Source organism: Stegodyphus dumicola, chromosome 2 (genome assembly GCF_044657685.1).
Source record: "Stegodyphus dumicola isolate Sdum_Otavi_A_Nest chromosome 2, ASM4465768v1".
NCBI classification, from domain to species: Eukaryota; Metazoa; Arthropoda; class Arachnida; order Araneae; family Eresidae; genus Stegodyphus; species Stegodyphus dumicola.
The window spans coordinates 34074737-34531993 of NC_140769.1; the positions used below are offsets into that span (position 1 = coordinate 34074737).

General features: G+C 33.1%; 3 protein-coding genes and 2 long non-coding RNA genes across 8 annotated transcripts; 3 read left to right on the forward strand and 2 right to left on the reverse strand.

Annotated features, from left to right (window-relative positions):
* Positions 1-782: 782 nt before the first annotated feature.
* On the reverse strand, positions 783-3233 carry LOC118203018 (uncharacterized). The gene is made up of 2 exons (XM_085810298.1): positions 3031-3233; positions 783-1673 (listed from the first exon to the last, which is right to left on the reverse strand). The coding sequence occupies exons 1-2, from the start codon at positions 3126-3128 to the stop codon at positions 959-961; spliced, it is 813 nt and encodes a 270-aa protein (XP_085666424.1). The 5' UTR covers positions 3129-3233; the 3' UTR covers positions 783-958.
* A 15431-nt stretch (positions 3234-18664) lies between these two features.
* Positions 18665-350599, reverse strand: LOC118203019 (patched domain-containing protein 3-like). 4 transcript variants are annotated; one of them, XM_085810563.1, is made up of 5 exons: positions 350328-350599; positions 257292-257351; positions 103210-104235; positions 34403-34735; positions 18665-21951 (listed from the first exon to the last, which is right to left on the reverse strand). In XM_085810563.1, the coding sequence occupies exons 3-5, from the start codon at positions 104201-104203 to the stop codon at positions 20078-20080; spliced, it is 3201 nt and encodes a 1066-aa protein (XP_085666689.1). In that variant the 5' UTR covers positions 104204-104235; positions 257292-257351; positions 350328-350599; the 3' UTR covers positions 18665-20077. The 4 variants fall into 4 exon arrangements, with proteins under 4 accessions (XP_085666689.1, XP_085666688.1, XP_085666687.1 ...); XM_085810562.1 differs by lacking the exon at positions 350328-350599 and adding an exon at positions 264952-265128; XM_085810561.1 differs by lacking the exons at positions 257292-257351; positions 350328-350599 and adding an exon at positions 164033-164462.
* On the forward strand, positions 189327-313285 carry LOC118200771 (uncharacterized). The gene is made up of 3 exons (XR_015039399.1): positions 189327-189515; positions 197081-197194; positions 312923-313285. It is a non-coding gene; the product is annotated as an uncharacterized LOC118200771 (long non-coding RNA).
* Positions 350600-377011: 26412 nt separating the features above from the next.
* On the forward strand, positions 377012-412471 carry LOC146998378 (uncharacterized). The gene is made up of 2 exons (XR_015039400.1): positions 377012-377500; positions 411154-412471. It is a non-coding gene; the product is annotated as an uncharacterized LOC146998378 (long non-coding RNA).
* Positions 412472-435052: 22581 nt separating this feature from the next.
* On the forward strand, positions 435053-449934 carry Pburs (bursicon subunit partner of burs). Its single transcript, XM_035371763.2, has 3 exons — positions 435053-435202; positions 439474-439761; positions 449598-449934. Exons 1-3 carry the CDS (start codon positions 435083-435085, stop codon positions 449754-449756), a joined length of 567 nt encoding a protein of 188 aa, XP_035227654.2. The 5' UTR covers positions 435053-435082; the 3' UTR covers positions 449757-449934.
* The last annotated feature ends 7323 nt before the right edge of the window (positions 449935-457257 follow it).

Here is a 457257-nt window from a genome sequence, read left to right on the forward strand (position 1 = left end):
ACCAATTTTGTTACCGAGTAAATGTATCTTTACTACATTGTTAATTGAGTCAGTTCATAAGAATCATTGTCATGCTGGAACTCAAATGCTTCAATCTATTTTAAGAGAAAGATTCTGGATACTAAAACAACGTAAATCTGTGCGTAATGTGTTAAAAGGGTGTGTAATATGTCAACGATATAAAGCGAAACCGATGTCTTGCGAAGTGACTCCTCTTCCTGAAGATCGCGTAGGAGATTATAGGGCTTTTGAAATTTTGGGAGTAGATTTAGCTGGCCCATTGTTTTTGAAAGACGGTAAGAAGGTATGGATGGCACTCTTCACATGCGCTGTGTACAGGGCAATCCATCTAGAACTAGTGACTTCGTTATCAACAGAATCTTTTCTTTTGGCTTTAAGACGTTTTATAGCCAGACGTGGCAGACCACGAACCATTTATTCTGACAATGGGACTAACTTCCGAGGAACGTATAACGAAATGTCTAAACTTAACTGGGACATAATAGAGAATGAGGCAAAAATAAAGAGAATAGTATGGAAATTCAATCCACCAACAGCCTCCTGGTGGGGAGGTTGGTGGGAACGGCTAGTTCGCATGGTTAAAGAACTTTTTTGAGTCGTTTGCCACTGACTCAAAAAGGGGGGAGGATGTTGCATAATCGAGAAAATATTGTTAAGAATTTTATTATTACTATTTTTATTATTATTGTCTATTTTTCAAAAGTGTGTTTTTGTTTTATTATTGTGTGAAGTTGTAACTATATGTCTTTTCTTGTGTGGCAACAACGCTTCTGTAATTCTTCAATTTGAACTTTTGGATGTGTGCCAAGTTTGATGGCGTAATGCTCTGGTGAAAGCGTCGATTGATTGTGTAGATGAAACATGTTGTTTCAGAACGTTATTTCTTTAAAATATGTAAAATAAATATTTTGTTTTCTGAACTCGGATTATGCAAACGTTATTTAGTTTCAACATCTGCACTAATCCCTGTGTATGAGAGCTTCGATGACACAAAACGCTGAAGAGTTCGTTCATCTGGTAGCTGAAGAAATTCTTTTAAAACACGATATGCTGCTCTACTTTTACTGTAGATGCGATAGGCATCAGTTTTGTCAGATTGCGTAAAACGCCTGCCTTTTGTTTTTTGAGTGTTCAATATTACCTGCCGCTGAATGAATGAACATTTTTTGCTAACCCTTTGACTAATTTTTTTTTCAAAAGAATAAGCTATAGATTTTCTCTCTGAAGATGCCACTTTTAATTTTAGTCGTCTTGCCATGTCCCGATACTTTTTAACAGTATTTGCCAATACTGATTTTCTGGGCGTATATTTTCTCGCTGAATAATGCGACTTTGGTGTGCTGCAGGCTACTGGTGTTTGTCGGTTACTTGGTCCTTGAACAGGAAATGGGGATATTAAATGATTATCCATAGCACTTGAGAAAGGAGTGTCACTTAAATTAGGCACATGCTGATTTGAAACTGCATTCTTTGTTACGTGCGATTTCGGACAACATGGCACAGCATTGTGAACTAGACGATGTTTCGTAGTAACATTTGTAAAACACCAGTCTTGAAAATGAAACATGCAGAGATATGCTTTTTTATACAACTCAGAAGCGGGAATGCCAATGAGCTTATCATTTTGGGAAGCCTTAACCCATGCTTGGCATCTGAAAAGAAAAGTATAATACATGGATTATATTCAAACATACAATAATTAAAAATTATTCATAAACATTACTAACTTTTCAAAATTATAGAGTTGTAGCTTATTTCAAACCTTTTGATTGCTAAGGCCTTTTGAAATATCTATAATTTAAGGTTCTTATGTTAATTAACCATTTATTTTTATTATTTGAATTTTTACTGTCAAGTCCACTTTTTTCGTTCCTCACCAGAATGCAAATAAGTTACAGTATTTAAGTAGATATGTTTGAGGCTAAAAGTGTGTGTGTGAGGGAGGATGTGCTTTTAGAGCAGACTCTGTTATGTGCTCGTTACTTTGATAGCATTGCATTCTAAAACCCGGGCTTGCCATTCTGGTTGTCGTTGGTCTAAGTTAGTGTAGAAATCATGAGCCAATATTTTCAAATTGAATATTTGAGTTTATTTTAATACTGTTTAGTTCTTCAAAACAAGTGTTGGCGTATTTTGAGCAAGAAGAAAGTGCTTTTATGTTCTGAATTTTTAAAATAAAAATGTTGTTTAAACTTTTGCAGCCATCTGACCTTATAGTCATATCAGACAAAATGAATAGTTGCTTCAAGTCTACTGTAAGCTAGTTTTGCATGAGACCTAAAAGTTTACCTTACAACGTTCCACACATACACATACGAAATCAATAAATTTGTTAGCGTTTTAAAATTACAGTACAAATGCATTTCTTTTCTCTCTAGCAAATACTTTAATTTTTAATACAGTGAAACCTCTTAAGTTGGACACCTTGATGAGTGGGACACTTGTACTGGGAACAGCGCCTGTACATAGATTTAACACTAAGTTTCATAATTTTATGTTGAACACCAATTATAAATTTTCGTCATCATTCAGTATGGCACTGATTCCTCTACGCTTTTAAGAGACTTTTTTACTGTTAAGATCTAAATTTCTTTCTATATATCCACAAACTTTACTTGCAACTATACCACAGGGTTTCAGGGTTGTTAAAAACAGTCTATGAATTAAGTGAGACCTTTTTTTAACCCAATACATACAATTTTTTATTAAAATTTTTTATTATTTTTTATAAAAAATTTCACTACATAAATTTTAAATAAAGTAAACATTACTAAAATGCCCTAAATGTTGCTGATAAAATGCTAACTGTAAATCACATAATTGTTTTTCCAGTGTAAACCGATAGATTTTTAAGGACACACAATATTTTATGAACCATACCATGCACGACAAAATTATTCTCACGTTTAAATATAAACACATTACAACATTAAATATAAACACACAACAATATATCACATTTCGAATCCCCTTACAAATAGTAAAAGTGAAAAATAATTGAGTACTAACCTTTGTTCGTCTCGAGGAAATGTGTAGAAATGTATTCCATCGGATTTTGACGAAATCTTACTCTTGCAATCCTTAAATCGGCAGTATCGATACGCCATTATAAGAAATTTTTAAAAATGGTTCTGAAAAGAGCCTTTTATAATTAAAAAGAACAAATTAATAAGTTATAACTAACACAAGAAATTCACGTTAGCAGCTAACAAGATTTGGGCAGAATCAAACAAATCTGTAGAATATCTGGAATAGAAAACAACCAATGACTGAAAAGAAAAAGAGCATGCGCAATTTTACTGATTGTGTTTCCACATCGCTACCGCTACGAGCGTTGCGGTCGCTTCGAAGCGCGAGTTCTCCCATTAAAGTGTCGACGCTTTACTTACATTCAGCTTTGGCCGACACCACCGAGAGAATCCCCATTTTAATACTATAATGTCAGAAGTCGCTCTATGACAATGAATGCATCCTTCTTTTCGAATGTATCCTTCCTTATCTTCTTTTCTATTAATTATATCATTCTTTTCGAATCATTATTATTTTTAATAAATAAGTAAATTTTTTCGGAAAATTAGAATTATTTTTTAACTGTTTATGTAACAAAATGTGCAACAATTCTTACCAAACCTTTTACTAAAATTTAGTTAAGATTTTACTTTAATGAATTTGTTTCACAATATTTAAGTTTCAGTTGCCTGTTTGTGACATTTTATTAATGCTAACTTTTACCGTCAGCGTAAATGCGATTAGCTTAACTATCGAGCCGAAAAATCATGAAAACTGAGTGACATTTCTATTAATGATTCTTTCTATTCTTTCGATTTTTAATCATTAAATCTACAAAAGTACACACATTCAAATGCCCTCAGTATCATTTAAATGTGTGTATTTTTATAGATGTAATATATTTATATAAATTTTATCATTAACTAATGAAACTTCTTTTTCGTAATGTTATCTGTATGCATTGCATGATAATAACATGATAAGAATATTGTTACGAAATGTACAGGCGTGGTAAGATGGCTTCCCCGCAAAGCAGTTTTAAAGTTGCCATTAAATGGCAAAGGTAGGCAGGGTTGCCACATTTGGAGAGAAATCACCCATTTAAGGACAAAAATGGCGATATGCCATTGACGGATGGAAAACCTGGAGCGAATTCTTACCGGTTTAGCCCAAAATAATCTCGAACACAAGCCGAAAGCTATATAAACCCTGATGGTCCGCAGTCAGTTAGTGTTTGTGTGCCTCGTCTAGCGTGCGAGTTAGTTAGTATCGAGTTGGTGTCTCGTCTAGCGAGTCAATCCCTGCGGGGTCGATCGAGTTGACAGCCCGGCAGCGAGTGCCGAGTGGGTCGTCGAGTGCACCGAAGGAGTCTCTTAGTGTATCGCGGTTAGTGCATCGTCGAGAGAGCGTGTTGAGCTCCGGGAACGACTGAACCGAAGAGTCGGGATATGTGCTCGTGTGTCGTTGAGTGCATCGCGAGTTATAGCGTGAGAGTCTCGAGAGTACGTGGAGTTCCGAGAACGACCAAGCAGAGTTGGGAGCTGTACTCTGGTGCTTTGCAGGAAGCTGTTTCCACCGTTATTGCCTGACAGTGTGAAGGCTGTGTCGCTGATTGTTCCAGCGTGTTTATAGTAGTTCATCGACGACTGTAAAACGTGTTTTGGAGCTGTTCTGACAATACTGGCAAATAAAGTGTGCTTCGATACTTCATCAAGTGTCGTCGTTATTCACTCCAAATCCACACGAACCCCGTACGAACCTGAAAGAAGAAAATAAAGTAACAACTGGTGTCAGAAGAAGAAAAACGCAACAATATATGCAAGTTCGAGTCACTTGAATGTGACCACCTTCTACGTTTAACGTCAGCGTTAAATTACCAGTGGTATAAGGTATGTATCAGTAGCAAATTAGGTTGATATATAAAGTGTATAACAGGCATTCAGGAAACATTTAAATTTTTGCTTTTATGAACGAAGGGAGCAATTTATCAGACTTCCAGATTATTCTCTTTCGGGCCAAGAGTGGTACCTCGGAAACTGAGCTTCACACACTGCTATGAATAAAGTGCAAAATCCGTAAAGGGCATAATAAGATTTGTCAATTACGGCGCACCACGAGATGAAAATACACAGCACCAAGAAGCAAACAGCGGTGAGTTCAGGCCGATCAATGCTGCAATGAACATAAATGGCTCCAATACCACATCAAATTCATATAACATCATAATTGGCTCTAACTTTATTGCCAGCAGTTTTAATAAACATCGTCTTTAAGATATACGACTCAACAAAATGATGTGAGCAGATGATTTAGCGAAAGCAGAAAAGTGCTAGTAAATATGCAGCATTCTAAAAAACATGTTTATGAAATGGGTAATAAAGAATAAATTAAATAAAGTAACGAATCAAACAGGTAAAGAAAAAAAAATTCTGAAATCTTTCAGACTTCCCATTACGCCCAAAGGGGCCTTTTTTTAATTTACACATTGCGAGAGCATTTAGGCTAAAATATTTAAAAATAGCATAGCTTTAAAATTTTTGATAGACAGTCTCGCGCACTTGAGATAAAAAATGTTTTTTTCAGCACAGTGCAGCCACTGCTCGCTTTGAAATCGTTGAGTTTGTTAATAAAAAATTCATTAAAGTTTTATAACATATAAAAATACGCAATGAAACAAATTCGAAATTCAGATTTCGGGCCTTCAGGTGTCCATTTTCGGGTAGAGGACTATGTTATTCAAAATTTGACGGCATTAGCTACCGTTATTTTTTCACAAAAACACGCCTACATTCGTGCAAATTTTTCATTATTCAATTTCTTTAAATGTAATACACAGCGATATTTGCTGGCAACAATTTGAAAAGTAACTGAGACTTTATCCTTACCGGAAAATCACTTGGTACCATGAAACATATTACTACATGTACCTTTTGGAAAAGAAAGAAAAAGCATAGATGAAATTTCTCAAATGTGTAATTACACGTATGGCCATCTTGAAAGTGCAAAACATCTTCATACCTGAGAGTATTGAATTGATGAGATTGTCAAGAGATTCTTCCAAGATCTCCTTGGTCTCTTTTAAAAAAGGTATTTCACAACTGAAGGTGCGTTAATAGGTATTGTGGTTTAGTATCAATGTGTCTCCTTAGAATTCTAACAGATTTAAATATAGAGAACATGATGAACACAGGCCCTGTTCTTTCTTTTTCAGGCATCTGATTTACAAGACGCATTCGATGAAATCGAGCACTGTCATGCATAAAAAGGGCTGAAATGCTGATGGCAGCAACATAACGCACGACAAAGACTTGAGAATTTATTTCTTGCTATTCGAGCCGCCAGAGTAACGTATCCGTTCAAAATAAGGTACAAATCAGGATCCTCACCTAATCTTATGTAACCCAAAAATAAGCACTCTATCTTCACCAAAAGGTGATCTTTCTTTGGCATGAGCTGAATCATATCAGGTGCTACATTGTCTCCAGATAATAAGTCGTCGTTATCCGGCTCTAGCCGAAATTAGGAGAGATTAAAGAACAGAGCTTAGTTCCATTCAGCAGATGTCCAGACGAAGCTTTCTGAATTTAGTTTCTTCGGGCTCTAGAATGCTGAGAAATAACAGTGACATAAACTGTTGGCCTATGTGCTTACAGTCCGCGTTGCCATTAAAAGTTGTCGTTGCAACTGGGTAGCATTTTGATAATTGGTCCGAAGGGCTACTAACGGCCGTCATTTGAGGTGATAACCTTGTGAACGACCATGACTAGAACATCCTCAAACACTTTCTGCCTCTTGGAATCTACTTCATAAGTGGACAGTTACATTTCGGTTTACTATAACGGCGGACGCTAGCATCTGCTGACTTTGACTGCCTTCCAACATTTCTATGACTTCGTAAATCGTATTGACTCGTCACTTTACTCGTAACAAGCGGCTAAAGAATGCAAAAGAACTACCCGTTTTCTGGAAGAAATTACCGCGAGATCAGGGATAACAGAAACATAATGTCAAATTTAATTGCGTTCACATAATCTGTAGGTGTTAAAATTAATGTAGGAGAACGAAAAATAAATTTTGAATATATTAAAGGCACAGAAATTTGTGCTGTATCGTTCATTTCGATACGGATATTACCCTATGTATTTTTTCTTGTACCACTAAGGCCCTACACTCAGTTAACCTCGATCGTGCTCGAACAGCTGCTTGGACATAATCCATTAAGCGCAAGACTACTTGTGTCGAATGGAAAGAGAGTGACAGCGCGCTTTTACTCTGCATCAGATGAAAGAATGTCTGGAAAAAACAATAGGATGAGAAGAAGAATCGAGATGGTAGAATGGGAAATTTCACTTAGCCGCCATCAGTCGGCGAAGAAAGATGTAATGAATGGAAATAGACAAACAATGTGAAAAAAAGTTTGATCAGTAAGATAGTAAGTACTTCAAATAATTTAAAAAATGTTAGTTAAGAATATCCGAAGGATATTTTTGTTTTTCTCTAGGAAAAGGTGAGCATCGCAAAGAACTGAAACAGCTGTTTGGATGTAATAGTACAGAAAGGGAAAAAAAAATGTTGGACGTTTTTTGATATAATTTTGTATAGTATCAGTTTGAAGATCTCTGTGAATATCTGAATTTGGGATGAACCAGGGTGCATTAATAATTTCACGAAGGGTTTTATTTTGAATAACTCGGATCTTTTTATGTGGGTTTTAGCGGCGTATCCCCATACCGAACTGGCGTAAAGTAAAGTAGGTCTGAGGATGGACTTGTATAAAACAAGTTTATTGTTGATGGTCAGATTGCTATGTCTGCCGAGGAGAGGACGCGAGTATTCCGATTCCCGGATTCTAAGCAAGGCCAATTAGATCCAAGACCCGTGACTAAGCAGAACATCGACATTCATATATGCTCCAATAGTGGTAAACATCTCTATTAACATCTAAATGAACAAGGCAGATGCCACCACAAGACAGTTCTAAAGGTTCTAAAGTAATCAGGGGCCATAACCAAAGAACGTCTTATATAACGAAGGAAAGTTTCCATAGACGTAATGCAAACCTGTTTGCTATACGCCGCTAGAAAGCGGAAGGAAAAACTCGCCATTTACTTGCGCGAAAAAGTATTCTCTTTTCCTTTAAAGAAATTTAAAACGACATTCGTTTTATGAACTCTTGATAAACGTGACCTTCCAACTTCAACGCGGATTTGAGCTTTGGCGAAAGATATTTCGCTGTTTCTCTCTACGATGGAATGGAGTCACTGCTGTTGCAGAAAACTTTTCCTTCGCTATAACGAAAGAACGCCGCCGCACTATATTTTTATTAAACAAGTAATCTTAATTTTAAATTTAATTGAATTTTCGATTCAGAGTACGAGAAATATTTAAATACACTATTCAGGTATACAACGTACATTTTTCAAAATCTGTTTTTAATAAATAAGCATTTTTTATGGAAAGATTGATACATTTTCTTATTATAAAGTACACAGTACAAACAGTGGCGTTGATAGATGCATGGAGCTCTGAGGGGAAAACAAAAAGCTGCTACGTTCTGGGTAACAAGTTGAATAATTAAATTAAAAAAGAGAAACAGAAAACTCTGTTTCACTAAATTACGTTTCTATGGAAAGCATTGATTTTTAAAAGGTTATTGAAAAAATAAATTGATGAAGCATATTTTAGTTTATTTCTAAAAATGCATATTTAAAGTCTGTATCCTAAATACGGTCCTGGCTGACTGTTCAGAAATAAAAATATATTTTCGATAATCGGGGTACGATAGCGTTTATCCCATAACTGTGAAGAAAATTGTGGAGGCGATTGCAGTTTATAAAGTTTCAATAGCTAAACATCTACTTAAATTTTGTACTAGTTAATACTGATTGGCTAATGTACAGGGAGATCATACCTTGATTTTTACATATTTTATATATACGATCATGAAGCGATATCAACCAAGTAAAGCCCACCAGCGGCCGAGCGGTAAAGTCGCTGAACACTGGTAGTTCGGTCCGAGGTTCGAATCCCGCGAACGGGCTGGCTTCATGGGTGTTTTCGTGGTTTTCCCCATGTGTAACGTGTATACGGGCCAGTTTCCCTTAGAAAGTTCTCCACGAAGGCATCCCTTCCCTTAGGCAGATAGCCCTCGAGGCTTTGCCGTAATTAAATAACCTAACCTATCAACCAAGTAGAAAACAGCAAAGAAAAAAGCAGAAGGCGAAAGTTTTGTAAGTTCAACCGCTGGCCGGCTTGATGCTGAAATTTATTAAACCTCCGACATCAAGTATTCTAAAAGCCTCAGGCAGAAACAACGTAGCAGATGCTGTAACATTATCTCAATCCAAGAGGGAATTTGGAGATAACAAAAAAGCTGATAGAATTCACGAAAGTGAAAAACAAATTAACGAGGATACTTAAGAAGAAAATTTAAAAAATGAAAAATCTCGGAGATAATTTGTAATTTCAAATATAATAAAAGAAAGAGTCTACGTACCTTTCGTTCGTGCTGCGTGTAAGCTAATAGACCCAGGGCTACGAAATTTGGTATATAGGTGCATCTAGACAAGAGCCAGTGCACCTCGAAGTGACTTTTTCAAAATTCGAATCAGATTTTTTTTTTTTTTTTTTATCTTTTCGATTTTATCGCATCATTTTGAATAGTTTTATTCTTTTAGAAATGTGTTTTTGGCACCAGTTTTTCATTCAGTTGTATACTGGACTGCTAACTGTTGAAAATCAGCACTGTTGCCACTTGGAAAAATGAGGGCGATAATTCTGTGCAGTTTTTAAATTTAATGTTTCTCTTGGATACTGGACGTTCATTGAGAGAAGGCAACGGGAACTTAGTTAATTTATTTATTAGGATAATTAATATTTGTATTAAGGTATATTGCTTATTTCATTGTAAATTTGTTATATGTAATCATTTTTAAAAATAAAAATTTGCGGTTTTTTTTTTAAATGAAGTTTTTTTGCAGAGCAAAATTCTGCGCAGTTTTTAAATTTAACGATTGTCCCTTTAGGCATTTTCCCGGTACATTTAAAAGCCAAACGAAGACTGGCCACGTAGCTGCTAGTAATAAATAAAAGAAACAAAATAATGTAGAAGAATACTGCATCAGGCAAAGAAGAAAGAGTAACTACTGAAAGTAGTCGTAGTAATATTAAGTTTACTGACATCTGAGCGGCCTTTCCCTGTTCCAGAAAGCGTAAGAGTCGACTTATTTAAAAGATGAAATGAAGCGTTTCTTTAGCACGGATGCAAGTTTGAATAATACGTCTACATTTATTACTGCATTTCAGGCTTGGTGGAACATTAGTCCAAAAGTTTACAACCATGAAACCTCATAAAAATATGAATTGTTTGAAAATGGAAAACGTTAAAAATTAGTTGCTAGTAGAACAATTGATGAAGTTAGCGACACAGAACCTAAAACAGAAAAAAGGAAATGGAAATATATTTAAAAAAGACTACTAGATATTTTGGGCTAAAAAAAATGGCCATAAAGAGTATACGGAAAAGCATATGGCGGAAAACAAATGAAATTTTATGCAGCTAATTAAACAGTTATCAAAATACTATGATGCAGTATTAAGAGAACTCTTGATCAAGCTAGAACAGTCAATTGAGTCACAGTCCAGCAAGAGATTTACTAGTACGCAGAATTTTCTCCGAACAAGATGGCTCTGCGACGCAGGCAGTTCTTTTTTGATTTCTCATTTGGCAATAGAAGTAAAGTTTGGAAGTTTCGATCTGAGTTGTGTATGCGATGCCGCGGAAAGAAATGTTCGATGTTTAATTTAAATAATTACGTTTGATATCTGATATTTTTCTTCGAATTCATATATTGAGTGATCTAGAGCGATGTGCATAGATTTATGTAAATATATGTGTGTCTACACCATTAAAAATAAGTATATATCTAGCACGTCGAGTTATTTTGCATTAGAATTCTGAAACTGAAATTTGAAAAATATAATTAACTACAAGATAATTTTTTCAAACATAAGCAAACTGAATTTTGCGACATGGTGCATTCTCGGCCGGGAAAAGGCCAAACACTTTCAATCTGAAATTTGGACATATTCATATTTTGAACTTTCCAAAACTTTTAAAAACGGAACTTCATTGACTGAATTTCGAAACGATGCCATCATCTGTTCGTAATGGATCTAAAATTTGCTTAGATTCTCTTTATTCTGGATACGTAAAAAAAGGGAGGAGGGGTAAGTTTATTTTTATAGTTCAAGATGAACATTAATAAATTAAAAAAGAAAAAATTCGCCCAAAAGGCCATAATAACAAAGCACATTAAAAATACTCTTGTTTCGAAAATTGAAAAAATTCTTTTGTCACAGTTAATTAAAAAAATAATAGCATAAAACTGATTGATGGTGATTGAACTTAACTGATGAAAATGGAGTTGAAAGAGCAGTAATTAATAGTGAAGAATACTGGAATAATTTAATAGAATAGAAATGTAGATTAACTGAAAATGTTGAAAATTTAAATTTCTGTGTTTCCATTGTGTGTCATGCTACAAAAAACACTGACTTAAACCCTACCCGATCTCTTTCTCGAAATACTGAAATACTTTCGATCGAATTGCTCAGATAAACTATTGTAAAGAAATTTTATGGCGGTTCTTCGCAGTGGTTGGTCATTGGTCAAATTGAAACTGCTATCGATAAAAATCCTTAAGGTAGTAAAGTTGAAAAATTATTTTATTTACGAAATAGGATATCATTAAAAGTTTAACATTGAAAGAAAAAAATTATGCCGCAGCATTAAAACTTTCGCCAACTAAATATGCACAAAAAAATCTCCTAATTAATTCTCATTTAGGATTGTTGTTAAGTACCCCGTCTCCCCGTTAATACTTCCAGCAACTCTGCTAGTTTAAGATACCTATTTGATTTGGATGAAGCCTATTTGATCATATCAAGAAGAGTTGCGATTAGAAATTTAGAAACGGTAGGAAGAGATTCAAATTCGTATGGAAATTTGCTACTACAGATTTTTCTGAAAATGTTACTAGTAGATCTTACGTGTGCTTCACTTTTGAAAAACTAATAACAATTTCAGGAGAAATAGAAATGGTTGATAATATGAGACCTTTGACGTATGTAAGCAATGATATAAATGAACTCGAACCATTGACACTATTCCATTTTCTTAAATCTGTAGAAAAAAAAGGGGGACATTAAATATCCTTAAATTCCTTCCAAATAGATAGAAAAGTTCTTAGAGAATCTTTGATACGTAGAAAACTGTACCAAGCACAGCTACTTAAACGGTTTTAGAAAAGTGGATAGAAAAGTATTTGCTGGACTTAAAGACTAACGCATCATTTGCAGATTCCTAGAACTTCTAAAAATTTCAAGACAGGAGAAGTCGTACTGACTGAGGTTCATTAAAGCCCAAATTTTTGTGGGATTTATGAATTATTTAAGAAATTAAACTTGAAAGGGACGGACATACTCATGCATGTGTTTTCAAAACATTTAAAGGGTTGTGTAGAAGGCCCATTCAAATTTTGTACCTGCTAGAAGTGACTGATGAACAATAGCAAAATGGCTTATCCTTATTGCATGATTTTTAGACAGCTTGGCAGCAGAGGGCGCGGCGACGCTCACAATTCTTTTTTGAATGTTGATTCTTAATTTGGACTTCTTATTCAGCTTCTACGTTAAACCCGTAACAGTTCTTTCTTTACTATTTAGCTAATTCTTACTCTTATTTAATTCGTATATCTTAATTATGATGTGGAAGTAACTGCAGTTAATTTACAAGGTACTCCGTAACCAAACGCTTTGGTCCTAATTTGGCAACAGCAGCGAAGCTTGGGACTTTCGATTGGAACTGTGTACGTGATGACGCGAAAAGAAATATTTGATTTAAGTAATTATGTCTGATATTTGAAAATTTTTTTTATATTCATATATTGAATGATCTAAAGTGATGTGCACGGTATTATGTAAATATATGTGTATTTGCATCATTAAAAATAAATATATGTCTAGCATGTCTTCAAAGTTCCTTTTGAATTAGGACTTTGAAATTAGAATTTAAAAAGAAACAACCAAAGGATTATGTCTTCGGGCAATAGCAAGATGAATTTTGCAACAACAAGCTATTTATTCCCCACTAGACAAAATGATTTTATCTCACTTTTGGGCGGAATTGTTAGAAAAAGATTTCTAATAATATTAAAAAATGCGAAGTATTTTACTATCACCTTTGACAGCGCGGCTGACATCTAGAACATAGGTCAAATCAGTAAAATGATTCGTTACGTTCACGCAAAAAACTAAAAAATTGAAATAAAGGAGTCATTTCTGGGTTATTTTAAGCAAACTGGGAAGAAAGCCATTGATATTACGCAAGAAATTTTAAACATTATTGTTCAGGATAGTCTAAATATAACGATATACCGAGGACAAGGATACGACAACGCTTCTACAGTTGCCGAAATGAATAAATGCATTCAGGAGTTCAAGGATTTGTGAAAGCATTGTTTTCACCATGTGCAAAAACCTTTTGAAACAGTTCCATTTAATGCGACTTTTTGGGGGGGGGCTTAGAAAGTTTGTACGTATTTTTCTCAGTTTCTACACATAGATGGAAAAAAACTTTCTGTCAAATGTTGGAATTACAGTTAAGTAACTTTCAGAAAGAAGATGTGTTTGTTCATTTCAAAGCTATTAAGCTTCGTAGAGAGCACTTTATCTTTTAAAGTTCTTTTTAGAAGATTGTCGGTGACATTGAGAAGCTGTGTGATGCTTCGGAAACTATCGAAATCAGCGAAGCAATTCAAATCAATGCAATGTGGGATTTTTCGTTTTTGTGTTTATGTAATAATGTCTTAGAAGTCTGCCACGCTCAAAATATTTACAGATTCTTGGAATGAACTTCGAGATGTCTGTTATCAAGATGAGAAGATTTATTTCGCATTCTGCTACATCGATTTTAAGGCACTACACGGACTGACACCCTGCCTCGTCTTAGGAGGAAGTTGTCAAAAGCTCTTCTAAGAGAAAAAAAATTACTCGGTCTCAACGCCCCTGGGTTCCCAATGCATATTCAGTGGACTTTTAAAATTGAACTCTTCTTATGCACCATTTCGCTAAATCTGCTTCCCACTCCCTTAGACATGGAGACCACGAAAGATGAGGTGCATATTGAAACAGTGTCTGGTCAACGGGCTTTCTTTCTTTTCGCCATCGACAGAACAGCTGTCCTGCTGGATTAGGTGTTCTTCAGCCTGTTAGATCCCGAAGGTCAACGGGCTATCAACTCAAATGGTATCCGCTACTACTCGCCGGGATATCATTGGCTGACCTTTCGGACGGTAGGAACCTCGTTATGTCACACAGCCGAGAATATTAGAATATAATATCAAGATGAGAAGCCTAAAGGTCCTTTTGCAAGAGAAAAGACACTACCTTATGAGGGAGCTCTGCGACTTTCAAATGGCACATGTGAAATGTTGGGCATTCCTGTGGTAAAAAGAACTATCAGAAAAAATTAAATGATGCCCGAAAAGAATGCTATAGACGAGTTGCTGACTTTGCATCAAGAACTGGAAACGTCAATGTTAAAGTCCAATGATAGGTTTCAACAAGAAATCGTACACACGCTACCAAGCCATGGAACTAATATACCATGGAAGCGATGGTATATTAGATCGATTTGCTGTCTTAGAGCTTATCAATCTAATCAAAACCTCGGGAACTCATCTTTCCAAAAGAAAAGTTTGGCTGAAAATTACGATGAGATTTATGCAGATGGTAGCCTTACAGAAATTCCACGTCAAAGAAGATCTCAACAATCTGCCACAGTTTCAAAAGAAGAGTCTTCATTGGACTACCTTATGATTCTTAGAGTTTGTGGTTGAATATGAACTTTAGGAATTTGTCCCCAATTTCACTTTAAGATTTTTTTAAAATTTGTGTGCTTCTATACCATCATGTCAGAGAATTTTTCAAAATTAGGACTAGTTAAAAATTATCTGAGGTCCACTATGAGCCAAGCGGCATTCTCTAATTTGACCATTTTGTTAAACAGAAAATACTGCTAAAGCGATCGATTTTGGTGACACAATTTCAAAATTTGCAGCAGAAAAAAATTAGAATAGACTCTAAGTTTCTTATTAAAGTTAACTGCCACTAACGAAAACTTTGCTTACGTTATTGCTTTACTGCTGCATTGATAACCAATTAAAACTATTTTATTTATACAAAGGTTTTTTTTAATTATTCGCTTCCATTCATAAAAAACTATTTACAAAATAATTAATATTATATTCTGTTTACTTAATCAACTTATAAAAAATTGCTTCCTCAAAAAATTTCATTTGATAATTTAGTGGAGATGAAGTTGATAAGTTAACCACCCGGTCGGATTATTTTGACTCCTCACCTGAACTTGGGCCTCATTGGAGTACAGATTTGCAAAGAAGAAAATTCATGACGTTAATAAATATTTTGGGACTATTAAAGAAACTTCAGTGTTTCAGTCCGTTTTTCTTTTTTTTTTCACTCATTTAGTACAAAATTATTATTTTAAGCCCTATTTTAAATCGATTCTACCCCTTCCGCCAAAAAAATTGGTTTAAAAAATTATTGATGGTTATATTTTGTTTCATGGAAAAAAAAAAAAAAGAAAGCTTTAATTTTTTTTTAACTGTATAATTTTGGTGAAATAAAATGTTAATAAGGACACAAATCTTTACTTGCATTGCAATAAAAAAGTGTTAGGCTTACCTTAAAAAAAGTATTCCTAATTATCCGATTTTTTTTTAAAAAATTCGGATGGCTTTGAACCCATTTGTTCCGGAATTCTGTAATGATGTTTTTGTTCCCGAATGTACAGTGGTGGCCATTAAAACTGCACAGCGATCAGTTGGTATAGTGGTTACCGTCGGTGACTGCCATGCCGAAGGGTCCGGCTTCGAAACCTGGAGAAGGCATGAATGTTTGTAGATGTATAGTGTGGTACGGCAGTACTGTATGCGGCAAGCCGCAAGTTTTATCGCGTGGTTTGGTGAAAGGGGTGGAAGACCTTTGGACCCGTCTCCCCCCCCCGAGGTCCACGGCCCTGGAATCCAAAGCCCCCATTACCATGTAATATAATGGACGTAATAAGTGTTTTGTAAATTAATCTAATAATATTACTGCTCAGTGCTAATGAAAAAAGTAGCATTATTAGATTATTAAGCGTGTAACATAGTAACAAGTATTCACACGCACGTTGCGACATTGGTAGCAGTATGACAGTCTTGTTCGTAAGGCGGCCAGAGCTTCGTTAACGATACAGCACAGAGTTACAGCAGTAAGTTGAGTAATGCATATGGTCATATGAATGGCGTGACATTGTTCATTCTGCCGAAACCTTCTTTTACTTGTAATACCAAGAAGGCTGTGTTTGTGTGTGGCGGCTGATTGTTGCAGTCTTGTATTATGCCCCGTCATGCCGATCAATCACGTGGATTTGTATTATTGGGTGCTATTGTATATGAACCCTTCTATCCGAGTTCGCATATCATTAACTAGCGTGACTTCTCAGAAGAGTTAGACGCTGTGGTTGTACCGTACCTTCACGAACATCGTGAAACCATTTACCTACACTACAACGAGCAAACGAATATCGCATGAGCATCGTCCGCCATTTCCTGAAAAGTACGTTCCGTTTTCATCATTGACTAAACACGTCTGATTCGTGATTGTACAAGAACTGGTATGAAAACGACCACCAATGGTTACAACGGATGAATGTTATCAAACAAATGGAGCCTCACAGACTGCAATATGCCAAGCTGCCACCTACAGTCTATTCCAACAAGAGCGGCCATGTAGCAGCAAAAATACTGCTACCCGTAACTGTTACATACTAGAATGTCCTTTGCTTGTTCTGTATGTCCAAATAACTAATCACTTCATGTGCGTATAATGAGGTATTTGCAAAATAAAATATATTTATTTTATCCTATTATTATCGTAATATCTTCATTATCTTTAACGGATTTCAGATTTTAAAGCCAGGCAGTTTCTTACTTATTTACATAAAATTAACAGATTTTAAACGTATAGATAATTTTAAAAGTAAAGTGCAGGTATTTTATAGGAAGTTTTATTCCAAAACAGTTTTGCACTAGCTACAAATGTTCATAAAAGTCCTGCTTTTACATTAGTTAATTAACGATTACATATGCAATGGTAATTAAGTGGACGAGTTTCTTTATCTATAATGGTAACTACGAAAGGTTCTTTTTCCTCCCGCTCATGCAAAAAATTCTTCAATTCCAAGAATTTTTTTTTTTTTTTAAACAACAGTTAAAACAATTAATCGAAGAATGTAACTTTTCTCTGCATTTTTCATTCAATTTTTTCTGCTATTTGTAAACGACTATTTGATTATTTTAAGATTATTTATTTTAAGATTTGATTAAGTTAAAAAATTTTGTCTTAGCCCATAATAAAATGTCTCTATTGGGGGGGGGGAGTCCCATAATAAAATGGGTCTCTATTTGGGATCTATTGAGATGTTAAGCAAAAGCAAAAAAAGAAAATTAAGTATGAAAATTAAAACATTTACCTTAAGTTTAGAAGATTAAAAATGAGTTGAGAAAACGGAAAAATCATTGAATTTTTTGTAATTTTATTTTTGAGCTAAGAAACAGTGCAAAAATGTATATTAACATTATCTGCAGGGATGAATTCAATGAGCGAAGACGCTATACAGTTACTTAGATATTAATTAATCAAAAATTTAATATTTTTCATTGATTTCAAGAAACAAATAATTTGTATTTCTTTTTCAGGAGATTATTCCATGCACATATCTCCAAAGGCTTTTTAATTATTCGCTTTTTAATTTATTTCTTTTTAATTATTTATTTATTTATTATTCTAAAGAAACAGATATATAGAGCCATTTATTGAGTGTAATGTGAATACGACATCAAATTATTTGTTGAAGGTAAGTTTGTAGGCAATTGTATTTAATTTTAATAACAAGTTAAATTTATATTTTTTCCTTAAGCCTTCATTCCTTGACTTGTCAATGCCAGAATATTTTAAATTTGGTAGCGCGTGTGAAGTAATGCAAATTCTACTTTGAGTAGAAAAGGTTTAAATACTGAGTTTTAGAAGGGAGTATTAGTTAATTGTATCTCTGTAGCGTGGGCTTCTGTTTCTGCAATTATTGCTGGTTAACGTGGAGTAACAGCTATTACTTCGCTGCCACTATATTTTCGACGCGGTTTTAGGTACCAAAATTATCTGAGCCATGTAGAATAATTTCTACACTACTTGTTAGTATCTTCGAATTTTTAGTTTAGTTCTTGTTATTTGAGTTACCGACCGAGTGAGGCGTAGTGTTTTAGCATCAAGTCAACGAATTGTAAATTTTAAAGTTTAAGGGGTACTTTTAACCTTTCTCCTCTGCAGTTCCTACACGTACTTCAGTTGTCGCATTAGAAGATAAACAAGTAGTAGATCTTACAAGGTAACTGAAGACAATTCCAAATGAGATTTGAATTTTACCATCTTTGAATGCTCAATGCTGTTTCTATTCGGCAACATTATTAGCACACAAGTCATCTAAAGTATTTCGAATAATGAAACACCATGAAAAAAATGACATTTTATTAACTAAATTTCACACAATTTATGGAAACATGATTGTCACAGTTATTTCAAACTGACATAAATACAAAAAGGCTACATAAAATTACAAAAAAAGTTCATAGATGGTTGTTTTTACCATCTGTGTATTGTTGAAATATATATTTGATATGGCTGATCCGTAGAGTTTTTTGTGATTTTATCCATAGAGTTCCGTAGAGTGATCCGTAGAGTTTTTCTCTTTCTTAATGTTAGGGCGGCTTGATGGAAACCGGACTTCTTCTTTCCTTGATTCAGCTTATGTCTGAATGTATTATTTAAGCACTTAACGTTCATCTCAAGTGACTAGCCGAAGTTAAAAATTAGTAAAAAATCAGAAATTCGCCCGTATTCATAAATGTACGTTCTACAATGACGTGTACATATACAATGAGAAATGGATTACACAGGATAAAAACTTTGTAAAAAATTCTGTAAAACAACCGAATGCAAGGCCCACGTTCGATATTCTATTCATTGTTAATAAGCAAGAGACTGTGTTGAAAACACAGGCAGAGAAACCAGAAGATTAATAACTTAAAAAACAACAATAATAACAACAACAAATTGTATTACACTATTTGGAATAATTTGTAGCTTTAGGTTTCTTCATTCGTACTTTTAACTGAAATAGAATGTTATCGTTTGTATAATTTTCACCTGCTTAGAAGATGAATAATTTTTTAACAATATTCTTTTGCTATTCCAAAAATACCTTTCTTATAAATTCAATTGTGTTTAAAAGTAGTTTAACTAATTTTATATTGGCTATAGCTTTTATTTCTCTACAATGCTTTTATTTCTCTACAATGCTTTTATTTTTTTACAATGCTTTTATTTCTCTACAATGCTTGAATTTCTATATTACGCTTACTAAGATAAGTGACTGCCATAGCCATCTATTGCTATTTAAAACATGAAATTTAAAGTTATACAAGGATACAAGAAAAGCGTTTTGTTTATTTGCTCAACACAAATGGTTTATGCAATATTAAAAAGTATTTATTTCTCTTTTGAAAAGATTATTTTATAGTACTAATAAGGAAAAGAGTAAGTAGAACAAATAAACATAATTCTCAAAGGCAAAACTTGTGGCAATGGAAAAAATATCAAATAATTGCTTTTTTAAGAAAGAACTTTTAAATGTGTTTCAAACATTTTAAAATCTTCAGCTTTCAAATTAATCACATTTGGAATGAGAAACTATTAACATAAGCTTAAGTCTAATTACTGGGCCTTACAATCGAGTTTCGCTGTAGTCCATTCACTTCACACAATTGTCTCTAATAGGATCAATGGCCGCTGAAAATGTCATGAGAAAATTCATGACGTGGCACACAAAGGTATTTGTTCCTAGAATGCTTATAATACAACTTAATCACAATGGCAACTGAAATTCTCTGACATAACCACTGTTTAATCGTGACATGTAACGACTAAGTGGGCTGTCAGGATCGCTGCTTCTCCGCGTAGGCAAGTCCCTACTTTCTCTAAAATGCTTTTTTGGAGATTCCTGCCGTGCATGCAAGTCGTCCCACCTTTCGAGGTAACCTCCATTAGAATCCCGATTAGAACGGTGATACCCCATCATACGGTTTCGGTCTGAAGCTCTCAGACCATTGTCGTCGACGAATCCCGGATTTACGTGATCTTCTCTCTCCCTCGAACGCGGTGAATCTCCAGGCTGTCCTACAGATGTTAGCTTAGTGGAGCTGCCATGCAACTGGTGAGCATGGTCAATGATGGCATCATTACCACCTCTCCAACTTCCGTCACTACTTTCACCGCTGGTACCGATGCCTTGATCAAGATCTCCGTTATCTGTCCAGGTAGCTGTAGTCTTGTACTTAGGTTCTTCTGCTATTACAGCAAAATGAGAATCTGCGAGAGTTCGGTACGTTGGAGCCGAAAGTTTTCCATCGTGATTTGCCAATATATCACTATGTTTGGGAGTTATGTAGAATGGAGGTGCACCATCTTTTTCTGGAGCGGATTCAGATGATTTTTTCGCTCCACTGCACCAACCATCAGTCAGGGACAGTAATACTGGCAGAAGCAATAAACCATGAATGGCAGCAAAAAGTATAACTAAAAATACAGTCTTGAAGAAAACTGTAAATATGTAAGATGGCGCTGCATTTAATACAACAATTCCTATAAGAGTTGAAATGCTACCCTGAGCAATTGGTAGCCCTAAAGAATGCAAAGCATTTCTCATTCGCATGTCTGGATCTTTTTGCTCAGAAGATATGTATGCATACGTTATATGAGCTGAATAATCCACAGAAAATCCTATGCATAGAATCAGATTGATCATGGATATAGCATCCAGATTCACATTCCACCAACTCATGTAACCAACCACTCCTATTTCTATGGAAAATATTGAAAATGCTACCCACAGCGCACAGCTAGGGATGGGAATAAATATAAAAGAAATTATCATCATAACTGCTGTTGCAACACCTACAGCCTGAATGGAAGTCTCTTTAATCAACAGGAATTGGTCAAAGAGAACAAAGAGTTGGTTGAACACAACAACGGGTAGCGTTGAATTGTCCGCAATTTGCCGCAATTCTAAAAGCATATTCTTTTCGTCATTAGCATCCATTATGTTTTCTGTTTGCAGAACAAATCTCGATGCAGTAATCTCTGTATAATCCTCATTAAATTTGATATCTTGCTGGAAATAATTTTGGGAAAGTCTGAAAAATACTTGCCTTATGCCTCTATAAAAATCTTCTTTTTTACTCATGTTGAAACCCTGGAGAAAAACTTGCGTTCGCGAATCTTTCATAAATCTATGGTATATTCTCAACCAAGATTCTGTAAACCGTGGTCCAGCCATTAGCCTATTATTTTCCAGCCTATGAAGCAGGTCTTCAACTTCCTCTTGAACTTTAGGATCGGAATAATCTAACGTTTTGTTTATCACCACCTGGATTCGATACGGATATTTCCTGAAGTATTTATCCTCTAGCTCATAATAATCTAGAGAGTATGAATCGTAACGTGCCATTTTGAAGCGTTCCAGACCTTCCTTGACTTTCGTACATCCCCATAATCCAAAGCCGAGATAAATTAAGAATACAACAATGATGACAAACTTCACAGGCTTTCTGCTGAGGAAAACTCCTAGTTTGTCCCGAAAAAACTTCATCATCATATTTTCCTTGTTGTCCATTGGATTGTCTGGATCTGTAGGATTGCGTCCACCCGTGCAAAAGAGATTGAAGCATTTTCCTCTGTCCTCTAGAATATGGAAAGAAGAAAATATATATATATATATATATATATATAAATCTTTCAAGAAATATGTAAAATAAATTCTGCAAGTTAATTAGACAAGATGTTATGCTGAATTTTGACCCAATGGATTGTTACGTTTAACTTTAAATTATGTATAACTATAAAAATAGTATTAAAATATTATTTTAATTTTTTGAAACTTGATCAAAAGAATGAAATATAATAACTATTGTACAGAAGACAGAACTATGCTTTTGTTATATAAGCACAAATTTAAGAATTCTACTCCACTGGTATTGATTAGCAATTTAAATTTAAATGTGGCTTCAATAAAATGAATAAGTAATTTTAAAAAACTGAAGATTCGCTCATTAAAAGGACTGATTGAAAAGTGTCGACACTGCCTCTGTTTCTAGATTCGTAGAATCTATACTATTAAAATATCTGTACTCGTCTGCCCGTTTGTTTGCGACATTATCTCCTCCGAAACGACGGGGAGTTGAGTTTCAAAAGAGGTAACCACAGATTCCAAAAATTCGTGGAAAACCTTTTCAACCATTCTCAACTTCGTACGACTTTAGTCAGCCGAGATATTAATTAAAAGTTGTGAAAACTTTAATTTTCGTACTCAGTTTTCCGAGTGGCAACAGTCTCGCGCTCTGGAAATAAAAATCTGCTTTATTTCAAAAAGTGCTGCCACTGCTCGCGTTCAAATCGTAGAGTTTGTTAATAAAAAATTTGTAAGTTTTACGAAATATGAAATAAAAATAGCATTGCCAAACATTAAATGCATTATCATTATACAAAGACATATTCTGACGTTGAAGAAAGCAGGCGATTGCATGTGACGTCATTGTATGTCGAAACTTTTTAGTTAATGTCAACGTTTTAAATAAATAGTTGCTGTTGGCAACTTTTGTGTTTCGGGTTAGGATAACTGACACGATATGTTACTGGCACGTTGATCTTTTATTGATATTGAGAAAAAGTTGATTTATTACATTAATTTAAATCATGACATCATAATGTTCGTGCCTGAAGTGTGAAAGGTTTTTGTTTCCTGGTTTGGAAACAAAAAATTATTTACAAAATGGTTGTTGCTTAGAAAGAATGAACTGATTTCCATTCGTATTGAAATTTTTTATGCATTTCCTTTTCAGGTGCACATAGAACGTGTAAGTTTTGCTTTGGCCTCAGCCCGCTTATCTGACGGACTTGCCTCCTGCTAAAATTTATAAAGATTAATAGATAGCAATGTGGTCAGACAGTGAGTTAAGTTCTTACAAAATTTCGAGACGGATCTTATGAATCAATCACGAAGAAAAGTAATCGAAAAATTATTGTTCATGTTTAATTAAGGATCAGTTAATTTAAATAACTGAATTCCTTTACGTTAAGGAGATAAATCGGGGAAACTTACAGAACAGTACAAAAGACTATAATGTTTTTTGTTGTCATCGAATATCGCCTTAGATGAGAGCCAGCCATCTTCCCTCCACTATTTTTAGAACACGTGAAACAACGCTTAATTTTTAAGAAATAAAACATCTTTTACCACGAAGCGGTTTGGGAGACCTTAAGATTTAGTTGAAAACCTCATAAGGGATTATTACTGAAATCCTTGCAAGCGAAAAGTTTCCAGTTAAAACAAGATGACTGCATTCATCCACAAGGAATGAATACGTCGGCAATAGCAAAGCAATTACTGAAACAAATTATTATCTAGGAATTGGACTCATAAAACAAATAAATAATATAGTTTAAATCTGGAAGTTGAATACAACATAAAAAGCCTTAGGCAAGTTCAGGATATCATATGAAACCATTTCAAACTAAAAATTCAGATTCTTGACTAGAGATATTCATTGCAGAATACTTTTCTTGTATAAATTCCAGGAATACATTAAATACTGTAAATTATGAACAATATTTTGCATTAACTACAGGAATTATTTAGGTACAAGTCCGCAGATAATTTAGCAGACCTTAGGTTTCTGCGCATTATAAGATATGGTCAGCTTTTAACTGACTAGGCAAAAACTTTGTGCGGCCCTAAAATACTCGGGTCCCATGGACACACAAAAGAAACTGTGTACTTCTTGCGTCTATTTTTAAGATATATTTATTTTCATACTATCCGATAGTAATAAATGTTATTAATATAGTCCCTCTAAGATAATATGAGTTCTTTATATTCACCGAAAATAAGCGATATCAGGAAAATAATTTATATTGAATATATATCACGGAATATTAAATTATACTCATTTTTTCCCTGTATTTCATTTAAACTTATTGAATTAAATCTATTTCGTCGATAGGGGATAAACCAAAGTAGAATAGATGCATTCTTCACGATTCACTATATTAATTTACATAGAGACACTGGTGGTATACGCAAAAACAACAATTCGGCCAGCAGACAAGAAGGCTGAATTTTCGGTGCACAAAACTAAAGGTTTCCTTTGGGTTCCGCTCGGAAAAAAGACACTAAAGGTGCAGAAAGAATTAATACAAGTTTTAAATGTATACAAATATGATTGCTATGGTAAAAAAAATTCGGCTTAAGAGCACTTAAACAACTTTTAAATTGTTGATAATTCTACAACTACTGCATGCAGATTAACTAAAGGGATAAAAACCTTATCCGGAAGATAAGAACAACATAATTCAATCATTTTTAAACCAAAAAAAAATGCACTATTTACTAACATATAAAAATAAAAACTAAGCTCATGAGCTTAGTAACAGAAAGTGGGTATATTTATATACTTTTGGTGTTGCCGACTGCAACCAAAAGGGACGTGCACAACTAACATGTTACAGCAGTTCTATACGCAAAGTTTCAACGTTCTGAGCATACTTGCTTTTAAGTTATGCGAGATACATACAGTGGGATGGACAAAAATATGGAAACACCTTGTGAAATGCATGTTTGAAAAGAAAGATTGATTTTAATGAAATATGTAGGTGACGCTGGCATTTTTGACTACTGACGCCACCTATACAACTTCGTAAATGTGCTAAACAGTTCAGTTGTTGTCGGAGTACTGTTATGTGAGGTTGTCATTGCATTATGTCAGAGTTAACAGACTTCGAACTTGGGCAAATTGTTGGAGCACGTATGGTAGGTGTTTCCGTAAGCAAAGTAGCCGAGGTGTTTAGTGTTTCAAGAGGTACTGTATCGAAGATTTATTCCGCATATTTGAAAAGCGGAAAAACATCATCTGCTAAATCACAGCGCGGACGAAAGTGTGTCCTGAGTGATCGTGACAGACGATCATTAAGGGCAATTGTGACGAAAAATAAGAAGACCACAGCTGCAAAAGTTACTACTGAAATGAATGTTGTGTTACCGAACCCTGTGAGTACCAAAACAATTAGAAGGGAGCTTCATAAACAGGGAATTGCTGGCCGTGCTGCAATTGAGAAGCCACTCATCAGTGATGCTAATGCCCGTAACAGGAAAAGGTGGTGTTTAAGTCATAAAGCCTGGACTATAGAGCAGTGGAAGCGAGTAATATGGTCTGACGAGTCTTCTTTCACATTGTTTCCCCCTTCTGGCCGAGTTTACGTCTGGAGAACGCCATCTCAAGCCTATAATACAGACTGCTTGTTGCCAAGAGTGAAACATGTCGGGGGTTCTGTTATGGTTTGGGCAGCCATATCGTGGTTCTCTGCTAGCCCCATGATAACTGTGTCAGGGCACATATAGACTTATGTGAACATTTTGGCCGATCAAGTTCATCCCATGGTACAAACTTTGTTCCCCGATGTTGATGGTGTCTTCCAAGACGACAAAGCCCCTGTTCACACAGCTCACATTGTCCAGGACCGGTTTTCTGAGCACGAGGATGAGTTGTCCCATCTCCCCTGGCCACCACAGTCACCAGACCTGAATATTATCGAACCTTTGTGGTCTACATTGGAACAGAAAGTGCGTTCTCGTTATCCACCACCAACATCGTTATCTGAATTTGCCACCGTTTTGCAGGAAGAATGGTATAATATTCCCTTGGCAAACATACAGGAACTGTATTTATCCATTCCGAGAAGACTGCAAGCTGTTTTGGATGTCAACGGGTTTCCTACACCATATTAAGCAAAGAAACATGTTTTTTTAAAGGTGTTTCCATATTTTTGTCCAACCCCTGTACATATGTAAGTACAGACGCTATGAGAAAATCTCTTTTAAATTCATTTGGGGAAAAAAGAGTCCTTTATTCTGTCCTTACGTACATATGTCACACTGAAACATCGTTAAATTGCATTTGGTAGCGGTCACTATGGATATTTTCGTTGAAGTTTGGTAGCGCGAATTTTTCGTGATTAGAATACTTCCTCTACTTCGTACAAGGAAGTAAAAATGCTGCACATATCCATCTCACTCGTTCTAAGCTCTCTGAAGATTAATATTCAAACGCTTGGAGCTATGAAATGTAAATAATTTTGCTTATTATTCCAGTTTATGATTCTTGTATGGTCGAGTCTCTGAATTCAGAAAGGGTTTTGAAGTTTTACAAATAGACAAAGAAGATCGCTTAGTAGCTTAAACTTTTTTAATTGTAATACATTATGCGGTTTTTCAAATTACTCTGACACAGAGATTTTTCTTCATATCGCTTTCCATCGCGTTCTTTGGTGTTTCTTCTTCTGGCATAAGTGGATAGTACATTAAGTTATAATTGCATGGTGCGTGGTTCGAATTTCGAAAAAGGGACAGTGATTTTTTGTGTTTCTTGGTCGGAAATGTTTCTACACTTTTGCAAGAAAAATTGGCCTTCTCCCTAGAAAAACGTTACTTAGACAAAGCGATGACTCATGCACCATACCAGTTCAATTACATCGAAGCTATAAAAAAAAATTAAAAAAAAAAATTCCAACAGTCAATAAGAAATACAATGTTAATAATTAAAATGCAGAGGATAACTGAAAACGTCCTTCACATTTATCTGTATTAAGACAATTATATAGACCCGTTTCTGCCAACACTATTATTTACCTCATATTGACCTCATATCGATGTAATTGAACTGGTATGGTGCATGAGTCATCGCTTTGTCTAAGTAACGTTTTTCTAGGGAGAAGGCCAATTTTTCTTGCAAAAGTGTAGAAACATTTCCGACCAAGAAACACAAAAAATCACTGTCCCTTTTTCGAAATTCGAACCACGCACCATGCAATTATAACTTAATGTACTATCCACTTATGCCAGAAGAAGAAACACCAAAGAACGCGATGGAAAGCGATATGAAGAAAAATCTCTGTGTCAGAGTAATTTGAAAAACCGCATAATGTATTACAATTAAAAAAGTTTAAGCTACTAAGCGATCTTCTTTGTCTATTTGTAAAACTTCAAAACCCTTTCTGAATTGGCAGCACAAACAACTCGAGAACACTGATCGTGATGTGTTGATACTGAAGATAGAAGGAAGGCCACACTATTGTTTTCCAATTTCTCGTTCTGTTTTTTAATTTGTAGGATTATTGCACTTGCCCTCAAGATATTTAATACGTTTGGAGCGTGTTAAGATTTAAGACCTGTTTTCTCAAAAGAAATGACTGGAAATGAACAGTACGTAAGTTCAAAATAAAAAAAGGTCTGCAGTTATTTTATTGGTGAGAGTAAACAGGTAAAATTACAGGGGACACTACAGGCTTCGCAATAGGATCAAACAGGTATTGCCGAAAATTGGAATTGTCTGTATGCTATTTATCCAAAAGAAAATTGAAGTTATACATTGTCACATTTATATTTATATGGATAATAACATGAAATTAGGCAAAGGAATTAAACAAAACATTTTATAGTTATACAGATCTGTATGCGTAACCGATACGTTCAGATTGTGAATTACTGTACGGTCACGTTAAATTCATTTGCTCTGCAACTCAGTTGCTCTTAGAGTTAAATTCAGCTGCTCTGTGTTTAGATTCAGAAGCTGAAATTAAATTATCTGATTTTCAAAGGTAATCTTTGAAAAATCTTAAGAGGAAAAAAAAAATAAATAAATAAGCAAACAAAAAAAAAAAAAAAAAAAAAAAATCTGAAAGGTTTCAGATTTTCAATGAAGTCTAAAGGCGCGTTTTTTTAATGCTTTGTTTGTTACATTTATTAAATATCACGTTATCACGTCGCAAAATAATTTTAAAATGAGCTTATCTTTAGAATTTCCGATGCGCAGTTCCGCGCGCTGGAGATAAGTTTTTTTCCCCCGTAGAGTGCTGCCATTGCTCGCTTTTAAATCGTTGAGTTTATTATTCAAAAATTCGTTAAAGTTTTACAAAAATATGAAATCAGTAATAAAACAAATTCCAAATTTGGGCTTCCAGATGTCCATATTCGATGGAGTACTATGTCATTCAAAATTCGATGTCTCTAGGTACCGTTGTTTTATCACAATACGAGAAATATACACACATTTATGCAAATTTTTCATTATTTAATTTCTTCAAATGCAGGACTCTAAGATTTGGTGGCAACAGTTTGAAAAGTGGAACGGACATTTATAGTGATTCAACGCAAAATACCAAAACGAAATTAATAGTCCTTCTGGGACAAAGCAAATAAAATAGAATAAAATAAAATAAAATAAAAAAATAAAATAAAATAAAATAAAAAATAAATAAATAAAATAAAATAAAATAAAAAATAAATAAATAAAATAAAATAAAAATAAAATAAAAAATTCCCTTCTCAGAGATGTAAGTAGTTATTCACAATAATTCATAGCACAGCCTTCATTAAAGTTTCACTCTCCAGAACATAACGCTAAGGCATTATTGTACTACACATTTTGAAATCAATTATGTTTGTTGCTTATACATTATTTATAATAATTATTTGACTGAATTTCTGTGATCTTTTATCGTCTCGTTCACGGTCGATTTTTTTTTCGTTGACTTTTTTCAGTATATTTCAACACTTTGTATTCCCAGCACTTTGTTTTAGATTAAAAAAGATTATACGTCGTTAAGATTTATCGCGTTTTTTCTTATTTAAATTTCTTTGGAAGTTCATCATTCAATTATTTAGTTTCCTCATGCTTTATGGAAAATTTTTCTTTTTCAGTATACATCCAATTGAGTGATCAGTCTTGTTACTCTGATCCATAAATAAAGAATCATCTTCCGTTCCATCTATATAGTTAGGTATGCTATAGTTTTTAACTAATTATACCACATTTAATTTTCTTCTATACTTTCATTATCCACTCACATACTATTTCTAGACTGGCATGACGCATTTGGCCTCCTTTTCCTTCCTTGCCTTCGATGTTCACTTCAAAATTACATGACTACAAAATTGATGCATGACACAATCAAATGACTACAGAAAGGGAAAACATTTAACTCCTGATTCCGCGAATTCATTTGGGTCGGAAGTGCATACTTAACTCAAATAATGTTCCCCTTTTCCATAAAACGAAGAATAACATTCTTGTGCACACCTGCATTGTACACAACGCGTCTTTGTGGAATTATTTACTCCTTCAAGCATTTCCCTCCATATACACATTGGTCTTTTTATCAATTCAGCATACCATTTTTTGAAAGCCTGGGAAAAATCTCCGAATGAATGACTTAAAAATATAAGAGGTACATGTATTTTTTACGTTTCTTTGTAAAGAAAAGGTTGCACGTTATACGGCGAAATATACGGTAAATAAACAAAAATGATATCGTAGAGAGCTCAAATAGCCAAAAGCTCAAAAAGTCTAAGAAAAAGCATTACGAAATAAACAAATAAATAAAAGTGTTGGAGAAAAAGTGCTGTTAAAGAAAATAACGTAATTCTTCTTATTCCAAAGGATTACGTGTACTTATTTCCTTATCAGAATTAATATGTAATACATATATTCATTTTATTAATATATAGTAAGCAAACCTATTCTTTTCATAGATATAACTTTCCTATCAGACGCAATTAAGGAAATCATTAAAATGTTTGATAATAGAACTAAAATATAAGTCCTTCGGATTTCAAGGAAATTATACTTTTTGACTCTTTATTACTGCTGCCCGTATTTTCTTCTTAATTACATATTCATTATATAAAGAATGACCTGCTGTGTCGATGAAGGTCGTATACGAAATGGAGTTATTATAACACAGCTGACAGCTTAAATGAATCGAAATTGACAAACGTCCAGAATAAACACTGCAATCCGAAGAGCCCTGAATAACATAACGAGGATCACATTATGAAGTTTCACAGCCATTGCATGCAATAGAAAAGATAACAAAGTTTGTATAATGGGACCTTGAAAAAAGAGAGACTGGAAAGAGAAAATGATAAAAATTTAGAGAAAATTTCAAAGCTACATAAGCAAGTAATCAGTGGCTATAATATATGTGACTTAAAAAGTAGCAACAGGTGTCAAAACAGATACTATTAAAAACATAAAGCAAAAATAAATCAACAAAATTTATGATTTTACTGCAACTATGAAATGTACAGCTAACTAGCTTTTCTAAAAACCTTTTATTTGGCTATTTCTTGATGTTATTTCGCATCGTAGCAATTTATATTATAAGATACTTCCCCCTCCTTCTTAGCATGCATTCGTAGTGTAGTGGTCAGCACGAGTAAGTCGAGTCCCAGTAAGGGCACTGCTAATTTCTCATCTTTCCTGCTTTCAAAATAATCTCAACATTAGCGCCCGAACAGGGACTCGAACCACGGACCTCTCGAATACATGCCGAATGTGCTGAAAACTACACTACGAAGACGGGAGAAATACCTTATATACTCCCCCTTTTAAAGAGCGACTTGGGATTAAGTGACCCAATCGCCAAATCCTGGTGATGGAGAATCATCATCCACCACCGTTTTAGTTCGAGCGCCACTGTAGATTTATTAAGTTATTTAGAAGCAGGAGATGAAAAAAATGAGCAATGCCCTCGCCGGGAATCGAACTACGGACCTCTCGACTACGCGTCAAGCGTGCTGACCACTACACTACGAAGGCATGCTAAGAAGGCGGAGGAATACCTTATAATAAAAAGTCGATTTTCTACATCGTACACGAGACACCAGAGCATTACAGAGACTGTTCGCACATTTTTAGACGATTTTCATTGCATTTACAGAAATATTTTACATAAATTTTTTGTATTTTAAATGTTTCATTTGATAACTTTTATTCTTCACTATTTTTTTACATCGTAATTTCTAAGATAATAAAGCCCTTTTCAGTATTAAAAAAGATATTTTATCCCATATCTCTTGAAAAACTTTCCAAAGTCCAAATAAGGTTGTAGATCGATGCTTGGACAATTCGCTTTTTAAAAGTTCAAAAGCGCAAAATCCCGTGGATGATACATTAGAAGATTTAGCGGGGATATGAGTGAAGGGTTATAATCTTGACACCTGTTTCTTGTTCCGTCCGTATAATAATATTGAGATTATTCCGGAAATTAACAGTGGATTTTGACGTATCACTGTTTGCTTTGTCTTGATGCAGTTCTACTGATTGATGGCACTGTGAGTAAAGACTTGAAAGTTGTATATAAAATATGTTCTTGATGATATGTGGAGTTGACCTTAACAGTTTTATGCACTGTCTTTAATTTTTATTTGTCGTTATGTCAAAAACACATAACCTTTGTAAAACTTACTTTAGATTCTTTGAGCCATGTTCTAAGATTTTTTATATTTCTCCTTGATGATAATAAATGTATCTTTTTTAATTGCAGTCATTTAAATATACCCGAGATTCATCTATTGTCACAACCTTTTTTCCATTTTTGCTCAAATAATTGTTTCTCATAGAGAATTCTGCAGCGCATTCTGCTTTCGGGGATATGTCGTGGCGAAAGACGATGCACACTACGTCTTTTCGAATTTTTAAGATTCAAATCAGCATTAATCGCTTTGTTTACAGTTAACACTGATTCAACTGTCCTTTGACTTCGCGGATTTTCTTTTAACATTAAAGTTCTTACCTTTGCAACTTTCGAAACATTCCGTTTTTTCCTTGCATATGTATTTTGAACAATTTTTCTCCTTGAAGCCAAACGCTGACATTTTTTTTCCTTTCTTATTGACAATATTATCTTTGCTTTAGATAGCAAAAACCATGGCTTTCACAGCGGTTTTTTGAGAACTAAACACGAATAATTTTCCTCGGAAAGAGTACAAACATAGCTTTGTTCATTGCTTCTTTAAAAGTGCCATTTTGCATTAAAACAAAATTGTTAAGTAGCAGACGATAATTTACACTTTGGAAAATATAGTTGCAGTTAAAAAAGTTTTTTCCAAGCAAGTGATATTTTCTAATAGCAAAGCAAAATCGTGTAAAAAATGTGCAAACAGTCTCTGCTACTTGCTACACATATACCACGTGACTCATGTTTCAGGTATTTGTCTATCATTGGAAGTCAAATTACTTTCAAAATTCTAAATATGATTTCACAGCATAAGCTGCGAAACCTTTCAAGACCGATGAATATGCCTAAATGTTTTGAAAAACCAAAAAACATTTATGAATCAAAATATTGTATAATTTCTGATGAAATTGCTGATACTAAAAAAATAATTTGAATCGTATTGTTATAAAAGATTTTAATTTTCATTCATAAAGCTGCGAATGTACGTTAGTGGCATCGGGACCAAATATTTGCAAATAAAGTGAAGTTGGATTATTTGCTTCGATACTTATTTCCTAAGCTCAGGTAGATTTATTTAATTTTTACTACTCAATTCCAAAGAGAAATATAATCAATAGCTCTGAATTTATATAATCTACATTTACAGTGATGTTTACAAGTACAAAACAAGTTTAAGAATAGTGAAATCGCGAAGGAAACGATTGTATTCCGTAATTATTGAAAATATATATATATATATATATATATATTTCGTAGAGATTTTAAATTAAACACTTTTTATTTGAATTTAGCTATTTGTTTTTATTGTTCTGTTTAATTAACACCTTTTAAAAACGCATTTGCAGATTTCGCATCCTGAGAAAATAGAAATTCTACATTTTTTCTCAATTTTAGGTTAAATTTTTATTACCGTTTAATTTAAAATTATTTCGAATCATTCTTGCACTTACTTTTGCGAGTGATGGAAAAGGCTTCTGATCTAATCGAATTTGATAGAGGGCAGATTATAATGGCCCGAAGACTCGGAACGAGTATCTCCAGAACTGTACGACTGGTAGGTTGTTTACGATATGCAGTTGTTGGTATTTACGCGAAGTGAAAAAATGACCGTGAAACCAGCAGTAGACGCCAAGATGTTGGACGTCCACGCGCCATCAAAGAAAAAAGATACTGGAGACTATCCTGCTTAGTACAGCATAACCGGCGCTAGACAGTGGCTCAGCTAACAGCCTAATACAGTGCAGGCCCAAGTGCAAATGTTTCGGAACACACAGTTCAACGGACGTTGTTGCATATGGGATTGCGCAGCAGATGACCCTCTTGCTTGCCTGTACCAATCAAGCGTCATCGTCAACTATGCCTACAGAGGGACAGGCAACATCCACACTGGGTCACGGCTAAGTGGAAGACATTTGTCTGGTCGGATAAATCACGATTTTTCATTAATCCCGTTGATGGTTACGTCGATCGTTGTGATAGGTACGCCGTCTTCTGGACGAACAATTGCTCTCCCTCTTCTGTACAGCAGGCTGGTGATGGGGGTATTATGCTTTGAAGGATGTTGTCATGGGCAGCTCTGGGACCCTTAGTTGTAGTAGAACAGGCCATGAAAGCTGCGGACTATCTGAACATAACTGCAGATCATTTGCCCCGTCACATGACCACTGTCTTCTCAACTGGAAATGGAATCTTTCAGCAGAATAGTGTCCCATATCCCAAGGCTCGAACTGCGTTTGAGTGGTTCGTGGAGTCTAAGGATGAATTCCAATTTCAATGTTCTGGCCACTCCTGATCTGCCGCCGGATCTTAAACCGAGCACATTTCTGAAGTCATGGAGCGGCAGCTCAAACGCCACAATGTCAGAATATCTCGCCTTTGTGTGACCGATGCTTAGATATCTGGTACATCCTGTCTCCAATCAAGAACGTGTGGCATCCAATCAAGAACGAGTTGCAGCTGTTTTGCAGGCCAAAGATCGCCCAACGCGTTACTGAGTAAGTGGTCATAATGATTTTGCTCTTCAGTGTGTATACATTTAGTCTCACAATAAAGAATAACTACATTAATTAGAATTAAATAAGATTATCTGCTGATTGAGTACAAGATATCTCCGAAATACATTATAACATTTTGTAAAAAAGTATATTTTGTTAAGCATGAATTTGAATATTTTGCACTGAAGTTAAAAATTCTATATGCTGCGTATACGACAATTCTGCATAATCGCTGAAAAGGCACACATGTTATTCTATACATGCATATATTAGACTTACGTACACAAAATTTTAATTGGAATCATAGCACACAAATAATTAGCATTATAACAGACTTTTCTACTTACGGGCCAATGATTTAGGCATAGTTGGGACGCAAATAAACGAGTGCAAGTTCCTCTTCTCGGCGTACCCACTGAGAGCCATGCATCCTCCGAAAAATGTCACGTGATAGATGTACGTGAACAATACAGCCATGGCAGTATATATACAGAAAATTCGAACACAGGGGAATGGTGTGATTACTCCGATCCAGAAGGATATAAAATTTGTGAGTGATGTGATGGTAATAGACACACCAGCGTCTGCATACGTGTGAGCCATTCTTTCAGGAACACTCAGTCTGTCGTCAGTTCTTCTCCAGGCAGCCAGTAAAACGAAAGTGTCATCCATTCCAATACCTGTAAGAAAACAAGTTACGTAAGCTAACTTTTTAATGAACAGTTTTAATGTGTAAGATTTCAGTAAAATAGAATATCGTCTTTTATTAATTTATTTTGAATTTTTATTACTTATAATAGAGCAGAATTTTCTTTCAGTTTTATAGAAAGTTTAATGCAAAATAGCACAAAACAGGAATTCCCAACCGGTGGGAAATTTTATCCTTTCATCAAGGTGTTAATTTTATTCTTAAAGTAGAACTCAATTTCAGATTGGTAGATGCAGGCTGTAACAAAAACTTCCCAGCAGGTTCTTGTATATTAACAAACATTTAAACTAATACCCATTTATTAAAGATAATAAAGCTTAAATTTATACGCACAGTAAATATACTAAAAATTCTTCTCAATAATATATATATATATATATATATATATATATATAATGAATTATTTCAAATTTAGAAAAATTCATAATATATACATATATATTATGAATTTTTAAAAATCTGAAAATTTCATATTACGGTTTAACACTTCGAATTGCGTATTAAAAAAGTTGAAATATTAAAAATCATACAATTGAAAAAAGACTGTTATTTTATTGAACCGCTTGCGAAGTAAATTTGCAGCAAATATTTCCCTCAAGTGGCAGTGCTTTCTATTCTTATAATAAGCGAAGCAAACAAAATCAGAAAACTTTAGGAAGTAGAGTATCACAGTAATGAGAAAATTAATTATTGAAAATTAATTATTAATTATTAAATTAATATATTGGCAATGAAGATTCCCGAACCCCTCGTGTGGGAGGAATACAATAAGCAGAATTTTGCTTTTATATATAACTGATTCATATTTTACACTTACAATTTAGAATAGTGATGGGAAATCATACTGTTATTAATATTTCCTTGGACTGTTATATTGTCCGTTACAAATATTGATCAGAAATTATGACCAATCAATTTATCTTTTATATGTGATGCTAAAAGTGCAACGAAGAAAATCGTGTAAAAATAATTTTATCTGTATAAAATTTTGTACTAGGTATTATTCATATTAATTGTGCGATAAATAAAATAAGCTCTAATATCTGTGAACATTGTCGTCCGCATCAAAATTGAAAGTAAAGATGAAAAACGCTACTGTACTTTTAAATTTTCTTATTTTCAAACAATAACGCTTTTATTATGTACTCGCAATTATCTATATATGCATTTTTATAGTCAAAACCGAAATTCAAAAACAAATGTAGGAGCTTTCAAAATTAAAAATTCTTTCTTGGGTTGATTTTCAACTTTAGACTTAAACTTGTTTAGCAATAAAGATTTAGTTTTATTAGTTTGTATGCATTATTTTTATTTGTTGAATGATAAAATCATTTCTTAGGTGTTAGATGTAATTTGAAGTTTTCAGACTGCAAGGTCTTTTAATCGTCTTTGTAATCAGATAATTCTTTATTATCTGTATTACAAAGATAATAAACAATTCGTATTAGGTACGGAAATTATAGTATCATATATGTATATGTTAAGAAATTCCGACGTTAATTAAAGATACGTCTCATAAAATTCATTAGCATTTGAATCGTAATAACCAATAACCTGTGATACTTGGTTAAATTTCCTTCTATTTTACCTCGCTGCAGTAAATAACAGAAGACAGTCGCATTAAATTACTTCATTTATTCCTTAATTCTTTCCTTCATTTCTTTAATTTTTTACATCATTTATTTCTTGAATTATGGCATACACTAGGCTTTCTTAAACGTTTTTCAGTCGCAACCCCTTTTTATCATTGAGATTTTTTCGAGATCCCCAGGATACCATAATATTTACAAAAATTTTGTGGGACCCCATAAGTATTGCGCAAATCCGATACATGCGTGAGTGAAACTGTCAATTTTTTCACTTGTACTGTAATATACTATTGCAGTTTTAGGTCATTAACTTTAATTTCTAATTTTAAGACAGAGCAATGTGAAAATTTAAAATGGTAACTGACGAAATGACAGCGTCACGTAGAAAGCATGGAAAATGAACTTTTATATTATAAAAACAATGCGTCGAAACGTTTTCGTTTTTTTCTTTTTCTGTATTGTGTTATTTTTATCTATTTTCAGATACATTGTGTAAAAATATTGGGTAATTGTAAAATTATTATAATAAGTTAAAGAAATACCGAAACTGCTAAAACTTTTAGCGAACCCCTTGGGGGTCGCGATCCACAGTTTAATAAACCCTGGATACACAATCGGTTTTTAGCTGATTTAATCCATTCAATCATTCCAAGTACAAAATAAATAAATAAAATAAATTCTTAAAATATTAATAACTTTTATGCAAAACTGATCTTCTTTTTTGAAAATACTTTTTATTTAATAATTACTCAAATTTTTAAACATAATTCAAAGAAATACCGTGGAAAAAGAAAGTAAGTGCATAATTATTTCACAAAAATACTCCTAGATGGCAGCACCAGACGCAGCAAAAGAATGGTAGAACATGATACGGGATTGAAATTGCAAAGCAAGTGCTGATCTTTGTTTAAAGCTGATGCGCAGCTCTTTATCAGTTCTTTTTCATACATAATTGTCTTTTTGACGACATAACAGTGAATAATAAAATCATCAAATCTCCGCAAAATTATCCAGCTACTGAGATTAGCAATTTTTGTTTGATTGCAAGCTCGATTTAACTGCTTTTATAATTACATATAAATACGACTTTACATGGTTTTCTTTTGTAAAATTTACTTTTCTGACCAAAGTAAAAAAAGGCAAACATTGCAACAGAAATTAGCCCAGAATTCCAATCACTTGCAAAACAAATACTTTAGTTATTGTATATCCGCATGCTCATAGTATATATATACAAATATCTCATACAAACACAGAAGCATCCGCATGCTCATATTGAAAATATGTATAATCATTTAGAAGAGAAAACTGAGATACTTAAAATTACGGCCGGATTGAGTAATTTAAAGTTTTGGTTCCCAAATTTGAAATCATTATTAGCTGAAGCGTTATTAAGTATCTGTGTCAGGAGAGTTATGCAATAATCGCTTGATATGGATTAATTTTGAAATGGCGCAGTTTAGGGAGATTTATTATAACCAGTTACTGTACAGACAAAGAAAGGCGAAATAACTAAATTAAAGAATAGACAGCCAAAGGACTATCATAAAAAGCTAATAATTTTAGTTTATCTTAATATCTTATATTACATATATATTACATTTATGTCTTATATTTTTATCCTGTATAAATATAAGACTGAAAAATTCTGCAGTTTAATAAAATTTCCAATATATTAGTGACTGATAATAATGCAAATTTTCCACCTAATTACACATTCATAGCATAATTTCATTATATATAGAGAGAGAGAGAGAGTATTCGTATATTCATATTGAATACACCGCTTTAATCTCATAAAAATTTTTAAATCTATAAAAGTTACGAATTTGAAAATTATATTAGTACAATAAAATGACTCAATAATATTTTACTGAATATTCCGATAATACTACTTAAATTTATATTTTGCTGTTTTAAAACAGAATGTATCAAAACAAAATTTTTGAGGTGCAGTACTATGCAGCAGTGGTTACCAAAATGTATGTCGCGAAAAATTTTTAAATTTTTTTGCTTGTTATTTCATACTACACATTTATTTACCACTATTAATTAATTAATATAGGATTATCCCAAACCCGGTTGAAACAGTTTAAAGCTCGTAATAAGTAAACTGGACAACCAATAATAACTTTTATTATACTGAAACAGAAGCAAACTCATTACTAATTCTTTTACATATTATTACATAAAAGTTCAAAATTTCTAGTACGATATTACGGCAGACATCTATGCGTCATTGGCCGGATTTACTTATATTGGAAGAAAGCTGACTGATAGACACCACAGTTGCTGAAACAAAGTTGATCAACACTTTCAAGGCTCCTTACTACATAGACCATTATCGGGAGCTTTTGCGAAACTATTTCTATCAAAATTTTTAGCAAAGACAGACACCATTTGTAAAAACATCTCAAATGTAGTTAACGTCTAAGATGCACAGGACTTATAAAATGACGAATTCGGGCAGTGTCACCGAACTCTTCGGATTTAATTCTATGTGACTTTTTCTTGAACATGGTAGTTACGATTACTGTTTTTTCGTACTCGCTTCTCGCTAATCTCCAGGATCTTCGCAACCGCAATCACCACTGTGGTGTTTCTGCATGCCAGACGAAACGAATTATCGCATAGATGTCTACCTTTCTGTAAACACTGAACCTTTCAGCTGGAAACACTGTCCATTTGTAAAACATGTAAAAAAGTTTTTGGAAAGTAAACATTTGCAAAACATGTAAACGGTTTTCGGAAATGAAGAAGTTTTTTCCAGTATAGTAAAATTTGGTACTGGTTGCATACTTTATTTGTTATCAATTTTAGAAATACTTAATAAAATTATGAGTAACACTATTTTGCTTTATGCATTACTTTTGCATACTTTCCCTTTATTGATTTTTGCAGAAGCATATTCAACCAAAAGGCGATAAAGTATGTGGAAATGTGAGTTTGGGAAACGCTCAAGTAGAACCATACATGAAATCGAAAAAACGAAATTTGAATGCTAATTTTCGTTTTCCTGCTTTTGCTCGCTGCGGGCTATATGTAGATGCACGTTTGAGGTCGTTTAGGAGTTAGCACCAATAGAAATGCGATTCGGAAGTCCACTTGCGCCAAAAAAGAGGCCAAGGTCGACATCGTATTTTGCCAAGGCCCCTTTCCGTATGGTCTGCTTCCTCTTTCCTTACCAGTCATTTATCTTACTCTCTCTTTTCTCTTTGTTTAATTTTTCGTAGACCAGTTCATAGAACTAACCAAGCGAAGAAAGTTGCTCGCAAGAGAAGTATGTTTCGCACTGTATTTATTTAGAAGGAAAAAAATGGATTCAATTTTACTCTGGCTAGTATTTTTTTTTTTTTTTTTTTAATCTTACAAGAAAACAATCAAGATGAAACTTAAATTGCGGAGTGTATGTCTGCGTGTACGTATAATATACTAAATGTTATTTATTGTAAATAAATAGGTCACTGAAGTTTTATGATATAAATAATTTATGCCGCTCTAGACGAATAATATGTCGCTCTCGATATTAGTTTGCTGTATATATTTTAAGATCCTTCATTTTAAATGAATTTTTTTTGGTATTATACGTGTAATTTATTTTTAAAATGTTGTTCTTCATTTTGTTGCAAACCCTTAAGTATGATTCTTGCAGACATGAAATCTTGCTACATTTTTCAGTTTCTCTGGAAAATACTTCACGAAGACATTCCTTCCCTTAGCATAGTTCTTGTGTGCTCAACCGTAATCAAATAATCTAATAGAACCTAACCTATATGCGTTGTAATTTTCTACAAATTACATCATTTTATGGAAGAATAATATTTCCATTTAGCAGCCTCAGGACAACAACAAAACAAAATAATTATGATAATCCCAACGTATATCATAGTTGTTATAATTTGTTACCACACATTTATGTTTCTGTGCCGTGCAGTTATGAGAAAAATTAAAGGAAAACTCTTGTAATCAACGAACATTTTCACGGGATCAAAAAGGGTAGAGTCAATAAAGTTTGTAATCCTTCAACTGGTACACAGTTCCTCCGATCTTTTCTACATGTCTACATGATACACCGCCTATCATTCATTTATACAGGATACACCGCCTTCTATCATTTTCTACATGATACACCGCCTAATGAGATAAAAGGTTTTTAGATCCCTTCACTTCCTTTATCCCACCGTTGAGTAGACTTAATTTTCGAAAATTTCTACTTATTTTAATAAGAATACAGTGGCTTATTAAAAATGAATTTTAAAAGTTATTGAAAAACGGTGAGTAGAGTTACGATATATGTAAACGCCATTAGAACTATATATTACTCATTTAATTACCTAATTATTCACAAAATATTTTAAATGCTTTTGCGATCATCAATGCTTATCAATTCGACCCCTGTTTTGAAAGCCCCTGCAAAGGCATATATTGCAGTATAATATTCCATAAGTTGCGTTTTCATTTTTTAGTTCTATCTCGCTTAGTCTTTTACGTAAAAAGTATCTGATAACAAATTCGTATTAAATTAATTTATGAGAAAGAACGATATTTTTTCGTACTTAAAGAAATATTTTAACATTATATTCGGAAGGCTCATTTTTTTCCCCACCACCAGTTTACGTAAATTGGAAATATTTTATTCAGTACGTAAGAATTACGCGAGGTTATATATGCAAAAAAATTATGTCCTCACATAACAAATTCAAAAAAGCATAAGGGCCTTATAGCCTTATTCATAGTACGTTATCACGCTTTGGGGATATTTGGGAGTTTTTAATCTTCGTATATTATATCTACCGTATATATATACTCCTCAGTACTATAATATATATATGCGCCTCTGTATCAATATATCATATTGTCGTATATATACGCCTCTGTATATCATATCTTCGTATATATACGCCTGTGTATATCATATCTTCGTATATATACGCCTCTGTATTATCAAACAGTCTCTCTGAGGCCAGCCTTCGTCTGGCTTTTAAATGTAGCGGAAGAAAAAGGCCTCTCGACAAACGTTCAGTATCCAAGAGGAACATTAAATTTAAAAACTGCACAGAATTATCGCCTTTTTTTTCCGAGCGGAAGCAGTGCTGATATCAGCAACAGTGATATATCAGTAACAATGGCTGCATGCCAAAATAAATAAATAAATAAATAAAATTTAAAAAAATTACATTAAATTAACAAAAAATCTCATTCGGATTTTGAAAAATTCGTTTCGAGGTGCACTGGCTCTTGTCTAGATGCACCTATGTACTAAATTTCGTAGCCCTGAGTCTATTAGCTTACGCGCAGCACAAAGGAAAGACACATACACAGACAGACAGACTCTTTCTTTTAGTTTATGTAGAGATATCATCCTGGCATTCATTTTGAATAATGCGTTTGTAGAATCATTATGTATTTTGCGCGAAAGGATCTTGTAAAACTGACCGTGCTTTAGCCAGAAACCGAGATCTGGCAGATGCTAGCCTAATATATTGATTATTACAGCATAATGGAAGTAAGCTTTTAATTTATTATGCATTTTAATAAACAAAAAAGAAATTGATTATCCAATGCTTGGTTAAAATTTGCACGCTTCTGTCCACAAAGTATACAGAACTGCATGTTTTTTTGAACAAAAATATGCCAGTTATTTCGTGCATGCTGTGTTTAAAGAGAAAAATTAAAAATAAAAGTGACACTGAAAGGGTAGCTTTAGTTCTTGAAAGAGAAACTTTAATCCATGCCATTTTCTTTCATTGGAACTAAAACTGTTTAGCAAGCACTTGCAACCTAAAACTGGAGCACGCTACGCACGTGTCATTAAACTAAGTGCCTTTTGTGTATCGCTTTGGTATCTCTACGGTATTAAAAATTCATTAATTTCATAGTTTCAGAGAGAACATACTTGAAAGCATGAGAACAAAGTTAATTTCTATGACTGAATACTCATTTCAGGAACTAATTATTTTACTTATATTTAATTAATTTTCTATTCTATACTTTCCAAAAATGTTAATTTTTTCTAATTTTAGAGATCCTGTTCTTTTTTACTTATATTTATATCTCTTGTTTTTTTCTCTTACATGAATCTATAATTTCTTCCAAGTGCATATATCTGCCATTTTTGTTTATATCAGGAAAATCTTTAATAATTTCGAAAACTTGTCATTGTTGTCGTCTTGTCCTTTCATGGAACAATGGTTGCCACAGCCTACTTAAAAGAGAGGTTGGACTTCTATTTTCCACCCCAATGTTCAGAGTACACCGGGGAGGGGGAGGATCCGGACACCCTTCTCCTCTTCCACCAATCCACACGAGAGGACTTTCGCCATGCCGCACCGACACTATACATTTACAAAAATCCGTATCTTCTCCGGGATTCGAACCGGGCCCTTCGGTACCGTAATAGGGTTCACCTAACCACTATACCGTCTGAGCGACTTTCGAAAACTTTCAAACCTAAATTAAAATCAGGTTGATTATTATTATTATTATTATTATTATTTGTCTAACCGACATCATTAAAAACGCTCAGTAAAAGTAATTAAATTATACACCTAATGTCTTTACTGCTATTCAAACATAATTTTCTACTAAATGTAATTTATTGTTATTTAAATATAATTTTCTACTTAATATATTATAATTTTCTACTTTCTGCTACTTAAATATAAATTTTTACCAAATGTAAACTGTAAATAAAAAATTAATGAAATAAATGTTCAGTTTCCAATTTTTAACAAAAGTAAACAATAACATACATTTTACGAAATTTAGAACGGTACTGCGTATTTTACAGTATCACTAACAGTACAAAACTCTTGAATTAATGTTTGAAAAGAAGGATTTCCTGTAGTTATTAAAAATAATGAAATGTATAATGCTTTAACTACGTTTCACAGTTAATATAAAGTTTATAGGGTTACACTTGAGCAATGCTATTTGAGTCCTGTAACCCTAACAGATGTAAGCGAGTTATCTCTATGTCTAAGAAATGACAAAGGTCATAAGAAGGTTATAATAACAGAACTAAGAACAACTCTTGTGTTACAACAGCTACAACTCGTGGCGATGCAAATAAATAGCAGAGGTAAGGTATAGGTAAAAGTATGGGAGGGGGCACCAGCGATACGCTATGTCTCAATAGGTAATGCCTTTCCATGCTAACTAGGGTTGAGTTCCACCGAGGAGATATGCATCTGAGTCTTTCTAAAGGATTAAGAGTTTTTCTGTTATGGTATATTATGCAATCCCACCGTAAACTACACTTACAGCATTTACTAAAAATAATGATTTTGGACATAATGAGACTACAATGCAGTACCACTACAATTTAAAATTCTCAAATTAAATTGAGAACATCAATTTTGACAAATAAATAGAATAGTCAAATTTTAATCGAACATTGAACAGTAGTCAAAGACTATACAATCAAATATTATCGTCTTTATAGCTTTTTTTCAAGTACAGGCAGCGAGAGATCGCAAAGCCAAATAATAACAACTGTTACAGTTGGCAGGATCTCACCACGTAGCGTGGTGCATGCGATGCCAGAAACACGCTCTGTCTCAAATCCAAAACCTCAGCTTCAATGCCCGCAAAACCTGCATTCTGGTGAGCAACGGGGAAAGGAGTAGCAAAGACTGAAATCATAAAAGTGGTTAAATAACATAAGGTATCCTACAAATCAAAATGTTGATTTTGTTGAGTCATTCATTTACTAATTTGTCTTGAGTAGACAGAATCATAATAAGCAGCTAACCAGATGATTTTCGCGTTTAAAAAATTAAATAAGTGCTCTTATTGCCATGTGTCTATAATAATAATAGCTTATGAGAAGATTATTAGGAACTGAAGGAAATATTTACTTGTAAATTTTTATTTAAATAAAAGTTTACACAACAAGTTCATAACAGATGTAACAATATTATGTTTTACTATTAACCTATCGCACAATCCTTACTGATAGCTTTTAAGTATTTAGTAAATATTTTTCTTTATTTCTTTATTTTATTTCATTTGTTTCTTAAAAAAAATAGGGTATAAAATAACGTAAAATGGGAAGACTTTGTACATTATCAAACATTTTACAGTTAAATATCACTCACATATAATATATTTACCTAATCAAGTTATTTTAATCATTAATAATTTGAATAACTCGTAGAGACATTAGGTTATTTTGAAGCAGGATATGTGATCTGCAATCTGCAATGCCCTCGCCGGGACTCGAACCTGGACTTCTCGAATACGCGCCGAGTGTGCTAACAGTTACACGACGAAGGCATGCCGGAAGGACGGAGAAAATACCTTATAAACTATGACTGGCACCGGTGGCGTGGTGCTGTAATCCAGCTGCTTTGGAGGTCTGGGCTGCTGGAAGGCAGAGATTGGGAGGTCTGTCCTCAGTGTCTTCCCAAGTCGATCAGGCCTCCGCACTAAGCACGTTTAAGCAAGAGCGAACCGGTGCAGAGCGAAAACCTTATAAACTATACGTAGACATTTTAATTAATATTTGTTATTGTCATCTGGTGTCTGCAGTTGATTGTTGACCTGCGATTGCCTTGAAATTAATTGACGGCTATTTACTTATGGATTTTGTATCTTCAATGGGCATGAAAAACTTCTAAATTTCTAGAAAAACGTGTTGGACCTGATACCGTAAATGAATGTCTGTTGTCGTATTCTTGCAACATACTCGTATTGCTCAGAACGGTTGTTGGTGGAAGCTGACTGCTAAATTTAAACCAAGAGCGTCGGGTTCTATTCCCATGTAATTTGATTTAGTTTGGTTAGTTGATTATGGCAAAGCAATCTAAGGCTATCTGCCTAAGGGGAGGGATGCCCTCGTGGAGGACTTTTTAAGAGAAACTGGCTCGTACACACGTTACACATGAGAAAAACCTCGAAAATGCCCATACAGCAAGCCCGTTCGCCTGAAATCGAACCCAAGTCAAAACTATCAGTGTGTTCAGTCATTTTAGCGCTCGTCCGCTGATAAGCCACTACTCGCATATTAAATATGCCTGTCCCCCCCGTGGATGCAATATCGAATTTTTTACCGTTTGGGGTACACCTTCTAACGAACCTTTTCCAGCATTTGCCCGGCCACTGAAAACAATGTTTTGTTTTGAGACATAAAACAGTTTCATCAGACAATACATTGAAAATGTTACAAGACTCCACTAAACATATTTCCAATATCAAACCAGTTGCTAAAATCACCAGTGATACTTTAAAAGAAGGGGAGAATTAAATTTTTTTTTTGGCTAAAATAATATATGTTCTTCTGAATAAAACTACCACTGATGGGTCATTTTTCATCCCATTTTATATTTCGCTAAAATAATACAGATTGTGAATAAAAACTACCATTATTGAACCAAGTTCATCGTATTTTATTTTATATATTATATAATAAATAATACTGGCCATATGATTTATTACAAATAAAATAATATGAGCTCTGCACAACTGATAATTTTTCATCACACTGATAAAAAAAGCTACTTATATAGCTATAATGTGGCATGTAGTATATTCCTTGTTATCTCTACATATAATAAAAGTCTGCCTGTGTGTATGTATGTGTGTGTCTTTTGTTCGGGCTGCGCGTAAGCTAATAGACCCATGACTACGAAATTTGATACATAGGGTACATCTAAACAAGAACCAGTGCACTTCGAAGCGATTTTTTTCAAAATTCGAATTATATTTTTTCTTTTATGTTTGTTGATGAAATCGCATCAAATCGATAGTTCCCTCTCATTATATCAGCAACAATGGCACGATATCACTGCTGCCATTGTTGCTGTTATCAGCACTGTTGCTACTCCGAAAAATGAGGGTGATAATTCTGTGCATTATTTAAATTTAATGTTTCTCTTCGATACTGGACGTTTATCGAGAGAAGGCAACGGAATGTTGGTTAATTTATTTATTAGGATAATTAATATTTGTATTAAGAGATATTGCTTATTTTATTGTAATTTTGTTATATGTAATACATTTTTATTGAAATTTGTGTGTTTATTTAAGGTTGATCTGCAGTGTAAAATTCTGTGCAGTTTTTAAATTTAATGTTTAGTGTTCCCTTTAGGCATTTTTCCGGTACATTTAAAAGTCAGCCACTGCTATTGCTACTATGGGCGATAAAGTTAATAATTCTTAACACTACAATTAAGAAAACTTTTATGATAGGAACTATTAATTCTCAGTATAAAAGCGATAGTGTTTGTTTCGGAGTATCTAATGCAAAAGGGAAGCTAAAACTATGTTACGTTCTCATTAACAATAAAACAAACAATTAAAAAAAGATTTAAGATTCCTTCAATTTAAGAAACATTAGAGCTTATTTCAAGGCAGTATTTCCTTTCTAAGCGAGGCATAAGTTTAAGTCGAGAATACAATGCCCAAACACAATTTATGTTTCAGTTATATTCTTTAGAATACGTATGTAGTTTTTTATGCGCTGTCATTGAAATGCTACAGATTTTGATCAACAAAAATCTCCTAATTACCGAATACTACGCAGCGTCATATGTTACAATTTAAACAATTGCAATTGTTTTATTGTATATTGTTTATGTCGCAATTACTTTTTCTTAATTGTTTCCCCCTTTAAATACTTGTTCTACTTTCCGTTAACGTCAGATGCGTAGACAGAAAATTACTACTAGATTAATTTTCTAATTCGCAAATGAATACTGTGAGTTTTATACATTAAAATTTCTTTTGTCGACATGCACAGCCATATCAGTTTTAAGAAGTACTACTGTGAAAAGCAAAATCGATCCATTCCCTAAAAGATAAGCGAAAGCCATAAATATTAGAACTTCTCTTACATAATAATTAGAAAAATGGTTGAATACCGCAGAAAAATCTAATGAAAGACTTAGAGACTTAAATTTTGAGAAAATAAATAAAATGCAACGTCATTTATTTGCATTGTTAAAAGGTTTCACTGCTGTTTGGATGGACAAAGTTAAACATAAATAAAATCCAGTGTCATGTGTTTGCATTGTTAAAAGGTTTCAGTGCTGTTTGGGTGGACAAAATTAAATAGAAATAAAATGCAGTGTCATGTGTTTGCATTGTTAAAAAGTTTCATTGCTATTGGATGAACAAAGTTTAAAAAAATTAAATGCAATGTTATTTGCATTGTTAAAATGTTTCAGTGCTATTTGGATGGACAAAGTTAAAAATTTTGGGAGATCAGTGCTTTAGTGTAGATAAGACAAATGTTGAATCTAACTCAGCAAACTGTAGATGCCACGGGCTTTCTACAGTTTAAAAATAAAGAATTTATGCATGATAAGGGGTAGTAGAAAAGAAACATTAGTTCCTTTCAGTTGGATTCTCTAATAAGGAGAATAATAGTTAAACTGATACGTCATGCTTCTTACACGCTAAGCATTAAGCACATGTTTCAATCGTAAAATTTAGTTATTCAGTGTTATGCAACTCTCGTAACCGAAAGAAAAGAAATAGATAGACATAGCAGAAATTTTCCGTTTTCTAAAAATGTCTTTATTAGTAAGCCGGACACTGTAATAGTTCATATTTTAAGAATAGTACACCAGTGGCAGAATTGGAAATAAAAATAAAGTGAAATGTAAAAAGAAAAAGTTGGGTTATATAGGTCGTCTGATAAATGGTAACATTATACTTTTCTGTATCCTAGAACTATAATATTATCTATCTGTCTATATACAAACGAATATTTGTTTGTTTACATTTTATACAAATCTAGAGTTTATTTCCGATCTTTATGAAACTTGCCACACTCGACCTTCGAGACAAACAGGAAGATCACACTGTCTACGCAAAATTTCTCAAAAAAAAAAAAAAAAAAAAAACAACATGAGAGGTCCGCATTCTTTACATACATATATTTCACGCTAATTTAACGAGCATTTGCTTAAAAACTCAGCGATTTAAAAGTTTTGCATTGCCACTCGCAAAGCGTAGATCTTTCAGATTTAATCAGAAAACTCGGCGATATAAAAATTTGAGTTGCCACTCGGGAAACCGTAATTATATTAATTTGTTTCGAATTTAATAAACAAACTCGGCTATGTAAGAAAAATGTGTTGTCACTTCCCAAATTAAAATATTTCAAAGTGTGTTATAGTTCAGCAAAGCGTAAAATATTTAATTTTTCCCGCTAACATGCATGTTATTGCATCACACGCATTTTCTTCGCTTTTTGGAAGGGAATTTGTAATAGTCGTCACAAAGCATTACTTTCGCAGTGAAATCAATTACGCCACCAAAACGAAAATCGATTGCTCGATCTACACCTCAAGCATGAAAGAAAAAGGCATCACGAGTTTTAGAACAAACGGGAAAACGGGAAGCAAAATTGGAAAACGTTCAAGCGCGCACTGCTCAAGTCCGTTCGTCTGCGTTCGGGTACACACTGCCTCGATCCAGACGAATTCCACGCTGATTTAAATTTCGGTACATTCCATTACGCTGCTAATTACGGTAAGAGTCTTCATTTAAGTGTGGTCATTAGAAAGATGGATATATTACGCATGTATTGCAGAGCCCTCAAATTTAAAATGAAGCACCAGGAATGGGTTGCACGGGGGGAAGAGTAAAAATTGCCAGACTTAAATTCACTACTTCGAACCTTCATCAGCCTTGGTATCAGGTGACACAAGCCAATCGAAACATGCAAAATACACATAAAGAAAAATTTCATAAAAGAATTAAAACACAAACACTTTCTTTCCCTTAAGTAGCATTGCAACGCATGCCGGGCAACAGCTAGCACTATTCATAAACGTGCCTTTATTTAGAAACACATTTGCGCTAGAAATGCTACAAAGTTAACAAACTGTGCCATATACATATCGTGAACGGCACGAATTGGAGCCATATCATGAAACACAAGTAAATAAGAAAACATCAACAAATGGTTTCAATGTTAGTATTATACAGTGAGGCTTTTACTACTACTTATTCAGCCTACTTCAATTCTTTGAGCAATTTTACTAGCTTTTGGTTCAATGCCTTCATCATATATAATAAGCTTAGATTTTAATTCTAAGTGAAAGTAGAAAGTATAAAATCACCAGATAAAATTTAGTGATTCTTTACTCCGATTTCCCTCAAATCCTCCGGTTCTCGACAGTTAAAACACCAACTAACATGCAGTTTTGCAGGCATTTATAAATAAACAAATCATTGTATGCAGCATCATAAATACACTTACTACGGAGAGTCATACTTGGTTAGAAACTCATTCTCAAAATTTTGCCGAACTCAAATTAAATGAATCTTATCTTCATTTATCGCTACGTTCAGGAAACTATAACCAGCCAACTTAACCCAGATTTAACACTCGAATAGCAGTAAGAAATATATAATCAATAAATACCAGTAACACAACAAACCAATTTCTCCAATACTACTGGAACATGCTTTTGCATCCATCTCTTCGCGATTTCACTGGAAACTAATTTGGATACTTCAGAAGTGAATTTTATCTTGAAAGCAGAGAATCTAACGAAAATGAATAACTAAATACGTTGTGAATTATTATTCATTAGGTTATTTTGAAGCAGGAGAAAAATGAGCAGTGCCCTCAGCGGAACTCGAACCTGGACCTCTAGAATACGCGCCGAGTGTGCTACCGTTACACCATGAAGGCATGTTGGAAAAGGAGGACGAAATTACCTCATATACTCCCCCTTTTAAAGTGCGACCGGGGATGAGGGAACCCAATCGCCATATCCGGGGAGTGACGAATTATCGTCCGCTACTGTAGAGGAATTATTCTTTTTAAATCCAGAACATGTGAAAAATGTGCAATGCCTTCGCTGGGACTCGAACCTGGAGCTCTCAAATATGCGCTGAGTGTGCTACCATTACACCACGAAGGCATGCTGGAAGGAGGCAGAAAATATCTCAAAACGTTAAAAAATAAAAGTTAAAAAATAAGTAAAACCTTTTAATAATATTGTGTTACCTCAGTTACCCTGAAAGTTTACCTGATACTTGAACAGCGAAACTGCCCATCTTTTATGCCCAAATAAATTCAGGCTTTCGAAACCATTTCAAACTCTTTTGTAAAAAACAGTTTGCTTCTAAAGGAGCAGTTTGAAAGGCATCAGATAGCAAATGAAATAAGCTGAGAATTTTTATCAATTGGAGAGATTTGATAATAGTTATACCTATTACCAAACTATTTAAATAGTTATACCTATTACCAAAGTTATACCTATTATCAAATTTCTTAAAAAAAGAAAACGATAGTATATTGCTAAACTTCATGGAGTTCAAACCACTGGCATTATCAATGTATGTTTTTGAAACTTAATTGGTATACCTTGTTGCAATATTTGTTGAGACAAAATATATTTTCTTAATTCTGCATTAAAAATGTGATGTTTGGAACATTTATATATCCTTCTCGTGAGACATTTTTAGCACATTGAAACGTTTCAAACACAGTTACATGTTAAGCATACACTAGCCTTTTGTTTTGCTGTAAAACACTTCGTTATACACAGGATTCCCACTGCAATTCAGCTTTTGAGTTTGCGTGACCAAGCACGTTGAGCTAGTTCGAAATTAAATTCGAGCAATTATTTTGTTAGCTACAAAATACAATGAAATAATAATGTTTTCACGTTGTAAAAATTTAATTTATCTTACTCATAACTGAAATAAAAACAAAAAAATCTGAAGGCTTTTAGATTTTATATTACGCCCATATGTTTATTTTTCCTTCATTTACACACACATACACGTTTCAAGAGCATTTGGGCTAAAAATATTTAACAACAGTATACATTTTAAAATTTCCGATAGACAGTCTAGCGCGCTGGAGACAAAAATATTTTATTCCGTACAGTGTGTTGTCACTGCTCGCTTTGAAATCGTTGAGTATCTTAATCAAAAAATCGCTAAGTTTAAAAAATGTGAAACTTATAATAAAACAAATTCGAAACTGAAGATTCAAGCTTCCAGGTGCCCATATTCGGCTGGAGGATTACGTTATTCAAAACTTGATGGCTCTAGGTATTGTCGTTTTATTACAATGCGAGAGACATACATACATTTATGCAGATTCTTTATTAGTTAATTTCTTTAAAAATAACACAAGGCGATAATATTTTGTGGCAACAATTTGAAAAGTGATGCAGTCGTTTATAGTTATACGACGCAAAATGCCTTTTCGAGACTAATAGCCCTTCTGGATTAATGCCCCTTTGGGCTAAAAAGGAATACTCAAATTAACTATTCAAAACAGCAGATGCGATTTTTAATAAACAACCAAATCTGAGAGTCGTTGTTCATTATCTCCCCTCCTCCAGTTATGGTAAATATTTTGCTATGGTGTTTGAAATAAAAGTCGCGATCTAAGAATTCCGCTGCATAGGGAAAAAAAAGATAGTAGAGGTCGTTATTATAATATACTAACACACAATGTGTAATTTGCGAGTCTATAATTAATTTATTTCTATTACAATGTGTAGACTCGCAAATCAGCTTTTGAATTAATCAAGTAATGTAATTTACGAGTCTACATGTGTAGACTCGCAAATTACATTATTTATTTTAACAACTACAGAGCAACTACAGAGGAATAAAAGAGAGGAGAGATAGAATAGTTACATTTTTACACAGAAACTCACAAATGAGGGTAAGAGTTAGGGGTTCATAAAATTCTTTCAAATATGAAGTTATGAAGTAGATTAAATGCATTCTGGAAGGAAAACGTCTTCAAATGCTTTTTAAAAAGAGATACTTCAGCTTGCTGGTTAATACTTTAAACACGAACGTTTTATTATTTGAAAAGATTGATCTGTTCTTCATCTTCGTCTTTCCCATTCCTTTTTTTTAACTTCTCTTTTTTGGAAAATTTCTGATTTCCTTCCCGATTGTTTTCCTGGTGTTGAGACGGGGGCGCAGTTGCATTTCCCGTAACTTTCCATGACTTTTCCAGATTCCTAAATGAATAGGAGCTCTAATATTTAAATCTGACTGCTATCAAACCACAAAAAAATCTGCAAAAAAACAGAAATAGAGCCCTAAAGAACTAGTGTGTCACATCGAATGCAAAGCTAAGTTAAAAGAAGAAAGAATATATACCTTTATAGTATAAAACAAACTTTTGCTCAGCAAGAATCATGCTTATCTGAGTCACCTCAGAACTGCTTCTCCTTTCATTTCGGTGGATCTCAAACAACTTTACAAATGCAATTTCTGTATTTCAGGCGCGTTTAAAAATTTTCCTCAGCTTTTCTAGATTTCATTTTCATCCAAAAAGACTTTAAAAAAATCTTCTTTTGTATCTTTAAATCGCACAGTATTGATGATTGGTCTTGTAGTATTCCCCCACTTCGTTAATAAATATTCTTTTTTTTATTAATTTGATATTATGAAGTTTTATAATATAACAAATTAAGAAGACTACAGAACTAAACAGAAGTTAAGACAAATTTTGAAGCTTGCGCAGTTTCAAAATAACCTAATTTCATAGATAACGAGAGTTATCGGGGAAAATCCTAACATGGAAGAGTAACGTAACCCATTATCCCTTCTTCGCACATTTTGAAATTATTATACAGAAAGCTATATAAAATAACTTTAAAATGCTAATGTAAAAAGGAACATTAAAAAACAAAGTTTTACTCAAAATTATAAATGAAGAAAAATTTCGTTTTCCGCAGTTACAAGAAACATTTTACTTCGAATGCTCAACTGTTATATATGAAAGGTAAGAAAATAAATTAAAAGAAAAAAAAAGTGGGAGTGAGAAAGAAGGCGAACCCATTAGCACTGTTTAAAATCCCTCGCTTGGCTGCTCCTTCTGTACGCCTCACTGCGCAATATTTCACTTAAGAAATAAATAAAATAAAACACCTAAAACACGTTTCTCTTAGCGAGCAGCGCCATCTTTTGGATAGTAAAATATATAACCATCATACAAAACGTTAGCAACGATCATTATATAATAAATTACTTACAAAAAGAGGCTAATTCAGAATAAAAAGGAAATTTTCTTTAGGAAATAAATGTGAAAAAAACATTTCAGCAATTAAGAATGAAATTCATTTTGCAAACAAGTTGTGTAAGTAAAAAAGAGCGAAAATCTTTTTTAGCAAGCAAATCCATTTAACATGTGCTATTAGAAAGAGGATCGGTTTGAACACTGAAATCTTTCTCTTTATCTGTACATCATAATCCAAAGCAAGAATTAAACTTTAGTAAAAAAGAAGGAAACATTATTTTACCACTCGATTTATGTAACAAAACAAGTATCATACATATTAATTTTCATCTTAACTGTAGCTTGAAAGATGCACCATCAGTTTACCCCTGAAGCAGAGATAAGGTAGAAGATTATTTCTTCTCCCTTCGAACCCCAAAATGATCCTAGAAACACTTTTTTGGACTAATAGGCACCTTGTTTGAAATATTTTCTATAATGCTCGCGCGTTCATGCTTCCAATAAAGTTTTCTTCCTTACACTGGATATGACGTCAATGTATTCTTTCGCATTGCATTTATCCCGAAAATTATGGGTCGTGTAAGTACAATTTTTTGGGCATTTTTTAGGAATTTCAAGTGAGGAATCTGGCCGGCGGACTTCATGGGACACCCTGTATGTACTGTTGTACTATATATACAAAAGTTGACAGAGTAACCGTTAGTATCACTAAACTTCGATGTAGATAAAAAATCTTACGTGTACACCACATGACTTTCTTGTACGGAATATTAAATCATGCGCAATTTTTTCTGCATTTCATTTAAATTTATTTCCGCGAATTTATTAGCGATACATTTCTAATTTAATTAAATCAGTTCTCACTTCGCAGCAAGGCAAAAATACATAAAACCTCAAAATATCTTCATTAAAAGTTGAAAGATATAGAAAAACACAAAACATCAAATGCAGTTAAAAATATTAAAAAAAAAAATTAACAATTAAAATTCGAGTTTCTACGCAAAAACAAGCAATTCGACCAGCGACCAAGAAGGCAGATTTTTTGGTGCAAAACACTGAAAGTGTACTTTGGGTCTCACTCGGGGAAAAAAAAAAAAAAAAAAAAAAAAAAAAAAAAAGAATGCTTAGAAACTGATTTAATTTGTTGTGGACGCTATGCTGAGTCAATAGTGGATAATTTAATAACTTAAATGATAATTCCAGAATGGATGAAGCATAATTTAATTCGCAATAATAAAATAAAAGAACACGTTACTTTGTTGTTGCGAAGCTTAGTTTCTCTATATTGGCAACAAATCGACTATTCTGCTAAGTTTCAAATGTAAACAAATATGTCTGCCATGGTGAAAAATTAGGCTTAGCCGCGCTTAAACACCTTTTGAATTGTTGATATTCTAATATGACATGCAGGTTAGCTAAAGGCATAAAAAAACTTTACTGGAAGATAAGAACAACATAATTCAATCATTTTTAAAGCAAAAAATGCACAATTTACAAACATATGAGAATAAAGAAACTGAGCTTACTGAGCCGAGTAACAGAGTGAATATTATATATACATATAATTTATATACTTTTGGTGCAGGCGATTGCAACCAAAATAGGAGGTGCACATCTGTATGTTAGAGCAGTCATACAAAATTTCAATGTTCTGAGGCTACTCGTCTTTGAGTTATGCGAGATACGTACAGACGTACGTGCGTACGTACAGACGCCACGAAAAAAATCTCCTTTGGATAAATTTTAAATCAGTTTTATAATTCGTTTGGAGGAAAAGAGTTCTTTATTCTGCCCCTACGTACAGATGTCACGCAAAAATATCGTTAAATGACATTCGATAGCGGTCAAAATGGATTTAGTTGAAATACGATACCCGAAATTTTTCCCGATTACAATACTTCTTTTTTACTTCGTACAAGGAATTAAAAAATGGATTTTACGCATTAAAAATAAACATTTTTTTTCTTTAATAACAAACTGTAATTATATGTATCTAATAAATATGTGAAAAGGCAATTTATAAGTTCGAAATGCACTTAGCATAAATACTCATATGTTAAAAAATATTTTTATTATTTGAAACACATTATAGAACATTAATAGTTTAATTCATTTTCATAAAATTGTTCATACAGTCGCTTATAGCGCTTTTTCAAGACTAAAGAAGCGTCATAAGTTTGCGTGTAGCAGTTGTCACATAAACCTATAGCTCTATTTTTTTTTTTTTTTTTTTTTTTTTTTTTTTTCCCTAGTAAATTATCATACATATTAGATAAAAAAATTTTTCGTGTTACTGAAAATTCCCTTACATTCAGTAGCGTTATGGGGAATTTTCAAGATGGCGAACATTAAGTGAAAATTCCATCGTTACTTTCCAGTTTTCCGGTTGGGCTCCACGCAGTATCAATTTTTGTAAAGTCGAAATGCTTCATCGAAGTTTTCTAATTGTAAATTGTAAAGCTGGAATCGCAATTTGTCTGTTTCAATACTAACATTTATATCTTAAGAAAATAAAACAAGCACTCTATTTAAAAAATATCAGTAAAAAATGCAGTTGCCACGGAGAAATATATGCGATTTTAGCATGTAAAAAGTATTTCAGTGTGAACTGGGAATTTACATAATATGTAATTATACACTGGGCTGAAGTAACTATATGAAAAAAATTTACCTTCCTCTACCTTCTGCAGGCTTTCTCACTACTTTGTTCGTTGCAGTCCCTATTAACAAATTTTCATCTTTGGGCTAACGCCACGTTGTGCTAAAAACATTTAAAAACAGCATATCTTTAGATTTTCCGGTAGGCAGTCTCGCGCGGTTGAGATAATTTTTTTTTTTTTTTTTTTTTCGTACAATGTTCACTTTGAAACTGTTGAGTTTTTCAATCAACAATTCGTTAAAGGTTTTCAAAATATGAAGCAGACAATAAAACAAATTCTAAATTTGGGCTTTCAGCTGCTCATATTCGGGTGGAGGACTTGTTATTCAATATTTGATGACTGTAGATTTTTTTTTAATAATTCGAGAAATATACATACATTCATGTAGATTCTTCATTACTTACTTTCTTTCAATATAATACAGGATGATAATATTTGGTGGCAACAATTGAAAAGTGGTTTGGGCATTTAAAGTGATTCTACTCAAAATGCCGTTTTGAGTAGCCCTACTGGGCTAACGCCCATTTGGGCTAAAAATATTAGTCTTAAAAACTTTCATAAAATTTCTTTACCAATTCACTAGTCGTTGACTACAAAATAAGAATTAACGGAATTATTTGGTGACTAGCAGTCTAAAGAATATCGACTGATGGCAAAATGGAGCACACGAAAAAAAAAAACAAAAAGCTTCGTTATCGTTCGAAGACAAAAGCAAAAATAATCGCTCTTCACGAGATAAACGTACAGTAATTAACGAACATTTTTGTTTTGAGAGATTTCTTTGTTGAACTCTAAGCTTAATTTTTATTTTATTCTGCTGAGAACTGCCAATTAAGTTGTTCACTGTTGAGAAATTTGTTTTATTTTTCTCACACTCGTATTTAATTGTGGAAATAGCTGCCACATCTTCATTTAAATTTAGGTATTTATTTTATATCTTCTGCCACAAACATTTACCTTGATTCCATTGGTCGAGGACGCTCGATAAACATTTCTCTTAAAATAGCCAGCCTGTACGTTACTTGCTTCAAAATTCTTCTGATTTCAGAACTATATAGCTGCTGGAATTTAATTATTTTTATTTTAGAACACTTTGCAAGATAGTAATGAGCATAGAAATATTTCATCTGTTTAAAATTAGGCAAAATAGTAACATTCTTTTGTCGCAGATTTTGAATAAAACTCTATGGATTTCGAGGAGAATCAGATACAGGTGCCTCTTCATCACCAGCAAAAAAATGATGAAATTTCGGGAAGCAAAATCAATATTATATGACACCAGTATAATATTATATTACACATTATATAATATATAAAAGTACTTAAGCGTGCTGTAATATGGAATATATAATTTTGCATTTTCTTCTACTTTTAATACCCAGAAATAAATCCCATTGGGTTATCAGAAATAGCTCCGCCCTTCTTAAATCGGATAATCGTGTTTCTAGTAAACGGTAGTTCTTGCTGCAATTTTCTCCGTTTAATTTCTATGTTAATCACACCGCGATTTAGAAACAAATCATTCTTCATACATGAGCGCGCAAATTTACTCACCCGTGAATTGCTTGAGAGTTTCGCATACAAACTGATAAAAATTTAAATAGATTTTTAGGAAAAAAAAAATTCTTAACCATGGATAGATATGTTTAGACCTATATAAAAAAAGAAAGTTTGACGTAATTGAACCATATTAGAAAACTTTGACGTAACTGAGCCGTTTATAAAATGGCGATTTGTATAACCTAATATTACAAAAATAATTATTTATCAATAGCTGTCTGATATGAGAGTAACCAAGCTGTAACATGTTACCGTTTTTGGTTTTCTTTTCCCTTTAAGTACAACTGGCATACATTCAGGTTTTGATCGCTATAATTTCGGAATATGACAACTAGTTTAAAATTACTCTGATGCGTTTTAATCTGCTTTCGTGGTTTTCTCCAAGCAGAAAGCAAACAGCAGTCAGTAGCTTTTAAAATGTTCTCCACGAACACCTTAAGGCTAAGAATTCCGAAAATATTATTGCCTGAAATAACTTACTTAACATATGCATGCATATAAATGATTCCATTACCAAATGATCAAAAGACATATACATGTTTTAAAGATAAAGTTAGCAATTTTGGATTAAAAGTTTATTAAATATAGGAATTTCAAAGAATTCACTCAATTCTAATTAACTTCACAAATAGCTATTTGTAGAAGATAATTACTTATACATATGCACGCACAAAAAAATTACACGAGTACGAATGCAAGGAAATTTAACAGCTCATTTCGGCTAATGCAAATGGACATCTGAACTTTTCCATTACTTTATCCCTCTAAGAATCCTAGGGCTTTACAAAATAGAATTTTTAAAGCAAGACTTTTTTCCTGAGCAGGCTGAACAAAAGAAATAAATCCATTTAATTTATTACTCAATAAGTTTCCCAGTAAATTTTTAAACAGAGTATTTTGGAAGTTATTGCATTTTATATCAAATAATATCTGACAGCAAAACACTTGCTGTTGAAGCTCTGCTGTTACTCGATAATGCCATGGTCACACCTGGAGGAGGAACAAAGGTTCACGCATGACTTTTTAAAAGCTGCGATCGGTGCCTCCAAACATTTGTTTCAGCCGATGGAGGAACAGCTGATTGTTACATTCAAGGATTTGTGGACAGAAGCATTCTTCGGAATTGCTTTGAAATGTACCAGCTTTCATCTAACATGACAAACAGAAAATTCTGGATGAGCAGATTTGAAATTCCGGAAGCCCTCGGACTGATTCACTGGCCATTCAACGCAACTTGGTCTTGTCTTGTCTAAGTCGCCTATGTCTTGTCTACATCTAAAATGAATCAGTGATGATGAAGTAGCATAGGAAATTGTTTCCACGGCATTATACCTGGATGAACAGTGGTGGATTTGATAAAAGAACCTCAAAATGAATTAATTACTGAAGAACTGCATGTCTTTTTCTCCAGCAAGAACATAAGGAAACCCAGAAGTAAAGTTCTTCGGGAAATGAGGAGGAGAATGTCAAAGGATCAAATCTTACTGCTATCATCAAAGACTTTCTGAAGAACTTAAAGGAGATTCAGGCCATAGCCAAAGAAAGGCACCCCAATCAATTTGAGCTCTCTAAAAGCCTTGAAAAGCATCCATATCGCCGCGAACTTTTCAGAAGGAACTGGGTAGTATGCATATGATACTGGTGGCAAATATCTGGGAAAACAAATGTTTTTACTTTTGAAATCTGGCATTACGAATTTTAAAACTAGAAACTTTTCGCGTTTAACTGGTTAAACTTAGCGTTTCCAAAATATTGTATCTGTAGTCTCAACCACATGCGACTGGTTTAATCTCACTGAATTATGAAGATTTGTATAGCAGTTGCGGTCTTATCCGATTGCAAGGAGAACTAATTGAAGGGATGACTTCTCACCTCGTGAAACCAGCTGCATTAACAAATATATTTTTCCCCCTTCAGAGACTGAATGGAGTTTTAGAAGAAGGCATCTAGCAAAAGTTTTTTCCTCTTTAAGCAATAATTAAAAGGTTACAACTAGCATTTCTTTTAGAGAAAAATTTAAATTTTTTATTTTTTTATTTCTCAAGAAATTTTTAGAAAAATACTTTGTAAAAGCTGTAAAAATTAATTTTATTAATTTCTTTTCCGAATAAAAAAGTAATATCGGAAACAAATTATCATAACATGATGTGACTCTATTTTGAAAGAATGGAAATTAAAGATGTCATTTTGTAGAGATATTGGGATTTTGTTGGAAGCATGAGATGTGAAAATATGAGCAATGCTCTCGCTAAGACTCGAACCTCGGACCTCTCGAATACGCGCCGAGCGTGCTGACCATTACGCTATGAGGGTATACTAAGAAGGCAGGCGAAATACCTTTTATACTCCCCCTTTTAAAGGGAGATTTTAGACCCAATCGCCAAATCCTGGTGGTGGAGAGTCATCATCCACCACCTTTTATAGTTTGGGGGCCACTGTAGAGACATTAGGCTATTTCGGAGAGAGAGACGTGAAAAATGAGCAATGCCCTCCCCGGGACTCAAACCTCTCGAATACTTGCCGAGCGTGCTAACCATTACACCACGAAGGCATGCTAAGAAGGCGGGAGAAATACCTTCTAATTTGACAAACAGCAGCTGAGAACTAATTAACGAAACAGTTGCAGCTATTCAGGAAATTAATGTAACGCATTGAAACACTTTGCCATTGGTATTTTCGCAGTGAATAGCTTCTTGAATTTTGCAGTTAGCAATAAGTACTTTTCTAGCTGTTATTAAACTGTAGTTCTTTTTCTTGATACGACAAGTATATTAAGTTTTACACTTTGTGTTTCTTCACTTTTACAAATGATTCAATAATGCATATGTAGAATAATATGCTTCTATCACAAATTTGAAAAAATAGTGGCTCCAATGTTTCTGGATGAAGACAATCAGTCAACTTGTGGAGTGTTTCTGAAACACTTTAATACACGTAGTTGAGGTAAAAGTCAATGCAATGAATAACAGTTTTTATGATTACTGATACTGAACAATGTCGAAGAGCTGAAGGCGATATATTTTAAAACTTGTGTAAAATAAGGTACACAGAAGCAAAGTTTGACTGTGACGTAAAAAATCAAGTTGGAACACGGCACGTATTAGTTACACTGCAGCTCTTCAGTTTCCACTGATGCCCATGTGTTCCATAATTAGTCATTTATGAAGAATAGCTATTGCAAATCGAGGAGCTCTATTAAAGTCGAAATCAGAGGAATTTGACAACTCAAAGCATAACGACCAGCTGGGATTTTATTTTCGGTTTGAAACACGCGAATACGAAACGTGTGTATTAAGTGTGTTGGTTTATTGAAGAATGTAATGCCTCCATTAGAACCCGGTTTAGCTAAAATCAGTTTTTTGGTATAGGAATAATAATGTTATTGAAAGAAAAATCAATATGAAATAAAAGAATATATTAAGTAACGGAGGCTTGTAGTATATGGCCTTAGTAAAACATTTCACTTACCTAAAGTAATCTCGCCACCCAGCCGGTATAATGGTTAGCGTCGCTGACTGCCGTGCCGAAAGGCCCGGGTGGCCCGGAGAAAGCATGGATGTTTGTAAATGTATAGTATCTGTGCGGCATAGGGTGTCACTCTAAATATGCGGCGAGCCGAAAGTCCTCTCGAAAGGTTGATGGTAGGGGAAGAGGGTGGGTCGCAGACCTCGGATCCGTCCTCCCTGGGGTTCTCTTCATCAAAATTGGGGGCGGAAGTGAGCTAAATAGTACTGTCACCTGTAAGGTACTCAAGGTGTTTACGCCTGCCAACCTGCAAGTTTACGCCTGCCAACGACAGGCGTAAACTTGCGCTCCTTGTCACGAGGAATTTCGTAATCTTGGGCTGACTATAAGTCAGAAAAGTGAGCATTAGCAACAACAAAAAATTAGAGGTACGATAACGTAAACCCAATTTAAATTTAAGTAAATTTTAAAATTAATAAAAATTAAATATCTTCAAAAAAAACTGTGTCTTTATATTTTGTGTGAGAAACCACGGTTCAACTGAAATTTTAAATGGAAAAGATGAAAAACACAACTTGATTTTTTTAAAATTTAATTTGAATAGAGAGAACTGAATGAGAGTCAATAACGAAAATAATAAATATATGATCGAATAATTATAGATTCGGTCGAAATAGTTACAGATTCAGAAATTCAAGATTTCCATTTCATAGAATTTGATTTCTTCCGATTGCTTCAGATATGGTTGAGTCTTAAGAGGAAAGAAAACTAGTGTCGAACAAATTCATTTATAATTACTTTCCGAAAAATTAAACTAAAGTAATAAAAAAATCTGGTTGGAAGTTAATTAATGTAAACAAAATACAGATACTTGATATAATAATAAATTATTTATTAGAAACTGGAATATAATAAAGCCTGGAATAATTAGAAAAATCCTTTTACTGAAAATTATAAGTTAATTCTGATAATAATTATAATATAATTTTTTAAAAGTTGAATACGTAAAAATAGTTCAACGGGGTTCGCAGCATGCACGTATAATCCATACCATAAATGAAATTCTAACGCTAACATTTAAGTGACGTTATAAATAAAACGTTTTAAATTTTTTATGAGATTAAATGGATTTCGTAAAGCTTCAGCTTAAGCACCGTGGAGTTTTAAACTTAATCGTGTAAAGCAGTTTTTTATTTTTTTTTTAAATTATTCCAATTCTGAATTTCTTACACCTAATTTGAAATGAACTGAATGATAAAAAATGCCATTATATTTAATTAACCAACGAAAAATGTTCAGTGTTTAAAATTTATTTCACTTTATGTATTAGCAAATAAAACAGTAGCAAGCAAATTGGCTCTAGAATTTGTCTTCAAATTGTAGTGGCCAACCTGTATCCTATGATTAAGGCATTTAATTTTTTTTTTTAATTCACAGGCGAGGGGTAAAGGCAAAATTCAGAGGGCGGTTGCAGAATAAGTTGCAAAATAAATAGTGAAAATTCGCATAGCTTTCGCAGCCTGAGATTTACATTATCAACTCTGATGAAAAGTTTCCAGTCAAACAATTGCATAAGCATTTCGAAGAAACGAAGCAATAATGCAAGTAAATGCTCTGTAAATAGATAAAAACTATGTATTCTAATTTTTTAATTGAAATTTATATTTATAAACCAATCAAATTATAAAATCGTATTGAACATTATTATTTTACAACATTACATTATATTTTATAAGGTAAATTTTACGTTATACGGAATGTGATGCACAGATTTTCTTCATTAAACAACAGATTTTTTTTAAAAAAAGAGGTCATTGACAAGCATTAGGAAACGAGTATCTGGAACTTCGAGAAATGGATTTTTCTCGTATTACAGAAGTCCAGCAAAAATGAACTTAATTCGAAATTCAGCCTTCTAGTTTGGATTTTGTAATAGCGTTGCTCTGCAATGTATTTTTGCAATAATTCTGAGGAAAGTCGCATTAAAATTATTTAAATATGAAAAGAGAAATCTAACCGCTATAATAAAAATTGGAAATAACAAGAAAAAATTCCAAAATTCACGGAAAATTTTGTTATGTGCGAAATTAAAAGAAAAAATAATTGTAGAAATTTAAGCCGTGATAAACCATTGCCCTCTGCATGATTGGTTTGATTTATCTGATTACGGCAAAGTACTCGACAGCTCTCTGCCTAAGGACAAGAGATGCCTTCGCGGAGAAACTTCTTGGGGAAACTGGTTCGTGTGCACGTTACACATGAGGAAAGCTAAGAAAACGTCCATGCAGCCAACGCGTTCGATGGATTCGAGCCTCGGACTGAACTACCAGTGTTCTGCGACTTTTACCGCTCGGCAGCTGGTGGGCGCCCTATGTGTGATTGTGGATTCTACTTCGGAAGAACTACATTTAATGGTCTCAACAGTTGACAATATTCTTCATGCAGCGTGTCATTTAAAAACAAGTTATTTACTACCGTAGTTTTTTATTTCAGACATTAAGATTTTTTATTTTAAGCTTAAAATTTTATCCGTTTGAAAAGCTTCCCTCTCCTACCTAATAATAAAACAGCAACTAATAACCGTAAACCAAATTTTAATGCAGTTCTAGATTGAGTTCTCATTAATGCAATAAAGTTTCACAGAACCTATAAGGAACGGCCATTTTTATCCTCATATTTCCCAGCATCAAAATTATTTCCTATGAATGAAAGACTATATTCACAATGAGAGTATTAATGGTTATATACAACATTAAATATTATAGGTTTCATTTAGTAATTTCACTCGATGAAAGCCTAAAATAATCAATCAATGATATTCAACTGTTGAAAATGATTACAGATTTTACTCTGGCGACCCATGTTGACTAAGGGTCCGCGACACTTAGCCGGCGAGACACTTAACCGACAGGACATTTAGCCGACAGGACAGTTAGCCGACACGGACACTTAGCCGACTGATATCCGACTAAATGTCCAGTCGGCTAACTGTCCTTGTCGGCTAAATGTCCTATCGGCTAAGTGTCCGTGTCGGCTAAATATCCTATCGGCTAAGTGTCCGTGTCGGCTAAATGTCTTTTCGGCTAAATGCCCTATCGGCTAACGTGTCTCGTCGGCTAAGTGTCCGCGACCGGTTGATTACATATGTTACGATATTATTTTATGCCTGCAACCATGTTTTAAAATTATGTCAACAAATCTCACTTAAGTTTTAGAAAATCTTTCATTTTAGATGAATTATTGAGCAATTTAAGAGATTTCTTTGCTTGCCAAAAATTAAAGATATTTTCGAAAACTTATTTGCCATTGATAATACGAAATAATTTTTCATTTCTATACCGATACTGTGGTAACTACACTTAACATTCTAAAAAGTTTTAATCGCTTATCAATATGCGATGTGCAGGAAAACAGTTTGGATTTAAAACCTCCGAAAGGGCCTATTTAAACTATTAATAAGTAAATTTAACACAGCTTGTAATGTTCCATTATGTTAATCTAACCAATTGTTAGGATTTAGATCTTCACTATCGCTTCTTCCTTCCGTTTCCTCGTCAAAATGCAAATTAGATTGACTACTTAAGCTGAGGTTGTTAGATAGTAAGACAGAGCGTGCTTCTGTGTGTGTGCGAGCACGTTTCGTTTCTCTCAGGTCTGACAGACTGAATTTTTCCGCTTTGCATTATTTGCGGCCAATATTTGAATACCTACGCCGGTTGGGTTTGTGAGCCAACTTCGCGTTAAATTGAAATGTGTAGTCTCTGACTACTAGCTTATTTAAATTACATTTGGCTGCTATTTTATCTCGCTATAAGCGTTGGATGAGTGTGTGAGCACCGTATGTATATTGAGTTTTATTTTAGTTTTAATAAAGGATTCTTAAGTCTCAACTGTTACTTAGCGACAAGTCGCTGAGTTTGTGGATCCAGTTTATGGATAATAAATGCAGTTTATGATAACTAAAAATATAAAATTTTATAAGCTTAACAAACAAACAAACTTAAAAGAATTTATTTGATAATGTAATAGCATGTAACTAAATAACGCTTTCGTTTCGAATCATAAGGTCTTCAGCTATCAACAAAGTTTTAACTTTGGAGAAAGTTAGCATTTAGATCTCGATCTCTGTTTATGATTTATCACACCAGAAAATCCGCCTCCTGTTACCATCCTACCAGAAAATTCTTTCAACCATGACCATGATGCATGACCTCAAAAACACTTTCCTTCTTGAACTGAATTAAAAAAAAAAAGAAAATTCTTAGCCACCGTCCGAAGAGAACGACAGCTGTTAGGCACATCCTACGTTCCAGAACAGCAGTTTCGAAGAAACACAAAAGGTGGTTTTACCATCGAAACCTGTTTGTTCTCTGTCGGTCGCTGATCTGAGTTGGGGAAACAGAAACCACATCATTTTCGAGAAACGTACGTAAATAGCTTATCACATTCTTCACGTGGGTTTTTCTCAAAGCAATGAGAAACATGACAAAGCTTTGAAAACAAGACTTACGGTGAACATTAAAGAAAGGTTTTATAGTTTTAATGACCATTAGCAGAGGTCGAAGGATAATGAACACCAAAAATCTACTTATTCTTCGCGAAAGTCAAGCTACTAAAAGAGTTTACTATGCAAAAATTATACTGACATGTAAGCGAATTTAAGAGGCTTAGGATTAGGACCACCCCCATCCCCCCAAGAAAAGAAAGAGATAAAAATGTTTTTATCTTCAAAAGCATGCAAAAAAATAAATTACACTGACAGAGGAAATTGTTTATGCATAAAAATATACCTCATTTCTAACCGAATATAAGCCTACCCCGGAATGTATTGGTAATACGTTACCAGAAACAAAAGCTAACACAATAATAATATAGCATGCATACATATTGTAAAACATAATTCATAAATTATTGACTGAAACATCATTCTCATCCCCTTATCTTATATCGATACACAGCAAACGATAAGTGATGTTTTCCATAGTTTCACTTCTTTAAAAAATGATAGAGTTTACACTTAAACACTTGGAATATATCAAACGACATGTATCTTAAATTAATTAATTACGTTATGGAGTGCAAGCACAAAAACCTTATCTCACACTTTTCATAATAATCAAAAAAGGCCAAAAAAAAGGTCAAAATGAGTTGTTTTCTGCATAATATAGCAACGAAGTTCTCTCAGATTCTGCGTAACGATTTTGGCAAGCCATTTTCAATCGAATGATTCCTGAACATCAACACTGCAAACATACAGTAAAAATATTCAAAAACTCTTCCCTGACCAACCATGACCCGTTCTTTGAACACACTTCCCTAGCCAACCATATTTCCACATTATTCTTTAGCAGAGCATGTCTGAAACATTACAAGACATGCAGACGCAATATCTACGTTAAACTTGTTTGTTTATTAAAAATAAATAAATAAGCTATAAAATACTGTTTTGCGTACATAATGAGATGCCACTGACATCTGTTATGGTGTATTATCTTTTTATACTTTCTCCGATGACGGCTTTATAGAGGATAAGGTATTTTTCAAAAATATGCCAAACTAACATATTTTTGAAACAACTAACTAATTTTTACTTGTGCCCCGTTTGAATTATATTGTCATTTCTTCTTTTTACATGTTAAGGAATTTCTGTATGCATGCAAATTGATATTATTTTTTATTTACTGGATAAGCATCATTTAGCACAATGTATATGTTTCTGAATTATTATGAAATAAATAACAAATTACACAACTCAGATCGTTTGAAATTATTATCGGTTTAGTTACTAACGCTAGCACGAATTTTCATTATAAAGCGATTAATGGGATATTAATTTAAGCAAATTTGTTCATGAAATTTATGTAATGCTTTTGAATAAAAAAGCAATAATTTCAAAAAACAATAATTACAAAAAATCCGAAAATTATAAAAAACAGTAATCGAGGAAAATGTACCGTTAACTGCGTGAAAAATGCTTAGTAAATTATATTAAACAGATTTAAAAAAAAATATTTATTTGTTACTGAATAATCTTCCAAACATCAAAATACTAAACAATATCTTGTATCGTCATCAATTATGTATATCGATTATGGCTGTTTCCTATGGAGCAGCTCACCAGTGGCCAGGCTCGAGTGAATGTGATCACTAAATGCTGGTAGTTTGGCACAGGCAAGAATTTCCGGAAATTGGCGGGTTGTATGGGCATTTTCATGTCTCCGTATATATTATTAATATAAGAGAATCCTTTCTGGTGCTAGTTTCTTATTTGTGACAAATAGCCCTCGTTTGCTTTGCCAAAACTGATAAAAACACACAAACAAATATTATCCTGCAGAAAAAATTTCAGAGTCTACAAACGTAGAAACTTCAAACTTTATATGAAAGCAATGCATGATGCACATGAATACAGAATAATACACTGGCGATCGAAAATTCTAGAATAGGGGTTACGAAATTAAAAATATTGAAGGTGCTAAGTCTAGTAATTTAAAACCACAGTTATTTGTAATTAACACCTCTCCCATTCTGATGATCAGTTCACAGATTGTTCGCATTCTCAGTCTCTGAAGTCCAAAAAAATACGTGCTAAACATTACATACGGTAAGAACTTATTGTTGTTAATTTTTAATGGGAATTAAACGATAATAACGTCAACATTTGTAATCATAGATACTATCAAAGCAACTGATTAATAAAACAACTTCTTCTAATGTGCCTACTAATATTATTAAACTGTTTAATGATTCAAAAGAGAAAAAAAGCACTGCAAAACTTTTCGCGGCCTACATATTTGTTAGCAAGTACATCCATGAACACATTTTGGTAAGCATTGATTTACAGTAAAGAACAGATGAGAGCTCTATAGCTCCAATCTAGGTTTTTATTCTTCATATATTGGTATTGAACGTGACCTAAAGACAACTTTCTTTTACAATTATATCTCCTCTTATCACTTCTAACATATTCGTTTACTTTTCCCTTCGTAATTAACATGATAGGAATAAATTTTCTACCTCCATGGTAATTAACCTCATTCTCTCCTTCTTGACCGCATATGCGACGACACCGACACACCATACTTCATGATCTTTCTTTACCTTCAGCAGCAATGAATACAACAGGGTAAGTCTATTATGCAAACAAACTGACTGCCATCTATCTATAATGACTACTTTCGCAGAAGGCCAAAATCGTCTGGAACCGAGAGTGGCACCTCTTATTTAATTCTTTCTTTAACGTAAAGGTGCTTTTTCTCGTTCTTTAGCTAATGATTTCTCTTTTTCTTATTCAATTAAATTTTATTCCGAAAAAGTAGAGGTTATTATTATTTTTCACAAAGGTACTCAGTAACCTATACGCATTAGTACTAGGTTCGGGAGTGGCCGTTTTAAAAGGAAGTTCACTTATAAGGTATTTCTTCCGCCTTTCCTAGCGTGCCTTCGTGGTGTAGTGGTCAGCACACTGAGCCGATATTTCAGAGGTCCGTGGTTCGATTTCCGGCGAAGGCGATTGCTAATATTTCATCTTGCCTGCTTCCAAAAAATGCCTTATGTCTCTACAGCGGCGCCCGAACTAAAAGGGTCGGGGATGATGAATTTCCATACCCGGGATTTGGCGATTGCGTTCCCCTAAAAATCCCAGTCGCCCTTTAAAAGGGGGTGTACATAAGGCATTTCTCCCGCCTTCCTAGCGTGCCTTCGTGGTGCAGTGGTCAGTACACTGAGCCGGTATTTCATAGGTCCGTGGTTCGATTCCCGGCGAAGACGATTGCTAATTTTTGATCTTGCCTGCTTCCAGAAAATGCCTAACTAAACACACTGACTATCCTCTCCTGGAATACGTGCATTTCTCGTTTAGTATAAATTAAAAGAATGTTTTTCAACAGCCGTCTTCAAGGTGCCCTGCTGTACGTAGACATTCGAAGTATATCGTCAATTTTCTGATTCATACATATATTTTAAGAATTTGTTTCTCTTTTCAAAGTCGCTGTTGTAAAATTATTCGAGTGACGAACTCTGTAAACTTGCTAAGCAAGCAAACATCTTTCTACTCAAATTTGAATAACTTTTACAATGAAAATAACGAAATGATCCACGTTTGAAACTTTGCGTATGCGTTTGCTGACTGAGAGATTATATATTTTGACAAACTATATGAACACACTAAACACAGACTTCACTTTAATGGATCAGTGGGAAAATTTTGTTGTTGTTACCAATCTAACTTGCCTGACAAAGGTCAGCACAAGCCTATGACATTCACCTTGGCAAGGAGTCAAATGCGCCTGTGGTTGGCAGGAGCCTTGAGCAGCATATAGGTGACAGCCCAAATTTAGCTCAGTTCCGCCCCCAGTTTCGAGAGAGAGCACACCGAAAAGACGGCTCCAAGGGTCATCCAGCCTTTTCCCCCCAAGCACCAACCTCTCGAGAGAACCGTCGGCTCGATGCATTTTTAGAGTGCCCCCATGCCACACAGACACTATACATTTACAAACATCCTTCTCCGAGATTCGAGCCCTGGCCCTTCGTACAGCAGTCAGCGTCGCTCATACGGACACGCATACTTGCAATAGACCGCTGAAAAATAACGCAGAGTACGCAGTGTAAATGTAAAGCGCAAAAAAGTGTAGGTTCGTTGTCTGGCATGATACCGACGATAAGTATTCTCAAATAAAATACAATTAAATAAAAAGACATGACATTATAGTCAATCATGTGCTGTGTTACATAACATTTAATTAAAACTTCATATCAGTGGACATGGAAACGAGATTTTCTTCATTTTCACTCTCTGCATCGCAAAGAATTTCAACAAAAAATCGCAATGAACTGCAGTTTGTTTGTGCTTTCCGCATGCTAATTTGTCACCGGAAGTGTCGTAGCTGTCACGCGATCGTTCGTATGAAAAGCATGACGTGTTTTTATTCGGAGAGTTTTATCAGTTACTTACAAGGCAGGTAGTCGAGTGCTTTGCCATAACCAAATAAGCCTAATTAACCATTTTCTTTTACATTTTCTGTTAGCCGTTTGCGCTTAAATAATACGTGAAAAAAATCAGAACTGTAAAAAGGCGCTCTTTCAGCCCCATAAATACAATATTTCATCAACGTTAATAATGGCTTTAGATGTGATTACTTTATAAACAATTTATAATAGTTTTACAGCGTTTTGTAAGACTACACATGCATAGTCTTTGTATGTCAAAGAAATATTTTCGCATGTATATGTTCGCATGGCATATTTTTGAATACAGGTTTGTATTTCTTTCTGAGTTAGGTTACACACGTGGAAGGCTTAAAATACCTTGCGTTGAAGATTACAAATATAACGAGCGAGGTTTAAGTGAATGAAAATGGAAAACGAAAACTACAATAAGATAACGTATAATAACGAGTAATTGAACTGAATTTATTTGAATGATGAGCTGAGGTAAACAATCGAATTTTTTAAATATTATTGTTTGCACATTTAATTTCTGTTAATAAAAAGTTATTTAATAACAGACTTTTCAAGCATTTACACTTACTTGAATAAAAATCAGGCAAAATTTAGTCCAAGTAAGACATGAATTTTAGAAAAATTCTCGGTATATTTTCGAAGACTCTGAGGCAGACTTCTCTACTTCAGGGAGACAAAGTGAAGTTTAATTCAAAAAAAAAAAAAAAAAAAAAAAAAAAAAAAAAAAAAAGGCCTTTCAGAGCATTCTACGAAATATAATATTAATCAAGGTACTGTTAGCCAGGGACGTTAGACCCAAAGAGCTATGAGTCTCATAACGTCATTTTGCGTCGTTTCACTTTCTGCGTTTATTCCCTTTTCAAACTGTTGCCACTAAATATTATCGCCGTTTATTACATTTAAGGAAACTAAATAATGGAGAATCTGCATGAATCAACGAATGTTTCTCGCACTATGAAAAGACAACGACACCTAGAGCCATCCAATTTTGAATAACGTCGTCCTCCAACCGAACACGGGCACTTGGAAGCTCGCATTTTGAATTTGTTTTATTATCTAGTTCAAATTTTGCAAAATTTTAACGAATTTTTGATTAACAAACTCAACGACTTCAAAGCGAGTAATGGCAACACTGCACGAAAAGAAAAATTATCTCTAGCGCGCGAGACTGTTTATCGGAACTTCTAAAGATGTGCTGTTTTTAAATATTTTGTGCTACTGCTGTTGAATTTAATTTTTTGTGGTTTAAGTGCGAAGAACATGATATTTAATGAATAAAGTAACACACAAAACGTTAAAAAAAAAAAAACGCTTTTCTGGGGGTAACATGAAACCTGAAAGCTTTCAGATTTTCTTTTATTATTTTTAATCAAATTTTTTCACAGATTTTGCAACACCTTTTCTAATTATTCGTATTCAATTATTCTCATTTGTTATTTGGATATATAAAAGGTCAAGTTCAATCCTAGCAAGGCGTCAGTTTTAAAGTAATTCTCGGCGTATTTTGAAAGAACTGATGCAAATCTCTCGACTTCAAGGGGAAAATGTGTAGATAAATGCAAAGAAAAAAGTTTTTTCAGAGCATTCCACTAAAGATAACGCCAGTAAAGGTATCATTAATTTTAAGTTAAGCTGTCCCTTGGAATTAAAATTTAATAATCTGTATACAATTAAGTTAATCAACGAATGAGTTCTGAATTTGTAGGGTTATTATTTGAAACTAACTAGTTAATTATGATTTAGATCTTTGCTATAACTTTTTCTTCCCGTTCCCTCACTCAAATGTAAATTTGAATTTAGCAGTATTTATGCTGAGGTTTTTGGATTGTAAGACAGAGCGTGTTACAGGCCTCTACAGGCCACGTTACTTTAATTCTGTCATCTTTGATAAGTTTATAATTATTCGGCTGTGCGTAATTTGCTGCTGGCATTTAAATCGATACGCCGGTTAGAGTTTTCTGAGTCAGCGTAGATTTAAATATAATTGTGTACACTTTGACGACTAGTCCACGTTTTAAATTTGACTCTCACTGTTACTTTAGTTTCGTTGCCAAACGTGGTGGTAGATTTCGTTAAGCATAAGACGTACACTTATTAATTTGTTCATAAATGGAAATGTACCAGCAACTCTCTACTTTATAAAACGAAAGTTAAAATACAAACAACTATCACATTCTGTTAAATTTACACGTGAGACTTTGATGGATATTTGAGTTGGGGGGAATGAGATACATTGTTACAATGCTTGGTAGAGTCATTAGGTTTTTTTGAGGCGGGAAGATGTGATAAATGAGCAATACCCTCCCCAGGACTCGAACCCGGACCTCTCGAATACGCGCCGAGTGTGCTACCGTTACACCACGAAGGCATGTTGGAAGGAGGGAGAAAATACCTAAAGCTTGATGAAACATTGTATGATATTGTGCATAATGTTGCTTAAGGATTGTGCATAATGTTGCTTAATGAAGGATGACAGAGGAGAATGCATAAAAGATGTAAGAGGAAAAAAACTGAAATAATTACATACGGCTCCACAAGTTAAAAAAAAAAAAAAAAAAAAAAAAAAAAAAAAAAAAAAAAAGCAACTTTGGGATACTATGCAAAGAGAGGAAGATTGCAGTAACGGATGGTTTGGTTTATGTGATCACGGTAAAGTCTCGAGGACTATCTGCCTAAGGGGACAGATGACTTTGTGGAGGATTTTAAGGGAAACTGGCTAGTATATACGTTACACATGTGGAAAACCACGAAAACACCCATGCAGCCAACCCGTTCGAGGGATTCGAACCTCAGACCGAACTCAGCGATTTTACCACTCGGTCGCTGCTAAGTTTATGGGAATGAATTGAAATAAATATTAGTGAACAGCAAGATCAAGGCAAAAAGTCAATATATTTCATTAAAATACTATACGCATTATTGAAGATGAAATTATTATTAATAAATATCTTCACTTCTGCAATCTCTAATAAATTTAATTTTTCTAAACTAATAAAAACTGAAAATGGCATAAATAGGGCTTAATGTACCACTTACGTTTTTGTTAGTTAAAAAATTTTATTTATTTGTTATTAATAAATTTTCATTTTCAAATTCTAATTGAAATGTTAATTTAAAATTTAATTAACTTTTGGATTTAGTGACTTTTAAAACGTGCGCATAAAAACTTATTATACTTTTTTCTATAACCGCTGCAATTTTAATTTTTACTTCGCGCTTTCTAATTTAAAAACATAACAGATACTAAAATATCATTTTCTCAAAGTTTCTAAAATTAATAAACTGTATATTAGTTTTAAATATTAGTAAATTATACAATTTCTAATATTTCACTCTATTAAACATGTTGTGAGTTTCAACAAATATAGCAAAGCAACCTAAAATGCTCTTTGTTTATAAAGCATTTAAAAATTAATGAGGATAAAAATTATATTTATCAAACTGATAATTTTTTTTTCAAATTTATAAAGTAATAAGGATTTCTTTAAATATCTTTAAATATAAAGTAAATATATTTTTCCCTTTGCAAGTTAACAATTGCTTTAGCGAATGATAACATTGTTTGTATACATCGGAAGCAATTACGTTAAGAAGCAAAACGATTTCCTTTGCATGCCATTCCATGCCTGAGTGAAGTCTCGACAACGTTCTACTTTAAAACGTTTTGTTCGAGCTAGTTAAGGTATGAGATTAAGCGAGTAAATTTTCACAGTTTCACTAATTTTAAACGGAAGTGAGGAATAAAAAATGCAGTAAGATGACAATCGGCATTGTCAAAGCAATTTCCTGCATTATTATATTATCATTATACTGTAGAGAAGTTCAAACTTTAAGAAATAAATAGTTATTTGACGAGCGAGATTAGTCACAACAACAACATCAGAAATAAAAAAACAGTAATTTGGTAATTGAGTCACAGCAGATGATACCAAATTAACATACCAAAGGGAAGAAATCTAATGCAGAAAAATATTGAAAAAATATTTTCGCTTTTTAAAGAATATTTGAGAGAGATCTCTTTCTTAGATGATATCGATTAATATTATAAATATTGTTTAAAATTATACATTGGGAGTACTGTAGAAAACTCTTAAATCCGAAGTGATTATATTTTTCGTAATGTATAAAACTGTTTGATAGAATTCAACTGTTAAAACTGAATTAAAACTGTTTGATTGCCCGAGTTTTTAATATCAAAAATACACAGCAAAGCGCGTATGAAAATTTATACACTTTAATGTAAGAAGCTTTTAGCTGAGTGGAATGAGGAATATATTTCATCTTGTAATACTGAGGTCACCAAAACGTTCCTTCTGTTTATCATAGACTGCATTCCGAGTCTTTCCTCTCTATAAATTTTAAAGTTTCTCACTTTTTATCTGGTCACGGTAAATTTGCAAGTTACCAGTTCCGTTTTAATCCAAGATCAAACAATTTACGTGAATGTTCAAAAAGAGTACCTCAAGATGTGGAACATTTGATTTTCTCATGCCCTACATATGATGGCCCTAGATTATGCTTGCAGAACAATATGAAAATGTTCGGAGTGACTTGCCCAGTGAACTTATCTGTTTTCGTGAAGTCCAGACTGCTGTTCTCTGCTTTTGTTCGCGCTATTTAAGCATGTAATTTTTAATGCTTTAGTTAACATACTTTTGTAAGCCTCGTGTTGTACATATGTGGTGCACGGGGAGTCTGTATGTTTTCAAATAAAAAAAAAGTGTATATTAGCTGAGTACAGCCTTCATTTGTCAAGGGAAATATCAAATAACAGAACATATTTCAGTTTGTCTAAATCTAATTCACTCATTTATAAACTTCAGTTCACGATACCATCTTTTTAATTTTGTCAAATACTAGGCATGTGACATGAGTTCACCTGTATACATATCATACTGACAGCGATAGTAAAGAGGTTGTTAATATGGCAGTGGTTGTCGAACATTCCCTATGTTAATTCAGAAGTCAAACAACAAAAATCAGCGTTAATTTGCAAAATTTTCACAGGACTAGTTTCGATGGTTTTACCGAACCATCATCTTCAGCTGCAAAACCTCAAATGAACAAGATAGGAAATAATGTTTAGATAAGATAAGAAAGCCTGGACAAGAATAAGCAAGTGGCGCCATCTGTTGGCGAAACCAGAACTAAAACAACGTAAAAAAGGTTAAAAACATTTCTCCTCGTAATTTACTCATGGTTTCTTTTGATGTAAAATCATTATTCACCAATGTCCCAGTGGAGGGTGCATTAAGATGTCTAGAAACCAGACTTCGCGAATTTCATTTCTCTTGCATCGAAATTGATGAGCTAATTTCTCTCACTCAACTCTGTTTGAAACAAACACATTTTGTTTTCCAAAATAAATATTACAAGCAAACTGAGGGATTAGCCATGGGAAGCCCCCTCAGTCCCATCCTGGCTGATATCTACATGCATTATTATGAATCAAAATTGTTTGAAACTTTAAACTTCCCGGCATGGTTCCGCTACGTAGACGATACTTTTACCCTGTTTGAAGGTAATAAAGATGATTTAAATAGAGTTCTTTCAACAATGAATTCTATTGATCCTGCTATTCAGTTCACTTTTGAACTTGAGACTTGCAATTCTCTTCCGTTTCTCGACATTCTGGTCACACGTAACACATCCAACTTCAGTACTACAGTTTACCGTAAACCTTCATCGGTTTGCCTTCCACCACACTTTAAATCATGTCATCCGACTAAACAAAAGTTAGCTTCATTTTATTCCTATGTTTTCCGTGCTCTTCAAGTTTGCTCCTCCAAACTAGCCCTTGATGAAGAACTAAATTATTTAAAAGCAATAGCTATTGACAGGGGCTTTTCACCCAACATTATTAATCAAGCAGTTAAAAAATTCTCATCTCAACACACTAAAAGCCACACTCTTATTTTAGGAGATTATAAAAATTCTGTTGTCATTCCCTTCTTTCCATCAATTAGCTATAAAGTTGCACATATTTTGCAGAAATTTAACTTTCGGGTTGTTTACTCTCCCATCAATAAAATTCCAACTTCTATACTCAAGGACCCCATTCCGGATATGAATTCCTGGGGTATTTATAGGATTCCTTGCCAGTGCGGTTTAATTTACATTGGCCAAACTAAGAGAGCCTTAAAATTTCGCGTCAAAGAACATGAGGCATATGTTAGAAAAAAGGAAACACAGAAGTCTTCTGTTGCTCAACATTGTTGGTCCGAAAATCACACTTTCAATTTTTCTGCTGCCAAAATTATTCAAAAAACATCTTCCATTGGAGAACTGGATTTTCTAGAGGCATTTCACATTCATAAAAATCTTTCTGTTCTAGTTAACGATCCTAATTCCAATCCAAATTTGCCTTCGGCTTTTAGAGAAATTATGTTTTAGTTCTGGTTTCGCCAACAGATGGCGCCACTTGCTTATTCTTGTCCAGGCTTTCTTATCTTATCTAAACATTATTTCCTATCTTGTTCATTTGCGGTTTTGCAGCTGAAGATGATGGTTCGGTAAAACCATCGAAACTAGTCCTGTGAAAATTTTGCAAATTAACGCTGATTTTTGTTGTTTGACTTCTGAATTAGTATTTATTCGGCGTGTTATTGTGTCTTAATTCCCTATGTTCAAAAAGTTTACTGATAATGCTTACACTACAGTTTTGTTTTAAAATTTAAGAAATTATTAAGTAGTCATTTTCAAAGCAAAATTCAATGGGAGCATGTACACTCATTCCAGAGCTCCTGCTATTTCTAGCAAAATGGTAGAATGCCATGCAAAACAGCCACGCAAACATGGTAGAATGCTATGCAAAACAGCACGAGCAGCATAACTTGAGTAGTCCTGCCGGAGAATTGCCTTGATTAAAGAGAACAGCCGAATCAGAGTATGAGAAATTTGTGGATGGTTGTGGTATGACAGAGATATATTTCTAACCAAAGGCATCCAAGATTATTTGCTCAGGCAGTTTCCCTCAAACTGCTACATCGCACCGAACGATTGAAAAATGCTTTCACTGTGTTTCCATTACACCACGAACTACGCTGATAAAGGGTTATCACATTTAGCGACGGTCCCTACTAGATGGGACTTTTCTGTGAAACAAGTTTCTGGTAGCACTGGTTTAAACGAAAGGATTCCTAGAAAAAACAACACCCTGGAAGCGGAGTCCCGCCCAGCTACGGAAACGATGTACCGGCTACGCGGTATTTTTTGAAACCTCGCCGAAAATGTTTCGGCTGCAGCTCTGTCCCGGGTAGAAATCAACCAATCAAACGAAAGTTCTGTTTCTGAAGAATGACGTGATTTCAATCAGCAGTAATCGATTTCTGTTTGACGTTCAAGTCTTTGTAATAAGTGAACATGGTAACCTAGCTATAGGTTTCGTGGAAATGTGCGGGTTCTGAGAATTTTCCCTTTCGGCGTCCAGTCCCTCGTAGCGGAAACATATGTGATTGGGACATTATGGATAGCAACTCATACATTTGTTCTAAGGATTCTTTTGAATAGAGGAACAATAAGTTCGCTCAGCTTACGGCAAAACTTTTCCAATGTGAGCAATTTTTACTATTCAGATCTTTAAAAAATGTACAGATGTGTTCTTTTAACATTTTTCTAATATAATGCACAGCCAAACTGGTCTCTACAGTACAATTATGCAATAAGTATAATAACAATAAAGTGATGTGTAAAAAAAAAGCGACCCGAAAGCTGTGACTTGATATGCTACATTCACACCTTTAACAACGGTAAGCGAAGTTCAAATATCCTTAGAATTCTTCATCTTCTTAGGGTTGCTCCTAAGCGATAACTTAATCTGAATATCCTTTTCGACTCCTAACAGTTGCCAGATTTCTTTCGAACTCTCGCTAGAACGGAAACAGCAGTATACTGTTTCTATAAGAACACGAGATCGTGTTCTTTTATATCGTGCTATACGTCTGCTTCGAGATGCGATATATAGAAAACAAGTGCTCCATTTACTCTCATTAAAAAATTTTAATTCACCAAGGTTTGATTGCAGTGCTATTTCTCTCTTTATCCAATCTTTTTCAAATTATTTTATTTCATTTTTGATATATCTTCTCAATTATTTCTTCGAGATTTCACTTTCATTTTCTGATCTGATGAGCCTTAATTCACTATATATTAATAATTTTTAATTGTCTTTATTCATTTATGTCATAATTCAATCTTCACTATGTCTTAATAAATTTCTAATTGCCTTAATTCACTTGTGTCATTATTCAATCCATTGCCTACTTATACCAAAATTTCATTTATTATGTAAACTGATGTTTGCGGAAATGAATGTTTCATTTGTGTGCATTTGTAGAGAGGATGTTTCAAGATAACTGATTTTGTATTATATTAAGAACAAGGGAGAACTGAATACAAGGCTGAATAGTTGAGTTTTCTTTCTCTTTTTCACTTAACAGAGGGAAATATGCTTTCAAATAAAACAGGAAAATTTTAGCTTAGTTACTTCCTGAACATGCTCCAAAATTTCTTGAGAAAACATAAATTGAATAGATAGGAAAGAACCTTGAACTGTAAAGGCTATCTCAAAATGGATTATTTCTCCTGCTTTTCCATTAAATTATTTCAGAATTTTATTCTAATGCATAAATGTTTCCTGAAGTGGTCAAATTATGTAAATGTTTGCCATGATAATACTAGATTTTTGCAACGAATCAAAACGAAATCAAACGAACAGGAGGAAGAACTTGCGCAGCAAATTTATTGACATATATCTACGACAAGACTTGTGACAGCATTACCTTGACCAGGGCTGGAAACTCTTGACCTAAAGCGACAAATTCCCTTCTACCTGAGAAACATTTTAAGACAACTGATTTTCAGTCAGATAATGTTGAATGACATCACTTAGGATGCACACCATCCTGGGATCAAATTTTACTTTATACCGTATCGAAAAGACAGAAATTCAAGTACTCACACTTGTCTTGAGCCCTAAGGAGCGTTAGCCAGAAGAGCTATTTGTCTCACTTCAGCGGCGAATCACTTTTTAAATTGTTGCCGCCAATTATTATCACCCTATATTATATTTAAAGAAATTAAATAATGAAGAATCTGCAGGAAGTATGTATTTTTCTCGCAGTGTGAAAAAACAACGGTACCAAGAGCCAACAAATTTTGAATAACGTAATACTTCACCTGAACATGAGCACCTGGAAGCCCAAAATTCGAATTTGTTTTATTATCTATTTCATAGTTTGTACACCTTTAACGAATTTTTGATTAACAAACTCGACGATTTCAAAGCGAGCGATGGGAACACAGTACGGAAAAACATTTTTATAAATCTAACTCGAAACTGACTGTCGGAAATTTTAAAGATATGCTGTTTTTAAATATTTTGTGGTAGTGCTGTTTAACTGAATTTTATGTGGCTCAGATGCGAAGAACTTTATATTTAATAAATAAAGGTAGTACAGAAAACGTTTCAAAAAGCGCATCTTTCGGCGTACTCTAAAATCTGAAATCTATTACTCTTCTTGCTTATTTGTTTCTAACGGTGTAGAAATTGGAATATATATTTTACACTGTAGGTAAAAGCATCTTAGTTAATGATGCAATGACAACGATGGCTGAACTTAATAATTTTAAAAGCTTCTATTTCTGTAACAGTCATGACAAAATTCAGCAGCGCCTATATGCATGATATTATTCTCTGATTATTCCCTTCTTTCTATATAAAAGATAAAATTTTCTTTGAAATATATCATCAAAACAATAAATTTCTTTTTGCTTTCATTAAAAAAAAAGTCTGAAAGCTTCAGATTTTGTATTACGCCCAAAGAGGCGATTTTTTTAACTTTTTATATTACCTTTACTTTATAAGTGTTATGCTTTTTGCACTTAAACCATAAAATTCAATTCAACGGCAATATCGCAAAATAATTTAAAAAGAGTATATCTTTAAAATTTCCGATTAACAGTCTCGCGCTCTAAAGACAAAAATATTTTTTTTCCCCCGCATAGTGTTGTCATTGCTCGCTTTGAAATCGTTGAGTTTCTTAATCAAAAACTCATAAAATGCTTTAAAATATATGAAGCGGATAATAAAACAAATTCCGTATTTGGTCTTTCAGATGCCCATATTCGGATGGAGACGTACGTTACTCAAAATTTGATGGCTTTAGGTAACGTAGCCTGATCACAATCCGAGAAACGTACATACATTTATGCAGATTCTTCGTTATTTAATTTCTTTAAATATAATACAAGGCGATAATATGTGGTGGCAACAATTTAAAAAGTGATTCAGATTTTTAAAGATTTCAACGTGAAATGGCAAAACGAATTAATAGCCCTTTTGAGCTAACACCGTTTGGTCCGAAAAAAGGAATTACGCGGAAAATTATCACATTTTTTTCTTTATTTTATATAAAAGCTGTTTAATCCAAAATCGTTTTATAAGCAAATATATAATATAATACTTAAATTTAATTTTAAATTCGTTAACCCCTTTTATTATACGCTATTATCTTTTTTACATTCAAATATTGTATTATTTATTTCTGCCCACCAGCGGCCGAGCGGAAAAGTCGTTGCACACTCGTAGTTCGGTCCGAGGTTCGAATCCCGTGAACGAGCTGGAATGTATGGGCGTTTTCGCGATTTTTCGCATGTGTAACGTGTATATACGGGGCAATTTCCCTTAGAAAGTCTTCCACGAAGGCATTCCTTCCCTTAGGCAGTCAGCCCTCGAGGCTTTGTCGCAATCACATAAACAAAAGACAGCCAAAAAATCTTATTTATTTCTTATATATATCTATCTAATGAGCTTTCACCTTTATTTAGCGGCACAGGTTGATTGTTATAGTTGGTTTGATTTGGTTTACGTGAATACACTAAAGCCTCGAGCATAAGGGGAGGGATGCCTTGTATACACGCTGCATATGAGTAAACCCCGAAAATATAGCCAGCTCGATTGTGGGAATCGAATCCCGAAGTGAATAACCCGTGTTCAGCGACTTTACAGCTCGGCCGCTGGTAGTTCTTGATTCTCATGTAAGAGCAACTGATATTAAACCTATAGTTATAGAGTTACGTAATAATATAAAAATAATGAAAATGTTTTGAATTTTTAATTCAGTAACATGGAGTCCTCCATCCCTTAATGAATTATAATATTGCTGTGCTAGAACTCTCTCTGAGAAAAAAATTAACCTTCAGAAAGTGAATGGAAATCAGCTTAAAACAATTTCCTTCCTCTGATTCTAAAGGCAAAGAAATGTAACTTTATTTTCACTTTAGGCATATGAATAAAACATGCGCTTCATCTTAAATACATAAGCATGTTGACACCACCGTCAGATTTAAATAATGAAAAGCTTATATTCGGGCCTCAATTTAATAATTACACATTTATGTAAAACGAAAAGAAACTCTGGATCACCCAGATACTGCGCAATATTTACTGGGAATTACAAATTAAATTGCATCATCTAATGAAACTACAAATAAAATTCAGGGTCAAACTCTTAATGATCTTGCATTAGATTTGAATTATAAGGAATTTACAATATTTCTAGCCAGTAAGGTTTAACATGCAATAAGATTCAATAAAGACAGTTTTAAAATCTTACATTTAAAAGTAAAAATCTTAAATCAGGCGAAAAAATGAATAAACTTTCGATCGCTAATGCTTGTAATTTAATTTTTCATTTCATTGAGTTTCTCTTAAAATCCTCCAGGAATTTCCTTCAGCCGTTGAATTAGATTATGTTGAGGTCTCCGTTTTTGATGGAATTTGTCAGCTCAAAGAAAATTCTTTCATCGCCTTCTTTCTGAAAATTTTGAAAGCCTGAATTTATTTTTTTCTTTTCAATTTATGAGGTATTTTCTCCTTTCTTTCAACATGCCTTCGTGGTGTAACGGTTGCAAACTCAGCGAGTGTTCGAAAGGTCCAGGTCCGACCCCAGACGACGGCATTGCAAATTTTTCACATCTCCTACTTCTACAAATACAAACCTGATTTGACTCTACAACTTCGTACTCCATCCTTTTCTGTTTTACTTAATAGACAGTGTCACAAAAGTTGCCTTTTTTTCAATATTTTTCATTTCATTTCAGAGGCGAAATCATTACGGAATGACGCAAAATTATTTTGTTTCTTGAAGAAGATAAATTGGCGGATCCTTTTTTTCAAAGTGGGTAAAGTTTTCTACAAATTAGAACTGATTATGGCTAATATTAAAATAGTTCAGATTACCTGAAAGGAATCTGAAGGAAAAGTAATCTCGCCAATGAGAAATCAAATCACAATTTCAAACTTGACATTTTTACATTTGCGTTTTGAAAAGAAAAGTATCATGTACCAGTTTTATATTGTTTTCACAATGAAAACACAGTATTCAGAATTAAAATAAAATATAAAAAAACTTTTAAGTTGAATAGTTTTTTTGAACGTATTAAAAAGTGAAAAATAATTTTTTAGCCTAATACTACTTCAACACGTAATGGAATAGGACTGCTGACAACGACGAATTTTAAATAAAAATTGAAAAATTCAATGAAAAATTTAAATTGAATGTGATCATTCTTAGATATGTCATTCTTATATTAATATTTACATCTCTCATCGAAAATCAATCATTGTCCTAATATCATTCTTATTCAGTGGCCCATTCTTTTAGTTTTAGTCACATATATGACCAAGAATATCGAGCTAGCTAATTTTTTTCTTTTACATCTTAATAGATTAACTAAAACCTCAAAACTTTAAAGTTTTCAGCCCAAAGCTACAATTTGCCCAGAAGGGTTACTAATTTCGTTTTGGCTTTTTGCATTTTCGTTTTGGCTTAAAACGGCATTTCCCTTTTCAAATTGTTGCCGCCAAATATTAGAGCCCTGCATTATATTTAAAGGAATTAAATAATGAAGAATCTGCATGAATGTATGCTTCTCGCATTGTGAAAAAACAATGGTATCTAGAGACATCAAATTTTGAGTAACGTAGACCTCCACTTGTATACGGCCATTTGGAATCTGGAATTTGTTTTATTATCTATTTCATATTTTGTAAAACATTAACGAATTTTTGATTAACACACTCAGAGATTTGAAAGCGAGAATGGCAGCACTGCACGGAATTTTTCGATCACATTTTTCGATCTACCGCGAGGTGTGAAGCTCGAAATTTGTAATTTATTTATCTGAAAGAAAATAAGAGGGAAAAAATTCAAGCCTTAATTTTTCAAAATCGTTTGTTAAAAAATTATTGATGTGAAATATTGTACTGTAATCGCAAATACGTATGTGTGAATACTTTAATAAAATGGAGTATTCAAAAATTTATTTTAGGATTTGACATAAAAGAAAGATAAAAAAAAAAGGTAGTTTAAATAAAACCATGGGTAAAAATTAAAATATAAAAGAGTTACCTACCCAGTGAACCGATCTGCTTTCCTCGCATTCCTTAAAGGGATAGGTTTATATTTAAAGTTGATTCAAGTTTATCTGCCCATTCATATCTATCTAGGGAGGTTCAACATTCACAAGATCCGGTTCTTGAAGCACAACATGCAAGAAAACGGTACTACAGGCTAAAGATTCTTTTTTTATATTTCATGAAATTTATTCATTTGTAATAAATTCTCTTTTAATATTCTTGTCGCATCAAACGGAAGTTTCTGCATGCAAGTCTTAGGGAAGTAATTCCAAAAGGAAGCATTTAATCGTGGAAAAATTTTAAACAAAATAAAAAGTTTGTAAATATAATGTAGGTAAAGTTGATTAAAATGTAGAACAGTAGTATAAGAAAATGAAAACAAAAGTTCTGATAACATGTACAAGTTTACCTTGGCTAACACCTTCTAAAACTGAAGTAACCAGATATAAGTAAAAGCCGTGTTGAAGTACCGATGATATTGAGCACCATTTAACAGTTGCATTAAGATATTTGGAGATTGACTTGAGATTAGAAAGTACAGGTAATATTGGAAATTACACTTCATAAAGTCACTACTTTTAGTTCAGTTCATTTATATATACAATTATCGATGATAGTCATAGGCACAGAAAAAAATTGCGTATCAATTATCGTTTTATTATTTGCATCAGTAAAATTACAGGAAATTTAAGCATACCGAAAAAAAAATTGACGTAAATATTTTGTCATATATATGTGTGTCTGTGTGTCTAATGAACGCAAATTTTAGAAGTACTGCTGTAAGAACACTCACGTAGAAGCATAGAAATATTGTTTGACGTAGCTACTTGATGTTTAAAGCGTCGACCCATATTGAAGAGGAAAAGGTCGAGCCGCATTAAATTCCATTTTTATTTAAATTCACATTTGTGGCCACAATTCATTTGGCACTTTAATCATGCCTATTTCAAGAACATCTACATTTTTGATACTGTTTCAATGGGAAGCGAGCACAGCGACATTGCGACCGAGCAGCACAGAGGGTGAAGCTAAAAGTACGCATTCATCCAATATGGCAGTCTGTTAAGAGAAAAGTTTTGGTTTACGTTAGAAAGGTTTCAGTTCTCAGCGTTTAGGTTCCCAATTAACTACGTCATCAGCGTTACGCAGGATTTGTGGCGTAATCTCGAAATGGCGCAGTCTAGAAATGTTATGTTTAGAATAGAGAAACGAAATACCCAAATTAAAAATGAGGAATCACGAAGCTTTAATTTAGAAGTTAAACAACAAAAATCAATGTTATGTTTCAAAATTTGAGAATATAACGCTGATTTTTTTTTTGTTTAACTTCTAAATTAATAATTGTTCGGCGTGTTATTTTTAATGTTAATTAAAAAGCTATTAATGAATTAAATTATAAAGCTGAATTATATATTTTCTTTTACCTTACATATTCCTCCTCCTTCTCTTGCTTGCGATTAAAAATGTAATACCTCATCATCAAAATTGTGGGGCGCAAATTGGCCCCATTGTGATGTGCCATGCCATAGGGAGATCAAAAAGTAATAAAGAGATATTTGGATTATCAAGTGATTTTAGTGAGGATCGCCCACCAGCAACCGGGCGGTAAAGTCGCTCAATAATTGTAGTTCGGTCCGAGATGCGAATCCCACTAAAAGGCTTGCTGCATGGGCATTTTCGTGGTTTTCCCAATGTGTAACGTGTTATACGGTCCAGTTTCCCTTAAAAAGTCCTTCACGAAGGCATCCCTCCAATAGGCTTTGCTGTAATCAAGTAAACCAAAACAAACCGTCTTAAAGAATCAAAGAATCCCAGTCATTCAATTCATGTACGTGTTCCTACTCGTCTTCTGCGTGGAGCCCTTACATTAGCAATTCAACAATTTTAAATGATTTTATTAAAGTTTCGACTCTGATTTTGAACCATGCATTTAAAACAAATTGACATAAGTTATCTAGCAATGAAACTTGCATTCGATGTTCGGAATTATAGAATCCCGCATTAGCACTTTTATGCGATTTGCAGTATGTTGCAATATCCGCTCTAAAATTGGCTAGAGATGGTTGATTTGTCTTCAGATTTTTTCTTAAATTATTGCTACTTTCAGAATATCAGAATCAAATTATAAATAAATGCTTTATTTTTTTTAATAAAAGGACTCTTAGCTTATAAATATTTTACTTATTTATAACTCACGAAGAGGTAAGAACAATCCTCTATTCATAAAAACATTTTAATTGGCATTTCACAGAAGACAGTTAGTTCACAGACTACCTTTCAATTAATCCAAAGCAAATTACACATCAATTTCCCTAGAACAATATAAAACTTAATAATAACTGTATTTTACAATATTTAATGAACATGCTTTGATTTTTTATGTATTTTTGCTCTGCCGCAAAGTGACAAACGAGTTAATTGAATGAGAAAAAAATCTCTAATGAAATTCGAGGAAATAAGTTTAAATAAAATGCATAAAAAAATGTCTACAATTTAATAGTCCATTCGAGGAAGTCATGCGCGGTCCACATAAAATTTTTTAGAGTTAGAAATTCTGTTAGTTATAATTCACCAAACAGAATCTATGTAGCACCTTAATCTGATTGTAAGGGAGCTAGCTTAGTTGAATCCAAGTTAGATGTTACAGTAATGTATTACTTAAAACGGAGGATTTTTTTTTTCCGTATACTTTTTTATCCTTTTACAATATGATTAAATAGCTACGATCTTTCATTTTATTCTTGTCTTCAATACTATTACTTTTAATAATCGGTACTTTGCTAAAATTTAAGTAAAGAAAGTAGAAGTTTTAATGCAGCTTCTTCATATTCCTGTGAATATTCCATTGTGTTTACATATATTCTTCATAATCCTTTGTGTTTATATATATTACTGTGAATAAAGTAGCAGTTCTGCTTTCTGAGAATTTACTTCTGTTACTTTTCCTGCGAAACTCAAATTAAAAATAAAGATGCTTTTAATTTTATATTTTTTTCACTCACGAACTTTAAATCTCAGTTGCTATGTCACAGAAATTCACTCGAATATTTTAGTAAACGTGCAACGTCACTTTTACAACACAGGAATGCTGATATAAACGAAAATAACATGGTTTAAAATTCTCATTTACATTCCAGCACTTGCATAATTTAAGCAAATCGTCTACGTTTAGAACAAAGAAACTAAAGGTTAAAGTTAACAGAGTGGAAACATTGTCAACAGTTTTATACGTCACGCATTTGTGATCATTTTGTAGTTTTAATCTTTTCATTTTGTAGTGGTAACAAAGAAGTTCGTTTTGATTGCACGTGGCAGAAATAGTATCATGTGCGTGCAGAATTTCAATTATTAAACTGTGAATTAAATATGGTAGTTAAAGCAGGCTTTAAATTAAATTGCACAGCAGAATTATAAAAACATTTATTTTGGATTTTAAATCTGAATGCAATTATAGTTAGTCACATTTGGAAGTCATGTAGATTTAGGAGCTTCTGTTGTCTAAAATGTGATATTTATAATTTATTCATAGCCATTCTCAAAGCAATTAGTTAAAGAATTACAAGGACTTTGCTCACCCATAAACAAATATAATACTGTTACTGTAAGAATTACAAGGCTTAACGCACTAGATTCTGCTACAGAATTTATAGCATAGTGTAGAATTTTCCAAACTTGAAATAAAAACAATTTTACACTTTTGCAGCTATTTGATAGGCATACCTATAAACAAAATAATTTGTAACGCTTAAGAAAACACTTATCCGCACGCAATATATACATAACAATATCTTAATACTTTTTAAGGGAAAAAAAAAGTTTGTAAAGCGAAAATTTTTTTACTATACGATATTATCCACATCAAATAGAAAATCAGGTAATAAAATTCCATAAATTATACATTTTCAAACGGTGTACTCATTATCTTTTATGGCCACCGGCGGCGGAGTCTGAACACTGCGTAGTTCCCTCCGAGGTTCGAATCCCGCGCACAGGCTGGTTGCATGGGCATTTTCGTGGTTTCCCTCATATATAATGTGTGTAATAGCTAGTTTCCCTCAGATACGAAGTTCTCCACGAAGTCATATGATAAAGTCTTCCACGATGGCATCCCACCCCTTAGGCAGATACCCTCAATGCTTTGCTGTAGTCATCAAAAACAAATTAAACTATTATCTTTCATGAATTTTGCATAGGAAACGAATCCTTTGTTTCCTTAGATGGGGACAACGGAGATTTTTTTTTACATGTAGCTCAGGAAAATTCAGTAGAATTAGAAATCTACATTTTCTATTTCATTCTCAGACCATATTTACACAGGAAAAAAGATTATTCCTATAAAGATTTAGATTGGATTTTTTGATTGATTCACATTGCAATCTTTTATGCAGTTTTCAATTATTAAGCAGAGACGGAAGAGTTTGCAGGTTTGCTTTCCTTTCTGTCTAATGTAAATTATCCTGTGTAAAGTATAAGGTAATAAAAGCTAACCAAATAAAATTTTGTAGTTTTTTATGACGGTACTTCTAAATGCTTTTAGTACTGAAGTTGAGTGAAGGTCTTCAGAAAAAAATGTAGCTATGTGATTACAAAAAACGAATATTCTAGTAACATTTTTACAATTAAGATTAAACACCTCGCTTTCGTCTAGATGGAAATGTTAAAGAATAATTTTTCTCTGCCACATATAATTTTCGAAAAAGACCAAGGAAGTAAATTATATAAGACTTAAAAAGTAAATTAAAAAAGACTGAAGAAATTATTCCTGAATTGTTGTTCCTAATGCAAATGCTAATATCATTTCTGAAAGTTAAGGATTATAATTATCATTAGAATCAGTATCTAAAGTTGAGATGCAAATTCATAGGTCTATATAAAATATGAAGATTTTGAGCTACATGTCCATTTGTTTGTTGTTCTTTCATTCATTATTTCAAACTAAAAGAAAGCAGATTTTTGTTTTTGTCTGGATGTTATAACATTAATAAATAAATAGCGCTTCACTAAATGAAAGCTTACAACAGATTAACAACTGCGTGGTTAATAATCGACAAAGGCCTTATCGGCTGATTGTGGAACTAATTAAAAGAAGCACGATAGAACCACAAAGTCTGCTAATTGTGAGAAATAATGATTTTGTTTTATATCATATTATTATAAATTAAACCTTTGGATCAGTCTCAAAGAAAATATCCAGTCCTATTCCATTCAAACAACGAAGATCGAATCGTTGCAAAGTAAATGCAAGGCATAAATTTGTTGTTGCAATTAAAAACTTAGATGAAATGGTCTGCAAAATCTCAGATCATTATCCAAGAAAATGTATTCAAACTAACTTTTAAAGGTACTCAATGAAAACGTAATACACGAGTAAATGTTTGGTATATGTAAAAAAAAGATGCTACAAAATTATGCAACATTATTACTACAAAAAAGTTAGAATATAATATGTCCTATCTAATTAAAACTGTTGCTTAGATGATAAAAATTTCCTTTTTTAATTACTGCAGAAAATTTATTATGCGAAATGGTTCTTATTGCTTTCATTTGTCTTCCTAAATACAAAATGATATTAGATATATATAGCTAATTAATAGGATGAAACAGGAACAAAAAGGAAATGAAAGTCCTAAACAGCAGTTCCTGATACGGACTCGATCTTGAAAAGAGGATGAAACGGTACCAAGCTCTAATCCCTCTCTAATATCTTGACTGCTATAAGCTTGATTACTAATAGAAAGCTCTACTAATAGTACAAGCAATCGATTAAGAGATAGTTTTAAGTTTCATAAATTAGATAAATACTGTATTCTTACAGCTGTAGGAAAAAAATCATTTAAAATTATCAAGAAGAGAAAATACATTTACGATACTGTAGAATATTTATCAACAGCTAAGTTTATGTTAGTCCAAAGGCCCTTGGCCCTGAAGGGCTATTAATTTCGTTTGGGCATTTGGGGTTGGTTCACTATAAAGCATGAATCACTTTTAAATTGTTCCCACCAAATATTAGTGCCCTGTATTATATTTAAAAAAAAAATAAATAATGAAGAATCTGCATGAATGTATGTATATTTCTTGCACTGTAAAAAAACAACGGTACCTGGAAACATAAAAAAAAAGGTAGTCCTCCACTCGAATAGGAGCATCTGGAAGCCCAAATTTGGAATATTATCTATTTCATAATTTGTAAAACTATAACGAATTTTTGATTAACAAACTCAACGATTTCAGAGCGTTCCATTAACATTAACATCGCATGCATCTTTCAAGCACGTATATTTTATGCGCGAGGTTTCTTTACATTTCTTGCTGGTATTAGGTTGGTCACGTAGCAACGCAAAGGCATTACAATGTTTAACGGTATTTTGCGTCGAATGACTTTGAATGTCTCTATCACTTTTCAAAACCTGTTTTGAATCCCCCATGAAAAAAACGCCCGAAAACTTTCAGATTTTATGTTTGTTTATTTATTTATTTAATGTAAGAGCAAAATCAAGTTGTCCCTTTGTACCTCATCAATAGTTTCTTCTATCATTTATTAAAAATACTATAAATGATATTCGAGATTATTAATACAAAGCATAAATAATAATAAATAAAATAATTTTTTTTTAAATAGATCTGTGTACTCTTTATGGTTGCACATAATAAAATATATTCTTGTGTATATATAAATTTTGCGCATAAAGTAAAAAACATTTTTTTTTTTTTTCCTTAATTTTTTTCAATATTCATGAGCTATGCGAGTCTGCACAAATCTCCCCAAATGTTTCTTTCACGTTTACAACGCAGTCGGTTGTTCAAGACTCAGTTGTGGGAAAATTATTACGCACTGCGAATTCATTATTACGCATCATTTGCGAAGAGAGAAATATTACGCATCATGTCCTTCATTAATGCAGAAAGCAATCATATAAGTCGCCAAAAAACATTATTTTTGCATGACTGGAAACGAATTCTTTCATAAACAAAAAATCAATCACTTTGCCTGCATTTTATAAAAGCCACGTTTTTTTCGAAGGCGGAAAAATTTCAAGCATTTCTAAGCATACTTGTTAGTCAAAATTTTCCACTGCCACACATAATAAATCAAAGTGTGTTTTTCCCTACAATGCACAGACAGAAAACATTTAATAGTATTTTCCCGTAATGAACAATCTGGTTTGAGATTTTCCTGCATACATAACGGCCATTGTAGGAATGACCTTGGGGGCCAATAGGTAAAGAAGGGTCGTTTTGCATACACACATGGCCTTAGCTCATGCTCATAAGGATGTTTGTTCTCTGTTTGCAAACTTCATTTGTCCACTGAAGGACTTTATAAGGAAGTATAGGCAATAAGGATGTTTTCTTTTACTTATGTCAGGGTAATATGCATTGGCTTGGAGACTTTTAATAAATGCCCAATTAAACTCATAATTTTGGTTGAAACGAAAAAAAAAAAAAAAAAAAAAATATTTACTTTTTGAATCCTTAGTGCAAGAACATTTTAATAGCAGTAAATTGTCATCAGTAATATACACTATTAGTTGTGAATTACAATTGATTGCATACTAAACGGTGCTAACAGTGCATTCAGAGACTACTTGTATAATAAGAAGAGTGTCTCCGCGAAAGTCATTTAAAAAAAAAAGTGGCTGGTATACATGTTGTACATTGGGAAAATCACAAAGACGGGCGTCCGTCGTATAAAAGTGATTTGATGAGAAATGTATTTTTTAAGCATTGCTATATTCAAAAAAATTCTGATGAGGATTTCATTATGCTTCTAGAGAAGATGCATCATAATAATAATAATGATGATGATGATGGTGGTGGTGGCGGTGATAACAATAATAATAACAAATTCGGATTGATTAAATAACTTTTTTAGTTTTCGGTCAGCAACTAGCAAAAATTCTTTGAAGCCACATTTGCATTATCCTCTAATGTTTCTTCCCCCCCCCCCAAAAAAAAGGTTTAAAAATCTGTTATACATACATAATTTTTTAAAAATATTAACTGCAACCGTATATTTTCATATAATATTACGAAGAGAAAATCCACTTATCCAGTTGTTTTGCTGACGTCAATGTTTAGGAATTTTCCAACTTTCTAGAATCAAGAGTTGTTAGAGAAATCAAATTTATTCTGTTTCAGAGCAGAGACAGAAATTACCTTCCCCGAAAAAAGATGCAACAGTTTTCTTCCCTGTATGCGAAGCAGCATTAATTTATAGGAAAAAATACAAAGAAGTATGCAAAGACGTTATAATGCTTGAAATCTTTCATTTTCGAAAGGCATAGGAAGAATACATTTTTTTAAAAATTAGAAGATGATAGTAATGTAGCAAATGCTATTAGATGGCGCTTTTTTCTTTATAATTAAATCAGTAACTTGCCTTATGCCAGCGTTAAAACTGGTACCATAAAGTATCTCATTTTCAGTTATTTACAGTTTGGTACTTTATGCTGTAGCTTAACATCTGAAAGATGTCATAAATCGGTATTCTTGATGTGTAAGACATACAAACAACAAATGTACGCGAAAGCAGTTTATACATTTCTAAGCTACTAGCCACATAACCCATTCGTAAATAGTGGTACTGATAAAGCAAGGCGTTTAAACGAAAACCTAAACAAATTGGAACAATTAGATCTCTCTTGAAGTAAATATTTTAAAACATTTTTCATATGAGGAATAAGTTTCAGTGATAAGTGAAATAAGCACGTGAATAAGAATTTCAGTGGAATAAGCACGTGATAGAAATGACACGTGCATTTATCAGTTTTATAAACAACTTAGACACACAAAAAGTAAACTTATTGCAATGACCCAGAGAGGATCCAGCGAATCAGCTTACAAAAGTGATAGAAGTCTTGTTAACAAGACTCTCTCTTTAATCCTAGTTAACAATAAGCACTTAAAGTTGAAATGCAAAATTTCCTCATGTTAAGAACAACGTCAGCACTTCGAAATGCAAGCAGGTTTTCAAGTGTATTTCCTTATAAAATTTAAAGAGTTTGCATATTTTTCTCGTTAACGCATCCTTCTGTCTTAATAAGAAAACCAAGAAGACAGTAAACAATCAAGATGGACGGAACAGCTCAATGCAGATTTTGAATTCCTTTTTTCCTTTTAAGAATCATTGTGATTGAAAAATGGCGTTCACTTTTCCTGCTTGCCATTGAAAACTACATCAGCCATGTAAGCGGAAAAAGTGGATGGCTGTTGCATCAACATGGCGTGACGCACGTCACGTGATTCATCTACATCCACGTGAAGAGGCACACTTTCGATTGTGACCCACATTTTCAATCTCAGGTGATTATGCGCTTTCAAATTGGGAGAAGTGAAAGTTTTACAGCTGATCGACAAAGCCGAGGAAGACGATGGTGACCTCAATGGAGATACAGCGTATTAGAGCGAAATGTAGTATTGGTGGCAGCAAGGCTGGTCAACAAGCTATCAGTTAACAATTGCTGTGATTTACCAGACCAATTTCGAGAAAAACCCAACATAAATTCACTTGCTACACAGTCTATAAAGGGAGTTAATTAATTTACAATGTGATGTAAATCTCGTTCAGTACAGATTTTTAGTCCAAAGGTCAACTTGCCCAGAAGGACTATTAATCTTGTTTTGGCATTTTGCGTTGATTCACTTTTCAAATTGTTGCCACCAAATATTATCGCCCTGTATTATATTTAAAGAAATTAAATAATGAAGAATCTGCATGAATGTATATACGTTGTTTCTCGCATTGTGATAAAACAACGGTACCTAGAGCCATCAAATTGTGAATAACGTAATCCTCCTGCGAATATGGTCATCTGGAAACCCAAATTTAAAATCTAGAATTTGTTTTATTATCGATTTCACATTTTGTAAAACTTTGATTAACAAACTCAAGGATTTCAAAGCGAGCAAAGTTGTACAGAAAAAAACTTTTTTTATCTCCAACGCGCGAGACTCTGTACCGGAAATTCTAAAGAATATGCTCAGTTTAAAACTATTTTGCGATATTGCTCTTGAACTGAATTTTATGGTTTAAGTGCGAAGAACGTGATATTTAATCAATAAAGGTAACACACAAAATGTAAAAAAAACGGCACTTTAGACGTAATTTAAAAATCTGAAACCTTTCAGATTTTTTTTATTAATTTTTAGTATCGTACTCGTCAAAAATTACACTGGGTTACTAATTTTTGCACTTTTTTTTTTTTTTTTTTTTTTTTTTCAGGGGGGGAATACATTTATATGGAGCAGTTTTTCTTCATAGTTCAAAATTAATAAAGGATGGTTTATTGATGAGCACTACAAACCGTAACGAATATCAGAATCGAAACGCCATCAGTTGTAAAGTTGTAGTAGGAAATAAAGACGTTTATAATTATTTATATGCAACCATTCATAATTTTTTTTAATATGTGAAAGAAAAATTTAACAGATAAGACTAGGTTGTCAATATTTATTCTCAAATTTTGTCTCATTTGGAAAGTTTTCTCTGAAAACTTAAGAAAGTTTTCATATATTTTTCATTTTAATTTAAATTAAAATAAGTTATTAAATAATTAATTAAAAATATTAGAATTATCTCAGATGTATGCCAGTCTGATAAATATGAATATTTAGCCGACAGTATGTTTGAGTTACAAACTGTGATCAACAAAATTGTCTTGTAGGTACCAAACTTAAAATTTCAGACATAAAATAAATATAAATTTGAACTGTTTACTTTATGTTTTATATGTATTTTATAAATATTTAGTAAAAGAAATTAAAAATTTAATTAAAATATTTTTTTACTTTGTTAATAAAAAATCTTCATTTTGATAAAAAAAAGTTCTAGCCCGTAAGTTGTTTTTAGATCATTCATTGGGCTCGCATAGAATTTGAGATTGAAACATATAAAGAATTAAGAATGGTGCTGTTAACTTTTGGCTTTCGGTAACTGCATGAAAAATTTAATAATGTGACTGTTTTCAAAATGAAGCTTACTAAAATAATAACTAGTTTATCTTCCTGGTTTATGTTTAAATGACATACACTGTAGTAGACCGCAAGCACGGAAACTAATAAAACATTATTTGATTCTTACAAATCTGTCATTCTTTTAGTCATTGTCGATGGTTGTTTTGTTTTGCATAACTACTATCAACTTGGAATATTTGGTCTCAGTGCACTGTACTAAAGTGTCAGAAACTTCTACTTACACCAAAAAATCGATATTTTCATACTATTGTATTAAAATGTTATTTGTTACAAGCATTTTAAAACAAATCTCACACAAAAATTGGCTCTAGAACTAAATTAATCTTATAAAACAGTTCTAAGCCTTTGCGATTTAAAAAGCCAGATAAGTTGTTTACATTTTGCATTTCAACAAATCCTTCATATTAAATCCTTTCAACCACACACAGCATACCTCTTTATATGTTCATTAATTTTTTAAGAAAATAATGAGCTCGCAAAATTTGAAGGTAATTTCGTTTTAATTAAAATTTTATCAACAGTATGATTTTCCTGTTTGTTTGCATGATTTCTCTGAATTGACTGACTAGAATTTCAAAAAAAATTTGATTAATTGCGTAAATTCTATGCTCTCATAAAATGGCCATTTGTTGCCCTTTTGACTTAAGAACGGGCCCACCAGCGGCCGAGCAGTAAAGTCGCTGAACACTGGTAGTTCGGTCCGAGGTTCGAATTCCACGAACGGGCTGGCTGCATGGGAGTTTTCGTGGTTTTCCTCATGTGTAACGTGTATACGAACCAGTTTCCCTTAGAAAGGTCCTCCACGAAGGCATCCCTCCCCTTAGAGGCAGATAGCCTTCGAGATAGCCAGAACTTTTTTTGCCATAATCACACACACACAAACGACTTAAGAACGTTTAGAATTAGATATAAAGCATATGAAAATTTCAGCTGTTCGCTTTACTTTATTTCTATTAAAATTACGATAATACGTATGTAACACTGTTTAACTATATAATTACGCATTCTTAAAAACTCATATATTTATATTTCTTTGTTAATACTAAAATAACGTGCAATTACAGAATTTGACGTTAGTTCTTTCTTTAGGCTATGATTTTTCAATAATATAGTTTTCGCGCATGATTTCTCCGAAACTGATAGTTTGAATTTCAGCAACTTTTCATCAGTTGTGTAAAACCTACATAAATATAAAATGTCCAACCATTTTACTTCTCGCATACAAAGTTTGAAAATTATGTTTAATTTTATGTAAAAATTTTAGAGCCCCATATTAAAAAAAAAGTTGTTATTTAAGAAAATATCATTCCATTATTTAAAGAATTGATCATTTTAATTATACATTATTTTTCTGCTCAGTTAATATTAGTGCTTTATCCACGATGCTGCCTGCACTACATTCTACAATTTTTTGCCGAAGACAGAGAAGGTGTTTTACTAGTCCAAAGGGCATTAGTCAAGAAGTGCCAACAAAGGTTCTCAAAACAGGATTTTGGTTTGTATATCACTATAAAAGTCAGATTCACTTTTCAGATTGTTGCCGTCAAATATTATCGCCCTGTATTATATTTAAAGAAATTAAATAAAAAAAGAAAACAAATACAAACAAACAAACAAAAAATCTGAAATGTTTCAGATTTTAAATTATGTCCAAAGGGGCATTTTTTAAAGTTTTGTGTGTTACCTTTTTTTATTAAATATCATGTTCTTTACATTTAAACCATAAAATTTAGTTCAATAGCAATGTCGCAAAATAATTTTAAAATGAGCCTATCTTTAGAATTTCTGATACACAGTTCCGCGAGCTGGAGATAAAAAAGTTCCCTCCTTCCTTAGATTATTGCCATTGCTCGCTTTCAAATCGTTGAGTTTGTACTCAAAAATTAGTTAAAGCTTTACAAAATATGAAAACGATCATAAAACAAATTCCAAATTTCAAATTTGGGATTTCAGATGCCCATATTCGCAGTAGGATGAAGCCATTCAAAACTGGATGGCTATAGATACCGTTGTTTTATCACAATGCAAGAAATATACATACATTTATGCAGATTTTTCATTATTTAATTTCTTCAAATATAATGCAGGACTCTAACATTAGGTGGCAACAGTTTGAAAAGTGAACCGACATTTATAGGAGTCCGAAGCAAAATGCCAAAACAAAAGTAATAGTCCTTCGGGGACTCAAATCCTTTTGGACTAATAAAGGATCTGCATGAACGTATGTATGTTTCTCGCATTGTGAAAAAACAACGGTACTTAGAGCTATCAAATTTTAAATAACGTTGCCTTCCACTTAATAACGGGCACCTAGAAGCCCGAATATGGAATTTGGAAATTTTTTATTTTATATTTTATAAAACTTTAACGAATTTTTGATTAAAAAACTCAAACGATTTCAAAGCGAGCAGTGGCAACGCTGTACGGAACAAAACAGTTTTATCTCCTGCGCGCGAGACTGTTTGTCGGAAATTCTAAAGATATACTGTTTTTAAATATTTTCAGCCCAAAGGGGCGTTAACCCAAATACTCTCGGAACGTGCATGTGTGTATAAATGAAAAAAAAAAGTTCGGAGTATATGAAACTGAAATCTTTCAGTTTTTTGTTTATGCAGTCTGTCTGGGATCCAAAGTAAAAACGGAAAATACAATATTAGGATTAATCGCAAACAGAATGCAAAATTTCGCAGTTAGAGAGCAGTTAATCATAAAGACACTGAGCTTTAAATTGTGTTACATTTTTGGCATATTGTGACATTTTAAAGGTATCTGACTCCTTCAAAGCATGTTAGTACACATTTTTGTTCGGAATCAAAACAGTAGACTTAATGTAAATTAAACATATCTTCAGTATCAGCTATATTTGAATATGCAGCAGTTTTAATTAAACATCAAACACATAATTTTAGCTAGCATTTCACTAACGTTGGTTAAGTCTCGGATATTTTTCTGCAAAATTTTAAACAAATAAAGAAATCTATTTCAAAACTGACAAAACCGACAGACATTGGAATGGCGCGTGTTTTCCCTTGCTTTTTCTTTTTTTGTTCTGTAAGGAACTCGCAAGAAAAATGTATTTCCGTATTGTTTTTACAGCACTGAAAGAAAGCAGATTTCGTGGATGATCACTGCTTTTGCTTGGTTAAAAGATATCAAGCAATTACAGCTAAAGAACTAATACACTATCAAGATGCTACAAGAAAGGAAAGGGACTTCGCTGCGTTTTAATTGTCTGAATTTGTTGGCTACTTTATGTGTAAGAACAGTCATCTTTCACAAAAAGAACAATTTTGAGTATTTTTATAGACTTTCTACAAATTAAAATTCCCGTTTTTTATGTTAAAGCTAATTTTTTTGTTGATTTAATTACCTAATGCTGAAAATAAACCAGCTGAGGGAATTTGCATATGTTTCCAGAGGTCGGGGAAGGATTTAGAAGCAACTTCAGACCATAAGTGATCTTCCAAAAAGCCTTTTTCCGCTTTTTCACTGTCGTTTTGAAATGTCTTACAATGCTTTCGAAATTTCCTTTCGGAAATGTACCATATAAACTTATTTTCTAAATTTCCCAAATTCCTTTTATTCCATTATATTATATTTTAGTTACACTTTTGAAATGTACTGCATTCTACAACACTGCACTATATTTTGACAAATTTTGACAAAATTCAGCATCTCAGCAAAGGGCATCTAATCGACTGCTGTATTTTCTGCGCAACTTAATTCTTGGAGTCCGGCCTTGCACCCTGCCAGTTTTCCTGTTTTCTAGAAATTTCAAATTAATTCACCATGACACTGGTGCTCATGCTTTTACCAGTACTTTATAACATCGCTAGGTAAAATTTTATAATTGTTGATTATATTTCAAACGAAATTTCAATATGCCTGTCAACAATCTGCGTGAAAATAATATAGCGAACTAGTGAAATTATTAGTACTTAAAGGGCAAAGTAGATAAAAAGGTCAGCAAGACAGTATTTAACTAAAAATTTAATTTTAATACAGTCATTCACATCAGTTCTCTTTGACAGCAATGTAACTCGGATCAGTACTTGGCAGGCAATAATAAGATCGATACCGGTTACTTCCAGCGAGTATTGGGAGTACGAAAAGTTATTTTGAATATGGTATTTAAGAATTATTAATATTATCGTGAAACTTCTGAAAAACCAAATTAAACACAAATTCTTTATAATATGGTAGACATACCTAATCTCACAGTCAAAATAGCAAAAGACTGCTTAAAATCCTGAAAAACAGTCAAAAAATAGCAATTCAAAAATTTATATTATATTAGCTAACTGTCTGAGAATGGATACCATTTCATCTAAATCTAAAATATAGCTGATAGATTAACAAAGGAGGGTACTTCAATGCTTCATTATGCTGAATCTTTAACCTACGTTGAACTACACTCAAGAAGAAAGCTTTAAGTAAATGATAGGCTAGCAAAGAAGGACACTTCCATGCTTCATTATGCCAAATCTTTGATCTAGCTTGGTATACTCGAGAAGAAAGCTTTAAGTAACTGATAAACTAGCAAAGAAGGATACTTCCATGCTTCATTATGCCGAATCTTTGATCTAGCTTGGTATACTCGAGAAGAAAGCTTTAAGTAGCTGATAAACTAGCAAAGAAGGATACTTCCATGCTTCATTATGCTGAATCTTTAACCTAGCTTGAACTACAGTCGAGAAAAAAAGATTTTAATTAACTGATAGATTAGTAAAGGAGGGTACTCCCATGCTTCCATTATGCTGAATCTTTGAACTCGAGAAGAAAGGCTTTAATTCTTGGCGACAGCTACCGACACACTCATATATCGTCGTACAGGTCCTGGTACTGCTATTGGTTTCAAGGGTGACAGGAAGAACCAAACGTCTCTGGCTCAGTTGACTTTAGAGACCCTCAGATATTTCCGTGGTACTGAAACGTTTTCTCACTTGCGCCAAAAATGAAACCATGAAGCTACTGCGCAACATCTACTTAGTTGTGTTGCCTTGATGTGTGAAGATTTACTGAAGAGACTTAATTTTGAGTTGGAAGTTATGAAGGCTAATACACTATGGATCTGATCTAATTCAGATGAGAGAGGTTAGTGAGAAGAAAAAGAAAAATAGTCTGAGATAGGGGAGGGATGATTTATAAACCGCAAACATGCATGGACCACGTGTAAATACAGCATTTTTTTCTAGAAATCTCTTAGAAATTAAATCTTCTCAACTTCGAAAATGCATAAAAGCTGATTAATTGCCAAGGATAGCGTTTTTTTTTTATGAAGCCCTTAAGGAGAATTTACATGCAGAATTTACATATGATATTCACATATGAATTTCCCCCATGATTCTCCTCCTAATAAAATATATCTGCTATATTTAAAAATATGTATGTTTAAAAATATGTTTTCAACATTTGATTTGGATGATTATAAATATCTGACAAGCACATAAGCTCAGTAAAGTAAATTAAATATTTTTATGAATCGAAAATACCAAATATCAGCTTCGGAGCCAGCTAGTATTTTATTTTTAGCTACATTATCAGAACAATTAGTGACTCAGAACACATGTACGGAATTATCACATTCTCCGTGTATGCTGTCGTTATGTAAGTGGTAAACACGTCCAGGTGGCAACCGAACCCATAATTCAAACATAGATAGCTTTTCTTGCTACCTGATTTGAAAAAACTAACAGTTTCTACATATTTGGAGGCATTTCATTCCTACATCTAGTCAATGTAACTGCAACAAGAGCTACAAAAATCTAAATCTAAGAAAACATAAGATTTAATAATAATAATATATTTAATTTTTAAACGTTGGCAGAACTGAAAACAAATATCATATTTTAGTCAAAGTAACCGCATCTATAATTGGAAATGTGAAATTAACTTAAAAGCGTACTTGAAGCAGAGCCAGTTGACGATATTTAATCTGCGTTTTTCATGTCTCGAAGGCGCGACTTATATGTCTCGCCCTCGAGACCTTATTTTAGATTTATATATAGCATTGTTCTAACATAGGTATTTGGACACAAAAAATCGAAATTTTTCTGAAACGATATAACTATTTTTTTCATATTTCGATTCTACTCCTCAAATTATTCCTAGATATTAAATTTTATAAAATTTGACGAGAAACTTACTGAGAAATTTAAAAAATTGTCTTGTCGCACTTTTTTTAGTTTGCGCCAAGAATAATTCATTTGGCGAAATTCTTAATTTATGCTAACCAACTTTATTTTCCCTTCACTGTGCACGAGCGGAATAAAAGGCACTTCGTTCATTCTTTGAAATAATTTTAACAAAGTGCGTAAACAATATTTGGCGATACTATGCCAAATTTCAAAATACGCCAATATATAAATTCACGTATATTTTCGGAAATATTTAATAAAATTTCTAATTTTTTTGCAGATATGCTTAGAAATGCATCTACTTTAAAAAATGCATCTACTTTAAATTTTACCGTTTGCAATTGAAAATTTTTTCGAAAAATTTATGAAATTATTAAAAAATACAAATTTTAAAAACAAATCAAAAAATAGTTTCGAATTTTACTTGGATTGAAATTAAATTTCGAAGTAAGCAAGAAAAAATCCAAGCTTAATAATAAAAAAAAAAAAAAAAAAAAAAAAAAAAAAAAAAAAAAAAAAGAGCTATTAATATATGCCATATTCAATTAACATTGAGAAGCTAAAATTTTGAGAGCTAATATTTTTAAAAACTACTCTTGCGATTTTTACAAAACTTGGCACATTGGTATAATTAGAGTCGTAGACTCGAAATATGGAAGAATATAGGTATGCCATTTCAGAAAAAGTCCGAATTTGTCTCCAAATACCTATGCTAGAAAATGCTATACATAAATTTAATACAAGTCTTAAGTCGCGTTTTCGAGACATTAAAAACGTAACCTGAATTTCGTCAATCGCGCCCAGTGGAACGGGAGATATAGAACTGTCCAGTTTCTTTCTTCTTTTTTTGGGGGGAAGGGGAAGCAAGATGTACCTCAGGGCCATTCCTAGGCCATTGGCGGCCCGCTTTATACTTATTATGCTAATAGGCCATTGTCCGTCCGCTTATTTACTTTGCTAAGATTGCCACCTCCAAATTAAAAAAAAAAAAAGTTCAATGATTAATAAAATTTTTATTTTACTAACTAGATACTAACATGTGACAAACTGTATTTACACATGACAAGTACTTATAGCGAATTTAAAATATTTAGGCTACGTGTCGCGAGAGTTCGGCCGTTCCTGATTTTTCGCAGCCTGCGTACTTTTACGTGCTGCACCCCAGCTACGAACGGTCCTGTGTACCTTTTTTGACGATGGAGGTCTTCAGCCAATCAGGTTCAAATAATCCAAAAAGGTTCAGAAAAAGTATTTAGAGGTCATGTAGAAACTCAGAGTCTCATGAGTGAAAGAAAACTATGCAGTTAGTTTCCTCCTTGCTATATAAATTCTTATATATCAGCTTAAATGAAATTTTCTTAGACGGCCTCTGTGTTAATATTATTTTTCTAGCTTGAACTAAACCTTCAATTAATATGTTTTTTTAAAGCAAGTGGGGCATTACATTAAGCTGCTTATTTGTTTATTTATCTGTATTAGTAACGCAAATGCTGATGCAGCAGTGCATTAAAAAGAAAACTATTGGTTGAAGAAATACACTACTGGTTTACATTCGCCATTTTTCCCAATGATCCCCAACTAATAAGCCTATCAGACCAGTCGCAAACCCAAAAACCTATGACTAAAAAGCGGTACAAAATATTGTATATTATTTAATGAATAAACCTCAGATATTTTGAGAGCTATCTCCTCTATAGAAATTGTAAGTTTTATCAGACTTCTATATTTAACAAAAATAAAATTTGTAAATAAAATTATGTATAAAATAAAAACTGTAAATATAGCATAAATGCATAAAAGGATAAAAAAAAGTGGTAAAATAACTTTCCAGTAAATTAATGTATAATATTACTAGAAGTGATGCAATATATTATTATTAAGACGCTTATTGATATTTGAAAAAATTAGCGAGTTTCTGATATAACGTTTTTCGAGATTCTGACTGTTTCTTTTTTTCTGAAAGGACTGTTTCTGAAGAATGAAGCTAATTAATTATAAGAAAGAAATTGCTGTATGAGCTTTGGATTATATAATATTTCTATTGCTTTAATTAATATTACAAAGCTTCAGCTGAGAAGGGTAACTTAAATTCAGAAATTACTTCCTTGACTTAAGACTTTTTACGTACAAATATAGTTTATTCAACAGATTTCCAATACTTAAAATTTCGTTTTAGAATAATGCGAATAATGTATAAAATTATTTCCTTTCACAAAATATTGACTAGTAGAAAAAATTGATTTTTGATATTTAGCTTACATTTCGTTTTACCAGTTTTTGATCCTAAGAGTTTACTAAAATCCCTATATTAACTCACTGATTTTCAAATGTTATATATGTTAGCGGCAAAGTTTGAAATCCGGCATTCTATAGAATGCCTATGCCGGCGTTTCAGATTTTGCCGGTAACATATATGCCAAAGCTTTTATTCTAATAAAATTTTAATTATCATTATCGACTGACGATATTCGAATATTTTGCTGGTTACATTACTGCCACGACAATAAATACATTAAAATGGAGAATAGTTCTCTCTCCTCCGTCATTTTTGTTAACTACCTATATGCGAAAAAGGATATCTTTCACTAACATGCATTTGCAAATGAGTGCTTCATAATGATATTTGCTTAAAACATAATGAGAAAACACTATTGTTCCTTATTAAAAACATGACTAATTTTAAGTAAGGATGAAAACGAATAAATTATGCAACACTTACCGAGCATCAAGAAGGGGGCAGCTAAATTAAGTCCGATGAACTCTAATCCACAATAGACGGTCAATCCAAAAGCTGCAGCAACGGCTACTGCTGAAGAAAAGCATCCAAGTACACCTAACCACGGTTTACTTTTCACCCAGTCCAACATCATGCACGTTGATACAGAAAATGCAAGCATAATGACTACCGTCACACTAAATAGAGGCAATACCGAAATTGTATTCTTTTCTAGTTCTTCAGACAAAGTGAGAGATGTATAATAAGCCACATTAAGGTGTTCAAAATCAGCATCCTCCATCATTTGCAAAAAAGCTGATTCCCAAATATTCGCTCGTTCTTTTTTACTTGGGCCCGTTTCCAAGAAGTACAATAAATTAACCGCTCTGGCAGATTCTATCATGTTGAACTCATCTGTTTTTACGCCACCTAAGAAAGCGGCGCTGAAGAACACTTTGAATGTAACCTCGTTGATCATGAGAGGGTAGTCGATGGAATATTTGCCATTGGCCATATCATCTAATCGGTCCTCAAATTCCAAAATGTTATTTTCGAAACATTTCCTGTTCTTCTTGGCACACATGTTTTTGTACTTCCATAATTTGTGGTTGTGCCACACCGTGATATTATTCACCATTCTATCTATGAGTTTCAAATCCGCGAAGACTTCCTTATCGAAGATACTCTTTCCATTTTTCGCCTCGATCATAATCCTCGCGAAAGGACTGATACGAGTCATCCTGCCCACATCGAAATCCTTGGACAGGTTCATTGGAAAGAGAGTTTCGATGACGTATCGTTCGTGCTTAGCTGGGCCGTCTGTTGGACTGAAGAGGTACTCTGGATCTGCTTCATATTTGATCCTCTGCATGCCGGTGGCAAGAAGGGCCGAGATAAGGATAGGAACTATAACAAAATAGCCGGGCTTCTTGCCGACCATCCATCCCAAACTTCGAAACATGTATGATACTAGACGGTCCACGCAGTCACACTTCATCGTGTGCTTGTGGGGCTTGTTAGGGTCGGGAGCTAAAAGAAAATAATAAAGAAAAATTAAGTGTATGCATTTTTAAATTATAATATATATTTTCTTCCTGAGCAGTATAAAACACTTACAAATAAACAATGTTATCTTTTCGTAACGAGAAACTATTTTCATTTTGATGCGCTTTAAAATAAGAAAAGTTTCAGTATTTTGTGATTTCATGATAGTATCGAATATTTCTATAATTCAGCATAGTTGTTCATACACGCACAGTCTTCTCCATCGGAATAAAATAGAATGAATTCGCTGCGTAATGTACTCATTGCCAATCTTAATGCGTTACTAGTCGTCTTTTACGATTAAAGCAATGAGCACGAACGACGGTGAATAATTACAAATATTTTCTGCACGCAACTGTGTTTTTAGTCGCGATCAATTTTTTCCCCATTTTGTGGCATTTTGACAGGATCTGAGGTCTGGCAATTAATTTGCATTCAGAACACACATTTAAACATTTTCTTCAAACAGAGAATTTCAATGATATCATTACCAGCGGCGGATTTATGGGGTCGAGTAAGTCGCAATCACGAGGAGGCAACAGCCAACAAAGGCTTCGTTCTAAACTGTCCTCAAATATTAAAAAAAAAAAAAAAAATAATAATCAACATACCTTATGTTTTAAGATGAGAAGCCTCCAAAAGATCAGATTAATCCTTACCCCATACACATACTTGCCAATTCGAATATAAATGCGGATATATAGGTATAATATATCAATATAAGGTAAACCAAAATTCTCCCATAGAACTGAAAGAGTATGAAAGAAAAGGTTTGCATTTTAAATTTCGAATTATTTTCATTAGTATAGATTATATTCCAGACTCGCAAAATCCAAAATTAACTTTAAAGTGTAATTAAAATTCTAAAACGATTACTTTAGAATAAAAATTAATTGGAATACATATCGAAAATTTAATTGCTTATAATGATATAAGAAACTTAATTTTAATACGGTATTTACCATTTCTTTCTGTATTAAAACTATATTTCTACCCATACACAGCAAAAGTCCAATAATCCGGCATCCAGTGGTTTAATAATTCCGCATGTGCTTGTTGACCGAACTTGCGTGCCGTCCGTTAGCAAGTGTCATTTAGGAATACTGTTTGGAAATATTCAGCATATTTTCGCTCTTAACCATTTCTGTCATTTTTGCATATGGCATAGCATTTATTAAAAACATTTTGAAAAATAGGACTTCCTAAGGATCCTTCGTCTTTCCATTATGGACCTTCCATTACTTTCCATTATGGCTAAGCGTATGGCAGTTTCTCTCGCTTCTGAATTCTTAAACAATTCTACAACAAAATACTTATGTACAACAAAAATTTAGCTCTTCTGGTGCAAAATATAAAATTAAAATCACTATCAGCATGTAAGTGGAGGTTTTTTTCGTGTTCTGCTTGTCGATAATTTTTACTGCAGCAGACGCAACTAAACGTGATAGCTAAATTTTTGTTGTACATAAGCATTTTACATTGCCGTATGTATGAGGATATTTAGATAGCCTTTTATATATAAGCAATAAAAATATGTATGATATAATATAAACATTCGACTATATCTACATGTAAACGTAAAATTATCATTCGGATATTATTATCGAATTGTCGAGGACCCCGCCCATTTATACACGAAAACTTGGAAAATACATCACTTATTGTAATCAACAAGTCGGTTAATATTATCAAAATATCATTGAATGAATTTTTTTAAACTGTAGTAATGTCGGCAAATGAAAGATAAAATCACCAGCTATAGCCAAAAATGAGCAAAGGGATCGCCAGATGTTAGAGCTTCGCCAAATGGATTAAGCTACCAAGTATCTTGATTTTTCATTTAAGGCAACATTAAAATTTTGAAACCACGAAAAAAAATAAAGAAATGCGTTAAAGCATGCCAACCTTTTTAATAAACGGCAAAATAAAAGAAGATGAAGAACTGAAGACTTCTCGTACTAACATGAACTGTGAAGAATTTAACGCTTAGATGAATATTGGTGAAAAATCTTAACCTGGAAATTCAATGACTGAAAAAGATGTCTGTCTGATGATTTCTGAAACAAATCCAAGCACATCATATGATAAACTTTCTAAAGAACATGACGACACAAAATTGGTGAATCTGCTACAAATGCTCGTATGAGGGACACCTTATGAGTATTAAGATTAGAGGTTGGTCAAATAATTTCCAGAAAAGTTATGAACACTTAAAAAATGAGTTCCTGCGTAAAAACTCCAGACGAACAACTGTTAAGGACTTTCTTCTAATTAAAATGCTGTGAAAGTAAGTATTTATACGTTTCTAGTTATATTTATGGTAAATTAGCTAATTTACTTTGACTTTCAAACAATACTTTTCTCATCCCTTAATGTTATCAAAACAGTCATGGTCAAACATGATCACAAATTATGCGTTTGCCGACTGTAGCTAGTTAATGCATGGAAGAGTTTTTATCAAAAACCAATATCATTTTAATGAAGGTAATCATATATTAGTGCATAATATGAAATTTTTGTAGTTATATTTATTCAGAGATTACCTATGGAATTTTCAGTAAGAATCAAAATTTAAAAAAAATCGAAATTAATTTAATTTTTTAATGAAAATTTTTAATTCTGAAACTGCGCAATATTAAAGATAAACGGATATAAATTCTATTTAAACTAATGTTGTATTATAAACCAAAATATTTTGTTTTTTATCTGTTTGATGAATTTGACTTCTTAAAATATCTCCCGCTGTGTTTTAAGATGAGTGCTTTATTACGTCCAAGGACGCGAAGATGCAAATAACAGGGAATTCCCCTTTATGCAATCTTTCAATGCAAACAGTAATTTATTCGAGGTCTTACAAAGATCTCTTTATGCGAATGCATCACACACATATGTAAAAATAAATATTCATGACTAAGAAAAAATTGGCCATGATATTTTTGGCGAATTTTTAGGTTTTTATTTTGAAAGACACATAGGACAAATGCTTTACGTGCGCTTCGCTCTGTTAAAACAGAAGATGAATTTGTGTTTGTAAACGATAAAATAAGACTCATTGTTTACTGATATTGTACCATGTAAATTAGCAAAATTTCTTACAAAATTCCTTCCGTCTTGCGTTTTATGTAAGGCAGCTTATCCGCATTAACTCGAATAAACGGGATTCTTTTGTACTTGCTAATTTTATATCTTTGATAGTTGATAGGCCTCAAATCTTGGATGAAGTTTGTGTTTCAAATAATTTTTTCATTTTTGAAAAACACAGTTTGAAAATTGATAGAATTTTATTCAAAAATTAGACTTTCGAAATTGAATCCTTATTAGTCTTCCTTGTTCCTTGTAAGGGTCTATAAGATAGTTAGAAGTTTAGAGTCATATATTTAAAATAAATTTCATTAAATTGATTATAAGTCCAAAGCAGAAGTTTTTAATCACAAAAATTTTGATTTCAAAAACTTTCCCCGTTTGAAAAATGAATGGAAGTTGCGACAGAATTAAACTTAAAACAACTTTTCGGCTTCTGCGCTAAGTACTCTTGTGATTAAATGGAGTCTAGCAATCCGAAAATCCAGAGTTCGAATTTCGGCGAAGCCATCGCTGATTCTTCATGTCTTCTGTTCCGAGAACCACTAATAGCTCTAAATAATTACTAAAATAGATAGATGATGCAATATGTAAGTTAGAGATGTCACCGTCATCCTAGAAAAGATACGCAAGACAAGAGTGGCTCATGTATACTGCGGGAAAAAAAAACAGTACTGTATCTCCGGTTCTACTAGGCCGATTGACGTAATTCATATTGCGTTTTTCATGTCTCGAAAGCACAACCTGGGATATGTATTCGATTTATATATAGCATTGCTCTACTATACGTATTTTGACACAACGTTAAGTGTATTCTTGGCGCAAACTGAAAAAAATGCGCCAAGATAAATTTTTAAATTTCTCACGAAATTTTACAAAATTTAATATTTAGGCATAATTTGAGTCGTAGAACCAAAATAGAAAAAAAATTGGCATGTCATTTCAGAAAAAGTCCGATTTTGTGTCAAAATACCTACATTAGAACAATGCTATATATAAATCTAATACATATACTAAGTCACGCTTTTGACACATGAAAATTGCAATTTGAATTTCGTCAATCTGCCGAGTAGAACGGGAGATATAGAATTGTCGGGAGATATAGAATTTTTTCTAGTCCAAAGGAGCTTTGTCACTGAAGGACTATTGTTTTCGTTTTGCGATTTTGCATTGAAAACTTTAAAAGGCTGTATCACTTTTCAAATCGTTGTTGTCAAATACTATCTACTATCGGCATGTATTATATTTGAAGAAATTAAACAATGAAGATATGCATAAATGTATGTATGTTTCTCGCATAGTGATAAAACAACGGTACCTAAAGCCATCCAGTTTTGAATGACCTAATCCTACTTCGAATATGGACATCTGAAAGCCCAAATTTGAAATTTGGAATTCGCTATATGATCGATTTCATATTTTTTAAAACTTTAACGAATTTTTGATTAACAAACTCAAGGATTTGAAAGCGAGCGATGGCAACGTTGTACAGAAATGAAACACATTTACCTCCAACGCGTGTGATTGCGCATCGGAAATTCTAAAGATATGCTCAATTTAAAATTATTTTGAGATATTGCTGTTGAACTGAATTTTATGGTTTAAATGCGAAGAACTTTATACTTAATAAATAAAGGTAACACACAAAATGTTAAAAAAAAAAAACGTCCCTTTGGACCTAATTTAAAATCTGAAATGTTTCAGATTTTTCGTTTACTTTTGTGTAGTGTACAAATTAGAACTCATTTCTAGCCTGCTTAGGGCTCACCAGCGGCCGAGCGGTAACGTCGCTGAACACTGGTAGTTCAGTCCGAGGTTCGAATCCGGCGAACGGGCTGGCTGCATGGGTGTTTTCGTGGTTTTCCCCATGTGTAACGTGTATACGAGCCAATTTCCTTTAGAAAGTCCTCCACGAAGGCATTCCTCCCCTTAGGCAGATAGCCCTAGTGTGCTTTGCCATAATTAAATACAACAACAACAACTAGCCTGCTTAGAGGAAAAAATTCATTGTAATTAGTGATAAGAGTTGCATCATCATTAATGACGGTAGCGTGAACAGCAGTTTTCCCAATGATAAACAACTGTAGACATAAGTTAATCGGAAGCTTCATCACCAAAGAGTAGATTTTTATAATCAGAGAATAAATATTTAACTGAACATTCTCACAAATGTTTACAGAAACTAGGCAACTGATTATGTTCAAAATCAAAGTGATAACCTCTGGCATATTGTACTCTTTTATGTTGCGCTGACCAATGCAATTTTATTGCTCTACATCTACAGTAATAAAATGCAACTTATTCTTTGAAATCTACTCGTAGATGACTAACCTAATACTTTCAAATAACTGGCATTCATGCAGTCATAGATAATAAAATATATTTAACTTGATATTCTATTAAAATGTTATAACTAAATTTCATTTTGAAAAATATTTCTCTGTGATAATGACAGCATTAAATTTGACCGACATTTTTTGATTGATAAAGAAAGGCTAAAATGAACTTGAGAGAAAACCGAGATCGCATTAGCAATTGTAACTTGAGATTCCAACTAAAAAATTGATACCTTGAACTTGAATAAGGAATTAACTCTGGCAAGGATAGTAGCTATTATCTGATGCATTGGCTTCTGACTTTCCTATCCGACTCTACGCGACAAACCCTGAAGGAAGTCGTTGAAGTGAAGATAAATTTACGCATTTCAAATTAGACAGATCTACGCATGCGAAGCGAAGGTTGTAAAACGAGATGTACAGATTTAAGCAGAAAGAATTATAAACGACCCCTAACCTAAATTTTGCTAGTAAGAAATGACATTTAAGGGGACGGATGGTTGAACTTACAAGTAAAAGCAACGCAGATTAATTTATGGGAATTATATGACAGAATAACAGAAGGTTATATGAACGAATTTCAAATTACTAAAATAAGTGCGATATTATCGAAAATGCATAACATTATTCATAGAGAAATAATATATATAATACAGAAAGCGATAATTAATATAATTCTAGAGTGGAAAGCTTACTACAGGAAAGCACAAAATTATATAATACATTCCAAAAAATTTAAACCCAAATTGAAGTTAAAGTAAAATAATAGAAAATAAAACAAAGTTTGAATAGTATTGAATAATAGTTGGAAATTATTTTGTTTTTGTGGAAGAGCGGCCGAAAAAAGTTTCAACAGATCCACGTTCAGAATTGTATCCAGACGAAAAATAAACTAATTAAAGAATATTAAATTTAATATAATTAAAATTAATTAAATCAGAATGTAAAAAATCCCTCAAAATTATTTATTAATTTGTTTATTATTTTTATTAATTTAATTGATTTATTAGTCCAAAGGAGCTTTGTCTCTGAAGGACTATTGTTTTCGTTCTGCAATTTTGCGTCGAATCACTATAAACGGCGTATCACTTTTCAAATTGTTGCCACCAAATGTCAGAGTCCTACATTATATTTGAAGAAATTAAATAATGAAGAATCTGCATAAATGTATGTACGTTTCTCGCATTGTAGTAAAACAACGGTACGTAGAGCCATTCAAATTTGAATGACGTAATCCTCAACTCGAATATGGGCATCTGAAAGCCGAAATTTTGAATTTGTTTTATGATCGATTTCCTATTTTGTTAAACTTAAATGAATTTTTGATTAACACACTCAACGATTTAAGAGCGAGCAATGGCAACACTCTACGGAGAAAAAATCTTTTTATCCCAACATACACTTTTATCTTCAGCGCGTGAAACTGTGTATTGGAAATTCTAAAGATGTGCTCAATTTAAAATTATTTTTCGATATTTCTCTTGAACTGAATTTTATGGTTTAAGTGCGAAGAACATAATATTTAATAAATAAAGGTAACACAGAAAATGTTAAAAAAAAACGCCCTTACGCCCTTTTAATTTAAAATCCAAAACCTTTCAGATTTTCTTTTTTAAAAAAAATTTTTTTTTTCACTTTTGCAGTTATAAAACGAACGTTTTCTGAATGCAGATAGTAGAAGAAAGTTTCGTAAATTACACATAATAGGAAAGACATGGAGGAAAATACAATTGCTAATGATACGAAATGCCTTTTTATTTTGCATATCCAGATCTAAATTTCTAGTTCAAAAACAAGATATTAGACAGACTGAAAAATAATTATTTATAAATTTAATTACAACGTAGAAAGTCTGTGCCAAAATTTTGAGTAAATTGTTTGAAAAAATAACATTAAGGCTATAACTGATTTTTTTATTTATATTATTTTGTTTTATTTTATTTTTTACGAGTGCTTTCCACAAACTTGGTATATATAAATATGGTGTTAAACAGCAATGAAATTTTGCGCAAAAATGTGTTATTTCTCTTCAGCAAATTGCAGATAACGTGTCTGTTAGTTTATTGACACCCCTTCAACTAGGGTTCAGATTCCGATTCAGTCCTGCAGTGATCGATTAATGAATTCCTATTCGGAAACTTGTTTTGGGCTCTTGCGCAAGCTCAGAAGACCTCGCTACTGGCTATAAAATTCTTTATTTCGTGCGTGACAGGAATTACTCACAAATATGCACTTTTTTTGGAACCATATCGGTGTTTTTTGGATAACTGCAAAGTAACGTAGGCTGTATCATGATCCTTTCGTTAGTAAACTTTTAGAGTAATTAGCACTTCAGCGCTTACTTTAATGTCAGCCTCTCTCATATTTCGATTCAGTGCTGAAGGTTTTACAGTACTGAAAGAAAGTGTGCTATGTGAAGATTTTACAGTGCTGAAAGAAAGAGGATACAGAGCTTTAAAAATAAATAAGAAGACAAAGAAACTTAAAAGTTTCAGATTTTAATTACATCTAAAGATAATTTTTTTAGCGTTTTGTGTGTTACCTTTATTTATCAAATATCATGTTCTACGTACTCAAACTATAAAAATTGAGGTCAACAGCAATATCACAAGTTAATTTTAAAATGAGCATATCTTTAAAATTTCCGATACAGAGTCTCGCGCGCTGGAGATAATTTTTTTTTTTTTTCCCGTACAATGTTACCATACCATAGCTCGCTTTGAAATAGTTTAGTTTTTTAATAAAAAATTCGTTGAAGTGTTACCAAAAAAAAAAAAAAAAAAGTCGATAATAAACAAATTTCAAATTCAAATTAGGCCATCTACATGTCTATATTCTATGGAAGATTACGTTAGTCAAATTTTGATGGCTATAGGTACCGTTGTTTTATCACAATCCGATAAATATACATTTATGCGTATTCTTCATTATTTTATTTCTTCAGATAAAATACAGAGCGATAATATTTGGTGGCAACGATTTGAAAAGTGATACAGCCTTTTAAAGGTTTCAATGCAAAATCACAAAACGAAAACAATAGTTCTTCAGAGCAAATTATCCCTTTAGACTTGGAAAAAAAAAATAAATAAAAAAATAAAATATAAACTCACATAAAGGCCCAAATGGGCTTTTTTTAACGTTTAGTGCATTACCTTTATTCATTAAATATCATGTTCTACGCACCTAAACCACACAAAATTTAGTTAAACAGCAGTATCCCATATATTTAAAAACGGCGTTTTTTTAGAATTTCCAATAGAGAGTCTCGGTTCGCTGGAGATAAAAGTGTTTCTTTCTGTACAGTGTTGCCATTGCTCGCTTTGAAATTGTTGAGTTTCTTAATCAAAAATTCCTTAAAATTTTACAAAATATGAAGTATATAATAAAACAAATTCGAAATTTTCTAATTTCATGCACATTCTCCTTTATTTAATTTCTTTTAAAGTAATACAGGGCAATAAAATTCGATGGCAACAATTTGAAAAGTGATTCAGCCTTTTACAGTGATTCAACGCAAAATCTCTTTTCGAAACTGATAGCCCTCCTGAGCTAATGCTGTTTTGGGCTACAAAAGAAAAAAAAAATTATATTTTCTGTAAATCTTTTCCTTTAAAAGATGGCTTCTACAGTTGTGCAATTCACTTTTCTTACCATTTTTTGGGTGTGTGCACTCAACTGGCCAAAGTTCCTCAGAAATGCCAATTTCACTGCATATCTTTCTTCACGAACTGTTAAGGAGATACTTAAATGTCTTCATAAATATTTGTTTCCATATGCATTAATCTTTACATATATATATATATTGTTCGAAAAAAAAAGGCTACTGGCTTCATTTCTTTAAATACAGATCTTAAGCATGCAGATCCAATTACAAAAATAATGCAAATATTTAAGAAAACCATTACAGCATTGCGGATGTTACGCAAACAGAAAATGTAACATTTTATATCGTCTTGTAAACCAAAAAGTCCAGTTAATAAATAAATATTTAATATTTAATAAATTAAACACAGAAAGGTCCATATTTTTACGTGCAAAATTCCCAAAGAACGTTTTAAGAGCTTTGTTTGTTTGTTTACGTGATATGGCAAAACTTCGAGGGCAATCAGCCTAAGGAGAGGGATGCCTTCGTAGAGAACATTCTAAGGAAAACTAGCTCGTATACACCTTTTCAAGAAGAACTTATCTTTACGTGTAAAATTTCCAGAGAATGTTTCAAGAGGAACTTTAACAACTTTTAAATAAATAATAAACTTTTATGAATAACAACCGGCATAAAAGTGTTAAATATTTTATTTCATACTTCCACTCCCGTTTGTTTAAACCGTTACGCTTGCGTAGTTTTCCCTCAGCTTAATAGTTACGGAAGAATAAAGATACGATGTTTACGTCATAGCTGCGGTCTTGCTTATATGGCAGGTGCTGAAAATAAAAATTGGTTACCACAGTACTTTTGTTTAGTAAGGATTCAAAAGATAACACAAGACCGGCTTACGAATGATAGTGACTCTTAAGTACTTGAAAATCATTGATGACACCAAATACACTTATCAACACAAAATTGGCGCTTGAGCCGTAGTCTTTTAACTTCACTTGCGAGCTTCTGGTAATAGCGGAGGCACATGAACATGTATACTTACCATTCCTAAGTAAGCAAAAGGACACGTTGTCCTCTGTGACACAAAGGCAGCTAGCTTACATGCAATCTTAGATGGAAGTTGCCTGATCAGCAATGGGATTCACTTTCGCCTAAACGAGCTTCAAAAGTTAGATAAGGTCTGCATTCTTCAATGGTTTCCAGCGAATGCTAAGATCACAGGTAATGAGAATACAGATAAATTGGCAAAAGAGGCTGGAAATTTTAACAATAATAATAACGTAAATGTCACCCTCTCGGACGCAAATGCCATGTCCAAATACAGATTGTAGGAACATTCAGTTCTAATTAAGCACCAGCTCCATAACATCAATTGATTTACCACTAAAACCGAGTCAGAGTTAAAACTGGCCATCATAGAGGTCTGAAAACTGATAAATAGGGTAGGAAAAACCTATGGAACTATGATACTGGTCTGTGAGAACTGGGTCTTGTTTAAGAGACCGAATTTCTATGATAATAACATTTTGGCGGATTTTCGCGGCTGTCGTCTTCGCTCATGGCACTATTTGAATAAGCTTTACCATAGACGCGACAACAACAGCATTTACGCAAATATATAATACAAAATATTGCTTTTTTTTACTTACATAATTAAAACCGACATTGCATTTAATAAATTGTAAGAGATTTCTGGAGAAAGAATATGTTAAGGATTATCAACGTCATTAAGTCATTAAACAATGAGTGCAATGCTGGAGAAAAAAATGGCATTTCCACTTAAGCACAATACTGTTTTCTATGCTGTCATAAAAAGTCTTCTTCGATAAAACTAATTTTTTAATTACCATGCTGCTCCGCTAATTTATTACTGTTTCATTTGACATTAATAAAAAAAGGCTTATTTACATTTTTATAACTGTAGAAATATTCTGGAAACATTTTCTGCCATATTTTGCGTTTTATAAAAATGGAACATTGAGTGCTATACTCTGGCTCAGGTTTTTTTATCCTTGTATCAATAGCAACTAATTTATTATTACAAAAATTAATTTTCGTAGTAGTTTAATAGCATAACGCTAACATGACTGTTTATAGAATTTATTTTTAAAAAATCTTTATGTAATCCTTATGCAAAAACATCTTGGTGCATGAACTCTATCAGTGGTACTATTTTATTTGTAAATGTAACTTACACTTTCAACAGCTAGATTAATTTTTAAACAAAATAAATATGTATTTAAGACATCAAAAGAATGTGGCCTTGCAAAAACTACATTTTATGATCGATTATTGTTTAAGTTTTGTGTTGCATATATTCGGTATTATCAATGATTTTCAAGTAGTTATTGCCTGGGTATAAGTAGTATTACCTGGGGTAGTCAGAAATTATCTGAAGCCTCCATTAATGATTGTCTCATCACATAAACCATCTGTATAAGCGTGTACAAAGTCCCCTCTTGGATACTGTTCAACGGTTCTGGTCCCTTTCACTTTAATGATGATAATCATCCTTTTTATTGCATGGCAGTAGTAGGTTGAGTACTATTTCAGAGCTGATAAGAAGCCTGGAAGGAAATGTTGACTCTTTCAAGAGTCAACATTTTCTTCCAGCGTAAATGAAAAAAGACAATAAACCTGAAAATAACAGAAAACTACGTCTGATATTCTTTTAAGGACTATTACGTTTTTCGGAGCATGAAATATAGAAAAACAAATGCGTCATTGCTAGGATTCGAAACTGCAGATCTTCCACTCCCAGCTGGATAACTTTGCTTACCTCTTACACCAGACAAATACCATACGATGTCTGTTTACAGCTTGAATCTTATGTGTATATCGAAGCAATTAAAACTGATAGTCAAAAGGATATCAAATTAATTTACATGTAGAGCTGCTTTTTGTCTGCAGAACTTAAATTCAGCCGAAGCCCACTGAAGCTGGAATCGGTATTTCTCAATTTTGAACAAAATCTTATTTCCAGAAATAGAGCATTAAAACCCAAACAAAGTGAGCTTCGGTACTCAGTTATAAGAGTGATAACTGTAATAAATATGAAGATAACAGATAATTATACTGTTAACAGATAGTTATATTAATTATAAATATATTATGCATATATTAATTATGCGTATAGTTTATTGATTGTGCGACATCTTATTTAACACTTTGTAAAAACTAATATTTTTACTTTCTTTTCACTTACTCTTACTCTTAATTACTCTCTTTTTATTTTTTTATTTTATTTAATTTTTATGTTATTTTAATTAATTTTTTGCCTATTTACCATTCACTTAATACTATTTTACCTGCTTACATTTTATTTCCTTTTAATTAATTTTAATCCTTATAATTTTACTAGTTACTGTATTATTTAGTAACTTTATTAATCGTTTCTGACAACCTAACGTAGGGCTACAAAGACTTTAGAAATTAAGCCATATTTATTTGTAAATTTTTCGTAGTAAATAAAGACATTGGGCATTTGTAATATTAAATTAAAAACATAATCTTTAAAACTGCTGATTTACTTTATTTATTTTAAAACGTTTTATTTTATTTCATTAAAAGAGCATAATGCGACTAAAATGCTGTCCACTTGAATTCGTTTTTTAGCAATAAAATTAGAAATCTAGAAATCTCACTCATTTTAATTAGAACTAGGTTTAATTTAGAAAGTTTATCTCTGAAGTACAAGATCATTGTCTTTTGAGTACGGATATATATTATCAACAACAGATTTTTGTTCCCGTTATTTTTCTGCATCAGACATTTTTAATTTATACTGAAAGGAAATTTATACTGAATACCCTTTCCTATATTAAGTATTAATAAGCTAAACACGTATTTGATAGAATTCAAACACAAAATCGTCCTGGATGCTTTAAAAACAAAAAGTTTTCCTTCAGTTTCTTCAAAAAATCGAACATTTCCTTGATAATTTTGAATTTGAAGAAAATTAGTGTTATTGTTTTTCACCTATTTGTTTCATTTTTAATTTCAGTAAAAAATTTCTAAACGTATATCCCTTTTAATCTTTTCTAAATTCGCAAACAATAATTTCAGCAGTTTTTTTTTTTTTTTTTTTTTTGCCCCCACAGTCGAATATTCTGTACTTAAACAAACATTTGGAAACAAAACAATCCACCCATATGCTTTATTGCCGCCAATAATATTTAAAAAATGTTCATAAAACCTTCTATCCATGTAATATTTGCAATCAAAACAATTAGCGATTTTTCTACCAATATTTTATTCTGAGAAATCTTGTTATTACCGTCTCCATTGTATATGACCTTGACTAAAGCCATTTACCCATTGTGTATTACAAATTCAAAATGCAGGATAATTTTGACAAAATTATATGATACATTTTGGATATCCAGAATTCTTAAGCATACAATTGCTTGAGAAATGGGGCGAAACCCTTTTTATCTAGAAATTCTCGAGACGAAACACTAGATAGTGCTAACAGAAGTAATCAAAAAGTTTAAGGCAATAAACTATTATTTTAATTTTGCCCATGTAATATCATTATCATAAATTCCAATCAGTTTAGTGTTTTACTGTATGCAGAAGCAGGTTTGGACATTTTAATCTCGACGTCTTAGCTCCTAAATATAAGTAAACTACAAATGTTGCAATACTTCTTTCTGCTAGTCCCTTTTGAGAACAGAACATAAAACAATATATCTGACAAGTAGTTTACAGTAAATTCAAAACTTTTAAGTACACAGTTTCTTAAGAAATTGGAAATCAAAACCTTTAGTTTCGATAAATTCTTTAAAAGAAACGCTGATGTCATAGTTCAAGGTCGTTAGTTTAAGGCGATAAATTCTTATTTTGATTCTACGCATTAAAATTTGACAGTTTGAAGGTAGAAACATCAAAATCAATGCCATCAAAATTAGTACATAGTGTAAATTTTGTCTTTTGTTTCATTTATAAAGGACAAATACAATGGTAAATTTGCAGTCGAGTAAAAGGAAACAAGTCACGATAATACTTTGGTGCTAAAATTAGACTTTTGATGAAGTAACAAGAAATGCCAGTAGGTCATAACTGTTTGCAAAAAAGTATGGCACAAGTTTTTAAAGATTCTTTAGTATGTTCTGGTCGACCAAAAAAGCAGCAGACCGCGAAACAGAACGTCAAAATTAGATTGAAAAAGCCATCGCTTAAATACTGAGTAGAGTTGCACGAGTACTTAAAAGTTCCAAAACTGTAAATTGTTTCATTTGCGAAAAATTTTTTATCAAGCTATCATCGGTTCTGTGTACATTCAGTCCATTACAAATCCGTACGCACGTAACAACCTATATATATAAAGAAGAATGTGTGTTTGTTTGTTCGCGATCATTTCAGTCACTACTATAGCTATCGTCACCAAACTTCCTACAGTTCTTTTCTGGATCCTGGGAAAGGTCGACGTCCACATGTTTCCAAAACAAAACAAAACAAACAAACAAACAAACAAAAAAAAAAAAAAAAAAAAAAAAATCAGAGATATTAATTAAAAACTCTGAAAACGTTAACTTTCGGCCTCATTTTTCCTAGTGGCAACAGTCTCGCACGCTGGAGATAAAAATCTGCTTTATTTCGAGAAATGTTGCCACTGATTGCTATCAAATCGTAGAGTTTGTTAATAAAAAATTTCAAAGTTTTACAACGAAATAAAAAAAGCATTGCCAAAAATTAAATATATTATTCCCGACTCCAAAAATTCGTGGGAAGCCAATTCGACTATTCCCATCTTCTTACGATTTTAATCAGCCGAGATATTAATTCAAAACTCTGAAACCACTAATTTTCGCACCCATTTCTCCGAGTGGCAATAGTCTCGCTCGTTGGAGATAAAAGTGTTTTATTTCGAAAAGTGTTGCTACTGCTCGGTTTAAATCGTAGAGTTTGTTAATCAAAAATTTGTAAGTTTTACAAAATCTAATATGTATATAAAGAATGTGTGTTTGTTTGTTCGTGTTATTAATTTCTGATCAATTATGATCAAATTTTGCCACATTTAATCTACTAAAATTGAATATAGATGAAATATTGGATGGAACGTGAGCTTTTACTTCCACATGATTAGAAAGACGAAAATCATTAAAATCTGCCTGCCATTATTGCTGATATAATGAGAGAGGGATTAGTTTATTTTTCTATGGAATTTTTTTACGTGGGTTCCATATCGCATCAGACTAGAAAGTGTATGACTATGAATCGTATTTTTTTGCATCGTTATTAGAGAAGGATTACAGCGGTATCGTTCTCTCTGTTGTTAGATACATTTCTCTAAATCTAACTTAACTGGCGTCGGGTACTTCCGCTAGTATAATATAAATAACACTTTTATTTTCCAGAATGTTAGTGACTGAAACATAGCAGTCTGGTGTCGGAAAATTCTTTTTGAAGAAACAAATATTATATTTATATTATGCTGTCGCAATCAGCTGCATGAAGCCTGAGAACTTATTGAACATAGTACAAAACAAATCTCAAACAACCTTACTCTACAATAGTTACGCATGGAGTTTTATAGAAGGTCAACATAAGATATTAATGCACGCACCTTAAAAGAAGTGCCGAAGTTACCAAAAACAATAAGTTCTCTGAATGAAATACATATATTTTTCCTTTTAGTTAAAACTTTCACTTAACGTATAGACTTCAGAATTTGTCAATAAAAATATAATACAGATTTATTTTCATTTTGTATATTTTAAAATTAGCATATTCAGAAGCAACTAATAATTTTAAATGCTCAAATAAATGATAAAGTCTATTAACTGCAAAAGCGGAATAATATATATAGTGCTTTTCATGCCCAAAATAATTGAAATGCATTTTTTATTTCTTATTTGCTGCCGTATATGAAACCAATATAAACATTATATATATGAAACCAATATAAACAATATAGACTTATAATATTTATATGAAACAAGTGAATTTTTTAAAAATTTTACATTAATCATTATAAATTTCTTACTGAAACTGCTGCTTAACAGCGGAATTATAGAAACGCGTTGTATTATAAAGACGCTTAAACATGATACAGTAGAAAATGTTTCCCATTGGAGAAAATGGAGAAAAGCAGAACAGTCTAATTTATTTTACGAATATTAATTTAATGAAACTGATGTAAAAAAATAAATTAACGAAAATTGGTGAATTGTATCCCCGTGTTCTTTAGGCTAGCTTCATCCCAAGACTGAAGACATCCAATTTCCGTCTTCGCTGTCGCAATTTTTTTTCGGGGGGGGGGGGTATTCCTTTTTTGTGCACATGCATGAAAACGCCCATGCAGCCCGTCTGTCCGTTGGATTCACACTAATATCGAATTGCCATAGTTTAGTGATCATGTTCAGTGGTAGATAGCGCCTATTTTCTCTCAGGGGCTGTTAGAGTAACCGCAGTATTTGACAGATGACAAAAAAGCTTTTTTTTTAAGCAGAGCAAATAAGGAAAAATTGCACAATTATTTAATATTATTCATTAAATGGCTAAAAATGTCACTTTAATTTTTATCACCATCATTATTATTATTTAGAGAATGATTTTTATTCTAAACATCAATTTTCATAGCGAATTTGCTTTGTTTTCCTACAATTTAAATGTCATTTATAGCCAACAATAACATAATTAATTTTAAAGGACTAAGGGCACATCTTGCTTTGACTGAAACACATTTCATTGCCATTTCCTAAAAACTGCTGACTTTTAACGACCCCAAAAAACAATCCAGCAGGAAAAAAAAAAAAAAAAAAAAAAAAACCTTTGCTCTCTCCAACCTTGGTGAAGTGACGCAAGAATAAGGACACGTGATTGCAGCAGCAGCTGTTAAACTTTCGCCAAGCCGTCGGCTGCCGTGCGGCTGCGAGCGATAAAGTAAATAGAGGAGAGGCGGAGCTATGCTTCCCGCTCCAGGGATTCGACACACGAAACGCGCGCGTTTGACACCATTCGAAAACAGGACGCACGCCTATCCGCCTGAAAACGCAAAAACGAGACATTTGATTAAGAAGAGATTGGATCTATAGCCTAAGCCATTATGCAAATTTATGCTTCAAATTTAAAAATATACTCCGATGGTAAAAGAATAATCCCAAGAGTGAAAAATAGAAAATTTCGTAAGATAAAATATTAAAGATTAAAATTAATTACAATTACCCTAGGAATAAACAACAAAGAGATACTTATTACTTCTGCACAGTATAATAAATTTTTATAATTATATTTCATAATTTCTATAACGCCTATTTCTATATTTCTATATAGTCCACAGTAGATGGAACATTCGCAGAAGATAAAATCGTTGAAAAGTTAAGTAGAAGAAACATTCATAATATATAAACAGTTGATCTTATATTAATGCCCTCGTTATTTGCTTGTAAAAAGTAACTAACTACAGACAAATAGCATGGCGACAAGACTACACGCTACTGATATGCTTGGAGTGCAGTTAAGATGGAGTCGTGACAGTAATGGAGCTGAAACATTGAAGACAGAAAAAAGAGGAGATAAATTTGACATCTACTGTCACATGCCAGTCTTTCTCTTATTTGGATCACCAGTAATTGAATGATAAAATCTCTGAACATTGGTAATGCGATCTGGGCTCCCATCCTGGCGAATGGTCTGGCTCCATGACAGTTTTGATGGTTTTATCCGTGTGTAATGCAGATGTATCCGTGTGTAATGCAGATGTATGCCAAAGATGCCCACGAAGGCATTTCTATTCTTAGGCAGATAGCCCTCGTGTGCTTTACTATAATTCAAACAATCCCATCCAATCCTCCTCTTGTTTCCACCATCTCTAAAGTTAAGTCTCTAAGTTCCAGCGTCTCTTAAGTTAATTTTCTCTCAGGGGCTGTTAGAGTAACCGCAGTATTTTTGACAGATGATAAAAGAGCTTTTTTTTAAAGCAGAACAGATAAGGAAAAATTGCATAATTATTTAATATTATTCATTAAATGGCTAAAAATGTCACTTTAATTTTTATCTGAACGGAGTTAAGCTCCGTTCAGACGAAGGTATAAATATCATAACGGGTTTAAGCCGAGCTTCGTTGCTGGGTAACCAGACCTTGCTACATCACAAAAACTGGTTTAGGACTTTGGCATAAAGTTCGAGGTTTCCAACTTTATGTCGACTTAGTTATAAGAGTCGACCAATGAGAGTGAACGCGCGAAACCTGAAAGCTGAAACGGAGCGGGAAAGCTGTAGACATAATCCACTCATGCGCAAACTTAACTTCTCTAATTGGCTACGGTCCTGTTTTGCAGGTGTGAACGGAACTCGCGCCTTTCATGCCTATGACTAAGACTCTATGACATTTATACCACCGTCTGAACGGAGCTTTATTAACGAATGTCACACCTTCATTCTCGCGCAATCAGACCGTTGTCACCAACGGATGGTTGTGACTTGATTGTTGGCAGTTAGTCTGTTCGCAGTTAGTTCGGCCTTGATTATTCACAATTAGTTCTGAGATATGAAAATAACATGCATGGTTACGCAATAAGAATTAGGCATAGTATACAGAACACAGTATAGCAGCAAACTTATAATCAACTAAAACTGTAGCCGACTAAAAAAACTAATGCCAGTTTTTAAATCAGCCCGACAAACATTCGAAAATTTGCGTAAATTTTGAGACACCACTCGATGTAAATCATGCAGTTGCTAGTACGGCATTTAAACAACATACGAAGCATTCCGACAACGAACGTTAAAAGAAAATCAAAAGCTGGATTCGCTTAATTAATTCCATGATTGTGCGATTGATTTCGTTACTGTCTTGGACGAACAAGCTAACTTGTAATGTTACACTCCTTAACTGTTTTAACTTAGTTCCTACTGAAATTATCAGGCGACTTTTCGCCCTGTCTAAAATAACAACAGTCTGAAGAAGGTTTAAAACTTTTAACACAAACGCAAGGCTTGCGCTTAAAATTCAAATATCTGCAGCTTGCGAGATTTAAGATAGCACAGAACGTGAGTTAAATTTCAAAGTAAATTTAACATTAGAGATTCACAGCGCGAAATTCTAACAAGCGTTGTCTGTCTATTCTGCTGTATTCGCGATTGTTTGGAGTAGCAGAAAGTCAGCTTGAGTCTACGTTTCAGAGTTGAGCGAGGAAATATCACAAGGTCAGCGTTGCTGCCAAAGCTGCCTTGTAACTTTCAAAAAAACTGTTCTTATATATATAAATACGTCATCTGTTATACTATGGAGGTGCTGGCCTAGCTTCTATTTGTACCTGTTTTAATATAGTACATATACATTCTGGTGAGAGATAACGAAAAGTAGAAGTGACGACGAGAGTACAATTTGAATATATAGATAATGAGGTAATTAACATAAATACTCCACATACTCAATGAGCGTTTTTAAGGTTTATCTTGTGTTGTGTAAATCCGAGACATTTTCCTTTCGAAGTCTTTCACAAATGTATCTTACTCCAAAGCAGTTAGCTCTTGTGATTTCGCTCAAATTAAACCTTATATACAAGAAATGTCTTTTATACGAACTTTTCGTAATAAGAATTTTTGAATTTTCCTATCGCAATGAACTGCAAATATTAAACCAAGAAAAGCATCTGTTCGAACTGGTTTCTTCTTATTTCACGTTTAAAAAAGTTGACGAGCTGTAAAAATATCATCTGTACTTATGTTAATTTAATAAGGTAAGTATATATTAGTAACTAAGTGACATTTTAGCTAAAATATACACCTGGTTATTTAAAATTTGCAATAAATATATGTCGAGGAGGAAATACAATTAATTACAAAATAATAATAATAATAATAATAATTTCGGTATAATTCTAATCATAAATGTAGTAAAATACTTTTGTTAAAAAATTGTAATAGAAGATAATTTTGTTAAAATTTATGATCTTCTTTTAAACAATTCATATTTTTACTGTAATCCTAAATTTATTTCATAGTTCGATTACACATTTAGTATTCATAGATTATTTAACTCCTATCAATGGCAAAAATAAGATCTTATCCCTGAAATTTTTCATACCGTTTTATGACGTATGCATTGAAAGAAAACAATAAACACTTATTATGATAACACTGCTTTCTCTCAGTTTATATAATCCAAAAACGTAAATTAAAATCAAAACATTTTAACCTTACTTTTAAGTTCACTACAAATTTAATACCAGAAAAACAAATCAAATGAAGAGTTTTTATATTTATATTTAAAGCTATTATTTGGCTCTAAAAGAAAGTACAAACTATGAATTATTTAGCAGTTCTCCCGCCTTCTAAGCATACCTTTGTGGTGTAGTGGCGCCTGAACTGAAAGGGTGGTAGATGACGATTCTCCACCACCAGGATTTGGTGATTGGGACCCCTAAAACCCCAGTCGCCCTTTAAAAGGGAGAGTATATAAGGTATTTCTCGCGCCTTCTTAGCATGCCTTCGTGGTATGGTGGTTGGTACGCTCGACGCGTACTCGAGAGGTTCGTGGTTCGAGTCCCGGGGAGGGCATTACTCGTTTCTCTTGCTTCGAAATAACCTAATGTCTCTGCAATATAGTACATGCTGGATTAAAAATAAAGGAAATCAATATTTTTTCAGAAAAATTGAATTGAGCGAAGAAGTGGTAAAATAAAATACCGATAATTCAGATTTCGTTTCGAAATGCCTCCTCTAAGGATGACAGCAATCGTGAACTTTGTCGTATTCAGTTAACCTAGCACAACCTAAAGCTTCGAAAACTTCGTAACCACGAAGCAATGTAAATGAACTATAAAATTATAGCTATTTCTTAAAGTATTTTAACATTCCTAAGTGAGATTTTCTTAAATCCTAATATAGCTACGGCTAACTTTACACACTCCAACGTTAAGAAATCTCAAAATGGCTAATTCATCCCTTAAGAAAACTGAGTGATATTAAACAAAGAAAAAAAATAGGTTAATTCCTAAATTGTTGCATATCGCCACCGCTGGCATACTACACTGGTGTGCAAAAATTAAGGACGAAGTCGAAAAATTAGCATATCAGCTGAACGAAGAGGCAGAGAGGAAAGAAAGACCAATCAGGAGATTAAGTAAGGTGATGTACGGTAGCACATGCGCAAATATGCAGGTAGACGTAATGGGGGAGTGTCTGAGTAGTATAAAGCATGTTGTCGATGTAAAGCAAAGAGATTGCACGCCGTATAGCAGTTAAAATCACACCGAGTTGCTGCCTCAGCGAGAAATGGTGAATAATCAATCTGTTAGACGACATCTGGATGCTTTTACCCGAGGTCGAATCATTGGGAAGTTGGAGGAAGGCCGCAGTGTGACAAGTGTGGCTGCAGAGTTCGGAGTTGCTCACAGCATCGTTTCACGACTTTGGAGACAATTTCAAACAACAGGAACAGCTATCCGGGGGTTTAGTAGTGGTCGTCCACGAGGAACCACACCCGCAGATGACCGGTATATTGCCTTACAGGCCAGAAAAACAGGCGGCAGACAGCGGGAGAAATCGCTAGACACGCGACTGGACGACCGAGATCGCGTTTTACCGTGGCCAGAAGACTGCACGGTGGTTGTCTGTTTGCACGACGCCCTGTACGGTGTGTACCTCTAACGCCTGCCCATTGCAGAAGGCGTTCTCTGTGGTGCCGGGAACACAGGAATTGGAGAGACAATGAATGGGGACGAGTACTCTTTACAGATGAGAGCAGATTCAGTCTGAGTAGCGATTCTCATCGCATACTCATACATCATTGAAAGGGATAGGTATGGAGGTGGCGGTGTTCTCGTTTGGGGAGGCATCATGCTTGGTAGTCGTACAGACCTTCACATCTTCGACGCAGGTTCAGTCAACGGGACCCGTTATTGTAACGAGATTCTTCTTCCATATGTGCGTCTTTTTAGAGGCGCTATGGGTCCGCAGTTCTTTTTCATGGACGACAATGCACCATGTCATGGCACAGTAGCTGCCGAACAGCTCTTAGAGAGTGAGGATATTGAACGTACGGATTGGCCGGCACGATCTCCGGATCTCAATCCCATCGAGCATGTATGAGATTTTCTAGGCAGACGTTTGGCAGCTCGTACCTTACCACCAGTAACGATTCCGGAGCTTCGATTGGCGCTGCAAGACGAATGGGCAGCAATGCCTCAACAACTCATTGACACCCTCATTCTCAGCATGGGCAGACGCTGTGAAACCTGCCTAGCAGTCAGGGGAGATCATATTCCCTATTAAAGACCGGATGTTTCTTGCTGGACACCCATCACAGGGATGTTTTGGCCTTCAGTCGCATTGCGCTCCATGCTACTTTTTCAATAAAGCTTCTTTTTATCCCTCTGATTTCTCTTTTAGTAAGTGTTGCTTACATTACTCATGTCCTTACGTATTGGGGATCTTATGGTATTAAATGTGTTGATTTGGAAAGCTTTTGTACAAAGTTATATTGAAAAAACCGTCTCGTCCTTAATTTTTGCACACCAGTGTATTTCATTATTCCGTCAAAGATATAGGCAAATTTAAATGTAAGCAAAATATTTTTGCCATTGAAGAGGAAGAATGATTTTTTTTTTTCAACTAGTTATTCAAATATAAGAATGCATTTTAAAACAAATATCGGAGTATTTTTTTTTTTTTTTTAAATTTCCTAACAACAAAACAATATTTAACTCTGTTTCAGAATTGTAAGAATCGTTTTAAAATGATTTTCTGTTAGAATTCCATAAAGGCGTAATAGACTTAATTGCGTTGTAGCTATTTATTATATTAGCATTCTTGATAAATTACCTTAATTTTCTGTCAGTTACAAAATAATAAATGAATGATTTATTGACATTTAAAAGTGAATCATGACAAAATTCGAAATTTTCATGTGACAACTCTCTGTATTTTACATCCAACATTTTATATTACATAGCCATAATTCGAGAATAAAAATGACCGAGCGCTACAATAATTACAGAGATTTCAATAAATTAACAATGTTTTTTAATTGTTTAAATGATAATTAACAATAAAAATAAAATCTATGGAAATCTTTAACTTAATTTTGTAGTATTTAAAAAATAAATAAATAAAATAATAATAATAATAAACACTGACAAAGCAAATTAAAAAATAGCCTTGTTAAAAGACCAGAAAAACTATTTTAGTAAGATTTAAGAAAAATTCGTCCACTTCCTAAATCTTTATTTAAATTTGGATTATTCCTTTAAGTACTTGCATTAGAGGAAGTAATAGTCTATTTAATCACTTATTTCCTTTTCAAAACACAATACATAGTTTTTTTATACACCAGTTATCTGTGTACTACACATCAGAAATCACAACTTTCTCATCATCTTTCCACAAATTTTATTTAAATCGAAGATTCAATTATCCTCCATTGCATTATTTTCCAGGTAATAAAGAAAATATTAATTTATGTAACGAAATCAACAATTTTAGTACAAAATTTTAATTTTTCAAGAAATAAAAAAATAATATCAAGTACATTAAAAAAGACAGGCACAAGCTAAATATGATTCTAAAATCCTTTTTAAAAAATTCCGTCTAGTTGAGTTAGCATTCAGAAAAATTTTACAATAAATTTAAGTACTCGCAATCTACTTTTAGCCCAAACGGTGTTAGCCCAGAAGATCTATAAATTTCGTTTTGGCATTTTGCGTCGAAAACTTTAAATGTTCGTTTCACTTTTCAAATTGTTGCCACCAAATATTATAAATATATGTGTTAAAGGAATGAAATAATGAAGAATCTGCATAAATGTATGTATTGTTCTCGCATTGTGATAAAACAACGTAGAGCCATCAAATTTTGAATAACGTAATCCTCCACCGAATATGGGCATCTGGAAGCCCTAATTTGGAATTTGGAATTTGTTTTATTATCGATTTGTATATTTTGTAACACTTAACGAATTTTTGAATAACAAACTCAACGAATTCAAAGCGAACAACGGCAACACTGTATGAAAAAAAAAAAAAAAAAAAAAATCTCCAGCGGGCGAGACTGTGTATCGGAAATTCTAAAGATATGTCCATTTTAAAATTATTTTGTGATACTGACGTTGGATAAAATTCGGCTATCCTTTAGCATAGCCTACCCAGATTTTTTACCAAAAAATATCGCCAAGCATAGCAATAAATGATAGGATGTGGTAACCCAATAGCATTCGGCAATATAAAGAACCGGAAATTTCTGGAATTACGAAAACAGCTAATAGTAATCAATTACATTTATTCAATTTGAATGCAAATTTCCGAGATATTCATTTACTCAAAGTTAAATGCCCTGTATTCTTATTGTTCCGGCATAGCTTTCTCTTAAAATTTGTCTCACTCTGGAATGCACGAGGAAATACAACAATTATAATTATAATTCTACTAAATGCAAAATTCTACTATCTAAATGCAAAATTCGTGACACCGTTAACGCTCAGACATCATAGAGAATAATTCTTTTGGAGATAAGATTTTTGGCTACTTTGGATATCTGACTTTTGCATTTAGTTACGGCTTGCTATAAACCTGCTGTTAGTGATGTAATTTAGTATCAGGGGGTCCTAAAGAAAAATTAAAGGTGGGAAATTTCAAACAAGTGTAAAAGTTTGGGAAAGCCGGGTATTTTATGTATGAATTAACAGGAGAGTATTAAATTTTTTGAGGATTATAAATGGATTGTGGATTATTGAAGTTTAGAGTTAGTTGTGAAAAATGTGAGATACCATGCGGGTCAGTTAGTCAGAAAAAGTCATTCAACAGTAGTATTTGGGGATTCAAAAAGTGTGGGGCTGAGAAATCAATTAGGCTAAGATCTTGGTTCTCCTGTAGTAAACTTAATTTACAATTAATTAATTCTTATTTACATAATTATTTGTTAAGGGCGAAATATTTAAAAAATTTTCGACATTGTTTTTAAAAATTACATTCTTTTAACCTTAACCATTCCTTAACATATTTTTCTTCTAAAATTGTGTATAATAATCGTAAATTTATTTCTATTATCCATGATTTTTGGTGAAAACAAAATGGTCGCCATTTTTTAAACACGCAGTTTCGTCGGAAATCTTGATAGTAACCATTTTTCAAAACACGCTAATTGACGCGCTTTAGCACGAAAAAAATTCACCAAATTTTCAATCTCGGATATGCTGAAGCTGCTCCTTGAATTCTATGGTTTAAGTACGAAGAACATGATATTTAATAAATAAAGGTAACACACAAAACGTTAAAAAATCGCCCCTTTGAGCGTAATGTAAAAAAGCTTTCAGATTGTTGAGTCTAAAGGGGCAATTTGCACAGAAGGACTATTAATTTCGTTTTGACATTTTGCGTTGATTCACTACAAGCGTCTTTTCACTTTTCATATTGTTGCCACCAAATATTATCGCCGAGTGTTACATTTAAAGAAATTGAATAATGAAGAATCTGCATAAATGTATGTATGTTTCTGAAATTGTGATAAAACGCCTACAGCCATCAAATTTTGAATAACGTAATCCTCCTGCGAATATGAGCATCTGGAAGCACAAATTTGTTTCATCATCGATTTCCTATTTCGTAAAACTTTAAGGAATTTTTGTTTCACAAAGTCAAGGATTTCAAAGCGAGGAAAGGCAACGTTGTACAGAATTTTTTTTTTTTTTTTTTTTTTTTTTTAATCTCCAATGCGCCAGACCGTGTATCGGAAATTCTAATTCATTTTAAAATTATTCTGCGCTATTGCTCTTGAACTGGATTTTATGGTTTACATGCGAAGGCCATGATATTTAATAAATAAAGGTAACACATAAAATGCTAGCAAAACGCCTCTTTGGACGTAATTTAAAATCTGAAACCTTTCAGATTTATTTATTTATTTATTTATTGCAAATGATAATTAACAGCAGACAGTAAGGTTACAAAAAACAATGACAACAAAAGCAAAATACCCGTGATACTTTAAGCTAATAATGCAATATTATATATAAAAAAAAATTTTTAAAGCTTTCAGATTTTATATTACCCACGAAATAGCGGTTTTTTTTTTTTTTTTTTTTTTTTTTTAACGTTTTGTGTGTTACCTTTCTTTATTACATGTCATATGCTTCGCACTTAAAACATAAAATTCAGTTCAAAAGTAATATCATAAAATATTAAAAACAGCATATCTTTAGAATTTCCGATACAGAGTCTCAGGCGCTGGAGATAAAAATGTCTGTTTTTTTTTTTTTTTTTTTTTTTTTCGTATAGTGTTGCCATTGCTCGCTTTGAAATAGTTGAGTTTGTTAATTAAAACCTCGTTAAAGTTATACAAAATATGAAATAGATAATAAAACAAATTCCAAATTTTTAGCTTCCAGATGCCCATATTCGATTGAAGGTCTACGTTATTCACAATTTGATGTCTCTAGGTATCGTTGTTTTTTCACAATGCGAGAAACATATATACGTTTATGCAGATTCTTCATTATTTAATATCTTTAAGTATAATGCAGGGCTCTAATATTTGGTGACAACAATTTGAATACCGAAACTCCATTTTATAGTGGAAGATGCAAAATGCGAAAACGAAATTTATAGCCCTTCCGGTAAACTGCCCCTTTTGGCTAAAACTAAATATTCAATAAATTATTAACTTAATTAGCAATAGCACTTTAAATTTATACTTTAGATATCTGTAAGTCCCCCTCCTAGCATCTGAAATGCATCAAAATCATTTCAAGATGAATCCATACATATGACTTAATAACACTGACTATGTAATAATAATTCGACGTTCACAATAATAATTCGGAAATGAAACTGAAACTTTCTCTGGATAAGCTGCCATACTGGAATTAACTGCGCACTTTTGCTTCTACCTGTGTTCTGGCTAAGACTGTACCTCTCTGCTCTCTTCCTATCGCAAAAATATAAATGTTCTTCAATAGGCACGATTAGAATGCCAAGTAAATTGTGACTGCAAATATCAATTGAAATAAATATGAATATTTAATATGCCTCGACTGCTGCTATTCATTACGAATTCAGCATTCTAAGTTCTACGAATTCAATATTGCACAGTACTTTTTCATTACACATGTATAATTTAATTATCATATGCTTAATAGCATGCTTTTCTGTTTACTGAATTTAATTATAATAATTATCATAAGCTAACTTTGACTTGTTTAATCAGTTAATTTTCAGCCAAATTTAACATGCATAATATCACGTTTTGTTTCAAAACTAATCGCTAAAACCATTTTCGTTGGCGAATGTGAGCGACAAAACAAGGCACTGTCACCAGCTGGTTCTTTGCGGAAGGAAACCCTCAATATTTTTCTCGGTATTTAAATTCTATAATTCATTATTCAGAAATTTTAACAATTTTCAACTACAAGCATCTTTGAATCTGCATTTAGCACATGAATCAGAGGACCGTTAAGAAAAGATGCTGCCTTTTGATACATGAAAACGTCCCCAAAAAACAGCAGCTAAGCGTTTGTGGGGATTTCGGATATGTGAAGAAAACATTAAAACCAAATAGCCACACTAACATTCAAAATGTAAACTTCTAAATTTTTAATTAGGTAATAAATTCATAAAAATTTAAAATGAACGTTTAAAAAATCGTCAAAATCGTTTTGCTACTTGTTAAAACTTTTTTTCAATCGTAGACATTCTCTTGAGTCTCTGAGCAAATCTATGTGTGTTTTTTTCATTATACTATTTTTTGATTTACAATCTCTGACTACATTTTTTTCATGCCTATGATAGATAGAAAGTGCAACTAAATGAATTTATTTTGCAATTTAAATTTTAACAGTTAAAACAAACTGTTAAAACAAATATACAAGTCTTAAATGTTAAATAAAAGTATAAATCGAATTTAACTGTATATGAAGTAATACGACTATGTATATTTACAATGTCCGCTAGAGGCTTACCTGAACTGCTGGCAAATATTTACAGCCACCTTCTGAACTAACGAAGCTATAGCCAGTTCTCCCTAGTTTACAAGATATTATTTCGATGTATCCATGATGGAATAACTTCAAAGTGACTAAAGCAAATTTTAATTAATAACAACAACTATTTTTCTGTGTTGGTAAAATTCCCTGTGTGTTTTTGCAGAACAGTACAGTCAATCTAAGCAGGTTCTTCCCACGCTGAATCTCGACTCCTCAACTCCAGCAGGGCTAAGCTCTTTACCATAGTTTCAAAATACTCTCACGTGACCAGAATTCCAGGGGTTTCTAGAATATCCCCTCTACGAAAAAAACCCGGATCGGAAGTAAACAAGACGCCCACCGTTTGCCCTGAGCTATGCTCCAGAACTCACTTCCAAACACCCCTCCGAAATCAAAAAAAGGGTAAAATGGTCATGGCCCTGAAAGCTCTCTGGAGGTCGCAATTTCGTAATAAATAATAATAATAATAAAATAAAAAAAGGAAAAAAATCTGAAATGTTTCAGATTTTAAATTACGTCCAAAGGGGCGTTTTTTAACATTTTGTGTGTTACCTTTCTTCATTAAATATCATGTTCTTCGCTCTTAAACCATAAGATCCAGTTCAACAGCAATATCGTAGCTTTAAAATGAGCATATCTTTAGAATTCCCCATACAGAGACTCACGTGCTGGAGATAAAAATGTTTTTTTCTGCACAGCGTTGACATTACTCGCTTTGAAATCCTTGAATTGTTAATCAAAACTTCGTTATGTTTCACAAAATGTGAAATCAATAATAAACAAATTGCAAATTTTAAATTTGGTCTTCCACATGCTCCTATTCGTTGCAGGATTACGTCATTCAAAATTCGATGGCTCTATGTACCGTTATTTTATCACAGTGCGAGAAATATACATACATTTATGCAGATTTTTCATTATTTAATTTCCTGAAATATAATGCAGGCCTCTAATATTTGGTGGCTACAGTTTGAAAAGTGATTCGACGTTTATAGTGAATCAACGCAAAATGCCAAAACGGAACTAATAGCTCTTCTTTGCAAATTGCCCGTTTGGGCTAATAATAAATAAGTAAAACGAAATAAATTTCTAAAATATAACAGGTTTAATACACCCTCTTGTATTTGAAACATAAGTCACAAAATAACATAAAGAACATAAATAAGACACAAATGAAACAGAGTATTACGCAGGGCATCTCAGGAAACACTGATAGCTAAGTTTTTTTAAGCGTTTATAACAGACCCTCGTTTACATTTCAGAAATTTTTTAAACTTTCGGCAAGAATAAAATTTATCACGTTCAGAACAGTGGGAAGAATGAAACTAAAAATTCAGAAAGTAAATTTATATGCAACCCATAAAACTAAAAATTTTTAGTGGTCTAAAAAATCCGAAGGTTATCTAACTACAAAATTGATGAAGATATGAACAGCCGGAATACTCATTGAAAAATTATAGTCATAAGGAAAATTCGCAACGACAGTAACAGTAATAGTAATGACAGTAAATATATATATTATTACTATAATAGTAAATATACATTTTCTGACATCTGTACTGCTTGATAAAAATTTCAGGACAATCCTGATCTACAATTTTGAATTCTACAATTGTTAAATCTTAGTAAAACTGTAGAATTCAAAATGATTTTTTTAATGGACTCTCTTGATCTAACCAAATTCCACAATGAGAAACTTACAGAAATGCTGTTTTTTGTAATGATTCCTGAATTAAGGCGAAATTTTTTTTTTTTTTTTTTTGCAGAGAAGTCGTGCAGTACAAAGTTCTCTTCGTCAATACATCATTATTTTCTTAGGTACAAATTCAAAGCTTAAATCGCTTTTTTAGCATAAAGAGAGTTAGCCCAGAAGGGTCATTAATTTCGTTTTGACATTTAGCATAAATGGTGTTTCACTTCTCGAATTGTCGCCGCCAAATATTACAGCCCTGTATTATATTTAAAGAAATTCAATAATGAATAATCTGCATAAATGTATGTATGTTTCTCGTAATGTGAAAAACAATGCTACCTAGGAATAACAAATTTTGAATAACGTAGACCTTCAATCAAATATGGGCATATGGAAGCCCGAATTTGGAGTTTGTTTTATTATCTATTTCACATTTGGTAAAACTTTAACGAATTTTTGCTTAACAAACTCACCGGTTTCAAAGCGAGCACTGGCAATACTCTATAGAGTGGGGGATTATCTCCTATATCTCCAGCGCGCGAGCTAATTCTAAAGATATGCTCTTTTTAAATTATTTTTTGATATTGCTGTTAAATTGAATTTTATGGTTTAAGTGCGAAGAACATGGTATTTTATAAATAAAGGTAACATATAAAATGTTAAAAAAAAAACGCCCCTTTGGGCGTAATATAAAATCTGAAAGCTTTTAGATTTCTTGCCCCCTTTTTTCACATAAAGTATTTTTTTTTTTTTTTTAATTTCCGAAAAACAACTTTTACAATAAACTTTCATAAATTTTCTAAAAACCGAGCTTGCTATAATTTAATTCTGTACTTGCATAATATTTCTAACTGAAAGTATAAATTTAAAGAGGCAAGATTGCGCCGTTCGTTGGCAAGATTTTGGGACATTATGACTTCGCTCAGTTACATAACGACATTACGACTTTGCTCACATACAGGTGACATTACGACTTTGTTCAGTTCCACCCCCAATTTTGAAGAAGAGCACCTCGGGGAGAACGGGTCCGAGGGTCCCACTTCCCCTACCATAACCTCTCGAAAACACTTTCAGCTCGCCGCAAATTTAGAGTGCCGCTATGCCGCCCAGACATTATACAGTTACAAACATCCGTGACAGCTCCGCGATTCGAACCCGGGCCCTTCGGTACGGCAGTCAAAGTCAGTAACCACTATTTTGGTTAGGAGGCCTAAGTTGCATCAATGCTTTAAAAGATACAACTTCTACCAATATTTCTGAAGTACATTGTGCAACAAATAAAATTTTTTAGCTAGATGCTTTATAATTCACATTTTAAGAAGAAAAAACTCAAAGAAAATATTTGAGAATTTGAATATGATATTTATTTAATATACTCAATTAATATATTCTTTATTTAATATATTCATTTTATTACACATTTGTATTATTCATTAAGGTTATTACTACACATATGCAAATTATGAATTACAGGGTTTGTTAGTAACAATATCAGAGTGATATTGTGATTTATATTATCGGTTTGGTTTGGTTTGGTTTATTAGATTACGGCAAAGCAATCGTGGGCTATCTGCCTTAAGGAGGGATGCCTTCGTGGAGGACTTAAGGGAAACAGGCTCGTATACACGTTACAGATGGGGAAAACCACGAAAACACCCATGCAGCCAGCTCGTTCGCAGGATTCGAACCTCGGACCGAACTACCAGTGTTCAGCGACGTTACCGCTCGGCCGCTGGTGGGCACTATATTATCGGAGTGTGACTTTTTGTCACATGTGACGGGTGATTGTAATAATTAAGCAATATGTAATATATTTGATTTTTAGTGCCTAATTTTAAACATTTGCTATACCGCACAGACAAATATATATTTATGCATATTTTATATTACGTATATACACATATATAGTATTTTTATATTTTTGTTACCATAAATTTGAAACTGAAGTGTTATTTTCGTTTTTGCGTCTTGCACTTATACGTAAGTTCGATATGTTAAGATGGTGATGGAGGATTCAATTTTATCTCAACTCAACTCGAATCAAAAATGTCGCTTGACCATCATTCCTGACTTCTCCCATTCTTCGTAAACAGAGACGTAAAGAAAAGTGAATTTGTAACTCTTTGCCTTCCACTTTTTATCAAAAACATTCACGTGATTTGTAGTAGCCTATCAGCCTAGCTTCGTATCGAGCTTTTATAAAGACCAAATTCTAGTAGGAGCTACTCGCCTTTTTTTTTGGGGGGGGGTGTAATTTGCTGAACTATATTATATGAGTTACGATAGGAGGCCTTTAAAATTTGGTTCAGAACAAAAGATGGAGTGTACTGAAACAAAAAATAGTTCCAAAAATTTCAGCTGATGATGACAGATCTAGACTGAAGCTTATCAATGAAAATGAAAGCAAGCAATGAACCCGGCGCACGAACTAAAACGGTGGCGGATGATGATTCTCCACACCCAAAATTTGGTGATTGGGTCCCCTAAAAAACCCAGTCGCCCTTTAAAAAAGGGGGAGTATATAAGGTAGTTCTCTTGCCTTCTTAGCGTGCCTTCGTGGTGTGGTGGTCTGCATGCGGGGCGCGTATTCCAGATGTTTGTGGTTCGATTCCTGGCGGGGACGTTGCTCATTTTTCATTTCTCCTGCTTCCAAAATACCTAATGTCTCTACGTGTGTACGATAAGAATAATAATTTAATTACCTCAGTATCGTATATGAGGTATAATACTTAGATTAATTGTAGTAAATGCGTTTTCTTTAATCATAAAAATTAAGGTCTACGTAATAAGTGACATAAATACAATTTTTAAAGTATTGCCTGCGCATATAAAACAAGTTCAAAATTTTTTAGAACATTATTTTAAATGGAAGAGACGTTCTTTTATATTCTAGTCATTCTTTTATATTCAGTCTTTTATATTCGTTATTACAATGTACGAAATTTCATCTGATAACCGAAAATCGAATTTTTGACTTGAAAAATCAAATGAGTATGATAATACGGGTTTAAATTATAACATCATATAATCACACAGCCGCTTTTATCTCGCGAATGTTTAAATTGTTAAACATTTATCAATTACCTCTTGGAGATAAATGCTTTGAATTTATCGATTCCCATGTTGTGAACTCTTCATTTAAAAAAAATCTGATAAGTTACATGAACCGGAAATGAGTTGAAAGATTTTCCGTATTGATGGAAGTCAACTCAATAAAATTGTCATCGCAATTCGTGCTTCGCTTTGCTTCAGTGAAAATGCAACTCGACTTTCAGAAGATAATGGATGTGCAGCACGCGAATCTCCTGCATATATGCATCAGCAACCGCTTTATAAGAGCACGCTAATGGAGAACAGCGTTTTGAACTGGAGACAACGGTTTAACTGTCCTAATCAAACATCGTTAATATTTTGCGAAATATTTTTGTCATAACTTAGAGAAGAAAAAGATATACCAAAAGAGTAAATCCATATAAAGTTTTCCAAAATGGTTGCAAAAATATTAGCTATCTCTAAAGTTAAAAGGACTGGATATCTGAAGTTACATGCTCCTAATTTTAACTCTAAAAAAATCCTTACGACTTTTTTTAACTTCAGTTTGACTAGTTTTTCTTATTAGACATAAAATAAGAAGAGATATTAAAAATATTAATCACGTCAGGGAGATATGACGTCAGAAGTATGCTGTGGCCCATCTATATGTTAAAGAATATCGATATTCTGGGTTGAATGAGTTGAAACTTTCGGTACAAAATAAACTGATCTTATACGAAATAATTAAAAAAACAGTTGCAAATTCTTGCCGAAATCATTTATCTTATTGAAATTTTATAGCAAGATTGATACTGAGCTGTATAACTAAGTAAAAGAATTAGTTTCTGAAAAATAACGAAACATTAATAATCTTCAAAACTTTTATATATATATATAATATATTAGCGTATAAATATATTGCACGCTAGGTGTATGGTGCAATTTTAATTCAAAAATTAAGATCGACATGAACTGGAGAGGGCATTATACGCCGGATATAAAAATAATGCATTTAAAAATAAGGAAAAGAAGAACATACAGAAATTAGATTTCTATATATACCTAAGTGCTGTTCATATAAAAGAAATGACACACCTTATGAACTTAAAAATATTCATTATCGGATAATTTTCCAATATCAGAAAATTTCCTTTACGTAAAGTATAGTATATTGTGCTTTTATTCACGCAGAGATAACATCTGACTCCTAATTCCTGGAATTCATTCGGATCGGAAATACATTCTTATCCCAAATCATGTTCCTCCTTCTCTCGAAACCCTAGAATAACATTCTTCTGCACACCTGCATTGGATTCAGCTGATCCTCTTTGCAGAAACAGTTACTCCCTCAAGCATTTCTTCCCCACGTATACTGTTCTCCTTATCGCTTGTCAATTCAGTATACCATTGTTCGAAAGTGTGAGCAAAATCTTCGAATGAATGATTTCAAAAGATAAGAAAGGTAGTTTGAAATTATACGTGCGCATTATACAGCGGAATATACGGCAACTAAATTTTCACCCTAACCCGTAATTAAAAACATTTGAAGATACTAGAAGTATAAGCGTTTAAATTTCTTTTTTTTTCCCCTTCTTTTTAATCTTTGGCATACCAGCAATACATGCATATACATATACTCTCATAGCGCTTACTATAGCCAAAAGTGATAAATGTTTCGGATGTGTTTCAGTATATAAAAAATTATGTTATTATAATGTAAATTATGAATAAAATATTACTTGCAAAAATTATCAGTCGTGATACTATACGTGAATAGAATAGTAAGAAGCTGTAGAATATGCAGAAGTTCAAATTAACAAAGACGGAATCAAAGAAAGGCTAAAATGATTGATTTCTTAGATGCTAGCAGAAATGGCTTAGTTTGAGCTATCAGTCTCAGGAACAATAGCGAAAAGCAAAGTTAACTATAACTACTATAATTAACACGATAGTAATAATAAAACAGAATGAACAGAAAATAAATTAATAACTACTAATACTTGGAATTAGAAATTCCCAGTATCCCGTACTATATATTCTATATATTCTAAGGGATTTTAATAATGATAATGAATGCATTCAAATGTTAAGCAATTTTGCACATTTTTTTAATCTACGTATCCTTGACTACTAATATGTGTTATTTTAAAGTAAGGATGTGTGTATTTGTGTATTTAATTATGGCAAAGCACACTAGGGCTATCTGCCTAAGGGGAGGGATGCCTTCGTGGAGGACTTTCTAAGGGAAACTGGCTCGTATACACGTTACACATGGGAAAACCACGAAAACGCCCATGCAGCCAGCCCGTTCGCGGGATTCGAACCTCGGACCGAACTACCAGTGTTCAGCGACTATACCGCTCGGCCGCTGGTGGGCTTAAAGTAAGGAGGAAACAAACAACTATATGAACGTGTCTAGCGTTGTATAAACTTACAAGGACTCCGTATTGAAGGTTGTAAGAATGTAGTTTTCATCAGTTTTCGGTTTTGCAAGAAGTAAATTTTAAACATTTGTGCGTGTGCCATGAATTAAATGTAACTTTTTTATTCTAAATTATTTACTGTTATTTTTTATAAATTATTTATTAATGGCTCGAATAAAATCCAGCGTTTCTCCTCCTTAATACCTTTCTTTAAACTACAATCTTACATGTGCATAACGTATTTACATTTATCTTTAAACATAGCATTAAGAAAATTTAATACATCCTATATTTTACATTAATATTACGACATAAAAGTTCAGTTCAGTTTCTATATATTGCAAGTTTCTTATAACAACATCAGCATTCAGTGCATCAGCGTTCCATTTTTTTAAAATACTGTACATTATAATTTGAAAAATAATCACACATATAATAATTTTTCTTACTAATATTCGTAATAATTATAAGCAGATGTATTGCACCCTAGTTCTAAAATAGTTGACAAAAGTTTACAAAAAGACTGAAAAATTCTTTAATTATCTCCACAGCTAAATCACAAAATTAAAATTAAAGGAACGACGATAACATGATAATGCTGTATTTTGTAACGAAGTTCACTTACAGATTAGAGTATTACTAGGAATATTGAAGTCTGAAACCCATTGGAAAATTCGCACATTAACTTAACTATTTACCACATATCCGATATATTGTTAGAGTTTTCAAAATATAAAAATCTAAAACATACACATATATATCAAAAAACGCCAAGCGCAGCTTAAGGTAAATACTTCCAATGCATATGTACAAACTAATAAACGGAAAGGAAAAAAAAAATGAAAGCTTTCAGATTTTTTATTACGCCCTAAGCGGCATTATTTTAACCTTTTGCGTGTTACCTTAATTTATTAAATATTGTGTTCTTCTCACTTAGACCACATAAAACTCAATTCAACATCAGTACCACAAAATATTTAGAAACAGCATATCTTTAGAATTTCTGATAGACAGCCTCGTGCGTTGGAGATAAAAAATGTTTTTTTCGTACAGTGTTGCCACTGCTCGCTATAAAATCGTTGAGTTTGTTAATGAAAAATTCGTGAAAGGTTTACAAAATATGAAATAGATAATAAAACTAATTCGGACTTCCACGTGCCCATGTTCGAGTGAAGGATTACCTTATTCAGGCGAGAAACATATCTACATTCATGCATATTCTTCTTTATGTAATTTGTTTTAAATCAGTTTCATTTCTTTTAAAATAATAATTTAGCAGCAATTCTTTGAAAAATGATTCATCTTTTTATAGTGATTCAATGCAAAATCCCGTTTTGAGAGTAATAGCTCTTTTGAGTAACGCTCCTTTGGTCTAAAAAAAGGGAATTTATGTTATATTAATGAATCACAAGAGAAATTATACATAAATAATTCATTTCATAATTTTATATTACATTAAAATCAATCTAACATTCCCTTTCTTGTTTAGAAAACATTTCTTTGTGTCAGATAAAATGAAAGTCTGCTTTAATCGCTCTTCTCACGTAGTTGAAGAGACTTTGCTGAGTATTAACTCTTTAAGAATAACATTCTAGCCTTTTACTCCCTAACACATAAACTTCAGAATTTTATACGTGTGACTTCTCAAGCTAAAACTGCATGCCAATTCTATTTCTTTAGATGAGAAATATTCGACTCCTTTCTCTTCGTTCTTTTTGTTTCTCCGCTCAGTCTTCAGTAGTTTTGATTCCTTAGTTTAAGAGGTAATTTTGCGAAGGAAACCTAACTTGCCCTGAAACGGCTTAATATGGTTGAAAGAATGAAGAAAAAAAAAGAAAAAAAAAAGTGGTGAAACAAACAAGTTATCGTAACCTAAGGCATATACTGCTTAAATGCAATGTCTTTTCACTGCATTTAGTTGTGATTCGTTGATTTAAGACAAATGAAGTGAAGCAGTTGATTTCTCTGATCTGTAACCTTCAACCTGTTTTACTCAAGTTTCTGAAGGGAAAGAAAGCAGTTTGGAATTTCACCAGCAAGTATGAGTCAACGAAACTGATTAAAAAAAAAAAAAAAAATCCACCAACGACGTAAAGTTAGAAAAGAAATAAAGGTTATACTGTACTCTTTTTCGTGTCAGTTCAGTTGTAGTACGTCCCTTTCACATGCCTTCGTGGTGTAACTGCAAGCATACTCGACACGCATTCGAAAGGTCAGGGTTCGAGTCCCGTCGACGGAATGGCACATTTTTTACGTCTCCTGCTTCAAAATAATCTAATGACTGTACAACACGACAATATACAAACTATCTACATAATATCTACATCTTTATACATAATATCTGCCTGAATTTTGTATTAAATTATAAATGTGGCTCGCTGTTACATTCGCATTAACGTGCAGGGAAATATTACGTATATTGTACATCAGTTGGTATCATTTATGTATATATTACAACATGCCATACTTCACGAAGACGTTCTTACACTAATGCCATGATTCTTACTCATAGATGCATTTCGAAGACATTGTAGTTACCCCGTGATGTTCCGAATGTTACAATGAGGGATAAGTCTAGTGAATGGTCTAATTGTTGTTTCATATTAACAGTGAACAATTGTAGGCTATCCTTAGGCGAGAAGGTATATTTTCCAGTTGGAAAACAGAGCTGTATTATTTAGCAAATCAATCCTGTCAAACGGTTTCCTAGGCGGTCAGAGGTTTTCCCGGGTATCTTAGTGTTAATTGAGATACAGAGTTTACAAGCACTTCAGTCCACAGATTCGGTCATCAGCTAACGTAGCGAAACAAAGATTAAAATGCATTTTGTTTTCTTTAATATAGAATCTTACATTATATGGAACACATTATATGGATTATATTATATGGAATCTTACACCATTTAGACAACGCAGAAGCAATACTATTTTTCACTCTTCACGGAAAGGCAGAGATTTTGCAAATTGCTTAAGCTTGTAGAGTTCAGTAGGTTCACTTCTGTATGAAAGATTGGAGTAGTAGCAACAAGAGAAAGGTTAAAGTACCCTTTATTAATCAAAAATCTTTTATTAGCTTTTTAAAATCTACAATGCATCAACTCCACGCTAAAAACTTCGTCTCTGCTTGGGCGGTAACTGAAAATCAAATAACGAAACTAAAACTTGAAAATATTAACAAGCGATAGAACTAACCTACAGGGCTCAGCGTATCTACGGCAGAGGTGGCGGTTGTAGCTTAAGTCTCCTGTCTTTCTCACTGAAACTCGGCTTTTAAATACTTTCTTCAAAGTAGAAATTTACATTTCTCCACGCACTCTACAAAATTTAAATATTCTAGCACTGACAATTAGCGGAATGAAAGCTTATAGGAAAGTTTCAAATTAAACTTTAACTTGTAAGTTAAAATAAATATAAATCCCTACAAGCTAAACACCCCAGAAGGTGATTTTCCTTGCGAGTGATGATCTGGGGATGAAATGCTGTGCTTGGCAATATATTCTTAATGAAAAATACTGGAACCTCTTTCCTTGTCTCGTACTGCAAATTCATCGAAAATTCAATAACTAGTGGCGTCACAACGGCAAACTACCATTTAATATCTTTCACAAAAAATGACGACGTCTTCAGTTTATTCAGGCTAGTGACTTTTGGCGGCATCAGCTGTGCCAGCGTAAGCTTGCTACAGCTATGTTATTTGAATAGTGCTTGGAATTCCACGAACGCAACAAATGTTATACTTTTATGTGAGGTAAACCACGCTGGTAAGGTACTTACATATTATCGCATCCTATTAGAAGAAGTCGCCAAATTTTCAGAAATAAATTCGCATTTTTTTCAATTTGCGCCAAGAATAATGCACTTGGCGAACTTCATAATATATGGCAACCTAGTTTCCTTTCCCCTTTTTACATTGTGAATGAGCGGAAAAAATTCTCATCGTTCCTACCTTCAAATAATTTGAACAAAGTGCCTTACCCCCATTTGACGTTATTATCGCTTTCGAAAAATATGCCAAATTTCAAAACGCTCCAATATGTAAATTTCACGTATATCTTCGGAAATTTTGAATAAAAAACTCTAGTTTTTTGACGGTGTGCCTTGTAATACATCTACTTTATAATACAGAATGTTTTCCGAAAATTTTTTAAATATTTTAAAATGCAAATTTTAGAAATAAATCACAAAAAATGTGCGAATTATGTTTGGGTTAAGGCTAAATTTTGAATTCTGGATGAAGGAATCAAGTGAGATATTTATAAATATATATCAAATTCAATTAACATTAAGAAGCTAAAATTTTGAGAGCTAATTTTTTTAAAAACTACTCACACGATTTTTGCGAAACTAGACAGTTTGGCACAATTTGAGTCGTAGAATCGAAATATGGAAAAACATTGGCATGTCATTTCAGGAAAAGTCTGATTTTGGGTCACAATACCGATATTAGAACAATGCTATATATAAATCTAATACATAAAACAGTCGCGCTTTTCGAGACGTCAAAAACGCAATTTGAATTTCGTCAATCGGCCCAGTAGAACGGGAGATATAGAACTGTCCCATTTTTTTTTTTCTCGTAGTGTACATGTAATTTTTTTTATTAATTCTTTGGTGGAAACGTATGAAGGATTTCTGAATAGATGTTTTATAAATGTACTTTCAATTTAAAATTACGTTTTCAATAAAATTTTTCTGTTTTATCGAACAGAGTGACATAACTTAGGATAGCTGATGGGGGAAAATAAGATATTTGGTAACTACCATTTCGTTTAGAAATTTCCAGACTGATACGTTATGTACATGCAACTATAAATTTCAAAGAAGCCAAAGTGCTTTTTGTTAATTTACGTAACTCATTTGAAACAGTAAATGTTATATGTAATGAATTCGTTTAACTCAAGCTTCATTTGTCCTTTTTACCTGTAGTTTTTATTAAAACTTTTAGTTCAGATTACTTATTTATTTAATGTCTAGTTTAGGCATTTGTAGATTTTCTTTTTGGATGTTTTAATCTTAAGATTGTCGTAAAACTTTAATTAGATAAAAAGAACTGTATTTCTACCGAAATTAACGTTTTTGAAAATCTAAAATTTTTTTTAATTAATTCGATCGCATCAACAAAAGATATTTATCTATTCTTTGCACATCATCTCGAATATCTTAAACAGGGTTCTTTCTTTTATATATTAATCGATACAGGAATTTACCTTTCTAGCGTATATTAATAAATGCCATCAGAAATAAATGGTTGAAAATGTCTTATTCTATTACGACATCTTAAAACATCATTAGTTTATTATTATTTACATATATCCTTTAAACCATATATTAATACTCTAGGTAACTCCATTAAACACGTGAAAAATTACGCAATATCCTTACTACCGTGCCTTAGGAACCAATGTAGCGACTCATCCGTGAACACTGCTCGTCAAGGATGGGGATGATCAAGGACATCTTTTATGACAGAAAATCTGAATCTTTTAATTCATAGTTCAACTTGCAAAATTGGTAATAAAATTGATAATTATATTTAAATTGGTAAATTAAAATCGATAAATTGGTAATTAAATTTTAACTGATAATTCAGTTTAATTTGTCAGTGTTTAGGTAGCTTTCTATTCCAGCTTAACATTTCCGCAAGCCAGTGTTAGATAATTCGAGTGTATTAAAACTTTTATATTTGTTTTTAAAATGCATACTGTAATCGTAAATCTTATTATTGCAAAAATACAATTGAAATTATCTGTAAATTCTACTCACACCATATTAAGTTTAATAACGTAAAATTTTTTTTTTAATATGCGTAACTGATCTTGCCTGTAAGTATCGTAAAAACATTAAATCAGTTTTCTAACCCAAATCTGAGACAGCTCTTAACCAATCAGTTCCTCCATAGGTTGAATTAATATTAATTGGAAATTTAACAGTTGTTCGAGACTTTAATATTACTCCAAAACTTTAAATATTACTCCAAAACATTATTAGATCTTAAAACCATCAATATATATATATTTTGGTACTATTCGGTTTTGAGGGCCGTAAAAAATCGCCAAACTATTGTTGATGACAGTGCTGCCAAAAAAAATTGCGGCAACCCTAACGCAAGAAAGGAAGTATAATAGTAAATAACTATTTAGATGTTTTAATTTAGATGAAAGGTTAATTTCATATAATATTTTTTATTATTATAATTTATATAAAAAAAGGCTAAATATGATTGAATGGAAGCATAACAGTAAATAACTATTTCAAATCATTATTATAATTTATATGAAAATTGCTAAACACAAACGAATGGATACCTGCATCGCTATTTCGCTACCGAGTTATCGCTAAAGCATAATTTCATCTCGTTGGTTGTTGAAACATAATTTTCTATAATGAATGATGCCTTTTCTTTGAAAAAATTCTCGGTAAAGTGCAGAATCTCTCACTTATTTGTTTGTTTGTTTACAAGGGTAAAAACAATTGGATTTTTGTCAATTTTCTTTTGCTTTTTAAGTGAAAATAGGTCGATGTGTACATAGATAAAGTCAAGGGTGCGCGCAGTGCCATTTTTGTGCAATTCTGGGATTTTTTTTTAAGTGAAAATAGGTCGATGTGTACATGGATACCGAGTATGTGCGATTCTTAAAAACGCGTCAAGTAGAGGGTGATTCTGCACTTTACCCAAAATTCTATTGCAGAATTTTCGTCATGGGCAATTCCCAAATTGTTAAATCCATAGGATATCAAAAAAGGATTTAAAATAAAAAAAGGATTTAAAAATTAAACTAGTATTTCAATGGCATCTTAAGAAATATAGAACTATATAAACTTACGCAATCTGAAATCAACGCGTATGCGCGTTTGCTAGATTTGGTGCTTTTGCGCATACATTTTCACTGCAATTTTTTTACGGTCCTCAAAACGGAATAGTACCTATACACTGACTACCAATAAGTATTTGGACACCTGTGATAGAAAAGAAAAACTAACTTTATTCAAAATCAATAGTTGGTAGAGCCTCAACGAGAGGTAATTACAGCGTGGACCCTCCAGGGCATACTTTCCACAAGTTTTTGTAAGACAGCTAGTGGTATTTTCTTCCACTCGGCTTGGAGAAGACATAGAAGTTCCTTCACCGATTTTGCACGGGTAGTGCACCCCTGAATTCGGCGATGCAACTCGTCCCAGAGGTTCTCGATAGGGTTCAGGTCTGGACTCTGGGAAGGCCAGTCCATTCGATGAACTCCATTGGCACCATACCAAGCCTTGGTTAACGTCGAAACATGACAACTGGCATAGTCGTCCTGAAAGTAACAGAAGTCCAACCCGTAAAACTGCCACAACGTAGGAAGCACATTGTCATCCAAAATAGTGCAGTAGGCATCGGAGTTGAGCTTACCATGAATGGGGACCAAGGGTCCCAGCCCATACCAGGAGAAACACCCCCAGATCATAATTCCACTTTCGCCGAACTTGACTGTTGGCACAATGCATTCTGGCAGGAGACGTTCTCCAGGTAGACGCCAGATCCAGACCCTTCCATCCGAACGGTAAAGGGTGAACCTTGATTCGTCACTCCAAAGAACCCGTTTCATCTGATCTACGGTCCAATTTCGATGTGCTTTTGCACCACATTAACCGAGCAGCGCGGTTGGACTTGGTGATCAAAGGCTTATGGGCAGCAGAACGACCATGAAAACCAAGCAGAAGTGCTTCCTTACGGATGGTATTCATTGAAACAATACTCCCGGATGCCTGTTGAAACTCCTCGCGGATGAGGGCTATCGGTTGGGTGCAGTTCTTCCGAATTTCTCTGAACAGCACTTGTCGGTCTCTGTCCCTCAGTTTCGTTGGTCTGCCGACTCGGGGCACATTCCGACAATCACCGCTCACCTTCCACTTCTTAATCACATAGGCCACTGTCGATATTGGGTACTTCAGATCGTTAGATATCTCCCTTAAAGATCGGCCACATTTGTGATACCCGACAATTATACCTTTCTCGAAATCAGAGAACTCCGAACTGCGAGGCATCTTGCATGCGACTAAAGCCGATGCTGTTTCCTACACGATATATACCGGCGGAATCCGTGGCGTACCTTGGGACCGCAGATATCGTCATTTGCATAGGTGTCCAAATACTTATTGGTAGTCAGTGTTTTTTGCTTTTTTGACAAATGAGACATAATTCTGTCTTCTGTTTAAAAATTTATGCAAATGTGTTTTCTTTACCTAAATTACTTAAAATACTAGTATGAGACCGACAGCCACCTAAAAGCAAATGTCTGAAGGTCTGCGATAGGCATTTCAAGAATAAATAAACTATTTAAACTATACTTAAAATTAGTAAAGAAACAACTTTGCACTTGGCGTAGATTTAGATAAAAAGCTCAACCGATTTCGAGAGCAAACAGGTCTTTTCTTCAGCAGAAGCAAAAAAATTTTCAAGACTTAAAAGCAGCGAACGTAACGGTCCAATTTATACCTTACTGCAGTAAGTGAACAGGAAGACAGCGCCATGTGTCGGCAAAATTAGTAAGGCAAATTGAAAAATTAAGTTAATAGAAATTTAAAAGTGTTACGAAGAACGGATTGGACTTAAAAGTCATTAACTAAACAAACTAAATCTTGGTGGATGGGAAAAGCTTTAAGAAAATCTAATTCGCCAATGAAAGAAGCTCTTTGGATAATTTTTGCAGACCCAAAGGCAAACTATGATTAGCTATCGAAGACTAATTTCGCCTTTTCGGACATAAGATTCATGTTCTTTGATACGAAACTTCAATGCTATTTTAGTTTGGCCGACGTATCTGGTTTGAGATAAATTTTACTAATTTAATTTTTCAAATTTCGTTACTAATTTTTCCAACAGATGGGTCTACCTTCCTGGTCGCTTTACTGCAGTAGGGTATAAACAGTACCGTTACGTCCGCCGCTTTCCAGTCTTGCAAATTTCTTTGCTCTTGATGAAGAAGGACCGGTTTGCCCTCGAAATCGATTGAGCTCTTTTGTCCAAATCTCGCTAAATACAAGATTGTTTTTTTACTAATTTTAAGTTTTACTTTGGCGAATATAACTTCACTCGACACATATAGTTTCTTTACAGCAATATTAACGAAGTATAATAGGAATATGTAATTACAGTACGACAATCGACCAGAAAAATACGAATATAATATATTTAAAGTTCTAACAATACTTAGAGACAAATGCATTAAAATTTCTAAAATCATTAAGTTGATTATGATGCGACTTACATCGCGTTATTACTGTTTTCACATGGCGATGCTGACATATATCCCTAGACGTACGCATTTCCATGATAGCAGCATTGGCTAGAGTATTCTCCATATTAGTTGCCACCTTGTGACAAGGCACAGACCTGCGTAATTTGAAAGAACACATGTTTCCCATATGATGACACTGATACTACAAGACACCGATATACGTATCTACTTATGATGCAGCATGGCGAAATAGATAGAAGACTAAGTATAAATAATTCTTATATAGCGGCATTGAAACGAATATTGTTAATTCGAATCTTCTGCCAACTCAATTTTTACTCAATCCCAAAATTCAGTTTGGATTTTATAATTTCATTTTTCACGGAGACAAGTGAGAGCCACAGACCAGAGGTTCTATAGTATCGAAATTAAAATGGGGATGAAGTATTTAGTTTGCTAGTACAAATTATTATTTTACAGTTTACTGATATTAGTCCTGTGATAAGTTTTTATAATTCCTCTAAAAGTATTGTGTCACGTTACACGTTTGAGATGCGTAACATAACTTAGTGGTTTTAAAATTATTAATTTTAATTAATACAGGTAATACATTTAAAAAATGAAAAGTAATAACAATATATTATGATAAATAGTCTAATGTAACTGAAATCATGTCTTATTCACTTGTAATAATTTAACAGTTAAAAGCAATTTGAAAACAATATATCTGTAAACTTTTAGTTTGAAAACATGCGAGAGATGAAAGACGAAATTTATGCTTTCAAACTTTTGATGTGGAAAAAAAAAATAATTTCATCTTGCGTCGTTTATTAGAGCCATAATTTTTAATTTTTAAAGTAAAAGCTTAAAAATTTCTTTATTCATGGATTTTGAAAAAATAATTCTCCAAACAAAAATTTAAATTAAAAATGTAATTCATAATTATGAACAAAGATTTAGCTACTAATAATTGATTAATTACAGCGATAGCAGTAATAATAAACCGTATTTTAAAGAGCAATGACAAAAATCCCAATAAATGATGGGCTATATTTAAAAATATTATGAAGAATGAAATTCATAAAAGAACACAAACCTAAGTAACTATTAATGACGCAATTTTTACTCATGTAAGTTAGTAAAGTTAGTAAAATGTTGGACATGATACAGCTGATATGTTTATCTTAATGACTTCAAATATGTATAATAATGTTAGGAATTTTTGTATTTAGATAGGTAATTTTAGTAGAATTATAATAAGCATTTTTCTATGTAACATAGTGCGAGACAAATTTTAAGAGAAAGATATGCCGGAAAAGTAAGAATACAGGGGCGCGTGCATTTAACATTGAGTAAATGGGTATCTCCGTAATTTGTATTGAAATTGAATAAATGTAATTGACAACTATGGTATCTGTAACTGTCATCCCACCCTCGTATTGGTTTCCAGTAATTTCGAGAAGCAGAAAGTACTAGAAATATTTCGCGACCGTTTGAACACTATTTAAGGCCAAAGAGAGAGTGTCTGCTTCCAGGTGTTCAGTTAGCTGCTGTTATTATTACTGTGAGTTCAGCGCGAGATGGAATTAGTTTCCTCGTTAGATGCGCTTTGCATTGCGTTGTGTTTAACGTTCTTAGTAGTTTGAACTGTAACTACTGATTATACTGTGTGATATTGTGAACACTTGTACGAATATTTCTGTGAAAAATTTCAGAGTTCTGAAATATATCTTTTGATAAAAAATAAATTTTTATTAATCTATTATCGGAGTTGTGCATTCAATCTATTACGAACCCGTGCGCACGCAACAATATCAATAATTCAATGCTTATTATTGTAAAATAATTGAATGGCACTTTCAAAATTTAAATTTAGGCGGTCTAAAATCTTATTCGAAGTTGGTTTTACAGAAAAGCATAATTTTGTATAATTCCCCACTTCACCAATAATAAAAGAATAAATAAACAAATAAATAAATAAAAAATAAAAAATTTAAACAAAATTTAAAAAAATCGTCAAAACAAAACAAAACAAAAAAAAAAAAAAAAAAAAAAGTTAGTCAAATTTCGCATAAGTTCAACATTGGCATGGTTTTCTTCTACGATTTCAAAACTGCAGAGAAAATAGGAATCGTGATTTTCGTAATTATTTCTTGCATATATGCTTTTACATGCTTCGAATAAAATGTTCCTAGTGTTGAAATAGTAATAACAAATTAGATAAAGTATGTAAGCATGTCGTGGCTAGTAATACGCAAAAATCACTTAAGCGTGTATTTAAGTTTCCCAATGAGTAACTAGAATGTCTTAATTCTTGTTTTCCAGATGGGAAATTCATATTTTAAAACCCTTCATTTTACGTAAAAAGTCAACAAAATCTTTATCTTGTTGTTCCACAAGAAATAAATGTCATTCAGAAATAAACCCCGACGCATTAAATATAGAAACGTAAAATTTCCCTTCAGAAACGTAACGGTATTATTAAATGTTTGATCAGGTTAGGGAATATTGCGAAACACACGAGGGGTATCAACCTAAGGGAATGGATGTTTTCCACTCGGAAAGCCATGGAAATCAACTATACAGCCAGCCTATTCGCCTGGGATCTAACCTAGGTTCGAACTCCCACTATTCAGAGGTCTTAACCGCTCGGCTACAGGTGGTGAAAGTTAATAAAGAAAACAATAAATACATGGGTATTTGCTTCAAAATTAAAAAATAATATTTAAAACTTATTTCTTAAATAATTTTAGTCCTTCCAAATGACGTATTGATTCTTAGTATCAATAATCCAATACTTGAAAGGTCCCAATTTGTGTGCGTGTGTTTGTGTGGAAGGGGCTTGTTTATTTAACGAATAAAATACGTGCATTTAGGCGATGTTAATTTATAATTACAAGGAATTCTGTCGAAGCTATCGCCTTCATAAAACGGCTACCGCTAATAGTGACTATTTTTCTGAGAACATAAATAAATATCAGTACTGAGTATTACCTCTCTAAGATAACCACCTTCATAAAAGACCAAGAAATTTCTGAAATCTTAGATGGTCCCCTTACACACAGATATCTGAAACTTCTACAAATAAAGCAGAATTACGAATCCTTCGAAACATTCTCTTTCTTTTAAAATGGTAAGCATTCCAAAACATTCCGAGAAAAATTCCATTAAAAAGTAAGCATTCCAAAACAAAAATATAAAATAAAAATTAAAAAAAAAAAAAAAACTGTATTTATTTCTTGAATATCGAACGTTTATGATTATTGAAATCAATGCACATGTGTAAAAAGTATTTCTTTAACTTAAAAAAAAAAAAAAATTACTTCCTTTTTATAAAAACAAAGTGTGATTTCAGTTACAACTTCTAGAAACAAATAATTAGCTATAAAATATATAACTAATTGACTTGTTTCCGATACCTCCCATTACAGCGGGTTTGCTTGCGTAAATGAACTGCGTCAAAAGAAAAAAAAAAATTCCATTGTTCTGTAAGCGATTCATTTCGTGTTCGTCAAACTGTAGCAATGTGTGATTTAAAGGTCAAATTACACTGTTTCTTTGTTCTGCTTTCTTATTTTCTAATATTTTGAGTTTTCCTTTTCTCGAAAAACTATCATAAATTTGTTCGGTTACACCCTTTCCTCTTCCATTCTAGTATCAGAACTAATAGCTATATTAGTTTCAGTTACAGTAAACGTCTGGATATTGGTATTTATTGAAAGTTGGGTTGGATTAGACTATTTGATTAAAAGCATGCTATGGTTATCTGCTGATGTGGGCGCATACTTTTGTGAAGGACTTGTTATATTTGTTGGACGTATTGTAGAATATGACTTAATTTCCTAACTGGTTATTTTAAGTAATCAAACCTCATTTCACTTCCCTGCCAGAAAGCTAATTTCCAGCACGCGCGATATTCGAATTAAGTAGAAGAAGAAAGTATTTAAAGGAAGGTTTTGGCGAGTGAAATAAGAGCGTGTTCTGCCTGCTTGAAAGCCACGTTGCTAAATCTGATTTTCTAGTGATTAGAATTTTGCGGCGTTGAGTTGCTCGAAAGTTTTGGCTTTTGTAAGCACGAGTTGCCGACTTTTAAGTTTTTATACATCCTTTTCCTGACTTCGTAGTACTTTAAAAGTCTTGGGGATAATTCACCAAAGAATCGTCAACGTCGCGTACATTTTATGATAGCTACGAATACACGAGGCCACTGTATAAGCATTATATTCTGGCCCCTGGAATGTGTTTCCTAAATTTGTATTTTGAAATGTATGAGAAATCGTAAAATAATATTTATATTTTTATCATTAAAAATTCACTGAAAATGCTTCAATAATGGCTTTTACATTTTCGACAAGAAGTAATTTAGCTTAATGTAAAATACATGTTTTATATTTACTTTACTCATTTCTTTACTAGCATTTCTCCTAATAATACATATGTCGGCACCACCCTGATATAAGACTTCCTAAACTTTAAAAGGCGGTATATGTTGGATGACTATCAGTTAAAAGATTTGTAAATAGTGAAATTACTGAAGTTATTGTATATAATGTAAAAATCATTATTTCTGGCACTTTCTTTATTGCTGTTACTAAAAAAAAAAAAAAAAAAAAAGGCGGGGGCCTATACTAGTACTTTTTTTCTCTTTCCGCTATGACAATTTAGCCAGAAGTTAATTAATGTTTTTTGTTTTGTTCTTTTTTCATCTTCTGGCTATGAATGTATATTATGTAAATTTCTTTTTCATACATTTTTAATTTTACCTTTTAGTCTTATGTGAATATAATTTTATTCACTTTTCTTACTTGTTTTTACAAAGATTGCATTGTCTTCATTACTTTTTCAAAGTTTACACTGAGTTAATATGATTAAAGGCGAAGGTGTCGGAGGGGGACAGTTTTCTGAAGTAAGAAAGTAAAACTCGCCTTTACAACAATATATCACGATTTTAAGATTGATTTTAAAACTTGACTGAACAGCCAATTTTTTACTGAATTCTAAACAGCGCTTTTACTTCACCTCATCTCGCTTAAACTCACCTTACTCAGCTTAAACTCAATCTTACTAAAATCTTTTTTGTCATAATAATTTTTACTTGAGAAAAAGACGAAACACCTTATTAATTATTGTTAATTGATAGGTAGTTGGTTTGCTCCTCTTGCATGAGAAGTCAACTAATTTCCGGTCAAAGACGATAATTACTTGGTTTACTGATTACATTTTCACTTTTAATTATATATTTTTCCATTTTAAGTTTATTCAAGATTCAATTTTTAAATATTCTAATGAGTTAATGCATTTCAATAGAATTCTAACTTCCTTTTTCAAAGGAGATAATATACTAAATAATCTATAATCTTATTTTATTACTTTACAGCTCTTGCGCAAGTATTAGGCAATTTGTTGCGATTAATTAAATTGATATATTTGTAATAAAAACAAAGTCAGGAGTAACTGAAAAGCAGGAGCAGGAATTTGGATGGCGAAGGCAGATTAAATCTTCAGTTTTATTTTCAGCAATATGTTACGGCTACACACAAGTCGGAACATTAAATGTGCCTGTTCCAAAAGGCTTACATTTTTGATAGATTTTGCAGCAAGAAAGCAGCAGCAGACAGAAGCTGAAGTCTAGCTACGCCAAAGCGTGAATGGAATGGAAATATTCCTCGAACAAAGAAGGTAGCCGCAAAGCTTCTGGCCAGGAGGTAAGCTTAAGCGAAAGTTCATAGAAAGAAGGGAGGAGTCAGTTTTTAGTTATGGTTTACAATTCGGTGATTGGTCAAGAGGCATCTGCATTAACGGTTACTTAAGATCGCATGATTAATTTGAATGACGCAGTTTAGACTTAAGTGCTATTTTTAGGACAGAGAGATGAAGTTTCCAAATGAAATAAAAAATAAAAGAGGTTATAGTGAATAAAATTTAGAAGTTTGCTTTCATATTTTTGATCTTACATTTATATCCCTTCACGTAGGCATATAACCTTCGCATGTTTTGCTATAATCTGTTTCCCATGCTTCCCATATTATGATGTTTTCGGGCTGGTTAGATATCATTATTTTGTAATAAATGTCCCCTTAGATTAAAAATGGATAATATTTTATTTACGTATATTGCACAAACGAGAATAATATTTCTTTAAATAATCTTCCCTTTACTAATTAAAGGTTAGTTACACATCACTTTATTCCATATAATATTAATGAATTTACTTAATTTTTTTCATTGTCAACAAAATGAAGAAAATGCCACGTAATTTAGTTGTGGGCGGTCTAATTACTTAAGCTGTCTAATTTATCTTAAAAGATACAATTCTGCATATAAATCAACTAGAAACATTTATTTATTGTTTTCAGAAGGATCTTGAAGTTTTGTTTTTTAGTATTTAATAACTATGGCACATAGTTGCTGGGCAACTACTCGAAAATTCTGATATGTGTTTTTAAAACTGGACCATTGAAAAGGTCTTAGAATCCTAAAACATAAGCCTTTTTGAGAACCAGGTATCGAGTTTTTTTAGGCTGGTATCACACATTCATTTATTTTAGATGAACAACTGTTTCGAACAACTTTACCATTACCTGCTTTACAATTGAAAGGAAGACGCTCAATTTTTTCCGTTTCTATCAAAAAAATTATAAGTTGTTCGTTTCCAAAAACCAGCTATCAGCATCGAATTCCCCATTATCAAACATCATTTGTAATGGAGAACTAGTTTCTCCATTACAAATCTGTTCCATATCGGGTCATAAAGCAGAAAAATTGTTTAAAGGGCTGTTCTTCCAAAATGTTTTCAATCTGTGATACGACCCTTAAATTTCTAAATACGTAAGTTGTCCATAAAAATTTTGCATTGCTTCAGTAGAAAACCAAGAATTACATCGTTACATTTAAGTGTAGCAATCTTAAAATTTTAATTAAACAGGTTGATTTCCATTTACACCTGTGATATGACTCAAATAAATATTTATGTTTTTTTACTACTTCACACGAATCTGACAAGATCTGAGTGGCAATATTTTGTGTTAATGTCGTGCCTTTCTTTTTAAAAGTATCTCTCCCAAGGCAAAATAGACCTCGAATACTTATACCAATAATAACTGAGTTAAAAGAACTTTGCTGATCAACAACTGACCAAGTTAAAGACAAATTTGTCCTGGTAATTCATTTCATTAATTTAACATGGAGTAACTTCATGCACGCAGACCTTGTGTATAACCATTCAGATGCTTCCGCATGGAACACTGACAGTGTAAAGCTTCGGATGAAACCCCCGTATTGGGAGTCTAATGCGAGGGAGAAAAATACAAAATGAGATTCATTTCGAGTGTGGTTTCCGATGATATAGGGTTTTAGCAACTTTTACATATATGCCTTCGTATGCAAGTATATTTCTCTAAGAAAGCCCCCGATGAAGGCATTTCTCCTGAGGCAAATAACCTTCGAATATTGGCAGTAATAAATAACCTAACTTTAAATGCTTCTTTGTTTATCGGAGAATTAAACGAAAAAAAAAATTCTGAAAGCTTTCAGATTTTATATTACATCCCAAAGGGGCTTTTTTTTTTTTCCATTTATACATACGTACACGTTTCGAGAATATTTGGGATAACGACTCTTTTGGACCAAAAATATTTAAAAACTACATACCTTTAGAATTTCCGATAGACAGTCTAGCGCAATGGAGATAAAAATATTTTTAAAAATATTTATTCCGTATAGTGTGTTGCCACTGCTCGCTTTGAAATTTTTGAGTTTCCTTATCGAAAACTCTTTAAAGTTTAAAAAATATGAAACAGATAATAAAACAAATTTGAAAATCAAGATTCGGGCTTCTATGTGCCCATATTCGGTGTAGGATTACGTTATTCAAAATTGGATGGTTCTAGGTACCATTGTTTTATCACAGTGCGAGAAACATCCATACAATTATGGAGATTCCTCATTATTTAATTTCTTTAAATATAACACAGGGCGATAATATTTGGTGGCAACAATTTGAAAAGTGAAACGGACGTTCTAAGTTTTCGACGGAAATTGCCAAAACGAAATTAACAGCCCTTCTAGGCTAAGGCCCTTTGGGCTAAAATTGTGTTGAATTTGAAAATTTACTTCCAGATTTCATACTTTCCTTTTTTAATCCTTGAGATTGTACTGAATTACAAATTCAAATGAAAAGCTTATAATCCAAAGCTAAATTTAAGCTATATTCGCATCATTCTGTGACTCATTTTGTGAGTTATTTCACGCTTGATTAAACACAACTCCATTCCTGTGAAGTGAATGTATGATTTTTAAAAATACATTTGTTTTATTTTCTGGTTCTTTAGCGATGTCAGTTATTTATATCGAGCATGAAAGTTCTGATAATAGAATTCCGATTTCATTTGTTTTGTATGTGTTTTTTACATTTATCCCTTATAAACTTTCCAATACTTCTTTTTAATTTCACATTAAGGTTTTTGCATGTTTATTGTGTTAACATGCAAATATAACAGGTATGAATTAACTAAAATTCACAGGTTTTTTAGTTTGACTAAAACTGATGCATTGGAAAAAATACATAAGCAAAGTAATGTACCGCAAGCAGTATAAGAAAAAAGTTTATAATATACGATTTTAGAATACTCCATGACTGATAAGGAAGTAACTGTGCTCATTTACAGTCTGTGAACATATTTTAACACAGACAGGAAACTAATTACACAAGGAAAATCGACATTGGGAAAACAATCATTAATGAAAAGGGGGGACATAAAAAAGAATTCTGATCTATAAACTCGATCATGTAGCATTAATGAATTAATGCAAAACAGTGGTAGTCATCGCCGATGATATATTCAACTAAGTATTAAAGAGGTTGCTACTTTTGGTAGCAATCGTAATTGACGATTTTTTCACAGGATTTTAAAACATTTAAAGTGGCTTATAAATTATAATGGTAAATTAGAAATGCGGCGTAGTATTAGCTGTATGTTTTTTATATTTTTGAAACAAACCTTTCTTTTTTTTTTTTTTTGTTGTTCATTTTAATTTTTAAATCGTTGTATACTGAATATGCTTTTTATTGTTTACAAATATAAAAGCGTATTTGTGAAAAAAAATTAAAAATTTATTGATATCTCCCTCAGTACATACTAATCATTTAACACACTAAATTATAAGGGCAGCGAGGTATCTCACAGTCCAACAAAGTTGCTAAAATTAACAGGAGTTGTGTAATTTCAATAGAATAAATGGTTGAAAATATTTTGATAGAGGAATCGCAGAAAAACAGACAAGAAAGCTTTTTCATGGGGCAGAGGGGAGCAGAATTGCCTGAAATAATTGGTAGTGCCTGACTACGACGCAATGTTAAGCATTTAAATTTTCCACAATAACTCTTTAACGACAAAAAAAAAAAAAAAAAAAAAAAAAAAAAAAGATCTGAAAGCTTTTTAGATTTTATATTACGATCAAAGGAGCCTTTTTCTCATTTTTTTTTATTTCTTTTTATTTACGCACATCCGTTTGAGAGCATCATTTGGACTAAGAGTATTCAAAAACAACATATCTTAAACAATTTCCGATAGGCAGTCTCGCGTGCTGGAGATAAAAATGTTTTTTCTTACAGTGTTGCCATTCCTCGCTTTGAATTCGCTGAGTTTGTTAATGAAAATTCGTTAATGTTTTACAAAATATGAAAAAAATCTAAATTCGGGGTTCTAGGTGCCTATATTCGGGTGGAGGAGTAGGTTATTCAAAATTGGATGGCTCTAGGTACCGTTCTTTTTTCACAGTGCCAGGAACATGCCTACATTCATGTAAATTCTTCATTATTTAATTTCTTTAAATATAATAGAGGGTAATAATATTTGGTGGCAACAGTTTGAAAAGTGATACAGCGCATTTAAGTAATTCAACACAAAACCCTGTTTCCAAACTAATAGCCCTTCTCTGCTAACTCCCCTTAGAGCTTAAAAAAGTGTTTGTTATAATTAATAACTAGACAAGTTTTAATTATTTCAAGTTTGGTGTGGGAAATATAAATGACAAATACTCATTTCTAAAATTCTTTTCTTTATAAGTTTGTAATTAATAATATTACTTTCGATATATCATTCAACGTAAAGAACACGAGGGAATAAATCCAAAGTAATAATTAGTGGTGGTGTGGTGTATTTAATTATGGCAAAGCACACGAGGGCTATCTGCCTCCAAAGTAATAATTAAAAACCGTAAATGTTAGGCGTTAACATAAATAATTCATTTCAGGAAAATTTCCGCATAATGATCATAGAAATGCTTAAATTTCTTAATTTTAAATATGAATGGTTCAGAAAATGGCGAAGAATCTTCTTTCCTTAAAAAAGAGGTAGAATTCTGCAACTGAAAATTTAATGAACGGAAAAGGGAATACATCAGATTCTAAAGATCTGTTATCAAATTTTATTTAACTTCAACCCAAACATTCATTTTTACAAATAATTACATTACATATTTACAAACTACCTTAAGTTTCCAGAAAAGAACTACAATCATTCAACACTTGATGTTTCCAGCTTCGTAGCTTTAGATTTTCTACTCATGAACATCCAAAGCAAATTTTTCTTTTTGGTTTTCAGAGCAAGATTTAAGAACTGAATCGTACGACTAACATTATGGAAACTTGTAAATCTGTGCAAATTATAGCATTCCTATTTTCTTGTAATCGTAAAACTTTTACAATTGCAAGGAATAACAGATTTTTTTTGATTAATTTATAGCGACTGATGAATTCGTGTTCAGTTGACACTTTATCTTATGGTACTCCACAGTACTATAAGAAACGTATCGAAGAACTTATTAACGAAAATGTACAAATTCATGCGAAATTAATTTATTGCCTATGAAAATTAAAAAAGAAGTGTCTAAGTTCAAATAACATAGCCCAACAACGGGAGCGGCAAAATCGCTGAATACTGGTAATTCGGTCCGAGGTTCGAATCCTGCGAACGGGCAGGCTGCTTGGGCGTTTTCGCGGTTTTCTCCACGAGTAACATTATACGAGCCAGTTTCTCTTAGAAAGTCCCCCCCCTGAGGCATTTTCGATTTCTAGGTTTGTAAAGCTATCCAGCTATCCACATAATTCGATTTGCGAACAAATACGCATTTACAAATGTACATTAGTGAAGAGTGCTTCGGATGTATATTAACGAAAAATTTCTACTTCAAAAGCAGTCCAAGCTCATAGCAATGCGGAAACGAATTAATATCTATTCATGTAGCAAAAGATGAGCTAAAGATCCGAAGTTTTTGAAAGACATGTGCAACCTTAATCTTCAATGCTTGTTGCGAGGCGCAAGTTTCAGCGGACCTCTTTCTTGATCTGCATTTGTTCAACTTCGAGGAGAACAAAAGAATAATTGCTTACAGGAAGATGTACAGCTCTATTTTGTCAAATTGTCTTTTAACCCCAGGATCGTTTCTGACGTAGACTGCATATCGTAGCAGAGACATACTGGTATGAAACAATAAAGCACATTGTCGGAGATAAAATGGTGATTCGTGTAAAACCCTAAAGAAGTGAATTTGAATAGACATGAATTTGTCAATAAATTGGAAATTTTGTGGAGAATTATTATGTTCAGAGAATTCGTCGTTATTCTTGGAGAACTGGTCAATGCTTTTCTTAATTAACCTTCAACTGAATACATAAATAAATACGTCCTTGAATATCATATTTTGACGACTTAAAAAATTTCGAACTTTCGCTAAGGTAAAATAAGCAAAATAAACTTACAAAATAAAAAAGAAAAAAAAAAAAAAAAAAGGAAAACATCTGCAATCTTTTAGATTTTATATTACGCCCAAAGGACGTTTTGTGTGTTACCTTTATTTATTAAATATCATGTTCTTTTCATTTAAACCTAAAATTTAATTCAATAGCAGTATCACAAAATGTTTAAAAAGAGCATATCGTTAGAATTTCCGATGCACAGTCTTGCGCGCTGGAGATAGTTATCCCACCCCCGTACAGTGCCGCCATTGCTCGCTTTGTAATCGTTGAGTTTGCTAATAAAACATTTGTTATAAAGTTTTACAAAATATGAAACGGATAAATTCCAAATTTGGGCTTTTAGATACCCATATTCAAGTGGAGAACTATGTTATCCAGAATTGGATGTCCCTTGGTACCGTTGTTTTATCACAATGCGAGAAACATGGATAAATTAATGCAGATCATTCATTATTTAATTTCTTCAAATACATTGAAAGGCGATAATATTTGGTGGAAACAATTTGAAAAGTGAAACGCCGTTTTATAGTGGACGACGCAAAATGCCGAAACGAATTTAATAGCCCTTCTAGGCTAAGGCCCTTTGGGCTCGAAAGATATAATATAGTTATTTTTAGATTTAAAGGGAACATCTAATTTCTATATAGTGATTTATGAGGTTCATTTTCATCTTAAAAACTTATATATATATATATTATAATATATTTAAGTAAACAAAGTAATAATAAGTAATAAATTGCCTAACACTTGCACTAAAACTATTCTCTACATATTTTTTAAAAGAGACATCTAATTTCTATATGGTGATTCAATGGAAACATTAAAAACGTATTGTACAAAATACATAAGAGCTGCATAATTGAAAATCTAAGGGTAAACATAAATGCCTGAATACTGGACCACTATTGAGCACATGAAACCTTCGTTGTGTACCATGCCTAGTATATATGAGTACTTAAATGAGACTTTGATTCAAATGCATTTCTTAAACAAGTACGTGATACTGAAATAGAGTTCAAGAAATTAAATTCAAATTGTTTTGGTCACTTGTAGCTGAATGGTTAAAGCCCCAAAACTTTGGTAGATACCTCCAGGATGGGTTAATGTGGGCAAAACATGCTTATAGCATGCGGTTTTTCATAGCCGGCAGACCCTCCCACTTCTTTATCTAGAATTCTTCTCTAAGGCAGACAACCATCATGTACTTTATAGAATATCAATATAATCAAGAAAATTTCACCTTTCCGGACTGAAACCTAACAGCTTATTGGCTGATCATGACAAAGCTCTACTCATTAACATGATCAGCCTACCAGTCTTGTATCGTTTTTATTTAATAAAATTCAATATCAGTATCGCTTCCCAATAGCGCTAAGTACTCATTCTCCTTAAAGCATCTATTATTTAAAATATTGCTTATACACACAATCTGCGACAAGCCAATAATGCAAATCATGGAGCCAAACATGGCGAAACTTTATTCAAGTTTATTTGAGAAAAATGAATGCTTTTAAACAGACTAAAATTGGTTAAATTGATAGAAGTTAAGAAATTTAATTAATCGTTTCAAAACCTAACTGAAAATCTAAAGGGAGTAAATCGAAACGACAACAGGATAAGGTTAACTTTCGAATTTATATAGTAGCAATATATGCACCACGTACAGATATTTTTTTAATAGGGTAATTTACTTGAATGATGATCAGTTGATTTGACATATTTCTATTTAAGTCTATTTTCAGTATTTATAATACAAAATTAGAAAATTAAATTACAGAGTTCTAGAATGCATGCAAATTATGGATTCGCGACTTCATTAAATTTTGCGTGCACTTGAACCACTGAAATCATACTCTGATCTTATTTCCATACTTATACATACTGCAAAATTGATATTTTAAGCCTTTTAGCGTTAATCAGCCTTTTAGCGTTAACTACAAACGGTGAATCACTTTTTAAATTGTTGCCACCAAACATTATCGCCCTGTATTATATTTACAGAAATTAAATAATGAAGAATCTGCATCAATGTATGTATGTTTCTCGCATTGTGAGAAAACAACGGCACCTAGAGCAATCAAATCCTTAATAACCTAAACCTCCACCCGAACATGGGAGCCCGAATTTTGAATTTCGAATTTGTTTATTATTCATAGTTTGTAAAACATTTATGGGTTTTTGATTAGCAAACTCAAGGATTTTAAAGCGAGCAATGGCAACACTGTACGGAAAAAATATTTTTATCTACAGCACGCGAGACTGTGTATCAAAAAGTCTAAAGTAATGCTGTTTTTAAATATTTTGTGATATTGCTGTTAAATTGAATTTTATGTGGTTTAAGTGCGAAGAATATGATATTTAATAAGTGAAGGTAAGACACAAAACATTAAAAGAAGTCTCTTTGGGCGTAATATGAAATATGAAAGCTTTCGGATTTTTTTAAAAATTTATTTTAAACGTTTTTCTGTTTTTTAAATGTAAAGAAGCAAATTTCTGAGATAGCATTTTTGCATTTGAACTTGGTTAAGACTTGTTTTTTTCGAAACAATTCAGGGTACGTTTCCTAGAATGAGAACGATAGATAATATGCAGAACATATGATTCTAACAAGAAGTTAGGAAATTTTAATTTTCTTATTTGGGTCAATTTAGCAAGACATTATGCAAATTTTGCAGGCTACTTATGGAAATTTTACACCACAGTTTTACCATACTGGAGAAATTCATAAAAATTTTTAAATTTACTTCTTTTACATAAATTTCATAACTGGAGAAGTTTAACGATTGAGCGACATCAGTTTAAAAGGATAATTTACAGTTTATTACTTAAAAAAACTTGACAAATGAAGGATAGCGGTTTTCAAGGAAAATTTACATTCAGCATCTTAATAATCAAATTTTATATTATGATTAATTTCGACGTTATTGAAGTTCTTCCTCATGTAAATTATAGGTGAAATTTTTGCTTTATTTTAATGTTTTTACATAACATGCTAAGTTTAGGCTCAGGTCATTTAATATAATTTTAATTATTTTTTGCACTTATTCTACGTTTTAAATACACTTCCTGACGTCCATTTTTACGTTTACTGCTGAATGAATATGAAAATCTTACCTGGGATGGGGTAATATCAGACATGAGGCAATTTTCACCATACAACTTTAAGTTATACAGAATTGCACCCAGTGAAAGTGTTAATCCACATTTACATCCAGCTTGGACGTTGTTCTTCATCAGCACTAACACTAACATCATCGGCTGATGACCACTTTGAAGTTAAATATCCGACTTGAAGTTGAACGCAGCACTTTTTTGAATAACAGAAACGACCTTACGAAGTCCGAGAATTTTCGAGTTGACGTCACGATTTTGAGAGACCATTAGAAAATATCACGCGATACTTTTCGCCCCGTGGTCAATACACACTGCAACAGAGGAGATAGACACAAACAAACAATAACGGGAATCGATAAATTTTAAGCGGCAGGACTATAACTGTTTAGAACTTTCGCTTGAACAGTCCCGCCGAAAGCACTGTAGTAAATGACGGCGAGAGAATTCACTGCAGCGCAAAAAAAGCGGGGCACATCGTCGGAAGTACAAGTCAACCCGTCGTAACTAGTTCAATATGTGGGAAATAAGCAATAAAGTAGAAAAAAATAAACGAGAGAGAGAGAGAGAAAAGAGAACAAATTCTCTCTGAAGGAAGTAAACAGCTTACCTGTTCCGGTCGGCATCTTGGGTTAGAAGGAGGAAGAGAGCAGACGAGAAAAATTTCAAACGATCTTCTGGTTTTCTGCGGAAGTAAAGACACAAAGTTTCTTTTTCTGATTTAATGCCCGAGAACAAAAACAGTCACGTTTTTTCCCTGAAGATGGCAGTTTTGGAATATTTTTAATGTCCACATCGATGGCAAGGGGGATTCAACACCCCGATCGCAAGCCTACAGGCTCGCGCTAGGGTTAGTAACCATTGCGCTCTGTTTCACTAATCTAGAAGTCACTTTCACTAGTTGCTGGTGGATGGAGTTTGTCCTAATTCGCGATCTCGCCTTGCCTGAGAGGGAACGACTGAGAACCAGCGGCATGCAATGAACAGTGGTGCCTCCCTTGTAGTGTAACTCTTTCGTCGTCAGCCGCCATGGATAACAACTTTCTCCCCCTCTTAACAACCCCCCGGTTTTCCTCTCAACACCGCGAACCGTCGGAACCGGTTTCGAGGAGTATTACGTCAAAAGTTTCTTAGGTTTGTTGAAGCAGAGATAAAAGAAAGGGAATAAACCAGTAAGGAGAAAAAACAGCTCCTTTTACTTAACTGGGGTCCGAATCAAGGTTATTTTTCCTCTTCGGACAATGAAAGAGCGTTTTGAAAAGTTATTCTCTCTTTGTCATCTCTTCGGCACTGAAATCGCCAAATTAAATATTAGGAGGAAGGGATTTTATCTTTGTGATTATACGTTGGAAGTAAGGTCATTCCGTTAAAAGGAGAAGTACATTGCATATAATTATGCTTATAACAAGGTTGAGTAATTTTTTCTCAATTTTTAATATTTAAACTGTGAAGAAAAAGAAGAGATTGAGGTAGACAATTAGTTAACAATATTCGTCAATTCGTCTTGCCCATACTATATGCAACAGTGGTTGTCAGAGTCTACTCCAAAGAGAAGTTGGACTTCTATTTTCCACCCAAATTTTGAGAAAGAACACCCCGCGGAGAAATCCGGGGTCTCCCACCCCTCTCCCTTTTCACCAATCCACACGAGAGGACTTTCGGCTCGCCGCGTAATTAGAGCGACACTATACATTTACAAACATAAGTCTCTTCTCCTGGATTCGAACCCGAGCCTTTCGGTACCGCAGTAGGCTCCCCTAATCACTATACCATCTGAGCGACATTCGTTAATTCGTAACTAATATTAAGAAGAGAGTTACTTTTATTTTCCCGTCAGTGTATGAAATTAGGGAAAAAAATAATGATTTTAAATGTCTGAACATTCTTCAGAGATCAAATGTTAAAGTTAACTCATTCGCATGCACTTCAACATAATTATCTTTTGGTTATTTCTAAATTTCTATAAATGTTGAACATAAAACAATTCTAAGAAATTCATTAGGGATTTATAAAACCCTTTGAATAATTAACCAGATCCTGACTAGCAAAGCTAACTAGACCCTAGCGTTTAGGAAGACATAAAAATCATTGGATAATTTTGCTATGCCATAATGATGGCATAGCAAAGCTTACGAGGGCTATCTATCTAAGGGGAGGATGCTTTTGTGAACGATTTCGAAGAGAGACTGAGGCGTATTCATGGAGAAAACTACGAAAACTAACCATGGAACCAGCCTATTCGCTTGGTTTCGAACGCTGATAAAACTACCAGCATGCAGCGATTTGACCACTCGGCTATTGGTGGAGTTGGAAAATAGCCACAAAGAACACTATGCCTAAAGCCTCATTCTGCCTTCATATGATGCTTGAATGGTTTTGTCCATTTAATTATGTTAAAGCACTTGAGGCTATCTGCCTAAGAAGAGAGATACCTTCATGAAGGACTTTCTAACGGAAACTGGATGGTATACACGCTACACAGGGGAAAAACATGAAAACGTCCTTGCAGTCAGGCCATTCGCGAAATAGGGAATAAATTTAAGCGGCACAACATGACCCACGTTTTCTAATTTCATATCAGTTCATCCTCTGTAAGGACATTAACCGAGCGATGATTTTCCAAAGCTTAGTTTTATATAAGTTTTAGGATTATTCAAAGTTTTTTTTTACATAAGTTTTAGGATTTAATTTCCTCAACGTTTTCCCATTTAAGAATATTGTCGTTAAATCTAAAATAGACTGTACAGTCAAAAAGTTCTTCTTGTCACAGAAATCATCGACTTGTGCTTTTCTTTGAATAAATAAAATAGCAATTAAAAACAACAAGGGTCTTGGAAATTAGAGGCAAATTTAACAAAGGGATCGCATTTTCGTGGTTTAAGTGTGATGTAAATATGAGTCTAGAAAATTTCCCAAAAATACTCCTCGAAATTCCCTAGAAAATTCACCACGAATATGTCTTTGTCAAGTATTCCTCACATGCTTTGAAATATTCAGTTAAATAAACACACAAACCCTTCTTATTCTTAACATGATTAAGGAATTAATTACGAAGTCTTTTAAAAACTAGTATACTTTTCACAAGCAATGACAGTACTAATTAATGTTGTTCAGCAGGAATTGGTTTGGATTATTTGGTTACAGCACTTCAGCCTCGTGAATAATAGGTATGTATTTCTTCGGTGTGGGGGGGGGAGAAAGGAAATTCCTATAATTAAATAATGCAATAATGAAATGTTAATTAACAAATCGATATAATCAATAAAATCATTTTAAAATTATAATTTAATATAATTTAATTCGAAACTGTATGCAGAATCCAAAAAAGTGCATACTTATAGTATTAAACTCTTTAATACATAAAAGAAATTGATCACTTCAAAACTTTTCGCGTCCTTAATTTGTCTCCATTCTGGTACCGTGTATATTCACGTAGATATTTTAGTAGCTACTGACTTTAATAATAAAGAGCCAATGAGAGTTCTCTTTGTAGCTCCATCTTAGTTTTTACTGAAAGAACCTCTGGTGCTAAATCCTCCGCGAAATTAAGAAGAAAAATACCAGAAAAGAGATTTTTTCATTCCTTTCCAGATATACTGATATCAAAGGAGACCTAAAAACAACTTTCTTTTTAAAAATATCTCCTCTTATGAACTCTAGAACACCTTTATACTTTCCTTGTATACTTTCCTCTTGGTAGTTAACATCATTCTCCTCTTCTTGACCGCATCTGAGAAAACAGCAAAGTAATAATTCAGTTTCACATTGCTAATATTACCAACTGAGCTCATCAGTGGCAGTAGTATAAAAATACGGGTTCACCTGCACGCGGTGTGCGGTGTGGGCGTGGTCATCGACGTCACACAGAGGGCGGAACCAAAGGCAACGTCATCACACTAGGAGGCGTGGTTTCGAGTGGAGTTGAGTTGTTTTTAGATTGCTGATTGAGTTGTAGACCTCCTGCTTTTCATTTAAAGTTAGTTTTTTTTTTTAAATTGGCAACGGGAAATATTTTCTGCATCTTAATTTTGATGATATAGCGATGCTGCCCTCTATTAATGAAAAAGTGAATTATATGTTTTAGAAATATATTTTTTAAGTCTGGTGTTAAAATTATTCAATGTGCGACTCTGAAAACAATATAAAAGAAACAAATATAAAGAAAAGACTTTCCTTTAATGAAACTACAAGATAATTTTTTTTTATTACTCAATTTTATTCTGATACTTTTATTCTTTCTAGTTTTCCATGAAACTTTAACTTATTTCTCAGGTTTTCTGTTCATAATAACATATTTATTTACTGTCATATTTTTTTAATACTTAACGTTTCTAATTTGTAATATTTTATTTAATTTCCACATACTATTTTTTTTCATACCTTTCATACCATTTCAGCATAACCTGATTTTTAACTTATATATTATATTTCACAAACGTTCCCGCACATGCTGTTTATTTGTTACACTACTTAATTTTAGATGCAATTTCACACTTTTTTTAACGTTATAATGTTCAATATATTCTGAATTTTAACTTCATTTACTTTTTTAAACCATTCTAGTATTCTATACACACTTTAACTTAGTGGTTTGAAATTCTATTTAAAAAGAAACGTTTATTTTTCGTGATCTTAGTTCTTTTACTAAATTTTCTACAGAATTTCTAATTTCTTTTACATGTTTAACAATATCTTCCTTACATTACCGAATATTTTTTTAAAAAACTTAAGTCTATAACTGTTAATTGCGTTTCTTACGTTCATGATTTCCCTTCTGTGTTTATATTTCTTAATTCTAGTTTAACTTATTTATTATAATGTTTTTATTTCTGTCTCATCATTCGTAATTCCAACATTTTATCCCTTTTTATTCATTTTAACGATATGGATTGTTTTCATTTACTCCATATTCAAATATTTCCTTACAATTTTTAAAATACTTGTTTTATTCTCCGATCATAATAGATCATCTACAGGTTTTACTCAGAAATTTCCATTCACAACTTTACAGTTTAATACCATTTATATCTAAATGCATTTCTTTCTCATATAGTTTTACGATCTTCAAAGTTTCTAACATCATGTTTAGTTTTAAATCCCTATTACCTTTATGTGTGTTGATAATTTTCATTTCTAATTTTACAACCACGTTCAGTGTTTCATCCACACATACCAAAATATTTCTTACATCTTCTGGTATTTAGTCTATGTCATATTTCAGTACTTCAAATGAATTTAGACTGCTCACACTATTATTTTTTCATGTTTTAGAGACACTGACTATATTAATTTTACTATTTTTCATACACTAATTGCATCTATGTCAGCACTCATGATAAAGTAGCAATTGTTTTGCATCACATGCATAAAGAAATTCTTAAAACCAACTTTTTCAATATCGTATTCAAATTACTGTTTTCCAGATGGGAATTACCAGTATTCTTTGGTTTTACTCTGTTACATCTTTTTAAATTTTAACATCTTACTTTTAATTCTAACATACATCTTTCGAACAGTTTTTTCTTTTAATAATAGCCTTACCTTATTTGTTCAAATTAATTCTTTAATTCACCTTCTTTACTACCTTTCAATACCTTCATAATTCACTATGCAAACGCAATGTCTTTCACTGACATTCTGTTTAATAATACTACAAGTTTCCTTAATTGACAAAAGGGCCCACCAGCGGCCGAGCGGTAAAATCGCTAAACACTGGTAGTTCGGTCCGAGGTTCGAATCCCGCGAACGGGCTGGCTGCATGGGCGTTTTCGTGGTTTTCCCCATGTGTAACGTGTATATGAGCCAGTTTCCCTTAGAAAGTCCTCCACGAAAGGCATCCCTCCCCTTAGGCAGATAGCCCTAGTGTGCTTTGCCGTATTCTCAATACACACACACACACACAGTTAATTGACAAAAAGCGAATCATTTCTCAGTTCAAAATAGAACTACTATATTTCGCACAAACATTACCTTCATCCATTCAAGACACCCCTTAACCTGTAACTGACGTAGCGATAGGAAAGGAGACTCTTATCATATGCTCTTTCGACATTTGAAGTTTCTAGAACTTCTTTGACAAGTATATCAATACCATCAGAAAATATACTTAACATTTTTACCCAGTTTAAAGGCAACATACTGTTATAAGAAGGGTTTTAATTAAATTTATAACACAAATAAACGCATTTTGTGTTAAATAGGCATAAACATTTAGATTAAGAATATTTCTTTTTAATCGGTTGTAAGACTTGAATTTCATTCATGATACGGATTGTCTCTTGATTTTTTTTGTTTACCTTACACTAATAGAAAATTTTTACTTTACAAGTTCAGCTTTTAACGAAATAAAAACTACGATACACCTGGTGTTTTTAAGAAAAGGAACTTTGATATATTTCTGGAAATGTAAATGCTTTTAGAGTTTTCTTTCAATAACGTTGATTTTCATTACTTTACTAACTTCAATAATTCTCTTATTAGCTAATATGAATGAAAGAAGATTGTCAAAAATGTGACACAGTATAATTCTTACGAACATACGTACCTTTACCAGCATACAGATATTACCGATTGAAATGAAGAAAGATACAGATATTTTACTCCAATCTACATTAAATTAAAAAAAATATTTAAACTTTCATACATTCCAAAGAATAAATGAAAACTCAATAGATATTGTCATGTTTGTATATATGAGATAAAAGTTTTATGAATGGTATTTAAAGTAATGCTTAGAACTTCATAAAAGCGAACATTCACTATGTTAATACACATATCATCAGTTATTTACATTAATCAATGTAATATTAATCATTACATGTACTATATGCATATATATTTAAAGTTTAATTGTCTTACAATTGAATAATTAACTATTGAGAGAAAGAGGTTCATATCTTACACTATTTAATTCACATGGAACAAATTTTTCCATCAACCACATTGAACCGCGTTTATTAAATTCGCCAAAGCTCTTTTATTTCTGCATTTTCACACTCACGACACATTTTAAATGTAACTATTGATTACCATTTCAAACACCGATATCATAACTCAGTGTAAAACTACATCATAACTCATTTTTCCCCTACTAACTACAATTTTATATATTCAAGAAGTACATCTAAGACATGATCATTTTCTATGTTCTAGCAAATCGATTCAATTGCGAACATACTATTAAGACTTGCGATTTTAGAAGACTTGCATGTATTAACGATGTCAACGTTTCTTCGTTTTTATAAGATTCATATCAAATCATGTCGCATTCGAATGTGGTGTAAGAAATCACTTTTTCTTTTAAACACTTGTAAACAATGGATGCAATTTATAACAAGAGAAGTATCATGCTGTTTCAAAACATCATCATGAGCATATTTCTGTTTCTTTTGACACCGGCAACATTTAAAAAAAAAAAAAAAATATTTCGTGAGATATTCTTTAAATTCTGTTTTACTTGAAAAAATGTCCGAACATTCAATACGATGTAAAGATTCATATTGTTTTAAATTCTTATGCTCACTAAATATTTTTTGTCATGATTTACTCTTAAAAGTAACTTTATAAGTTTTCATATCCTTTTTACATGAAAAGAACTTGTGATTATTCACTACAAAATTCTAAGACGAGAAGCTTCGCGACTTTTCAAACTATAAACTTAAATTTCTTAGGACATACACTACATCTGATGTTTCTTTCATGAGATTTCAAATATCTCTTCAGATTACTCGTATTCAAGAAACCTCGCAAATATATCACATAAGTTCAGCGAATAGTCGCTTCATAAACTCTTAATGCTATTATGCTTTTCAACACGAGTGAATCACTTGAAGCATATACTGCACTGTAAACATACAATACTTAAAAAAATTGTTATAAAAAATAAAAATACATTCATTTCACCAAGAAGCTTTTCTATTTAAATACATTTATTTATTTCCAAAGAACAAGTTTCTGTATTATACATAAAATATACTTAGAATTTTCTTTCATTAGTTAATATCAAATTAACAACAATATCCATTTACTGATATTTGATATACATGTTTGCTTTAAAATTAAAACTAAAATTTCAATATATTTCTATTAAAAAAAACATAAGCAAAAAAAAAAAAAAAAAAAAAAATACTCATAACATCAACCAAAGACAGAAATTTAAATAGAATAGCTGTACTTATATTAGTGCATTTTTATAATCTTCATAACATTTCGATTCAAAAAACCTATTACAAAATAAATGAAACATTTTTTTCTGCCTTAAAGAATCTCTTATATTTTTAAAATTAATACATAAAAATATATCTTCCCCAATATATTTAATTCTATCCTCAACACTTATTATAATGCAATCATGTCTTGTTTGTGAAGGATGATTTACAATACAACCTTCGCATTTAAATAGTTTTGTAATCACTGAATTTAATTCAGTTTTGATAGAGTTTATGAGTTCTTTAAAAAGTTCATCATCATCACTTACCATATCCGAACAATTGTTTTTACATTTGATTTGCAACGGTAAAATAATTTCAAAAATACTTTTATATAAAGTATTAGATACATCAGGAATAATTTCTTTCAATTTTTTTAAAATATCACAGTTTACTTTTAGGTATGTAGGTTTTAGTTTAAAAGAATTTTCATCTTGTTTAAAAACTTGTTGAAAAATACACTCACCTTCTTTGTTGAAAACTACCAACTCATTATTGCAAATGATGCTGGCAGTCGTATAGACAAGGTTAAATTCATATATTTTTGAGGAAAATTCTTGCCATGTTGCAGGAGTTATAACAACACCGCGTGTAGTAGGGTATAATATTTTATTTTGTTCCACACATTCACGTAGATGAATGTTCATTCTGTTTTCAAACTGATTTATGGACACAAAATATCCCCAACCAAGAGTCCACTGTGCAATCAACTTCGAACTTTCTTTTTTCTGTTCTCGATTATTCGGCATGAAGATATTTTCAGGAACAGACTTCATATAGTGGGCAAACCAGTCATCCTCTGGAAGTTCATCCTCATTATCTTCCAAGCGTCGTTTTTTAATTTTCGAAATTTTTATGTTTCGGAATGTGATACTAATTCTAGGATCTTTAACGTCAGGTTGAGAGGGTATTCCGTGCATCCAAAATTGATTCGTTGGGGGTTTCATTACAAGGAGAGTTCCATGAGTTAAGTCCACGCTTCGAGATGTGAAATTTCGCCTGGTAAATACCATTTGACGTTTTGCACCTAAACTGATGATAGGTATATCACTTTCAGGTTCGAGACAAGTTTCATTGTCTTTATGCGTTGAAATTTTCGCCACTCCGTCAGGATAATAGTTCAATAAAGCAAAATTATATTTTTTGCCAGTTATCGTTTCAACATAATCTTTTACATTTAGAAGAGTTTGAGTCCATGGTTCTGCACAAATGCTCGTTTCAGAGAATTCGTAACTAAGTCCTTCATCACCAAAACCGAGTACTTTTCTTCGTGGAACATACTGAGTCCCATTAATTTCAAAACTAATATTTTTAAAATCATAATTTGATAGTTCATCTAGCAAAATATCAGCTTCATTTCGTGAATAAAATTCTTCGTATAATTCCACATTTAACTCTGTATCACATATATTCCTCATATTCGCTTCTGAATCTAACGACAATTCTGAATGATATAGAAATACGTAGCATTCTTAAATAGCAAAAATTATCTAAAACATACATTAACGAAATGATTTCATCAACACTTATCGTAATACATTCTTGTCATGTCTTGTTTGTGAAGCCAGTCTTTCCGGCGTCATATGTGTAAAAATAATCATGATAGGATAGTGGGAAAGAGTTATACTGTCCTAATGTTGTTATTCTGAACCTCGATATTACATATATGCATAAGGAGAATCTTAAAAGCATCATCCACTTATCATGATAGAGTAATGGAAAATTTCTAAAACTCTGATAATCATACGCGAAAGAATGTATTATCTTAAGGTTGTTGTTGCTATTCCAAGTTTGACAATACATACAGAAGTGAAGGAAGACCCTTGATAAGTGCTGCACGTTATCATGATAACGTGAAGTCTACAGCGCTTATCAAGGATCTTCCTTCACTTCTGTATGTACTGTCAAACTTGGAATAGCAACAACAACCTTAAGATAATACATTCTTTCGCGTATGATTATCAGAGTTTTAGAAATTTTCCATTACTCTATCATGATAAGTGGATGATGCTTTTAAGATTCTCCTTATGCATATATGTAATATCGAGGTTCAGAATAACAACATTAGGACAGTATAACTCTTTCCCACTATCCTATCATGATTATTTTTACACATATGACGCCGGAAAGACTGGCTTCACAAACAAGACATGACAAGAATGTATTACGATAAGTGTTGATGAAATCATTTCGTTAATGTATGTTTTAGATAATTTTTGCTATTTAAGAATGCTACGTATTTCTATATCATTCAGAATTGTCGTTAGATTCAGAAGCGAATATGAGGAATATATGTGATACAGAGTTAAATGTGGAATTATACGAAGAATTTTATTCACGAAATGAAGCTGATATTTTGCTAGATGAACTATCAAATTATGATTTTAAAAATATTAGTTTTGAAATTAATGGGACTCAGTATGTTCCACGAAGAAAAGTACTCGGTTTTGGTGATGAAGGACTTAGTTACGAATTCTCTGAAACGAGCATTTGTGCAGAACCATGGACTCAAACTCTTCTAAATGTAAAAGATTATGTTGAAACGATAACTGGCAAAAAATATAATTTTGCTTTATTGAACTATTATCCTGACGGAGTGGCGAAAATTTCAACGCATAAAGACAATGAAACTTGTCTCGAACCTGAAAGTGATATACCTATCATCAGTTTAGGTGCAAAACGTCAAATGGTATTTACCAGGCGAAATTTCACATCTCGAAGCGTGGACTTAACTCATGGAACTCTCCTTGTAATGAAACCCCCAACGAATCAATTTTGGATGCACGGAATACCCTCTCAACCTGACGTTAAAGATCCTAGAATTAGTATCACATTCCGAAACATAAAAATTTCGAAAATTAAAAAACGACGCTTGGAAGATAATGAGGATGAACTTCCAGAGGATGACTGGTTTGCCCACTATATGAAGTCTGTTCCTGAAAATATCTTCATGCCGAATAATCGAGAACAGAAAAAAGAAAGTTCGAAGTTGATTGCACAGTGGACTCTTGGTTGGGGATATTTTGTGTCCATAAATCAGTTTGAAAACAGAATGAACATTCATCTACGTGAATGTGTGGAACAAAATAAAATATTATACCCTACTACACGCGGTGTTGTTATAACTCCTGCAACATGGCAAGAATTTTCCTCAAAAATATATGAATTTAACCTTGTCTATACGACTGCCAGCATCATTTGCAATAATGAGTTGGTAGTTTTCAACAAAGAAGGTGAGTGTATTTTTCAACAAGTTTTTAAACAAGATGAAAATTCTTTTAAACTAAAACCTACATACCTAAAAGTAAACTGTGATATTTTAAAAAAATTGAAAGAAATTATTCCTGATGTATCTAATACTTTATATAAAAGTATTTTTGAAATTATTTTACCGTTGCAAATCAAATGTAAAAACAATTGTTCGGATATGGTAAGTGATGATGATGAACTTTTTAAAGAACTCATAAACTCTATCAAAACTGAATTAAATTCAGTGATTACAAAACTATTTAAATGCGAAGGTTGTATTGTAAATCATCCTTCACAAACAAGACATGATTGCATTATAATAAGTGTTGAGGATAGAATTAAATATATTGGGGAAGATATATTTTTATGTATTAATTTTAAAAATATAAGAGATTCTTTAAGGCAGAAAAAAATGTTTCATTTATTTTGTAATAGGTTTTTTGAATCGAAATGTTATGAAGATTATAAAAATGCACTAATATAAGTACAGCTATTCTATTTAAATTTCTGTCTTTGGTTGATGTTATGAGTATTTTTTTTTTTTTTTTTTTTTTGCTTATGTTTTTTTTAATAGAAATATATTGAAATTTTAGTTTTAATTTTAAAGCAAACATGTATATCAAATATCAGTAAATGGATATTGTTGTTAATTTGATATTAACTAATGAAAGAAAATTCTAAGTATATTTTATGTATAATACAGAAACTTGTTCTTTGGAAATAAATAAATGTATTTAAATAGAAAAGCTTCTTGGTGAAATGAATGTATTTTTATTTTTTATAACAATTTTTTTAAGTATTGTATGTTTACAGTGCAGTATATGCTTCAAGTGATTCACTCGTGTTGAAAAGCATAATAGCATTAAGAGTTTATGAAGCGACTATTCGCTGAACTTATGTGATATATTTGCGAGGTTTCTTGAATACGAGTAATCTGAAGAGATATTTGAAATCTCATGAAAGAAACATCAGATGTAGTGTATGTCCTAAGAAATTTAAGTTTATAGTTTGAAAAGTCGCGAAGCTTCTCGTCTTAGAATTTTGTAGTGAATAATCACAAGTTCTTTTCATGTAAAAAGGATATGAAAACTTATAAAGTTACTTTTAAGAGTAAATCATGACAAAAAATATTTAGTGAGCATAAGAATTTAAAACAATATGAATCTTTACATCGTATTGAATGTTCGGACATTTTTTCAAGTAAAACAGAATTTAAAGAATATCTCACGAAATATTTTTTTTTTTTTTTTTAAATGTTGCCGGTGTCAAAAGAAACAGAAATATGCTCATGATGATGTTTTGAAACAGCATGATACTTCTCTTGTTATAAATTGCATCCATTGTTTACAAGTGTTTAAAAGAAAAAGTGATTTCTTACACCACATTCGAATGCGACATGATTTGATATGAATCTTATAAAAACGAAGAAACGTTGACATCGTTAATACATGCAAGTCTTCTAAAATCGCAAGTCTTAATAGTATGTTCGCAATTGAATCGATTTGCTAGAACATAGAAAATGATCATGTCTTAGATGTACTTCTTGAATATATAAAATTGTAGTTAGTAGGGGAAAAATGAGTTATGATGTAGTTTTACACTGAGTTATGATATCGGTGTTTGAAATGGTAATCAATAGTTACATTTAAAATGTGTCGTGAGTGTGAAAATGCAGAAATAAAAGAGCTTTGGCGAATTTAATAAACGCGGTTCAATGTGGTTGATGGAAAAATTTGTTCCATGTGAATTAAATAGTGTAAGATATGAACCTCTTTCTCTCAATAGTTAATTATTCAATTGTAAGACAATTAAACTTTAAATATATATGCATATAGTACATGTAATGATTAATATTACATTGATTAATGTAAATAACTGATGATATGTGTATTAACATAGTGAATGTTCGCTTTTATGAAGTTCTAAGCATTACTTTAAATACCATTCATAAAACTTTTATCTCATATATACAAACATGACAATATCTATTGAGTTTTCATTTATTCTTTGGAATGTATGAAAGTTTAAATATTTTTTTTAATTTAATGTAGATTGGAGTAAAATATCTGTATCTTTCTTCATTTCAATCGGTAATATCTGTATGCTGGTAAAGGTACGTATGTTCGTAAGAATTATACTGTGTCACATTTTTGACAATCTTCTTTCATTCATATTAGCTAATAAGAGAATTATTGAAGTTAGTAAAGTAATGAAAATCAACGTTATTGAAAGAAAACTCTAAAAGCATTTACATTTCCAGAAATATATCAAAGTTCCTTTTCTTAAAAACACCAGGTGTATCGTAGTTTTTATTTCGTTAAAAGCTGAACTTGTAAAGTAAAAATTTTCTATTAGTGTAAGGTAAACAAAAAAAATCAAGAGACAATCCGTATCATGAATGAAATTCAAGTCTTACAACCGATTAAAAAGAAATATTCTTAATCTAAATGTTTATGCCTATTTAACACAAAATGCGTTTATTTGTGTTATAAATTTAATTAAAACCCTTCTTATAACAGTATGTTGCCTTTAAACTGGGTAAAAATGTTAAGTATATTTTCTGATGGTATTGATATACTTGTCAAAGAAGTTCTAGAAACTTCAAATGTCGAAAGAGCATATGATAAGAGTCTCCTTTCCTATCGCTACGTCAGTTACAGGTTAAGGGGTGTCTTGAATGGATGAAGGTAATGTTTGTGCGAAATATAGTAGTTCTATTTTGAACTGAGAAATGATTCGCTTTTTGTCAATTAAGGAAACTTGTAGTATTATTAAACAGAATGTCAGTGAAAGACATTGCGTTTGCATAGTGAATTATGAAGGTATTGAAAGGTAGTAAAGAAGGTGAAGTAAAGAATTAATTTGAACAAATAAGGTAAGGCTATTATTAAAAGAAAAAACCGTTCGAAAGATGTATGTTAGAATTAAAAGTAAGATGTTAAAATTTAAAAAGATGTAACAGAGTAAAACCAAAGAATACTGGTAATTCCCATCTGGAAAACAGTAATTTGAATACGATATTGAAAAAGTTGGTTTTAAGAATTTCTTTATGCATGTGATGCAAAACAATTGCTACTTTATCATGAGTGTTGACATAGATGCAATTAGTGTATGAAAAATAGTAAAATTAATATAGTCAGTGTCTCTAAAACATGAAAAAATAATAGTGTGAGCAGTGTAAATTCATTTGAAGTACAGAAATATGACATAGACTAAATACCAGAAGATGTAAGAAATATTTTGGTATGTGTGGATGAAACACTGAACGTGGTTGTAAAATTAGAAATGAAAATTATCAACACACATAAAGGTAATAGGGATTTAAAACTAAACATGATGTTAGAAACTTTGAAGATCGTAAAACTATATGAGAAAGAAATGCATTTAGATATAAATGGTATTAAACTGTAAAGTTGTGAATGGAAATTTCTGAGTAAAACCTGTAGATGATCTATTATGATCGGAGAATAAAACAAGTATTTTAAAAATTGTAAGGAAATATTTGAATATGGAGTAAATGAAAACAATCCATATCGTTAAAATGAATAAAAAGGGATAAAATGTTGGAATTACAAATGATGAGACAGAAATAAAAACATTATAATAAATAAGTTAAACTAGAATTAAGAAATATAAACACAGAAGGGAAATCATGAACGTAAGAAACGCAATTAACAGTTATAGACTTAAGTTTTTTAAAAAAATATTCGGTAATGTAAGGAAGATATTGTTAAACATGTAAAAGAAATTAGAAATTCTGTAGAAAATTTAGTAAAAGAACTAAGATCACGAAAAATAAACGTTTCTTTTTAAATAGAATTTCAAACCACTAAGTTAAAGTGTGTATAGAATACTAGAATGGTTTAAAAAAAGTAAATGAAGTTAAAATTCAGAATATATTGAACATTATAACGTTAAAAAAAGTGTGAAATTGCATCTAAAATTAAGTAGTGTAACAAATAAACAGCATGTGCGGGAACGTTTGTGAAATATAATATATAAGTTAAAAATCAGGTTATGCTGAAATGGTATGAAAGGTATGAAAAAAAAATAGTATGTGGAAATTAAATAAAATATTACAAATTAGAAACGTTAAGTATTAAAAAAATATGACAGTAAATAAATATGTTATTATGAACAGAAAACCTGAGAAATAAGTTAAAGTTTCATGGAAAACTAGAAAGAATAAAAGTATCAGAATAAAATTGAGTAATAAAAAAAAATTATCTTGTAGTTTCATTAAAGGAAAGTCTTTTCTTTATATTTGTTTCTTTTATATTGTTTTCAGAGTCGCACATTGAATAATTTTAACACCAGACTTAAAAAATATATTTCTAAAACATATAATTCACTTTTTCATTAATAGAGGGCAGCATCGCTATATCATCAAAATTAAGATGCAGAAAATATTTCCCATTGCCAATTTAAAAAAAACTAACTTTAAATGAAAAGCAGGAGGTCTACAACTCAATCAGCAATCTAAAAACAACTCAACTCCACTCGAAACCACGCCTCCTAGTGTGATGACGTTGCCTTTGGTCCCGCCCTCTGTGTGACGTCGTTGACCACGCCCACACCGCACACCGCGTGCAGGTGAACCCGTATTTTTATACTACTAGTGGCCGAGCAGTAAAAGCCGCTGAACATTGGTAGTTCGATCCGAGGTTCGAGGTTGACTGCATAAGCATTTTCGAAGTTTTCTCCATCTGTAATGTGGATTAGAGCCAGTTTACCTTACCCGCTTAATGACCGAATTTATATTAAAATTTATGCCGAAAATCTCTGATTTTGTTATACCATTTTATTATCTGCAGATATCACCAGATGTGCCTTTGTAAAGGGAAAAAAAAAAAAAAAAAAAAAAAAAAGAAAGATTATTATGATTTAGGGCTTTACCCGAGTTAACTTGGGGTTCAATGAAGTAGCCCCCCACAAAAAAAGAAAACTAGCCAAAAGTAATACAGAACTGTAGTCTACGTAGTAATAGCTAATAAGAGCTAAGGTAAAAATCAAGTAAATATATTTTATAATCTATAAATGTTATTGACAGTATGGTACAGTCTGAAACATGGTGTAACATATAGCGGCACATCACACTCTGGACAATAATACGGCTCGAGGGTAATCAAAAAAGCCACTTGCATCCCTCTCACAGCTAAGAAAATATGTGCATGGCTGAGTGTCGATTGCCACGCAATATTACGGGCGATTTTAATTAATCGTAATTTCAGCGTAAAATTTTAGAATTCTATCGCGTAAAACAGCGTAACATTTAAAATTAATTTTTTCACTGTAAAATTTTCAGCGCTCGAGTTAACTCGTTCATAAGAAAATCGAAACGGCATCTATTCCCGAGATATCTCGAGTGTGGTCGTTAAGCGGTTAAAAAGTCCTCCCCGGGGTATCAATCCCTTTCCGTGTTGTGAGAAAAGGCGAAGCAAGTAATACGTGTTTTTAAATGTTAACAGTTTTTCTAACCTTCAAACATATTTTTAATTAACAATTTCATAGATCTGTTGTTTGGTACAGAGTCGTTATAAATTATCATGAATGTGTTCCATTTAAGAAGAGAAGATTTTCCTTGGAAAATGTATTTATCTCGGACATAATACATAATTTCTGGATCCAAGACATACATTTTTAACTGAAAAAAATCTTTTACAGGATTTAATCCTTAAAAAACAATCCTTTTACAGAAAAAAAAAAAAAAAGGAACAGCGATCATTCCAGGTTTTGGTTGCAGCTATACTTATCATTCTATCCTTAAATCAGATCCCGAAAATTTTTGTTGAAAAAAACGTCCGATTTTCTTATATGAAGAATTTCATGCAGCAACATTATTCAAGAAAATTCCATCCGAAGACAAAACTGGAGGCTTTCCGTCATCATGTTATGCCATTTTTTTGTAAATATAAAAACTGAAGCAACGAATTTAAAAAGAAATTGTAAAACTGATGTTGGAAATTAAAAGAGCCTCGTAAAAATTTCCTTACTTAAGACACTTTAGTACTAACAGACGGAAAAAAAAAATTAAGAAATATATATTGTTTTAAGGAATAAGGAGAAGGGTTCTGCAGAAACATAGTCTTCCAACGGGAGGGCGGAGATAACATAATAAGCGTAAGAGAAAATGCATAGAAAAATCGCGGTAACAGAAAGCTACAGTAAATACGAAATTAAAAATTTTATTTGGGGCTTTTATAATTTTAAAAAATGTAAAATGAAACTCAGCTGTATTGAAATTTTAAATTTGAGCGGAAAAAAAATGTGAACGAGCTAATTCAACTTCGAAATTTCGTTTTTTTAAATAGCGAAGAGTTTTAAAAAGCACAAACACGGCAAACATTTTCTTTACTAAGAAAATTGCGTCTTCTTACTCTGCCTGGTTGTGCTTTAATGCTCACTTATTCCACGTTCGTAGATGTAATTCTTCAGAAATCTCGTCATTAAAGCTGGTAAAGGAAATAAGGCTACCTACGAACACGCAACATAAGAAATTTAAATCAGCCTATTCATGAATGATGTAGAGGGCTCAAACAAACCAAGATTAGTAAGAAGACAGACCACCGGTTTCTAACTCAAACTGCATGCAGTCCAAATGCACGATCTGAAAGCAGCTGAAGAGCCTATTTAACAAAAAAAAAAAAAAAAAAAAAAAAAAAAAAAAAACCCTAAATCTTAAATTTTACTTCCTATTAAAAAATTAGGAAAAAAAATTCAAATATGTATTTAATTTCTGTTTGAAATTTAAATGTGAGAAATTTTTGTTGGTTGTACGTTGTAATTCAAACGTATTGACAACTAAGCATTAAATTTTCAGACACTTTAATTTCAAATAATTCTAATATAGTGAAATAAATAACCACTAAATAACTTACTTTAACTAAAAATAAACAAATCAGGTAAATTTGAGAATCGATAATGACTATGTATTCTGTTTCTTTCATTTATTCAATTTTTCTTCAACACACGCAGAAAACGTACGTATGTTTGTACGCATGTAATTATAAACTTTGTATCTCACTACAGCTTGGCACTTGATGGCGTTTAGATTTTGATAAAGTTTGTAACACTGGAAAAAAGTTGCGTATGGGATCGTAGATACTCATGCTTATCGATCAATGGGATTCTTTTCCTAAAACTCAGTAATAATCCTCTACGAAAGAAACTGTTCACATATAAATTTACACCCAAATAAAAAGATTATTCTTACTGCAAAAATTCGTAACTGCGTTTCATCCATACTTTTCAAAAGTATGGATGAAAGTTAATCAAACTTGTATCTTCTGGTGCGTTATTCACATTCATTTTTCTTATTAATGAATTTTAAGTGGTTCTGTTTCTATGTTGGCTCATAAACTGATGTTTTTTTAATAATTGTTGTTTGTTTGGATAAAGAAGTTCCAAAAACTTAATCAAACTATCCTTAAGGAATGAATTCACCATCAGTAAATGCTTTTGATCGTTTTGCAACGATGTGCACGAAAGGAAAACTTGCGAACTGTAGCTTTACTAGATTTATTTGCAATAAAAAAAATTTGTTGTCATTATCTTAAATTAGAAACGGTGAGTTACCAAACCTCGGGATAGTGAGTAGCGATGCTGACTGGTGTACCGAAAGATCCGGCTTCGAATCCTAGAGAAGGAACTGATGTTTGTAAATGCATAGTTTGCAGCATGGGGGCACATTAAATATGCGGCAGGCCGAAAGTCCTCTCGAGAGGTTGATGGTAGGGTGATTGGTGGGAGACCTTCGGACCCGCTCCCTCGAGTCTCTCCATGAAAAGTGGGGGTGGAATTCAGCAAAGTCTTTTGCCAACGAGAGGCGCGCAATCTTGCACTCCTTGCCACGTAAAATTTTGTGGGCTTGTTCTGATGTTACTCTCCAGACAAGTGAGGTAAGTCACAACAGAAACAACTTAAACGGTGAAAAGAAAAGGCGAACTGATCAATGTTTAGGTTCACAGAGTATTAAGTGTTTCCATGCTAATTTTTTTTTACATTCATTTTAATATTTATATTTGGGATGTAAATTGATGAAGATATCCAGAGCACTTGTAAAATCGTTGGTGCTTACAACTGTAAAAAAAAGGCTCAAAATTTTTAATTAACTTTTTTGTTTGCCTGTTACGTTTCTTTACAAAATTTATAAGAATTGCTAATACGAAAAATACCAACTCGATAGCCCAAAACACTAGAAAATATCAAAATGTTTAATTTAATTATTCTTTGATCTGAAGCTGGGGATGGCAACAGCAAAGCAATTTAAATCGAATCCTAAGTTTTATTTCCAAAGAGAGTTAAGATGTTATTTAATTAAAACTGACAATTTTAAGATTCCAATAATACAATCAATAGACATGTATAAGCATTATTATTATGATCTAGTTTTACGAGCTGCGAAAACTGTTTTGATATTAATTTTAGGATATGATGAGGTGAATGACATATATTAATATTAATTTTAAGACATGAGTTACCTACTTCAGTTATTGCTTACTTTAGTAATTATTTAGTTATTATTAGCCAAAAGAGGCAATTTGCCCAGAAGGGCTATTTATTTCTCTTTGACATTTTGCATTGCGTCACTAAAAACGGCGTTTCACTTTGCAAATTGTTGCCACCAAATGTTAGAGACTTGCATAATACAGGGTGATTATAATTAAAGTTTAAGTTTCAAAACGCTATAAAAAAAGAACCACTCATGGAAATGACGTCAAATTTGAAAGGAATGTTATTGAAGAAGGCGGAAAGCGTATGGCAGAAGAAAAAATTTAGTTTCAAAAGTTAGCAACAGATGGCACTGCAAGCGGAAGAAGACGTAAATTAAAATTTTAGTTAAATTTCAGTGTTATAAAGCCGCCAGGTACCAGGCTGTTCCTCATTTCGCGTCTCAGACGTTCGCCATGGGTGTTTCACTGCAGGATCGCGTCTGCTGGTAAAGCTGTATTACAAGAATGATGATTGTGCAAGAGTAGCTCTGCAAAAATTCAGGACACTGAAGGGTATAAAAGAAGGCGTTGGTCCAATGAGTGTCGTAGGTCTAAAGAAAATGATGCAAAAATTCGAAACGACAGGTTCGTTTGATGTGCAATCTGGTAGAGGGAGAAAACGAGTGCATTCGACGGTAGTTGAAGAAGTGGCCACAGCATTACAAGAGGGGTCGGCCGGTGGTGTGCAACCGTGCAGTGCACGAGAAATTGCCTGAACATTGGACAGGCCTACGAGCGCGGTGCTGAAAATTGTACGAAACATCCTGCAATGCTATCCGTACAAAATTGGCCATGTGCAGGAGTTGCTTCCGTCTGACTTGACAGCTAGGGAGACTTTTGCGTTAGAATTCCTGGCTCGCATGGAAGTGGATAATGAATGGCCGTGGAAAATTGTGTGGACAGATGAAGCCCATTTCCATCTGATAGGATACGTGAATACCCAGAATTGTCGAATATGGGCAACAGAAAATCCACTGGCAACGCACCCCGTACCACTTCATCCTGAAAAGGTCACGGTATGGTGTGGCTTTACGGCATCATTCATCCTACAACCATATTTTTTCGAGAAGACGGGTGCTTCCGGTCCTGTTATCGCAAACCGTCACTGGTCAGAGGTATGCATCGATTTTGCGCAACCACGTGATTCCAGCTCTGCAACAGCGTAGACGTGTGGATGAAATCATTTTATGCAAGATGGCGCTCCTCCGCACATTGCATATCCCGTGAAGCAGCTGCTGAGGCGCCATTTCGGAAATGCTCGAATTATCAGCCGTCATTTCCCTACAGCCTGACCGTCCCGATCGCCTGATCTTACTCCGTGTGATTTCTGGCTGAGGGGATATCTGAAGGATGTTGTGTTCCGTGCTCCAACTGCAAATTTAGCGGAATTAAAGGCACGCATTTCGCAACACATTCTGAACATCACCCCGGAGACACTGCGATCCGTTGTGGAACATGCTGTTTGTCGCTTTCAACTTGTTGCACACAACGGTGGACACCATATTGAACATGTTTTGCGCCAGTCTCGCGACAGTTCCGAACTGCTTTGATGAATGGTTCTTATGCGGTATGTCGCCGCAAAACTCTTGAAACCGATTTGTCCCTTTCGATGTGATATGTACAGTCATGCAAATAAAATTATTCAACAATTCTAATTTGTCAATGCGTTTTAATGTGTAACTTCCACCTTAACCCGTTGTTTTACGAATCATTTCTCGTTTCTCGTCGTGATTTTCCCGCTTACAGCGCCATCTGTTGCTAACTTTTGAAACTAAATTTTTTCTTCTGCCATACGCTTTCCGCCTTCTTCAATAACATTCCTTTCAAATTTCACATCATTTCCATCAGTGGTTCTTTTTTTATAGCGTTTTGAAACTTAAACTTTAATTATAATCACCCTGTATTTAAAAAAAATAAATAATAAAGAATCTGCATGAATGTAGGTATGTTTCCTTCACTGTGAAAAAACGACGGTACCTTGAGACATCGAATTTTGAATAACGCAGTTCTCCACTCGAATATGGGCCTCTGGAAGCCCAAATTTGGAATTTGGAATTTGTTTTATAACCTATTTCATATTTTGTAACATTTAAAGGAATTTTTTATTAACAAACTCAACGATTTCAAAGCGAGCAATGGCTACACTGTACGGAAGAAAAAAAAAAAATCTCCAGCGTGCGAGACTGTGTATTGGAAATTCTAAAAATATGCTCTTTTTAAATTATTTTGTGATATTTCTGTTGAATTGAATTTTATGGTTTAAGTGCGAAGAGCAGGATATTTAATAAATATAGGTAACACACAAAACGTTTAAAAAAAACACCCTTTTGGGCGTAATATAACATTCGAAAGCTTTCACATCTTATTTTTTTTTATTATTATTATTTATTATTGTTCTAGTTATTCGTTAGGGAATCAGAGGCTTAATAACAAACCAAATTTAAGGAATTTTAATGCCCTCATTTCACCTTTCAACATTTCAAATTTTTCTTCATTATTGTTTTATAACGGCGGTGTAAATTGCTTTCTTCTGGTGTTGGTGTTCATTTTAAGGTATGCAATTTTATGTAATATAACATGCAAAAAAGTACAAAATGCGACATTAATTTTGAAAAATACGTTCTTCTTCGTCCACTTTTCTTTTACACTTGGCAGAGCTTGCAATTAAATCTCTTAATATTCCCTAATAATCTCTCACTATTATAATTTTATTTACTACTTCAAGGTCAAAGAAATGAAATTTTAAAAGCAGCACTCAAACTGTAATAACTAAAGTATAATGTAACTGTAATAACTAAAGTGTAACTCGATGTAACTAAAGTATAATATCTAGCAATAAGCACAAATAAATCAGTTTCATAAATCGTACATTTGTTTGTCTCTATTTACACAACAATATGATCTGGATATCAACAATATGACTGCCCAATATGGCTAATATCAACAATATGCAACTAACCAATCAATGGCAGGCATTACGAAAATACATATCAGCAGTGATAACGTGATAGGGAGAGAAATTGGAAACGCCACAATTTATTGACTGCTCAGATGCAGAAAGTTCTCTCGCCATACACCAGTCACGTGAGCTCTTATATAAGACCTCAGCAACAAAACTCCAGCCAATTCATTCTGTTTTTTTCGTCTCAAACACGTTAACCCTTTGCTGAACAGTGTGTCCGGTCTGGACACAGCTAAAAATTTCCTTCTGCACGCACAGAAAAATTGAATGAAAAAGGATTTATAGGTTACTCTGAATCTTCTCTATTTATAGTATATGGCAGCTCAACACAAACCAGTCCATATATTTTAGCCATGTTTAGTTTTTCATGTTAGTTTAGTAGCCTAAATTTCGAATTCGGGAAGAAAGAATCAAGTAAGAGTCAAGTAATAAAAAAATCAAGTAATCAAGTAATAAAAAAGAGATATATAAATATATATATATAATTCAATTAACTAAAATTCAACTAGCTAATTAGCTTAATTCAGTTAGCTAAAATTTTGAGTTTGAGCTAGCTTTTAAAAAATTACCTCGAGCTAATTTTTTAAAAACTGCACGTGTCATTCTTACAAAATTCTTGGCACTATGGCATAATTTCAATCGTAGAATCGAAATATGGAAAAAATTGGCATGTCATTTCAGAAAACGTCCGATTTTGTGTCAAAATACTTATATTAGAACAATGCCATATACAAATCTAATACATATATTAAGTCATGCTTTTGAGACATGAAAAATGCAATTTGAATTTCGTCAATCTGCTCAGTAGAACGGGAGATATAGAACTGTCCCCTTTTGTTTCGCTGTATTTATCGCAATGTGAAAAAACGACGTACCATCAAATTCTGAATAACGTACTCCTCCACTCCAACATTTACTCCTGGTCGCTCGAATTTGTTTTATCATCTTTTTCAGATTTTGTAAAACTTTAACGAAATTTTGATTAACAAACTCAAAGGTTTCAAAACGAGCAGTGGGAATACTGCACGGAAGAAACAGTTTTTTTCCAGCGCGCGAGACTGTCTATTGGAAATGCTAAAGGTATACTGTTTTTAAATATTTCGGGGTATTACTGTTGATTTGATTTATGTGGTTTAAGTGCGAAGAACATGATATTTAATAATTAAAGGTAATATGCCAAACGTTAAAAAACGGCCCTTTGGTCATTTTAACCACGTGCTGGTTCAGATTTCTTTTAACTTTTTGGATGAAGAAGCATGTTGGAGTACAATTCACAAGTAAATTTAATTAAAACAAAAAGTCTTTCAGATTTTATATTACGCCCAAATGGGCATTTTTTTTTTTTTTTTAATGTACAGACGCATACACATTTCGACAGCATTTGGACTAACGCCACATTGTGCTAAAAATATTTAAACATAGCATATCTTTATAAATTTCGAATAGAGAGTCACGCGCTAGAGACAAATATGTTTTTTTTCCCTATAGTGTTGCCACTGCTCGCTTTTAAATCGTTGAGTTTTTTAATCCAAAATCCGTTAAAGTTTTACACAATATGAAATACGCCCCAATAAAACAAATTCCAAATTCGGGCTTCCAGGTGCCCATGTTCGATGGAAAATTATGTTATCGAAAATTTGATGTCTCTAGGTACCCTTGTTTTTCGCAGTGCAAGAAACATACATACATTCAATGTAGATTATTCATTATTTACGTTCTTTAAATATAACACAGGACGATAATATTTTGGGCAACAATTTGAAAAGTGATTCGGACATTTAAATAATTCGATCAAAATGCCGTCTTGAGACTAATAGCCCTTCTAACGTCCATTTGAGCTAATTAAAAAGTGTTACCGGTTATTATTTAGTGATATATCGGAGAGTATGTGTTTGCATTATAAATCAATTCAATAGTGAAAGACTATGAGCGCACTCCGTGGGCTTATAGTCTTTCACTATTGAATTCAAAGAGGGTAAACTCTTCTGAACAAGATGACAGAATAGAAGATGATAATAATAATAATAATAATAACAATCGCTTCTGAATACATGAAATATAGATGATGATGATGATGATGGAAAACAATAATGAGTAAATATTAACTACAATAAATTCAATTTAGCGGGTAAGCAAAGAAAAAAATTTAGATTCTTGACTTTGTGGAATTAATTTCGTTAAAAATATTTTAGGCTTACATTTGACACTATTTAAATGCGCTCATTGCCGGTAGATAAGAAAATTTAAAGGTTCATTTCAACAGTCCTTCAAAAACACTTCTTACGCATATTTATTTCAAACTCCATAAGGATTTATGTCATCTTATAATTATATTAGTATTATAATACATTGGTATCTCATAATTTCTGAAGCATATCAGGAAATAAAGCAAATGACAGAAATGAATGAAATGAAGAATAAAGGGAATTGGTAAGGGGAAAAAAGAAGAGCTTTTTAACAAGAACCTCCACACTTAAAAAAAATTGCGTATTTTTGCGTGTGTATTAAAGACAGCAGGAAATGTTAATTTGTTAAAACATCTTCTATCTCGTCATGCCACACTTCCTTTTCTCATTGATAGAATCCTACCTCTATTTCGAATGTGACTGATAACAAAGACTACTACTACACACAAAGAATACCGCAATAATATAGGACAAGAGAACGCTTAATGGATTTTGCTTTAGGAAATACATCTCATCATTCTGTAATAAAATAAAGGACAAAAATTCTTAAAATTTTAATGTCATTGATGTTTCATAAACCCTACTGTATGCAATGACATGTTTTTTTAAGACAAAGACATGAAGAAAAACTATTTACCTTTAAACTATACGAGGAAACGAGACTATCCACAAATATAAGGATAAAGCATTTTTTTTTCCCCGGAATTCTCAATTTCTTTTTCTCTTTTTCCTTCTGATAACAGGCTACTTGAAGAAGAAAAGATGGCTGATGGCCAGCAGCAACCAAGGTCAGAGCAAGGAGGTTAGAATAGAAGGAGGGAAGGTTCAACTTAAACGATGAAGCGTGGCGGCCATCTTCCTGTTATCACCGTGACTTGTGCAAGGAAGTCTGTCATTGCAAAATTTTTTTCTTTTCTTTTTGAAGCATGTCAGCTTGTGTTGCGTATGGATGCACAAATAGATTCTCAAAAAAAATTCCGGGCATAACTTTTCACACGTAAGTATTGATTTTCTTTTTTTATGTAATATGACAACTATGTTAAAAAATATCACAATGTCATGTTTTCTTTCCAGATGTGAAAAAAAAGGACTTAAATAATCAAAACATGTTATGTAATATAACTATAATAAAAAAATGTTAAATACATTTTAATGTTTCTGTTTATAGCTGGTATCTTCCTTCCTTAAGATACAATGATATATGGTAGGATTTAAATTGTATAATTTGAACGTTTTAGGTAATTCTTTTATAACTTTCATGAAAAGTAAGAAATCATTTATTACTATTTTTATTAATTGTAAAGATGTTAAATAAAGCAATGCTTTTCTTTATATATTAATTATTATTCATTTTTTTAAGTTAAAAAATTTTATGCGTAAACTTACAAATTTCTGGCCAGTATAGTGATAAAATTATGTAAAATATTTACACAAATGAACATGTGAAAAGATATATCCAAAAACTTATATAGGTGTATTTCTGTAATTCAGCTTAATTAAAGGCAGTTTCTTTGAGATTAATAAATATGAAATGCGCATAAACTGAAATAATTGAAATCACATAAATCTGTTTTATTTTATTATGATTTATTTTCTTGTTGTTATAAGGTTGTTGGTTGTGAAAAGGATCTTCTATTTAAAGCTTTCATTTAAAAAAATGCAAACTGTGACTATTTTTTTAGATAATTATTTGCTATTAATTTCAGGTTTCCTAAAAATGCAGAACGAAGAGCAGCTCCTATACCTTAAACTTTGTATATGAAATGATTCTTTAATAAATTATGATAATATTGTGAATAAATCAGATTTATCACTTTTTAAAGGAAAAATTGGGAAGTACACCCAACAGGTTGCTAATGAAACCTAAGCAAATCCGTGAAATATGCAGAAACATCATTTTCTAAGGCTTTAATGTTATGCGCATGCATTTAGATTTCGAACTATTTCTTAATAATTTGCTGTACATAGTAAATTATGGATATCATCTTTATTACTTTAAAACAAAAATTCAACAATAGCGAAGCATTTCATTATAAATTTAACATATTTTTACTGGAAAATACATGCACGGAACAGCTTAGAAACACGTACATGTCACTAACGTAATGCAATGTTTTGAAGTCACAAACATGGATGCCGCTTGTCCGGCGGAGGTTTCAATCCCCGATAGTGGAGGAAACGGCGAATCCTCCCTCCTTCTATTCTAACCTCCTTGGGTCAGAGTGCTCGAAACCATGTGACATCCTCGTCCGGTCTCTAAAACACCAAGGCAATCTACATGCCCTCGGTGTTTCTTCAAACTAAACATGACATATAGCGGATTCACGATAGGGTCAAATGCACAGGGTTATTTTAAGCTTCTTGGAGTGAGTAAATCGTATTCCCGTGACTGTAGTAGTTAATTTGATCTCATTGACAAAAAGGTCCTGATTTGCATAAGGGCAAACAAGACATGTGCTCTCGGCTGCCACTTTCAGGGGGTCTCTAAATCCTTCTGTATTATTTAAAACAGGTAAAATTTCAAATATTATTTTGAAAGCCTTCGTTTTTAAAAATATAAAATTAGAAGAAGAAATAAAATTTTTATTTCTCATTTATTTATTGATTGATTTATTTAATCAGACACTAGATATTCGTCTTGCACTCTAAGAAGCGACGCCATATCAACACTAACTTGCATATTGGCTGTACAAATTACTTTATCTAAACGATATCAGTCACGAGTGTAAAACAAGGGTCCAGTGTCCCACGGCAGCGTGAGCAACACAAATATGGTGGGCCCCACTTAGCGGGGCCATCACATTTGACATTTATGGTGCCATTTGAAAATTAGGGTTCACGCAGGTTAATTGATTAAAGAAAGGAACTCCATGGCTATCCGCTTGTGGGAAAGGAAGCCTTCGTGGAGGACCGTCTAAGAGAAACTGTCTCGTATCCATATTACCTACAGAATAAACCACGAAAACTCTCATTCACCTAGCCCATTCTTCAGGATTCGAACCCGGTACCTATGCCATATGAAAGTCTTTTAACTCTCGTACACTTGGTCATATATTTGAATTATCAAACTGATAAGCAATTTAACTGTAAAATTTAATCTCAGTATAGTAATTCATTTAATTAAAGTTTGAAAGCAACTGAAGAATTCTTTGAAACTATGCGATGCCCTCGCCGGGTGTTGAACCTGGACGTCTCGAATACGCTCCGAGTGTGCTACCGTTACACTACGAAGGCATGCTGGAAGGAGGAGGAAAATACCTTATACAGTCATTACGTTTACTTCGGAGCACGAAAAAAGGAAAAATCAGTAGTGTTCTCGCCTGGATTCAAACTCCGGATCGTTCGATTGCCAGACAGACGGACTTCCAATTATATCACGAAAACACGCGGCAAAGAAAGAAGAATCTTTACATCTTTATCCAGTGTTCTTCCTCTTCGCCAAGAAAAGAGCTCGCTTTAAAATTTGTTTACATGTCAAGCATTATATTACATAATTATGTTAAGCAACTTATATTCATTCTACTTGACAGCGAATAAAATAACCTAAGACATATAGAAAAGCGAAATGTTTTTGTTTAAATAACAAAATGAAAATATAGTAAATTTTTAATCAGGATATATGTTATAATTTGCATGGGTGCTATCAACTACACTGAAAATAGTTAGGTGACGAGGAGGGGATCCAGTTTCATGAAGCATGTCTCACTGAAAAGTCAGTTAAGAACTTATATTCCTGCATGAAAAGTAGTTTGTATTATCTGACATTGCTGTTAATTCAACATTTATTATTTCTTCCTACTTTCTAAAGATTTGGTCTTCAAATGTTGTTTCTCAAGGGACTCATTAAACTATAATTTTTCGGGGGACCACACAGAGATGAGAAAAATCGTGTGCGTGGTCCCCGCAAGTCACCCTGTTTAAGCTTTTACGACGTGTCTCGCGACATGGTTCTGACATAGCAGACGCAACAATTCATTCCAGTTGACAGTACAAGAGACATAACAGCACAACCAGTGTCAAGAGATTTTAGCGTTCTGCACTGTGTCTGTCCTCAAAGCCTTTCGATTTCAGAAGGGCTGACAAATGATCTTGTTTTTCCTCTGATATCGTTCCAGATATAACGAATCAGAGGATATAAAATACTACTGAACAATTAAGGAGGCGTGGCTTATTTAATCTGAAAATTTTTTTCCATCGGAACGACACGTCAGAATGCTCCTGAATTCTCGACTACAGAGATCCAGAATGCTCTTGAACTCTGAACTAGAGAGACTCTCATTATCAGGATCCTCAAGTCAGGAGGACTATACTTCACTTCAATGATTGCTCTATGCTATCCATGAATTATTAAAAAATGTTTCGCGTACAGTTTCAATGGTTTGTTTCGGCGAAACGCGATATAGAGTTAGCTTGATTCGAAATTCATTAAAAAATAATTTCCCCTGATTAGCCATAATGAGATTCGAATTAGGCTAATCTGCCATTTACTGCTTCTTAGTTTTTAATTTTTGCTCAAATAATTTGTTTGTACTACTAATGTTTAAATATACCTTAATTAGATTAGCATATTGCTTACTATTAGTATTGATTTTTACTTGTAAATATTCAAATGTTGTATTTTTTCTCTTGTAACACATTTAATTGCAACTAATTTTGCTTATGTTAATGTTTTCACGGAACCACAGTATTTCAGCAGCTTTTTAGCGTACGAACTAGGATTTTTCTTTTAACCTTTTTCTAAATTTTGCAGCACAATGCGCAAAGTTTTTGACCACATAGGTCTTTTATCGTTTGTTCTTATTACTTTACTTTAAATTGTATAATGTACCGATCATCATACCGAGTCAGATGCGCCATCCACAATTTCTTTCCTTAAAGGACACCATCCTCGGAACAGCAAGCATTGAAAAAGGCATCGAATATACAGTGTTATACCCACTTTACATTGAGATAAAAAGAAAATTATTATTTAATTATTAAGTTCTCGTAAAAACAGATCTTTTTCGTATCATTTTAAACAGCAATAACCATGGAAATAAAAAAATATTATTTAATTCATATTTTTAAATGTTTGAAATTGTGGTCTGGATGGTATTAAAAAGTTCCATGGAATTTTGCTTTTGACTTGCGGAACCCCTAAGGAGCTGCATGGGATTCAGTCTCAGGAACGATTTGTAGAACAAACAATCAGTTGAAGAAACAATCAGAAGAAACAATTTGTGCAGCTAGGACTGAGGAAAGCGGTCCACTCCGCATAATATCCCCCCCCCCGAAACAGGAAAAGGAATTAGATAGCACGTTTGAACACAAACAGAACCATAATCTTAAAAGCTGTTAAATTCTAAAAGTAACTCTATTATTACTATTTAACTCACTGTCATTTTATTAGAGGAAAATTTTATTAATCAAATGTAAATAAAAGTAGCAACATTTCGTTATATTACCAAATTTGCATTTAATATGTGCATTTAACATTGAGTAAATGGGTATCTCGGTAATTTGTATTGAAATTGAATAAATGCAATTGACCACTATCTTAGCTGTAACTGTAATTCCACCCTCGAATTGTTTTCCAGTAATTTCTAGAAGCAGAAAGTACTAGAAATCTCGCGTCCGGTTGAAAACCGTTAAAGGGTGAAGAGAGAGAATCTGCTCTCAATTGCTTAGTTAGCTGCTGTTGTTATTGTTGCGAGTTCAGTGTGAGATCGGATTAGCTTTCTTTTTAGATATGCTCTGCATTGCGTTGTGTTTTAGCAGTTTGTAGTGTAACTACTCATTATACAGTGTGATACTGTGAATAAACAATTGTACGAATATTTCTGTGGAAAAATTCCAGAGTTCTGAAATATTTCTTTTGATAAAAATAAATTTTTATTAACCAATTATCGGACTTGTACATTCAGTCTATTACGAACCCATACGCACGCAACAGAATTAAAAGTTCAATTTTTTGCGAAATCAATTTATAAGGTATTTCTCCCGCCTTCTTAGCGTACCTACGTAGCGTAGTGGTCAGCACGCTGGGCGTGTATTCCAGAGGTCCGTGGTTCGATTCCCGGCGAAGACGTTGCTCATTTTTCACTTCTTCCAGTTTTAAAAATAACCTAATGACTCTACAGTGGCGCCCGAACTAAAAAAGGGTGGTGGATAATGCTTCTCCACACCCAGGATCTGGCGATTCGGTACCCTAAACCCAGTCGCCCTTTAAAATGTGGAGTATATAAGTTGTTTCTCCCGCCTTCTTAGCGTGCCTTCGTGGTGTAATAGTCTGCACGCTGGGAGCGTATTCCAGAGGTCCCTGGTTCGATTCCCGGCGAAGGAGTTGCTCATTTTTCACTTCTCCTGCTTCCATAAAATACCTAATGTCTCTACAAATTGAAAATGTTTATCTCTGAATACCTCAATAGCTTCAACATGATTTAAGAACTTCATACGTATGAAGTGCGTTATCAGACTGGAAAACAAATTTTATGCACCCCCCCCCCCGTCGAGCAAAACATTTTCAGGAATTCGTATGGCTATATCATTTTGAGGTAGAATTTTACACTTGATTGGTTGACCTACGCGCAACATGGAGTTAAAGGCAACCTTTTCAGTCTCAGTGTTAAAGTTTCGGGTGGAAAACTAGTCTATCAAATAGGTCTTGAAAAACACGTTTTTAGATAATATTGGCCTGTTGTGTTAGCCACTTAAAAGGAAAGGGGTGTTTCAATAGCAAAGCAGGCTAAAATTAACACAATTTGAAATTCTTCTAACTTCTCTTTAAATATATAGCTGAAAGGGTTGGTAATCAGATTTCATTGAAAGCGATAGATCACCAGTTTTTAACTGTCACAGACAATGTTTCTGAGATAGAAATACTTTTTAATGACAGTAAAAGAAGAATTATAATGGTAATACATAAAAATGGTAATCGACGGATATTGAAGTTAATGACGACAGCAACAGCAATGAGGAAAATGTAAATGTTATGCTGCTGATTTAGAATAATATGTGGTTCTTTAATATAATAATTTCTGATTGACTTCATGTCCACATTATTACAAAAGGAAGAAATCATTTCCAAAATAAAGGTATAAAAATAAATATTTTGTGTTCAAGAAAAATAAAAACCAAAACTAAAGGAAACCTACGTTGCTTTCCGAAAGAGAATTTTTTACAAAGAAATGTCTTATAGCGAAAACCTTCTGCAATCAATAGATGGTATATTAATCGGTCATCAATCAATTATATTTATGTTTCTGTCCTTTGTTCGCTGTTACTGAATAAGACAAAGCATCAAAGTTTGTTAGCAGATTTCAGAAACAGTGCAAACTTGAAGAGAAAGTTACTTATCATAAAACCTCAGATGAGCATTTATAAAAACCTTGGCAAATTGAGTTGTTGTTATTATTTTCGAGTCCATATTTCATTGAAATATTTACAGCCCCCATGCCGGAAAGACACTATACATTTACAAGTATCCATGCCTTCTCCGGAATTCGAATTTGATCCTTCTGTACGATAGTCAGAGTCACTAACCACTATCCCGTCTGGACGACTGATAATTTAAGCAATATTATATTATACAAGATAAACACAGAATTAATCGGCAGCAAAAAATATAGATGAAAGAATAGTAATTATTATGATGATCTGGTTGTTGTATATAATGCTACCATTAGCCAAACAAAATCTAGCGTTTCCTAACGAGAATTCCATGAAAAGGTATAATATATTTCTCCCTCCTTCTTCGCATGTCTTCGTGGTGTAATGGTCAACACAGGTCGAATTTATTTCAAAATATAACATCCCATGAGATGAAATGCTAGCTATTACCAGAGGTGCGAAATGAATTTATCAGTATTTTGTAAAACTGGACGAAGGGCAAACTCATCGAAGATACTACTGTGGCCACAACATCACACCTGATGTTTTACATAGAATTCTAAATGGGCGAATTTGTTATAGAAAAACTGATAACAGAAGAACTCAAATCAAAGCAATATTTTGGGGATTTTTAAAAGAAAATGCAGGTGCTAATTTTCATGATGACATTTTTTCAGAAACTTCAAAATGGCAGGCTAGATATGGCGTATCTCTCTAAAAGATAGGATTACACAGCAAATATGGATGGCTAATATTTCTGGCGCTATGAGCTTAGGTGGTAATTAAAGCTTTTTCTAGAATAAGGCATCTCAAACTTTCCTGAGGACGATTTACAAAAAATTTCTTATATGTCTTAGATAAATTCAAGTATTATTTTCTTACATTTTAAAAGATTTTGAACACAAATGTTTAAATTTAAAAAACATATAATTCGAAAAAAAAAAGCTTTTTTCCATTGTTTCTGAGAATAATCTACAAACCGGCAATAAATGAACAAATAAATTAAAAAATTAAAAAATACTCCATTCCTTTCTGACTCTTCATAAGATTTATTTTACATTATTTAACATTTTTAGAAATTATTTATTTATTTGATTTGATAATAATATTTATTGTTTCGCTTTTACGTAAAATTATCTCATTTTAAGTACCACAAATCAAATAACATTTCTTCCTTTTTAATCTTTTCAGCAGAAGTAGAATGAGATGGGATGAATTTATAACTCGAAACTAAGGTAAAATTATATACGTAACCGAGTTAGATAGAGCTTAATAAAACAGATTCTCCTACTTTGCTGCTGCTAAGAAGTAAGTGAGAAATATTGTTAATTCTAAATACTAATTATAGTTCTAAGTACACATTTAACTTATGTATCTATATTTATAATTTATTAATGAGATACCTAGCTCTGATGTCTTCATGACTGATGTTTAGATGTTAAAATGATGTTATATGACATAAAATTGTTACATATTTTCATATTTTTCTATAATTTAGGATGTTCCTTTAGAGTTTGCTAGTCAATCAAACTTAAACACAGTCCTCTTATAGCAAAAGAATTTAATCCTAATTCTGACCTCCATTTTTTTCCTTTTTTGTGTCATTTCATTGAGAAATGTAGTTGTTATTAAGAATGGTAAACGTCAATCAGTTAAAATTTCACCATTATATCTGAAAGCAAATGACAAACATGCACGAGAAGCGAATTACAATATTCAAGTCACATACTTGTCTTTCGACGAAAATATCAGAAATATATATTATTCAGCAAGTTTACCTTTTCGTCACAAAGGAAAAATCGGTCACTAAGGAAATTTTAATGCATGGATACTAAAATAATTTGGTAATAATATTCCTTATTTATTATTTTTTTTTCCATACATACGCTAAAAAGATGAAGTCGACTTTTCTTGCAGAATAACAATTACCGTAAGTGATATATGTGACTTTCTTACTCCTTTCGATTGACATATTTTGGCGTAAAAGTAGGAAATAATCATGAGTATTAGTTTCAATTAGTTCGATAACGCAACTACTGGATTGCTTTATGTGATTCAGGCAACGTCTTGTCCATCATTCTCTCTTTCTTTCCGGAAAAGAGTGATTACTTGAACTCCGAAATTGCGTCGCGCATGATGTCCGAAATTGCGTATGAGAAAATTCGCTTAATTCACGATCCTAATTGAATTTCACGCCCCACTGATGCCTTGGCGATCACACATGATTACTTGTTAAAGATCTCATTAAACTTAAGCCTCCGCACCAGCTTATCTAATGAAATAATTCATTTAAAACGGTTCAGGCTCCGTAAGTGCGTGCTTAAAAAAGTATGAAATTTTGAATGAAACGTTAATTCAGAAAATGCAGTTTTACAAATTTTAAAGCATGTTTTTTGTTCTTATTACGGTTTTATTAGCCCAAATGGCTATTAATTTCGTTTTGAAATTTTGCGTGGAAAACTTTAAAAGTCTGAATCACTTTTCCAATTCTTGCCACCAAATTTTTTCGCCCTGTGTTATATTTAAATAAATTATAAAATGAAGAACTGCATAAATGTATGTATGTTTCTCGCATTATGATAAAATAACGGTACTTAAAGCCATCCAATTTTGAATAACGCGCATCTCCACCCGAATATGGGCATCTGGAGGCTCAAATTCGGAATTTTTTTATTAGCTATTTCATATTTTGTAAAGCATTTATGAATTTTTGATTAAAAAACTCAACGATTTCAAAGCGAGCAATGGCAACAGTGTACAGATTAATCTCCAGCGATTCTTTATCTCCAACGCGTGAGGCTGTGTATCGGAAATTTTATGCTGTCTTTAAATTATTTTGTGATATTGCTGTTGTGCGGAGAACATAATATTTAATAAATAAAGGTAACACACAAAACGTTAAAAAACGCCCCTTTGGGCGTAATATAAAATCTGAAAGCTTTCAGATTTTTTTGTAAAAACATTTAATTATCACTTTAATATGCTTTTTATGTGAGTTTTCAATTAGTTATATATATTGTCTTTTTTGTTTGGTTGTTCCGTTCAGACCTTGAAATTAATTTTAACCATAACTCTATTCTCCTATGCATTTATGATAAAAATATGTTATTATATGGGAATTTGTTCACAGTTCAATATAAAAATCTTTTTATTTAGTTTGCGCTACTTAACGTTAGTACTTAAACGTTGATCATAAAATACATGTTCTGTTGAATTCTTAGTCTGCAAGAGACAATTCCTCGTCTGTTGCTATTTTAGTTTTCAAACGCTAACTGTATTAATAAATGTTTGCCCATTTAGCTTCAAAAATGTGTTCTGAATGTAAATTTTTGCATATAGTTCTGCTAAATCTAGTGCTTAAGAGTTTATAAAAAATTTGCAGGTCTTGGACAGCAAACTGTTTGATCAAATTACAGTTCTTCTTCCCTCATCTATTCGTCATGACGCCAAGTATACTTTTCACTTGTTTATTTTACCTCTCCGCATCACTGTAACAGCTTTTCTATCTCTATAATGCTATTTTTAATGTGAGGAATACCTTGATTTTGAAAGACATATTCATTTGCTTTAAAGAGCTCTTGTAATGATAAATTCAAGAATGTTTCTTTCATACAAGAAAAAAAACCCAAGAAGATTCAAGTCATTCAACTTGACGTCAGGTCCAATGTTCTCAGAAAACTACTCCGCCCCCTTCCATTTTGCTGATTTCTTATTGAGAGGGCATTCCCTCTGACGTCAAAGAAGCCACGTCTGACGCATTAGGATTCCGGCTGGAAGTAGCTGAGCTGACCAGTTCGTATGCCTACCACGATCACTGGAATTGCTTACCACGAACACTGGAATCTGCCTTGCGATGTCAAAGAAAAAAGATGAGGAAAAAACGCTTTATTATAGGAAATCACGTGGACTAAATGTACCAGATATCGTGTAATTTTGCCTTTTAATTTAATCTTTCGGTTTTCTTACTTGTTGATTTCTGTAAGTGAGTTCTTGTTTTTGGCAGGGAAGTGGTTGAGTTCATTCTCCATGATCATAAATTTAATGTAACGTAACGTCTAACCTTCCTATTAGAACGAGTTTCTTGATATAAAATAAAAATTTTCGAGTTTGTTTTTAGTTTACATGCTTTAAGTTACTTGCATTTACCAAGATTGTGCTTAAATGAGTTATCAAAAGATATATATAAAGAAATAAGAATATAGGAAACTTAATTCTTTCAGTTTATAAAACAAATAATAAAATTTTATATTTCTCTTCATAATTACTCTGCGTTTGAGAAAATTCATTTTGTATGACAAGATGATCTTGCATCACAAAACTGATTTATAAATGTAAAATTAAAAATCATATAAGTATCTGATATGTTTAGATAGAACAGGAAAAGAACAATATCAAGAAACGCTTTAAAATAAACTGCGTTCACTCTTAGAGTCGAATATCGTCGATGTGCAACGATCTATGCGCTAACTTTTATACTTCGACAGCATGTAAAAAGAATCCATTGATTCCTCACAAATTAATTATTTATCATTTACTAAAAAAATATTCAAGTAAAAAGAGATAAAACTGAAATCATATACTTTTCAAATGTATCTGAAATACTTTTCTGCTCAAATTTACTTAACATCAACGAGTTAAAATAATTCCAAAGCGTCAATTTTAGAATCAAACAAGTTAGGATGTTACGTAAGAGGCAATCGAAATGTTGTCTTTCGAGAACAGTATCATCTAACGGATTAGGTCAATTTCATAAAATCACCACTGATATTCAGACAATTGTCCCATCGTCGAACGAGGATGAATCTTCCTCTCTGCCTTGTAGAACTGTTGTATTTGCTGCACAATAAATACTAATACAGTCATTTTCCTATTAGCTTTCGAGAACAGTATCATCTAACGGATAAGGCCAATTTCATGAAATCACCACTGATATTCAGACAATTGTCCCATCGTCGAACGAGGATGAATCTTCCTCTCTGCCTTGTAGAACTGTTGTATTTGCTGCACAATAAATACTAATACAGTCATCTTCCCATTAGCGTCTGAAGCTTTGTCCTTTTTAGGAAGTTTTGTGAACTAATCATTTTGTCGTCTGTTCATAGACTGATCTAGTCATCAACTGCCTGCATGGTGTCATGAGGTCAAACATTCTGGACTTAGCAGTTATATTCTTCTCGATCGAGTTGATCATCATTCTCGATCAACTAACAGCAATTATCTTCTTCTCGATCAACTCATATGCTGTGTTGTATGACAGCTGTTGAAATTAAAGGTTGGTCCTAATGTCAAATAATGAAACAGTCAAACATTACAGCAGACGTTAAGCGACTTGTTGCTATGTTTGGAGAACAACAGAGACTTGAGAAGGATGTAACAGATCCTTTATTTAAAACCTAAATAAGATGAACAGAAGGCGCACTTGGTGTTTGCAAGTCTGCCAGCATTTATAGCAAGAAGTGTGTATATATAGAGGGTGATTCTAAATTGTTTTTACAAACTAAGAGGGGTGATAGTACCCATCCAGACGAGCAATAACTAACATAGAACATAGGGTCGCATTCCATTCTGAGAGGCAGAAAAGAGGGATATTAGAATCCAAACCTGAACTTACGACAGTGCTGCGAAAGTGAATGAATAAGACCAAAAGTTACGCAATAATTATTGTAATGTTTAGTGATTAATAATAATTGTATTCTTTAGCGAAAAACTCAGAGAAAATGCTCAAAATGCCGACCACGCGTTTCGTTTCACAGTTGACATCAGCGAAGGAACACCCTCTCGAAAATTTCTGGTGGTATCGTGCTAATTTTGTCAAGATATGGTATGTTGCACCGGTCAAACGGTATGGCATGATGTAAGGGCCTACCAGGTAATCACATAGGATACCTGCCCATACTTTCACGGAAAATTTTTACTGATGTTTATGAGGGGTAGGGCAGTGGGAATTGCTGTCAGACCAAGCGTGCTGACTGTTCACGTTGAAACTGCCTTCTCTGCTGAATGTTGCCTCATAACTAAATAATATTAATGTAGGAAATCGTGAGGATCGTTATTCCTCATTCTAAGCATCCACTGCACAAAGTCTGCCCGGCAGGGATAATCATCTGTGTCCAAAGATTGCACTTTTCGTATGTGGTAGGGCTGCATGCGTTCCTAGTGTAAAATATGCCACACTAAACTGGCTGAGAAATACCCATTTCGTATGCCACCACTCGCATACTTGTGGAAGGGGCTGCTTCAAATCTAGTCAAAACTCGCACTTCCCTTTCGGGCGTTCGTGCATTCCGCAAACGTCTTGCATTGCTTTTTAAAATGGCAAAAGAACCTGTTTCTCGCAGACTACGATCAACACTTCAAAATGGTTGGACGACTTGGAATCCGACGAGTTGGAAACCACTGCTGGTACAATCTTCGTGCTTCGCGTCCATTCTCTTTCCTTCACCCTATGTGAGGTGAATATCTGCCAGTTCCTTGTATGTGTACTCCTCCATAGCATTCACGAAAGTTTTCGGACGATGTTATCGAAAGCAAAGTTTTCAAGGGCACCATTTGCTCTTATTGGCTTTCTCATGTACAAAATAAGAGCAAAAGGCTGCTTCTTCTCAGTGTAAATTTGCCTACGATTAATTCTTGATAGTTTTAGGAGATAGTCTCCTTGTTTTTCATGGATGCATTTCTACGTTACTCTTTTCTGCCTCTCAGAGTGGAATGTGACCCTATTTTCTATGGTAATTATTGTTCATATGGATGGGTACTATCACCCCTCCTAATTTGTAAAAACAATTTAGAATCACTCTGTATATATAAAATTAGAGCATATTGGGTAAAACAAAGTATTATTATCCTATCTGAGAAAAAGGTGTAGGGTTAAAAAATATAGGTGTAAAAATTTAAAGTTGACAAAATGTCAAGTTATGCTTTTTGTACGTACGGGAATTTGAAACTACTCGGAACAATGGTGTAATGGAACAATAGTATAATCTTTAAAATTAAAATTAACCGTAATAGCAACAGTGAAAAATACAAAAAGCAATGTATATAAAAATGAAAAAGGTAAAAATCAAAATATTAATCTCCACTGTTACTGTTTCAAACAGAACTTGTCAAGGGGAAATATCTGAAACACTAAACCTGGACGATTGATGATGCATATCGCCCTTTTTGTTTAAAGTTTAAAGCTATTCTTTAACCATTTTCCAATTGGATATATTTTCGTTTGTAATATGAAAGTTGGCGCTCGTTATTTAAACTATTGTTGCGGTATAAGGACCAATGTAAAAAAAATTCCCAACTCTTCAGAGTATTTTGAAATAATTTTCATTATAGCAATCACTCGTCATTAAATAATTATTCTTTAAAATACTAGAGGTCATTATTAAACGGGAATCAAGTGCACTACGTTAGAAATCACACATATAATGGACAGAAAGATAGATAATCGAAAATATAATGGCAATTATATTTAAATCCACTTGGGAAATTTGCTGATAATCCAGTTAGTCTCCATATTTTCGAGTGCTGCGTTCTAACTTTAATGATGAACATCATTTTAATACTACACTCTAATGACAAAATGCTGTGCTCATATTAGCCACGCAGTTGAGAATATCAACCAGCTCCTCAAGCTATCTCTATCAAATGAACAACTTCTTAGAGAATGTCTAAAGGTTTCTTCAAACTTGGTTTATTTCGTGTAGATTGAAATCTTTCAATAATTCAACTGTCTTCTTAGTTTAAGCACTTACTAGTAGTACTGCCTTTGTTCACTAAAATTGGGTACTAAGATCTGCGATAGTCTTCCGTTCAGACACTAAACATCCTATGAATGACTGAAATCTGTATTCTGAGCGATAGCCGGAGCTCTATAGAGCACTTGGCTGAGTTGTGGAAACATGGAGACAGAACTACTTTGAATACTATCCAGCATGTGGGTTGTGTGCCCATAATAAGATATTTTTCAATAGGTGCCTTCCCATGTAGAGGTTTGTGGGAATGAGATAGCAGATGGAATGGCTAGGGAAGGCGGCTTTAATGATTCTCCTGATGGTGGCTGTCTTCCTTTCTCGGAATTTGCTTCGCGGGTCAAGTTAGAAATCAACTCCTCTTGGAGAAAAAATCCCCTCACATGAGTGGTACGTTGGCAACCTCCCTGGCGCTGTCTTAACAGAAGTAAACATTAGATTTGAACAAACGGTTCTAGCTAGGCTGCGAACTGGTCATCTGCGTGGTCTACGTTTTGTGTCGGGCATTAAAGTCTATCCGTTTTGCTCGAAATGCAACTTGGCTCAAGCCACTTCTGCCCATATATTCTGTTGCACCGATTGTCTGTGGAACCAACTGCTTTCCTGTGCTGGAGTTGTTTTTCGCGGTTTGAAGTCCAACGGTTCATGGACCTGATCTGATGTTGCTGTCGAATGAGTGGGATAAGGCACAAACAAACAACAAGCTGAAATTTGTGGAGGTGTCTCCCTACGTTGGGCAGTCAACCAACCGATGAATGGCTAGTGTACCCTTTGGCTTTTCTTTTGGACTATGTTAAATATTCATATGCGCATCTTCCAGATTTATTAAGGTGTTATAAAGACTTACTGTTGAAAAAATAATACAATAGAATAAACGAGTAAACACAGTACCTCTCCAAAGTTCTTTTAGAGTTCTGAATAATTAAAATACATACAATAATTAAAATACATGTACGGAAAAGCAGAAAGAGAATTCTGTGTAGAATGTGTTCACTATTTTGTTTCACAACCTCTTGCAAGCGAACCTTCGTATTTGTCATCTAAGCGGCTCAAACGGTATAGTGATTAGGGGAGCCACTGCGATACGATGGGCCAGGGTTCGAATTCCGGAGAAGGCATGGATGTTTGTAAATGTATAGTACCTGGCTAGCATGGGACACTCTAACTATGCGGCGAGCCAAAAGTCTTTCGAGAGAGGTTAATAATAAGGGAAGAGGGTGCATCATCGGGCCCATCATCTCAGAGTGCTTTTCTTCAAAATTGGGGACGAAATTCAGCGAAGTCCTACTATCACCTGTATGGTACTCAAGGCTCTTGCAAACGACAAGCGCAATCTTGCTTTCGTTGTCCTGATTAATTTCGTGGGCTTGTCCTGATGTTACTATCACACAAGTGAAGTAAGTCACAGAACCACAACATTTGGTTATCTCCTCGAGACACGTTCAGTACGACTGCATGGTAACAGCCTTCACTTGCAGTTCATACGGAGGCTTTCTTGAGAATAGTTATTTTTCAAGATATCCCATAAAGCATAACATGAGTTAATATCCGAGTTTGCGGGACCACTGTCTCTCACATTTATAACGTTCAGGAGACCCAGTATGACATTACAATCACATTAAACGTCTCATGCGGGAATCAAGAACAACATTTACAATGTGTGGGCGAATACCAGCTCGTATGAATTACTGAGTGTGTAAAGGGAGGTCTTTTACCATTTTCAAATGTGAGGACAATTGATGAGCACCGCCAATTCTTCTCCTCCACAGAAATATTGGCTAACATTTGTTGACGCTGTCTGTGAATGTTCCTTTTGCAAGGAGCCCATCTTCTACAAAAGTGTGATCGAAACATCTTTGTGTGCCTACCAAACCGTTTGTTTAAAAGCATTATAATTTTCGCCTTTTGTTCAACTGGTCAGTACCCGATATTTTGCACACTGCCGTTCTGCGGCAAATTGGAGCACGATACTTTCTTTCAGATTTTTCATAAAACAATTGCACGGGAATACGGTTTTTTAACATGCAATTTACAATACAAGAAATTTCATGGGGTGATTGAATTGAATGATATTTCGTTCTCTACCCTGTTCATCTTATAGTACAAGACGACTTGCCGGTACCGAACTCTGTTTTAATGGACTACAATTAACCTCCGATTTACGACCGGCAGATTAACCAGATTCCGTCAAATTTAAGTACTTTATTTAAGATTATTGATCTTTAACTAACTAAATATATATAGATGAAAAGAGGAGAAAGAAAACTTTGCTAAAAATAAAAAGTTTCAAGCAGTATTTTTTATATCAATTTGAATTCAATGACAATGCTCATGTTCTCTTGTAGGAATATTCTTTAATGAAATTTATAACTTAGTTTCTTCATTTCTAAAGATATTTATTCTAATATAATTCACAATGTGTTCTTTTGAATACTGATTTCATTTATCCAATCAATAAATATATTCGACAGACTAAACTGCTTGAAAAAGCGGCTAAATTGTTAATAATATTTCTCTGTGATTATAATATGGGTTATTCTTCTTTTCTGTGTTTTTTAATTGCCCTCAGATTAACTACGGTTTTGAATTAACCGTAGACGTCGTCAATGATATTCTCTCGGTAGGCGAATTTCCTAGGTGCACATTGGTATCGCAACAATCAGAGGCTCTTCTGAAATAGATAAATGGGCTTCGACTGCAAAATTCGCTCATGTGATGCTTCATGGGAAGAGGCAACAGGAATTCATTTTTTGAAATTCTGAGTATCTAATATGCATTCATATTCTTTCTAAAATAAATTAACAGATACTGAAATCGTCTAGCATATTACTGTGATTTTAATTCTTTCGCAAATAAAATTAAGCCAAAAAAATTCTCGTAGACAAAAAATCGTGGACAAAGTTTTCGCAAATTAGGAGAGCTTGACAATTCTCCTTCACGGACAATTATTTTACAAACCTATTGGTCCAACGTGAGGAGCTTTTCTTATGGTTCTAATAACAATGTGCAGCTAAAAAATTCGTTGCCGGTAAATCGGGAGTCGATTATAAAATCCGGTAAATCAGGAGTCAAGAAAGATCACTCATACACATAAATTGAGCAATTCAGTTTTTAGACTAAAATTTGAATGAATTTATGAAGAATATTTTAGGGAAACTAGCTACGAGCTTCAAACAGTCAGTCGAAATCGGTGGAAATCACGATTGAGATCTACTCTATGTTATACTAATATTAGACTCATGCTTTTCTGTTTGAATATAATCCTTATTTCCGGAATTAGTATCAATGAGCAGTCCTCCAATTTGAGATAATTGCTGACTGAACAATGTTTCGTGCAGAGTTTATAAGGTATTTTATATTAATTAATCAATTTTTATGATTTCAGTCTAGTTTGTAACTTCTCCTTTCCTTAGCCCTCAGCAGGATACAAATGAGATTTTAAAGAATATTGCGAAGACTTTGAATGTTTAGGCACAGAGCTTTTGTAAACGGCTCTTTCAGCTTTATTTTCTAAGCTCTGCTATTTAATATTCTGGTATTATCCATAATGCTAGCTGACATTAAATCGCGCCGTTAAAATTTCAGCGGGCTTACTTACAACAAATTTGGGCAATCACGGGCTATAAATTCTTTTTAAATTGTAAATTCAATTTTACATTATTTTAAACCTGCAAATGACGGTGATTTGAGTGTTCGTTCAAGTACAAGTTGTGTCCTTTGTTGAATTCAAACTTAAATAACCCTTTGTTGCATACAAATAATCTGGAGAAGTTAAAAGAAAATGTTTGCATTTTTTCTACTTAAAATAACCTTAGTAATAATAATAATAAAAAATATTGAAATTTCGTTTTAAATAATTGCTACAGTTTGTTCACTACAGTGGACAGCATGCATATACGTACATGCATACAAATCTCTTCCCAACGATTTACGGTCATTGCATTTGAAATCATTTCCTGCCTTGTTTGCAGCGATCATTACCATCTTCTAAATGGTAAATCTACAACTGACATGTACATACAGATCTCCCCAAAATACCTTCATTTCGTCGATTGTGATTGAATTCATTTTGCTACGATTTTGTAACCTTTACCTATTGGATTCATATGTCAAATGTTCTAGAAATTCCTTGCCAAACATAAACATTTCCTTTGGTGCTTTGGCTTGATAAGCAGTACATTTAGGTTTCAATTCCCTCTTTTCGGTTGATCTTTATCTACCCATTCCACAATTTTCTCAAACTGACATTTAAAATAAAATATCTAAAATTACTAATTATGAATAAAAAATGGCATTATAAAAATGTAAGCAATATTATATAATGTTTACTATGAGAAATTGTACTAACTTAGAAACAGAAGTAGCAGCCATTTTCCAAATAGCAATGCTTTACTTAGTGATGCTATACAGGCATCTATGATCGAAAGTTGAAAGTTCTAATAATATAGAATGAATAAACACAGGAATGGAATCTGTTAAAGCATTTACAGAAGAATAAACAAATTTAAACTTTTGTCTACTAGAGTGGACATGATGCGACAAAGGGATAAGAAAGTTTATTTCATACCATCATAAGACTTTATTGTAATGGAAAGATAACTCTCCTGTCACTCAAAATAGGATCTAACGGACTTGCTAATATTGCACAGTAGGACCCTTACGGCTACTTTCTGCAGTTAACCATTCCAGTAGTGTCTGTTTTATTTTTCTGTTTTGGAAAAAATAATAAGACCTGCTGAGCAAATTTTGAACAGGGGTCTTCATACTTTGCTCAAACTTTTGTCATTTTTTTTCCGTCAGTGCTTCATGTTTCTGTATATTTGTTTTAGTTTTTGTTGTCTGTTTACTAGTTTATTGGTTGAAAATTGAGCAGAAGTCAGAACAACTTGTCTTCAGAGCAACGCTTGAAGCGATTTGTGACCTCAAACAACGCAGACAAAGATTTTGCCCGCAAAAGACCTTCGACGTGTTTGTGTAGGTTCGAATACCAAGGATAAAGGCCTTAAAGTTTCCAAGGCTTGTAAGAAATCTTTCCTTAAACGAGAAGGCCGTTTATATTGAGATCTATCCCTTCCACCGAATATTAGGATTTTTTCCTTCTCTCTCTTCATTCTTTATTTATATTTTCCGGCGCTTGTTTTCTTCAATATAAATGTGCTCTTTCACGAAGGGAAAGTTGAGAAAGCTTTTTGAGGAAAATTTCACTTCTTTTCCCTTCAGTATGGAGACGAACAAATAATTCAACTTATGAAATTCGTTTTAATCCTGCTGAAATCTGCTACAAAAGCGCATTGATAGATGAGGATGTTTATTTTCGAGTTTTATATCACGGAAACGAAGTGAACTATTATGACAGCGCATGACTTGTGACTTAGTAACGAAAATTATATTATAAACATTAATGCACTTTGTATTACATATGGAAATTAACCCTTTCATTGATAATTGAAATTATAACTAGTACTCAACGAAATGTTCTCAAGAGTCGAATAGCAAATAGCTGTACATTTGAGATACGTAACTGCTTCTGTAGAAACTTAGAAACTACTTCATATAATTACAAAAACAAACATATTTGATTAATTTCTAAAAATTCATGTAACTGAATAAAAAAACATAAAATAATGATACTAATAAAAAATCTGAAAGCTTTTAGATTTTATATTACGCAGAAAGGGGCATTCTTTTGTGTTACCTTTGTTTGTAGAGACATTTTTCATTTCGAAACAGGAAACATTAAAAATGAGCAATGCCCTCGCCTGGACTCGAACCTCGGACCTCTTGAATACGCGCGAGTATGCTGACCATTACACGACGACGGCAAGCTAAGATCGCGGGAGAAATACCTTATATACTCCCCCTTTTAAAGGGCGACTGGGGATTAGGGGTCCCAATCGCCAAATCCTGGTGGTGCATAATCATCATCCATCACCTTTTTTAGTTCGGGCCCCAATGTAGAGACATTAAGTATTTTTTGGAAGCAGGAGAGAGATGAAAAATGAGCAAATCCGTCGCCGGGACTCAAACCACGGAACGCTCGAATACGCGCTGAGTGTACTGACCATTACACCAAGAAGGCAGGCTAAGAAGGCGGGAGAAATACCTTATATATTTATTAAATATCATGTTCTTCGCTCTTAAGCCACATAAAATATAACAAAATATTTAAAAACAGCATATATTTATAATTTTCGATACACAGTCTCGTGCGCTGGAGATAAACTTTTTTTTTCTAAACATTGTTGCCGTTGCTCGCTTTGAAATCGTTGAGTTTCTTAATCAATAAGTCATAAATGCTTTATAAATATGAAATAGGTAATAAAACAAATTCCAAATTCTCGATTCCAGATGCCCGTATTCGGATGAAGACGCACGTCATTCAAAATTTGATGGCTTTAGGCACCGTTGTTTTTTATGACAATGCGAGAGACATACATACCTTTATGCAGATTCTTCATTATTTAATTTCTTTAAACATGATACAGGGCAATATTATTTGGTGGCAACAATTTGAAAAGTGATTCAGACTTAAAAAATTTTCGATGCAAGATGTCAAGACGAAATTAATAGCCCTTCTGGGCTAACGCCCTTTTGGCTAAAAATTCACGTGTCACCCTACTCAGGTAGCCTTCTTGTGGTTCGCTAAATTTAAATAACCTGTCTTTCTGCCCCGGAGAAGCACTCTATCTAGTTATTTCGCTGGACTCGGACACCATTTAAGATATTCTATGGAATTTAACACATTATTATCTAATTCCATGGAATATTAATTAGTAAAATAATCCATATAATATTAATTAATAAGATATTCATATGCTCACGCTAATAATTATTTCATGGAATTCAATTAATTATTTAAATTAACCGAAGACTGGGAGTTTCAAGACGTAAAAACATTAGTAATTACTAAGAGCATTTTTTAATTGAAAGATTGTTTAAATTTCATTCCGATATGCTAAATAAAATGACTATGCGGCAAATTAAAAATTATACATCACCGAAAGAATTCTTTTTCATCTTCAGCTTTCTTTCTCAAAATTTATGAGAAATAAAAGCTCCCAATACTGCAATGACGTAATATTTAAAGAAAGAAGTTACCTTAATACCTCTGATCAAATATGCAAATATGATTTTCAAAAGTTGAAGTTAGTTGTTGCAGTTGGAAATATCGGAGGAAAATTTATGATAGAGGAACATACATGCTATCTGAAAATGCTAGATTAAGTTTATTGAAATTATGATGGATCAATACAAACATAGGGATATTTTAAAATTAAAGTTGAAAATCGTAACAACCTGTAAAACAATTCCAAATTTTACCAAGTAAATGATTCTGAGCATAAGTCTATAAAGTTGCAGCTCTGACTACTGTTTAATAGGCTTGAAAGATTAAAAATGCCATATCAGTATCTAGCTTTAAAACTTATTAAACATATTATCATCATTTTTTACATGTGTGCAAAGAACAAATTAAGAAATTTCTACTTTTCCCAGTTTATAATTTCAAATTAGAAGTTTGTACAGTTTGCAGTTTAAAATCTGGCTAATTAGTATTTGGTAAACGATACGGTTAATTCCACAATGCCTAACTGAAGAAATGAAACCTAACTTAAAGGACTTAGTTTTAATCAGAGAAAGAATCTGATGTGGACACCAAATGACTTCCTTGTACAGCCTACTAAATCATACGCATTTTTTGCTGCATTTCATTTAAACTTATTTCCTCGAATTTCATTAGAGACATGTTTCTCATTCAATTAATTCAGTTCTTACTTTGCGGCAAGGCAAAACTACACAAAACCTCAAAATATCTTCATTAAAAATTGAAAAATACCGAAAAACATAAAACACCAAATAAAGTTAAAAACAGTTAAAAAAACAAAAGAAACTACTATACTAGAAACTAACTTAATTCACTATTCTTCTAAGTTTCAAACGCAAACAAATATGGCTGCTCCGTTAGGCTTAGCCATACTTAAACAACTTTTAAATTTTTGATAATTCTACAACTATTGAATGCAGATTAACTAAGGGCATATAAAAAACTTAAAAGAAAGATAAGAACAACATAATTCAGTCATTTGTAAAGCAAAAAATGCACAATTTACCAGCACATAAAAATAAAAACAAGAGAACTTGTCGAGCCGAGTAACAGAGCGGGTTACTCATTACTTGTTATATTTATATACTTTGGGTGCAGCCGATTATAACTAAAAAGGGAGATGTGCAACTGCGTTTTATAACAGTCTTATATTCGAAATTTCAATGTTCTGCGGCTATTCGTTTTTGAGTTAGGTGAGATACATGCATACTTACCTACGTACGTACGTACAGACGTCACGAAAAAAAAAATCTCTTCTGATTTCATTTTAAATCCAATTTACAATCCGTTTTGGGAAAAAAGCATCCATTGTTCTATCTTGCGTACAGATGTCACTCAAAATCCCTGTTAAATTGCATTCGATAGCGATCAAAATTGATATTTCCGTTGAAATTTGAAGCCGGAAATTAATTGCGGGTACAATACTTCCTTTACTTCATAGAAGGAAGTAATAGCTACCATATTGGTTGACTATTTAATTCACTTTAATCTGAAGCTCACAAACAAATTTAAACAAATTTCCACTAGCAAGGTACTTAAAAACTTCCACAACTAACCAGCAACAAGGCATTCGATGGGGTTTTTTTTTTAATTGAAACTAATGCAAATCTTAATTAGAAATCGATCTAATTATAATGACAACTCTGATCACTCAGAGTTTCTTTTACAGTAAAATAATTTTCGAACTTGTACAGTGACTAATTCTCGAAAGTGAATGAATAGTGATGAAGCACATACAACAAAATAAACTCAAACGATATAGTTTGAAAATAAATTATACAAACTAAAATTCGCTCGTGTGCTCTAAAAAGATCTTTAAAAGAAATATATAAATAATAGTTACAGTACTTATAAATAATATTAATAGTTATTGCAGTACATATTAATTCATAGTTAACACGTACTAGTTAATTAATGTTAACATGTTAATTAATAGTTAACATGTATGTTATTAATAGTTACAGTACATATAAATAATATTAATAGTTAATATTAATAATTACAGTTATAAATTATGAAAGTGTAGCTCATGCATACTCCTCACTGATAAAAATCTTAATGATAAGAAGAGTAGTTTTAAAAGCCGAAACAGTAGTCTTCTATATGAAAGATTTCCTTATAAACAATAGTAAAAATTCTGACATATTATATGCCGTCATTACGTGGTGAACTCCGGACAAGAAGGGTAGTATATAATTTTGAAAGTTATCAGAAATTACTATCTATTATTTTGAGTTAAAAATTATGTACGTATTATTTCGATGGTACTTATCCATGATGGTGAAGATGTTGTATTCTTATATAATTTTAGCTTCGAAAAAGGAAGAACCCAATTTTATTGTTTCTGAAGTTCAAATTATAGGATTGTAGTAGTCATGAAATGAATAAAAACGTTATCATGAATCCATTAAAACAGTTAATTATGTACATTGTATGACTAGACCAGAGAAACGTTATTTCCGATTTTCGTTACAAAACTTTCGCTTCAATAGTCAGAATACATTTTCAGATAGGGAGGAAAGAAAACTAGAAATCATTTGACTGCTCCTGAATTCTTCAAGTCAACTTCAGCATAGAATCTTCCTTATTTTCAAGTAAGGACTGTATGCCTAAGAATTTAACGAGAGCCAATAATAAACCTTTCATTTGAAGGAGTATTTTTAATTTTAAAAATATAAAAAAAGAGAAGGGCTTTGAAGAACTTAATGCTTGTTCCCTTCTTGTAAAGATGCAATAATTATTCTGCATCTCTCGCATTTATTACATTTTCTTACAATAAACAATGCGTATTTTCTTTTTAGTTAAGCTTATTAAGCAACAATATTAAGCATTCTATTTATTTAAAAACTTCCTATACGCGTATATTTGTGTAATAAGTAAAGTATAAGTTTAATGCTAAATTCTGTCGGATAAAATGTAAAAGGCATTTATTAACATACAAGCCGCTATGCGACCAGCCTTCGTCTGGCTTTTAAATGTACCGGGAAAATGCCTTAAGGAAACACTTTAATTTAAAAACTGCACAGAATTTTATTCTGCAGAACAACTTTATCAAAAAAAAAAAAAAAAAATATCATTCAAATTTTGAAAAAATCGCTTCGATGTGCACTGGCTCTTGTCTAAATGCACCTTATGTACCAAATTTCGTAGCTCTGGGTCTATTAGCTTACACGCAGTGCGAACAAAAGACACACACACACACAGACAGACTCTTTCTTTTTATATATATAGATAACAAAAATACTGCTATTTGCATTTGACTTCAGAAAATCTCGCAGTAGATTAAAATAGTTAAATATGGATCACGCTGTTAATCCTTGTGACATTCCTTCTTCGCATTTTACTTTTCTCATCATTTCGATAGCTTACGCATTTAATATGACAGGAAAATATTCCTTAACACTACAATAGTGAAAACTTCAAAAATAGAAATTAAAAAAGGCAATGTTTATCTTTTTATGTTACATAAAAATTAATTTTAAAAATTCCGAAAGCTTTCAGATTTTATATTACGCCTAAAGGAGCGTTTTTTTTTTTTTTTTTTTTTTTTTTTTTTACGTTTTGTATGTTACCTTTATTTACTAAATATCAAGTTTTTCGAACTTAAACGACAGAAAATTCAATTCAATAGCAATATCACAAAACTATTTAAAAATGGCATATCTTCAGAATTTCCGACAGACAGTCTCGCACGCTGGAGATAAATATGTTTATTTTTCGTATAATGTTGCCATTGCTCGCTTTGGAATCTTTGAATTTGTTAATAAAAAACTCGTTAAAGTGTTACAAAATATGAAATCGATAATAAAACAAATTCGAAATTCAAAATTCGGGCTTCCGGGTGCCCATGTTCGGGTGGAGGATTGCGTTATTCAAAATTTGGTGACTCTAGGTACCGTTGTTTTTTCACAATGCGAGAAACATACGTGCATTCATGAAAACTCCTCATTATTTGATTTCTTTAAATATTATACAGGGCCATAATATTTAAAAAGTAATACGCGAATTTAAAAACAACAACAATTTAAAAAGGAATAGACCATCCATAGTGAACCCACGCAAAAGGCCGTTGCGTGACTGATAGCTCATGTTGGATAACGCTGTTTTCCGAATGATAATATATTTTTTATATATTTATTTTCAATATCTAGGCGAAGATTTACAAAGAATCAAAATCTTATAAAGAGAGGTTACAAAGAATAGAACTAAGAACAAAATGACCGAAGGCATTGCCTAAAAAGCGTTTTTATCTCCCAGCATCACGACTCTTCTCGAAGACCACGAAGAGCTCCCACCAAAAACAACAATAACAATAGTTGCAGAATGTATAATACGATCTAAAACTATAGAAATTTAATACAGTCCAATTTTAAACTGAAAAGCAGTGTAAAAGTATTGGAATTAAAAGAACTCAGTTTTTAAAAAACGTATTTTTTTCGAAGTAAAATATTTTTTGTTGTTGATTTTTACGTTTTAACAAACAGTATATACGCAATGAACATCGTATGTATAACATTTAAATCCGTTACATATTCCACCTTCAACAAATGTATAAAAAACTGCAAAAAAGTGTAAATCAAAAATGAAAAATATTAAATAAAGAGAATTTACTTCTGTCGACATATTGTCGTCAGGGGGCTGGTGTAATACCTGTTTCTGAACTGACTATGACAAAAATAAATTAAAACAATTAAAAATTAAAATCTCAACTATAAAACAACTAGTGTCATTATAAGTCCAAACCCTACAGACTAAATTAGGAAAAGAAATGCTGTCCACTTTTCCAAGTATCTCAAAATATCAAATAATTACGATAAACATTATCAAAACTATTCATTGACAAAAAGTAAAAACATGTCGAGTAAGTCATGAGTTTGGATTCAAAAATCTAATATGGACACCACCCTTGAACGGCCTATTAAATTATACTCATTTTTTCCTGCATTTTATTTAAAATTATTTCCTCGAATTTCATTAGAGGTACATTTTTCATTCAAGCAATTCAGTTCTCACTTGGCGGTAGGGCAAAACTACATTAAAAATCAAAACAACTTCATTAAAAATTTTTAAATGCAGAAAAAAACATAAATCGCCAAATACAGTTAAAAGGATTTTAAGAAAAAAAAAAAAAAAAAAAAAAAATTACAATTAAAATTAGAGTTTCTACGCAAACAAGCAATTCTTCCAGCGGGCAGGAAGACACATTTTTCTGTGCACAAAACTGAAAGTTTACTTTTGGTACTACTCTGCAAAAAGACACTGAAGTTAGTGCACCAACTGACTTAATTCGCTATTCTACTGAGAGTTTCAAATGTCAACAACGTTAAGCTCGGTAGCACTTAAACAACTTTAAAATTGTTATTATTCTATAACTATTGCACGTAGATTAACTAAAAGCATAAAAACTTTAACCCGAACAAACAAACAAACAACAACAAAGAAAAAAAAAAAAAAAAAAAGAAAACATGATTCGATGCTTTTAAAGCAAAAAATGCAAAATTTACCAACATGCAAAAATAAAAATACTGAGCTTACCGAGCCTGGTGACAGAGTAGGTATATATATGTTGTATGATCATAAATTCAATTAGTTATATATATATACATATATATATATATATATATATAGTATATACGTTTTGTGCGGCCGATTGTAACGGAAAAGGGAGTTGCACAGTTATATGTTACAGCAGTTCCATATACAAAATTTCAACATTCTGAGTCTGCTCGTTTTTGAGATATGCGATATACATACATACGTAAGTATGGATGGTACAGATGTCACGAAAAGAAATCTCTTTTACATCCATTTGGAATCCATTTTACAATCCGTTTGGGTGAAAAGAGTCCTTTATTCTGTCCGTACGTACAGATTTCACGCAAAAGTATCGTTTATATGGATTCGAGACTGTCAAAATGGATATTTTCATTGAAATATGATATCCGAATTTGTTTTCTTTTTTTTTTCTTTTTTTTTGTGATTACAATACTTCCTTCACTTTATGCAAGGAAGTAAAGACATTATATTAAATATATAAGGTATTTCACCCGCCTTCCTAGCGTGCCTTCGTGGTGAAGTGGTTCTGCACGCTGGGCCGATATTCCAGAGGTCCGTGGTTCGATTCCCGGCGAAGGCGTTACTAATTTTTTATCTCTCCGACTTTTCCAATTAACCTAATGTCTCTACAAATAAACAACATATCCATAAACAACACAAAAAACATAAAACACAGAAGAGAACAAGACTTATTTGTAAGACTGTAACGTCTAATCAAATTTAGGGGTTGGGACTGACAAGGACACTACTAGTTTTATTGTTATTCTGGTAAAATGATGCCTGGTATACAGTCTGGTAATATGGTATCTGATATACTTTCTGGTAATTTTGGCGCTCATCTGAACTGTTTTAAAAGTCAAAGATAAAATATTATTAGATTATGAACTTACAAATAATGGGGTGTGTTTTGTCAAATGATGGTACATACACTGTTACTAGTTGAGACATGTCCTTTATGAAATACTTATAATCTATAAATAGGAATATGGTTTTATTTAGTGCAAAACGCGCGAGAATTATCTTCCTAGTAAGAGGAATACTATCGAGGAGGGCTCTCTAAGAAAAAGAATATTTGAAGAAATTTATAAACGTTTTGGTTGTCAGAATCTTAGTTTTCGAAAAAGAAAGTAAAGACACAATCTTTAAGTTGCCTAGCTTTACACTGATACCTTTTTGAACACTTATGGTCTGTGAAATGAAGACTCTCAGAAGTGCATCGAAGGAAAAGTAATTATGAAATTGCTAAGGTTAAAAAAAGACTCTTAATCTTCTTACAAAAAATAGGAAAATTTATTTTATATAAATTGCCCACGTGTTACGGATACGTGTATATGTTTTTTTTTTAAAGCCGTTGTGCGCGTTATAGTCCATAAACACTTATAAAAACATATGAATTTAGGAAGAATGAAGACTGGGAATAATGTTTGAAGTGCCACTTTTTTCAGCTTGTCAACACCTCCATTTACTGATTTTGATTTACTGATTTTACTGCTCTACGCAATCTTGATCTAAAATATGCATTTTTCACATAAATAGCTGTCCTTAACCCCTTTGTTAATGAGTTTGAGGAAAAGACGAAGGTTACAAGAATGGACTCTTTACGTAGAAGCATTTCTCATAGCGATAAAAAGAAGATAACTTCAAATTATACAATTCAGTACTTTGCATCTTTTCCTTTCTGTTATCGTACCTCCCTTCGCCAGAATTAAGGCAAATGAGTTTTTCTAGAAAATTACACCATTAAATATAAGCACATTAAAATATGAGCTATTGTCCTTCCCTAAAAGAACAACATTTTCCTTTATAAAATAAAAAAATAATTACGTACTCGAAATTGCAACATATTTTTTTTTCATATAATGTTCTGCCTGAAGTAAACAATACAGATAAGTGATAAAAGCATTTTACGATATGGTAATAAAATAGTCATGTTTTTCTCGGAAAACTTTTCAAATGTCGCATTGTGTTAAGTTCCATATATTAAATGACAGGCTGAGTTATCAAGCTTTGAAATAATGATGCTTTTTTCTTACCTTCTGTAAATTAAGATTCCAAGAATTTTCAGTAATGATTCTAGTTTTTGAAACACATGAAAACTCAGTTATTATGAAACAGAAAATTTTATAATGAAAAAAATTATCAAACGCACATTCTTCCCTTGAAACACGGTGCACAAACTCACTTAATTTACTTAATACGAAGAGTTTCAAATGTAAATAAATAGCCAGTACGTTAGGCCTAGAAAAACTTACACTTTTAAATTGTTGATAATTTTACAACTATTGCATGCACTTTAACTAAAAGCATAAAAACCTGAGTCGAAACATAAGAACACTATAATATAATTCAGTCATTTGTAAAGCAAAAAATGCACAATTTACTATATAAGAATAAAAAAACACAGCTCACCGAGCCGGGTAAGAGGATGGGTGTATATAGATATGTACGTTTGGTGTGGCCTAATGCAACAAAAAAGTGGAGATGCACAAATAGATGTTGCAGCATATACAAAATTTCACCATTCTACGGCTAATCGTTTTTGAGTTATGCGAAATACATACGTACAGACGTCACAAAAAAAAATCACTTCTGAATCCATTTTACAATCGGTTTTTGAAAAAGAGTCCTTTATTGTGTGCGTACATGCAGATGTCATGCAAAAAATCGTTAAATGGATTCGACAGCGGTCAAAATTGATATTTTCGTTCAAATATGATACTCGCAATTTTTTTGCGATTGCAGTACTTCCCTTACTTCGTACTAGGAATTAAAAATAGGAAACCAATGCAGATTTGGATGAAGTAGTCATCTACCAGGCTTCAAACCAAATCTATAGTTTATTAATCTGGGGTTAACGTTTGTAAGGTGATAGATTAAATACAAACAGTAGATCTGTGCATAAACTCGGTAAAATGTTAGCAAACGAACATAAAAGACAGTTTTTAATTAGAGTTTATACGCATGTTCATGTTCGTAAAATGAATTGCATGTGATCTATTTGAGGGCAACTTGTTTGGATTATAGTAAGATCAGTGCTGTTTGTTTTCTTTAAAATCGTTCATCTTTAAGCAAGTGGAAACCCTTACTGAAAAATGCACTCTTTGGCAAGTGTTACGTTTTATTACTTTCATATCAAAATCAGCATGTGCTAATCGCTAGATAAGAGGTATAATAACTATTATCTTCACAATATATTTAATGCTATAGGTTTTATACCTTTTGTAAACGCTAGCTTATGCCGGGGCGGTACAGTGGTTACATAAGCCTACTGCGCTACCGAAGAGCCCGTGCCCGAATCCCGGAGAAGGCCTGGATGTTTGTAAATGTAGTGTCTTTGCGGCATGGGGGCACTCTAACTATATAGCAAGCCGAAAATCCTCTCGTATTGTTTTGTGGTAGGAGAGAGGAGTGGGAGACCCTCGAACCTCTCCCCCCCCGGGGGTGCTGTCAGTCAAAATTGGGGTGAAAGTAGAAGTCCAATCTCTTTGAGGCTCTGGCAACCATACATCCATAAGATACATGGACAAGAAGACAACAACAAATGCTGTCTTTTAAAGCTAAAGGGATGGAACGTTTGAATCCTCTAATTGCACGAATACTGAACAATATCTGATATTTCGAAAACTCGAATCTTCGCGTTTTTTCCCGTCATTTGGAGTAAAAAGTGCAGTGTTAGTGATATATTCAGTGCCAGTTATATATTCCTCTACCTTCTAAACTTTCTTTGAATTAGGAGCCCACCAACAGTCGATTTTGAACGTTGAAAATTTTTGAACGCTGTTAGTTCCGACCTGGGTTTGACTTGAGGCGAACGGGCTGGTTGCATGGGCGTTTTTGTAGTTTTCCCCATGTGTAACGTGTATACGAGCCAGTTCTTTTAGAAAGTCCTCCACGAAGGCTTACCTTACCTTACGCCTAGTGTGCTTTGCCGTATTTAACTAAACCTCAAACCTCTTTGATTTCGGAAAGTTCTGGAAAAATGTAAAAATATGCATTATTTTTCAAATATCTTTTGTCGAGTTATATTGACAAAATACACCTCAAAAGCTATTCAATACCTCAAAGTATTCAAAAATTGCCCAGGAGTGACCACATGGTAAAATCGTTGAATTCTGGTACTTCTAACCCGAGTTTAAATCCCAGCAAGTGTTAATGATTTTCTTCATGTGTAACGTTGAAACGAGCCAACTTCTCTTAAAAAATTATCCATGAACGCTTTCCTCTCCTTGGTGGACCCATTGTACGCGTTGCTGTAATTAAAAACGTATTAAAAAGCTAAGTATTAAGTACTTATGTAGCCTTATGTATTTCCTTTGCTAAATATCATTTGTACCTTTTTAATAAAGGATATTTTAAAGAATTTCACTCTTAAATTTGTTTTCCATTAAAAGTTAATTTCAAATTTTGCTTTTAATTAAAACTTTTGATATTACACAAAAATCATTTTTTACTTTTCTTATTATTCTTACAGGGAGAATTTACCAAATTCGAGATTCGAAAACTTTTTAAGATTTGAATTCGAGGAAGTTTAGGATTCATCCAATCTAAAACTGTAGGAAAGATTAAGCATGAATTTTCTTCGAATTAAAGACAATGAGCATTCCTTTGCACTCTTCATTAAAAATAACAGGAATACATGTCCTCAGGATAAAAATAGACAGAAACTGAACATAATTAACTCAAGGTCATCACTTTCTTTGGTTGGGAAATTCTTATAAGTCATAGCTCATAGCTCTAATGACCTCTTTTATCCGACCACAGATCGGTATTTGCCTGCATCCCTCTGGATTTTGAAATTCGACCTTATTTGGGGGAAGAAAGTAAGTCTACGGTTACAAAATGCGTACATGTGAGGCTGCACGCTTTTAATTCCAGAACAGACGGTTTTTCGAAGAACCGCCTCATCAGTTGTGAAATCTTAAGAATCTTTCCCCCGTTTTATGGATGTTGCGGAAAAGGGAAACACCCGAAGACCTTAAACCTGTGGTTTCTGACATTCTTCTTTTGAAGTTCAGTTTACCTGTACTTTTTGAGGAAATTTTTTCCTGAAAATGCGGTGTAATTAAACGCGGAGTTTTTTAAGGAAAAAAGGTGCCACATTTTAGTTTTTTCAATTTCTCTTTAAAATATACAGGTGGAACTGTGCACGGGCGGCTATTGTGTGCTTCCAAGTACTTCATTTGCTCAATTTAAGCTGATTTAAACGGCGTTTTGTTTCTAGAAGCAGGTATGCAAGTCACTTACCGAAATATCATTGAAAGCATGCTTCACATCCTGTTAAATATTAATTATATTTGAAAAATCTTTGTTCTTTCGGCGCATCTTTTAATTCTGAGAACAGCCGTAAATCACAGGGCGCGAGTCAAATCTTTACCGTTTGGCGGACTGTATTGCATTTCGTTATCATTTAATATTCAAATCGTCATAGTTACCTTTGACTGACCACTTCTGGGATCATCCATTGCAAGGATATCTTCAAGTCCATCACTGAATGTACTATGCCGTCCAAACAAACTCAACTTTTGGTCGCATATTACATCACACTTTCAGCAATCCCAATACTTCAACAGCAGTTTTTCGATTTTCATATAAAATTTTATTACATTGGTCTAAATTTCGCTCTCCCATTTATACCTCAAAATTAACTTGAAGATATATACGTATTATCTTCACCAAAGTTAATTCATACCTCTTTCTATCAGCCTGAAATTTAGTTCACACATGTTCAACAACGGATACTCATATATGCTTCATATGTAGTTATGTCACGGTGATCATGGTGACACCCCGCAGCTATTTCCGGAATTAAATCATTGCACTTTTTATATATTGATTGGGCAGAATATACACCGGATCCACAAAATCACAGGCTTTTGTCTTTGCAAATAGTTGGTCGTACACAAATACTTCTAATTACAAAAATGCTTTAAATTACCCAAAAGATTTATGTTTTTGTATTTTTAAAATGTAAAAAGAATTAATTTTGTACAAAATGCGAAACTTAATTTTTTACCCCGACCCCTAAACTTCTGTCACAAAGTGTATAAGAACCAATTTCCCTTAGAAAGTCTTCTACGAAGTCATACCTTCCCTTAGGCAGATAGCCCTCGTGTGCTTTGCCATAATCAACTAACCCAAACCAAACCAAACCAAGAGCAGAACTCAAATCAAAGAGCGAAATGGTTGATACGTAACTAAAAATAAAATATCAGTTTATGAAAAGGTTTCTGATGTTAAAGTATTAAGTTCTGCGCATTCCTATTCATGTTTTTGTGAAAGAATTGATCAATATAAATCTTTTGAAAATGTAAATTTTATTCTTAGAATTTTGCAGAATTTGTGTTCTAGAAAGCATTGGCATAATTTAATATTTTCTCGTAGCCAATCCATAATATTACTTGCATTCATTTTAATTAAAACGATTATTAAATATGATTTACAGATTATAATTTTAACGTCATAAAACTTCATGAAAATATCAGTAACGTATTTTTAGACTTGTAAATCACTTGTGCGAAAAATTCTTTCGGCATACCAAAGGTAACGTACAAGTTAAAGAAATAAATTGCAAAAGAAAATCATTGAATGCATCAAAGAGGGACAACATCACTATTTTAATTTTTTTTACCGATTCCCCTAATCCAAATTGAAAATGACATCAAATGCCACAAATTTTGAAATTAAATATCTCATACAATTTTCGATGTATCACAAAACACACATGAATGAATTTTGACCTCGTTATGAAAAACTAAAACTCAAGAGTCAAACTCTCGTGTTTTAGTTTTTCATAACGAGGTCAAAATTTTCCTAAATATAACTATAGTGACCAGAGGAAAGTAAAAAGTTGGGTTCCGTAATTTTTGCAAACTTGATGATTTTAAATTTAAAAATGGTAAAACATGAATATTTGCTTCATTTAATACATTTTTGTAAATGGAAGTATAAGACTATAACCACCGGTTACGAAAATAAAAGCCGAGTAAAAACTTTTCTGTAATGTTTTCTATATAGTATGAACACTTACAGGTGATTTTCGCTTTTTGACAAAACGATCTTTTAATACATTTCATATAGCAATAATCTGCTATGTATAAGACTCTACGTATAGATTTAATAGTATTACTAAACTATTATTCAAACAGACTGTTTTTTTAAATAACTACCTTTCCAGAAAAGCTAATGATATGATAATAAGCAACTGCGTATGTTAATGTTACAAATTATTATGCTTACTTTAGAAATACCTTCAAAAGTTAAGTTACGAAAAATTAGTGATGCAACAACTATTAACTGAGAGTATTAACCTCTGAATAATTATTTAGGTGATAAATAATAATAGAATAAATTAACATTACAAGTATATTCAGCCATACACTTACTCTTTGTTATTAACTGCAAGAGATAATTATTTTCTTTTGTGTTAAGTTTTAAATTTAACTTTACTCTTATGCATTATTCGCTTTCTCGTTCTTCTTTGCCATGGTTTGTATACTTAGATATGTAGATTCTTGTCCATTTTAACATGTGCTCATGTGTGTAAAGAAAGTTCGCGTTTAATTATTGCGAACTTTTAGAAGTGACTGAAGTGAGCTGTTTACATTTCTCTTCGAACATATTTCGAAAATCAAAAGAAATCTGGAAACCCATTTTGATATTTTTTGGTCTGGCAGAGTTTTAAGAATAAGTTTCAACTGTTAAAATTATATTTGAGACATGTCAAGAAAAAAACTTTGTATAAGAGCAAAGTCGCTTTTAATTATCGCAAACACTCAAAAGTGATTTGTGACACACTGTTTAGCCAGTTTATAGTGAGTCTCGTCGATCAAAACATGTTTCAAAGTTAAAAAAATCTGCTGTCGATATCACATGACTTCCTTGTATGGAATATTAAATTATACTCATTTTATTATTTCCTCGAATTTCATTAGCTATATTTCTCATTTAATTAATTTAGTTCTCATTTTTTACAATTAAAATTACGCAAAAACAAGCAATTCGACCAGTTAGGAAGCAGGCAGATTTTTTGCTATACAGAACTGAAAGTTTACTTTTGATTCCACTCGGCAAAAAGACACTGAAGGTGCACAAACTGACTTAATTCACTATTCTGCTAAGTTTCAAATGTAAACAAATATGGCCGCTGTGGTAAAAAATTAGGCTTAGCCGCACTTAAACAACTTTTAAATTGTTGATAATACTACAACTATCTCATGCAGATTCACTAAAGGCATAAAAATGTTAACGGCAAGATAAGAACAGAGTGAGTTGCAACCAAAAAGAGAGGTGTACAATTACATGTTATAGCAGTCATACATCCGAAATTTCAACGTTCTCAGGCTACTCGTTTTTGAGTTTTGCGAGATACGTACATACATACGTACGTACGTTCAGACGTGAAGAACAAATCTTTTCTGAATCTATTTTAAATCTTTTTTGCAATCCGTTTTGTGAAAAAGAGTGTTTTATTCTGTCCTTACATACAGATGTCACACAAAAATACCGTTAAATTCCATTTGATAGTAGTCAAAATGGATATTTTCATTGAAATATGATGCCCAAAATTTTCGCGATTACAATACTTCTTTTACTTCGTACAAGGAAGTAAAAACTCTCAAAACTTCATTGGAGTTTGATATAGTTTTGTGTTTCGATTATAAAAATTGTAATTTGAGACAATTAAAGGAAATAAATTTTGTTTCCGTAATATGTGCACGTAAATTTAGCCTTTAATTATCGGAAACTTTCAGAAGTGATTTATACCAAACTGTTTATATTTCGTTTCGACGAAAACATATTTCGGAGTTAAAAAGAAGTCTCAAAACTCCTATTGACGGTTTTAAGTTTGGTAGAATTTAAAGAATATTATGTTTCGACTATAAAAATTATAATTTGAGACAGTTAAAGAAACAATCTTGTTTCCGTTGCTTTTGATGATGAAAATCATCGATTATTTTAAAAAAGAAAAAAGATGTAATGATTAATAAACAAAGAGTATTAAGAAGGGAATCCAAGGAAGAGAATTTAGAGATTCATGTAGTACAATATCTAAACTAGTAATTTTATCATAGAAGAAAGACAAATTGAATAAATTAAGAAATTTTGTGATTGCTAAAGATTCACACCATGCTTTTTTTTCGGATGGGAGCAGATAACTGAATAACTACGTCAAGGTAACTGAAATAATTAGATCGTTACCATATTAAGTATTAAATTATACATTTTTTAATCAATTAAGTTCTGATATATGAAGTTACCATCGTTATCTGAGATCAAGATTACAATTAAGGGGAATGGCAACGGGCTGCGTTATATTACTCACATAGATATTCTTCGCTAAATAATATGGCAGTAAAATTTTTAAAAAAATTCTACATTGGATTTGTTGTCGGCATTAAAAAGTAAGGAGGGCTACTTTATGTAATTTTAGAAAACTATTTTTTCTAGTACTGTAGGAGTACAATAGCTAAGTCGTGGGGCAATGATTTTTTGGGCTTCAAAGTTCTAGATCGGATTTGGAACAGGACTGCTTTTTACGGTATTTTTCGCATAAATTACAGTGGAAGACAATGCTAAAATTATTTAAATACGAAAACGAATCTACTAATTAAAATGTAAATTAGAAAAATATTAGAAACAAATCTAAACTTTGCAAGAATATTCTGCGTTCGAAAAAAAAAATAATATTAAAAATATTTACTAAAATCGCCTGAAATTCGCAGAAATGAGCACCATGCTGAAGTTACGATCCTCTGTAAATAATATATATTTGTTAAAACAAAAATTATATTTTTTCAATCAGATATAATAATGCACAAATTATCACACTAATAAAAAGTATTTGTATAACATATGTCAATTATTATGATAACACAAGATGTTTCTTCAATATAAGATAAAAATATGTAAAATAAATTTTTAATTTTGATTGGCAATAGCTCCTTTAATCCTTCATTTTAATCTGTGCATTCCCCCTTTCTAATTTTAATTTGAATATTCCCCCGCCCCTTTCGAATTTTAATTAGGCTATTCCTCCTTTCTTTTCTATTTTTAATGTAGCAACCTAAACCACGTCATTTTAAATTAACCCGCATCAGACGGTCTTACATAATGCAACAATACACTGGTATGTAATAGCCAATCATTTTTTTTAAGAGCGAAAAATTTTTCCTCATTCCCACGCTTTTTCTGAATGTATCGGCACGTTTCTACTTGCTTGCTTCAAAGTAACACGTCTCTGCTCCGCTTTCTATATCATCTTTTGTCTTAAGATGGGGTCCAAAAATGGGGGATGCTTATTGCGTTCGTAATGATGTGAATATGCATCGCAAGAATTTGCGCAGAAATAAAATTATGTTGTATCTATGGCTACGTTTGCCTGCAAGTTTCATCATTCTATCAAAGTAATAAACCTTTCCAGTCATCTATTACTTACTTAATTGTTATACGTAATGTTATACGCATTGTTATACGTAATGATAGATTGCACACTTAACCGATTATAGCCTGATAAAATTTATTTTCCCAAAAGAAACACTTAACAGTTCTAGAAATTTTCACAAAAGTGCTCGTACAGCGCTACTCAGCATGGCTGAGCTCAAGCAGTAGTTGCCACTTCAAACTACTAGAAAACGTTAAACACAAGGTAATGTACAAAGCTTCAATGCGTAAACTAGCAGAGTGATCTCTCAATACTTTGAGCTAAACTCTGAAATCAAATTTGAACTAAACTAAATTGATGTTGTCTGCTGTCTCTTGTTTGCTGTTGTCTTATAGAGTTTTTCCCCTAGCCACCGAGAAATTTCCAGTTACAGTAATGTAGGGCCGAATACACCGTTACACAGGAATGGGACCAGTTAATAGCCGTTCCCACTGGGGTTTATCTGAGCTAACGGAGACAACTGACGTAGCCGACCAATCTCCAAAATCAGTTTTACCCCATAGGACAGCAAGTTCGAAAATTTGAACTGCAGGCATAGCGTAGCTAGTCGACACATGGAACTGACTCCGTTAGCTCAGTCAAACCCCGTGTGAATGGCCCTTTACAGTTACATAGGAATTGGACCAACATATGGCCAAATAGTCACCACATTTGACGACTTCTTGCCTACTTGAGAGACAAAAATTAGTTGTCAAAATCCCTCCAGCTTGGCGCTATCTTGCCACGGCGAAATAGTCATTTACATCAATGTTAAATGGACTTGCCCCTGTAATCGTATTTTTGCGGGTGAGTTTCGCTTTATTGAGGCCTTTCGGGTTACGTTATACAAAAGTTACTACAATTTACGTATAATTTCGCTAAAATTACTTAGATATGTACAAAATGCGCAACAATGTATATTAACAAGCACTATTAATTAAATCATGAAAGGTGATCTACTCCGTAATAAATGGGGAAAATTCTTTGGTCTTTTTCAAGGAGCAGCTGAAGAGTTTCAACAGAGCTTAATAATGTATATCATTTTAATCTGAATTTTCTCAACTTTTGTTATATATATGAAAGTAGAAAGTAGTAAATCATAAAAACGTGAGACCCAGTTGGTCAAAAACTGCGCGTTGAGCTGCAAATTTTAAAATAGATTTATAAGAAAAGAAGAGGTAAAAACTAGTTAGAGCCGTAAAGAACATTTGAACTTCCTAATTCCTGATATTACATGTAAAAAAAGTCAAAACAGCTAAATCTAAGTAAAATTAAAAAAAAAAAAAATTACGCGAAAAAAAACCTCTCCATTACACAAAAAATAGAAAACCTGTATAACAAAATCAAAATTTGTACTCGGAAAAAAACCTTTGCAAGTAATATAAAACAGAAAAATTGTACGTATAAAAAAAGTGGTCAATCTTCCCTGTTCAAGGTTTCAAACAGAACTTATCAAGGGAAAAGTGCTTGAAGCCTCCAACCTAGTGGATGACACCCAGAAAAACAAACAAGCACATTTCGTCGAACAAATATATTGAGACTGAAAACGGCTTTCCTTGTTATTAATTTTTTATTCATGTATTACTAACGATGTCTCAATAGATTTGCCTCTTTTCCCGACGCGCGTGTTTTAGAATATTAAAGTGAAACTAAAAAAAAGATCAAAGCTATAAATTTTAAACAAGAAAGAAAACTGATGATCATGTTGATGTTCTTTACGCCTCTAGCTAGTTTTTACCTCTCCTTTTCTTATAAATCTATATATATATATATATATATATATATATATATATATATATATATGTGTGTGTGTATGTGTGTATATGTGTTACGGTGAAACACCGAAATCTGGAGAATGTCGACTTTCACCGGAATATTTTCCGAAATATTTTCCAAATACTCTTATTTCTGACTTACACCGGTCAATGTCGACATTCACCATGTACTAATGGTGAATGTTGAATATATAACAATATTATATTTTCTTCTCCGTAATTCAGTCGCTAATAAACGCATTTGAAACGTGAAATAAGAACTTAAGAACATGAGAACCTAAAACACACAATACATTCAAAATGAGAAAGGAAAATAATAGAAGTTAAAAGCTTACTTAATTATACAGTACGTTCTAAATGAGAACATAAAATAACAGTAATAAAAAACTTACTAAATTATGTGATTCAAATCTTATTTATTGCAACAACTTAAACTATTATGGCACTTTATGACCTCTCTTTTCCACTTACACCAGAGCATATCTGTGATTGTCGACATACACCGGTGAGGGTCCGAATATACAAGGATGTAGTGCAATATTCGATCTTTCACCAACATATTTGGTGAATGTTAACATTCTCCGGTGAAAGTCGAAATTCTCCAATTTCGGTCTTTCACGGTAACATATGCATATTATAGTCAAGCGTAAATAAGTTTATCATTAACGTTTTGCTTATCTTTTTTTAAATGCTCAACTCTGGATTGTATCAGATTATTTAGATTAAGGCAAAGCACATCAGAGTTACCTCCCAAAAGAGAGCGATGCTTTCGTAGAGGGAACTTTAAGGGAAACTGAATCGAATTCATGTTGTGCATTGGTAAAACACAAAAATTCCCACGCATCTATCCGGTTCACGACAATCTGAACCTGTGTTGACGTTCAGTGACATCTCGATCACTTAATGGGTCAGACCTCGGCAGGCCCGTCGGTTGATATTATTCTAAAACAGAATCTCTCATAGCAGTTAAGGTCACTAATTGAAAGACAAACACGCCAGTGTAAAATTTAAAAATATACAAAAAAGGAACCTTAGATTGCCATGTATTAAATAAAAGTCTATCGATTTCAAAGGCGACCAAACATCCGTCTTCTTGACAGTGGGGTTATTATTCAAGATTAAAAGCAAAAATGTTTCTGCTACTGAATAAGAAGATCTATGATTGACCTTGAAATTCACAGAGTTTTATTCAAAATCTATGCCAATCTAAGTTCGTTTGGCCTAATTTTAAATTAAATACGCATTGACGTTTAAAACATAACAAATTCATTCATAACAAGTTTATTAAATTTTTTAATAGTTTGGTAACCCAATATTCAGTTTCACTGATGTAAATTGTTTTAAAGAAACACGTAATCTGACTTTAACGCATTGCTAAAATTTCATTTTCTTGTAGAATAGATTAACGGTTCTCAACCTTTTGGCTGAGGCGTACCATCCAAACAAAAATTGAAAAACTTCAGTATCACCGCTACATTTTACAATGATTATTTTTCAGTTTCTCGATAGGAATATTAAGAAAAAAAAAAAAAAAAAAAAAAACCTTTTTCCCCATTTTCACAACCTATTGGCTATTTGTATTAAATAAGAACACATAAAAAGTATTAGATTAAAAATTGGTTAAATTTTAATTATCAAAAATTAAGTTGCAATACTTTAATTTTAAAATTTAGTGTGAAATTTGGTCCTGTTTAAGAAAGATCAATTTTTTTATGTCCGTTCTTATTTCATTTTGCTTTAACCATAAATTAGGATCCATTTTTATATTTTTTTTTCTGTATTTATTTTTCAAGTAAAATATGGAAGAAAATCCTTGTTCACACAAATGGGTTGTGTAAAAAGGTAATAAAGATTTAATATCTTTATTTGAAGTGCCTTTAAATTTTTTTTTTTTTTTTTTTTTTTTTTTTTTTTTAGTTCAACCAAAATTTTATCTTTGAAATCCTCAGTTACAGTTCGATCACAGGAAATTTCTATCAATTGTTCTTGTTCTTCACGAGATTTTTTTAATTTTAGTTAAAAATACTTTGTTTCTTTGCGTACCACCTATTTTACTCTTGCGCACCATCGGTTAAGAATCGCTGGACTAGATAGTTTTAAATTTCCCTTATTTTTGTTCTTTCAAACCCTTTAAAATAATGCTTTATTATTTTATCATAATTTCTGAGTTCACGTTTCAAAATAACTATGCATATTCATTAATAAAATGTATCTTATTTATTTCTTACTGTCCATTCAATACCGCGTGTGATTGGAAATTATTAGACTTTTATATCGTTATTTAAATTGCAAGTGCCTGTTTTTGTCTAATATTTACATCCTGACTTGAAGGAAAATTTTCCCTTTCGCCTCGTCATCTCGCCAAGCACCAGAATACTTGAAAGGAAAACAGGACAGCGCCATCTGATCGAATGATGATGACAGAAGCATGTGATAATTCCTCACTTTCATAAAAACAGAACAAAACGGATATGACGTCTGATGACTAAGTAGTAGAATGACGCTATAGAAAGTTGCGGGGATTTTCGAAACAGGATTCACGTGATCTGCCTAGGAGAGAAAAATCAACAAATTGAGAGCAAGAATTCTGTAGTAGAAAGCTAAGTAATACACGTTCCGTTTGAAATACCTCGGCAATGGTTTGCGGGAACTCGTGATTTTTGAAATTCCAATTAGCTTCTGTGAAATAGGTTTACATAAGGCATTCGTGTAATAAGCTTAGCTACCCGTTGCGAAGCGATCAATAACTACTGGAGAATTACGAGAAATGTATATGCATGTAATAAAACTTTTAGCAGATTTTGCTGTAGAAGACCTTTGCTTCATTATTCTAAAGTCAGAAATTTTATGAAATAAAAATTTTTAAAGCGTATGTCGTATAGAAATATACACAATGACGAGGGCATTCTTTGCTCAGTAACTGCAAACGAATGTTTCATATACTCCAATATTATATATCAATAATATATTGAAATATAGACTCCAAATTTGTAGCCCGTTAGCCCAGAAGTTAGTTTAGTTAGTTTCGAAACGGCATTTTGTGTCGATTCACTATAAACGGCGTATCACTTTTTAATTTTTTGCCACCAAATATTATCTCCCTGTATTATGTTTAAACAAATTCCATAATGAAGAATCTGCATGAATATACGTATGTTTCCTGCATTGTGGTAAAACGACGGTACCTTAGAACCATCAAATTTTGAATCACGTAATCCTCCATTCATACTCGAGCACCTGAAAGACCGAATTTAAAATTTCGAATTTATTTTATTATCTGTTTCATATTTTGCAAAACATTAACGAACTTTCGATTAACAAACTCAATGAGTTCAACGCGAACAATGACAACACTGTCCGAAAAAAAAAAAATATCTTTAGCGCGCGAGACTGTCTATCGGAAATTCTAAACATATGCTGTTTAATGGAATTTTGCATTGTTTAAGTGCGAAGAACGGGATATCTAAACAAAGGTAACACACACAACGTTAAAAAAAAGCCCCCTTGTGCGTAATATAAAATCTGAAAGCTTTTAGATTTTTTTCCCTAATACGTTATTTTTTCTCTATTTTAAGCGTTGCTTATTACAAATAAAGATCATTAATATATTCCTTGCTATAAAATAATTTATTCAAACGTATTAGTTGTAACTCACATAATACTTTGGACACTCGAAACTTCTGTTGAAATGTTTTGGAAGATAGTGTTTCTTGTCACAATTTTTTTGTTTTAAATAAAATTCGCCACAAGAATTATCGTCTGCACTTGGAAACTGTTAGCTGTTTAGCAAAATATATTAAGAGTTCCATATCTGAAATGAACATGGCAGGATGCCACAAACTAAAAAGGAAACGTTCTGTTAGAAATTTAACTACAAATCAATTTAATGAATAGTTCAAAAACTCTTGATGCAAAGCATTCAACTGTCTTTATATATTAAAATGACATAAATTGCTTGGAACTGTTGGAAGTCTGGAACACATTCGAAGCTAGTACCAAAGAATCGAAGATTTATCCCACAAAAAATCTAATATAATCAAAATATTAATATTGTGAAATTTACAGCAAATTTAGAACAGTTTTCAATAAACGTTCATCCTGAAACTGTTTGAAAAATCATTAGAATACATGGACACCAGCAAGAAGGAATATCCGTTGTCAACAAGGAAAGTACGTCTGGTGTTGGCAAAAGCTATGCTAAATAAAGACTTACCATATTAAAAGAATGCTATATTTGCAGACTAATCAAAGTTTGATACATCCACATCCGACGGATGTTGCTGCATGGCGAAAGCCGAACGAAGAATTGAATCCGAAAAGCTTATTGTCTTATTATACGGGTGCACGCATAATGGTTTGATGATGTTTAGCTGACTCTGGGATGAGAAATATGCTTTGTAAAGAAAATAATATGAATGAAAATAAATATATAAATATTCTCAGTGCAAACCTAAAAGCATGTTCAGGAAAACTTGTAATACAATACAGGATAATCATCAGGATCTATCAGGATAATGATCCTTAGCATACAGCCCTGAATGTTCGCTTGTGGTAATTACTCAACTTTCCTGAAGTTATCAAAACTCCTCCTTATTCTTCGGATTTAAAAATTATCGAACATGTATGGAGTGAGTTGTTGGAAGAATAGGGAAACATGATAATTCTTCGAAAGCTCTTACGGAGGAATAGTACAAAACAGAACATTCTCACAAGAAAAAAAATATTAGTTGAATCCATGTCAAAGTGTAATTTTAGCTAAAGGATATCCAACAAAATTGATATGTTTTGCATTTAACACAATTAAGGCATTTGAGTACACTATCCTCTATTTAGCACTGTTTTATAAAAGAATCATAAGTTAGAATAACTATGAAACTTTTATTTAACAATTTAAGAGAGTTAGTTTAAATCAAAGAGAACACAAGTAGAATACAAATCAACAAAGTTAACAGTCTTCACAAGCAGTTAAGTCGAAGTGTTGAAAGAACTTAGAAGATACTTATTTATAAGTTTTAAATAGCTTCAGGATTAACGTTGCTAAGTTTTATTACGAAAAACTGGCACTAATTTATTCTAACAAAAATATTTAATGTGTCCGTTCTTTTCATGCTTTTATTAAATATGAAATGTTTCTTCAAAGTGTCGGAAAACTTACGTGAGCTCGTTTTCAGAACATTTTTTTTTAAAACCAAATACGTGTTTATTAACTTTTCCCAAAACAAGCAATTTTTGAAAAGGTGATCAATAGTGTGTGCGAAAGTTATTTTGTTAGTGCTTAGTAATTTATACGTATTTGCAAATAAAACGTGAAAACACAAGTGTCCGAAAACAAATGTCATACAAGAAAACAAAATTGTATCTATACAGTTACATTTAGGGAATGTATAAAAAGAAGCTGTAGGCTACATGTTTACGAAACGAAAAGCGAGTATGAGAAAAGTAAGATTTTATGTTCGAATCATAACTTTTCAGACATTTCAAGTGAACCTTTCACTGGTCGAAACATTTCCAATATTTGCTGGAAAAGTATCAAACGCATAATGCTTTCATGTCATTATAATCTGCTACTTAGAAAAAGGAATTTCAAAATTATTTTCCGACGCCCGATTTGGCTCGCAAACGTGGGAACAATAAGCTGAGGAAACAAGGTCGACTTGCTTAATTTTTTCCCAACTTCATTTTCGTTTAGAGTGCTTTGCTTGAAAAAACAAAATACGTGAATGATGGTCTTAAATAACAGCTTCAAATGACGCGGAGAAAATAAATGCTGTGTGGTGATGGCGACACGAGATACGACTGGGATGTGCGGAGGATGGCTTTGAAGTGCCCATTTTAAAGTAACAAATTGTAGCAGCATTTATAGCTTTCTCTTATACCAGGCATGGTCAAGTATAATTTTAGTCAACTTCATAAATATTCATTAAGTTCATATTTATCATTGCTAAAGCCTTCATTTAGTCGCTGCTCACAGTAAACTATTACTAGAATAGTTGCAAACTAAAATAAGCAACGCCGCAGGTGTAAGTGAAGACAGACAAAACGAGGGAAACAGATATTTTGTTTTGCCTATTTTAAATATTTCTCCTTACAGTGCGAAATATCAGTTCTAGGTGAAAAGAAAATAAGAAGCAAAGAGATGACAATTTTCATTTAAGAGTAAAATTTCTTCTACACAAATTTGAAGTCCAAATAATAATAATAATAAAACGTAATTTCTTCAGTTTCAAAAAGCTAAGTTTTGAAATTATTTCATGGGTTTTGAAATTATTCGTTTAAGTGGCTTCCAAATTTCCGAACGTTTAAAAAAATATATGCTTAATTTTTTTAAGCTCTTGTACTGAACAGAAGATTTCTCATCCATAATAAGAGAAAGCTTCTAGAGTCTTTGTTAATTAAAATTGCTACTACTTTATCAATTGTAAGATAAAATACTAATTATTATCAGTAATAGCTTCTGAAATTTCCCCTTTAATGTATCTATTTCCTATCTCTATCCGCGGAACAGGAAAACGCTGAATGTATAATAATTATATACACTGCCGTGCAAAACTTAAGACGCAGCGTGTTTTTCAAAGCTCACCATTACGGAAATGTCAGTAATCTTTAAATTCACAGTTTATGTGCATGGCAGTAACAAAGTTTAAGGAAATATATGCAAAAAACAATAGCTACCTCACAAACATAGAGTTTTATAGTAATGAATACTTATATGAGTTGGAGAAAAAATGCAAAAACTATAATTTTTGTTCACGAGTGTTGATCTTCAGTTGTTATTACAGTTTCGTGGATAATATGGAGGAGAGTCTATCAGTGTTCAGGAGAAGTTGTTGGAGAGTCTATCAGTGTTCAGGAGAAGTTGTTGGAGAGTCTATCAGTGTTCAGAAGAAGTTGTTTGCCTGATTCGTTGAGGTGGCAGGCGATCGAATGGATGAAAATGGGGATGTCACAAGTTGATGCTGCTAGACGTCTAAATGTCTCTCGTAGTGTAATCTACTGATTATGGAATCAGTTTGAACTCGACGATTCTTTGTCTAGAAGACATGTTCCTGGCAGACATAGAATTACAACACAACGGGAGACCGTTATTTAGCTCTTTCGGCCTGAAGGAAAAGTAACATTACTGTGCCTCAGCTCATGGCAGATCATTTACTGGCAATAGAAACAAGAATCCCAGCTACTACAGTGCGCAGATTCCTCCACAATGCAGGTCTGTATGCAAGACCAACAATTATACGTGAGCCCTTGACCCAAGGAGGTGCCCGTTTATGTTGGGCAAGAGAACACGTCTCCTAGACCAGTCAACAATGGACGTCGGTTGTTCTGTTCACAGACGAGTCCAGATTCCCAGCGTTCCATGTAGGAACTTTGACCGTTTTGGGATATTAAGACGAGATTCTTGATCAAGATGTCCGCCCATATGCCGCTGCTGTTGGTCCTGGAATTTTTTCTGATGGACGACAATGCGCGACCGCACCGAGCTCGGGTTGCTGAAGAATATTTTGACGGTCGCGGTATGGAGCGGATGGATTGGCCAGCTCAATCCCCAGACCTGAACCCAATAGAGCATCTTTGGGGTTACCTTGGGAGACAGGTTTCTGCTTTAAGTCCTCCTCCAAGGTCATTAGATGAGCTTGAACAAGGATTATTCCTCGTCTGGTCGTTGCTTCCCATTTTACTGACCGAAAACTTAATTGACAGCAGGTAACGTCGCAGCCGGCACTGTATTGCAGCTAGCGGTGGACACATCCTTATTAGGACCCATTATTATAATGTTACCACCCCATTTTTTTCTCAAAAAACAGTGACATGCTCTTTCTCCAAGGCTGGATTTCTCTGCCACGAGTGTAATTTTTTGTTGTAATTCATGTTTATGTTGAACTTTAGAAACATTCTATGTCGCATTCATTAAGAACAGATTAATGAACATGTCCTGTAAATTTCTTTCTTCTGTGTTGCTTCATTCTCAAATTAGACACACACACAAAAAAAAAAAAAACGTGCTGTTCCTTAACTTTTGGAGAGCAGTGTATCTCACTTAAGTGCGCCATTCCGAAATTAATAGCTATCACACTATTTTTAGGTAAAGCTAATTATGCAATTAATAAGATGCGGATACCAATAATAGGAACTTAAAAAACTTTTATCCAATATTAGTATTTAATCTTAAATTCTGAAGCCACCAACGCCTGGCTCCGGTACTTCTCTGTCTTAAAGTGAAATTATAAATCCACTTAGAATTAAGCATAAAACGAATTTCGGTATACTTTGCTCTATAGCTAAATTGCAGTATTAATAAAAGTTATGTTACTGATGCAACATTTTACTAAACAATCAGTAAACTGGGAAATGCCTCACTTGTCTTGAGAGGAGCAAAATGAGCGGGAAAATTTCAATATTCCGCGGCAGGAAACAATTCGAAAAACTATCCCTAAAAGAAAAAGAAATTTATGGAATATATTCCATGTCATCAAGAAGGCTTTACTCCAGAAAGCTGAAGCAAAACAAAGAACGTAATTTTATCTAAGCGCGATAAAAATATACCGTTCAAAATACTTAAACTTCTTTTATCCTCCATGTAAAGGTTTTTCTCGCTATTAATTTAATCAACTTTTAGTTATTTTATAATTTCACTTGATTTTTAATGATATTATGTTTTAATTTATTATTAATTTACTTACTTTCCACTTGTTTTATTATTTCATTTAATTTATGTGATATTTTAATTTTTTATTTACCTGTCATTAATTCATTTAATTTAATTTAATAATATGTTTATTTACATTCGTGTATTTTGTTAATTTTTAATATTCACTAAATTTTATTGTTTTATTTTTATTATTTTACTTAATTATCTATTTATTGTTTACCGCTTCTGGCATAAGCTCCGCCAACCAGCAGCCGAGCGGTTAAGTCGCTGAACGTTGGTTGTCGGGGGTTCGAATGTCAACGAGTGGGCTGGCTGCATGGGTTCCCCATATGGAAAGTGCGTGAAAGCTAGTTTCTCTTAGAAAGTTATCCACAAAGGCATCCCTCCAATTAGGCAGAGATACCTTGTGTGCTTTGATGCAATCAACAAAACGAAACCAAACCTGCGTTAAGCTCCGGCACTTAATTAAGGAAATTAAGTCTTTGTAGAAAATAAGCTCCAGTTTTAGAAATGATGCCTTGGTTATGAATTTCCCTCTGTCAATTTCATTAGAACGACAATTTCGAAAATTGCGCAACAGTATGCAAGCGCTTGAAAGTGCGTAAGAGAAACAGCCCAGAAAGCTACTAAAGTATGTGCTACAAAAGTATGTGACTGAGTTTTGGGATAGATGGAACGTACTTTTCAGTTGTTTTACACGATAGATTAATTAGGCGATATCATTGTCATTTTGTCAGTTTTGCACTAATAGTTTTTACTACAGTTTTTAAAGAAATATCCCATTCTTCATTTAAAATGCACTGCTATTAAATACAACGGCGTTTCAATTCTTATTCATGCTATTTTCTTTGCAAGACAGTATACTTACCTTATTCCTTTGGTGCTGTACAGTGAAAACTGCATAACAGATATTTTAGTTAACGAAATAGCATACAGTGGAACCTTGAGGTACGAGATCGTTCCAGCATTGAGCTCGTATAGCGATTTTCTCGTACCTAGAAACAAACCTCCCGTCTCCCCCAAAAATATCAACTTAATAATACGGTTGAAAATAAAGGAAATCCACTTAATCCGTCTCCCCCAAAAAATATCAACTTAAAATCAATTTTTCTAATAAATAACACTGGTAAATAATATAACCGTAGTTTACCTTTATGACAGCTTCCCGCAAATGATAACTTCTGACATCGATCTTTTAACTGCTTCTCGTTCATCCACACCAACAACAGCTTCTCAACATCTTCTATGAGTTTTGGACGGTGCTTGGAAGTAACGGTAACTCCTTTGGCTACTTCAAGTTTCTGAATTTCTCACTGATTCTTCAGAATAGTACACATCGTCGATATCGAAAGGCCGTAAGTCTTCATCAATTACGTCACGTTACACCACGCTTATTTTTATCTATGATTTCTTTCTTAATTTCAACGGCCATGGCTTCCTTATTTTTTTTTACAGCACTATCTGAGGCAACAATCTTCTTGAGAGGCATCATGACATAATTATTTTCACATTTAATGTAATAAACAATTGACTCACAAACGCACAAACACGTAGATCAAAAGACACCGAGTGATCTGACGAGGAGATTCCCCAAGTCCAGCCGGATCGGAAAATGGCGCCATGCATACCAGCGGCCTGACTCATTGCTCGTTACTCGTGTCAATGTTCGTATAGAGACAAATTTTTCGCTCATACTTTTCTCGTATCTCGAATTTTTCGTATATAGAGGTGCTCGTATCTCGAGGTTCCGCTGTACTTATTAAAATTCCAGTTTGCAAGCTTAAAGAGTTGCTTGATATACGGGGAGTTCTTTGCTAGATGGGATAAAAATTCAGGCGTGCAATGAATGAAGATAGAAAGTTGAAGCTGTAAACAATGACTGATTATGTCGTTATTCATTATCAATGTTTACATTTTTGTATAATATTTTCTTAATTAATTTGTATGACACAAATTAGTAAGTATGAATGTACTTGAAGGATTTAAACTTAAAACGGTAACATGTAAAAATGAGTAGTCCATAATCAGCAGAATAATGTATAAAACTGCTGCTACTCATTATCAATAATTGCAATTTGTATTTTGTAAACTTTTACCTATTTTTAAAAATAGGTAATACGCCAAACACGCGTAGCCCATAATCTGTGCAAATTGTTAATACTCTTAACAGGAGTTTACATGTGTATGTGTTTGTGTATATGTAATGGTAAGTTAAGAATTTGTAATGTATCCTTGCAGCATCATGTATGATTTGAATACATAATGCATAAGCGTACTTGTAGGATTTAAATTTCAAACAGTAATATGTACAAAGTGAATAGCCCTTAATTTGCAGAATAATGTACTAATTGTTATAACTCATATTCTGCATATTTGTATTTTGCAATCTATATCTAAACAACATGACATATATAAGTGCAATTGTAAGATTTGTATTTAAAAGGTAATTTGTCAAGTACGAGTAGCCGCACAAATTGTTACTACTCTTAACCAAATTTTGCATATGTATGTTATTGTAATAGACCTACTGTTTGGCGGATAACCAGGTATCTTTAATGTCATAATTCTATAATCTTATTGTGATCAACTATGTAATTGTATGTTAACCTATGTAAAGATTCTGCCCTTGTTTGGCACTGTACTCTTTATTCCTGGAAACAAATTAACACTGGACCCGGCATTTTGGCTTAGAGTATTCTTCGGGAGCACTTTGGTCGGCTGGACTGCTACCCGGATGAATAGGGTGCTGGATCTGGGCGTCTGGTGCGAGTCTCACGTGTGGCCTTATTCTGGCCTTGCTCTGGATATTGGAGGACGTGACTCTAAACCAATTAACCATAACGGTAAAGGGATGGTGCCCACGTCCCCCGTTCCTAATCCTAATCCCTCCTTACCGCGTGACTTCGTGGTGTAATTGAAACGAACTTCCGGCTAGCAGTCGGATGGTCCGGAGTTCGAGTGTTGGCCAGAAGATTGCACATTTCTTTGGTTTCCTCACCTCTAAAAGGCTCTGCAAGTGGTACCCGAACTAAAAGGTGGCGGACGATAATTCTTTACCACCGCATTTCCTGGCTTCAAAAAAATATTTTGCATTAAGCTGTGCAGCTTAGACGGTTGTGGTAAATATGAGACAGTGTTCGGCTAAAAGGGGTAACTTTTGGTGAAGCATTTTCATACAAGAACATTTTATTTTACATATCAGAAAAACTCCGCATACACACTCAGTTTCGTTAAGAGCTGATCCGGGAATGATCGGTATTACCAATCTTCAGACGTGGTTGAAAGGTTCAGCTTTGCTAACAAGCACATGTATTTCGATTTAAGACGGGGGAAAACATGTGCAGCGAACTAGACCACTTCATGCAGGTGCTTCATCATAAAGGTGCTAACACCTTTATGCTATTCGACCCCACACAGAAAAGAGAGAAACCTTCATAACAGTACCCTGACATAAAGGTGCCCGCATAATGCAGGCTGGATTTTAATTTCTGCTCTAATTAACAAAACAAATTATAATCCCTTGCACAGCGGTACCCTGGCATAAAGGGACACACAACTTCGTGACAGCTACTTTTTAAAAATTAGAAACCGATTTTCAAAAGGGTTCAGCGGCTTTTATGCTGAAACAATCTCATGAATATTTTTAACTTTTCAAGAAGTGACCAACTCGAATAAAAGTGCCTGTATTTTCACGAAGATGTACCTCTAGGAAGGTCACTCAGCGAATGCTATTTGTTTTACTTTTATTACTGTTTAGTTTTTAAGGTCTTGGATCTTTTGTTTCATCACAGTTTTAGTCGAAAATAACTTTGTTGATCAAGGTAATATTTCTTACATATTAGAAAGTCTTTTACAAAATTTTTCTTTGTTATTTTTGTTGCATCATTAATTGCTAAAATTATGATAGGATATTGTTTTCTTATCTATTCGCGGAGAATTATCTCTGCCGGAACATTCTACGTTTTATGCTTACTGTAATACCAAGTTTTCAGCGTCAGTAAATAAGAAATGGGGAACCAACTGAGCTTGTAAACAACAAACTGACCTAACAACTAAATGCTAAAGCAACAGGAATGGCATAACATAAGTAAATTTTCGTGACTATGATTTCGAAAGTTAAATAGAACATTAATTTTCGGAAAGAAAATGGCGAAACATGTGTCCGCGAGAAGAACAAAGAAATATTACAGAATCTGGCAAACACCGCATGAAGAAACGGTTGATGCAAAATTGCAAACCAAACGCCGACGTATGAAGCAAAAATCAAACAACTCGTTTCAGAATGATGCAAATGTAAGAAAACCAGCTGCCGCATGCTGAAGTAAATCTAGAAAATGTTTCTTAATGAAGCTAGGATTATAATTGTTAAACACCGTCATATCAGTGCTTCAAAAAAATCCCATTGTTTAAAGACAGATTAAAATTATGCCCATATCCTGCCACAAAAATAAAGGCTGCGAGTCAAACTTATGGTGGTAGCTGATAGGAAGTCTTAATTAAAAAGTATTTATAGAAAATGTTAATAAAGGCTTAATATTATCACGTGATTGAAACACTTATTCAGTATTTGATCAAGTGTATGGCAAACTCATGTTCGGGATTTATAAAGGAAGGAAATGTTAACCAAAATACTATGAGTTACATTTTCATTTTTCCGGCAAAACTATCTTAAGAGATTATCGAATTTAATATTCGGGTTATTCCTGTGTTATTCAGAATAACGGAGCCATTATTCTTACAAAGGCGTTTTGTATTCAAGTCGATAAGATCAATGAATGGAATGATAAATCTGGTAATTCACTCCCAGTTTCAAACCGGATAAATGGGATGGCTATGTAGCTGAAGTGAGCTATTAAAATTTTAACAAAGGGCTCCTACTTATGAAAAAAAGTATCAAAGCATTATTGTGTGTGTGTGTGTATTTAAATACGGCAAAGCACACTAGGGCTATCTGCCTAAGGGGAGGGATGCCTTCGTGGAGGACTTTCTAAGGGAAACTGGCTCGTATACACGTTACACATGGGGAAAACCACGAAAACACCCATGCAGCCAGCCCGTTCGCGAGATTCGAACCTCGGACCGAACTACCAGTGTTCAGCGACTTTACCGCTCGGCCGCTGGTGGGCCTCAAAGCATTATTAAATATGAGGTTAAAGTCGCTGAATATTGGTAGTTCGACCTGAGATCGAATTCCGGCGAACGGTCTGACTACGTGGTTGATTGTTGCGTTTTTCCTCATGTGTAACGTAATATGAGCCAGAGTCTCTAAAAAAGTCCTTTAAGAAGGTATTTCTCCATACAGGCAGATACAGGCAGATAATCCTCGGATTTCTTTGCCTTAATGAAACCTAAACTTAACTTAATGAAATGTTTCACTGCTTAGAAAAACAGAAAATGCAAATATTCGCAAATAAACAAGAAATCTTTAAAAAGATTAAAAATTAATTTAAATTTGCAGAAATATAAGTATCGCAAAATATTGCAGAAATTACATAAAATTCCGTATAAATTATGTGATGCAAGCTGCCGCACATGATTTTTTTTCACATTAGTTGATCTTCTAGGAGGATTTTAAGCCGAGCGACGATTTAGGATTAAATATGTTTAATGTTTTTCCTTTTAAGGATAATGTCACTAAATCTAAAATAGGTTGTATAGTCAAAAAAGATCTTCTTGTCACCAAAAATATTGTTCATCGAGTTTAAAAGTCGTTCAGACCAACGTACGAGGTTCAGTGAGTAACATGTGTTTTTCTTTGAATAAATAAAATAGCAAACAAAAAGAACAAAGTGGCTTGGAAATTAAAGGCAAATTTAACAAAGGGTTCGCAGGAGCCTTTCCTTCAGCTGACTGTAACAGTTAGATGGTAAGAAGCCTTTTCAAATTTATCTTAAACGGCAGAATTCGCCATTTAAGCTACTACTTTCTTAAACAATTACAGTCCTATTTAGTGCCGCTCAATTGAAATTGGATCAGATTATTTATTTCTAACACTGTTTCCTAAGATTTTCTGCTTCGTGACTTACTATATATGTATACTGATAAGGGTAAAAAAAAAAAAAAAAAAAAAAAAAAAAAAAAAAGAAATTTCTAGACGAAAATAATGTAACGAAATCTTAATAAATAGATGGATATAATCAATAGAAATCATCTGATAATTATAATTTAATTCTCAATTAATCTTCAGCCATGCATTATAACTGTCGATAGTTGAATATCCCCGCCGGTTAAGTTTTGAGCCAACTTATCGTTAATTGATCTGTGTAGCCTTTGGCTACTAGCTTATTTAAATTAAAGTTTACATTTCAGTTACTGTTACTTTAAGTTATGCAGCTGTGTTATTAGTGTGCCTTATGTTCTTACTAGTTTTAAATAAAAGGTTTTCTACACCCTTCTCAAGTTTTAGTTATTACTTAGCGATAGTTCGTTGCCAGTCTTTCTAAAATTTGGCTACAGTTCATGATACCAAAGAGAATTATTAATTTTTATATGCTCGATAAGGTTGCGCAGACGGGAAAGTGGTTAGTGACTCTGATTGCCGTATTGAAGGACCCGGGTTCGAATCCCAGAGAAGGCATGGGTGTAAATTGTCTGCCCCTTCATAGGAGCAATGGTGGCCCACCTATTAGGTACCTCCAAAATAAAGTGACCACCGTTTCTGTCTTTAATACTGGCAAATGTCTATGATGAATTAGGGCAAAAAAATTAGTAATACTATTATTACGAATTTTGTATTTAGATAGCTAATTATAGAAGTATAATTAAAATTGTTTTATTTCCTCGTTCAATGCAGTGCGAGACAAATTTTAAGACAAAGTTATGCCGGAAAAATAAAAATACAGGAGCACGTGCATTTGATAAATGCATATCTCTTTAATTTGCATTGAAATTGAATAAATGTAATTGACCATTATATTAGCTGTAACCGTAATTCCATCCTCTTTTTGATTTTCAGAAATTGGTTTTCAGAAATCTTGAGAAGCAGAAAATGCTAGAACTATTTCGCACAGCGGTTGAAAACTATTTAAAGCCGAAGAGAGACATCTCAGCCCAATTGCTTAGTCAGCTACTGTTGCGAGTTCAGCGTACGATCGGATTAGCTTTCTTTTTGCATTGCGTTGTATTTTAATCCTTTTAGCAGTCTGAAGTATAACTACTGATTATATTGCGTGATATTGTGAACACTTGTATGAATATCTCGAAGGAAAATTCCAGCGTTCTGTTATAATTCTTTTGATAAGAATAAATTTTATTAACATTTCATCGTACTTTTGCATTCAATCTATTACGAGCACGTACGCGCGCAACAATATCTAAAAGAAAGAGACCGCTTCAAAACATTTTTGCGTCCTGTATACTTTGTCTCCATTGTGGTACCATATACACCCATACACACATTTTGGTAACTATTGAGTTACTGCTAAGAGCGAATGAGATTTCTTTTTAAAGCTCAATTCTAGTTTTTATAGAAAGAATCCCTTGGTACAAAGTTCTCTGCGAAATTAAGAAGAATTTTATTAGGCAAGAAATTTTTTTTTATTTTTCCCCTGATATATTGATATTTAACGAGACCTAAAAACTATTTTCTTTTCTAAAAAAAAAAAAAAAAAAAAAAAAAAAAAAACTCATCTTAAGACCTCTAGGACACCTATTTACTTTCTCCTTCGTAATTAACGTCATTCTTCCCTCCCATGGTAACGACTGCTGAGGAAAATAGTCGAGTCCTCTAATTTGCTAATATCCCTTAATCTCTTGTATGCGGTAATGATGACATATGTTAAGGTCGTAAATGCGAGGAGGCTCGTTATGACCTTGAAGTGCCTATTTTAAACTAACAGACTACTACATTAGCTTCAGAAGTTGCAACTTATTCTTTTTTAGGAAACTTAAACTGTAATGTAATTTCAATTTAATAACTTTGGCTAATGAAGCTTCATATAATCACGGAAAAAAATCCGTGCATTTATAATAATTAGCGTAATTCATAATGTGGGTGAAGATAAAGAAAAGTGCGCAAAAATAAACCCACTGAAAAGTTCAATTCTTTACATAAATCATATTCTTATACAGCTTGAAAACTGCTTTTAGCTACTTAAAATCTAGAAATCTTTGTATAATTAAGAGGAAAAAGGTAAAGTCAATGCTGTTGAGAAAAGTCACCTATGAGTTGGGAACATTTTAGTTGCTACTTAGCTTCATTATAATTGTAGAAGCAATAAAACTTGCTCTTGTGCCAGTGATGAAATTTAGTGTTATTGTTGAGAAATATTAAACAGAAATGAAAGAGAATACGAAGAAGAAAAAACAAGTTTGGGGGAGGAAATTTTCTAGATGAAAACTTTCATTTCTGTGGCGTAACATCTCAAACAGCAGCTAATTAATCGTAACCTCTAGATGAGTTTAATTTTGCTATTAACTCAGCTGTTTATTATTTTGAGTTTATAACTTTGTTTTTAGTCAAAAGATTTGCATAATATGTTATTTCATTTATTTGCCAAAAAAAAAAAAAAAAAAAAAAAAAAAAAAATCCTGGTTAGATAGAAATTTATTCCAGTTAAAGCGATAGAATATCCGCAGTTGATTTTCCATATTATAATATTTCATGGATTATTTATTGTGAGAAGAGACTAAAATGTATATATTTGTGTTTATTATGATACTTTGCAACAAGATAAATTTTATTAAACATACTAGAGAGCTGCGGCCAAATCAAAAGTCCTATGCCTGAATAGTAAATGCATAAGAACATTTCAATATGAATGAAATAAGTTTATTCTTTCCAAGCAACAACCAATTCGTAAATATTTTTTTTTGTTGCCAAATCAGGGAAACAAAGCTTTTGACACTTCGCATATGCGTACGATATCATGATTTAAATTCAAGGTAATGTAATAGCTTTCTCTTAATATCAATAAAGGAATTAACGTGGCTATAACATATGGTATCAATTGTCCTAAACAAAAATATTTCCGGCAGCAGCTATGTATTTAAAATGCTGACATTAACGAAACATTTACGACATACTATGACGTCACATAAAATCGCTTGCGAATATGATCTTACATAATAATAATATGTTTAATGTTTGGCAATGCTATTTTTATTTCATATTTTGTGAAACATAAAATTTTTTTATTAATAAACTCTACAATTTGAAAGCGAGCAGTGGCAACATTTTTCGAAATAAAGCATTTTTATCTCCAGCGAGCGGGACTGTTGTCACTCGGAAATATGAGCGCGAAAATTAACGTTTTCAGAATTTTTAATTAATATATGGTCTTATTAAAGTCTTACGAATATGAGAATTGTCAAAATGGTTTCTAACGAAATTTTTGGAATCCGGAGGTACCTCTCTCGAACTGAAGAGAACTCGCCTTTCCAGAGAAGATGATGTTACAAACAACCGAACACAAAGAAACAGACGCGCACAGATTTTAATAGTATAGAATTTTTAATGCCCTGTAATAAAAACCTGACTTGGAAAATGTTTCTTTATTTTTCTGTACGATATCTTTAGCAAAGCAAGAATTACAATTGTCTGCATGTTTCGCTTTCAATTTTAGTCGTAGATTAATCTGCGATCAATGACAATAGCTACTTTTTCAATGCTCAAAATATTTACTTTTGGTTTTGGTATTTTTGCGATTAAAAAATTTTCTTAGCAGATTTTTATGTTTTTAAGCAAGGAGGTCTGGAAAATACTAATTTTAATACTTATTAAAATTCTGACTAAAATTTTTTTCATTCATGGTTTTAAATTGTATTTCTGTTCCTTGGAGATGATATATGGAAAGTTTTCTTATTAGAAATTATTATGAATTATTGGTTTATTACTTTGTAGCTTTAGCGCAAGTCATAGGCTTTTTAAGTTAGTTTTAATTACTTTTAGTTTGGATATATATATATATATACTTTTTGTGATACTCTGAGAATTGTTTAATTGTTCAGGCATTTCATATTTTTCTAAATAAAATGTTACACTAATAATTTGTAATTATCCTTAATCCGAATGTTTTATTTCGAAAGTTTATCCACAAGTTTACATTCTACAGAATGCTTTCAAAAGTAATCCATTTAAAATTCGTCAGATGACCTAATTTCACTTGTTCAAGTAAAAAATACAGATGGAAGAGAAATCACGAAATTCTTTTGCAAACCAGTCTTTTTAAGGACTTCGCAAGTTCCCTGAAACGTGTAACTACAAAGGACATTCAGATATAAAGATGAATTTACTCCTTCTATTCTTATAAAAAATCAACTTAGTCATTACTCACTGGGCAAAAAGACACACGTTTGAACTTCTTAGTATATTGTTTGTTTTCTTAGTTGTAATGAATATGTCGAAGCAGGAGGTTCACATGAATATTATTGAGTCATTCTGTCGGTACTTACTCGAGACTTAAAAAAACCTTTGAAGGTAGTGTCTCTCAATCTAGCGTGTACGAATGGTGCAGTCTTTTAAAGAAGACGGAATGAGAAATGAAAGTGAACTCCATGATGTTCGGCCGTAAATCCGTACTGATGAAAACGAACTGACTGCTGTTGACGTACAGATTCGAGTCAATGGAAAGTTATCATCAAACAAATCGCTAAGCCACTGCTAGATAAGTTAATAGTGGGAAAACATTAAAGGTCGATTTAAGTTTAGTAATTCTGTTTTAGTGAGTTAAAGTGAGCTCCAGATGAACTCTCCGTTTTCTGATGCCTAAACACAATGGCACAAGACTGGTTGGTTACAATTTCCGCAGTGTTGAGAAAAGACACATTTTTAGATACTATATTAATCTGTAATGAAATACGCGTGAACTACTTCGTTCCAGAATCAAAATAAACAAGTATACCAGAATAAAGAAATTTAAGTTTAATTTACAGGTTATTAACACTGCGTAAGAATGGGTCTACATGCAATTTATTTTTCTGGAGTTAAGAAACTTTTTGCACGCTAGAACAAGTGTACTACAATGGTAAATGATTATACAGGTCATTTCAATGTATTCAGTAAGTCTAACCGATAAATTCTTGTTTATATATGATTGTTGGATATTTTGCGGGGTATATCTTAAAAATGAAAAAAATATACTGAAATACGAGATTCTTCCGCATAGTTTGGAATAATTTACGTTTAGTAATTGTTTATTTGATTCGAAATAAACGAATTATTCGTTTGATGTGAAATAAGGAAGGAATAATACGAAGATCCTTTGTATAAAAATGAAAATATATAAACAAACCACGGAAAAAATTATAGGCACGTATTAATATTGATAATTCACTATTCAATCATTATACTACAAACAAATTACTGATAAGGGTTCTGTTACTTTAACATGGTATTTTCAGTGAAGGATTTATGGGATATGAAGAATATTAGTATGGTTAAAAAAATGAAATGAATTGAAAAATTTTACTCCGAAAGAGCTATTTGATTTTCCTTTTGCTTTGATTCACTGTAAAAGAAATGTTTCACTTTTCATTCCAGTCTGTTGCCATTCGGCAAAATATAACATATTTTTTTTTTCAAACTGAATCTGCCTGTTTTTGATTAACAAAATGAAATATTTAAAAGCAATAGATGCAGTTCTTAATATTATTTTTTCACTTTTTAATCATATTTATCTAAATAAAAGTTTTTAAAAAAATCTGACAGCATTCAGATTTTACGTCACGCACAAAGTGGCGTTTTCTTCATTTACATACATATATATTATTCGACAGCATTTGGGCTTAAAAAAAATTAAAATAATCTGAAAGCCTTCAGATTATTCATTACGCCCAAAGGGACTTTTTTAACGTTTCGTGTGTTACCTTTATTTATTAAATATCATGTTCTTCGCACTTAAACCATAATACTCAATTCAACAGCGATATCGCAAAATAATTTAAAATGAGCACGTCTTTAGAATTTCCGATACACAATCTCGAACGCTGGATATATATATATTTTTTTCCGTACAATGTTGTCATTGTTCGCTTTAAAATCGTTGAGTTTCTTGATCAAAAATTCGTTAAAGTGTTACAAAATATGAAATCGATAATAAAACAAATTCTAAATTCTAAATCAGAGCTTCCAGATGTCGATATTCGGTGGAGGAATACGTTATTCAAAATTTGACGGCTCTAGGTACCGTTGTTTTATCGCAATGCGAGAAACATCTATACATTTATGAAGAATCTTCGTTACTTAATTTCTTTAAATATAACACAGAGCGATAGTATTTGGTGGCAACAATTTGAAAAGTGAAAGGGACATTTAAAGTTTTCAACGCAAAATGGCAAAAGGAAATTAATAGCCCTTCTGGGCTAACGCCCTTCGGGTTAAAAAAAGACAGATGTTCTTTAGAATTTCCGATAGTCCGAAGAGTCTCGCGCGCTGGAGACAAAAATGCTTTTTCTCCGTACAGTGTTGAAATTGCTCGCTTTGACATTGATCGAGTTTGTCAATCAAAATTTCGTTAAAGTTTTGCAAAATATGAAATACAAAATAAAATGAATTTGAAATTGAAAATTCGGTCTACCAAGTGCCCAGATCCTGGTGGAGGGCTACCTTATTCGAAATTTGATGGCTCTAGGTACCGTTGTTTTTAAACAGTACGAAAAGCATGCATACATTCATGTAAATTCTTGGTCATTTAATTTCTGTAAATATAATACAGGGCGACAGTATTTCGTGGCAACAATTTGAAAAGTGATTCAGATTTTTATAGTGATTCAACTAAAATTCAAGTTTTCAGACTAATAGCCCTCTTGGCCTAACGCTCCTTTGGGTTAAAAATCTGAAATGTTTCAGATTTTAACGGTTGCCTAAAAAAGCTCTTTTAAAATTTAATATAGTTTATCATTTTAAATTTACGATACAGAGATTACGATTGAGATGGCGCAGGTGAAAATAGAGAAAAATATTATAGGATAGTACAGGAATATGCATTTAGATTAATATGGGTACATTATAGAACTTCTACGTATTTAGGAAGTGAAAATTATGTGATGTAATTTTATAAAAGAATTTAATGCTTTGGATTAGATATATCGTGAATTAAATCAATCTGATTAAAAAGTAAAAAAATAACAGTATTCTTAAGAATTGCATCTATTGCTTTTAAATAGTAAAGTTTGCTAACTGATAACTTTTAAGCAGTTTTATTAATTAACTGATAACAGACAGATTAAATATGAAAGAATAATGTCTTATTGTTTACCAAATTGCAATAGACTTAAATAAAAAGTGAAAAATGCAAAATCGTGTTTCTAGACTAATAGCATTTTGGGGTTAAAAATGCATTTAATTGAGGATATATCTATCTGATTAAAAACATTAAATAGTTTTATAGAATTCCATCGCACAATTTTTAAAAATTGTTAAATAAGAAGATTTATTACGGTCCCGTGTTAGTCTAAATACATATTTATCTAATATCTCTAAAATGTTTTTTTATTCCATTTGAGCCATCTTTATAGATAATCTCTAATGATACACCATATTAAACTTTAAAAGAGCCCTTTTGGACGATCGTTAAAATCTGAACCCTTTCAGATTTTTAGTCTAAAGGGGCAATTTGCCCAGAAGGACTATTAATTTCGCTTTGACATTTTGCGTTGGTTTACTATAAATGTCGGTTCACTTCTCAAATTGTTGCAACCAAATATTAGAGCCCTGTATTAAATTTAAAGAAATTAAATAATGCAAAAGCTACATAAATGTATATATTTTTCTCGCACTGTGATAAAACAACGGTAGCTAGAGTCATCCAATTTTGAATGACGTACATTTCCACCCGAGCAATGGCAATACTGTACAAAAAAAAAAAAAAAAAAAAAAATTCCAGCGCACGAGACTGTGCATCGAAAATTCTAAAGATATGCTCATTCTAAAGGCCCATATCACACGACTTTTGTTTCCATCGAACAACTGTTTCGGACAATTTTTTTCACTAGTTTACTATTGATAGAAAGACGTGCGACTTTTTCCTTCCTTTCCAAAAATTTGCAAGTTGTTCGTTTTCAACCAATCAATTATCAGCTTCGAATGCTATCAGCTTGTTTGTAATGGGGAACCAGTTTCCCCTGTGTTAACTCCAAAGCGATCTATGGTGATTGGCTGTTGTGACAAAGCAGAAAAATTGTTCCAAACAGTTGTTCTTCCGAAACAAACCGCCGTGTGATAGCAGCCTAAGAACAATTTGTGATATTGCTTTTTAACTGAATTTTATGGTTTAAGTGCGAAGAAGATGATATTTAATAAATAAAGGGTACCCACAAAACGTTAAAAAAAAATGCTCCTTTGGGCGTAATTTAAAATCTGAAAGCTTCCAGATTTTTACTTTTTTTAGTCCAAAGGGGCTTTGTTTCTGAAAGACTATTGTTTTCCTTTTGCGATTTTGCGTTGAATCACTATAAATGTCCGTTTCACTTTTCAAATTGTTCCCACCAACTGTTAGAGTCTTGCATTATATTTGAAGAAATTAAATAACTAAAAATCTGCATAAATGCATGTCTATTTCTCGCATTGTGATAAACCAACGGTACATAGAGCCATCGAATTTTGAATGACGAAATCCTCCTACGAATATGGGCATGTGGAAGATCAAATTTGGAATTTGTTTTACTATCTATGTCCTAGTTTTTAAAATTTTAACGGATTTTTTATTAACAAACTCAACGATTTCAAAGAGAACAATGGCAACACTCTGCGGGGGGGAAACCCTTTTAGCTCCAGCTCGCGGAACTGTGTATCGGAAAGTCTGAAGATATGCTCATTTTTAAACTATTTTGCGACATTGCTACTGAACTGAATTTTATAGTTTAAGTGCACAGAACATGATATTTAATAAATAAAGGTAACACACAAAACGTTAATAAAACGCCCCTTTGGACGTAATTTAAAATCTGAAACATTTCAGATTTGTTTATATTTTCTTCTCTTGATCAGTTATTCGTCCAAAAATAAATTTTTATATAAGTCAACCTATTTTATTATATCAGGTTTAGAGTTTAAAGTTAATAAATGTTTATACATCATAACTAGGTTTCAACAGCATGTTAGGCATAGAAACAGTACTAGTTAGAATATAAATCTGTGCAATTTCCATGCAATCTCCCATGCAATTTATTTTAATGAGCTTGGTTACAGATGAACGGCGTTTTTTTGAAACGATTCTAAACACAACCGCAACTATCTTGTAGTGGTTGTGACACCTAAACGACCTCACAAATAATCTCGGAAAAGAAGTTTATATCTTCGTACCAGTTCAAAGATTTGTCACACTAAATTAGACACTGAGAAATACCTGACACGAAAACTGAGGAAAGCGAACTGTTTTTTTTATCAGTAATTTGCCTATTTTGCTTTTTTAATACCAATAATTTTGAAATTTTAGTAAATAATGTGAAGTTTAACGGACATAAATTTTACCAGCTGTAAATTACATACTGTTATTTTAAATAACAATGTAATAAAACATTTGCAAATTATAATGTTTTACATGCTACTGTTATAAACACATAACATGCAATAAAATATTAAATTATAAACTTTATATCTTTATTAAAAAGCTTATAGTAGTGGAAAAAATTAACTGTTTTAAATAAAATTGTGTTATCATATTTCGTTTACCATATAAACTACAATGTTTTCCGAAAATAAGACTTTTCAGGGTACTTTTAATATAAATAGTACCCCTAAAATAAGCCCTAGTTAAGACCGTCAGCCAGACTGGCCCCTTATTGCCTCATGACTAAGTGCAAACTTAAGACACATGCAAATTTGAGACAAGTGGACTTGGTTGCAGAAAATTAGAATCTTCAGTATTCAATACATCGCTTTAGCAAGGAACGGCTAGTATTTGATTAAATAATAAATTTAAAGGCTAATAAATTTTTATGCTCAGATATAATGTGTACAAAAAGGAAGAGCTATTCCGTCGAGTACAAGAAAGGAATTGTGGAAGACTCCAGGGATAAAAATCTTACAGCTTTTTCAAAGGAAAGGAACTGGATCTACGAATGATGAGCAAATGGCGATCAGAGTTCAATAACCTCAGTGAAAGGTTGACAAGGGAAATGCTAAGAAGTATAAGTGTGGATTGGGTCAGCAACCATTAATTCCTGAATTGGAACCCATTATCTCTGATTGGATTGCTAACAGAAAAGGAAAGTGTTTGGTTTTCGGCAGGGCTGATATTCAAGCACTTGCCCTTGCAATGGCACCACAGCTAGTCATATCGACAGACGAATTCGAAGCATAACAACTTCGAAGGAAGAAGTTGGATGGCTTCCTTCAAGATATGAACTGTCTCTGTGAAGATCGGCAACATTCCTGTTGAAAGATACTGATGTGATTAAACGTGAATTTGCATCCAAATGTTTTGCTAATGGCACCACTTGTCTAAGTACCAGTTCTAGAACATGATTGCTATGGATGATTTATGGATCAATGGTCTCAAACTACCACTGATCACATAGGTGCCTCTGCGATATACATTCTCCCCTCTGGTTACGAAAGCGCACGCATTACAATAATTTTGGCAATTTGCCTCGATGGAAAGAACCAACCTTCTAATCATCTCTAAGAGCAAGGAAGGGGAAATCAAATGTGTTTCCGGTATTTAGTATGTTCTTGAGTAGGAAAAAAATTTGGTGCACAGAAGCAGCAATAAGAAAGTGGGTCGATTTATTTCTACCACTTGTTTTGCGAAGTGGCCAAAGAGGTATGCTAACGTGGGATTCTGTCAGCACTTCATAAGTTAAAAAGATGAAGAACTTCCTTGCAGAATAAGAATTCGTCAAATAATTATTCCCACAGGAATGACTATGTAGCCCCAAACTCTTGATCAAGTCATTTCAATCTGCGCACGAAAATCAATGACCTAACTGAAAATACAATGTAGAGAAATCAATGAGAAAACCTTGTGAAGCCTAAGCTATAAGAAATCGTTACTTGGATTACGAATGCATGGGATAAAACAACGGCCAGTTGTGTTGCCAGTGGCCTACGAGCAGGTTACATGGACAAGACGTCTTTTAGGGATAGCTCTGTTGCTCAGCTTAAGAGGCTAGGGCTTAGAGGTCTTAAAAGTCGAAAAAAATTCAGGCCAAAATTAGTGAGAAGCTTCATGACGTTGTTTTAGATGACAACTACATGGCTGTAGTAGAAAAAATAATTTTGTTCATTTTTGAATCTTCCTTGAGCGTAAAGAATGTCTTCCTCGATCTTGAATAAATGCATTCCTTGATTTGTGTTTCTTGAAAATGAACAAATCTTAATTACTGTGCATGAAAAACAAGACATCCCTTAAAAATAAGCTCTTAAGTGTATTTTGCAGTAAAAAGTAAATTATTTTTAGTGTAAAATAATGAAAAGGTTTTATTTTAATTTTTAAATGCGGTTTTTAAATTAATAATAAAAATGACTACAAAAATTAAAAGTTAAATGCTGGTATGGAAATAACTTACCAGAAAATTTTTAATCTGGATACAATTTTTTTTTAATTAAAAATTTTTTTTAAGTTATTTCAATTTATTTATATTTAAATGATTTGCTTTGCAAATTTACACTTCAAAATATTATGAATTTCAGTGTTCTAAAAATATAGTGGGTTTTTAATTGATATTTCTGAAATTTTACACTAAATTGCCTCAGGTAGGAACATGGAAACGAAAACTATATATAATTTAACAAAGAAATTTAAATAAAGTAATTTGCACATTTGACAAATATTTCCTTTCATTATTGATAAGTTGTGCAGAAACACATTTTATTACTTCTTCTGTGCATTTTTTTAATCAAGCGCGAAATCATTGTGCATTTTTATTTACGGTTTTGTTAAACTTAAACTGTTTTCAATGACATTAGAAATTTCGACGAAAAACATACTATCGTATTTCTAGATGCTAAGTGTTCGTTTTTGGAAAAAATATGTTAATACTGAATATTACAATGTCATATAAAAGTTTAGCTAAATCAAAACTATCATGTTCATTTTTAAGCAATCACATAATGAAATCCGTTGTTTTCCTACTTTGTCCGTAAAATAAACTAATAAATATGCAGGCTCATTTCCTTTTTCTATATATACATTTTAAATTTACGGGATGAGTAAAAACACTGCGAGATGTTATTTTATATTATACTATCGGAAGTACCCGATGCCAGTTAAGTTACATTGAGAGTAATGTATCTAACAACAATATCGCTGTAATTCTTCTCTGATAACGATGCAAAATATAAGATTCATAGTCATACATTTTTCAGTCTGTTGCGATATGAAATCCACATAAAAAATTTTAATAGAAGATTAAACTAATTCTCTTTCATTATACCAACAACAATGGCTTGCAGTTTTTAAGGACTTTCGTCTTTCTAATCAAATGGTCGTAAAAGCTCAAGTACCATCCAATATTTCAAAAATATTCAATTTTAGTCGATTCAATGTGGCGAAAAATTGATTATAACTGATCGAAATCAATAACGGGAACAAACAAACAAACACACAAACAGACATTCTTCTTTATATATAGAAAGAGATTTTGTAAAACTTATAAATTTTTTATTAACAAATTCTACGATTTGAAAGCAAGCAGTAGCAACACTTTTCGAAATAAAGCATTTTTATCTCCAACGCACGAGACTGTTGCCACTCTGTTTTCAAAGTTTATAATTAATAACTTGGCTGATTAAAGTCGCACGTCGATAAGAATAGTCGAAATATCTCCCCACGAATTTTTTAATTGAGAATAATGTATTTAATGCTAAGCAATGTTATTTTTATTTCATCATAAAGGAGTTTTTTAATAACAAACTCTACAGTTTGAAAGCAAGCTTCTGCTATATTTCGAGAAGTGGCAACACTTCTCGAAATACAGCAGATTTTTATCTCTCGCGTGCGAGACTGATGCCATTCGAGAAAATGAAGGCGAAAATTAGCGTTTTCAAAATTTTTAATTAATATATCTTTTTTTTTTTTTTTTTTTTTTTAAAGTGGACGTCGACCTTTTCCCTGAGCCAGAAAAAAAAAAAAATTGTAGAAAGTTTGGTGACGTTAGTATAGTATTGACTGAATTAATCGTGAACAAACACACAGACATTCTTCTTTTTATATATAGATATCAAGCTTGAAGCTTCATCATTTTCATTTCAAATAAGATTACATTATTAGTTAAGGCGGCATTGATCATACTGTAGCAAATTACAGATGGAAAATAGCGTTTGATATGACTAAAGCTCCTCATTGCTCAATAATGATGAGGTGCTTAGGCTGTATATAGGCATGATTTTAATATAGTATTGCTACCATTTACTACGGGAAAGCTCAGTAAATTATTGCTTAAGATGTTAAAATGGAAAACATCCGGGGAAGAAAATCTCCTAAAACAAATTTGAAGTAAATGTCAAATGTTATTGTAGATGCTGGCTGCCGATGTTGCTGTATCAGTAACACTGATGCAGCAATATCGGTATGGATTGGAAATTGTTTCGAAATGGCGAGCTATTTGAGTCAATAAAATAAATAAAGTTTGGTTGGTGTTGTGAATTATTCTTGGCTCTTCAATGATATTATCTCATTTCTTACTGTTTAAGAAAACTATGCAGCAAACTACACATTTGAATGTGTAGTCATATTTTTGACTCATCTTGTACCCTAATCCTTAAACTATTTATCCGAGGATTTGTATTTACATTGTTAGTCTAAAAGATCAATTTCTTTTATGTATATGCGCTTTGCTTTTGGAAAAAAGAGCATATATCTGTTTTACCTGATGCGATGAAAACTGAATATCTTACCAAAGAACAAAGGAATAGGTAAAATTTAATTCTCTGATATGATATTATATACAAATGAAGTATTTTGTTGACAGCAATAAAATTAAAAATGAAATGTGTAACTTTGCGGGATTTGATTTTAAAATGCACAGACCTGTTATAGCGTAGCGTTATTCATCTACGATATTAGTTATGTAAAATGCTGTTCTTCCGTGACCCCTGAAAATATGCAGTTAAGAAAAAGATAAAGTGTTTATAGACAGCTAAGTTATTGTAGAGGGTTTTCAGAAACAAACCATTCACAGGCAAGGTTTCTTGTTCATTGTTTTATTTTTTTCTTATCATAACAGGGATAGTTCTGCAACAAATCATTTACAAAACTACAGATATGAAAATATTCAACTTACTTTGAAAACGAAAACGCTACAGCTTATATATATAACCAAATATTGCACAGCTTCTCATTCCTAATAAAAAAACAGAAAAAGGCATAAGTGAAACTTTAAAATTTTTGTCACATACTAAAGAACTTAATTAAGAAAAAATTCTTTTAAATATTATGCATTCATTTCACTATTACAAAAAGCGAGGCCTTATATGATTCACAAAATTAATTTACATTTGCGCAAAGATCATTATAAAGATAATATTTTACTCAAAACAAATCAGTTGCGTTGCCGCAATATAGATGAGAATTTTCATGTATATTATGTATATTGTATTACATTTTCATACGCATATTGCTTACATTTTATGCATATTGTTTAAATTTTCATGTATATATGTTAAAATATTATGTAAACTGTATAAATTTTTATATCAGTTAGTATAATGCGTAAATTTTCATGTATGCTTTTACATATCGGGTTTTAACGAAAGTTTCTCACCACCGCAAATATCGTCTGCTCAAACAGTTCGCGTTGGCGTCTTGTGAAATTTGTAAAAAAATATCGCTATCATTAAGTACAAGGTGTCTGAAATGGAACTATCATGCTACCACTTTAGAACCACCATTTAATTTCAGTTCTATTGCAAAACGTCAGCTACATAATATTACCAAATCATGTATACATTACAAAATATTAGGTACTAATGTTGTATCATATGACACTGTGGTTTCGGTACTAAAAGTTCAAAAATAAGGACTATGATATTCAAGAAGCATAGCTCTCTGACCGGCCGATATTGGTGAGGCCTGCTTGCGAGAACTTGTGAAAAATCAGTATGCAACCACTCGAGGAGTGAGATTTTATTGCCATGTCCATTAGTCGCCATTAGACGTGTTCGGGACTGCACTAATCTGCTCGAATGTCAACGCAAGGACAAAATTCTGGACCAGATCGTCACTTGTGATGAAAAGTGGATTTACTTTAACAACACAGGGCGAAAAGGCGGTTGGTCTGCGTCCGGTGAGCCCATCAGCAGCGTCGGGAAGCTCAAGTTGAGTAACAAAATGATCATAAGATCATGCTTTGTATCTGGTGGGATTGCCGTGATATTATTCATAAAGAGTATCTGGAAAAAGGTAGAACCCTCGATCGTAAGGTGTAAAGCGAGATGCTAGTCCGTGTTAAAGCTACTGTCAACGAAAAACGTTTGAACTGAGTTCCAGAGCAAAAAGGTGGTGTTCCATGAAGATAATGCAAGACGACATGTGTCTGCATTTACTGCCTGGACTTTGTAAGGATTCGAATGGGATCTTTTACTACACCCGCCATATAGTACAAACAACGTTCCTTCGGACTTCTACCGTTTTTCCCACCTGCAGTTACATCTTGCTGGTGCTATCTTCAATTCTGCACAGGACGTTCGAAATGAGGTTGATCTGTTTTTTGGACTCGTGGCCACCAATTTTCCGGCCCATGGCTTTGAAAAACTACAAAAACTATGGCAGAATATCACAGATTTAAGTAGTACTACCTGCACTAAAGATACTGCTTTGATGTTTTTTTTCTAACTTTATTAAGAACGTTTTTCAGCAGAAAACTTACGTTACAACCAAATACATATGTCAAAATATACACAAATTTTCATTCAAAAGAAACCCGTTGTCCTCTTATAACACACAATAGACTGTTTATGAAATAAATTTTAATACATTTAAGTAACACTGCATTGTTACAAATGAGGATGCGAACTAACTCATGCATTTCTGAACTGAACAAACTAGGCCCTTTTATTAAAAGCCCAAAAGAGGCTTTTAGTGTCGAAATGCGATTTGGCGTTGGTTCACTATAAAATGAGTATTACTTTTCAAATTGTTGCCACAAAATATGTGTAGAGACATTAGGTATATTTGGAAGCAGAAGAGATAAAAAATTAACAACCGCCTTCGCCGGGAATCGAACCGCGGACCTCGGGAATACCGGCCCAGCGTGCAGAACCACTACACCACGAAGGCACGCTAGGAAAGTGGGAGAAATACCTTATATATGTTACCGCCCTGCATTAGTCTTAAAGAAATTAAATAATGAAGAATTCACATGTATGTATTTTCCTCTCATTGTAGGAAAAGAAAACGGTACCAGAGCCATCAAATTTTGAATAACGTAGACCTCCACCTGAATGTGTGCATCTGGAGGCCCGAATTTTGAATTTCGAATTTTTATTATTTGTTTCATATTTTGTAAAACTTTCATGAATTTTTGATTAGCAATCTTAGCTATTTGAAAGCGAGCAGTGGCAACATTGTTCGAAATAAACCATTTTTTTTAATGCAGGGCGCGAGACTGTTGTCGTTCGGAAAAATGTCAGATATTTATCTTTTAATTTTAGTTAACAAACTCGGCTCTATGAAAGCTATGTGTTGCCGCCCCCGAAAGTAAAATACTTTTATCTTCCAAACTCCAACATGGTGCCATTTAGTAAAACCTAAGAAACTCTCAAATTTAATCTGGAAGGTTATTGTGTAATTAAACTAAACGATTTAAAAGCAATAAACACAGTTCTTAAAATATTTCGTTGAACTGTACGTGGCGTTAGTGCAAAGAAAACGAAAAGAGGGGTAGCAGGAGTGAGTGAAGTAGGTAGCCTGCTAGCTTAGCGAGAGCGTAACCTATGTTAACAAACCCTTTTCGATCACCGTTAAAATCTGAAACCTTCAATATTTATTTATTTATTTTTTACACGCAAATACAAAAGCAAGTATGTCATGTAAAAAATAATTTTTTCTGGGGAAAATCTTCCAAGAAATTTACAAGATTTTATTCTTTTGTTAAAAGTTAGCATTTTCTGTTTCTGCTTATTTTGTTTTCTCACCCACAAAAAATACGAAAATGGAAGGGTAAATATAAAAGAATGTAATAACACTAGCTGAAAGTATTTATTTGAGAAGAAAAAGTTATCTTTAATATCTACGGGAACCAATTGGATGCTTTTTGTTTTCTGAATTTCTTTTATCCCTGAATTGTAGACACTGTTCATTTGCTCAATACACTCTTATAATCGCTATTCTGTAAAAAATTAATTTACATTAAAATAGAGGTAAAAATGAGTGTTAGGTAGGCATTCCATCTGAAGTTTTGTTAAATTTCGTGAACTGTTATTTTTGCATGTAAATTGTGCTGTAAGTCTGCAAATGGCAATGCTTTCAATTAGAAGAGACCACGCCTATGTAAAATTTAAAATTAGACAAAAAATCAGTGTTCGTCTGGAGTAGAGTTTGAATAATATGTTAATGAATTTGAGGGTTATCAGACTTTTATTTATATACGGGAAAAGAGGGACCTATGTCTGATCGCTCTCAGAATCGATAGAATTTCATTCCACGCCAAAGTAAAATTGCCTTTTAAGCCTAATTTTAAATATTCGATTGTTTGTTAGCCCAAAAGGGCTGTTAGTCTCGAATTTTTTTTTTTTTTTTTTTTTTTTTTTTAAGATTTTGTATTTTTCACTTTTCATTCGAGTCTGTTGCCTTTCCGAAAAATGTAAGATAATGTAAAATGTAAGGTTCAATCTGTCTCATATGGATTAACACTGTAAGCAATTTAAAAGCAATAGATATAAGTATACTGTTAAGAATACTTAAGAAAAATATAACAATACTGTTAATAATACTGTTAAGACTTAAGAATACTCGTTTTTTTTAATCGGATTGATTTAAAAAAAGTACGGTAAGTTCATGATATATCTAATTAAAAACATTCAACATTTTTACAAACATTCAACGACATATATTTAAATTTTCCAAGACGGAGAAGATACAGAACGTTCTCATGTTAGCAGCAACGTACTATATTCATCTAATATCCTATAAAATGTTTCGCAGTTCCACCTATGCTATTTTCATTGCTATTTCACTGGTAAATCCTACTAAATTTTAAAATAGCTCTTTAGCGCAAATATTAAAATCAGAACCTGAACTTATTTATTTTGTTTTTATTACTAGCCCACAGGGGCAATTTGCACAGAAGGCCTATTAATTTAGTTTTGGCATTTTTTGTTGGTTCACTATAAAGGGCGTTTCACTTTTCAAATGTTGCCACCAAATATTAGAGCTCTGTATTATATTTAAAGAAATTAAATAATGAAGAATCTGCATAAATGTGTATATGTTTCTCGCATTGTGAGAATACCTAGAAATATCAAATTCTGAATAACCTAGTCCTCCACTCGAATATGAGCATCTGGAAGCCCAAATTTGGAATTTGGAGTTTGTTTTATTATCGATTTTCTACTCTGTAAAACTTTAACGAATTTTTGATTAAGAAACTCAACGATTTCAAAACGAGCACTAGCAACATTGTACGAAAAAAAAATTATCTCCAGCGCAAGAGACGGTGTATCGGAAATTCTAAAAGGTCTGAAAAATTTGAAAGGTTTCAGATTTTTTTTATTTGTTATTATTTTTAGTCAAAAACAAAAAGTCATGGTAATGAAATATATCTTTTTTGTTTTAAAAAGTTACGCATTAACTATCTCACAGTCTGAAACGATAGTTAGCATTGCATAGTGGTCAGAAATAAATAAATAACATAGTCACCGAGATGTCTCATATTAATTTATCATATTTAACAGCTTATCCAAATTCAATAGATTACACTAGAAAATAGTCGCATAAAATTAATTAATTTATTTTGAAAGATTTTATGGAAAAAAGATATGAATATCAAATGAAGCTTTTGAAATTACGTTTAAAAGTCTAGAAATAGTAAACAATTCTTAAAAAAGTGATTACAGAAATACATTAACTACTAAATACCAATAATAGGTTTAATAAATACCAATAATAGGTTTGAGTAACGTATGTGTATTCCTAAGTAGAAATATTTTTGTTTTTGTCTAACAGGTTTCGATATTTAACTTTAGAAACAACTTTTATGGAAATAAATATCAAAACTGAGTTTAGTAAATGATTAAATTTTTTTCCGTACATTTTGCATCACATAGAAAACATTTCAAAGATTTAAATCTCACACAGACAAAATAAATAAATAAATAAAAATAAAATAAAATCTGAAAGCTTTCAGATTTTATATTACGCCTAAAAGGGCGTTTTTTTAAATTTTTTTTTTTTTTTTTTTTTTTTTTTTTTTGTGTGTGTGTGTGTGTGTGTGTGTGTGTGTGTGTGTGTGAATTGTTATTTATGAAATATCATGTTCTTTGCAGTTAAATCACAGAAAATAAAATTCACCAGAAATATCAAAAAAAATTTAAAAACATCATATCTTCAAAATTTCCGACAGACAATCTCGCGCTGGAAATAAAAATATTATTTTCCGTACAGCGGTGCCATTAGTCGCTTTGAAATTGTGGAGTTTGATAATCAAATATTCTTTAAAGTTTTAAAAAATATGAAATAGATAATGAAGCAAATTCGAAATTCGAGCGTCCAGGTGCACATGTTCGGGTGGAGGATTACGCTATTCAGAATTTGATGGCTCTAGATGTCGTCGTTTTTTCACAGTGCGAGAAACATACATGCATTCATACAGATTCTTCATTATTTTATTCCTTTAAATATAATGCAGGGAGATAATATTTGGTGGCAACAGTTTGAATTTATAGTGAATGGATATTAATACTAAAATAACACAAAATGCCGTTTCGAAACTAATAACCCTTCTGGGCTACCTCCCCGTTCTGCTAATAATAACTTAAAAAAAAGTACTTATGTGACCAACAATTTATTTAGATTAAACAGTTTACGTGAAATAATTTTCTTCCGATGGAAAAAGAATTTTTTTTTTTTTTTTTTTTTTTTTTTTTTGTGTGTGTGTTCCGTTGTATTTCGCTATTTGGAACTTCAAAGATGGGAATTTTACCTATTATTATATACTTATTCTAACTAATGTGCGTCTTATTCGTTTGAATTTTAAATATGCGAAGCAAATGCAATGCTTTTTTGTAAACTTTAACAGATTTGTTTTAATAAGAATATCACTCGACAGTGGGCTATTTCAAGGATTTTACAACTCAGGCCGGTTCGAAACACAGGTGAAATAGACAACCGTTTAAGTTATTCTAGCAAGCCACAACTAAATAAATGTATAATTCTCTTTGAATTATTCATATCTTTAATTATATTATACCTCAACTGACTAACAGTTATAAAGCGCCAAAAATTTTGGACCCGGACTTGTTTACAACAAAAATAAATTCTTCATCTATAATGCACAAATATTTAATTAAGATAAGAAAAGTGTGGTATCAAAATCAGTTACAAGTTAAAATGCAAGATCTAAACTATTCTCAGTTATTCGGAGTACCTAATTTCATCTATAAAGGGAAGAAATCACAGAATTGTGCTATTATTTACAATTTCGCTGTTCTTTATATTGAAAAAATCTGATGTGCACGCCACCTGACTTGCCTGTAATGCCTATTAAATTATGCACATTTTTTGCTGCATTTCATTTATTATTTCCCCGAATTTCATTACAGATACATTTCTGATTCAATAAATTCAGTTTCCACTTCGCGGCAAGGAAAAAATGTATAAAAACTTAAAACATCTTCCTTAAAAATTGTAAAATACCAGGAAAACCTAAAACCCCAAATAGAATTAAAAACTGTTAAAAACAATTTTTACAATTAAAATTAGAGTTTAAAATAATTAAAATTAGGCAGAAAGACAGATTCTTTGGTGCACAAAACGCTTGGCCCCTCTCGGCAAAAAGATACTGAAGTTAGTGCAGAAACTGACTTAATTCACTATACTGCTAAGTTACAAATGTAAACAAACGGCGTCGTCGTTAGGCTTAGTAGAACTTAAACAACTTTTAAATTGTTGATAATTCTACAACTATTGCATGCAGATTAGATAAAGGCTTAAAAACCTTAAACGGAACATAACAATATAAATCAATCACTTTTCAAGCAAAAAAATGCACAATTTAGAAACACATAAGAATAAAAAACTCAGCGAGCCGAGTAACACAGTGGGTATATAAATATGTATATTTGGTGCGGCCGATTACAAACAAAAAGGGAGGTGTACATCTACATGTTATAGCAGTCGCATATACAAAATTTCAACGTTCTAAGGCCACTCGTTTTTGAGTTGTACGAGATACATACATGCGTCCGTCCGTACATATAGACGTTACGAAAAAAATCTCTTCTGAATCCATTTTAAACTCATTTCACAATTCGTTTTGGAAAAAGGAGTCTTTTATTCTGTCCTTACGTACAGATGTGACTGAAAAACATCGTTTAAATTGAATTTGATAGTAGTCAAAATGGATATTTGTGTTGAAATACGATACCCGAAATGTTTCGCGATTACAATACTTTACTTCGTACAAGAAAATAAAAAAGATCTTATAAACAATAATACGTACTGCAATAAAAACAACTATAATAAAAAAGTCAAACTTATTGATTTTCTGCATTTTGGGCAATGTTTATGAGCTACTAGAAAGAATTTATGAAGAAAAGCTGCCCAGGTGGAGAAAGATCACTTTTCTAAATAATTGTTGTTGAAGGAAAATTTTCTAATAATTGGAACTTCAGCTAGGTTACTTATATTACTAACTTCATCAGAAGGTAAATGATTAGCGCGGATTGGTTTTAAGGTAGTAAGCGATATTAATTCATATTCATCAATTAATTTCTGATACTTCTTACCTTGGAACAAATAGAGTTTTCAAAAGCATGTTCTTTAAATATTGCTTCATATCACAATTTGGAAGTTTCGAGTCCGTTGCACAACCATAATGAAAAACAACTCGTAAGCAACAAAATCTCCTTCCGTTTCGGAACAGTTATTAATCTCGCGTCTTCCATAATGCTCATCCGGTAGAACTTTGGTTACTCTCGTTCCGCATCACGAGGATCATGTGGTGTCAATTACCAGACTAAAAACTGCTAGCTAAATAGCTTTTGGCGATTGGCCAATCAGACATCCTTTCAAGCAAACTTACAGCATCAGAGATATCACATTAAATTCTTTATTTAAAGCCAAACAGTGGTAATAAAAAGCCAGGAAAGAGGCCAAACGTAATTAAATGCGTTTTTGCTTGTAAATTAAAAGCTGTAGATCACGTATCCAACTGAAGGTGAGGTATGATTTTTCTCAGACTTTAAATCCTAAAATATCTCTACACCGTTTATTTGAATTACCTAGTTTTGATTATAGTAAACACATAAAATAGTTTCTGGTACGTTTTGTTTCTCGTTTTTATCACACCTGCACCTCAAGACACAATATCCTTTATTATGAGCCATTTGAGATTATTAGAAAAGTAAAAGTCATTAACTTCGATTAGACAATCGAATGTTCAGTGAATGCTACCCAAACTTGCAATACAGCTTTTACTTTTTATTACGCAGATCAGTGTCCTATGGTATTTTGTGTATCTCATCAACACATTATTAAAATATCTGATAACGACTCCATAACTTTCTCGTAAAGCCTATTAATATTTTTTGCTGCGTTTCGTTTAAAATTATTTCCCCGAATTTTATCAGAGATATATTTCTCATTCAATTAATTCAGTTCTCATATCTCGGCAAGGTAAAAATACATAAAACTCAAAACATCTTCATTAAAAATTGCAAAATACAGAAAAACATAAAACGTCAGGTACAACTGATTGTTTTTTTTTTTTTTTTCTTTTCTTTTTTTTTTTTTTTTTTACAATTAAAATTAGAGTTTGCACACAAAAACAAGAAATTCGGCCAGCGGGAACGAAGACAGATTTTTCGGTGCACAAAACTGAAAGTTAACTTTAGGTCCCACTCGACAAAGAGACACTGAAGTTGGCGCACCAACTGACTTAATTCACTATTCTACTAAGAGTTTCAAATTAACAAATGGCGGCCACATTAGGCTTAGCGCCACTTTTAAATTTTTGATAATTGTACAACTACTGCATGCAGAGTAATTAAAGTATAAAAACTTTAGCCTGAATATAAGAACAACATAATTTAATCACGTTCAAAGCAAAACATGCACAAATTACCAACATACGAAGATAAAAAAACTAAAGGCTTACCGAGCCGAGTAACAGGTTTGGTCCTGCCGATTGCAACCAAAAAGGCACAACTACATGTTATAGCAGTCCCATATACAAAATTTCTACGTTCTGGGGCTACTCGTTTTTGTATTATGCTAGATACATGCATATATACGCACGTACAGACGCCACGAAAAAATTTCTTTTGAATCCATTTTAAATCATTTTTATGATATTTGTGGCTACTCGTTTTTTAAGTTATGTAAGATACATACATATGTACGTATGGTACACACAGACATCAAGAAATAAATTCTTCGGAATCCATTTTAAATCCATTTTATAATGGGTTTTGAAAAAAAAAAATATGCCTTTGTTTTGTTCGTACGTACAGATGTCAGGCAGGAATATTGTTGAAATGGATTTAAGAGGAATGGATATTTTCACTGAAATATGATACCCGAAATTTGTCGCGATTACAAAACTTCTTTAACAATGAAGAAAAAAAAGTGGGCGGGGCAGTTTGATAGCTCTATGCTTTTTATTAAATAGCATTATCTTCTAAAATCTAAGGTAAGTTTCACGTGTCGAAATTTCCCTATAGGTGAACTTATCCTAAAATCTGAATTTAATCTCACGTAAATAAATTCTTTAAATTTAACTCATCATCACAAACTATGGTCAATAAGACTTGTATTATAAGTCAACGAACCGACGTTATTTACGTAATGACCTTTGTGTTAACGTCACCGAACTATGAACGAGTTAATGAACTTTACTTTCTCTGAGAAGACAGGCCTTGTCTCTCTTCATTGTTCAAGAGCCACATCCCAGAGACAATGTCCAGATATTTTCAAGGTCATTGCGAAGAGTTAGAAAGTGGTTTGTTTGAATTCCATTGTAATTTCCCATTGGCCCATGAAAATATTTGTCATTGTAGAAGTATTGTATCCGCTGATTAACGAATTATGATATCCTGAAGGGAAAAGCAATGGAGTTAGTTGTAAACTATGTGATTATGCAGAGCAAAACGCATGGCTTGCAAAAGTTTATACAAGAGAGTATTAAAGTTCGATGCAAAACTGACGATGAAACATACATTAAATGATTATAATATTTTACATATTTATTAAATTAATGCATTTCCTGTAAACATTAATTAAGATTTAAATGTTAACCCAGTCAAAATTATTCCAACAGGGAAATTATAGGTTTAATGCATATTTATACGCACATCAGTGCATGTCACATGGTTAGGGATGGGACAACTGAAGGATTATGTATGATTTTTCTCAGACTTTAAATCTTAAAATATCTCTACACCGTTTATTTGAATTACTTAGTTCTGATTATAGTAAACACATAAAATAGTTTCTGGTACGTTTTGTTTCTCGTTTTTTTATCACACCTGCACCTCAAGAGACAATATCCTTTACAGTTCTACATTTCTTGAATTCGAATTCTAAAATGTTCTCGAATATCTCTAATATTTGACATAAAGTTATGTTTGGTTATTCGAATATGGTAAAACACGCGAGGCTGTGTAAACTGTGTAAGGGTGTGACAACTGTGTAAGGGTAGTGATACCACTGTGGTGGACTTTCCAAAACTGGCTCGTATTCACATTATTAAGTCTTCACATAATAGTAATAATAATGATAATAGTAATAAAAAAAACCTTTATACCACAATGAAAGTTTTTAATGAAAAATTTCCTGCTTTAACGGAAAACAAATTCAAAAATATAATTAAAAAAATTTTATAGTTGTTAAAAAAGATACAAATGAAAATGAGTAAATGAAGTATATAATTAAAACTCTTAAATTTAGAAAAATGATATGAGTCATTCTTTGAGTCATTTTTTTTGACAATTTGACAAAAATATTCAATTCACAATAAGATTCAGAATCTTTTTTCATTTCCCCAGAGTTTTTCAAAATTAAAACAAGTGCAGAGAAGTACAGGATTACTGCAAAAGTTAACATTCATACACGCTGATCTTGAAGGTTTTACGAACAAACAAACAACTTGTTGCAATCAGGACTTTATGGTCTGATATTATTGATCACAGCCCGTTGAAACTGCAATAACGTTTTTTTCCTTTTCTTTTCTTTTCTTTCTTTCTTTTTTTTTTTTTTTTTTTTCTTCCTTGTTAATCAACGTTTCTTCTGAATATATGAAATTAACTTTCAACAGTTGAGACATATAGCAATTGAGTGTAAACATAAACAATTTTCTCAAGGCAAGATTCGGGCCCACCAGCGGCCGAGCGGTAAAGTCGCTGAACACTGGTAGTTCGGTCCGAGGTTCGAATCCCGCGAACGGGCTGGCTGCATGAGTGTTTTCGTGGTTTTCCTCATGTGTAACGTGTATACGAGCCAGTTTCCCTTAGAAAGTCCTCCACGAAGGCATCCCTCCCCTTAGGCAGATAGCCCTAGTGTGCTTTGCCATAATTAAATACACACACAAGGCAAGATTCGATTGACGAAAATGACTCGAATTTTCGAATTAGGAACTTTTAGTAAGATTCATGAGATTCGAGATTCAAATATATTATAAGGTATTTCTCCCACTTCCCTAGCGTGCTTTCGTGGTGTAACGGTAGCACGCTGGGCCGGTATTCCAGAGGTCCGTGGTTCGATTCCCGGCGAAGGCGTTTGCTAATTTTTCATCTCTCAGGCCTCCAAAAAATACCTAATGACTCTGCAATATTATCCTCACTTCTAGTACTATCTTGGAAGAAATCTTAATTCTTAAATAAAATTTGATGGGTTCAATGTATTTCTGTTTCTATTTATTGGTTTTACTTTATTACAATTATCCACTCATTATGAACACTTAAAATATTCGATTATCCACTCGGTCAACATCTCTCCAGGTCTTTAGTTTGATGAATTCATACCTTGTGACGTCTCGTTGTCACCCCCCTTTCCATTTCCGACTCCTCCCAAATTTACGCTGTCATGCGCCCATGAGGCCTAAGTATCATCGAGCCGGACACTGCTAACAGCGACATCCCGGCGATAGGGATATTTCTTGATTACAATTAATGATTTCAAAATGGCACCTTAGAAGGTCTATAGTTTGTTATTTCAAGGTTAAAATAGTAACTTCAAGTTTATTTACCTTCTTCCGACTTGCCTCGTAACCACGGAAATGAAAACTGCGGCGGATGGTTCGAGTCGCCTATTATTTCCCTCATTCCATTTTCGTTTAACATGCTTCGCTTAGTGAAAAGCGCACAAATGAAGGCAGATTTGAACAACTTTCTCAAATGAGACGACGAAAACACATGCAATGAGGTGACGACATGCTACGATTGCAAATGGAAAAGAGCGGTAATCACCTTCAAGTGTCTGGTTTAGAGAAACGCAATATAGTAGTTAGCGGAAGTGACTGCTAGTCAGATCTCTAGGGGGCGGATTCGATGCTTCCGCAAGGATCTTGAACAAGACACTCTTTTTGTGTGGGCATTTCCTTTCTCGCAAATTCAATACCGTTTACCGCCTGTGAACCTTTGGTATTGCTCACAGCGATGAGATGGCAAACCCATCGATAGTTTCGGCTATACTCTACCAACTTCTTCCGATCGAATGTCTGGCCATAGGATTAAAATGAAATATTTCTCAAATAAATGTTGTAAAAGAAAGTAATTATATATATCAATATGCAACAAGCAAATAAAACAAAACTAAAATACACGACAAATTAGAATAGAGTCTGAAAAACATATATACAGCAATACGTCTTCTTATTACGACATAGTCCACCAGCGGCCGAGCGGTAAAGTCGCTGCACACTGGTAGTTCGGTCCGAGGTTCGACTCCCGCGAACAGGCTGGCTGCATGGGTGTTTTTGTGGTTTTCCCCATGTGTAACGTGTATACGAGCTAGTTTCCCTTAGAAAGTCCTCCACGAAGGCATCCCTTCCCTTAGGCAGATAGCCCTTCAGGCTTTGCCGTAATTAAGTAACCTAACTTCTTATTACGACAGAGACGAAATATGTTAATATTTGTCGCACATTTTCTAAGGGAAAAAATATGAAAACCTAGAAGCGGAAGAAATATATATATGACGCAAAATAAATTTAAAAAAATTAAATTAATATCTTTAATATCCATCCGATATTCAATTATGAACAAATCATATGTAATAATAAAAAGCCAGAAGCATAGTGGTAAATTGAATGTAAGGTACAAAAATGTTAAAACTAAAAATAAAAATCTGATGTGTACACCACATGACTTCCTCGTACGGAATATTAAAGTGTACGCATTTTTTTCTTGCATTTCATTTAAACGTATTCGACTGAATTAAATTTATTTCGTCATTAGCGCATAAACCACACTAGAATAAATACACTCGTTAAAATTCACTATATTTGTTTACCATAGCAATACTCTGGCCCTAGGTTCGCTTAACGGCGTTCAATTTTTCAATTTTTAACTCAGAATGCACAAAATTTATACCATCTTAAGAATTATCTAATCGTTGCCTAATATTCTATTCAAATACTATAATAAATCTAAAACGATGCATAAAAAAATTAAGAAAAAAAAAATCTGCAGTTTTCAGATTTTAAATTACGTCCAAAGGGGCGATCTTTTAACATTTTGTGTGTTACCTTTATTTATTAAATATCATGTTCTTTGCAAAACCATAAAACTCAGTTCAATAGCAATGTCGCAAAATAATTTTAAAATGAGCCTATCTTTAGAATTTCCGATACACAGTTCCGCGCGCTGGAAATAAAAAGGTTTTTTCCCCCCCTTAGAGTGTTGCCATTGCTCGCTTTGAAATCCTTGAGTTTGTTAATCAAAAATTCGTTAAAGTTTTACAAAATATGAAATCGATAATAAAACAAATTCCAAATTTCAAATTTGGTCTTCCACATGCCCATACTCGTAGAAAGATTACGTCATTCAAAATTCGATGGCTCTATGTACCGTTGTTTTATCGTAATACGAGAAATAGACATATATTTATGCAGAATTTTCATTATTTAATTTCTTCAAATATAATGCAAGACTCTTTCATTTGGTGGCAACAGTTTGAGAAGTGAAACGGATATTTATAGTGATTCAACGCAAAATCGCAAAACGAAAGCAATAGTCCTTCAGGAATAAAGCATCTTTGGACTAAAAAAGTTTTTCACAGACTGTTCAGTATTTCTCATTCAATTAATTCAGTTTTCACTTCGCGACAAGTCAAATATATATTAACAACTCAAAATATCTGTATTTAAAATTATGAAGTAAATCTTGAACGCTTATTTCCTGGAATAAATTCCGGAATGAATTAAGCATGATTTAATTCACAATAATAAAAGAAGACGTTATCTTTGTTTTTGCCAAACTTACTTTCTCTAGATTGGCAAAAAATCTACTATTCTGCTGTTTCAAATGTAAACAAACATTGCCGCCATTGCAAAAGGCTTGGCGGCAGTTAAACAACTTTTAATTTGTTAATTATTCTAAAAATATTGCATGCAGATTTAATAAAGGCATAGAAACCTTAACCGGAAGGTAAGAACAGCATAATTCAATCATTTGTTAAGCAAAAAGTGCCCAATTTACAAATATATAAGAATAAAGAAACTCTGATTCCTGAGCTGAGTAACAGAGTGGATATGTACATGTATTTATATATTTTTGCTGCGGCCGATTGCAACCAAAATACAAGGTGAACATCTGCATGCTATAGCAAACCTATATACAAAATTTCAATGCTCTAAGTCTACGCGTTTTTGAGTTATGCGAGATACGTACATACGTACGTACATACATACATACGTACGCACAGATGCCGCGAAATTTTAAATCATAACTTTTTTAATTTATAATTTTTTGGGGGAAAAGAGTCCTTCATTCTCTCCTTACGTACGGATGTCACGCAAAAATATCCTTAAATTGCATTTGATAGCGGTCAAAATGAATATTTTCGTTGAAATATAATGCCTGAAGGTCTTCGCGATTACAATACTTCCTTTTTACTTCGTACAAGGAAGTAAAAATGGAAATAAATAATTTACATCCTTCGTTGCGTCGTCACTAGGGAGTTGTGGCAACAAAATAAGTAAATCCTTTTTATTTTTGTTTCAACAATTTTTATACCTTTCATGAAATTTACCACTATGATTCTGATTTTTAATTATTGCATATGGTCTGTTAAGAATATAAAGCGCATTATTTAAATTTATTTTGCTTTGTTACCAACACTGATAGTAGCAACAAGTTGTAATAACGCTACTTGTTGCCGATAGTAGCAACAAGTTGTCATAATGTTACTTTTTGCCGATAGCAGCAACAAGTGATGCTAATAATGCAGTGCTATTAACGCGCAACTGGTTGGGTTTAGAGCTGTTATTTACTTCCTATTTATTCATATATAACAGAGTTGGCCAAACTTCATGTCAGTAAGCGCCGCACGTTTGAATTCAGGAATGTTCGAGGGTCGCAACTAGATTTTCTAAAAGCCACAAGTTCATTTTACATCATTATAGAAGTAGCGGAGGAGGTTTTAAATAGAAAGAAATCCCTGATCACTTTGTAAAAAGAGTCTTAACTAATTAATTTCTTCCTTTTGAACACTGAATAGTTTTCGTTTACCATGTTTCATACATAAATTTTATATGCATGAGCCGCACAAATTGCCTGCAAGAGCCGTATCAGGCTCGCGAGCCGCACTTTGGCCTCCCCCGATATATAAGATAAAAAATATGAAAACAAGCTACAAACTTAATTTTGCAATAGCTTCTTTATTATTCATTTTAAATTGGATACTTCCCTTTCGGTATTCAAAAATAGTAACTTTCGAGTTTTAACGAAACTTTCTCGCCACCACGAATATCATCTGGGCAAACTGTTCGTGTTAGAGTATTCAATCATATTTTGTCAAATGATTTTTGGCATTTCATAGAAAGAGACTTTATTTAGAACACTGTATTATGAAATTTGTAAAAAAATTACTGTTATCACTAAGGTGTCTGAAATGAAACCATCACGCTACCAGATCAGAACCACCATTTACTTCCAGTCCTGTTGCAAAAAGTCAGCTACAGAATGTAACAAAATGATGTGTACAGCTTTAGGTACCAATGTTGCGTCATATGAAACTTTGAAGGTTTGGTACCAAAAGACCAAAAACAAGGACTATGACATTCAAGAAGCAGACCAGTCTGGATGGCCTATTGATGTTGATGAGGCCCGCTTGCGAGAACTTGTGGAAGAAGATCACTATGTAAACCACTCGAGAGCGTCTAAGGAGCCACTAACGTTTAAAGAGTTAGACGTTGGTGCTATGCCATTAGTCGCGCTCTACATCACATAAACTTGACGTTCAAGTTCAGTCGCTGGGTGCCGCATGACCTGACTCTAGCAGATAAGGCAGACGTGTTCGGACCTGCACTAATCTGCTCGAATATCAACGCAAGGACAAAATTCTGGACCAGATCATCACTTGTGATGAAAAGTGGGTTTACTTCAATAACACAGGGCGAAAAGGGGTTGGTCTGCGCCCAGTGAGCTCGTCAGCAGCGTCGCGAAGTGCAACGAGTAACTTTGAGTAACAAAATCGAGTAATGCAACTTTGAGTAACAAAAAGATCATGCTTTGTATCTAGTGGGATTGCAGTGGTATTATCCATAAAAACTATCTGCAAAAAGGTAGAACTCTCGATGGCAAGGTATACAGCGAGATGCTAATCCGTGTTGAAGCTGCTATCATCAAAAAACGTTCGAACTGTGTTCCGGAGCAAAAAAAATAATGTTCCATCAAGATAACGCAAGGTCGGCCCACCAGTGGCTGAGCGGTAAAGTCGCTGAACACTGGTAGTTCGGTCCGAGGTTCGAATCCCGCGAACGGGCTGGCTGCATGGGTATTTTCGTGGTTTTTCGCATGTGTAACGTGTATACGAGCCAGTTTCCCTTAGAAAGTCCTCCACGAAGGCATCCCTCCTCTTAGGCAGATAGCCCTCGAGGCTTTGCCATAATCACACACACACACAAAGATAACGCAAGACTACATGTGTCTACATCACCGGCTGGATTTTGTACGGATTCGAAGGATCTTTTGCCACACCCAACATATAGCCCCGACATCGGTCCTTCGTACTTTTACCTTTTCTCACACCTGTAGCTACATCTTGCTAGTGCTATGTTTCATTACCGGCTCTAACCCTTTGTGGCACGGTGTGCCCGGTATGGGCACACCTAAAAATTTCCTTCTGTACGCACAGAAAAATTGAATGAAAAAGGATTTATAGGTTACTATAGGTTACTCTGAACCTTCTTTATTTATAGTAAATGGCAGCTCAGTATAAACCAGTCCTTATCTTTTAGCCGTGTTTAGTTTTTTAAGACCCTCATATTTCAAAGAAATCTTCCAGATTTTTTTTAGGGTATAAAAGGAATTGTCTGAAAAGAAATTTCTATGATGCTAATCTTCTTATTTTATGTTAGTTTTAAATTTTTACCTTGAAATCTTGCCTAAAATCGAACGGCGAAAACCAGGTGGGCCCAGATTGGGCTCACTGATAATCTATGACAACTGAGAGTTTGTATTCTTTGTTTTTCAGTTAATTGGAAAAGAAAGGTGGGTCGGTCCACATCTGTGTTTCATTTCCTGTTTTTCTCTTTCTTCTTTTCTCTCTCTCTCTCTCTCTGTTTTTTTTTTTTTTTTTTTTTTTTTTTTTTTTCTTTTGGACGTTTGGTTATTAACTAGCGAATTGTTGGGGTGACTTTCTGAAGGTCAACGGTAATTTTATCAGTTAGCTGTCACTAGAGCAGTTTTTTTTTTTTTTTCTCTTTTGCTTTTGCTCAAAGTTTCACTAGCGCAAAAAAAGTTTCACTACGTTTAATAGTTTTGAGTTGTAGACGTTTATTTAATTTTATTTTATATAGTTTATAATTTCTAATTGTAGATATAATATTAATTTATTTTTTTCGGATTTTAAATTATTTTCCGAACGGATCGGAGAGGGCTGACCATTTCTGAAGCTGTAAAAAATGCTACACGAATTGCTTTCAGGTAGTGAATCTGAGACGGATCTCGGTACATGTGCAAAACATCAATATTGGGTTGTGCTTTTTTAAAGCTGGTGTCACAGAGTGTGTTCTTTGAAAAGTACCACCATGGAAAAAAATAGACTAAAGTGTAAATATGAAATGTAAATAATGTAAATATCATATACCCAAGTTACTTTTTTTCCCCATGCATACGCATGTAATCATCATATAACCAAAAAAGAGTTTTTTAGGGGGGTGTAGAGTAGCAGGTCTCCTCGTAGCACACCCTGGGTAATGCTAAATGTGCTACTGTATTCAGAATCTAGCGTTTTTTAATCGTAGGCAAAATCTCTTACTCTTTTACACGCTTCCCAGCAGTGCTCGTTTCAGCACTCTTTTCGAAGCTCTATTGAATCAGTGTGCCCGCTTCGGGCACACAGAATTAAAGCGATAAGTGACGATTAAAACGATAATTTGTGATAAACTTCACAAAATTTTATTTGTGTACTCCTCTAGGCCTAATTAGACTGCCTAACTTTTTTTTTAATCGAAATTCCAACTTTAAAAGGTAGCCGTGCCGGAAAGGGTTAAATGTACTTGCCTTGATGTTTTTTCAACTTTATCAAGAATTTTTTTTAGCTGAAAACTTTTGTTACAATCAGGTATTTATAAAATATCAATTTAAACTGTGTCATTTCAAAAATAATGCACATCATGCTATTTTACGTAAGACTGCAGTGCAGATGTCGTTTAACCAGTCAAGTTAAATATTTCAATTGAGAACCGAAATTTTTTTACTCTTTCTACTACACCATCTCTCGAGCTTCTTTTAAATGGGTAGTCAAGTTTCCTCTTGATTCACCCTTGTTAACAGGAACGCGGTTCTCTTCTCTGCATTGTAAATTGTCTGAAGATGTACTAAGTTGGTGCTTATTGCGTCCATAATGATGTGAATTAGATTATATGTCTCAAATGGTAGCTTTATCTAATAATACTCTTAAAATTATACTGAATATATGGCTACATCTGTCTGAAAGTCTCATTCTATAACTACGCATTGAAAACTCTTCAAGTTATTACAACGCGGGGAACCATTGTAGCCCATTGCAACTATAATCAAGTTATTACACACATATAACATTTGAAAGATTTTGTTATTTAAAAAATTATTTAGATCAAAATTTTATAATTCTTCCCCCCTCCCCCCAATTACATTTTCCTTGTTTTACCAATGCTTTCTTCTGAAAAGTCTTTTCTGTCGCCAAGCCTTTATCTTTTTGAAGGGGGGATAGAATATCTAAAATAAAAAAAAATATGTAAATCAGCTTTATAATTTAATTTAGTGGAAGCTTCTTAATTCCTCCTTTTTAATTTGGTTATTTCCTCTTCGTTCTAAAAAAATTATAACATTTCCGGACTAAGTCATTTCTAGATCAATCTATGTCGCATGGCTTTCGTAACGCTGCTGATGTAGCTGATTTGGAACCTGAACTCAAAATTTCGAAAACTGAAATCCCTTTAACCTAAGCCAAAACCTTCTCTTAATGAGCTTCCGTATTGGATAATTGCACACTTTAGCTTCAACTTCTGTGCTGCTTGGACGCTATTTCGCTAGACTTTCTTTCTATCGGAATAGCGTCAACAATGTTAATATTCTGAAAATAGGCACGATTACACCGCGAATTAAATCATGGCCACAAATGTCGATTGAAATAGAAATGAATATTTAATATTTCTCGGCTGCCAGTTTCCTATTCGTTATGGATCAACTTTTCTACACAATCAAAATTCTCGCTCTTCACTACGGATTCGGCCTTTCACGTTTTACACCATAAATATTGCAAAGTTCTTTTTCAACATATCTATATCTATGTACATATATACAAAACGTATTATTCTGCAGAATTAGTTTTTAAATTGGATAGATGTACTAAATAATGCAAAATCAGTGATCTAGCGACCCGAGGTCTGTATGCCGCCCACGAAGTCACTTCAGTTATGTATTTGTGGTTAATACTCTGCTATACATTTAGATATAGCATACATTCATTGCACAGGGGATTACAATATAGTGTTTATTTGGAGACCAAAAAAGCACTTGCTGTCATTGCATTCCAACTGAGATCAACGCTTGCATTGGCATACTGAGAAAATTACATATATGCAAATAGTATATACGTATAACAGATCTCTGACAGGCGTTTTAAAAAAGCTAAGGAAAAAAAAAAACAGTACAACATCTAAGTAAAAAATTAAAGACATAGAGATATACACCGAGAATGGGTTGCCGCTATTGATTCTCAAATTTAGCCTCATGCGAAACTTGTGCGTGAAAATTTGGAAAGTTTTCAGAATTTGTTTATTCTTAGTTTATGATGTTAAAAATAAGTTACTTAATGGTTAATAACAAATATTAAAATCATTTGAAATGAATGTCAGTCCAAAATTTAATATTTAGCTGTTATTAAATTTGAATTATGAACTAACCAACAGGAATTTCTTTCCGATGGAAAATAAATATTGTTACACATTTTGTATTTAGTTAGGTATTTTTAGTAGATCTGTAATTAAAATTGTAATGCAGCACGAGACATATTTTTAAGAGAAAGCTACGCCGGAAAAGTAAAAATACAGGGGCACGCGCAATTAACATTTAATAAATAGCTATCTCGTAATTTATATTTAAATTGAATAAATGTAATTGACTACTGTATTAGCTTCAACCGTAATTCTAATCTTTTGCTTTCCTGAAATCTCGAGAAGAGGAAGTTACCAGAACTTTCTCGTGACGGATTAAAAAGCTTTAAAAAGTCGGAGATGTCTTAGTTCAGTTGTTTACTTACGTGTTGTTATTATTACTGATCGGATTAGCTTTCTCTGCACTTTGAATTGCGTTCTTTTTAACATTTTAGTAGTTTAAAATATAGTTACTGATTATATTGCGTGATATTGTACGAATATCTTTGAGGAAAAATCCAGCGTTTTGCTATATTTCTTGTGATAAGACTAAATTTTATTAACTTTTTATCTGACCTGTGCAATCAATCTATTAAGAACCCGTACGCAGCAACACTGTTTGATGTCAGAAGTGGGACTGAATGCCAATATAACAAGAGCGACGGCAGGGAGCAATTCTGATGGTTTTAAATTTTTACCCATGCCTGCTCGTCTGTCACTGAAGCTATCCATGTATGATGGAAAGATCCCCTGGCAAGTATATAAGATGCAATTTTCTACGGTGGCAGATGCGAATGGAGGGGATTCCTAAGCTAAGGCCTGTCATCTCGCCGCTTCTCTGCCAGCAGACGCTGCGGATATTCTTCAAACTCTTCCAGAAAACTAGAGACTAATCTTTGAAGCTCTGTTGTTGCTTGTTGGAGCTGCGCTTTGGCGAGAAGTGTTTAAAAGATTACATTAGGCTTCAATAAAAATTCCGTCGACAGAAGCCCACGGAAACATTCCAGGAACTTACCACGGATGTAGAAAGGCTATCTCATCTTGCCTTTTCGGAATGCCCGATAGGAACAAGAGGAATCCTGTCGCTGCAATATTTTATCGACGGCATCCGGGATCCTGAAATACAGAAAGCTCTGCGAATGTAAAGGACTTTAAAAACGCTCTAGTGTACGCCATGAAGTTCGAGGCAGCCCAGTAAGCAACTCAGAGACCGCCACCCAAAAGCTAAAAGATCAAATGGCTGCTCGTCTAGACGATTTAACCAGACAATTGAATGCCTAGAGATAGAATACTGGTGACAAGAAACCGACCCTAAAGTGTTGGAACGGCGGTGCTGAAGGCCATATACGAAGAAAATGCAGAATACATCAGGGCACGTATGTTAAGACCGCTCCTAGCAAGAAGCAGGGAAAGTGTGAGTTAGTGGCAATCTCTGTAATGAGTGGCGTCAGTTATGGAACCTTTTGTTTTGTCTGTGTCGTTTTGTTTTTTGTCTAAGAGTATATATAACAGAATTACTAGTGTGAAATCTATTCAGGTTCGAATGCATCGTAGCACGCCATTAGAAGCGTAAGCTTTAAGACAATCGAATACAAAATGCTTTTCTGTTGTAGTGTCATTTACTGTGTACCATGCAATGGTGCTACTTTGCTAGACGGTTGCACGGATTTTTGGCGATTTACGTTGGCGATATTGTTGGCGCGATTTTTACAATCGTCAGCCATCTGTTTTTATGCATAGTAAAGTATTCGAAACTTAAAAATAAATAAATAAATAAATAAATATCGTTAAAAGTAATGGATTAATTTTTTGTTGAAAATGTCTTTTTTTAAGATGGCAGGCAAGTGTAAATAAATACATTTACTATGAGTATAAAGTACTAAAGTAAGGCTATTATTACTTTCATATAGCAAAAAAGAGAATAAAAACATTGTGCCAACGTTTAATTAGATTAAAATATTACTGAAATTGAATATCGAATTAAAAATCATCCTACCAACATTTAAAAGAATTAGAATATTATTAAATTCAAATACTTTAAAATACGTTATATAAAATATAATTAACATTAAAACATATGTGACAATAATTATCTCAGCAATTTTTGAAAATAGTGTATTATTTTTTTAACAAAAATTGAAGTATACAATTATAAAATAAAAGAAAAATATGTACTTACACTTTTTTTGAGTAATTTAACCTCTTGTTTATTGATAAGTACCACAAAAAAATCGAAATCATAATCGAATCGGATCTTTTAACCATCTTCATCTGTTATCCAAATATCTCGCACTTCATTGAAGAAGCAATTAGCGAGGTTTCCTCCAAAATTTCCTCTGACGCTATTAACAATTTATAAATAAATCTTTGATTAGGAAAGACAGGTTGGCCAAAATAAAGTCTCAAAGGGCAATTTTTTTATTCCAATACCAATAATTCTTGGTAATTACCATTAACAACATTCGTCTTCGAAACGGAGATATCCATTCCATTTGAAATCCGAGGAATTCGAAGAGATGAATAATAAAATTTTAAAATGGCGCGGTAATGAACAAATATTTAGTAACCAATTAGGGAGCTGATTACATCACGCATAGAATTAAAATTATTTAAGTAATCATTCATAATAAAATCATTTTTAAAACAAATGCAAAATTAAATTTTATTTTAATATTTAACAGCCATAAATAATGTTTAAAACATTAAATTTATAGATATTAATAAAACCAATTACTTTTTAAGTAAGGTGACGTCATTGATTACATCATCCACAACATAAAATTATATAAAATATTATAAACAACAAAAATTTTTATTTCAAATAAAAATGTAAAATTAAATTGACTTTTAATATTTAGAAGCCATCAATTATATTTAAAACACGGAAGTTATGCATAATAAAACGCATTATTTTTTTAATAAAATGACAACAAAGTATCGGTTACCATAAATAACTTATCCAGCAATGGGTTTACCATAAGTTGTATTACTCGCCAAAAGGCAAATCGCCAAAAAGTCGCCAAAATCCGTGCAACCGTCTACCAAAGTAGCACCCATGCAATTCAATATCTTTCTTTGTATTTGTTAATATTCAAAAATTGTACTAAAACACACGTGTACAAGAACAGTATGCAAGAACAGCAACAATACACGATCGGATATTTTGTATGTAATATAACCGTGTACAATCGAAATGAGTTTAAAAATTTATCTGTAACAAATTTTGAATGGAACCTGCATATTTATACTCTATGACTATAATCTTTTTCAAGTACATGCAAATATATTTCTTTTTCAATTTAATAAATGCCGTCTATTCTGCAGATGCGGGCTAGTAGCTAGTGATTAACCTCCGCTGGGTTGGTGACCAGGTCTGCGTGCATATATCAATTATATCTAGATCGGGAGATTACTTAGTGGTTTACTGTAATCAACCACTATGCTAAGCGGCAGAATTTAGAGCATCACTGAATTTCAAAACACAATTCGTTTTTTTCTGGTTATTTTTAATATAAAATTCTTTCGGGACATATTTATTGAGCTATGTAACAGTAAATTACTCATGAGTGAAATATGATCGTTCATCACACATTTCTTAGTTTTTATTCCTTTTATATTAACTTAATCTTTTATTCCTTCTTAAAGTCATACCTGTTAAAATTCAAAATAATTTAGTTTTTATTTAAAGGAGAAATGAAAGTTAAATTTTTATTTTACTTCAAAATCACTGAGGTCTGTTGTTATTGTCATTTTACAATGTTCGACATGGAGTATAAAATGTATGTGTATGAAGGCCATAAAACTTATAAGAAAGGAAAAAACATTTCTTTGTAACTCTTAAGGATCAGTTCAAACCGTTGATAGCCTATTTGTTCTAGAGACATCAAATTCATCGCCTGCTGAATGCCAAATCCAAGGGAACAAATACTTTGTAAAAAACAAGGAACGTTAAATATAAAAACCTGTTGAGATTCCTGAAGAAGCTGAAACTGGATTCCGAATAATATTACACTTGTTTTCTAAGTTATTGCCTTTAACATGGCCATGACCGAATAGTCGGCAAAACGCTGTAACCGCTTTGATAGAGTCCATTTCAACCTCATCTTACGTTACATGTACGTCGAAGCGCTGCAAAGAATAGCATGAAAAAAAAAAAAAAAAAAAATCTGGAAGCCTTCAGATTTTATATTTCGTCCAAATGGTTTTTTTGTAATGTTTGGTGTGTTATCTTTATTTATCAAATGTTCTTTTCACTTAATCATAAAATTCAATTCAACAGCAGTAACATAAAATAATTTAAAAAGAGAATATCTTTAGAATTTCCTATACAGTCTCGCGCGCTGGAGATAATTTTTTTTTTTTTCCGTACCGTGTTGTCATTGTTCGTTTTCAGTGGCGTAGCTAGGGTGGGGCAAGGGGGGACATCTGCCCCGGCCGCAGTATCCAAAGGGCACCAAATTGATGCTACGAAATTTTTTAATGAAATGTTTTCCATCCTTGGCACACAGAAAGGGCCGCAAATTCTTCAGTTGTCCCCGGGCGCTGGAAACTCTAGCTACGCCTCTGTTCGTTTTGAAATCTTTGAGTTTATTAATATAAAATTTGTTGAAGGTTTACAAAATATGAAATAGACAATATTCGAGTGGAGGACTACATTATTCAAAATTTGATGTCTCTAGATACCGTCGTTTTTTCACAGTGGGAAAAACATGTATGCATTCATTTTTTACTTTCTTTAAATTATTTTTCTTTTTTAAATTTCTTTTACTTTTTTCCGCTATTTACTTTCTTTAAATATAATGCAAGCCTCTAATATTTGATAGCAACAAATTGAAAAGTGAAGCGCCGTTTATAGTGAACAAACGCAAAATGTCAAAACGAAATGAATAGCCCTTCTGGGCAAATTGCCTCTTTGGGCTAAAAACGCATTAGTTATTTTGATAAAATGAGCACTGTTGAAAGAGACAAATCTATTTTTTTATCAGCCAGCGCTCATTTCTGTATACTGCAATGCAATTTCAGTGACTGGTTTTTATTTCTCACGTTTATTTAGGAAACTTCTTAGTTGCTAAAGTAGCCAAATGAAAGGAAATCTATTTGCTTTGTTTTAAACTGAAATAATTCATTTATTTCCTACAAAATACCGCCTCCTCGATTAGTTGTCAAAATGATAGCAAGACATTATGAATACTCAAAGCGAACTGAATTCAGCACGTACAAATACGACTACGTCACGTGTTAAATGAGAAATACGAAAGTACCTGCGTGTCAAAACTTAATCTATCTGTTTGAATTGCGTGCCATTGCGTCCCTGTCGTATTATTGAGCTTGAGACAAAAAACAATGGCAAGGCTTCGATGGTTTTGGCTGTTTGCCTGATAAGAAAGTTAGACATTATTTCGCTCGTACTTGTCATTGGAAATTAATAATGAAGGCGAGATATTTCTGACTTCCAAGAAAACATTTAAATATATTAAGAGCTCAAAATTTCCTTCTTTGGCGTATGTATAAAAATATTAAAGGAGATTCAAAATTTCCTTTAGGGTAAAACTTAAAAATTTAGAGATAATTAACTAAATTTTCAATATAGACTAATGGTAATTATGTTAGCTGTTGTTGTTGTCACCAGTATCACTAGTCTGAAAATGATCAACACAAGCCCACGACATTCATTGTGGCAAGAAATAAGATGTGTCTTTGGTTGGCAAGAGCTTTGAGCGCCACCCGGCCTTTCGATGTGGCAATCAGCGTCGACCACAACGTCGATAAGCACTATCCGGTTAGTCGGCTAAGTTAGTTCAGCTGTGAAGAGGACTATGGGAAATTCGGAGAAGTTCCTACTCCCCTTTATCATGTGTTTAGAAAATACAAAAGATTAATCATAACCGGGGAATTCATGCTGCAAAAAAACGATAAACTCACAAAAAGGAATACATTTAATGACATCTTAAAAATCGAGAGATATATCGTCTTCTTAACTTCAGGCACAATGCTACCTCAGTAATCATCATTAATCGGTTAAATGTCCTTGGACGTCTATCAAACGAATTTTGCTAATAAGAAATAAAGGTAAAACAATTAATCAATTCGTATAAAAAATCCTAGCGCTGTTGTTATAACACTGTTTGTTCATCTCAAATTCATAATCGGTGGATCAAATTCTCTATTTTGTTGGATCAAAGCGAAGAATTTTCATGTTCCATCAACCGGACGATTTCATCAAATGTCTTTAAAGTTCACGCAAGTCGGCTCTCGTTCTCCTATAAGGTATTTCCCCCTCCTTCCAGCACACCTTCGCGGTGTAATGTAGCACACTCGACTCGTATTCGAGAGATCCAGGTTCGAGTCCCGGCGAAAGCATTGCACATCTCCATCTTCAAAATACCTAATGACTCTACAGTGGCGCTCGAACTGAAAAAAGGTGATGAACAATAATTTATCACTACCAGGATTTGGCGACTGGCTTTCCTAATCCCTAGTCGCCCTTTCAAGGAGGGCTATATAAGGTATTTTCTCTCTCTTTCAAGCATGCCTTCGTGCAGAGCATTATAGTCAGACCTTGTATGTATACATTGCTTCATACACATGCCATGTATGTCCATGTAATATTTATATTTATGTATGGAAGAAATAATCTCTTCTACCAGCATGACTATTAACACTGTAAAGTCAGGTCAATGGATATCCCAGGGAGCGCTCAGTAGCTCAGTATGCCTTTGCGGTGTAACAGTAGCACACTAGGCGCGTATTCGAGAGATCCAGGTTCGAGTCCCTGCGAGGGCATTGCACATTTTTCACATACTCTGTTTCAAAATAACCTACTGACTCTATACTCCAAACTAAAGATCTTCAGGCATTCATATAGATTGAACAAAGTTTCTTTCTTTGTGATATAAACCGAATTTCATTAAGGGGATTTTTGCGATAATTCTCCGGAAAAACACTCGTATATTGGCAAATAATGTCCAATTTGGAAAAAAAAAAAAAAAGTAGTTACCTTTATGCAAGTTTAACGCACTAGTTAGAACAACCATATCCGCTCCTAGTAATGTTCAGTGTAATTAAATTGCAATAGATTTAATCAACATTCATTCCAAAATAATGACGGAGTTATAATAGCTTCGTATTCTAACATTCGAAGTGCATTTTGATGCTGAAAATTCTCTTTAAAAGCTTAGTTTCCTAGCTGACCCGCCCAGATGGTATAGCGGTTATGAGAGCCGAGTGCGATCTCGAAGTTCCCGGGTTCGAATCCCTGAGAAGGCATGGTTGTAATTGTCCATCCCTTCATAGGAGATAACGATGGCCGCCTGTTAGGTTCCTTCACAATAAAATGGCCACCACTTCCGGTCTTAGAAGTGCCAATGCCAGAAGAAGACAAAAACGTACCGCCGTTCAAAAAAAAGTTTCCTTTTTTCCTATAGTTCCTAATACTTGCTTCTTAACTGTCCATATGCTACATATTTCCATGAAGTCCGTCATATTTATTGGTCTAAAACTCGAAATATTTGTGATGGAAATATTTCAACAGCTGAGTTCACAAATTGTGTATGTCTGACACTTTTTGCTGTAAATCAACTACTGCTAGAAATGAAAGCCTACTTTTTGCCATGAGGAATCTGCTTCTTGATCCAAAAAGTATTAATAGTTTCCTCTAATAGTTTATGAACGTGTTCGTTCAGGGGCGGGAAGGGTTCGTTCATTGAATTCCCGAACAGCTAAGAGCAAACGCAGTAACTGAGATGTTGATAATCGGTGGTCAATAGTCGAATAATTAAGCTTATGTGGCCAAGAAATATTGACTTTCATAAGTTAACTCAACTAATGCATCCTAGGCTCATCATATGGAAAGCTGTCAGGGGAAATTTCCTAGGAGAAAAACAAGAGGAAAGTAGGAAGGAAGACACAATTGTCTCATGAACGAGGAAAACCACTATCACTTTATAAATTTATATTTATTTTGATGAGCTAGAAATTATTTCTGTAGTTCATAAGCTTGAAAATTGTCTATGCACTGGAAAGATTCAGATTTGTTTATTGCAATTTGTAAAGGATTCTATGTAGAAGAATTGGCTACTTAGCATACTGTTCAGAATTTCACAACAATCTAAGATATGTAAGAGCTCTTTTATAAAATACCAGTTTTTTATCCTTTATAAATTTTTAATTAAAAAAGGTACTATAATCTATACTCTAATTCTTGTATTTCAAAAAATTATGTACCGGGTGGTTATAAAATAAGTATCTCTATTTGGAGTTGTCTGTAGCTTGAAGGAATAATCTGAATGAAACTAAAATCGGTATACTTACTAATCGAGAAGGGGAGAGAAGAATGGAATAATGAAAAACAATAGTTGCACGAAATCGCCGACCGATGGCGCTTTTGAATGTATAATGTGTAATACAAGAACAAAGAATGAAAACGTAAAACCGGACGGCATACCTAATTTAATGAAAAATGTTACAGATAATGTGATTATGCCTGCGCATGGTGGTGCTAATCAAGTTCAGATTCCACATGGCCACTGAGGTGGAGGACACAACCCAGGCAGTGCGCGACGTTCTCAACTGCGGAATGCAATGAATCGGGAGTGATGTTTCGCACATGTTGTGTTATACGATCTTTTAGGTCATTTGATTCACCTCCACCGTACACATTAGGTTTTAAGTATCCCCAAAGCGAAAAACCACATGCCAATCAGATCAGGGGATCGAGGAGGCCACGCCATACGAAAGTACCTGCCTATTATTCAATCATCTGGGAAATGCTGTAGTAAGAACTGTTGTACTGCTCGTCCAATATGGGGTAGGGCTCCATCTTGCTTTAAAACCGTTTCAGTAAGACACTGTCTTTGCTGCATTTCAGGAACTACGAATGTTTGCAACATTTGAAGGTATCGCTATGCAGTAACCGAACATGCTACAGGTACTGATGACCGTAACTCCTAAAAAAGAATAAGGAACAGAATGAAACTTGCCGTAAATCCACAACACACCGTGGGGTCCGGAGAGTGGAGGGAGCTTTCTTAACATTTGGTGGCTCCAGAGCCCGTTATTCTATAGTTCTGGGTATTGACTGTGCCATTCAAATAAAAGTGGACTTCATCTCTCCATAAGATCTTCCATGGGAAGGCATCATCTACATTAATTGATGCTACAAACGTTAGAGCAAAATCCAATCTCTGCTGCGAGTCACCTGGTGACAGTTGCTGATTACGACTAATTTTATGTGGGTAAAATTGAATTACCTTCCTCAGAACTTTTGAAGAGCAGCATATGGAATATCCAACTCTCGAGCAACTCCACATGCACTAGGACCGGCTTTTGGAGGTCTTGATGACACCACAATTGCAGAGGCAATTTATTCTTGTTCGGGGAGAGGTTCGAACTTGTTCGGGGGTTTCCTCACCCCTTCCACATTTTATAGCAAAGGATCCGGTCTCCTCAAACCTTTTTTACCATTCTTCTCAATGATCACAGTGTCAAAAGACCATTCCTTTCACACGCCTAAACTCATGTAAAGCAGCTGTAGCTTTTGAGCTCTTAACATAGGATAGTTTTAAAATCAAAGCAAAGATCTGGCAAACTAATCGTCCTCTCATACCACATTCCTGAAAGAAATGACCGCTTCTTGATTTTGCTGATAATTACAATGGTATTTGCACTGGCAGCGCCCGATTTTGGTTTCATTCGGATTATTCCTTCAAGCTACAGGCAGCTCCAAATATATATACTTATTTTATATCCACCTGGTATATCTTGACGATGAAAACGTTAGGCCTCATTTCATGTTTGATACCATTAAAATTCTATAGTATTTTGAATTTAATAACATCTAAAATAAATTATGTGCTGCCAAATAACATTTCAGTTGGCCAGTCATCAATGCAAAAACATTTAACTAAATATGTAATGAAATAATATATTGACATATTCATTAAAGTGTAACATTTTAGTTAATAAGAAGGAGCTCATAAATTTTTCTCTTATAAATTTATATCCTGGAATTCAGCTATGCAGCATTTTTCAGTTCCGTAAATTTATTGTATGAAAGTTAGTTTTTCATTTTGCACAATCTATTTGCGAGATTTCCTGCTGATTCTATAGACGTAGTTCGAAATTGAATTTGTTTTCTTTCTTAATTTGCGAAGCATATTGCCTTGAACCAGACATTCAAAGAGTAAAGGAACATTCTGATGAAAAGGAACTTGTATAAAAATAAATTTGGATCGCCCAAGGATTCTAAAAGGATACTTTGCCTTCACCACTGGCTGGCCGCCCAAAATATTTATCAAGTAAACCTTCAGCTTCTAAATAAAGTGCTGATGAGGACAGAGACAGAACTGATAAAAATAATTTCCACTTTTCTACTTGCTGCAAGTTTAATGAGTAAAATAATTTATGATAAGAAAAAATGTTACTACACATTTTCAATTTCTGTTGCATATAAATGCTAAGAAACTTCCTAATACTTGGACAATTATTTTCAAAGAAGAGAAAGGTCCTTATTTATACTCACTTGCACTGATTAATGAAGCTTCTGTAGCATTTGTATAATGATTCTGTAGTAGTTGTATCTCTTGTATAATGTAATATGAAATATCTTAAGGCACGAAAGTCTGCTGAGAAAATACAATTGCAAGTCTGTTTAACATTGAAGTAAATGTCTCTCTTGCTAAATTGAAGAGATATCGTCAAGTTGGAGATGATTTTGGCAAAACATTTTTGTCGCCAAATTTGGTGAGAATTCGTCAGAAGTCGCCAAATTTGTCGACTATTGGACGACATTTTGGTCCGATATAACTGTAATTGGTGTTGTAATTGAATAACTATAATAGTTCTTATATATAACTGTTACCGTATCCGGCACTTATATGTAACTTTAACCGTATTTGCCACCGAGCAATTACGAGAAAGGGAAGGTACTAGGAATTTTTCGGTGGGCTGCGGGGGGGGGAACTATATAACACCGGGGAGAACATCAGTTCCGAGTTTTTAGTTCAGAGATGACTTCGAAATATTAAGAGATTTCCTGCGAGCTTCGCTCTTTGGATGCGCTTTGCAGTGCCTTGTGTTTAACATTATTTGGAGTCTTAAATGCTCACTACTGATTGTGCTTTGTCCTACCGAGAAGAGCTGCGCGAATACTTTTGTGGAAAGTTCCAGAACTGTAAAGCGTTTCTTTTGATAAAATAAAGTTTATCAAGATATTATCAGTTCTGTGGGCATTGAATCTCTTACGAATCCGTACGCATGTATTGTTTTTATGAAATTTTAGATTCCTTATTTGTTTTTCAATGTTATAAACAAAGTTTTTTTAGTTATTTAAAAAACAGCTATTTTAGTATTCAAAATTGATAATAATGATGATAATGATAAGCAGAAACTGTAACATTTATTGTAGAAAATTTGCAAAAAGGAAGGTATTAGTTATTCATCACATATTTAAATGTTCTTCTCTATTTCATATTCCATTTGTTCATATGCTTATAAAGTCTTTAGAAGTGTAAGCAATGCAGATTGTGGATGGCTTTAAAACAGCTGAAAACTTTTACGTAATTTTGCAATACTTGTTTTAGTGTATGACTAGGTATTATGCTTGAACAACCTAATTATGTCATGATTTTAAAGCTAATGCTTAGTCTTCAAAACTGCATAAATTATATTACATTTACTAAGTCTAGTTACTATTTATTATGCCCAAAAATGGCAATATTTCGAATAAATAATGTTTGAATGGAAACAAATGCTTAAGTATCAATTTGTTTCAATAAACATTTTTGCCAATTAAGTAATATTTTCTATGATTTGCTTGTCAAGGACATTACAACAAAATGGGAATTGTATATAAGCAAATTAAAATTTTAAAACGAATTTGTAGTAGTTCATTAAAAACATCCTAAGTAAATATCTTAAATTCGATTATATAAAAGGAAACACGCTCAGTTAATAGACTAATCATGTCGATATTGGAGGAGGGGAATTTTTAACAAGCGAAAACAGTCTCATTTCTAACTTACCGCAGCATTAACTAGGTATGAGCGCGTTCTTTCCTTTACCCGTTTCTAGTGACGTCAAGATCTCAGTGTCAAGGCCTCGTTCTTTCTGTGGTAATAACTCAGCCCACGGCATGCAATAGTCAAGTTACGGATACTCATGAACATTATCATACTTTTTACTCAGACAATCCTAACAATTTTTTTCTTTGCCTCACCTTTCTCGTTAACTTTCCTAAAATTGTTGTTAATTAAATTATAAAACTTGCGCTCGGAAACACACAAAATCACATGAAAATTCAGAGCTGTAGCGAGGGTTATTTACTGAATAGGCGTACTGATGCTCATAGGGAGTCGTAATATTATTCTGAGAGAATTTGTATTCGAAATAAATATCATAAAGCAAACAAAAATTTTCTCGTCCAAACAGGATGCATACAATACCAAGTTGAACGTATTTCGAAACAGCCGTATAGCGAGGTACCACTGTACTGTAATGTCAATTGATCCCAGGCTCATAGCGAAATTACTAATTCCTGCATTATTTAATAAATGTATCCAAGACTGGTCGCATTGGTTACGGCCTAAATATGTCCACTGGTTGCAAAGACAATTTTTTAAGACTCATAATAGATAATATGTAGTTATAAATATGTGTTTGAGTTATATTGCATTCTAAAAAGAATTCTTTGAATGCGCTGTTGTTGTTACCGATCTCACTTGCCTGACGAAGGTCAGTACAAGTTCACGACATTCACCGTAGCAGCAAATCATATGTTCCTGTTGTTGGCAAGGGCCATGAGCTCCATATAGGAGACAGCCCGACTTTATTCACTTCTGTCCCCGATTTTGGGAGCGATAACCTCAGGACGGGTTCGAAAATGTCCCGCCCCTAGTCCCGTACCATCAACCTCTCAAGAGAACTTTCGGCTCGCAGCATATTTAGATTGCCCACATGCCGCACAGACACTCTACATTTTAAAGCATCATGCCTTCTCCGGGATTCGAACTTTGGCCGTGCGGCACGAAAGTCAGAGATTTATGGCTTACTAAATAAAGTTAAATCATAATTAAGATACAGTAACACGCCGAATAAATACTAATTCCGAAGTCAAACAAGAAAAATCAGCGTTATATTTTCAAAATTTATATTATAAACGTATTTCGAAACAGACGTATATAATATAAATTTTGAAAATATAACGCTGATTTTTGTTGTTTGATTTCGGAATTAGTAAAAGTTAAATCATCTCAAAGTATGTGTACTGCTTTCACTTCGCAAATAAAATACTCTTTTGGTGAATAAAATCCTTAGATTCAATGGAGGTTTGGATCGAATCTGCGGATTTTATTTAATTTTTTTTTTATTATCGGATGAAACGATCGAAAAGATTCTAGAAGCAGCTCTTGGCAAGTGTTCCCATAACAAGAAACATCGTATGTTTAATTTACCTTCCACCAGCAATGTACCATACAAGATTCTTAGAGTGTTGCCATTAGGCAAAGCATAAGCTCTTTAATTTATCATTAAATCTTAATGTCTTTATTGTGCTACTTAGCGAAACAAATGATCTTCAATTTCTCTTAAATCCACCAAACCACAGATCCAATTCTCAGAGCCCTGCAATTCGGCAAAGCATAAGATCCTTAATTTTTCTTTCAGATCTAATCAGTCTGTTACTGGCTAAACATCAGAGTAATTAAAAGCAATAAATGAGCTTTTTAATAATTTAAATATTTATTTCTTTTCCTGGTAGTGCATGTGATGGGTATAATTAAAAATGTATTCAATTTACAGAATATTCAGTTGGTAATTTTTATGAACTTTCTCACATCTGTTATAATTAATAAAAGATGTTTTTGATCCCATATACGTAAATGATATAGAAATAACTTTCTTTAAAATTTTTATGATAATTTACATTTTCAAAAAATTGTTTAAAGTAATCTTTTTAAAAGTCTGAATGGTAAATCTTTTTCTGATATTTCAGAATAATCTGAAATCTTCAGATTGTAATTTTCGTATAATTTATTAACTTAAATGAATATTTTGTTCTGTTGCGGATTTATTTACTTAGCTGAACTTTTTTTTTGCAAAACAAACTAAAAGCTTTCTCGATACTCCAGTAAGTTTAACAAGAATTTCTTTTTTATTTACAACACTTGTCGTAATGCAACATTGATATCACGATGGTTTAGAATGTTCATTTAACAAAGATTCAAATGGCTTTCTTTAATATGTCAAAGATAAAGCACAAAAAGCATTATGTCACTGTATTCAATTCTCGGAAGAAAATCTTAACTTAGCCACCAAAAGACTCGTCTATCTACAGACAATTCGCCCAATTGTTCTTTATGCGGCACCAGCCTGGGCAGCTACAGCCAAATCAAACAGACTTTAATTCTTCAACAGGGCAACAATAGACTACTGCCAATTCAGGACTCACGTGACCCATGTGACACGCGAAAAACTTTCCGATTGGCCGTCGTTCTCTTGCGAATTAAAAAAATTAGAGATTTGTATATATTTATTACTGCGATCATTTTGTATTATTTTTTTTCATTTACTAAGCGCTATTTCATCAACTTCAATCACCATCATCAAATTATGCCTCAAATAATTGCCATGCTTATCGCAATAATTGCTTATCATCGATCACCAACAGATGGCGACTCTGTAGCCAACAGCTTCTATAACAACTTCCGCCATGACCAACAGAGGGAGCCAGAGCCACTCTATCTTCGCCATGGAAGAATACCAAGTAACTAGAACTCAAGAATTTTCCACCTTATTTCTTAAAGTGGACTTCATTATTCACTAAGATGTACCCCGTAGGGTCAATAATTTTAGTAGTAAAAGTCGCTAGACTGAAGACTCGTCCTTACTTTAACTCATGCCAATGACTTTCTTTAAAGTATTGCTACGAAATGCCCAGCTGGGGTTTCGCAAAGCGGGTTTAGGGTTACCAGAAGGTGACAAGATAAGGCAAGGTTGCCAGAGTTGTCGCGATACTGTCCATTTGGTGACATTTGGCAACAAAATTGGTGATATGCCATAGATGGAGCGAGAACATTCGAGAACGAATTCTTATCGGTTTTCCCGAGAATGTTCTCGAAGGCAGGTCAAAAGCTATATATACCCTACCTGTACGCAGAGTAAGAGAGTATCTTGAGTATCTTTGAGTTCAGTAGTAGCGAGCTGAGATTACCTTGAGAGCGATTGACCGAGTCGGGAGCTGTGCTTTAGTGCTTTGCCGTTAAACTGTCTTTACCGTTATAGCCTGATAGCTTGAAGGCTGTGTTGCTGATTGTTTCAAAGCGTTTATCGTAGTTTTTCGACGACTATAAACATGTGTTTGGAACTTTAATAATTTGTAAGACTGACGAATAAATTATATTTTGATTCTTTATTAAGTGCATCAATCACTACAAATCCATGAACCCGTAGAACGCAACAGTATATTTAGATTATATGCCACACAGCCTTTGATTTGGAATTTCTGTCTTGCTATTTATTTATTATAATTTTTTAAATCTTTTTCTTTAAGCTTTCAATGGCTTTTCTCTTAATCACGCCCTTGTTCACAGACACCCTTCAGTATATTTCCATGTGACCTATTTTAAGTAATCTGCCTTTTAAAATGAGAAATATGGCTTCAGATAAAATCTCTGAAATAATGCTATTCCGATTTGAATTATAGGTAAAAAGCATTACTATATCTATGATTTGAATAGACACTTTTCTCTGCCGTTGAATGGCAGCGTGAAAATCTGTAGAAGCGAATTGATTTAGAGAACGCTAGGTGGCAACAGTGTGAACTTTAGAACTTGTTTTCATTGTTTGATACATCTTGAATGCAGCGATGAATGTTCAATAGATTCTAGATTAAATTAATTTGTTCTGGTATTCTAATAAATACCCTTTTAAACTAGATTGATGTTGATTTAGCTAGACAGCGCTGAACGACACAAGTGGAAATTTAGATTCGGCATTTAGATTCATCGCAAAACTCGATTAGATACGCCGCACTATTATTTTCTAACACAGTGCTTTAAGGTGATTTTAATAAGTATTTTGTGAGTAAATTTGTTACAAGTGAAATTTAGGTCCTGCTGAGAATTTCCATTTTAATCAGATTCGATTTTGTTGTAATATTTTAATTGAAATTTATTAAATTACTGAAGTTTTTCCAGCTCCCATATATTAGATAGTTTTTATTTGGCATAAATTCCTTTCGAAGTATACTTGGAGAATTTTTTTCTAAATTTACAGATTTGTTCTTGACATGCTTCTCATAAGATACGTTACGTGTTTTTTTCTTGAATTGCTTATCTACTCATCACTAATCACACAATTTACTCATCTTGAGTACACGTCATGAGTTCTCATTTCTTTCAAATTACTGTGAATGGTAGGGAAAGAGGTTGGCGGAGATGCTCGGACCCTTCCTCCCCCGGGGTTCGGTTCTTCAAAACTGAAGGTCGAACTGAGCAAAGTCCCTTTGCCTCTTCGAAGAATTTCATGGGTTCGCTGTGATATCAGACAAGCGAGATTAGTCACAAACAATAACATATAAGTATACATCTAAACTCTTGTTATTTAAAATTACTTCAGTTTCTTAAATATGAGTGACAAAGAAGGTGGTTTAAGTGCGAAGAACATGATATTTAATAAATAAAGGTAACACATAAAACGTTAAAAAATTATCCGCGCAATTTTTTTTTTGGCTGCTTTTGTTGTATTTCTAGTTCTTTCCTTTGTCTTTACGCAGGCTCATACTCGTTAAATGAATTTCTCGTGTGGACCCAAAGCCACGTGCGTCCGTTCTTTGGCATCTGAAGGGAAGGGCAATGAAGAAGCCTCGGTTAACTGGCTATGAGCCGCTATTTGCCTCGAGGATCAAGCGGATGTAGTGGTACAGAAGGACGGTTAAAGATATAATTACTTACCACGTGAGCAGAATAAAATGACATGAATCCGAGGCACATTCAAATGCTAGTTTGATCCGAGTCTTTCAGTAATGAAACCAGAAGAATTCCCTGAGTGAAATTTTGCTCGGAGATAAGAGCGTTCAAGTTAACTTCCACTAATGGTCGGAACAATGGTTAGTGAGTGTGTTTTTAATGTAAATGGGAACCGGTTATTAGCATTTTATGAGGACAGTTTTATGTGCTTCGGCTGTAGGAGAAAATATGGAAACTGCGTTCCATTTACCAACTTTTTTGCTCATTGGAAACATTCTAATTTTCTTTTTCGTACGATATAAGCATGTGCGATTCTTAGTTTAAATTTTTTATTAAATACTTGCGCTAGAAAATAAGAAAAACAGATTAAATATTCATCGTATTACTAAATTATTTATTTCGTCCTCCTTAGTACGTATGACATAGAAAGGTTTAAAAGATTTGCCTTTAAGATTAATCCCAGAGAGGGGAAACATGCATGAAATGAAACATAAAATTATCAAAGCAACAACCTTGTGGTTGGCGTAAATTTAGTCAAAACTCAATTGATTTCGAGCACATTAAGGTACAAGTCTCTCTTCATCAGGAGCAAAGAAATCTGCAAGACTAGAAAGCAACGGGAGCAACTGTCATATTTATACCTTGAATATAATATAATACGTGTGTAAATACAGCCGCTGTATTATAATCCGGATATAAATATGACCGTTGTGCCCGTTGCTTTTCAGTCTTGCAGATTTCTTTGCTCCTGATGAAGAGGGGCGTGTACTTGATACCCTCGAAATCGATGGAGCTCTTGACTAAATCCAAATTAAATATAAGGTTGTTGTTTTGCTAATTTTAAGATTAATCTAATTTTCAAAATTCCTCAACTTTTGGTTTGTTTTAAGTTCATGTGAAAGAATACTGTATTTTCACCCCTAGCTTTTCTAACATATGATTTAGAAACTTGTGATTTATACTTAAAATGGGAAGTTCGCGCATAGATAAGAATGTCAAGTAAATAAAGCACTATCAAAATTAATAACATTGTCTTATTGCTTTGAAACACACTATAAGGTATTTTCTCTCTTCTTTTCCGAATGCCTTCGTGGTATAATTCGAAGCATACTCGATGCGTATGCCAGAGCTCCAGGATTACTCCAAGAGTACTGGTGAGGTCGTCTTTCATTTTTCATGTCTCCTGCTTCAAAATAACCTAATAACTCTAGAACACAATTTAGTAATATTAGAATTTGGAGCATTCTAATTCTAATTTGCAGTACTCCTCAAAACTCTCTTTTTTAATTTGATTATTTCTTCTTTCTTTATTAAAAATAGCAAAATGTTTGTAACAGTCTTCTGACTGCATCATTTCAAAGTTAACTCTGTCATGTGATTCTTATTAAACGCATGTACTAGTTTCATAAAGGTAAAAGTAAAACCTTTTATTCAGAAATATAAATTAAACCAAAGCTTTTATTAACGAGTAGCAGTAAAGCTATATGTCCTTCTACTGTAAACAAAATAATTTCCCTATTCTTAATCTAAGATCAGTAACGTAATCTTAATACTTTCCTTTGCTGCTTCTGCCATGCTAATATGCAATCAAATCGTCTTTTTCTTCCGTTCCAAGGACCATCAGGTAATCGGTAAATTCGCTGAACACCGATAGTTCGACCTGCTACCATATTTAAAATTTATCCGCTCTCTTCACAAGATTATTTCATTTGAAGAGACATTAGGTAAAGCAGGCAGGATGAAAAATTAGCAACGCCTTCGCCGGGAATCGAACCACGGACCTCTGGAATACCGTCCCAGCGTGCAGAACCACTGCACCACGAAGGCACGTTAGGAAAGCAGGAAAAATACCTTATACATTTAATGCCAAGATTGCTCTTTCATGACTTCTGAAAATACACTCAACCGCGTCTCCGAACATAGCAGGAATAAGTTACAAATTTTGCTCACTAAACAATTCATAGCAGTAATTAGACATGGTCTTTTCTTAATTTAGGAGCCTTGATCAATTACTCGGTTGAACGGCGCGACTTTCAGTAGATATGCCATCTTTGTTTCGTCGTTAAAGGACGGCCTGAAGGAGCAAATATGAAGTTTATAAATATTTATGATAATGGGGGATTAATGGCTGAGATGCTAATTCTATTCAGTGAATGGCTTTTTCATTGTCAGTGTAAAAAAAAATAAAAAAAGAACTGGAATCTTTCAGATTTTTATATTACGCCCAAATGGACATTTTTTTTAACGTTTTGTGTGTTACCTTTATTTATTAAATATCATTATCTTCGCACTTAAAACACATAAAATTGAATTCAACAGCAATATCACAAAACATTTAAAAACAGTAAAATAGAATTAGAATACAGTAACAGCTGTAACTGTATAAAAACTGCAAAACAGCTTTAGAATTTCCGATAGACAGTCTCGCGCGCTGGAGATAGAAATGTTTTTTCCGTACAGTGTTGCCATTGTTCGCTTTGAAATCGTTGAATTTTTTAATAAAAAATTCCTTAATGTTTTACAAATTATGAAATACATAATAAAACAAATTCGAAACTCAAAATTCGGGCTGCCAGTTGGCCATGTTCAAGTGAGGATTACGTTATTCAAATTTGATGGCTCTACGCGTACCGTCGTTTTTTTACGATGCGAGAAACATGCATACATTAAAACAGATTCCTCATTATTTAATTTCTTTAATTATAATACAGAGCAAGAATATTTGGTGGCAAAAACTTGAAAAGTGGTACAGTGCTTTTAGTGACTCAACGCAAAATGCCGTATCTTGACTAATAGACCATGAGTTAACGTCCCTTTGGGCTAAAAAAAAAAGCATACTTGAATTTGATTCCAGGTGAAAGGTCTGGCTGTATGGGCGTTTCCATTGTTCTCCTCATCTGCAAAGTAGATTCGAACCTGTCTCCCTTAAAATCCTCCACGAAGAGTATGCCTCCCCTTAAGCAGATACCACTCTCGTGCTTTCCCGTAATCAAATAAACTAAACCAATCTCGTTACGTCGAAAATAAAAAAGTATATCAACCACCCTTGACTGCATCTCTATCTTCATATTCCAGCTCTAGTAACTCCACGTTATCTTCAACATCAAAGCTAAAACTTAATTAAATATATGTAGATAAGTTGTGAGCATATTAGCAACTATTTAACTTTCTTCTAAAGAAAGCAAATACAGTAAAATAAATTGCCAGAAACGCTAATAAAGCAAAAGAAAAGTATGCGTAAACAAGGGGAAATCTCGTTAAAAAGGCTATGAAAAATGTGGTATTGCAATTAGGAAATAAGGAAATCTAGTCTGAAAACGTCCACTGCAGTTATATTCAAGGAAAAACTGCAAAATAAATAAATTCGTAAAAGGAAGTTGACCAACCTTCTCTTGTTCTTCAAAGAAGTAAAGACGAAAAACAGTCAATATATTCCAACGACATCACGTTTCTGACATTAGAATAAACAGAGAAAGATAGAACATTTTAATTAATGAGGATAAAAAGAAGTGAGAGTTGCTGTTTCCGAAACTACTCCAACGTGGCAGACGATTTCGAAAAACAGATGTCGTAGCAAAAGAAAGTTGAAAGAAATAAGTATGATTCATTAATTCACCTTTTAAAGACATTTGAAGAATAACTAAATAATGAAATATATAGTTACTTTAATTATTTAATACTTCAACACATCTTAAAGTAAGATTATTCTTAAAATAAATTATAGGGAATGATATTTTAGTTTTAAACTGACCGTTTTTCTTCAGTTACTTAGCTTTCCTATCTTCCTTCATTTCCATTTCCTGCCAGAACGTTACTTCGGTTTTGTTTGAATGTTTTTACTGCAAAGTAGAGTAGAAAAATACTATTTAAGTTGCTGTCTGAGTTACTTCACACAAAACATGCTCTGCTGTTCCGAATGTTATTTCTCTGATTAAAGCTTGCTAGTTTACTGCCGTGCATATTACTTGCCGGTTTGTGTACGTCGGTGGTAGGGCTAAGAGCCAAATTGAAATGATTATCTATGTGAAGCTTTGGCTAATTATTTAACTTAGATTTATATTTACATTTTGATTTTTGTTTTGAGTTGTAGCCAAAAGTATTGGCTAAGTTTATAAGCATCAGGAGTGCCGGATGTAAATCCTTTCTTGAGTTGAATAAAAGGGTCTTTTCAGCCTTCGAACGTTTGATCATTGATATAGTTTGAACTTACCGAATAGTCGTTTCGTAGTAAAGTAAATATTTAGCCAGCAAATTAAAATTAATTTAACCAGAATCTTACAAAGTAACTCCAATTTTGCGCCTGAAACGATGTTGCCTTGGGAAGGATACGCTATCAGGGGTCTGTGACACTTAGCCGACGGGACACTTAACCGACACCAGTTAGCCGACAGGACATTTAGCCGACACAGACACTTGGCCGACAAGGACACTTAGCCGACAGGACATTTAGCCGACAAGGACATTTAGCCGACAAGGACATTTAGCCAACACGGACAGTTAGCCGGCTGTACATTTAGCCGACACGGATAGTTAGCCAACAGGACATTTAGCCGACACGGACAGTTAGCCGACAGGACATTTAGCCGACCACAGAATTCGCCGTCAGGGCATTTAGCTACGGGACAGTTAACTGTCAAGACATTTAGTCAACAGGGCACTAAGCCGACAGTGACGTTTAGCTGACGTGTACAAAATAATTATTTAAATTTACAATCAATTACAAAATTTCTCGACTTCTCCATAATGTCAATATTTAAGTTATTTTTTTCACTTATCAGTAAAATTCAGTTTTCGATTCTTGAAGATCTCATACGTGCTTTTAATTATTGTGTTAATTTAGCATTGTTTGATATGTATCGTGCTGTTTGGTATATATTGGCCAAATTGAAAAAACGCTGAAATTTCTCGTCAGGGAATATGAATTAAATTTCGAAAGGAAAAAGAATTTTTTTAGCTAAGTACGGCGGTCACTTAATTACATTTTAATATGGGATCTTCAAAAATTATACGTAAAGCTTCTTCATTTAATCAACTTTCTCATCATTAATAATTTTTCTTGTTTACTTAATGATATTAATTTTCCAATCTCGCTCTTCCAAATGCTGTCAAATTTCTAACATCTTTACGTTACATTACTATTTTGCTCATCACATCGTGTTACATTTCTTCCCTTAAAAAATCGTTTGGCTCCTCCCACTAATGAAATTTCCTTTCCCTGTCATGAAAAATCTGAATAATGCAATAAAAATTATTGTTATTCTTGAATTATACTTTTCTATAAAAATATATGGCAGTGAGGGTTAGTTTAGCAAATATATTTTATTTTGTTAATAAAAACAATTTAAAAAGTTGAATTTTTAAGACCAGCAAAGGTATAAATTATTTGTGATCTCTATAACTTGCAGTTTATGCAACCATAACCATTGAGATAAAATTTCTGAAACATTTTATTGACCACGCTTCTCGCTTAAAATACTTACTTAGGTTAATGTTTATAGCCCTAAACTAGTGCATAAAGTTTAATTTAGAAGTAAAATATTCTTTAAGGTTTTGTTTTATTCATAACTGAAGCTGCAGAAGGAGGCGGCCACAAACCAAGTAGGGCGGAGCAAATCGTTAGATCGTGAAGAGTCTAGATGTAACTAGATGAGTCATGTAAATAGATAATATTATGTACTATGTTTTGAAAGTTGCGACGTGTAATTTTCGGCGCAAATCTCGCCAAGCAAACTTTATTGGCGACAACATACACATAAAAAAATTTAACAAATGTTCCAAGAATTTTTTATTTTGAAGGCATAGACATTTTATTATCGTTAAAAATTTTCTAAAAAGTCAATAAATAAAGACAATAAATTTTTAAAAAGACATTAAGTTAAGAATTTACTATGCTTTCATGGTTCAACATCCTGATTCGCCGGTTCATATCACGTGACCCCAAGTGATCTCATCTCACGTAAACTACGCTACAAAAATATAATTCTCCCTAAATATTTTTAGATTAATTTTTAGATTTCTACATTAATTTCAAGTAAACTCTTAATTTGGAATTTTTGAAGATCCCATATTAAAATCTAATTAAGTGACCGTTGTGCTTAGCTAAAAAAATTCTTTCTTCCTTTCGGAATTTAATTCATATTTCCTGATGAGAAATTTCAGCGCTTTTTCAATTTGGCCAATATACATCAAACAGCACGATACATATCAAACGATGCTAAATTAACACAATAATTAAAAGCACGTATGAGATCTTCAAGAATCGAAAACTGAATAAAAATAACTTAAATATTGAAGTTATGGAGAAGGCGAGAAATTTTGTAATTGATTGTAAATTTAAATAATTATTTTGTACACGTCAGCTAAACGTCACTGTCGGCTTAGTGCCCTGTTGACTAAATGTCTTGACAGTTAACTGTCCCGTAGCTAAATGCCCTGACGGCGAATTCTGTGGTCGGCTAAATGTCCTGTCGGCTAACTGTCCGTGTCGCCTAAATGTTCTACCGGCTAACTGTCCATGTCGGCTAAATGACCTGTCAGTTAAGTGTCCTTGTCGGCTAAGTGTCCGTGTCGGTTAAACGTCCTGTCGGCTAAATGTCCTATCGGCTAAGTGTCCGTGTTGGCTAAATGTCCTGTCAGCTAAGTGTCTGTGTCGGCTAAGTGTCCTTGTCGGCTAACTGGTGTTGGTTAAGTGTCCCGTCGGCTAAGTGGTCGCGACCGCGCTAACAGATGATCGTTTTATCTTAGACTGAAAAATTTCGATGATTATTTTAAAAATTTAGCATTTTGTTTAAGAAAATTACTGCTAATTTATAATTTTTAAAAGATTTATTTTGTTAGCCAGGTTGAAATAATTGGAAAAGTTCTGAGTTATTTCCAGGAGTATATATATTCGGTTGAGATTTGCTTCACTGTTATAATTACTAGCACATGTTTTGTAACCCATGGATTACGTTTTTCTTTAGGGAATATTGCGAGTTTTTTAAAAAATATTGCTAATTTATAATTTTTAAAAGATTTATTTTGTTAGCAAGTTCGAACTAATTGGAAAAGTTCTGAATTATTCCAGGAGTATATATTCGGTTGAGATTTGCTTCCCTGTTACAATTACTAGCACATGTTTTGTAACCCATGGATTACGCTTTTCCTTAGGGAATATTGCTAATTTATAAGATTTATTTTGTTAGCAATGTTGAAGCAATTACTGAAGATCTGAGTTATTCTAGGAGTATATATTTGATTGGGGTTGCCTCATTGTTATAATTACTAGCACATATTTTGTAACTCATGGATTACGTTGTTCTTTAGGGAATATTGCGAGTTACCTAACAATGAATTTTCTTTTATTTAAAAAAATTCTCTAAACTTTTTTGCTCCTCTGTACCTTGAAATAGTTAAAATGATTAATATTTCCCTTGCGCCATGAGAATAAAGGTGCTGTGCTTCGTGCATAGAACTTCAAGGTGACAAGACGTAATTAATATTTCCCACGAATTCTTTTTCCTTCCTCTATTAGGCATGTAATGTGGGCAGATCGGATATATAAATGCTCCATCTGTGAAGGAAATCCGAGTGCCTTGGAAAGAATAATAATGAACTCGAAAGAACCTGGAAGAACTGACTAGAATGTCGAGTAATCTCAATCTTTTGTAGGGGAAAAAATTAGACAATAAAAGTTATAGGTGTTTCAACTGTTGGTCATTTGGTGTAGGAAAGAAAGGACAATTTTACACTTGCTTTCCTTTTCGAAGCTCAGCTTTCTTTTGGTACATCTATATGGCCTTGGGAGTCCAGTTATTAGATGAGATTAAAAGACATCTGATTAAGAGTTTCACCATCGTCTGTGATTACAATACTGGTTTTGTGATTATCTCGTTAAAATAATTTTCGAGAAGCATTCTGGCGCGATATTAATTTTTTGGAAAATATTACAGTCATTCATCCTCGCTGAACAGACGCTGTTTCTTTCTCTTTTCTTTTTTCATAAAAAAATTGAGACTTTTTTTTCAAATTGAAGCTTTTGATTAGAATAAAATTAAATAATTTCAGTGCACAGTACCTATAATATTAAAACGTCTATTAATATTATAAATTTGATGGCTCTAGTACCGTCGTTTTCCCGCAATGCGAGGAACGTAGATAAACACATTATTACTAAATTATTCCTTAAAAATTTGAACACTTAATCTAAGTTATAGCTGCTTATAGTTAGAAAGCCCAATAATGTGGGCTCCAAAATTCAACTTTCTCATATCGTATTTGAAGTAGAACAGAGAAATTAACTTTGTATATTTAATTTTCTGATACTGTTACTGGAGTCTGTATTATAAGTGAATAAACATAACAAATGACTAGGTATAATATCTATTTATCTTTCTGTATATATATATATATATATATATATATATATATATATCTAGAATTTATATATATATATATCTAGAATTTATATATATATATATATATATCTAGAATTTATCTAGAATTTATATATATATATATATGTTGTTCATTTAGTGCGAAAACAAGTTACTACTTGCCCAATTGCTGCAAAGTAAGTTAATAATAATTTATTTACTAAATAATATTTATTAATGGATTATATTATCTCCTAAGTTTAATTAAAGTAGAATGATCGTAAAAGAGTAAATCCATACTAGTAAGTTATATTTTGAAAGATGTTTTGAAGTAACTTGAAAGTAAAATGTTAATAATGTTTTTACGGGGACTGGAATTAAATCATCATGAAGAACAAAATTTCAATTGTAAAAGGAATAAATTAAGGGCAAGAATTAAATTAAATGCATGTAATCATTGTCACTGATCGAAAATTAGTTGACTTTTCAAGGGGAACAAACCACCTCCCGTTCAATGAACAATAATTAATAAATAAATACGAAGGTGTTTCGTCTTTACTCGAGCAATAAGGCTAAGCCAAACCGGCAATTCAAGTCGGGCCAAATATTTCCGTGAATAGAAGGGATTATAAACCAATGTTGATATTCAAAGAACTTATTCCTATGAAGCATTTTAGCTAATTGAATTTTGAGTGAAAAGCAATTTCTGTTTCAATGACAATGTTTCAATGTCACTATGACAATTCCCGCTAAGTTACACTAATTAGGTTAAAATTTATTTGAATTTAATTCTTGATTTATACCGCTGTATTCACTTAATATTTCTTTATTTTTCTCCCAAAATAAGAACTTTTGAAGTCAGTTAAGATGTTATCTTATGAAATACACACATGAGATTATCAGAGAATTCTTATGCAGAGCGTGTTCCTTCATACGTACATTTCCAGTCACGCAAAAAGAGAGCAGTTGGTATTTTTTTATGCTTGAAAGTAAATTAAAAGATTAGAACTTCTACAGAAAATTTTTGCTCTTTTAAATATACGTATAATGTATAAAACATAAATTGTAACTGCTTTTTAAAAAAACCCTATAAATTTATCTTAATTAGAAAGTCTTTCCCCGAACATTTTCCAAATGCTATAGTTTATATTACATTATTAATGTTATTTATTTAATAAAATTCAGTTTTCTTTTAATTCATTAAAAAAACGTAGGTCGGATGTATTTGCCCGTGGAATTCAATAAAAGTGAAAAACTGATAGAAGAAATTTAAACTAAAGAATACGTGTGAGAAGTAACGCACTAAAAATACTTTCGACCTCTAGAAAGCTTAGTTACCAAAAGTTTTGAATGTATAGACAAAAGCTATCAATTTTTAATAACTAACATTAATAATGAATTAATCATGGTGAAAAATCTATCAGATATTTCTCCCGCCTTCTTAGCATGCCTTCGTGGTGTGGTAGCCTGCACGCTAGGCGCGTATTCCAGAGGTCCGTGGTTCGATTCCTGGCAAAGGCGTTGCTCATTTTTCATCACTCCTGCTTCCAAAAAAATACCTAATTTCTCTACAAATCTCTGAAAAGAAGTCTGCAAGTGTTCCGATTTTAAAGATCGCCTGAAAGGGTTCTTTTAAAACTTAATATGGCGTGCGCAGATGGTCTAAGTAAGAAGTATAGGTTCAGGTGAATACAGAGATGGTCCAGGTGGAATAGCAAATCATTCTATAGGATAACAGACAAATATACTTAATAGATAAACATGGGAATGTTATGCATATTCGGTATGTTTAAAAAGTGAAAAAAATATGTAATGTAATTTTATAAAAATGTGTAATGATTTCAGTTAGATATCTCACGAATTAAATGCATTTTAATTTAAATTAATCAGATTCTCCTTTTTGGTTGCAATCGGTCGTACCAAAAGTATACAAATGTGTGTTTGTATGTGTAGTATTTTAGATACGTAGTTAGAGAGATAGATGTAAAAACCAGTATTTTCTAGACGGGGCCATTTCTAAACACAACTTTATTGGGTTTTATATTCGAATTCATTTCCGGGCTACAACGCTTTTTCTACAAACTCTTAAAGTATACGAACACTTTTTGGAGTCACTGTTGTATAACAAGAAAATATAAATTCAGTAGACGATAACCTGTCGTACTTTCGATCAAATTTTATAAGAAGCTGAAATATAAATAAAATTTTTACATCGCTTGCTATTTATGTCCCGCGTTATTCACTTATCGTACGTGGAGAAAATAACAATCTGCTTTAAGGCCACATTTAATTACAGCGATTTAATTCAATGTTGAGTTTATTAAAATATAATTAAGCGTCTTCCCTAACCTCGAACTGTTAACCAGAACAGAAACCCATTTTACGAATATTTCTAGCTTCACAATCGTAATCAGCTTTTAACTAGTTCATTAAGCACGAATTCAAGTGGATTTCGACTTGACACGTGCTTTCCTGCCTGCGAGCACTCGAAACCCATTCTCAAGGCACCACGAAGAAAGTTAGAAATGCGTGGTGTCTGGGTTTTTGCTTCATTGCTCTATTGACGAAAACATCCGAAAATTAGGTCAAGAACAGCAGGCAAAGAAAAGCGAAATTATCCCTTACGACTGTTATTCCTTTATGAGATGCAATGGTTAAGCATGGGACCTGCAAGAAATTAGCTCATTTTGAATTGCAGGAAGAAAAGAAATGGTGGAAAGCTCGTTTTCATTCTGACGTCAGGTCTCACTCAGGTCATTCTCAGGTCTTGGAATTTTTTCTTGTGAATCTGAAAACCACCGGAAAAATTCTCAATCGGGGGGGGGGAAGGCATTATTAAATCAAATTAAAAGAAATATGCTAGCTGAGACAGAATTTGAAGGTGAAAGATACTGGTAAAAAAGAGAAAGAAAGTGTTGCAGCTGTCATGTTTATATGCGAATTACACGGAAGGGGAAAAAGGCGGAATTTACATTATTTAATTATCTTACAAGGTATTTTCTCATTCCTTCAAACATGCCTTTGTGGTAGTGTAGCACACTCGGCGAGTATTCGAGAGGTCCAGGTTTGAGTCCCGAAGAGGGCATTGCTCATTTTTCACGCCTCTTGCATCAATAAAACCCAATGACTGTACAGTCTTATCGCAATATTTAGAGAAATTAAAACCTAATTGGGGTATGAAATAATAGGTATGAAACATAAATCTGAAAGTATTGACTACCATGAGTACCACAGGTGACGTCTTTTAATTTATCACTATGCCATGGGTGATCCCATGATGTTGCTTAATAATAGTAGACATTTTAAGATTTTTTTATATATAATTTTAATTAACCTAAGTGTGAAAGCTGATTATAGGTACGAAAAGGTGTGACTACCATGAGTACTACGGGTGACCATCTTTTAAAATTTATTACTATGGCATGAGTGATCCCCTGATGTAGCTTAATGATTGCAGATATTTTAAGATTTTCTATACGCAACTGGCTTTTGAATAAAAGCTTAAATTTTGTAGTATGTTGCATAAAAAATTCTCAAGGCATCTAAATTGAGCCTACAGTGGCCGATTAAATAAAGTCGCTGAGCACAGATATTCCAAAATGGTCTTAAACCCAATATTTCGCCGTCCAACCAGGATAGCGATGTATGTATGTCTGTGCGTCATTGGGGCACTGTAAATCTGCGGTGACGCGAAAGTCCTTTCGAGAGGTTATTATTTTAATGTAAAAATGCATAGTCTGTTTCATTACTCGCTTTCCAGATTTTGCTGTTATAGGACAACACATGTCAAACTATTTTCTACAGAAAGATAATGCGTTAATGTTGCCTGTTGGCCGTCATTAAATTGAATTCGTTATTCTTATCTCTTATATCAGTCTTCTTGTTTCCAAAGTCATTACTGGTAACAAAAAGTTTTAAAATACATCGTTCTATTTCGTTTCTTATTAATTGAAATAACTATCCTAAAAGTGATAGCAGAGGAGCGGTCAAGTCGCTGAACACTGGTAGTTCGGTCCAGATTTGGAGTATATATCTTTCTGGATATTCTTGACATTTCTTTATTAGAAATTCATTTTTGCTAATTAATTAAGATAATAATAGCAATACCCCAATTAGGTTTTTATTAAGATAAGTAATTAATTAAGATAAGTACATCGAGATAGATAAGTACATTCGAGCACATTTCTGCTGCAAGTAAAGAAAAATTTTGATCTTGAAATTAGGAACATTTTGTAGTACAGCTCTTGAAAATAATTTGGCAATACATATTCATTTTGATATCATTCCAAAGAAACTGTACACAATATAAGAGGGGGGGAGGTGTCTCAATTACGGATTTAATAAGAAACTCATTCATATAGCTTAATTTTAGATATACTAAGCTGAGGAACAAAAAATGGTAATTATATAAATAGATATATATATATAATTATATAAATAGCTACCAAGACGGTATAGTGGTCAGGGGGAGCCGACTGAGATACCGAAGGCTCCGGGTTCGAATCCCGGAGAAGGCAGGAATTTAAATTGTCTGTCCTCTCATAGGAGGTAACGGTGGCGGCCTATTAGGTGCCTCCAGAATAAAATGACCACCACTTCCGGCTTTAGGAGTGTTCAATGTAAGGAAAGCAAGTATCCGCCGTAAAAAAAAAATAAATAAATAAAAGAAGAAAGTTGCGGAAGAGAAGAAAAAAAAATCTCTGACCGAGTCAGATGAGAATTATGTGGAAAGTTCTCCAGTTTTCTTGAAGATAGTAAAACCGACCAAGAAAATAAACGATGAAAATGAAAGGTTGTTAGGTTGTTGAAAGGAAGGAGGAAAATAAGAGTATAAGTCTTTTTTTTTTTTTTTTTCACTTGCGAAAAAGTGTTGCTTCCTGGGAAAGTAGTGAAAGTGGATCATATTAATGATTAGACCTATGAAAAAATATGGAAAATCGTGGGATAATGGACAGAAAAGATCCGTTTCTGGATTGTATTCCGAGTGTTAAAGCATATTCAGTCAAAAACAATGAATCATATCTTATAGTAATTATAGGAAAAGGTTTCAAGTCCCGACTGTAGTTAAATTGCACCGGAGCCATTCAGAGCCGTGTTCCGGTATTTCTTAGCTCTTGAGATAAATCATAATTCTACCCGGAGCACACCAGAGCTCTAATTAAGAACAGCTGTTCTTTATATAAAACTGGAGCACAATTTTAACCGAAGATTCTTTTGATCTCATAACATTTTATTTTGATAATAAATAAAATTTTGAAATCAATACTAACTTCTAAATTCGTACCTTTTCCCTTGAGAAGCAAACACATTGATGGAAGTTGAGGTGTTTAGGCAAAGCGAAAACCCCACCCACTTATCGAAATCTTACCTTTCAGGGAAATGCTATAAATTGTTCGAGAATGGGCATATTTTTTGTTGTCGCCCTGTTTGTGCCTTTAATTCTGCTGATTCTGTGTCGGCTGTTTCACTTATGAGCGATTTACAATAGGACTTTGAAGGGGACGTCATTTATGTACTAAAAGTGTGTTAAGTGGCAGAGGCCTTAATATAATGAAATGCTAAATGAATGACTTAAACGTATTCAACACATGTATTTCTCATGAAAAAATTAAAAAAAAAAAAAAAAAAAAAAAAAAAAAAAAAAAGCATCTGCGGACCTTTCGTATCGTTGTAAGCAAATAAGGAGATGAAAATTGAGACTTTACGTTTGTTTTCAATTTAAAAATCAACTTTTTGTTTATACTTTATATAATATTTTTTTGGAGGCATCGCCCCGTCTCATGTTCTGTTTGATGTTGCAGTTATATCGACAGGTCAGAGAGTGGCAGACAATTTTGTTTTCATAGCCACCTCTGTTTTCTCTAATATTTTCTTCCACGTTCGAACGCTGTTTCTAACATTTTTTTTATCCTCATTAATGAAGCTTTAATTGTTTTACTCTTTTTCATTGTTATGCTGAGAAAAAAAATGGGCGGCCACAATTGCTTCCTATGAAGGCACGGACAGTTACAACAATGCCTTCTTCACCCAGGCCTATCGCTTTAGCAGTCAGAGTTATACCAACTGGGCGGCTGTTATTCTATTATTCTTTGATATATTATACGGTATATTCAAGGATTAAATTCAGCGAAAACTCATCAGAGGTTGGCTCCGATACTTTTCAGATTTTGAACGGAAATTTTAATTCTAGTCGAAGCTACTAAGATGAGGTTCGGAACTTTATTTTATTATTTTTATATATTATTCAAGTCTTTGCCAATAATTTAACTTACGTGGTTATACTTTTATTTAATTTTCACATTTATTTTAAATTTATCAATGATTATTATTTTTATTATTTACTTTTGTTTCTCCTTCCTGACGGCTTTAACTTAATTAATTATATTTATTTAGCTTTAACATTTATTTAAAATTTATTCATGGTTTTTATTTTATTTATTTACTTTTGTTTCTCTTTTCTGAAGGCTTACTAATTTTAGAAATTAAACTCTGAGTTCCGGAACTGTTCAAATAAAACTTTAATGCCTTTAATAATTTTGATAATGATTAAAAAAGATAATCTGAACATTTTAACTTGCAATTTAATCTTTTGGAGAATTTACCATTGAATTTCCAAAAATGTTAAAAAAGTATTTAAAAATTAAAAGAATATAAAACTTATAGAGTAAAAGAAAACTGCAGTCTTAATCTTGATACTCATTTAAATTCAGCACTTTAAATAATTTTAAACTAAGCAGTTATAATAACATATTAATTTAAAAAAACAGTCCCCTAGAAATTAAAGATGTGAAATACAAAAATCTTTTATTTAAAACAAGTTGTTCAAAATGGTGAAGACAAACAGTAGAGCAAAAACATGCTATGATATCATTTTATCGATAATAAGGATATCACTTTATCAATTATTCATTAATAATGATCAATCATTATTAATTAATCGATTAATCATTATATTTTATAGATTAATCTTTATATTATGTAGATTAATAATAATTATTATAATGATATCATTTTATTGAATTATGATAAGCCGAAGACATATGGAGGTGTTTAATGAAGAAAAGATTTATTTCTTTAAACTGTAAAGGAGCATTTATATAGCAGATCGCTGGTGCACGAGGGCTTGCAACAAATGTGACTCCTAAACGGCAATACTTTCTATTCTTTTTTTATTTTGCTTGGAAGAGAATCCGAGTAGAGAAAAGAATAAACACCTCGAAGAGATTTCCTTCAATGTATTTAAAACATGGAATAATAATAAACATGGAAATATTACGTCTTACTATTTTTAAAATAATAATTAATTACTTAATAATACCACTAAGAATTATTAATAAAAACTCTGTGCGCTTTTTTATCTTTAATATTTTTCTGCTATATTTTACTATAAGTGCATGTGAATATTCAGAAGCAGGCAATAGTAATATTCACTTATAAAGAAGTTATTTTAAATGATGATTTAATCTTTTTTTGATAATTTAATTAAAAAAATTGAATTTTTTATAACTGGATACAACAGTAACTTATTTTGATGTGGGTTTTGAATACAACTCTATCGATTTCGCGAGTAATAAGGCACAGATCTTTCTTCTTCAGGAGGGAAGGGGGGAGGAGCTTTGCTGTTTTCCTTAGTTTGATATTTTACATTGGCGTATTTCTCTTACAATTTGAAACTATATTTAGTTAAAAAGTTCTTGATCTTTTATTAATTGTCTTAAATAGTAAATTACAAAGGTTCGATTTTGATTAGCTAAAAAATAAACTTTTGATGTTTTTCATATTTTTGAAAGCTTTAGTGACCCTTTTAAAGTTAGGTTTAAACTTTGTGATACTTCTGCTTTAAATTTACGTTAAAAAATCTGAAAGGGTTCAGATTTTAACGGTCATCCAAAAGAGTTTGTTAAGGTTTATTTTACACTCTCTCTAAGCTTGCAGTCTACCAGTCTGCCTTTGCACTCATTTCCTTCTAACTCATTTCTTTTTGCCTTTTTAGCTTTATTATTAAGCATTAATTGTCGCCCAAACGCCAGAGTCGTTAGAGGAGCCGCCTGCGATACTGAAGGCCTCGAGCTCGAATCCCCCTCGAAAGGCATGGATTTGTATTATCTGTTCCCTCATAGGAGGTAACGGTGGCCGCCTAGGTGCCTCCATAATAAAATGATCACCACCGAAATGGTTAGTGCCTGAAAAAAATTAATCATAAGTTTCTTCACACTTATACCGTATGGAATTCAACGGCATAATTACAACAATTTTAAGAGCAGCACAGCAGCATATGTTTAGAATTCCCAATACAGTGCTCTTTCTCAGTTCAATGATATCAATGTTCAGTTTTTCTCACTAAGAAGTCTTGCAAAACATTTTTTTTTTGTTTTTTTATTATCAACGTTTCGTTAAATTTATTAATTAAATATCATGTTCTTCGCACTTACGCCACATAAAATTCAATTCCATCATAAAATCTTTAAAAACAGCATAACTTTAAAAAATCCGAGAGACAGTCTCGCGCTCTGGAGAGAAAAATGTTTTATTCCGTACAGTGTTTCTGCTGCTCGCTTTCAAACCGGTGAGTTTGTTAATAAAAAAATGTATCCGAATTTTCCAAAATATGAAATATAAAATTCGAAATTGAAATTTCAGTTTTCGAGGTTCATATATTCGTTACCCGAATATGATGGCCGAATAAAATTTGATGGCCTAAGGTACCGTCGTTTTTTCACATTGCCAGGAGAATCGATACATATATGAAGATATTTCATTCTTTATTTTCTTGAAAAGTAATACTGGACGACTAGATTCGGTGGCAATAATTTGAAAAATAATACAGCCTTTTATAGTGGACGACGCAAAATCCTGTTCTGAGACTTATAGCTCATTCGGGATAACGCCATTTGGCCTTAAAAAATGCCTTTTTTCGTTTTTAGTGCAAAGAGGCAATTTGCTCTGAAGGACTGTTAATTTTGTTTTGGCATTTTGCGTTTAAAACTTTAAAAGGTTGTATCACTTTTCAAATCGTTGCCACCATATAATATCGCCTTGTCTTATATTTAAAGAAATTAAATAATGAAGAATCTACATAAATGTATGTTTCTCGCATTGTGTTAAAACAACGGTACGTAGAGCCATAAAAATTTGAATAACGTAATCTTCCATAGAATATGGGCATATGGGAGCCCTAGTTTTAATTTAAATTTGTTTTATTACAGATTTTAGATTTTGTAACGCTTCAATGAATTTTTGATTAAAAAACTAAACGATTTCAAAGCGAGCAATGGCAACACTCACTGTACGGGGAGAGAGAGAGAGAAAAAAAAAAAAAAAAAAAAAATTATCACCAAAAGCGCGAGACTCTGTAGCGGAAATTCTAAAGATATGCTCATTTTAAAATTTGTTTTCTATATTGCTGTTGAACTGAATTTTATAGTTTGAGTACGTAGAACATGATATTCAATAAATAAAGGTAACAAACAAAACGTTAAAAAAATGCCTCTTTAGACGTAATTTCTGAAACCTTTCAGACATTTTGTCTTTTTTCGTTTGTTTTCTCTTTATCTTTTTTATCCTTTCAAAAATGCGAATTATTCTTCTACTAAGCTGTTTCGCACAAAGATAATATAATGAGCATGAACAAGAAATTTTTTTAAAAAAAACAATGTTAATGAAAAAAAGAGAATAGGAGAAACCTGAAATACTTCTTTAGAAATTTGAAGACTCTTTTATGTGAATTAAAAAAAATAATTTAAAAAAAGAAGAAAATTACAGGCATTTTATTATAAAAGAATTAATTTTTGTATAATGTAACTCTGATTTACAGTCTAATAATTTTATTTGGTTTACGTTTAAATACATTTTAAGTTTTTTTCAGTTTAGCCCAATTAAAGGATGGTGAACGCAATGCAGGCAAATTACTACTACAATTTGTTTTCACGGATGGCGGTCAAGATCGACCAATACCCTTTAAAGAGTGTACGGCAACCCATTTTCCACTAACGAATGTTTCACAATATGAATGAATGTCCAAACCGCAAGTTGTGCGTACTAAAAGCATACGCAATTTTGTTACAGTTACCTTCATGTTTCAGAACGTATGACCGCATTTGCTAGGAAAATTCTTCGTGCGAATGCTGCAGTGTCTGTCGCATGTACCTTTTTGATGTCATGATTTATTAGTGTATTACTCTCAACGCTGTAATGAATCTTTCCAAATAAAATTCTGGAAATTTTGAGAGTCTGTGAATTTTCTCCAAATAAATTTAATAAATCTTGACAAATTAAGAGATTTTCAGAATTCTCAAGGAGCGAGGAAGTCAATTTAAACCCTGAAAAATTTCGCAATTGAACAACTTCTCTTTCAGCTAGCTTTGAACGAGTCCCCTTTCAGTTTCGTTCGGCTTCACTTAAAATAGGCTGCTCTAAATTATTATTGTTTTTTAATCTGAGAAAGGTATGATTGTTTGCCATTAGCAAAGAAAAATGCGTCTAGTTAACACAGACAATTATTGCCAGTCCATAATATATACAAATATAAAGTTTCGATTTAAATTTTTACAATGCATAAATTACTACACCTTATTATGTGATATTTTATTTCCTAAACAGTATTGATTAATTGATTATATTATCTCCTAAGTTTAATTAAAGTAGAATTATTTTAAAAGAGTGAATCCTTACTGGTAAGTTATATTTTCAAAATATAACTTTATGCTCCTAAATTATTCCTAAATCCATATTGTACGCATGATAGATATCGTTAGAAACTTCTTTAATTTTTTACAATAATAGGGCAGAGGCAATGTTTTCACACGCGCAATATAATCCGCCCATATGCTCACCTAAAAATTTTGGAAAAACGTTTTCTAAATCGTACTATTGTAAATAAAATTATTTCTAAATGTATATTGTACGTGTGACAGATGGCATTAAAATCCTCTTTGACTTTTTGCAATGATAGTGCAGAGGCCATCTTATCACCCGTGCAATATAATCCCCCCCCCCCATATGCTCATTTTACATTTTTGCGAAAAATGTTTCTAAATCTAATCTAAATAAAATTATTCCTAAATGTATATTGTACGTGTGATAGATGACATTAGAAACGTCTTTGATTTTTTACAATAACAATGTAGAATCCATTTTACCACACGTAGAGTACCCCCTCATATGCTCACTTTAAATTTTTACGAAAAGTTTTCTAAATCTAATCTAAATAAAATTCTTTCCAAATCTATACTATACGTGTGATAGATGCCATTAAAAACTCCTTTGATTTTTTACAATAATAGTGCAGAGACCATCTTATCACACGTAAAACATAATCCCCCCCATTTGCTCATTTTAAATTTTTGCAAAAAAATTTTCTAAATCTTGTTTGTATGAAAAGCTAGGTAACTCAGGAATATTATTTATATAAAATATTACTTATATTAAAATATTTTTATAGAATAATATGCAACTGACGTTTATTCATTTTTTAATCATATATGCTATATTCATTCTAACGATATTTTTATTTCCTAGAAATCATATTAATGAAATATCACACATTTATTACTGAAAATTTTGCTTTAAAGGTAAAAAAAAAAAAAAAAAATTCCGAATTCAAGATGCATATGATAACTAAAAAGTGAAATATTTATTCAAATCTTGGATCTTTAAGGACGTTCGGACTACAAATAAGATGACAAAATTCGGACAAAATTCAGCAATATCAAAAGCAGTTTTTTTAAGAAAAGAAAACTACAGTAAAACCGCAAGTGAACTGTTATTATTTCAATAGGAAATTTATCAATGACTACGATTGATGTTGATAGCAATCTAGAAAAAACATTTCTGAAATGGAATTATTAATATCATATGATTTAATTTCAGATAAAACATTTGTCAAGGAAAATCTTGAAGTTAATGTCATGCAAAGTATTCAGAAATAATATTATTGACAATATAATGAATATAACAATGCACCATTTCACTTTATTATGAGAAGCTTGATGATCGATTATCCAAGAAAAATCGTCTGTTAAAATCAACACGAGAGAGTCTACTCAAATCCTCTAGCGCGATACATGTACTGCCATCTATCGACGAAATGTGAAACAATTTCTCATTCGCGGAAAATGAAGAGCAGATTTGGAGATTTAAAGGGGAGATATGGTTGAAAGATTTAGGTGAGCAATGAGCTTGATAGCCTAGAAAAGTACTTTACAACTTAAGCTACGCTCTTCTTGATATTTTTAAATTTTAAATCGCAATTTATATACTAAAAATAAATGAAGGAATAGAACAGTTGAGTATACATAAATTAGCTAATGTTATTTAAAATTTCATACTTTTCGATCAGTCTTTTAAGAAACTTTTGTCGCGATGATTAAAGCTTAATCTTTAAAAAAATTGGTAAAATGATTTTTCTCTCTCATATTATTCAATGAATACAGCTTTTGAAATTCCCAATGGAATTTGATTTCAAAGTAATTTGCATTTTACTTACTAGCCACCGTTATAAGGATACTGTAATTTTTATTACATTTTTAAGACATGGGAATTTCGCGCTTTTAAATTTTGTAAATGAGGATTTATTTCAATTTTCTTTATTAATGAAAGTGTTAACACTATTGTAGTTTTATTCACTAAATATAAACAAAAATCAGATGTATACACGACATGACTTCCTTGCACGGAATATTAAATAATACATATTTTTTTCCCTGCATTTCATTTAAACGTATTCCGCGAACTTCATTAGACATATTTCCCATTCAGTTACATTACAGACATATTTTTCATTCAATTAATTTAGTTCTCACTTCGCGGCAAAACAAAATGCATAAAAACTCAAATATTTTCATAAAAATGAAAGATATAGAAAAACATAAAACACCAGATAGAATTAAAACAATTAAAAGAACAATCTTTACAATTAAAATTACAGTTTCTACTCAAAAACAAGCAATTCGGCCATCAGGCAAGAAGGCAGTTTTTTTGGTCCCAAACGGCAAAAAGACGCTGAAGGTGCAGAAAGACTTCCATTCACTATTCTTCTAAGTTTCAAATATAAACAAATATCGCTGCTATGGTAAAAAAAATTAAGCTTAGTTTGCACTTAAACCACTTTTTAAATTGTTATTCTACAACTATTGGATGCATATTAACTAAATGCATAAAAACGTTAACCTGAAGATAAGACCAATATAATTCAATCATTTTTAAAGCAAAAAGCACAATTAACTAACATAAAAAATAAAAAAAAAAAAAAAAAAAAACTGAGCCTACTAGGCCGAGTAAGAAATAGGATGGGTCTGTATATTTGCTTGCGATCGGACAATATTGCAACCAAAAAGGGAGGTGTACAACTATTTTAGCAGTCCCATATAAAAAATTTCAAATTTCTGAGATTTCTCGTTTTTGAGTTTCTGCGAGATACATACGTAGTACGTACATAGAGACGCCACATACACACACAAAAACAAAAACAAGACAAAAAAAAAAAAAAAAAAAAAAAAAAAGAAACTTCTTCTGAAACCATTTATATGAAATTCGTCTGGGGGAAAAAGAGTCCTTTATTCTGTCCTTACGTACAGATGTCACGCAAAAACATCATTAAATTACATTCGATAACGGTCAAAATGTATATTTTCGTTGAAATATGGTACTCGGAATTTCTCGTGATTACAATACTTCCTTTACTTTGTGAGTTAAAAAGTTATTTTATTTTTATCAAGATGTTATGTAAAAGATTCCTAATGTTTCAAAAGAAGGAATTCATTGGAATATTTCCTCAAGCAAGAAAATATATAAATATATTTAATGCAATAATTGTTTTATTTGATATAACGGATATTATAATTAATTCGATGTAACGGCTAGTTATGATTTATATAATTTTTTACATTGCTTAATATTACAGACGAATTCCTGTTGATTCAGTACTTGCAATTTCAGTTATGCGCGGTTGACAGCATAGGGGAAAAATTAAGTTTAAAATGTACGCCATGGGACAAACAATCAATGGCCAAATGGGAGATATACCACTGAAACAAGTTACAGTACACGCCGCTTAATGCAATAAGCGGTTAATGCTATCATTCGGATACTGATATCGAATCGCCGAAGTCCCGCCCGTCTGTATGCGAAAGCATTGAAAATGTGTCGCTTACTGTGATAAAAAATTCGGTTAATATTATCTCTGTCTCATAAATTTTTAAACTGAAATAATTGATAAGTCGCCAAATGAGACGCAAATTTATCAAATGAGAGGAAAAGTCATGAAATAAGATCCAAATAGATTTTAAAAATTGCCAAGGATTAGAAAATGTCGCCAAATGAGGGATTATTCGACTTATTCCATTGCTTTTTTGAAGGATATTTTTGCTCACCGCTTAATGCTGTCATTCAGTGCATTGGATGCATTGGATGAACTGGAAGATTGTGAAGGAGAAATGGAATAAAAATCAACCTTGATGGTTTTAAGAGGACTTTTATTTTGGAAATCAAGATGTAATATGATAGTTCAATAAAACGGCTATCAGAATAAACATATTAGAAAATAAAATTCTCAGTTTTGTTTATATATAAATCTTTGCAAAATCGTTACAAAAATGTGGGAACACTCTTTGTACTTGGTGTTGTCAGTAAATACTGCATGAAGAAATCATCAAGTTATATGCTGTTTTTCAGTTTTATTTTAAGTTAAGTCTAAAGCAGTCTATATACAGGTACAATACTGTTTAATAAATGTTTAATAGACGTAAAAGACAAATTTAAAGTTATAGCCTTATCCCAAACCGATCTTGAATCGCTTAAAAAATGTTAATATGAACGAACAGTTTCATATTGATATTAATCGGTGTGATGGGTGTGAAAGCCTACATTAATTTAAATGAAATTAATTAAAGGACTTACCTGCCAAGTTGTAACTGATCAAAAACAAACTTATAATCTAATAATTTTCTAAAGCCGAAACGAAGAAGAAATAAAAAATGACAAGCTAGTCGAGATTCTCCTGAGAGCGCAAGATTCTCTTACGTATGCTTGCGCAAGGTTTTCTTGAGAAGAAGTAAGAGCGAGTGTTTCATCTCATCCCCCCAATTAATTCCTAACAATTGTTGTTCTCGAAGTGACGTTAATGTTTCCAGGAGAAATTAACGCTAATGTGCTGCGTTGTAATTCTAAATGCCTTCTAACGCGAAACCTCAGAGAATAGTTTTTGTAATTAATTTTCTTATTCAAAAACAGACGATTCAATGGACTACATATTTATTTCTTTTCAAACTTGAATTCTTCACAGTAAATTACACATATCTCAGTTTAAAACGTAAACTGATTATTTTATAACATCCTTTATAAGACAGTGTAAATGGCATTTTTTACGTCCATGCCACAGAAGTTAGGCGTATGCCAATATTTTGATAAAAAAATATTAAATAATTCTTTGATGGCTTTATCCTGAGGAGTATTTATACAGTTGTACGAAATGCGCGAGCAAAGATATAATCTGTTCATTCTTAATCATAGTAAGTTTTCTTAACTTTGGGGAAAAAAAAAAATACTTCTCTCAGTTTAGTAAAATGCGCACAAAAAGTTTTGGCCAGGAAATGCGAGAAATAACTTCCGTTTTAGCAATGGTTAAAACAGAGAAAACAGAAAAATATTTTTGATATTACTGTTGAATTGAATTTTATGGTTAAGTGCAAAGAACATGATAGTTAATAAATAAAGGTAACACACAAAATGTTAAAAAACTGCCCCTTTGGGCGTAATATAACATCTGAAAGCTTTCAGACTTTTATAAATATTACTTTTTTTAAATTAATTTCTTTGTTAAATAAAACTTCAGGAGTTTTTTAACATAACATTTAAACATATCAGGAAAGCTAGGAAAGCTTTTCGGGTATTTATTGTTTTAACTTGAACGAATTTCGTTTACTGGGAAAGCAGAAAATATTGTAAGGAAATATCCATTGCAAGTCTTACGCGCAAGACCGATGAAATAAATATGAAGTATATAATTGAAATTATTAACCTTTTTTTTATTAAAAAGATTCAGAAACTTCACCTGATAATGTCTTCTCTCTTTGATAGATGGGGGGGGGGGGGTTATTCGTAAAGTAATAAGCTTACTGTAACTGAGACACAATAACACGCCGAATAAATACTAATTCAGAAGTCAAACAACAAAAATCAGCGTTATATTTACAAAATTTTCACAGGACTAGTTTCCATGGTTTTACCGAACCACCATCTTCAGCTGCAAAACCGCAAATGAACAAGATAGGAAATAATGATTAGATATGATAAGAAAGCCTGGACAAGAATAAGCAAGTGGCGCCATCTGATGGTGAAACCTGAACTAAAACATAATTTCTTTAAAGGCCGAAGGCAAATTTGGATTGGAATTAGGATCGTTAACTAGAACAGAAAGATTTTTATGAATGTGAAATGTCTCTAGAAAATCCAGTTCTCCAATGCAAGATGTTTTTTGAATAATTTTGGCAGCAGAAAAATTGAAAGTGTGGTTTTCGGACCAACAATGTTGAGCAACAGAAGACTTCTGTGTTTCCTTTTTTCTAACATATGCATCATGTTCCTTGACGCGAAATTTTAAGGCTCTCTTAGTTTGGCCAATGTAAATTAAACCACACTGACAAGGAATCCTATAAATACCCCAGGAATTCATATCCGGAATGGGGTCCTTGAGTATGGAACTCGGAATTTTATTGATGGGAGAATAAACAATCCGAAAGTTAAATTTCTGCAAAATATGTGCAACTTTATAGCTAATTGATGGAAAGAAGGGAATGACAACAGAATTTTTATAATCTCCTAAAACAAGAGTGTGCCTTTTAGTGTGTTGAGATGAGAATTTTTTAACTGCTTGATTAATAATGTTGGGTGGAAAGCCCCTGTCAATAGCTATTGCTTTTAAATAACTTAGTTCTTCATCAAGGGCTAGTTTGGAGGAGCAAACTTGAAGAGCACGGAAAACATAGGAATAAAATGAAGCTAACTTTTGTTTAGTCGGATGACATGATTTAAAGTGTGGTGGAAGGCAAACCGATGAAGGTTTACGGTAAACCGTAGTACTGAAGTTGGATGTGTTACGTGTGACCAGAATGTCGAGAAACGAAAGAGAATTGCAAGTCTCAACTTCAAAAGTGAACTGAATAGCAGGATCAATAGAATTCATTGTTGAAAGAACTTTATTTAAATCATCTTTATTACCTTCAAACAGAGTAAAAGTATCGTCTACGTAGCGGAACCATGCTGGGAAGTTTAAAGTTTCAAACAATTTTGATTCATAATAATGCATGTAGACATCAGCCAGGATGGGACTGAGGGGGCTTCCCATGGCTAATCCCTTTATAAAGTTTGCTTGTAATATTTATTTTGGAAAGTTTGCTTGTAATATTTATTTTGGAAAACAAAATGTGTTTGTTTCAAACAGAGTTGAGTGAGAGAAATTAGCTCATCAATTTCGATGCAAGAGAAATGAAATTCGCGAAGTCTGGTTTCTAGACATCTTAATGCACCCTCCACTGGGACATTGGTGAATAATGATTTTATATCAAAAGAAACCATGAGTAAATTACTAGGAGAAATGTTTTAAACTTTTTTTACAAACTCTATTGAATTTTTTATGGTGTAAATGTTATTGTCTAATAGAGTTGAAAATCTAGAAACTAAATAAATCTAATCTAGAAAATAAATAAATCTAGAAACTAATTGTCATTCCCTTCTTTCCATCAATTAGCTATAAAGTTGCACATATTTTGCAGAAATTTAACTTTCGGGGTGTTTATTCTCCCATCAATAAAATACTCAAGGACCCCATTCCGGATATGAATTCCTGGGGTATTTATAGGATTCCTTGCCAGTGTGGTTTAATTTACATTGGCCAAACTAAGAGAGCCTTAAAATTTCGCGTCAAGGAACATGATGCATATGTTAGAAAAAAGGAAACACAGAAGTCTTCTGTTGCTCAACATTGTTGGTCCGAAAACCACACTTTCAATTTTTCTGCTGCCAAAATTATTCAAAAAACATCTTGCATTGGAGAACTGGATTTTCAAGAGGCATTTCACATTCATAAAAATCTTTCTGTTCCAGTTAACGATCCTAATTCCAATCCAAATTTGCCTTCGGCCCTTAAAGAAATTATGTTTTAGTTCTGATTTCACCATCAGATGGCGCCACTTGCTTATTCTTGTCCACGCTTTCTTATCTTATCTAATCATTATTTCCTATCTTGTTCATTTGCGGTTTTGCAGCTGAAGATGGTGGTTCGGTAAAACCATGGAAACTAGTCCTGTGAAAATTTTGTAAATATAACGCTGATTTTTGTTGTTTGACTTCTGAATTACTGTAACTGCTTAATATAAGCCGTTTCAGGTATTAAATTAAAATTTGCATGCTGATGTCTTGCTCCAAATTATTTTTAATTTTATTTTTTATATTTTTAATGTTTGAAAATTTAAAAAAAAGGTTGAATGTTTAATCATAAACTCTTCAAAATGTGAGAATGTAGCCTTTTAAATTCTAAAAACGTGTGCATTGTGGCACACGTCATTTTTTGGCCATGTCACGCTTATTTTCTGCAACTTTCTGTATTATGTTTCATTCTTATTTTACACTTAACACATTCGTTGCCAGTGTAGTTATACGAAAATTCCTCAGTCAACAAAGTCAACAAAAATGCATGAAGTCTTCTCTTCTTGGTAAACGTATATTAAATCAACACTCTTGATGGTTCCAAGCGATTTATCACTATATCCAATAATAAAAACCAAGAAATGTAAGAAGGGAGTAAAAGACCGTTTTACTCAGAACTCAGATACTGAAGAGAAGGCATTCCTTGTGCTTACAAAATCAGCCATCATTTGTGGCGTAACTCAAAATTAGGGAATATCAAATTAAATTAAATTTAAATCTAATTTAGCAGGATCAGAGCGCAAGTTGGATCAAACCTACTCCGACGTGACAAGAAATATTGGTAAGAATAAGACAACGCCGAAGACAAACTACTTTCATAGTATTTCAGTTAGTAACGTTGTCTTCAGCAGGCGGAGCACGCTCTGATTAAAGAGTCTAAGACCTTCCCTTAAATACTTTTTTTCTACCTCATTTGAATATGAGCGAAATAAAAATTAGCTTTCTGGCAGGAAAACGGAAAGGGGGAATTAGAGTTAAGGGACTGAACTGTGTAAAAATACATAAATCCTTACACATGAAAACAAACAGTTAACATATATCTCATCACGTGCTGGTACGTGATAGGCTGTTAGCTAGCTGATATACCATATAACGCGTCTGTGCAAAATTTTGATACTGTATAGAATAATAATGGAAACTAAAGTAAGATTAGACTGGCAGTGGAAAAGAGATGAAAAGTGTTTTTGATCAGGAAATAGACTCTATGCAGTATAGTCGGAAAAATAACAGTGAAAACACAAGGTTAAACACAATTTTATCTTGATGATAGGTAAATAACTACAACAAAGTTTCGATCAAATGAAAAACAGAAAAATACGCTAGAAACAGAGGGAAAAAAAAATACTTAGAAATTCCTCATGATGTTTCTGAAAATCAAGATAATTTTCTAGGGACGTTTTTCTTGCACTTTGCAAGCCTAATAAGGATTATAATATTTAATATCGTAGATCTACAGAAAGATATCAATGATGAGCAAACAGCATGAACGATGAGCAAACAGCATGAACAGCTTTTTTCTTCTTAACATTAATTTGCGTTATGAGGCTCTTGGCAACTAGACAAAGAAATAGCTGTTTTCCGAAAAAAGAAACTATCAATTATTCGTCGATGGGGGAAAAATAATGCCGAAATAAAAAATGAAAACAATGAAGAAAAAAGAAGCAACTGAAATTATTGTTTTTAACAATTATATGGCAGATCAGATTTGATTAGAAGTTTTTTTTTTTTTTTTTTTTTGCTTTGCCTTGTGCATTCAGATTACGCATGTTTAAATGAAAGTGGAGAAGCTGAAAATTGTCTTTTTTTAAAATAATGTTTGTACCAAATACATCCCCCCCCCAAAAAAAAAGAAAAATTAAGCTGTTATTTGATTGAATGCTAAAAGTCTTCCTTTTCCTAACAAAATATGTATTATAGTTAATATTAAATGCTTTCTTGTAATTTTATTTAGAAATCGCCTAGTAGTTATAAATAAAATTATCCGAAATTAAAGAAATTCCTTTCTTTAAATTTTAGATGACTAAACGAAATAAAAGGTAACGTATAACGTTATTTTATAAAATGCTAAACAAATTTTAAATGTAATAAAATACATATCTCTTTTCTCATAGAGAAAGATGCATTTCCAGTCAAATTGTACTTCTTAAAATCATCTTTTTCTCTTTAATTTTAATTCTTTTTTCCGATTCAAAACTGTTATTAACACATATTAATTGCTCATGGTTGACTACTAGAAGAAAAGTAAAACGAAGAAATTCCTTGGGGATGTGAAAAAGAAAAGCATAATATCGTTACGAATTTAGATTTAGATAGCTAATGTTAGTATAATTATAATTAAAATTGTTTTATTTCCCATCAGCCCCAGACGAGTTTTAAGAGAGAGCTATGCCTAAAAAATAAAAATACAGGAGCACATGCATTTAACATTGAATAAAAATTTATCTCGGTAATTTATATTTAATTTGAATAAATGTAATTGACTACTATGTAACTACTGTGACCGTAATTTCTGTAACCGTAATTTCCGTGTTAGCTGTAACCTATTGTTTTTCAGAAATCTTGAGAAGCAAAGAAATTACCAGAAATTTCTCGCGACCGATAAAAAAGCCAAAGAGAGAACATCTCAGCTCAGTTGCTTAGTTACTGCTAATGGGATTTGTTTAGTTCCGCGCGAATTGAGATATCTGAATTAGCTTTCTCTTTCTCTTTGAACTGTGCTGTATTTTAACGTTTTTAGTAGTTTAAAGTATAACTACTGGTTATATAGTGTGATATTTTGAATACTTGTACGAATATTCCAACATTCTGTTAAATTTCGTTTGATAAGAATAAATTTTAGTAACCTTTTATCGGAGTAGTGGATTCAAGCTATTACGAGCTCGTACTCACGCAACAGTATTATATCAAGATTAAACAAAGTGTAGCAAGATGTTTGCAAATTGGTTATAAAGAATTCAGAAAGTTTAGAAATTTTTTTTGGTATAATAAACTGTAACTAAACTTTAGACATACTGGCAGCGAATTATTGCAAAGTAACAAATGAAACTTGAGAAGAATGTAAAAGATCATTCATCTATATAAAGAAGAAAGTATGTGTGTTTGTCCTCTAATAACTCAGTCACTGCTATAGCTATCGTCACCAAACTTTCTACAATTCTTTTCTGGGCCCTAGAAAAGGTCGACGTCCGCTTAAAAAAAAAAAAAAAAAAAAAAAAGTAGCTAAAATAATCAGAAATATTAATTGAAAATTCGGGAAAACGATAATTTTCGCCCTCATTTTCCCGAGTTGCAACAGTCTCGCAAGCTGGAGATGAAAATCTGCTCTATTTAGAAAGTTGTTGCCACTGCTCGCTCTCAAATCTTAGAGTTTGTTAATAAAAAATTTCTAAGCAATAAAAGGGAAAGGAAAATATTAAAGGATATAAAAATAATAGTAAAGGAAATAAAAGCAGCATTGCCAAACATTAAATACATTATTATCGATTCCAAAAGTTCGTGGGAAGCCATTTCGACTATTTCCATCTTCGTACGACTTTTAATCAAGCGAAATACTAATTAAAAATTTTGAAAGCGCTAATTTTCGCACTCATTTATCTGAGTGGCAACAGTCTCCGGCTTTGGAAATAAAAAATGCTTTATTTCGAAAGGTGTTGCTACTGCTAGCTTACAAATTGTAGAGGTTGTTAATCAAATATTTGTAAGTTTTACAAAATCTATATACATAAAGAACAAAGTCTGTTTGTCCGCGTTATTGATTTCTGATTAATTATGATCAATTTGATCAACTGATTCTGATCAAATTTTTGCCACATTTAATCGACTAAAATTGAATATAGGTAAAATATTGGATGGAACTTGATCCTTTACGACCATTTGATTAGAAAGACTAAAATCATTAAAAACTGCGTATCATTGTTGCTGATTATAATCAGAGGGAATTAGCTTATTTTCTGTCGAAATTCTTTATGTGGGTTTCATATTGCTTTACAGTAAAAAATGTATGACTATGAATCGTATTCTTTGTGCGTCTGTATTAGAGAAGGATTACAGCGATCTCGTTCTCTCTGTTGTTAGATGCATTACTCTCAATCTAACTTAACTTGCATCGGGTACAATCGCTAGTTTAAAACTAAACGAGAATAGGAGTCACAGTTGGTGCTTACAACACAGCTAACCACTCGTAGCGACATAAATTGAAGTAACACTAAGTCAAATATAAAATTTAAATTAAATAAGCTAGCAGCCAAAGGCTACACAAATCAGTTTCACACGAAGTCAGCCCAAAACGTAATCGGCCTGGGTATTCAGCTATCGAAAATCATAATGCAAGGCCGAAAAATCAGTTATTTGAAGAAAGAACAAGATTCTTTAATTATAAAGAATTGGATGTATGCAAAAGGTTTATCCAGTTCTTAAAGGAATGGAAGGATGTAACAGATCCTTAAGTAAAGGATCTTTTACATCCTTCTCCAGTATCATTTGTGACTTAGCGATACTTCGCTGTCAATCTATCTAAAGTTAAGCTAGTAAAGTGGCCTCAAGAAGCAGAACACGCTCTGTCTTACAATCTAAAAGTTTGACCTTAAATACGCGCCAACTACTTCGTATTGTGGTACGAAAACGAAAGGGAAAAGTGACAGTAAAAATCCAAAACATAAAATCACTGGTTAATTACTATAAAGAAACCTTGCAAATTGTAATAGTTATTTTATCAAATGGTCTGAGCAATAATATTGCACCATGAAGTTTTAAGAAATCATGTTACGCGTAAAATAACTTTAATTGCAGGCATCCATTGGTCAACTGAAGGATTTTTGTTTTCTATTGAAGGTATTTTTTTACTTTAAAATTAACAAATTCATCTTTCAATGACAGAATCAGAAATACGATTTGCTTAGATTTGAGAGTTATTTTATAACATCTCACATTAATAAAACTTTGTAATTTGTTTTAGCCTCAAAGAAGCGTTATCCCAAAAGGGCTCTTTAGTCTCGGAAGGGCATTTTACGTCATTTCACTATAAACGGCGAATCAATTTTCAAATAGTTGCCACCAAATATTATCGCCCTGTATTATATTTAAAGAAATTAAATAATGAAGAATCTGCATGAATGTGTCTTTGTTTTTCGCACGTTTAAAAAATGAAAAAAATCAAATTTTGAATCACGTAATACTTCACGCGAACATGGGCAACTGGAAGCCCGAATTTTGAATTTTGAATTTGTTTTATTATCCATTTCATATTTTGTAATATTTTGTAAAACTCTAACGAATTTTTGACTCACGAACTCAACGATTTCAAGCGAGCAATGGCAACATTGTATGGGGGGAGAAAAGACATTTTTATCTCCAGCGCACGAGACTGTATCGGAAATTCTAAAGATATGTTGTTTTGAAATATTTTGTGATATTGCTGTTGAATTGAGTTTTATGTGGTTTAAGTGCAAGGGGCATTATATTTAATAAATAAAGGTAACACACAAAACGTTAAAAAAAACGCCCTTTTGGGCGTAATATAAGATGTAAAAGCTTTCAATTTTTTTTTTTTTTTTTTTTTTTTTTTTACACTAAACAATGAAACAGCGGCTGACGATTTGGTTGCATCCTTAATGCAGTAAATTTCTGGAAACCTGAACTATCGGAGACTGTATTTCGAATTTTCAAGTCAGTGTTCATGAAATTCTTTGTAAATTTTCAAAAATTCATTCCCGAGCAGTTAAATCGTAGTTCGTTTAACAAAATCACGAATATTTTAAAGAAAAACAGTCTTTTTAAATGTCAGTAGCTGACAACGTAAAATTTAAAGTTAAAAAAACAAAAAGTGAGAGATAATAGCAGAACATATACTGCTTGAAATTTTATTTAAATATAAAAAGAGCAATCTAAAACTGAAAATAAAGTTGCATATTTTGGAGAATGGGAAGAAAGGTTTTTGATCTCCAAATTTTTAAAAATATGAAACATTTATTCTTTTTCCTATTCTATCTACTGCATGTTTTCATGGATGGGAGTGTTGCTACATCAGCATCATTTTGCTGGAATGTCTAGTGTTTTTGCTGCTGTTTTTAAATTCTTTCAAATATCATATTTCATTGCTGTTATGTTTTACCTTTCTGATAAAACAATTATCTTCTGATTATCTGACTTCTATATTTCTGATTATCAGCCTGCACACGCCTAGTCTGAGGAATAAAATTCTATTTCATAAGTTTAATAACTGATATGATTTGAAGATTTTCAGATTAGAGCTGCATCATGAAAAATGTTTCATTAAATAATTTTAAATTATCTTATTTGCATTACGTTACCTTGGAGCGAAAGTCTATCAAATGCTTAGGATCAGGATTAGATTTTACTTAAAAAAATATTTTATTCAATATTTTAACTTTTATTATTCTTCAAAATAATAATATTTATCTACAAATTAATAATATTTATCCTCAAATTAATAATATTTTTCTTCAGATTAAGAGATTTTTTTCATTCTCTTGAATATTCAATGTAGTTACTAATCAACCTTCAGCTTCGTTGAAATAAACAAGTATCTTCGTGGCTGAAATACCAACATGATACCAATACGTGATATTAGATCAGTATATTAAAGTATATCATAGGAGACATTCATAGATATCTCAATATCACGAAAATCAACAGAAGTTTCCAATCTATGAAACCAACCGTGACTTGATAGAAAAAGACTGAATATTTACTCTTGAACGAGACATAACTGGAATATGACTTTGTTGTTCTGCCTCAAGTTACATTCATCCACTCCTAAGAGGAATTAAAAAATTTTTCTGTGAATATTCATTTATATCTTAGGCACAGTTTCTTTCATAAATTCTGTAACTCTTTGGTGTCTTTCATAACAGTTGCAACTGTTGATGCATTCATCCATGATGCATGTATCTAGCTTTCGGATCATTTTTGATTATTCAGAACAGAGATTAAATAAGTTATTAAAAATAATCTTGTTTTTTGAGAAACGTTCATATATTCAGAAGTGTGTATACAGAAAAATTCCTAGATTCTTCCTTTCTGACAGTTTAAATATATATTTTAATACTTACTTCACTAGTATCAGTTATCCGAAAGCAGTAACTCAGCTTCCAAAATCAGTAGCACTAGGTGATATAATATTTCTCTGCCTTGAAATACTCACTGATTTGGCAGGAAACGGTTTTAAACTTCCTATTTCTTCCCGTGACTTTTACGAATAAATATTTAATTCTTTATATTGAATATTCATCAGTCATTATCCTCCATTAAAATCATTGCATTCTGGAATGTAATTCCTTGTCTGGTTATATCTGCGATCAGCAACTGAGAAATAAAAAAAGTGCGATTAAATGAATGACTCTCGGATGTAGTTACTATCTCACTATTAATTATAAAATAGCAAGATCGTCTACATTGAAGATTTTGTATATTTGTAGAGACATGAGGTTATTTCGAAGCAGGACATGTGAAAAATGAGCAATGCCTTCGCCGGGAGCCACGGATCTCTCGAATACGCGTCGAGAGTGCTGACCGCTACACCACGAAGGCATGCTAATAAGGTGGGAGAAATACCTTATATACTCCCCCTTTTGAAGAGCGACTGGGGTTTTAGTGGACCCAATCGCTAAATCGTGGTGGCGAAGAATCATCATCCACCACCCTTTTAATTCTGGCGCTAGTATAGAGATATTAGGTTATTTCGAAGCAGGAGCGATGAAAAATGAGCAATGCCCTCGCCGGGACTCGAACCACAGACCTCTCGATCACGCGTCCAGCGTGTTGACCACTACACTACGAAGGCATGCTAAGAAGGCGGGAGAAATACCTTATATATTGACCATTCTACAACTGCTGTAACTGAGTTCATTTACGAAAACAAGAATGTGATTATTGCTTATTCTGCAACATGAAATGGCAGTGCATTCCTGGTTACGAAGGACAACATGTGTTTTCAGGAATGCAGTTAGTTTTGTTTACGTACTCAGCTAATTTTTGTTTGCCCATAGGCAAAATCTGGCTGATGACTGAAAAGGAGGATGTTAACCAAGTGAATTGGCCTGTTAGATATTCAGACCTAAAGACGCAGAATATGTTTCAGACGCAGAATACGTCTTGGACTTTCTTTAGAAGAAAATTTCAACTCACCTTTCCCCTCCCAGAATCCCCCAGGGCCTCAAAATAGCGTTGTGGCAGAAGTGGGACTGACTGCTACAGAGTTATAAACTGCCTCATTTCCAGCATGAAGTTTCACTGTGAGACCTATATGACTATTAGGACAGGCCAAACCCCCATTTACCTCTTTTTTTGGTCAATGTTGTAACCACTGTTTTAGATCTTCTTGCGGCGGGCCGATAAAAGTTAACGCTCGACAATATGGTGTACCATGATTATTCTAAGGTATATATTTTGTATGATAACAACCAAGTATCCATATCAAATTTCATTAAGTATGTCCATCAGGTCTGAAAATAATCGACCAAATGTGAAAATTCTCTTAATTTAGAACGTCTATGTGTATGTATATAATAATGATAATAATAATAAAAATACTAATAATAATAATAAGAATGCAATATATATATAATTTGCAATTGTCCCTTGAATGTTCTATTTAATTCCCGTATTTCCTTTTCTTCCCAAAAAATAGTAACTGCTTATAATATGTCTCTCTAATCTGTGTCATTTGAAAACTAATTCTTCTCACATGGTTTTTATGTAACGCTAATGACACAGGTACTTATATAAAGCTTCAGCCAATAATAATGTTGAAGTCTGAAGGAGAAGAAGTTTTTTTTTCCATTGAACTGCACTCTGGAGATAGGAGAGAATAACGGCCTTTCGAAATTTATCACAGCGAATAACCAGCTGTTTCAGAGCTACGCATATAGCCGAAATCTCTCAAACAAAGGCTGTTTAATCAAGGACATTAAAGGCTGTTAGGCAATAATTTTAATTTAATCGTAAAATTTTTAAGTGCTAATTCACCGTTATGAGGACGTACACTGCGAATAAACAAAAGGATAGTTCTTTATCTCCCGTTCTACTAAGCCGATTGACGAAATCCAAATCGCGTTTTTCATGATCGAAACCGCGACTTAGGATATATATAGCACTTTTATAATATAGGTATTTTGACACAAAATCGTACTTTTCTGAAATAACATACCGATTTTTTTAAATATTTCGATTCTACGAAACAATTATGCCTAAATATTAAGCTTTGTAAAATTTCGTGCAAAATTATGGAGAAATTAAAAAATTTATTTTTGCCGATTTTTTTCAGTTTGCGCCAAGAATAATTCACTTGGCGAACTTCTTAATTTATAGCAACCTATTTTCCTTTTTTTTCATTGTAAACGAGAGGGGAAAAGTCATCCTTCATTATTTAAAATAATTTTAATAAAGTACGTAAGCCACATTTTTATCGCTTATAACAAATATTCCAAATTTCAAAACACTCCAATATGTAAATTCATGTATATCCTAGGAAATTTTGAATAATAAACTCTAATTTTTTCAGGCATAGTTAGAAATACATCCATACCACAGACGGTAAAAGTTTTATAGGTTATAATTCAAAATGTTTTTCGAAAAAATTATAACAATTACTTAAAAATAAATCATAAACAAAGGACGAATTTGATCTGGGATGAACATAAATTTCGAATTCTAGAACAAGGAATCAAGCAAGCGTAATAAAAAAGATATATTAATAAATATATTTATATATAAAATTCAATTAACATTGAGGAGCCAAAATTTTGAGTTGTAATTTTTTAAAACCTACTTTTGCGATTTTTACAAAACTTGGCTGTTTGGCAGAATTTGATTCATAGAATCAAAATACGAAAAAAAAAATTGGCATGCCGTTCCAGAAAAAGTCAGATTTTGTGTCAGAATACCTATATTAGAACAATGCTGCATATAAATGTAATATAAATCCTAAGTCGCGCTTTCGAGACATGAAAAACGCAAGTTGAATTTCGTCAATTGGCCCAGTAGAACGAGAGATATAGAACTGTCCCCCCCCCTTTTTTTTTTTGCGCAGAGGACATGTAGAAATCTAATATCCGTATGTTCCTCTCTTCCTTATTTTTAAATGTATTATTTTTTTATCCAATGTGTAACGCACATCAGTTAATTTCTATTTTATTTCTGGTATTAAAAGTAATCGTTATACCCCAGAATATACGGTATATTTGATCAAGCACTTTTTGTTCTTCTTTAGTACGATGTGTAATGGCAAAAGAATTATAAAAATATTGTATTTTATTGGTAAAAGTACATCAATAACATACAATTTAGACAGAATGAAAATAAGAAATACAGACATTTAAGTATTTGAAGAAAGAACTCTTACCTTTTCACTATTTCCAATTAATAATCTTGCAAAAGCGGAACAGAAAAAGCATGATAAACGTTTCCTGCATACATTTTTAAATGGGAGCGAAAACGTTCACGAAAACAGCAAATATTAGGCAATTATTGTCATCATAAATATTATTTTTGTTCTAATTTTGCTTAAAAAGAAAGGCGCTGAGAAAAAGAGGGCAGGAGCATTAACTGCAGTTTAAGATTAGCGCCATGCAATATCTTAATTATATTTCGAAGCATCTTATTTTGTATGCACTTGCAATAATTACAGTACCAGCCCTCGTCATATTGCCCTAGCGATTGAAAGAAAATGAATGAATTTATAAAATACTCAAGGGAAATATAGCGTGACAAGTCGAAGAAATAATTTTTGCAACTACTGTTCTTTTGACCCCATTGGCTTTTCTTAAAGCTTACGTCGAATATCAGGGCAAAGAAAATCAATAAAATAAATGGATTACATGGTGCCTCAGTTTTTGATATTGACTTCCGGTGGTTTCTCTTCAATATTCTGTTTCAATATTTTTTTCATTCACATTTTAGTAGGCTGAAAATAAAAGTAATTTTCCCAGAATAAAATCGGACGCTATTTTCAGAATATCATGCATGTCGTGAATGAAATATTTGCTCTTTAGGCATTGGACATACACTTTACATACTTCTATATAAATTTAAAATTCTTGGTTTCAAAATATTTGCTGCTTGACTTTGCCCTAGTTAGTTCATTATCATTTATCATAGTTTAGCAATAAATGAAAAGGTAGCTAAAAGAAATTGCATTTATTGAAATCGTATGTAACACCTATACTGTTAAAATCTGCCAGCGTCTGTTAGCTTGTTTGTTTGTGACATTATCTTCTGCGGAACGGCGAGGAATTGCATTTCGAGAGTAGTACTTCCGAATTCTAAAAATTCGCGGGAAGCCTTTTCAACCATTCTCACCTTCGTACGACTTTAATCAGTCGAGATATTAATTAAAAACTCTGAAAGCGCTAACTTTAGCACTCATTATTTCCAGTGGCAACAGTCTTGTGCGCTGGATAATAAAAATGTTTTATTTCGAAAAGTGTTGCCACTGCTCGCTTTTAAGTCGTAGAGTTTGTTAATAAAAAATTTGTAAGTTTTACAATATCTAATATATATACAAAAGAATGTGTGTTTATTTGTTCGCCTTACTGATTTCTGATCAATTATGATAAATTTTTTCCACATTCGACCAACTAAAATTGAATATAGATGAAATATTGGATGGAATTTGAGCTTTTACGATCACTTGATTAGAAAGACGAAAATCATTAAAATCTGCGTGCTATTATTGCAGATATAATGAGAAAAGGATTAATTATTTTTCTATCGAATTTTTTTATGCGGTTTCCATATCACATCAAACCGGAAAATGTATGACTATGAATGGTATTTTTTGCATTGTTTTTAGAGACGGATTACAGCAGTATCATTCTATTTGTTAGACACATTTCTATAAATCTAAACTGGCATCGGGTACTTCCGGTAGTATAATATAAACAACACTTTTATTTTTCAGAATATTAGTTATTGACACAGCATTCTGGTCTCGGAAAATTATTTTCGAAGAAACAAATATTATTTTCGTATTATGCAGTCTCTTTGAAGAATAACTGAGAACTTATTGAACATAGTACAAAGTAAATCTCAAACAACTTTGCTTAATAAAATATTAAACCAAATTAGTCAAACATTAAACGTATTATTAGTCCAAAGAGGAGATCTGCCTTGAAGGACTTTTAATTTCGTTTTGAGATTTTGCGTTGAAAACTATAAACGGTGAAACATTTTTCAAATTGTTGCCATCAAATATTAGAACCCTGTCTTATATTTAAATTAAATACTGAAGAATCTGCATGAATGTATGTATGTTTCCCGCACTGTGATAAAACGAAGGAATCAACAAAACATGGAAGAACATATTACAAAATATGGAAGATTACGTTAATCAAAATTTGAATAACGTAATCTTCCATATTTTGTAACACTTCAACGAATTTTTGATTAACAAATTAAACGATTTCAAAGCGAGCAATGGCAACACTGTACGAAAAGAAATTATCTTATTTTATCTCTGTATCGGAAATTCTAAAGGTATGCTCATTTAAAAAATATTTTGTAATATTGCTGTTGAACTGAATTTTTAGATTTGAGTACGTAGACCATGATATTTAATAAATAAAGGTAACGCACAAAACGTTAAAAAAAGCCCCTTTGGACGTAATTTAAAATCTGAAACCTTTCAGAATTCCTTTCTTTTTTTGTTTTTGTTTTTATTGTATAAGGTTATAAGCCAGACATTGAAAAAGCACGCGATTGCATGTAACGTAATCGTGTATCGAAAGTGTTTCATTAATGTCAACATTTCAAATAAATAGCTGCTACTGGTAACGTTTTTGTTTCAGGTTAGGATAACTGACGGATAATTTCATAATATGTTATTGCCACGTTAATTCTTTTATTGATTTTGATAAAATATTGTTATATTGCATTAAATTTTAAATCGGGATGTGATACGTATACGTATTAACCTGAAGTGTCAAAAGTTTTATTTCCTGGTTTGGCAACAAAAAAGTGCTTGACGAATTGGTTCGTTTTTTGGAAAGAAGGAGGTGGTTTCATTCATATTGAAATGTTTTGTGCATTTTCTTTTCAGTGTTCGTAGAACTAATAAATTTTGCTTTGGCCCCAGTTCGCTCATCTGGTGTTCTTGGCCGCTAGTTTATCACATAAACGCTGAATGAAAAGAATTAAAAAGAAATATAGTTCAAAATCTGAAAGTTAGGGAATCATATACGTAGTTAGCAAAAAGTTTTATTATTTAAGAAGAAAATAAAGTCAGGAAGTTATGCAGATACTATAAAATCAGTGGATTCATAATTTTAATAATAAAGTATTATCATGAATAAATGTAAGACTTCAATCACAAATTTAGTTTACGTTGCAAAGTATAATTGTTATTTGAAAGAACATTCATATTTAACAGAACTGAAAAAAGATGTTTTTTTTTATAAATAAACTAATTATTTTGTTCTTATTTTATAATTTTATAACTTTCGATGCGCTTTGGAAATTTTCACGTAATTTAAATGATAATCTTGTGTAACATAAAACCATTATTCCCGATTTCGTAAGAGACATCATATGATTCACATTTAAAAGTAGGTAAAAGAAGTTGGACCATTTTCTTGCACGATACAAAATGTTTTGGAAATACACTCAACCAGTTAGATCCTGTATTAAATTGTACAACGGTCTGAAATATTATGTATAGAATTAATTGAAAAAACAATTAATTTTTAATTATTAGATATTTTACAATTGGAGAAAAGAATATTTAAAACTATCACAATATGTTATAAAAGAGAATCCATTTTCTTTTAAATACAGTAATAATTTTATCGCTACGAGAATTTCTGCAGTTATTTTCATGAATTCTGAGAAAGTTTATGAGATTTACAAATGTCAAAGATTTCTGCGAAAATCAAATAAGTCTTCGAATTTCGCATACTTTTTCTTTATTTTCAAATTTCACTTGGAATTGTGAAATTATATTTCACATTTAATATTGCCTTCATCAGAAACTACTCGAAAATAATTTAAATAATTATACCAGGGATCTCAAGAAAATGAATTTTGAATTATTCCTTAAGATTTTAAGCACTTTGCCACAATGCTAAGTTTTATTTTTTAAGCTATGTATATTGCACTGGTGGACAATTGTTGGGGACGGATGGCGCTTGGCCGTGTTATTGGACACATTGAAGAAGGGCGAAAAATAAAAGATGTTGCTAGGGTGTTTGACGTCAGTCATAGTGTTGTTTTAAAGTTTTGGAAATCATTTCAAATACATGAAACGTGAAGCAAACGTCACGGGGGAGGTCGTGTTCGCAGTGCGACGTCTGCAGAAGGTATTTACATAGTGCTATCGACAAAAAGACCCAGCGCAGTACAACTAAAGTTGCACATCAATTACTTGCTGCAACTGGCAAGCGAATCTACTGAAAACCTGTAGCCAGATGTTCGCATTAAGGAGGCCTATACGCCCGCCGTCCTGTTGTGTGCATTCCATTATCCAGAAAGCAATGTACTGCCCGTTTGCAAGGTATCGCGAGCATCGTAATTGGACTCAATAGAACTGGGCTTGTGTACTATTCTTAGATGAGAATAGGTTCAGTATGTTACCGGATTATAGATCTCTATATAGGCAGATGTACCGGAACTGATCTGGCGTGAGAGTGATACTGCTTATCTTCCAGTAAGAGACCGGTATCCGAGATGCAGTACGATGGTACAGGCCGGCATTATGATCAGTGGCCGCAGCCCCCTACATGTGGCTGTGGTTGGGGCTATGACTGGTCAACAATACATTAATGATATTCTGCAGCCTCATGTTCTGTGGTGTTGTCTGTGCTAAATTTGTTTTCATGGACGACAACGCAAAATGTCATCGAACAGTCATTGTTCAGGAATATCTAGAAAGCGAGGATGTTCATCGCTTCGTATGGCCACACATTCTCCAGATCTGAATCCCTCATCCGTGCACTGATAGAGAATTAGGATAAATCACCCCAGCAGCTGATGGATAATGTTGTGCAAAGTATGACACGACGTGTGGAATCCTTTGTGATCTGGCCTAGCAGCTGTCCACAAGTGTAATATAAGGCTAAAATTAAATGCGAGATAAATCATCAAAAACTTCAATAAATGGGTGAATTGAGGTTATGAACTTCGTTTCGGAGTGTTTCATATTTTTAGGAGTATTTTAACATAAAAAATTAACATTTGGAATATATAAAACTATGAATGCTTTATAAAAAACTATGAGATGACACTGACGTACAGAAAATATAATTAAAATGTCTACTGTTGAAATGAATAATTGTCTACTTTGAACTTGACTCAAATTCTTAGGTCCATGATTGACAACCTCTACTCATGATTCAAAACCTGAATACGTCACGATTCACGTCATGATTCAAAATATGAAAAAGAAATTTCACATATCTTGGCCTTGGCACTGTCTTGTGATTGCTTTGATACATTGTCAAATGCTGTCACTGACATATTACTGCTATTCAAAAGGAACTTTCTCTTTTTAACCTCTTCCCTTCACCCTCTTTTTTCTCCGTTTGCTTTTTTAGATTTTTATAATAGCTTTCGAAAGAGGAATGTCACATTTTATTTTAATGGATTTCTTCTTTTATTCTGTTATGAAAGAGTTAATTCTCATGTGCAATTAAAAAAATTTCATCAGCGTAAATCTTGCTAAGAAGATAATGAGCAAAATTGGATTTGAACTTAAGAAAGGAAATTCAGTTCTCTTTCATTGCCTATGTTAGTCTCGCTGAAAGAAAATCACACAGAAAATGCTGTTCATGTGTAAGGCGAAATAAGTTTCAAATGGTTTCTTTCAATAATTCGTCCAGGCTCATTGAATCAAATCGCATCAAAGAATAAAAATCTAAATAAATTAACTTAAATTTACGAAAGTAATGGCAAACAGGATGCTGCAAATTAAGTCTTTTTCAATACAAAAAAATTTAATGAAGGGGGAGGAATGAAAGAACAGTGTAGATTTTTCCTTTCCTGTATATCCCTGAATAACCTCGAGAAAAAAAAAAAAAAAAAAAAAAAAAAAAAAAAAAAAAAGCACTGTGAAGGGAAACAAAATAGTTGCATTTCTTCCACTATACGAGAATGTCATATGTGTGCTGTTAGCAGATTTCAACATTGTACGAATCAATGATACATAAATGAAGAATATAAGAATCAATAATATAACATTTTCTTTAGATGAATAATTTTGACAAATTTAATAATTTTTTCTTTAGATAAATAATTTTGGCATTTTTACCAGCACTTTTATTTACGAAATAAAGCTGGGAGCTTTCGAGTTTGAATAAGCTGTCAGAAATCTTCATAGGTTTGCAATATACATATAATGGTATAATACCAAATTTAATTTGCAATAATCCCTCGGCTGTCCATTTTTAATTTGCTTATTTCGCCTTTCCATCCTAAAAATAGTAAATGTTTACAATAAATCTCTTCAACCCTTTCAAGACCAAAACGCCCGAGACGCCTTCGTATTCAAACGACCACAAACATCCGAAACGGACGAGATTGCAATGTTGCTTTCTTCCCTCCCCCAAAGGTATGCAGTAGCAGGTGCCAGTTGCCCCAAATGCATTGCATCAGTTTATTGCCAACATCTTGTCCTAAAAGATTAATGGAAGCTTCTTTGTTAGGAACTAGTAATGATGTCATTTGAAATCTTCAAACCTCTTTGTTTGTAATTTTCTATGGGCGTTAAATCATTTTCCTTATAAGTAATACTATCATCACACGATATGATCAAATTTGTAACCATATTTCTAGTTGGTTTGTTTTGCAAAAATATTTGTGTATTCGTGTTATGATAGTATTACTTCTAAGGAAAATGATGTAACGCCCATAGAAATTAAGTCTTCAAATTGAAGAATAACACAAGCTATAACTAAAGAATCTCACTCAAATGGCTAGCTATTAACTCTTCATCTATGTTCTTGCATCAGTGCTATTGCGAGTTCTTTTAGCAGACTTTTCTTTTCTTATTGTTTTCCTTTGTAATGTCTTCCTTTTCGTATTGTCGATCGAAATACAGTTGCATTAAAATTATGTCTTTTTACTTTCACGGACTCATGATCATCCCGTACAAGGATGATAAAAGGGCCAAATTATTGCCCATTGTGATATGGACAACAATTAGTTGCAGTTCGCTCACGTTGCAGCTTAAATTTGCTGTTTCATATTCAGCAACAATTTAGTTAATGGATATATCTCGGACATGTGATTGTAATTTGACATAAAATTTAATTACTGTTCAGCATTTTCCTTTACAATATGCCATTGCACACTATAGTTATTTCAACTCATAGAGATCAGCTTGTATAAAGATACGATCTCAGCCAGTACGAATATGTGAAAAATGTGATTTAGCAATGTATAAAGAAATACTTGCGTAAATATCGAGTCAAGATTACCATCAGTTGGCAAACTGGAAAAGGAAAAGTGTAAAAATGAGGAACTAGTGAATAATTTTCAAATTTTTGTTACTAGCTATTTTTAAGTATTTTATAATAAAATTGATATGTTGCAATTTAAATAAAATAGAGTGTGTCAATTAATCGAGGAAATGACGAAGTTGTAAACTCATGTTCGTCATGCGGATAAGTGCCTTAATAATTCTTATGCGCATGGTTACCGGAGTTTTGTGTATTGTGAAGCTCTGGCGATTTCTACTAAGATGGTTGCGATAATATATAAGTACTGTGTTTTCATCATTTATATTGGTATTGTATTTTCGTTAAAATCAAGACATAAATTCCGTGTGCTGTGTATTAAGAGGCGTGACCCAACGAAGTGTCTGCTGTCTCCAACAATATTACACGTTTCACATAGATTAGAACCTTGGAGATGAAATCCAAGGTACACCAAGATTAAAAAAATCTGCTGTTCGTTATATCAAATTTGATTGATTTAAAAACGCGAAAAGACGTTTCACTCAAAGCGAAGAAAGGTTAAACGTTATATACTTTTTATGCTTTTATATGTTTTAAACGTTTTATGCTTTAAACGTTATACTTTTATATGTTTTTTGGTCCAAAGGGGCTTTATCCGTGAAGGACTATTGTTTCCGTTTTGCGATTTTACGTTGAAAACTGTAAAAAATGAAAGGCTGTGTCACTTTTCAAATCGTTGGCACCAAATACTATCTCCCTGTAATATATTTGAAGAAATTAAATAATGAAGAATCTGCATAAATGTATGTATGTTTCTCGCATTGTAATAAAACAACGGTACCTAGAGCCATACAATTTTGAATGACGTAATCCTACTGCGAATATGGGTATCTGGAAAGTCCAAATTTGAAATTTGGAATTTGTTTTATGATCTATTTCTCATTTTGTAAAACTTTAACGTATTTTTGATTAACAAGCTCAATGATTTAAAAGCGAGCAACGGCAATACTCTACGAGGGGGGGGGGAGAACCTTTTTTTTTATCTCCAGCGCGCGGAACTATGTATCGGAAACTCTAAAGATAGGCTCATTTTAAAATTATTTTGCGACATTGCTGTGAACTGAATTTTATGGTTTAAGTGCGAAGACCATGATTTTTTATAAATAAAGGTAACACACAAAACGTTAAGAAACTTATCCTTTTGACTTAATTTAAAATCAGTAAATAAAATAGAATTTAGAAGGTTAACGCATATTTAGCGAGTATGCTTATGCAGAATCTATTGGAAGCATATTAATATTCATAGCCGAATAGTGGCTGAAAACAATTTCTCTGTGAAACGAAAATTGAAGGCATAGTTACAGTTCATTAGGTATAAAATTAATTAGGTACATAATTCATTAAGTATAAAATTATTTGGTATAAAATTCATTAAGTATTACTTCTCAAGACTTTTGGAATGTCTTACGTTTATTCGAATTAGGCTATGTATGTAAATTCCATATTTTCGAGTGATCAAAAAGAAAAAATGTGATCCAAATCCTGTACTGAATATCAAATGAATAATGTTACACCTTCAGTAAAACATAGTAGAACAACTAGATAATTTTGTTGTGTATGAATGTTTGCAGCATTGGAAATCTTGAAGGCAAATTGAATAATTTATGTATTTAAATATTTTGAAAATGAAGCAATACAATAAAAAATTGTCATATTGTAGCATTGCAAATTTATGAGGGCAATCATCCTAAGCATAACGGTTCCTTGTAATCTTCGTATTTTATACTACCCACGTGTAATGAAAATATCTGCGTAGAGACCTCAGTGCTATGGAGCATATTTGGAACATTTGACAAGCCAGAGATAATAAATTTAAAGAAATGAACTTAGAGAGAAAAATCCATCCCAAAATAGGAAAAAATAGAAGCAAATCTTTATTAAAATATTGTGAAATGTACGCTTAAAGGAAGTCATAAAAATCACTTCAGTGAAGTCATAAAAGAAAAGCTGTAACACATTATTGAAGTATTTTTTACCATTTCAAAATATATGTTTGAAATTCTCAAGTACTTTTTTAACATTATTTTGTCTTTTGTATACTGAAGTACATGATTTAAGATTTCTTTAATATTATTTTTAATTAATTAAAAAATTTCGGTCTTGTGTAGCTCTAATATACGGTATGTAAGAAAAGTACATTGATTACGTTAAAAAGTTAAATCATTTAAAAAAAATATTTCAGTTTGTTATGCTGCAATATATTTTTGACTCAGTTAATTGTAACATGTTTACATGTGAAGTTTCTGAAATGACAAATTTCAGTCACCAGTTAATTAAAATTTTTTTCACACTTTTTTTCTGTTATAATATCATGGTTTTTCATAGCACTCGTAAAAGTTTATGCCAATGAAATATGAATTAAAATTCTGGAAACAATGCTCTTCCAATGATACTAAAAAGCTTGATATTTTGTTATATTTTAGACACTATTATGTTTTTACCTAGGCCGAATTGGTTCTACATTACCCACAGAATCGTCGAATCATTGCTAAATGATAGTATTTTTAAATGTGAACATCGTTTTACGCATTGAATGTATGATATACAGGGAGTTTCAAATTCTTGCCAAAAATGTAAAGGCATGTCTAAGGATAGCAGCAGCTTTTTCATTCAACGAAAGCAGATTTTTCAACGAAATGAGCGTTGAGATGGTAAAAGCATTATGCTGGCCGTAAATCGTCACTGCTTGTCAGAATATCAAGCGGTATAATTCGTTAAATGAATATGGAGCTCAATGATATACATTTTACCTATGGAGCTGCGCCGAGTTTAAACAATGCACTCTCTTCTCTCATGAGTAATGACTATTTAAGTAAGCAGAACGCTTATGTCTACTCTGGACAGAGCCTTTTTTTATCGTGTCCATTTCAATACGCCTTTACGCTCACACATTTTATTAAAATAACTACTTATTTTTCTCCCTTTTACCTGGATTTACAATTTTGCCAAACATTTTTAAATCGCCCTATAACTTAATGGTAAACTTAAAGCGTAAACTCAAGTGCATAAATAACCGTAAGCTTTTAATATTGTTTTTCTTCAGTAGGTTAACATTTTTTATTTTCTTATGCTAATTTGTTTCATGCAATATAATTATGTTTTGAACTTTTAATTACTTGCCTGTTACGTAATAAAAATGTAATAAAGCTATTGTTTTGCCTATAAAACATGCATTTCATAGAAAATAAACGAAATCATCTACCAAAGTTAAAAAATAATTTAAGTTCATAAATATTAATTTTGGTTGAAAAATTCATTTCATAAATTTGCCATAATTAACTATATTTCTAGTCTAAATTGATGAAATTCTTGCACTAATCCTATTTATTCATATGAAAATAAATCCTGATGTAAATTATTTCACTTTACATGCAATTCTTTTTTTATTTATAAACTTAAGCTTCATTTTCCCTTGCTTATTTTTATATATATATTATAGTGATGGTAATCTGCTTTTCCTCCTGTTGGTATCGTTGAGTACTCTTTGCTGGGGAAACCCACAAAGTGCACAATTGTCTGTTCATTGAAAAAGTCAATGAAGAGGTCAGTGAAGAAAGAAAAAGAAATGATAGATTGTCATTTTTTCCCTTTTTCAAGGTCTTCTTATTTTCCTGAAGGTAAAGTATAAACATCTTTCGTAGGCTCATCTTCTTGGTCCTGATCAGTAATTTTTGCAGTCTCCTCTTTTGAATGCACGGCTTATCAACCCTTAAGAATCTGCTAATAAATAAACCAGGAAACGTAAAAAATAATTCGAGACTCTTATGCAATGGAGGAATAGGCATTGCATTTACTGATCAGTAAACCGGGAAACGTGAAATGATATGAAATTGTTTAACAATAGAGGAATATACATTACATTTGTATGTTACTGTAAGAATTCGAAGATCGGCAAGACCGTATATATACTGCCAGTAATATTTTGTGAAATCTGTAAGAACGTATACATCTTAAAATACGTTCAAGAAACTAAGTCAATATACTAAAAGTACATAAATCTACTAGTAGAAAGTACTAGGGTATTTTGACATTAAAATCAAGAAAACAGTTTTTTCTCATGGTAGTTTTGGGAAATTTGTGCTTTCTTAGTGAAACCCCGCGTCGGTCAGAGTATACACAGTTATATCCTCGATAGCTATCAGTATTAGGTGATTATTAATAGACAGGCATATTAAATTGTATGCAATTGAACTGAATTCAGAAAAAAGAGAAACAAATATATAGGATTTACTAATTAGCCGCAATAAAAATAATCCTGTGCATAATTTTTGTAAAACAATTCTACACAAGGTAAAATAGAGGAGAATGAAACTCGATTAACCCTTAAAATAATTTGTTAATTTACTAAGCTGAATTTATTAAAAACGTTTTACAGCCCAATTCAGATACAAATAAACAGTAATTTAACTTTAGACACAAAATAACGCACTGCTTAAGAAAAAAAAAATATTTATATATATTAATATTTCTATTATCCATCATATTAATACTCCTAAAACATTGTACATAAAACAGCACTCATCGACACTAACTGAGATTGGGATAAAAATTCCTGCGAATGCACAGCGCACACGAGCGGCCGAGCTGTAAAATCGCTGAGGGCTGGTAGTTCGACTGGGTTCGATTTCAGGCGAACGGGCTGGCTGCATGGACGTTTCCGTGGTTTTCTGCATGTGACACGTATGCAAACATATTCTCCTTAGAAAAATCCTCCACGAAGGCATTCCTGTTCTTAGACGGATAGCCCAGGAGTGCTTTGCCATAATCGAATAAACCAAGCAAGCAGCAATACACTGTCCAACAGTTTTTATGTATGAAACCAGAATAAATGTAATTTTAACTAGTTTAACTATAACTCTGAACCTCAAAAATTAACATTATCAGCTGGAGAAAGTTCAGAGTTTAAGAGCTTAGTTATAGTTTCGGATATTTACTAGCCATATTGGCAAATGCTAGTATATATCGACAAATCCTAAGTTTTATCCTCCTTTGAAATTCTATAATTAAGGCCGCCTCAACGGTTTTTAACACCCTCCTGCGAATTCAGAGATGACGGTTTTGAAAAATTTTTAATTTTCACTTTCTTTGTGTACTGCGAAAGATCTTGGAGGATCAAGTCATAAAATTAATTTTATACATGAATAATAAACTGCTATTTAATTTTTTATATAGTTTAAATATCTAATTCGATTATACATGTAATTTTCATTTGATAGCAAAGCAAGATTTTACATGCTTTTTTCGGTACGTACGTATTATCCCATTGACCGTTTGGGGAAATTTCGCTAACGGTTGTCAATCGCCACACGTTACTGTGAAATTCTAAAGGCAGTGAGTCATACATAACTGGTGATAAATCGTGGTTGGCGGGATGATGCGTAAGTGTCATTTTTTTTGCTACATTACCATATGCGGGATTTAAGTGTTAACATTAAATTGGTTTTGAAAACTATTATTCTCTGGTTGCAATATCAACAAGTAAAATATTAAAAAAAATTAAACCTTATACTAAGTTGGAAAGTGTTTATTATTAAATCAGAATTCTGAGCTTTTTTATCTATCTTTGTTACAGATACTTCTTTAATCACAGGTCGAAAGGCAAATGGTAATTACTTTGTATGACAGTTGAGCTAGCATACTTAGATAGATTCTCATGTCTAATTTCTGGCAAAAAATAAAAACATTATCATTGTCAGTTTTTGTTGCTCAAAGAATTCCATTTAAGCTACTCAAAAGCATATAAAATATGCTAATTCTGAAATTACCTAGAAAGTTTGCGGTGATTTGTCATCATGCTTGTATTGAAACTGTGCATGTCCCAGGTCGAATTTCAGTTGCAGGGTCAAAGTCTGATTCTTCATATATTATCGTCATTATTATATTTTTTCTTCTCAGTTTCAAGCATATTCAGGGGAGGAGTATATTATTAAAATTTGATGGCTATGGGTACCGTTGTTTTTAAACAGTATGAGAAACATGCACAGGATTCATGCAGATTTTTTGTTATTTAATATATTCAAGTAACAGGGCGATAATATTTGGTAGCAACAACTTGAAAAGGGATGCAACGCAACATGTCGTTTCGAAACTAATAGCTGTTCTGCGTTAACGCCCCTTTGGTTTCTGGGTTAACGCCTAATAATTTTTTCCGTTATTTCACATAATACTGTTTATGAACGACGAGTTACACATTTAAAAGCTGAAAACACAAAACTCTGAATTTTACGACTTACTAACTGCTTTGCAAAGTATAATTATAAATACATATTTCTATAAGTACAAAAGTTTATTCGAAGTGTATTACATGAGTAGTTGTCATGTGTAATGTTTAAAAACAGTAATAACATGATGCAAATTTATCATCATATACTATGATTAATAAAGGTGTGTAATGTTTTTTAGTTTTTATGATCTACCTTCGAATTTTAGCATGACCTTGTTGGGTTTCAATAAACTCAGGTTTCAACAAATTCAAGATCACTTTTCAACAGACGTCTATGAAAATATGAATTGGCAGATGCAAAATAATCATATGCGTGTGAAAATAGAATTGCATCTCATGCCTGCGTATTGTTCTAAAATTACTTCATAGTAAATGGCGTATTGCTCAGATAATGAAGTGCGACAAGTCAATGAGCACTTATCATGTCCTTGACTCAACAAATGACTCTTTCAATAACAACTTCTTTAAAAGGGAATGAATCGGGAAAAATTTAGTCTTCCGTCAGTAGGAGTTACTGATGAGAGTGGCAGCGGCTGAATTGGCACGAATTTGACAGCAGGGTGAAAAAGGAAAGGATGAAACGGGAAATCCCCATTTACAGGGTAAGAATAAGGGAGAGAAGACCACCCGCCTGGCATTGCTGCCTTATGTTTTACGGAGCTTCTTCCGTCGAACCACAAACGACGGCGACCAACGCCGTCCAGCCGTGTCCACCAGCCGTGTCCACCGGACCAAATAAAGGAATTAATTCGCCACGAGAAACCAAAGGATGAGTCCGGGTAACAAAAAACGTTAGAAAAAAGAAACTAAGCAAACACAAAATTACAACCCTATATGGCCACAAAGCAACATCTGATACCCATTTACAGGGTATAAGATGCCTAAAGTTGATCGCAAAGTATTACTAACCCGTGAATTCAATTCCCTTTAAAGTCATTTTGAGCAAAATATATTTTCACGGTAATAAATAAATTGCAGTTACTGTGTACAGTCTTTATTTATTTATTTATTTATTTTTTTAAAGCAGGAGATAAGAAAAATGTAGTGTCGTCCCCGCGACTCAAACCTGGCCGAGTGTGCTGGAAGGCATGCTGAAAAGAGGGAGAAAATACCTTATATACTCCTCCTTTTAGAAGGCGACTGGGAAAAGGGACCCAATCGCCAAATCCTGGTGGTGAAGAATCATCATCCGCCACCTTTTAGTTCGGCCGCAACTGTAGTAGTGACATTAGGTTATTTTGAAGCAGGAACCATGAAGAATATGCAGTGCCCTCGCCAGGACTTGATCCTGGACCTCTCGAATACGCGCCGAGTATGCTACCGTTACACACAAAGGCATGCAGAAAGCACGGAGAAAATGCCTTATAGAGAACATACGACGTTGCTCAGTTCCACCCCCAATTTTGATGGAAAGCACCCCGCAGAGGGGACAGCTCCGAGTGTCTCCCACCCCTCTTCCCATACCACCGATCTCTCGAGAGAACTTTCGAGTAGCCACATATTTAGAGTTCCCCTACGCCACACACCACTATACATTTACAAAAATCCATACCTTCTCCGCGATTCGAACCATTAAGCACATCTATATTAAATTTTAAGACAAAAAATTTCTTAAAAAATCTTACCTTTGTTTTTAATCAAAAAATGAATCGTGCGTTTTTATTTAAAAAGACTTAAAGTGCGTTTTCATTTTTTTTAAAAATGAAGGAAATTTCTTGCCTCGATGTTCTGTACCATGAGTAAATACACTGATCACAGAAATGTAAGTTAGTTGATAAGGAGTTTGTAACTATATGCGATTTTCACCTTTTTGGAATGAGATTTGCTTATTATGAGGTAATTTTATCGACATATTTTGCAAAATCTTAGAATATTATAGCAGCTCAGTTAAAATATATATTAAGCGATCTTAATATTTAGCAAAACAAGCGCATCGCAGCAATGTACGTAATTGAGCAGATTTTTGCTTTAATACTACAGTATTTAGTTGATTTTTTAAATCGTTATTGCAGTGTGTATCAGTTTTCATCAAAGCTAGAACTAAATCTTGACCTTTACTTAATTTCGACCTCGTTTCTTGACCAGTTTCAAAATTAATTAAAATAACAAATAAATGAAGTTTAAGAAAAAACCGAAATATTTGACATGCTACAAAAGAAGTCATAGAAGATAATACTGACCAAAAGTGAAAAAGTGATGAAATAACGTCTTGACAAATATTTTCATAGTAATGACTTAAAAAAATATTCATGACTTAAATAATATTCATGATAATGTTCATAACTATGCACTTTGATAATATTTATGACTATGCACTTGGATAATATTCATGACTAGGCACTTGGATAATATTCATGACTATGCATTTGGATAATATTTATGAGTTGGTATAATATTCATGATATTATCATGACTTGGAACAATAATCACATTTCCTCGAAGCTACACAAGAAAATCTCATATTCGTATTATTATTTTCACTAAATTGCAGGTTTTTAAATAATTAAATTATTTTTGCTTGTTACCATGATATATTTAATCATTCAAGACATGAAAACAATTACATGGTTTATCGATTATTAGCCCAAATGACGTTAGCCAAGAAGTCTGAATGACTTTTCAAATTGTTGCCACCGAATATTATCGGCCTTTATTATATTTAAAAAAATTAAATAATAAAGAATCTGCATGAGCGTATACATATTTCTCGCAATGTGAAAAAACAACGGCACTTAGAGCCATCAAATTTTAAATAATGTAGTCCTACACTCGAAAGTGAGCGCCTGGAAGCCCGAATATAGAATTTCGAGTTTGTTTCATTGTCTATTTCATATTTAGTAAAACTTTAATGAAATTTGATTAAAAAACTCAACGATTTCAAAGCAAGCAGTGGCAACACAGTAGGGAATAAAACGCCTTTATCTTCAGCTCGCGAGACTGTTTATCGAAAATTCTAAAGATATGCTGTTTTGCTGTTTTTAAATATTTTCAGTCCAAAGTAGTGTTAGCCCAAATGATTTCGAAAAGTGTATGTGTCTGTAAATAAAAAAATAAATAAATAATAAAAAAAAGAACATCACAAAAGAAAAAAATCTGAAATGTTTCAGATTTTAAATTACGTCCAAAGGTGCGTTTGTTTTAACGTTTTGTGTGTTACCCTTATTTATTAAATATCATCTTTTTGCACTTAAACCGTAAAATTTAGTTCAATAGCAATGTCGCAAAATAATTTTAAAAGAATCTTTAGTAGAATTTAATATAATGTTTAGAATTTAGTTAATCTTTAGATTTTTCGATTAACAGTTCGACGCGCTGGATATAAAAAGGTCTTTTTCCCGCGTAAAGTGTTGTCATTGCTCGCTTTTAAATCGTTGAGTTTGTTACTCAAAAATTCGTTAAAGTTTTACAAAATATGAACTCGATAATAAAACAAATTACAAATTTCAAATTTGGCATTTCAGATGCCCATATTCGCAGTAGGATTACGTCATTCAAAATTGAATGGCTCTAGATACCGTTGTTTTATCACAATACGAGAAATGTACATACATTTATGCAGATTTTTCAGTATTTAATTTCTTCAAATATAATGCAGGACTCTTAACATTTTGTGGCAACAGTTTGAAAAGTGAACCTGCATTTATAGGAGTCCGACGCAAAATGCCAAAACGAAAGTCATAGTACTTCGGGACTCAAATCCCTTTGGACTAAAAAACACCCATTTAGAGTTAATATAAAAAGTTAAAACTCTCCATATTTTTTTAATATATATATGTTTTTTAAATTTTAGATTTTTGATTTGTATGCATGTAATTTTTATAATAATTTAAACGTTCATAAAAGTATTCAGAATGTTATTCTATGTTTAAAAATTAAAGAGTTGCGCGCAAAATCTGCAAATGTTTAACAGATTTCGCAAAAAGTATATTTAACATTGTAATGGAATATAACAAAGTAATTTTTAAGCATTAGTGACGTCATCGGAAGATGTAGCGAATTTGAACGTATTCTAAATATTATTATTAATTATTCAAATAACAGTACAGAATATTTTTAAAAAATATTAATGGTTATATTTTACGGAGAATATTTTTGCACATTTCATAAAAAATGATATATTTTATTACCATTTTAGCCACTCGAGCATTACGGATTTAGCCCTGAAATTTTAAAGTTCCTCACAATGGTCATAAATAAATAGTATTTTCTTGATTATAATTAAAAACCATTCGCTCAATTTGTACCTTGAATTCCTTTTCTTCGAATATACATCCAACTCGATATCAGATACATTAAAAGCTGGCAGAAATTTTCACGTGTAAATGAATTAGTAAGCCATCCTTCTGTGCAAAATTTAACATCCATAACTCTGAGAGGGTTAAAATTTTATGCATTATTTAAAGATTTCTTTAGACAGAATTTGCATTGAGAATAAAGCTACCTTTAGAACAAACTTTCGTGCTATAAGAGGATACTTGTGCAAAATTAGCTCGGGGAAATTAATTAATTAATTAACAAATGTGTTATATTGTAGTGCTGAAGTATTTCAATGTAATCATCTCATAAAATGCAATAAACAGTTCTTGTCTTAATTTCAGGCAATTGATTTCAGATTATAATCATAGATATTCAAAAAGTATAAATTCTTCTAATTTAAGAGTATTATTTAAGTGAAGCATAGTTTCTTCTAATTTGTTTGAAATTTAATTAATTTCTTCTAAATTTTATAATTTTCTTGTAATTTAATACTTCTGATTTAACGCTCAAAAAAAGAGAGAAGCAATTGGAAACAAAATTAACTCCAGAAGTTCTGAAATATTTAGTGGTATTTCGCATCACATTTATTTGCATAAAAATGTAATTAATGTTAAGACATTTTAACTAATACAGCTAGGGAGACATCTAGCTAAATATATATATATGAAACCTATTGATGTATATATATATATATATATATATATATATATATATATATATATATATATATATATAAGGAAATATAAAAAGAGGCTAAAAAGTAGAAGAATATATATATATAAGAAAGTAGAAAGATAACACGAACAAGAGAAACCTGATATATATATACATATATATATATATATATATGTACAATTTAAAATCATTTCTATACTTGAAGCATCGTTTAAATTTTTCATAAAGCAGTTTTTGCAATAATCCTGAAATAATTTTTCTTGAAAATGATGTTTGACTCTCAGAATACTGAGAAGAATTTAACAGCATGAACTAAAATTTAAATTAATCTACCTTAATTCTTTAGCAAGGATTTGTGAAATTTACCAAGCAACTCTCAAACACAAGCAGCTGGTGAAAAATATAAAACACATGCAGTAATCTCTATTAATATACATAAAACAAATACTCACACGAATTTGTTGAGCAAACTTCTTACATACGAGTCAGAGTTTATTCAGGTGAGGTATATAGTGTCTAAACCAACGCAAACAAAAGCTTAAACTTCCAAAAGCACACCTTACCGTTCGCACAACCACCTTTTGCAAAAGTAAAAAAATCGTTTAGGTAGGGCCTCTCCGGATGGTTGCAAGTTACGCAAAACACGTCATACCACATTATTACACAATAACAAATAGGGGAATTTACAAAAGGAAAAATGGCTTTCTCTCATTATTTTTTGTAAAACATGCTCCATTCTCATATAAACATCTATTTCCTTGAAAACCATCTTGATCGAGTGTATCTGACGGGGTGCTTCATCGCCTGAAGGAGGCAGTTTGAGGGTGCTTCATCGTTTCGATGCCGTTATATAAATTAGCCATCAAGGACGAACTCACATTTTCGGTCATCGTGACTTCGAAACTGTCACGCTAACTGGCTGAATAACGAAATCGCTGTCCCCAAGCTAATCGTTCTTTTTAGTCCCAGATTAATCTACGCATGTGTGGCAGAAGATCCGTGGAGAAAACTTCGAAAAATGTGTATAAGAAAATTTACCAGTCGGACAAAACTTGATAATAAATAATAAAAATATATTTTTTTATCTTATTTACTAATTTTCGACGCATAAATAAAAATACATCTGCTTGTATGTAAATAATTATAAACTTCTTACTATAGCTTGACACAATGGCATTTAGATTCAACTGACGTTCATATCCTTGCAGAGAAATTATTCAAAATTATAGTTATCACGGATTGCAGATGCTCATCGGTCAATCGAGTTCTTTTCTTACTAATTTTCAACATATACAATCAAACTATTCAAACTAAGTGATTATTCTAATTGCTAAAATATATAACCAAGCTTATTTATTTTTTGACAAACACGAATAAAAGGTTTAAAAATAAATAATCTGAAAGGTTTTAGATTTTGACGGTCATACAAAAAGGGTTTGTTAAGGTTTTTCACGCTCTCGCTGAGCTCGCAGTCTGAAAGTCTGCTCTTACGCTCAATCTTACGAATCCGCTTTTTTTTCTTTATTATTAAGCATAATTTTCTATGCACTTACGCCATATACAGTTCAACAGCAAAACTATAAAAATTTTAAAGGCAGCATGGCAACATACGTTTAAAATTCTGAATGCATTCTGGTGTCGGCATAATTTTTTTTTTTCTGTTTTTTTTTTTTTTTTTTTTTTTTTTTTTTTTTTTTTTTTTTAATCTTTTCCCAGTTTATCATATCAATGTTCAGTTTTCTTACTGAGTTGGCTTTACAAAACTTTTCTTTGTCTTCTTATTCTTAACGTTTTGTTTAATTTATTTATTAAATATCACATTGTTGGCGCTTATGCCGCATAAAGTTCGGTTCAGCAACAAAATAACAGAATGTGCATATTTAAAAACAGCATATCTTCAGAATTTTCGAGAGGCAGTCTCCCGCAAACAAAAAATGTTTTTTTTTTCGTACAGTGTTGCCACTAAAATCACTTTGTGTTAATCAAAAATTCGTTAAAGTTTTATAAAATATGAAATAAATAATAAAATAAATTAGAAATTAAAAACTCGCGCTTTCGGTGCCCGTGTCTGAGTGGAGGACTATGTCATTCAAAATTTGATGGCTCTAGGTACCGTTGTTTTTTCGCAGGTCAAGAAAACTTAAACCCATTAATGCAGATTCTTCATTATTTAATTTTATTCAGTATAACATAGGGTGATAATATTTGGTGGCAACAATCTGAAAAGTGATTCAACTCAAAATGCCGTTTCGAGATTAACATCCCCTTTTGGGGTAAAAATCTGTAACTTCAAATATCTAAATAAGATTTAAATAATAATTTAAATTAATTAGCAACATTTATATCTTTCATGGTTTGTTATCCATGTTCGTTTTCAATGGAAATTAAAATTATACAATACTAGAGGTTATATAAACTCGGACATCAAATAAGTAAAATTTTGAAATTTTTGAAACACCGTATTTGCAAAATGCATAATAGAAATGTCTTCTCGCGCCGCATAAAACTGTTTTGATGGCCATATGCCACCCGTGTTCCTCCAGTTCGAAACTACTGGCATACGCCATTACTGGGGATACCAAAACAACAAGAATAAAAGCTAATTTTCATAAATTTGCGGGACCAGTTTCGAAAATTTAAATAGAACCTCCTTCTTTATCTGCTGAAGTGAAGAAATCTCAAAAAAAAAAAAAAAAATTCTACATGTTTTCACTATTGCAACTAAAGAAGTAGGTTTTCATCAACTTCGAAATTAATCAAGTAGATTTTTGAAAATTATGCTGATTCTTGCTGCCTAATTATATCCAATAACCGCTATCCGACGTGCTAACTCACAATGCTTATACCATATTTAAGTACTCAGTTTTTTTAGTTTTTGAGCAATTGAGAACTTTATAACATTTTCCTAACATGTTCCTTAAATATTCATTTTTTTTTTTCTTTCCAGACACGCGCTGAAATACTTTGTCTTTTTGTCTTCAAAAGGAAATTTGATTTTCAAATCTTCGAACTCTGCAAATTATCATCGTAAATTGATTGTTTCAAAAGGAAATGGTCTGTACTCTCTAAGGTGCATGATTGTGATTCACAATCCTGGGGGCAAATCGGTTATGAGATACACCTTTTGTAACTTTTGCCATTACCTGTTTAATAATTCCAATCAGCATTGCTGTAGATCGGATGGCATTATCGTTTTCATTCTAAATCAAAGAGATGAAACATTTTACTAGTGGTAAGATTTATGCTGCAGATTCTCCTTCTTTCGCTCGGAATCGAACTTATATTCAAATGATTATAAGTTTGGAAATTCAATTTTGTTTATCTTGTCTGTGACTATTCGCTATTATCATTCGGCTTTAAATCCACATTTCAACGTAAAAAATTCTTTCCATTTTGGATTTCCCATTTGCAATATTACTTTTTTTAGTATGAATATTCATCGCATTTTTCTTTTTATGGTTGAAGAAGAATAGCTTGATGGATCCCAATATTCAGAACTTTTCATGCTCGGTTCAAAGGTTTACTTATATTTCACTATTTTTTCCTGAACTACCGTCAGGGGGTGCAAATGCTAAATTTATTAAATGGTTACTGAATGGTTCATTTTACGTTGCATTTTAATTCTTGACGATTGAAATTTCGAATCTTAATAATAATAACGACATCATACCATTAGTTCATTTTCTAATCTGTCTATGCCAGTTATTACAACTAGGACACAATTTTGCAGTTCACTAAATTTTTAGGCTTACACATTACCTCTTTATTATGAGCAAACTTAATTTAATAAATAACAGGAATATTGTAAAAAGTTCATTAAAAACCGAGCACCATGATTTATGCGAATAAGCTTCCATTAAATGAAACAAAAACATTAAATATTTCACAAAGCGGTAGTACCCGATGGCAGTTAAGTTAGATTGAGAATAATGCATCTAACAACAGAGAGAACGATACCGCTGTAATCCTTCTCTAATAACTATGCAAAAAATACGATTCATAGTCATACTATTTTCACTCTAATGCGATATGGAACCCACATAAAAAATTCCGATAAAAAAATAAACTAATTCTCTCTGATTATATCAGTGCGTAGTTTTAATGATTTTCATCTTTCTAATCAAATGGTTAAAAGCTCAAGTTCCATCCAGTATTTCACCTATATTGAATTTTATTCGATTAAATGTGGCAAAAAATTTATAATAATTAATCAGAAATCAATAAAGCGAACAAACAAACAAACATTTTTCCTTATACAGGTTGTACCGTAAATGTTGCAACAAACTTCTAGGGGAGGTAAGGCACATTATAAGGATTAAGAATTGCATAGGAACCCAAACCCAGAAACGTCAATGTACGCTGTCAGGGGGTGCTCTACGGGAGAGTGCTAGTGGAAAGTGAGGATTGCCTCATTCGAGCGGTAGGCACCATACGAAGAGCATGGAACACCATACGAAGGGAGAGCTTGCAAACATGCACTTAGTGTATGGAATAGCGGAGGGTAATGGATGAGCTGCTGCACTCATTTATTGAGGACGGTTCCCCGACAGACATCAACCACACCACAGTTTGTTCGCACTTTTGCATCAAAATTTATGTAACTACGGGTCATTAAGAAGTGGCAAGACAAGTGAGGGCAGGCCACGATCGACTCGCTCGTTCGTTAGGGGAAGGAAATGTGTTGGATACGGAGAGTAATCCGAGGACCAGCATACGTGCTATTGCCTCTAAATTAAGTCTCACACCAGTGTCCAGCATGTCTTGAGCGCCGAGTCCTTTCGTCTCCAAACGGTTCAGTTACTGCTCCCCGATGACTACTCTGAACGTGTGCGTTTCTGTGAGAAAGTGCATGTGATGTTAATTTCCCAGTTCATGTGCTGTTCATGGATGAGACCACATTCACTAGGGATGGCTTGCTCAATCACTACAATCAGAATTTGTGAACTCAAGAAAACCCCAACGGTGTTCGGCACCATGCAGCACAACAACTATTCAAAGTCAATGCGTGAGCGGATTCGGTCGACGACTGCTTAATCGGGCCGTAAATTTTACCATCGAGGTTGAAAGCGGCAAATTATCTGATCTTTCTGGAGCAAGTTCTTCCGGTTTTCTTCACGATGTTCCACGAAATGAGAGGCGCAACATGTGGTTCCAACATGATCTGGCGCCTGATCATTTTGAACTGGACGTTCGTAGCCATCTGAACAGATCCTTCTCGCATCGATGGATTGGGGGTGCTGGACCGGTTCCCTGGCTCTCACGCTCACAAGATTTATCGAGCCTTGATTTCTTTTCGTGAAGAGCCATCAAAAGTGTTGTATATCACGATCCTGTTGTGTCTGAAATGGATATCCTGGCAAGACTCGCTTGAACAGCTGCTATTATCAAAGAAACTCCCAAACATTCAAGCTGTCGAAACGTCATTCGTATGCATGACCAATAAATGTTTAAAATTAATTACTCTCTTGTTTCCTTTCCCATCTTCTACCTCTGCTACCACTTACTCCTGACATTTCCGCGTAGTTCCTGAGCAGTTCTTAATCCTTATCATGTGCCCTATCTCCCCTAGAACTTAGTCGCAACATTTACGGTACACCCTGTATATACATATATATATTGTAAAACTTACAAATTTTTTATTAACAAACTCTACTATTTAAAAGCGAGCAGTAGCAACACTTTTCGAAATAAAGCATTTTATCTTCAACGCGCGAGACTGTTGCCATGCGGAAAATGAGTGCGAAAAATTAGTGTTTTCGGAGATTTTAATTAATATCTATGATGATTAAAGTCGTACGCAGTCGAAATGGCTTCCCGCGAATTTTTGGAATCGGTAATAACGTATCTGATGTTTGGCAATGCTACTTTTATTTCATTGTAAAACTTGGAAATATTTTATTAAGAAACTCTACGACTTGAAAGCGGGCAGTGGCATCGGTTCTCGAAATAAAGCAGATTTTATCTCTAGCGTACGCGACTGTTGCCACTCGGAAAAATAAGGGCGAACATTTTCGTTTTTAATTAATATCTCTAATTTCAGCTACTTTTCTTTGGAAAAAAATGGATGTCGACCTTTTTCAGAACCCAGAAATGATTTGTAGAAAGTTTGGTGACGATAGCTATAAGTAGTGACTGAGTTAATCGCGAACAAGCACACAAACATTCTTCTTTATATATATATATAGATTTAACAATATAAATATTCCTAGAAAATAAATATTTCTGAATTTACTGTAAATTTTTAAGAAACGTTTTGCACGGCAGGCAATTGCTGAAACTACTGACTTGCTGAAACTACTGACTGTCCAATGAATCAAGCATCGTACTTTTCACTTATACAGCCATCTTGTCAGAACATGATCAAAATAAACCTACTTACGCATAACACAGATCTAGGAGATGTTAATCATGTTACAAACTCACCAAGCAGCCTTGAAGCGTAAGAGCTATTACTTTATTTGTTTAGAATAGCTAATTTAACATAAACGTAGCTTTGGTTGATGCTGCCATACCAATACGACACATTCAGTGACCATCGATCCAGTTTTATTTTTTCATAAAATTCATTAGTGAGATGCGTAAAAGTGTCATAAAATTGATTCGTGATACTATGATAAAGGCGTAATGGGCGTAATCTCAGGTACGTTCTCTCGGAGATCTATCAGCTTAAACCGGTAATCATCATTATCATACTAGATTTAAGAGACACGCTTTTCATGTAGGGGTATCATGTTGGTTATTCAAACTCTTTAAAACTTATTAAACAAAGTCAAAATAGATTTTGGAAATTAAAATGGGGCCTGTCACTTTAGAAATGTGATCTCAGATTATGTTATTTCAGAAAAGTTCAATTTTGTGTCAAAATACCTATGTGAGACAATTTAATATATATCCTAAGTCGCGCTTTCGAGATATGAAAAACGCAGGTTAAATTTCATCAATTCGCTCAGTAAAAAGGGAGATATAGAAATCTGCCATCTTCTTTTTTTTGTGTGTGCAGAGTGTTCTTATAAAAACAAAACAATCTTCGAAATTTGCAGATCCAGAACGAAGTTTGCAATCTCTTGTTCTTTCAATTAGAAGTGGGCAAAGTTGTTTTATATGGTATCAGAATCGTTTTCTCACCGAACTGAAGCGCTTCTTTCTTATGACTTATCTCTCACTAACGGTAAACTTAATGAAAAGGATCGGGAATGGGGAGTGAATCAAAATCGGCCAGCAAGTATGAAGCAAACGGCGTAAAGATTTGAACGGACAGTAGGATCGGAAGAAGTGACTCAATCAAACTGCTAATTTGGTAGACTGATTTCTTTCAATTGTAGTTATGAGATTTCTAAAACGTCCTTTCTACATAGAACTAAAAAAATTCTAGAATAAAACATTTTTCAAAAATTCGGGAAATGATAAAAATTAAATTAATTTTTAATATAAGAGGATAAACATTCTTTTCTCCCCTAACATGGAAATCGAACATTCTTGGCACACTTGCAACAAGAGATCTCGGGGGGGGGGGGCTGAACGCTACCCTTTTTTTTTAAAAAGAATCGGCAGAGTGGATCCTTTTTTTCGGGGGGGGGAGATCAGTTCACTAACGAATAGCACATCTCTTTTCCTAATACTAGTAAATTGTTTTATATGCTGTTTAATTTAATGTCTTCAAGAATGTAATATAGCAAATTATTGTTTGTAGCTGTAATTCAGACGGTATACATCGATATCTTTTTTTTTTATTGTAATTTTATTAGGTTTCCATTACTAAATTTAATCTCTTTTTGAAATTTTAGTTTTCCGTTGTTTTGTCTTTAATATAATATAAAAACTTTAATTTGGATATCATAGTGCATATTCCATCATTCAAAACTTGTGCTGCTTTGATATGATTGGCATGCATTTTTGACAAATCATATAACTAGGTAATATGTATTGCGAATAGTAAATTTTTGGAAAATTATTTATAAAGTTATCATTTTTATAAACAGAATTGTATAAAATACTATATTGTACCAGTTTGTCCTTAGTTTATTAACTTCTCAAAGTAAACAAAATAAGCATTAATCCCACTTTCGATTTTTCCTCCATGCAGGAATTAATTAAGAAAAATAAAATCAAAGAGGATAAATCTAAACTAAATTTGCAGGTATAAAAAACTAAATCACAGTTTAATAGTTTTTTTAACAGACTAAACACAAATTCAAAATATACTTTGTAGAGTTTTTAGGATTTTTTTAAGCAGGACAGATGAAAAATTAGCACCCTTTTAGTTCAGGCGCCACTGTAGAGTGATTAGGTTTTTTTTTTTTTTTTTTTTTGAAGTAGGCAAGATGAAAAATTAGCAACGCCTTCGCCGGGAATTGAACCGCGGACCTCTGGAATACGCGCCCAGCGTGCAGACCACCACACCACGAAGGCATGCCAAGAAGGCGGGAGAAATACGTTATATACTCCCCCTTTTAAAGGGCGACTGGGGTTTTTAGGGGACCTATTCGCTAAATCTTGGGTGTGTAGAATCATCATCCAACACCCTTTTAGTTTGAGCGCCACTGTAGAGACATTAGGTTAATTGGAAGCTGGAAAGATGAAAAATTAGCAAACCCTTCGCCAGGAATCGAACCACGGACCTCTGCAATACGCGGCCAGCGTGCAGACAACCACACAACGAAGACATGCTAGGAAAGCAGGAGAAATACCTTATAACTTAACATGCGTTCAAAAGACTAACAGTCTTTGTTTTAGCTAGGTCAGCTAAGACTTTGCTGCATAAAATTAAACACAAGAATACCTGAGAACCTGGCCGCTTGATCTTAGGACCAAGTTGCCACCAACTTGGTGGCCAACTAAAGGGACCAGATTTTTTTCAGGCCAGCATTTCGCAAGACAATATCGAGGTTCTGCTTTTTTTTGAAGTTTCCCCAGAATATTCGTATGCTATATTGTTTAACCCTTTGAGGGGCGGTATATAAAATAATTTAAACTGTGGTAAAATTTTGCATGAACTATAACTTATGGACCCTAAGGACACAAAATTGAAACTTAAAAAAATGCTAGAGCGAAATCCTAGAGCGAATTTTGAGAGCCGGTATATATTTTATACCGGCGCCCCTCTAGGACATTTTTTTCCAGGTAGTTGCCAACTGTTAATCTTTGTTTTTTAAATTAATTTTGGGTACTTTTGATGTGCGTCTGTAGTGATGAGTGCTTGAATATAGTTATGTAAGTCTAAAGACAAAATTTTCTTAAATTTCGGCAGAAATTTAAAATTTTAAAAATAAAATTTATGTTTTTATGCACTTTGATGATGCAACCCAGCTGAACATACTTATGGGTAAAAAGCTCTTCAACTTGATTTAAATTCAATATTATTTTATAAAAAAAAGTTAGCAAATATAACACTGCATGTGTAAATCGTATCATGCTGTAACTGAACTAGTAGTATAATATTACAAGCAGATGTAACTCAGCCGAAAATTTAAAAAAATTGAAAAATGAAGCACTACGATCGACTCAGCTGAGAAAGTATGTTGCATTTTTGAAGTTGTATTTTATGCTTCAGATAATATGTGAAAAAAACCATGCTTCATACTATGGTACGAAGAATTGCCCCCCCCCCTCTCCACGCACACACACTTTAGATCACGGAGGACCGTAAGGGTCCCTTTTTTAATTTTGTAAATATAGGTTATAATATATTTTGTTCAGGAAGAAACACCGTTAAGCAATTTTATTATTTGATACACCTCAAAGCTCTTATTCTGATTTTCAACCCCTTTGGCTTCATAGGGGATCCTTTTCAACTTTTGGATAAATTTTAGTTTGCATCTAAAACGGGGCTTAGAAATATTTTTCCTCCTTTCACCAACTGTGAAAATTTATTTCCCAAACAACCTATTTGTATCAACCAGAGCGCAAATTTCTCTTGTGTTCTCTAGTCTTTCATCTGAAATTAACAAAGAATTAAAAAGAATTTCCCTAAAGAATAAAAGCATGCTTTCAAATCAGCAGTTTTTGTGATTACACTACTATACATTTCGATTTTAAGTGAGCTTTCGCTTTGTGTGATCTTATCACACTTCACAAAGGGAAGAAGGCCTGGCTCCCGAAAGACAAATTGGTTGTCAGTCACCTCTTTTCATTTTCTTACATTCTAGGATTTTGGAAAACAGGAAGCAACAGGTGTCTTTTGGGGGCTAGCATGCCACGTTTAACCCCCACAATTGTGTAACGTTTTGACCCCAGACGGCAATTTTGAAATAGATGAGTCTTTCTCTTGGGAAAGAGATAAGTGCTGAAATAAAAATTTTAGCTAAACACAGACGAATGAAACTTGAGCTGAGTACACAAAGAATAGATGAAACTAATATACTTGTATTCAGTCCTAGCGCAGGGTCAGAAAACTTCCCATTCCTCCATGAACACAATATTTAATCCTAAACGACTTATAAGTTAATCATGAAATATTATTACATCATAAACTGTTATAATAATAAAGAAATTCTGTCACATCACAGAGTAGAAAAGGAGAAAACTGGTGCTGCCATCTATTGGCGTGGTACCCTCAGTGTGGGCGCCGGTATATATTATATACCGGTTTTAAAATCGTATAAATAATCTGCTGTTAATTATCACTTCTGACTGAAATAAGTAAATATATAAGATTCAGCATGTGTACGTCATATATTTGCAGATTTTGAATTTTTTCTTTCCCTCCAATAGAATTTATCAATCTTCCAACATGATACCTTGGAACGACATATATTAATTTCATAACTGTAAAATATTGAGCATTCATAGGGTGATGTTGCCATTTAGAATCGAAAGAAAATACTAGACATTTACGATTATAGCTTTTAGTGTAGAAAAATTAGCATTTTTTCGGAGGTTAAAAAATTGACAAACAACCGGTATATATTATATACCGGTGCCCTTCAAAGGTTTAAAAGGTAACAAATTTTAAATTCCTTAGGAAATTTGATTTTATTGTCTATTATGCAAGTATGAAAGGCAGTTCGAATAGCAATTACCGAAATTCTCTATTAAACCAAATTCTACCAACCAAACATGACACCTAAAGCATATACCTGGAATACAGCATTATTTTAGTATTGAAATATATTTCGGATCTCACAGAAACGGTTTCATAAACATCTTCATGAATTCATGAAACGTCAGTAACAAAATTCATGTCAACTACAGAATCCGAGATCATTTATAAAATGCTGGATATTTTCCGAGATGTATTCTGAAACAGAACACCCTATCGGAATGTTAAATTCTTCTGCACAACACAGAACATCTGGTTATTTTATTCCTCAAATACTGGTTTAAATTACTTATCGCTACAAAAGATCCGTCGGCTTTGCTTGACTGCGGATTAAATATGCTAACAAAAAGTTCAGGGTCAGATCTTTATGGCAGGAAAAAGGAACAATTTTTCTACTAGCTATTATGATTATATATATGATCATATTAGTTCGCTGTGTCTTTTGATATATTCATTATATCCTCAGACAAGGCTGAATTTATAAGGAAGAACAAAGATAGGCAATTTGCATAAACCCGATTGATTTACAAAAATATATTAAATTCTTTTTTGTGTATTTATTAAAGGAAACACCGAGGCTTCTTTCGAAATATTTAAAATACAGTGTCGTACTATGATTAAATCTATGATTAAAGAAGATCTTAATCCCAAAGAAATAAAACAACAATTGGATCATGTGTATTGTGACTCACCTCCTTCCTATTCCGCATTGTAAGAACGGGTAAAACATTTTGGCAATGGATCGAGAACTAGTAGAAGGTCATTCTTGTGAAGGTCGATCACTAGAAGATAAAAAATATTGCTCGTGTTCAGAAGGAAATGTTGATAGGAGATCAAAAGTCAAGGAGATACAGCAAGAGTAATATAATAGCAGTAGCCCTGTTAGTTTGCTTTTTATATATAAAATTACTGCTTCCCTCATTCTACAGGAACATTTCTACATGAACCGTGACTCTGCAAGATGGCTATCCCAATTTCGTTCAGCAACACAGAAACAGGAATATGTTTAAAATTCAAAAGCAGCAATCTGGGTTTAAGTAAGCTGACCTGCTTCCTCTCCTTACAGCCCAGATTTAGTTCTAAATGGCTATCATCTTCTCCAAACTGAAATCGGACCTTTCGAAAGAAGAGATTTAATTGTGGCGATAGAAAGATTTTCATGGAATATTTTGAGAATAAATCCTCAGATTACATTATCGGGGCATATAGTTAGTAACTTTTCAAACAATTTGAAAAGCGCGTAAAGTTGCGCGCTTCCAACCTGCACGCAACAAAGTGGTGACTGCTGAGAACTGCAAATAGACCAAAGTCTTGAGAAGGGTTTAAATCCCTTTTAATTCAACTTTAGAAATTACAAATACGTGCTCTTGACGCTCACAAACTACGCCGACCCGGCAGAAAAATAAAAATAAGAAACTGAAAAGAGATAATAACAAGTGACTAACTACGAGGCTCTCTAAACGTAACTAACCTCACCGCGTTCTAAAATACCGCTGATAATTCAGCAAACTCTGAATATTACGTTGAAAGATTAACAATTTGCCGAGGTAAGCACACAGGCCGAACCGCGTGGTTCTTCAATTTCTAACTAGCCACCTCCACACTCGTGAAGCAAGAAAGCACCCTTTCGAACTCGTTTCCTTTCTATTTAACTCAGAATACTTCCGCTGATAATCTGAATCCTTGCGCGTTCTACTAAAATTTACATACTCTGGCATTGGCAATTCCAGGGGAAAGTAAGGCTTGACAGGAAAGATAATTTAAACTTAAAATAAATGTTAGTTAAAATAAATATAAACCCTACATTTGCCGCTGCCAGAATTTGGAAAACTTGGAAGCAGGTCCTACAAACGACCTGTTGAAAAGTTTCTACAATTCTGAATTAAATTTTAAGAGCCTCGTTTACATAAAAAAAATCTGTTATCTCACAAAAGGTATAATAAATTTCTGTATACTTATTTAATTCTCTCTTCTTACAGCAACTATTCCTGGACTTCAGCAATCAATCTGTTTTCTTCCTTCCAGCATCTGGAAGGAATAAGTATCAGTATCTTGCTAAATACATTATAATTTACACTTTCTTGACACTGAATAACTTTTTGTTTTTTAATGATTTATTTTCCTTAGTTACTGCTTAATTCACATTCCTTCAAGTATTCAAACATGAATTTAACTTTACCCTGGCTCTCCACCATGTGTGGTGTCAAACGGGAATATTCGTGTTTTAGTATTGCAACACTTCCCCTAACCACAATGATTTGTTAGAATTCAACGACCAAATAGACACACCTTACTCGACATTCTACAACTCGATGAGCTACTTTAACATTCTTAAAATTCAAGTGCAGGTGGAGAACCCTACAAAACACATTCATTCTAAATTCCCCCTCATTCATCTTTAGACATGCCGGCTTTCACTCTAAAGCATGATTTTATCTACAGTTTACTACTTAAATTTGAATTCTTTGCTTTTGAGCATTTACTTTTAACATCTAAAATTTTATGCTTCTAGGCTAAATTCTACTTTTACATAACTTTCAAGTATTTACGTATATTTACAAAATTCTAATACATATGATTTTTACAATTTACCATAAAATGAATAAGAGAAAAATAAATTTTTACTTTACTCATTCTTCGCCAAGCTGGCGGTAGTGAAACTGAAGTTCGTATTAATACAAGAATACGAAGTTATTTTTATCTTCGGCCAAATTTTGGCTTTAACATAACAGAATTAGTCTTTCGACCAACAGAAACTGCTTGTTCTTAGATTTTATACTTAAAGAAAATAATACTTTTGCCTTAGCTCGTAGAGTGGCGCGCCTCCAACCTGCACGCAACCAAGAGATGACTGTTGAAACTGGAAAATAGACAGAGTCTTGCTAAGGTTTTAAGTCCCTTTTTATTCAACTTAAGAAATTACAATTGCGTGCTCTTGACGCTCACAAACTACGCCGACCGGGCGGTAAAATAAAAATAAGAACCTGAAAAGAAATAATAACAAGACTCTAACTACGAGGCTCTCTAAAAGTAACTAACCTCACCGCGTTTTACAATACCGCTGCTAATTCAGCAAACTTTGAATATCACGTTGAACGATTAACCATTCTCCGAGGCAAGCACACAGGCCGAAACGCGGGGTTCTTCAATTTCTGGCTAACTACCTCCGCGCTCGTGAAGTAAGAACAGCACACCTCGAACTCGTTTCCTTTCTATTTAACTCAGAATACTTCCGTTGATAATTTGAATCCTTGCGCGTTCTACTAAAATTTACATACTCTGGCATTGGCAGTTCCAGGGGAAAGTAAGGCTTGACAGGAAAGATAGTTTAAACTTAAAATAAATGTTAGTTAAAATAAATATAAACCCTACATTTGCCGCTGCCAGAATTTGGAAAACTTGGAAGCAGGTCCTACAAACGACCTGTTGTAAAGTTCCTGTAATTCTGAACTAACTCTCAAGAGCCTCGTTTACACAAAAAAAATCTTATGTAACAAAATGTATACTAAATTTCTGTCGATACTTATATAAATCTCTCTTCTTACAGCAACTTTTCCTGGACTTCATCAATCAATCTTGTTCTTTTCCTTCCAGCATCTGGAAGGAATAAGTATCAGTATCTTTCTAAATACATCATAATTTACACTTTCTTGACACTGAATAAATTTTTGTTTTTAAACAATTCGTTTTCGTTAGTTACTGCTTAATTCACATTCATTCAATTATTCAAACATTAATTTAACTTTACCCTGGCTCTCCACCATGTGTGGTGTCAAACGGGAATATTCGTGTTTTAGTCTTACAACACTTCCCCTAACCACCATGATTTGTTAGAATTCAACGACCAAATAGACACACCTTACTCGACATTCTACAACTCGATGAGCTACTTTAACATTCTTAATAATTCAAGTGTAGGTGGAGGACCCTACAAAACACTTTCATTCTAACTTCCCCCTCATTCATCTTTAGACATGCAGGCTTTCGCTCTAAAGCATGATTTTATCTACAGTTTAATACTTAAATTCGAATTCATTGCTTTTAAGCATTTACTTTTAGCATCTAAAATTTTATGCTTCTAGTCTAAATTCTACTTTTACATAACATTCAAGTATTTACGTACATTTACAAAATTTTAATACATATGATTTTTACAATTTACCATAAAATGAATAAGAGAAAATAAATTTTTACTTTACTCATTCTTCGCCAAGCTGGCGGCACGGAAACTAAAATTCTTATTAATACAAGAATACGAAGTTATTTTTATCTTCGGCCAAATTTTGGCTTTAACATAACAGAATTAGTCTTCCGACCAACAGAAAATGCTTGTTCTTAGCTTTTATACTTAAAGAAAATAATACTTTTGCCTTAGCTAAATAAAGTAAAACAAAACTAAGTCTCAACCACATATTGACTTTCGTCAAAACATAGAACTTCGTACTTATGCATAACATTTCGGAACAAAAGAAAAAAATTTTATAGAAGATTTTAACTTATCTCTGAGTTTTCGATGATTGAAACTCCGTCATTCTTTTCTGGCAAAATTGTTCCCACGTTATAGGTTTCATGGACGTCAATCTTCTCCTTACTGACCTCCGAGTGTCGTCCACATTAGTTTTTCTCTTGCGTCCTCTGCATGCTGGCCTCTTGGCGGAGTAATCGTCGGGTTGTTGTCGTTTTCGATTTTCCATTGGACGGCTGGTATTGACGTCCTCCGGTCTGGAGTCCTTCTTGAATTTCTTCTGTTGTTCCTGGTATTTTCGTTCCTCCTGCTGTCTTTTCAGTTTCCGGAACGGCGGCCTTGTTTGCACCTGACTCTCTGGCCCTGGGAGCGTTCTCCTTGATGTATAATTTCTACTGCGATACGTTGTAGGTGGTGTTTTCCTCTTTACCAAGGTTTTTTTACGCGGTGGCCTTGCATTCTTGTTTTTCTTAAATGCTGGAGTTTGAAAGTTTTCATTTTTTCTTTTTGGTACCGTCGTCTGGGTTGTAGAAGGGCTCTCTTCAGTTCTCTGCTTCTTGGGTGGTGGAACAGTTGTCGTTATTTCCGGACCTTCTACTTCTTTTAGACTTGAGTGCTGCAAGAAACTTTTAAGGATTTCAAAATCATTTGGATTATAGTATTTTTTCAAATGGTCGGGACTTGCTTTACAGATTTCCCCTCTCTCGTTCTTAAGGTACAATACGACTCCTTTGATTTCCTGAATTACATAGGGGCCATCAAATTTTGCAGCTAGCTTTGCAGTAAAATTGTCTGGGGCACTTGATAAAGAAAATTTCCGCTTCAATACTTTATCCCCAACTTTAAAATCTGCTTCACGGCGTTTTCTATCGTAATATATTTTTTGCCTATTTCTTGCCGTATCCGAGCTTTTAAGCGCCTGGTCAATAAGTTTTTGCACATCTTTCTGTTTAAATTCTTGCTCTCTTTGTTGCACAAAGAATAATTTATCTAAAGGCGTAATTAACTTTCGGCCTAAAAATAATTGTGCTGGGGTTTTTCCCGTAGTATCGTGATTTGCCGTTCTTAAAGCATAAGCTAATTCATTTATGTAGCCATCCCAGCGCTTGTGATGTGTGCTAACGTAACTGCGAATTATTTTTATAATGTTTTTGTTCACTCTTTCTGCTATGTTTGCCTGTGGTCTATACGGAATCATTTTGATATGGCGTATGCCAAGTCCAGTGCATATGTTTTCAAATATTTGACTAATGAATTGTTTTCCGTTATCGCTAATGACTTTTATCGGTGCACCGTATTTTAAAATGTATCTGTGTAAGAATGCATCTGCGACTGTTTTGGCTGACGCGCGTTTAAGTGGAACAATTTCTGTCCATTTTGAAAAATGATCTACTATTACTAACAGAAAACGATTTTTATTTAACTCACTCTGGGGGAAGGGACCAAGAAGATCTATGCCTAAAATTTCATTCGGAAATGTAGCGCGAATGCTATTTAAGTACCCGGCCGGGCTGTAATTAATATCATTTATTAACTTACATTGATTGCAGAACCTGACATACGCAGTTACTATTTTGTATAATTGCGGGAAATATACCGCCTCGCGTACCTTTTTTAAAGTCTTTCTGACCCCTAAATGACCCGCTGTTTTCGCGTCGTGTAATTCCTTCAAAATGCTTAATCGAAGCGAGGCTGGGATGACTGGTTTGTACTCGAGATTTTCGTTTGTTGTTTTCGTATAAAATAAGAAATTATCTATTATTTCATAGTTTTCTGCTCTATTTCTTATCGCATCGATATCTGTGTGCTCAAATCTTTCGGGGTCTTTCAAATAAGCATAGATCTTTCCAAATTCAGGATCAGCTTTCAGTTCAGTGATAATCGTATCTCTAGAATCTAAAATTTTTGAAGTCAACACAGGCATTTAAGTTCATTTCCTTCATCGTCCAGCTTTATACGAGATAGTGCGTCAGCTACATTATTTTCCTTACCCGGTTTATATTGTATTATTAGATTATATTCTTGGAGTTTTAAAGCCCATCTTATTAACCTGGGCGTTAGGTTTTTCCCCGAGTAAAGTCTACAACAGCCGCATGATCCGAAAAGACTGTTACTGGCGCTTTGCCGAAATAAACTCGAAATTTGTGTACAGCCATTAATACGGGTAATGTTTCTCTCTCTGTAGCTCTATAATTTCTTTGTGTTTGATTCAACGTTTTACTAAAAAATGCCAGAGGATGGCTATTTTGCATAAGAACCGCACCCACAGCATAGTCCGACGCATCTGCTGCAATTTCCAGGTTTTCGTCCTCCTCCGGGAATTTCAAAACAGGGGCATTGATGAGTGCTTCTTTTAATCTTTCGAAAGCGGTATTTGCTTCCGCTGTCCACGTAAATTTACTTCTCTTTCTTTTAATTACTAAGAGTGGTTCAACAATATTAGCGAAATCTTTTATGAAAGACCGATAGTAAGAACATAACCCAAGGAAAGAAGAAAGTTTCTTGGCGGTGTTGGGCGGTGGGAAATTCTTGATTGCTTTTATTTTTGAATCTTGCGCGTTTCAATACCCTTTTGCGAAATTTTATAACCGAGATATTTAAGTTCTTTAGTTGCGAACTTGCATTTTGAGGCGTTAATTGTAAGACCGGCCTCTTTTAATAATTTAAAATCTTTTTCTAGATCATTAATGTGTTGTTCCAACGTACTACTCCTTATAATTATATCATCTAGATAGATTAAAGTCGATTTTCCTAGGACAGGCTTTAGAACAATGTCCATAGCTCTCTGGAATGTTGATGGGGCCCCACACAACCCAAAGGGCATGCGTAAAAATGCATAAGCGCCCGATTTTGTTATAAACGCGGTTTTATGTATGTCTTCGGGTCTCATAGCTATTTGATAGTAGCCAGACGTTAAGTCCAAAGTAGACATGTATCTTGTAGATTTGATCTTTCTAATAATTTCCTCTATAACCGGCAAAGGGCAAACTGGGAATTTAGTAATACTATTTAGTTTTCTGTAATCGATAGCAAACCTCCAAGCCCTTTTATCCGAAGGAGGAAACTCGTTCTTTTTCCTACATAGTAGGACTGGACTCGCGTACTCACTATTTATGGGCGTTATTATTTTATTCTTTAACATCTACTGAATATGTTCTTCGATGATTATGTCTTTTTGTTTGTCATAACGATATGGTTTAGTCCTACAAGGTTTTTCGGCAGTTAATTGTATCTGATTCGTAACTATTTGACAACTACCAGGCTTTTCTGAAAACAAGTTAGAAAAATTACTCACCACTTGCTGGATGGCTTGACTTTCATGGTCATTCAAATGGCTAAGGTCCACTTGCGGTTGTTCCACAGGTTCCAACACCCTCTGTTCCATCTCCAGCACAACTGAACTGTCTGAAAATTCAATTTGGCCTTCGCGGCCCTTAAAAACTCCACACCTAAAATAAGAGGATTTTGCAGATTCTTCACTACAAAAATTAATACTTTGAGGCTTTCCTCTTTTACCTGTATGTTTAATGATAATTTCCCGATGCAGTGACAGGTTTTTCCTTGCGCCGCTATAATTTCGGTATTTTTGGTTTTAAATAATCGTACCCTATAAAAATTCTTTTTGAAGAATGTTTCGCTCATAAAATTTCCTTCTGCTACTGTATCGATGAGGGCTTCTACTGGTACATCGCCAACCAGGTCTTGTATAATTGGTAGATGTGAGTTTTTTACGATGACCGTATTTAAATGTCTTTTTGAGGGTTTTTTTTAAAACTTCCGGGGTCTGGACCCTCGCTTTCACAGGCTCTTTCCTTTCAACTTCTGCCTTCTGGGTACGCGGATGTTTATTTTCGAATTTCCTTTTTGGGCCTTGACCTTCGAGCTTCGATGAGTTAGCTTGATAGCTCTTTCCCCCATAACAGCGGTTTGCATTTCTGGTTTCCTCATTTGAAGATTTCCTTCGGGTACTTTGAGAATACGTTGCCCCTCTAGTTTTTTCCGCTATTCTGCGATTTTGAAACTTCACTGCCAATTCGAAGAGCTCCTGCAATGTGCTTGGGTTTCTAATTTCGAAGTAGTCTTGAACAGCAGGTAACAATCTTGGTAAGATTATTTCAATAATCTCCGCGTCGGGTTTCTTTCCATACAGCATATCCGTCAGCTTAATTTTTCGCAAAATAAAGTCCGTCAACTCTTCTATATCCCGTTGATAGAAACTATATAGTTCGGCTTCCAGCCTTGCTCGATCTTTCACTATGGAGAAGGCCTTTACTAACGATTTTTTGAAATTTTCAAATGTATATGTCTGGCTTCCAAATTCCCCTAATAAAAATTTGCCAATATTCTTCCACCATAGCGCGGCCTGTCCTCTTAGTGCAGATGTGGCGATGGCAATTTTTTGTCTTTCATGCACAGGTTAGAGCTGAAAGTGATCTTCTAGGCCTTCTAGAAATATCGCCACCGAATTTTTTCCGTCGAAATTGACGTTTGGCTTGATTGACGCTCTCAAAGTCTGGACCAGTTATCCAAATCTTTCCAATTGTCTTGCCATTTCTTGGTGTTGTCCCGCGGCTTCCATTCGATTTTCGGCCATTTCAGTTCGATAAGAGTTCGGGCGACAATGTAGAGTTGCGCGCCTCCAACCTGCACGCAACCAAGAGTTGACTGTTGAAACTGGAAAATAGACAGAGTCTTGCTAAGGGTTTAGGTCCCTTTTTATTCAATTTAAGAAATTACAATTGCGTGCTCTTGACGTTCACAAACTACGCCGACCTGGCGGTAAAATAAAAATAAGAACCTGAAAAGAAATAATAACAAGACTCTAACTACGAGGCTCTCTAAAAGTAACTAACCTCACAGCGTTTTTCAATACCGCTGCTAATTCAGCAAACTTTGAATATCACGTTGAACGATTAACCATTCTCCGAGGCAAGCACACAGGCCGAAACGCGGGGTTCTTCAATTTCTGGCTAACTACCTCCGCGCTCGTGAAGTAAGAACAGCACACCTCGAACTCGTTTCTTTTCTATTTAACTCAGAATACTTCCGCTGATAATTTGAATCCTTGCGCGTTCTACTAAAATTTATATACTCTGGCATTGGCAGTTCCAGGGAAAAGTAAGGCTTGACAGGAAAGATAGTTTAAACTTAAAATAAATGTTAGTTAAAATAAATATAAACCCTACAAGCTAAATAAAGTAAAACAAAACTAAGTCTTAACCGAGACACATTGAATTCCTTCAAAACATAGAACTTCGTATTTACGCATAACATTTCGGAAAAAAAGAAAAAAAAAATATAGATTTTAACTTATCTTTGAGTTTTCGATGATTGGAACTCCGACATTCTTTTCTGGCAGAACTGCTCCCACGTTATAGGTTTCATGGACGTCAGTCTTCTTCTTAATGTCCTCCGAGTGTCGTCCACGTTACTTTTTCTTTTTCGCCCTCTGCATGCTGGCCTCTTGGAGTGGTAGTCGTCGGGTTGCTGTCTTTTCCGTTTTTCCCCTGGACGGCTGGTCTTGGCGTCCTCCGGTCAGGAGTCATGTTTGAATTTCTTCTATTGGTGGTGGTCTTTTCCTTCCTCCTGCTGTCTTTTCATTTTCGGGAACGGCGGCCTTGTTTGCACCTGACTCTCTGGCCCTGGGAGCGTTCTCGTCGATGTATAATTTCTACTGCGATACGTTGTAAGTGGTGCTTTGCTCTTTAACAAGGTTTCTTTACGCGGCGGCTTTGCTTTCTTGTTTTTCTTAAATGCTGGAGTCTGAAAGTTTTCGTTTCTTCTTTTCGGTACCGTCGCATGGGTTGTAGAAGGGCTAGGTTTCTCTTCAGTTCTCTGCTTCTTGGGTGTTGGAACGGGTGACGTTACTTCTGGACCTTCTACTTCTTTTACGCTTGAGTCCTGCAAGAAACTTTTGAGGATTTCAAAATCATTTTGATTATAATATTTTTTCACCTGGTCGGGACTTGCTTTACAGATTTCCCTTCTCTTGTTCTTAAGGTACAATACGACTCCTTTGATTTCCTGAATTACATAAGGGCCTTCAAATTTTGGAGTTAACTTTGCAGTAAAATTGTCTGGGGCACTTGATAAAGAAAATTTCCGCTTCAACACTTTATCCCCAACTTTAAAATCTGCTTCACGGCGTTTTCTATCATAATATAATTTTTTTGCCTATTTCTTGCCGTATCCGAGCTTTTAACCGCCTGGTCAATAAGTTTTGCACATCTTTCTGTTTAAATTCTTGCTCTCTTTGTTGCACAAAGAATAATTTATCTAAAGCCGTAATTAACTTTCGGCCTAAAATTAATTCTGCTGGGGTTTTTCCCGTAGTATCGTGACTTGCCGTTCTTAAAGCATAAGCTAACTCATTTATGTAGCCATCCCAGCGCTTGTGATGTGTGCTAACGTAACTTCGAATTATTTTTACGATGTTTTTATTAACTCTTTCTGCTATGTTTGCCTGTGGTCTATACGGAACCATTTTGATATGGCGTATGCCAAGTGCAGTGCATATGTTTTCAAATATTTGACTAATGAATTGTTTACCGTTATCGCTAATGACGTTTATCGGTGCACCGTATTTTAAAATGCATCTGTGTAAGAATGCATCTGCGACTGTTTTGGCTGACGCGCGTTTAAGTGGAACAATTTCTGTCCATTTTGAAAAATGATCTACAATTACTAAAAGAAAACGATTTTTATTTGACTCACTCTGGGGGAAAGGACCAAGAAGATCTATGCCTAAAATTTCGTTCGGAAATGTAGCGCGAATGCTATTTAAGTACCCGGCCGGGCTGTAATTAATATCATCTATTAACTGACATTGATTGCAGGACCTGACATACGTTGTTACTATTTTGTATAGTTGCGGGAAATATACCGCCTCGTGTACCCTTTTTAAAGTCTTTCTGACCCCTAAATGACCCGCTGTTTTCGCGTCGTGTAATTCCTTCAAAATGCTTAATCGAAGCGAGGCTGGGATGACTGGTTTGTACCCGAGATTTTCGTTTGTTGTTTTCGTATAAAATAATAAATTATCTATTATTTCACAGTTTTCTGCTCTATTTCTTATCGCATCGATATCTGTGTGCTCAAAGCTTTAGGGGTCTTTCAAATATGCATAGATACTTCCAAATTCAGGATCAGCTTTCAGTTCAGCGATAATTGTATCTCTAGATTCTAAAATTTTTGAAGTCAACACAGCGCATTTAAGTTCGTTGCCTTCATCGTCCAACTTTATACGAGAAAGTGCGTCAGCTACATTGTTTTCCTTACCCGGTTTATATTTGATTATTAGATTTAAAGATTATAGAGTTTTAAAGCCCATCTTATTGTGGAGCAATTCATAACGACAGCGATGAAGCTGTACAACTCCGACATTAGTTTCCCCCCTCACCCCCGCTAACTGTGATTGGACTTGAACCAATAAACAAGGAGAAACATTCTCTCCTTGTATGACTCACTTCTCACGTTATGCAATGGATAGTAAACAACGCTTGTAATCATCGCTATATTTTTTTCCTTCATATACCTAATAAATATGTTCTTTTGTGTTTGCTAATATAATGATCGTGTTCCTTACATCGGCAGCTTGAATTACGCTTTATTAAGGTAAGAACTTTAATTCTGTTTTATTCATCTGCTCGTCTCGATTCAGCGAAGTTGTAACAGTAAACAAAAATGAACCACGAATACCTTCAACAAAATATTATGAGACCGAAAATATGTTTACTTCAACTAAACGCATAAAATATATCGAAGTAAGCCATTAAGAATAAAAAACAGAAAAGATATTTTACCATAAATTATCGCTGGATAATCCGAAAAAGGAAAAGCCAAGCCTGTCTTCAAAAGCGAAACAAAACTGCATAGTTGCGTACTGCGCATTCGAAATACAGAAGCAGAAATGGCTACTAGCTGCGAAAATAAATATTCGATCATGAAACTAAACAATAACAACTATCAAGTATGGAAATACAAACTTGAAATGATCCTGAAAAAGGAAAATTTATGGGATGTAATAGCAGATGATACACCAAAAGAAATAAACGTCGAATGGAGAAAACGAGATGAACAAGCACAAGCTACCATTAGTTTACTTGTAGAAGACAACCAAATCGTACACATAAAAAATAAAACGACAGCCAAAGAAATATGGAATGAATTAAAGAAAATACATGAAAGAAAGAATTTTTCCAGTAAACTTTACCTTCTGAGAAAGCTGTATACGTTAAAAGCAGAAAACGAATACAAACTCGAAGAACATGTTAACAAAATGCTCGAAATCGTTGACGAACTGCGAGGAATCGGTGAAGAAATAAAGGACAGTCACATTGCAGCGCTCTTACTAAGCGGCTTACCAAAAAGCTACGAAAATCTCATTACAGCTTTAGAAGCACGCCCAGAAGAAGAACTAACGCTGGAATACGTAAAAACGAAACTCATCGACGAATATCTGAGAAGAAAAGAAGTAACGCGAGCAGAAGAAACGATTGCCTTTAAAACGAATTTTAACACAAAATTCAAGCATTTAAATCAACGAAGATGCAATTATTGCAAAAAAAAATAGGACACTTAGAAAAAGAGTGCAGATTCTTAAATAACTACAAAGAAAAAGATAAAAACGAAAGTAACTCATTTTTCAAGAATGAAAAGCAAACGAATAAAGGAAACTATGGAAATAAACAGAAAACGAAAGTTGCTGTAAACGAGGATACACATGAAGATGAAAACGAAAATAAGAATCATGAGAAGACTGAGAAATACGTTTGAAGTCACCAGAAAAAATCCCAAAACTCAAACTGGTCAGTTGACTCAGGTGCTACTTGTCATGTGACCGATAACATAAACTTTTTCCCCAAATTGGATAGAAGCAAAACTGAGCAAATAACAATTGCTAACGGCACGCAGATGAAGTCCGAAGGTATAGGAGAAGGATACTTATACTGTAAGACGACGAAGATAACGAAATAGAAGTGAGACTCGTGGATGTTCTGTACGTTTCTGACTTAGAAGGAGGATTGATATCCGTAAGAAAAATTACAAAGAAAGGATTCACAGTTGAATCTGAAGAAGATATTTGCAGAATAAAGAAGAAAAATAAAACCATAGGAATTGCTAAAGCAGAAGGAAATTTATATACCGTAGTTGAATCGCAAAGAAGAAAAGCCAAAATTGCAACTGCAGAAAAAAGAGAAAATAGTATAGATCTTTGGCATAGAAGGCTAGGACACAGAAATTATGAAGTAATCAAGAGGCTAAAGAATGATGACCTGGCAACCGGAATAAGAATTGACGGAGAAGCCAAAAAAGGAAAAAGAATACGAATGCTGTATCAGAGGCAAAATGACTGAATTGCCGTATCCCAAGCTAAACAACTATAGAGCAAAATCAGTTCTAGACTTGATACATTCAGATATCTGTGGACCAATCGGTACGACATCACTAGGAGGAAAGAAATACTTCATAACATTCATCGACGATCATTAGAGATACACAACGATCTATCTGCTAGCTACAAAAGATGAAGCTATCTCCAAATTAAAACAATTTATAACCATGACGAAGAACAAATTTGGAAAGAAGCCAAAAACAGACAATGGAGGAGAATATACAAGCAAAGAGATTGAAGACTATCTAAAGGAAGAGGGAATCGAACATCAAACCTCCGTAGCATATTCACCGCAACAGAACGGTAGAGCAGAAAGAAAAAATCGATACTTAATGGAAATGACCAGATGCCTGCTACTCAATTCAGGACTCAAAAGAGAATTTTGGGGTGAAGCCGTAATGACAGCCACCTATCTACAAAACAGGCTACCATCAAGATCAGTTGAAAAAAACACCGTATGAACTATGGAATAATAAGAAGCCGAACCTAAGCCATATCAGAGTTTTCGGCAGCACAGCTTATTGTCGAGTTCCAAAGCAGAAAAGAAGCAAACTAGACGAAAGAGCAGAAAAAGGAATTCTTGTCGGATATAGTAACCGTACTAAAGGATATAGAATTTACATGCCACATGCAAACAACGTCGTGATCAGAAGAAGCGTAATATTCGATGAAAACAAAAAAGAAGAAATGCCTTGTCAATTAAATGATCAGCATGAGGAAATAGAATGGCCTTTTAAAGAAAATAAATTGACAGAACCACGTCCAAATGATATTACAGAGGAAGTAATTGAAACAGAAAAAATTCCCCTATTACCGAGAAGATCCCAAAGAACGATTAAAGGAATCCCACTAAACAGATTCTCATACATGGTTAAGAATGAAGAAATCAAAGTTCCTAAAGACTGGGAAGAACTTCAAACTTTTCCTACCAAAGAGAAGGAACTGTGGTTAAAAGCTACGAAAGAAGAAATGGAAACACTGAAGAGGAACAAAACATGGGAAGAAAGCAATTGGAAACAAATGGACATTTAAAACAAAATCCGACGCTTCAGGAAATATTATCAGATATAAAGCTCGTTTAGTAGCTAAAGGATATTGCCAAAAATTTGGGCACGACTACAACGAAACATTCGCACCAGTCATAAAGTATACAACAATAAGGACTATTTTGACAATAGCAGCTCAAAAGAAAATGCACGTAAATCACTTCGATGTAAAAACGGCGTTTCTATATGGAGACCTGAAAGAAGATATATATATATGAAGCAACCAGAAGGCTACATCTCTGCTTCAGAAGCAAATAAAGTCTGTAAACTGAATAAAAGTATCTACGGACTAAAACAGGCAGCCAGAAATTGGAATCACAAGATAGCTGAAATCCTGCGCAAACAAGGATACGTTCAAGGAAAGGCTGATCCATGTTCCTTCACACTAATCGAGAAAAACGCAAGAACTTACATAATCGTTTACGTTGATGACATATTAGTCGCGAGCGACAAGTGTGAAACAATTCAAGAAGTTGAAATCAACTTCAAAGAATATTTCGACATTCGAAATCTTGGAGAAGTGTCTACATATCTAGGAATTGAAATCGAAAGAAAAAAAGACGGAAGCTTTAAACTTCATCAAGCTAACAAGATTAATAGTATGATCGAAAAATTCGACGGAGAGTCACCAAAGAAACTAAGCTATACACCCATGACTACGAATTTTACAAAGAACCAAAACAACCATGATGACGTTTTTCCCAATAATCGGAAGTATAGGGAAGCAGTGGGAGCACTTTTATATTTAGCAACAGTATCAAGATCTGACATAGCAAATTCTGTTGGAATACTTAGCAGAAAAGTAGAAAATCTATCAAATCAACATCGGACTGGAACGGTATCATTAAAATCATCGATATCTGAGAGCGACAATTAATTACAAATTACATCTGAAATCCAATGGTGCACCAGTCATCAAAGCTTACAGTGACGCTGATTGGGCAGGAGATACCTCTGACAGAAAATCCACATCCGGATATATATTTCAAATAGGAAACGGTACGGTATCATGGGGAAGCAAGAAACAAAACTGTGTCGCCCTATCTTTGACAGAAGCCGAAAGTATCGCTCTAGCCTTAACATTGCAGGAGCTACAATGGATTAGACAACTAATGGGAGATTTAGGTTTCGCTCAACAGGAAGCTAACATCGTATTCGAGGACAATATATCATGCATAAATCTTTCCCGAAAAGAGAAAGGAAGCAGTTACACCAAACTCATCAATATGAAATATCACTCCGTATGTGATCTACAAAATCAAGGGATTGTTAAATTAATACACTGCAACAGTAAAATGATGTATGCAGACATGTTCACAAACCCTTTGCCGAGACAACAGCTGGAATTTTTATTAAAAGGAATTGGTCTTACTTCGGGCAAAACAGCTCATCGAGTGGGAGATTGTGGAGCAATTCATAACGACAGCGATGAGGCTGTACAACTCCGACATTAGTTTCCCCCCTCACCCCCGCTAACTGTGATTGGACTTGATCCAAAAAACAAGGAGAAACATTCTCTCCTTGTATGACTCACTTCTCGCATTTTGCAATGGATAGTAAACAACGCTTGTAATCATCGCTATATTTTTTTCCTTCATATACCTAATAAATATGTTATTTTGTGTTTGCTAATATAATGATCGTGTTCCTTACATCGGCAGCTTGGATTACACTTTATTAAGGTAAGAACTTTAATTCTGTTTTATTCATCTGCTCGTCTCGATTCAGCGAAGTTGTAACAGTAAACAAAAATGAACCACGAATAACTTCAACACTTATTAACCTGGGCGTTAGGTTTTTCCCCGAGTAAAGTCTACCAACAGCCGCATGATCCGAAATGACTGTTACTGGCGCTTTGCCGAAATAAACTCGAAATTTGTGTACAGCCATTAATACGGCTAATGTTTCTCTCTCTGTAGCTCTATAATTCCTTTGTGTATGATTCAACGTTTTACTAAAAAATGCCAAAGGATGGCTATTTTGCATAAGAATCGCACTCACAGCATAGTCCGACGCACCTGCTGCAATTTCCAGGTTTTCGTCCCCCTCCGGGAATTTCAAAACAGGGGCATTGATAAGCGCTTCTTTTAACCTTTCAAAAGCGGTATTTGCTTCCGCTGTCCACGTGAATTTACTTTTCTTTCTTTTAATTACTAACAAGGGTTCAGCAATATTAGCAAAATCTTTTATGAATGACCGATAGTAAGAACATAACCCAAGGAAAGAAGAAAATTTCTTGGCGGTGTTGGGAGGTGTCGTTATAATTATATCATCTAGATAGATTAAAGTCGATTTTCCTAGGACAGGCTTTAGAACAATGTCCATAGCTCTTTGGAATGTTGATGGGGCCCCACACAACCCAAAGGGCATGCGTAAAAATGCATAAGCGCCCGATTTTGTTATAAACGCGGTTTTATGTATATCTTCGGGTCTCATAGCTATTTGATAGTAGCCAGACGTTAAGTCCAAAGTAGACATGTATCTTGTAGATTTGATCTTTCTAATAATTTCCTCTATAACCGGCAAAGGGTAAACTGGGAATTTAGTAATACTATTATCAGTTTTCTGTAATCGATAGCAAACCTCCAAGCCCTTTTATCCGAAGGAGGAAACTCGTTCTTTTTCCTACATAGTACGACTGGACTCGCGTACTCACTATTTATTAGCTTATTATTTTATTCTTTAACATTTCCTGAATATGTTCTTCTATGATTAGGTCTTTCTGTTTATCATAGTGATAAGGTTTAGTCCTACAGGGTTTTTCGGCAGTTAACTGTATCTCATGCGTAACTATCTGACAGCTACCAGGCCGTTCTGAAAACAAGTTTGAAAAAGTACTCACCACTTGCTGGACGGCTTGACTTTCATGGTCATTCAAATGGCTAAGGTCAACTTGCGGTTGTTCCACTGGTTCCACCACTCTCCGGTCCATCTCCAGAACAATAGAACTGTCCTGAAAATTCAGTTTGGCACTCGCGGCCCTTAAACTCCATACTTAAAATAAGTGGATTTTGCAAATTTTTTACTACAAAAATTAATACTTTGAAGCTTTCATCTTTTACCTGTATGTTTAATGATAATTTCCCGATGCATTGACAGGTTTTTCCTTGCGCCGCTATAATTTCTGTGTTTTATTTTTAAATAATCGTAACCTATTAAAATTCTTCTTGAAAAATGTATCACTCATAAAACTACTTCTGCGCCTGTATCAATGAGGGCTTCTACTGGTACATCGCCAACCAGGACTTGTATAATTGGTAGATGGGAGTTTTTTACGATGACCGTGTTTAAGTGTCTTTTTGAGGGTTTTTTCAAAACTTCCGGGGTCTGGACCCTCGCTTTCACAGGCCCCTCTACTTGTTTAAAGCTTTCCTTTCAACTTCTGCCTTCTGGGTACGCGGATGGTTGTTTTCGACTTTCCTTTTTGGGCCTTGACCTTCGAGCTTCGATGAGTTAGCTTGATAGCTGTTTCCCCCATAAGAGCAGTTTGCATTTCTGGTCTGCTCATTTGAAGATTGCCTTCGGATACTTTGAGAATACAGTGCCCCTCTAACTTTTTCCGCTATTCTCCGATTTTGAAACTTAAACGCCAATTCGAAGAGCTCCTGCAATGTGCTTGGGTTTCTAATTTCAAAGTAATCTTGAACAGCAGGTAGTAATCTTGGTAAGATTATTTCAATAATCTCCGCGTCGGGTTTCTTCAAATACAGCATATCCGTCAGCTTAATGTTTCGCAGAATAAAGTCCGTCAACTCTTCTATATCCCGTTGATAGGAACTATATAGTTCGGCTTCTAGCCTAGCTCGATCTTTCACTATGAGGAATGCCTTTAATAACGATTTTTTGAAATTTTCAAATGTATATGTCTGGCCTCCGAATTCCCCTAATAAAAATTTGCCTATATTCTTCCACCAGAGCGCGGCCTGTCCTCTTAGTGCAGATGTGGCGAAGCAACTTTTTGTCTTTCAGGCACAGGGTAGAGCTGGAAGTGATTGTCTAGGCCTTCTAGAAATATTGCCACCGAATTTTTTCCGTCGAAATTGACATTTGGCTTGATTGACGCTCTCATCGTCTGGACCAGGTATCCAAATCCTTCCAATTGGCTTGCCATTTCTTGTTGTTGTCCCGCAGCTTCCATCCAATTTTCGGCTATTTCAGTTCGACAAGTGTTCGGGCGCCAATGTAAAGTTGCGCGCTTCCAACCTGCACGCAACAATGTGGTGACTGTTGAGAACTGGAAATAGACCAAAGTCTTGAGAAGTGTTTAAATCCCTTTTTATTCAACTTTAGAAATTACAAATGCGTGCTCTTGACGCTCACAAACTACGCCGACCCGGCAGAAAAAAAAAATAAGAAACTGAAAAGAGATAATAACAAGTGACTAACTACGAGGCTCTCTAAACGTAACTAACCTCACCGCGTACTAAACTACCGCTGATAATTCAGCAAACTCTGAATATTACGTTGAAAGATTAACAATTTGCCGAGGTAAGCACACAAGCCGAAACGCGTGGTTCTTCAATTTCTAACTAGCCACCTCCACACTCGTGAAGCAAGAAAGCACCCTTTCGAACTCGTTTCCTTTCTATTTAACTCAGAATACTTCCGCTGATAATTTGAATCCTTGCGCGTTCTACTAAAATTTACATACTCTGGCATTGGCAATTCCAAGGGAAAGTAAGGCTTGACAGGAAAGATAATTTAAACTTAAAATAAATGTTAGTTAAAATAAATATAAACCCTACAAGCGTATCAAGGAATAATGATATAGTGCTAAAAACACACCATTAAAAGTTTATCTATTTCTTTTAGAAGTTATACCAGAAAGGAAATATTTGGATCTGGCATTTTTGCAGAGCCGGAATAAGGGTATAAGGTAAGTGAGAGACTTCAGATGAACAATCAGCAAGGGAATCAAATTACATACAAAAAATTAGAAATTAATTAAAAAAATAAATTATAAATTTAGATTGGTAACTGAAATGCATTAGGAATCATAATTTTAACACATATTTTGAAATTGCAATGAAATTTTTAATCTAGACAGTCCTAAAAAATATTGTCTAGAGCAGTGGTTCTCAACCATTTTTGTCTAATACACTTCTTTTACTATTCCTAGACAAACGTTCCCTTCCCTTTCCAAAACTCGAAATATACACATGCATTTATTTAAATTTAGTTTATTTTTAACAAAATGCAGCATTTATATATTAAACAAGTACAGATAATGTTTTATAAATACCAAAAAACTTGGATAAAGCTAGTTTTTTATATTCATAAACTCAACAGTTAAACACAGGTAAATAAAACAGTAACTGCTTACAGGTACAAGTACTATTTAAAATTCAGGTAAATGCATATACACACAGGTAATATAGGTAAAGAAGAGGATAATCGCATTCTGCATCTGAAACTATGAAATCCTTTCCCCGGAGAAATTACACCCTGGTGGAGAATACCGAGTCTAGAGTTAGTTTTAATTGAACTGATGCATAAAGGTCAGCTGGAATTACATTAAGAGATTAAATAAGGGTGTCTGTCAATAAAGTATACAGTATTATTAGTTATTTTAAATTTCTTTATCATGTAACACTTGCCTCGTTGCATCTGTAATGCGTTCTGTCCTCTGTCTCTGTCTTGCATAGCTGTAAATAACGCAAGGAGAACTTCGCTAGTAGGCAAATCCTCCTTAACGAAAGAGAAAGGGGGCAAATTCCTAATACCAGTCGTAAATCTAAAACCGTATTTTGAGTATTCAGAATTGAATCATAAGTGATGAACAACTGACTCATCCTGGTTCTTGGAGACGTATTTATATACTATTTAACGGATTTCTAGAAGCCTCGAAAAGGTCATTCCTGAAGCTTTTAAAAAAGGGATTCTCCAAACTTCTAGGAAGTCACCAAGATTACAAAAAATTGTCAAATAAATGTCACCAATATGGTAATAGAAATGTTCGCCATGGTTTTTACCTTACCATCAAAAGTATTTTTACCTTAATCTCGAGGTCTACTTGCATCTTTTTACAATTTAAATGGAGTTGAATTCAGAATCACAAAATCTACGGCTGTATATAAGAAATACAAATATTTGTAAAAAAAAAGGGCTACCACGTATTTATTTACACAAAAATAAACCCTAAAATTATCATTTTAAAAGAAACAAGTAAATAAATAAATAAAATAACACGAAATATTACCGCAATACTCCAAAAGAACATAGATATCAACCGAATTTAAATACTTCTAGAAATTCATAACAATATCAACCGAATATCAAACGAAACTAAAGAAAAAAAGATAATAAATCAGATTGGCACGTGTCAATTGGTAAAAAGAATTAGTTTTTCATAAATATTTTTCCACAGTAGAAATGAAAGGACTGATAGTTGTTTTAATCTGAAAATTGAAATGGAAATATAAAAACTTAACAATTGGTGAAGGATATCGTTAAAATCTGTGATACATTTTTTGCTAGAAATCGCTTGATGAGAACGGAATTAAGAGACGGCAGATTATCGTGTAGCAGAACCGTTATTCGATTGAGAATTTTCAGGCCTATATTTCGGAATTCTTTTCGGAAATATGTTCCTTACGTCTTTATAGAATATGAAGTTTCCTTCTGTCCTGCAGGAATAGATTCCTTGAGAATTATCCCCTTTCCATTAAAAATTTACAGACATGCTATTTAGTTGAGATTTCTGAAACTGAAATATCTGAGAACTTGGTAAACCGTCTTCAACCCAAGCGGATGATCTCCTATTTGAGTCAAGATCATAAGCAAACTATTAAATTTTATCTCTAGCTCCAATCTGTTCGAAAAAATCAAGATTCTGTCTTGCAACCAATGCTTGAGGAGAAAAAGAGTAAAACTGTATTTTTCAAGCTATTCTACAACGATTTTGTAAATAGTGTTATAAGCTATTTTTCCTTCTTTTCTGCATGCCTTCGTGGTGTAACAGTAGCACACTCGGCGCGTATTCGAGAGGTCCAGGTTTTAGTCCCGGTGAGGGCATTGTATATTTTCACGTCACCTGCTTCCAAAAAATACCTAATGACTCTACAGTGGCGCCAGAATTAAAAAAGGATGATTCTTCACCACCAGGATTTGGCGACTGGGTCCCTAATTCCCAGTCGCTTTTTAAAAGGAGGAATATATAAGGTATTACCTCCCTTTTTCCTGCACGCCGTCGTTGTGTACGTAGCACATTAAGCGCGTATTCGAGAAGTCCAAGTGCGAGTCCCGGGGAGGGCGTCGCATATTTTTCATGTCCCCTACTTTAAAAAACCTAATGAGTCTAGAGTGTCATTACTAATTTAAGTTCATGAGCTAATTTTTCAGTGAGACAGATGATACATTTCCTGTTGCAAGTTCTAGAATGTTTGTGATGCTATTGTTCTTTGCTGAGCTTTCGAAGCCAGTGCTGCGTATGTATTCTGAATCTAACGATTAACTACATAGAAAATTCCTTTGATGTACAGAAATGTATTGAACGCATGTCCGGCTGGCAAGATATGGTCCGGAGTTGGAATACTGGAGAGGGTATCTCCGATTTTTAATGTTTTTTGCTTGAACAAACCTAACAGTCCTTTCATTTGGCATCCAGACTAAAAATATGGCGGATGATAATTCATTATCACCTGGATTTGATGATTAGGTCATTTCCTTCCCAGTCGTCTTTTAAAAGTAGGTCTTACTTATTTTTGCGGTGTAACTGAAAGCATATACGGCTGGTAATCATAAGGTCCGGGTTTCTTTGTTGGGCATTTTTTTTTTCATGTTTGTTTGTTCCGAAATAAGCTTAATGACTTTATATTGTCTTAGTAATAAATTCTGTCAATTAACACAGGTTACTTGGAACTTGTTGAAAAAAAATCAGTCCAAAGACCATGTAGACGCACTGCGTATTTACAGATTTGTACTGTAGTATTTTGTACAAGGAAAGGGTATAAATATTTCAAGAAAAACCTTTACTTCTAATAAGTATTTTTAAAAATGAAGTAATCGTTAGATTTCGATTCTTTCTGATAGGGAAATGTGATTAGAATTCAAAATGATTTATACTAGAAATATCTTTCGTCTGTTGCTATCTTTATATCTAACAAGACATGTTAAATAGATTGTATGTATTAAAGGGTATATAATTATTTCTTATTAATAACTAAAATTGATTTATGATATAAATATTTATTGTTTACTTTTGCTTTATAATAAATTTTACTTTTGGACACTAAATTGCTTAAATCAACACGAAAATTACCTTGGCAATTTTCTCAGCAATCTCAGAAATGACTAAAATTAAAGATAAAAGCAGTGCGCCAAGATGTCGTTATCATCGGAATACCTAACTTATTATTATCTAAATATATTATTATATAAATGTAAAACTTCCAACTATAATAACTATAATATTATATCTCATAATAATTTGAGAACACAGAATAACGAATTTATTCAAATAAAATTATCCTTTTTAGGTGTGGTTGAAGCTAATTGTAATTGTAACTTTGTGAAAAAATTATTAATAAATTTACTGTCACATGTAAAATACATTTTATTTGAAAAAAAATTTTCCAAAATTTTGATTACCTTTTAATGGGAAATCATTAAGCGACTTATAAGTGTCCTTGGCTACTAGAACCTTAAGCAAGTGTTTAGAGACTATTCACTGGTCTTCTTAGAACTATAAAATATAAGTCCAAAGAAGAGTTAAAATATCCTTTTATTCACTCAAAGGAATGCTAACAGATGGCCCTTCTTGGGTTTGCAAGAAAGCCTTTAGTTGGGCTTTTACTTAAGATAGAAAATAAGAAACCAAAGTAATTCTAACTAGCTAAGCTTTAGCCGAAGCTGTGCATAAATAAGTAATCGAGTTGGCCCTCACCAGAGAATACTAACAGGTACGTAAGACTACAGCTGTACGTAGTAAGATAGGCTTAAAGCAACGATGTGGCCCGAAGGCAGAACACGGTCTACGGAGAACTTATGAGTTCTTCTATGTTAGTGATTGAACTTCCCATTAAATACTGGTTCTACCTCATTTACATAAAAAGCTATACTGAAATATCATTCTGGCAGGAAGTTGTAGGTGGAAAACAAGAACTTAAAGGAAAAGGTTTAAAAATCAAAAATAACTATTAGACAATTAAAATAATCTCTACAGACAGTCAAATCAATATCTTAATAAATGTCAAGTTTAATGAATGTCAAAACAAAATGCATAAATAATTTTAAGGCTTATTGAAAAATGTTCTTTATTTCTAAGGTATTTATTATTCTAAGATATGTGCGTAAAATATTCGTGTCGTACTTAAAGCTTTCAGAAGAGTCAAAGAAAAGAAGATGAAAGATAAATCTACTCAGACTTGTTGGCTTAAGCACTTTACTGTGTGTTACTATCAGTATCTAATTTCTGATCATGTGCTGAAATATTTGATGTCACATGATTAGCCCAATTCCTTTGTTCTGGCATTCATATCAGAGATTTAGATTTGAAAATATTCTCATTTACTTCCTTCCTAATATAGCCATTGTTTTCATTCTATCTATAACTTATCCAACAGTATTTTAATCACAAAAAATAAACCTGCTTATTTAACGAACGGATAGTATGAAATAAAGAAATTAGCTCCCTTTCCCAGTTACTCATTTTCCTTGAAATGGTCGGTAATGGATCACTTGAAATTTTCAAAATACCCTGTAGTATAAAACTTCTCAAGGCTCTGTTTACTCCACTAGGTCATCTTCCATACGCTTTCCACTAAAGTTACAACCTGTCTGAGAAATAACTACTACTATATCTTTTGTAAATACACAGTTTTACAATTCATAGACGTTATTAACCAATTTGAGTTAAATTAATAATTATACACTACAAAGTCCGAGATCCGGTCTCTTCGAGGCTTCGCCGATTCCGGATTTGGGAATTTTCTGGATATTAAATCATCAGTTTAAATCTAGTAAGATTGCATGCAGAAATTATAAAATTAAAAATATGAAATCGTGATTTATGAAATAATGAGCATTTATGATGTAAAGGGTATCAAAATTTACAAAAAAAAAAAAAAAAAAAAAAAAAAATAGGCCTAATATTTATTTGTTTACTTTATTAAACATTTCTTTCAATTTAAGCTGCTTCTTTTTTTTTTTGTGCTATTTCTTTCTCTTTAAAGACATAAAATTTTGTTCAGTTACAAAGTTTCACTGGTCAAGCCCTGTAATTGCTGTGTCAGGAATTCCGACTAGCTTGTCAATCGAGATGTTTTCGTTTTAAGTAACCTCTCTGTCACTTTTTTAACTATGGTTAGCGCTATTTTCTGGATCTAGAAAGTGGAAACATACTACAGATTTCGCTGTCCGTTAATTGATTGATGATTGGGGCATCATCATCGCAATGAAAACTTCTGTTATATCATCTTTATTTATAACCGATTCTTCACATTTCTTTTCAAAATCCATTAAATGGAAAATTTCACTTTGATTGCGATATCCGAAAACCTTCAAATTCTCGGCTGTCATCTTTATCATCCTCACCATGTAATATAGTAGCTAGCCATAATTATGCAAAGCATTTTTTAAAGTATCTGGAGACATATCCTCCCATGATCTTGCAATCCTCCACAAAGCCTCAAAAATTCTTGAATACTCTAGCCATTGTTCAAGAAATTTAAGATCCCTAACTTCATGTTTTCTCAGTTCAAAATTTGGTGGAAAATCTGTTTGATACTTGTTATGTAAAGCTAAAAATTGTCTCTTCATATTAGGTATATTAAACAACAACATTTATCATTCAACACCGTAAAAACGTAATCAGGTTCCGATTTTTCATTGAAGTGATAAGTTTTCTATTTCTTCGGTTTACTACTCATGTTCATGGGTATACTAGAATACAAAGAAATATGACAATTTAAAGAATAAATATTGTATTAAATATTTTTCTAGAAAATTCAAAACTCATGAACTGCGGCTATTACATTGAGAAAAATAATAACAATACTGCATACTACGATCGGACACAGCAATAAAAGTGTATTAAAATCTAATAACGATATATTTAAATTTAAAAGAAGCATGTTAAAGTTACAATATATTTATTAAGATTTAAATACTGAAATCTTAATTTAAATAGAATTGTTGTTATTCCTAATATATTTGTACTGTAATATATTATTTGAATAATACTGTTCCTTATTTTTCTCTCAGTGTAATAACCGCAGTTTAGAAGTCTGTTGCCTAGAATGCTCACTTGTCAAGTAAATAGAAATGTAAAAAAAGTAATTTGATTTAAAACAAAGAAGAGGAACTTACATTTTAAACAGAAGAAAAATTGAAACCGAAAGTGGTCATTGCGGCTAAATAATATTTATTAACAAGTATACTGTTAATACAAAAGAAAGGAGATACCGTATAACACTACGAAATATTCAGGCTAACTGATCGTGTTCTTCGATGAGTCGAGCCCTAACAGTTGCGTTCACGCATTGCGTCCGGTGACAAGTGTAAAACATAAGTCAAAATGTATTGTGTTGGATGGATGGAGATCACAGTGCCAGGCTGTCAAAATTCTAGGAATTTATGACCTCGGCAAATTCCCAGAATGTATTAAATTATTGCTAAAAGGTTTTTCTCTTCTACAATCGCTTCAAAATCCATTGGAAGCCCACCAGCCGCCGAGGGGTAAAGTCGCTGTGAACACTAGTAGTTCGGTCCTAGGTTCGAATCCCGCGAACCGGCTGGCTGCATGGGCGTTTTCGTGGTTTTTCCCATGTGTAACGGAAGCCCACCAGCGGCCGAGTGGTATTATCGCTGAACACTGGTAGTTCGGTCCGAGGTTTGAATCCCGCGAACGGGCTGGCTACATGGGCGTTTTCGTGGTTTCTCCATGTGTAACGTGTATACGAGCCAGTTTCCCTTAGAAAGTCCTCCAGGAAGGCATCCCTTCCCTTAGGCAGATAGCCCTCGAGGCTTTGCCATAATCACATACACATATACACTCCCCCCCATGTGTAACGTGTATACGAGCCAGTTTCCATTAGAAAGTCCTCTACGGAGGCATCCCTTCCCTTAGGCAGATAGCCCTAGTGTGCTTTGCCATAATCTCAATAAACCAAACCAAACCAAAATCCACTGTATACGGAATTCCACTCCAGTCATTACCAGCGATCGACGATCGACCAAAATTGGCCTCGCGATCGACTTGTTGGTCACCCCTGGTCTACATGACATTCTCACTCACAATTTCCCAACGAAGGCGCTAATGAGATTTAGATACTGTCGATATTGTTGATCTGAGAGAAAATGAAGGGTCATTGAGAAGCCAACAGACAATAAAGTCTTGGAAAATTTAAATCCTTAAGCATTTTTTAAACAAAGCAATCGTTTAATTATACATTATATTACAGATTTTAAATATCACAATGCAAAAATTAAATCATTTACGTTTTTAAGACTCATACCGAGCGACGGGATTCGACCAGTTCATATCAATTCGCCAGATATTCATACACGCTAGGATCGTTACTGAAGTATTTTTAGTTTATTGAATCGTTTATTAATATTGAATTGGTAATATTAATTTAGGCAGCTTATTGCTACACAGTAGCTAATTGCATAAATTAATTAGGAAAGAAATGGTTCTTAACATTTTCCAATCTACCACTTACGATACCAAATCGTCTCAGCTTTCATTCATGCTGGTCCAAGTTAAATTATTCTGTTTCATATCGTTATTTTTATTATAATTACCATACCAAACATATAGCTGATTTTAAAGTAATACAAAAAACTTTTCATTTCACTAAAGAACAACATAATGACAGGAAAAACCGAACTGTTCGAATTATTCGATTTTTTTTACTGTAATTCGCAAACACGCGAAACTCTCTGGGCAGCTGTAATTCGATATACTAATAAGCTGACAGTTTTGCATCCATAAAAAAAGGGTTAAAATTTTTTATACAGCCAACCAATCTACTAAGGTAAAAGTTAACTCTAAACCCTTTAATGTATTAAAATAAAACGAATAGTAACATATGTTTTTCTCATTCCAATGCATATTTCAACTAAAAATTTTCGTAGTTCTATCCAGTTAAATTTGATATACATCATTAGGACAATGTTTTCTGTTTGTCTTCTGCTGGCCTAACAGCCTAGATTTGTTTTAAACGTCCTTACCGCAGTAGCAATAAGTCACAGAAATGGAGTTCGAAATTGTTTAGAATTACCATACACATAACATAATTTAAAACTGAAGTTATCATTTGTTAAGAAATCGGGTTTCAGTGTTGAAATGATATTTCAAATAGAAAACTGTAGTCTGCTTCAACAAGATCCAGGTTTAAGAAGCCAAAGAACAGCAAGCTTCTCGCAGTATGGCATATGCCTTTTAAGAAATCCTTATTCATTAACCCTCCTACTTCTGTATCGTGTAGTCCTCCTACTTCTGTATCGTGTAATGAGTTTTAATTAATATTTTGATTAGTGAAAAATCAATAAACACTCATAACCTTCTATGCATTTTCAATTAATACCTAGTTATTACATAAAAAAGACACGTGATATATTTCATTTTTGTAAGATATGTTTGCTATGAACAAATGTGAAGACTGCGCGGTGCAAAATAAAGCATGAAAGGAAGGCATAAGACATAATGGATCGGGAATTGAATTGTCGCTCACGTGTTTTGTGAATGAGTCGGAAAAAAATGTCATTTTCTATGAAGAATTAATTGAAGATCTTTCCTAGTAGTGTAAATTTCTTTGAATAGCAACCTTTGTTAGTTTATTAGAAACAGGTAAGTAATTTGTAAAATCACCTAATTTGTTTTGCGATTTAAGTCTCATATTGCGCATCTAAAAAATCTCATTAAACCCTTTTCACAAATATAGCTTTTAGTGTAAATAATTCAATATTTAAAATGTTTCTGTGACTCATAATTAGAAAATGCCTTGATTTAAGATCTATATTTCTAAATAGCAAAACACAGGCATTTTAGAAATAAACTAAATATCACAGTAAACCTTTTGTAAAAAAAAGAAGAAAAAAAAAACTCGCATTCATTTCAAAAATACAAACAAAGTAAAAAAGTTTGTTCCCTCTAACAGCGAGAAAGACAGACATATAAAAACAAAAAGTGCTCAAGAGCCAATGCAAGTGAAGTGTGAAGATAGATGGAAATTCTGGAGACTCCTAGAACAATAAGGAAAAGAGGAAAATTCTGGTACAAAAGGGGCTGTAAACTCCATAAGAGAGGAATTTTAAGGTTTCCCTAAATGTTAGAAAGTCTGGTAAGATAAGCCTTCTTCCTTATACTTGCAGAAGAGTTTTTATCTTTCCTCTGTTCATCTCTTACACACATTTTAGAATTCTCCAGCCAATTTGTTTATCAGTCTATGCTATTTGTGTAGTTCCCTTATCGTCGACGAGTAAAACAGGAGAATTCGAAATTTTTTTATCACTTATGCTGTAAAATGTTTGCTGTTCTAACTTCTGACCAGCGATAAAGCAAATGTAAGAGCTCTGGCAATTTGGGAAACTGTTCAAGATACGACGAAGATTTGTCTAATAATTTTCTGATCTCAGAAAATCAGCTTCGATAACTTTAATAAAAGGCTTTGTCTAGAAAGGCAATAAATTGATACAGTCATTATGTTTGTGGAAGAAGAAAACATGATGAAAATTGGTCAGTGCCTGTTCCTGGATTCGAAGCTCGAAACACCTGGCTGCTAGCCGGACTTGCTTCCGATTGAACCACGATGGCATGCCGTAAAGAGACATACAACACCTTAAACAGTTTATTCCTATTTAAATAAGTGAGATATTGAAGACGACATCGACGATTAACTAGAAGTCAAGATTAAAAAGCCATATTAGTAAAGAAAACAGAGGGAAATGAAATAACCCATCTTAACAATTTAGATGTATTTCCAAGCAGTTCAATTTGCAATCAGAAAACACATGTTCATTGGCTGACGCAAATTAAAGCAGTACTCAGAACTAAAAGAACGGCGTTTTTATTTACATTACTTTTATATTTCGATAAAGTGTATGTGAAATAACAGATTGATGTTTGTGCACTTGATTTACTTGTGAACAATTTGCTTTTAATAAAGGATTTAATAATAGGCTTAATTCCCATGGACGTATTCACATCCATTGTATATCGGATTACACAATTAAATTAAGTACTGTTATGGATAAAATGAGCTTCCACATACTGTAACACAATCTGCTATTATTGTTATTATCTACGAACATTTTCCTTTCTTTTCAATATTTTCCAAAGACAATACTGTTTTGCTTTGATGTTTTGTAACAGTATTTTTTCCATCATTCAACAATAAATAAACTTAACTTTTTTTAGATAAGGCTCCTATAATCTGCCCTTCAAATCGGCATTTGACTTCAGCAGACTATAATTATATAAGGCGTTTGTGAATGGTAGCGGCAAGCTTTATTTGAGTAAGGATTGATCCTAAACATGATCGATAGAGTCCGCTTACGTCAGCTACCCAGTATACGGAGAAAAGTTAATTATAATGATGATTATTTCTATTGTTGTAATTACTTCAGCTATTATTATCTTTATTACCTATAGCTTTTTTTATTATTATTATCATTTTGAATAAGAATAATGCATGAGTATCACTGTACGATTTATTGCATTCAAGATTTCTATTAGTTCCTTGTGAATTCCGAGCATAGATGCATGACGTATTTCTACTGCCGTAGTTCTGAGGACAGCATCCTTAATTTTGAGCCGACTTTTACACGCATCATAACTCTAACTACTAACTACTAACTACATTTTTCGTGAAAGAATTTCGTGTTACTAGATTTGCATTTTGTTACTTACTTCAGTATCCAGTACAGTATATTTATGTTTGTCTTTTACAAGTTTTACTCTGTAATGTGCACTGTAAAGGTGTTATGTTTATTTCCTAATGAAATAATTTTCTACAATAAGTAGATTAATATGAATCATTATAAGTGTGAAACTATGCAGCCATTGCTAAAAATACGAATTACATATGCAATTTTTAAATGAATAAAATGAATAATGTATTTAAATTGTTTCTTTTGGAAAAATGTGGCTCAATTGGTTGTACCTTGGCAAGTATAGTAAAAGATATTCAAAATTATTCTCATGTTTGACGCTGAAGTTAGAAATTTGAATTTCATTTCCATTTTAATTGCAAGACGTCTGCTTCTTTAATGATATCGACAGCCCAACAATAGCCACTGACTTGATGACCAAGGTTCATCTTTGGTTAGGAAAAATATAATATCAGTATTCTGACAAGTTATTTTTGCAGAATGGAAGGAGAAGGAAGTTGGATTGGAATGGATTAGATTTTTTACTTAGTCTAATCTATTCACATTTCATTCATTGGATAAAAAATACTGTGGCTAGAATGTCAAATTAAAAAGATGTCAGAATAAATTTTAATTACAGCTTTTATTAAAATTATCTACAAAGACAGTCAACTGTAATCACAGGTTACTGAGTGATGGTTTAATTTTGTTATAAATTTCTTCATTTTTTATGCCTGCCTTTTTATTATCACTATTTACTATCTGGTAGACTTCATGCGGCGTTGTGCTACTAATCATTAAAACATTAAATTAGTATTATTGAACAGTAAAGTATCATGGAGAATTTGCTTCCAAACAGGGGTAATATTATAGTAAAAAAGTACAGAGTGACACCTATTGATAAAAGATTTGCCAGTGATTCATATTGTAGCTAAGTAAACTAAGCCAACTTGATATCGTCTAGTGCTTATTACCGTACAGGTTTTTCTTCAGCTAGGATTACACCCTTGTTAATAAATTTTACGGAAGAATATATCTAAATTATAACTATATCCACTTCGTCCAACCTAGATAGTGACTAGTGATTGTACTGAAAGGCCCAGATTCAAATCCTGGAGAAGGCACGGATGTTTGTAAATATATAGTTTTTGTGCTGCATGGAGGCACTCTAAATATGCGGTGAACCGAAAGTCTTATCGAAAGGTTGGTGGTAGGATAAGAGAGATTGGACCAATGGACTCGTTCTCCAGTAGATCTCTACGTCAAAATTGTTTTCGGAACTGTTCAAAGTCGTACTGTATAGGTACGTCAAAATTGTTTTCGGAACTGTTCAAAGTCGTAAATGTTTCTAAAGGGATGTATTACATATAAACCGAGATCAGCGTTAGTTTGGTACCCAAGGCTCTTGACAACGACAGACGTAATTTTGCCTCCTTGCCATAATGAATTCTGGGGGTTTGCTCTGATATGAGACGAGCGAGATTAGTCGCAATAACAACATAACTATCCCCCATCTTTTTGGCTGTGTGAAAAGTACTTTCCTTTCTCAAAATTAAGACTCTTCAGTTTTTTTGTGACTCATCTCATCTTTTCAACAGTTATTTCACTTCATATACTGATATTCGTCTTTCTGAACGACGGCAGATGTAATCCTTCGGTATCTGAGAATTTAAATTCGTCGTCAATGTGAGTCACTAATCTTAATTTTATTCTCAAAATTCTATAAAAATACCTAATATTTTTAAAAAAATAGCGCAGTAATCAATATTAATGAACATCGTCTGGTGGATTAGACAAGTGAGACTCGTACTTTAGGTAGGAAATGCTTTAGGTAGCGAGTAAAGTTATAAAAATGTTTCGGAAGCGCATTCTTGATATTTGTCTCAGATGTTAAAATTTCATGGATTGCTTTTGTCAGTTTCTGTAACTTTAATTTCAAGTGCCAGAAAACTTAGAAATCTTAAAGAATAAATCAGACAAGTCTTGAGCGTTATTGTTCGAAATATATATTTTTTTTTACTATAATTTTCAATACCTTACATTACGGCTTTTTATTATGTTAGCTTTATTATCTTATTCATCATCTTAGTATCACTATCTTATTCATCATTTTAGTATTATTACCTTATTCATTATCTTAGTATTATTATCTTATTCATGCTCTTAGTATTATTACGGTTTTTCATGACCTCGTAGATGACAAATGTGTTTTTATGGTATGGTAAACTTTATCATCGTGCGAAACGTAAGATATTTTATTTTCCACATGGTCTAATAAACAGCCAATTTCTCAGAACACTGCCATGCTGTGAAATATGAAATCTTTAACTTAACTTTCGTATTTAATCAATTTCTAATTCCTCAGCAATTTAATCAATAAAAAATATTATACACTTTTCTGAAATATGTAAACCTTTATTTTGTTCTTTAATAATTCCAAATGAATGTTAATAATCCAACTGAAAATTTTTGTGAACATTTGTAAATGTTTTGCAATTAATGAAAATGTTTAGCCGAGTATTAATGAAATGTCTAGCCGAGTTAACAAACAACTACAGTTAGTTACGTATAACGATAATTAAACCGAGATCAGTGTTAGTTGGTTTTGATAGAACACGCTAAGGCTATCTGCGTAGGAGTAGAGGGGTCTTAAGAAGGATTTTATTAAAGGGAATAGAATAATATTCTCATTACACACTGGAAAAACTGGGAAAGCGTCCTTATAGCTAATCTGTTCGCTATCCACGAAAGTGGGCTGCCCAGCCGCTATAATGGTTATCGTCGCTGACTGCCGTGCCGAAGAGCAGGGTTCGAATCCCGGAGAAGACATGGATGTTTGTAAATGTATAATGTCGGTGCGGCATGGTGGCACTCTAAATATGCGGTGATCTGAAAGTCCTCTCGTGTGTTTTGGTGGAAGGCGTGGAAGACCCTCGGACTCGTTCCCCGGGTGCTCTACATCAAAACTGGGAGCGGAACTGAGCTAAATCGTACTGTCACCTGTAAAGAGGTTATCGCATCTAGCGACGATCCCTGATAGACGGGACTTTTCTGGGAAACGAGATTCTGGTAGTACTGGTTTAAATGGGAGGATTCCTAGAAAAAAATAGCTCCGCTGGAAGCTACGGAAACGATGCACAGGCTACGCGGGACTTTTTTGAAACTTCGCCGAAAATGTTTCGGCTACAGCTCTGTCCCTGGTAGAGATCACCCAATCAGGACGAAAGTTCTGCTTCTGAAGAATAACGTGATCTCAGTCTGAGCAATAACCGATTACTGTTTGACGTTGAAGTCTTTGTAGTAAGTGAAAATGGTAACCTAGCTACGTAGGTTTCGTGGAAACGTGCGGGTTCTGATAATTGTCCCTTTCGACGCCCAGTCCCTCGTAGCGGGAACATATGTGATTGGGACTTAAGGTGCTCAAGGCTGATGCCAACGGCAAGCGTATCTTGCTCTCCTTGCCACGAGCTATATCGGGGGCTTGTGTTGATGTTACTGGCAAGCAACTGAGCATACGTAACAACAACAACGCATTTAGTGGACTTATCCTCTCGACTATAAAACTGATAACGTGCTGTTATAAAGCAGCTCATAATATAAGGTAATTCTCCCGCCTTCTTAGCATGCTTTCACGGTGTAGTGGTCAGCACGCTCGGCGCGTATTCGAGAGGTCCGTGGTTCGAGTCCTGGTGAGGGCATTGCTCATTTTTCATCTCTTCTGCTTCCAAAAAATCCTAATGTTTAGGTGCATCCTAATGTCTAGGCGCATACAATGGCGCCCGAACTAAAAAAGCTGGTAGTGGATGATGATTATCCACCACCAGGATTTGGCGAGTAAGTCCCCTAAGCCCCAGTCGTCCTTTAAAAGGGTGAGTATATAAGGTATTTCTCCCGCTTAGAATGCCTTCATGGTGTAGTGATCAGCACGCTCGACGCGTATTCGAGAGGTCCGTTGTTCGAGTCCCGGCAACGTCATTGCTCATTTTTCACGTCTCCTTCTTCCAAATAACCTAATGTCTCTACAATAAGTTCATACAGCATTGTTACAATGCATATACATTTTATATAGTGATGTTCTTAACGCGGGTGTTTGTGTAATAATTTATTTCGCGTTACAAGATTGTCTATATTATAATGGCAAAGTGCTATAAGGCTGCGAGCAAAAGGCCGTGCAATTAAAAAAAATGATATTTAAATAAGATGAAGCAATTTTGTATTCGGTAATTAATTATTAAATTCCAAAAATCCTTGTGTACATTTCGGTTAATAAGTGAGAATATAAAAAGCAACCCTCCCAAAAAAGAATAAAATAAAAATAGGATAAAGAATAAATAATAATGATAGGGTAAAAATGGATAAATTAAAAAGGATATAAAACCTTGAGAACATTTTAAAAATTTATATGCATTCAAAATCTAATCTTAGTAAACTATACATGACTTAAAAATGGTATGACAAGAACTGGGTAGTAGTATATGCGAAACAGTTTCTTAGAGAATAATAGTGTAATTTATCGATTCGTCCTTTCCAGTATTATCCTGTGCTTGTCTTTTCATTCTCTGGCATTCTCAATATAATCTAATGGTAGACAATTTATTATTTAACGGAGACTGATGACAAAGTCAAAGAAGTAAGATATGTGAAAATAGTTTTTTAGGGATCGAAAAAGAGATACATCCCAATTCATCCTTTTGAGTTTCATCTTGTGCTCTTGTTGTTTCCTTCTCGAACTCCTGTGGTACTCGCCATTCCTGTTCGCAGTATTTTTTCGATTTGACAAGTGACGTTCACAGTTGTGCTGTTCTTTAAAATAGTGCTATTTCATTCTATGGGACATCGTTCCTTCCCCTTGTCAGTTATCCTCTTGATAGTGTACCTGATTGTTTAAGATAGGGAATATTGATTTCTATAAATAATTTCATAACTTAAAGCTTTTTATTAATTTTGTAACTGTCCATACTCTTTTTAAAGCATTTTGATCATAATTTTTTAAAGCATTAAAGGATTATAATGTTTTTAAAGCATTTTGCATAACAAAAGTCTCACAAAATACTTTTCATTTTTGGTTTCCTCTCTATGTCTTTAATCAAGTCTGTTGTCAACGTGAATGTCAGGACCTATGATATGCAGTTTCTTTCTTATACATAGCAGTTTATGAAGGTCTATAATGCTATTCCCAAGATTAGGGATTAGGACTTATATGCATATTTAGATGCATACTTATCTCTAATATATTTTTGATATTACGACCACACTTGATGATTGCAATTTAATGCATTGTCGGAAGGAGCTGAACTCGCTGTTCATTCAGCTCTCTTATCATAGGGGGTGTCGATCATGGTGCACTGCAAGGAGCGATCAATAGTACCAGTGAGAGTGAAAGGACAGTCAAACACCCAAGCCCAAATACCTGATTTTAGGAGCAGCAGTCATTCTCCGCTAACCACTAGACCGTCTATGAAGACTACGCCATTATTTTGAAAACTTTTTTCTATTTACCACGCCATTTTCGGGGAAGATCGGATACAGGAACGAGAAGTTTGAATAATAATAATAATATTTTGCTTTAAAAATCATTAGTGAAAGCACGTTCGCTGTCTCAAGGGATGTCTTTTTTACGCACAGAACGGAACAGGTTTGTCTACAGTATTCACTGAAATTCAGAAGTGGATGAAATGAGATTATTTTGAGCAGAGGCTGAAGTTTGAAGGACACGAAATGGAAGTAAGCCCCGTGAAAGATAGATGTGTTTTCGAAATTTACAGTGCCCTTTGGAAATGAGGAAATTTTCTTCACAAAGTTATTCTGGCACCAAATTATGCGGAAGGAAATAATATGTAATTAAAAAATAATTAGCTCTTAAAACTTGATTGCTTATTTTAACTGCCAGACACTTTTGTTTTTTCTAACACATCATTTATCACTTGACTGACATGTTCTAAAAAATAATTAAATTTTGACCTTGAGAGTACTTTTATCCTCATCAATATAGTAAATATCCGTCTTTCCTTTCAACAGCTATTGATTGGTACTATTCCTTTTTCAACATTTTAAAAATAATCTAACCAAGTATCTGACCAGGGAACAAAAAATATACTTTATTTTAAAACACGTTATTAAAATAAGGCAAAACTACTATTGTGTTAATGTAAAATTTCTGTATTATGCAACCCTACTCTGTACAGCTTAGGAAACTACAGATGTATTTATAATAAAAGTTCTGAAGATCAGATTCTAATTAGTTGTCAACTTGAGAAGCCATTAATTATTAGAGACAGCAAAACTAGAACAAACATCGCTTCCAACACAAATAAACATAACTGAAGGACGCAATATATGATAATTGCAGAAAAATGCAAAATTTCTGTGTTATATTTCTAGCATATTTGTTCCGCTTCAGAGTTGTTTAGTTGCATTTGCCAGTTGACCGAAGTTCTCAGGTAAGTAACAAATGCCCAACCTTGACAAAACGGACTTAATGTCTATTCTTTATGGCAGCTGTCCATTATGCATCAACTGTCACTGACTGGTAATGACCGATGGCCTAACCTCCTTAAACCGCAGGGCATCAAGGTTTCAAAAATGGGTGATAAGAATTCATAGTAAGATCCTTAGGCTCTTTCTGTGACGTGAGCCTGGAAAGGCCCCCGACAAATCCTCCCAAAGGCTGAAAGTGAAGTCTAGATACATCTAAAAAAATAAAAACAAGTTTTTCTGTTGAAGGTCATCGACCCTTTTAAGCTTCCGAGGGTACTTTCTATGTGCATGCCTTGTAGGTTTTCACTTTCCAGTAAGGTCAGCTGAGACAAAGGAGGAAAGTAAAGATATACTGGTTCTTTAAGTGTTTTGTGTGTTGCAATCACCTTATTTGTGCTAGCACATTTGATTTTATGACTAAGATATTTCTTTTTGACAGGGTAGGTAAATCAAAAACTTTTCTGCAATTCACGACCAGTCAGTGGCTTCAAGCTTTTTCATCTTCAGTTCATAAAAAGTGTCAGAAAATTAGAATGTCATGATCTTCTTTTAAATCCTTACAAAGCTGAATGACGTTTCGATTCTTTCATATTTGAAAGAAAGAATACATTCTTCACATCTTTTCTGAAAAATGATTTCCTACTAAAAGAAATGTAGTTTGACTATGAAAAGTCTGTTCAATCATTATAAAGATCAGTCAACTTCTGGTTTCGCTCATAGTTTGATTATAACCGAATTTTCCTCAAATGCCATTCTTTGTACTTGAATTGTTTTAGCTCGATTTGCCGCCTCTTTGAACACGAGTATGAAAGAAACGCTAGCCTAGAGCGTTCAGAAAAGGAGTGAGACAAACTTAAAATTTTTTGAAGACTGATGAAATTCCTTTTGGACCTGTCTTATGAAGAATTCAGTGGCTGTTTTCATGCGTGGTTAGAAGTTGATGATAACAGTCGGAAGTGTATTTCCTTAAATGAATCGCATTTTATAAGACTGAATTTTTCCATTGCAGTACTTGTATTTATCAATGCCTCCAAACCTTTCGACAACTCTAGCTTAGGGTATGCTAGCTACATTATGTCATTTACGCACGAAATCACACAGATTTTTATTCAGACAGTCGGCAATAATTTTCGTATAAAAGCTGGTAGCTTATTTCGTCTGAAACAAAATATCTTCGTTTTAATGACCTTGCTTATGAGAGAAATAAAACATTTTACATGCATGATTTAAACAAAAGAGAACATTTATCGTTTTTCGAAAAAGGACTAACGTAGAAACGTTGTCCTCGTTTCGTATCGCGTCACATATCGTTGTCTTTCTTGTGAATTTTTCTATAGGCTATTTATCTTGAAGTGCCACAGGTAAAGTTAAAGAATGCTGACTGATAATGGAGCCACCAATAAGATTAAGATTAAATGCAAAAGGGCGATTCATCATCATTGAGAGCTTTCCACCACTTTCCTGTTCATATCAGATGTGTATAAATTTTTGAGGCAATTTTTCTTCCATCCATGTATACACTTTCTTTTTCTTTAGCCCAAAAAGGCAATTTTCCCAGAAGGGCTATTAATTTCGCTTTGGCATTTTGCGTCGTCCACTATAAAATGGCTTTTAACTTTTCAAATTATTGCCACCAAATATTAGAGCTCTGCATTATATTTAAAGAAATTAAAGAATGAAAAATCTGCGTAAAAGTGTGTATGTTTCTCACTCTGTGAAAAAACAACGGTACCTAGAGATATCAAATTCTGAATAACGTAGTCCTCCACTCAATTATGGGCATCTGGAAGCACAAATGTGGAATTTCTTTGGAAATTTGGAGCTCTTTTATATTTTGTAAATCTTTAACGATTTTTTTATTAACAAACTCAACGATTTTAAAGCGAACAACAGCAACACTCTCCGGGAAAAAAAAAAAAAAAAAAAAAAATTACTCTCCAGAGCGCGGGACTGCGTATATAAAAGTATGTGTGATAGCCTCTAATACTCTATCGGAAATTTTAAAGATATGTTTTCTTTTTAAATATTTTGTGAATTTTATAGTTGAAATGCGAAGAGCATGATATTTAATAAATAAAAATAACATGTAAAAGGTTTAAAAAAAAGGACCGTTTAGGTCCAATATAAAATCTGAAAGGTTTCAGTTTTTTTTTTTTTTTCGTTATTTTGTTTCGTGGTGCGACTTTGTTTATGTTTTGAACCGTTCTCTTTGTCATAAGATTTTAATATGAGAGCTTCCATAATTCGATGACTATTTTATTTTGATTATCTTTCCCCTCGAGCCATGTAGAGTTCCCCTCGCCATGTAGAGCTCCCCCTTTCCCCTCGAGCCTCGAGTCTCAACGTAAATTTCTCTCTAAGTGATTTTTCTCCCAATCTAACATCATTATCAAATGAAACTGTATGAATTCTTAGGAAGCTGTAGCTCCGTATGTATCATTTTAAATTTCCTGAAATAAACACTTAAATATAAATGTATTTACTTACTACCCATCTTCTTTATTGCGCAACATGAAGGGAATGCAAACTTTACGAGGATCTCCAGTCTTTGTCAATAAACTTTAAAAAGAGGAAATATAAAAATAAAAGAAGATTTTCCTACGAGTAAGCCGTAATAATTTTCTTGCTATTTTTATAATTGAAAGATACAATAGAGTAATAGATCAATGCCATAAAGCCACGTATCCACTTTATGGATATAGCCAACGCTTGGCCATGAACTTTTCATGCATGTATAACTGACTATTTAGTTAATCAATCATGTTCATAAAATTTTTCTTAGATTCTTCGTTGCTTGTTTTTCTATAAGGAAGTATGTATATTTGCAGTCGTTTGATAATTATGATAGAATATTCTAAGGTTGCACATTTTATTTATTCTAAGGCTGTACATTTTATTTTATTACAAATTATGAACATTCTGTTAACCTTCTAAAACCGGGCCGAAATTCTCATAATATAGCCTTCAGACCGGCGCGATCCGAAACAGTTTTGCCCCCTCTTTGACATTTTCCTAATGAGAAAAGTCGTTAGTTCCCCTCCATGGAGGAAGTAAAATTTACATGTTTGTCGGACGCTTACGTCCCATAGTAAAGGGGTTGCTAGATTTGCAATTTTTTGGATGATTATTTTGTTTTCATTTAAATGAAGTTCTAAATAAATAGTGCATAAATAAATATGCAGTACTGGATGCATATCCAGTGCACACTTTATTTAGAACAAAATGTATGCAATTTTTATATTTCACTCACTATTTCTAATCAATCTCGTAAATAATTTGTGAATTTTTTAACTTTGTTTTCACTCTTCATTTATATTCGCGTATTTTCGTATTAGAAATTAGAAAGCGAGAACAAAATTTAACAAAATATAGTAAATACGGACTAGATTTGTAAGTCTGCAGGCTGGAATGCGATTTTTAATAACATATTTTCATTCATAAAATACTGGTAATGACTAATTTAATGAAATAATAATAATAATATTTATTACCATTAGATGATTAGAATGAGATTCAATACAATTAGATTTTGAGATGAACTTACAGCAATAATAAAGCTTTACATAACAATGACAGACATTTAAATCTGCTTCTTTCGATAATTTTGTTATTATAATATAAAAATCAAAATCCGAGATACATTGGTTGCGTTTAATCATTTAACTTTAACAAATATTACATTGGACTATCAGGCAAAGGTATATCTTTAACGAGAATTTTTCTTTGTGAAATTGGCTTTTGTTTATGTTAGCAGAGAAAAAAATCCGTGACCTATACATGCAATCATCAAAAGAATTTTGAGAACAGTTTTAAATGTTCATGAAGAATTAATTATACGTCAATTTCTTTTCATAGGTAGAAATTTCGTCTAAAACCATCGTTATATCCAAAAATTGAAGTCTATTTCATTTTCAACGAATATTCTATTTGCACATAATATATTTTCTAATTTATTTTAGAAAGAGTAAACTTTCACGTTTTCAAAAGAATAATACTGGAAATACTGGTTGTTGACACAATGTAGTAAATCTGTTTTTCATATTTCTTCCAGTAATGAAAACGATTACCCTGGAATATTTTCAAAGCAAAATTAAGAAAACCGTTTACGCCAAATTTTGCATAAAGTATCTTCTCGTGTATTTTTTTATTTAAAGTGTGGAATTTTCGCTTTGAAAATATCAAAAATCATGAAGAGCAAAATTAATTCACGAGAAATAACTTTGAAATGCAATAATTCCATCGTAATATGAAATAGTGGAGAAAAGTGCAATACAGTTTATTTATTCACAAATAATCCCCCTCATATGCGTAATTTATGTACTGTCGATTGAGAAATATACAGTGTCTCACAAAAGTGATGGGACACTTGTGCTTTGCAAAAGGAAACTATGGTAAAATAAGTTAAAAAAACATGTAAAAATTTTTTGTGGGTGTGTTTCATACTTAAATTTAGTAACAATTATTTCATCACATGCATTTTCTCAAAATATTAAAATATTAATTTAATAAAAATACAGTTGTTTAGAACGGAGCAAAAAATGGCTCAAATAAGTGATGGGACACTTAATTTTCCATCAAATATTTATCCAAAAATTTTACTTTTTAAAAGGTTTTAATATTTTGTTGGATTTCCTTTCACTTTAAAAACATGATTTAATCTTCTTGGGATGGATTTGACTATATTTTTGTGATTTCTGGAGTGCTTTTACCCCATTCTTCTTGCAGCACCGATTTTAATTGTTGTTTTGAAAAAATGGTATGTTTGCGAATTCGTGATTCCAATTCTTGCCAAATATTCTGTATGGGATTTAAGTCTGGAGATTGTGGTAGTGTTTTTATTATTTCAGGACAGTTATACAGCAGCCAGGGTCTAACGTTCAAAGCAGTGTGCTTGGGGTCATTGTCCTGGTAGAATTTAAAATCGTTATGAAGATTCAATTTTCGTGCTGAAGATTTCAAATTTTGATTTAAAATGCCAATATACTTGTAATTATCCATTATACTGTCAATAAAAACAAGATTACCAACTCCAGCGGACGACATACACCTCCAAACCATAATTCCTCCTCCAGCATGGTTTACTGTTGGCACGAAGTTCTGTTTGCGAAATTCTTCCCAGGGTTTTCTCCACACCAAGATTCTACCGTCAGAATCAAATATAGTCAATTTACTCTCATCAGTAGATATAACTTTATTCCAGTAATCAGAATTCTTATTTATGTTGGATTTTGCGAAAGCCAGTCTGAGTTTTCTTTCGTTTCACTTACGAAGAATTTTTTCCTGGCTGCTCTACCGTGATATCCAGTAGATGGAATTACTCTTCTATTAGTCTCAGGATTAACAATTACTCCATATAATTCTCGTAAATCAGCAGCAACTTTAGGAGCACTCATTCTTGAATTTTTTTAAATATTTCGAACAATAATTCGCTTTATTCCATTCGATAGCTTTGATGGTCGGCCAGGTCTTTTTTTATCCTGAATCATATGATTCTTTTTATATCGTTTAATGATATTGTAAACTGTTGAATGACTCGAGTTAACTGTTTCAGGAGTTTCTCTAATAGATTTTCCACGTTCAATACGCAAATTAATAACTAATTTTCGAATTTCAGGCAAAGTTTCTTTTCGTTTAACATTCATGGCTGCACAGCGCTAAAAAAACACAAAAATTCCAAAACAAACTGGAGAGAAATACTGCAGACGATTTTATAAATTATTGCCAATTGCTTTTGAGTGAAAATAAAAAAACCCAAAAATATTTTTATTGTAGTACGTAGTAGTATCTAATGGTGTCCCATCACTTATGTGAGCCATTTTTGCTCCGTTCTAAACAATTGCATTTTTATTAAATTAATATTTTGAGAAAATGTATGTTATGTAATAATTGTTACTAAATTTAAGTATGAAACACACCCACAAAAAATTTTTACATGTTTTTTTTAATTTATTTTATTACAGTTTCCTTTTGTAAAGCACAAGTGTCCCATCACTTTTGTGAGACACTGTAGGTTAGTAAATTAAACCGGTTATATCAATACTTTTCCTTTATCAATATTTTTACCGGCTCTTCAGTAGAGCGGTAAAGGTGGCTGAACACTTGTAGCTCGCTTGGGTTTGAATCCCGGCTAAATAGTTGGATTCACGGTTTTTGTGTAACGTAAATGCAAGCCAGCTTCTCTTAGAAAGTCTCCGTGAAGGCATAACTCCCCTTATACAGGTAATTGTCGTGTGCTTTGATGTAATTCAGTATTAACAAACAAAATTAATCCAATCAATACCGAAGAGCGGGTTGATTACACGTGGAGTTTTCCACCAGGAACGTAAATGAGAGCCATTTTCTCTTAAAAAGGTTTACACGAAAGCATCCATCCCCTTAAGCAGATAGCGTTCACGTGCTTTTTCGTAATCCAATCCTAATTTTCATACATTTAATAGTAAGTTGACATACACCTCATTACAGACAAAATAACAACCTTTTTTAAAAATATTTTTTATCAACTTGTTTGAATTCCCTTTATCTCTTGAGGAGTATAAGAATTTCAGCAAATAAAACTGGCCGAAATTTTATAAAATGTAACTGATGTTTTGATTCAATTTAGAAGTAACATGAGCTTTACTGATATTTAAATACTTTTTGGCAGATCTCATCCTAAAAGAGGGCCTAAAGATAAATTGATTTTATTTAATTTACAATCAATGAAAATCACTGAAAGCAATCACTGAATGAATGAAAATCACAAAACCTATTATGCATAAAATTGTCTCTTATTCATCTCCTGATAAATCAGACAAAATTGCCTACATAATAGAAGCACTTTGAAAGAGTTAACAGTTCTTAAGGGTTTATGCAATCCACAAAAAATGTTAAAATAAAATCTTATTATTCATAAGTATGAAAAAGAAGTAAACGATAAAAGCGGTTTTACCTATTTTCTAGAAGAGCATTAAATCTAAAATATTAATCTATTCTTATTTGTTATGAATAAAAAACATTAAATATGTTAAATATGCTTAAAATATATTAAATATGCTTAAAGAGCGTGCAAAATCGCTGACGTTTTAATCATAGCAAAAGTCAGTACTAAAAAAATTAGCATTAAAATTATGAGACAGATTGAGAAAGAGATGGCCTCTATTTAATTTTCAACTTTATTGGCTTGAGACGAAAACTGCGGTTTTTGCCAAAATGTAGCCAAACTGATAAGAAGAGGGAAATAATGCGTAGCCATTTCGTAGCCGAAATACCCTCATTTGCGGTCAGGTCATAAATTTACAATCCCTTTTTTCAGGGGGAGAGCTGACAAGGAGCGGACAATCTCGCTAGGGATCTTGAGAAAATGCGGGGGTTGTTTAAACCATGGAGGTAGGAAGTAAGATGGAGACGCCCTAAACAAGTTTCTCCGTACCCTGCTCTGAAGCACCGGCGATCCTTCGTGGTGACCAAAACATTGGGTCATTTACCATTGAGTTCTATGGGATTTGACGCGTTCGGGTGTAAATATTTTGTAATTACGTCGCAAATATACATATAAATGTATATATTTTCTTTTTCTACAACACTTCAGAGTCCTAAGTATGTGAAAGCAACATATTTTTAAACAACATTTCATTCTGAAAGGAATTAAATGCTATACTTTTCACAGGACAGTTTTCTCAGAATGGTTTAATTTGAATGAAATATTTTCACAAGTTTTCTTAATTACATTAGAAAAAAAAATTAAGGTGATTCGATTTTATTCGGTTAAGGTACAAAAATTAAGATCAAAGTTTATTGTATTATTAATATTAAAATTATGCATTATTTCTTTTCTATTTATAGAGCTTCTTCCTAAAATACTTTCTTAAATATGACATGATTTTTTGGCTTCTTTTAAATCGAAAAATGTAAGTCAATTTGTAATTAATGCTCTATTCGGTTCATTTTAAATTAGAGAATTATTAGGAATTAGCGAAATACTTTAAATAAGTATTTCGCTAATTCCTAATAATTAAATAGGTATTAAATAGTATTTGACTTTCTCTGAACATTTCTGAAAGGGAATAAAATAAGTTTTTTTTTTTAGGTATTATTTAAAACTTGTAACTGAGTTATTATAAAATGTAAGGGGAATAATTCTGTTAATTATACTTATCAGATTTTTTTTTACCCTTCATTTCAACAATACATATTCCAAAACTCTTTATTACGTTCTTAAGTGCGCATCTCATAGCATTTGCTTTACAATACCTTTTAAGAGATTGCTTTCCAATACGAACACTTCTTGCTTAAATAGTTTTATAACGTATTTGTCAACAGGATTTCAATTTATGTTTCCAATTCAATATTAAGGCTATTATATATTTAGATAACATTTATAATCATTACAAATTAGATACATTTAATCATTAGATTTCTTCACAGTACTTTCACAGTTGTTTATAAGTGAATAAATTCTTCATTTCAAATGCATTTATAAGTAACTTAATGAATATTTAAGTATTTTTTCAAAGGCAGATACATGCTTTTTGCAAGCACATGCATAAATACCCATACATATTTCCTATTTATCATTTCCGGCATGTGCAAATCTTTAATTTCTGTGCATTCACTATTTTTTTCGTGTAAAGTAATTTACACTAATTTAGCATACACCCGAAAGTTTTACATAAAAAGTATATATGAATATAATTTGAATGAAAATTATAAGTATTATTTTTAATACCCACTCAAAGGTCAGTTTTTCTTCAAAATTCCTCCACGATGGCATCTCTCTCTTTAGGCAGATAGCCCTTGCATGCGTTACTCTATTTAATAAAAACTTAATCTGACCTATGTGCCTAATTACAAATATTTTAACATACATAATTTTATATTTACCTTTAGCCATCAAGTTTCAAACTTTTCAAATCTTCTAGAAAATAAATTTTGGCAGATCTCTTTTAGCAATTTTCTTAAAATCTATATTTTTGCAGTGCAACAGCTTAGAATTTTATAAAACAAATTCATAATCAAAATCGCTCTTGTTAGTTATCGAAAAATAACCAAGATGTGATTTTTGCGTAAATGTCACTAAACTATACAAATTGCTATTATCGATCACACTATGAATGTTTCTTTCATGCGAGAGTGTCCCTTTTTCGATTTCTATGGAACTGTCGTGTGTCGAAATACTATCAGAATCTTGTCAAGCGAGCTTCTGAATGTAAACAAATAACACCCCGTCTGGTGACCCTAGCTTCAAAGCAGTGCTTCACTTCTAGCGCGGAATGGCCCCTCCTCCCTTTCCTACCTCCATGGTTTAAACATCTAACTTCTCTACTTTCAGTTTTATACACAGGAAAATACAAATTGAATTCTTCGAATGAATGCAATTTTGTACAATGAAAATGTATTACTTAACGATAAACTGTAAGATAAATAACATCTTTTTTTAAAGCCATAGGTGTAGAAAGACAGATATTTGTTACACGAATGAATTTGTAGTAAATATTGAGTTTTTCATTTCGAATGCTATGTTCCATGTATGCGAAGTAGCTGAGTATGTGAGATAATAGTCATAAACGAATGGCTTTCAACCTTTTCACGGCTAAGGACTGTTTCTCAATTACATTGTGGTCGCTGCTTTTTGGTTAATTTTCTAATGGCATATAAACAATAATTGTTTTTATTTGAGATTTATGAATAAAATAACGCAAACTAGACTGCAGAAAATTCCTAAGAATGAAGTTAAATAATACTGAAAAATACATTATTGATGCACTTTTGTGTTTTATATGTAGTAGTATTAACTACTACTGTAATCCTTAAACGGAATCCTTAAATTATATATATCTATGTATAGGTATATATAAATGGAACCAAATATAGAATAAGGTATAAAATATCTTTATTATACAATGTTCATTACCATACGTATATTTACGTAATATCAATATAAATAGTTAGTTAGGTTTCGTACATATATAATTTATTTTTATATTTTGTATTTTTTGTATTAGATTCAGTATTGTATACGTATCTGAAGTTTAATTTGTTCACTTTTTGGGTTACGACTTTAAGCGAGAAAGAATTGTTAGGGCCTTCATAGGGATTACATTATATACAATCAGATAGGATCCGACTTTTCCTTTCTTTTAATCATTATATATATTGAAATACTACTTAATGAGTATACATAAAATATAGCAGTTTTTAAGCTACTTATTTATATATCTATTGTTTGGTCTGGTTTGTTTGATTATAGCAAAGCATTCGACGGTTATTTGCCTAAGGGTAAGGGTGCCTCGTGGAGAACTTTCTAAGCAAAACTGACTCTTATGCACGTTACACGTGGGGAAAACCTCGAAAACGCCAATACAGCCATCCCCGTCGATCCGGATTCGAACCCCGGATCGACCTGCCAGAGTTCAACGACTTTACAGCTCAGCCGCTAGTGAGCCACACACACACACACACACACACATCCACACATATACATTAAATGGTATTTGCATGTCGTTTATAAAGTATAATTGAGTGTAATTTAATCATAAAGAGTTAGAAAATATTCTACGGAATTACTTCACTTCGTAGACTTTTTGTTAAGCTTCACCATATTTCTTAAAGAGAATCTTAGTGCTAGTTCCATGTCCAAGCTGTTTATGTACCTTATTTTTCATGCTTTGAATTATATTTAGAAAATTATTTCACTTGGTTATAGCTGAAAATGCAGTTTTTTTATTGAAGAATTTAAGGGTAAAAAGACAATTATGCCTTTTTCTAATTAATTATTCTTGAAGCATTTAAATTTTTTTTTTTAAAAAAAGCGCACATTAATACGAATCACTGAACTAAAGTGGTCGATACAGGACAGATTAATTAGCTACTAAATTTTGATTTTCGTTGAGTAAAAAGGAATTCATCTGCATTCTATAAGAAAGCAGATATTCAAAAAATGTTTTTTTCCTATTCTCGCAGTCATAATATTTTTCTTAAATATTCAGCTAATTCATATTCAAATATTCCAATCCATTACAATAAGTAATAAATCGATACAGTAAATAAATAATTAAAATCAATTAAATGGAATTTTATTTGATTTTAATTGCCATTTTTTCTCTGATAAACCCCTCTTTAGAGTTCAATAGCAGTCGATCAGCTTTTGTTGGGGGTTCATTTTTTTTATGGTATGCTTACGTTATATATGTATGTATTATGCATTGCTCATACTTGTCAATTGCAGCTTTTAAACGGAGGATTAACTGTTTAATCAGTTGGAGTATGACAGGGACAGGTTCAGGGAAAAATGGACGGAGCACAAGAACTTCGTCAGTGACTTTTACAGGTATTGCTCCGCTGCGCTACTGTACCCGCTGGGCGTTCGATTGGCGCGCATCACAGGCCAGGCTAACAAGACATTTTACAGAGATACTTTTACATTAATTCTAGACTTCGCAATGAATATACGATTACAATAACATGGTATACAATTATTACAATGAAATTCTGAACAAAAATTGAAATATAACAGATATATATAATATATAACATAATTACTTCGAACATACATCATACAAACATTCATTGTACATCGTACATCATACAAACAATACATTTACATTAGTATATCTAATTACATCGAATTACCTAAATCATCTTTTTAACGAAATAATTAGTGAAGAATATTTTGTGCATCTCCTAGTACATTGTCGTATTCCTAAGGCAAATATCTTGTTAATACATCTCCTTTCATTTTTATCATGTTACAGACAATTGCATCATTACTGGAGTCTTACATTATTTTTGTAAATTAATCTATCATAATTACATCTAATATATATATATTAGTAAATTACACAATACTTACATTTACATTAATATATCTAATTACGTCAAATTATATTAAAATATTATAATTAATGATTTAATTATTGCAAGTTTTTTTCCATCTCCTAGTACAGTACATATTCTTAATTAGTTTGTAAAAACAGTTCATACCATATTTAGCCTGTTTCAGTCATTTGCAATATTTCTGAAATCTTGCATTATTTTTGTAAGTTATGAAATAAGTGGTATTTATACAGACGTGATAGTATCTTGATACATGTCTTCTCTTTTATATGAGAAAAGTTTCTTCATAATCAAAGAAATCTTTTGTTGTAATGGAGGGATCATTAGTAAGCGTTTCATGTACTCAGGCGTAATTTGTGACCTTTCTTTGTAGTGTAGCTCTTTTGTGAGCTGGCACTTGAAAATATAGTGCTCTGGGTCTCCCTTTTCCCCACATTTGCAATTGTCTGAGTGTTGCAGCATGACACTTTCGTTCAAGCTTAGGTCAATATCTCCAAGACAGAGCTAATATTCTTTTTTTGTTTAAACCAATGGCGGGCCCTTAGCCGACTTCGGCTTGGCCTCTACTAAGCACAAAAGTGGTGGTCATTTTATTATGGAGGCACCTAATAGGTGGGCCACCTTCACCTCCTATGGAGGGACGGACAGTTACAACAGTGCCTTCTCTGGGATTTCTGGGCCAGATATTTGTCGCTCTGAAGTCTTTCAGCTCAATGCTTCTTAATTTTGCCGTTCTTTAATTCAGTCAAGACGGGCAACCGAACAAACTATGCCTGATCTGGCACTGGACCTGCTATGGATATAGCTTATATTCAGTTGATGAGTACATACACTGGTTATTGGAGAAGTCAAACAACAAAAATCAGTGTAATATTTGTAAATTTTGTCTGACTCCATTTGCACTTAGGCAGCTGAGGAAGGTGGTTCTATAGTTAAAGTATCGAAACTAGTCCTGCAAAATTTAAAAATGTTACGCTAATTCTTGTTGTTTGGACTTTCCAATAATCATTATTCTAAGGGTTATTTTAACCTAAATTATATACACTGTGTTTAAAACTGAGGTTACAAACATGAAAAATGGGATATCCAGAAATACATTTGTTTTTATTGTGAAGAAAGTTTGCTTATATATGCGACAGTATTTTGAGACAAGAGATAGTAGCATGACAAAATAATTAATAGGTATATATTTTGCGATATGCAAATGAATTCAAATAAATTCTCTTATTTCTAGAATGTCGAGCTAATGAAGTGACGGAGGACATGTCTCACAATGGAGCATAATGATGTTATTGATCATATTTCATGACATCTTCCGAGAAAGAAGATTTTAATGCTTGGAGGATCCTAAGAGGTTGCTGTCTTCACCCAGTGGCTTTTCCTGGAAGATTCAAAATATGAAAAGAAACATTTCAAACATTAATTTAAGTTCATCGACTTCGCTAGCTATACTATATTCCCTTCTTCCAGAAAACGTTCCTCAAACATCGGAGTTTTGCACTATTCTGAATAAATACATAGATTAAATTTCGGAAATAAATTACAATTATTTTATATACTACACATTTTAAATGGCCATAAGAAGGAAAGAAAAGTTGCTTATAGGATTACCTAAATGGCTCAGCAAACACGGGAATGCTGATTACTTTGCATTTCAATGTTCTATAAATCAGCTTTTGAGCCATGACATCCATCATTTAGGAACAATTTTGGACCTCTGCTTATCGAAGTAGAAAAGAGAATAATTTCAGGATCATTCAAAAAAGTTCGATGAAACGAATATTTTTACTAATTAAGTGCAAAAAATTCTACTTATCTGGAAAACAATTAGCATACATTTTTACTTTGATTAATTATTATTATTAGTTTGATAGAAAGGAATATTCAATTCGATGCATCGAAAATACCGAATTTTCGAAATTCGAGCGATCGAAATTATGCACCTTTCTTTGTAATCGAAGACGAAAAAAAGGAAGATTTAGTTTTAAAGTATCTGAAACTGCAATCAGTTCGAAGTGATTTTGTTATATTTTATTTATGTCATTTATTTATTATTATATATTATATCATATTATTATATGCCCCAATTTATTCAAGGCAGTAGTCAAAGACATAATCATTACACAGAATTAGAAAATGTTTCAACTTCTTCGCATAATAATGTTATTAAAAAGAATTCTGGACGCATGAGATGAGGCGAAATGACACTATTAATGATAAAATGGTTGTAAATTCAAATATTCAGAAAGTTCCTAATTATAGCTAATGCAAAAAGACTTTGCTGAAATATAGGTAATTAAACGGAATATATTCAAATAAATGTGAAAATAAAATTCTTGTTAAAAAAGATTAGAAATAACGAATAAAATTTTGAATCTTTAAGTGTGCAAAAATCATTATTGTGCATTCTTCGGGAATATAAAGAATTTTTCCTTCATTAATTTAAATTCTTTTTTATTTTCAATGACAAAGAACTTGATAAAATGAGATCACAAATAAACACACACACACACACACACACACCCAAAAAAAAAAAAAAAAAAAAAAAAGAATGAAATACAAAAAAAGAAAGATATTGTCTCATTCGACTTCTTGCCTCCCAGTATCACTTGACCAAGGTAGATCCACGAAGAACTTGGCAGTAAGAAATATGATGGCCATCCGTAATGACGTTGTCATCGCAAAGGTATTCAGAAAGTATTCAGAAAAACGCCACTTTTAAAGAGGTGTCCAGCCAAACAGTCCTGCTGAATGAAGAGTCTAAAAATTTCAGCCGCCTCATAGCATGGCCAGTCAGGTATATTTATTACCTCCGAAAAGCTCCAACTTTTGGAAACAGTTTGGGCCTTCAATTTCTCATAATGTCAAGAAGAAAAAATAATTGTTGATAAGAAGTTTTATCGTTCAAATGGAACATTGGCAAGTGTGAGTTCTAATACGCCAGCACCTTTCTTCGTCAGCGCGTCAGCCTGTCCATTGTCACTTACTGTCTGTCTACGAGAAAAACAGCCCCGCTACAGTGTCTGGCGGGTGGCAGTCGCTATAGCATCGGGGCTACTATATTTCAAATAGGGAAGAACCAGGAGTTGTAAGAATGTTGTTGTAAGAATTCGTCTAAGTTGTAAGAATTCATCTTTAAATACGCCACGATGGCAAACTGAAAAGTAAATCTTCAAGATAACCCTACGGAAATTGGGTCAAGGCTCGTTTCTACGGCAACAGACAGCTGCAGATTAACTGGCTAGAGCTTTTCTTATGATATCCAGAGTAGTTCACAGTGACCCGAGATCCACTGAAGAAAAAAGTTCTTTTCATTGAATAGCAGCTCTGCAGTTGGGAGAGACAGAGAATGACGGCCTTTCGAAATTTATTATAGTGAATTACCAATTGTTTCAGAGCTACGCATATAGCCAAAATCTCTCCATCAAAGGCTGTTTAATCAAAGACATCAAAGGCTGTCAGGCAATAATTTTAATTTAATCGTAAAATTATTAAGGGCTAATTCACCGTGATGATGACTTACATCTAGTTATCATCGTATCTTCATTAATGTCATTGTTAAATACATAACAATCGCAAAAGAAGTCTGTAATTGATCTACTAATATTACTAGAAACATCAATAATGTGCTAAAATATAATTTCAGGACTTCAAACTTTAACGTCGTACTAAAAATATTTTAATACTTGAAATATTAATATTATATTAAAAATATTCGCAGCGCTGTTAAAAGATCCAGTACAGTGCTTATACAGTAAAATAATAATTCCAAATTAACATTTTCGAAATAACATAAGCGATAACAGAAGAAGTAACGCGAACTCAGATGTTGAATGTTCATTTGAAGGCCAAGTAAAATTACTTACAACAATATTAGTAAATGGTTTAGTGAAAAATGCATTTTCCCCTTTTCTTCTTTTCTTTCTTTTTTCCCCTGCTCTTCACCTTTGTTTCAGAAATAAATGCAATGAAAGATTTTAACTTGATGAAATGACTGTAACTGATAGATGTTTAAGTTGATGAAATAACTGTAACTGAAATTTTAGATGAACTTAAATCATTTTTAATTTCTCTTACCTTCTTAATTTCTTTTTTCTTTTAATAAAATTGCTAGAAATCGTCTATTTGATGTCTGCATATTGCACAATATTTGCTACTGTGTATATTTGTCTTATATCTTTTATGTTCAAGAGTTTTATACATAAAAGAACCTGTATGTTATTTTATTTTTAATTAAAGGCAATAATAACACAATAAAAGGTTTTACATTTTTCTATTAAATTTATTTATTTATAATCGGTTGTAAGAATACTTAAAAAAGTAAGTAATTGAATGTAATATTATTATATAGGTAAAACTACCATTGTGAAAAAATAAAAGCATATGTAAAAAAGCTTTAAGTGTTCGCCAACACAATAGCTATTCATTTTAAGAATAGATCAGCGAGAACGCTTGACTTTATTTTTTAATAATGAATATTTAATAATGAATTTTCCCTGCCCGATTTTGTACTCTTTGTGCGGAATTTTAACATTGCATCAAAATTTTTATCTGGCAGATTTTTGCAGACAGGTGTGTTTAGGTCTATCAATGAAAAAAAAAAAAAAAAGTGTTTGCAACGTTAAGTGCTTTTAAATAAGTTGATACCACCTAGTTTTCTCAAGTTTAGAAATTCTTTCCCAAATATGTAACAAATTTATTTTCCCTGAATTGTGTTTTTAAAATTTAATTGGGCTGCAAGTCAATTAACTGAAAATAAGTTTCTTCACACTGAGATATCATAAGAGTTTGCCATAGTTAAAACAGAACTACTTTATAAAGACCACACTATTCAAGTTATTCTTTAAATAATAAGTTTTTACAAATTGTCCATCCAAGACGTACTTCCTTTATACCAGGAGTTCCCAACGAGCTCGGTTTTGATCTATAAGGTCGGTGAAATTTTTTAAAATGTCCATGTTGATACAAAAACTTTTTTATCTCTAGCACGCGAGAATCTGTATCGGAAATTCTCAATGTGCTCAAGGAGTTGAGTGGGGGTCGATAACCGAATAAATATAGGCACCTGATTGGCATAATCAAGGTTTCATTGATTAGAACAAATTTATTAATAAAACTGATATTTAATTGTCTATTGATATAAACCTATATTATATATAGATATAAACCAAAGTTAAAACTTGTATAAAGCACATAGGTAGGCTAAGTTTTGGAATATAAACGTCATCCGAAAGAAATATCTGGAAACAGAAGTTGCTATGGAACCAGTATCGTTGAATTTTGCCTCTTCTCACCTAGTGAAAGCCAGCTTTTATGAATTCAATAATTAACTACGAAAAACCAGAATCAGGCTGAATGTTTTTCGACGAGAAAATTTAAGGATTAAGTAGAACAATGTTATTCCAGGTATTAAAAAAAATACATCAACACATCAAGCACAGACATCACATTGATGAAAATCAAACTTTTGAGCAATTAAAGTCTGTGTGTGTTGTTTTATCTAAAAAATTGTTTATATTTTTAAAACTAATAATAATACAAAAGTAAGAAAACATAAATCTAATAAATCATTTGTTTCAAATATTTTGCTTATATTCACATATTCTAACTGTTACTATTAAGTTATATATGTGCAAGTATTTGTATTATGATTATGTTGCATGCTGTATATTATAGAAAAAAAATGTAAGAGTGCCGAAAAACAAAACCATTCTTTTAAAAGGAATTCTATGCAAGAAAGGGTTGGGAATTCCGGCTTTATTACAGACATCCGTCATCTTGAAATTTTCGAAACCATCCTTCGAATGTTCGAGAACGCAGAGAGCATTTCGTCATTTCGAATGTAAGCAAATAACTGAGTAGGGAAGGGCGGACAGCAAATTCATCTAGTAAAACGCGACAGAGCTCTACCATCTGAGAATTATAAGTGACTCAGAATATTATACTCTTTCAAATGGCAGTGACAATATTTGAGAAATAGGAAATAAGTGCTTCGAAACTCTTTTAGTAGTCAAGTATTTAAAATATTGTTCTAGATTTATCAACATATTTAACTCTAGATAGCTAGTGCGACTGTTAGGTAAGAAAATATATTTAAAAAATAAATGTTACAATGCTTATTTTCTACATACGTATGTATTGCTTATCAGATATGCTGAGTTTGGATGAATTGTTTAAACTAAATTTTGAGCAATATTGAAAATCCTGACTCTGGAAATTTAAAGAAAGATCTCATCCCATAGAAGTTGAATGGCAAGTACTAAGCTTTAATTTACAGCGAGTATTCAAGTTACGAGAAAAATTTCGTAGAGATGTATATTATATACATTTCTGTCTATCTAAAGCAGTGTTTTTCAACCTGTTTTGTTCCATGCACCCATTTCGCTCTAGCTAGAAAATCATCTCTTCGTCCTTTGTTCTCAAACTCGAAAATTTATTTAGCTTTAGAATACTTTTAACGTGTTTTTTAAATTAAACAATAAACATATGGAAAATGTTAACAAAATAATCAAAAATAAATAAAAACAGGCTTTTTAGTCCAAAGGGGCTTTGTCCCTGAGGGACTATCCTTTAGGTTTTGCGATTTTGCGGCGAATCACTGTGAATATCCTATCACTTTTCAGAATGTTGCCACCAAATATTATCGCTCTGTATTATATTTGAAGAAATTAAATAATAAAGAATCTGCATAAATGTATGTATATTTCTCACATTGTGATAAAACAATGGTTCATACAGCCATTCAATTTTGAATGACGCATTCCTACTGCGAATATGGGCATCTGGAAGCACAAATTAAAAATTTGGTATATGTTTTATTATCCATTTCATATTTTGTAAAACTTTAACGAATTTTTGATTAACAAACTTAAGGATTTCAAAGCAAACAGTGGCAACGTTGTACAGAAAAAACATTTTTATCTCCAGCGCGTGAGATTGTGTATCGGAAATTCTAAAGGTATGCTCAATTTAAAATTACTTTGCTATATTACTGTTGAACTGAATTTTATGGTTTAAATACGAAGAACATGATATTTAATAAAAAAGGTAACACAAAATGTTTAAAAAAAAGCGCTCCTTTAGACGTAATTTAAAATCTAAAACCTTTCAGATTTTCTTTTTTCATCCCCTTTTTTTTTTAAACATTTTAAAGCTAAAACTAGATATTTAACAGCTAAATAAAAAAGCTGACTGTATTCCCCCTCTCAGACTATAAGACGGAAATTCCCTCTCGCCTGTTGAGAAGGTCTGATCTAAAGTTTTTTATTTATTTGACGTAAGACTAGAAATGTTTGGATTATTTATGCGGTAATTATGGCAAAGTACACTACAGCTATCTTACTGTAGTTTAGAGAAGTCTTCGTGAACGACTTTCTAAAGTAAATAACCCATATCCAACTTATAGGAGGAAAAAAAAAAAAAAAAAAAAAAAAAAAAACATTCAAATATCTCAAAATAACCCCGTTCGGTTCAACTGCTGAGTCGAAAATTGAAACCGGTACGAAGCGGAGCCAATAATTATTTGTATTTATTGCAAAGTATCCATGCATCTAACTCAATAAAACTCTGAGAATGGTATTATTTAAAGAAGGTGAGAATATTACAATCCTTTTGAGAGAAACTCATAATTTTTGATACTATGAATCTCATTAATCAGTGTTGGGATGAAGTTATAGAAAAGCTGTTAAATTGCACAGCTGAATAAACCGAGTTTGTATTCAGAAATAATGATAAAATTCTTTAAACACTATTTGGTAGTTATCATCATAAGTTAAAAAGAATGTCAACATAATTATCCCGCTTCACAGTTATTATGCGGGATATCGTTTTCTAAAGAACTGAATCAATACGTAACTTTTGTTATTGTTTAAAAATGTCCGTTTTTTATTGTTATCCATGAATTAATTAACAAGGAATAAATAAGAGCTTAACAATGTACTATTTTTGTCCGACTTTATAAACTCAGTTACTTAGCGGCTATTTTGAAAAGTTAATGAAGTGTCTGGTGTACAAATATAGAAAAATAACACTTCTCTGACTCCAATGGAACCAATATTTTATTCCTTACGAAGTTATAGATTCTTATTCATAAGATTTATTTACATTTTACATGCACGTAGCATCGCGTGACAAAAACTCGGAGTTTTGTTTACTTCGTTCTTTGCGGAGACTAGAAGGTGTTGCCATTCCGCTTTAACTAAACTTCATTAGAAACTTAACGGAACTGAAGCGACACTACACACCCCCTTTCTAGTGACAGCGATTATGGAAGATAGTCTTTAAAGTGACTGGGGAACTTCACATGTCTGCCGGTTCTAGTAGTCTTGGTTTCATGATGAGGTTCTGAATTTTCTTCAGTGTTCTTGAGTGCAGGTGTTTCCCCAAGTTCCGCTTTCTTGGAATGGGAGTTTTGAAAAGGAATATCAGAATCTTGCACTAGGAAACATGGCTTTAGTCTGTCTATTGAAACTCTTTTAACTTTTCCTTGGATTTCAATATCGAAGTACTTATCCTTTCTTGCTCTTACAGGAAACGGTCCAAGATAGACAGGCTGTAGCGACGAACTATTAATGTTGTTGTATAGGAATACGTGAGAACAGTTGGAAAGATGTTTAGAAATAAAGACTGTTCTATTTCCATGGGTGGTGGTAGAACTTGGCTTCATAGCTCTTATTATTTTCTGAAGGGTTTGAGAAAATTCAGACTGTTTCATATGAGGTACTGTTGAAAAGAATTCACCAGGTAATGCTAAAGGAGTTCCGTTGGTTGTTAAGAATGTAGTACCATCAATCAACTTGCGATTTTTAGAATCTACCAAAAGGTTAAAATTTGCAAGAAAATCCATGCCTATTATCGGTTTGTTTACGTCCGCAATTACAAAAGGCCATGTGAATGATCGTCTGAGTCCAAGATCAAGCTTGTGTAATTTTTGGCCATATGTTTTAATTTTCGTACCATTTGCAGCAAAGAGTTCTAATTTTGAGATGTTTTTTTTATCTGCAGGCAAGGGAGGAATGACAGAAATTTCTGCCCCAATATCTATTAAAAATTGGGTAGCCGATTCTTTGTCGCTGATGAAAAGACGACTCAGCTGCACCCCTTGTCCCTCCGTCGTCAATGAGAGACGGGGAGCTGGTTTTCCGGACTATTTGTCTGTGATGTTGATGAGTAGTTGCAGGGTTGTTTACACTTAAATGACTTATCACCGAATTTTTTATGATAGTAACAAATATCACTAGATCTGTTACCACTGTAACTCCTATCTCGAGATTTGGATCGGTTACGACAATAGGGACGACTGTGGCGTTGCTTGTTTAAAGCAGAAACTTGTAAGCTAAGTTCACTAACCTGTTTTTGTAAACTTTCAATCACTTCCGCTTTTACCGTTATGGATGATGCAGCAGCTATTTGGGGAGTAACAGGGTTTAATTCCCAAATCTTATCGGCCATTGTAGCCACTTTTGACAAATCTTCACTACTAACAGATATAATGCTACGCATATTAACGGGTAAACGTTGTAGCCACAATGTTTTTAGGAAAGTATCTGTTACTTTATCGCCAGCCAAATTACGCATCTCACACAGTAATTGAGATGGCTTTTTGTCACCCAGTTCTAACTCACTCAGTAATTTTTGGGTTTTTTGAGTCTCTGAATCAGCATATAATGAAATTAGTCTATTTTTAATTGCCTCATATTTATTATCTTGTGGTGGACTTAGCAGAATATCAGATACCTGTGACAAAATATCAGGTTCAATGGAACTTATAACATAATCATATTTTGTTTGATCTGCACTAATTTTTGCATTTCTAAATTGTGCTTCTAGTTGAATAAACCATATTTTAGGATCTGGCTTCCAAAAAGGAGGAACTTTAACGCTTACCTTGGCGACAGATGCAGTTGTTGCTTTAATTTCGGTTTCGTCTTCGTCAGCCATTGTAGAATTCGATCACGCCGGGATACACCAGTGAAGTGTCTGGTGTACAAATATAGAAAAGTAACACTTCTCTGACTCCAATGGAACCAATATTTTATTCCTTACGAAGTTATAGATTCTTATTCATAAGATTTATTTACATTTTACATGCACGTAGCATCGCGTGACAAAAACTCGGAGTTTTGTTTACTTCGTTCTTTGCGGAGACTAGAAGGTGTTGCCATTCCGCTTTAACTAAACTTCATTAGAAACTTAACGGAACTGAAGCGACACTACAGTTAACATGCATGCATGCAAAATCGAACTATAAATTCAACCTATAAATGAAATGTGAATCTCCTGATAAAAATATTTCTTTTATTACGTCATTTAAATGCACTAGTAAATTTTAGACAATTTATGTGCATAGAAAAACAAATCGAAATTTTGCAAAATTAGTTTTGCTTGGAAATTTGTTTCGAACTTTACTTTGGCACTAGATGGCAGCACATATAAGCATTATCAGCACATTATTGCATTTTAATAACTACATATTTTTACGTTAGCATGTAAAATTTATTTTACTATATACTCAAAAATGCTGATTTCATGAAATTATTCAATTAAGCTGAAAATTTGCGAACTAGACACAGATCGCCACTGCTTTAGAATATTTTTTAAGCTATTTAAAAATTTAATCATTTTTTTTTTTAATTGAGCCGGAGCCCTAGAATAAGAAAGGTGTGATACTTCTTTTATGTAACTGAAATTTCAGTAGAAAATTGATCTCGAAAATGTTATTTTTAGTAAAAAGATTATATTAAAAAATCGTTATTAAATTTTAATTTATCTGTTCATATTTTATTAAATTTTAACTTAAACTATTGAATTACTTTCAGCATGAATTATTGAATTATTTTAATAATTAATTATTTAATTTTTTTAATTCTTAATGATTTTATTGATCATTTTATTTTATTGATTTATTTGTGTTTCTCTTTCCTGACGGTCGTCCACAGGGCTCCGGCACATCTAATTTTAGAAATTAAATTATAGTCAAGATACAAAAACGCCAGCAGGGCCGGCCCTATGCATTTTGCTGCCCTGTGCAGACTTTGCGCGTTTTAAATTCTTCTATACAGGATCTCCGTAAATTCTAAAAATTTTACCACCAATAAATTCTGCTGCTCAGTGCCTCTTCTAAATTCAAGAAATTCTGAGGTTTTTTTTTTTTTTTTTTTTTTTTTTTTTTTTTTTTTTTTTGTCTCTCTGCTTCTCTTAACTTCAGCATAAGTTCAGCTTATATCATGAAGAATGAAACCTTCATCAAAATACAGAGACGCCTATTTGAAGATCTTTATCCTTGCGAATACTCACCGTTTTGCACAAAAGTGCCTGTACATTTATCAAAGGGCATTGTTAAGAAAACGGTAGGGCACTGGGGTAGGAAAATTCCCTGTTTTTCTGGTATGGTGTAAAGAATTAGAACAGTTAATGAATTTCCGATGAACTAGTGAAGATAGTGCTAAGAGGGTAGGATAAGCACGTTTACAATTAGTTTAGGTTTCTTTTTCTTTCTTTCTTTTTTTTTTTTTTTTTTTTTTCCTCCCGAAACGGAGAAGGGAGGTGAATTTAAATATTATTTATCCAATGAGATTACTGTTTTTTCCCGAATGAATCCTATAATTATGATTAATATTTCATCCTGTTTTTCTCCATCTAAATCAGCTGACGAGGTGGCGCTTCTGACGTCGGCGTCTCAGGTAATTTCCCGAATTCCCAGTAGCTCCATCCGCCCCTATATGCATATCGCAGGATGATTTCATATAATCATTGAGATAGCTGGCTAGTGTTTGGGAAAGTACTTAAGTTGCAAATCTTCGGTTTTCAAGACAGTGGTTTTTAAGACAGTGAGATCTCTAGAACATGAATTTCAGTGTGAAGTAGCTTCTTCAAGAAGTTCCAGAAATTCTGTATGAGATTCAGATGAGGAGATTTGCTGCTGGTTTATTTAATCTGGGCTTTTAACTTTAAGTGGTTCAATAACTAGGCTTGTTCGCAGGTTTATCATCCATAAAAATGCCTTATACAGAGGTTATTTGCGAACATTTTAGACGATTTTGCTTTGCTATAAAAATCGTCTGCTTGGAGAATTTTTTTTTTTTTTTTTTTTTTTTTTTTTAACTGGAACTATATTTTTAAAATGTAAATTATTGTCCGCTTGAGAGTTTTGTTTGCATCAAAATGGTATTTTTAAAGAAGCAGTGGATGGAAGGCTATGCTTGCGCTCTTTGCGAAGAAAATTATTCGTATCTACTTATTAAAAACGTTGTGGAAGCCATGGGTTTTCGATATCTAAGCTACGATAGGTAATACTGTCAACAATGAAAAGGAAGAGAACGTTAAACTTTGGATTCAAGCAGAAAACATTTTCCAAATACATATCGAAAGACAAAACGCAATGTTTCGAATATTGCAAAGGTAAGATTTTTAATGTTAAAAGAAAATCCGCCAAGTCAAACGACAGTTACAAAATCCTTAAACTACTCAGTGTCAACAAAATGATAAATGCTGATCTTGTCTTAAAAAAGGTGAAAAAAAAAATGTGGATCGTCTTTCTCCACGACACATCGCCGAATGCAGAACACGCGGCAGAATGCTTTATGAGAAACATTTATCCGGGAAAACTTTTGTCGCAATAGATGAATCTTGGGCGTATTTAAATGATTGCAATAAAAAGAGATCCATTTATTATCATCAAAGATAAAAAAGTCTTAAAACAATACTTCAAGAATTTGAAGAAAGTTTTTCAAATGGATTTTGGACTTTTGAAAAGCAGATTGTCGAAACGTCGACCTACAACCCTCTTTGAAACTTTGGAAAGCTGTTCAAGAGGAATAGGATAAAATACCTCTTTCGATACCATAAAAGTCTTTATTGTCTTAAAACTTACCGCGTAGAAAGGTAGTGAAGATTAAGAGTTATGAAACAGAACATTTAAAACACAAAAAGTTTGGTAAACTACTTCTGCGAATACAATGAAAATCTTCTAAAAGATGTGCGAACAGCCTTTATATGTGCATGTAAAATAACTCTCGTTATATTAGGTGTATAACGAGTCCTCTGTAGAACACATAAACTAGAAGACTTCCTTTGATCATTATTTCTTTCCATATTATTACATTTACACCTCTTGCTCATATTCTAAATTTAGCAGAGATATTTAAGATTATTGGCTATCTTCTCACATAAATGCTTTTAGAATAAGATGTTAAATTGAACCTCGACTCTGGAATCTGCAGCAAACACGCCCTTTGCTGCAGATTCCAGATCAAGCCTTCCCAGCACTTATACAGTAGGGGCATATTTCGTTGTGATATCAAAGAAACAAAAATTAAATGCCTTTTTCATTAAATTTTCTGCATAAAACTTTTAGCGGGATAAAAATTTCAGTATCCGCTGCGAGTTCTAAATTTACCTGTCTAGAATCTTTTTTTTTTTTTTTTTTTTTTTTTTTTGCGAAGAAAATTTACAGACAAAAAGCAATTGTTTTTCTTCTGTGGTTTAGTTCCAACTTACGAACAACAGCATATGAATTTTTTCCGGACCTTTTGCCTTTAAACAATCTGTCATATTTCTGTTTTTTTACTTGCTGACTACGCTTCTAAATGACCAACAGCCGACTACCTCTAAACAACGAATCACCTCAAAAATTTGAAAGAATCTTTCTCTGAAACCATAAAAATTGCTTCGTAAATAATCAGTAAAACTAAGTAAATTCTAAAACCAATCCCAAAACTTCAGTTCGAGGAAACACACTTTGTGCAAAGCGTTTGGTATACATTTGGATCATATGCCATTGTTTTGCATTTCAGAAACAGTTTGACCGAATTGAACTGAAAAATATTAATTAAGTTTTCTTTTAACTTCAGGAAGTTCTTTGGATAGATAATAACATTGCAAAAATATTATAATGTAATAAGAAAAAATATATTCAATAATATCCGGAAATTAAAGTCAATACTATCTGGAATGCAGTTCAATAATATCAGAATATCAGGAGTTTTATTAAAGATGTGAACCTTTATTAAAGTTTACATCTTTAATACAACCCTAGATTTTATAAATACACGTTTCAAAAATTTCTGTTTCGGTTAATTTCAATGGAAGAACAGTTAGTTATATTTAATAATTTAAAGATGATGAATAGGCTTTTGCTTTTATTAAACTATTGAGCCATTTTATAAAAGTTAAATTATTTTTCAATACCTTTTGCTTCATTTTTATTTGTTGATATGCAGGGGAATTTATCTATAAGCATGTACAATTTAAATAGTAATTTTAGACTCATGAAAAAATCTCAGCAGTCACCCCGTTAAAGCTTAATCTTTACATTGAACAGAACACATCTAACAGAAGCTGATTGTAAATTCTCCATTAAATTTTAAAGCCATTGATTAAACACATTTCATTGAAAGCCATGAAATCCTTATCCATGAAATTTTCACTCAAGGTTTAACTCTTATTTCAAATTAGCTTACTGTATCATTATCATTAAATTAAAACTTTTCGATATTCACTTAAGACGTTTTCTTTGCGTGTAATTCTAGGCTTCTACTTATTTTACCATAAATAATTCTAAAATTATTATATACAATTAGAATTCGATACAGTCATTTGAAGATTCTATGGATTAGTAGTTTCTCAGTCACTAAAAAATAGAAAATTCACCATTTTGATGACATGAAGTATTTTTGTTCATTACTCGGACATATGTTTATTAATAGTGAACAACATAACATAGTGATTATAAACATAGTGGTTATAAACATCCTTATTATCTTATTAAATTAGTTTATGCAGTGAGAGATACCAAACATTGATTTCCGTTAAGCTATTCCTTGCCCTAATCCTTATTCTCTGCTACTTGTTTAATACTACATTTATAAACTGATTTTATAAGTTAACGGTAATGGCGCCATCTATTGATAATTTCCCCAACAATATAATTTTTTTAATAACGAATGCTACGTTTACGTGATAATTTTTCAACAATTTCGCAAAACGACATAAAAAAAAAAAAAATTCAGCTTTTACTTTACACTAAAGGGAACTTTTTAAACGTTTTGTGTATTACTTTTTATTAAATATCATGTTCTTTGCACTCAAACCATAAAATTCAATTCAACAACAATATCGCAAAATAATTTAAAAATGAGCGCATCTTTAGAATTTCCAATACATTGTCATAAAAATGGTTTTCTTTCCAAAAGTGTTGCCATTGCTTGCCTTGAAATCGTTGAGTTTGTTAATAAAAAATTCGTTAAAGTGTTACAAAATATGAAATAAATAATAAAACAAATTCCAAATTAGGGCCTCCAGATGCCCATATTCGGAAGATTACGTTATTCAAAATTTGATGGCTCTAGGTACCGTTGCTTTATCACAATGCGAGAAACATTTATAGATCTATGCAGATTCTTCATTATTTAATTTCTTTAAATAAATATAGCACAGGGTGTTAATATTTCGTGGCAACAATTAGAAAAGTGATTCGCCGTTTATAGTGAATCGAAGAAAAATGCCAAAACGAAACTAATAGCTCTTCTGGGCTAAAGCCCTTTGGGCTAAAAAATTACAAATAAATTCTTACATAGAATCTTTTCTTCTTTTTCTTTAAGTAAAATATATATCATATTTTATCGTTCGTTCTTGCGTTACATAAGGCGTTCGCCCTTTATGGAAACGATTTTCTATTAAAATTCTCTTCGTAGCATTTTAAGATAAAGATTCGACATTTGGCATTCTGAATATAGTCTTCTGCTACTGTTTTGTTTTGACTTCGAAAGTGATAGATTGCTCGAAAGTTATGTAAATGCACTGGGGAAAAATACTCATATCAACAAATTGTAAAGCGGTTAATAAATCAAAGTTAGTGCACTTGAAGGATTGGTATTTTTAATATATTAAATCTGAAAGGGAAAAAATAGTCTAGTTGAAAGTCAAAAGGACAAAATGGGTGCAAAACCAAGACTTTTCGAACCCGGATAGATAATCAAGAAAGTGACGTCTCTGATCCTGAAAGAAAATACACCTGTTCAGAAATCTATTGCATCGAAATTGGGAAATTCTAGAATAGTAATTAAAATCATTCATAAAGATTTGAAGTTGAAATGACGTTAAATTTTAAGTTAATCTGCTTTTGCCAAAGCATATAGCGGAAAAAAATCCGTAGAAAATTATATGAGAAATACCTAGCTGCCGATAAGTGGAAATTTGTGGTAACAGTCGATGAGGTATCGGTATGTTTAAAAGGCCATAAGGGGGAGGGCATAAATATTCTGTTGTTCACTGATAAAAATAACGGTACGAAATGGTCTCATGAATGTTTGGAAAAGCTCCGAACTTGATTCATGATATTTGCAGAATTTTATTACAACAGAAAGTTAAAACTTGAATAATTCTCCAGTAAGAGTAAGATTAGTCCTTGTATTATCAGCAGAATATATTACAGCCAATTTTTGAAGAAGTATTTCCAGCCTTACACGTAGAGGACTTCAACAATCATAGGAACAAAGCCTCTAGTCACTCGTCTTACTCAACTGCTGCTTATTTAGAAAAGAAAGAATTAAAAGCAGAAATAAAACGCATTCCATTTAGTGAAATAACCATCTGAAGCTCCTCCTATGGACTTTTGAGCTTTCGGTTTGGTAAAACGAGCCTTAAGAAACCGGCATCCAAGACCACTCAACAGACTTTGGAAAACTACCCAAGAGGAGTGGGATAAAACTAATATTATTGTGCTGAAAAGATTTTATCTTTACGAAAAGTTCGAGCTACAACTAATCAAAGCTATCAAACAGAAGCAAACTTTCGCAACAAATTCCTGCTTTATGAATATAAATTAATTATCAAAATTATTTCCATAAAGTATGAAATGTATTAGTATTTTGGATAGTTTTTGGAGTTATGTTACACATTCCATAATTATTCTTATCTCAAGTACATTTATGAGCGATTATCAAAGATTCAGTCTATGGTATATATAAAATTCACGTATGAGTAAGAACAGCAAAATCAAGTACTAAAATGTTTATTAAATAAAATCTAAATAATCAGTTAGCTCTGTTTGACAGAGAGGAAGATCAACAATAATATCAAAATTTTGTTACATGCTCTAAGGAGATATGCATTTAAAATTATTCTGTATGTCAGAATATGAAATTTGAACACTAGTACTTCAAGGTTGAAAATGCACTTTCATTCTGTAAATTTAGCTTATATACACATTAATGAAGGTTGAAAAAGGGTTGAATATAAAGTAGTGGTACCATGGCGCTAGTTCAATAGTTCTGAAAAGACTTTACTATCATAGATACAAACACTTACCAATCTCTCAATAAAATCACCTGCCATATCTACCACTATTAGTACTAGTTATTGGAAAATGTTGCGCACTATCAGCCTGTCCACATTATTTCATATTCTACAAAAATCGCCTTCAGTTGCGAATAACCTCCTCTTTACTACTGTGATAAATACCTCTCAATCGGTTTTTTACTATATCGAAGAGATTACAGTCACACGGATTCACATTGAATGAGTATGAAACATATTCCAATACCTCCCATCGCCACCACTGCAGGAGATCCTGACCTCTATCATATTCCAACTCCTCACTTTGTAATGGAGAATGATAGAATTCTTCAGATATTCCATCTGCGTCCAGCAATCAGGAGGAAATGACATTTGTTGTTGACGGATCCCATCCTCCTCTATTACAGTGCTATAGCAAACTGACAAGTGGCCACCCATATCAAGATTTAGTGTACCAGATAGCCGGCCGGTGTCTAAATAAAAATTTATAACGATCACAAAGCCCGATTGAAACTTCACGGACTCAGTAGGATTCCATGCCGAGCTCGAAAGGACTTCGGTGCGAAATGTAAGATTTTAGCCACAGTGAAGGCTGCTAATTGCCTCCGTGACCAGTCACCCGCGACGTGAAGTTCCCCATGCGTTGCCATCCTTCAACCGACTCCGAAGTGGATCTTCAGAGGCTCATTCCCTATGACAATACATGGTGCCACAGTACGAGCGTTGTCACAGAATATCGGGTCACAGTTCCTGATGGTGATGGGAAGTTTTAGAACAAATGTTGTCGTTTTGTTCTTAACCAAAAAACGCTGCAATATTGCTCCGAATGCCAGACGCAGATAATGCCTTAGATGTTGAATCATATCATCGTCCATGGTAATGTGCAACATCATAATGAAACAACTGTCAGGGATTCCCTGTGATGATGGCGACGGAAAAAGGAAGGACCGCCATAATCTCTTCACCAAAAATGAACGATCTGTTGCGAAAGATCCACTACGACAGTATGCATAGCAGCGGCCGAACGATCAAATCCTCTTAATTTTTCCTGGCAACATTTGTTATTATTGGTAAGTCTCCTGGATTCAATCCACGGCAAAGGGCTATATGCATGGAATTTCCTCATTCTCAGCGTAGAGCCAGTTTCCCTTAAAAGGTTCTCCGCGGAAACATCATTTTCCATAGGCAGGTAACTCTAGCGTGCTTTGTCGTTACCCAGATAATTACTTGCAAAAATAAATAAAATTCATCTGTTCCCTAGTGTAGAACGTCGACGGTAGTGGATGTGCTGATTACGTCTTCCATAAATTGGAAGATGGGGCTAGGCATGGCAGGAATTTATACTGAGGAACTGCAAGTGTGTATACATTGCTGGACAATTGTTAAAGTACCAGACGTTTGTCTAGTTGTCTAAAATACTAGTTTGATATCTTTTTTAACATTGCTGGGCAATATGTTAAGAAGTTAAAGACAGATCTAAACTGTAGTGTAGCATACCATTAAGCGGGAACGGAGAATAAGATGGATAATATATTGTAGTCGTACTGTTCAGACATTAAAATAAAGAACATTTATTGTTCAGAAAATACAGTAGGTTTTGAAATATCCAAAAGTAAAAAAGTGTTCTTTTGATGCTGTGCACGGAGAATGGAAAAATGCTACATAGCAGACACCTTTGAAAAAGCTGTCAGTATGAGATACGTCTACCTTGGAGTGCGATGCAACTGTTAACACACCCTGTGATGTTTTGCTCAAAATTAGCCAGCAGTTGTTGCGGTAATTGATCCCACTTCTTTGTCAGTGTACGAATGAGGGGGTGTTCTTGTTATTTGTAGGATATTTTCGAATGGAAAGTCGCTTTACTGGAGCAGCCCATACATTTTTAATGGAATTTAGACCTGAAGAATGTGCCATATGAGATTGCATATCTAGATATAGATTGCATACGTGACATACATGATGGTATCTCTGACCGTACAAGAGTTCTGGCTGTCTAAACAATCCTGAATAGCGAGTGTTCGATGACATGGCATGTTGTCGTCCATGTAAAAAAATTTATTACTGAAAGCACCACGGAAAAGGCGAACATGAGGCTGCATAACTTCATCAATGTATCGTTGGCCAGTTATACTTTACATTTAAGGAGGTGCAACCACATGTAAGGACCACACGGAAGGCAAACACATGTAAAGACGTGCGGGCATTGATCATGATGTTGCCTCATACTGTGATATTGCAGCTCGAATATTAGTCCTTTTCCTGCATATTTTCTGGATGATAAGTAGTACTACTGTCACGTTAGATTAGTTGGTGTCTACAATCCGATGACAGACAGAACTTACTGTCATATGAGAATAGTACGAAAGCCCAATCCTATTCAGTACAATTGCGATGGCCACATCATAGCAAACAGATGATGTTGTGCTGTCTGAACAATAGGACATACACAATAAGTCTGTGCACAGTCCTCCTCCCAAACATCTCGTTACAGGTTTTCGAGAAATCCGCTGTTCTATCCCAGCAAAAACTCATTTGGCTCTTGCTGAGCTGATATGTGGTGGTTTCCTTTTACCAGTAGAATAATGTACCCATGTCTTGCGTGTAAATCTAATATGACTTCTTCTGTGACGCTGGTTACACGTTTTAGGTGTTTTAAATGCTTTCCACAAACGTGAAACAACGCTGTGGACGATGTTCAACTCCCTGGCACAAAAAAACATCTGTTATTTTTCGCTTTTCTTCGATTTTGTCCAGTGATACAACCACCAGTAAAATGATCTCAATAGATGCTGGAAGATATACGAAAACTTTCAGTTTCGTCAATTAAATCTTTCCCGTAAGACATTTACTTGGTCCAGCAACTGTTTATAAGTATAAAATCCTATGAATCTTTTATCAGTGCTATCACATGATGATAGTTGAGGAAATGAAACTTTGCATGCGCAGACATCTTCTTACTGTATCTATCCTGAACTTATTTTTAGTTTGATTCCCTTCATTTTATAGTTACTATGGGTGATAGAGTTATCCGTCCTTAACAAATTTCGCACAGTGTATATATGATAATAAAGGCTTTTCAGAAATATCAAATCATTATCCACATTCTTTTATCCAACTGTTTTGTTTCTAACAACGAATTTCATTATGTATTGGAAAATAAATATCGAGTGCATTGTTTTACGGTGTATCAGAGTTTGATAGCAGCCTATGTTGCCAATTTATTTATCAAAAATACTTCTAAGATATGTAAAATTAATATTTATTACAATTTAAATCTAGTCTTTTTTTTCTGTTTTCTCTGTAGGTTTCAAAAGAAGTATTCTTATGGAAAGTTTATTTTTCAAGATCAAAGTTTCAGTTCTACTTGTTTAACCGTAATATAAAAGTTCTGTGCCTAATTTGCCCACTTATTACTATTTGCATTTAAGGAATATAATGATTCAGTATGATCTAAATCTGAATACGATACGCTTTCAAAAAATTTAATTTTTCTTCAAGTTACGATTATTCGAGTGTGGCCAAGCACTGGAGAGCTATCTGAGTAAGGGGAGAGATACATTTGTAAAAGACTTTCTAAGGAAGATCGGCTCGTGTTCATAGAACACGGGAAAGAACCACGAAAAACAACTATGCAGTCAGCCTGTTCACTTGGCTTCGAACTCGGTGTGACTATCCAACTACTTATACTAAAAGACACCGGGCAATTGGTTGGCCGAAATTCTTCATCAGAAACAAGTGCTAAAATTAACTATTTTCTCGCTTTTGGCCATGTAATTAAACAAACATTCCTTGTTTTCGGTTAAAAAAACTGTTTAGACACAGAGAGTATGTTTCAGAGTTCTCCTATTTTAAAAATGCTAAAATTTTTTATTGACCTTTTATCATTCATTTGACGAATGGAATCACTTCTGTAGGCGTTTAATAAATAGTGGTTCTTTAAGCAAATGTTTAACAAATATCATGAATTCTAAGAATAATGTGGCCATTAGAACTAAATTTGCTGAATTATTATAAAAGCTTTGAAATATGTTCGCAATGATAAGGTGTTAAGTTAGGATATATCATTTCGGTTCAAACACTTAGGAGTTCGAATGATGAAAAAATAGGACGATTTGAGTTTTCGAATCTCGAATCTTTTGCGAGATTCGTCGAAGATTCGAATGGCACATCCTCAATTTTAAATACTCGAATTATTTCCACATTCAGAAAAAATTCGAATGTTTCATATCCTCAATTTTATGAATGACACATCCTCAATTTTAAATACTCGAATTATTTCCACATTCAGAAAAAATTCGAATGTTTCATATCCAGGCTGCGGTTATCTTATGAATAGCAAAACAACCTTCATATATAATATGACGGATAACATAATTTTCCTATATATGTTAGTTGAAACCGATAGTTTGAAATAATATATGAATAGGGCTTATATACAGTTTAGCAATGACTACTAAGCTCGTTCGCTTTCATGAAGCATTGCTTACCAAATTCAGAACTAGATAAATTAGATACTTTTAGCAGTTTATTAGATCAGGATAATAAAATTAAACTGAGATCTTTTTCTTAACTTTTGCTGAGAAAACGGTTTCAAAATATTCTTAAATGCAAACTCTTTAAATCTGAATCAACTGCAGTGTATAAATACGTTTGAACTCAAAATGCATACACAGTTAAGCTTAGTTATTAAACTTAAAACATTATCACTAAAATTGTAATAGAAAAATACAAGTATATTCAAAATCTTTTCATTGAATTTAGGAGTCGTATTCGATATCTCAAAAAATTTATTGATAATGCTCTTTGAAAATTTAAAAAATTTTAGTTCCCAGTAGAACAGGAACCTGGAAAAGAATTTAGTAAGAAGAAGGATGTGAAAATTATTAGACGAGTGAAAAATGAAAAGAAGAGGTGATACAAGTAACATATATTTCTGTAATTATGCTGCACGGTTGTAAAAGAAAGAGATTTTAATTTTCTTCATAAAATGGACAACAAATAAAAACGGAATTCTGAACTACTCATCAAGCATGATAGAACGTTTTTTAATAAATAAATAAGGTTTTGACAAGATAAGGTTTATTTAATTTGCATTATAGTTATTATTGAATTTTCATTATAGTTATTTATTTAATTTGCATGCATAGTAGTTATTTCATTTACCTCTATAGTAATGAGATTTTGAGTTTTTAATTTGAGAATATAATTTTGTATTCAATATTCTCCTTTTTAAAATTATGTTATATAATTTTTATGTTATTTTATTATATACTTTTATCTAGAAAAACTTTTTATATTCCACTAAGTCTACCTATCCGTTACATGCTTTTAACTATTTCATGTATTGAATTATTCCATATATCAAGCACGGGGCTGGGAATTAGAAATTCAGTGTATGCAGGTTTGAATGTAAATTAACTAATGATTTTTATAAACCATAGGTACTTTGTAGTTATTATAAAAAGTCATTTTTACCTATAATACTAAAATCTGTGTCTGTTTGTTTGTTTGTGACATCATCTCCTCCGGAATGGCGGGGAGTTGTGCTTCGAGAAAGAGTTTCAAAAATCCGTGGAAAGGCATTTCGACCATTCTTACCTTTATAGGACTTTAATTAGCCGAGATATTAATTAAAAACTCTGAAAACACTGATTTTCTCACTCATTTTTCCGAGTGACAAGATTCTTGAGTCGCTGGAGATAAAAATGCTTTATTCCGAACAATGCTGCCACTACTTGTTTTAAAGTCGTAGCGTTATAAGGTATTTCTCTCGCTTTCTTAGCATGCCTTCGTGGTGTAGTAGTCAGTACACTCGGCGCGTATTCAAGAGATTTTTAGTTCGAGTCTCGGCGAGGGCACTGCTCATTTTTTCCGTCTTCTGCTTCCAAAATAACCTAATGTCTCAACAGAGTTTGCTAGCAAAAAAATTTGTAAGTTTTACAAAATATGAAATAGAAAAGAGAAAAAGATAAAGAAAAAACCTGAAAGCTTTTGGATTTTATATTAGACCCCAAAGGGACTTTTTTTAATGCTTTTCTGTATTACTTATTAAATATCGTGTTCTTAGCTTTCCAACGACATAAAATTAATTTCAGCAGCAATATCACGAAATATTTAGAAACAGTATATATTTAGATGTTCCGATACACAGTCTCGCGTGCTAGAGATAAAAATGTTTTTCTTTTTTCGTATAGTGCTCGCTTTGAAATCGCTGAGTTTGGTAACAAAAAATTCATTAAAGTTTTACAGAACATAAAACAGACTATAAAACAAATTCGAAATACAAAATTCGGGTATCCAGGTGCCCATGCTCGGGTGGAGGTTTACGTTATTTAAAATTTGATGGCTTTAGGTACCGTCATTTTTCACAATGCGAGAAAAGTACATATATTCATGCAAATTCTCCATTGTTTAATTTCTTTAAATGCAATGCAGAGCGATAATATTAGGTGGCAACATTTTAAAAAGCGATTAGCCGTTTATAGTGAAACGCCACAAAATGCCGTTTTCAAACTAATAGCCTTTCTCGGGTACCGCCCCTTTGGGCTAAAATAATGTTATGATGTTTGATGTTATGATTATATAATGTCATATTCTGACGTTGAAGAAAGTACGCGATTGCATGTGACGCCATTTTATGTCGAAAAACTTTCGTAAATGTCAGCATATTAAATAAATAGCTGCTTTTGGCGACTTTTTGTTTCAGGTTAGGATAATTGGCATGGCACGTTATTTCCCCGTTAATTCTTTTTCTGATATTGAGAAAAAGTTGTTATAGTGCATTAAATTTAAATAAGGACGTCATACGCATATGTGTTAACTTGAAGTGTCGAAAGTTTTTGTTTCCTGATTTGGCAACACAAAATTATTTACGAATGTTTTGTTGCTTCGAAAGAATGAACTGATTGCATTCATGTTGAAATGTTTTTATGCATTTTCTTTCAGGTGTACATAGAACTTATAAATTTTGCTTTGGCCTCAGACCGCTAGTATATTACACCCTCAGTTATTGCAAAAACATCTGTCCGATAATGAATTACAGTATACGATTATAAATTTACAGTATTTTTAAACATGAGAGTAAAACTCCAGCATATAGTATTGTTTAATTAGAGCTTATATGCTACATAAAGATTATTGGTAGATATAGAAAAATATAAATTGAAGTGATGGAATACTTTACGACTCATCGCTAAAATTCCCTTCAAAAGATTTTAAGAGACAGCTTTTGAGATAAGTTTAATATTTACAGAAATATATAAACGAGATCCAATTAAGGTTGAAGAAATAAATTCTTTTACATATCTGTAAAATTTTTATTTGAGTTAATCCTTCAAAACCGTATACCTATGTTGTTTTCATAATATGAGTGTGTACGAGGAGGTTTCCCTTAGAAAGTCCTTCCCCTTTGGCAGATAGCCCTCGAGGGTTTGCCATAATTGCATAAACCAAACCAAATCATAATATGCATTTTTTATTCTTTGTTATACAATTTTTTAGAGAATATTAATATATTGATATGTTTTTTAAAATTAGCAGTTTGTTCAAAATCTGTTCTTCCGCCATATTTCAATAACATAAAAAATTTTTATGAGAAAGATTTTTCAAAGTGTTAGATTTCTAAACTGTATTGACTCCCCGCCGGCAAGTGAAGTTCGAAACATTTACTCATGCAAAGTATCCATGAACCCTGCTGGTTTTCATTCACCAGTACTCTGAAAGTAAGAAAAGATTCTATTAATCTGAAGTAGTGGAAGGTTTGCTACAGAGTCATCGCTGCAGGAGTTAAAAATTCCCGCGGTGTTATAACTCTTTTCCCTCTGAGTGGCCACTTTATTTTAGGACACGCCCACTAGAATTATTTGGCTATGAAAAATGTACTGTATCATTCGAGGCAGAACTTTTTAAGTTGTGTCTTTGATGAAAGAAGTTGTAATATTTGGAGAAATTTTTCTTTGTCCAGAGTAATTTCTCACGCTTTGCTTAGGGTGAGTAATTAAATATACAAACAAATATGAAATGCATTTCGTATTCATTAGTATTCTGCATTTGTTCTTTTTGTATCATTCTTTTCAGAAGTACACGTTTGATCTGAAAATTTCTTTATATTTATGTTTGCTTTATTACTTCTTTCGAATAATATTGAATGTAAGAGCCTTTGAATTGTAAGAACCTTTGAATTACTATTAGTTATATTCCATTTTTCTAAAAGAATTTTTTTTAAGTGCTGGATTGAACTTTGTACAACTAAGTTTAACTAAAAAATTAACAATCATGAAACTGATTTCTGTCCTGTCCCTCTCCTCAAATATCATAAGCATTCTTAATTTTTACATAATTTAATTTTTGATAATAATTGCTATCATTTGAAAAGATTTTATATCAACATTAAGAAATTATTATTATTATATATATCAACATTAAGAAATTATTTTCCAACTTGTGTTCTTAGCAAAGCGTCTCTTTTTATGTTGTATTATGCGTTTTTCTTAAAATCTTCTAAGTTTTTAGCGAAGCAAAAAGGGATTTTAAAAGTGTGTGCGTATATGTAAATGTTTATAATCAAGGAAAAAACATTCCCCTTCCTCTTATACCGACTGACCAGAGGTTTCAGATTCTAAAGTTATATTGTAGATTTTTGCATAAGATTTTTGCCTTTATATCTTGCTTTGGACATAATTTCCATGTTTTCATTGAGTTACACAGACGTCCTAAATGTAGACTACGAAAATTTATTTCCACGAAAACAAGTTATTTTACCACAATAGACTGTACATTCAATTACATAATGAACATTTAATTTTTCACGTTGCCGCTACGACGACAGACGCATTATGTAAAGACTGACATCACATACTCATTTGTTTCGGACGAACATCGCTTTTAAACAATTTTAGTACCTGTTTTACCATTGAAAGAGGCACGTACGATTTTTTTCCTTTTTTTTTTTTTGGCGGAAAAACATGTGGGTTTTCCCATGTGTAGCTTGGATACGAGCCAGTTTCCTTTAAAAATCCTCCATGAAGGTATTCCTCCTTCTAGGCAGATAGCACTGGAGTTTCTATGCCTAAATCAATTAACGTAACGTAATGTAACTCAAAAAATGTAAGTCTTAGCGTTCAAAAACTAATCAACTGATCTCTCATCCTCAGCTATCACTTGTAATGGATAATTATTTCCCATTTACAGGTTAACCCCAAAGTGATCCTTGGTGAATGGCTACTTTATATAACGTGGCAAAGCAGAAAACTTGAACAAAATAGTTACTTTCCCGAGAGGTTTGAATGCATGTTACAATCTTAAGTCAAGTGTGATGCTCTGAGCCCTAAGCCTGTATCATTGCTGATCTAAGCCTGTATGATGATTGCTTATCTGTATAAGCCTGCGCCTTATCCCATTAAGCCTGTATCATCGCATAGCATCATTGTTACTCCACAATTTGTAACCAAGTCGTTTCTTCAGAGCTGATGACAGGTAAAAATCACTTATCCCCATATCGTGTTTCTAAGGTGTCCAGGCTAATCTCCCATTAAAAATCTGCAAAAGTTTTAAACTCAAAGCAGCCTTGTGTGGATGAGTTTCTGTAGCAGTCCAAAGTAATAACATTTGATGGCAGTGCATATACACCACGCATAACAGTATTAATTATTATCAACTTTACCCGGCTACATAGATAGTTGTACTACAGCCATTTGTACCCAGCTGAATATTTATTATATAATCTAAGAATAATTGATCTTTCTGATCCAAAACATCCATCAATTGCTCTGCTAGAATGGGCCTTGAAACATAGATTTTTCCATTCGTTCTTGCATGTTTCATTTCTAAAGCGAACCCATGCTTTCATTATCGGTGACAATGGATTTCTTTAAAATCAAGTCCGTAAACTAACGTAAATAACTGCAGAAACGGTTGAGCATATGCTAAGCATATGCTATTGCTTTTTACCATGTGGTCCGTGGAAAGCTCTCACAAATTTTATCCTGTATACGTCTAATGAATTTGAGGTACTGTTCAAAATGACATACTTGTTACTTTCAATATTCGAATCACTGTTATCATTTTGAACATTCGAGCCATTCGAGGGGCTGTTTAAAATATATTTGTCACATCAATCTTGCGCCAAAACATTTAGAATCGATGGTATTTTTACAGTATTGCATTATTAAAAAAGAAATTCTTGGTGCTTATAGAATAATTCAGATTAATAAAGATGATAAAAATTCGTGCAATAATGGCTGAATATCACCAAATTTTACGAACAGGAGACTAAAATAATATGTCATATGTACACACATACATACCTCATTTGCAATATATGACTTACTATATACGTTATCCATCACGGATGTAATGGACGTAATATATAATACATATTTTAATAAATTTTGTTTTTAGAACTTTTCTAAATTTATTTTGGGAATAGCTCTTTTATGGACGTAAAACTTTTACATTTTCTTTAAAGCTCCGTATTTTATACTATCATTCTTCTTTGAAAACCATTAAAGTCACATCAGAAAGAATATTATTATTTCATCAGAGTCTCCTAAAAAAAAAAAAAAAACAGTTCCTCCTACGAATCAATGTATTTGAATTCTCTAGTTTTCAATGATTTTATTTGAAAACTTAGTAAAATGTTTTCTGAAATTTTATTAGATTTATAGTTCAATTTGCTGTTATTCTGGATCAGTTTTTAAAAGAAAAAAAAATGATTTTAAGCTGATTGAAATTAATTTCAAATTTGTAGGACAAATATTTTTTATCATTTAGAATTAAAATAAATTTTATGTTATCAATGTCTATTCTGATCATTTAATTTTCTTTCATCAAAATGCGTTACGTTATCAATGCCTTAATCGACGACGATTGCTTCCGAGTTGCCAATTATTAAAACTGTTGGTATTCTTTTTGTACTAAGAAAACAGGGAGTTACGAAATTACTATAAGGAAAAAACCGGAAAAAAGTCATATTGTTAATTATGCAGAGGATGCTACTGTCATGTGCGGGAATTCAACGAATTGAGGAAATAAGAATGCCATGGAGCTGTCGAAAAGCATATGCTGGAATATGGTTTTAGGTTCGTCGTTAACTTTAACAATAATTTAACGTAAGATGAGACATTCGGTTCAGGCAGTACCTCCTACATACATTCCCGTCTATATTTTTATTTGACTTTGTTTTCTGAGTTAGCCACTTGTAGACATTGTTCAGTCATCAAATTAAGAAGATAAGTGATCGTGTGACGTATTTTAATACCACAGCTTTAGAAGTACATTCTTTTGCTAAATAAACATTTAAATCATCCATACACTTGTTTACTTACGAAAAGAAATCCTTAGAGGTATCAATCTCTTTGAAGTGTTTTTAATTTTCATATTGGTATCAAATAGAAAATTCTTGATTTTTTAGTTTGTAGTTAATTAAAACGTTATAAATACAGTTAACTATTAGAAATGATTAATTTAATATAATGAAAGGAAAAATGTATTAAAGTACGCTTTAATACATATGAAAAATGTATAAAGTATTTTTTTTTTGGCTGTTTTAGCGTGACTTCGCGGTGTAATGGTCAGCACGCGTGTAGTTCAGACAGACAGCAATGCCTAAATTTTAACATTTCAATCTTTAAGCCAAAATTTCTCTTCTAGCATTTTGCTTCCTTACGTAAATGAAAAAAAAAAAAAAAAAAAAAAAAAAAAAAAAAGGAAAATGGAAATTTTGCTATTTGAAATGATAAAAACTCAGTTTAGAGATAACGTCCAACTTTTTATAATTTTTATGGAGCTCAAGCAACTGGCAAGCCATAAACTTCAAATTATTGGTTACCAAGTTGAGTGGGATATAAGCTGGACAAGATAAGTACCTTTAAAAAATGCTCCTTGGTTGCAATATTTTAAGCTTTAACGAAGTGCTACAAACAAGAGCAAAACAAAGTGTCATCAGCTATTTAGAGTACTGAATCATTATATTAATAAAATCGGACAGGTTTTCTTTACATGAACTTATTTTTAGAAGAATAAATTAAGGAATAAATTAAGAATTTAAATCCATTCTTGCTAATATTTAAATATTTTTTATCTTATTTATATGTATAAGACATATATGTTGTTGGACATATAAGTCTTCCACACCAAACTCTATAAATTTGCTTAATTTTCAGTTTTATTTTTCAAGTTATGGATTCAATTGTTTTTAAGCTAAGTATTTTGCAATCAATCTGCCTTCACTTAAGTAATTAATATTTTACATTTTTTCCAGATGATTGCATCTCTGTCAACGTACTTGATCTTTATATGGTGTTTTCCTTACTTACTACATCTTACAAGTGGCCGAGAACAAAAAGTTGCAGAAGTTTCTGAAGTGTCAGGCACGTTCAAAGACGCATGTGAAACCATGCCTTCCACAATCCAGGTGACAAAGGAAGAATATGATGAATTAGGCAATGTTGTTAGAGCATGTGAAGGTACAATTGCAGTGACGAAATGCGAAGGCACTTGCACGTCACAGATTCAACCTAGCGTGGTCACTCCCACAGGATTTTTAAAGGTATTAAATTAAGAGGTCATATCTTTGATATAATACAGGAAAAGAAAAATATTTGATAATATAAATGCACTCTTTTCATAAGTAAGTGAATTTGGACGGTTAGATAGAAGTCCCACTCACACAAATATAGGAATCTTTAAATACTTTGTTGAATTTTTTTCTTGAACATTTTGCTATTCATGGTTTAGTTTATAAAACACTGTATTCTCTCCGAAACTTGCTACTTTAACAATGCCTTAATCTTTGAAAGAAGATGATGATCAAGGTGAAAATTTCGACGAATTAAATAGTTTGTGATACATTGTTTAGGACTTAAGTCTCATTATTGAGGACTACGAGTCTCAAACGTGAGCGAGAAGAAACGGTTTATTAAAGTGTTGTTACAGATGAAAGCAATAATTGTCTATCATTTTAAATTCTCTTTGTTTGAATTGTTTTTCCGCCGCAGTATCTGCAGACGACACTTGTGGTTTTTAACTGCTTTTTCTTCCTTTAAATGCTAATGCAGACTTTCATATCAGCAGCCTTTGTTTAGATTCAGAGCTGTAAAGGAAACAAGATTTTTGTTTGTCATAATTTTACGAAGCAACATATATTTCTTTTGATTTGAATCGTTTCTGTCACATATTTCGGGAGCGGCGGGTTAGGCGTTAGTTCGCTTTGCTGCTGTAGTTTAATAATTTTAAATGAGAATGGTAATTGTGTAACTGCTGCCTCAGTTTTTTAAAGTTGATAAAGTTCTTAAAGACCGAGCTGAGCTCTGCAGCGTAGAAACCAGATATCTGAGAGATAAGTGAAAAGGTTACTTCGATCTTTAGAGAATGTATTTGTTTTCCAATGTAATTGTTGATTAGTCGTCGAGGTGATACATTTGTTCTTGTCAAAATAGGGAGGCACTAAATTAAAAGATAGCTTTCTGGGAGAAATATACATTGAAAACGTAATCGAAAGACGCTGTGAAGCAGATATTAAAAAGCCATCCTCGGTACATTGGTAAAACTATAAGGTATTTCTCCCAACTTCTTGGCATGCCTTCGGGGTGTAGAGGTTTTGCACGCTGGGCCGGTGTTCCAGAGGTCCATGGTTCGATTTTGAGCGAAGGCGTTTGCTCATTTTTCATCTTGCTAACTTTTAAAAATACCTAATGTCTCTACAGTGGCGCCGGATTTAAAAAGGGTGGTGGTGATGATTCTTCCCACCCAAGATTTGGCTATTGGGTCCCCTAAAAATCCCAGTCGTCCTTTAAAAGAGGGCATATATAAGGTATTTCTCCCACCTTCTTGACGTGCCTTCGTGGTGTAGTGGTTCTGTACGCTAGACCGGTATTCCAGAGGTCCGTGGTTCGATTCCCGGCAAATGTGTTTGCTCATTTTTCATCTTGCTGCTTCGAAAAGTACCTAATGTCTCTACAAAATTTGCACGTTTGTTGAGAGAAGTATGTAACTGTATCAGTATTTGTATTCCTCTTTACTTGCTTTGGAAACATTAACTGTCCTGACTCGGAACAGGGAGCTTACTAAAGCTATGTTCAATAAATTGTGAAGTAGACAATACACACAGGAAGGGTATACGAAACCCTTTATTTTTCTCTCTTTACAATGATTTCCGGAACTTCGGAATACAGAGACCAATCACTTGTGGTCTGAACGTAAGAATATAAAAATATTAACTAAAACTCTAACTAAACTAACTTTGGATTAATAAACAAGTGCCTGACTCCAAGATTGGCCGTTAATTAACAAAAAGCCGTATGTAGTACAGAGAGCTGCTAAAACTACGATACGTTTAAAATTATCACGAGGATTAAACCTCTGGCCTTGAAGGCAACCAGCAACCGAGTAAAATTACTTTGACAAGCGGCCTGCTTCTAATAACTCCTTCCTCTCTCTAGCTTGGCAAAAAGCCACAACTTAAGTACCTGGCGTTAGCAAGACAAATTTGCATAAATAAGTTAAAAGCTTTTAATTCTGGCCGGAAGTAGAAAATAAGAAGTGATAGTAAAGATTTAAAATAAAATAAACGTTAGTAAAACTTAGGATCCTTATAACTGAAATAGAAAAGTAAGTATATCGAAGTTGGTTGCGTTTAAATGCTTTTTATAATCACATTTGATCACACCAGAATAACCTTGGAACACTTTTCAATTAGTACCCTACGAAAGTACGATTAAATGGCATAATGAGTACATAGAGTCTTAATGCTGGTTTTTAATTGTTGAGAAAAATAATTTTCTTTTAATGATCTAAGTGTTGAGAGGCTAAAGAACTTTTTTATTCTACTTATTTTCGAGAGCAAAGTATATTGGGCAATCAAGTGGAAAAAGAGCCATTTTGAAGTATTTGCAGATATTCTTGACAGGCAGCATTTTCTGTAAGATTATTTAATATCACATATACAGTTAATAGTATTTAAATTTCTAAAATAAGAGTTTTTAATTGTAGTCTAAAAGAATAAATTTCGCATATAGTATTTAATTTCTTATGTCCTCAAATTCATTTCTTTTCTTTTTTCTACCTTCGTGTCTGAGCACATAAAAAGTCCTAATCAGTTTTATAAATTATTATAAATATCTATACTTTTTATATATTTACGTTTTCTTCTTTGTATTACTACGAATTAATGTACATTTGTCTTATGCTTCTATTGTCGTCTGCAAGAAAATTCTAGAAATTGTCCTTCTATCTGCAGAAAAGGCATTAAAAATAATGGCGAGAATTTGCGAGGAGTCATAAAGTATTTCCGATATTTAGGTTAGCGAGAGAGCTCTCCATTTTGAGATCCATATTTCCCTCAAGCATTTTTAAGTGCTCGTATACGTTATTCTTTAAGTTTCGGAAATGTTATTTGCGAAAGTTGTTTGTTGATTTTGTTTTTAAATGTATCTAGTGCTATTGGTATTATCTTTTACTCTCATCGTGAAATTTCTCTAGAATTATAATAAATTTTCATTACCTTTCTGGCCATATAATGAAATGGGAACCGATAACGTTCTTTAATATATATATTAGTTATACTTTTCATCTCTATTGTTCTCTTTTCTTCTTAAAATTTTAAGAATAAAAAGTATATTTTCAAGATATAATTTCACTGAAATTGTCGCTGATTAATTCATTATATATAATATGTACAATGTTAGATTTTCGCCATATCATGCTGCCATGTTAATAAATATAATTGTTAAATACTTTATAAGTAGGTGAAATAATATGTTTAAAATTTCATGATTATTTGGATTAAAATCTTTTAAAGTCTGATGCTTTATTTTTCTTTACTGTTTATTAAACATATCGAAGAAAACTTCTTCCAAGTATTTGTTGCTTTCATTCTGCCGATTTGGCGTCGCAGCAAAATACGTGGTAAGTACTGTTGATTAAGCGAAATGTTTGTTGCGACCTATGTGAATTATATATCCAGTGAAATTAACGAATTCATTTGTGATGATAATAATCGTAGATATATTACAGATAATAATTAGTAGAGTTTAAATAATTGACAGAATTTTATAAGTATGAAAATCTTCAAGAAAACTTAGTTCATCATATCACGAAGCTTTCTGGGTGGTTTCGGCAGAAACAAAACAAAGCATAAGATTTGAAGACCAACAATGCTGTGAAACTCCTGTTTATTTTCTGTAGGAGATTTCTTTTTTTCGAATTTTTTGAACAAAAGTTATATGCTTTGCGAATCGAAATTTTAAAACGTATCTGGTTTAGTCCGTTTACCTGGAAAAAATGGGGACAGGCTTTTTGTATGGAACTGAATATAAAGTAGCATTTTTGATTGATCATTATATGGCCTTATCCTTACTACGCTGCTTTCGTAACGATAGGAAATTTTAGGGGATTTTAATGCCTACCTTTAAATTAATATTAAAACAGGTTTATACTGATTGCTTTTATTACGTGCATAGTTATTGAAATTTGTTTAAAGATCGTATGATTATTCGGTTGAAGTAAGGTGTAAGAAGACTGTATTCCTCACCTGCACCTTAAATTTATTTTCGAAATCCCAAGGAAAAAAACCAGAGTCTCTGACTCTGGTTTTTTCCTCTGACTTTTTTCCTCTGACTCGCAACTTTTCGAAATAAATATTCTTAAATTCCAGTTAATAGTTGCCATTGTATCGAAGCATAGTTCACTTCATTTAAAGAAAGAGAGCATCAAATTAAAATTACCGCAAAAATTCAACTGCAATATTTACTTTTTTATGCACTGCATAATTCCTGGTTATATGAAATAAAAGTAGGTAAATAAATGAAAACGTCTATTGACGCAATATTGCTTTCAGGAAGTACAATAAGTAATAAAAATAATTATTGATCTGACTTTCCTAAAATTATATTAGAGGTTAAAACTATCATACAAAAAAGTTAATGAAAGTCAGTTGCTTAAATTTTGTTTTCACACCTAAATGCTGGTTGAGCTACATGTTTAGGAGAATGCCGAGTAAAGGCGTTTAAGTAACTGGAAAAAATATAACTATTTCGTTTTGTCACACAAATCGTAAAAACAGCATATTTATGTATCAAGATTTTGGCGACTTTAGAAGATTCTTTCCATATCATGATGACTGTTGAACAAAATTTCCTTAGCCCAAAGAGGGTTGTCCATTAAATCCCTGGATTGAATTTCTTTTACAATCACTGAACAACGCTCAAAAGTATTCCTCCTACTATACATTTAGTCCAGTGTCAATGCCACTCTCCTAAAATGCCATGAAATATAAATTTTGTAACGCTATGCAAAACCTTTGCCTTTTTTTTTTTTTTTTTTTTTTTTTTTTTTTTTTTTTTTTTTTAAATCAGGCGAGTGTAGGGAAAGGATGGTACTAATTTTGGACAAAACTATTCCGGTACTACTGATGCTCTAGTTTCCAGTTTCACTTTTATGAGAGTTTTTTGTGAATAGTATCTCGTGAGTAATGCAGAACATTTATCAAAGACTCTTTAATCACAGTCTCATCCCAAAATATTGATTTCAGAAACTTTTTTCCTGAGTTCAACTGATGGAGTATCGCTCAGAATAAGGATAATCTTCCACATACTTTAATTATTACGTGCTCCACCGTTAGGCACTACACGGCAAGGAAGGCATGTACCCCGTGGAGCACTTTTTAAGAGAAACTGCCTCGTATCCACGTTAAATATGTGGAAAACCGCGGAAACGATACTTAATTATAGTTATCTCATGTTTATGTGTATACTAATTATGTTTGTTTGTTATTTTTGTCACACTGTAGAGATATTAGGATTTTTTTGGAAGCAGGCAAGAGGAAAAATTAGCAAACGCCTTCGCCGAGAATGGAACCACGGACCTCTGGAATACCAGCCCAGCGTGCAGAACCACTACACCACGAAGGCACGCTAGGAAGGCGGGAGAAATACCTTATATATTTCCTCTTAAAAAGAGCGACTGGGGTTTTTAGGGAACCCAATCGCCAAATCCTGGGTGTGGAGAGTCATCATCCACAACCCTTTTAGTTCGGGCGCCACTGTAGAGACATTAGGATTTTTTTGGAAGCAGGCAAGATGAAAAATTAGCAAACGCCTTCGCCGGGAATCGAACCACCACGAAGGCACGCTAGGAAGAGGGGAGGAGAAATACCTTATAACACCAAAACAGATGTTCAATTTAATTTGTGAATTTAAATTTGTATTGGAATTATATTGTAATCTCTTTATGTTCTACATCATTATTTTTAATGAATACTGGATGCGGAGCGTACGGTGGGATTACATAATGTACTACAATATGTAAACTCTAAATCATTTGGAAAGCTTCAGTTGCCATATCCTCAACATATCTTTGTAAATTCTAATAAAGCTTGAATTTTTTCTTCGTTTTAAGATTTAGGTAGTATGGATAGGTATTATCAACTGACCCATGATACATCGCTGTTGTCCGCCATGTTTTTACCTATACCTGTAGTCAGCCCGTTCGCCCAGACTCTAACACTGAACCGAACTACCAGTGTTTTACCACTCAGCCGGTGGTGGGTCTTCCCCAAACTTAAATATGTTCTTTTTAAGTGACATTACTACTGAATTGTCATTATTACTGGCGGCAGAACACTGCATTCTTGTCAAATATTGGTTTTGACATTTTGTTAAGTTTCCGTGACCGACATTTTAAACTTAAAAGTAAACGGGCACAAATGTATCTGTCATTATACATTGCAGCGACTGTCTTCGTATGTACACTATGTAGCGTGACATTTCATTGACATTTGCGCGAAGTTTCATAAATATCACACTGACATGCTACCGCATCTCCTGGCATTATTATATATGTTTTAAACAGAACTGTTTTTGATGAAAAGGCTGAGGGTCTGAAAATAACTGAACAGCCTTGATATTATTACGAGCTATGAATATGGGATTGTTTCTTTGAATAATTATTCTGAATCAGCCTGAAGAAGCTGAAAATTTATTATTAAAAAAATGAAACACAACAAAACAAATAACTGTTAATAGCTCAAGGAGAAAGCGGATATTGAGTAATTCTTTTCTAGTGAATAAGAAATATCATCAATATCCTAATCATTCACAAGGTAAATCCTGAAACGTAATACCATTAATTCTCTTTGCATCGCCAATCTCATGCGTACGGTGTTGCAAGGCTTTCTGGCAACTTCAGGAAAAATCGATCTTAGGGCTTCAAAAATGCGTTTTCCAGAATTTTCCGAAAAATTGCCAAACTGAGAAAAATCGCCAAATGTCCTAACTTGGTGATAAAAATTGCCGCTATCGACTGTCCGGAGTGCATTTGTCCATATTTTGCGTTACTTGAGCTTTTTTCTTTTTAGTCCAAAGGAGCAATTTACCCTGAAGGACTTTATATTTCGTTTGGCATTTTGCGTCGAAAACTTTAAAAGGCTGCATCACTTTTAAATCGTTGCCACCATATTATCGCCCTGTCTTATATTTAAAGAAATTAAATAATGAAGAATCTGCGTAAATATATATATGTTTCTCGCATTGTGATAAAACAACGGTACCTAGAGCCATCAAAATTTGAAGAACGTAATCTTTCATAGAATATGAGCATGCGGAAGCCCTAATTTGAATTTGAAATTTGTTTTATTATCGATTTTGTAACAATTCTACGAATTTTTCATTGAAAACTAAACGATTTCAAAACGAGCAATGGTAACCTGTACGAAAAAAAAAAAAAAATTTATCCCCAGCGCGCAAAACCATCAGGAATTCTAAAGATATGCTCATTTTAAAATTAATTTGCGATATTGCTGTTGAACTGAATTTTATAGTTTGAGTACATAGAACATGATAGATTTTAAATTCGGACGCAATTTAAAATCTGAAAAAATGTTAATTAAATCTTTCAGATTTTTTTTTTTTTTTTTGAAAATTAAACGTTGTTGGAGTCAGAATTGAAAGAGCTAATTTTATACGAGGAATGAGGACTTAGCATGTGACCACAAATTTTATTTAACACAAAACAAATTCTAAAATTATTATACTTAATGTCGCAAATAACTACATAAAACAATGCACATTACTCAGGAATACACAGAAGCAACAGTGCAGGCAAATGAATAAAAATCTTACAGAAACTTTCACGTTTGAAATTATGATGATTATTATTATTTGTCATCTTATTAATCTCTGAGATAGTTTCTGATAAAATGAGTTTGTCATAAGGTTTGAAATTAGATAAATTGTTGATGTTAATTTAGGTAAAGCACACAAGGTTTTCTACCGAGTGAGGGAGGCTACGTATAGGAACTCATTCATATTTACGTTATGCATGATTACAACTTCAAACAATTGCTCCATTTGCTAGAGCACAAAGAATTACCAACATTCGGTAGCTTGGTAGCTATCTTCCTGCTAATCGCTTCGCTTTTAGAAAGCATCTTTCCTGGGAGCTGTGGGAAATGATCAGTACCTAAATAAATATAATTTTTGACTCGATTCCATATTCTTTAAAGCGCTGAATTACTTTCCTTTTTTGTATTGAAATCACTACAACACAGAAAACTTCAACTTTTATTAAAATCTAGTACGTCGTTTAATGGACTTTGCTATTAAAATGTATGACTTCCAAAAACTGAACTATATCGTTCAAAATAAGGAGTATGATTACATTGTATTGAAAATTCCCATTTGCAATATATCCTTAATATGGAAAGCAGGGTCGTAACTACCATCGGGTCAACAGCGACACTGCCCCAGGCCCCGCGTCAGGAAGAAAAACCATATCAATTTCCTTACATTCAACAGACTGAATAATGTAATTTCGTTAACGATTTCGTTTTTCAAGGATAATTTTTCATGATAAATCTAAGTTAATTTTATCATTAAATGTAACTTCGTTAACGATTTCGTTTTTCAAGGATAATTTTTGATAATAAATCTCAGTTAATTTCATCGAGTTTTCCTGATGTATGCATAATATACTTTATGTATTTAACAGCTTGTATGACGTAACTAAGGTTGAACGATTATTTTCAAAACTGAAATTAATAAAAACCTATTTGTCAAACATTATTGGACAGAGAAGAAAATCAGTTTAGCTTTGTTCTCAGTTGAAAATACGAGCTCACATTTTGATAAAACGGTTAATAAATTTTCTTTCTTAATATTTAGAAAAAAGAGATTTTTGTAATCTCAATATAAAACTAAAGCATACTGAATAATTTGCTGGTAAATATTTTACCTTAATTGTATTGCATATTCTTTATATTGCGCTCTATATGATGTCAAGTAGCTTCGGATATAATATATTCTTTTTGCTTACTAGGATTAAACAAGAATAAAAAATAACATATAAAATCATCAAAAAACATCTATCGAAAACATTTTCATTCAATTAAAGTGCGTAAAGCTACTTTAATCATTAATAAAGCTGTAGAGACATAAGGTTATTTCGAAGCATGAATGACGAAAACTAACCATTTGACTTGACCTCGCTCTCGCGGGGACTTGAACCACGAACTTCTCGAATACGCGCCGTGTTGACCACTACACCACGAAGGCATGCTAAGAAGGCGGGAGAAATACCTTATATACCCTCCTTTTAAAGGGCTACTGGGAATAAGGGGACCCAATCGCCAAATCCTGGTGGTGGAGAACTTAAAAAGGTGGTGGAGAAATCCACCACCTTTTATAGTTCTTGCGCCTTTGTAGAGACATTAGGTTATTTCGAAGCAGGAAGAAGTGAAAAATGAGCAATGCCCTCACCGGGGCTCGAACCACGGACCTCTCGAATACACACCGACTGTGCTGACCACTACACCACGAAGGCATGTTAATTTAGTTTAGTTTAGTTTAGTGACGGAGGACGCGAGCACCACCGCTCTACCATGGCAGTTCGGAAGAAATACTTTATAAAGTAATTAACCATAACCAGGGGAAAAAGTTGAAAAGGTTGAGAGAAAAAATAAAGAGGGGGGGGGGGCGCTTTATCATCTGTTACCCTGGGGTCCCCAATCTAATTAGGACTCTGATCGATGCAAAGACAGTCTTTTTTTAATATAACAGTTAGGGTTTTCAAACGTTTTTTCCAAAAATACAATTTTTTATACTTTTTAAAAACTGATTTTGTTATTGGCATTTGGGTAATGCATGAAAAATTGCTTTAACTGGTTCAACACTCGCAAAAGCCGAAGACAGTATCATTTCACTAAATCATATAATCAGCAAATCACTGATTATCGCATATCCTATATGCACATTAAGCAAAGTTTCCCTATATTTAATTTTTGTTCTTAACTTATATGTCAGCACTTTTTATTTGTAGTACTTACATTCTTATTTTATATGCCTGGTGAAACTTTCATCCCAGCTTTATTCATGTCCATACCTGTTTTTGTAGGATTGTCATTGCTGTAGGGAAACTTGGATGAGGCAGAGGGAAATCTTACTGACAGATTGCTATACACAAGACGGTAAAAGAATTTTCGGACAGCAAGGAACAATGGTTATTCACCTGAAGGAACCAGAAGCGTGTAGCTGCCACAAATGCGGACTTTAATATATGTTATCTGATTTTCCTATTGGAAAGACTGTAAAAGCTTTTTGTGCTTAGCATATATATTTCAAACTGCCTGCAAATATTTTGTTAAATTAAAAATTGATGTAATTAATTATTCAATAATTTATTTTGATTATTTTAAAATGCGTATGTGAAAAATAAAAATGAAAAAAATATGCGATATTATAATTTTATTAAACTATTGAAAAATTTAAAAAACACATATTAACTAAATAAAATATTATCCATCAGATAACTTCAAAAAAACCTCGTAATTATGCATGGATAAATTAAAAAATGAGAAAGGGAAGAATATCATTCACTGCACACTGTTTGGACATAATAACACATTATTTAATTGTTAATAAGTTATTAAATAACAAATAATTATGGTAAATCATTTATAGTTAGAAATTATATATCATTTTATGGTTAGAAAGCTAATATGAATGAATTTTATTGCATTCCTTTAAATAGTACAGTAATTACTTTTATAAATACAAAATTTTATTTCTCACAAGATTAGCGTGAATTATTTCAGCAATCCTAATTATCTTCTATGCATTTAGTTGAAGTGCATAATTCCCATTAAATTACTATTTTAGAAAAAACTCCATGCAAAGCGCTATAAAAGACATATTACCATCTTTAAAAGATATTTCCATCTTTCTGTTAGAATAATCGCAAGGCGCTTTAATCTTTCATTGAAATTTTCTCTATAAATTTACTTTACTGAAGTAATTCCTCAGCTGGCTTCAAATCCCCCCAAGCGCTCCGGCTGCATGGATGATTGCCTGGTTTTCCGCATGTGTAATGTAACTGCTAATTAGTTTCCCCTAGGAAGTCTTTCTCGAAAGCTTATCTGCCTTAGATAGAGAGAACTCGTGGGCTTAACACTTGCCAACTAAACAGACGAATAACTTTCTTATTTATATAATTTTGCTATATGAGTTGTTTGGTTTATATCGTTGACTATATTCTTACATTTCTTTATCGAATTCTTTAACGTTCTCATTTGCTTACAAAGGTACCACATACATGTAACAACTACCGTATTTGCCGGAGTATAAGACGCACTTTTTTTCTTCTTTGAAAATAGGTCTAAAAAACGGGGTGCGCCTTATACGCCGATACTGCGCCTTATGCGTCTATACGTCGTTTGTAAATGGGTCAAAGCTTCATGGGATACTGTGAAAGCAGAGACAGTGGTTAAATCGTTTAAGAAGTGTAGCATTAGTAATGTACTGGATGGTACAGAGGACAAAATGTTGAATGAGGATTCAGATGCTGAATTTAGAAGAGGCTTCAAGTGACTCTTCATTTAGCTCTGGAGAGGAGTGTCTGGGTTTTGAAGAAGGATTAAAAGGTGTGCTTTCCAAGATAGATTAGGTATTTGCAGAAGTATTACTTTGCATTTGTATTATTTTATAATTAAAATACTGTAAATCCATTATAATGATCAGTAATATAGTTTTATCCTTCAAAAATGTGTACAAAAAAGGGAATGCGTCTTATAGTCCAGTGCACCTTATACGCGGGCAAATACAATAATTTAATTCGAATTTCATGCCTTTGAGGAAGCCAAGATTACACAAGATTGTAGTGCAAATATTGAAAAAAGTAAAATAATATGAGTGCCTTGCTTCAATGTGTTTGATTCAGAAATATGAACTGAAACTTACATATTTAGCTTCCAGCTACGAATCTTGTGTCTTCTACTAAGTGATAATATAATTAAGTCATAATATATTTAAGATATTAATCATTTTTTCATAATTTAGTCGGTTCTGAATTTTTCGATTACAGATTCAGGCGTATATCTAACTAACTACGTAAATACAGTCTAGTATAAAAGTAGAATTTAAGGTACCTGAGATCAGATGTGTATTGGTAGCGAGAATCACGAAATTCGGATTACCTAACAAGCTGTGAATTTAGGTTAGATGCTGACCAAAGAGGTGGCTGAGTAGTTTTAGAGTTTGCATACATTTTGTAATATGTATTGGGGAAAGAATTAGATACACTATTCCTTAGATCAGACACTATATCCAGAATATTCATATTTGTATACCAGGAAAGAAATTCTCAGTTTAATTTAGTCTAAGCACCCCAAACTATGCAGTTTATATTTAGTGATTTGGTATGTAACCTAATTAATAAATATTTACTTTTAATAGATGTTAGATTTTTATTAATTTTTACACTGGTGGCTATTAAAATCTGTTGCATCATAAGGGAAATACTCCATAAATATAAAACTGAAATGAAAGATAGAAAATATCTATCTATGGAAATGATAAGCTCTCGCAAACTTCAGGTATGAGCAATGACATATCAAAACAACATAAAATAAAACAGAATTAAATGTTGATTTTTATCTCAAAATACCATTTAGTAGTTTTCTGTGTAGAAAGTCTTGTTATGGCTTGTGTAAGACGAAAGAACTCATTCTACACACCTCAGAATTCAATCGGAGGAGAATCATATTTTACTGTGACAAAGCGTTATCGTACTGCGCAATTGCTACCCTCATTGGCGAAGATCCAATGATTGTTATGAGAATTTGCAGATGATGTATCCAGCTGGGCAACACAGACAGACGAGAGGCATCTCAACGGCCATCCAGTTCACCAATACACGAAACGACAAACAGCTTTCTCCCATTGTTTGTTGCTAGGGGTTGTGCCGCCACATTCTGAAAAATGGCCCAGGAAACTGAGTGCGTTGCAAAGCACAGCATATCTTCCCATATGGTGTGAAGACGTCTGTAGTGTCATGGACTGTCAAAAATGCGACCATAACTTCAACTTTCTTGGACGTTATAGCACAGAAAACAGCGTCTACAGTGGCGGGTTCAACGAAACATCAGTGGCGTAATATCGCCTTTTTTGACAAATACCGCTTTTGTTGACAGCATCATGATGACTGAATTTGTGTGCAGAGGCTCTAAGGGAAAGGAACTTTGGAAGCTTGCATTCTTCACCGGCGTACCGATCTGCAGGCAGGGTTGATGATATGAAGCGTATGAAGCGTTTCTGGGTACTCAGATCATACACGTCACTCACCCTTTCGTTTATTCAGTTTATCCTTTGACCTGTCAGTTATATGAAGCTATTAATGCTCAAGGTTGTACCATTTCTTGGGATCTTCGGTCTCCTCCACTTTCAACAGGATAATGAGAGACCGTTATCCAAGTTTCCTCCATACAGAGGTTATTTCAACTCTTGTCTGGCTGTTGCCGTCTTTAAATCTCTCCTGGACTGAAATTGTCTGGTGAAGGGCTTCAGAGAAATTATACTATAACATCTGTCAGTCAGTACGACAAATGAATTCTGTCAAAGAACTGAAAGGTGTGTACTGGGATATACAAAAATTCTTTCGAATGTCGATTCAACTCTTATGTCGAACGGTATAAACAGCTGCCATTGTTGCCAGAAATGGATGCTCAGAATACCGATTTTTGCATGTACTATATATTGCAATTACTTTAAATTTTAGTCCTTTTTTATTTTTTTTATTATAACGTGGTTTTAAAATACAGTAAACTCCCGATTAACCGCGGATAACAAAAATCGTGGATAATCCGAAAAAAGCTAAAAACGGGTATAGCAAAAGAGAAAACAGTCATTCCAACTTTGAAACATCGTTTTATGTAGAATAAAACGTAAAATAAAAAGCAGGAAATGTTTAACTAACGCTTAATATTTTAGTATATCACTCAAAACTAACCTAAAATGCATTTTGTTAATGAAAACAGAAAAGTGCTTTGTACTTACGAGAGGCGTCAAGGATACACAGAAAAATTAAAACATATGTACTGTTTTAATACCGTAATGTATTATGTAATTACAAGAGCATAACTGTAAAACTACACCTTTTAGAAGAAATCAGTCATTTGCGTTTGCTTCTTGCTTTGGAAGCATTTTCTCTTGATCCGAGATTTCATTTTTCGTAGCGTAAGTTTCTTGGCCAACTCCGCGTCGTCTTGTTCTTCCAAATAGCTCAGCAGTCCGTCGACTTGTTGCAGAGCCGCTTCGTGAGACTTCCGCATCTGCAGAATGGACTCTTCTTCGCCTTCACTTCGCTCTCCTTCATTCTCGGTCTCTTCCCCTGCTTTCTTCATAATTTCGTCATCTGTCAAGCGTTCGAAGCCAGGTTCGTTGACGTCACACTCCAACCCACTCATTAATGTTTTCAGCATCGACGTTTTTACCATATCGGCAAAAGTGGCCGTGGGCGTGTTTACATCTTCATTCTCTTCTTCACAACTCAAATGGATTAGGTTGTTGTTGGCTTCAACATTAGGCATGAGTTTTCTCCATGATTTATGAGGGTTGACGGTTTCACTGAGTCCCATGCAGATGAAATATCGTAGATGCCGTCCAAGATTGTGTAGTGTTTCCAAAACTCTTTCAGATCATAACTTTCTTCAATTTTGGTCATTAGCAGCTTGGTTTGGTATGTTCTCTTCATTGTTGCAATGACTCCTTGGTCCATGGGTTGGATTAGCGTAGTAACGTTTGGGGGGAAGAAACGTTGCAAAAATTTGTCCATTAGAAGACTTTAGCACGCTTGTTGCTGGGTGAGAAGGTGCGTTGTCGAACAATAGCACAGCTTTTTCAGGCAGGTTTTTCGATTTAAGATGTTTACGCACTTGAAGAACAAAGATTTTTTCGAACCACTCTTGAAAAATGTTTCGGTTCATCCATCCTTTTTTTTGGTTAAAGTAATCAACGGGCAAATCTTCTATCCTTGTGCCTTTGAAAGATCTCGGGTTTTTTTTTTTTTACTTTCCTATGACAACAAGTCTAAGTTTATGTGCACCGGTAGCGTTACTGCAAGACATGATAATAATCCTTTTCTTGCTGCTTTTATGACCCGCCGCTTTCTTTCACTTTCAGATACTAAAGTGTGAGTGGAAAGATATTTCCACAAAAGAGTCCCGATTCGTTGGCATTGTAAAATTGTAAATTTGTTCAAAAGATAGCTCTTCTTTTAAAACAAACTCTTCAAACTCATGGTGGAAATCATCGGCTGCTTGTTGGTCACCACTAAGTTTCTCCCCATGAAGTCCAATTTCTCGAATTCCATGTCGCTGTTTAAAACGAGTCAACCAGCCAGAAGACGCATCAAAATTTCCTTTCAGGCCTAACAACTTAAAAAAGGTTTTTGCCTTCGCCGCCACGATAGGACCATTTACAGGAGTACCCTCTTTTCGAACTTGAGCTAACCACTCTGTCAATGCCGTGTCTAGCTCATCAAAGGTGTCATAGTTTTTCGCGTTTTCATTGCGGAAGCACTATCCGACATTGATGCAAAGTTCACCAGTTTGTCTTTTTGTTTAGAATATCACGCACTCTTGTTTCCGCGATTCCATAATCCAATTCCATCTGCTGCCTTGTAGCGCCGTTTGCTACTTTGGAAATTAGTTCTAGTTTTTGCGCAATCGTCAACACAACCTTCTTTCGTTTTCCTGACATTTTAAATCGGTAACTAAAAACACAAAACCAAAAAGCACAAGCACTGAACACAATAAAAGATAAGAAATTAACCACAAACACTATCAGGCTTAAACTAACAATGGCGATTGGAAGGAAGTGGACGTGTCAGTAAAATTAAGACGAGAGAGGGCGGTGGAGTGGGCATTGCAAGGGTGAGTAAGAAATCACTTACTCATCAGAGGGGAAGGTTCCGAGAAGTCCTGGGATATTTTTGCTATAAATAAGCACGATTTACGATTTTTAGCAGATTTAACGTTTCGCTCAGTTTTGTGAACGTTTTATTTTCTTTGCTTTACGCTTGTTGAAAAAAAAAAAGAGGAACTTTGTGCGGCAGGTGCGCATAATCCGCCCGCGGATAATCGGGAGTCTACTGTAATCTACTGTACTCTTTGTTATCTGCTTTTCTTCACTGTACAGCAATTTTAATAACCAACAGTGAAAATTACTGTCTTTTGTAATTAGATAATTAAAGCCTGAACTACAGACTACTATCACGAAAGATTGTCTGATACCTCGATGTTTCGGTTGCGAAGTGAAAGCTTTAAGATATTTATAGACTAGAGATTACAAAAGAATAACAGCACATCCATAGAAAACTTAGCGAGCAGAGGCGCAGACCACCCATAGTCCTATTCAGCAACGCGGATTTAGCTTCTTTCCTATTATCATATTCATCAAACCTGGCCCCAAGTGTCTTCTTTTTCTTTGGAAATCTGAATCAGAATTTGGACTGTTCTTATTACAGCAAATGGAGACAATTTGAGGGATGTTTTCAAGGTAAAGGAATGATTTTAAAGCTGTGACAAAACACTTTTTACTGCTGGAATCCAATATTCAAGAAACCGCTGTAGTAAGGGATTTAAGGTAAATCATGCAGAAAACTGAGAAACTAAGTTCAGATATTTACATTGTAAAATCCTGTTTAGCTTAAAATTTCATCTCCTGTACATTTGTATGCGTCCGTCATATATCTTTTCTCTCCGCTAATAACTTTATAAGGTATTTCTCCCGCCTTCCTAGCGTGCCTTCGTAGTGGTGCTGCACGCTGGATCGGTATTCCAGAGGTCCTCGGTTCGATTCCAGGCGAAGGCATTGCTAATTTTTCATTTTTCCTGTTTCCAAAAAAAATACCTAATGTCTCTACAACTTGACAAGAAAATGCTAATCGTGACTTTTTCTATCCAGCAAATTTTGTTATTAATTAGTTATAAATTTTATAAATGCTAATAATGTTTTTAGTCAGTAATAGTTAGTGAAATTATTTTCATTATTTAACTACATTTTCTTCTATTATTTCTTCTATTATACTTTATTACTAACGCTTATAATAATAGAATTAATTGTTATTTAATGAACGACTTTATGCATTACCCTTATTACGTATTTTCTACTTAGAATTATATAAGAGTTTTCTTTTACAGCACTCACTATAAAAATTTTTGAAATTAATGTGTGCATATGAAAAGCAAATACTTCTAGAATGCTTCTCAGTTCCATATCAGTTAATTAATCACAAAAGTTTGATATCTAAAATTAATTATATGAATACTTCTAAATAACCAGGCTGTTATTTTAAACAGGAAAGAAAAATTATAAACTAAATTATTTTCATAATATGTAAGAATGACATGATATGTTGTGTCTTGATAATGAGAGATTAAAATTCTGGACTCGAAAGTTTTAGGTACTTGAAGTTCTCTATGTTTAGATTTTTGTCTTTGGAAGGGCACCAAAAGGAAGCAACATACAAGAAAATTCCCAGAATCTACGGTATAAGGTATTTTTTGCCTCCTTTCTGCATGCCTTCATGGTGTAACAGTAGCACATCGGTGCGTATTCAAGAGGTCCAGGTTCGAGTTCCGGCGAAGGCATTGCTAATTTTTTATGTTTCCTGCTTCAGAAATAACCTAATGACTCTACAGTGGCGCCCGAACTAAAAACTGTTGTGTACAATAATTCATCACTACCAGGATCTGGCGATTGGGTACCCTAATCTGCAT

What these genes read in the sequence shown, in the direction of transcription:
- LOC118203018 (XM_085810298.1), bottom strand. Translation starts at nt 3,128, where the DNA reads ATGGCGTATCGATACTGCCGATTTAAGGATTGCAAGAGTAAGATTTCG. An exon ending in TTTCCTCGAGACGAACAAAG is followed by an intron (nt 1,674 to 3,030) that starts GTTAGTACTCAA and finishes TTTTCTTTTCAG; the next exon opens with ATGCCAAGCATGGGTTAAGG.
- LOC118203019 (XM_085810561.1), bottom strand. An exon ending in TGCCCCCTTCTTGATGCTCG is followed by an intron (nt 34,736 to 103,209) that starts GTAAGTGTTGCA and finishes GTTTTCTTACAG; the next exon opens with GTATTGGAATGGATGACACT. An exon ending in TATGCCTAAATCATTGGCCC is followed by an intron (nt 21,952 to 34,402) that starts GTAAGTAGAAAA and finishes TCCATATTCTAG; the next exon opens with AGGACAGAGGAAAATGCTTC.
- Pburs (XM_035371763.2), top strand. Translation starts at nt 435,083, where the DNA reads ATGAAAAATGTACTGTATCATTCGAGGCAGAACTTTTTAAGTTGTGTC. An exon ending in TTTCTCACGCTTTGCTTAGG is followed by an intron (nt 435,203 to 439,473) that starts GTGAGTAATTAA and finishes CATTTTTTCCAG; the next exon opens with ATGATTGCATCTCTGTCAAC. An exon ending in CTCCCACAGGATTTTTAAAG is followed by an intron (nt 439,762 to 449,597) that starts GTATTAAATTAA and finishes CTGTTTTTGTAG; the next exon opens with GATTGTCATTGCTGTAGGGA.